Here is a 576,716-nt window from a genome sequence, read left to right on the forward strand (position 1 = left end):
GCAAGGATCCCACTGAGAGACGGGGCGCTCTCCCAGGTGTGCTGGCCAATATGTCTTCCCCCAGTCAACAACACAAAAACATTCCCATTGCTCTAGCTACGTACAATTGGCTGTAGTGTTTCCTATATTACAACAGCGACTACATCTTCAAACTACTTCATTGATGCCTTCAGATTACCTGAAGCCGTGGAAAGCACAAATGTGAAGCATGTCCTTATTTTTGGTTTCACTGGCTACTCACTACTTGCATTTCATAGAATCGGCAGACTAGCTTCACTACCCAATAGCTAGTCAAATGATAGCACCACTGGGGCCTACTTTTCTACATATGTGTGCCTCTAAACATGCTTCTCCTATCTTCCAGAAGGAACCCTCCAATGAGATGAGGTTAATGGCAAATTACTTTAGGAGGAAATAGAAGTGTTTTATGGTGAATTTTGATTATTGCCTATGAGTCATAAACATTAGAAATAAAATTTGAAAGCTGTTATTGATGGGGTACCTCACTTTGTAAGTCAAAATTCATACTGAAAGCATGATGTCTCTAATTTCCTCACTGTTCCACACTCAAATCTGCAGCAATTCCACCTCCCCCACCCCCAAAAAATGGCCAAAGATGACTTCACCTGGCATCCTCATATTATTCAAGGGTTGTCAAGCCACAGCTCATATTGTGATTTTACTATGGGGCAGGGAAACGATGCAAATCCAAGTCAACCTCAACCAGAAAAGGGATCAAAACTCATGCTATGGGTGTTCTGAACCACATGTGAACCATTTAGCTAACCCACCCCCTGCCAGATACTATTTTTGTGTATTGCTGTTTGCAGGATTGAGGCTAGGGGACTGCGGAGGTTCAATAAACTAAGGAGTTTTATTAAGGAGATGCGTTTAGTACAGGCAGCAGACCTGCTCTGTGCGATTAGCTTTGCAAAGGGTCAATGACCTCACCTCTAATAACATAATGTATGCATTATCTTAAAGTGCCCTGTTCAGCTTCAATGCTGCTGGTGAGAAATCACTATAAATACACAACATTTCCTCCCCCTTTAAATCAAAAATCCCCAACACCTCAAACAAGTATAACAGGAATGATCAAATAACAGCAAGTCAATATGTTATGATTTGGAGGTCATTAATCTCTATGGTTGCTGGCAAACATCAGGCATCTCCTTTAAACCACTTGCTGTTACCTCCGCCGTCTTTGACCCGATGTGAACATTGTGAGTCGTTATTTTAACTGGAGTCAATGTAATGGTTTGAGGTTGGCTCGGTGCTTCAATTGCAATCAAGGTGCTGGTTGTGTCAGGTTTTCGGGAAGTTCCAGGTCATCTCTTGGCACAGTGAAATTTAGACTTTCTGCAGGTTCTAGATCTGTCTGATTGGTTTTCACCACCAACGATTGATCCACATGATTCCTCCAGATTACATAGTCGTGGGGTTGGATGCTGCAAGAGAGAGGTCCGGTCTGTCCTACCTTACATCCCCTAATACAGGTGCACAGTCGTTCACCACACCCACCTAGCCTGCTACCTTAAGGAACTGAGGTACATTCACACCAAGGTCTATCTGATCCTGGTGCTTGCCAGGGTTCTGCCGTTTATCATGTATTCATTGCCTTGTTTGTCCTGCCCAAGTGCATCGCCTCACACTTATCCAGATTGAATTCCATTTGCCACTGATCAGCCCATCTGACCAGCCCTTCTATTTATTCCTGTAATCTAAGGCTATCCTCCTCACTATTGACTGCCCCACAAATTTTCGTATCATCTGCGAATCACATATGCCAGTCTTCAGCCAATGCAGATCACTCCATGAGAAGTCAATATATGTCTGAAGGTACTAGATACTGCAAAGGCTCTGGACCCTGACAATATCTCAGCAATAGCACTGAAGACTTGTGCTCCAGAACTTGCAGCATCCCTAGCCAAGCTATTCCAGTACAGCTACAAGACTGGCATCTACCCGGCAATGTGAAAAATTGCCCAAGTGTGTTGTATACACAAAAAGCAGGGCAGATTGGACCAACTATCACCCCATGGTTCACTCTTGATCATCAGCAAAGTGATGGAATAGTCATCAACAGGCAATAAAGCGACGTTTACACAGCAATAACCTGCTCACAGATGCTCAGTTTGGGTTCTTCTACCAGGATCACCCAGTTCATGGCTTCAGGACAGCCTTGATCTCAATATGGATAAACAAGCTGAACCCAAGAGATGAGGTCAGACTGCCTTCAACATCAAGGTCGCATTTCAACAATTGTGGCATCAAGGAGGCCAAGCAAAATTGGAGTAATTGAGAATCGGGAAAGCCCTCCATTGGTTAGTTATACCTAGCACAAAGGAAGATGAATCAGTGAATCACAGAATTGTCATAGCGCAGAGGAAGGCCAGTTGGCCCCTGTTGATGTCTGCACTGGCTCTCCAAATGAGCATTATGACTGAGTATCATTCTCCTGCCTTTGCCCTGTACCCCTGCGCATTGTTTCTTTTTTCTTTTTAAAAAAATATTTTATTCAGGCATTTTTATTTTTAAAAACCCAAACAGAAGCAGAATTATACAACATTATAAATAAGCAATGCCCCTGTTGAGCAGGAACTGACGCAGCTCATTGCTCATGAATGAGAATCAGCTGTCGCTGTGGACGTAGGCGGGGAAGCCGAACAGAGCGAAGAAGGTGTTGAGGGCTTTGATGACTGTGGCAGACGTCATGTCGGGGCATGGGATGGCGAAGGGGAAACTGGAATACTCATCCACCACACTGAGGAAGTACGTGTTACGGTCGATGGAGGGGAGGGGCCCTTGACGTCCACGCTGAGGCGTTCAAAGGGGCGGGAGTCCTTCACCAGGCGCGCACGATCCAGCCGGTAGAAGTGCGGTTTGCACTCCACGCAGACCTGACAGTCTCTGGTGATAGCCCTGACTTCCTCGATGGAGTAGGGAAGATTGTGGGCTTTGATGAAATGGTAAAAACGTGTGACCCCTGGGTGACAGAGGTTGTCGTGCAGAGTCCAGAGTCAGTCCACTTGTGCGCTGGCATATGTACCTCGGGATAGGGCATCGGGGGCTCGTTGAGTTTACCAGGGCGATACAAAATTGTAGTTGGAGAGCTCGATCCTCCACCTCAAGATTTTATCGTTTTTTATCTTGCCCCGCTGTGTGTTGTTGAACATGAAGGCTACCGACCGTTGGTCAGTGAGGTGAGTGAATCTCCTGCCGGCCAGGTAATGCCTCCAATGCTGCACAGCTTCAACGATGGCTTGGGCCTCTTTTTCGACGGAGGAACGCCAAATTTCGGAGGCATGTAGGGTTCGTGAAAAAAATGCCACGGGCCTGCCTGCCTGGTTGAGGGTAGCGGCTAGAGCGACGTCTGATGCGTCGCTATCGACTTGAAATGGTAATGTCTCGTCGACTGTGTGCATCGCGGCCTTGGCGATGTCAACCTTAATACGGTTGAAGGCCTGGTGAGCCCTCAGCCATCAGGGGAAACAGAGTGGATTGAATGAGTGGACGGGCCTTGTCCGCATTGTTTGGGACCATAGTTTGGATAGCTCTGGAGGTTGCACTGGAAGTCCAGGCCGAGTAGCAGGGCAGCGCAGAGGTTGGGGAGGACGTAGAGGCAGAAGCCGCTGAACTCCAAGCCCTGGACAGTGCGAGTGGCTATGCAAAACCCCAGGCTCACCACGGAGTGGGACCCGGAGGCCAGGGAGATTCTCTGGTTGGCGGGGTGTACCTCGAGGGAGCAGCGCCTTACCGTATCGGGATGAATGAAGCTCTCGGTGCTCCCGGAGTCCAGCAGACAGGAGATCTCGTGGCCATTAATTTTCACATTGGTGAAAGCAGTTGACAGGTTGTGTGGGCGAGACTGGTCAATCGAGACCGAGGCGAGACGTGGCTGGTAGTCGATGGTGGCAGGCGACGAGGTGCCCAGGGGCATGGGTCCTGGTAAGATGGCGGCACATACGGGCCGCACGTGTCGTGGGGAAGACAAGATGGCGGCGCCCAATGATTCTGGGGAGAACAAGATGGAGGCGCCCACAGGCCGCACGTGGTGGGGGTCGAACAAGATGGCGGCGCCCACAGGCCGCACATAGTCCGAGGAGGGGAAGATGGCAGTACCCACTGGTCACACGTGGGGGGAGTCGGAACAATAGCGGTGACTGCGCGGGCCTGGCACACCGCAGCAAAGTGTCCCTTTTTGCCACGGGCCTTGCAAAGAGCGATCCGGGCCGGACAGCGCTGCCGGGGGTATTTAGGCTGCCGCACAAGTAACATTTGGGACCCCCGGGGTTGGTTGGCTGCCGCACGGCACAGGCGTGGGGTTGGCTGGGGGGGGGATTGCTGGTGAGGTCCACGATGGGGTGGCCGTCTGCGGAGTGCAGCGCGAGGGCAGAGACCACGATCGGCGAATACTCCGAGTCAACCACCCATGCCAATAATGCCCTGACCACCACACCGCCTTGAGTACCTCCCAAACCTCCATGGGTACACCCCCAGCCATATGCTCCATAAACCCTATCAGCTCCTTCACCACTGCCGACACCTTCCACAACTCAAGCTCGCCTGGTCCAAGCTTGGCGCTACAGCAGTGTTTAAATCCAACCCCCCCACCCCTCCCCCCCCCCCCCCCGCATGATTAACCAGTACGGGTCCACGTCAGGAATCTTCCTTAGCACCTTGAAGTCTGTATCATCCCAATTTGGGACCTAATCGTTTACCGGGATCACTGGCATCCTCTCCAGCTTCCCACTCACCATCGCGAACCTCTCCACACTCCCCCTTGAACCTGCCACAATGCTGCCCACCTTGAAGGCCACCCACTTATTCACCAGCACTACCGCCCCTCCGTCTTCATATCCAGTCCCGAGTGGAACACCTACCCCACACATCCTTTCCTCAGCCTTGTCTGCTCCCCTCTCTTTAAATGCGTTTCCTGCAAAAAGGCCACGTCCACAGACTCCTCAGGTACGCAAACACATGTGACCGTTTGACTGGCCCATGCAGCTCCCTCACGTTCCATATGACCAGGCTTGTCAGGGGGGCACCCCGGCCCCCCCCTCCCCTGTCGGTCAACCATATCCCTTTTTGGGCCCGTGTCACGCGACCCTCCCAGCCCACTTTGGATGTCCACCATCATCGGCCCTTTTCCAACTGCACCACATTAGCCACACCCTCCTCTTCCAAACAAAACAACCCCTCCCCCATTTCTATCTCCTGACAACCCCACTGCACTCTGGTTACCTAGCTTACCCAGCTAGCATGATGGCCCCCACCCAACGCCTCCAAACCCCCAACCTCCCCAGTTTAGCTCCCCCCCTCCACGCACCCCCAAAAAGCAGAAAAGGTGCACTCACCCTTAATGGCCCTGCTCTCCAAACACCCTGCCAACAAAAGTAAAGGAACATATCAAGGGGAAAAGTTTCTTGAGAACAAAGAAACATTTGCACAAACTCTTCCAAAGCTCAATGTCCTCCTTCTCCTGCCAGTCCATTGTCCCTCATAAACTCCATCTCCTCCTCTGGTGTACCAAAATAATATTCTCGATTCTGGAAAGTCACCCAGAGGTGGGCCGGGTACAGCACCCCAAACCTCATGCCCTTCTTGAAGAGGACCGCCTTGGCATGGTTAAACCCAGCCCCCCTCTTTGTTAGTTTTGCACCCAGGTCTTGATACATCCTCAGCTCGTTCCTGATCCCAGAGTCACTTCCTGATCTGCCTCACCCACCGCAGAATCTTCTCTTTATCCAGAAAGCGTTGCAACCGCACCACCATTGCCCTCAGCGGCTCGCCCGCTTGCGGCTTCCTCATCGGCACCCTGTGCCCGGTCAGCCTCCAGGGGCCAGTCAAAGGCTCGTCCCCCAACTGCTCCAACATTTTGGCCACAGACATGCCGGCCTCGGCACCTTTGATACCTTCGGGCATCCCCACAATCTTCAAATTTTGCCTTCTGAAGCGATTTGCCAAATCCTCCACCTTCTCCTTCAGCCTCTCCTGGTTCTTTCACATCACCCCCACATCAGCCACCAATGAGGCCAAATGCTCCTCGTGCTCCCCCATTACCTTTCCAATTTCTGGATCTCTGCTTCAACCGGATCCAAAACCTTGGCCAGGTCTTCCAGGGCCTCCTTCCTCTGCTGGCTAAAGTTAACATTTAGAAAAACCATGAACTTTTCTGTTGACCACTGGATGGGCAGAACATGCTCTTTGCCCTCCGCCATCTTAGCCTCTGGAGCACCATGAAGACTCTCCTGTTCCAGCAGCTCTTTTATTCTCGACCACTCCTAGTTCATGAACCCATCCACCAGCCACACCAGAGGAGTTACACTTTCTCCTCGTACTCCTACACCTCTTTCCACCAAAACCTTCGCCCTTCAGAAGGAGAAAGGACCAAAAAATACCACCTTGAGTGGGAGCCACCAAATGTGCAGCCGCTCACTCCATGGTCACCACCGGAGGTCACCTGCACATTCTTTGTATTCAAATAATCAGTTAACGCCCTCTTGAATGCCTCGATTAAACCTGCCTCCATCACACCTCCAGGCAGTGCATTCCAGACCAGAGCCACCGCTGTATGAAAAAGCTTTTTCTCACATCACATTTGCCTCTTTTGCAAATCATGTTAAATCTATATACTGTGGTTCATGATCCTTTTCCGAGCGGGAACAGTTTCTCCCTGTCTACTCCGTCCAGCCCCCTCATGATTTTGAACACCTCTATCAAATTTTCTCTCAGTCTTCTTCTCTCCAAGGAGAACAATCCCAAACTCTCCAATCTATCCTCATAACTGAAGTTTCTCATCCCTGGAAACATTCTTGTAAACCTCTTCTGCATTCTCTTTAATACATTCACATTATTCCCACAGTGTGGCGCTCAAAACTGTACACAATACTCTAACTGAGGTCTAATAAGTGTCTTGTATGTGCTCAGCATAACTTTCTCTTCTCACAAAAACAGAAAATGCTGGACAATCTCAGCAGGTCTGACAGCATCTGTGGAGATTGAATGAAGTCTGGATGACCCTGTCAAAGTTGGAGTGAACTGGAAATGGGTCAGATTTGTACTGTAATGGGTTGGTAGGGCTGGACAGGGGGCCAGCGATAGGTAGAGATTGACAAAGGTGGTGAGGACAGGAGGTGATTAAGGTTAAGAAGGGTGCTGATAGAAGCACATAAAGAGATTAAATGTGTGAATGGCAGAGCAAAGGTAAGCAGTTCTTTCTCTTTTGATCTACGCCCTATTAATAAAGCCCAGGATACTACATGCTTCATTAACTGCGCCCTCCACCTGTCCTGCTATCTTCAATGATCTGAGCACATATACATCCAGGTCCCTCTGCTCCTGCACCCCCTCAAGATATGTACCCCTTATTTTATATTGTCTGTCCATGCTCTTCCTGCCAAAATCCATCACCTCACACTTCTCCACATTGAATTTCATCTACCCACTCCACCAACTTGTCAATGTCCTTTTGAAGTTCTACACTGTCCTCCTCACATTTTGCAATGCTTCCAGGTTCTGTGTCATCTGCAAGCTATGAAATTGTCTCCTGCACACCAAGATCTAGATCATGAAAAGCAAGGGTCTGAGTATGGACCACTGGGGAACTCTACTACAAACGTTCCCCCAGCCCAAAAAATATCCATTAACCATTACTCAGCTTCCAATTATTCAGCCAGTTTTGTATCCACATTGCTACAATCCCTTTTATTTTATGGGCTATTCTCACAAGCACTGTCTCAAAGGCCTTTTGAAATCAAGTACACCACATCAACAGCATTACCCTCATCGATCCTTTCTGTTACCTCTTCAAAAACCTCCAGCAAGTTAGTTAAACATGATTCCCCTTTAGAAATCCATGCTGGCTCTTCCTAATCAACCCATGTTTCCCATGTGACTTATTCAGGGCGGCATGTTAACACAATGGTCAGCACTGTTGCTTCACAGCACCAGGGTCACAGGTCACAGGACCCGGCTGGGTCAATGACTGTGTGGACTCTGCACGTTCATCCCGTGGCTGTGTGGGTTTCCTCCGGGTGCTCCAGTTTCCTCCCACAAGTCCCAAAAGACATGGGCGGGATTCTCACATACCCGGCGGGGCAGGCGGTCCCGGCGCCGAGGAGTGGCGTGAACCACTCCGGCGCCGGGCTGCCCGGAAGGTGTGGAATCCTCCGCACCTTCAGGGGCCAGGCCTGCTCCGGCGTGGTTGGCGCCGCAGCAAACGGCGCCGAAGGGGCTTGGAGGTGCGCCATACGGCCCCAAAGGGCCTCCGTTGGCCGGCACGAGTTTGTGCATGCACGGGAGCGCCAGCGTGTGTGCAAGGGGGCTTGTCTCCACACCGGTCATGGCGGAGGTCCACAGCAGACGGTGTGGAGGGAAAGAGTGCCCCCACGGCACAGGCCCGCCCATGGATCAGTGCCCCAATCATGGGCCAGGCCACTGTTGGGGCACCCCCAGGGGCCAGATTCCCCCCCGCATCCCCCCCCCCCCCCCGCCCCCCGAGGACCCCGGAGGCCGCCCGCAGAGCCAGGTCCCGCCGGTAAGTACCAGGTCTAATTTACGCCGGCGGGACTGGCCTAAAATGGGCGGCCGCTTGGACATCGCGGGCCGGCGAATCGCCGGGGGGCCGCTGCCAGCGGCCACCGACTGGTTAGGCGTGATTCCCACCCCCACCAAAACCCCGGCACCGGAGAATTCGGCAGCTGGCGGGGGAGGGATTCACGCCACCCCCGGCGATTCTCCGGCCCGCGGGGGCTCGGAGAATCCTGTCCAAGTTCAGTAATTTGGACATTCTGAATTCTCCCTCCGCGTACCCGAACAGGCGCCGGAGTGTGGCGACTAGGGGCTTTTCACAGTAACTTCATTGCAGTGTTAATGTGCCTACTTGTGACAATAATAAAGATATTTATTATTAATCCTCCACCTCTGGCAGGGGGAATTCCTGACGGCAAGGTTCAGTTGTGCTTTTAAAAATCTGGAAACATGCACTGTGGCTGATGATGAAGAGAGAGGAGGTAGGAGACGCAGATGCGCGACTGTGAGCTGCCGGTGCTGACACTGGCAGGTGGGGAGGGGGGTACTGTCAGGACCCAGGGGGTGGGGGGTGACCAGGATAGGGGCATTGGGTCTGGGGTGACCCCCCCATAGGACTGGGGTGTTCAGGCATTTACCACCATTGCTGCAGCCTACAAGGCAGCAATCTTGTTGCGCACCCCACTGAACTCTGACCTTGGCCCGTGTTTCTGCAGTGATACCAGCCGTAAGGGCGCCACCACCCCTCGCACCCCAGCAACACCCACCACTCCACAACCCGTGCACCCAACCCTCCACCATTCAACCCCCCCCCCCCCCCATCCCTCCTCCCCATCTGCCACCAGCTGCCACCTGCCAGTGGGGCATCACGCGGTCCCCCCAAGGGCAACGGCCACAGTGGCTCCTACAGTAGGACGACGGACAGGGGCCGCAGAGCATACCACTGGCAAAGGCATTGGCAGCCAACGGTACCCAGGGCCAGACGGTGCCCGGCACCAACGGGCCAAGGGTGCGGAAGTGGGGGAGGGGCATGCGGGGCCAGGGTCCGCAGTGCAAACCAGGGTCACCATGTCTGTTGGACTTTGTTGGGCACGGGGTATGCACCATGCTAACATGGTCAGCCTTTCACCGCCTGCCGACAATGGATATTGGAATTCAACCAGGCATGGTGGCCTTCCTGCTAATTGCCGCTACCCTGGGGGATGCCCTGAGGCTGTATGAGCTGGAGCTGCTCGCGGAGGAGGACACTGCAGCAGCGGAGCCAGCCCCAGAGGAATGGGAGGCAGCCACTGAGGATGGAGAGCTGACCATCCAACAGGTCGAGGAGGAGGTAGCAAGGACGCACCGCATGAGGCCTCGTTTGTACCGGCAGCATCTGTAATTCGAGGACCTGCCGGACTGGGCATGCGGTTGAAGACACCGGCTGAGCAGAAAGACAGTGCGACGTATCTGCCAAATCATGGTACACCTGGCACCGTGGGGGAATGGGGGAAGACATGCGCTCCCATGGCCGTCAAGGTGACCGTCGTCCGGAACCGTTGCCTGGAGGAGCAGAGATTCACACGGGCTTGGAGAATCTGGTGCCAGCCCGTTAATAGGATGTGAATGGGTCAATTTGACCCATTCACATCTTCCCGAAAACCTCGGGCGAGATTCTCCGCACCCGCGGAAAATCGTAAAACCGTCGTAAAAATCGGGAGCGTTTTACGACGGTCGCGAAGGCTCCATTTCCCGACGTATTCACTTCCGGGAAATGGGCTAGTAACGCAGCCGCGTCAATCACGTGCGTGATGACGACGGAACGTGGCGACGACACGATCACGCCCACGTGACGCCGTAAAAAGGCGCGGGCGACCACAGAATCTGTCGGTCAGGATGTCGGAGGCGAGGAGAGCTGCTCCTCGCTTTGTTGATGCTGACGTCGAGGCGCTGCTCGATGCCGTTGAGCAGAGGAGGGGCGTCATCCGCCCGCGGAGAGGGCATCGCCAACCTGCCAGCGCGGTACGCCAGGCCTGGCGTGAGGTGGGTGCTGCCGTTAGTGCTGTGGGGCAGGCCCCTCGCTCAGCTGAGCAGTGCCGGAAGAAGCTACACGACCTCACCAGGGCTGCCAGGGTAAGTGCCAAGAAGGTGCCCCCTGGTCACAACCATCCATCCCCCTTAACTTAATCACCCACCTCCCCCCCCCCCCCCCCCCCCCCCCGGGGGGTGGAGGGGGATTGGGGCAGAGTTATTTGAGGATGGTTCACAAAGTTGTCGCAGACCCAGCGCTCTGGCCCCGAGGAGAGATGCAATCGTCTTATGACAACTTGACCCCCCAAACTGTGCCAGTATCTGAACGGCCTGCTGATACCTGCCGTTTTGTAATGATCTACCTATGTTCCCTCCCCCAACAGGCCAAGTCCGCTCACAACCACCGTGAGCGGCACAAGACTGGAGGGGGTTCGCCCAACCTGCACCCCCTCACCACCTTTGAGCAGAGGGCCCTGGACCTTGTTGGGGGGTCTGCTACCCGGGATGTCGCGCTATGCGAGGTTGGCGGATCTGCAGCAAGTGAGACAACCCTGCATAACAAACACCCCCCTCCCCCATCCCCTGTCCCTTCACACACCCTGCCCACTGGGACACCTCCCCCATCCTCTGTCCCTTCACACCCTGCCCACTGGGACCGTCCAGCGGCCTGCCGAGCAAATCTAAATAACCCGTCTCATTCTCTTCCCGAGGACGTGATGCCGAACGACCAGGGCCGTCTGGCTCCAGACGGAGACAGGAATCTGCCGCCACCTCACCCGGGGCTGCACGACAGAGGGTGCCCGATCAGCGGGCAGCTCCATCCTCCCCAACCCAATCTGCGGACCAGGACGCCCAGAGGGTTGCGAGACCACAACCACCAGAAATGGCCAGGGACAACCCTCCGGACGCTGAGCAGCCCCACACCCTGGAGGAGGGCCTAAACACTGAAAACCTCGGGCTTGCGGCACTGCTATCTCCCACAACATCCATCATCCCAGAGACACACACCCCGGCGGGCCTATTTAGTGATGAGTCTCCTGGGTCACAGTCTGGTTGGCACATCACAGCTGAGCAGGTACAGCAGGTGGAGGTCGGAGCAACCGAGGGCCCGGACTCGCGGAGGCCAGACCAGGCCCAGGATGCAGCTGGCTCCCAGACGTTTTCTGAGTTCCTGGAGTTTCTCAACCCACCCGCACAGCCGATGCCTCAAGAAACCCAGGGAAACAATGACGGGAAGAGGGCTGCCTTCCTGGCTCTGCAGACGCTGTTAGAGGAGTCGAACCGCGTCCAAGAGCAGGGAGTGGTGCCGCTCATGGCAGAGACCCAGTCCGACACCGCACGGATGGCATCCGCGGTGGAGGCAATGGGTCAGGTTATGCAAGGCATTGGGGTTAATATGCACGCGTCATCCTCGGCCCTGGACAGGGTTGCCCTCTCACAGGCAGCAATGTGCCAGAGCCAAAACGACATTGCCGGCTCCCTGCAGGCCTTGGCCGAGTCTCAGCAGGTCATTGGCCAGTCGCAGCAGTCGATAGCACAGTCCCAGCAGTCGATAGCACAGTCCCAGCAGTCGATAGCACAGTCCCAGCAGTCGATAGCACAGTCCCAGCAGTCAGTCGCCGAGACCATCAACCGCCTGACACATGTGCTGGATGGCGTCGTGCACACACAGGTTGAGATCGCACAGTCCCTAGCGGGAATGTCTAACTCCCTGGACTCCGTCTCTGCAAACCTTCGGATCCTGGTGGATACCGTTGCAGGCCTCCAGGACTGGCACCTCCCCGCTCGCACCTCTGTCCCAAAGTGAGGCCCGGGGGCCACCGGGCTCCCCGAGGGAGGAGGAGGTTTCGGGGTCCGTCCCATTAAGGCCATCACAGGACGTCCCGGAATTCTCGGCCTCCCCCCGTCCCATCCCTGGTGCATCGGGTGGGCAGCAGGCAGAGCAGGGTGGCACAATGTCACCCGAGACGCCCGCAGAGCAGCCTGGCCCATCAAGGCCGGGTCGCCCCAGGAAACGCTTAGCCAAGGAGAAACGAGTCGAGGGGGGCGATTCGCAACAATCCTCCTCCACTCCTGCTGTATCATCTGGGGATTCACTTAGACGTAGTGGTAGGGCCCGTAAGGCAAGTAAGATAGACACTGAGTAAGTTGGCACGGGTGAAGGGCACAGTTTAGTTGTAGGGGCTAGGGCACCTGTAAATAATTGTTAACATTAAACGCACTGTTCCACCTTACTTGTAATACCGTGTGATTGTTCCACAGCCACAGGAATCGTGATGGTGACCGAGTGTCGCTGGGGTTGACGAGTGGTGAAACCTTGGTGCCGGGTGTGCAGTCCCTGCCCCTACCCCCTCCCACAGCTAGCCCATGCAGGCACGTGATGGAGTGTCAGTGACGAACTCAGCGGCCACCAAGGTGGATGGTTCAGCTATTGCCATGGGTCAGACTCTCTCTAACGATTCTGAGCTCACAGCTCATCGCAGAGCGGGCTGTCATCATTCCACATGGCACTGATCACACCCGCTGACACAGCCATCAATGTTGTGCCATACCGTCTGGACCCAGTGATAAGGGTGATGTCGAAGTGGAGCAGTGTACACTGAGAGGGGGTGGGGGGGTTTGTGGTGGTGGAAGTTGTGTGTTGACCCTCTGCACGACGATCGATGCAGGTGGTGGGTTGGTGTTCAGCGGGCACGTCACATGCGATGCGTGAACCGTGCTGCCACCAAGGCGTCGCGTGCCCGCCGTCCTCGCCGGGTCTGTCGTGCTGCCTCCTGGACATGACCAGCACCTGGGTCGTGTCTGCGTGCTGCGCCCGCCACTCTGCCAGCCTCCTCCTCCTCCTCCCTCTCCTCCTCCTCCTCCTCCCTCTCCTCCTCCTCCTCCTCCTCCTCCTCCTCCTCCTCTGTGCTGGCACCACTGCCACTAGCTTCTCCCTCCGCCTCCTGCAGCAGGTCATCTCCCCTCTGCATCGCGATGTTGTGCAGCGCACAGCAGACCACTACAATGCGAGCGACCCTTTCGGCCTGGTACTGCAGGGCCCCTCCGGAGCGGGCCAGGCACCTGAATCTCATCTTCAGGAGCCCAAGGCAGCGCTCCACCACACCCCTGGTTGCTGCATGGGCCTCGTTGTATCGTGTTTCCGCATTGGTCTGAGGCCTCCGTATAGGCGTCATCAGCCAAGACCTCAGCGGATACCTCCTGTTGCCTAGCAACCAGCCCCTCAGCCGGGGGGGACGTCCCTCAAACATCGCAGGGATGAACGACTGCGCCAGTATGTAGGAGTCATGCACACTCCCTGGGAACCTTGCACAGACATTCATGAACCTCATGTGGGGGTCGCATACCACCTGGATATTCATGGAGTATGTCCCCCTCCTGTTTGTGAACACCTCCCCGTCCCCTGCAGGCGGGCGCATGGGGACGTGAACACAATCGATTGCCCCCTGCACCCTCGGTATCCCGGCCACGTTGGCAAATCCACGAGCTCGTGAATCTTGACTTGCTCGGTCCTCGGGAAAGGCAATGGCATAGAGGGCATCGGTCACATCCCGGATGCACCTGTGGACCGATGACTGGGAGACCCCGGAGACGTCCCCGCTCGGAGACTGGATGGAGCCGGTAGCATAGAAGTTAAGAGCGACCGTCACCTTGATGGCAACCGGGATCGCGTGTCCTCCCCTCGTTCCATGTGGGGCGAGGAGGAGGTGCGACAGGAGTTGGCAGATATGTATCACCGTCTGCCTACTCAGCCGGAGTCTCCTCCTGCAGGTGATGTCCGTCATTGTTAGGAAAGAGACCCGGACACGGTACACCCGCGGCCTTGGTCGTCACCTCTGGCTGCACCCTCACTCTCTCCTCTTCCTCTTCCTCCTCCTCCTCCCCATGCTGCTCGACGACTGGCATCTCCTCGGCCCTTCCCTCTGCTGCTGCAGCTGGCCCTGCATCCACTGCGGGTTGTGGGTGTGGATGCTGCTGCATCTCCAAATCCAGTAGAGCGGCCCCAACCACTGCGCAGAACATCGCCGTTCTGTTCCCATACATCGTGCTAACCTACAGAAGGGTGGTGGGGGCAGAGAAACGGGACATGTTAGACGGAGGTTAGTCGACACCTCGGCAGCCGCCAGCCATGGGATACCAGTGTGTCCCGGTGGCCTGGTCGCGCTGCTGACATGCGGGCAGCCTAACCCCTGGTCACTTTCTGCATCCAACAGCCAGCAAACTATGGCCTCCTCACGGGTGCGTCAGTGGCCTGTGGCCGGAAGCCACAGGGGAACCAGCGGCCGTGTCCTCGTGACCGGCACGCCATGGCATGGTGGCAGACATTTTGTTACGGGGTTGGACGGCTCACTCTCTACCTAACCCCCCCCCTCCGTCTCCCCCACTGCCTCCCCCACTGCCTCCCCCACTGCCCCCTCCGTCTCCCCCACTGCCCCCTCCGTCTCACCCACTGCCCCCTCCGTCTCCCCCACTGCCCCCTCCGTCTCCCCCACTGCCTCCCCTGTCTCCCCCACTGCCCCCTCCGTCTCCCCCACTGCCCCCTCCGTCTCCCCCACTGCCCCCTCCGTCTCACCCACTGCCCCCTCCGTCTCCCCCACTGCCCCCTCCGTCTCCCCCACTGCCCCCTCCGTCTCACCCACTGCCCCCTCCGTCTCCCCCACTGCCCCCTCCGTCTCACCCACTGCCCCCTCCGTCTCCCCCACTGCCTCCCCCGTCTCCCCCACTGCCCCCGCTCTGGACCCCCCCTCCCGTTCTCAGGGATGCCTTCCCCGTTGTGGACAGACTCGAGCAGTGCGCTGAGCGGTGCGCTGAGCGGTGCGCTGAGCGGTGCGCTGAGCGGTGCGCTCACCTCCTCCAAGCAGTCGTCAGCCAGCACGACTGGTTGACGAACTTAAAAAGCAGGTGTGTTTCACGACGTGCAAACAGGGCGCCATGACGTCGGGACTTCGGCCCATCCGGGCCGGTGAATAGCGGGGGGGGCTATCAGTGGCGATTCTGGTCGTGTCAGGGGCGGGAAGGAGGCGTTTGTCGGGAATGGCGACTTCGAGATTTTGCGGGGTTCGGAGAATAGCGGGAGGGCGTCGGAACAGCGTCGCCGTAAAAATTTCCGACACCCGCTATTCTCCGAACCGTCGTGAGTCCGGAGAATCTCGCCCCTCGATGCTGCAGCCGGGGGGGGGGGGGACCGGAGCATCGGAACGGGATTAGCGCACTTTTGGCCGACGCAGGATTGGGCACTGCATCGGGAACTTCACTCACAGTTGTGAGTGGTGGAGAGTCCAGCCCCTTAATTTCTATCTACTTGTTCATCCAGAGAGTTCTGGATTATTTGCCATTCCTTTCCCTTTTGACTGTGCCCATTTTTTTTTGTAGATAGCCTACTGTTCAGCTTCAGATTTTTCCACTAACCTTCCTTCCAGTCTATCCAACCCAGCTCCGTTCTTGTCCCATTGAATTTAGCTCCCTCCCAGTTAATAATTCTTACTCTGGATTGCCCATTGTCCTTTTCTACCATTATCCTAAAGCGATACACTGATCACTATCTCCTAAATGTTTCCCCATTGACACTTGATCTACTTGGCCACCTAATTTAAAAGAACCACGTACAACATTGCAGCGTTTCTTACCATCCCAGGCCAGTCTCCAACAGTGGCTACGATATTGGACCAAAACTCCAATATTTTGTTTTATTTTGTAAGACTATGCAGAAAGAATACTGTGCTCCATGAGTGATTGCATGAAGAAAAAGAGATTTGGTATTTTAAAACAAAACTATCTATATATTTTTTTAAAATTTAGAGTACCCAATTATTTTTCTTTTCCAATTAAGTGGCAATTTAACGTGGCGAATCCACCAAACCAGCACATCTTTGGGTTGTGGGGGTGAAACCCACGCAGACACGGGGAGAATGTGCAAACTCCACACGGACAGTGACCCAACAAAACTATATTATTAACACAATTTTAAACTGTTTAACCGCGCACCTGAAAATAGCTAACATTTACCCCTTAAACAATACTGCTAAATACAGTAAACACAATGCCCTTACTTACTATCTCTATTGCCAATTAAACAGCAGGAAAGAAAAATCATACAGCTCTCAATTGATCCTACATCCCAATGACACAGAATAATACTTGCTTTCCAGACAGATTTGGCTCCTGTTAGAACCCCTGCAGATTTTGGCTGGGTATCTTCAAAAAGCTGTTTCAACTGGTTTGTTTCAGATTCCCCCTTGTCCTCAAACAAGTCTGTACTTGTTTAAATACTATTCTACTGTGAGAGCAAAAGACATTATTTGTGGACTCAGTGTTAGCCAGATCAGGGGCCCCCCACGGGGGGGTTGGACAGTCGCCCGGGGCCGGCGTCAATCCCGCCCCCGCCGTGTCCCGAATTCTCCGCCCCCGAGATTCGGCAGGGGCGGGAATCGCACCGCGCCGGTCGGCAGGCCCCCTGCGGTGATTCTCCAGCCCGCGATGGGCCGAAGTCCCACCGCTGACAGGCCTCTCCCGCCGGTGGGAATCAAAACACCTACCTGACCGGCGGGATTGGCGGCGCGGGCAGGCTCCGGGGTCCTGGGGGGGGCGCGGGGATCTGACCCCGGGGGGTGCCCCCACGGTGGCCTGGCCCACGATCGGGGTCCACCGATCGGCAGGCGGGCCTGCGCCGTGGGGGCATTCTTTTTCTTCCGCCTTCGCCATGCCCTTCACCATGGTGGGGGCGAAAGAGACCCCCTCCCCTGCGCATGCGCCAGTATAAGGTCAGCAGCCGCTGACGCACCGCCGCATGCGCGAACTTCCGCCGGCCGGCGAAGGCCTTTCGGCCCCGGCTGGCGGGGCGCCAAAGGCCGTTCGCGCTGGCCGGCAGAGCAGGAGCCACTCCAGCGTGGGCCTAGCACCTCAATGTGAGGGCTTGGCCCCTTAAGGTGCGGAGAATTTCGCACCTTTGGGGAGGCCCGACGCCGGAGTGGTTCACGCCACTCCGTCCTGCCGGATAGGGGAGAATCCCGGCCCAGAACTCAACTCAAAGGGCTGGATTCTCCGATTCCGAGACTAAGTGCTGACGTTGCCGTGGGAATGGTGGCGTTTTACGACGGAAAAAATGGTGCAAAATGGCCACGATTCTCTGTCTGGTGGAGGGCTCGGAGGCACGCAGCATAGAGCACTAAGCTCTAGCTGCGGATACGGCCAGAGAATTGCCGGGTCCGTGGCCGAGCTTGCGGCCTGCAGCGGCCGCGCCATGCAACATGGCGCCGGCCATGCACAGACCCTGCCTGACAAATAGTGAACCCCTTTGGTCAGGCTCGCCATCCATGGACCACCCCCACCAGTGCCCCCAGCCCCCGCCAAAACCCCTCCTGCCCGCAGATCGGCTCCCCTGACTGTGGCGGTGCTGGACTTAGTCTGCAGACGCCACCCTGAGTTCCCAAAATAAATACCACACGCGACCGACGCCATTGGGAACTCGGCCCATCGGGGATGGAGCATCGGGGGGAGGGCCTCAGCTAACGTCCTGAGGCCTTCCCGAATGCATGCGTATGCTGTTTTGGAGAGAGATGAGCATCGCAAACGTTGCGCGCCCCCAATTTCGGCGCCAATGTGGATTCCCTGGCCAATCGCCGAATGCGATTTCAGTGTCGGAGACTGGAGAATCCCACCCAAATGGTCTCACAATGTCTGAATACCTGAGCTCCACCCAAAAATGACATCATGTCCCCAAGATGAAAACAAATTAACTCCCCAGGGGCTCCCCCTAGTCAAACAACAGTAGATTAATGTCAGCTTTCACAATGGTCAATTTCACCTCTGGCTTCTAATCATTTCTGGTCTCGCAAAACAAGATTCTTTCGAAAACATGACTACTGCAGTCAAACACACTCTATCCCTGACCTTTAACCCCCAAATTGCCAAATGTCTACAATCCAATGTATCTAAAATCCTGCATTTGTCACAGATTGGGCACATAGAAACATATATAGAAAATAGAAGCAGGAGGAGACCATTCATCTTTGAGCCTGCTCCACCATTCATTCTGATCATGGCTGATCATCAAGTTCAATACCCTGATCCAGCCTTCCCCCCCCCCCCCCCCCCCCCATATCCCTTGATCCCTTTAGCCCAGGATCTATATCTAATTCCTTTTTGAAATTACACAATGTTTTGGCCTCAACTACTTTTTGTGGTAATGAATTCCACAGATTCACCACTCTCTGGGTGAAAAAATTCTCCTTACCTCAGTTTAAAAGGTTTACCCCTTTTCCTCAAATGATGACCCCTAGTTCTGGATTCCCCCACCATCTGGAACATTCTTTCTGAATCTAATCGTGTTAGAATTTTATAAGTTTCTGTGAGATCCCCTCTTACTCTTCTGAATGGCAATGAATATGATCCTAACCAATTTAGTCTCTCCTCATATAACAGTCGGGGGCACTATGGGGGATCCCAGGTATCAGCCTGGTAAACCTTTGCTGCACTCCCTCCATAGCAAGAACATCCTTCCTCAGATAAGGACACCAAAACTGCACACAATTCACCAATGCCTTATACAATTGCAGTAAAACATCCCTATTCCTATACTGAAATCCTCTTGCTATGAAGGCCAACATACCATTTGACTTCTTTACTGCCTGCTGTACCTGCGTGCTTACTTTCAGCGACTGATGCACGAGGACACCAATATCTTGCTGAGTATCCACCTCTCTCAATTTGCACCCATTCAAACAATAATCTGCCTTCCTATTTTTGTGACTGAAATGGATAACCACACATTTATCCACATTATATTGCATCTGCCATGCATTTGCTCACTCACTCAGCCTGTCCAAATCCCGCTGAAGCATCTCTACATCCTCCTCACACCTTACTCTCCCACCCAACTTTGTATCATCTGCAAATCTGGAGATAATGCATTTAGTTCCCGCATCAAAATCATTAATATATAATATGAACAGTTGGAGTCCCAGCACAGATCCCTGTGGTACCCCGCCAGTCACTACCTGCCAATCAGAAAAAGATGCATTTATTCCAACCTTTTTCTTCCTGCCTGCTAACCAGCTTTCTATCCATCTCAAGACACTACCCACAATCCCATGCACTTTAACTTTACACAGTAATCTGTGATGTGAGACCTTGTCGAAAGCCTTCTGAAAGTCTAAATAAACCACATCCACCAGTTCTCCCTGGTCAACTCAACAAGTTGCTTCTTCAAGAATTCCAGTAGATTTGTCAAGCATGATTTCCCTTTCATAAATCCATGCTGACTTTGTCTGATTACACCACTGCTTTCCAAATGCTGTGCAATGAAATCCTTGATAATTGACTCCAGCAACTCCCCTACAACCGAAGTTAGGCTCACTGGTCTATAGTTCCCTGTTTTCTCTCTGCCTCCTTTTTTGAATAGCGTGATTATATTGGCTAACCTCCAGTCTGTAAGAACCATCCTCGAGTCTGAAGAATTTTGGAAAATGACCACCAATGGATCTACTATTTCTGGGGCCACTTCCTTAATTAATCTGGGATGAAGATTATCAGGACCTGGAGATTTATCCGCCGTGAATCCCATTTCTTTACTAATACTAATTTCCTTCAGCACCTCACTAAAACGTGTAACTCTCAGAACTTCCAGTACATTATTCATGTCTTCCTTTGTGAAGACAGAAGCAAAGCACAAATTTAGTACTTCAGCCATTTCTTTGGTCCCTGTTATGTATTCCTGTTTCTGACTGTCGACTGCCTACTTTCGTTGTTATCAATCTTTTTCTCTTTACATATATAAAGACATTTTTAAAGTCAGTTTTTATGTTCCCCAATAGCTAACTTCCATATTGTATTTTCCCCTTCTTAATCAATCCCTTGGTCTGCCTTTGCTGAATTTTAAACTGTTCCCAATCCTCAGGTCGATTGCTTTTTCTTGCTAATTTGTATGCCTCTTCTTTGGATCTAATACTATCTCTAATTTCCCTTATAAGCCATGGTTTGGCCACAGTTCCCTTTCTACTCTTGCGACAAATAGGAATAAACAACTTTTGGAGTTCACCTATTCGTTTCTTGAATACCCACCATTGCCTGTCTACTGTCCTTCCTTTCAGTAATGATTCCCAGTCCATCATAGCCAGCTCATGCCTCATACCATCATAGTTATCTTTATTAAGGTTTAGGACCGTGGTTTTAGAATCAACTACCTCACTATCCACCTGGATAAAGAATTCTATCACAACTAGATTGCTAACTATTCCTTTCTCATTGCACATCTTCCTCAGAGCCAGTCCCAAGAATCTAAAGCCCTCCTTCCTGCACCATCTTTCCAGCCACGCATTCATCTTCCTTGTGGTCCTATTTTTGTATTCACTTGCACGCGGCACTGGGCATAATCCGGAGATGACTGCATTTAAAGCACTGCTTGGTAATTGTCAACCTACCTCCCTAAATTATCGCTGCAGGACAACATCCCCTTTCCTTGTGATCTGGAGTCAGACGCGCTACCATTGGGCCACAAACTCAATTGCTAACATCCCGTTTCCGAACAAAGTAATTGTGCCAGAATGGACCAAGATCTCGTGTAGTTCACCTTCCCCCAGAAGAATGTCCTGCAGCCGCTCTGTGGCACTTTTGCCCCTGACACCAGGGAGGCAACATACCATCCTGGAATAAAGGCTGCAGATTATTCAGCGACAATGAATCCCCTTCACCATTGCTTTTCCTTTCTTCTTCCTCCCCTCCTGTACAACTGAACCTCTCATGATATCAGAAACTTGGCTCCGACTGCGCTCTTTCGAGGAACCACTCTCACCAGCTTTCAAAATGGAGAATTGATTTGTGAAAGGACCCCCAGGGAACTTCTGCACTCCCTGCCTGGTTATCGTGGGATGTTTGGTGGTCACCTATTCCCTCTCTGCCTTAAGCTCCTAAACTGAACACCTTTTTGAAAGTATTATCTCCGTAGGTCTCAACCTCGTGGATGGGCCACAGTGACACCTGCCACTGTACATGCTCTGAATCCCACAGCTCAAGTTTCTGCAACAGGTAGCACTTGTTCCACTTATGGTCAACTAGGGCACCAGCAGTGTCCGTGACTTCCCACTTAGTACAGGCTACACGCTCCTCAACTGAGTTGCTCTGCCATGTCTTAACTTTACTTCCCTTTTGTTAACTTTATTTTGGATTACTTTTTTACTTTATTATACTGTCCCTGACTTTCCCCTATTCTGATATTTCTCACTTTATAGTTGTTGGAAGTCAATCATCGCAGTCCCAGGATATTACTGCAGAGTTCCTCAGGGTGGTGTCGTAGGCCCATCCACCTTTGGATTCTTCATCAATGCTGTTCCCTTCATCATTCAGTCAGAAGTTGCTCCTGATTGCGCACTGTTCATAATTATTCATGGTTCCTCAGATACTGATGAAGTTCATCTCCATATGAAGCAAGATCTGAACGACATTCGGACTTGGGCTTTTAGGGAGGAACAAGTAACATTTGCACACTCAAGTTCCTGGCAATAACCATCTCCAACAAGAGTTTAACCATCTCCCCTTGACATTCAATGGCATTAGCATCACTAAATTACCCCAATGTTAACATCCTGGAGGTACCATTGACCAGAAACTGAACTGAACTAGCCATATATATATATATATATATATATATACATGTATATATACATACTGTGGCTACAAGAGCAGGCCAGTGGTTGGAAATTCTTCCGTAAATAACTCACCTGAGTCCCCGACGTCTGTCCACCATTTACAATGCACAAGTAATGAGTGTGATGGAATACTCGCCACTTGCTTAAATGAGTGCAGCTCCAACAACACTCAAGAAGCTCGACACCATCCAGGACAAAGTAGCCAGCTTGATTGGCAGCCCAACACCACCGAAACATGATAATAATAATCTTTATTATCACAAATAGGCTTACATTAACACGGCAATGAAGTTACTGTGAAAAGCCCCTAGTCGCCACATTACGGTGCCTGTTCGGGTACACAGAGAGAGAATTCAGAATATCCAATTCACCTAACAAGCATGTCTTTCAGGACTTGTGGGAGAAAACCGCAGCACCGGGAGGAAACCCACGCAGACACAGGGAGAACGTGTAGACTTCACACAGACAATGACCGAAAGCCGGGAATTGAACCTGGGACTTGGGGATCAAACACTGTGGCAGCAGTGCGCACAGCTACAATCAGCAACTCTCCAAGGTCCCTTCGACAGCATCCTCAAAACACGCAATATATACCACTTAGAAAGATAAGGGCAGTAGATGCACAGCAACAGCACCAGCTGGAAGTTCCTCTCCGAGATGCACTTGATCCTAACTTGAAATATATCACTGTTCCTTCACTGTCGCTGGGTCTAATTCCTAAAATACATTCCCTGACAGCACTGTGGTGTATCTGCAGCACATTGACTGCAGTGTTTCAAGAAGGCAGCTCACCACTACATCCTTAAGAGCAGTTATGGATGGGTAATAAATGCTGCCCAAGCCAGGGCTTGACGAGTCAATGACTACAGTAGCTTCAGTTGACACAGTTAAATCTCTCTCTGCTATTGTGAGATTTATTATTTGAAACAAAAGAGAAAATGCTGGAAAATCTCAGCAGGTCTGGCAGCATCTGTAGGGAGAGAAAAGAGCTAACGTTTCGAGTCCAATAACTCGTTGTCAAAGCTAACAGTCAGAGAATGTGGGGAATATTTATTATTTGAAGCTTTCCGTCTGTTCTGCAGTTATTGATGCTTGGTGTGAAATATGGCTGTCACCTGATTGACCCTACTAAGTACAGAACCAAATAAGTCAGAATGCTGGAGAAGAAACAAAATCAAATGTAAGGACACAGACCCTTTTTATTCAGATTTGAGAAGTAAAGCGATGTATGATTATTGAGTAGACATGCTTCTGTTTCAAGCACCCTTTAAACATCAATTATACTCTTGGATAACATATAGTATGTTGCAGAGTAGAATACCTTTGTGTATGGTTTTGGAACCTCACCCACACCAGACTGACAGAACAATACATATTCAAACATAGGTAAAGACAGTTTGTTCACTGCAGTCAAAAAATAAACACCTTAAGGGCCTAATGCAGGCCAATCTGTCTCCACCTGGCCAAAGATCGAAAGAGTTTAAACTTATTTTTAGGATGCAAGAAGAATCAACTATTAGTTGACAACAAGAAAATAAACAACAAATTATACTGTGAATGCTCATAACTTTTTGGTCCTAACTTACTTGACCATTTAGCCTGCCTGAACGGAGCCAAAACTGAACAAATTACCATCTATTCCATTGAAAATTATCTACTTTATAATTACTGCTCTCTATTTGAATGCCCTGCATAGGGACTAAATTCACAGAATAACCGGCATCTGGGAAAAACTTCATTATCATTCATCACAAACACCAGTGTAATGATGAAAAAGATGCCAACACTATAATAGTACCTCATGCATTCATATGGTCGACATCTCACCTCAGTGTTTCAAAGTATGTCATGTGAAGAACTATTTTTGAACTGCAAACAGTAGTTCTGCAAACAGTATACAATTAACTACTCAGGTATCACATCGAAGGCTATTTTCAGCAACTGAGCTGAGTTAATCGCAAACAAAACTTACCTCATGTAAACCAGGAGTCGTGCCTAAAACCTACATTCCAATAAATAGATTAAAGCTCCAAAACTTGGCGAAATAATTCAGTGCATAGGCCATTAGTTTTATCTTACATAGAAAAAGGGTGAATTTTTGGTTTCTTCTTTTCGAACTCTCCTGGTGCGCTTACCGAATATGCCCAAATATGGACAGATATTTAATGCATATAAAATTAGTACGGATCCATTGGTATCCTTGATACTGCCATTTTGTAGATGATGATGGCATTTGATCAGGGATAAAAATAAATCAAACATGGATGACATCTTCAAGTCAACTAACTGTGGTGCAGGGCAGTTAATGATGACTCCTACCCAAACAATGTGAGTTCAGGTTTGACTTGTGGTCCACACGGTAAAACAAACACAACTGCTTGTTTTTATAGACTCATTTGAACATGTAAAGCAGGAATGCAAATAGCTATTGAGTCTGTGACTATTATGTTTACAAGGATGTTGGACATGAATTTGAAAAGATATGGGAAATGGGATAATAGTAACTCCAGTTTAAGAGCCAACACGGGCCAATGGGCTAAATATCCTCCCTCTGTTCTGCAGTTTATGACTTTGTCTGTCTGGGAAATTAGTCATTATATTAAAGTCACGACCCAGCCATTTTTAATAAAACCTGCCTTTTATATGGTACCTTGCATGACCTCAGGATGTGCCACAATGCTTACCAGCCATTTAATTAATTTTAAATAGAGCCACTGCTGTAATGTGGAAAATAGGGAAGCTAATTTGCACACAGTTGAATTCTCACGAACAGCCATATGAAAATGGCCAGATGACACTTTTAAATTATGTTGTTGATTTAAGAATAAATATTAAACCCTACATTTTGAAATTCAAAGTTTGAAATCAATGCCAGGAAATAAAGCAATTTGCACAATTACGCAAAATCAGGTTCCTTTTTTAAAAAGTTGTTCATTAAATTAATTGTAGTGGAATTTAGTTTTGCAGAGATTTTGGGAGTTATAGCATTCAGTGAAATCTGTAACAGAGGAAACTGGGGGGGAAAAGTACGGCAGCTCCTGGACCACTTCATGACGTCTTGGAACATGCACAGTTCTGAATAAACAGCTATGAGATACATTAGGGAAAGATATCCTCCGAGCACTATTTGAAGCAAAATCATAATCTCATTCCGAAGTTTTCTTACATATAAATGGCTTAATACTCTCCTATGTTTTACACCAATGGAACTTGCTTGCATAAGTGAGTGACACTGATCATTCACTCATAATGAGGTGCGCACATAAATTATTCTTGTGTTTTGTTGAGTATGTGTGTTTGCATTCGGAAGGCAAATAAAGAGAAAATCTTCCAGCCTTTAGTTTCAGTTTTTACCCATTTGTTTCGCTAAGAAAGATTCTGAACCCATTTCCAATTAAATTGTTCAACTGGCAATTTCTGACAGTTTGTCAAAACAGCTCTGCTTATGTGAAACTACTCAGACAGTAACTCTAATACATTTGATGCATTAACAAGTAAAATGAAGATAAAGTTCTTTCCACTTTCAAAAAATACTGTTTATCCATTGTGAGTCCTAAATCACTGCTCAGGATGTGAAGCCCTTCCGAAGATAACAAAACGTTGTCTACAATACTTTTAAATGATGGATCCATTCATGCAGTTTTCTCTTTGGCCACATGAGTACGCAGGTGGTTGCCAATGACAGAAGAATTGACAAATTTCTTGCCACAGATATTGCATTTGTATGGCTTCCCCCCAGTGTGAATGCGCTGGTGCGTCATCAGGATGGCAGCAGTGCGGTACAACTTCTTGCAAACCTGACACCTGTACACCAGCTGCTGGCTGTGGATACGCTGGTGTACTTTCAGGCTTGAATTTGAAGTATATTCCTTACCGCACACAAGACATTCAAAGTGCTTCTTCTTGGACTGAAGGGTTTTGATAATGGGCTGAGACATCTTCCCAAGGCAGCTTTAACCACAACCAGATCTTCACACAGGAGGGCACGGGATCTTCAGTTCTGGAATTAATAATTCTCTTTCTTTTAATTGAAGAATTCCAACTCACTTCTCTGCTCACAAAACACTAATGCTCTTCATATCTAAAGTTTTCTGGTCGCCCTCAAATCAATCCTAAAGGAACACAAAGTTTGGAATTGTTTTGTGCTCTGAAAAGGGGCTAATTTCTTTTCAGGACTTGGAATCAGAACTTTGCAGCCTTAGCTGAATTATATAGCCTGCAGTAAAAGAAGAAAACCACATATTTTTGTTAAGAGAGCTAAAATCAGGTACTGAACATTTCCTTGTTAGTTAGCAATGTTTAATCCACATGAAGAGGATATTTAAGATTTCCTGCAGTGGCTCAATGGGTCAATGTGTCCATTGTGTGATCCGGAGTCACATGCATCACAAAAATCACAGGCTCCCTTCTTCATCTCTACTGAGTTTGCTCATTTCTGGTAAAGTAATATAAGCTTCAGTTCTTCTGGTCTAACAGGTCTAAATAAAGTCTAAATAAGACAGGATTTCTGACTCATGACTGTTAACCAGTTATTTATGCTAAAACATCTGTGTGGGTTGTTGGATTTTGATTGAGACCCACTTTCTGGCCAAACAGTCTACTGGTGCCCACTTTCCAGACTCACATGTAGTCACTACCTATAGAACTAAAATAAAGTCACCAAAGTCCCAGATCACCATCGGCTGCTTTCCCCTTTGAGGGGGAGAGCTGACTGGTGGTGATTTAACCTCAGGATCACCACCCCTCAGGCGAGGGGCAAGGTTAGGATTGGTGAGGGAGACAGGGAATGGGTGACCAAAAGGCAGAGAAAGAGCAGGAAGGCAGTGCAGGTGTCCCCTGCAGTCATCTCCCTCCAAAACAGGTATACCGTTTTGGGATACTGTTGGGGGAGATGACTCACCAGGGGAAGGCAGTAGTAGCCAGGCTCATGGCACTGGGGCTGGCTCTGCTGCACAGAAGGGTGGGAAAAAGACTGGCAGGGCTATAGTCATAGGGGATTCAATTGTAAGGGGAGTAGACAGGCGTTTCTGTGGTCGAAAACGAGACTGCCGAATGGTATGTTGCCTCCCGGGTGCTCGGGTCAGGGATGTCTCCGATCGGCTGCAGGACATACTGAAGGGGGAGGGTGAACAGCCAGTTGTCGTGGTGCATATAGGCACTAACGATATAGGTAAAAAAAGGGATGAGGTCCTACAATCAGAATTTAGGGAGTTAGGAGATAAGTTAAAAAGTAGGACCTCAAAGGTAGTAATCTCAGGATTGCTACCAGTGCCACGAGACAGTCAGAGTAGAAATTCAAGAATAGTCAGAATGAATACGTGACTTGAGAGATGGTGCAGGATGGAGGAGGGAGGGGATCAGATTTTTGGGACATTAGAACCGGTTCTGGGGGCGGTGGGACCATTACAAACCGGATGGTCTACACCTGGGCAGGACTGGAACCAATGTCCTAGGGGGTGCTTTTGCTAACATTGTTGGGGAGGTTTTAAACTAATGTGGCAGGGGGATGGGAACCAGATTAGGAAGTTAGAGGTCAGTAAAGAAACAGCAACTAACACCAGTAAGTTACGAGATAATAAACTCAATGTGACTAAGGGGAAGAGTAGACAGGGAAGAGTTGATGAACGCAAAGGGACAGGTGGTCTGAGGTGCATTTGTTTTAATGCAAGAACTGTAGCAGGTAAGGCATCAGTACCTGGGAATATGATGTTATTGGTATTACTGAGACTTGGTTGAGGGAAGGGCGGGACTGGCAACTGAATATCCCAGGGTATAGATGCTTCAGGAGGGATAGAGAGGGAGGTAGAAGGGGGGAGGAGTTGCATTACTCATCAGAGATGATATCACATGAGGGCACGATGGAGGATTCGAGCACTGAGGCAATATGGGTGGAGCTAAGAAATAGGAAGGGTGCAGTAATATTGTTGGGACTTTACTACAGGCCTCCCAAAAGCGAGCATGAAGTAGAGGTACAAATATGCAGACAGATTATAGAAAAATGTCAGAGCAATAGGGTGGTTGTGATAGGAGATTTTAACTTCCCCCACATTGAATGGGATTCATGTAGTGTTGGAGGTGTAGATGGAGCAGAGATTGTAAGGAGCATCCAGGAGAGTTTTTTAGAGCAGTATGTAAATAGTCCAACTCGGGAAGGGGCCATACTGGACCTGGTATTGGGGAATGATCCCGGCCAGGTGGTTGATGTTTCAGTCGGTGATTACTTTGGGAATAGCGACCACAATTCCGTAAGTTTTAGAATACTCATGGACAAGGACAAGAGTGGTCCGAAAGGAAGAGTGCTAAATTGGGGAAAGGCAGAGTATAACAAAATTCGGCAGGAGCTAGGGAATGTGGATTGGGAGCAGCTGTTTAAGGGTAAATCCACATTTGAAATGTGGGAGTCTTTTAAGGAAGGGTTGATTAGAGTGCAGGACAGACATGTTCCTGTGAAAATGAGAGATAGAAGTGGCAAGATTAGGGAACCATGGATGACGGGTGAAATTGCGAGACTAGCTAAGATGAAAAAGGAAACATTCATAAGATCGAGGCAACTCAAAACTGATGAAGTTTTGGAGGAATATCGGGAAAGTAGGACGAATCTCAAACGCGCAATAAAGAGGGCTAAAAGGGGTCATGAAATCTCTTTGGCTAACAGGGTTAAGGAAAATCCCAAAGCCTTTTATTCGTATGTAAGGAGCAAGAGGGTAACTAGAGAAAGGATTGGCCCACTCAAATACAAAAGAGGGAATTTATGCGTGGAGTCAGAGGAAATGGGTGGGATTCTTAATGAGTACTTTGCATCGGTATTCACAAAGGAGAGGGACAAGACGGATGTTGAGGCTAGGGATGGATGTTTAAATACTCTAGGTCAAGTTGTCATACAGAAGGGGGAAATTTTGGGTATTCTAAAAGACATAAAGGTGGACAAGACCCCAGGACCAGATGGGATCTATCCCAGGTTTCTGAGGGAAGCGAGGGTCGAAATAGCTGGGGCCTTAACTGGTATCTTTGCAGTATCCTTGAGAATGGGTGAGGTCCCGGAGGACTGGAGAATTGCTAATGTTGTCCCTTTGTTTAAGAAGGGTAGCAGGGAAAATCCAGGGAATTATAGACCTGTGAGCTTGACGTCAGTGGTAGGCAAACTGTTGGAGAAGATACTGAGGGATAGGATCTATTCACATTTGGAAGAAAATAGACTTATCAGTGATAGGCAGCATGGTTTTGTGCAGTGAAGGTCATGTCTTACAAACCTAATAGAATTCTTTGAGGAAGTGACAAAGTTAATTGATGAGGGAAGGGCTGTAGATGTCATATACATGGACTTTAGTAAGGCGTTTGATAAGGTTTCCCATGGCACGTTGATGGAAAAAGTGAAGTCGTATGGGGTTCAGGGTGTACTAGCTAGATGGATAAAGAACTGGCTGGGTAACAGGAGACAGAGAGTAGTGGTGGAAGGGAGTGTCTCAAAATGGAGAAGGGTGACTAGTGGTGTTCCACAGGGATCCGTGCTCTGACCACTGTTGTTTGTGATCTACATAAATGACCTGGAGGAAGGTATAGGTGGTCTGATTAGCAAGTTTGTCGATGATACTAAGATTGGTGGAGTTGCAGATAGCGAGGTGGACTGTCAGAGAATACAACAAAATATAGATAGATTGCAGAGTTGGGCAGAGAAATGGCAGATGGAGTTCAAACCAGGCAAATGCGAGGTGATGCATTTTGGAAGATCAAATTCAAGAGCGGACTATATGGTCAATGGAAGGGTCCTGGGGAAAATTGATGTACAGAAAGATCTGTGAGTTCAGGTCCATTGTACCCTGAAGGTGGCAACGCAGGGTGATAGAGTGGTCAAGAAGGCATACAGCATGCTTGCCTTCATTGGACGGGGTATTGAGTACAAGAGTCAGCAGGTCATGTTACAGTTGTATAGGACTTTGGTTAGGCCACATTTGGAATACTGCGTGCAGTTCTGGGGCGGGATTCTCCCCTACCCGGCGTGACGGGGGGTCCCGGCGTAGGGGAGTGGCGCCAACCACTCCAGGGTCGGGCCTCCCCAAAGGTGGGGAATTCTCCGCACCTTTGTGGGCTATCCCCACGCCGGAGCGGTTGGCACTAGAAGACTGGTGCAAAAAACTGGCGCCCCCGGCAGCAGGGCTGGCCGAAAGGCTTTTGCCGGTCGGCGCATGCGCCGGCGGTGACGTCAGCGGCCACCTGCCGCTCACCACCGGTGCATGCGTGATGTGGGTTTATCTTCCGCTTCCGCCATGGCGGAGGCCGTGACGGCCGCGGAAGAGAAAGAGTGCACCCAGGGCACTGACCCGGAGTCTGAGCGGGGGGCCCCGATTGTGGGCCTAGCCACCGTGGGGGCATCCCCCGGGGTCCGAACGCCACCCCCCCCAAGACCCCGGGGGCCCGCTTGTGCCGCCGATCCCGCCGCCACCAGAGGTGGTTCAAACCTCGGCGGCGGGAGAGGCCTCCCAGCGGCGGGAATTCAGCCCATCGCGGGCCGGAGAATTGCTGCAGGGGCCTCGCCGATCGGAGTGGCATGATTCCTGCTGCTGCCACTTCCCGGGTGGCGGAGAATCTCTGCCACGGCGGGGGCAGGAGTTTCGGCGGCCCCAGGCGATTCTCTGACCCTGCTGGGGGTCGGAGAATTTCGCCCCTGGTCGCCACATTACCAGAAGGATGTGGATGTTTTAGAGAGGGTGCAGAGGAGGTTCACCAGGATGTTGCCTGGTATGGAGGGTGCTAGCTATGAAGAAAGGTTGAGTAGATTAGGATTGTTTTTGTTGGAAAGACGGAGGTTGAAGGAGGACCTGATTGAGGTCTACAAAATTTTGAGAGGTCTGGACAGGGTGGATAGCAACAAGCTTTTTCCAAGAGTGGGGGTGTCAGTTACAAGGGGTCACGATTTCAAGGTGAGAGGGGGAAAGTTTAAGGGAGATGTGCGTGGAAAGTTTTTTACGCAGAGGGTGGTGGGTGCCTGGAACGCTTTACCAGCGGAGGTGGTAGAGGCGGGCACGATAGCATCATTTAAGAGGCATCTAGACAGGTATATGAACGGGCGGGGAACAGAGGGAAGTAGACCTTGGAAAATAGGAGACAGGTTTAGATAAAGGATCTGGATCGGCACAGGCTGGGAGGGCCGAAGGGCCTGTTCCTGTGCTGTAATTTTCTTTGTTCTCTTTGTTCTATGTCGTCCTAATTGGTTTGGGTGAGAAATCTTTACTGGTTTTCTGCCGACTTTATCCATATTGTGAACAATTGTGGCTTCATATTGCTATGGTGCTTATTTCGCCCTTGATTACTGGTACAGCTCATTTCTTAATATGAATCTAACTTTAAAATCTGTTCATTAGAACAATAGTTTGTTCATTTTGTCAGCAAAATGCTGTTTTTATCTGCAATTAGTTTGTGGATGTGTCAGGCTTTTGTGCTTCTGTTGAAGCTATGTGTTTTGTCATGACCTAATGTTATCAGTGCTGAAATCCTCATTTTAAAATGGGTATTAAAACTGGGCTTTAATATTTACATTAAAATAGCCTTTTTACCTATCAGAAAATAGTTAATTACCTTCAGTTATAGGCTCCGGTCCATGCTATAGCTTGAACATACGATTTTCTGTGTCAGACGTGAGAGGGCTATCAACCGAGCCAAGCTGACAATGCTGGGATCAGAGGGCAGGCTGAAGTCCTGCTCTTGGGCATCCAGCAATGTTGCTTTAGTAATCGGGGGGGCAAGGAGTTTCCCAGCCCAAGTTAGATTCAGTTCACTGGCAGAACGATTCCAGCCTTCCCTTATTTTAAATGTTTTTCTCCGTACATTTCCCTATTTCAGCAGACCTGTATTGTTTACACTCTTCAGAGGCCCGCTGTCCGAGGACCCAGTTGGATTTGGTGACTGCTACTTGGGATTAGTGCACCACCCTTGGCAGCTGGAGTCTTCAACTGTCAAAACTGCCACCGCCTCCCCTTTTAAACCGCTCTCCCCACATTCCAGAACCTGCCAGCTTCAAACTGCAGAGTTCCATCCTGTTAGCTGCCCGGGACCGGCCCCTCCCCTCCCCTCAAAGGGAAGCCTTGTCTGCCCTGCAGCTCCACAGACACCCGCAGCCCTCTGCAACCCCTCCCAAACATCTCACTTTTAAATGTCCGAACGTCACAGCCGGGATTTCCTCATCCAATGTTTCTGATGGAGGCAGGGAGCCCACATCTGGAAACAGAACAGCTGCTGATGTAGGGTTCAGGCCATTAATTATTGCTAATGATTGGAAAGCAAGGTTCGGGGTGGGGGGGGGGGGTGGGGTGTGAGGATATTCAGGCTGGTCAACAGGCTATTCAACTGTGGAAGACACCACTGCTGAAGCGTGCTTTTTTTTTGGAAAACATTTTATTGAGACGTTTTTTTTATCAACACAACAAACATGACACAAATCAAATCAAGCCAACAGGGCTGCAAATAACCGACTCAACAAAATACCCCACCAACCCGCCCCCACTTCCCAATCCCTTTAACTCCCCTCCCCTACCCCTGTTTTTGACACCATCATGTCCTGCAGCCCGTGGAGCAGCAGATGAGAAAAGGACGGTACCTCCTCCAAACAGAGTCCCTCACCTGCAAATACTGGAGCCCATTCCCAACGGGCAGCTCAAATTCCTCTTCCAACTCCTCCAAGCTCGCAAAGCCACCCTCAATGAACAGATCCCCAAACCACTCAATCCCCGCCTGATGCCACCCGCAAAACCCTCCATCCAGTCCCCCCGAAACAAACCGGTGATTCACAGAAATCGGTGCCCAAACCAGCCTCAGGTGCTGCTGTCATTGCCCCCACACCCTCAGGGCTGCCACCACCACCGGGCTTGTGGAGTACCTGGCCGGCAGGAACGGCGGAGTCGCTGATAACAGTGCCCCCAAACCCATGTCTTTATAAGAGGCTGCCTCCGTCCGCTCTCATATCAACCCCTCCCCACTACGCACTTCCTAACCATAGCTATGTTCGCCACCCAATCTGCTTTTATTTTTTATTTTTTATAAATTTAGAGTACCAAATTAATTCTTTCTAATTAAGGTGCAATTTAGCTTGGCCAATCCACCTAGCCTGCGCATCTTTGTGTTGTGGGGGCGAAACCCACACAAACACAGGGAGAATGTGCAAACTCCGCACGGACAGTCACCCAGAGCTGGGATCGAACCTGGGACCTCAGCGCCATGAGGCAGCAGTGCTACCCACTGCGCCATCATGCTGTCCCGAAGCATGAACAAACAAAGAACAAAGAAAAGTACAGCACAAGAACAGGCCCTTCGGCCCTCCAAGCCCGTGCCGCACATGCTGCCCGTCTAAACTAAAATCTTCTACACTTCCTGGGTCCGTATCCTTCTATTCCCATCCTATTCATGTATTTGTCAAGATGCCCCTTAAATATCACTATTGTCCCTGCTTCCACCACCTCTTCCGGCAGCGAGTTCAGGCACCCACTACCCTCTATGTAAAAAACTTGCCTCATACATCTCCTCTAAACCTTGCCCCTCGCACCTTAAACCTGTGCCCCCGAGTAATTGACCCCTCTACCCTGGGGAAAAGCCTCTGACTATCCACTCTGTCTATGCCCCTCATAATTTTGTAGACCTCTATCAGGTCGCCCCTCAACCTCCGTCGTTCCAGTGAGAACAAACCGAGTTTATTCAACCGCTCCTCATAGCTAATGCCCTCCATACCAGGCAACATCCTGGTAAATCTCTTCTGCACCCTCTCTAAAGCCTCCACATCCTTCTGGTAGTGTGGCGACCAGAATTGAACACTATACTCCAAGTGTGGCCTAACTAAGGTTCTAAACAGCTGCGACATGACTTGCCAATTCTTATACTCAATACCCCGGCCAATGAAGGCAAGCATGTCGTATGCCTTCTTGACTACCTTCTCCACCTGTGTTGCCCCTTTCAGTGACCTGTGGACTTGTACAGCTAGATCTCTCTGACTTTCAATACTGTTGAGGGTTCTACCATTCACTGTATATTCCCTACCTGCATTAGACCTTCCAAAATGCATTACCTCACATTTGTCCGGATTAAACTCCATCTGCCATCTCTCCGCCCAAGTCTCCAAACGATCTAAATCCTGCTGTATCCTCTGACAGTCTTCATCGCTACCCGAAATTCCACCAATCTTTGTGTCGTCTGCAAACTTACTAATCAGACCAGTTACATTTTCCTCCAAATCATTTATATATACTACGAACAGCAAAGGTCCCAGCACTGATCCCTGCGGAACACCACTAGCCATAGCCCTCCAATCAGAAAAGCACCCTTCCATTGCTACTCTCTGCCTTCTATGACCTAGCCAGTTCTGTATCCATCTTGCCAGCTCACCCCTGATCCCTGTGACTTTACCTTTTGTACCAGTCTATTATGAGGGACCTTATCAAAGGCCTTACTGAAGTCCATATAGACAACACCCACTGCCCTACCTGCATCAATCATCTTTGTGACCTCTTCGAAAAACTCTATCAAGTTAGTGAGACACGACCTCCCCGTCACAAAACCATGCTGCCTCTCACTAATACGTCCATTTGCTTCCAAATGGTAGTAGATTCTGTCTCGAAGAATTCTCTCCAGTAATTTCCCTACCACTGACGTAAGGCTCACCAGCCTTTAGTTCCCTGGATTATCCTTGCTACCCTTCTTAAACAAAGGAACATCATTGGCTATTCTCCAGTCCTCCGGGACATCACCTGAAGACAGTGAGGATCCAAAGATTTCTGTCAAGGCCTCAGCAATTTCCTCTCTAGCCTCCTTTAGTATTCTGAGGTAGATCCCATCCGGCGCTGGGGACATATCTACCTTAATATTTTTCAAGACACCCAACACCTTGTCTTTGTGGATCTCAATGTGACCCAGGCTATCTACACACCCTTCTCCAGACTCAACATCCATCAATTCCTTCTCTTTGGTGAATACTGATGCAAAGTATTCATTTAGTACCTCGCCCATTTCCTCTGGCTCCACACATAGATTCCCTTGCCTGTCCTTCAGTGGGCCAACCCTTTCCCTGGCTACCCTCTTGCTTTTTATGTACGTGTAAAAAGCCTTGGGATTTTCCTTAACCCTATTTGCCAATGACTTTTCGTGACCTCTTCACGCCCTCCTGACTCCTTGCTTAAGTTCCTTTCTACTTTCCTTATATTCCACACAGGCTTCGTCTGTTCCCAGCCTTCTAGCACTGACAAATGCCTCCTTTTTCTTTGTGACGAGGCCCACAATATCTCTCATTATCCAAGGTTCCCGAAATTTGCCGTATTTATCCTTCTTCCACACAGGAACATGCCGGTCCTGAATTCCTTTCAACTGACGTTTTAAAGCCTCCCACATGTCAGATGTTGATTTACCCTCAAACATCCGCCCCCAATCTAGGTTCTTCAGTTCCCGCCTAATATTGTTATAATTAGCCTTCCCCCAATTTAGCACATTCACCCTAGGACCACTCTTATCCTTGTCCACCAGCATTTTAAAACTTACTGAATTATGGTCACTGTTCCCGAAATGCTCCCCTACTGAAACTTCTACCACCTGGCCGGGCTCATTCCCCAATACCAGGTCCAGTACAGCCCCTTCCCTAGTTGGACTATGTACATATTGTTTTAAGAAGCCCTCCTGGATGCTCCTTACAAACTCTGCCCCATCCAGGCTCCTAGCACTAAGTGAGTCCCAGTCAAAATTGGGGAAGTTGAATTCTCCCATCATAACAACCCTGGGCGCAATTCTCCGCACTCACGACGGTGCGGAGAATAGCGGGGGTCGTAAATTTTTACGGCCACGTTAGTCCAACGCCCTCCCGCTATTCTCCCCCCCCCCCCCACGCCCAACTCCCGACACGAATCGCTGCCGCCGTTTTTTTACGGCCAGCAGCGATTCTCAGCTGGCCGATGGGCCGACTTCCAAGCCCTATACGGCCGTTTTTACGAACGGCAAACACACCTGGTCTGGCCGTTCGTAAAAACGGCCGTAAAGTCCCGATCTTGGCAACCATGGCACCGATTGGCACGGCAGTACCACGGCCGTGCCAAGGGTGCCATGGGCCCGCGATCGGTGGGCACCGATCGCGGGCAGCGGGTCCGATTCCCACGCACTCTTTGTCCTTCCGCCGCCCCGCTGTATCACTTCGCGGGGCGGCTGAGGGACATCCCGGCCCGCGCATGCGCGGGTTTCGCGCAAATGCGCGATGACGTCATCCGCGCATGCGCGGGTTGGAGTCTTCCAATCCGCGCATGCGCGGCTGACGTCATGTGACGCATCAGCCGGCGCAAACTCTGGCAAGCGGACTTAATGAAATTCGTTAAGCCCGCGATGCCGGAGTTCACGGCCGCGGCATACTAGCCCCGACCGGGGACCAGAATCGGTTCCCGGTCGGGGAGGGGGAGGCTGGCATCAAACCCGCCCGGTTTTGACGCCAGCCTTACGAATTCTCCCTGTCTGGGAGAATCGCGCCCCCTGTTTTTACTAATTTCCAAAATCTGTCTACCTATCTGCTCCTCTATCTCCCGCTGGCTGTTGGGAGGCCTGTAGTAAACCCCCGACATTGTGACTGCACTCGTCTTATTCCTGATCTCTACCCATATAGCCTTGCTGCCCTCTGAGGTGTCCTCCCGTAGTACAGCTGTGATATTCTCCCTAACCAGTGGCGCAACTCCGCCACCCCTTTTACATCCCCCTCTATCCCGCCTGAAACATCTAAATCCTGGATCCTGAAATCCTGGATAGCTGCCAATCCTGTCCTTCCCTCAACCAGGTCTCTGTAATGGCAACAACATCATAGTTCCAAGTACTAATCCAAGCTCTAAGTTCATCTGCCTTACCCGTAATACTTCTTGTATTAAAACATATGCATTTCAGGCCACCAGACCCGCTGTTTTCAGCAACATATCCGTCTGCTCTTCCTCAGAGCCATACTGGCCCTATTCCCTAGTTCTCCCTCAATGTTTTCACCTTCTGACCTATTGCTCCGGTACCCACCCCCCTGCCATACTAGTTTAAGCCCTTGCGTGTGACACTAGCAAACCTCGTGGCCAGGATATTTATGCCTCTCCAGTATAGATGCAACCCCTCCTTCTTGTACAGGTCACACCTGCCCCGGAAGAGCTCCCATTGGTCCATATAACAGAAACGCTCCCTCCTACATCAGCTGTTTAGCCACGTGTTTGGCCTCACGGTAGCATGGTGGTTAGCATCAATGCTTCACAGCTCCAGGGTCCCAGGATCGATTCCCGGCTGGGTCACTGTCTGTGTGGAGTCTGCACGTCCTCCCCGTGTGCGCGTGGGTTTCCTCCGGGTGCTCCGGTTTCCTCCCACAGTCCAAAGATGTGCGGGTTAGGTGGATTGGCCATGCTAAATTGCCCGTAGTGTAAGGTTAATGGGGGGATTGTTGGGTTACGGGTATACGGGTTACGTGGGTTTAAGTGGGGTGATCATTGTTCGGCACAACATCGAGGGCCGAAGGGCCTGTTCTGTGCTGTACTGTTCTATGTTCTATGTGTTTAGCTGCTCTATCTTCCTATTTCTAGCCTCACTGGCACGTGTCACAGGGGGTAATCCCGTGATTACAACCCTAGAGATCCTGGGCGGTATTCTCTGCTCCCGATAAAAATCGGGATGGCCGTCTTGAAATCGGCCGAGGTTCACAACGTCCTCGGGCCCGCTCCCCGCACCTAATTCACCCCCACCCGGGGGGCTAGGAGCGGGCCCCCGTCATTCCCGGCCGTGACCTCGTCGCGCCGGACATGACGCGGAAACAGCGCTTTTCTGATGTCATCCGCGCATGCGCAGGTTGCTGGTTCCAACTCGCGAATGCGCGGATGACATCAGCATGCAGACGGCATGGACCCGCGCATGCGCGGTGCCGTCTTTCTCCACCGCCGTCCGGCAAGACGTGGTGGCTTGATCTTGCCGGGCCGTGGAGGGGAAAGAGTGCATCCATTTTGGACGCTGGCCCGACGGTCGGTGGGCACCGATCGCGGGCCTGTCCCCTCACGAGCACAGTTGCGGTGCTCCGGTCCACATCGAGCCCCTAGATGCCCCAAACGGGCATCTGGCGCCCGTTTCATGAATGCAGCGATCAGGTGTGGTTGCTGCCGTGGTGAAATGGGCGTGAAGGGCCGGCCGTTCGGCACATTGGGCTCGGGAATCGCCGTTCACCGTGAAAAACGGCGAGCAGCGATTTTTCCGAGCAGGAGGGGGGAGAATCGCTGGGGGTGCCAGGGGGGCGTAAAAAATGTCGGGAGGCCCTCCCACGATTCTCCCATGCCACGTGGGGAGCGGAGAATTCCGCCCCTGTCTTTTAACTTTCTGCCCAGCTCCCTGAACTCCTGCTGCAGGAGCTCATGCCCCTTCCTGCATATGTCGTTAGCACCAATATGTACAATGACCTCTGCCTTTTTGCCCTCCCCCTTCAGAATGCCCACTACCCGTTCAGAGACATCCTGGACCCTGGCACCAGGGAGGCAACATACCATCCTGGAGTCTCTTTCACATCCACAGAAGCGCCTCTCTGTGCCCCTGACTATAGAGACCCCTATGACTATTGCTCTTCTGTGCTCTGACACTCCCTGCTGAACATCAGAGCTGGCCATGGTGCCACTGCTCTGGCTGCTGCTGTTTTCCCCTGATAGGCTATCCCCCCCCCGACAGTATCCAAAGCGGTATACCTGTTAGAGAGGGGGGAACAACCACAGGGGATTCCTGCACTGACTGCCTGTCCCTTCTGGTTGTCACCCATTTCTCTGCCTGCACCTTGGGTGTGACCACATTTATATAACTGTTATCTATGACGCTTTCTGCCATCTGCAGGCTTCTAAGTGCATCCAACTGCTGCTCCAACCGAACCATGCGGTCTGTGAGGAGCTCTAGTTGGGTGCACTTTCTGCAGATGAAGCCATCCGGGATGCTGGAAGCCTCCCGGACCTGCCACATCTCACAGTCAGAGCACTGCACCCCTCTAATTGACATTGCGTTAATTAATTAGTAAATTAAATTTTTTTAAAACTTTTTTTTAAGTTGCTGTTCACTATATGTTTCCTAGCACTAGATTTCTACTATAAATGTGAAAGCTAAATACAGTACTCTCCGATCTCTGGCTTAGATACCCCTCTAAATTATAATTAAGTTATTAAGTAATTATGTTTACTTAGTTTAACAATGCTTAATTTTTAAATTTAGTGTAGATTCCCACCCAGCCAATCACAGCTTTACTGTGATGTCACTTCATTTACCCCCCCCCCTCCCCCCCCACAATTTGAAAAGGTAATAAGAATAAAAATGAATAAAAATCACTTACATTCCCAGGTTCTCAGATGCTCCCTGGTTTTCTCCCTGCAGATTAAAAGTTACAGGCCAGAAGAAAGAAAGAGAACAAAACAGTAGGAAAAAAGCACCTTCTCCCACTCTGCACCGAATTACCTCACTGCACCAAATTACCAAGTTCCAAATTCCCACTCTGGCTGTGTCTCCTTGACCTGCGCAAAGCTTCATGCTTTTAATAAGGGTCAATGATAGGAATAAGCAGCAGAAACACTGGCTGGTTACTATTATTTTTCCACCCCACCCCCACCGACACCCCGTGCACCCCACCTACTCCACCGCAGGTTTACTCTGACCACGTACAGTGCTGCAGTGACCTCACTCCCAGCTGTGCTGGCATTAGATTTAGCAGGACTGCGCAGCCCAGTGCTTTGTGCTGATGTGGACCCATTTGCTTTGTAATACACTTAACAATATGTTATTTCAATCTGGCCAGAGAAAAATGGGAACTTCAAAGTGCAAATATTTCTATACTGTTTAGCTATTATAACAATCACAACTTCCCCACCCTCTACCCCCACCCTGGATCTCCTCAATTGCCCAACTGTACATGAAAATTATACACCTTGAAGGAGTGCAGTCCTGACTCTATGACAACAATGGGCAATGGACTGCATAGGGGGAATAGCAAAGAGTCAAAATGCAATTCCTATCAGGGGGGTTTCATGTGAGGTGGAGTTGCCACTACCATCATGAGTCCCACATGGTGTGTCCCCGGTCCCAGTGTAATGGACATCATGGAGCGAGTGCAGAATATTTGGCTGCACGGTGGCACAGCAGCTAGCACTGCTGCCTCACAGTGCCAGGGACCTGGGTTCAATTCCCGCCTTGGGTGGCTGTGTGGAGTTTGCACGTTCTCCCTGTGTCTGTGTGGATTTCCTCCGGGTGCTCCGGTTTCCTCCCACAGCCCAAAGATATGCAGGTTAGGTGGATTAGCCATTCTGAAAGTGCCCCTTTGTGTCCAGGGATGTGCATGTTAGGTGGGGTTACAGGGATAGGGTGGGGGAGTGGGCCTAGGTAGGCTGCTCTTTCAGAGAATTGGGAGACTGGATAGGCTGAATGGCCTCCTTCTGCACTGTATGGATTTTATGGTTCTATGGAAAGTGAGTGAACCAGAAGGGTAGTACATGTCGGTATCAACAACATCGAGATATCAGGCCAGGTATTAAGGTTCTATGGTCAACCTTTCAGAAACTGGGAAGGAAGTTTAAGAGTTTAAGAGGTTATAAGAGATAGGGTTTATAATCATCTTGAAAAGAACAAGTTGATTAGCGATAGTCAACACGGTTTTGTGAAGGGTAGGTCATGCCTCACAAACCTTATTGAGTTTTTTGAGAAGGTGACCAAACAGGTGGATCAGGGTAAAGCTGTTGATGTGGTGTATATGGATTTCAGTAAGGCGTTTGACAAGGTTCCCCACGGTAGGCTATTGCAGAAAATAAGGAAGTATGGGATTGAAGGTGATTTAGCGGTTTGGATCAGTAATTGGCTAGCTGAAAGAAGACAGAGGGTGGTGGTTGATGGCAAATGTTCATCCTGGAGTTCAGTTACTAGTAGTGTACCGCAAGGATCTGTTTTGGGGCCACTGCTGTTTGTCATTTTTATAAATGACCTGGAAGAGGGTGTAGAAGGATGGGTTAGTAAATTTGCAGATGACACGAAGGTCGGTGGAGTTGTGGATAGTGCTGAAGGATGTTATAGGGTACAGAGGGACATAGATAAGCTGCAGAGCTGGGCTGAGAGGTGGCAGATGGAGTTTAATGCGGAAAAGTGTGAGGTGGTTCACTTTGGAAGGAGTAACAGGAATGCAGAGTACTGGGCTAATGGCAAGATTCTTGGTAGTGTAGATGAACAGAGAGATCTCGGCATCCAGGTACATAAATCCCTGACAGTTGCCACCCAGGTTAATAGGGCTGTTAAGAAGGCATATGGTGTGCTAGCCTTTATCAGCAGAGGGATTGAGTTTCGGAGCCACAAGGTCATGCTTCAGCTGTACATAACTCTGGTGCGGCCGCTCCTGGAGTACTGCATGCAGTTCTGGTCACCACATTATAGGAAGGATGTGGAAGCTTTGGAAAGGGTTCAGAGGAGATTTACTAGGATGTTGCCTGGTATGGAGGGAAGGTCTTACGAGGAAAGGCTCAGGGACTTGAGGTTGTTTTCGATAGATAGGAGAAGGCTGAGAGGTGACTTAATAGAGACATATAAGATAGTCAGAGGGTTAGATAGGGTGGACAGTGAGAGTCTCTTTCCTCGGATGGTGATGACCAACACGAGGGGACATAGCTTTAAATTGAGGGGTGGTAGATATAGGACAGATGTCAGAGGCAGTTTCTTTACTCAGAGAATAGTAGGGGTGTGGAACGCCCTGCCTGCAACAGTAGTAGACTCGCCAACTTTAAGGGCATTTAAGTGGTCACTGGATAGACATATGGATGAAAATGGAATAGTGTAGGTCAGATAGGCTTCAGATGGTTTCACAGGTCGGCGCAACATCGAGGGCCGAAGGGCCCGTTCTGCGCTGTAATGTTCTCTGTTCTAGTAGGACCTTGAAGGGAGTGATCCAGAAATTACTCCCACTTCCCCACGCGAGCAAGTGCAGAAATAGGAAGATGGAGAGAGGGAGGATCATTGTGTAGCGTGAAGCGTGGTGTACATTCAAAAGGAACAGGTTGCACCTCAAGAGGACTGGGACAAATGTTCCCACGGGGAGGATCACTACTGTGTGGCTGGAGAGGGTTTAAATGAAATTGGCGGGGAGATGGGTGCCAGCATGTCGAAGTAGAAAAGAAGAATAAGGTCCATATAGGAGTGAAAGTATTGGATTTTAATAAAGAAAGAAATGATACCGTATGAGATAGGAATGGACTAAGAAGGAATATGAGAAATACAAAGACAGGTTTAGAATGCATGGACAGAAACATATAAAGGGTTAGATTTAACAGGCCCATTATCTGCAGGCGCAAATCCCGTCATGGCTGCAAAATATCGCGAGAGACCAAAACAAGATTTCCACCAGTGACATTTCTGCTGTGATGTTCCCAGACCCTCCCTGATGATGTGCATCAATTTGAATACATTATAATGTATTTAATTCGGTTAAAGTTGAATCTTCAGACTGAGGTGGCAGCGGCTGTCAGCTCGGGGAGTGTGACCAGGAGGACTGGCCTCCAGTTCAGGAAGGTCAATGACCTACACCGGGCACCACGAGTGAGCAGACACCATAGCCCTCCCTGTCTCAACCACTCCCCCCGAGACCTCTCCCCCCCGCACGGACGTGTCTACCCCATCTCCCCTCCCAACTCTTCCTCCACCCTCTCCCCATTCAACCGAGCCCAAACCCTTATTAACCACCACCATCACTGTGAACCACGCCTGTGGCTAACAATGCCCCCTCTCTATCTCCTCAGGAAAAGCTCTCCCACAACCATCAGGAGAGGGCCCAGACTGGTGGTGGGTGACGGGCATAAGAATCCTCACCATCTTCGAGGAGCAGGTGCTGGAGGTGACCGGTGTGGTCGAGGCCAGAGCGGTCACCAATGCAGAGGCTGTCAGACAACCCAGAGGTGAGGGAGCACCGGGCTCCACCCGTAGGACCTGTCAAGCGTGAGTTCATGTTGCCTTACTGACTGACCCAGCCCTCCCATTGACCATATGTCCATTCTCACCAGCCTCCCGGGACACCACCTCGGAGGAGAGCTCCGAGTATGTCACCATAATAGTCGCGGCACAGCTGTCATCCCCACCCTTTACTGGCACAGATACACACACCTCAGTGGCACACGTTATTGGTCAGGCTTCGGGAGCACAATCTGGTGACACCACACTGCTGATGATGCTCATCAGGTGGAGGCAGGAACCCCCAGGCGAGACAGCAGCCTGATGCTGAGCTTGTGAAAGAGGGTTACCCCGAGATGATGGAGACATTAGGGAGGGAGATGTCAGGGACATCTCCTGACATCTGGGGTAAGGGGGGAATTGGCCAGGGGCACGGGCACCACATCCCACCCCAACATCCCCCCGCCTACAACAGCCAGGTTAGGTGGAAACTGAGAACCGCGCCATACGGCAAACCATATGTGATTCAACCGGCCCACTCCCAAAGGTGAAATCGGGATCTCGCCATAGCGTGGTGAGAAATCAATTATCACCACTTAAGCCCTATTTCCATACAATTAACGGGAGCCACCCCATAACCAATGACCTCCCCTCATTCAGCGGCCTCCCCAGAAAGTGGTCACACTGGCGTCGATTAGTATTCGTTTTGAAAACCGTGAACCTGGCGGGTGGGCTGCTGTGGGGAGCCGAGGAGGTGATTGGCCATCTTTTCCCACAGGCAATGAGGCCGGGGTCACCGTGCATGCTTTCCCTGTGCTCAGGAGGGAGTGGGGGCAACAGGGGGGGTGCAACCCCAGTTGGGGCAGTGCCACCATGGGGAGCTGTGGGCATGATGTGCATCAGCGACTGTCTGGTGCTCGCCAGATTGCGCCCCAGAAGCCTTTCCACTAACGTTTCCCACCGAGGTTCGTGTCTCTGCGCTGGTGGAGGGTGGGGATGACAGTTGTCATCAACTGTGACATCCTCGGAGCTCTCCTCCGAGGTGTTATCCTGGGAGGCAGGGCGGGTGGCAGCCACCCTGGGTGGGCTGGCTCGGTCGGCTCGAGGACCTGTGGGGGAATGAACATGTGGTAAATGGGAGGGATGGGTCAGTCTGTTTGGCATTAACAACTCACATGTGACAGGTCCTCCGGGTGGGGCCCGATGGATCCTCACCTCTGCGGTGATGCAGATCTCCGCATTGGTGCCTGCTCTGTCCTCGGCCATCCCCGTCACCTCCAGGTCCCGTTCCTCGAAGGTGGTGAGGATTCTTATATCTGGCACCCGGCACGCCTCCACCAGACTGGGCTCTCTGCGGCGTTTGTGGCAGAGTTTCTCCTGTGGAGACACAGAGAAGGCATCTTTAGCCGCACACATGGTTCCGAGTGGTGGGGGAACGGGTGTGAAGGGAGGGTTGGGGTGATGGGAGGGTTGAGGTGAAGGGGAGGGTGAAGGATGGTTTGGGGGCAGATGGAGGGTTGTGGGGGCTGGTTGCATTGGGGAGTGGGAAGGTTTTGGGGTAGGGTGTAGCTCATTGACCTTCTTGCGGCATTGGAGATTAGTCCTCCTGGTCCAGCCGCCTGAGCTTACTGCCACTGCCATTTCATCCCAGGCAGCACTGGCTGTCCTGTGGCTCACTCTCTGGGACCCTCGGGGGAACAGGACATCCTTCCTGACCTCCACCACAACTTGGATCCTCTTCAAACCCATGTCTCCAAACCTTGGTGCCGGTCATCTCATTGCCATGGTTGTGAGCTGAGTGGGGTTGGTTGTGCAAGTGCTGTTTAAGTGCTGCTCGACCTTGTTAGCGAGAGGGGAAGTGGCTGATGAACACGGTCCCGGAGAATCGGCTGGCGAGCCTTCATTTGTGGCGTGAAGCCCTTGAGGCCTAGTTAAGTGGACCAATTAATGTTGAATAGTATTGCCGGCCTCGCTGGTCTGAGTAACGGGAAGCACGTGGCAGTTCCCACTCGCTACCACACATACAAACCTTTCCACAGAATCACATCCATTGATATTTATTCTTCGATCGTCGACGCCGATATCACATTCGGCGATTGGCCGGAGAATCCACTTTTACACTAAAATTGGGGGCCGCACCATTTTTCCGATGCTCCGCCCCCTCAAAAGCAGCGCACTCGAGGAGGACGCCGCACGTCATCGCAACGGCCTCAGGACGTTCTGGAGGCCCTCCCCCGATGCTCCGCACCCAATGGGCCGAGTCCCCAACGGCGTGGGACACGTGTGCTCACAACTTTCGGGGACGTCGCGTGGCGGCTGCAGACTGTGTCCAGCGCCACCACAGTCGAGGGTGAGCCGTTCCGCTGGCAGGGGGGCTTCGGCAGGGGCTGGGGAGACTGGTGGGAGGGTGGCAGGGTGGCAGTTTTTGGCAGGCCGGGTCTGCGCGAAGCCGGCGCCATGCCGTGCTCGTGCGCTGCCACGGACCCAGCCATTCTGCGGCCGCATCAGCACGTAAAGCTGGGGGCTTTACGCGGCGTGGCTGCTAGCTCCCCACAGGGCAGAGGATCGGTGCTGGGGCAGCGCCAACTTTCAGGTCGTAAGACTAGTCGGATCCTGCGGACAAAGCTGCAGAATCGGAGAATCCAGCCCAATATAAACTCAATTGACCAGCTGATTATTTCTGCCCATCTTTTTGGAGCGTTTGCAGATCTTCAAAGGTGCTATATTACGAGTGGATTACCTTAAAATTGTATTTGCTGTTTGTAAGGCGGGGGGTGGGGGTAGGAGGGGGGGAGGTGGTGGTGGGACATTATGAAGCCCGAAAGAGTGAGAAACAGGTGCGTGTGATGACTAAATTCAGTTGGAGCCAAAATTTCAATTTCCCGATGGTAGGTTTAGACGCAGAGATGAAGGCAGCTGTGTGTTTTCAGCATGTAATAGATTTTGTGTAGTAAAAACCCATTAGTGAAAACTTTTTAATGTAAAGTCCTTACTTCAAAATAAGTAATCGGTGCCCGGGAATCTCATGGCAAGTGGTGTCCAACAGTTGGTTCTGTGCCGTTGTGTCTGAGGTCAGTGGTTTGCCTTGTTGAACTTTGCAGCTCAAGGGAGGGAGCAGGAGAATGGCAGTTTGCATGGAGGTTCCAGGTCAGCTCGGGTGAGTAAATGGTGAGGGAGGGAGTGTGGAGTGGGATCCGGGCATGGAGGAGTGGAAGAGGGATGCATTGTATCCTGGCAATAGCTGAGTAGCAGGGGTAGGGTGGGGAGGGGGAGGTGGGAACTGTCAGTCAAGGTAAGAAAATAAGAGGCCTAAAGGATGCGCGTCCATCTCAGAGTGATGGCAGGCAGAATCCTTACCAGGCTTTGAGTTCACCTACAACAGTTCAATTCTCCCTGCGGAGAGTGAATTCGGACAATCCCCTTCACAATGTCTAGAAGGGAGTGCTAGTTGAGCCTGCAAGTTTCCCGCATCAAAAAGGGAGAGCTCCAAAACTCATCATGGGGTGGTATTTTACTGCCCCTCCCGCCTGCGGGATTTTCCAAACCCCCCAAAGTCAGCCTTTTACGGCCTTGCCCCCTCAACAACGGCGCCAGAAAATTCCACCATAATGTTTCACAATAAAGAAATGTCACTTGTAAACGTCAATGTGTGCCAACCATGAGGTGCGCCAGTATATTTAGCTCTGTGACTAAGCGAATCTCAGCAAATAACGATGGTGCATCCATGAGTAATTTGAAACCATAACGTAATGTGAAATATTTAGAAGTGAAATTTTAATTGGACAGCCTGCCTGTGCCTGCCACATTGCCAGCTGACAACAGGTTTCACCACTGAGAAGCTTTTCCCTGCCATGTGATCACACATCTCTCCTGTGCACACCACTGGCTCTTTACATTTTCATTGTCATTGTGTGGGAACAACCAAAAAGCAAGGGTGGAAGTGACGCCCATTTCCTGTTCCTCCGTTGGGAACAATGCGGCAGTTAAAATTCCTCCCGTGTATGCACAGCAGTGACCCACACGCAATTAATAACATTAATGATTAATTTGAGGAACATAAGAAAACAGAACAGGAATTGACCATTCAGCCCCTTGATCCTGTTCCACCCTTTAATAAGATTATGGTTGTAATTACCTGCCATTTGACAGTAATGGATTTCATTTGCCATTTGCCTACCCAATTGTATGACAGATTGAAATCTGAAAACTGCATTGTCAGCTCCCTCTGCACTCTATTTTAGCATTGCCAGCACATTTAGCAAGCTTACAATTTGTGTCTGTTCATTAATGTTGATGAGAAAAGTGAGAATCATAGAATTTACAGTGCAGAAGGAGGCCACTCGGCCCATCGGGTCTGCACCAGCCCCCGGAAAGATCACCCTACCTAAGCTCACACCTCCACCCCATCCCTGCAACCCAGTAACTCTATCTAACCTTTTTAGGATCCAAAAACTGGTCCCTTTCTTTGCAATTGAGTTTAGGCGAATAAATGCATTGTTTTTTTTACATTTGGATGAGACGTATTGAGTGATGACCTGTTTCCCTCCACAGTTCTGCTGAATTGAGGGTTCATTGGCTATCCACTATTAGCGAGCAGCTTACTACATTGTTCAGTGGGTGGAGGGTGCTGGAGCTCTGGCATTTTGAAAAGTGATACTGATTAAAATTATTCTAGCAGTGAGGAAAGATAGCACTTAGGGCTGATTCACTTATTCAGGAAATGTATCCATTGAGGCTGCCCGCAATGTCTGGATTTATTGCTGTGCAATAGCACTTGCTCCATTAAATATGAAGCAAACAAAGGAAACACAAAGAATGGATTGGCTTTATAATTGTGCTTAATTTCCTGAAAGTTTCAGGGGGTAATAAGAGTGTGAGGGCCTTCGCATAAGTGTCAGTGCAAATGTTAATTATCATAGTCACAGGAAAATGCCTCCCTGATATCGAGAGAATCTGTGCGCTGATAGGAGAACAAATATGGAAAATTAAATAATAAAAAAGTGCTTCTTTTTGTAAGAGCTTTTAAGATGTACGATGTCAGAAATCAGTGTTCAGCTTGAAGTGAGCGTTTGTTCCACAAGAACAGCACATCACATTCTAAACACTCAGCAGATTGAAGGAAATTAATCGTAGTTTGATTTTGGTCATCTGCCTTCATTCAGCATGGGCATCAGTTGTAATCCTTTAAATGAAAACAAAAGTAGTGCTATATTTATGTCATCCTCTTTATTAAAATGAGCAATTCAGCCTCCAGACTCTGTATTCACGTCTGTCTTTCAGGTAATGAATGGATAAATTATTCTGTTAATTGCCATCAGCCATCCAATCCAATGGTGTATCTGAAGTCCAATTCACAGCAGGGCCCTGAGGTACAACATAGGGTTACTGCGAGTGGGAGGGAGGTGACCAGACTGTACAATACTCTTCTGTGTCTCCCTCAGTTTCAATCATTTCAGTTTATTTCCAGTTTTGTCCACATGCCTCTTATTGTGCCCACTGCATGCTTCTGGCCTGCTTGAAGCTATCGGCTCATCCTGACAGCAACAGCTTGTATAGCGGTGCACTGCAAAGATAGATGGTTATTAAATTGCATTAGCAGATGCCAGGCATTTCTTCAATGCAGATTTAACACCCACCTATACAGTGAATATGCATTAACTTCCCGCACAGTATCTATTATAGTTCTGCAGAACTGTAAATATTTCAGCATTGGTCGAATATCTAACATTCTCCGGGCTGCATTTGTGTCGTATGAACCAATATCAAAGGCTTATTTCTATTGCTTCAATAGAGCGACTTTATATTTCTACGTTGTTTGCAAATTTCTGCAGTAACTGTTAGCTGATTCATGGTTATTCTTGCATTTCAATTTTTTTCGATCATCCTTGCTTTCAGCGTGTGACTGACGCCAGGCAATCTTCGGAGAGCTGTTAACTGTGACCATGGTGAGTAAAACCATTCATTGTGAAGTTGTGTACAACTTTTGAATCACGTATTGTGAAATGTTGCCCAAATAGTAGCATTGGAATACAGATAAATATTTAATCACAAAAGTAAAAACAGTCCTTCAAGATCCGAAACCTTTTGAGGCTCGAAGGAATTTCTCAAGTTTGGAAAGAGCCTTGGTGGATTGCTGAAGTGCATCTTGTAGATGGTACCCACCGCTGCTACTGTATGTTGGTGGTGGATGGGGTGTTAATCAAGCGGGCTGCTTTGTGGTGTCGAGCTTCTTGAGTGTTGTTGGAGTTGCAATCATGCAGGCAAGTGGAGAGTATTCCATCACCTTCCATTCTTGCGCCTTGTAAGATGGTCGGCAGGCTTTGGGGACTCAGGAGTTGAGTTACTCGCTGTAGAATTCCCAGCCTCTGACCTGCTCTTGTAGCCACAGTATTTATATGGCTGGTCCAGTTCAGTATCTGGTCAACGGTAAGCCCCAAATGTTGATAGTGGGAAATTCAGCGATGGTAATGCCATCGAATGTCAAGGAGAGATGGTTGGAATCTGTCTTGGTAGAGATGATCATTTCCTGGCAACGATCAAATGTTACTTACCACTTATCAGCCCAACCTTGAATGTTGCCCGGGTCTTGCTCCATATGAGCATGGAATGCTTCAGTATCTAAGGAGTCACAAATGATTCCTAACATTGTGCAGTAACCAGCGAATATCCCCACTTCTGACCTTATGATGGAGAGATGGTCATTGATGAAGCAGCTGAAGAAGGTTGGGCCTAGGGCACTGCCCTGAGGAACACCTGCAGTGATGTCCTGGAACTGCAATGTTTGACCTCCAAAAACCATGACCACCTTCACTTGTGCTAGGTATGACTCCAACCAGCTTTCCCCCTATTCCCATTGACTCCAGTTTGTTCAGGGCTCACTGAAATACGTTCGGTAAATCCTTGATGTTAAGGGCAGTCACTCTCACCTCACCTCTTTAGTTCAGCTCTTTTGCCAATGTTTGAACCAAGGCTGAAATGAGGTCAGAAGCTGAGTGACCCTGGCGGAACCCAAACTGAGCATCTGTGAGCAGGTTATTGCTAAATAACTGTCATTTGACAGTGTTATTGATGACCCCTTCTTTCACTTTACTAATGATCCAGAGTACTCTGATGAGGCAGTAATTGCCCTTTTTGTTGCGGGGTAGATGTCAGCAATGTAACGGCATTGTGACAGATTGGCTAGGGCGTGGTCAGTTCTGAAGCACAAGTTTTCAAGCTATTGCCGGAATATTGTCTGGGTCCATTGCCTTTGCAGTACCCAGTGCCTTCAGATGTTTCTTGATCTCCCTAATGAATCAAATTGACTGAAGACTGGCATAAGTGATGCTGAGATTCTCTGGAGGAAACCGAGATGGATCATCACTCTGCATGTTTTGCTGAAGATGGTTGAAAATGCCTCACCCTTACCTTTTGCACAGATGTGTTGGGCTCCTTCATTATTGGGATGGGAAAACTTATGGAGCCTTCTTCTGTTAGTTGTCCACCACTGTTCATGATTGGATGTGGCAGAACTGCAGACATTAGATGTGATCCATTGGTTTTGAGCTCACTTTTATTCTGTCTATTGCATGCTGCTGATGCAGTTTGGCATGCAAGTAGTCCTGTATTGAAGCTTCACCAGGTTGACACCTCATTTTTAGGTATGTCTGGTGCTGCAATGAGGCTGCATTTCTCATTGAACTAGAGTTGATCCCCTGGCTTAGTGGTGATGATAGAGTAGGGATATGCTGGACCATGAGATTACAGATTGTGGTTGAATACAATTCAGCTCTTGCTTCTGGCCCACAGCACCTCATGGTTGCCCAATCTTGAGCTGTTGAATGTATTCAAACTGTATCCCGTTTAGAACAATGCTAATGCCACACAACACGATGGAGGGTATCCTCATTGTGAGGATGGGACTTTGTCTCCACAAGGACTGTGCGGTGATTTCTCCGACTAGTACTGCCATAGAAAGAAGCATCTGACAGGTAGATTGGTGAAGAAGAGGTTGTTTGATTTTCCCTCTTGTTGGTTCCCTCACCACCTGCCACATGCCCAATCTAGCAGCTATGTCCTGTAGGACTTGGCCAGGTCAGTCAGTAGGGTGCTGCTGAGCACCTCTTGGTGATGAACATTGAAGTCCCCTACCCAGAGTGCATTCTGCACCCTTCCCACCCTCAGCTCTTCACAGTGTTCAAAATGGAGGAGGACCATTTCATCGGCTGAGGGAGGTTTCCTTGCCATTGTTGGATCTGATGCCAAGAGACTTCATGGAAACCAGAGTTGATGTTCGGAACTCCCATAACAACTCCCTCCCGACTGCGTACCATTGTGCCGTCACCTCTGCTGCCTATGTCTTGTTGGTGGTACAGGATATACCCAGGAATGGTGATAGTGGTGTCCGGCCATTGTCTGTAAAATATGATTCTGTGAGTGTGGCTATGTGAGGCTGTTGCTTAACTGGTCTGTGAGACACTCTCCAATTTTGACACAAATCTCCAGATGTTAGTGAGGAGAACTTTGCAGGGTCAACAGGGCTGGGTTTGCCGGTGTCATTTCTGGTGCCCAAGACAATGGAGGCGGTCCATCCATTTTCATCCCCTTTAGACTTTGTAGCAGTTTGATACAACTGAGTGGTTTGATCGGCCATTACAGAGGGCATTTAAGAGTCAATGGCATTGCTGCGGGTCTGGAGTCACATGTAGGCCGGACCAGGCAAGGAAGGCAGATTTCCTGCCCTCAAAGACATTAGTGAACCTGGTGGGTTTTATTGACAATCAACACTGGTTGCTATTCATGAGACCATCTTTTAATTCCAATTTATGAATTGAATTTAAATTCCAGCAGCTGCCCTGGTGGGAATTGAACCTGTGTCCCCAGCACATTAGGTTCCTGGGACTCTGGATTGCTAGTCCAAAAACATTACTTCCTTGCCACCACCTCCCCTTAATTACAGAAATACTATTTAAAAAAACTGTCACACTAATCATTTCATGGCTACTTTTCTACACTGTAGATGTGCAAAATATCAGTTACTCCGATAGAATTGCTGAAAATTCTACACAATGACGTGAAGGGGAACATTATCTCCAGAAGCAATACAGTGTTTCAAATAAGCGTGCTGGCTTCTAGGGAACATTCTATTCAGTACAGAATGTTGCCGGTGGGCAGCTTCACTCAAGTCATTCAGCACAGACCCTGGTATCTCTGGTGACATAAACGCTGATTGTGTTTGGATCATTTACGTTCTTAAAATATGGTTTTGGTTATGCACCAGCTATTACTTTGTGGTGGTGTTAGCAGGAACAGAAGGACAATCTATTGTTTGTATTTATTTTTTAGGAGAGCTTGATTCCTTTTCCAATCAACAGATGTCAGCTTACCTCACTGTGAGCAACCGATGCCACAGGTTCCTTTGTTTATGTTCCAGCTTCACATCGGAAAATCTTCAGCCTGTAACTTCAATTTCCTTTTATGTTTCTCCTCGCCAGGCGTGGTTATTGAATGATCTGCTATTCTATAAAATGGTTTCACTACTTCACTAACCCACAACCTTTTTAAAAAAATTTAGAATACCCAATTCATTTTTTCCAATTAAGGGGAAATTTAGCGTGGCCAATCCACCTAGCCTGCACATCTTTGGGTTGTGGGGGCGAAACACACGCAAACACGGGGAGAATTGTGCAAACTCCACACAGACAGCGACTCAGAGCCAGGATCGAACCTGGGACCTCACCGCTGTGAGGCTGCAGGGCTAACCCACTGTGTCACCGTGCTGCCCTACTAACCTACAACCTTGAAGTGCGGTGAAATTGTTCCTGCAATGAAAATCTGGAAGGATGCCCGAACAACAATTGCACCTGTATCAGAGATGCTTTCATGAATTTCCCTTTTTAAAGCTGAAAATTCTGACAACTTTGTTCATTAACCTATTCTTCCACCCAACTGGTAAGAAATCTGAAATAAAAACTAAAAATGCAGAGAAAACGCACAAAGTCTGGCAGCATCTGTGGCAAGAGAAACAGAGTTGATGGCCCAAATCGTCCGTCCTCGATCGCGGCTGGGATTTTCCAGTGCCACTGGAAGTGAACGGAGTTTGGCTGGGGCACCACATTGTCCATTCTTGTTCACAACGGATCCCATCATAAAAAAGACGGGAGAATTCTGCACAATGTTTCGAGTGCTTGTGGCTCTTCTTCAGAGCTAAAGAGAGGTAGAAAGGGGATGGATTATTTACTGTGGATGAGGTGGAGCAAAATAGAAGGTCAAGGATGCAGGGTGCTTTGGAGAGAATCGACAAAGATGTCATGGACACAAGACAAAGAGAGTGTTAATGGAAGTGCTAAAGACTAAAGAAGATGAGAATAGTGGCCTAAAGGTCAGATGGCAGAATGTGTTAATGGCAGAACAAGGATCAGATAAGAAATCAGATTCATTTCACCACTGTAAAGTAGATGATAATCAATTAATAATAATAATAATCGCTTATTGTCACAAGTAGGCTTGAATGAAGTTACTGTGAAAAGCCCCTAGTCGCCACACTCAAGTGCCTGTTTGGGGAGGCCGGTGCAGGAATTGAACCTGCGCTGTTGGTCTTGTTCTGCATTACAAGCCAGCTGTTTAGCCCAGTGTGCTAAACCAGCTCCTACTCCCACGCAAATCCTTTGCAGTTGATTTCCGACCTGACTCTGTTTTAGTTCTGGAATCAGTAAGGCTGAGATTGAGAGCATTAAATGCAAGTATATAAATAACAACAGAAAAGGCTCCTGGTATCGAGAACATTAACTTGCAGGTGGGTGAGGCACATACTGTGAAAGTACTACAAAGGCCTTTTCACAAAGTTTCTGAAGCGAACAAGTGCCTGAAGATGTGGGAAAAGGTAATAAAATTAACAAAAATGAAAAAAGGATATGAATGAATGCAGCAATTTGAGAAGAATCAGCTATTGTGTACACCTGAAAAAATATTCACTAAGTCACTGTAGAGAGGTCCTGTGGAAAGTAAATGTTAGGTTTAGACCAGGACAAAATACAATTGATCAGCTGCTGGGGATGACACTGATTTCAGAGGAATTTACAGAACAGAATTTTCATTGTTAGTACTTCTGCTTCAGAGATTTGAAGATTTTTTTTCTGAGAAAGAAAATCAGCCCTTTCTATATTAACAAGGATAGACTTAATGCTCAGGCCACCTGCACAGGCCAAATCCTTTGTCATGGGAGATAAAGCAGAGGGAGAAATGCAAGTTTCTGATTTGTGCTGTGGGTTCTGTCCTGATATGCACTGGATGCATAGCAGGGCCTTGAAGCTCCAAGTGCACTGCAGCATCACGTCTTCCAGTGATCAGTGAGACCATGGGTGGGATTTTCCAGTTGCTCCTACCCTCAATACAGGAAATTCCCACCCAAGGCCAATGGATCTTTAAATGATCTGTCAAAGTTTCCGCTCCCTGCCCCCTATGAGACACACAGAACAGGCATTTCCTCCCCGAACAGGCGCCGGAATGTGGCGACTAGGGGCTTTTCACAGTAACTTCATTGAAGCCTACTCGTGACAATAAGTGATTATTATTATTATGTCCCTTGTTAATTTTGAGTGCCTGGCAGCCATGATTATTTCACAGAAATAATGTGAAATAATGCGAGCGAGACTCCCGAAAGGTATGTTGCCTCCCGGGTGCCAGGGCCAGGGATGTCTCTGATCGTGTCTTCAGGATCCTGAAGGGGGAGGGTTAGCAGCCAGAAGTCGTGGTGCACATTGGTACCAACGATGTAGGTAGGAAAAAGGGTGTGGAGGTAATAAACAAGTTTAGGGAGTTAGGCTGGAAGTTAAAGGCCAGGACAGACAGAGTTGTCATCTCTGGTTTGTTGCCGGTGCCACGTGATAGCGAGGCTAGGAATAGGGAGAGAGTGCAGTTGAACACGTGGCTGCAGGAATGGTGTAGGAGGGAGGGCTTCAAGTATTTGGATAATTGGAGCGCATTCTGGGGAAGGTGGGACCTGTACAAGCAGGACGGGTTGCATCTGAACCAGAGGGGCACCAATATCCTGGGCGGGAGGTTTTCTAGTACTCTTCGGGAGGGTTTAAACTAATTTGGCAGGGGAATGGGAATTGGATCTGTAGTCCAGCAACTAAGGTAGACGATAGTCAGGACGCCAAAGCACATAGTGATGCAGTGGGGAAGGTAACAATGACAAAGGAGAGTACTTGCAGGCAAGGAGATGGGTTGAAGTGTGTATACTTTAATGCAAGAAGCATCAGGAATAAGGTGGGTGAACTTAAGGCATGGATCTGTACTTGGGACTACGATGTGGTGGCCATCACAGAAACTTGGATAGAAGAGGGGCAGAAATGGTTGTTGGAGGTCCCTGGTTATAGATGTTTCAACAAGATTAGGGAGGATGGTAAAAGAGGTGGGGGGGTGGCATTGTTAATTAGAGATAGTATAACAGCTGCAGAAAGGCAGTTCGAGGGGGATCTGCCTACTGAGGTAATATGGGTTGAAGGTAGAAATAGGAAAGGAGCAGTCACCTTGTTGGGAGTTTTCTATAGGCCCCCCAATAGCAGCAGAGATGTGGAGGAACAGATTGGGAAACAGATTTTGGAAAGGTGCAGAAGTCACAGGATAGTAGTCATGGGCGACTTCAACTTCCCAAACATTGAGTGGAAACTCTTTAGATCAAATAGTTTGGATGGGGTAGTGTTTGTGCAGTGTGTCCAGGAAGCTTTTCTAACACAGTATGTAGATTGTCCGACCAGAGGAGAGGCCATATTGGATTTGGTACTTGGTAATGAACCAGGGCAGGTGATAGATTTGTTGGTGGGGGAGCATTTTGGAGGTAGTGACCACAATTCTGTGACTTTCACTTTAGTAATGGAGAGGGATAGGTGCGTGCAACAGGGCAAGGTTCACAATTGGGGGAAGGGTAAATACAATGCTGTCAGACAAGAATTGAAGTGCAGAAGTTGGGAACATAGGCTGTCAGGGAAGGACACAAGTGAAATGTGGAACTTGTTCAAGGAACAGGTACTGCGTGTCTTTGATATGTATGTCCCTGTCAGGCAGGGAAGAGATGGTCGAGTGAGGGAACCATGGTTGACAAGAGAGGTTGAATGTCTTGTTAAGAGGAAGAAGGAGACTTATGTAAGGCTGAAGAAACAAGGTTCAGACAGGGCGCTGGAGGGATACAAGATAGCCAGGAGGGAACTGAAGAAAGGGATTAGGAGAGCTAAGAGAGGGCATGAAAAATCTTTGGCGGGTAGGATCAAGGAAAACCCCAAGGCCTTTTACACATATGTGAGAAATATGAGAATGACTAGAGCGAGGGTAGGTCCGATTAAGGACAGTAGCGGGAGATTGTGTATTGAGTCTGAAGAGATAGGAGAGGTCTTGAACAAGTATTTTTCTTCAGTATTTACAAACGAGAGGGGCCATATTGTTGGAGAGGACAGCGTGAAGCAGACTGATAAGCTTGAGGAGATACTTGTCAGGAAGGAAGATGTGTTGCGCGTTTTGAAAAACTTGAGGATAGACAAGTCCCCCGGGCCTGACGGGATATATCCAAGGATTCTATGGGAAGCAAGAAATGAAATTGCAGAGCCGTTGGCAATGATCTTTTCATCCTCGCTGTCAACAGGGGTGGTACCAGAGGATTGGAGAGTGGCGAATGTCGTGCCCCTGTTCAAAAAAGGGAATAGGGATAACCCTGGGAATTACAGGCCAGTTAGTCTTACTTCGGTGGTAGGCAAAGTAATGGAAAGGGTACTGAGGGATAGGATTTCTGAGCATCTGGAAAGGCATTGCTTGATTAGGGATAGTCAGCACGGATTTGTGAGGGGTAGGTCTTGCCTTACAAGTCTTATTGAATTCTTTGAGGAGGTGACCAAGCATGTGGATGAAGGTAAAGCAGTGGATGTAGTGTACATGGATTTTAGTAAGGCATTTGATAAGGTTCCCCATGGTAGGCTTATGCAGAAAGTAAGGAGGCATGGGATAGTGGGAAATTTGGCCAGTTGGATAACAAACTGGCTAACCGATAGAAGACAGAGAGTTGTGGTGGATGGCAAATATTCAGCCTGGAGCCCAGTTATCAGTGGCGTACCGCAGGGATCAGTTCTGGGTCCTCTGCTGTTTGTGATTTTCATTAACGACTTGGATGAGGGAGTTGAAGGGTGGGTCAGTAAATTTGGAGATGATACGAAGATTGGTGGAGTTGTGGATAGTGAGGAGGGCTGTTGTCGGCTTCAAAGAGACATAGATAGAATGCAGAGCTGGGCTGAGAAGTGGCAGATGGAGTTTAACCCTGACAAGTGTGAGGTTGTCCATTTTGGAAGGACAAATCTGAATGCGGAATACAGGGTTAATGGTAGGGTTCTTGGCAATGTGGAGGAGCAGAGAGATCTTGGGGTCTATGTTCATAGTTCTTTGAAAGTTGCCACTCAAGTGGATAGAGCTGTGAAGAAGGCCTATGGTGTGCTAGCGTTCATTAGCAGAGGGATTGAATTTAAGAGCCATGAGGTGATGATGCAGCTGTACAAAACCTTGGTCAGGCCACATTTGGAGTACTGTGTGCAGTTCTGGTCACCTCATTTTAGGAAGGATGTGGAAGCTTTGGAAAAGGTGCAAAGGAGATTTACCAGGATGTTGCCTGGAATGGAGAGTAGGTCATACGAGGAAAGGTTGAGGGTGCTAGGCCTTTTCTCATTAGAACGGAGAAGGATGAGGGGCGACTTGATAGAGGTTTATAAGATGATCAGGGGAATAGATAGAGTAGACAGTCAGAGACTTTTTCCCCGGGTGGAACACACCATTACAAGGGGACATAAATTTAAGATAAATGGTGGAAGATATAGAGGGGATGTCAGAGGTAGGTTCTTTACCCAGAGAGTAGTGGGGGCATGGAATGCACTGCCTGTGGTAGTAGTTGAGTCGGAAAATTTATGGACCTTCAAGCGGCTATTGGATAGGTACTTGGATTAGGGTAGAATAAGGGAGTGTAGGTTAACTTGTTAAGGGCAGCACGGTAGCATTGTGGATAGCACAATTGCTTCACAGCTCCAGGGTTCCAAGTTCGATTTCGACTTGGGTCACTGTCTGTGTGGAGTCTGCACATCCTCCCCGTGACTGCGTGGGTTTCCTCCGGGTACTCCGGTTTCCTCCCACAGTCCAAAGATGTGCAGGTTGGGTGGATTGGCCATGAAAAATTGTCCAAAATTCTATGATTAACCTAGGACAAAAGTTTGGCGCAACATCGTGGGCCGAAGGGCCTGTTCTGTGCTGTATTTCTCTATATCTCTATATCTATTAGATAAGTTCACAGTCTCCCTTGGCCTATCTGAGAGTGATGGCACATGGAGAACTGAAACTGTCACCCAGAGAAAGGGTAATCTGAATGCAGGTTACCCACGTGTTCTTATACCTTTCTACTGGCTGATTGCAATAAGCACTGTGAAAGATGTGGGAACAAGCAACTTGGAAATGGTGTATTACACATTGAAAGGACCTAAAAAGAAAGAGGTCAGAAAATGGGCAAGGAATAGATGATATGTTCAAACCTCTGGTGCTGAGTGTGGAGAGGAAACCTGCTCTAAAACATGTGCTTGTGTTTTCCTGGGTTGGCTATGAGGAGAGATAAGGTAGGACTCAAGACATTTCCATTCGGCTCTTCACCCAGCTACAGGTTGACACCATGGCCTCCACCCAGCAACGAGAGTTGCCAACTCAATTTGCTACATGACATCTGATTATGTGACACTTAGAACATAGAACATAGAACAGTACAGCACAGAACAGGCCCTTTGGCCCTCAATGTTGTGCCGAGCCATGATCACCCTACTCAAACCCACGTATCCACCCTATACCCGTAACCCAACCTAACTTCCCACAGTTGGCAAATGTTATTCTACATAGTTGAATGTCGTAGTATCCCACCGTTCTCCGAAGGTAAAGGAAGATAATTAGGCCATAATACTTTGTTTTAAACTAGATGCACAATTAGTGGGACCAGCTTTGAAGCAATTCCTGGCTTCTCGTGGGATGCAGGGAATGGCTGAGACCACAGGCAGGGTCTTTGGGCACTACCAGGTCTAATAGTGAGGACTACAATTGCAAGATTTCAAATAGAAACAATAGAGGCAAACTACCAGGAATACAAAACACCTTTCTAGTAGTGGGGTCTTGGGAGAGACTCCTGAACATTCCAGGAAGGTGGAAAACTCAATCAGCAACTTCCAACTCAGGTAGCACCTATGCAGAATGAGGGAAATTGTAACCTTCTAACTCAGTGTTAATGCCCCAATATGCAGCATCTCCTTCTTGCCACACACAGACTGAGCTGTATTGTTGAGGTTCAATTGTTACCTTGCAGTCATAATACCCTCAAGAGGCTGTGACAATAATTCACTTGCATTAATTGGTCTAAGTTTAATAAAGCAATGAATTGTCAGAGAATGAATTATGCCCCTGTATAATATGATGTGGAGATGCCGGCGTTGGACTGGGGTGAGCACAGTAAGAAGTCTTACAACACCAGGTTAAAGTCCAACAGGTTTGTTTCAAACACGAGCTTTCGGAGCACGGCTCCTTCTTCAGGTGAATGGAAAGGCTTGTTCCAGAAATGTTTATATAGACACAGTCAGAGATGCCCCGGAATGTGAGCACCTGCAGGCAATCAAATCATCAAAGATGCAGAGAGAGAGGTAACTCCAGGTTAAAGAGGTGTGAATTGTCCCAAGCCAGTTCAGTCGGTAGGCCTCTGCAAGTCCAGGCTTGTTGGTGGGGGCCGAATGTAATGCGACATGAATCCCAGATCCCGGTTGAGTCCGCATTCATGCGTGCGGAACTTAGCTATAAGTTTTTGCTCAGCAATTTTGCGTTGTCGCGTCTCCTGAAGGCCTCCTTGTAGAATGCTGACCCGGAGATCAGAGGCTGAATGTCCTTGACTGCTGAAGTGTTCCCCAACTGGAAGGGAACAGTCCTGCCTGTTGATAGTCGCACGATGCCCGTTTATTCGTTGTCGCAGTGTCTGCATGGTCTCGCCAATGTACCACGCTTCGGGACATCCTTTCCTGCAGCGTATGAGGTAGACTACATTGGTCGAGTCGCACGAGTATGCGCCGCGTACCTGGTGGGTGGTGTTTCCACGTGTAATGGTGGTGTCCATGTCGATGATCTGGCATGTCTTGCAGAGATTACCCTGGCAGGGTTTTGTGGTGTTGTGGTTGCTGTTCTGAAGGCTGGGTAATTTGCTGCAAACAATGGTTTGTTTGAGGTTGCGCGGTTGTTTGAAGGCCAGTAGTGGGGGTGTGGGGATGACCTTGGCAAGATGTCCATCCTCGCTGATGATGTGTTGGAGGCTGCGAAGAAGATGTCGTAGTTTCTCCGCCCCAGGAAAGTACTGGACGACGAAGGGTACTCTGTCAGTGGTGTCCCGTGTTTGTCTTCTGAGGAGGTCGGTGCGGTTTTTTGCTGTGGCGCGGTGGAACTGTCGATCAATGAGTCGAGCGCCATATCCCGTTCGTACGAGGGCATCTTTCAGCATCTGTAGGTGTCTGTTGCGCTCCTCCTTGTCTGAGCAGATCCTGTGTATACGGAGGGCTTGTCCATAGGGGATGGCTTCTTTAATGTGTTTCGGGTGAAAGCTGGAGAAGTGGAGCATCGTGAGATTATCTGTGGGCTTGCGGTAAAGCGAGGTGCTGAGGTGACCGTCCTTGATGGAGACGAGTGTGTCCAAGAATGGAACTGAATTTGGAGAATAGTCCATGGTGAGTTTGATGGTGGGATGGAACTTATTGATGTCATCGTGTAGTCGTTTCAGTGATGTCTCGCCGTGGGTCCAAAGGAAAAAAATGTCATCGATGTATCTCGTGTATAGCATCGGTTGAAAGTCCTGTGTGGTGAGGAAGTCCTGTTCAAACTTGTGCATGAAGATGTTGGCATATTGAGGTGCAAATTTGGTCCCCATGGCTGTTCCGTGCGTCTGGATGAAGAATTTGTTGTCGAAGGTGAAGACGTTGTGGTCTAGAATGAAACGGATGAGTTGCAGAATTGCGTCTGGAGATTGGCAGTTGTCGGTGTTGAGGACTGAGGCTGTTGCAGCAATGCCGTCGTCATGGGGGATGCTGGTGTAGAGTGCCGAGACATCCATTGTGACGAGGAATGTTCCTGGTTCAACTGGTCCATGGGTGCTGAGTTTCTGTAGGAAGTCCGTCGTGTCGCGACAGAAGCTGGGTGTACCTTGTACGATGGGTTTCAAGATGCCCTCGATGTTGGCCTAGTGGTTAGCACAACCGCCTCACGGCGCTGAGGTCCCAGGTTCGATCCCGGCTCTGGGTCACTGTCCGTGTGGAGTTTGCACGTTCTCCCCGTGTCTGCGTGGGTTTCGCCCCCACAACCCAAAAATGTGCAGAGTAGGTGGATTGGCCACGCTAAATTGCCCCTTAATTGGAAAAAATAATTGGCTAATCTAAATTTAAAAAAAAAAAAAAAAAAAAAAAAAAAAAGATGCCCTCGATGTGGCCAGAGAGGTTCTCACACAGGGTCCCATTGCCTGAAACGATAGGACGGCCTGGTGTGTTGGCCTTGTGTATTTTCGGGAGGCAGTAGAGATCTCCAATGCGGGGATTACGTGGGATGAGAGCACGTAGGGTGTTCTGAAGGTCTGGATCTAAGGTCTTGATCAGTCTGCTGAGTTGGCGGATGTGTTCCTTGGTTGGATCTGCGGGTAACTGCCTGTAGTGTTCCTGGTTGTCGAGTTGTCGGTATACTTCTTTGCAGTAGTCTGTTCTGTTCAGTATGACGGTGGCCCCTCCTTTGTCTGCTGGTTTGATGACGATGTTGCGGTTGGTCTTGAGAGTGCGGATGGCGTTGCGTTGTGCTTGGGTGACGTTTGAGGCTGCCTTGTGATTGCGAGTGATGAATCTGGCATTGACACGACTTCTGACGGCTTGAGCATACATGTCGAGTCTAGGGCAGCGGCCTTCCGGAGGGGTCCAATTTGACTCTTTCCTTTTCGGTTGCTGCACTGCAGATCTCGCGGTCTGCTGTTCCGGTTCATTGGTCGTGTCCCTGGGTTCGCTGTCGGCCTCTTGGGGTCTGTGGAAGAATTCCCGGAGCCTCATTCGCCTGATGAATTCCTCCGTATCTGCCGCGAGACTGATGGGGTCCATTTTGGTGGTGGTGCAGAAATTGAGCCCTCTGCTGAGGACTTCGATTTCGTCTGGTTGAAGGGTGTAGTCTGACAAGTTGACAATGGATTTCCCTGTATTGTTTTCGACTGTTGTACCGGGAGAAGCTTGATTGCTGCTGGTGGTGATGCCAAGTTTCTCAAGCTTCCTGTTCTTGGTGTGCATGTAGGTGGCATAGTATTGCTGTCTCATCTGTTTGGCGGTGTTCCGCAGCTGGTCTGCTGTGTCCTGAGCGCAAGTTGAGAATATGGCCTCTCTCTTGGTTTCCAGGTTGCGTCGACTGCTGTAGAGTTGGTGTACGAGGTGTTTGAGGAGTGTGACAGAGGTGCGGTGGCAGAGTCTTTCAGCGTAGTCTGTGTTGTAAGTCGACTTGAGTGGGTTTTTGATCTGTAGTCCTTTCGGGATCTTGTCTGCTTTTTTGCATCTTTGTAGAAACTGAATGTCAGTGTCTATATGCGCGATCTTCCTGGAGATCCTCTCCACTTTGAGCCGGCAGTTTGCGGTGTCAATGGTAGCCATGATGTGGAGATGCCGGCGTTGGACTGGGGTGAGCACGTAATCCCCGCATTGGAGATCTCTACTGCCTCCCGAAAATACACAAGGCCAACACACCAGGCCGTCCTATCGTTTCAGGCAATGGGACCCTGTGTGAGAACCTCTCTGGCCACATCGAGGGCATCTTGAAACCCATCGTACAAGGTACACCCAGCTTCTGTCGCGACACGACGGACTTCCTACAGAAACTCAGCACCCATGGACCAGTTGAACCAGGAACATTCCTCGTCACAATGGATGTCTCGGCACTCTACACCAGCATCCCCCATGACGACGGCATTGCTGCAACAGCCTCAGTCCTCAACACCGACAACTGCCAATCTCCAGACGCAATTCTGCAACTCATCCGTTTCATTCTAGACCACAACGTCTTCACCTTCGACAACAAATTCTTCATCCAGACGCACGGAACAGCCATGGGGACCAAATTTGCACCTCAATATGCCAACATCTTCATGCACAAGTTTGAACAGGACTTCCTCACCACACAGGACTTTCAACCGATGCTATACACGAGATACATCGATGACATTTTTTTCCTTTGGACCCACGGCGAGACATCACTGAAACGACTACACGATGACATCAATAAGTTCCATCCCACCATCAAACTCACCATGGACTATTCTCCAAATTCAGTTCCATTCTTGGACACACTCGTCTCCATCAAGGACGGTCACCTCAGCACCTCGCTTTACCGCAAGCCCACAGATAATCTCACGATGCTCCACTTCTCCAGCTTTCACCCGAAACACATTAAAGAAGCCATCCCCTATGGACAAGCCCTCCGTATACACAGGATCTGCTCAGACAAGGAGGAGCGCAACAGACACCTACAGATGCTGAAAGATGCCCTCGTACGAACGGGATATGGCGCTCGACTCATTGATCGACAGTTCCACCGCGCCACAGCAAAAAACCGCACCGACCTCCTCAGAAGACAAACACGGGACACCACTGACAGAGTACCCTTCGTCGTCCAGTACTTTCCTGGGGCGGAGAAACTACGACATCTTCTTCGCAGCCTCCAACACATCATCAGCGAGGATGGACATCTTGCCAAGGTCATCCCCACACCCCCACTACTGGCCTTCAAACAACCGCGCAACCTCAAACAAACCATTGTTTGCAGCAAATTACCCAGCCTTCAGAACAGCAACCACAACACCACAAAACCCTGCCAGGGTAATCTCTGCAAGACATGCCAGATCATCGACATGGACACCACCATTACACGTGGAAACACCACCCACCAGGTACGCGGCGCATACTCGTGCGACTCGACCAATGTAGTCTACCTCATACGCTGCAGGAAAGGATGTCCCGAAGCGTGGTACATTGGCGAGACCATGCAGACACTGCGACAACGAATAAACGGGCATCGTGCGACTATCAACAGGCAGGACTGTTCCCTTCCAGTTGGGGAACACTTCAGCAGTCAAGGACATTCAGCCTCTGATCTCCGGGTCAGCATTCTACAAGGAGGCCTTCAGGAGACGCGACAACGCAAAATTGCTGAGCAAAAACTTATAGCTAAGTTCCGCACGCATGAATGCGGACTCAACCGGGATCTGGGATTCATGTCGCATTACATTCGGCCCCCACCAACAAGCCTGGACTTGCAGAGGCCTACCGACTGAACTGGCTTGGGACAATTCACACCTCTTTAACCTGGAGTTACCTCTCTCTCTGCATCTTTGATGATTTGATTGCCTGCAGGTGCTCACATTCCGGGGCATCTCTGACTGTGTCTATATAAACATTTCTGGAACAAGCCTTTCCATTCACCTGAAGAAGGAGCCGTGCTCCGAAAGCTCGTGTTTGAAACAAACCTGTTGGACTTTAACCTGGTGTTGTAAGACTTCCTCCTGTATAATATAACATTCATCAATGTAATGTGCAAATTAATGGATTTATCTGTAATTCCTTGTTGTCATTTGTTTGGTGTATATCATCCCAGTTTACAGAAAACCTATATTAGGAAATTCAGGTAATTATTAAAGTAATTTTAATTTAGCAACAGATCCTGTATGGCATGCTCTAAATGTTTCAGGTTAAGCTTTGCACTGACCAAGAATTCCATTATAATTTGTGAGCCTTTCCTTTTCTGCCTCCTATCTGTCATTTGATGCAACTTCATGCAAATCTGCTCCACATTCCAAATTATGTTGATTCAGTTCTATGTGTGATTTGTGAATTGTTTTGAAAGATTCCCCATGCTGCATAAGTGATAACTTGTGCATGTCACCTTTTAGTTTCTGATCTCTTTGCTTCTGTCTTACCTGCCCCATCAAAATGGGAAACACCTCATCTAGATGTGTGCATAGGCAACGTTTCATCAGCAGCTCTGATGGCTTCGGAGCTGGTCGTAGTATGTGGCGTTGTGCAGTAATTGAAAAGGAATCTGGAAAAGCGAGACTCCAAGATACTTCCTGACAATTTCTTCACACTGGCTCTAAAGGTCTGGACAGCTCTTTCGGCGAGACCACTTAACAAAGGATGCCAGAGAGCAGTCTTTATGTGCCAGATGCCGTTAAGGTCTGTGAACCGCTGAAAGCATGTGCTGGTGAACACTGTTCCATTGTCAGAGACAATGATCTCAGACAAACCATGTATACTAATGGGGTTACACAGCTTCTCAATAGTTGCAGCTGAAGTTGGCGTGTTTGCCACACAGACATCATATTACTTTGAGTGTGTGTCGATGAATAACAGGAACATAGTGCCTAGAAACGGTGCCAAATAGTCAATATGCAATCTGATCCCAGGATGGCCAGGCCATTCCCATGGGTGAACAGGAGCTGAAGGAGGCTGCTGCTGGTGCTGTCATAGCGTGCAAGGCTATGGACCAAATGCTGGAAAATGGGATTAGAATAGATAGGTGCTTGATGGCTGGCACAGACACAATGGACTGAAGGGCCACTTTCTGTGCTGTAAAACTGTTTCGTGGAAGGATTGGACACTATCTTCCAGCCTCGTTATGCTCTTGCTCAAGTGAAACGAGGCTGGTTAATAGCGGGAGAGACCAAAAACGAGATTTGCGCCAGATGCCAAACAGTTTGCGATGCAACTAGCCCATTCCCCTAGGCAAAATCGGGATCTCGCTGTAGTGTGGCGAGAAACCAATTATCACCACTTAAGCCCCATTTCCATACAATTAACGATTGCCATCCCTTATCCAATGGCCTCCCGTCATTCAGCTGCCTACCCAGCAAGTAGTCACGCTAGGGCCGATTAACATTCCTTTTTAAAAACGTGAACCAGGCAAAAGAGCTTCTGTGGGGAGGTGAGGAAGTGAGTAGTCATCTTTTCTCACAAGCAAAGAGCCCGGGGGCACTGGGCTTGTTGCCGCCAGTGCTCGGTGGGAGATGGTGGACACTCGGCTGAGAGTGGGGGCCCTCCGCAGCGGTGGGCCGCAATGGGAGGGTGGGAGGGGGGCAGTCATGGGGCAACCGCTCACAGCACCACCAAGCCAAATCCTGGATCATGCCTTGTCCCTGCCTGTCTGCCCCAACGACCACCAATAACCCCCGCCGACTGCCAAGGCCTCTGGCCGTGCAGCTGAAGGCTATAGCCTCTCGGGAATTGGCAATCTTGGTTAAGTGAGCTTTTCTAAATGGAAGGCTGTGACTAGCTGCTTTCCACAGGGATCAGTTCTGGGGATTTTGTTGTTCGTGGTGTATATAAATGATTTGGAAGAAAATGTAGCTGGTCTGATTAGTAAGTTTGCAGATGACACAAAAATTGTTGGCATTGCGGATAGTGAAGAGGATTGTCAGAGGATACAGCAGGAAATGAACTGGTTGGAGTTTTGGGTGGAGAAATGGCAGATGGAGTTTAATCTGGACAAATGTGAGGTAATCCACTTTAGAAGGTCCAATCCATGGAAGAATTACACAATGAATGGTAGAACTCTTGTGAGTACTGACAGGCAGAGAGATCTGGGCGTGCATGCCCATCGATCACTGAAAGTGGCAACACATGTGGATAAGGTCGTCAAGAAGGCATACGGCATGCTGGCCTTCATCAGTTGGGGCATTGAATATAAAAATTGGTCAGTAATGTTGCAGCTGTACAGGACCTTTGTTAGGCCTCACTTGGAATATTGTGTCCAATTCTGGTCGCCGCATTACCAGAAGGATATGGATGTTTTGGACAGGGCACAGAAGCGGTTTACTGGGATGTTGCCTGGTATGAAGGGCATTAGCTATGAGGAGAGGTTAGATAAACTCGGTTTGTTCTCACTGCAACAACGGAGGTTGAGAGGCGACCTGATAGATGTCTACAAGATTATGAGGGGCATAGACAGAGTGGATAGTCAGATGCTCTTTCCTAGGGTAGGAGAGTCCAGTACTAAGGGACATGGGTTTAAAGTGCTTGGGGAAAAGTTGAGAACTGATGTGTGAGGCAGGTTTTTTTACACAGAGGGTGGTAAATATATGGAACACATTGCCTGGGTAGGTGATGGGAGCAGGTACGATAGCGGCATTTAAGGGGCATCTAGACAAATATATGAATAGGGTGGGAATGGAAGGATACAGACTACGTAAGTGCATTCGGTTTTAGTTTAGGCAGGTAACATGGTCGGCGCAGGCTTGGAGGGCTGTATTGTTCTTTGTTCTTTGTTCATACAACCCAAGTGGATTCCTGTGGGTGGATGGGCCATGTAGCATATAGGAATCATTGCCTAGCATCCCTATCTGACTGAAATGCATGGACACTGTGCCTGAACACTGCGGGAGGCAACAACACACACACAGCAGCCAACATCCAAACACCCAGGGATGGGACATAGCTCCAGGGACATGTCCTCGGCCAGAGGGTGGGTGAGTGCCATGGGGGTGGGGCCAGCGCCCGGTCCGGGTGATGTTTGATGTTGTGTGTGGGTGTCCAGGGAACAAGGTCTGGGGCCCGGTGAAGGGGGGGGGGGGGGGCGCTGCAGCTGGGAATACGTGGGCAGGGTGTTCCGGGTAGAGGGTTGGGGGGCTCACCAGTCAACGTCACAAGCACAACCGTACCGCCCTGTCCCATGTGCTGACCCCGAGATGCTGCGTCATCAGAGGGGTGGAACTTGGGGCAACTAGTGGCCACCATCCCCACTCCATGGGACGGGTCCAGATTGGCACGCAGTACCCCATGCTCCCAGTTGGTGCCCATAGGGCCCTAGGGTTTACCTTGGGATGGAGGGGCAATTGGTTCGAACCCCAGCTGCTCCTTCTGCTCTGCCAGACCTGGCGGCTCCCCAATGTCTGCGCCATGATGTTGACGTCCAAAATCATAGAGGATAGAGCGGATATCTCACCATATTCACTTTCAGGTACCTTCATGATAGAAGCTATCGCTTAGCTTGATTTACTGGATCGAGAAGAATGACCAGTAAAAGCACAGACAAAGATAATAAAGGAGTGGACTGTCTCACTTGAAATAAATGGAGAATTCATCCCATTCAAGATTGATGCAGGAGCGCACGCAAATATTATCACGTACTGATCTTTAAAACAAGCAATCAGAAAGCCTCTGATAAAGCAGTCCGCCTGTAAGCCTGTAAGCTTCCAATGGTGACATGATAGCGACAAAGCGATCATGCTGTCTTGTCATGGCGAATGGAAAAATTGAGATACCCATCGACTTCGAGGTGACAGAGGGTGAGAAATCTTCATTGATTGGTGTTGATGTTTGTGAAAGATTGCAGCTTGTTGAAAGGATTCACTCAACCAGTACTTCAGATAGAAGTCTTACAACACCAGCTTAAAGTCCAACAGGTTTGTTTCAAGTCACTAGCTTTCGGAGCACTGCTTCTTCCTCAGGTGAATGAAGACTTCTTACCGTGCTGACCCTAGTCCATCACCAGCATCTCCACATCGTACTTTTCTTTGTTCTTTGTTTCTTTGTTCTAAACTAGCATTTTCAGCATCTATTTTTCAATAACTAGCACCAAAGTCTCTTTCTCCTTTCACTCACTGTACTTGCTGACCTACATTCGGTCAAGCAATGCCTTGAATTTAAATTCTCATCTTTGTTTTCAAATTCTTTCGTGGCCTCATCCCTGCCTATCTCGGTAGTCTTGTCCAACCCCACAACCTTCTGATGTATCTGGGATCCTCCAATTCTGATCTCTTGAGAATCCCAGCTTTTAATCGCTCCACTACTGATGATCATGCCTTCAGTGCAGAGGCCCTAAACACTGGAATATCCTCCCCACGCCTCTAAACCCCTCTGCCTCATTTTCCTCCTTTCAAACATCCTTTTAAAACCAACCTCTTCGGCCAAATTAAGCTTTTGGTCATTTTGACCTAATATCTCTTTCTGTGACTTTGTGTCATATTTAGTTTTATAGACCTTGGCACATTTGTTAAAGGCACCATATGAATATTAGTTTTTGTTGTTACTGGCATGTGCAATTCAAGCCCGAATTGCATCCGCACTGCACACAGGTGATAAAACAGGAATCCTTTACTCCATTAGCATCAAATCTTCATAAACATTTCTGGGAAAGCTTAATTCAGAGAAATTAACTATTCACAATGGGCATTCACTGTCAATACTCCTGATCCACCAGGATGCGATCAACAGCTTAACTCCTGAACTCTAGCCAGCTGAGTAGCAGAGTTCAGTTGGGGGAACTCCTATTGCTGATTTCCCGTGACCATGTGACCCAATTTACCTTGTCAGCCAGACACAAAGAGGATCCTCTTCTCCTCATGACCTCTGAACTCAGGACCTGTCCAGGTCACCAGGAGCTGTTTGCTTGCTTCACGGGCACTTCTTGGTTCTCTAGCCAATATCAATGGTTTTGGTCCACCCAATTTGTGGCATTGGCTCCTCAACACTGCAACTCATCAGTCCCAGACTCCGCCTCCTGCTCCTTGTTGCTGCTCTGTTCTCTCTCTCTCCAGCATGCCTAGTTGCTCTGCCTTCTTCTTCAGCCCATGCTCCAGGGTTAGGTTCCACCCTCATCCTATTGAGGGGTTACCCTCTTATCCTGAGGGGAGGGACGGGTGGGCGGTGAGTTGGCGCCATCAGGGCAGACCAATACTTTGCCTGACCTCCCGGGCTGATAACCTCTGATGGTGGGGACCCAGTGCCCGAGAGGGAATAACCCACAGTGGCAAAGGCCCAGCATCTAGCCCACACCAAAGTCAGGTGCCTGGGTGCCGAGGTCCCGCTCACCTCTCCCGCTGGATCCTTAGTATCAGTCACTCAATGTCTGGGTGTTCTCAGAATGTTTTGCTTGTGCCAGGGTATTCTCAAGATGCATTCCCCAATGGCAATGCAATCCCTGCATGAATTGATCAATATCATCACATTCTCAGCATGTAATGTTCAATCTAAAGACATTCTCAGGTTCGATTACTCTGTGTCTGTGCATCCTCAGCATCCGTTCTTCAATGTCATATTTAACTAAGTTGATCGAGTTTGTTGATGAGGTAACTGAGAGGAGTGATGAAGGTAATGCAGCTGATGTGGGCTACATAGACTTACAAAAAGCGTTTGATAAAATGCCACATTACAGGCTTCTCTGCAAAGTTACAGCCCATGGAATAAAATGAACAGCGATTGCATGGATACAAAGTTGGTTGAGTGACAGGACACAGGGAATAATGGTGAATAGAATAAAAACAGCAAGTGCTGGAAAAACTTAGCAGCTCTGGCAGCATTTGTGGATAGAGCAACAGAGTTAAAATCTGGAGTTCCATCTGACTCTTCTTTGGAACAATGGTGGATGGTTGTATTTTGGACTGGAGGAAGGTATATAGTGGAGTTTCCCAGGAATTGGTATTAGGATGACTGTTTTTCCTGATCTAAACATGGGTGTGGGGGCCACAATCTCGAAATTTGAAGATGGCACAAAACCTGGAAGAATTGCGAACAATGTGAAGGGTAGTAATAGACTTGAGGAGGACATAAACAGGTGGATGAAATGGGCAGATACATGGCAGATAAATTTAATACAGAGGAGTGTGAAGTGATGCACTTTGGTAAAAAGAATGGGAGAAGACAATATGAAATAAAGGATACAATTTAAAAGTGGATATAGGAGCAGAGAGACATAGAGTATATATGCACAAATTATTGTAGGTGACAGAGTTTGTGAGTCCACCCCACTATCGCTGCTGGCGAGGACGGAGAATTTGGCGCGCTATTCGCTGGCAGCAGGATTCTCCACTTCTGCTGTTTGTCAATGGGATTTCCCATTGAAGCCATCCCACCCTGCTAGAAATTCCGCAGGCGGGGTGTGCTGCCAGTGGGACCAGAGCATCCCGCCACCAGTGAACGGCCGAAGAATTCCAGCCTCGATTGAGAGAGAGTGATTTCTAAAACATACAGGGTGGAATTCTCCGCAAAGCCCGGCGCCGTTGTGAAAACCGGAGAGGTTCACGACGGCGTCGGAGGCCGCTCCTGGCCCACTATTCTTCTCCCCCCCGGGGGGCTAGGAGGGCCGTGCCGTAAATCTTGGCCGCGGGGCCTTGTCGCTGGCGTCAAGGCCCGGCGCGCCGAGAATGACGGGCCGGTGTGCCTAATGACGTCAGCCGCGCATGCGCAGTTTGGCTGGCGCAATCCCACGCATGCGCGGTTGTCATCTTCCCCTCCGCTGCCCCGCAAGACGTGACGGCTTGATCTTGCGGGGTGGTGGAGGGGAAAGAGTGCGTCCCTTTGAGACGCCGGCCCGACAATCGGTGTGCACTGATCGCGGGCCAGACTCCTCCAGAGCACGGCCGTGGTGCTCACTCCCCTCTCCGCCACCCACAGGCCACAAACGGACCTTTGGCGCCATGTTCACGCAGGCAGTGACCAGGTGTGGTTGCCGCCGGCGTGAACCGGTCGGGAACGGCAGGCCGCTTGGCCCATCCGGGTCGGAGAATCGCAGGGTCGTCGTTAAAAACGACGGCCCACAATTCTCCGAGCGACGTGTCGCAAAACGCGACACGCCATTTTGGAGGTGTGGGAGAATCGCGGGGGTGCCAGAGCGGCCCTCCCGCGATTCTCCCACCCAGCGTGGGAGCGGAGAATTGCGCCCACAGTATCTAGGGCTTTCTAAATGGGAGCATAAGAGTAGAAAAACCGGCAAACATGTTATCATGAATCTTTACTAAACTTTGGCTCAACCTCAACTCGAGTATTGCGTCCAATTCTGGGCACCACACTTTTGGAAGGACGTGAAGGCATTGGGAGGGTCAGAAAAGATTTATGAGACTGGTTTCAGGGATGAGGAACTTCAGTTATGTGGATCGATTAGAGATGCATGGGTTGTTTCTCTTAGAAAAGAGAGATTGAGAGAAGATGTGATAGAAGTTTTCAAAGTCTGGACAGAATAGATAAAGAGAGACTGTTCCCAGTGATGGAAGGATGGAGAACCATAGGATACCAATTTAAGGTGAGTGACAAAAGAGGCAATGGCAACATGAGGAAAATCGTTTTTGCACAGTGAATGGTTAAAATCTGGAATAGGCTACTCAAGGGTGGTGTTGGAGGCAGAGTCAATCATGGCATTGCAAAGGGAATTGGAATTATTAGAATTGAAAGAATTTGCAGGGCCAAGAGAAAAGACAGGCGACAAGGTGAGTTGAACTTGTGGCGTGCTGGCACAGACATGACAGGCCTCTTTCTGAGCTGTAATCATTCTATGATCCAATGTCAGGTAATTCTCAGCATCTAATGCTCAGAATCAGAGGCTTCTCAGGATGCATCGTTCGATGTGAGGGCAATCCAGGTGCCTATTGCTCAACGCCAAGGGAATCAGCATCTAATGTTCACTATCAGGGAATTATTTGCATATATTTCTCAATATCAGAGGATCATTAGTATCTGTTGCTAAACAGCAATATGTTCTCAACAGCTAATGATCCATGTCATGCCATCCTCAGAAATCATTGCTCAATGTCAGGGGATTCTCAGGGCTGGACTTTCATCCTTGAGGCAAGTAGCAGGAGTTGGGAAAATTCCCAGCTCGGCCCACCTACCTTGGAAGAAAGCGTCTGCAAAGATGGGTTTTCATTGTGGGGAGCAGGTAGGTGTGGGTTCCACTCAGGCAAGCCAACTGGGGGCTGCCTTGTGCTCTAATGGATATCTGGGCTCTCAGTCAAGAATACATAATGAGGCTTGGCTAATGCTCAGAAATCCATCAGCTTGTTCAAACATCTGAACCCGGGGAAAACATAGCTTGATTCACAGCTCTATGCTCTGTTGCCAATTGTATAATGTTTATTTCAACATGATAAAGAGGTTTCAAGTGCTTTCAGTTTAAGAAATTTATATTTCAAAGACTGGATTGATACATTTATCAGGGTATAATAAAAATGCATTTTTTAAGTAATTGGAAAATTATCAATGAATTGCTGTTTTTGAGAGCTTTATTTCACATATACTTTTGTCACAATGGGATTAATTGGTTTGAGACAATGTATAGTGGGTGAATGAACATGGAAGACCTATAGGTTGGTGTGAGGCATTGGGGGCATAGACTGGCATGGGGGCATGAGTGATCATATGGGTGACTGCATATCTTGGCATGGAGGCATGAGGTGCCATGGGTATTGATGAGTGGGCACACCATGGTATGGGGGCATGAGGGGCCAAAGGGGTTGGTTGACAGAGCATGCCTTGGGATGGAGGGTGAGAGGGCAATAGGGGATGGGTGGGGGACATCGGTTGGCATGGTGGGGCATGAAAGGATCTTTTAACATTGCCTTTCAAAAGGCTACTTCATGCAGACAATGGTTGACGGCAGCCCTGAGGTTCTGTGAACTACGAATCTTTGAAAAACTGGCCCGATTCCATGGAAATTAGGGAGGACTAGGACATGTCTATCCCTGCAATGGAACCAGCCAGGTCAGGGGTCCAGGGTGAGGGGTCATGATGCGCACACACCCTTAAAAGGCACTCCTGAAAATCAAAAACCGGGGAATAGGTTTCGGATATTCGCATTGCAGCCTGCACACCATTTTTAAAGGGCTCCCGAGTCATCCCACCTCAGCAAAAACACAGTTCTCAGTGTCATGCTGAATTTCAAGGATTCAGTTGTTGAACGTCAGCACATTCTCAACATACAATGCTTAATGTGAGGGGAATTCCAGCATCTGTTGCTTAGTCTCAGGGCACTCACAGCATTTGTTGCTTGACATCTGGGCATTCTGAGGATGTATTACTCCTAGTCAGGCATTCTCAGGGTGTATAACTCAATATTGTGACAATCATAGCATCTATTATTAAATATCAGAATATTTGAAGTATCTCTTTCACAATATCATCGATATCTCTGCATCTATCGTTCAAAGACAAGGCATTTGCATCATCTATTGCACAGGACACTCTCATGATGTAGAGCTTAACGTCATGCCACTCTCTGGAACTATGGTTTTATTTTGGTAGGATGCATTACTCAAATCAATACTTTCTCGGCACCTATTTTAACGAACAAGTTATTATCAGCAATAATTGATCAATAGCAGGACAGCATCCATTGCTTATTGTCAGTACCAATTCTTCAACATTGTTGCATGCTCAGCAGTATTGCTGCTTGTCAAGCACTTCTATCCTCTGCTCAATATGAGGACATTCTAAGCATCTACTGCACTGGATTCAGGCATGCTCAGCGTGCATTGTACAATGTCAGGGTATTCCCTACATCTGTTACTTAAGGGCAAGACAATGGCAGTGCCGTTTACTTGGAGGATGTTGCTCAATAACAGGGCATTCTATTCACCTATTTCTCAATGAAAAGTCTTTCTCCAGTTTTCTTCCTCAATCTCAATGCATTCTTGACAGTTTCCCCAATTTCAGTGAATCCTCAGCTCCATTTCCTCAATCTCACTTTTTCTGAGCACTGTTTCCTCAATCCCAGTGTGTTTTTGGCATATTTTCCTCAATCACAGGGCATTCTCGGCACAATTTCCTCAATGTCAATGGGTTCTCGGCAGTTTCCTCATCTCCGTGCATTCTCTGCAACGTTCACTCAATCTCAGTACAATCTCAGCTGTTTCCTTGATCTCAGTGCATTCTCAGCACTGTGTCCCCAATCTCAGTGCATTCTCAGCACTGTGTCCCCAATCTCAGTGCATTCTCAGCACTGTGTCCTCAATCTCAGTGCATTCTCAGCACTGTGTCCTCAATCTCAGTGCATTCTCAGCACTGTGTCCCCAATCTCAGTGCATTCTCAGCACTGTGTCCTCAATCTCAGTGCATTCTCAGCACTGTGTCCCCAATCTCAGTGCATTCTCAGCACTGTGTCCTCAATCTCAGTGCATTCTCAGCACTGTGTCCCCAATCTCAGTGCATTCTCAGCACTGTGTCCCCAATCTCAGTGCATTCTCAGCACTGTGTCCCCAATCTCAGTGCATTCTCAGCACTGTGTCCCCAATCTCAGTGCATTCTCAGCACTGTGTCCCCAATCTCAGTGCATTCTCAGCACTGTGACCTCAATCTCAGTGCATTCTCAGCACTGTGACCTCAATCTCAGTGCATTCTCAGCACTGTCTCCTCACTCTCAGTCCATTCTCAACACCGTCTCCTCACTCTCAGTCCATTCTCAACACCGTTTCCACATTCTCAGTCCATTCTCAACACCGTTTCCTCACTCTCAGTCCATTCTCAACACCATTTCCTCATTCTCAGTCCATTCTCAATACCGTTTCCTCACTCTCAGTCCATTCTCAACACCGTTTCCACACTCTCAGTCCATTCTCAACACCGTTTCCACATTCTCAGTCCATTCTCAACACCGTTTCCTCACTCTCAGTCCATTCTCAACACCGTTTCCTCACTCTCAGTGTATTCTCAACACCGTTTCCTCACTCTCAGTCCATTCTCAACACCGTTTCCTCACTCTCAGTCCATTCTCAACACCATTTCCTCACTCTCAGTCCATTCTCAATACCGTTTCTCACTCTCAGTCCATTCTCAACACCGTTTCCACACTCTCAGTCCATTCTCAACACCGTTTCCTCACTCTCAGTGCATTCTCAACACCGTCTCCTCACTCTCAGTGTATTCTCAACACCGTTTCCTCACTCTCAGTCCATTCTCAACACCGTTTCCTCACTCTCAGTCCATTCTCAACACCGTTTCCACACTCTCAGTCCATTCTCAACACCGTTTCCTCACTCTCAGTCCATTCTCAACACCGTTTCCTCACTCTCAGTCCATTCTCAACACCGTTTCCACACTCTCAGTCCATTCTCAACACCGTTTCCTCACTCTCAGTGCATTCTCAACACTGTTTCCTCACTCTCAGTCCATTCTCAACACTGTTTCCTCACTCTCAGTCCATTCTCAACACCGTTTCCTCACTCTCAGTCCATTCTCAACACCGTTTCCTCACTCTCAGTCCATTCTCAACACCGTTTCCTCACTTTCAGTCCATTCTCAACGCCGTTTCCACACTCTCAGTCCATTCTCAGCACCGTTTCCACACTCTCAGTCCATTCTCAACACCGTTTCCACATTCTCAGTCCATTCTCAGCACTGTGCCCTCACTCTCAGTCCATTCTCAACACCGTTTCCTCACTCTCAGTCCATTCTCAACACCATTTCCTCATTCTCAGTCCATTCTCAATACCGTTTCCTCACTCTCAGTCCATTCTCAACACCGTTTCCACACTCTCAGTCCATTCTCAACACCGTTTCCACATTCTCAGTCCATTCTCAACACCGTTTCCTCACTCTCAGTCCATTCTCAACACCGTTTCCTCACTCTCAGTGTATTCTCAACACCGTTTCCTCACTCTCAGTCCATTCTCAACACCGTTTCCTCACTCTCAGTCCATTCTCAACACCATTTCCTCACTCTCAGTCCATTCTCAATACCGTTTCTCACTCTCAGTCCATTCTCAACACCGTTTCCACACTCTCAGTCCATTCTCAACACCATCTCCTCACTCTCAGTGTATTCTCAACACCGTTTCCTCACTCTCAGTCCATTCTCAACACCGTTTCCTCACACTCAGTCCATTCTGAACACCGTTTCCACACTCTCAGTCCATTCTCAACACCGTTTCCTCACTCTCAGTCCATTCTCAACACCGTTTCCTCACTCTCAGTCCATTCTCAACACCGTTTCCACACTCTCAGTCCATTCTCAACACCGTTTCCTCACTCTCAGTGCATTCTCAACACTGTTTCCTCACTCTCAGTCCATTCTCAACACTGTTTCCTCACTCTCAGTCCATTCTCAACACCGTTTCCTCACTCTCAGTCCATTCTCAACACCGTTTCCTCGCTCTCAGTCCATTCTCAACACCGTTTCCTCACTTTCAGTCCATTCTCAACACCGTTTCCACACTCTCAGTCCATTCTCAGCACCGTTTCCACACTCTCAGTCCATTCTCAACACCGTTTCCACATTCTCAGTCCATTCTCAGCACTGTGCCCTCACTCTCAGTCCATTCTCAACACCGTTTCCTCACTCTCAGTCCATTCTCAACACCGTTTCCTCACTCTCAGTGTATTCTCAACACCGATTCCTCACTCTCAGTCCATTCTCAACACCGTTTCCTCACTCTCAGTGTATTCTCAATACCGTTTCCTCACTCTCAGTCCATTCTCAACACCGTTTCCTCACTCTCAGTCCATCCTCAACACTGTTTCCACACTTTCAGTCCATCCTCAACACTGTTTCCACACTCTCAGTCCATTCTCAACACCGTTTCCTCACTCTCAGTCCATTCTCAACACCGTTGCCACACTCTCAGTCCATTCTCAACACCGTTTCCACACTCTCAGTCCATTCTCACCCCCGATTCCTCAATCTCAGTCCATTCTCAACACCATTTCCTCACTCTCAGTCCATTCTCAACACCGTTTCCTCACTCTCAGTCCATTCTCAACACCGTTTCCTCACTCTCAGTCCATTCTCAACACCGTTTCCACACTCTCAGTCCATTCTCAACACCTTTTCCTCACTCTCAGTCCATTCTCAACACCGTTTCCTCACTCTCAGTCCATTCTCAACACCGTTTCCTCACTCTCAGTCCATTCTCAACACCGTTTCCTCACTCTCAGTCCATTCTCACCCCCGATTCCTCAATCTCAGTCCATTCTCAACACCATTTCCTCACTCTCAGTCCATTCTCAACACCGTTTCCTCACTCTCAGTCCATTCTCAACACCGTTTCCTCACTCTCAGTCCATTCTCAACACCGTTTCCACACTCTCAGTCCATTCTCAACACCTTTTCCTCACTCTCAGTCCATTCTCAACACCGTTTCCTCACTCTCAGTCCATTCTCAACACCGTTTCCACACTCTCAGTCCATTCTCAACACCGTTTCCTCACTCTCAGTCCATTCTCAACACCGTTTCCTCACTCTCAGTCCATTCTCAACACCGTTTCCACACTCTCAGTCCATTCTCAACACCGTTTCCTCACTCTCAGTGCATTCTCAACACTGTTTCCTCACTCTCAGTCCATTCTCAACACTGTTTCCTCACTCTCAGTCCATTCTCAACACCGTTTCCTCACTCTCAGTCCATTCTCAACACCGTTTCCTCACTCTCAGTCCATTCTCAACACCGTTTCCTCACTTTCAGTCCATTCTCAACACCGTTTCCACACTCTCAGTCCATTCTCAGCACCGTTTCCACACTCTCAGTCCATTCTCAACACCGTTTCCACATTCTCAGTCCATTCTCAGCACTGTGCCCTCACTCTCAGTCCATTCTCAACACCGTTTCCTCACTCTCAGTCCATTCTCAACACCGTTTCCTCTCTCTCAGTGTATTCTCAACACCGATTCCTCACTCTCAGTCCATTCTCAACACCGTTTCCTCACTCTCAGTGTATTCTCAATACCGTTTCCTCACTCTCAGTCCATTCTCAACACCGTTTCCTCACTCTCAGTCCATCCTCAACACTGTTTCCACACTTTCAGTCCATCCTCAACACTGTTTCCACACTCTCAGTCCATTCTCAACACCGTTTCCTCACTCTCAGTCCATTCTCAACACCGTTGCCACACTCTCAGTCCATTCTCAACACCGTTTCCACACTCTCAGTCCATTCTCACCCCCGATTCCTCAATCTCAGTGCATTCTCAACACCGTTTCCTCACTCTCAGTCCATTCTCAACACCGTTTCCTCACTCTCAGTCCATTCTCAATACCATTTCCTCACTCTCAGTCCATTCTCAATACCGTTTCCTCACTCTCAGTCCATTCTCTTTTTTTAAAAATAATTTTTATTGAAATTTGTACAAAATAAAATACAAAATATAAACATCTTAGCTCTATTAACATACAACCGCGGTAACACCCCATGAACAATACCCCCCCAGCTTCAATAGCAACTTCAAACAAAAAGAAAAAACAACAACAAAGAAAACCAGAAGAAAAAGAGAACAAACAAGAGGGAGATAGCACCCTCCACAAACCCATGTTCACAGTTCTCCCTCCCCCCAATCCTTACCCCCCCCCCCCCCCCCCCCCGGGCTGCTGCTGCTGACGGCCTATTTCCCTACTGTTCCGCCAGGACAGCACGGTAGCATGGTGGTTAGCATAAATGCTACACAGCTCCAGGGTCCCAGGTTCGTTTCCCGGCTGGGTCACTGTCTGTGCGGAGTCTGCACGTCCTCCCCGTGTGTGCGTGGGTTTCCTCCGGGTGTTCCGGTTTCCTCCCACAGTCCAAAGATGTGTGGGTTAGGTGGATTGGCCATGGTAAATTGCCCGTAGTGTCCTAAAACGTAAGGTTAAGGGGGGGGGTTGTCGGGTTATGGGTATAGGGTGGATACGTGGGGGTTTGAGTAGGGTGATCATTGCTCGGCACAACATCGAGGGCCGAAGGGCCTGTTCTGTGCTGTACTGTTCTATGTTCTAAGTCCAGAAACGGCTGCCACCGCCTGAAAAACCCTTGTACTGATCCCCTCAGGGCAAATTTCACCCTCTCCAATTCCCGGCCTCCACGCTTGGGGGCCTCGCATCCTTCCATTGGAGCAAGATCCTCCGCCAGGCTACTAGGGACGCAAAGGTCAGGACCCCGGCCTCTATCGCCTCCTGCACTCCCGGCTCCACTGCCACTCCAAAAATTGCGAGTCCCCAGCCTGGCTCGACCCTGGATCCCACCACCCTCGACACTGTCTTTGCTACCCCCTTCCAAAACACCCCCAACGCTGGGCATGCCCAAAACATATGGGCGTGGTTCGCTGGGCTCCCCGAGCACCTAGCACACCTGTCCTCGCCCCCGAAGAACCTACTCATCCTTGTCCCCGTCATGTGGGCCCTATGCAGCACCTTGAACTGTATGAGGCTAAGCCTCGCACAGGAAGAGGAGGAATTCACTCTCTCCAGGGCATCCGCCCACATCCCCTCCTCAATCTCCTCACCCAGCTCCTCTTCCCATTTACCCTTCAGTTCCTCCACCGAGGCCTCGTCTACCTCCTGCATCACCCGGTATATGTCCGAGATCCTCCCTCCTGCGACCCACACCCCCGAGAGCACCCTATCCCGCACCCCCCGTGGGGGCAGCAAGGGGAACCCCTCCACCTGCTGCCTGGCAAACGCCCTCACCTGGATGTACCTAAACATGCTCCCCGGGGGGTGCCCAAACTTCCCCTCTAACTCCCCCAAGCTCGCGAACCTCCCCTCCACAAACAGGTCCCTCAACCTCCTAACCCCTGCCCTGTGCCAGCCCCGGAATCCGCCATCAATGCTCCCTGGGACGAACCGATGGTTGCCCCGTATCGGGGCCTCCATCGAGCCCCCCATTTCTCCTCTGTGCCGTCTCCATTGCCCCCAAATTTTGAGGGTAGCCGCCACCACCGGGCTCGTGGTATACCTCGTTGGAGGGAGCAGCAACGGCGCCGTTACCAGCGCCTCCAGGCTCGTGCCCACACATGACGCCGCCTCTATCCTCTTCCATGCTGCCCCTTCCTCGTCCATTACCCACTTACGCACCATCGCTGCGTTGGCTGCCCAGTAGTACCCACAGAGGTTGGGCAACGCCAGCCCCCCCCCCTATCACTGCCTCGTTCCAGGAACACTCTTCGAACCCTTGGAGTCCCATGCACCCACACAAAACCCGTGATACTGCTGTTGACCCTTCTGAAAAAGGCCTTTGGGATAAAGATGGGAGGCACTGGAACAAGAACAAAAACCTCGGGAGCACTGTCATCTTGACGGACTGCACCCTCCCCGCCAGTGACAGCGGTAACATATCCCACCTCTTAAACTCCTCCTCCATCTGCTCCACCAACCTTGTGAGGTTGAGCTTGTGCAGGGCCCCCCAACTCCCAGCCACCTGGACCCCTAGGTACCTGAAGCTCTTCCCTGCCTGCTTCAGTGGGAGCCTACCAATCCCCTCCTCTTGATCCCCCGGGTGCACCACAAACACCTCGCTCTTGCCCAGGTTCAACTTATACCCCGAGAAACCCCCGAATTCCCCAAGGATCCTCATCACCTCCGGCATCCCCCCCACCGGGTCCGCCACATACAGCAACAGGTCATCCGCATAGAGCGACACTCGGTGCTCCTCCCCACCCCGGACCAGCCCCCTCCAGTTCCTCGACTCCCTCAATGCCATGGCCAGGGGCTCAATTGCCAACGCGAAGAGCAAGGGGGACAGGGGGCACCCCTGTCTCGTCCCCCGATGCAGCCGAAAGTACTCCGACCTCCTCCTATTCGTGGCTACACTTGCCATCGGGGCCTCGTAGAGCAGCCTCACCCACCGAATAAATCCCACCCCAAACCCGAACCTCTCCAACACCTCCCACAAGTACTCCCACTCCACCCTATCGAAGGCCTTCTCCGCGTCCAACGCCACCACTATCTCTGCCTCCCCTTCCACCGCTGGCATCATAATGACATTATGATGACATTGAGGAGTCTTCGCACATTTGTGTTCAGCTGCCTTCCCTTCACAAACCCCGTCTGGTCCTCGTGTATGACCCCCGGCACACAATCCTCTATTCTAGTGGCCAGGATCTTTGCCAGCAGCTTAGCGTCGGCGTTCAGCAACAAAATCGGCCTATATGATCCACACTGCAGAGGGTCCTTGTCCCGCTTCAGGATCAAGGAAATTAGCGCCCGCGACATAGTTGGGGGAAAAGCCCCCCCCTCCCTTGGCTCGTTAAAGGTCCGGACCAACAGGGGGCCCAACAGGTCCACATACCTTTTATAAAATTCCGCCGGAAACCCGTCCGGCCCCGGCGCCTTCCCCGACTGCATGCTCCCTATCCCTTTGACAACCTCCTCCAACTCGATCGGTGCCCCTAGTCTCTCCACCCGCTCCTCTTCCACCCGCGGGAAACGCAACCTGTCCAGGAAGCGCCCCATTCCACCCTCCTCCACCAGGGGCTCAGACCGGTACAGTTCCCCATAAAAGTCCCTGAAGACCCCATTGACCTCTACCCCCCTCCGCACCACCTTCCCAGCTCTATCCATCACTCCCCCAATCTCCCTGGCCGGGTCTCGCTTCCGGAGCTCGTGCGCCAGCATCCTGCTCGCCTTCTCCCCGTGTTCATACACCGCCCCCTGTGCTTTCCTCCACTGGGCTTCCGCCTTTCTAGTCGTCAGTAGGTCAAATCTGGCCTGAAGGCTATGCCTCTCCCCCAGCAATTCCTCCTCTGGGGCCTCCGCATACCTCCTATCCACCTGCACCATCTCCCCTGTCAGTCTTTCCCTTTCCCTCTGCTCCCCCTCTCCCTATGGGTTCAGATGGAGATCAATTCCCCCCTCATCACCGCCTTCAATGCCTCCCAGACCATCCCCACCCGAACCTCCCTGTTATCATTGGCCTCGAGGTATCTCTCAATACACCCCCGGACCCTCCCGGCCACCTCCTCCTCTGCCAGCAGGCCCACCTCCATGCACCAGAGCTGACGTTGGTCCCTCTCTTCCCCCAGCCCGAGGTCCATCCAGTGCGGGGCATGATCCGAAATGGCAATGGCAGAGTATTCCACTTCCTCCACCCTCGACACCAGCCCCCTGCTCAGGACAAAAAAATCAATCCTTGAGTAGGCCTTATGTACATGGGAGAAAAATGAGTATTCCCTGGCCCTTGGCCTCGCAAACCTCCAAGGGTCCACCCCCCCCATCTGGTCCATAAATCCCCTCAGCACCTTAGCCGCCGCCGACCTCCTACCCGTCCGGGACTTGGATCGATCCAATGGGGGATCCAGCACAGTGTTAAAGTCTCCCCCCATGATCAGGCCCCCCACCTCCAGGTCCGGAATGCGGCCCAGCATACGCCGCATGAACCCCGCGTTGTCCCAATTTGGGGCATACACATTCACCAACACCACCCGCTCCCCCTGCAGCTTGCCACTCACTATCACGTACCTCCCGCCACGGTCAGCCACCACCTTCAACGCCTCAAACGACACCTTCTTCCCCACCAGGATCGCCACCCCCTTCCTCTTCTCGTCCAGCCCTGAGTGGAATACCTGGCCCACCCACCCCTTTCTCAGCCGGACCTGGTCCACCACTCTCAGGTGTGTCTCCTGGAGCATGGCCACATCCGCCTTCAGCCCCTTCAGGTGCAAATACCCGGGCCCGTTTGACCGGCCCATTCAGCCCCCTCACATTCCAGGTTATCAGCCGGATCCGAGGGCTCCCTGCCCCCCTCCCCTGCCGATTAGCCATACCCCCTCCCTTGCCCACCCCCAGCCAGCGTCCCACGCTCTGCCAGTTTCCAACGGCGGCACCTCCCCCCCTCCAACACCCCCTGCGTCCTCCAGCTCCTTCCTGACCGTTTCAGCAGCAACCCGGTAACCCCCCCCCCCCGCCCCCCCCCCCCCCCCCCCCCCCCCCCAGGCTAGAACCCCCCCCCGCCCCCCCCCCCCCCCCCCCCCCCCTCTACAGCACTCCCGTGAGCCAGCTATCTTCTGCTGACCCCGGCGGCTCCCGCCCTACTTTCGGCTCCTCCCAACGTGGGACTGCCCCTCCTCCATAGTGCCCATCAACCAGTCCACCCTCCCCCGCTCCTGCGCGGGAGAAGGAGACCCCGCCCCCTCCCTCTCCCAGCACGGGGACCCCGCAGAAAGCCCGCGCTTTCGCCCTGCCGGGCACCACCTCCTCCAGGGCCACTCCCATTGTCAGTCCCCCCCACCAGCTCCCCAAACACCCCGTTTACCCCTCAGTCCAAACCCGTCCACCCAACTCCTGCTAGAAAACCCATAAAGAAAACACCCGTACGGCATCACCCCACCCACCCTACGGCCACCCCACCTCATACCCTAAACCCCGCAAATACACATACAGTTTAAATAAATACGGTATTCTACAGCATCCCCCCTCCGGGGGACCCTCAGTTTGTGTCTAGTTTCTCGGCTCGCAAGAAGGCCCACGCCTCCTCCGGGGAATCAAAATAGTGGTGCCGATCCTTGTAGGTGACCCACAGACGCGCCGGCAGCAGCATTCCAAATTTCACCTTGCGACTGTGGAGCACCGCCTTCGTCCGGTTAAACCCGGCCCTCCGCCTCGCCATCCCGCACTCCAGTCCTGGAAGATCCGCACCTCCGTGTTCTCCCATTTGCTGCTCCGCTCATTCTTGGCCCACCGGAGCACACACTCACGATCCACGAACCGGTGGAACCTCACCAATACCGCCCGCGGCGGCTCGTTTGGCTTGGGCCTCCTAGCCAGAATTCTGTGGGCCCCCTCCAACCCCAGGGGCCCCTGGAAGGACCCAGCCCCCATCAACGTGTTCAGCATCACCACCACATAGGCCGCTAGGTCCGACCCCTCCAGCCACTCCGTAAGGCCCAGGATCCGTAAATTCTTCCTCCTCGACCGCTTGTCCAACTCCTCGAACCGCTCCTGCCATTTTTTATGGAGCGCCTCGTGCACCTCCACCTTCCCCACCATGGCCACGACCTCGTCCTCCCTCATGGCGGCCTGCTGCTGCAGCTCCCGGATCGCAGCCCCCTGGGCCGTCTGGTCTCCATCAGTTCCCTGTTGGTTACCTTGATGGACTCCAGCAGCTCCACTTTCATCTCCTGGAAGCAGCGCAGCAGAGTCGTCTCGACCCACTTCTTCAACTCTTCAAAACTATCGCCGGCCGCCATTTTGTCCTTCGGGTCCCGATTTTTCCCGGGTGTTTTCTCCTTCGATTCTCTCCCTGCCCCGCTCCTGGTCTCCACCATGGGACCTCTGGTGCGACTCCTGGCCTCTTCCCACGTCGGGATTCGCCTCACAAGCTCCGTTGGGGGCCTTTAAAAAAGCCCGAAAGTCCGTTTTTTCCGGGAGCCTCCGAACGTGCGGCTCAGCTGTTCATTGCCGCTACCGGAAGTCCTCTCAGTCCATTCTCAACACCGTTTCCTCACTCTCAGTCCATTCTCAACACCGTTTCCACACTCTCAGTCCATTCTCAACACCATTTCCACACTCTCAGTGTATTCTCAACACCGTTTCCACACTCTCAGTCCATTCTCAACACCGTTTCCTCACTCTCAGTGCATTCTCAACACCGTTTCCACACTCTCAGTCCATTCTCAACACTGTTTCCTCACTCTCAGTGCATTCTCAACACCGTTTCCACACTCTCAGTCCATTCTCAGCACCGTTTCCACACTCTCAGCGCATTCTCAACACCATTTCCTCACTCTCAGTGTATTCTCAGCACCGTTTCCTCACTCTCAGTCCATTCTCAACACCGTTTCCACACTCTCAGTGCATCCTCAACACTGTTTCTTCATCTCAGAACATCCTCAACACCGTTTCCACACTCTCAGTCCATTCTCAACACCGTTTCCTCACTCTCAGTCCATTCTCAACACCGTTTCCACACTCTCAGTCCATTCTCAACACCGTTTCCTCACTCTCAGTCCATTCTCAACACCGTTTCCACACTCTCAGTGCATCCTCAACACTGTTTCTTCATCTCAGAACATCCTCAACACCATTTCCTCACTCTCAGTCCATTCTCAACACCGTTGCCACACTCTCAGTCCATTCTCAACACCGTTTCCTCACTCTCAGTCCATTCTCAACACCGTTTCCACACTCTCAGTGTATTCTCAACACTGTTTCCACACTCTCAGTGCATTCTCAATACCGTTTCCACACTCTCAGTCCATTCTCAGCACTGTGCCTTCACTCTCAGTCCATTCTCAACACCGTTTCCACACTCTCAGTCCATCCTCAGCACTGTGCCTTCACTCTCAGTCCATTCTCAACACCGTTTCCTCACTCTCAGTCCATTCTCAACACCGTTTCCTCAATCTCAGTGCATTCTCAACACCGTTTCCTCAATCTCAGTCCATTCTCAGCACCGTTTCCTCACTCTCAGTGCATTCTCAATACCGTTTCCTCACTCTCAGTCCATTCTCAACTCAGTTTCCTCACTCTCAGTCCATTCTCAACACCGTTTCCTCACTCTCAGTCCATTCTCAACCCCATTTCCACACTCTCAGAGCATTCTCAACACCGTTTCCACACTCTCAGAGCATTCTCAACACCGTTTCCTCACTCTCAGTCCATTCTCAACTCAGTTTCCTCACTCTCAGTCCATTCTCAACAACGTTTCCTCACTCTCAGTGTATTCTCAACACCGTTTCCTCATTCTCAGTCCATTCTCAACACCGTTTCCTCACTCTCGGTCCATTCTCAACACCGTTCCCTCACTCTCAGTGTATTCTCAGCACCGTTTCCTCACTCTCAGTCCATTCTCAACACCGTTTCCTCACTCTCAGTCCATTCCCAACACCGTTTCCACACTCTCAGTGCATTCTCAATACCGTTTCCTCACTCTCAGTCCATTCTCAATACCGTTTCCACACACTCAGTCCATTCTCAATACCGTTTCCACACTCTCAGTCCATTCTCAATACCGTTTCCTCATTCTCAGTCCATTCTCAACACTGTTTCCTCACTCTCAGTCCATTCTCAGCACTGTGCCCTCACTCTCAGTCCATTCTCAACACCGTTTCCTCACTCTCAGTGCATTCTCAACACCGTTTCCTCACTCTCAGTCCATTCTCAACACCGTTTCCTCACTCTCAGTCCATTCTCAACACCGTTTCCTCACTCTCAGTCCATTCTCAACACCGTTTCCTCACTCTCAGGGCATTCTCAACACCGTTTCCTCACTCTCAGTCCATTCTCAACACCGTTTCCAGACTCTCAGTCCATTCTCAATACCGTTTCCTCACTCTCAGTCCATTCTCAACACCATTTCCTGACTCTCAGTCCATTCTCAACACCGTTTCCACACTCTCAGTCCATTCTCAACACCGTTTCCTCACTCTCAGGGCATTCTCTGCACTGTGCCCTCACTCTCAGTCCATTCTCAACACCATTTCCTCAATCTCAGTCCATTCTCAACACCGTTTCCTCACTCTCAGTCCATTCTCAACACCGTTTCCACACTCTCAGTCCATTCTCAACACCGTTTCCTCAATCTCAGAGCATTCTCAACATCGTTTCCACACTCAGTCCATTCTCAACACCGTCTCCTCACTCTCAGGGCATTCTCAACACCGTTTCCACACACTCAGTGTTTTCTCAGCACCGTTTCCACACTCTCAGTGTATTCTCAACACCGTCTCCTCACTCTCAGAGGATTCAGCACCGTTTCCTCACTCTCTGAGCATTGTCAGCACTGTGCCCTCACTCTCAGTGCATTCTCAGCACTGTGTCCCCAATCTCAATGCATTCTCAGCTCTGTGTCCCCAATCTCAGTGCATTCTCAGCTCTGTGTCCCCAATCTCAGTGCATTCTCAGCATTGTGTCCCTAATCTCAGTGCATTCTCAGCATTGTGTCCCTAATCTCAGTGCATTTTCAGCACTGTGTCCCCAAACTCAGTGCACTCTCAGCACTGTGTCCCAAATCTCAGTGCATTCTCAGCACTGTGTCCCTAATCTCAGTGCACTCGCTGCACTGTGTCCCCAATCTCAGTGCATTCTCAGCACTGTGTCCTCAATCTCAGTGCATTCTCAGTACTGTGTCCTCAATCTCAGTGCATTCTCAGTTATTGTGTCCTCAAGTTCAGTGAACTCTCAGCACTGTCTCCCCAATCTCAGTGCACTCGCTGCACTGTGTCCCCAATCTCAATGCATTCTCAGCACTGTGTCCTCTATCTCAGTGCATTCTCAGTTACTGTGTTCTCAATCTCAGTGCATTCTCAGCACTGTGTCCTCAATCTCAGTGCATTCTCAGCATTGTGTCTTCAATCTCAGTGCATACTCAGCACTGTGTCCTCAATCTCAGTGCACTCTCAGTACTGTGTCCCCAATCTCAGTGCATTCTCAGCACTGTGTCCCCAATCTCAGTGCATTCTCAGCACTGTGTCCCCAATCTCAGTGCATTCTCAGCACTGTGTCCCCAATCTCAGTGCATTCTCAGCACTGTGTCCCCAATCTCAGTGCACTCTCAGCACTGTGTCCTCAATCTCAGTGCATTCTCAGCACTGTGTCCTCACTCTCAGTGCATTCTCAGTTACTGTGTCCTCAATCTCAGTGCATTCTCAGCGCTGTGTCCTCAATCTCAGTGCACTCTCAGCACTGTGTCCCCAATCTCAGTGCATTCTCAGCACTGTGTCCCCAATCTCAGTGCATTCTCAGCACTGTGTCCCCAATCACAGTGCATTCTCAGCACTGCGCCCCCAATCTCAGTGCATTCTCAGCACTGTGTTCCAAATCTCAGTGCATTCTCAGCACTGTGTTCCCAATCACAGTGCATTCTCAGCACTGCGTCCCCAATCTCAGTGCATTCTCAGCACTGTGTTCCAAATCTCAGTGCATTCTCAGCACTGTGTTCCCAATCTCAGTGCATTCTCAGCACTGTGTTCCCAATCTCAGTGCATTCTCAGCACTGTGTCCCCAATCTCAGTGCATTCTCAGCACTGTGTCCCCAATCTCAGTTGATTCTCAGCACTGCGTCCCCAATCTCAGTGCATTCTCAGCACTGTGTTCCCAATCTCAGTGCATTCTCAGCACTGTGTCCCCAATCTCAGTGCATTCTCAGCACTGTGTCCCCAATCTCAGTTGATTCTCAGCACTGTGTCCTCAATCTCCGTGCATTCTCAGCACTGTGTTCCCAATCTCAGTGCATTCTCAGCACTGCGTCCCCAATCTCAGTGCATTCTCAGCACTGTGTCCCCAATCTCAGTGCATTCTCAACACCGTTTCCTCACTCTCAGTCCATTCTCAACACCGTTCTCTCACTCTCAGTCCATTCTCAACACGTTTCCGCACTCTCAGTCCATTCTCAACACCCTTCCCCCAATCTCAGTGCATTCTCAGCACTGTGTCCCCAATCTCAGTGCATTCTCAGCACCCTTTCCCCAATCTCAGTGCACTCTCAGCACCCGTTCCTCAATCTCACGAAGGAGGCCTGAAAACACCAGAATTAGGTGTAGTGCCTCCTGTGTGGTAGTCTCTACAACTGAACCATTAGACTCACAAAAAGTGAAAAGATGTAAACACCAGCTACTGCGCCTACATTAAACACTCGTTAAAGGTCTTGAACAAAATAGGAATTTGTGATCAATTCATCATCTTGTAGGCTCCCCTTTGCGTCTATCCTGCCTGCCTAATATTTTCAACATTTGCATTCCCTTATATGGCCAATTTTCTTGAAGTCTCTGACAACATCACCCACAGGCAGGATGCCCATCATTTTCTGCTGATTAAAATCATTGAATGGAAAATTGTGAACAGCACATTTGTGTTTCTCTGGTGTGTTCAGTTGATGGGGTTCCTCAATTGTCAGCCATATGAATAAGGTAGTGGCAGTGCACATGTTTACGTGATAAAGCCAAGGGTCGTCATTGCGTTAAGTCTTAAGACAACAGTGACAGATAAGAGGGGCACCAGAATAGACTCAAATTTGTGCATTCCATACTGAAAGGGTTCAAAAGTTTAAAGTGGCAGCAAAAGGAATGAAATGCAATTCCACTGAATTTGTATCCTTGCAGCTCCTTATAGGTTTCTGCAAGTTTCTGATCTCTGAAAACATGCGAGTCATTGCACATTGGTCTGTGCCGACCAGAAAATATTTCACTTTTTCAATGTAAATTACCCAACAAACAAGATCCATTGTCACTTGGAATCTTTGCTCACTGTCTGTTGATGGCGTCCGCAGTGAGCCAGAAGCTCTGCATTTGTGGACAGTGTCGATTTTGACTGATCAAATAGGAGCTGACATTAAGAGGAAAGCTGTGCAACCTAAAATAGTGCCTGCATGCAGATGAAATATTTGGCAAGAGGCCACAGGAGGATTTGATGGTTTCACTCCTTCTTCCCTCAGTATGTGGCCGTTTGGCTGCAACTCTTCATAAATAAGAACAGCTCAGCTGTTCAATAGCAAAGAGAACTGCTACAAAGTTTTCAGCTGTTGACAGGCTTGACTTGCTGAGAACGTCAGTTAAATATAACTCAGGAGGGGGAATTGATTCCCACATAGCCACCAGTGTCACAGTGGCTGAGGGCTGTATCAGCACTGGCAGGGGAAACACAGCAGTGAGACATTAAACAGGAGAGCAACAGACTTCGTTTGCCAAACAGAAACAGTTTTTGATCTGCAGCCTATGTGGACCTTTTATGGTGGCCAGTTTTTCAGAAAGAAGAAACATACTCTCGCCCTGTTCTCCACTTCTCCTGCATGTTCTCAACAGCATTGAGGAACTCATCTCCACCTGTTCTACACAGTATTGTGGAAATGTTTGCCTGACCTCTTAGATTATGGAACAATCACACCTCTAGTTACTGACCTATTGTTCTGTCTGTCCCTCGATAGCACTAATCTCAGGTAAGTGAAGTTTCTTGTTACCTCTCTTTAAAAATAAGTAAAATAAATAATAAAAATAATCACAGGTTCCATCATGAAACAAGTTGTGTAGTTTACGGATGGTGAAAAATAGATTTGCCACTTTGCATCTTTTAAATGGTGAGAAAGTTGATACTGTACATAATTCCGTTCCAAACTGAAACTGCCAACAGGGGAGGCATAATATTTCTAATAGTGTTGGTGCAACCATTCAAACGCTCAGAAACTAGATGTAAAGTAGCCTCAGTCTACGTCAAAATTTGGAACAGTTTTGATAACAAAATAAACATGTCAGCCAAACTGAGAACTGTTATTCTCTTATTCCTACTAACACCCTTGTCTTCTCAATCGTCCAACATACATTTCTGAGTACTGCACTGGGACCTTTTTGACATTGTAGAGTTTTTATTAGTAGAAATGTTTCAGTTTAAAAAAAAAGCATATTTCAAACCATGTTTGGTGTCCTTCAAGCCGCCAAATAAAGCAAAAACAATTTCTCATCATGTAAACTGTCTCAAACCCTTTTCAATTTACTTCTTTGTCATTTGGATATTGCATGGGGAACTATAGATAGCACTGTGGCTCAAGCAACTACCATCTGTTTAATGTTTTGTTCTGCTTTGCAGTAAATATCCCGGACAGACATTATGGATGCGATTGGTCACATGGACCGCGTAGATATGTTTTCACTAACAATCTTAGCCAACTCTTTATGTAAAGGCCAATCTAGCAATACTAGCCCGAGCAGATGCAAGTCCAGTCATTGGCCCATTCCCCGAGATGGTTGAAAAGACTGTCAATTTCAAACGAATAGATATGTAAATTAGATCTGAAATGAGTCCACAAATGTACTGTGTTTAGGAGTATTAATACAAAATTTTGAGTCAATTTGTCATTTCAAAGATCCTTTTATGAGACTGAAGATTTTCCGTTATTCTGAAACAATCGAGATACAGTATTCCCAGGATTTATCTTTTCCCTTTGGAATGATTCATTTTTTGCGTTGTAGCCTGCAGTTTTCACACCATTGTGTCATTGTTGCTGATTATTCAGCAGTTATTTAGCAGTAACTAGCCATCAATGCCGGAGGGATCATCTTACAAACATTAACCCTTTGAAAACCATATTGAGCCTTTTATGTACCATAAACAAAAAAAAAATACAACAATAATTTTAAAGTCTTCCAATTCCCTGAATGCAATGTTGTTCTGGGAATTTAGATTTAATTATCGGAGCAACGAGGAAAATCAATTTTACCATAAGGACCGTGAGTGCATTTTGAAAGCTAATTAGCAAATGGAGGACTAAAATCATCGAGATGAGCCCACTTTTCTTCATTGTAAATAATGAACAGAGTTCTGAGAAGCTTGCAAATATTGGCTTTGATGCATCACTCCTGGTGATACAGAAGTGGAGGATTAACTCTGGGAGAAAGTATAATTCGAAGGAAGTCTGCGGAACACAAACTTCGCCAACTGAGGTGTAAACCAGATAAAAGACCAGTCTATATGTCAGAATGAATGACAGCCTTCATACTATGATGGCAAGTGTAAATTAACTTATAATGAAGGACTTGCGAGGTTTATTTGCTGGATTTTCCTCCAATTATCTCAAAGATCTCGAGGACACTTAGAAATTCTTTAATTGGCCATTAGTTCAACCTTTGATCTAGTGACATTCCAACCCTTTGACCCACCCTAATAAGTAGAATAGTTTGTGACCTTGTAATTATGTACTTTTACTCTGAAATACTCTGAGATGCGCAGATCTTTCCATGTTCTGAATTTGCATGGTGCTGCAACTATGAAGCTGTCAAAAATGATCTGATTGAAACGCAGACAATGAATTTAACGTTTGGCGTGGGTGGTAGCGGATGTGAAACCCCCTCCCGCCCGAGATCGCACAGTTAACACAATATCACGCTGGCTGGCCAATTTAGGCCCACTAAGTGTGTAATGCAATTGCCAGTTGGCTTTGTACAGAATGTGGCGGGAAGGCGTTGGGCGCTGGGTCCAACGAGTACCTGTTGGGTGGACTTTGAAATTGGAGGATGCAGCTCCCGGAAGGCTGCTTGGAGTTGTGGGGGCAGCTGAGGGAGCTTAATTCAATAACTGCAAGGAGTTTTATGAACAGTAATGGCATGAGTGCCAGGAGGTCATGGAAGGCAGGTGGGCAGTTATGAGTGATGTGTGTCGTAGGGCAGGAGGTCAATTCCAGGGGACACAATCTGATGCCCAGGGATGGGAAGAGAAGGCCGCCCCACCTGACAAAGAAGATCTGTTTGGAGGTCGCTTCCAGGTCAGCTGGCACTGTACCCGACTTCAGTGCCGCAAAACGTTCAATGATCTTCTGCAGACGGCAAGGGTAAATGCATGATGGCATGGACCTGTGCAGAGCGATGTAGTCGGGTGTACCTACCCCTGAGCGCTCAGGTATCTGAGTATGTATTCCAACTGGCAATGAAGCTGCCCTGCCAGGGCTGGACTGTCAGCACAATGAGCAGCAGTACACTGGAGGGGGAGTTGTACCACAGTGAAATGACTCACTAACTGTCTGTGTTGGGGAAAGGTGCATCCAGAATGGACCTTAAGGAAGATGGAATCCTAGTGAGCCTTTCTATTGTCCTCTATCAGGAGAAGACAAGTCAGAATTCAGCACAGCACTGCAGAAACAGTGGGAGGTATTCACAAAGACTGAAAGTGATGTTCTTGAGTTTGCTCCTCTGGGCTCAGTGAGGCGGGGGTCTGGGATGAAGGAAACAGTCCAGGCCCCGTGTGCAGTGGCTAGGAAAACATCAGATAATGAGCTGCTCCAGCCAGCCTGCCCATTGAAGCTCCAATGCCGATGTCACCATGCAGCATCTCTCCACTGTCTCAGCAGCCACCGAGCCTGTACAGTGACGATTACGTGACGATGATGATTGACTTCATTGATGTCGTGTCTTCCTTCCGCAGATAAGCCAACAGCACCAGTCACAGGCAGCCCAGAGGACACCCTATCAGGCACCCAGGAGGACATCGCTCATCCATCTGTGACACAAAGTCTTTTGGCTCAGGCACCAGCAGAGATACACACACACCGTGGGCATTATATAGGCAGATGGTTAATGTCCAGCAGGATGTGCGGGGAGATCTAGCGGAGACCCATGAGGGCCTGCAAGACAGTGTCCATCATTGAAGAGACTATGTGGAACCATGAGTACAGTGTTGACCCTGAGCATCGAGTGCACGGTCTTGTCCATTGAGAGGGTGGCGATTCTTGGGGAGGCTGCTGCAGGGACATCCTCAGGGGTTCCAGGGGGTCGTGTTCGGACCAGCATGCTTCTGGAGGTCACTGCCAGTGTGAGAGGTGGATAAGTTACGTAGTCCCTCTGCTAGGTGCCCATCCATCAATAATGAGCAGGGAAGTGCCAACGCACCTCACGCTGGCAGCTGAGCTGCCTACCATCTAAGTGAGCTCCTGTCATGATGCTCCGGATTAGGGCAACAGCTCTTCCAACCCTCTGCCAATGGCCGCTGCATCTGACGATGCTTTCGAGGTTTGAGGAGTGCCCTAAACATGGGGTGGACGCTCCTTTCCAGCTGCAGCCAACTCAGGCACCGATGGCCAGAGGACAACCACCAAGGCCAACATGCCCAAAAGCATAACAAAGCCAGCAGGCTGCCTTCAAATGCTGCTGCCAGCGAGGGGTGGCACCAGGTCATAACGCGTAAGTTGAATACACCTTGGGTGTGATCTACAGGCCGCGTCCCACCGGAGCCAGGACGCGATGAGGCCGGGAGAGACGCCCCTCGGGATTCCTGACGGCTATTCTGCCTCACTTAGCTGTGTTTGCGCCGTGTCTAATGGCCAGGCGGCATTCTATCAGCCTGGCTAAGGTGACCCCAGCCAGGTCCAGTATTGGGCCCCACAAATGGGGACGAGGCAGAATGGTATCTGGGGGTTCTCCCAGACAATCAGAGGCCCCTGGGCGGCTAGCCTCTGGCAGGGTGGCACTGCCCGGTGGCATTGACTGGCTGGCAGGGGAACTGCCAGGATGCCAGGCTGGCAGTGCTGAGGTGTCAGGCTGCCATTTTTCCCAGACCGGGATCAGGTCTGGGTGTGCCCTGCCCATGTGAGGTTGGGTGCAGGAGGGCTTGATTACCCCGTTATAGGTGAGTTGGGGCATGGGGGGATTGGGGATTGCATCGGGGGGGTCGAGAGATCAGGACGTAATTTTAAATGGCATCTTGATCTCTTCCTGTATGGAGGATCTCCGCTCGCCAGAGGTCTTCAGTGCAGGAAATGACATTGAGTATGGCCTCGGGTGCAGGGGGCTGTTCCCCACCGAGGAACTAAAAACAAACAGAATGTTCTTAGATAGTAGGATCATTCCAGACGTTTGTAATGGACTTAATTTTTTTTTTTAAAGTTAGATCGTGCCCCTTGAGTACAACAAGGGTGTTGTGTCATGGGTGCCAGTATTTAATAATAATCATCTTGACTGGATTCCCCCCCCCCCCCCCCCCCCCCCTCCCTCCCCTCGCAGAGCCAAGTTATGTTGGATGCAGCATGTGGCGGCAACTATGGACAAGGAACAGAGGACACTGCAATGCTCACCTGGATTGGTCCAGGCACCTGAAGTGCATCTTGAGGAGCCTGATGGTCCACTCCATCATTACTCTTGTGGATGCGTGACTCCTGTTCTAACTCTCCTCAGCCAGGAGCAGGGTCATCACAGGCAGCATGGTAGCACAATGGTTAGCACGGTTGCTTCACAGCTCCAGGTGCCCAGGTTCGATTCCCAGCTTCGGTCACTGTCTGTGCGGAGTCTGCACGTTCTCCCCGTGTCTGCGTGGGTTTCCTACGGGTGCTCTGGTTTCCTCCCACAGTCTAAAGATGTACAGGTTAGGTGGATTGGCCATGCTGAACTTCCCTTAGTGTCCAAAAAAAAAGGTTAGATGGGGTTACTGGGTTACGGGGATAGGTTGGAAGCGTGGGCTTAAATGGGGTGCTCTTTCCAAGGCCGATGCAGACTCAATGGGCCGAGTGGCCTCCTTCTGCACTGTAAATTCTATGAGATCAGCCTCCTCTTCAAGGGATAGCCATTGCCACCAAGGAGCTACCCATCCAATCATGCAGGAGCCACAAACAGCCTTGGGAACCAAGAGTGCCACAAGATGTATGAATCTTGTGCGCTCCCTGGAAATGGGCACAGACTTGCAGAATCAGTCTCCCATGGTCACAGACAACCTGAACACTCGAGTGGAACCCTTTCTTGTTGATGAAAGCTCCTACTCACCTGCTGGCACCTTGGTGGCCAAATGAGGGTAGTCTATTACACACTGAATGCGGGGGAACCTGACCATCATCGCAGAGCCTCATGCTCTCTCTGCTTGGCTGCTCTAGTCTGTACCATAGTGGATGGAGGTGTGACATCAGTCACTAGCTTGACACAACTGTGTGCAGCTGATTGAGAGATTAGCCCAATTAGCCCAGAAATGAACCAGAAGTGTAGAAGTTGAGGGCCACTGTGGCCTTCAAAACCAGCCATATAGGGTGACTGTCCGCTCAGTTGGAGGCCATTTCAGGACCTGTCATGTAGCATATTGCTCTCACAATGCCACTGGAAGGCGTAGCCGTGGACCTCAGACATTTGCAGGTAGTTAGTGCACCTCTTGTATACTTTAGCTGTTGAGTAGTGGCTTCTTCAGTCTCCCCTCCCACCTTGGCCTATCTGCTGACCATGCACCAATGGAGCGAGTGCCTCTCCTCATGAAGGTCTCTGGGAAGCTGCCAGTGCTCACCTTGCCTCCTCTCCCTCCTGTGCCTCTCTTCCTCTTTGGAGGAGGTCCCACCAGAAGTGTCCACTATCGTCATTGGATCAGGTGCAGTGGACCAGTGCCTTACAAATGAAGGATCGCTGTGCTCCAATCCTCAGGAAAACATTCCAGAGATGAACTCAAGAAGTGAAGCCGCGAAGTGAACTCCCAAGAGGACTGCCTTTTCAACATCAAAAGGTGAAGCCTTTACAATCATGGCCAGCTCCTCCCACTGGTCTGTTGAATTGATGTGAGTGCTTTGAGCTGATGGGGTGCACAACACAGGAAGTGATAATCGTTTTCCCATCGAGATAGTTTACAAGACATAGGCTGGCCCCCAAACCTGTTGATATTTGCAGACAACCTGGAGACGTCGTTATGGGTAGCATTGTTCTCAGGCCTAGCGGAGCCTGTTTTGTAGAACTTTATTGGATATGTTTATTGTCACGTGTACCGAGGTACAGTGAAAAGTATTTTTTCTGCGTGCAGCTCAAACAGATCATTTAGTACACAAAAAGAAAATACGTAATAGGGCGTTGTACCCAGGTGGGAGAGGTCTTTGGTTATGCTGCCCACTTTCCCAAGGCAGTGGGAGGTGTAGATAGAATCAATGGATGAGAGACGGGTTTGTGTGATGGACTGGGCTGTGTTTGCGACTCTCTTTAGTTTCTTGTGATGTTGGGCCGAAGAGTTGCTATACCAGGCTGTGATGCAGCCAGATAGGATGCTTTCTATGGTGCACCTGTGAAAATTGGTAAGAGTCAATGTGGACATAACTAGCAGGTTAGCTTTGTCCTTGACTTATTGTCTTTGTCAGCTTAAGCAACTCTCAGACGGATTTGATAAGGCTGTGCTTCCCTTCGTCTGTCGCCATCTTGTTTGCAACCATTTTAAATCCATGTGTTTTGAAACACAGAATTTTAAGTTGTCCGTGTTTCAGCCAGTTTTGCCCATATTCCACATATTGTATTGAAGTCTATCAAAAGGTGGATTTACCTCACCTTACACGAGGAAACTGAAATCTCTGCATTTACACAACGACAGACCTGCAATGACAGTGAAAGTGCTGCTGGTCTTGGGGCTTTTTATCTTGTTTTGGATGAGGAAATGTAAAAAGAAATGCCAATAACGCCCACCGGGTCTGCCTGTGAGACGAGCCGAAAATCACACGGGACTATAAAATGGTTGTTGATTGGATTGTTAATGGTCTTAATTGGCCCTTTAATTGCTGGTTAGTGCACCCAACGCCATTTGACAAAATTTTAATTTTGGCCTGGTCAAACGTGTGCCCAACCCTCGAATATAAAATGTTGGCCAATGTTAATAAAGGTGCTGACAACAAATACAAGATTGCTCCTCAAAATGAATGTTGAGATTGCCTCAGCTACCCTCACCAATTGATCTTTATAAATAGCAACATCCATATCTATAAGTAATTTCTTTAACATTGACACCTTTCTTCTTTTGGAAATTAAACCAATTGAATAACTGCATTATTATTAATGTGACTGGAATGGTCTAGTGCATTATCTTAACGATACTGACCCCGATATTAAAATTAATGGTGGCAACTGCACATTTCTCTTTGTCCAATATGTAGTTTTGCCCTGCTGAAGGGGTTAATTCACAAGAAAAATGAAACTTAATAGTGGTTGAAACATAGATCTGGCATGAGCCATCATATATATCTGGGCCATACACAAAGGAACAATGGACTGTAGCATTGAGTGAGCTTTTGTATGGAGTTGAATGATGTGGCTGGTGCAGAGATTAAATAGCTAGGAACAGTTTTTGACACAAAGACGTTTTTTGTAATCTTTGCTTCAGGAAAAGTGTGAAATGCTCTGAAAAAATGATGAGACACATAACCACATAACAATTATCAGAGCTGTTGCACTGTGGTGTCTCTATTGCTTCCAAACAGTAATCCAGATTGAATCAGCTTGTGTTTCGAGTTTTTTTGGGGGGTAAAGAATGTAGCATTCCATTGCTAGCAGAGAGGGTTTAGTTTGGAGTTGCAATATATCAGACAATAGGACTAGTTTGATAAATGTACTGAATTAAATATTTTACATAGTTTGGGTAGCACAGTGGTTAGCACAGTTGCTTCACAGCACCAGGGTCCCCGGGTTCTATTTCCGGGTCCCTGTCTGTGCAGAGTCTGCACGTTCTCCCCGTGCCTGCGTGGGTTTCCCCCCGGGTGCTCCGGTTTCCTCCCACAGTCCAAAGATGCTAAATTGCCACGAGTGTCCAAAAATGGTGAGCTGAGGTTACGGGGATAGGGTGGAGGTGTGAAAATAGAGTGGAGGTGTGGGCTCAGATAGGGTGCTCTTTCCAATGGCCGGTCAGACTTGATGGGCCAAGTGGCCTCCTTCTGCACTGTAACTTCTATGATCTATCAAAACTCTGTTTTTCATCTTTGTATAAGACCACAATATAGATGTATTTACATGAACTGTTTTTGATTGTAATTTTGAGGGATTATAGAGAAAGCAGATCAGTGTTGGTTAGTCACTGCTCAGCTTCACTTACTGACAACAGTTCTGTTGGTAATCCAGCACTCCTGCCATTGTTACAAAAGGATTTTACTGAAAGAAAAGATGCGACTTTCACTTCCATCCCAGAATGATAGTTCACCTTAAAGCAATGTTAAAATTCTGGTGACTTTTCCCCTGATTTTGTCCATCAACACTAGAAACAATATTTTCAGCAACTCTTGAACTGTGAATCCACAGTGATAGCTGATACTCTCCAGGCTATTGCCCCAGTAACCCGTGGTAGAATCATCATCCAGAGCTGAGGCAAGCTATCAGGAAGTCTAAAGGGGCTGGCTTAGCACACTGGGCTAAATTGCTGGCTTTTAAAGCAGACCGAGGCAGGCCAGCAGCACAGTTCAATTCCTGTACCAGCCTCCCCGAACAGGTGCCTGAATGTGGCGACTAGGGACCTTTTCACAGTAACTTCATTGAAGCCTACTCGTGACAATAAGCGATTTTCATTTCATTTTCAAATGATTAAAAATGACAAAGCCCATGGTCCTGATGATATTCCAGCTGATGTCTTCAAAAGCGGATGGAGTTTTGCTCACCACAGGACTCCATGCACTCGTCCAATGGAATTGGGGGGGGAAATTAATTCCAAAGTGAGGAATGCACCAATTGGAACTAACTTCAATAGGAAAATAAATCTTCCAGTGGAGACTCTTGAGGTATTTCCCTCTTGGGGAAATTAATGGGGAAATTTGGAGAAATAGCTTTTGGGAGATTAATGGGATTGTAGGCGGATAAGTTTCCAAGCCCTGAAAATGTTTATCCCAGAATACTTAAGGAAGTGACTATAGGAATTGCGGTCATTGGTAGCCATTTTCCAAAATTCTTTGGACTCCGGAATAGTTCCTACAGATTGGAGGGTAGCTAATATACGCTATCCAAAAAGGGAGGTAGAGAGAAAACAGGGAACTATAGACCAGTGAGCCTAATACTGGTTGTAGGGAAGTTGCTGGAGTTCATTATTAAGGATTTCATAGCACAGCATTTGGAAAGCAGTGGTGTAATCAGACAAAGTCAGCATGGATTTGCGAAAGGGAAATTATGCTTCACAAATCAACTGGAATTCTTAAAAGATTCAACTAGTAGAGTTGACCAGGGAGAACTGGTGGATGTGGTTTATTTAGACTTTTAGAAGGCTTTCGACAAGGTCTCACAAAGTAGATTAATGTGTAAAGTTGAAGTGCATGGGATTGTGAGTAGTTTTTTGAGATGGATAGAAAGCTGGTTAGCAGACAGGAAGAAAAAGGTTGGAATAAATGGGTCTTTTTCTGATTGGCAAGCAGTGACTAGTGGGGTAGCGCAGGGATCTGTGCTGGAACCCCAACTGTTAACTTCTATATTAATGATTTGGAAGAGGGAACTAAATGTACTATCCCTAAATTTGCAGATGATACAGAATTCGGTGGGAGGGTGAGCCATGAGGAGGATGCAGAGATGTTTCAGCAGAGTTTGGACAGGCTGAGTGAGTGGGCACGTACATGGCAGATGCAGTATAATGTGGATAAATGTGAGGGTATCTGCTTTGTTGGCAAAAATAGGAAGACAGATTATATTTGAATGGGTGTAAATTGCGAGAGGTGGATACATAGCGAAACCTTGGTGTACTCGTACATCAGTCACTAAAAGTAAGCATGCAGGTACAGCAGGCAGTAAAGAAGGCAAATGGTATGTTAGCATTCATAGCGAGAGGAGTCGAGTATAGGAATAGGGAAGTTTTACTGCAAATGTATAGGCATTGGTGAGTCCACGCCTGGAGTATTGTGTGCAGTTTTGGTGTCCTTATCTGAGAAAGGATGTTCTTGTTATGGAGGGAGTGCAGCAAAGGTTTACCAGGCTGATTCCTGGGATGGCGGGACTGTCTTATCGGGATAGACTAAATTGGTTAGGATTATATTCATTGGAGTTTAAAGGACTGAGAGAGGATCTCATAGAAACTTAAAAGATTCAACAGGATTAGACAGGGTAGATTCAGAAAGAATGTTTCCGATGGTAAGGGAGTCTAGAACTAGGGATCATAGTTTGAAGACAAGGGACTTTTAGGACTGAGGTGAGGAGAAATTTCTTCACCAAGAGAGTGGTGAATCTGTGGAATTCACTACCACAGAAAGTAGTTGAGGTCAAAACGTGTAATTTCAAAAAGGAATTAGATAGAGCTCTTGAGGCTAAAAGGACCAAGGGATAGGGGGGGAAGGCGGGATCAGGCTACTGAAGTCGATGATCAGCCATGATCAGAACAAATGTTGGAGCAAGCTCGAAGGGCCGAATGGCCTCCCCCTGCATCTACTTGTATGTATGTTTCTATGTATGCTGTCCACAACAAGTAAAATCCGAACACATTATCCTGAATTACCTACTTCCTGTAACTGTGGAATTCCTTTCAGAGCCACAGCGGGACTTTAGGGGTGAAATTTAGAGGGACTGTTCGCCGCGGACACAAATCCAGTTAGGGCCATTAAATCTCGCAGGATGGCCATAATGGGATTTACATCGGCGAGATCTCAGTTTGAGATGCCAACCTGGCACTGCCAGGGTGCCAGTGTGACACTGTCAGGGGCTGGCAGGGGCACTGTCAAGGTACCCAGCTGCCAAGTTGGCAGCGCCAATGGTTGGGCCAGGGGGGCCTTGCCCATAAGACTAGGGTGAAGAGGCATTTGAGGACTCGCCAGTGCAGGACGCTGCCTAATTATGGCCTCGACGGGGAGAAACTCTCCTAGGAAAAGAAAAATGACAAGGTGCCGTTGAATAGCTGGATTACGCCCTGCTTCCTCACGGCACCGAGGTCCCAGATTCAATCCCGGCTCTGGGTCACTGTCCGTGTGGAGTTTGCACATTCTCCCCGTGTCTGCGTGGGTTTCGCCCCCACAACCCAAAGATGTGCAGGGTAGGTGGATTGAACACGTTAAATTGCCCCTTAATTGGAAAAAAATGAATTGGGTACATTAAATTTATATTAAAAAAATAGCTGGATTACTCTCAGTGCTGCAGCCGCTGAGAAACATCGCCAAACCCTACCCAAAACAGAACTTTCTAACTTTTGTTTGTTGAATCACGCCCACAGTCTTTGGTGGCAGTCAAATCGGAGACAAATTTTGAGAACAATACCAGGAACTCTTTGTTGCATTCAACAACCTGGCCAAAGCATTCGACTCAGTAAATCGTGAGGTTCTGTGGTCCAAAGGTTTGGATGTCGAAGAAACTTCATCACAATCCAACAATTATTTCATGATCATATGACTGCAACTGTCTTGAGTGGAATATCTGAAACAGTTCATATAAAATCTGGACCGGTGTCGCTGGATGATAACCCCCATACTATTTACAATCTACTTGGCAGTGGCTGTTCACCCCATCAAAGATCAGCTTCCCTCTGGTGTGAGTATTAAATACAGTCTTGATGGAAAACTCTTTAACCTCAGCCGCCTCCATGCCAAAACTAAACTAACCACGTTTGACATATAGTTTGTGGATGATGACAGTGTTATTGCCCACTCTGAATCAGATTTGTAAACAACTCTCAATCTCTTCAATTCTACTTATAAGAAAGTCAGCCTGTCCTTGAATGTTGCCAAAACAAAGTTTATATAACAGCCCAGGCCTGGTCAGCCAAATAGTCCACCTTCCATATATGTTGAAAGAGTTGCACTGGGATAGTTGAGCACTTTCCACATCTTAGCAACTACCTCATTCAAAAGACCACCATTGACAAAGAGATCCAGCATCAGATCAGCTGCAACAGCTCAGCCCTCTTATAAAATGCAGCAGGGAGTGTTTCACAACAAAGACCTCCGTGAGTTAACAAAAGTCCTATGGCGGGATTCCCCTTCCCGCGCATGTTTTCCGGGGGCAGAGGTAGCTTGCCATTGGCCGCTAGTGGGATCTCCTGCTACCGCTGACATCTACGCCATTTTGTGTGGTACATCCATCCAATTGCCGGACAGCTGTCATCATCACCATACTCCTGTACTGCAGTGAGACACATAGAACACCAGGGAAATTCCATCAACAAGGCCTCGACCACATCCTCTAGATTCAACAGGAGGACTGATGAACAAATGCTAGCATCCTTCTTGAAGTCCGCCAGGTCCTCTTTTCTCAACACTCAACAGGCCGAAGTTCAGCGGGTGAACAAAGAAAACACTCCAAAGACACTCTGAAGATATCTTTGAAGTGCAGCAGCATTGACATTAACCACTGGGAGGGACTTGCTACCGATTGTTCATCAAGCAGCATTCAGTTTCAAATTCCTAGGGGTGCACATCACCAAAAATCTATCCTGGTCCACTCATGTCGACGCTATCACCAAGAAAGCACAACAGCGCCTTTACTTCCTCAGGAAACTAAGGAAATTCGGCATGTCCACATTAACCCTTACCAACTCTTACAGATGCACTTTTTGAGAGCATCCTATCGGGCTGCATCACAGCCTGGTATGGCAACTGCTCGGCCTAGGACCGCAAGGAACTTCAGAGAGTCGTGAATACCGCCCAGTCCATCACACAAACCTGCCTCCCATCCATTGATTCCATCTACACCTCCCGCTGCCGGGGGAAAAGCAGGCAGCATAATCAAGGATCCCTCCCACCCGGCTTACTCACTTTTCCAACTTCTTCCATCGGGCAGGAGATTCAGAAGTCTGAGAACACGGACGAACAGACTCAAAAACAGCTTCTTCCCCACTGTCACCAGACTCCTAAATGACCCTCTTATGGACTGACCTCATTAACACTACACCCATGTCTGCTTCATCCGATGCCAATGCTTATGTAGTACATTGTATATATTGTGTTGCCCTATTATGTATTCTCATGTATTTTCTTGAATTCTGTTCAATTCCCTTTTCTTCCCATGTACTGAATGATCTGTTGAGCTGCTTGCAGAAAAATACTTTTCACTGTACCTCGGTACACGTGACAATAAACAAATCCAATCCAATCCAATCCAATCCAATTGTGCTTTGAGTCCAAAGGCCTCAATGATGCGGCAGAGCAGTGACAGAGACAGAAAGAAAAGGAAGCCAATCCTGCACTGTGGATCTCGCTATCTTGTCGGACGTTCTGTCCCATGTGCACAAGGATCTATGGGCTGAGAATCAGCCTGCTTAGTCACTTGATGACCCAGCTGAAACCCCCAACCCTGAGTGAATGTTATCTTCACTCCCCAGTGAAACATCTGTATATCTCTACATTCCACACTATTACATAATGAAAGAGGAACACAATGTGCCATCATGTTTGCCTTTTCTTTGGGAACAACAGGAGCTGAAAATTTCAGTTGATATTGTTTCCAATCCTGTTTCTGTGCTCTTCTGACTATGTAGTTAGGGGAGATTAATGGGATAGTGCAGAAGTTTTCTCTGTCGCTGACTATGGGAGACATATACTCACTGTTGACACTGGGTGATGTAAATAGGAAAATATTTAATCCCCCAGCTTTTTACATTCATTGTTTTGATGGACACAAAAAAAAGGTAACCACAATCCCACACTTTAGGAGAAATCTGCAATACTATGAGCAATATGTGGTGTTAGAAATCATTCTGTCATTAACATATTTGCGCTCTCATACAAAGTTTAATTTAAAATGATAACTCTATTGAGGCTAGTCGAGATGATCTGTTAAGCATGATAATAAAGAGCACTGTATTCACACTAAAGTGTTTGGAAATAATTTATATTTGTTTCTGAAGAAAGAAGACCACTGTATTTTAGTTATAGGGTGCAATTTAACCTGTGTGTTATGACTGGCGCGGATCGGGGCACGCCAGTTAAATAGCAGGTCAGGTCAAAATCGATATTCGCGGAGCAATTCAGTTTGCTAGCTAACTGGCCTGCTGCCGATGGTAAGTTCCAGATCTTGAGCAAATATGGTGAGCATATCACTAACCCTCATTTGTAATACTTCCCATCTCATTAGCGAGATTGAAGTCAAATGCAATGACCTTCCGGGAATTAACCAGTTCCTCAGCGAGAAATTACGCGGGCGTCGTTTAGTATTCCTTTTTAAAAGCTGCCGCAGTGTCTGCTGAGGGGAACTGAGGAGGTGAGGAGCCATTTCCATTTTACGGACTGCAGCTCAAGGGTCCGTGAAGCCTGATCAAACTTTGAAGCCTGAGCAGTTTGCCTGAACTCGAGAAACATCAGCACCATAGAGGCAGCAGGCAACAGCCCCCTCCCCCCCGCCCCCCCCCCCCCCCCCCCCCCCCCGCAACTAATGTTCGATGTTATCTGATGTGTTGGGTAAGCTGGGTCTGCGAGGACTGCGTTTACTGCAGCAGTGAGAGAGACAGGCTTCCAACACTTGAAGAAATGCAATCGATTTTATTGAACTTTTAACTATCATACATACTTTAACTGTGGGTTGACACTATGCTGAGTTGACTGGAGACCTGAGGCTAACCTGACCAGACTATCTTACTACCACATGGTGTATGTCTTAGTTGTTGCTCACGGGCTCTGACTGTCTCAGAGGCTGGATCCCAAGAGAGCGGGAAAACTAGTGCCCTCTGGCTTTATAGTGGTCATGTCCTGTCTGGTGATTGGCTGCTGTGTTCTGTGTGTTCATTGGTCATCCTGTGTGTCAATCACTGCCTGTCTGTGCACCATCATATACCTGTGTGTATATTATGACATTATCTAGTTCTTGAAAGTGCATAATAAATAATGCCCATGACTTGTAAAACCCCTCCGAGCATCCCCTCAGTCCAAACTTAACCTTCTCAAGGGTCAAGTATTCCAACAGGTCTCCTCGCCACGCCAGGGTACAGGGTGGAGAGGCTGCTCTCCACCCAGCAGGATCCGCCTTCGGGCGATCAACGAGGCGAAGGCTATGATATCTGCCACCGCACCCTTTTCCAACCCTGGCTGATCCGACACCCCGAATATGGCCTCCCAGGGACCTGGGTCCAGTTTTACGTGCACCATAGAACATAGAACATAGAACATTACAGCGCAGTACGGGCCCTTCGGCCCTCGATGTTGCGCCGACCCGTGAAACCATCTGAAGCCTATCTGACCTACACTATTCCATTTTCATCCATATGTCTATCCAGTAACCACTTAAATGCCCTTAAATTTGGCGTGTCTACTACTGTTGCAGGCAAGGCGTTCCACACCCCTACTACTCTCTGAGTAAAGAAACTGCCTCTGACATCTGTCCTATATCTACCACCCCTCAATTTAAAGCTATGTCCCCTCATGTTGGTCATCACCATCCGAGGAAAAAGACTCTCACTGTCCACCCTATTTAACCCTCTGACTATCTTATATGTCTCTATTAAGTCACTTCTCAGCCTTCTCCTCTCTAACGAAAACAACCTCAAGTCCCTGAGCCTTTCCTCGTAAGACCTTTCCTCCATACGAGGCAACATCCTAGTAAATCTCCTCTGAACCCTTTCCAAAGCTTCCACATCCTTCCTATAATGTGGTGACCAGAACTGCACGCAGTACTCCAGGTGCGGCCGCACCAGAGTTTTGTACAGCTGCAGCATGACCTCGTGGCTCCGAAACTCAATCCCCCTACTGATAAAGGCTAGCACACCATATGCCTTCTTAACAGCCCTATTAACCTGGGTGGCAACTTTCAGGGATTTATGTACCTGGATGCTGAGATCTCTCTGTTCATCTACACTACCAAGAATCTTGCCATTATCCCAGTACTCTGCATTCCTGTTACTCCTTCCAAAGTGAACCACCTCACACTTTTCCGCATTAAACTCCATCTGCCACCTCTCAGCCCAGCTCTGCAGCTTATCTATGTCCCTCTGTAACCTGTAACATCCTTCAGCACTATCCACAACTCCACCGACCTTCGTGTCATCTACGAATTTACTAACCCATCCTTCTACACCCTCTTCCAGGTCATTTATAAAAATTACAAACAGCAGTGACCCCAATACAGATCCTTGCGGTACACCACTAGTAACTGAACTCCAGGATGAACATTTGCCATCAACCACCACCCTCTGTCTTCTTTCAGCTAGCCAATTACTGATCCAAACCGCTAAATCACCTTCAATCCCATACTTCCGTATTTTCTGCAATAGTCTACCGTGGGGAACCTTATCAAACGCCTTACTGAAATCCATATACACCACATCAACAGCTTTACCCTGATCCACCTTCTCAAAAAGCTCAATAAGGTTTGTGAGGCATGACCTACCCTTCACAAAACCGTGTTGACTATCGCTAATCAACTTGTTCTTTTCAAGATGATTATAAACCCTATCTCTTATAACCTTTTCCAACATTTTACCCACAACCGAAGTAAGGCTCACAGGTCTATAATTACCAGGGTTGTCTCTACTCCCTTTCTTGAACAAGGGGACAACATTTGCTATCCTCCAGTCTTCCGGCACTATTCCTGTCGACAAAGATGACATAAAGATCAAGGACAAAGGCTCTGCAATCTCCTCCCTGGCTTCCCAGAGAATCCTAGGATAAATCCCATCTGGCCCAGGGGACTTATCTATTTTGACATTTTCCAAAATTGCTAACACCTCCTCCTTTTGAACCTCAATTCCATCTAGCCTGGTCGACTGAACCTGAGTGTTCTCCTCGACAAAATTGTCTTTCTCCAGTGTAAACACTGACGAAAAATATCCATGTAACGCTTTCCCTATCTCCTCTGATTCCACACACAACTTTCCACTACTATCCTTGATTGGCCCTAATCTTACTCTAGTCATTCTTTTGTTCCTGATATACCTATAGAAAGCCTTAGGGTTTTCCTTGATCCTATCCGCCAACGACTTTTCGTGTCCTCTCCTCGCTCTTCTTAACTCTCCCATTAGGTCCTTCCTGGCTAACCTGTAACTCTCAAGTGCCCTAACTGAGCCTTCATGTCTCATCCTAACATAAGCCTTCTTCTTCCTTTTGACAAGTGCGTCAACTTCCTTAGTAAACCACGGTTCCCTTGCTCGACAACTTCCTCCCTGCCTGACAGGTACATACTTATCAAGGACACGCAGTAGCTGTTCCTTGAAAAAGCTCCACATTTCGATTGTACCCATTCCCTGCAGTTTCCTTCCCCATCCTACAAATCCTAAATCTTGCTGAATAGCATCATAATTGCCTTTCCCCCAGCTATAATTCTTGCCTTGCGGTATATACCTATCCCTGCCCATTGTTAAAGTAAACATAACCGAGTTGTGATCACTATCACCAAAGTGCTCACCTACATCTAAATCTAACACCTGGCCGGGTTCATTACCCAGTACCAAATCCAATGTGGCCTCGCCCCTTGTTGGCCTGTCTACATACTGTGTCAGAAAACCCTCCTGCACACACTGTACAAAAACTGTCCCATCTATAGTACTCAAACTATAGTATTTCCAGTCAATATTTGGAAAGTTAAAGTCCCCCATAACAACTACCCTGTTGCTCTCGCTCCTGTCGAGAATCATCTTTGCAATCCTTTCCTCTACATCTCTGGAACTATTCAGAGGTCTATAGACAACTCCCAACAGGGTGACCTCTCCTCTACTGTTCCTAACCTCGGCCCATACTGCCTCAGTAGACGAGTCCTCAAGCGTCCTTTCTACCGCCGTAATACTTTCCTTGATTAACAATGCCACACCCCCCCCCTCTTTTACCATCTTCTCTGTTCTTACAGAAACATCTAAATCCTGGAACCTGCAACAACCATTCCTGTCCCTGCTCTACCCATGTCTCCGAAATCGCCACAACATCGAGATCCCAGGTACCAACCCATGCTGCAAGCTCACCCACCTTATTCCGGATGCTCCTGGCGTTGAAGTAGACGCACTTCAAACCAGCATCTTGCTTGCCGGTGCCCTCTTTCGAACTTTTAACCCTATCCCTGACCTCACTACTCTCAACATCATGTACACTGGGACTACAATTTAGGTTCCCATCCCCCTGCTGAATTAATTTAAACCTCCCCGAAGAGCACTAGCAAACCTGCTGAATTAATTTAACCCCCCCCCCCCCCCCCCCCCCCCCCCCGGCCGCATCTTCTACTCCTTCAGAGAATCGGCTCATCCTCGCGGTGCGCTCTTCATACCACCTTCAGTTGTATCAGCCCCAACCTCGCACATGAAGTGAAGGCATTTATTCTCCGGAGCACCTCACACCAGACCCCCTCCTCTATAATCTCTCCCAACTCTCCCTCCCACTTTGCTTTGATCCCTTCCAGTGGTGCCTTATCCTCGTCCAAAATAGCTCTGTACACCGCTGACACTACCCCCTTCTCCAGTCCCCCTGTTGTCAGCACCTTCTCCAGCAATGTGGAGGCCGGTTCCTCCAGGAAGTTCGGTATCTCCTTCCTGGCAAAATCCCGAACCTGCATGTATCTAAACATTTCCCGCTGCTCCAGCCATACTTCGCTTCCAGCTCCCTCAATCCTGCAAACCGACCTCTAAGAAAAAAATCTTTAAGCGTCTTAATCCCCTTCTCGTCCCATTTCCGAAAACTTCCATCCCACTTCCCTGGTTCAAATCTGTGGTTCCCCCGAATCGGCATTTCCCTTGACCCTGCCCCCAACCTGAAGTGTTGCCGAAACTGCCTCCAAATTCCCAATGAAGCTATTATTACCGGACTCCCTGAGTATTTCCCCAGAGCTATCGGGAGCGGCGCTGTTGCTAGTGCTTTCAGTCCTGACCCCCTGCACAAACTCTCCTCCATTCTGACCCACTGGGAATCAACCCCTCTGACCCAGCTCCGCACCTTCTCCACATTCGCCACCCAGTAGTAGTACATCAGGTTCGGGAGACCCAAACCCCCTGCCTGCCTTCCCCTCTGTAACAGCACTTCCTCACTCTGGCCACCTTCCCTGCCCATATGAACGATCCTTCCCTCAATCTCCCTGAAAAAAACCTTTGGCAGGAAAATCGGTAGGCATTGAAAAATAACAGAAATCGCGTCAACACATTCATTTTAACCGCCTGTACCCGACCCGCCAGTGACAGAGGGAGACCATCCCACCTCGACAGGTCGGCTTTCACTCTCCCCACCAAATTTGTGATATTGTACCTGCGAAGCCTCCCCCACTCCCGGGCAACCTGCACCCCCAGATACCTAAAGTGGGTCCCTGCCCTACGGAACGGCTCCTGATATAATAACTTTACCCAGTTCACAAATCTTGGTCCAATCCCAAACTGCCCCAGAACTGCCATCAAGTACCCCCACTCTACCCGGTCAAACGCCTTCTCGGTGTCCAATGCCACAACCACCTGTTTCCTTCCCTTCTGCTGGTGCCGTAACGACAATCAAAATCCTCCTAATGTTCAAAAAAAGCTGCCTCCCTCTCATGAACCCCGTCTGATCCTCACCTATCACCTTCGGGAGGCAGCCCTCCAGCCTACCCGCCAGTCCCTTTGCCAATACATTTGCGTCCACATTCAGAAGTGATATGGGCCTATACGACCCACACTCCGTTGGATCCTTATCTTTTTTTAGCAACAGTGAAATCGATGCCTGCCCCAAGGTTTGTGGCAGCACCCCCTTCCCTATCGCCTCTTCAAACATCCCCACCATCAGGGGTGCCAACTTATCCTTGATTTTTTAATAATATTCCACCAGAAACCCATCCGGCCCTGCCACCTTCCCCGACTGCATCCTCCCAATCGCATCTTTTATCTCTTGCTCCAGTGTTGCTCCTTCTAATGTAGCTCTGTCCCCCTCCCCTAGCCTCGGGTACTCCAACCCATCCAGAAATTCCAGCATCTCACGGTCCCCCCGGGTGGCTCTGACCTGTACAACCTCTCATAAAACTCCTCAAAAACCTTGTTAATCCGCTCCGGAGCCACCACCAACTTCCCTGCCCTATCCCTCATCTGAAGAATTTCCCTTGCCGCTGCCTCCCTCCGGAGCTGACCTGCTAACATACTTGCACCCCTTGCTCGTCTCAGTTGGCGCACTGCCTTCCTGGTAGACAGTCGGTCAAAGGTCGCCTGTAGTTCCTTCCTCTTTTCCAGCTTCGCCGGGTCACCATCTTCTGCATAACTCCTATCTGCCTCCAACATAGAACATAGAACATAGAACAGTACAGCACAGAACAGGCCCGTCAGCCCTCGATGTTGTGCCGAGCAATGATCACCCTACTCAAACCCACGTATCCACCCTATACCCGTAACACAACAACCCCCCCTTAACCTTACTTTTTAGGACACTACGGGCAATTTAGCATGGCCAATCCACTTAACATCTCATCTATTAGCCTCTGCCGCTCCAGCCTCTCCTCTTTGTCCACCCTGACCTCAAACAAAATTACCTCACCCCTCACCATCGCCTTTAGAGCCTCCCAGACAACAGCCTTCGACACCTCACCCGTACAGTTGAATCTTACATATTCCCTAATTACCTTTTCAATTTTTTCACAGAATACTTGGGGCGCGATTCTCCGCAAATGCGGAGAGTCGTAAAGGCTGCCGTGAAACTGGCCGTGTTTCACGGCAGCCTCCGCGCCCCTTCCCGGGACCCGATTCTCCCCCCCGGGCGGGGCTAGCAGTGCGGCCCCATGAAGCACGGCATCGCGGGCTTAGCGACCGTCACTAAGCCCATGCGCCAAGCGGTGCAGCCGTGCCAATCGGTGCCATGGTTGTCCGGGACGGCACTTTGCGGCCGTTTTCACGAACGGTGAGAGCAGGTGCGTTTGCGTTTGTGAAAACGGCCGTAAAGGCCTGGGAACTCGGCCCATCGGCCTGGGGAGAATCGCTGATCGCCGTAAAAAACGGCAAGCAGCGATTCGTGTCGTGGGGCGGCCGTGGGGGGGGCGGGGGGGGGGGGGGGGGGGGGAGAATAGCGGGAGGCGGGAAAAATGTCGGGAAAGCCCTCCCGCTATTCTCCGACCCGTCGTGGGCAGCGGAGAATCACACCCTTGGTTCCCCAAAACCCCATATCCAGTTTCCACCCCGGCCTCTGCACTACCCCCTTCTCCAGCACCATATCCACCCAATGTGGAGCCTGATCTGACACTGACACTGCAATTGCAGAGTATTCCGACCCCTTAACCCCAGCCAACAAAGCCTTTCCCGCCACAAAAAAGGCGATCTGCGAGTATACCTTATGGACTGCTGTGAAAAACGAGTACTCCCATTCCCTTGGGTGCAGGAACCTCACCCGTACAGTTGAATCTTACATATTCCTTAATTACCTTTTCAATTTTTTCACAGAATACTTGGTTCCCCAAAAGCCCCCTCCCATTTCCACCATTAGCCCAGCCAGCGCCTTCGCCCCCCCCCCCCCCCCCCCCTCCTGATGGGACCAGCGAGCGCGGCCGTGATCTGTCCAACCTTGGCTCCTGCACCAAGTTCCAGTCCCCCCCCACAATCAGCTCGTGTGTGTCCAAGTCAGGAATGGCTCCAAACACCTTCCTCGCAAATCCCGCATCGTCCCAGTTGGGACCGTATACACTTACCAGCGCCACTAATCTCCCCTCCAGCACCCCTGTCACAATCACATATCTACCCCCCTGATCTGCCACTACCTTCTCCATCTGGAAGCGTACCCTTTTGCTGACAAATGCCGCTACCCCTCGAGCCCTTCCGTCAAATCCAGAGTGAAACACTTGGCTAATCCAGCCCTTTTTAAGTCTCACCTGGTCCTTCACCCTCAAGCAGCATTGCCATATCGGCTTTCAAACTTTTAAGATGCGCAAGTACCCTTGACCTCTTGACCGGACCTCCTACCCCTCTCATGTTCCACGTAACTATCCTTACTGGGGGTCGTTCAACCCCCCCCCCCCCCCCCCCCCCCCACCTTTCTTATCCACCAACATCATACCACTGGGTCCTGCCCCATAAGCCTGACCTGTCCCAGTCTATTGTTGACATCGAACCCCTTACCCCCCTCCCAAGAACCCCCCTTACATTTCCCCCTGAAACAACATCCCCCAACATCCATCCCCCCCCCCCCCCCCCACCCCCCTCGCTCGCCTCGGAGGCCCATTGAAGCCTGCTATCCAGGCTCCAACGTCCGCAGCCCTCCTCTCACCTCACCTCCGTTCACTAGCTGACTTTAGTTAGCTCGCGCAGGTGGCTCCCCCCGCCAAGATATATCGTCCCCTTCCACCCAGTCCCAGAGAACAAAAAAAAACAAGACCAACAATCCAACCCATACAATTCACTAACATAACATTTAACCGTCGCAACACAGAACGCTAATCAACCCACTATTAACTTGAACTCTGTAACAATGCAAAGAGAAGTAAATTACAATACACATCAGTAAAAAGAAAGTTGGAGCATTCATACATTTTTGCAGCTGCTCAAACACAATCCACAGTCTCTCTTCCAGTTCCACTCCTCACGTCTGTCCCAAGCCTTCTGCCCTCACCAACGCCTCAGCCGCCTCCGCTGTCTCAAAATAAAAGTCTTTGGTGTGATACCTTACCCTCAACTTTGCCGGGTACACCATACCAAATCGCACCCTCTTCTTGGACAATGTCGCCTTCACTCGCCCAAACGGCGCTCGTCTTTTTACCAACTCCACTGTCAAATCCTGGTAGATCCGAACCGCAGTACCATCCCACAGCACTTCAAGTTTCTGCTACGCCCAGCTTAATACCTTCTCCTTCATGCAGAACTTATAGAAGCAGAGAATTACTGCTCTTGGCGGCTCGTTCACTTTGGGCTTCGGCCTTAATGACCGATGAGCTAGGTCTAGTTTGTACCGGAAGGATTCTCACTCTCCCCATCAGCTCCGCCAACTTCTTAGTGAAGTACTCTGTTGGCCTTGGGCCTCTGTCCCTTCGGGCAAGCCCACAATTCTCAAATTGTGCCAGCTTGAGTGGTTCTCCAAGTCCTCAAGCTTCCTTCATCTTCTCGCCCTGCTCTCTCACCTCAGCCGATGCCTTTGCCACAGCTACCCTCACCGGGGCGATTGTCTCCTCCACCAATGACTTCAATGCAACCACCGTCTCCTTCCTCAAGGCCTCCATATGCAGTGCAAACTGTTTTTCCAGCTCCACCGCTCCTGACCCATGTAGAGGCGCGGGGCCATCGGGCACCCCGAGGGAGGAGGAGGTGCTGGGGCCCATCCTGGGTCCCCCTGTAGGGGAGGTCCCAGAACACTGCAGCACCTCGGACTACCTCCCCCCTTCCGTCCCAGGTGCATCTGGTGGGCAGTGGGCAGGACAGGCTGGCAGCTTGCCATCCCAGTCGCCTGAGCCGCAGCCTGGCCCTCTCGGCCGGGCCGCCTGTGGTGGTATGAATGTGAGCACTGCCATTGGTGCAGAGCATTGGTTTCCCATTGGCTCTGGCTGGTCTCATCCGATTGGCTGGGACTAGTCATGTGACTGCTCACCAATTGGTCGAGAGGCAAGTAGACCCCGCCTCCGAGGCGGGGTATAAGTACCCAGAGTTCCCGGCGGTCGGCCTTTCTCTGTAGTCGACCACCGGGTTAACAACTAGATGATTAAAGCCACAGTTAGGATCCTCATCGTGTCTCGAGTCCAATTGATGGTACATCAATTTAATCAGCTAGAATTTTGGAATGGAGCTACGCATCAAGCCTGACTGCCTCCGCACCAGCCCGCATGCTGCAAATGCGCCTGCAATCTTTAAACACTGGCAGGCGTGTTTTAATAGCTACCTGACGACAGCAGCCGGCAAGCCCACCAAGGAGCAGAAACTCCACATCCTTCACTCATGCGTGGGCACAGCGGTATATTCAATGATTGAGGACGAAAGGGATTATGATGCAGCCATGGAGATTCTCAAAGGACACTTTCTCCGGCTGGTCAACGAAGTTTACACACGGCATCTCCTGACGACTAGACAACAGTTCCCTGGTGAGTCACTCGACGAGTTTTACCAGGCCCTCGCAGCTCTAGGGAGAATGTGCGCATGTCTCCAGGTTTCGGCGACTGAGCACATGGAACTTTTAATCAGAGACGCTTACCTTGCTGGCCTGCAGTCCCCTTCTATCCGCCAACAATTGCTGGAGAAGAACACCCTCAGCCTAGCTGAGGCACGGACTCTTGCAACCTCCCTGGAGGTTGCTGACCTGAACGCCAGCGCATACGCCCCCGGCCGCGCAGCAACCCCCTGGACTTCATGGCACACGCCACCCCCGACCTCCGTGGACCCCAACCTCCCCCAGGCCTGCGCTGCGGGTCGCTCCGGCAAGCTTTTGGGGCCCCACTGCTATTTTTGTGGCCTCTCAAAGCACCCCCGCCCGCGCTGCCCCTCCCGCTCCGCTCTGTGTAAGAGCTGCGGGAAGAAGGGCCACTATGCGGTGGTCTGCCAGACCAAGTCGGTCGCTGCTGTTCCGCGCAGTGACCGCGGATTGCCCCCTCCCCCCGGGCCCCCCTAGGGCCCAGCGCCACACACAAACCTCTCAGGCCCGCCTTCCGGCCCCCGCAACGGCGCCACGGTCCTCCCGACCCTCGCTCTCAGCTGCCCCGACCGGCCCGCAGACACCGCTGACACTGCCCCCAGCCGCCACGAGGTTCCCACGGGCGCCGCCATCTTGGGCCCCGGACGCCATGAGCGGGCCATGGGCGCCGCCATCTTGAGGCCCCGGCTCCACGTGCGGGCCTGGGCGCCGCCATCTTGGGGTCCCGGCTCCACGTGCGGGTCCTGGGCGCCGCCATCTTGGGCCAACACGGAAGGCCCGGCAAGCGATTACTCTGCCACTGAGGATGATCTGGAACTCTCACCACGACTTGCTTCCATCACACTCGACCAGTCGCGACCACGCATGCTCGCCAAGACTACGACAACGATCCAACTCAACGGACACAAAACGAGATGCCTGTTGTACTCCGGGAGCACGGAAAGTTTCGTCCACCCCGACACAGTAAGACGCTGCGCGCTCCCCATCCATCCAGTTAAGCATAAGATTGAATTGGCCTAAGGTTCGCACTCCGTCCAAATCACCGGGTGCTGCATAGCGGACCGCATGGTCCAGGGGAGGGTCTTCAAAAACTTTATCCTCCCCCGTCTATGCGCTCCGGCACTCTTGGGACTGGATTTCGAGTGCAACCTGCAGAGCTTGATCTTCCAATTCGGCGGCCCTATTCCCCCCCTTATTGTTTGCAGCCTCGCGTCCCTCAAAGTGGACCCCCCTTCCTTGTTTGCTAATCTCACCCCAGATTGTAAACCTGTCGCCACTAGGAGCAGACGATACAGTGCCCAGGACCGGACCTTCATCGGGTCCGAGGTCCAGAGGCTCCTTAAGGAAGGAGTTATCGAGGCCAGCAACAGTCCCTGGCGAGTCCAGGTGCTGGTAGTTCGGACCGGGGAGAAAAACCGGACGGTCATCGACTACAGTCGGACCATCAACAGGTTTACGCAGCTGGACGCGTATCCTCTCCCCCGTATTTCCGACCTGGTTGACAGGATCGCGAAATACAAAGTCTTTTGCACGGTGGACCTTAAGTCCGCTTACCACCAGCTCCCCATTCGCGCGAGTGACAGCAAGTACACAGTGTTTGAAGCAGATGGGCGCCTCTACCACTTCCTCAGGGTTCCATTCGGTGTCACAAATGGAGTCTCGGTCTTCCAACGGGAGATGGACCGAATGGTCAACAAGCTCGGTTTATGGGCCACCTTCCCGTATCTCGATAACGTCACGATCTGCGGCCATGACCAGCAGGACCACGACATCAATCTCCAAAAATTCCTCCGAACTGCAAAACTCTTTAATTTAACCTACAATAAGGATAAGTGCGTGTTTAGCACCGACCGTCTAGCCATCCTTGGCTACGTAGTGCGTAACGGAGTGATGGGCCCCGATCCCGAACGCATGCGCCCCCTGATGGAACTCCCTCTTCCCAACTCCCTCAAAGCCCTCAAACGCTGCCTGGGCTTCTTCTCCTATTACGCCCAGTGGGTCCCCAACTACGCCGACAAAACCCGCCCCCTCATCCAGTCCACCTCCTTTCCCCTGTCGATGGAGACCCGCCAGGCCTTTAGCCGCATCAAAGCGGATATTGCAAAGGCCACGATGCGCGCCATCGACGAGTCCCTCCCCTTCCAGGTCTAGAGTGACGCGTCTGACGTAGCTCTGGCGGCCACCCTGAACTAAGCGGGCAGACCCGTGGCCTTCTTCTCCAGAACCCTCCAGGCTTCCGAAATCCACCATTCCTCGGTGGAAAAGGAGGCACAGGCCATAGTCGAAGCTGTGCGACATTGGAGGCACTATCTGGCCGGCAGGAAGTTTACCCTCCTCACAGACCAACGGTCAGTAGCCTTCATGTTCGATAATGCACAGAGGGGCAAGATCAAGAACGACAAGATCTTGCGGTGGTGGATCGAGTTGTCCACGTACAACTACGATATCTTGTATCGTCCTGGGAAGCTCAACCAGCCTCCCGATGCCCTATCCCGCGGTACCTGCGCCAGCGCGCAGATCGACCACCTCCACTGCCTCCACACGGACCTCTGCCATCCAGGGGTCACCCATTTTTACCATTTTATTAAGACCCGTAACCTGCCCTCCTCCGTTGAGGAGGACAGGACCGTCACCAGGGACTGCCACGTCTGCGCCGAGTGCAAACCGCACTTCTACTGCCCCGAACGAGCGCATCTGATCAAGGCATCCCACCCCTTTGAACGTCTCAGTATAGACATCAAGGGTCCCCTCCCCTCCAACAACCGTAACACATATTTCTTGAGTGTTATCGACGAATACTCCCGCTTCCCTTTCGCCATTCCCTGTCCCGACATGACCACAACAACCGTCATAAAGGCCCTCCTATCCATCTTCTCCCTGTTCGGTTACCCCGCGTACATCCACAGCGACCGGGGGTCCTCCTTTATGAGTGACGAACTGCATCAATTCCTGCTCAGCAGGGGCATAGCCTCTAGCAGGACAACCAGTTATAACCCCCGGGGTAACTGGCAGGTCAAGCGGGAGAATGGCACCATTTGGAAGACCATCCTGCTGGCCCTACGGTCCAGAGATCTCCCTATTCTCCGTTGGCAAGAGGTCATCCCCGACGCTCTGCAATCAATCCGGTCTCTCCTCTGTACTGCCACTAATCAAACACCTCATGAACGTCTTCTGGTTTTCCCCAGGAAGTCGTCCTCAGGATCCCCTCTCCCGACCTGGCTGGACACTCCCGGGCCCATCTTGCTGCGGAAGCATGTGCGGGTGCACAAGTCCGACCCGTTGGTTGAGCGAGTCCAGTTACTCCACGCCAACCCGCAGTATGCGTACGTGGAGTATCCCGACGGTCGGCAGGATACGGTCTCGCTTCGGGACCTGGCACCCGCCGGCGTGCGGCCTTCTCCTCTTACATCAACACCTCCCCCCAACCCCAATTCCCCCCACGTACACCGCGCCCCCACGACCCAGCGCACATGCCCCCTCTCCCCCGATTACAGCGCCTCCACCACCGGCCCAATGTATGGAGACACATCTACGACCGACGCTCCCGGAGGCAAGGACGATTATCGGCCCTACGTCACCGGCTCCACTGCGACGGTCCTCCAGAACACCACGGGCACCCGAAAGGCCGATCGTCTCCATCTGATGCGGCCATGGGACCTTTTTTTTGGACAATTTTGTGTATTCTGTTGTTATTAGTAGTAGTATTGTTTTGCCACAAGCCAGTGGGCAGCCCACCCTTATCGATTTTCGCTGCTCATACCACCAGTCCTCGGTCCCTCACCCCCTCCACTCTCTCCCACTTACACCCCCCCCCCCACCAAGGGGTGAATGTGGTGGTATGGATATGAGCACTGCCATTGGTGCAGAGCACTGGCTTCCCATTGGCTCTGGCTGGTCATGTGCCTCTCATCCGATTGGTTGGGACTAGTCATGTGACTGCTCTCCAATTAGTCGAGAGGCAAGTAGGCCCCGCCTCCGAGGCGGGGTATAAGTACCCAGTGTTCCTGGCGGTCGGCCATTCTCTGTAGTCGACCACCGGGCTAACAACTAGCTGATTAAAGTTACAGTTCGGATCCTAATTGTGTCTTGAGTCGAATTGATGGTACATCAGGTACTCCGTGAGCTCAGTGGTGGTGTCGGCCCTCAGTGTATGGGGCAGCATTTGAGACTGGAGGGAGCCTCGGTGTGGGCATTGATTTGTGATAATCATAGGTTTGAACCGCGCGGGGGCTGGATGCGAGTTTCGGGGATCATGGCAGGCAGGGATTGAACAATTCAGTGACCTGTTTGTCGGGGGCAGCTTTGCACAATTAGAGGACCTGGAGAAGGAATATGAGCTGCGGAGGGGAAATGGCTTTAGGTACTTGCAGGCCCGGGATTTCATGATGAGGAAGGTGCCTTCCTTTCCCTGGTTGCCTCTGGGGCTGCAAGATAAGGTGTTGTTGAGGGAGGGGGTAAGGGAGGGAAAGGTGTCCGAGGTCTACATGGCGCTGATGGATTGGGAGCGGACACCAATGGGAGACATTAAATGGAAGTGGGTGGAGGACCTGGGGGGGGGGGGGGGGGAGGCAAGGTTTAGGACAGGATGTGGAAGGAGGCCCTGCGGAGGGTGAATGCATCATCATCGTGTGTGAGGCTCGGTCTCATTCAGTTTAAAGTAGCCCACAGGGCGCATATGACGGTGGCCAGGATGAATAGGTTCTTTGAGGGAGTAGAGGATAGGTGTGGGTGGTGTGAACCATGTCCACATGTTTGGAACATGTCCAAAACTGAAGTGGTTCTGGCAGGAGTTTGCGGATATATTGTGGTGGGGTTGAAGGTGGCCCCCAGTGCAGTGGTAGCGATATTTAGGGTGTCGGAAGACCCGGGAGTCCAGGGCGAGAGAGGCTGATGTCTTGGCTTTTGCCTCCCTGATAGCCCGGAGACGGATCTTACTGGGGTGGAGGGAATCGGAGCCGCCGAACGTGTGGGTGTGGGTGAGCAATCTGGCAAAATTCCTGAGGCTGGAGAAGGTCAAGTTTGTCTTGAGGGGGGCGGGTGATGGAACGGCTTAGAGGTGGAAGCCGTTCATTGACTTCTTTCAGGAGGATTTAGGAGTCAGCAAAGCGGAGGGGGAGGGGGGAGAAAAAGAAGTTAAAATGGGGAAGGCAGGATGGGAGGAGAAGGAGGGCAGGGGGGAGTGGGCATTGGTTATTTATTATATTGTAGAATTTTACTTCTGCTTTTGTTTTGTTTATCAGAATAAAATATTAAAAAGAAAAGAATGTTCCAACTGAGCAAGAGAGATAGGAAATGTTTGGCCAATGATTGGCTGACAGCCTTCTTTTATAGCGCAAAAACCTGATCAACGTCACGAAGAGAGGAACAATGACTGGTTGTAAATGAAATGCAGATGCTGAGATGGATTTGTGGAGTGACAGGAGAGGACAAAATTAGGAACCAGCACATGAGAGGGTCCGTGAAGATTGTGTGAGGATCGAAGAAAGCAGCCGAGAAGAGATTGAGATGGTGCGGTCATCTGTAGCAGAGAGAGAGAGAGAGGAAATGTGGTGAGGCGAGTGATGGAGATGGGATTGCCTGGAGGAAGAAAAAGAGGAAAGCATAAGAGCAGATGGAAAGATGCGGTGGGGAGTGAATTAACGAAGTGGGATTGGAAGAGGAATGGGTGACTGACAGGTGATGGAGAAGGGTGATTACCCAGCATTGTGAAGTGCTGGAAGAAGGAGAAGAATGCAAGCTTCAGCTTGTAACAGTGGTTAGGAGAAGGAGTTAACTGCAATCAGTGAGAATGAGACCTTCAGAAGCAGGGGGGAGTGGCCTCGGCTGACACCATTGTGTCAGCCCAAGTACATTGACCGACTCAAGGACACAATATCACAGTTAAATAATTATAGCCATTTTAGCACTGTGTTTATAGATGCTGAAAGTATGTTTCATATTGCCAGGAACCATTAGGTCATATTTTTAAATAATGAACTGATGTGTTTTGACAATGCAGTGAAATGCTTTGCAAAGCAGTGTGGTAATTGCCTAATTTAGAACATAGAACATAGAACAGTACAGCACAGAACAGGCCCTTCGGCCCTCGATGTTGTGCCGAGCAATGATCACCCTACTCAAACCCACGTATCCACCCTATACCCGTAACCCAACAACCCCCCCCTTAACCTTACTTTTTAGGACACTACGGGCAATTTAGCATGGCCAATCCACCTAACCCGCACATCTTTGGACTGTGGGAGGAAACCGGAGCACCCGGAGGAAACCCACGCACACAGGGGGAGGACGTGCAGACTCCGCACAGACAGTGACCCAGCCGGGAACTGAACCTGGGACCCTGGAGCTGTGAAGCATTTATGCTAACCACCATGCTACCGTGCTGCCCCCAAATTTGTTCTGAGGTTTTGAGGGAACGTACTGTGTCTCACACTGCACTCGCATATAGGCCAAATATCTCTTACTCTTGTCTTCATCTCATTAATCTGGCACAGCACTAGGAGATAATGAAGTTCTAATATCTACCCTGTAGAGTGGGAGAGGGAAATATAAAGGAAGCACTTGATGTAAGTTCAAAGCACTATTTTAGTACATGTTCCATGATGCATTAAGCTGTAAGCTGGAGAATGATTGACAATATATTTTCACAGTGCAGACTGCCGCACAGTTTAGGGGTTTGTTGTAAACATCACAAACCAAACCCAAGAAGTTTTACATCAAATAGGGAATGAGTGTTAAGTATTCGATTTGTGTTTCCTTTTTATTTGTGGATCCCATTTGGGTAAGGTGTTCCTTAAAAGAAACAAGGGGCTGGATTCTCCGACCCCGCACTGGGTCAGAGAATTGCTGGGGGGCCGCGCGAATCACGCTGGGACGCAATTCTCCGCAGAGCGGAGAATCAGCGCCACTGGGGCCGGTGTGGCCGGCACGGTGCCGGTCGGAGGCTTCTCTACGCCCCCCCCCGCGATTCTCAGGCCCAGATAGGACGAGCGCCCGTAAAATAAAACCGAGTCCCGCCGGCGCCGTTCTAACCTGCTCTGAGCCGGCAGGACCTCGGCGTTGAAGGGTCGGGTGGTGGCATGTGGGGGTGGGTGATGGGGGTCCGACCCCAGGGTCGGGGCCTGTCCAATGTGGCATGGCCCGTGATCAGGACCCACCGATCGGCGGGTCAGCCTCGCTGTCTCGACACCTCCTTTCTTCCCCGCCAGTGCCTGTACTCCTGCGCCATGTTGGGTCAGGGCCGGCACGGACAAGGGAGACACCGCGCATGCGCGGAAATCGTGCCGGTGGTACTGCGCATGTGCGGGTTCGCGCCGAACCCACTGCGCATGCACACATCCCCCGGCGCCCATTCCACGGCCGGATCAGCAGCTGGAGCAGTGTGAACCGCTCCAGCGCCCTGCTGGCCCCCTGTAGGGGCCAGAATTGCTGATCCTGGGGCCGTGCTGACGCCGTCGAGAAAAGCCTCAGGATCAGAGAAATCCACCCCCTGTGTTTATGTTGTCCAATAGCTGAAAGCGGGCATGGGAGCAACGGTGTGGTTGGAAATTGGCAAAGCTGACACTATGAACGTACTGATTTGCATTAAAATCTCACTCATGCTGTTGGTGGTCATTAGGTATGCGCACATGAACCTCTTTCCCAAGGTAATAGAGGCAAGGGGCAGCACGGCGGCGCAGTGGGTTAGCCCTGCTGCCTCACGGCGTGGAAGTCCCAGGTTCGATCCCGGCTCTGGGTCACTGTCCGTGTGGAGTTTGCACATTCTCTCTGTGTTTGCGTGGGTTTCGCCCCCACAACCCAAAAATGTGCAGATAGGTGGATTGGCCATGCTAAATTGCCCCTTAATTGGGAAAAAATGAATTGGGTACTCTACAAATTAAAAAAAAAAGTAACAGAGGTGATTCTCTGACCCCGTGTCAGGAGAATAGCGGGAGAGCCCCGAAACACGTTGGGTGCTGAATGGAACGCGATGCTCCCGACCCGCGGCACCTGACACAATTAGCGCTTGAACCAGACCATGGGCTGGATTCTCCAATTCTAGGGCTATGTCCCCACGCCGGTGTGGGAACGGTGACATTTTACGGCAGACAAAATGGCGAAACGGCCCCCTATTCCCCGTTTTGCTGGGGGCTAGCATGCTGGCAGCGTAGAGCTCCCGGCTCTAGCTGTCGATACGCCTCGGGGAATTGCTGGGCCCGTGGGCGCGCATGCGCACAGCGGCAGCCTGCAGCCACCGCGCCGCACCGTGCAACATGCAACGGCCCGCGAAATAGTGCCTCTCCCTTTGGCCGGCTCGCGCGCCCTGGACCATCCCCCCCCAGATTTGGTCGGGAACTCTGGGCGGGAATCTCCGGCATCTGGTGGGGCGGGTCGTACCGGCGCCAAAGAGTGCCGTGAACCACTCCGCCGTCGGGCCACCCGGAAGGTGCGGAATCACTCCAATGCTGGAGTGACTGGCGCCGCGCCAACCGGCGCCGAAGGGCCTCCGCCGGCCGGCGCGAGTTGGCGTATGCGCAGGAGCGCCAGCGTGTTCCCAGACCGCTGCCGTGATTCCTGCACATGCTCAGTGTATTTCTTCTCCTGCCGGACATGGCGGAGCTTTACAGCGGCCGGCACGGAGGGAACAAGTGCCCCCACGGCACAGGCCCACCCACAGATGGGTGGGCCCCAATCACGGGCCAGGCCACTGTGGGGGCCCCCCCTGGGGCCAGATGCCCCCACGCTCCCCAGAGGACCCCGCAGGTCGACCGCAGAGCTAGGTCCCACTGGTACAAACCTTGTGTAATTTACGCCAGCAGGACTAGCCGAAAGCGGGCGGCCGCTTGGCCCATCGCGGAGCAGAGAATTGCCAAGGGGTCCGCTGCCAACGGCCCCCAACTGGCGAGGCGCGATTCCCGCCCCCGCCAAAGAAACGGCAGCGGAGAATTCGACAGCCGGCATCGGGGCAGCGGGGCGGGATTCACGCTGCCCCCCAGCGATTCTCCGGCCCGGCGGGGGGTCGGAGAATCCCGCCCTATGATTCTCCGGCCGATTGCCAAACGTGATTTCAGTGTCGGTAACCGGAGAAACGAGCCCATATTCAAATATACTTTGACCGTTTCAAGACGGAGTCTCCTGGCTGCCAGGATTATCTGTCCCCGCTGGCGCAGTGTTCGGCCAACGGAAATCACGACTGGTCTCCATCAACGGAGATCAGACATGATGACAATGCCGGTGGGCTCGGAGGCCATTGGAGCCTCCTGGTGGTTGGGGACATAGCAGGGTAGTACTCTGGCTCACTGGCAATGCCAACCTGGGGGGGCATGACGGGGCCCAACAATTGGGGGGTAGCCTGGTAGGATGGAGCACTAAGGAAGAAATGATGGGAACTTGTCAGAAAGGCTCAGTGATAACCATGGGAGATTTAAATCAACATATGTGTAAAAATCAGTTGTACGAAGGTCGTGTCAATGAGGAGCTCACAGAATGTTTTCATGATAGATTTTTGGAGTGTAGCTCCCACGTTGCACATCCAGGTTTCCTCTCGAGACAATCCAGCACTCTGTACAGAGAAAATCTGGAGGTGTGGCCCATGGCGTCACACTGGCGTGGTGGGGCTGGAATAGGCCGGCAGCCGAGAATCCTGAGATGGGGGCGCCATTTTTAAAGGAGCAATTCCAAGGTGCCAGGGGCAGTGCCAAGGAGCAGCAGCAGAGCCAGTGCCAGAGGGTAAAGCTAGGGTACTGCCCAGCCATGTTCCTTTCCACCCAGGGTATACTTAACTGTGCACTTTCCCTGGTTCCTGTTTTTGAAAAGTCAACATGGTTTTGTGAAAGGGAAGCCATGTTTAACCCACTTTTTGGAGTTCTTTGAATAAGTAACATGCTGTGAATAAAGGGGAACTGGTGGATGTACTGTATCCAAATGTGGGGAGACAATATGGCGGAGAAACCTGTTATCTTTGTTTACATTTACTGAAAAGAGGTTCCGACCTTCCTGGGTATAAACCTCATTACATCACCAGCGCAGTGTGGGGGACAGGAAGAATCGGAAAACGAGATCTCGCCAGTGAGATTTTGGCTGTACCTTTTCTTCTGCAGGCTCAGGCAAACTGTATATTATCCTGTTGAGGGCTGGGCTTTGCTGGACTCCCCTTTAGATGGGAGTCGGTGATTTCTCCTGATGTGGGTCCCCTGCTCTGACTGTTATTGGCGTTTGTGGAGTCTGTGGTGAGGATGGATGATGAGCCGTGGTGTCATGGACACTCAGATATGGACCTACGTTGACTACATTGGGTGGGCTACTTCTTTCTTCTTTTGTATGGTCCTGGTTGTGTGTGTGTGTGTGTGTGTGTGTGTGTGGGGGGGGGGGGGGGGGGGGGGTGGTATTGTTGTTTTGGAGCGGAGGGGTAGGTCAATCTTCCCAGGGATCTCCCTAGTTTGCGGTTCGCTCTGCCGGCCCTTTGGTCCTGGTGTCCCCCTATTTTACAATTGGGACCAGTTTATATTCCTTTTGGTCCTTGGTTAGAGGCTGGTTTAGCACACTGGGCTAAATCACTGGCTTTTAAAGCAGACCAAGCAGGCCAGCAGCACGGTTCTATTCCCGTACCAGCCTCCCCGAACAGGTGCCGGAATGTGACGACTAGGGGCTTTTCACAGTAACTTCATTGAAGCCTACTCGTGACAATAAGCAATTTTCATTTCATTTCATTGACCCCATGATATCCTGTAGCCCTCTGAATTGTGTATTTGTGGTCCAATGATCTGTTTTGTCCTTTGATCCGGGGCTGGGAGATGGGATTGTGGAAGTTTGGATTCTTGTTCTTGCTCTCTTTTTACTTCTTCTACAGGAGACTCTGGGCTGAGTACTGAGGTTTCGTTGTGCCCGGTCCTCACTTTGTCTTTGTTTTTGTCATTTTGTCATCTCGAAGGTGTAGGATGGCTGCCTGTTCTGGTCTGGAGTTTAAATTGCTCTGTAAGAGTTAGCCGATTCCCCCTTAGTGCTGGGGTTCTCGGGGACTGTTTTCTTCTGTCATTCTGTTTGTACCTGTGGGTGTGATGTAGGTTTATAATTTGACCTGTGTCCTGTTTGGGTGCAGACAAGCCATTTATCCGAGGGAGGAGTATGTTTGGAATTTTCATAAAATCCCTACAGGGCAGAAGGAAGCCATTGATCCCATCGAGTCTGCACCAACCCTCTGAAAGAGCACCCTATACAGACCCACTCCCCCACCCTGTCCCCGCAATCCCAACTAGGGGCAATTTATCATGGCCAATCCACCTCACCTGCACATCTTTGGACTGTGGGAGGAAACCGGAGCACCCGGAAGAAACCGACGCAGGCACGGGGAGAAAGGTCAGAATCGATCCCAGGTCCCTGGTGCTGTGAGGCAGCAGTGCTAACTACTATGTCACCGTGCCGCCCAGATTCCTCCGGTCTTATTTGTTCCCAATTATGTAATGACTATTGTTTTGTGCTGTACATTGAAACCTGTAACTATCTTTCTGCGCTTTCTGTTTTTGTTTGTTTGAGGTGCATTTTTTGTTAAAAATTGAAATCCCAAGAAGTCACATTTAAAACAAAAAGAATGAGACAGAAAGTGGGAATCTACAGGCCAGTTAGCTTAACATCTGTTATTGGGAAAATGTTAGAAATATTATTAAAGGGCACTTGGATAAGTTCAATGTAATCAGGCAGAGTCAACATGGTTTTGTGAAAGGGAAACCATGTTTAACCCACTTATTGGAGTTCTTTGAATAAGTAACATGCTGTGAATAAAGGGGAACTGGTGGATGTACTGTATCTAGATTTCCAGAAGGCATTTGATAAAGTGCTACATCACAGGAGAACCTTGAACTAGGGGTCACTATTTCAACTTAAGCGGTCACCTATTTGAAATGGAGATGAGGTGAAATTCTTTCTCTCAAATGTTGTGAATCTTTGGACCTGTCTTCCTGAGAAGGTGGTGCGAGGAGAGCCTTTGAATATTTTTACGGTTGAGGTGGATAGATTGTTTGTAGGAAAGGTGATGATAGGTTATCAGGGGTAAGCGGGATGCAGCTTTGAGGTTACTACCAGATCAGATATGATTTTATTAAATGGTGGAGCAGGCTCAAGAGTCCGATTGGTCATTAGAACATTATGTGAATAGAAACAATGTGCCGGGTTACATGGAAAAGCTACTAAGTCATAACGCTCATTTGGAGAGCCAGTGCAGACACAATTGGCCAAATGGCCTCCTTCTGTGCTGTACTAATTATGTGATTCTGTAAAAAGACAAAGCTGAAGCATTTGCATAAATCTTCATCCAGAAGTGCTGAGTGGAAGATCCATCGTGGCCTCAAACGGAGGTCCCCAGCATTACAGACGCCAGTCGTCATCCAATTTGATTCATTAAGGATATCAAGAAATTGAAGGCACTGAATACTCCAAAGTCTATGGGCCCTGTCAAAGCTGCGACAATAATACTGGAAACTTGTGTTCCAGAATTTGCTGTACCCCTAGCCAAGCTGTTCCAGTACAGCTAAAACACTGGCACCTACCCAGCAATGTGAAAATTTGCCCAGGAAATTTGTCTTGTCCACAAAAAGCAGGACAAATAGAATCTGGACAACTACCATTGTATCAGTCTACACTCAATCATCAGCAAAGCGATGGAAGGAGTCATCAACAGTGCTATCAAGCGGCATTTACTCAGCAATAACCTTCCCATTGATGCTCGCTGATGGTTCCGCTAGGGTCACTCAGCCGCTGACCTTCAAACATGGACAAAAGAGCTTAACACCAGTGATGAGGTCAGAGTTACTGCCCTTGACATCAAGGCAGCATTGGACCGAGTATCAAGGAGTCCGAGCAAAACTGGAGTCAATGGGAATCAGGGGGGAAACTCTCCGCTGGTTGGAGTCATACCTGGTACAAAGGAAGATGGTTGTGGTTGTTCAGGTTGTTCGGTGGCACATTGGTTAGCACTGCCGTCTCACAGCTCCAGGGTCCTGGGTTCAATTCCGGCCTTGGGTGACTGTGTGCAGTTTGCACATTCTCCCCATGTCTGCGTGGGCTTCCTCTGGGTGCTTTGGTTTTCCGCCCCTTAGAGCCCAAAGGTTAGGTGGGGTTCCTGGCTTACGGGATAGGGTGGTGATGTGGGTTTAAGAAGGTTGCCTTGTGTAGGGCCGGTGTCGACTCGATGGGCCGAGTAGCCTCTTTCTGCACTGTAAATTCTATGATTCCATGATCATCTCAGTTTCAGGCCATCACTGCAGGAGTTCCTCACTGTAGTGTCCTAATCCCAACAATCTGATCCATCAATGACTTTCTTTCCACCATAAGGTCAGAAATGCAGATGTTCGCTGATGACTGCACAATATTCAAAACCATTTGTGGCTCCTCAGTTAATGAAGCAGTCCATGTTCAAATACAGCAAGACCTGGACAATATCCAGGCTTGGACTGAAAAATGGCAAGTAACATTCATGCCACATAAGTGCCAGGCAATTGCCATCTCTGGCAAGAAAGAACCATCACCATTTACCGTTCAATGGCATTACCATCACTGAATCTCCCATTATCAACATCCCGAGGTGACGGGAGGAGAATGAGGGGCTGGTTTAGCACAGGGCTTAATCGCTGGCTTTGAAAGCAGACCAAGGCAGGCCAGCAGCACGGTTCAATTCCCGTACCAGCCTCCCCGGACAGGCGCCGGAATGTGGCGACTAGGGGCTTTTCACAGTTACTTCATTGAAGCCTACTCGTGACAATAAGCGATTTTCATTTTCATTTAATTTTCATTGATCAGAACATGAATTGGACCAGCTATATAACCACTCTGGCTACCAGGTCAGGTCAGAGGCTAGGAATCCTGCGGCGAGTAACTCACCTCCTGACCCCCCAAAAAGCCTGTCCACCATCTTTAAGGGACAATTCCGGAGTCTGATGGAATACTCTACACTTGCTGCGATGAGTGCAGCTCCAACAAAGCTCAAGAAGTTTGACATCATCCAAGACAAAGCAGTCAGCTTGATTGGCACACCACAGTGGCTGCAGTGCACACCATCTACAAGATGCACTGCAGGAACTCACTAAGACTCCTCAGAAGAACCTACGACCACCACCGTCTCGATGGACGAGGGTAGCAGACACCTGGGAACATCACCACCTGCAATTTTCCCTCCAAGCCATACACCATCCTGACTTGGAAATATATCGCCGTTCATTCACAGTCACTGGGTCAAAACCATGAAGCTCCCTTCCTAACAGCACTATGGGTGTACCTACACCAGAGGGACTTCAGTGGTTCAGGAAGGTAGCTCACCACCACCTTCTCAAGAGCAATTAGGGATAGGTAATAAATTCTGGCCTAGCCAGTGACACCCATATCCGATGAACAAATATAAAAATAAATCTGTAGATTGACTTACCTTGGCAGAGCAGATGTGCTCCTTCAGCCCCTTCCTGCACTGGATTCTGTTCTTGGGTGAGTGTCCGATGAGCTGACTTCTCTGACAACCCTCTCCCAGGCCAGAAAGGTGAGTGAAACTGGTGGGCCTCCTGGAGCCATCCCATGGACACAGGGATTTCACTGGTGGCCTCAAGGGAATTAATACTGAATCTGGGAACTGTTTTTTTTTTTCTTCACTAGGCACATATGCAACAGTTTCCCACACACAGCCGTAAAAACTGCGGACTTTCACGCCAGAAAATCTGATGTGAAAGTGTCACATATTCCTAGCCCAGCGTAAAACTAGCAGCTTTTGCTGCGGATTCGGGCCCCCGCACTTCCGGGTCAGAGGCCATGCATGCGCATGGCAGCGACCTCCAGCGGCTGTGCCGTGCTCCATGACGGAGCTGGACCCTAAACATAATGGCTCCAATCAGCCGCGCACCTGACCCTGACTGCTCACCCAAAAGTTGCCCGGCCACGTATAAGGCCCTCCCTGCCCTCCGATTAGCCTGCCCCCAACCAGGGCGGCTGCAGACTGACTCCGCAGCCGCCACACTAATATCCCGACTGGCAGGACCATGTTAGATCCACGCCGTCGAGACTTCGGCAGGTCGGGATAGGAGAATGGCAGAATGGGCCTCCAGCAATGGCCGTAGGTAGGTGATACGCGGCACTCGGAGAGTACTCCGCTTTTCGGGGCCCGGAGAATCGGGGAACCAGCGCCGGTCCCGATTCCATGCGGGGAAATGGATTCTGCGCCACTGCGCCGGCTGCGATTTTGGCGTCGGAGTGCGGAGAATCCAGCCCAACATATCCACATTTGCTGACAATACAAAGCCAAGTGAAAAAAATAAGCTGTGAGGAGGACACAGAGTGAAAAGGCATAAATATGGACGCATAACAGATTGGAGGTGACTGATGGAGTAAAATGTATCTCAAAATTATGCACTTTGATCAGAGGAAATAGAACATCAGAATAATTTTTAAAATGTGAAAGATTGGTAAATGTTGGCATTCAGAGGGAATTGGGCATCTTTCTACACAAATCTCAGAAATACACAGATCCAGCAAATGGAAATCAAATGCCATGTTAGGAACTTTTCATGCAACTATATAGGGGTTTTCTGAAAGCACAGCTAGGGTACTATGTGCAGCTTTGGTCTCCTTACATAAGAAACAATGGGTGGTATTCTCCGGGGCCCCCGCGATTGTCTTCCTCCGATGAGCTGAGTTCCCAATGGCGCAGTTCACTTATGCTTTTAAAAATTGTGAAAACGCGTCGTGGCTGATGAAGGAGAGAGAGAGGGGGGAGGACACAGAGAGGAGTGACTGTGGGCTGCTGGACCTCACACTGGCCAGGCAGCTGCGGCCCTGCCAAGGCCAGGGCAGGGGGGCTGACGAGGGGAGCAGGCCAGTGGCCTGGGAGACCCCCACTGGACTGGGGCGGTGCCCCGGCACAGACCGCCACTACTGCGGTCATCTTGCTGTACACCCCACTGACCACCCACCTTGGCCCTGGCTCTGCAGAGTGACGTCGGCCATATGGGTGCCCATCGCCCCCTCCCCTCCAGCACCCCACCCTCCGCCACCACCCCTCCCCGCCACCCCCCCTCCCACCCCCCAACCCGGCCGCAACCCACAGGTGGCCCACCCGGGGGAAGCCCCCACAGTAGCCTCTACGAAGACTGTGGTGCATATGCCTGGCAAGGGAAGTGCCAGCTGACGGTACCCGTGGCATCAGAAAAGGGTGCCTGGGTCAGATCCCCCCATGCCACCAGGCACCGACAGGGCCAGGGGTGCGGGGATGGGGGGCCGGAGGAGCTTCGGGATCTCCTGAGTTTCGGGTGGAGGGCTGGTATCCGAGCTGCTCTCAGCTTTGGTGCTTGGCTCACAGCGGGGCTCTGGCTGTGGCACTGGCTGGGGGCGGGGGAATCCTGATGGACCAGCTCCATCTCCAGCAGGTCCTGTAAGATACAAGGCAAGACGCATGATTAGACTGCGGGCCGGAGGATAGTGGGTGTGGTGGGGGTGAGGGCGGTGTGGGGGTGGGAGGTGGTGTGGTGCAGGGTGAGGATGGCGTGGGGGTGAGGGTAGGTGTGTGGGCGGTGTAGGGTGAGGGTGGTGTGGGGGTAGTGTGAGATTGAGTTGGCACACATGTCATACGGAACATCTCACTTCCTTGCCCGCGGCCGAGCTCCACCTCGGCAAAATCCCTTTCTTCCGGGCCTCCGACCACATCTGCTTGGCCACAGTGAGGGGTCATTGGTCCAGCGGTCCTCCTCCTGTCTTCTCCCGCTCCCAGCGATACTGTGCGGCCTTCTCCTGGTTGGGGGGGGGGGGGACTGAAAACGACAGTGTTAGACAGTTCGACGCATGCGGCCAAAGGGGTTGACAGCTGGTGGCCTCAGTGGCCAGGGCACAGTGGCCAGTATGGGTGCCGGCACATGGGACAGAGGGGGAATTCAGCCACCCTCCGGTTTGGGGGAGGGTAGGGTGAGACGTGGGTTAGTCCAAAGGGCACGGTGCTGCCTAATTATCTTGGCCGCCCTGAGGAGCTTGTGCAGTTTCTTCTGGCACTGCTGTCCTGTCCAGAAAGTGTTCCTGGTGGCGCTGACCCCTCTCTGCCACCTTCACACAGGCACGACGAACGGCGGCAGCTGGCAAACTCCTTCCTGGGCTAGGGTACAGGGGCACACTCCGCTTCTCCATGGTGTCCAAGAGGGCCTCCAGTTCAGCATCAGTAAAACCCGGGGCCGCTCTCCTTGCTGCCATCTTATTGGCTGTGATGGTGTGTGTGGGGAGTGAAGTGAGTATATGGGGCTGCAGCTTGTCAGCCTCCTGAGTGTCAATCGCGGAACCGGCGAATCCGGCACCGTTTCTGTTTAGAATTGACTGTGTTCCACGTGGCGCCAGTGCCAGCCCCTTAATGGTAGTGGAATCGGTTCCTGTGTGGCACCAGTTTTTCTGTTGTGAAAGTCCACAAATTCTGCTTTGGTGCCTACACTTAGTCACAGAAACAGAGATTCCTGCTCAATATACTTGCCCTCAATTGGATTGGATTGGATTGGATTGGATTTGTTTATTGTCACGTGTACCGAGGTACAGTGCAAAGACATGCAATGAAGATTCACTGGATTGATATCTGGAATGAGAATTCTGTTCTGTGAGGAAAGATTGAGTAGGGTTAGCCTAGATTATTTGGAGGTTCGAAAAATGAGTGGAGATCTAATTGAAATAGATAAAAGTCCTGAAGACTTGGCCAGGTATACACAGCAGTAAGAGGCTATTCCCTTGGTTAGAGAGTCTCAAACTAGGTAGCACAGTCTCAGAGTAAAGGGTCAATCGTTCAGGACTGACAGAAGGAGAATTTTCTTTACTGAGTGAGTTCTCTAACTCATAAGAGCAACTGTTGAGTATATTCAAGACTGAGATCAATAAATTTTTGGACTCATGAAAATCACGAGATGTTAGGATAAGGCATTAATGCAAAAGTTCAGTCATAATCTTACAGCTCCTATTTTTATGCTCTGATGTTCTTAAAGTATGAAATGACTTGTACTTCGCCAATCAACATCAATGCAGTGCAGTGCAACCCCCCCCCACACACACACAGACACAAGAAGTGTTCGAGCACGTATATCCAAAAAATAGCTTTGCGAAACAGATTCCAGAAAATTCAGGCTGCACCCTGTGGCCTGTGTAAGTTATCTGGCCTCAGCATCGCTGAGCTCGGGTGGGGAAAACTGGCCAGGTTTCTTGCTCTTATTCATTATCCAGTAACTCCTGGTGGGAGTACACGGGCATGCATATTGGTTGAAAACAGGATCAGACATATTTGTGGTGTTCCAAGTGCTGACACAAGAATGACGGAGAACAGAGAGTGGATGGCACAGTGTAAATCTACTGTGTAATGGAGGCCATGGGTGGGGGATGGCTGGGAAAGGGAAAGGGCATTGATTCAACCCAGTCTGTGGGAAACATATTAGAACTTAACATTAGATTGACTGGCTATCACCACATTCTGTTACGTGATGGCAGTGGATTTCATGAATGCTCAGCAAGCTTAAAAATACAAGCTCCTGCAAATTCCAACAAGGTAACGGTTGCTAGCAACTTTCAATGAAAACATTGGCTAACACTGTGTGGGTGCTTGTGGTCCAGTGCGCAGGATTCCTCTGACAGAAAGCTGCAGCTGCTGTGCCTCCTATACTCAGCTGACAGCTACAGCTGCCTGGCTTCCTTTCAGACAGGCTTCATGTGAAAATCATACTTTGAAAGTCGATGGCTGGAAATGCTTCCAACCTGTCTTCACAACAGCTTCCTGCCCATTCTGTCGCTTCAGATATACGACACATTAAAAGTAAATTCTCAACTGGCCTCCACTCTTTTTTGATTTCATAAGCTCTTTCCTTGCTGGAGTAACAGATCCATGAGTTCCAGCTGCCCTCTTATACTTACTAGGCGGCCATGCTTCATGGGCAAGCACAGGCTATTTGATTGTGGTAGAGGCTGGTTTAGCACACTGGGCTAAATCGCTGGCTTTTAAAGCAGACCAAGGCAGGCCAGCAGCACGGTTCAATTCCCGTACCAGCCTCCCCGAACAGGCGCCGGAATGTGGCGACTAGGGGCTTTTCACAGTAACTTCATTGAAGTCTACTCGTGACAATAAGCGATTTTCATTTCATTTTTCATTCATTGCAGAGCTTAATTTTATCCCACCCATCTGCCACTTATACCCCACCCCCTCCGACTATGGTCCTCCAAACCACCGACCCCCCCGTGGACTCCCACTTATAGCTTTTTCTATCCTATTTCACGAGACAACGAACAGACGTGCAACATTTCCCTTCCCTTCCTAAGAGGTATTTGGATTAATTATAGCTGCCACAAGTTGCTTTCATAACCTTTGTAAAGAATCAAATTTGTCTGACAAGCTAGTATGTGTTCAGCACTGCACGCGTGATTTTTGCTTGCCTTTTCGATTGAGACAGTAGATGAAAATGTACAGATATGTTTCATGTACTTACATTAATTATGTCGTGAATATGATCAAAGCCTCTCTCTTTCTATCACCATGTGCTATACTCAACCTGCAGCATGTCCTTCAATTAGCAGGGAAGGATGATGCATTGTTCTGTGACCTATAACAGGCTACGAAATTTAAACAGAAATCGTAGGCTGTTTCCAACTTTCCTTTCATACAACCAAATATATGAATGTTTATTCTTTGGGGGAAGTATCTTACTTTACTCTATCACACTACCTCATCATATACCAGTCGAGTCAATACTCATTCAAAAATCACGCAGTCTATGCAGGTCTACACAAATACTCTGCAAAGTATTTCCTTATAACAAACCATCTTTGCCTCGGCGTGTACTCCAGCTGAGGAATGACAATTCAAATGTCAATTTGGAGGCATTCTCCCACTAATTAGTATGCACTTGCTGAAGTGTTGGCTAGTGTAGACTTGAGAGATGAACAGACACTTCCAACACTGATGAAAGTTCAACTCAATTTTATTAACTAACTTCTAACTAACTAACACACGATGATTGTGGGTCTAAATTATGCTAACTTAAACTAGAGACCTAAGCCTTGTCCGAACCAGTTGATTCTCTCAGCAAGTGGTGTGAGTCTGTGCTGGGCTGGATGAGTTCCTGTTACACTGAGAGGCAGCACCCAGAATGAGCGGGAACCGTGGTGCCCTCTGCCTTATGGTGTGTGTATTCTAACTGGTGATTGGCTGCGGTGTTTGTACATGTTGATTGGTCCCTGTGTGTGTCCATCAGTGTGTGTCTGCACCATGATATACTGGTGTATCTTATGACACTTGCTTTCCAAATAAACTTTACAAACATATCAAAAGGTGCTCAATGGGAACGCACATTATTGGAGATTCCAGTTGCCAAACAGCAGGGAGACTAACATCAGAGGATGAACTATAGATGTGGGGGGGAGGGGAAGGGGGAAGCAAAGAGGAGAAAGGTGAAGGAAAGGTGGATAAGATTGGGGGGTGGGGAATTAAATATATCTATTAAGAAAGGAAGAAATGGTAAAAGACCTTTCATATCTTTTGTTCTCTCTGGGGACTGCCATTAACACTCTTTCCCCTTGGTATCTGTGGCCATTTGCACCCGGTTTCCCTGGGTTTCTGTGGCTATGACTCATCTTTCATTCTCACTCCACAGTATAAATATTTCCCACTTTCTCTGTCTGTTAGCTTTGACAAAGAGTCAACGGACTCAAAACGTTAGCTCTTTTCTCTCCCTACAGATGCTGCCAGACCTGCTGAGATTTTCCAGCATTTCCTCTTTCCTAGTACGATTATTGCCCCAGTGGAGAGGCTGTCACTCCATGGAGCATGATCCTATTGCCATCACCAAGACGACAGTACTTGTGATCCTGCCCTGACCTTCTGTCTGTTAGCTAGCCTGTCCAGATTACTGTATAGATGGTGCAGCCTTTTAGGCCAGCTGATGCCCAAGGTCAAACTTGAAGAATGTCTGCAGCCTCCCCAGTGAAAATCAGCAGCCACCCATCAGCCATACTGCAGCCACGAGGATAACATTTGCAGGAGTGCTACCCAGGGCAGGCAAACACATATGGAGGCAGAAATAGGGAACATCCACGGGTTTTTAGCTGACATTTGTACCCGATTTATACATGCCTGTTATGCATATTTTGGGTTGACTTTCACTTTTGCTTTGTGGTCAAGAGGATAATGTGATGGTCACTATCAAAGGGAAGGTAGGGAATGTAGTTAGATATCTTCTGGATTCCAACTTCTTGCAGATTTTCAGTGCTTTTATCTGTAGTTGCCACATTGTAGACGTAGTTCACATATCTGAACTCGTGATTTTTGCCCTTTGTTCTGCTTTATTATCTCAATCATGACCCATAGATTTTTTTTTTTGCCTGTTCTAATTGAGTGCCTCAACTGAAACTCTCAAGCTTTCTCTTCTGGATGCTGGCAGATCTGCCATGTGGTTGGAGCAGTTTCTGGTTGTTGGCGGAGAGTGGGGGGAAAGTTATCCAGGACAATTGAATTCAAAACTTGTTGAAAGTTTTGTGGGAAGTTTTATTGCCATTAACAGTCACGAAGCACAAATATACTAAAGTTTGGATTCTTCACCTTAATTTGGTTAATAAAACAGCACAAGCCTAGAACAGAATCTTCAAAACTTTGATGCATTCATGAACTTGCTTGTGAAACAGAAAAATCTCTGCCCTCTGTAGGGCTTAAATTTATCTTTTGAAGTCAAATTTTAATCTGAGCATGTCTGAGGTTTGTGAAATAATGATATATTACATCTTTTACATTAGATTTTGAGCTACGGTTGATGTTCAATAAGGTAAGCAATGATGATTGTGGAGAATGACGCATTCTCTTGTTTTCTAAGTTAGCCAAATTAACTCTTGAGGCTTTGTGTAACTTTTTAAGGCTATATCTTTAAAAGTTCCTCCTAAATATCGCATTTCTGGAAATAATGGAACGATGCATGTGTGGTATTGCAATTTTTTTTTTTTTCTTTTTTTTTTTTAAAATTTTAGAGTACCCAATTATATTTTCCAATTAAGGGGCAATTTAGCGTGGCCAATCCACCTACTCTACACATTTTTGGGTTGTGGGGGCGAAACCCACGCAGACACGGGGAGAATGTGCAAACTCCACACTGACAGTGACCCAGAGCCGGGATCGAACCTGGGACCTCAGCGCCGTGAGGCGGTTGTGCTAACCACTAGGCCACCGTGCTGCCCTGTGGTATTGCAATTTTAATTTTTAAATTGGACTGCAGTAAAACTTTATACATACAGTCAATTTTGCGAACGAACATCTTACATTTATCCACTGCAGGGATCACAACCTTTTAACTGAAGAACATTTTTAAACAATTGACCAAATCAAAAACTACTGGGAGTTGCAATTGGCAAATTGACAAGTCTTTCTGGTGGAATTCATAAATTGCATATACAATGATCAAATTGAATCTATTGGGGCGGCATGGAGATGCAATGTTTTGCAATGCTGCCTCACGGCGTTGAGGATCTTGGTTCGACCCCAGTCGTGGGTCACCGTGAGGAGTTGTGAGGCAGCAGTGTGCCATCACCTGATTGATATAAACTCCGTTTCCAGTTGGGCAGGGAGCACTCCGGAGCAGGTTTCATTTAAGGGGTTATAGACTTCCATGTTCACAACACGACCAAACAGGTTGATTATCAGACTGTAAATACTTCCAATATACCTGGTGACAGGCAATAAAAAGTGAGAGAAAGTCCTGGTCAGCCATATTGCAGAAGGCAATGGCATAATACTGCAGTACTTAGCCCAGCAAAATCAACGGAAGTCCATGGTCACCTACGTCCTCTTGGGTCATGATACCCGAAGAAGAATGACAAGGCTTCCAAGTAATCAAAACACATATTCTTGATTTAGAAACAGCTTAAATTCAACTGTGATTTAGTTTGTGTACTTTGTGAATTTTATAGCTGAAAATGTAACAAGAAATAGCCCAGTGTTACTTGTGGTCTGCATTTACCGGATAACTTTAAAATCTAGCCCATTTATTACAGCTAATGGACTGTATGCGCAAATTCACTGGAAAGGTAAAGGAATTCTCTCTTTAATAAAGCTCTTTTATTACCTTTTATTACATTCCGTGCACTTCAACAAAGTGTAGTTTATTTATGTTTGTTCACAAATTCTATGCCCCTTAATGAAGTGTGAGCTGGTGAGTAAACAGCTTTTTAAGCCCAGAGAAATGGAGCACTTAAAACACTAACCGGAAGCTTTGAGATTCAAGTTAATGCAAATAGTAATGGTTATCACTTTTAGCTGCTCTGGGTGGTTACCTGTTTCAAAAGTAGATGATTTGGTGGTGAAAGAAAGTGTCCATTTGTGTGCTGCAGTGGGCCTGAACCCAGCGTCTACTAACTGGGAGACAAAAGTGCCGTCACTAAACCGAACCAAGCTGACATTTTATACAGCAGTTAATACACAGGTCATCAGGGACAATGTGGAGTTGGTGCAATATTGCAACATAGATAATAGCGAATTAACCACCTGTATTAAATTTCTCCCCATTCTCCTTTCCATTTCTATTGAAGCCAACGGGTTGCTGATTCTCCACGCTTGATGAACACTACCGCACATAGTGAAAGTTCTGCCTTGAGTGTCAACTTTTGTATTGCTTTTGTTGCATTCAATCCAGCGATTAATGTGACCATTTACTTTAAGTATTGACGGGTGCAATTCAGAGTTGCGCCCGGGCGAGCCCCAAATCAGGCTTCGCGCCGGGCTGATTATGAGTCACCTGATTCGCTATGTTCGGCGTGATCTGGATCACTCCCTCGCTGGGGCCTGACAGGGTCCATGTTGAGTAAACATTTCCCCTTGCTGGGGAATCTAGGATATAATGCCACTTAAGGCTGAGATGGGAAACATTTTTTCACTCGGAGGATAATGAATCTTTGGAATTTTCTACCCCAGAGAGCCTTGGATGCTCTCCAAGGTCATTAAGTACCAAAGGCAGAGATTTTAGGATACTATGGGAATCAAGAGAATTGGAGATTCTGTAAGCAATTAGAGTTTAATTGAAAGGACAGACATGGTTTTGTTGAATGGGGAACAGACTCAAAGAGCCAAATGTTCTCCTCCTGACACCTAGGGCGGTGTTCTCCAACCCCCCGCCGGGCCGGAGAATTGCCGGGGGGCGGCTTGAATCCCTCCCCGCCGCCCTGACACTGGCCACTGGATTCTCCTGCGCCGGTTTTTCAGCGGGGGCGGGAATTGCGTCGCGCCGGTCGGGGGCCGTTGGCAGCGGCCCCCCTGATGATTCTCCGCCCGTTTTCGGGCAGTCACGCCGGCGTACATTACACCAGGTCTGTACCGGCTGGACCGGGATCTGTGGGCGGCCTACAGAGTCCACGGGATGGGTGCGGGGATCTGGTCCCGGGGGGTACCCCACGGTGGCCTGGCCCGTGATCGGGGCCCACCGATCCGTGGGCGGGCCTGTGCTGTAGGGGCACTCTTTCCCTCCGCGCCAGCCGCTGTAACAATCCGTCATGGCCGGAACGGAGAAGAAACCCCCCCCCCTGCGCATGCGCTGGGATGACGCCAGTACACACTGGCGCTCCTGCGCATGTGCCAACTCGCGCCGGCAGGCGGAGGCTCTTCAGCGCAGTTGGTGCGGCACCAACCCCACCGGCGCCGGCCTAGCCCCTGAAGGTGCGGAGGATTCTGCACCTTCCAGGTGGCCTGATGCCGGAGTGATTCATGCCACTCGTCGGCGCCGGTATGGCCCACCCTGCCAGATAGCGGAGAATCCCGGCCCTATTTCTTGCATTTCTACGTTTACATAATGATCATTTAATTCCTCCCCAGATCATTACCCGACCACCAAACATTAAGCAATTGTTTCCGGCACTGTCACTGACCTTGGGTGGAATTCTCCGATGGGCCGAAGTCCCGCCGCTGTCAGGACTCTCCCGCCAACGTGGTTTAAACAACCTCTGTGCTGGCGGGATTGGCGGCGCAAGCGGGCCCCGGGACCCTGGGGGGGGGGGGGGGGGGGGGCGCGGGACGATCGGACCCCGGGGGGTGCCCCCACGGTTGCCTGGCCCACGATCGGGGCCCACCGATCGATGGGCGGGCTAGTGCCGTGGGGACACTCTTCCTCTTCCACCACCACGGCCTCCACCATAGCGGAGGCAGAAGAGACCCCCTCCACCGTGCATGCGCCGGTGGTGACGTCAGCGGCCGCATGTGCGGACTCACGCCGACTGGTGAAGGCCTTTCGGCCAGCCCTGACGCCGATCGGCGTGGCGCCAAAGGCCGTTGGCGCCGGTCAGCGGAGCGGGAGCCACTCTGGCGCGGGCCTAGCCCCTAAAGGTGCGGAGGCCTGACGCCGGAGTGGTTGGCGCCACTCCGCTGCGCCGAGACCCCCACCCCGCCGGGTAGGGGAGAATTTCGCCACTTATCTCCTCTGGAGATCTTCCTTCCACAGTCTCCAACCTCAGTCTCCCAATTCCTTTCAGTTCATTTTTACTGCTTTCCTACAATCCACAAATAGGGGGTGGGATTCTTTGATCCTGAGGCTAAGTGTTGACGCCATTGTAAACGCCGTCGCACTTCATGACGGTGTAAACAGGCCCTCAGGAGCAGTGATTCCGAGCCCCTCAGTAGGCCAGCACGGCACTGGAGCGACCCACACCGCTCCAGATCCCGATGCCGGCGTTAAATGGGTGGCGCGGGTCTGCGCATGCGCGCTGCGACCGGCGCAGTTGCACGCATGCACGGTGGCTGCCTTCTCTGCACCTGCCCCGGCGCAAGATGGCATAGGGCTACAGGGGCAGGCACGGAGCAAAGGAGACCACCAGCCCTGAGAGTATTAGGGGTCATCATCTAGAAAGTGGCTCATGATACCCCTGAGATGCTGAGAACCACAAGTCCTTTGCAGTTCTGAGTCAGGTAAAAGGAGTTAATGATTATTGAGGAAGACTAGAACAGGCCTCTCCCTGCAATGGAGCCGACCAGATTGGGAATGCAGGTCCGGGTGTATGACCTAAACCAGACCGCGCCCTTAACCTGCACTGGTGGAAATTGGGAGTTCAGTGAATGGGGTAGGGAATCCCGGAATGCGAATCCGACCGCCATTTTAACAGTCTTCTTGAAAATCTAGCCCAACATTTTGGGTAATGACCCTTCATCAGAAGTGTTATCATGAGTATTGGAATAGTCAAGTGTTAAAGTAACAAAGTCATGGACGAAGATTTAAGTAGCAGGTTTGCTGAGGGAAGGGTGGAGGGGTGGAAATAGAAGAGGCGGTCTTGGTGATGCAGTAGTTATGTGGTTAAAAACTGATCTCAGGGGTTAATCTGCGACAGGTCCAGTTCAGCCTCAGGCAGTTCCAGGGGGAGGGCACAGTCAAAGCTTAGGAAATGGTTCAATTTTTCCAATATTTAGTTGAAGGAAAGTTCTGCTGACCCAATTGGATAAGCAGTCTGACAATGGATGGTGATGGTTAGCTAGAGTGGAGTGTGGTCAGTGTACATGCGCATGGTATCACTGTGACATTGGATGTAGCTGAGGCATAAGAGAGTACAAAGGATCAATCGTTGTGGGTCACCCGGATAATGGTGCAAGATCAGAAAGAGAAGGCATTATAGGTTGTTCTCTGACTGGATAGAGATAAGAATTGTAATAATAATGTTTATTAATTATGCAAAGTTGCCTTTTATTACAACCAATTATATTGGCCCCTCAGTTGACCATAACAAACCATTGGTACATGCAGTGCTACAAATCCATGCAAGCTTGAAAACCAAGCCAAATTGAGCAAGGCATCAAATTGTCTTCTTACAACACCAGGTTAAAGTCCAACATGTTTGTTTCGGAGTGCTTTCGGAGCACTGCTCTTTCCTCAGGTGAATGAAGAGGTATGTTCATACCTCTTCAATATACCTCTTCATTCACCTGAGGAAGGAGCAGTGCTCCGAAAGCTAGTGTTTGAAACAAACCTGTTGGACTTTAACCTGGTGTTGCAAGACTTCTTACTGAGCTCACCCCACTCCAACGCCGGCATCTCCACATTAAATGGGCTTGAAATACTTTCAACGCAGAATAATCAATAGGAGGTTATCATATACTACTCCTGCATCCACCTTAGCAGATAATACAGGAACATGTATGTATATTTTCTCTACAACTTTGACATAATTAGAAGGAGTTAAATTGTAGGAGACATGAAAAGGTTCAAGCTTATTGGCTCAATTTTAACTCTGTGTGACGGACAGGTTTTGAATGAAACCTCTATGCCGTAAAAGGTCAACTAACAGTCTTTTGTTGAGAAGGGGGAAGAGAAGATTAAAGAGATATTTGTAATAGTGACACTTTTAGGAGAGGTGGTGGAAGAGATTTAACATTAACAGTAGGGGAGCAATAGATAGTGGGAAAGGGAGAAATCCATGATAAAATTATTATCATGCATTCTGGATGGTGTGCATTTGAACAACAGCCCAGAATTGCTATCTGTCTTGGGGAGTTAACCCATTTTAGGTTGAATAAACATTAAAGCAATGCCATAATACAATTTAAAACCAAATCCCTGTCATGATATGCAAACATGCAACCAATGAACACTCAGAATAGGACACAACCAATGGGCAGTCAGGACACTCAGAGGTGGCATCACCACAAGGGGGCATGACATAAACACTATAAAAGGGATGAGGCACTCACACCCTGCCTCTTTCCACAGACAGACATGTAGAGAGTTAGACAGGGTTGATCAGCAGCATCACACCCCAGCACGTGGCTTAGAGCAAGCTGGTACAGTTAGACTGAGTTACTACAGTTAGATTAGCAGAGAGTCAAGCTCATTTGAGAACTGTGTTAATAGTTCAATAAACACGTTGAACTAATTTCAGAGTCTGGAGCATCCTTTAGTTAATACTGCATCAAGTAGCAGCCTGTGTTATCCGAAGCAGCATAATACAACAATCCCTTTTAGGCCAAGCAGGTAATCTAATTAAGTATGATATTGATCAAGTCCAAGTATTGTTCTGTGTTACAGTGTGTTAGGTTATAACGCAGTCCAGTGCTGAATAAGTTTCCTAACACCCTTCTGTACTCATAGAACTAAAACCAAAAATAGGTCACCCACAACAACGAGTGGGGTCAGAGTCAACTAAATTTGATTCCGAGATCAGAATAAATTGAAGATTGCTTTTCCAGAAACCAAAAGTATGTACTCTAGCATTTGAAACATTGCACAATTGGCAAATACAAATGGCAGTGGTGTGGAATGAGGGTGGGGGGGAATATTGTAAATGTTAACTTAATCACAAAGTAGATTGTATGGATAGGTTCTTGGCTTTAGCTACCTTCCCTTATCCGCAGATATGGAGTTTTGCATAATTCATTTTCTGTTCCACGCTACATAATGTGCTGGGTCAGACAGGATGTCTGCAAGTTGTTCTCAACCAACTTCATGGATCCAAAACAAAATTTAAAACTGCACTAAATAGTTTGGAATTGTAGGAAAGTGTTTTTCAAATAACTGTTGCTCACTAATATTCATAGTAAATGCTTTGGCTTCATGAATAAAAACACCACAGTTCCAATTGTTACAATTATGAAGCTTATGAAATCATTATGTTTTCAGAATTAATTTAAGGTCAAATGAAGTGAGTCACGTGACCAGTTTGGAAGTCTGTCTGACAGCAAGTCTGGATGGTTTGATTGTTACAGATTAAAGGGAGTACCGATTGTTTTTGATGGAAAGAAGGTGCAAGGAGCAAATGACAGTGGCCAATGTGCTAACAGTGAATATGACCCAAAGTCTCTGAAAAGTGTTGAGAATATTGGGTTGTAAACAGTAGTTTTTAATCTGCCCATTTACTTCCAAGATAAAAGAGTTAGGGTCTCAATGATTCATATTGCCATGGTGACAAACATTGAGATGGTAAGGGTACAGAGGACATCATTGCGTTATCGGGGTGACAAGCTTTCCTAAAATATCACAGTAAATCACAAACAGATGAGTCTGCCAGGGTTTGGGAGAGAGAGAGAGCAGCAAAAGGCTGAAAGTCTCTATAGTTCACTGAGATGAATACAGGTGGTGGACTTGCGCACATACTTGAAAGACCAGAATTTGTGGGGAGTTAAAATGAGACTAGAAGATTTGCCTAACTTTAAGTAGAGGGAGATGTCTCCAGGAAAATCGCAGCATGAGAAATATGTTCTGGTGCTAAAGTTTCCAGGCTGGGAAAGAAGATCGGAAGTAATCTCTCCAGGAGGTGGGAATCATTTTGGGCTGATTCTGAGAGTATCGAAGGTCGACTTAAAGTGAGATTTTTACTTGATAGATTTTCTTTCAGGTGTGTTAATAATTCTGTTCTGTTCTGTTTAAAGTGTAAGATTCCTACAAAATAGTGTTTAGTCAAGAGTTCAGTCTGTCTGGTATGTGAACACAAATGGAATCTTGTTGATTCATTGTTCAGCTTGAATTGGAAGTTCAAACTTATTTTAAAAAGTTATCAGACTCTATTGGGATCGGAACACAATAAATAATTAAGCAGCATTTCTTTGATAGGATACCTTGAAAGTGAATACTTCATAACTGGAGGATGCATGTTTAAGACAGATCAAAAAGTTTACATTGCAAACCTATTTTTTGGGCAGATTTCTTTCAATTAAGTTTGAAAGATTTGGATGGAATTATTTTGTTTTGAATCACACAGATGATCTTGGCAGTCACTGGTACCATGTTGGAATACAATAAGGAACAATTTGCAGTTTAATTTCCCTGACATTGCACAGATACAAAGCATAGGTAGCACAATCTTGCTGAAGCCATGATATATATAAAATGAATAATCATAAATCCTGAAGATACTGCTTTCCCAGCAATGTCATATTTCCCAATTATCTCATTCCAAAGGGAGGTCATTGAGTGTGTTAACCCAAAAAGAAAATCCACCTTGGAGACCCCATGAAAGCAAGCTGAAATCAGTGTCACCAGATACTTGCTAGAGGGGGGAAATGTTCGAAGAAACATGGTACATTGCATTTCATTCCTCTGTGGAGTTGGGGAAAAGCCTCCCAGTCTTTAAGACAGTAAATATCATCCTATGCTGCGCCCCAGACATAAAATTTGAATATTTTGTTGCTGATCGAGATGGACTACAACATTGTCAAAACGGCAACCCCATACAGCGCTTCTGGCTGAACCAGATATTGATTTCAAACATGTTCTATAACTTTCTCTCCCATGCAGAGTGGCACAAGGGATTCTCCGGATTTGCAGCAAGTGAACAATGGAGCACTGCACCACGTTACACAGAGGCCAGCCACTGAGAATAGCACTAAGGGCGGCACAGCAATTTTCAGCACAATTCCCTGTCTACCAAAAGACAAGTCAGAGTCTCCCCGTGTCTGCGTGGGTTTCCTCCAGGTGCTCCGGTTTCCTCCCACAGTCCAAAGACGTGCAGGTTAGGTGAATTGGCCATGTTGAATTGTCCTCAGTGTCCAAAAAAGGTTAGGAGTGGTTATTGGGTTACGGGGATAGGGAAGAAGTGAGGGCTTAAGTGAGTCGGTGCAGGCTTGATGGGCCGAATGGCCTCCCTCTGCACTGTATGTTCTATGCTATCTATGCTATGCTAAATCTAAAGGTAAAGGTAAAGTCGCCATAGTCCCAGATGACCATAGGCTGATTTCCCCTTTGAGGGAGAGAGCTGAATGGTGGTGATATATACATGTGCCCATATCCCCTAATGCTACTTATTGCCTACCATAGCCCCAATGTACCCTAGCACACTGGGCTAAACAGCTGGCTTGTAATGCAGAACAATGCCAGCAGTGTGGGTTCAATTCCCGTACCGGCCTCCCTGAACAGACGCCAGAATGTGTAGACTAGGGCTTTTCACAGTAACTTAACTGAAGCCTACTTGTGGCAAGAAGCGATTATTATTATTCGCTGCACCCATGCAAACTTAAATGGTGTCGCGCATTCTGACCTTCTGGACCCTAACGCTCCATCAAGGTGGGTCCCCAGGCGGTACATCAGGTGTGGAGATGGCCTGCTGTGAATCCCACCCTGTGACCTGGGACTCCTTTGGCAGCAATCCTCTGGAAATACTGGACCTGGACGGGCACGGCAGTCGTTCGTGTGTCCCAGGTGGCATGGTGCCACCCTGTTCTGCGCGGAGGGGAGGTTTAGGGCGGTGGAAGGGAAGAAAGGTGAACATGGAGCAATGATTAGTGGGTTGCAGATCTGATTAATTTTAAGCAAAGTCATTGTCAGTAAATTTCCTCCAGTTTGTTCCAACGGCTTTTCATTGTTTGTAATCTTTGTTCACCAAGTTGTTCCAGCTTTTGAATAGCTTTTGTAATTACTTCACAATCTTCTCATTCTCCTTCAGCCTTGGTTACATTAGTGAAGTATCTGTAATTGTCAAGGAAAATATGTTTGACAACCCCTCCGCGTTTTTGTTCTGTTCACAAATGTGCAAAGCTATGATGCACGAATCTCTGAAACACATCATTGCATCACTTGTGTATGGCATTTTTGAGATAAATTGAGGCTTAACAGTAAGACTCTCTGAGTCTTCTAACCTTGAAGGTGCCCTTTTAAATATTCAACAACAGCAGGCTCACATGTTTGGCATTTGAGCATTTCTCATGATGACATCATGCCCAAGAGGCCCAGACATGTGCGAGAGAAAAAAAAAACAGCAAGAGGAAGCAGCCACATGTCAGGAACCGATTTATTAAGAGGCAGAACAGTCAACAGGTCAACTATCCAACTGCAGGGAATTTTCCTCTAGAGCCCACCCATTAACTTGTTAAAACTTGACTTGGTAGCACTTTTGTCCTGAGGTAGGTTGTTTTATGTTTAAGCCCCAAGACTAAAGCACATATCTCGGCTGATGTTTACTTTAGCATTGATGGAATGCTACATTGGAAAAGGTATTAGCTTTTGCATGAGATGTTTATCATAGAATTTACAGAATCATACAATTTACAGTGCAGAAGGAGGCCATTCAGCCCATCGAGTCTGCACCGGCTCTTGGAAAGAGCACCCTACCTAAGGTCAACAACTCCACCCTATCCCCATAACCCAGTAACCCCACCCAACACTAAGGGCAATTTTGGACACTAAGGGCAATTTATCATGGCCAATCCACCTGACCGGCACATCTTTGGACTGTGGGAGGAAACCGGAGCACCCGGAGGAAACCCACGCACACACGGGGAGGATGTGCAGACTCCGCACAGACAGTGACCCAAGCCGGAATCGAACCTGGGACCCTGGAGCTGTGAAGCGATTGTGCTATCCACAATGCTACCGTGCTGCCCCTGCACTTGAGGCCCGACCTGTCGTTCAGTCAAATATAAAAGATCCTGGCCTGAATTGTCCGGCCGTTCGCTGGAGGTGGGATTCTCTGGTCCCGCAGGCAGCGCACTCCCACCCACGGGTTTCCCAGCGGTGTGGGGTGGCTACAATGAGAATGCCCATTGACAGCAGCGGGAGCAGAGGATCCGACCACTAGCACACTGTGCTGCTCCTCCACTCGGCTGGGAGGCTGGGGATACCCACCCACTATGGCTACTTTTCAATGAGACACCAGGGGATTTCTTGTTCTGCTGGTTCACATGGCTCCTTTACACAGGCAAAATAGTTTAATTGCTCCATCATCAGATTTTTAATTAAAGCATCATGTAAAAGAGCTGTTGGGAAAGCGGTGTTTGACCCACCAATGTAATAGCGGATTTTTCCGCTCTGTACTGCAGCACTTTGATTTAAAAATGCAGAATCACGGGACCTCCGGTGGCGGCCATGGAGTGAGTGGTCGCACATTTAGTGGCTCCCGTTTGTGCCGGTGTTTTTGGACCTTTTCCCAAGCTAATGGGCGGACTTGTTGAGGCAAAAAGGTGCAGGAGGGGTGGAAAGAGAGGGTGTCCCACCGGTGGATGGATTTGCGGACCAGGATTGTTTTAAGAGAAAGGAGCAGTTGGAGGGCGAAGCTGTACCTGCGACACAGGGGAAGGTGGCGGAGGGTAAGGGACAAGCCCTAATGTCTCAGTGGTCGATGGAGCAGCTGGTGGACTTCTTGAACGAGAAGTTTATCCAGCAGAGGAAGGAGATTCTGGAGGACCTAGCAAGGACGGTGGACCCGATTAAGGCAGGGATCAACCGCTTAGAAACGAGGCTGGAGGCTCAGAACCAGGCGATGCAGAAAGTGGAGTAGTTTTGGGGAAGCACGAGGAGCAGCTAACCTCGATGGCGGCTGAGTTGGGGCCGATGCAGGATATTCAGAGGCGGCTACAGGAGAAAGTGGAGGATTTGGAGACCTGGTCCCGGAGACAGAACCTGAGGATCGTGGGGCTGCCAGAGGGCACTGAGGGAGCGGACGCTGGCTCATACGTGGCTCGGATGTTCGAGACGTTGCTGGGAGAGGGGGCCTTTGAACGGCCCTTGGAGATGGACCTGGTGCAAAGGGCACTGATGAGGAAGCCGCAGGGGAACAAGCTGCCGAGGGCGATGGTGGTGAGGCTGCACCCGTTTTTGGATAAGGATTGGATCCTGAGGTGGGCCAGGCAGATGAGGCAGTGTACCTGGGAGTGCAGCGAACTTCGACTGTACCAGGACCTGGGGCGGAGCTGATGAAGAGGAGGGCAGGGTTCAAAAGGGTGAAGGCTGCCCTCTTTAAGAATGGAGTGAACTTCGGAATACTGTACCCGGATTGCCTCCAGGTGACTTATAAATTTTGCATCGCCTCCCTTTAGCGTCTACTAGACGCAGTGGATGTTCGCTATGATGTCCTCTACTGCCACTCTGGGCGGAGACCACCAAACAAGGTCATCAATGCAACATGGGAGGCGGTGGCAGCAGTGGTCAATGCCGACATTGTCCAAAACCCAGTGCCGAAGGAGAACAAATGATCTCCTCCTTAATGCCAAGGTACGTCACTCCTCTCATCAGTGTCAACTCACACACTAACAAACCCATCATACATCCACAGGGATCTCACTCATCACCACTCACCCTCTCTCACACACCTTCATCTCCCGTGTGGGTCATGTCCTCATCCCGGTCCTTGGACTACTCACCATCCACATGTGCTAGGCAGTGAGGAACTGGACCGTTGCAGTGGTGATCGCAAGGTTGGCAGCGCTGAACCGAATGATGATTCAGCACTGCAGCACCAATCAGAAAGCCATGCTGTGAATGACGTCTCCTGTTTCTCAGGTCTCTGCCATGCACTATGACCTATCCTTTCTTTCGCAGGCACATCTGGAAAGCAACCGAGAGGGTCCATGAGACGTCATAGAGAATCTCTACAGTGCAGAAGGAGGCCATTTGGCCCATCTAGTCTCCAACGACCCTCCTGAAGAGCACTCTACCTAGGCCCATTCCCCTGCCCTATCCCCATAACGAAGCCTAACCTGCACATCCCTGGACACTAAGGAACAATTTAGCATGGTCAACCCCCCACCTAACCTGCGCATCTTTGGGCTGTGGGAGGACATCAAAGTACCTGGAGGAAACCCACGCAGACTAAGGGGAGAAAGTGCAAACTCCACATAGACAGTTATCCAAGGCCAAAATTGAACCCTGGTCCCTGGCGCTGCGAGGCAGCATTGCTAACCACTGTGTTATTGTGCTGCCCCCGACTCCAGTCTCGGCAGCAGCACAGAAGAGGAATCTGCAGACACTGACATTGTTGACCCATCACAGCTCTCACCCACATTGTCCACCATTGCAGACACACATTCCTCAGTGTGTCCTCAATCGTGAGCAGCCACAGGGTCACAGTCTGGTGATCCACAGCAGGCAGAGGCAGGGACATCCCAAGGTGCCAGCATTCGGAGGATTGCTGGAGGCCAGGAATCCCCCAATACCAAGTCAGATGCGGAGTCTCTGGACTCAGACATGCCTCACTTGCTGGAGTTTTAAAGACAAATTCAGGAAAACCAGGAAAGTATGTCTGCTGCAGTTCTCAGGTTGCAAGGCACAATCATTGTCCATCCGCATTGAGACTGAGGTGATAGCGCTCACATGCCGATGCACTCAAGTCAACACTGGTCGTGTGGTGGCCGCCATAAAGCCTTTGGTCCAGGACATTGGTCCTGACCTGCTGTAGGAGCTGCTTCACTGAGGCACTTGCTGGTATCCATCAGTGCCAATTCTAGGGGAGGGAAGACATCTCAACTTCACTCCAGCTGCCCCTTCCACCTAAGGAGCCAGCCAGGGTCCTTGGGCACTCCTAGCAAGGAGGATGAACAGGTGCACACCCTGGACCATCTGCCCAAGTAACCCCGGGTATGTCAGTCCATCCAATTCCCCTCTTCCTGTGACTGCTTCAGCTCCAGCTCCACAGACTGAGGAGGATGGCACTGCCACACAGCAGGACCCTGAAAGCAGGCTGGGGCCCTCCAGCTCTCGGCCCACCTGCCAAGGTCCACCTGCTCCACCTCCACTTTGGATGTTGGGGATATAACAAGACCTATCGGCAAGGTTGGAAAGGCCAAGAAGGTGAAGTTGCACAACGTCGGCATAGGTGCTGATTACTTGGACATAATGTTGACCATTGTAAATACACTCCCAAGAGTGTCTCCTTGCCCATGGCTCCTTGTTATGATGAGCAGTGTTTGTGGCTGTCAGATGTGAAACCTTGGTTCCGACACAAAATGGTGTTGTAATCCAAGGCATCCTGTGCAGTGTGTAACATTCTGAACACAGTGATTGTCAAGCTTCAAGGTTACTTTCCAGATCTATGATGCCTGCACCTTACAGGATGTATGTGAAGATCTAATTCAAGTGTAATACCAGTAGCCTCAACACTAAATCGCCATTCACCAGCAATGCTGCTTTTTTCATAGAATTTACAGTGCAGAAGGAGGCCATTCGGCCCATCGAGTCTGCACTGGCTCTTGGAAAGAGCACCCTACCCAAGGTCAACACCTCCACCCTATCCCCATAACCCAGTAACCCCACCCAACACTAAGGGCAATTTTGAACACTAAGGGCAATTTATCATGGCCAATCCACCTAACCTGCACATCTTTGGACTGTGGGAGGAAACCGGAGCACCCGGAGGAAACCCACGCACACACGGGGAGGATGTGCAGACTCCGCACAGACAGTGACCCAAGCCGGAATCGAACCTGGGACCCTGGAGCTGTGAAGCAATTGTGCTAACCACAATGCTACCGTGCTGCCCTTTTCTCCTTGCCACATCGTTCTCCTGGTCACAACACAAAAATGAACACGAAATACATATTCCAAAGTAAATTCCCAAATCAATTCTTGTCATTTTGTATACAAACTTAATCTAATCAACCTTATGCATTATTTAGCATCTGCCTTCAGTGTGTGATTTGCTGTCCTAGTGTTCCTGTGTTAACTGTATATTAAAATAAAAGCAAAATCCTGCAGATCCTGGAGTCTGAAACAAAAGCAGAAAAATTCTGGAAAACCCAGCAAGTCTGGCAGCATCTGTGGAGAGAGGAAACAGTTCACTTTTTAAGTCCATACGACGCTTCTCCAGAGCTAATGAGAGGGAGAAGTGTGATGGATTATATACTGTAAAGAGGGGCGGGGCAGCTGTTGCAAAGTAGAAGGTCATTGATTGATGGGAGCTAGGAGAGAGATTGCAACAAAGTATGTAGGTCACAAGACAGAGGAAGCGTTAATGACAGGAGAAGGTGCTAGTCGTTGCATAAATGTAAGATATAAGAATGAGTTAATGGGAGAATAAAGGTCAGTGCTCAATGAAAGCAAAACCTAAGAACAAGTGGCAGATGGCCCAGTGGAGGAGGGGGAGAGGAGTATTGCATTGGGACAGAAAGTGTTTTGGATATTTTTTATAAAGGGTGAAGATGGAGGAGAAAAGCTACAGTCTCAAGCTAATGAGCTCAATGTTGAGTCCTGAAGGCTGTGACGAGCCTAGTTGGTAGAGGAGATATTGTCCCTCCAGTGTGTATTGGCTTCACTAGAGCAGTGCAGCAGGTCAAGGACCGAAGACATGTGGGCATGAGAGCAAGATGCTGAGGTAAAATGGCAAATGACAGGAGGTGGGGGTTATACTTGCGGACTGAGCCAATGTGTTCCACAAAGCAAAGATCTCAATGTAGAGGAGAATATTTGGGGCCTTGAATGGTGAGGAGTGAGGATGTAAAGTGCAGGTTTGCGCCTTCTGAGGTTGCAAGGAAAGGTGCCGTGGAAAGAGCGTAGGGGGTGATGGAGGAGTGGTCCTTGCAGAATGCTGATGGGGGGGCAGGGTGAGGGGAAGATGTGTTTTGAGGTGGCAACAGTGTATTCATCAGTAAACACCATCACTTCTGACATATGCTGGATGGATGAAGCAGCTGAACATGCTTCGGCCCGGGACAATACACTGAAGAACTCGTGAAATTATGTCTTGAGGTTGTGATCATTGGCCTCCAATAACCTCAACCATCTTCTTTTGTACAAGTTATGACTCCCGGTCAGTGGAGAGCTTGTCCCCTGATTAACTATTGACTTCAATTTGTCAGGGCTCTTTGATGACACTTGAAGCCAAATGCTGCCTTGATAACAAGGGCAGTCACTCTCACTTCGCCCCTGGAATTCAGCTCTTTTGTCCATGTTTGGACGAAGGCTGTAATGTAGTTAGGAATGAAGTAATCCTGGTGGAACCCAAACTGAGCATCAGCGAACAGTTTATGCCCAGTTTTTATGAAGGCCCGCCTTCTCAACCTTGCCCTTTGCCTGAGGTGTGGTGATCCTCAGGATAAATCACCACGAGTCAGCTCCCCTCCTGAAAGGGGAAAGCAGCCTATGATCATCTGGGACTACGGCGACTTTACCTTTACCTTTATAGTAAGTAAGTACCGCTTGTTAGGACTATCAAAGACAAGTTCCATCATAATTGAGAGTAGACAGTTGGAGGAGTATTTAGTCAGATTGGATTTTTCCTGCCTCTTTTGGACGGGATATACCCAGGCAATTTTTCACATTGCTAGATAGATACCAGTGTCTTAGCTATGCTGGAACAGCTTGGCTAGATTCTGAAGCATGAGTCTTCAAAACTACAGCTAGATTAATGTAAGGGCCGACTGGCTTTGCTGTATCAATGTACTCAATTCCTTGATATCAATTGGAGTGAATCAAATTGGCTGAAGACTGGGATCTGTGATGCTAACGTTGAGTGGCCAAGGTGAATCATTAACTTGGCACTTCTGGCTGAAGTTGCTTGCAATGTTTGAGCCTTCTCTTTTCATAGAATCACAACAGTGCAGAAGGAGGCTATTTGGCCCATCGAGTCTGCACCATCCCTCCTAAAGAGCACCCCACCTATGCCCTTGCTGTCACCTCCACCCCAACCCAATAACCTTTTTTTAAATAAATGTAGAGTACCCAATTCATTTTTTCCAATTAAGGGGTAATTTAGCACGGCCAATCCACCTACCCTGCACATCTTTGGGTTGTGGGGCTGAAACCGACGCAAACACGGGGAGAATGTGCAAACTCCACACGGACAGTGACCCAGAGCCAGGATCGAACCTGGGACCTCGCGCTGTGAGGCAGCAGGGCTAACCCACTGCGCTACTGCGCCCTTCCCATCCCCATAACCTAATAACCCTGCCTACCCTTTTGAACACTGAGGGGTAATTTATCATGGCCAATCCATCTAACCTGCATATCTTTGGACTGATATGTTTTGCACTCATATGAATAAAAAAGCAGGATATTCGCTAAATGGAGAATGACTGCAGAATGCCAAGGTGCAGAAGGATCTAGGTGTTCCCCTGCATGAGGTAGTATGCAGGTGCAGCATGCAGGCTGGACTTGTTTCCACAGGAACTTAGGAGAGTGAGGGGTTATGTGGTTGAAGTATATAAGTTGCTGAATGGTCTTGACAAGATGGACATGGAATGGATGTTTCCTCTTGTGGGTGAGTCCAGAACTTGGGGCACTGTTTTAAAGTTAGGGGTTGTCCTTATAGCACAGAGATGAGGAGAATTTGTTTCTCTAAGGAGGTTGTGCGACATTGGAACTCTCTGCCTCAGGAGGGAGTGGAGTTGGGATAATTGAGTATTTTTAAGGCCGCAGTAGATAGGTTCTTGTTCGGTGGGGGAATCAAAGGTTATCGAAGGTAAATGGGAATGTGGGACGAGAAACACAAATAGATCGGCCATAATCCTATTGAATGGCAGAACTGGCTTGAGGGGCCAAATGGCCTAATTCCGCTCCTATTTCGTATGTTTGTATATTTGGCACTGTCAGCATTGAGGATGGGAATGTTCATGGAGCCTCATCCTCCCTTTATTTGTTTAATTATCCACCCCATGATGATTGGTATGGCAATGCAGACTGGCCTTTAATAAGTGTTAGGAAGTGACCATATTAGGCCCCATGCTGATGTGTAATGTCAATGAGCAGTGCTGGCTGCATTCAGAAATCGTTATAATTAGCAGGCTGCACAAAGTTCTTGTGCTATTTGCATTACATTGAATTGTCATTTCCTTTAATGTCCCATTGTCAAGGGGTTTTCTAATTGAAACCCCATGCACGTTTGTTCAAAGAGAGCCGCTTGATACAGCTTTATCTTCAAATCATGGGTAGAGTCAAAGGAAAAGATAACAACATTAATACAAGTTAAATTAAAAAGGGAAAGATGAGATAAATTCCATAATTTACATAGTCCAATTCTTTAAATAAGAGGAACTGAAAAATATGGAAAATTTCAAGCTGTAGATCGCATTTTTTTTTTGTTCCCCAGCCAATGTTTTGAAGCTGTGGACACACATTTCTATCTTTGTTCCCTGCACCAATTGGTTTGCTATTATGGCACGAGTATAACTGTGATCATGGAAATATCATCTGTAGACCAAACTAGTCAGGCCAAGCTAATAGAGATGTTAGTGTTAATACGTCTGTGAGTGACAGAAAATGTCACACTCTAATAGACAGTGATATCATGTCCTTAGAGGGCAGCATGGTAGCACAGTGGTTAGCACTGTGGCTTCACAGCACCAGGGTCCCAGGTTCGATTCCCCGCTGGGTCACTGTCTGTGCGGAATCTGCACGTTTTCCCTGTGTCTGCGTGGGTTTCCTCCGGGTGCTCCGGTTTCCTCCCCCTAATACCGAAAGACGTGCTGTTAGGTAATTTGGACTTTCTGAATTCTCCCTCAGTGTACCCGAACAGGCGCCGGAGTGTGGCAACTAGGGGATTTTCACAGTAACTTCATTGCAGTGTTAATGTAAGCCTACTTGTGACACTAAAGATTATTATTATTATTGAAGCTTTACTTCAAACTGTTCCATGCAGTAGTGTTATATATCAGAGTAACATCATTGGCTGGTGGAATATCACATATGACGCAATGACTCATAATAATAATAATAATAATAATTGCTTATTGTCACAAGTAGGCTTCAATAATGTTACTGTGAAAAGTCCCTAGAGTGCTTTGCAGGTTTTTGTGGAGTTCACCATTGTACCCTGTTGGAGCAGCTTCTTGTGAATAAACCCCTTGAGCTTTGTGACATGCGCTCGACATGTGCCACCTCTGATTCATTCCGTTTTCGGCTACATCAAAGAACAGAACAAAAGAAAAATTGGGGGCAAGGTCTGGGCCATAAACAAAACGGGAGAAAAATGACTTTTGATGACTGTTTTGTGAGCCAGAAGTAGGAATCATCGATGGAGATCCAGGCACACACATCATCCGGAATGAGGTCAAGAAAAATATCGTCAACGTCCAGGCAAAATCATCGCTGTGGCCGGTAAAAATAACTCTCAAGTAAATATTTGGACACTGTACAGTTTGTAGCGCGGGGTTGGTGAATCATCCAACAACCGCTAGAGCAAGTAAAAGGGTTTGTCTGCTTTAAACAGAGAGAAAATAAACGGCAGAGAAGACAGGCTGAAGGCTGAGTAGCACAGATCGGGGAGCTGCAATCCAAAAATGGCAGGACAAAAAGGTGCCATGGATGTGTTTGATAAGGAGGAAGAGGCATGCTTGCTGTCTTGTATTTGGTCAGACTTTGGATGATACACTTCACAACCGATTAGTTTGTGGCATCAGGAATAAAGCCAGCCAAAGGAAATTGTTGTCTGAAGGTGCATTCACCCGAAAATCTACTATAAAAAAGTCACAACGTCTGTGGAACTTCTGAGAGAGAAGCTTTGGTGATTGGAGTTCGCGTCCATAAGATTGAGTCTGTGAGAGCAGGTCCTTCTTAAAAAATTTTTTTTAGAGTATCCAATTCTTTTTTTACAATTCAGGGGCAATTTAGCATGGTCAATCCTCCTACACTGCACATCTTTTTGGGTTCTGCGGGTGGGACCCACGCAGACACGGAAGAATGTGAAACTCCACACGGACAGTGACCCGGAGCCAGGATCGACCCCAGATCCCTGGTGCCATGAGAGAAGTAGGTCCATCAAGAACCTACATGTCAGCACTTCAACCAAGTGGGACATATGGATGGAGATTGTTGGAGAACAAATGTAAAAATTGTGGCAATGTTGGTCACATTGCCAAGGCATGTTGGTCACACCAATCTTCATCAGCACAAACAAAGTGTACCAAGAAAAATACTGCAAAGTCTACAAGGCGAGTTTACCAGTTAAATGATCTAACTGAAGACTCACTGAATACCAAAGTGTCAAATCAGTTTAAGGAAAGTAACTCGGCATTCTGCAGTATAAGGAGACCAATAAGGATTTTGGGTCTTTCCAAAATTAAATGGGAACACTATTAAGATGGAAGTGGATACGGGTGTTGCAGTATCACTTACACCTGAATCAATATACCATCAAAAATTGAAGTGCCCGCCATTGCAACCATCTGATGTGGTCTTGAGGACATATACTGAGGAGGTCATGCTGCTTCTTCTGGGTGACTGTGGGAGTTGTTGCTCTGTTTCGGTCCCAACAGCATCGCCAATACTATGGGTATTTCTATTTATCTTAGTGAACCATAAGCCTTTCCTTATATCGATCAAATGACCACACAACGAGTTAGTTCGTTCAAAAGGTGGTTTATTTACATACACAAGAGTTATCTCAACATGCAAACACAATATCTACTACGGGTAAACCACACCTATCATCTACAATAACCTATACTTAACTTCAGGGCGACCGGCACTGCGCAAATGGATACGGCCTTTATCTGGATTTCACTTGGCTGGCTCGAAGAAAGTGGCTCTGTCTCTGCTGGGCTCATCCATCAGGTAGTGATCGTTAGTCTTGAACTTAGCTGGCAGTACTTTCTGCAATTGGGCTAGCACAGGCCAGATCCAAAAGAGACAGAACACATGGCTGCGCTCTCTTTTATCCCTCTGGGATTTTGTGCTCTTTGGGGCGGTCCTTAACCTTGGACCCAATAGTTCGACAGGGCTCTGATCACTTTTCAGTTTCGGCCAATAAAGGGGCAGGTGCCTTGGTAGCTGGGCGGGTCCTTAGCGGTCATTGACCTTGGCAGTTGTGCTTTCTGAGTAAGGGGAGTGGCACCGATCAGTCTGTGCCTGTACCGGTTGCTTGATTGAAGTTCTATTGTCCTGGGAAAATAGGACATTAAAATGCAAACAAGTGCGGGGTTTGATCAGGTCTGGTTACCTGTGCTTTAGATACACATAGGCTGTGTATCTGTCTGAGTCCTGGGTTGACCATAATTCCCATGGTCCTTTGCAAGTGGCCATCTTAGATGGCTACAGAGATAACAAGCAGAAAGTGCAGTTGCTTCTTCACATTGTAAAGGAAACCTTCAAGCATTATTTGAGAGATCTTGGTTAAGTTAGATTCAGCTAAACTGGGCCATTGTAAACCAACCTGTTGATTCTATGAATGATCTTCAACCACTTCTGAGAAAGTATGTGAAAGTATACGAGGAGTCACTTAGATTCATGACTGGAGTCAAAGTGAAACAAGATAAAAGCAGGCAGCATGCGTACGTGGGTGACTGAAGATAGGAGTCATAGCGCCTATCAACATCAGCAATTGGGTAACCTCAATCGTACCTGACTTAAAGAAGAATGGTTCAGTATGAATATGTGGGGATTTCAAAACGACTATGAACCCTATATAATGTGCTGATCAATACCTGCTATCACTTATTGAAGATCTTTTCGCAGGACTCTCAGGAGACCAAATATTTAGCAAAATTGATATCTCCCAAACATATCTGCAAATAAATGTAGCTATTGAGTCTTAGCCATCAGTGACCATAACAACACACAAGGGTCTGTTTTGGTATTGGAGGAGATGGGGTAATGCCAATCAGGTGCATTGAGAAATGTACCTCCACTACAACCTTTGCATCCATGGAAATGGCCTATAGACCATGGCAAATAATCCATGTCTATTATGCGGGACCAGTCAGAGGGCACAGTTTTTGTTCATGGTTAACTTGCATTCGAAGTGGCTGGAGGTTCCACCATGAAATCTACAACTAGGGAACAGACCATAGGAAGGATTGATGAGATATTTACAAGATTCGAGCCACCTGAACAACTTGTGAGCGATATTGTTATGGAGTTCCCATCTGTTGAAATTGAGGATGACCTGAAGGGGTATGGCATCACACCCGCCTTCCTCCGAATTCTCCGTCCCCCAAAAGTTGGCGAGGCGTGAATCGTGCGGCCCGCTTCGGAGAATGGCGGGGACCGGTGCGACTCAATGGGCCCCGGTGCTGCCCGACTTCTCTGGCCCGCCATGGGCTGAAGTCCCGCTGGTTTTTTGCCAGTCCCGCCGGCGTGGGTCAGACTAGGTACCTTACCGGCGGGACATGGTGATGTAGGCGGGCTCCGGGGTCCTGGGGGAGGGCGTGGGGCGATCAGGCCCCGGGCCGTGCCCCCACGGTGGCCTGGCCCGCGATTGGGGCCCACCGATCCGCGGGTGGGCCTGTGCCGTGGGGGGCACTCTTTTCCTACGTGTCGGCCGTGTCAGCCTCCACAATGGCCAACGAGTAGGTGAACCCATCCCCCGTGCATGCGCGGGGATGACGTCAGCAGCCGCTGATGCTCCTGCGCATCTGCAGACTCTCGCCGGCCGCCAGAGTCCCTTCAGCCCCGGCTGGCGTGGCGCCAAAGGCCTTCCACGCCGGCCGGCGGGGCACAAACCACTCCGGCGCCGGCCTAGCCCCTGAAGGTGCGGAGGATTTTGGGGCGGGCCGACGCCGGAGTGGTTCACGCCACTCCGTCTCGCCGGGACCTCCGCCCCGCTGGGTCCAGGAGAGATCAGTGAGAGGGAAGAACCATTTTGACATGAACAACTCACATGAAACAGGTAATTCAAGTGAAAGAGCAGTGGCTCCTCACTTCTGTGACGCAGGCCAACCTTGATGTTGGTGACAGCTCTCTCCTCAGTTAACCCTTCAATCTCCGTTTTGTTAGCGGCGAGATGCTGAGGCACGAATCAGATGATGATACAGCCAGTAATGGCGAGAAGCTCGTGGGGACTAATTTACAGCAATATGTGCCGTTAAATACAGGCCATGATCTTGTCAATGCAGCCTTTGAGAAACACTGCACTAATTGCGCCCAAAATGACACAATTTTCCTGTTAAATCGCACCCAAAATCTCATCAGTGGGAAGCTACGGATGCCAATTTGATTCCGCCAGGTTTCAGGACCTGCTCACTCCATACCACAAATTTTGCAGTCAAGCATCCCGCATTTGGGGACATCGCAGGTGTCAGCACACCTGAAGTGCAATGGGCTAGTCGTGGGCCAACCACCCCTGCCAGGTAAGTATCACACAGTAACTCATTTTGAAACCTACAAATATGTTTGTACAAAGTGTCCCGGAGTGACACCGAGTTATATCTCACTTAGCATGTTACCTTGGATTCCACCCAACTACCCTGCCTGTGAATAAACAGCAATGGCACCTGCAGTCCACTGAGCAATTCTGTATCGTTTGTTTAAATTATAACATGGTAGATTGGTTACATGTTATAATCAAAGTGTTCAGGCAACCATAAAACAAAGAGTTAGGGCGAAATTCTCCGACCCCACGCAGGGTCGCAGAATCGCCCGGGGCCGCCGAAACTCCCGCCCCCGCCGTGGCAGAAATTCTCCGCCACCCGGGAATTGGCGGGGGCGGGAATCACCCCACGCCGATCGGCGAGCCCCCTGCGGCGATTCTCCGGCCCGCGATGGGCCGAAGTCCCGCCGCTGAGAGGCCTCTCCCGCTGCCGTGGTTTGAACCACCTCTGGTGGCGGCGGGATCGGCAGCGCGAGCAGGCCCCTGGGGTCCTGGGTGGGGCGCGGGGCGATCGGGCCCCGGGAGGTGCCCCCACGGTGGCCAGGCCGTCTTTCTCTTCCACCGCCGCCAATGCCTCCACCATGGCGGAGGCGGAAAAGAATCCCCCAGCGCGCATGCGCCGGTGGTGACGTCAGCGGCAAAGGCCTTTCAGGCAGCCCCGGCGCTGGGCGGCGGCCGTCAAAGGCTGCTGGTGCCGGTTTTGGCGCGAGTCGGCGTGGTGCCAATCGCTCCGGCGCGGGCCTAGCCCCCAAAGGTGCGGAGAATTCTGCACCTTTGGGAAGGCCCGACGCCGGAGTGGTTGGCACCACTCTGCTACGCCGGGACCCCCCTCCCCGCCGGGTAGGGGAGAATCCCGCCCCTACTCTGAGATTTATGTAATTCCTTTGAACACAATTCAAGCAAAATAATTTTTTGAATAAACATTTTCTAACCTTGAAGACACCGATGCTGTCTGATTAGCGCAAGGGCAGCTCATCATACTCTGTATGAGTGAATATCTTGAGGGCCGGAATTCTTCATCTGTTGGGATTCCTTTTTCCCGTTGGCAGCACACCACCACCCATGGGCTTCCCGGTGGCATGGGGTGGCTTCAATGGAAATTCCCATTGACAAGCGGTGGGAGTAGAGAGTCCCGCCACCAGCGAAGGGAGCATCTCCGGAAAACACATGTCCGGGGCTCCAAAGAATCCCGCCCCTTGTCAGTCATACAAAAAAATTAATAAATGTGATTGTATTGGATTTGGATTTTTTTCTGCGAGCAGCTCAAACAGATCATTTAGTACATGAAAAGAAAATACATAATAGGGCAACACAGGGTACACAATGTAACTACATAGACACCAGCATCTGGTGAAGTATATCGGAGTGTAGTATTAATGAGGTCAGTCCATAAGAGGGTCATTTTGGAGTCCGGTAACAGCGGAGAAGAAGCTGTTTTTGAGCCTGTTCGTGCGTGTTCTCAGACTTCTGTACCTCCTGCCTGATGGAAGAGGTTGGAAGAGTGAGTAAACCGGGTGGGAGGGATCTTTGATTATGCTGCCCGCTTTCCCCAGGCAGCGGGAGGTGTAGATAGAGTCAATGGATTGGTGGCGGGTTTGTGTGATGGACTGGGCGGTGTCTATGACTCTGAAGTTTTTTGCGGTCTTGGGCCGAGCAGTTGCCATACCAGGCTGTGATACAACCAGATAGGATGCTTTCTATGGTTTATCTGTAAACGTTGGTAAGAGTCAATGTGGACAGGACAAATTTCCTTAGTTTCCTGAGGAAACATAGGTGCTATGGTGCTTTCTGGGTGGTAGCGTCGACTTGGGTGGACCAGGACGGATTTCTGGTGATGGGCACACCTAGGAATTTGAAGCTGTCAACCATCTCCACCTCAGCCCCGTTGATGCAGACAGCGGTGTACACGATACTTTGCTTTCTGAAGTCAATGACCAGTGATGGAACCATCAATTCAGCGAACACGTGTAGTTGGATCAGAACAGAGGCTTTAATACACTTACAACAGAGCCAGCCTATTCGTCGTTGAACTTCAGATGAACTGCAGGCTGGCTCTAAGGCACTGATCTTTATACATCGGTCCCAGGGGGAGAAGCCCTGGGCGGAGCCAAGGGAGGAGCTCAGTACAAACTCTCGCGTGCTCCCAGAGCGACTCTCCCTGGTGGTCGGATAGTGCAACTGCACTTACAATGGTGGATAGTGAACACATATACACGGAGTTATATTGGCAACTATATACAGCATTGATCTTACAACGGGTAGATAACAAACATATATACATGGAGTGATATTGGCAACTATATATAGTGTGAATCACATTCACCACAACCAGCTCTTTAGTTTGCTGGCATTGAGGGGGAGATTGTTGTTGTTACACCACTCTACTAGGTTCTCTTTCTCCCTCCTGTATTCTGACTCATCGTTGTTGATATATAAATAACGCACTTAAATTTAAATTGCCACTAAAACCAGGGCTTTACATCATCTAGAGAACACAAGACTTGTGCTGAGTATTTCAACTGGGACCCGTTCAGGTCCTACCTAAAAGAACATGAGTTACAGATTAAGGGATGAAGGGAAATAAGTACCAGTGCAGGAGGCAGCGTGGCTGAATATATAGGCCATTTAAATTAGTCAACTGTGCTGTATTTCTGACCGAAAATGGAATTAGCATTTGCAAAAGTATTACAGACTCTTCATTTTTAGAAATTCTAATTATTTTTTGTTTTGATTTTAACCAGAAAATGGACTTTGAAATTATTGTCGATTTATAATGAAGTGGCCACTTATCCCTGTATGTTTTCTCCAATATAGGTTGGGATGAGGTCTCGAAGCAGTGGAGAATCTCCGTCCCATGGACGTTCTTCTGGTGATAACAATCATGAAGATGAAGAAAGTACTTCTAAAGGCAGCAAAAAGAAAAAGAAAACTCACCGTCAGAATGATGGAGAGAAGTCAGTGGGGGTGCCCAGCCCCGTAAAGAAACAGCAGAAACCTTTTGAAGAAAGTGAGCGAAGAAAGAAGTTACTGGAGCTCTCCAAAGATGATCTTCTGCGTTTGCTCAGTGTAATGGAAGGAGAAATAGAGGTGAGATGTAACAATGTCTTTAACATTTACAAGCTCATATTGTAGGTTACAAACTACTGTCAAATGATGAACCAGAGCATTTGAAATGCAATGTATGTTGACATCCTGTTGAAGTGCTAATCTTGTACGTCGAGCAAATTCAGGGTGAACGTCGTCAGTTGACTATTGCCACATGCTTTTAGGGTCAGTGTGAGCAGAGACCTGGAACCATGTTGTTCCCTTGGATGCAATGAGTGTTATGGGCTTGGAAGACTGGAAAAGAGAAGAGAGAAAATCATTTGGAATGAAAGAGAAGGGCATATGTACCCCAAAGAACAAACTGTAATTCATTCAAAGTCCCATAAAAATATGACCATATTACTATAATACTGCTTAAAAAGAGAGACATACTGTTGAAGCTTTTCATCTTGCACTTATCAGGATAGATGCAAGAATGCCAAATTTCTAAGGCGGCAACAATTTATACTGCATGAGAAAAAGGGTCCTGATCGGTTGGCAAACTGGTTCTGATTGGCCAAGGTATTGCAATGGTGAATGCACCTGGGAGCTATTGTCCCCCATTCTTTTGTTTATTCAAAAAAGATGCACTGCACCTTAGTACTGATGAGTGCAAGTTGAAAAGCATTGACAGTATGTCTCTTTCTTCAGCAATACTCAGGTTCTGTACCACTAAGAGACTATAACTGCTATAATTAGACCATAAGACCATAAGACATAGGAGCAGAATTAGGCTACTTGGTCCATCGAATCTGCTCCGCCATTCAATCATGACTGATATTTTCTCATCCCAATTCCCCTGCCTTCTCCCCATAACCCCTGATCCCCTTCTTAATCAAGAACCTATCTATCTCTGTCTTAAAGACACTCAGTAACTTGGCCTCCACTGCCTTCTGTGGTAAAGAGTTCCACAGATTCACCACCCTCTGGCTGAAGAAATTCCTCCTCATCTCTGTTTTAAAAGATCGTCCCTTTAGTCTGAGATGGTGTCCTCTGGTTCTAGTTTTTCATACAAGTGGAAACATCCTCTCCACGTCCACTCTATCCAGGCCTCCCAGTATCTTGTACGTTTCAATAAGATCCCCTCTCATCCTTCTAAAGCCCAACGAGTACAGACTCAGAGTCCTCAAACGTTCCTCATATGACAAGTTCTTCATTCCAGGGATCATTCTTGTGAACCTCCTCTGGACCCTTTCCAAGGCCAGCACATCCTTCCTTAGATACAGGGCCCAAAACTGCTCACAATACTCCAAATGGGGTCTGACCAGAGCCTTATACAGCCTCAGAAGTACATCTCTGATCTTGTATTCTAGCCCTCTTGACATGAATGCTAACATTGCATTTGCCTTCTTAACTGCCGTCTGAACTTGCACATTAACCTTAAGAGAATCGTGAACAAGGATTCCCAAGTCCCTTTGTGCTTCTGCTTTCTGAAGCATTTCCCCATTTAGAAAATAGTCTATGTCTAATTCCTCCTTCCAAAGTGCATAACCTCACACTTTTCCACATTGTATTCCAGCTGCCATTTCTTTGCCCACTCTCCTAGACTGTCCAAGTCCTTCTGCAGCCCGCCTGCTTCCTCAATACAACCTGTCCCTCTACAGATCTTTGTAACAGTGCCTCCAGTACTTTCTTCCAACTTATTAATGTATATTGTAAAAAGTTGTGGTCCCAGGACAGACCCCTGAGGCACACCACTAGTCACCAGCTGCCATCCTGAAAAAGACCCCTTTAGCCCCACTCTGCCTTCTGCCAGTCAGCCAATCCTCTATCCATGTCAGGATCTTACCCTGAACACCATGGGCTCTTAACTTATTTAACAGTCTCCTATGTGGCACCTTGTCAAAGGCCTTCTGGAAATCTAAATAATTCACGTCCACTGATTCTCCTTTGTCTAACTTCCTTGTTGCCTCCTCAAAGAACTCTAACAGATTTGTCAGACACGACCTCCCTTTGACAAATCCAAGTCTGTGCTGACTTAGTCCTATTTTATCATGCACTTCCAAGTGTTTCGCGATCTCATCTTTAATAACAGACTCTAAAATCTTACCAATGACCAAAGTCAGGCTAACCGGCCTATAATTTCCCATCTTCTGCCTCCCTCCCTTCTTAAACAGTGGTGTTACATTAGCCACCTTCCAGTCCTCTGGGAATCATCATTAATGCCTCCACAATTTCCTCAGCTATCTCTTTTAGGACCCTGGGGTGTAGTCCATCTGGTCCAGGTGACTTATCCACTTTCAGTTTCCCCAGAACCTTCTCCTTAGTAATGGTCACTGCACTCACCTCTGCCCCCTTGGTTCTCCTGGAGCTCTGGCATCCCACTGATGTCTTCCACCATGCAGACTGATGCAAAGTACCGTCTGCCAGTTCGTCTTCTCCAGCCACATTTTCTAGTGGTCCAATGTCTATTTTTGCCTCTCTCATGCCTTTTATATATTGAAAAAATCTCTTTCTATCTTCCTTTATATTACCAGCTAACTTGCACTCGTACTTCATCTTCTCCCCCCTTATTGCTTTTTTAGTTGTCCTATGCTCGATTTTAAAGGCTTCCCAATCCTTTGGTTTTCCACTAAATCTCGCCACTTTGTATGCTTTTTCTTTAGCCTTTATGCTGTCCTTGACATCCCTCGTCAGCCACGGATGCCTTATCCTCCCCCTCAGCATGTTTCCTCCTCCTTGGGATGGATTTCTGTTGTGCCTCCCTAATAACCCCCAAAACTCCTGTCATTGCTGTTCCACTGTCTTCCCTGCTCGGCTCCTTCTCCAATCAACTCTGGCCAGCTCCTCCCTCATGTCTTTGTAGTTACCCTTATTTAATTGTAATACCGTTACATCTGATTGCAGCTTCTCCCTTTCAAACTGCAGGGTAAATTCTATCATATTATGGTCACTGCTCCCTAAGGGTTCCTTCACCTTAAGTTCCCTAATCAAGACTGCCTCCCAAGTCCACAATTGCCTGTTCCCTAGTAGGCGCTGTCACAAGCTGCTCCAAAAAAACATCTCTTAGATATTCCACAAATTCCATTTCTTGGGATCCACTATCAACCTGATTTTGCCAGTCCACGTGCATATTGAAGTCCCACATGATTACTGTAATATTGCCTATTTTTACATTCCTCTTCTATCTCCTGTTTATTTTCTGCCCAACATCCTGACTACCGCTAGGGGGCCTGTACATAACTCCGATCAGGGTCATTTTACCTTTGCGATTCCTCAACTCCACCCACAGACATTCTATGCCTTCTGATCCTGAGCTAAGTCTCAGCCAGGGGAACACTTAAAAATGTTCAGGATAACTCACAGTTTTTTTTAAATAAATTTAGAGTACCCAATTATTTTTCCAATTAAGGGGCAATTTAGCGTGGCCAATCCACCTACCCTGCACATCTTTGGGTTGTGGGGGTGAAACCCACGCAGACACAGGGAGAATGTGCAAACTCCACACGGACAGTGACCCAGGGCCGGGATTCGAACCTGGGTCCTCAGCGCCGTAGGCAGCAATGCTAACCACTGTGCCACCGTGCTTCCCCGGATAACTCACAGTTATGATAGTAGTTTTATCACAATATGGAAACATTGACCACGACCACATCAAGAAAGTATTAACGGAATCTATTTTAAAAATAAATTTAGAGTGCCCAATTAATTTTTCCAATCAAGGGGCAATTTAGTGTGGCCAATCTACCTAGCCTGCACATCTTTTGGGTTGTGGTGGAAAAACCCACGCAAACACGGGGAGAATGTGCAAACTCCACATGGACAGTGGAGCCAGGATCGAACCTGGGACCTCAGCGCCGTGAGGCAGCAGAGCTAACCACTGTGCCACCGTGCTGCCCGTATTAACGGAATCGTAATCAAAATATTAAGTAGCATCTGGTATACATGGATACTGTTGCTCATTTTCGATCCCAACAGCATCGCCAATACTGTTGCTAATATTAATGATAATGTTGATGAACCACAAGCCTTCCCTTATATCGATCAGATGACCACACAACCAGTTAGTTCGTTCAAAAGATGGTTTATTTATATACACAAGAGTTGCCTCGACATGCAAACACAATATCTACTACGAGTTAAACTACACCTATCAGCTACAATAACCTAACTTCAGGGTGACCGGAACTGTGCAAGTGGATAAGGCCTTTATCTGGATTTCACTTGGCTGGTTCGAAGAAAGCGGCTCTGTCTCTGCTGGGGTCATCCGTCAGGTAGCGATCTTTGGTCTTGAATTTGGCTGGCTGTTCCCGCTGCAGTTGGCTGGCACAGGCCGGATCCAAAAGAGACAGAACACATGGCTGTTTCCTCTTTTATCCCTCTGGAATTTTGCGCTCTTTAGGGCGGTCCTTAACCTTGGACCCAATTGTTCGGCAGGGCTCTGATCACTGTCTTCGATTTCAGCCAATAAAGGGGAGGATGCCTTGGTAGCTGGGTGGGTCCTTAGCGGTCATTGACCTTGGCAGTTGTGCTTTCTGAGTAAAGGGAGTGGTGCCGACAGTCTGTGGCAGCACCGGTTTCTTGAATGGAGTTCTATTGTCCTGGGAAAATGGGCCATTGAAATGTAAACAAGCGGGAGTTTCGATCAGGCTTGGTTACCTGCGTTTCAAATACACATAGGCTCTGTCTGAGTCCTGGGTTGGTCATAATTCCCATGGTCCTTTGTAGGTGGCCATCTTAGATGGTTACAATATTGAACAAAGGCCTACCCATATAGTTTGAGAAATATTTTCTTGGCATTAAACATCGTACAAAAGTTAAGAAGAGACTTGCATTTATATGGTGACTTTCACATCCTTTAGGACAATGCAAAATGCTTTACTGCTAATTAATTATTTCTGATGTTTCGTCATTGTATTTCTGTGGACAGGTCTGCAAATTGCATGCAGTAAAATTACATTGACACCACTGTGATGACTTACCACTTAATCTATTTGGATATTGTTGACTGAGAGATAATGGTAGTCAGAACCCTGGGAAAAATAAAAACTCTGCTCTTCTTCAAATACTATTGTGGGATTTTTATGCCTGCCTGAATAGGCAGATGAGAACTTGGTCTCATAACCTATGTATAAGAGTGCAGCACACTCCAGTACACAGCTGGAACATGTCCTGAAATGAGCCTTTGATCTACAATTCTCTGCTGTACTGCTCAGTAATTCATTGAATGCCATTCAGCTCACGTTGTGGCCGGTCCATCAGTTCTACACATTACATATTAACAATATACTTCAAAACTATTAATCCTATTATGGCTAGTGTCATGAGTGCAGTGACACCATAGTAACTACTACATGCCATAACAAACTATTGTCCAATGGACCTGAAGGTTGAGTTAAAAGTGAGTTCAAACTTAAATTTGATGTGTCTATGCTCAGATTGTGAAAGGCTGTACATAAATGTAAATCAGCCCGACCTTGCAGCAATTTTATGCTATGGTGGACAAGGCCTTGGATGGGAGGTCCACCCTTTTCCCCGGTGAGGCCATAAGGACTGTTTTCCTCCCAGTATCAATTTTTAGGTTATTGAAGGGGCGGGGGGAGGGGGTGGGGGGGGGGGGGGAGGAGGGGGGGTGAGCCTCTACATCCCCTGGCCTGTCTCCCAAAATCTCTTTGCCCCCTCATGACCCGCAAGGCCTTCCCTACCCTCCCTGCCCTGAGACCTGGGTCTCCGGTTCTCAGGACCTAGTCTCAGGCAGCTCCATGCAGTTCCTCTTCCAGCTACTGCGGCATTGTTGCTGGAGGGACTGGAGAACCTCCAGCCAATTAGACTGGTCAACCCATCTCCAGGGTGGTCTTCCACCTGAGTGAGGGGTGGAAGTCCTGCCTAATGCCAATCAATCCTCTTCAAGGAGTAAAGTGGCAGCAGGGGCATTCGGAGTCAGCTGGGATGATTTCCTGCCATCCCAAAAATTCAGGCCTAGTTACTCACACGTGCCCAAACTTCCAAAGTTGCTGTCAGTGCCTCCAACATTTCACTATCATTCCCACAGCAAATTCCAGACCAATGAATACCAGATCGTAATAATTCCGACATGACGCGCAATCGATAACCTTGGTTAGAAAATGTTGCGTGAATGTTTTTCTGTTGGCTGACTGCTGACAACCCAAGTCACCCAGTAGACACAACTACTTTGACAACTTCATTTTAATGTTCACAGACTCACCTACTATCGTGAAGATCATATCAACTATTGCAGGCTCTTTCACATGCTCCTGCATTTGGTTACCTCCATGAGTTACTCTATAGACAATGTTGTTTGTGCTGAGGTGGCCAAGAATAGTTCTGGCCAAGTAGAAGTTTGAGAACAGTGCTGAACTTCAGCGCCAAGAGAGTATGATCTCATCCTCAAGTAGACGTAGGTCTTTTCCATGGAGGTCAAACACTATCTGCAAAGTGCAGGCCTCAGATTCACAAAATGAGTGTTACTGTTGGCAAGGAAATGCTCCCTAAAGGCTCCACAAACAGCAGCTATTAATCCACAGTCATACCCACACTGATTTAATATGTTTCCTGGTCAGAGACCTGAAAGGAAACAGGAAACAACGTGTAGTTTTTTTTTCTGACCAGAATCCTCAGCCGTCGCTTCTCCTTTTGGTAATGGAGGGTCATTTCCAAGCACTTGACTCCCATGAGCAATACGCATCCATCTGGATCTATATTTATTGGGCACATGCTTTGCCTTTTCTGGAAAGGCCAAGTGAAGAACGCCAGGAGAGTTTGGGTCTGTCTTATCCCACTGAAAATTTTCAAATGTAGGAGGGAAAAAAGGACTGTGTTTTGTTTGAAAACATTTGGGAATCACACAGAGCAAATGACTTGGCTTGCTGGAGGTGTGATGAGAATGTTAAGTTGCAGGACCTGCTTTTTATCAAACTTCAGAACATTATTGGGGCATAAATTTTCCCTGTGATTGGCCATACAGCAAACCACAAGGCGTCAGAGTTGTACAGCTCTTGGGATTTAACACTTTTAATTTTAATGGAGAAGTGTGTTACTCAATGCTGCAATCCAGAGGTAAAATAAAACACCAGGGATGCGAAAAATTGCAGCAGGTGAAGAGGAGACAGCGGATGGGTGGGGTTGAGGGGGTCTTTGATTCATGTTTTCTTATCAGCACCACTGAACAAGCATGGATCTCAAAAGGGTCGCGCTGCACAACATCATTAATGATGTGAATCTTTTAGAGGCCTCAAGATTATCTGAAGCCACTTCAGCCACTCACGTGAATCATTAAAAGTATCAGCATTCTACAATTAGTGACCACTTTTTAAAGGTAAGAATAGGAAGGATATCCCAATAGCTCAAATAGAAAGCAATTTAAACAAGATTGTTTGCTTTGAATTTCTTTAAAAACAAATAAAAAATAATTTAGAAAAATGGACATTATAGTTAATCAATATATTAAACTTAATCAATAGAGGCTTTCAAAGGGGATTTATGGCAGAATCTTAAGGGGAAAATGTGCAGGGCTATGTGGAGAAGGCAGGGCAGTGGCACTCAGTAAATTGCTCCGGCATAGAGCTAGAACAGGCATGATAGGCTGAACGACCTCCTCATGTTTTCAATATTTTCACTGATTCCCAAGCAAAGGCTTCTTTTAATCTGATCAACTCAAGAGACTCGACAAATATTGTGACAGCTCAGATGAGCAGTCCTCAAACATCATTACAGTAAATGCAAAAATAAGGACCACTTAAACTATAGCATATTTAGCTGAATGTAACATCATGAAAGCTCTCCTGCCAAAAGACGGTCCACGAACACCACCTCCAGGTAACTTGCGTTCCCTAGAGATACAGATGTCACTCAATGCACTGAAGTAGTGCCACTTTGTGACCATAATTCAAAGGTGCGATGTACACAAGAGAAAAGGAAACTATTGTGACATCGTCACAAGAGAGAATATGCTATTGAGAAAGTAGTCAGGATGGGCAGCACAGTGGCAGAGTGGTTAGCACTGCTGCCTCACGACGCCGAGGTCCCAGGTTCGATCCCGGCTCTGGGTCACTGTCTGTGTGGAGTTTGCATATTCTCCCTGTGTTTGCGTGGGTTTTGCCCCCACAACCCAAAGATGTGCAAGGTAGGTGGATTGGCGACGCTAAATTGCCCCTTAATTGGAAAAATGAATTGGATACTCTAAATTTATTTTTAAAAAGGGTAATTAGTCAGGATGTAAACCATTTGACCAGCATACATTGTTCCGAGAAACTTTCAGATTAGCTAGCAGCATGTGATGTGAAGAAATTGCAGCTGTATTTTCTTGTTAACAATAGCTGTCACATCTTTATAGTAAATATGTCTGATGAGTAATTCAGTACGACATCTTCAAGTAAAACATATCTAAATTTAGTTTACCAGTCCTGTGTGAGATTTTCAAGTTTTTATTAAGCAAACATAGAAATACAATAGAAAGAACTTCAGAATCTCTCCTTTAGAACAGAGTCCGAATTGTGGCCCACACTGTCCATGAGCCCAATGGCCGTGCTTGCTGGTCAAAGAGATACTGAGAAAGTCATTGTTGTACCTGGTTCCCTCACTTGATGCCAACGCTGAACCACATGCGCCAAGAAATTCAGATATGATCTAATTCTAGTCGATACTGAGTCAACATATCTCAGCCTGGGCAACTATGGGGATGTTCAGTGTCTCTTATGTTAATATCAATGCCTCAAAAGTAATTAATTGGCTGTAATGTGTTTTGAGATATCCTGAGGTCATATAAGACTTGTATAAATGCCAGCTCTTTCCTTCTTAGGCTAGAGAGTGGTGAAAAGCTGTGAGTGTTCATACAACTCATCACTATCCAATGTTCCCGACCATGAAACTGTGTGAGTGTTGATTTCTTGGCTTATACATTTAAAAACCTACATCCAAACTTCAACATGAATTAGAATTTTGAATGGTGAGGGATTACATTAAAGAACATTACTTCCATCGTAACGTCAGGAGTGTGGCAGCACAGTAGCAGAGTGGTTAGCACTGTGGCTTCACAGCGTCAGGGTCCCAGGTTCAATTCTTGGCTTGGGTCACTGTCTGCGGAGTCTGCACGTTCTCACTGTGTCATTGCTGGTTTCCTCCGGGTGCTCCGGTTTCCTCACACAAGTCCCGAGAAACGCTCTGGTAGGTAATTTGGACATTCTGAATTCTCCCTCAGTGTACCCGAACAGGTGCCGGAATGTGGCGACTAGGGGATTTTCCATGGTAACTTCATTGCAGTGTTAATGTAAGCCTATTTGTGACAATAAAGATTATTATTATTAAGTGGGAATGTTCACTGATGATTGCACAATGTTCAGTGCAATTCATGACTTCTCAGACACTGTGTAGTCCATGCCCAACAACACTAAAGAAGCTCAAAGCCATCCAGGACAAGGCAACCTGCTTGATTAGCATCTGACCCACAAACATTTACTCCCTCCACCATCAACGCACAGTAGCAGCAGTGTGTACCATCTACAAGATGTACTGCCGGAACTCATCAAGGCTCCTTCATCAGCACCTTCCAAACCTGTGATCTCAACCACCTAGAAGGACAAAGGCTGCAGATGCATGGGAACCCCAGCACCTGCAAGTTTCCCTCCAAATCACCCACCATTCTGACTTGGAATTATATCGCTGTTCCTTCACTGTCACTGGGTCAAGTTCCTGGACCTCCCTCCCAAACAGCACTGTGAGGTGTTGCTATACCACATGAACTGCAGCAATATAAAAAGGCGGCTCCTCAAGTGAAGCAGCTTCTGAAGGGCAATTAGAGATGGACATTAAACGCTGGCTTGGTCATCGACACTTACATCTCTTGAAAGAATAAAACAAAATGGGGGAAAAGGGAAAAGAGAGAGGGTTTGGAAAATCTTCTGTCCAAATCCCAATCATTCTAACTTTTGGGAAAGACACCACAGCTGACACACATACTCAAAGGCATGTACTCCAGTTTTTCCTGCATATACTGCTGCCAAAGTTAAAATGATAAATAATAGGTATATGTGTGTGTGCGTGAGTATTGCATGATTCTGGGTTTTAAATAATTCCTCCCCTTTATTCGTAACCAAAACCTACCCTGGGGATATGGTGGCATGGTGGTTTAGGGATCACGGTGGCAGAGTGGTTAGCACTGCTGCTTCACAGCACCAGGGACTGAGGTTCAATTCCAGCCTTAGGTGACTGTAAGTGTGGAGTTTGTACGTTCTCCCCGTGTCTGCGTGGGTTTGCTCCAGGTGCTACTTTCCACCCGCAGTCCAGATTAAGTGGATTGGCCATGCTAAATTGTCGTTTAGCGTCCAAAGGTAGGGTGGATACATGGGGATAGGGTGGGTGAATGGGCCTGTGCAGGGTGCCCTTCCAGAGGGTCAATGTAGAACCCATAGCCTGAATGACCTCCTTTTGCACTGTCGGGATTCTATAATTTCTATGATACAAAAGAAAGATGAGTGGGAGCGGTCAGTAGAAGAGCTGCCATATGTATAAAACAAGGTAGCAACAGGCTGACTCTCAAAAGTCAGCACATTTTTAAAAAGATCATTTTGGAACGTGAACAACGCTGACAAGGTTGCATTCAGTGCGTTTCTCTGAGAAGGTGATGGTGAGCTTTCTGCTTGAACCTCTGCAGTCCAGTGATGGTGATTTGAATGTAATTCCAGGATATTGACCCATCAACTGGAATTCGGGTCCAAGTTACGATGGTATGTATCTTGGAGTTGATGATGTTCTCAAAATCGTGCTGCTATTGTCCTTCCATGTGGCTGATAGGTACTACAGAAATCATTGGGGAGTTACTGCAATACTGTAGATAGTATATACCACAGTTACAGTGCACCAAATGGTGGTGGTTGTGGATATTGTATTCCAACACAAAGGCACCAACTAGATTGCTCTGGAATCAGATTAATCTTGAGTGTTACTGTGGCTGTATCCTCTGTAAGTATTCCCTACTGATTTATTCAATACCTGAAATAAGCCTAATACAGCAGTTATTTCCTTCAAGTTCCTGACTAGTTTTGTCAGTGACTGTGCAAACCAACCTTGATGTGAATATTGAGGTACCTCACACACTACCCCGTGTTAAGGTCCTGGACTAGAACCCGACTATTTGCATTTGATAAAACTGTGAGGAAACGTTACTGCAACACAGGAGTGATAACACTGACCAGTAGACAGCTTTTATGCTAAAACAAACTTTAATTTGAACACAGAATTAAGCACATAAGCAACAAAGAAACCTGCATCTACCTTCAAATTAAGCAAACCCATATATTTCAAATATCACTTGTATGAAGTTAACAACCAGGTTTTACTTGCTTATCTTGGTGCAGAGTCCTTGGAGAGACAAACTTTTTTCAGGACAAAGTTGAAACTTTCTGTTCATTTTAGAACCCTGGAAGCAACCCCTTTGTCCAGACAGAGCTTCTTCCAGGTGGAGCTCAATGTAAAAGAATGTTGATTCATCACTTTGGGGTAAAGGTGGGAGGAGAGTAGATGTTGATAGGTAAAAGGCCTCCTTGGTCTTGATTGAATTGAAGCCATAGGATGTAATATAGATTTGAAGTCAATACTGAGGGCCAAGCCTACCTGATTATATATCACTGTTCCCCTACCTAAACAGACATGCTTATGGATGGTGATGGCCAAGTCTGGCATGTTACCAAACAGATATCACTGTAAGCATGGTTATATCTGTTGTGAGTAGTCCATTGCAGAACTCTATCATGCTACTCAACGGGACTTTCAGTTAAAGAACTGGGTCAGGACAGCCAGAATCTAGCTCTCACCTGATGCTTGGGTTGTTGGCCATTGAAATGGATGCTGGATTCTTACGTAAATTCAGAGAAATCTGTTACCAGTGCCGAACGATAAAGACGGGATTGAACATTATTCGAAAGGGAACTGAGCATAACAGAGGATTTACAACAATTTTCTTTTATTCCTTCCGCAAGTAAAAGCGAAAAAAGGAACATTTGTTTGTCGTCAAAACCAGACGCTAGCATTTTCCTGAGCGTTCCTTCATTCCCCACTGATTATTGTGATGTCTCTCTTTTTATATAATTAAAGATACTTGATTCACCTTCAACTTGAGGGCAGCACGGTAGCATGGTGGTTAGCATAAATTCTTCACAGCTCCAGGGTCCCAGGTTCGGTTCCCGGCTGGGTCACTGTCTGTGCGGAGTCTACACGTCCTCCCCGTGTGTGCGTGGGTTTCCTCCGGGTGCTCCGGTTTCCTCCCACAGTCCAAAGATGTGCGGGTTAGGTGGATTGACCATGCTAAATTGCCCGTAGTGTCCTAAAAAGTAAGGTTAAGGGAGGGTTGTTTGGGTTACGGGTATAGGGCGGATACGTGGGTTTGAGTAGGATGATCATTGCTCGGCACAACATCGAGGGCCGGAGGGCCTGTTCTGTGCTGTACTGTTCTATGTTCTATAACTACGCATTGCACTTTTGCTGTCTTCCTGCTTTATGATCTTTTCTTTCACTATCTTCCCTCTCTGCCGTCTAGTTAAGCATACTTTTGATACCTTAAACACTGCATCTACTTTCTATAGTTGGTCCTGACAGAGTATCCAAGGGATCAATAATGGTCTTACTTGTGCTAATTTGCTTATTGGATTTAACATATATCCTTGCTGCATGGGCAATTTCACTTCCAAGAGGCAAATATTAGCGCAAAGATCACTGCATTGCACAATAAAGGAAGTGACTTTATTACTAGTTAACTATATTAAGCATTATAATTGTAAAAATACAAATTGAACAATATATCATGAAGATTCGACTTCTAGCCTTCCAGTCGTATTTGTTTGGATCCTGATACTCAACAGGGAGCCTGATTGGGCAGGAGTGGAGGTAGCAGACAGGAGAACAACACTGTTGTAGAGACTCTCTGTCCTGCCCACTCACTGAGGGAAGATCAACATGATAAAGAAGACTAAATAAATGCTTATGTATAACATCAACACAAGGACATTTTAAAAGGCAGTTTACTTTTCATCAGACCAGCTTCCAGTTGAATAAGAGTTTTGTTAAATAATCAAGAAATTCCACGTTAGGATACGGCAAATTCAGTCTTTTTCCACCACTTTCTTCAATTACTGCTCACAATCTTGTCCCTCAAACTTTAACCTCTTAATCTGAGGATTGAATTTAATACCGGGCTGGTGGCCCTGATGGCAGGTCGGAATGATAGTGCTAACTCTGCCTCTCTTCTTCCCGAGAGCCCTGATTCAATTCAGGGTCCAACAGGTAATTAACTGCCTGGCATCGGGGCTCCCATCACTATAATGGCAGAGATCCCACCTGCAAAAACTGCCAGCCAATGCAGGGCTGGAAGCTGCTCAGCTTCAGCACCTCCACTGGGAGTGGCAGCCACTGCTGAGACAGCATCATGGCCACAGCCCTGGAAGCCAAGTGACTGGGGTATGGGATGCAAGGCCAGTCAGGCAGGTTGCAGTGAGGTTGGGTGGGGGGAGCCATTGACAAGGGCAGGGATTGGTATTTCCAGGGGGTGGACATTGCCATCGGGGAGACCATCTTTGGGCCACAGGGTGCCCATTTAGAAGGTCCCCCTCCCCAGAGCCGCAGGAAGGTCACCAACTTTACTGGATGGTCTCCCTATCTGGTGGACGGAAGAGACCCTTATGCGGTCCTAACTTGACCACTTAAGGATCTCAAATGACTTCTGGATGGGGGGGGGGGGGAGCATCCCCATCTTCCGCCAGAATCACAGAAAATACATAGGTCCTTTGGCCCATCGAGTCTGCACTGACACACAAAAAACATCTGACCTACTTACATAATCCCATTTGCCAGCACTTGGTCCATAGCCTGTACCACTGAGATGACAGCATGTTGTGGGAATGCAATGGGCACTTCACCCCAGCCTTCCCTCCGGATTCTCAGGTTTTCCCTGCCTTGCAATCCACTCCAGTGGACCACGTTAAATTCCATCCCTAACTTCACAGCAGCTTTTCCACAGGCCCACCTGATTCTAACTCTTTACTATCAAAAACACATGTTAACACCTCACTGCAGTGATAACAGACAATGACAATACATTGCAGGTAAATTCCAGGTAACATTAATGGATTGATGTTATCTACACAGTGCGACTATTTGGGCCATTTTATAGGAAATGGGGAAGGGAAGAAGGAACAAAAGGGAAACTCTGTGATAGGGCAGAAGATGAGAGAGATAATGAAAGTGATGATGGTGTGAGATGAAAAGAGATGGTAATGCGACGAGTAAAAACACAAAAAGTGTCTGGAAGAGGTGTAAATTGAAAAATGAGCTGCTGTTCCTCAAGCTTCTGATGCCCGATGAATGTGATAGCCAGGGTTTATCGTTACTGGAGCAGGAAGAGGTTTTTTTTGCTGGTGATTGCAACAATTTGTTGTTATTGTAATGCTCTCACTGGAATGATCTCATTCTCCAAGAATAGACCGAGCTGAGTGAGTAATTCCTTTGAGAATTACAGTAGCCTCTCTCTTTCAAAACTAAAGGAGATAAGAATTGGACAGTGACATATCAGTAACCAATATGTCACCAAATATATATGCAGTTCTTCCAGCTAATTAACAAAACCAATTTAATAAACAGACTTTCATTAAAATGCTGGTGAAGGGACTACAGACAAATGGGTCAATGCTCCTACATAAATATCAAACGGTTTCTACCTCTGAGTCTTCTGTCCACGTGAATGTTGTCTGCATGCTGGAGCTCCATGGTGCTGCAGACTTCTTTTGACCAATAACAACTTGCATTTATATAGCACCCTAAGCATAGCAAAATCTCCCCAAGGTTCTTCACGGGAGCAATTATCAAACAAAATTTGTCACTGGGTCACATAGAGATGAAAGGACAAGTGACCAAAAGCCTGCTTAAAGAGTTGGGTATTAAGGAGGAGTCTGAGGGATGGAGAGCTTCAGGGAGGGCCACTCCACATCTCTGGACTGAGGGAGCTGAAAGTAGCACCGCCAACGAGGGAGGAAAGAGGATGGCAGCAGCAGAGGAGCTGAGGCAGGGGTAGAGACAGACAATGTTATGGATGTAAGAAATCTTAGGAACGGCAATATGGGGCGCGACTTTCAGCCCGCATTCGCCATCAGAGAGAACGGAAAAGGGAGCCGACAATCCGGAGAGAATCGGAAAATGCAATTCTCTCCGGAAAGATCTCGATTTTCCCTGCCCTCTGCCAACAACATCATGCGGTTCACGTCCCCAAAGGTCGAGAATCTCATTTTAATGGCTTTGCATGAATTTACATATCATTATCCAGCCCCCCCCCACCCCCCCACCCTCCTGCCGCTTGATGCCCCCTCACTAAATATTCAAATCACACTGGTGTAACATACGAGGGTTACAGCAGCTTTTGAAAAATGAGATTCAGTTGAGGGGAACCCTCCAGCTGTCACAATAAGTATAGTCCCCAGGGGATACGTTGGCACAGTGCCAACCTGTGACAAGGGACAGTGTCGGGGTCAGTGCAAGGGCAGGCCTTCATGGGCGCCCCATGGGAGGGGGGGGGGGCTCCAGTTATGTTTGGTGGGGAGGGCGAGCTATGAGGGAGGGACTTTGGGGGAGCAGGCATGGGCTGGGGGGTAACACTGGCAATACTTCTGAAGTGGTGTGGGGGTGAGCAGCCGATGAGTGTCTCAGGGGGGACTCCCGATAATTATCTGGCTGGGGGTGCAATGATATATATATATATAGGTACGCCAGTGAAGGGTTAATTAGTACATCTCAGTGTAGTTCAAACACTAGAGGGCACCACCAGTTCTCAGTATAAATATACCTCAGGGAATGCCGGGTGGTTTAGTAAGAGTTAGCAAAGGAGAGAGACTGATCACAGCACAAGGAATAGTTTAGATTAGAGAGAGTTAACACGAGGATATCATTGGTGATGACTAGATTATAGATTATTGCTAGACAGATTCAACATTACTTTATTACCAGTTATAGCTCAGTAGCATGTGCGAACTTCATTTAATTAATCGTTATCCAATAAATTAATTTTGATTCAATTTAAAGATTGGCGGTTTTTTGGTCATCAACTCAACGGACCATTCTAGATCAAACGGCAAAGAACAATGTCATATTACCAACAAAGGTAATATAACAGGGGGAGCCCCAGATGATTATCGAGGGGTTTGTTGGGGATGGGGTGGGGGCGCTGAAGTTCTACTTCAATGTTGATCGGGGCACCCTTTAAAGATTGCACCCTAATCTCTGTGGAACCGGCTGCAGGCTCTCTCAGGTCCCGCCCCACCACAGTGACAACATAAACTCCACCCACACATTCTTTTTTTCTCAGAATGGCCCAAGATATGGTGAGAAAGCTGGTCTGTGCAGCTGGACAGCTACACGCTGGTTTTCAGGCAGAGCCTGACGCCGACAAAATATGGTCAGGTTCCTCCATGCAGGCAGCAGCTCATCTCACAGTGTAAGCTGTGAACATTCCCATTCACCTTCAGATCATGGCCAGGGAGAAGGAGCGAGTTTGTAACGGGGACCGAGGCCCAGAACTTCAGATCTCCAATGGGTCATACCAGGAAGATGCACTGGGGACCCCCTGAAAATGTTGAAGCAAGGAAGGCACAGGAATTGCCTGGAGAGTTTAAACTTGCCCTGCATTGGGAACCATCCAAACACCAACTTAAATTCAAGATTTTGAGTGATTCCAATTCACTTAGCAGATTAGTTGCCTGGGAAAAGTTAGAATTAAAACAACTTCTAATTTTTGAGTAACTAACCATCTCTGGCCCCCAAGGACCCCCAACTATATCACCCAAGTACATCCTCGCCCTGACCACCCCTACCCGATGACTACCTCCCAGCGCATTGCATTCCACTCTCACCCCCCCCCAATATTCCCATCCCTTCCAAGCTTGCCAAAATCCCTGACTATCCCACACCCCGGCAACCCTCCTGACCTCCCCAAGTAACCCCCCCACCCTGACTACACTGCCACCCCTAAAATCCCCGCCAAACCTCCCGGCTACTCCCCACTTGGCAACTACTGTCATTTACAGAGGCGTGGCTTCCCTTCCCCAATACTGCTGCCTGAGGTGGAAGGCCTCATGAACCCGATGCACTGCATTTTTCCACACCTGGTCCGAGGCGAAGATCTGCAGCGGGATTCTCCTTCCCAGGGACTAAGTCCCCACGCTGGCGGGAAAACCAGCGCAAACCACTCCAGCGTCAACAGCCCCCAGAAGTGCGGAATTCTCCACAGTTCCGGGGACTAGGTGGATGCCGGAGGGGTTGGCGGCACGCCAGCTGGCGCCGAAGGGACTGCGCGAGTCCATGCATGCACCGAAGGGCTGGCGGGATCTCGCACATGCACGGAACCGCAGGCAGCCGGGTGTTGGGATGGCAGGACGGGATTCGCACCGTTCCCGAGGATTCTCTGACCCGGCGGGGGGGGGTCAGAGAATCCCGCTGCAGATGAGGACGGTGCAGCTCCTGACTAAAGTCGGAGAAAGGAAGCAGAGCGGCAAACCGACTGTGATTGCCACTCCTCGGAAATTCTGGCTATATATGGTTTCCATCTTTCCAATATTTAATTGGGGGATACTTTTGCTCAGTGATAACCATCACAAATCAACCTTTGGAAGAATTGAGAGGGGTGGTGCCGATGTAGAGCTGGGCCCTAGGTGTGGAGATTCCAGGGGCGGGATTCTCCCCTACCCGGCGGGGCGGGGGGTCCCGGGGTGATAGAGTGGCGTGAACCACTCCGGCGTCGGGCCGCCCCAAAGATGCGGAAGTCTCCATATCTTTAGGGGCCTAGCCCTTGAGGGGCTAGGCCCGCGCCGGTGTGGTTGGCGCCCCGCTGACTGGTGGGAACAGCCTTTGGCGCCACGCCAGCCGGGGCCGAAGGGACTTCACCGGCCGGCGGAAGTCTGCGCGTGCGCCGGAGCGTCCGCGGCTGCTGACATCATCCCCGCGCATGCGCAGGGGAGAGGGTCACTTCCGCCTCCACTATCGTGAAGACCATGGTGAAGGCGGATGGAAAAGAGTGCCCCCACGGCACAGGCCCGCCGGCCGATCGGTGGGTCCTGATCCGGAGGGGGGGGGGGGGCACACGCGCCGCCTGGTCCCGCCGGTAAGGTAGGTGGTTTGATTCCCGGCATGACAGCAGCGGGACTTCGGCCCATCACGGGCCGGAGAATCGCCGGGGAGGAGGGTCCCGCCTACAGGTGCGGAGGGATTCCCGCCCCCGCCAAATCTCTGGTGCCGGAGACTTCGGGAGACTGTGGGGGCGGGATTCACGCCGGCCCCCGGCGATTCTTTGACCCGACGGGGGTCGGAGAATTCCGCCCATGATGTCTCTGGTGCTCCCTCTAGTGTCTAGCTAGGCGTAGTGTGTTCACATTAACCCCTTGTGTATTTACAGTGATGCACAACTCCACAGAGGGACAGTACAGAAAAAGAGGGAAATGTTAACAATATCAGCACTAGGAAACATAGTTCAATGATCAGCAGATTTAGGGGTAGGTTCAAGGGAGCAGGAGGTGGGTCTCATGGATTGAATTTGAAGGTGGATCAGGGAAAGGAGGGAAACAGCAGAGGCAGTTGATCAGATTATCTAAACTTTAGTGTGAAAGATGTCCAAAACCTTCCTACACTTGTTGAAAGTAAAGAGTAAGGGGGATGTGTTTAGGAAAATGGTTTGCTGTAAAGAAGCTGAGGTGGGATGGGGCCCAGGGGTGTGTGTGTGTGGGGGGAGGGGGGGGGGGGGGGGGGGAGGGGGGCTGTTAACATTGCATTTCAGGATGACGGGATTAAAATATATTGAGGGGCTGAGAATAGAAATAGGAAAATAAAGTGGGCAAGAGGATTGACAACAATGCCAAGACGAACAACCACCCTGGAATTTCTGGGACTGTCCTGTGATCTGACTTTCCATCCTGCGTCCTGGGCCCAGCCTTCCCGGGATTCATGTTGTTCCTGATTTCTTCTGTGTCTGCCTTTTGCCTGTTCCATTACGCATACACAGACCTGGCCTACACAACCTCGGGGTAGAAGAGGAAGCACTGGCCAGCGTGCTCCTGGTTCCTGCAGGTGGGTGGTTGGGTTGGAGGCTGACCAACAGGTGCCCGAGGTAGTGCCACCCAGCCAGCAGTAGCAGTGTCAGACACTGTGACAGCCACAGTGGCAGCCTCATGCATGAATCCAGCCTACTGCCGGTCTCACCAGATTCCCGCCCCACACCCACCGTCTTGCCTGTGGCCCATAATGTTTCCTCCCAAAGTTGGTCACTCTGAGCAAAACTGAATAATAATGATAAATATTTGAAGTGGTTTTCAACAGATACTAGGGAAAAAAATATTCTGCTAGAAGGAAAGGACAAACTGAATCAATAAGGACCTAAGGTTAAGAAAAAGGCAATGCACAGACAGCAGGAGATGGCAGGATAGGAGAGAAGACAACAAAATTAAAAGAAGAATCATAAAAAGCAGGCACATCAATAAACAAAGGAAGGCTGTGACAGGAGCAGGAGAATTCAGGGATAGACAAGATAATATCACAGCTAATGATAGCGACATGGCAGCAATATTAAATATCAATTTCACTTTGGTATATACCAGGGAGTTAGAACAGGTAGACATTGCATTGAATAATGAGATGTGCAATGAGATTAATGCATATAAAATAAAAAAGTGGATGTAACCCAAACAAACACAAAGAGGATAAAAAACCTGCTCCAGGTGCTTTAAAATAACCCAGCCAAGAGATAGCAGTGGCATTACTACACAAATTTAATAATTCATTAAAAGGAGCGAGGATTGACGGTTAGCTAACATGCGATTTAATGAAGGAACATTGATGAAAGAAAAAATTATAGATTCTTTAATAAAGGGCAGAATCAAAGTAGATCTAGAATTTAAAATTCTAATAATGAATGATCAGCATCTATTCCGTAGATTTTGCTTTGATCAATCTTACTGAGATTTTTGAAGAGGTGACAGAAAGAGGGCTGAATTTTCGGACCCTGCCAAGGTCAGGAATGGAGGTGGATTGGGCCCAAAACACCCTGCACCGGCTGGCATGCCGGTTTATTCACCCTGTTCCTGGCATTAACTATTTTAGCTGAGGTGGGATGATGGTCAGCAGAGCTACACCCACCTCCCCCTCCCTCCCCCCCCCCCACCCCCGAGGTGGTGTGGTGGTACGATTAACATAGCTGCCTGCCATTGGTGCAGAACACCGGCTTACCGTTGGCCCTGGTCGGTCATGTGCCTCTCGACCGATTGGTTGAGACCAGTCATGTGAAGGCTCCCCAATTGGTCGAGAGGCTGAGTTAACCCCGCCTCCAGGGCGAGGTATAAATACCCAGTACGCCCGGCGGTCGTCCATTTACTGTAGTTGACCGCAGGGCTATCATCTAGCTTATTAAAGCCTTACTTTTGTACAGCAACTCGTCTCACGTTCAATTGATGGTTCATCAGGTGGGCAGCCAATTAGGCTCACGAAGAGACTTTTTAACCTGATGAAAAGAGGCTAACTGTGATTTTTCAGTAAGTTAATGTTCCTTCCAGGCCTAGAGGCTCTCTCTGCCTGCCTGGATGTGGGTTCCAGTAAAGGCCACCCTTGCCTTGCGCCTTTCAGGTAATTCTTCCATGTGTTACCCTCAGACTGAGTACTTCTTCCTGTGCAAGAATACTATTCTCTCTCATCTGCCTCTGTACAATCCTTGTGGATATTTTGGATTTCAAATGGATTTAAGCAATTTAGTACGAGCCTGCAATTTGCAAGACAGTACAGCTTTGCAAAGTGCACAGGGATTTACATCAGAGCACCTTCTAACTGGAACAATGCTGGAGTGAGAGAGACCTGGTATGAATAGTTTGGAAGAATTAGAAGTCATAAAATAAGTCATAAATCGTTCAAACGTCTGGTCCTTTGTGGCTTTGGTACATAGACAGTGGGCTGTGCATACCGATAACAATTGCATTTAATCTTGACAGGTAATGTAACGTCCTGCTTCTATTAATAAATAATGCACCCATATCTGGAGACTCTCTTCTAGCACCTCTGTTTTATATCCTTGGACAGAATAGAGGAAAATGTTTGTCATCTGACAGGCAATCACTCACCTGTAGTCTGCAATCTCTCCATTATAACTTCTCTTCATCTTTCACCACATTTTATTCATAGCACTATGGCTGAACCTATCTCTTTTGTTATTCTGAGCTCCAAAAGCAAGCAACATCTCTCATGAACTCATAATTTCCCAACATGTAATGTTGATGAGTTTCTCCTGTGCCCCTACATTCTAGAAACAAAATCCACCCCCCCCCCCCCCCCCCCCCAAGATATGGCACAATCATTTATAAAGTATTTCTAACTTCATAGACGAGTTTGTTTTTTTATATTTTATTGAACATTGCTGCTATTTCATTCTTTGTTATACTTGAATGCAAATGGCAGCAGTCAATAATATTTTAAATATCCCAGATCCCAATTTCTGATAGTTTGTATCTCCCAGCAGAAGTAAAGTGGGAAAGCCGCAAGTCCACCGATCACAGCTGATCCGGGATCTCCCCTCAAATGATGGGGTTGGTTTATATGTGCGGCCGGGATAGATGGGCTGCACCTTGAAACATGAAGCAGCAAAACCTGCCCTGGTCCATTGGTGTAACTCAGAGCAGCCTGAAGATACAGGCCACAAAGGTCCTTCCCGAGATAAAGACGAAGTTAAGTTTTAAGAGCTTTAGTCCCTAAGAGAATAATTGGCCAGTGTCACAAAGATAATTAATCCCTCCAGAGTTTTGTCCAGGACGCTCCCCCGCAGCCTCTCCAAAGCTCTGAACGGAAACTCTTACTCGCTTTCAGCTGCCAAGAGATCTGCCAACTGAGGCCTAATGAGGGTGGACTGATGAAGGTAGCCCAGGAGCTCCTTAGGAATGCCTGTTTACAGGTATTTTTTATCCCCTTTCCCTTCTCCCCCACTCCCCACCCCCCCCCCACCCCCCATGCATTTCCCAATACAAGGGGGCATAACCTTAAAATTAGTATGAGGCCATTCAAGGCTGGTGTCAAGCAGCCTTTTTTCATACGTGTTGAGTTCAAGGAAGCAGCCAAGCAGGAAACGTAAGGAACAAAAGATTTATTTACAGTAGAACAAAGACTCTATGTAAACTGGTCCCAAAAGGGACTACACTCGACCAGGTCCACACTCGGCCCAGAGGTTTTATCTCCTGATTTTATCTCCCACTGATGAGGGAGCTCCGTCCCTCAGCGGGGAAGCTCATACTCCCCGAGACTCATGAGGAGCCTAAACACCTGGGCCCCATGGGTCTCGTGTAGGTTATACCAACACAAATCTGGAAGTCAACTCCAAAAGACGTGGGAGCTAAGTGAATTGAAAATTTAAAAATTGTGGTTGATAGATTTTTGTAGGCAAGGGTCAGGGCAGATGGGTGGTGTTGCGATGCAGAGTTTTGATTTAATTGAATGGTCTACTTCCTTTCCTATTTAAGCAGTCTGAAATACTGACAGAACCTAATTAGTTTCACCCCATCTGCACGTTTCTGAGTGAGTGCATGGTTCAGTGCCATAGTGCCAAGGTGGCATTTTGCCTGTGCCGGGGATTGGGCTGGGTTGTGTCTTACCCTTATGAGGTGGATTGGATGGGCCTCAAGGATTTCCCAACAGGTAGGTTGGGGTGTTGGGGGTGTCCGGGGGTTGTGTTGGGGGATCGAGCAATCAGGGCGCCAAAGATGGCATCTCGTTCACTTCCTGCACTGACGAACGGAGCTCCTCAGTGCAGGAAATGAAGGTAAGTGTGACCTCGACAGGGCCTTCCCCGCCAAGGCCCAAAGAAAACACAGAATCCCGTTTGATAGCAGGATTGTTCCCGGCACTGAACACCCCGCTAAACTCGGCCACAACAGGACTGTTTTTACTCTGTTAAATCGCTCCCAATGCCTCTGACAGTGCAGCACTCCATCCATACTGGCTGAGATGTCTCCCAGGATCGTGCGCTGTGACCCTAGAATGGAGCTTGAACCTACAGTCTTTGGATTCAGAGATGTATTCTACCATCTGGAATTCTCCATCTGTTGGGATTCTCTCTTCCTGCTGGCATACCACCACTGTCCGTGGGTTACCGGTGGCGTGGGGCAGCTTAAAGTCCCCATGCCGATGTGAAAACGGTGGTGTTTTACGCCAGGAACACTGCCGCAAAATGACCACCGATTCCCTACTCCGGGTGGGGGTTAGCAGGGCAGCAGTGTAGAGCTCCAAGCTCTAGCTGCCGATACAACCCGGAGCATTGCCGGGTCCGGGCTGCGCACACGCAGGGCGACAGCCTGAAGGCGGGTGTACTGATCTCTGTATATGCATACACATGATCAATGTATGTAAATGTAGTACAGTCAATTCAACACTAGCTGTCTCACTACCAGAAAGACTTTCCCGCTCTTTCTGAGAGAGTGTGCTTCAGGAGAGTGAACAGACAAGATGTAGATTAGCTAGAGAGAGAGAAGTTATAAGTTATTTTATTATTACATTGTATTGTTAGCTAGTTATCTTTATTGTATTTTATTTCTTTTACTAGTTGAGTATTAAGTACAAAGGATTCACAAATATTATTTATATTACTCATTAAATTGTAAGTGGGCAGCACGATAGCATTGTGGATAGCACAATCGCTTCACAGCTCCAGGGTCCCAGGTTCGATTCCGGCTTGGGTCACTGTCTGTGCGGAGTCTGCACATCCTCCCCGTGTGTGCGTGGGTTTCCTCCGGGTGCTCCGGTTTCCTCCCACAGTCCAAAGATGTGCAGGTTAGGTGGATTGGCCATGATAAATTGCCCTGAGTGTCCAAAATTTCCCTTAATGTTGGGTGGGGTTACTGGGTTATGGGGATAGGGTGACGGTGTTAACCTTGGGTAGGATGCTCTTTCTAGGAGCCAGTGCAGACTCGATGGGCTGAATGGCCTCCTTCTGCACTGTAAATTCTATGTAAACCATTGAATCTATGTAAGTGTAAACAGATTTATTATGCTTTGTGAGGCTTCTGCCCATATGACAGACATTCGATGCATTGGGTTGCTTGAAGTAGGATTGGAAGGATCAAGGCCCCCAACGCGGGGCACCACCAAAGTGGTTAAGAGTAGGGAGAATAAGTAGTCATTAGGTGATGCCAATCTTATAGAGAATAAGAGGAAAGAAAACTAAAAGAGGCATTGGTTCCACAGCCCTGTGGAAAGTATAAATTAGAGTAGAATCCTGCACAATAAAATTGAGGCAACACAATGAGGATGCAGGGAGCAGGAAGATGCCAGAGCAATATATTTGATGCTAAGGATGACAATATTCAGACAAGCAATGAAGAATAGTACATTAGTAAAAAAAGAGAATCATAGAATCTCAACAGTGCAGAAGGAGCCATTTGACCCATCGAGTCTGCCACCAACCCTGTGAAAGACCACCCTACCTCGGCCCAAACCCCCCACCTTATTCCTGCACCCCACCCCTGAGGGGCAATTTAACATGACCAATCCACCTAATCTGCATATTTTTGGACTGTGGGAGGAAACCGGAGCACCCGGAGGAAACCCACAGGGGTGGGGGGGGGGGGGGGGGGAGGATTTGCAAACCTCGAACCTGGTCCGTGGCGCTGTGAGACAGCAGTGCTAACCCACTGTGGCTACTGTGCCACCCCAGCAGAGAAGAATGTGAATGATTGCAACGTGGATGCCAAAGGTAAGAGAGGGGACAGCCATCAAGCAACGACTTTTTTTTTGTTTGCCTGTTCAAAAGTGTGAATGAAGGTGGTACAAGAGTCTCCCAAGACATTTTAGCTGTTGCAGCTGAGCATGTACTGGGTTGTTCTTGTAGTAAACAGCTAGTATGTATGTGCTGTATCTGAACTTTAATGCAATGGGCTGGGTGAAAAATTGAAGTGTCATTGTTTCAGAAATGGATTTGATTTGCAGCCTCAACAATGAAATCTTTCATACGACTTTCACATATTGTTTTTTGTTAAGTTGTCCCAATAGATTCTTATTGTAAAAATTACACTGGGACTGACTTTTCCACAGGGCATCTGCTGCTCGCTGAACAGCAGCATTGATGATGAGGTAATGTCATCAACATCAAAGGAAAACTAATATTGTGGGAAAAACAGACATTTCTGCCTCACAGACCTGAACAATAAAAATGGCCTTTGGCCTGTTTCATTTTACTGGATTCAGAATCTCTCCATTTCACCCTTTATTCAGCCAATGACTCTGGTTACAGGAATGTTCAACAGCAGATTTTGCAGTTAACAAGTTTGTTGAGGAACTCATTATTCTGATTGCCAGGCCATTGGATTAATCTGTTGTATTAAATTATTATACCATTGACAAAATAAAAGAAACATGTAAGCAATCTTCCCTCCCTCCCACCCACCCTCCGAATGCTTTCCCTCTCTCCTGTAAACATTGACTTAGCTAATCCCTCAGGAGCTGAATGAACATACTGGGTCCAGAACCTTCTGATTTCTCCAGTTTAGCAGCATGTTGGATGGTATTTTTGTTCACTGGACCATTGGAGAGTGTCAGCAAGTTCTAAACTATGGGTCTCTGCAGTATTTCCGGCCTCTGCTGGGGGCGGCAATGGAGGTGGATGGGGCCTGAAAGTGCCAGTGCCGGCCAGTGTGTCAGATTCCCAATATCATTTCCAGCACTGGCCATTCTAAAGGAGTCATGATTGGGGCCAACAGGACCATCTGTCTCCACGTGGCAGGTAGCCAATTAGGCTTGTGAAGAACCTTGTTTAGCCAAACAGGAATTTGCAGTCGGTCTCCAGTTTCTCGCACCGGCCAGGGTCTTGTTAGGTGGCAGGAGACAGGCACTCAGCTGCAGGCCAGAGAGGTCTAGGGGCCCACTCTGCCAGCCCGTGTATGAGAATAGCAACGGACCAATCTGTAGAGGGGCTCCGACATCCCAATTCCCCAACAATAATTGAAAGCACCATTTGTTACTTAAAGTATTTTTAAAAAGCTGGCGAGAAGTGACCTCCATGTTGAAGTGCTCACTCTGTTACTTACCTTCCCTCACAGCCTGCTGTTCCTATCAGGAGGGAGGATCTTGATAGGCGTTTCAACTTTGTGAGTCCACTCGTCTCCTTTAATCGGACAGGGAACTGACTCCGCCCCAATATAGGAGCGCCTTCGTGAAAATTCCAATGAGTGACTGCTCCCCCCCATCCTCCAATTCCCCAGCCCCACACCCTGACACCCAGGGTGGGGTTCGGCACCAGGGCACAGGCCCAGCTTCTGTTTTCTGCTTCTGTAGGGGAAATTCCAGCTGTATAATTAATAACAGGTGTCACTCCAAGCTCTCTTGTGGCGCAATTGGTAAGTTTAGTTTTCCAAACTTTTTTTTACTGGGACCCACTTTTACCAGCCGCACTTTGGGATTCACGCCAACCGACCTTCGCAACCCAAGCCGGCCGACCTTCACGACCCAGCCGGCCGACTTTTATGACCCTTGTCGGCCGATCTTCACCGCACACCATTTTCACTTCCCTTTAGTGCGACAGGTGAGCCTGCTTGGTCCTCTTGATCGTACTTGCTTTGTCAGTCAATGTTACATTTCTGCAAGGACTTCAGCTAATGGTTCTCACTGAATCCTTTGAAAAAATCAAGAGGCTTGTCCTCAAACTCGACAAACTCGATTGCCTTTGAAGTTTTGACGGTTTTTAAACTCTCATTTAAACATAGAACATAGAACCAGTACAGCACAGAACAGGCCCTCCGGCCCTCGATGTTGTGCGAGCAATGGATCACCCTACTCAAACCCACGTATCACCCTATACCCGTAACCCAACAACCCCCCCCCCCCCCTTAACCTTACTTTTTTAGGGCACTACGGGCAATTTAGCATGGCCAATCCACCTAACCCGCACATCTTTGGACTGTGGGAGGAAACCGGGAGCACCCGGTGGAAACCCACACCCACACGGGGAGGATGTGCAGACTCCGCACAGACAGTGACCAGCCGGGAATCGAACTTGGACCCTTGGAGCTGTGAAGCATTTATGCTAACCACTATGCTTACCGTGCTGCCCTTTGCCAGTAAGTTCCCTGCATATAACACACGTGGGCTTTGGATCCTGGTTTGCATTGCCACAATTAATAAAGCCATACCTCAAGAAATCATCTTTATACTGCTTTGTTCACGACTTGAGGTTTGTTTCTTTGTTTAAACCGATCCATCTTCAGTTCTTCACAGTCCTACTGCTAGCTAGCTCGCTGGTGGAAAATGGAGCAATCGCTCCTCGTGTGATTTTTGCGGCAAAACATGGACATACGGGTTGACGCCAGTATACGTGTCAGGCGCAATGACCTACTCCCTGCTGCCACTTCTGGCCGGAAGACTGCATCATTCCATTTAAAACACAGTCACGATCGGCATTCTCAATTTAATAGCTGGTTGTGGCTGATGGGTGCTTCTCCCATGATTGCGAACACCGCGGCAGATCACTCCCGCAATCCTCCTGACACCCACCCTCAACCCATCCCCAGGCCTCAACCCCTGGGTAAGATGATACTGATCAACATAGGCTAGACCAGTCACTGACTTGCATTGAGTTAGCTGATTCAATCAGGTAGCAATCACAAAGTTACAATTTGTCTCAGATAGGATTTCCAATTCCAAAAGATATCCAATGGGCTGGATTCTCTGTAGCCCTGCACCAAAATTGTGTTTGGTGTGGGGGCGGAGAATTCAATTTGGCAACCGAAATCGGGCCCAGCGCCAGTCTGTCGTTTCTCCAGGCCCAAAAACCGGTGTGTGAACGTGGTACCTCCATTCGACTGGGGGCCATTGTCAGAGGTCCGCCCAGCGTACCCTCTTCTCCTCGGACCGGGCCGAGTTACCGACGGCGTGGAACTAACATACACTGGCCGGTTAGGATGCCGCGTGGCAGACGCGGAGGGGGGCGGGGGGATTGGGGCACGGGGGTGGGGGGGGGGAGAGTAGGAGTGGCCTTATGGGCAGTAGGGGAGGAGATCGGGCGCGGACGGAATCTTCGGGCACGCGGTCCGATCGGGGCGCCCTACATTTCCAGCTTCCTCCAGGGTCTTGAGTTCGCCATGGCGCTCGGCGCTGTCCGCGGAGGCCGACTCCGTGCGCATGCGCGGACTCCAGACCCGGAAGTGCAAGGGCCTATATCCGCAGCTAAAGCTGCGGTGAATCGCTCTGGATCCCTGCTAGCCCCCTTCAGGTGAAATGCCAGTGTTTTTACGGACCAGCGTGGGAATATAGCTGGTTTACATTGGATTGCAACCCTAATTAGGGGCTGGTTTAGCACAGTGGGCTAAACAGCTGGCTTGTAATGCAGAATAATACCAGCAGCGCGGGTTCAATTCCTGTACCGGCCTCCCTGAACAGGCACCGGAATGTGGCGACGAGGGGTTTTTCCACAGTAACATCATTGAAGCCTACTTGTGACAATAAGCAATTATTATTATTAATAGCCTCTTTTGGAGAATCCAGCCCCATGAATCTTATTGGGATGATGAGTGACACCAAACTGCAGACATCTGAGAAATTACTGAGATCCAGCAGAAAACCGCTTTGGATCTTTTGATAACACAAAGTGCTTGTGACATGTAAACAGCCTGTCATGTTCATTGGCCAACTTCAATCTCACTCAAGGAAACATGTAGCACGGCTGACTTGCTGTCATTAGAGCTGTTGTGATTGCTGACCAGACAGTCTGCTTGTCACTCATATCAGAAATACCACACTGTTAGGGTTCATCTTCGGGGACATTTTACGACACCAGCCTATGCGTTGGCCTGAAGGCTAACATGCAGATAATTAATTACATTAGCAAAACTCCCTGCCTGACTGCACTCTTCTGAGAAAAGTGACATCATCTCATGGTGTGCTTTGGCAGCAGAGCAGAAGAAACTTTACGTATGCAGGAAATCTATAAAAAAAAGACAAATGTCTCCAAGTGCTTAACAAGCCCATGCAAATGGTGCGAAACCATTTATAGTCAAGTAGAGATAAGAACAAAAGAAAGTTGTGAAGGAGACGTTATTTTGGAGCACATTTATCAAGGTGACAGATGGCTCCACCAGGGAATGGAAAAATGTCTCCACTTTCCAATTAGTAATTGTGTCAACGGACTAACCGGGTCAGGCTTTGGACTCAACATATCGTGTGGAGCTGCCCAGCTTTGACAGTGATCCAACCCTAACACTCGTGTAATGTTTCATTCTCTCGCAGTTTCTATCCTCATTGGCTGGCAGAGTGTGGAGAACAGATGGATTAGACTAGATTTTACTTCTTGGCCTGAAATCACAACGCAAATAGGGCAGAGTGTAATCAGCATCTGCCCAATCTAGAGTGTGCTGGCTTCATCGATAGGTTCTGGTGGGTCAGCCTCATTAAAATATTTGGGGTGGTCGCCATTGTGGGCAGGAGCTAGCTTGACCCTGCAGCACTTAAAGGCATCCATAAAGCAAACTGGTGGCACAGCGTCAATTTCAGTTTCAAAATAATGTTCTGGCCGGTTTGCTGGAGGCCAGAGAGCCCCTGGGTTTTCAGGTCCAGCCATGGGCAGCACGGTAGCCTGGTGGTTAGCATAAATGCTTCACAGCTCCAGGGTCCCAGGTTCGATTCCCGGCTCGGTCACTGTCTGTGCGGAGTCTGCACGTCCTTCCCGTGTGTGCGTGGGTTTCCTCCGGGTGCTCCGGTTTCCTCCCCACAGTCCAAAGATGTGCGGGTTAGGTGGATTGGCCATGCTAAATTGCCCGTAGTGTAGTAAAAAGTAAGGTTGGCGGGGGGGGGGGGGGGGGTTGTTGGGTTACGGGTATAGGGTGGATACGTGGGTTTGAGTAGGGTGATCATGGCTCGGCACAACATCAAGGGCCGAAGGGCCTGTTCTGTGCTGTACTGTTCTATGTTCTATGTTCTAGTGCAGAGGAGGGAGAGTTTATTTGCATAACGTGGCAAAGGAACAATCAAAGAAGACGGCCAGGTTAGTCACTGCCAGCTTCATGATCCGATGCATGGCAAGGCAGACAGTAAATTGCCAAGATAAGTGAAGCTAGCCATACTTTGTAAAAATGTAAGTTGCAGATCATGTGCCCTGGCAGTCATCTCCCCAGCTCACACAGTGTTTAAATGCTTGAATGGCTTACCTCAAATGGCCACAGACTGAGTTTTCACATGGGAGTGTTCCCACATGCACAGCCTCACGTACATTATTCCAATAAAAAGCCTCACATGGTATGTTACTGCCACAACCTCCCTCCCCTGGCCATTCTGGCCTAATGTTTCTCCATTCTGGCCTAGTGCTTCCCCACTCTGGCCGCGTGTTTCCAAAATGACTGAAAGCCCACACTAGCTGAAAGGGAGATCTGATAGCTGGCTGACACCACCCTGCCTCCCAAACCTCAGCCCCACTAACTCATTATGTGGAGGAAGTTCTCCAAATCCTCAGGGAAAGGACATCATAATAGAGACAGTGAAGTGGAAGGTCAATTGCTGGCTGTGGGCCTGGAAGAAATTCATCTTTTCCATTATGGTCCACTCCAAATAAACCAAATCATGAATCCCTCCCATCATTCTATCTACTGGTTGTAGCGTGAACACTATTTTCCTAAACTTTAACCTCCCTTCCTTCTCAAGATAACTCTAGTTCTCATACCTGAGTGCATCCTACATCTCAAATTACACACTATCACTCACCTCATATTCCATCCAAGAGAAGTTCTAGAAATAATGAGGGTAGTGTAGTGGGAGATACACACAGCATGACTGAGCAGGAGCAGCTAATATTGAAACATGGAAAGGAAGACCTTGCTGACTAGAGCGTCAGGATGTGGCACCCTTTGGCTGAAGAGCCGGATTTCAAGGGGCCAGCTTCTAAAAGAACGGTGATTGTAGAGCATCAAATGTTTCAGCAGGGACTTGGAATTGCAGAAATGGCATTCCTCAAACATTAATTGCCATGCTGGAAGGCAATTTTATGGCAGCTTCATTCATTGAAGAGTTAATTCATTGGGAGTCAAGAGTTTGTAAACTTGAGCTCATCCAAAACTCTGCTGCCCACATCCTAGCATGCACCAATTCCATTCTACAATTATTCCTGTATGTTCCTGTCGCCTTTATCTAATGAGGACCATGAAACTTGTCGATTGTCATTAAAAACCCACCTGGTTCATTAATGTCCTTTAGGGAAGGAAATCTGCCATCCTTACCTGGTCTGACCTACATGTGACTCCAGGTCCACAGAAATGTGGTTGACTCTTAACTACCCCTCAAGGGATGGGTAATAAATGCTGGAACAGTCTGTGACGCCCACATCTCATGAATGAATAAAAAAAAGAATAAACTCTCCAGACCAGGCCTATAATTCTCTGGTCGTTGCGATTCACTATTCCCGCCGTCAGCTCATTCCCCCCTTGTGTCTTCAATAGGAAATCCCATTGACGAGTGGAGGGAATATAGAATCCCTCCGCCAGCGAATGACACGCCGCTGAGAAACACGTGGCTGGGGAAGTGGAAAATCTAGAACCAGTTTCCTTCCAGATCTTGAGCCTCTTTAAAGAAACAAACTAAATGGGTGGGAGTTGCATCATCACTTTGGTAGGTGCGGCCTGATAGAGCCGGCACCTGGCTTCACCTGGCTCGGAGCACCATCCTTAAAGACTGCCCCAATCAGCAATGAAATCTGATGGCCTCCAGCCCCCACTACAGAGGTACTGGAGGTTCCTTCCTCCAGGACAAACATTGGGGACTTCCCCCTCAACACCAAGGAAGTAGCTCTGCCATGCCTGCAAGTTCCCCCTCACAGACTGTTCTACCCCCCACAGATTAATATAACCCCCCCCCCCCCACCCACCCCCCCCCCTCCCACCACCACCATGGGCCTCCCATGAGGGCCTGGCACAGGTGGGCAGTGCCAATATTTGCCAGTGGCAATGCCAGGGCATTCTCGGGCATGTCCTTCTTCTCCCGAGGGCTACACTTACCTTTGCACCCCTCCCCGCCCCCCGGAGGGATCCCTTCAACTGTTTCTCAATTTGCAAAACCTGTTGTAAACCTCGCCACCTGGCATCTGAATATATAATGAGGGGGCAGTCATGTGGTGGGTAGGCCCGTAAGTAATATTTAAATGTATTAAAACCCATTCAAATGAGGTTCCCCGCTCTTTTGGGTGTGAACCTTGTGTTGCCCCGGCAAAGGGGTCGGCAAAATTGGGAAACGTAATCTCTCCGGAGAGAACCTTGTTTCCTGAGCCTCTCCGGATTTTCTGCCTGCATTGCCATTCTCTCTGATGTGGATCGCAGGCTGAAAATTGCCCTCACCATTTTCAGCCGGGTGAAACACAGTGGCAACACACTGGTATGTACGATCATATGAATTCGGAGCAGGAGTAGGACACTCGGTCCCTCGACCCTGCTCCGCCATTCAATAAGATCATGGCTGATCTGATCGTAACCTCAACCCCACATTCCTGCTTATCCCCAATAACTTTTATTAATCCAGAATCTATCTAGCTCTGTCTTAAAAATATTCAAAGATTTCGCTTCCATCTCCTTTTGAAGAGAGTTCCAGAGACTGGGAAAAATATTCTCATCTCCGTCTTAAATGGCCGACTCCTTATTTTTAAACAGTGACCCCTGGTTCTAGATTCTCCAACACGAGAAAACATCTGCTCCACATCCACCCTGTCAATACCCCTCACGGCTCCGTGCTCCGAAAGCTCGTGTTTGAAACAAACCTGTTGGACTTTAACCTGGTGTTGTAAGACTTCTTACTGTGCTCTTGTGCTTGTAACTTGTAAGTGCTTGTTACTTGTAAGACTTCTTACTGTGCTCACCCCAGTCCAACGCCGGCATCTCCACATCATGGCTGTCCTCATAAGACAATCTACCCATTCCTGGTATTAGTCTAGCAAACCTTCTGTAAACTGATTCTAATGATTTACATCTTTCCTTAGATAAGGAGACTGCATACACTGGTCCAGATGTGATCTCACCAATGTCCTGTACATTTGAAACATAACCTTCATACTTTTGTAGTCAATTTCCCTCACAATAAACAACAATATTCTATTAGCTTTCCTAATTATTTGCTGTACCTGTATACTAGTCTTTTATGATCATGCACTTGGACACCCAGATTTTTCTGCACGTCAGATTGTTCTGCAATCTCTCACCAAGTTTCTTTTATATTCCTCCGGCCAAAGTGGATAATTTCATATTTACACAAAATATACTCCATTTATCATGGGCGGGGATTCTTCGGTCGGCGACGCTGAAATTGCGTTTGCGATCGGCCGGAGAATCCCCGTTCTGACGGAATCGGGGGCAGCGCCGCTTTCGCGATGCTCCGCACCCTCCAAAGTGGTGTGGGTCTTACCTGTTGGGAACTCGGAGTGGTGGCTGCAGACTTAGTCCAGTTGCTCCACAGTCGCGGGAGAGCCGATCCGCGGGCAGCGGGGACTTTGGCAGGGGCTGGAGGCGTTGTTGGGGGGGGGGCTTGCGAGCCGGCCAAAGGGGGGCGTACTATTTTGCAGGCCGCGTCCGTGCGCATGCGCGGCCACAATTATCTGGGCCGTATCAGCAGCTAGAGATGGGTGCTCTACGCTGCCTTCCTGCTAGCCCATAGCCAAACGGAGGATCGGTGGCCATTTTGCACCACATTTTCAGTCGTAAAAGGCCACCGTTCCCATGCTGGCGTTAGGACATAGCCTGAGAATCGGAAAATCCAGCCCCACCCTCCTGGAATAGAAAAGGTACAGAACAACTGTCTGCCTGAGTGGCAGGAGTAAATAGAACAAAAAAAGAAGTGAAATTGTGCAAACCCAGCTGTAAAGGGCAAAACCCAGGATAGAAAAGAGGATGTGTCAGGTATAATCTGCATTTTATTTGAATGATAATAAATGTAATTCTAAAGTAAGTAAGGAGTCGGTTTAGCTCAATTGGCAACTGTATAAATTAGATGAGTCACATCTATTCCAATGTTTGTCCAACTAGATTAAAGAATTAAAGCACTCCTTATTTCATCTGAAATTCATTGCACGAATTCCCTCATTATTTCAAGTGTTAAATTACATCCAGCCTGTAAAGATGAAGGTAGCTGTTCCTGAAACTCATTAATCTCCAACATCTTTGTTGGCATTTACAGTTTCTATTTCATAACTTCTAAAAGGCAAATCTGCAAAGCATCAGCCTTTATTAGCTTCTTTAAAAAAGTCCCATGTGGTATTTTTGATTGAATTACATTACTATGAAGTCATATTTCAATGCCCTTGGAAGAGCCAAGGCCACAAAAAAAGCTTTCTCGGGTTGAATGGATAAAAATACACAGGACTATTTGGAGGCAGATCGGTAAGATTTGTCGGGATTTTACTGCAGAGCGCTAAGAAAATATCACAAACGTTTATAATTATAATAATCTTTATAATAATCTTTATTGTCACAAGTAGGCTTACATCAATGCTGCAATGAAGTTACTGTAAAAATCCCTGATCGCCACACTCCGCCTCCGGCGCCTGTTCAAGTACACTGAGGGAATTCACTAACAGCACGTCTTTCGGGACTTGTGGGAGGAAACCGGAGCACCGGAGGAAACCCACGCAGACACAGGGAGAATGTGCAGACTCCACACGGACAGTGACCCAACAAGTTTAGGATAAGATAAATGGGATCATACCACTTATTTTAACTCTTAGGTTACACGAGTCCTTAGAAACATTGTTTCCTTTGAACAAAGCAGCTTTGTAGTTATCAGTAGAGTAACTGCAACCCAGCATCCTCAGGTTTGAGTTAGCCCTGGATTGCGGATTTGCCAGTTTTCGGAAAGAAATCGGAACACTGCAATTCAGTGATTGTGGTACACAGAAAGACCAACTGATATGATTTCAAAGCACTGTAGGTTAATGGCAATGCCGCTGCTGATATTATTGTGCTTTACATATTAGATTTAATAAAAAACAGAAAATGCTGGGAAAACTCAAAAGGTCTGTTGAGAGAGAAATAGAGTTAACATTTTGAGTCTATATGACTCTTTTTCAGAGCTAAAGAGAGGGAGAAGTGTGTCTTTTCTTCTTCCTGGAAGAGTTCAACTATTGGGATTCAACTAACTGGGGTTACGGGGATAGGATGGGGTGTGGGTCTAGATAGGATGCTTTGTCAGAGGGTCAGTGCAGACTTGATGGGCCAAATGGCCTCCTTCTGCACTATAGAGGTTCTAAGATCTCGGCTACATCTGCATTGGATTTGGTGGGATCAAGGTTCGTTGGCGCACAGTAAACTTCAGGCACATGAAGCCAATCAGTTCTTAGCAACTCCCCCAAATCCTTCTGAGCTGCATTGGGCGGGGTGAAGGTTCAAAGGACCATAGAAAAAAATGACCACTTTATGGACACGGCCAGTTTTCGGTGAGCCAGATTTGTAAGCATTTCAATGTTGAAAGATTACTACCATAACAATATGTATTTCAATAGTCGCTTGGTCGTCAAATGTAAATGTTCTCACTGTCCCAGAAGATCATAGGCTGCTCTCCCCTTTGGTAGTATTGAACTTGAGTGTTGCTAAAAAAATACATTTTGTCAAAGCTTTTCATCTTGCACTCATCGGTCGGAGAATCCCCGGGGGGCGGCGGCGTGAATCCCGCCCCGATGGCGGCTGCCGTATTCTCTGGCGCCAGTTTTCGGTCGGGGCGCGGGGGGATCCGACCCCCGGGGGGGAGGGGGGGGGGGCACGGTGGCCTTCGGGGCCCACCGATCTGCGAGCGGGCCTGTGCCATGGGGGCACTCCATCCTTCTGCACCGGCCCCAGTAGGGCTCCGCCATGGCCGGCGCGGAGAAGACAGACCCCGGCACATGCGCCAGAATACGCTGGACGGTCTGTGTATGCGCTGAACCATGCCGGCAGTTCCGCACATGCGCGAGATTACGCTGGCCCTTCGGCTCATGTGCTAACTCACGCAGTCCCTTTGGCACTGGCTGGCGCGGAGCCAACCCCTCTGGCGACCGCCTAGTGAGTGCGGAGAATTCCGCACTTTCGGGGGCTGTTGACGCCGGAGTGGTTCGCTCCAGTTTTCCCGCAGGAGAATCCCGCCCAATGTGTGCAAATGCATGGAAGCTTGACTGACGATCCTAAATTAGTTGTCCGTGTAAATTGTAGCATTGAGGATTATTTAGCAAATGTTTTCCAATTGCAGAATCACATCTAATGTTGGACACTGTGTTTTGAGTTTTGCAAGCACAGGCTACTTGGGTACGGTCAGTATCTTGCCTGTTGTGAACAGCAGAAAGGACATGTTTTATATGATCTGTGTCTTTGGGATGTAAGACCTACATACCTAGCATCACACTGACACTGAAATTCATATTCCATATTACTCATTTGTGTGATAGACAGATCGTCTTTTTTGGCTGATGGCAATGTCCTGTTAGTGGCAAATACTGCTCATACTGCACAATAGCAGAGTTAAATGGCTGGCTTCATCTTGTGCTCAAATCTTTGAGATACCTTACCCTTCAGGGTAATCTGGATATTTTTCAGTGCCCAAAATGACGACCTTAGGTCCGTTCATGATTTTGCCCAGAATTATATGATCAGGGTAGGCATATGCTGCAGGATGTCTTTAATGCATCCTATTTCAGCATCAAGCTTGCACGATGATTAGATGGGCCTATTTGCAAGGTTGCTGATAAGGCCAATTTCATAGCTTGTGGAGCTGTAAGAATCGCAATGTGCGTATTGGCCAGTACAGGTAGGCTTGCGTTGGACCAAGATAGCGAACCCTCTGTCAGATTTCTCAACTAGTACATCCTTAATTGATCATGAGCTAGGAGGCAGCCAATTAAGGGGCCAAGTCCTGAAAAATAGCTCCCCCAGTCTGGCTCCAGGGAAGTGAGGGAGCTTCATTTGCCCCAATATTGGGAACCTGAAGCACATGGGAAAATCCTGCCCGTTATCTTTGTGAGAACTTGGTCTCTGAATCATCTTCTAATAATAGAATATCGGGTCTGAGACGTGTACTGATACTTCCATTAGAAAGTATACTGGACGGCAGCTTGGTTACGGGCTTTGTGTACATGCACATAACAACCACCTGTACCATGCACAGCAGGCAGATGAATGATGTCAGTCAGTGTGTAACACTGGTGTTATTCCAGTGCTGCCTTTTTGAATGCCACACTGTACACTATGCCCTCCTTTAACCTCAAACAGCTGAACACATTAAACAGCATGGAGAACCTTCCATTTGTCGTGGTCATCATTCACAGGTTAGTTGCTGTGTGCACATTTTGCTAAGCTTTTCCATACTTCCTAATGTTTGAATATTCTACCAGGTGCTGCCTAGCTGGAGCTGAAGTATTCTTTTGTTGATTTAAATGCTCGTGCTGAATCATGTTGCTTCTGGACATGAGTGACCTGGAGGAATATAATAGAGTGCCCCCCCCCCACTATGGCAGTATCGGGGCACTCCACCACCAACCATCACTGCAGACTCGGGCACTCTCCCCCTCACAAGTATCATCCCTCCTCCCAGCACACATAAAGCAAACCCATACCACCCTCCCCAAGGCTCTCCAGAGGGACCACCCCTGACACTGCCCTGGCACAGGTCGGCACTACCAGGGGCACTATGCTGGGGCAGTGCCAACCTGTGCTGGGGCAGTGTTAACCCATGCCGGGGCAGTGCCAGAGCATGTCCCTCTTCCCCCCCCCAGGCACTGCTTGCCTCCCCTCAACTGATTCCCGTTCTTATGATCGTCACATCGGCATGGTTTGAATATTTAGTGAGGGGAGCTGGGAAGCCCTTTAATAATAGTCATAGAGTTTCATAGCACAGAAGGAGGCACTTTGGCCCATAGTATCTGTGCCGGCCTATCTATTCTGATCCCATTTTCCAGCACTTGGTTCATAATCTTGTATGCAATGGCGTTTCACATGCACATGTATACATTGAAATTTATTGAAATGAAGGGCAGGAACCTTGTGTCATCAGCGAAGGGTGGGGGAAATTGGGAAAGGAGATCTTGCCGGGATTTTGGGCCTGCGTTGTTCTTTACACTGGTGGTGAACGTAGGCTCAACATCATCCCCAATGTTTCTGCTATTTGCACTGCCCTGGAGGAACACTGTTGTAATCAACTGAGGAGGTATCCAACTTTGTAGTAGAATGCTGCCTGCTGCCATCTGGACATTGTGTGGGAAGGGACCTGGATTACAGGTATGGGAGACTGGCACGGGTGGGCCTCAGACGCTGTGTTTGCAGCTTGTTGGGAGATTGGGGATGTTGTGCTTTTGGGTGATGAAGAGTGACATTAGGGGTGTGAGCCGGGGCTTGGGAGAGAGTTCAGAATTCTCAGGACTGGGAGCGACACTAATCATAAGTGCTTAATTATTTTTTTAACGTGGTATTCAGTGTTGGCAACAATGACTAGAAGCATAGAATCCATACAGTACAGAGGGACGCCATTTGGCCCATCAAGTCTGCACCGACCATTCAAAAGACTACCCTACACAGGCCCTATCCCTATAACCCCACCTAACCTTTAGACACTTGGGGGCAATTTAGCATGGCCAATCCACCTAACCTGAATATCTTTGGACTGTCAGAGGAAACCAGAGCCCCCGGAGGAAACCAATGCAGACACGGGGAGAAAGTGTAAATTTAACACAGACAGTCGCCTGAGGTCAAAATTGAACCTGGGACCCTGGTACTGTGAGGCAGCAGTGCTAAACACTGTGCCACCGTTCTGCCATTGAACCAGGCATTGAAGCCCTTGATTCTGATATCAGCTCCAGATGTGTCTAAGGGATATCTCTTATATATTCAGCCTTTACCAAGGTGGCTTCCTGTCAGAATTGAACATGAAAGACTTCTTGTGACGGCCATGGAGTAAGTGGTCACACACAGGGCAACTCCAGCTCAAAGGTGTTGGTTTGGGTGCTTTATACCCGTTAGTGGGGTAGCTCCGGCAGGAAAGGGATGCAGAAGGTGAAGAGGGTGAGGTCCTCCGAAGATTGGTATGTCTGCTAGCTACCGGACCCGGCAAAGATCGGTCAAAAACCTGGCTAAGGAATTGGAGGAACACATGGCACAGCAACAATTGAACAAATGGCGGAGGGGGAAGGGTCTACGCCAGTGGGAAAGGCTCAGATGGAGCAGCTGATGGCCTTCATCAGAGATGAACTTTGACAGCAGAGGAAAGAGATGCAACTGGGACTGGTCGAAGGCCATCGAGGGAGCACCTCTGCGAGGGGTGATGGACCAAGTGGAGAAGTGCTTTGAGGCACAAGGGGTGAAGTTGCGTGAGATGGAGACGGTGGTGTCCGACCAGAGCGACCGGATTGTGTCCCTGGAGGCGGAGGTGGGGGCCCTGGGGCACCTGTGTAAGCCGATGAGGGTGAAGGTGGAGGAGCATGACAACAGGTCCAGTCGGCAGAACCTTCGACTCGTAGGTTTGTTGATATATAAATGGTTCTGTGAAAAGGTGAGGTCATCGATCGAGGAGTACATGGAAATCAATCAGAAGGGGAGGTGTTGGGGTCATATTTTGGGAGGCGTTAAAAGCAGTGGTCTGAGAGGAGAGGTTCAAGGCGCATAGGGACAGGAGATGGAGGGAGGAATATGGACGGCTGTTGGATTTGATAGTTGAAGTGGACAGGAGATACGCGGGGGGCTCCCACTGAAGAGCTGTTAGCGGAGAGGAAGAGGTTGCAGGAGTCATTTGATAGGTTGACGACGGGGAAGGCAGTGGGGCAGTTAAGGAGGGCAAGAGGAGTTCCATACAAATATGGGGAGAAGGTGAGTTGCATGCTAGCTCATAAGATGAGGAGGCTGTGTCCAGGGACATTTTAAAAGTAAGAACGGAGAGGGGAGAGATAGTATCAGAGCCGGGAGAGATCATTGAGATGTTCTGGGTGTACTACAAGAGGTTATATGGGATTTCTAGTCAAGATGACATGGCATCGACATTCCTTGTGTCAAATGACAGGATGCTGTTTTTTATTTCTGATTCTCCATAACCAGGTTCCTGTTTGCAAGGAAGAACAGCAAGTGAGGATGAGGGGATTCATCGTACTTATTTTAGCAGGCCCAATTTCAGGGGCTGATATCCTTCGCCCCGGGGTTGACTGAAACAGTCCAAACATTTTTCAGATATCAAATTGAAGGAAAAAGCATATAAAGTGGCAAAGATTGCTGGGAGATTAGAGGACTGGGAAATCTTTAGGGGGCAACAGAAAGCTACTAAAAAAGCTATAAAAAAGAGTAAGATAGAGTATGAGAGTAAACTAGCTCAGAATATAAAAACAGACAGTAAACGTTTTTACAAATATATAAACAAAAAAAGAGTGGCTAAGGTAAATATTGGTCCTTTAGAGGATGAGAAGGGAGTTTTAATAATGGGAAATGAGGAAATGGCTGAGGAACTGAACAGGTTTTTTGGGTCGGTCTTCACAGTGGAAGACACAGATAACATGCCAGCGACTGATAGAAATGAGGCTATGACAGGTGAGGACCTTGAGAGGATTGTTATCACTAAGGAGGTAGTGATGGGCAAGCTAATGGGGCTAAAGGTAGACAAGTCTCCTGGCCCTGATGGAATGCATCCCAGAATGCTAAAAGAGATGGCTAGGGAAATTGCAGATGCACTAGTGATAATTTACCGAAATTCACTAGACTCTGGGGTGGTCCCGGTGGATTGGAAATTAGCAAACGTGACACCACTGTTTAAAAAAGGAGGTAGGCAGAAAGCAGGAAATTATAGGCCAGTGAGCTTAACTTCGGTAGTAGGGAAGATGCTGGAATCTATCATCAAGGAAGAAATAGCGAGGCATCTGGATAGAAATTGTCCCATTGGGCAGACGCAGCATGGGTTCATAAAAGGCAGGTCATGCCTAACTAATTTAGTGGAATTTTTTGAGGACATTACCAGTGCAGTAGATAACGGAGAGTCGATGGATGTGGTATATCTGGATTTCCAGAAAGCCTTTGACAAGGTGCCACACAAAAGGTTGCTGCATAAGATAAAGATGCATGGCATTAAGGGTAAAGTAGTAGCATGGATAGAAGATTGGTTAATTAATAGAAAGCAAAGAGTGGGGATTAATGGGTGTTTCTCTGGTTGGCAATTAGTAGCTAGTGGTGTCCCTCAGGGATCCGTGTTGGGCCCACAATTGTTCACAATTTACATAGATGATTTGGAGTTGGGGACCAAGGGCAATGTGTCCAAGTTTGCAGATGACACTAAGATGAGTGATAAAGCGAAAAGTGCAGAGGATACTGGAAGTCTGCAGAGGGATTTGGATAGGTTAAGTGAATGGGCTAGGGTCTGGCAGATGGAATACAATGTTGACAAATGTGAGGTTATCCATTTTGGTAGGAATAACAGCAAACGGGATTATTATTTAAACGATAAAATATTAAAGCATGCCGCTGTGCAGAGAGACTTGGGTGTGCTAGTGCATGAGTCACAGAAGGTTGGTTTACAGATGCAACAGGTGATTAAGAAGGCAAATGGAATTTTGTCCTTCATTGCTAGAGGGATGGAGTTTAATACTAGGGAGGTTATGTTGCAATTGTATAAGGTGTTAGTGAGGCCACACCTGGAGTATTGTGTTCAGTTTTGGTCTCCTACTTGAGAAAGGACGTACTGGCACTGGAGGGTGTGCAGAGGAGATTCACTAGGTTAATCCCAGAGCTGAAGGGGTTGGATTATGAGGAGAGGTTGAGTATACTGGGACTGTACTCATTGGAATTTAGAAGGACGAGGGGCGATCTTATAGAAACATTTGAAATTATGAAGGGATCCCGCTTAGGCGGGCAGGGGAGAGCTTTAGGTACCTGGGGGTGCAAGTGGCCAGGGACTGGGGGACTCTCCACAAGCATAACTTTACCAGACTGGTAGATCAGATGGAGGAGGTGTTCAGGAGGTGGGACATGCTGCCATTGTCGTTGGCGGGGAGGGTGAAGTCCGTCAAAATGACAGTGCTTCCGAGGTTCTTGTTCCTTTTTCAGTGCCTGCCCATATTTATCCCCAGGGCCTTCTTTAGGAGAGTGACCGGCAGTATTCTGAGCTTTGTGTGGGCACATGGGACTCCGAGAGTGAGGAGGGTGTTCCTGGAGCGAGGAAGGGATAGAGGCGGGCTGGCGCTGCCCAACCTTCTGGGGTACTATTGGGCAGCCAATGTGTCAATGGTGCGTAAATGGGTGATGGAGGGGGGAGGGGCGGCATGGAAAAGAATGGAGATGGCATCATGTAGAGGTACGAGCCTGGGTGCCATGGTAACGGCACCGTTGCCGCTCTCCCCTAAGAGGTTTACCACGAGCCCGGTGGTGGCGGCGACCCTAAGAATCTGGGGACAGTGGAGATGGCATCGGGGGGGAAACAGGGGGCTCGATGGAGGCTCCACTGGGTGGCAACCATCGGTTCATCCCGGGGAACACGGATGGGGGATTCAGGGGGGTGGCAAAGGGCGGGCATCAGCAAATTGAGGGACCTGTTTATTGGCGGGAGGTTTGCGGGCCTGGGGGAACTGGAAGATAAATTTGGCCTTCCCCAGGGGAACATGTTCAGATACCTGCAGGTAAAGGCGTTTGCTAGGCGACAGGTAGAGGGATTCCCTTTGCTGCCCTCGCAGGGGACGATGGACAGAGTGCTTTCGGGGGTGTGGGTAGGAGAGGGGAAGGTGTCTGACATCTATAAGGTAATGCAGGAGGTGGAGGAGTCGTCAGTGGAGGAGCTGAAGGCTAAATGGGAGGAGGAACTCGGGGAGCAGATAGAGGACGGGACTTGGGCGGATGCCTTGGAGAGAGTCAACTCTTCCTCCTCATGTGCGAGGCTTAGTCTCATCCAATTTAAGGTGCCGCACCGGGCCCACACGTCTGGGACTAGGATGAGTAGGTTCTTCGGGGGTGAGGACAGGTGCACCAGATGTTCGGGGAGTCCTGCGAACCACGCCCATATGTTCTGGGCATGCCCAGCACTGGAAGAATTCTGGAAGGGGGTGGCGGGGACGGTGTCGAGGGTGGTTGAATCGGGCCTAAGAAACGTGCTGGAGATGCAAAGACAGGAATAGGAACATCAGGCAGAGTTGTCAGAGGCCGTCACCAGACTAGAATGAAAGATGGAGGAGTACATGTCATAGAATTTACAGTGCAGAAGGAGGCCATTCGGCCCATCGAGTCTGCACCGGCTCTTGGAAAGAGCATCCTACCCAAGATCAACACCTCCACCCTATCCCCATAACCCAGTAACCCCACCCAACACTAAGGGCAATTTTGGACACTAAGGGCAATTTATCATGGCCAGTCCACCTAACTTGTACATCTTTGGACTCATGCATCCTCATTAATGACTCTGTTAAAATAACAATGGGAGGTTTTTCTCCTGAGCACATTCAGTGTTCACATGCTGCTGGGAATCATTTCCACCTTTACACAATGTGGGTAATTTTGCCACAATTATGATTTCTGCGAAATCTTGTCATCACAGGTATTACTGACATTTCTTTTTACGCAAGGTAATCCCTTGTCAATTTGTTGCCAGGTTTCAGAAGTGCAAAGTACAGCTCAGTCAAAAGTTGATTAGTTTGGTGAAAAACAAATCTATGAATGGCATTTACTTCCTGTTCCCGCTCAATTGTTTATTTTCCAATACGTCACTGCCCCCTTTCATTTGCCCTTTATATAAACCATACAGAAAGGAGGTTGGGAGGTACAGACACAGTGAACAAGGAATGCTGTGATACCAGTTTAGATTTTTCAATAGGCAACCATTTCAGTTCATGTGAAGACATTTCCTTTTCTAGTGATCTCATTTCCATGTTTCATACAGTTGACAGAAGGGTTTCATACTGGGTGACCACATAAATTCCATGCGTTTTCACACAGTCAGCGAAGGAGCTTCTTTGTCTAGTCTGACCAACGTTATAATGAGAATTCATGATTTTAACCTCACAACCATTGACATTGTGTCATTAATTGCTTGGAATAAGGACGTTGTGTGGAACTTGAGTTGCGTCACAGCGATGTTAGCATTCAGCGATGTCATCTGAGATTACGATTTTCATTGTGTGCCCACACCCTGGTTAAAATTCCAGCTCATCATCCGGAGTTATGTGAGGAGAGGTACGGGTTTGTATTGTGTTATAACTCACACGAGACCTACGGGTTGGAGCAATCAGCATGAAAATCGTAATCTCAGACGGCATTGCTGAATGCCACCATCGCTGTGACGCAACTCAATTTTCGAAAAGAGGGTGGAAACTGGGATCCAGAAACGTTGACGTCTCCAGTGAAGAGCTTGGTGAGCTTGTTGTGAAGCTCATTAATAGTCTTTGAAGTAGCAGTTTGAGAAACATGGGGAAATTGGAAGGTCTAGGATATGTTCAGGTGCCATGGACACAGTGTTAATAAATGCATATTAAGGCTTACAAATGTAGATAAGGGGTTGTTGGACTCATGAAAAAATATAAAGCCAAGCGTTATTTGAAATTTAGACCAGGCACCTTGACCCTGATTGGTTAAGGCATTGCCCTGAGGAATGAGTCGGCAAATAGTTGTCACTTATTTTGATTCCGTTAAACAAAATAAGTGACTGCGACCACTGACTCATCCTGCAAGGCAATGCGTTGACCAATCAGGGTCAAGCCGCCGAGTTTAAATTTCAAACAATGCTTGACAGTTAACAGTCAATCACCTGGTGCAAATTTTCTTCTCATAGAGCATAAATTGCTCCTTTCTCCTATGGCAATATTCTTGTGAAGTGTCATGGTGGATGCAAGATGAAAAGCTTCAACATGTCTGATTTTTCAGCAATACTAAAGTCCAACGAAAGTCTTAATAACCCATACTCTTTAAAGTATCAACAGCTGAAGCTGAAAGCATGGGAAATGTCTTTATCTTTAACGTAAATAAACATTCTGAAATTAACAGCAGAGATCAGAGATTATGAGCTGTCAGACAAGCAATGGTTTCCCTAGGGCTCTGGTGTTCCAGTACTCTAATGGATACCTGGGCTCTCAGCCAAGTGTGAATGATGAGGTTCATGAACCAAACCAGCTCACATCCATAAAAGACCCTGTTAAAATTGGTAACACCAGGAATGTGGCCAGGAATTCAAGACTTAGAGCCGGCTATGATTTTCAACTCTCCACGGAGTCTCCCACACTCCATGAAAATCCAGTGCAAAGTACTGCATTATTTGTATTTGTTTGCCCTTATTCTTTGAGATAAAGCATTAATTTGTGAGGTAATTTTACGCATGTTCTCCTCAATTTCCACAGGCACGAGAGGATGTTATTCACTTGCTGAAGTCGAACAAGATCAATCCAGTATCTCTAGAGGCATACTATGGTCTGGCTGTTCCTGAAAAGATTCTGCGGACGTTGTACAGGGATGCAAATCAAGCGCAGGAAAAGAAGCCAGGGGAAGATGTTTATGAGAAGCCAATGGCAGAGGTAAGGTTTCAGGTTTGCATTGTGTATATGCTTTTCAGGAAACAATTGATTTGAAGCTTCACATCTGAGCAATTCTGCCGGATAAGTTAGTGAAACCGGGCTTGATTTTCATTGTTTTCACTTGGGGTTAATGGGCAATAGTAACCCCTTTTAATATGGGAATATTAAAGATGTCTCAATATCCATTTTAGATCAGAACTACACCGTGCAGTTTGGACCACTGAAGAACAGCATCCCTGTCAGATCTAAATGATGCCAGAGTTTCAAAATCAATATTTAGAAACTTCTTGAGATAGGGTGCAACCATTTTATTTTATTCCTGTGCAGTATATATGCAGAATAATGGTGGATGGTTATAAGGAGATGGTGGAGATTTACAATGTTTAGTACTGTGATGAATAGGATATTCCATTTCACACAACCTATATTAATAGTTGAGTATTCAGAAGAAGTATGAACACAATCATACATTATTCTCCACAATATCCCATCAGAAGCACGTGGGTCCATATTTTTATTCGAATTCCTCCCCAATTTCTGCATAATGTAATAGCAACAATTGCCATTTAAGTACCACCTTCAGCATTGGTAAAAGTGGCAAGTATAAAAGTTGATAGTCTAAAGGCCAGGACCCTGAGACTAGGGGCTGGATCCTCCGATTCTGGGGCTATGTCCCCATGCTCGGGTGGAAGCCTTGGCGATTTCTGCCAGAGAAAAATGGCATAAAATGGCCTCCAATTCCCTGTTTGTTGGGGGCCAGCAGGAAGGCACCCAGCTCTCGCTGCCAATACCCCCTGGAGAATTGCCAGGTCCATGGCTGCGCATGCGCACGGCGGCGGCCTCCAGGGCCCGTGCCGCGCTACATGGCGGCGGCCACTCGCGGATCCGGCCCGTGAAATAGTCCCCCCCTTCGGTTGGTCCGTGCCCCCCGAACCACCCCCCCGAAGTGCCCCCAGCCCTAATGAAGTCTCCCCTGCCTGTGTATCGGTCCTCCCCTGATTGTGGCGGCGCTGGACTGAGTCCACAGCAGCGAAGCTGAGTTCCCGACAGATGAGAGCTCACGCAACCGACGCCATCGGGAACTCGGCAGGTCGGGGGCGGAGCATCGGGGGGTGGGCCTTAGCCAATGTCCTGAGGCCGTCAATACGTGATGTGGCATACTCCGAGAGAACGCTGCTTTGGAGGGGGCAGAGCATTGCAAAAGCAGCACACACCCCTCCCCCCCCCCCCCCCCCGCCCCCCCCCCCCCCCCCCCGATTTGGTCGGGAACTTTGATTCTCCAGCCGATTGACGAACGTGATTTTGGCGTTGGCGAGCAGAGAATCCAGCCCCAGGTGTCCTTGCTGGTACATGCACACATGGATTTTGGAGAAAAAGAGGTATAGGCTCACCTGAGTGTCACAATATACACACAGGTATATGATGGTGGACAGACAGGCAGTGATTGACACACAGGATGACCAATGAACACACAGAAAACAGCAGCCAATCACCAGACAGGACACGGCCACTATAAAGCCAGAGGGCACTAGTTTTCCCGCTCTCTTGGGATGCAGCCTCTGAGACAGTCAGAGCTGGTGAGCAACAACTAGAACATACACCATGTGGTAGTAAGATAGTCTGGTCAGGTTAGCCTCATGTCTCCAGTAAAATCAGCATAGAGTTCAATAAAATCGAGTTGCATTTGTTCAAGTGTTGGAAGCCTGTCTCTCTCACCACTGCAGTAAATGCAGTCCTCGCAGACCCAGCTTACCAACACATCATGGTACCAGTCAGACATGCTCGAGTTGGATGGACCTACCTTGAGATAGTCTGCCTTTGACCAGCGATCAGCCATCCAGTAACGTGGACAGCGTCCGCCCTCCCTCGCCGCTCCGCATCGCCGGCAACCTCGGTGCCAATTGGAAGATTTTCAAGCAGAAGTTCCAGCTGCATCTTGAAGCCACCGACCTCGAAGCCGCATCGGATGCCAGGAAGATCGCTCTCTTCCTCTCTACAGCCGGGGACCACGCTATCCACATCTTTAACTCCCTCACCTTTGCTGAAGACGAGGACAAGACAAAGTTTAAAACAGTCCTGCTGAAGTTCGATAGCCACTGTGACATCGAAGTCAACGAGAGCTTTGAACGCTATGTGGTCCAGCAGAGGCTTCAGGGTAAGGATGAACCTTTTCAGTCCTTCTTAACCCAACTCCGTATCCTCATGCAGTCCTGCAACTACGGCTCCACTTCCGACTCCATGATCCGCGACCAGATCGTTTTCGGGGTCCACTCCAATCCCCTTCGCCAGCAGCTCCTTAAAGTTAAGCAGCTCACCCTCACCATCGCCATCGAGACCTGCGTCCTACATGAGCGCGCTAATAATCGGTACTCCCATATCAAGGCGGCAGATATGGCGTGGCAAGGCCCCCACGATGCGGAGCGGGTGCAGGCCGTAAAACAGCTCCAGGGCCTGAGTCTAGATGTGAGCGGCCATTTTGCGCGCTTTTCCCGGGCTCCTGCGCATGCACACCACGACCAAGTGGTCGACGAGGCCGATGACCGAACTGCGCAGGTGCGCACATCGTTCAACCGCACCGCGCATGCGTGGTGGCGCACGGAGCGTCCTGACGTCGGCTCTATGACGTGCAACAACTGTGGTTCCGCCCATTTAAAGTGGCAATGTCCCACAAAATCTCGACGCTGTCTCCAGTGTGGCAAACTTGGCCACTACGCAGTCCTGTGCAGATCTGCTCAACTGCCCAACACACAGCAATCCCAGCCGCAGCGCAGGAACGTCCGGTCAGTACAGCAACCCGTTGCAGACTCCAACTTCGACATGGTTCCAGATCCCGACACGGAGGGCCTCATATCCCCATTCCGGGTGGGCATCATCACCAAGCATACGATACTTTCAGCCAAGAAGGTGAAACAACTCCCAGTGATGAGCATTGATCCGGACAACGAGTGATGTGCCACCCTTACGGTCAACAAGGCTCGCATACGCTTCAGGCTGGACACCGGCGCTTCAGCGAACCTCATTTCAAAGTCTGACCTTGACACCATCCGCGTCAGGCCAAGCATTCTTCCACCGGCCTGCCAGCTCCTCGACTACAATGGCAATGCCATTGCTGCCAGTGGCTCATGCCAGCTTGCGGTATCCCATCATTCTTCAAAAGCAACCCTCTGTTTTGAAATTGTAGGAACCAACAGAGCTTCCCTGCTCGATGCTCGGGCCTGCAAACTCCTGAACCTTGTGCAGCGGGTTCACACCATGTCGTCCGCAGAGGCAACGGCCTCGCCAGATGTCAACTTCCAAACCCAATTAGATGACATCATAGCACAATACCACAGCGTGTTCGAAGGTATGGGCACACTGCCATACCGATACAAGATACTGCTGAAGCCGAATGCCACACCAGTGGTTCATGCACCGCATTGGGTGCCGGCACCCATTAAAGACCGCCTCAAGCAGCAGCTGCAAGACCTCCAGGACCAGGGCGTCATTTCTAAGGTCACAGAACCCACGGACTGGGTTAGCTCCATGGTTTGTGTCAATGAACCGTCAGGGGAACTTCGCATTTGTATCGACCCCAAAGATTTGAACCGTAACACCATGAGGGAACACTACCCTATACCTAAACGAGAAGAGCTCACCAGCGAAATGGCTCACGGCAAGTTTTTCATGAAGCTGGATGCCTCCAAGGGGTTTTGGCAAATACAGCTGGACGTGTCCAGTCGAAAGCTGTGCACATTTAACACCCTGTTCGGTCGCTCCTGTTACCACTGAATGCCCTTTGGCAGCATCTCCGCCTCGGAGGTGTTCCACCGCATAATGGAGCAAATGATGGAGGGCATCGAGGGGGTGCGAGTGTACGTCGATTATATCATTATCTGGTCCACAACTCCTCAGGAGCACATCGATCGCCTCAAGCGAGTGTTCCACAGGATCCACGAGCATGGCCTCCGACTCAATAGAGCCAAATGCTCGTTCGATCAAGCAGAAATAAAGTTCTTTGGCGACCATATCTCGCAGTTCGGTGTGCAGCCAGATGCAGACCAGGTGTCGGCGATCAACGCCACGAAGACCCTGGAGGACAAGAAGGCGGTCCTCCGCTTCCTAGGAATGGTCAACTTCCTTGGGAAGTTTATCCCCAACCTTGCATCACACGCCACAGCTGTCCGCCATCTTGTTAAAAAGACTACCGACTTCCAGTGTCTCCCCGCTCATGAGCGAGAGTGGCGTGAGCTCAGGACGAAACTCACCAAGGCCGGTGCTGGCGTTTTTCGACCCCGTCAAGAAGACGAAGATCTCCACCGACGCGAGCCAGGCTGGCATTGGGGCAGTACTCCTCCAGCGGGATGAATCCTCCTCCTGGGCCCCAGTCGCATATGCCTCTAGAGCCATGACACCTACTGAGCAGCGATATGCTCAGATTGAAAAAGAATGCCTGGGCCTCCATCAGGGATTGACAAATTCCATGATTAAGTGTATGGGCTCCCCAAATTCATGGTCAAGACGGACCACTGGCTATTGGTTCACATCATCCAAAAAGACCTCAATGATATGATGCCATGGCTGCAACGAATCCTCCTCAAACTCAGCCGCTACAATTTCGACCTGGTCTACACCCCGGGCAAGGAGCTCATTGTGGCCGACGCACTCTCTCGGACCATCACCACACCGTGTGAGGAGTCGGACTTTGTCTGTCAGATAGACGCTCAGGTGAAGTTTTGTGCATCCAACTTTCCGGCCACTGATGAAAGGGTCGGGCAAATTCGTCAGGAGACGGCCAGGGATCCTTTACTCCAGCGGGTCATGCAACATCTCACGGATGGTTGGCAAAAGGGGCAGTGCCCACAGTTCTATAATGTCAAGGACGATCTAGCGGTAGTGGACGGCATACTAATGAAGCTGGACAGGATAGTAATCCCACAGAGCATGCGAGAGCTGGTTCTCGGCCAAATCCACGAGGGTCACCTGGGGGTCGAAGAGTGTTGCCGTCGAGCCCGAGAGGCAGTATATTGGCCAGGTATCAGTCAGGATATCGCCAACACGGTCCTAAATTGCCCAACGTGTCAACGGTTCCAGCCTGCTCAGCCTAAAGAGACTCTACAGCCGCATGAACTGATGTCCTCCCCATGGTCCAAAGTTGGTATTGACCTCTTTCATGCAAAGGGCCAAGACTATGTCCTCCTTTTCCAACTACCCCGAGGTGGTCAGACTGACTGACCTCACATCAGCAACAGTCATCAAGGCATGCAAAGAGACTTTTGCCCGTCATGGCACTCCACTTACAGTTATGACCGATAATGGCCCTTGCTTCTTCAGCCAGGAGTGGGTGGATTTTGCCTGGCTGTACAATTTTACGCACGTCACTTCAAGCCCCCACTACCCCCAGTCAAATGGGAAAGCTGAAAAGGGGGTTCACATTGTTAAAAGACTGTTGTGCAAAGCTGCTGACTCGGGTTCTGATTTTAACCTGGCGCTGTTAGCCTACAGGGCGACTCCTTTGTCCGCTGGCCTGTCCCCAGCGCAGCTGCTAATGAACCGCACACTACGGACGATGGTGCCGGCTATCCACATCCCGGACCTTGACAATTTTTCAGTCCTGCAAAGGATGCAACAGTCTTGGGCCCAATGCAAGTCGGCGTACGACGCCCAGGCCACAGATCGCCCTGCTCGGTCCCTGCTGACCGAGTTCAGCTACCTGACGGTGGCTGGTCTGCCACGGCTGTGGTGGTTAAGCAAGTGGCCCCAGATCATTCCTCGTTTGCATGCATGATGGCTCCTTTTTCGGCGTAATAGGCGGGCACTGTGGCTACTTCAATATCCGCCACCTGAACGTGATGTCCCGTCTCACATGCTGGTTCCTCAGGACATGCCCTTCCACGAGGCCACCGATCTGCCAGTTCTTTTACCGACCTCTACATTGGAGGCAGTTCCGCCCGTTCACGTGCAGGCGGCCCCTGACCCACCCTTGAGGCGGTCAACCAGAATTCGTCACCCGCCACAGAGACTGAATTTATAGACTGAATATTGCATAACCTTGTGATCCGTTTACACATCTGTACATATTGTTTCTTCCTAATTTGTTATCTGCCCTCTATCTGCACCAGACACCTTCCCATGTAAATACGTTCACATACTTTGTATATAGTCAGGCTCCTGTACACACACACATTCACTATTTATTGACCTACACACATTTTTTTTTAATTAAAAAAAGGGGGGGGGGGAGATGTCATAATATACACACAAGTGTATGATGGTGCACAGACAGGCAGTGATTGACACACAGGATGACCAGTGAACACACAGAACACAGCAGCCAATCACCAGACAGGACACAAACACTATAAAGCCAGAGGGCACTAGTTTTCCCGCTCTCTTGGGATCCAGTCTCTGAGACAGTCAGAGCCCGTGAGCAACAATTAGGACATACACCATGTGGTAGTAAGGTAGTCTGGTCAGGTTGGCCTCATGTCTCCAGTCAAGTCAGCATAGTTTCAACCCACAGTTAAAGTATGTATGATAGTTAAGAGATCAATAAAATTGAGTTGCATTTCTTCAAGTGTTGGAAGCCTGTCTCTCACTGCTGCAGTAAACGCAGTCCTCGCAGACCCAGCTTACCCAACATATCACTGAGATGCTTCCTGGATTAAATTATCCACCAGCATTTAGTGAATGTAGGGAGGGGTCTTGTTATCTATGGAGGTTCACCTTAGCAACAGTCAGTTCCTATGCAAGAGTAGATAAAAATATGGGCAATGAAATAAACCTATCATTATAATAATCTGAACAACCCCCCACCCGACATCTCATTATGATCTCTCTGGTGAAATTGCCAGGGGGGAGTTGCAGCCTGCGGTCAGATAGGGTCTCCTTTCATTTTAACAGAAGCCAGAACTTCATCACAGCTCTGGAGCTGATTGGAGTCACCTGATTGCAGGAAGCCCTCCTACTAGCTGGGGGTCATTGTATATATTACACAGCGATTACAGGAATGTTGGGAACTAGAAATACCTTTGCTAGACTTTCCGACCCTTTTGATAGTTTTGTCTCCTGCCCAACCGATCAGCCGATGGATCATGTTTCAATTTACTTGTGCAGGGTCACTGTCAGGGTGCCATGCTGGCAGTGCCAAGTTGCCAAGCTGGCATTTTGCCCACGCTGGGAATCGGGCCCATGCCCAGGGGCGCCCAGCCAGTATGTGGTGTTGTGCAGGGTGATCGAGAACGCCCCCAACAGGCGAGGAACCCCAACAGGTGAGTTGGGGCACTGGGGTGGTCCGGATCGGGGGGGGGGGGGCGTCAAGAGATAGGAGTGCCTACTGGTGCCCCAACCCAATCTCTTCCTGCACTGAGGGGGGCGTTCCCCACCGGGGCCCAGAAACAACGCCAGGAACGACCCCGTTAATTCCGCCCAAAACTGACTATTTTTTTTTTAGTTAAATCGTGCCCTATGTGTGAGAATGCTGCTTTGGCACTTTGTCAAATAACAAAATAGCCATTTCACCTGTATAACTGGCAGCTGTGTGCAATGGTTCCACAAAATGGGGAGAATTCCCATTTATGCACCAGACTTTAGAACATAGAACATAGAACAGTACAGCACAGAACAGGCCCTTCGGCCCTTGATGTTGTGCCGAGCAATGATCACCCTACTCAAACCCACGTATACATCCTATACCCGTAACCCAACAACCCCCCCCTTAACCTTACTTTTTAGGACACTACGGGCAATTTAGCATGGCCAATCCACCTAACCCGCACATCTTTGGACTGTGGGAGGAAACCGGAGCACCCGGAGGAAACCCACGCACACACGGGGAGGACGTGCAGACTCCGCACAGACAGTGACCCAGCCGGGAATCCAACCTGGGCCCCTGGAGCTGTGAAGCATTTATGCTAACCACCATGCTACCGTGCTGCCCATGACTTTGATCCATCACCCACTACCGTGACTTTGATGAAACAAAAATTCAATTGTGCCAAGTACCTTTTGCTGATAAATATTTTCTAATTTCATAGAATTTAGAGTATAGCCACAGGCCTCTCAGCTCAACAGGCCTGTTGTTTTCTGCACCACATGAGCCACCTGCCATCTGACTTCATCTTAACATGTCCTTCAATCCCTTTCCCCTTCATCAGCTCTCCCCATGTCTATGCTGTAGGCCTCAACAGCTCCATGTGGCAGCACTCTAATCACTTTGAGGATAACACTGATGCCCTTCTGCACAAGCATTTTAGAATTTTCGATCACAATGTTGCAGAGTTAGACCTTCAAAGAGACATCAATAAAATGCTTGCTTTTCAATCCAGCCTCCACTCTTAATCTTACTACAATTTGGTTCACCTCAGTACAGTTCACCTCAGTACAAGTCTCACCACCACTGACAAAATTAAAATTATCTACACCCAGTTTGATAGTATCAGATTTCTTGAGAGTTTGTGATTCGGAGTAAAATCGCTTTCTTATCGATATGTGTGAAATGGTTTCCTCTGAGTTTGGTGCAGTAAAATGTCTTCTTTGCGAATACCTTTCTCATTCTGTAATACCTGGCAGAGAAGGGCTAGCCTCGCAGTCGTAACATCTTTGTACATCTTTGGGCTAAAGGAATGGGAAGCATGTACAATCTATCTACAGCATAAAAAAGAACCAAAACCTTAGGATTCCAGAGGTGAGGGAGGCTGTAAAACCAACATATCATTTGCTGCTTTAGGGTTTTGGCAAGGGGTGGTTGGGGAGGTACAATTTGGGGTGGAACATGGGACCATTGTGGCTTTTTTCCATCATGTAACACGCAGGATGGATATGGGGAACCAGTAGATATAAGTGGAGGATCCTCAATTCTTGAGGCTAAATGTTGACCCTGGGCAGGATTTGGGGACTTCTCCGACAGCAAAACTGCTGCCGCACCCTGGACCTATTCAACGACAGTTAAGAGGCTAGCACCGGCTCCACATGGAACACAATCAATTCCAATGGGAAACGGTGCGGGATTTGCCGGATTCGCGATTAACACTCAGGAGGCTGACAAGCTGCAGCCACATCTACACACTGCACTCCCCACACACACCATCCCAGCCAACAAGATGGCAGCGAGGAGCGTGGCACCCCGTGTTACCGATGCTGAGTTTGAGACCCTACTCGACGCTATGGAAGAGAGGCGGGTGACTCTGTACCCCGCCAAGGAGGCTGCCAGCTGCCATCGTTCGCCGTTCCTGGGCACAGGTAGCAGAGGCTGTGAGCGCCGTCAGCAACACAGTCCGGACCAGCCAGCTGTGCCGTAAGAAACTGCACAATCTCCTCAGGGCGGCCAGTGTGTGTAGGCAGCACTGTGTCCCCGGCACCAACTCCCGTCCCAAACACCCTTAACCCCACCCCACCCCCTCACCAGGAGGGCGTCCGAACTCCCACCATGCACCACATGTTGACACCCGTACAGAGAAACAGAGGTAGCGAGAGAAAAAGGGGATGCAGTGAAAAGGGGAGGTGGCGGCAGAGTGGTATTGTCACTGGACTGGTGATCCAGAGGCCCAGGGTAATTCTCTGGGGTCCTGGGTTCAAATCCATGACAGATAGTGAAATTTGAATTCAATAAAAATCTGGAATTAAACGTCCAATGATGATCATGAAATCATTGTCGATTGTCATAAAAACCCATCTAGTTAGGGCGGCATGGTGGTGCAGTCATTCGATCCCGGCCCCCGGTCACTGTCCGTGTGGAGTTTGCACATTTTTCCCATGCCTGTGTGGGTCAGTCCATCCATTGACTCTATCTATAATTCCCACTGCCTCAGAAAGGCAGCCAGCATAATTAAGGACCCCACGCACGACGGACATACTCTCTTCCACCTCCTTCCATCAGGAAAAAGATACCAAAGTTTGAGTCGGTACCAACCGACTCAAGAACAGCTTCTTCCCTACTGCCATCAGATTTTTGAATGGACCTACCTCGTATTAACATGATTTTTTCTCTACACCTTGCTATAACTGTCACATTATATTCTGCAGTCTCTCCTTCCTTCCTTATGTACGGTATGCAAGAAACAATACTTTTCACTGTATACTAAGACGTGTGACAATAATAAATCAAATCAAATCAAAGTCTCACTCCCACAACACAAAGGTGTGAACATTAGGTGGATTGGCCACGCTCAGTTGCTCCTTAATGGGAAAAAAATAATTGGGTACTCTAAATCTATTTTTTTTAAATCTATCTTTGTTTATAGTTTATAGAATTTACAGTGCAGAAGGAGGCCATTCGGCCCATCAAGTCTGCACCGGCTCCTGGAAAGAGCACCCGACCCAAGGTCAACGCCTCCACCCTATCCCCATAACCCAGTAACCCCACCCAACACTAAGGGCAATTTTGGACACTAAGGGCAATTTATCATGGCCAATCCACCTAACCTGCACATCTTTGGACTGTGGGAGGAAACCAGAGCACCTGGAGGAAACTCACGCAGACACGGGGAGGATGTGCAGACTCCGCACAGACAGTGACCCAAGCCGGAATCGAACCTGGGACCCTGGAGCTGTGAAGCAATTGTGCTATCTACAATGCTACCATGCTGCCCCAATCTGGTTCACGAATGTCCTTTAGGGAAGGAAATCTACCATCCTTTTCTGGTCTGGCCTACATGTGACTCCAGATGCACAGCAATGACTCTTAAATGCCCTCTAAAATGGCCTGGCAAGCTACTCAGTTCAAGAGCAATTAGGGATGGACAACAAATGCTGGCTCAGCCAGCGACGCCCACATCCCATGAACAAATAAAAAAAATTATCCAGTTCGCAATTCGTGTAAAATGGAAAGTGAAACAAAAGAGAGTTTTTTTAAAAATCGGCTCACATTACTGCAAGGTTTTAACTTCAAGGTATCGTTGCTGTGCTGTTCAGTGAGGTGTAAAAATCTGTCTAATCTGTTCCATTTAGCACATCCACTTCTGATTCACCTCCATGGCAATGTGTAAATGTACCATCTGGTGTTCAACCACAGAGCTTGGGAGGATCTCTGGTGAGCTGACTGCCTTCTGCTAATGTGGCTGATCTCATCAGGGGTCAGAGCTGGTCCCAGCACTGCTGGAAGGAGAAAGAATCTCAGCTGGGGTTGTCATTCCTGGGTGACTTCCAGAAAACCTTGGCTGGAAAGTTTGCAGTGTGGATGTTGCTGAAGGCGAGGATCAGATTTTGCTGTCATGCCGGCTACAGTTGGAGGTTGACAACCAGTTAAGTTCAGGCATTAAGAAATGTCACTTGGATGGGTTGCTGGATGCCTCCTAGAACCCATGAGTCTTCACCCAAAGAAGAGAGGGGAGAGATATTCGGGAGGGAGGGTGGGAAATCAGCCACTGGAATTTGCAAATCTCTTTCTGTGGGTTAATTGGAAACCAAGATTGAGGGAGGAATCCGTTTACAGGTAATGTAATAGACTAGTGAGTCCAGACTGATTGTAATACTTCTTTGTGACTGCAGTTGGACTTGCTGGTGGAGAAGCACAGAGAGACATATCGGCGAATGTTGGAGCAATTACTTCTGGCTGAAAAGTGTCACAGGCGTACTGTGTATGAATTGGAAAATGAAAAACACAAGCACACAGATTACATGAACAAGAGTGACGACTTCACCAACCTTCTTGAGCAGGATCGAGAGAGGTAAGGACAAAGGGGACTTTAGTGTTACCATCGTCTCTCACTGCATTCACTCATTATGCCCTGTCTTCGTAAGATAAGTGGAACAGCTAACTTCGCAACAAACCATTGATGGCATGAACTAAGACTTTACATTGCCTGTAGCATAGCAACGGTTTTCAGGTACCCTACACCATGGCAGATAAACTTAAGTAATTTATTAGTACCAATTTATTTCTGTAATGTAGCTGTTGGGGATACCTGACTCTCCATTTAAGGCACAAGATAGTTTGTGCAGAAATATTTTAAAAATTAAATCACTGGCTTTTCACAGCTCTCTTTTGAGTTTGATATTCCCTGCCATGTCATGAATATAGAAGAACAAATGACAGATAATAAAAATCCAGTCCCCACTGCTCAGAGTCGTTGTTTATGTTCAAATCCAGCTTGCCTTCAATATGCAAATATACATCAGGGTAGAATTAAAAATTTGAAGTAATTTCAATTTCAATTTGAAAGATGGTCAGAGAAGGTATAGTTAAAATTGATGCTGCAGTATGTTATCAAGGCAGCTGAAATGAAATAAGGTCATTTACATTTTAATTACTTTGTCACGACTTGTCCAGATGTGGCGATTAACTCAGGGCTTCGCAATTCCATCTGTATTGGCAAGAAATAAAAAGTCACCTGACCTCACAACTCCACTTTGTTTTGCAGGAAAGAATATTTTGGGTTTATATTTCATAAGTTCTTAGTAAATTCATAGGTTTGTAAGGCATGAGTGTGACACTTTGCTCTGTCGAAATTCCAACGCTGTCACAGATGTGCTGAAAACCCAAATGTAGAGTTGTTGACATTATTGTAATCCTTGAAAGGCGATTTATTGCACAGACCAAATGGCAATTACTGGGTTTGTACAAGCTTCCCATTATATCAGGCCACCACTGTTTCCCAGTAAATGCTGAATGTTTCTTTTTAAATGTATTTTATTACAAACATGTATCAAAACAGGTTACAGCAATAAACACCCCGGGAAACATACTTGCCAACAGTCAACTATACAGTCTGTACAGATTCTTCCCCTTTTTCACCTCCACCCCACGATGACCAGCCCCTCAAACATGGTCACAAACATCCCCACCTTTCTTCAAATCCCCCTGAAGAACCCCTTAACTCATACTTTATCTTCTCTAATCGCAGGAAGTTGTACAGGTCACCCAACAAAGCCGCTACGCCCGGTGGTGATGCCGACCGCCACTCCAGCAAAATTTGCCGCCGTGCAATCAGAGAGGCGAAGGCCACGACATCGGCCTTCCTCCTCTCCATGACCCCTGGCTTCTCTGAAACCCCAAATATTGCCACAAAAGGGTCCGGGTCCACCTCCTCCTCCACTATCCTGGTGAAGACCGTGAACACTCCCGCCCAGAATCTTCCCAATTTTCCGCAACCCCAAAACATGTGCACGTGATTTGATGGCCCCCGCCCACATCTCTCACACTCATCTGCTACTCCCTGAAAGAACCCATTCATTTTTGCCCGAGTCATATGCACCCTGTGCACCACCTTAAACTGTATCAGGCTCATTTACCCGTTTACCCTTCGCTGTGCCTCACTCCATACTCCCCAACTGATCTCCCCTCCCAACTCTGATTCCCATTTCTCCTTGAACTTCACCACCCGCTCGCCTCCCTGCTCCCCCAGCCACTTGTATATGTCCCCAATTCTTCCCTCCCCTTCCACATCCCTTCCACCCTAAAATGCCTCCTTAACTGATTCCATATCTTCACTGTGGACTGCACCACCGGGCTCCCTGAATACCTATTCGGAGTCATTGGCAATGCTGCTGTCACCATAGCCCTCAAACTAGACCCCTTACAAGATTCCTCCTCCATCCTAACACACTCTACCCCTTTTGCTTCCCACCACCGCCGCACCTTGTCCACATTCACCGCCCAATAATAATGAAGCAAGTTTGGTAACGCCAGCCCCCCCTGCTAGCTCTGCCTCTGCCTACCCTTCACGAAGCCTGTTTGATTTTCTGCCACCACCCCGGGGACACACTCCTCCATCCCCCCCGGCAACAACTTAGCCAATACTTTCACATCCATGTTCAATAGTGATATGGGTCTATACGACCCACATTCCACCCGGTCCTTCCCTTTTTCTGGGATTAGCATGATTACTGCCTGCATCATCATCTTCGGCAACTCCCCCTTCTCCAGTGCTTCATTAAACACCCCCAACAGATGTGGTGCCAGGTCCGTCGCAAATTCCTTATAAAATTCCGCCGGGTACCCAGGGTTCTTCCCTGACTTCATACCCCTGAAACTATCCAGCATCTCCCTCAGCCCCAGTGGCTCCTCCAACGCCTGTCTCTTGGCATCCTCCACTTGGGGAAATTCAAGCTTGTCCAGTAACCGCCCCATGTCCCCCTCCTCTCCTTCCGGGTCTGCCTTGTACAGTCCCTGGTACTCCCAAAATGCCTCATTTACCTTCCCTGGCTCTGAAACCACATCCCCAGCCCGTATCTTCAATATTTCCCTGGACGCAGCCTGCCTCCGCAGCTGGTGTGCCAGCATGTGGCTCGCCTTCTCCCCATACTCATATTGCACCCCCCTTTCCCTACGCAGTTGCCCAACCGTCCTCCCTGTTGTCAGCCTGTCAAAATGCCCCTGCAACATTTTCCTCCTTGCCAATCACGCGGAAATGCTGAATGTTGCCTAGTCTCTCTCACTGTCCCTTCAAATCTAGGGCAATATCTGAATCCAGAGCAGACTGCTGGAATGAAAGTTTCCCTTAGCTACCAGCTTTGGGTGAAATGAATGTGTAAGGGTTCAATATTCATAACAGTAAACTGCCACTAATTTGACATGCGTTGCCTGTGTCAAAAGATACCTAAATGGATTCTTGGTTGTGAAGCTGAAAATTCTTACTCGTGTGTTTGGAAGTATCCTTTCAAGATTAGCCTTTCCGTAGATTGCCAGCTTGCTGTGGTGGAAAGGCTTGGCCATTCCGTTGATCCCGAGAGCAATGTCCTGGCAGAGTCATCCATAACAGTCAGAGGGTAAGATCAGAGGGGAGGAACCAGCAAAGCACATTCCAAAACAAGGCCACAACGGAGGATCAGGCGGAAGATATTCGAGTGGTATCAATGGCTGCGACGGCAGTGAAGGCTGCAGCAGTAGGAAGAACCTCATTCATCAAGGTTCCCTTGCCACTGGAACTGAACCTACCTCTGTCAATTACTGTGAGTCCGCTGATATGCAATGGCATTCCCACATTAAAAGAAGTCCCGCACCGGGCATCTACCTAGAGGGAAACAACACAACCACCAACTCCCACCCCACCCCACCCCCACCCCGCCACACACAAATAAGTTCTGCAGCGATTGGCGAGAGGCGACGGAGACAGGACTGTGAGATCTGGAACTCTCTGGCCTGAATTCTCCATTCAGGAGACCAGTGGCTGGATTCTCCGTTTCAGGGACGATACCCCAATGCTGTCGTGAAAATTGTGGGGCTAGATTCTCCGCACTCCGACACCGAAATCGCGGCCGGCGCCGAGGCAGAGAATCCATTTCCACGCATAGAATCGGGATGAGAACCGGTTCCCCGATTCTCCGGCCCCCGAAAGGTGGCGTACTCGGAGAGTACGCGTCTCCCCTATATACGGCCATTGCTGGAGGCCTGCCCTGCCATTCTCTGCCCTTGGCCTGCCGAATTCCTGATGGCGTGGTCTTACATTGTCCTGCTGGTCGGGATACTAGTGCGGTGGCTGCGGACTCAGTTCACAGCCGCCATGGTCGGGGGCGGGCCGATCGGAGGGCAGGGGGGGCCTTGTACGGCACCGGGCTAATTTTGTGTGGGTGGTCCAGGTTGGGCACACGGCCGATTGGGGGCACTTTTTGGGAGGTCCAGCTCCGCGGTCGCTGCTAGCCCCCGGCAGGGCTATGAATATGTGGCACTTTCACGGCAGTTTTTCAGTCGTGAAAGGCCACAGTTTTTACGACGGCTTGGGGACATAGTCCCAAAAATGGAGAATCCAGCCCGTGGTCTTTTACACCAGAAAAAGTGGCATCAAAAGGCCACAGATTCACAGCCCTGCAGGGGGCTAGCAGAGAGCTATCGTGGAGCTCACAGCTCCAGCTGCAGATACAGCCTCCTGCACTTCCGGGTCAGAGGCCACGCATGCGCACGGCGGCGGCCTCCAGCGGTCGCGCTATGCTCCATGGCGGACTCAGACCGCGGACCTGGACCGCGGAAATAGTTCCCCCGATCGGCTGCGCGCCTGACCCGGACCGCCTGCACAATAAAGGCCCAGTCCCATATAAGGCTGCCCCTTGCTTCTGATCGGCCCGACCCCGACCATGGCGGCCGTGGACTGAGCCCCGAACAGTTGGGACCACATTAGAAATAAACCGTCTGGACCTCGGTAGGTAGAGGGGCGGAGGATAGTGGGGCGGGCCTCAAGCAATGGCCGCAGGTGGTGGATTTGTGGTGCGGTGTATGCCCTGGGTATGCCACCTTTCGGGGGCCGGAGAGTCGAGGAACCGCTGCCGGTCCCGATTCCATGCGTGAAACTGGATTCTCCGCCCCGCCGCCGGAGGCGATTTCGGCATCGGGGTTTGGAGAATCTAGCCTTCGTTCTCTTGTTGGAGATGAATTGCAAGTGGTCTACAATCCTTCTGGGAGCGTAATCAGGCAAGCAATCTGTGTTCCTTGCCATGCGTATATTTGCATGGCCAGGAATACAAAGGATTCCCGCTATCTGGCTGCCACCTTGAGCAGGCAGCCCGATGCAAGGTCCCGCGGCTGGCCGGCCACCCTACCCCCCCCCCCCCCCACTGCAAATCGGTCTGAACCCCCCCCCCCCCCCCCCATCACCACCGTACAGCAGCCTCCCACCCCTGCATTGTTTGGGTTTCCCTCCCATGCCCATATACAGGGATGTCCTAACCCGTACCCCCACACCTCTGGGACCCCTGTCATACGGGGACTCCCACAAGGACCCCTGTAATAGGAGGACCCCCAACAAGGACTCCAGTAATAGGGGGGACCCCCACAGGGACCACCTGCTTAAAGGGTCCCCCTCCACTGACCCCCCCCCCTCCACACACAGAACCTCCCCCCCCCCTCAGAAAAGGGACCCCTATCTGGAAGTTAGAGAGAAGTCCAGACAGGGCAGTGGGAAGCATTATAGCTATGATATTTACCCACCCTGCAGCTCCATATGTCTATTCGTGGAAGGAAAGCAGCTGTGCCTGCATCTGGTTCCCACAGGTCCATTAGCTGCAAGTCATTCATAGCTTTAGAGTAGTGGACTGTGATTGACAGCTTGTACAAACTATCTACAGATTTGATCCATTCATATTCCATCATGAGTCAGTGACCAAAGTGGTGAAACCACAATGTTTGTAAATATTGACCACATCACAGAGCGGTAAGTGCAGTGAAATCACACGCTTGAGTGATTGGAATGCACTTAGTGCTTGGAATGGACTTACATCTCTTTGCTGTGGTAGCTTGCTTCACCACTGAGCAGCCCTCTTCAGGATCCACTTGGCTCACCCTGCATGGGGAAGAGTTAGAAAAGATACTCTAAAAATAGTCAGACCCATCTCCAACCTGGCTGCAAAACCGCATCCAGCGAGCTCATCTGCCTGTGGTCAGAAAAGTTAAGCACGACTTCCGGTGGCGGCGATGTTCGAGTGAGCCGCACATTCGGCGGGCTCTCACTCCGGCGGGGCTTAGCAGCTGATTCCCCGCGATAGCGGGACCACGGGGGCGGCAAAAAGGCTGCCGTGGAAGGAAGAGGAGAGCGGACTGCAGCGGATGGAATCGTGGGAGGCCAGCAGGTAGAGGAAGAAAGAGAGAGAGAGAGAGACGGAGGCAAGGAGCAAACTGACCAGAAGGGTAAGATGGCGGACCCACGGACCTTCCTTCCTCCAGGACAAAGGGGAAAAAAAAAGAAAAGTTAAGCACAATCTCCGAATCTTGTCCGAACTCCCATGGATAACGTACAAAAGAACAGAGTAGAGAGCTGCCCTTGTTTCCCATGAACTCAAGCACGTTAACATTGTCATCACTGTCCTGAAAGAGACCGAAGAACAGGCAAAGGGCATCTGAGGGGAGAAGGCAGTGGCTGTACTTTCCTCTGGAGAGAAAAACCTGAGAATCAGCCCAGGACACATGGAATTGGATTCACCATGAAGAACAAACTTGTCAACCGACTCTTGGAGCTCCCTGTCAGCATCAATGAGTGCCTCATGAACCTACGTCTACAACTAGCCAAGGACCAGCAGACAACGGTCGTGAGTGACTATGCCCCAACCCTTAATGCTGATGATGAGTCCAAAGAATGCTTCTACTCCATACTGGACCCCATACTCTCCAACATTCCTGAGGAGGACAAGTTCATCCTCCTTGTGGACATCAATGCTCGGGTTGGAATAGAGTCCCAACTCTGGAAAGGAACCAACAGAAAGGAAGGAGTTGTAAATTGGATTCTCCTGCTCAACAAATGTGCAGAACACCAGCTTTTCATAACTAACACACTGTTCCACCAAAAATATAGGTTCAAGACTGGAGACATTCATGATGAAAGCAGTGGCACGTGATCAGCTAGTCATCGTCCAATCCCGAGACAAAAGGATGCCCTCATTACCAAAGCAATGACCAGTACAGGTGAATTCCGGACAGACCACAGGCTCATCCACTCCGCTATGTCCATCAAACTCCACCAGAAGAAACAGAAGATGAAAAACTAGCTCAGAAAGAGATCAACACTGAGCAGCTTCATGAGACAAGTATGCAAGTGAACTTTCAATAATGTCTTCACCTAAATTTCTAACGTCCATGCTAATGGAGTGGAGGAAAACTGGGAAGTGCTGAAGGCAGACATCATCCCAAGCTGTGAAAAAACCATTGGCTACAAGACCAGAAAACAGCAAGGCTGGTTCGATGAGAATGACTACACCATCCAAGACCTCATCAACAAGAAGAGGAAAGCTGTCCGCACCTGGTAAAACAACATCACTGGCAAGACAAAGAGGAGAACTCATCAAACAGCAAAGGTGGAGTTACAAAGAACAACTAGGGAAATTAAGAACCAAAAGTGGACAGAGAAAGGTAGAGGCTTGCAAATCCTCACCGACAAGCACGACATTTGGCACTTCCTCAGTGCCACCAAGACGAAAAAGGGACCCAAAAGCCTCGGTCTCAAACTGGTGCATAGTTAGGACGGACCCTTTTGAGAGACATAGAAAACATCAGCCTTGAAAGATCTCCTAAACCACGATACAATTGTAGAATAGGACGTGTTCATGGAAATCCGCCAAAACCCCATCAACGATGATCTTGGATTCCCACCAAGCATGGATGAAGTCAAAGCCTCCCTTAAACACATGAAGAATGGAAAAGACATAGAAAAGATGGGATTCTAGCAGAGATTTTCAAACTTGGAGGAGAAGCAATCACCCATCATCTCCATCAGCTATTCCTGAAAATCTGGGACAGGGAAGAAATCCCTGCCGACCTCAGGGATACCTTCATTGCCACCATCTTCAAGAAAGGAGACAAAGCTGACTGTGGGACTTACCAAGGAATCTCTCTACTCTCCATCACCGGGAAGATCATCACCATTTTTTCGGACTATGCATGATGCAGCGGTGGACTAAAGCTTTTTCTGGCAGACAGAGTCTGACAACACCAGAATCTAATAAAACATCACTTCACCAAGAAAAACAGTTTCACAATGAACGATCAACTCTCATTAAAACCCATGAGCTGAAATTTGGCAGTCGGCTGAGAGGTTAGAGGGCTGGTGTCATGGCGGGGAAGGCATCGGGAGGGGAGCCTAATGTCCGCATACTAACATGGCATATTATCATAGAGGAGCCTCAGCAGCATAATTGCCTAGTGGGTGGCCAATTGAGTCACTTGAATTCTCAGTTTAGGGTTCTAACTACTGCTGCTGGCCATTTTGGGAGGACCAAGCACCCACGATGCAACATTGAAGTTAACAACAACTCCTATTTCATTTTTTTTCGACATGCACATCCTCACTTTAATAAAAACAATAGGGAGATAATGTCCTATGAGAATTAGTTACAGGATTTGAGTTTTGCCAAAGTGAAGAAAATTTGACATACAAAATATCCAGCATCTAGACATCTGAATGAAAAATATAGCACCTTTAACAGAAAGAAATGTCACAAGGCACTTCACAGAATTGTCATACAAAATAAAGTATGACACAGAGCAACATGAGGAGATATTAGGTCAGAAGACAAAAAGCTTGGTTAAAGGCAATATATTACAGAGAGTAAGTAGAATGTGAGACACCAGCCAGGAGTGTATCTATTGGTAACAAAGGAATAATTGAGGGTTTCAGCATCAGATGAGCTGAGATGGAGCAAAGTCGGGCAATGTTGAAGAGACGGAAATAGGCAGCCTTCTTGATGGCACAAGTATGAGGCAAAAATATCAGGGTGAAATGTGACACCAAGGAGGTAAATAATCTGCCTTAATCTCAGACCATTGCCAGGGACAGGGATGGAGTCGATTAGTCAGGAACAGAGGTTGGAACAGGGACCAATCTTCCCAATATTTAAATGAAGTAAATTTCAGCTCATCCAGTACTGGATGTCAGATAAGCTGTCTGACAATTTGACATAATGTGGAGATGCCGGTGTTGGATTGGGGTGGGCACAGTAAGAGGTCTTACAACAACTTAAAGTCCAACAGGTTTGTTTCAAATCATTAGCTTTTCGGAGCGCAGCTCCTTCCTCAGGTGAATGATTGTTGGATTTTAGCCTAGTGTTGTAAGACATCTTACTGATAATTTGACAAAAGGAGAGGAGTCAAGAGAGGTGGTAATGAGGTAGAGCTGAGTGTCATCAGCATGTTTATGTATATGTAAAAGCATTAAAAGTTTGCACAACTAGCCTAATATGTTAAAATTCACCTTCCAACTTCGTTGTTCGCACTCAAAAGGCTGGTGTCCCACTCCCAAAACCACTATCCCAGTTTTCCCAGGCCCAAGGCTTCATCCACATAAAACATTATTCATATTAATGATCAATGTCCATTGTATACCTGTTGTTCCCAGGTAAGAATATAACTACAGCATGATTTACAAATTCATGTTAATGTTCAACAGGCTAAGAGCTGAGAGAATCAAACTCTGAGTTTCATGCCTGATTGTGCTTCCAGTTAGTGAGATTACGAAATTTGGCTCCTATGATCCATGTCGCTGTGACACATAGGTTCTGAATTATGACATTTCCAAACCTAAATCTGACAACAGTGTGTGTGGTTGTGTTACTTCATCCATGTTCATTTTTTTCTGACTAAATTCCAAGGAAATCACAGGTTGACGGTATGGTTTGCAAATTTGAGTCTCAGGTGGAAAATATACGCTGTAATTTGACTTTTACTTTTGCAGCCAAGCTCGTTACGTGAATGAGTGAAATTATATACAATTAGTCCTATACATTATGTTTCACAAGAGAAGTAAATTCTTTCTGAGATGTGTAATTCCTTTTGTGGCTTCTTTTAAAACTTAACTCATAATGATTCAAAGTTGTACTTTATGGGCCAAAAAAATATTCTGGCTTATTTATTCTGTTAACATTTTCTTTGTGGTAACTGATTAAAAGGACCCTCAATGGACAGATAAGAGTATGCGCCTTGTAGGAAGGTTTTTGCCATGTGTTGTGCGCAGTAAAGGAGCACTGTCTGTTTAAAGAGTGCATTCTTGTTTGCAGTCTGATTGTCGTTACATTGGGTGTGGTAAAGCGTCACCCTGTAGCAATGTCTATTTAGGCTGAAACAGCAGAATCCTTGGCAGTAAAGTCTCATTCTCCCCGTGCGGTTCATGATTCTCTCTGCAGATTCTCTGTCCCCTCCGGAATGAACACACAAGCCGGGCTCTGAGCAATGCATGACTGCACATTCCCCTCTGCTGCCATCATTCTGCCTGCCCCTCTGATGATGTAATCTTCAGACCAGGTCACTCAAGACAGAGTACACTAATCCATAAGTAACACAAGAATGCGGCCCCATCACCTCACACATCCTACCTATTGCACTGTCTGAAGTGATTTCGCATTCTGGGCTTTTTTTTCTAACTTATTCAGTATTTCTCCTTTCTGTACTTAAGAGGAGACCGACTTGAAAGGTATGAGGTTCAATTTCCCCCTCCATCATTTATGTCAGTATTAAGAGCGGTTTGGTGCACAGTGACAGAAAAAAGTAATGGGCCAGAAATTGCTGTCAAAATAATGGCAGAGCTAATGGTGCTCGCTGTTATTTATGGGCAAATGGTACAGCAACTTCAGGTGAGAAGCAGACGTGCTGTTAAATGTGAATATCCACAGATTACTGTCTGGGTAATGCTACCTTACTGTTAGTTTTACGAGAATGACATTGCATTCTTAGCCTTTTTTTAGCTATCTGCTGTATTTACCCATCACATGCCTATTACACTCACCATTGAAACTTAAGTCTTTGCATTACAAATCATCATTACATCATTGAGCAGCACGATCAGTGTTCGCGACTGCCAATCAACCCATCTGGTACCAACAATTAGCTTCTACAAGTGTGAAATCTCATTCAAGTTTCAAATTTTAAATGTTCCATTCTTTCTGTACTTTTCTGTCTTCTGGTTTCACTCTCTTAATTCAATTGTTCCTCCCCTCTTTATTTCTCTTTCTGAATTTGGCATTGCATTCATCCCATTTTGCTCACCCTGGTCACCAGCCCTTCCTACGTTTAATTCCCGAACCCATAAAATCCCTACAGTGCAGACAGAAGCCATTCAGCCCTGTGAGAGAGTACTCTAACGAGGCTCAGGCTCAGCTCCCCCCCCCCCCCCCCTCTCTAATGTGCAAATTCCCAAAGTGCCTGAGGCTTTGGGATGCAATCCCTTCGCTTCAGGGACTTTGGGCAAGCGTAGTTTGATACTGGTCCCCACAAACAGGGACTAGGCAGAACGACACTCATGGGGGTCTCCAAGGAGATCAGAGGCCCCCAGCTGAATGGGGACCACTCATTACAACGAGGAGCTCCTGAGAGCAGAGCTCCCACTGTAAAAAACAGAGCTGTGTGCGGCCTCGGACGCGCATTCCCTGTTCAAGCCCCTTATTCAAAGCAAGTTGTGTTGAAAAGGTGTTTCTTGGCTCTGCCGGGAAACACATGGCTAAATGTGCTTACTCGGTGACCTTGTTCCCTTTTGGGAAGATCGCACCCATGGTGTTGGATATTATTTTGTCATGGATAGAGGATTGAGTACGGGATAAAAAGAAGAGAGTGTGCATAAATGGGGCTTTTTCAAGTTAGCAGGCAGTGAATAGTGGAGTGCTGTAAGTATCAGTGCTGAGGCCTCAGCTATTTACAATCTATATTAATGACTGAGATGAACAGACAGAGAGCCATGCACCTAAGTTTGTTGACGATACAAAATTGGGAAGAAAGGTAAGCTTTGGGAAAGAGACTGCAAAGAGATATGCACAGATTAAGTGAGAGTGTAACAAGATGGCAGATGGAGTATAATGTAGGGAAGTATGAAATTATTCATTTTGGTCATGCTAGTGCATGAGTCACAGAACGTTGGTTTACAAGTGCAACAGGTGATTAAGGAGGCAAATGGAATTTTGTCCTTCATTGCTAGAGGGATTGAGTTTAAGACTAAGGAGGTTATGCTGCAATTGTATAAGGTGTTAGTGAGGCCACACCTGGAGTATTGTGTTCCGTTTTGGTCTCCTTACTTGAGAAAGGACGTACTGGCGCTGGAGGGTGTGCAGAGGAGATTCACTAGGTTAATCCCAGAGCTGAAGGAGTTGGATTACGAGGAGAGGTTTAGTAGACTGGGACTGTATTCGTTGGAATTTAGAAGGATGTGGGGGGGATCTTATAGAAACATATAAAATTATGAAGGGAATAGATAGGATAGATGCGGGCAGGTTGTTTCCACTGGCGGGTGAAAGCAGAACTAGGAGACATAGCCTCAAAATAAGGGGAAGTAGATTTAGGACTGAGTTTAGGAGATGTTTCTTCACCCAAAGGGTTGTGAATCTATGGAATTCGCAGTGAAGCAGTTGAGGCTCCTTCGTTAAATGTTTTTAAGGTAAAGATAGATAGTTTTTTGAAGAATAAAGGGATTAAGGGTTATGGTGTTCGGGCCGGAAAGTGGAGCTGAGTCCACAAAAGATCAGCCATGATCTCATTGAATGGTGGAGCAGGCTCGAGGGGCCAGATGGCCTACTCCTGCTCCTAGTTCTTATGTTCTTATGGAAAAACAGAATATTTTTTAAAGGTGCAAAACTTGTGTTGTTGCTCAAAGAGACTTGGGTGTGCTTGCACAAGGAACACAGAAAGTTAACATGCCAGTACAACAAGCAAATAGAAAGGCAAAATTACATGTTGGCCTTTTATTGCAAGGGGATTGGAATAATGAAGTCTTGCTGCAGATGCTCAGGCCTTGGGTGAGACCACATCTGCAATACCGTGTGCCGTTTTGGTCTCATATTTAAGAAAGCATTGGAAGTGGGCACAGTGAAGGTTTACTAAATTAGTAACTGGAATGAGGTGGTTGTCGTGTTATTCACCCTGGGGTAACACAGACTGCAACTGGGTGCAGTTGTACTTGAAAGTAGACTCCAAACTTTGATGTTAGTTCAATATGCTTTATTGAACTTGTTAAGTAGTGCACACAGTTCGCTGTGGGTTTGACACTCTACTAATCTATGTATGCTAACTATAATTAACTAGATCAGACTAGCTCTGAGCCACGTGTAGAAAGTGCTAACTGATATATACACCCTGACTGTCACCAGTGGAAAGAGGCAGAGTGCTGATGTCTCGTGTGTTTTATAGTGGGAGACCACCTTCTAGTGTTCTGTCTGGTGATTGGTTGTGTTCTGTCCTGTGTTTTGATTGGCTGTACTGGGTGTCTGTCACTGCCTGTCTGTATCTCATTATGTGCATGAGTGCATATCATGACAATGGTTGTCCTATGATGAGAGGCTGAGTAAATTGGGATTGTATTCTGTGGGGTTTAGGGGACTCAGGGGCAATCTCATTGAAATATACGAAGCTCTGACAGGGTAGATGTCGAGAGATTGTTTCTGCTGATCGGGGAGTCTAAAACACGGGGGCAAAGCTCACGACAAGAGGGTGACATTTAGGACTGAGATGAGGAGAAGTTACTTCTTTCAAAGGGTTGTGAATCTTTAGAATTCTCTGCCCCAGATGGTTGTGGATGCTCCATCGTTGAATATATTAAAGGCTAAGATAGACAGATTTTGGGGCTCACGGGGAATTAAGGGATATTGGGAGTTGGCGAGATAAGGGACTTGAAGCCTAAGGTCAGCAATGATCATATTAAATAATGATGATGTGGAGATGCCGGCGTTGGACTGGGGTGAGCACAGTAAGAAGTCTTACAACACCAGGTTAAAGTCCAACAGGTTTGTTTCGAATCACTAGTTTTCGGAGCACTGCTCCGAAAGCTAGTGATTAAATAATGAAGCAGGTGAGGAGGCATGTGGTCTCCTCCTGCTCCTATTGATTGTGTTCTTGTGTTCTGAACAATGCAAGAGCAAGTCTAGCTAACGACTTTTCGATGCCCTGCTATAGGAAATTTGGGTCCATTAAATTCAGCAACAGAGCAACCAGTATAGTGACCTGTATATCTGCTGGTATGTAAAGGGTTAACAACTGTATCATAGTGCTAGACAACCACTAGATGGCAGCACCAGATCCGTGTATATAAACTGAACTCGGAGGAGATTCTGTTTTTCTGTTTTTTTGTTACCAAAGTGGATAACTTCACACTTCTTCACATTAAATTCCATCTACCATGGGCTGGATTCTCCGCAGCCTCAAGCTGAAATTGCGGCCGGCGCGGGAGCGGAGAATCCACTTTCACACTGTAATTGGGCCCTGCGCCAGTCCGGCGATTCTCCGGGCCCCGAAAATTGCCGTGACCGCGGAGTACGCCGCGCCGCCAGGGAGCCATTGCCAGAGGCCTGCCCAGTAAACCTCCACTCCCGACTGCCAAGTTCCCGACAGCGTGGAACTAACTACCTATTGCCGGTCGGGATGCTGGTGTGGTGGGCCCTGGTCGGGGGGGCGGGGGGGAGCAGAGGCTGGGACGGGTGGATTGTAGGCGGCCGGGATTTAGATCTGCGCTGTTTCAGGCTTGGGCTCGTGGCTGATTGGGGGTCTCTTTTCTCAGTGTGGCTCCGCGGTCCAAGTCCGCCAGGGAGCCCAGTGCAGCCTCTGGAGGCTGCCGCCGTGCGCATGCATGGACTCCGAACAGGAAGTACAGGGGCCCGTATCCGCAGCTAAAGCTGTGAGATTTACTCCGGGTCCCTGCTAGCCCCCTGCAGGGCATTGAATTAGTTCATCGTTTTTATAGGAATTTCGGGAGTAAAACTCCACCCTTTATACGCCGGCATGGGACATAGTCTCATTTTGGGAAAATCCAGCCCCATGTTCTTGCCCATTCACTTAACCTGTCCAAATCCCCTTGACGCTTCCTTGCATCCTCCTCACAATTTACATTCCCATCGAGCTTTGTGTCACCAGCAAATGTGGAAATATTACATTTAGTCCTCACCTGGGTTCGAATGCAGATTGATTGAGTGAAACAAGGGCTGAGAGTTTCAGGCCCCGCCTTTGGTATACAGGGGGCGGAGTGGGGTGGGGGGAGGGAAGCGGCCAATGAAGAGACCATTGCTTTTTGGTGGCATTGAAAAATCCTGGTGGCAGGTGGGGCCTGAAAATCCTAATAATTTCAAAGGTCATGCTCAAATTTATTTGGACAATCCCAACATATTCTACATGGTGTTATTTGGATACAAAGATCAATAAGATTGAATCTTATTCAACAGTTTATGTCAGGAATGAGTTTAGTTGTGGAATTAAGCTATGCAAATGAGGAAGATAACAAGCTTAATCTTTGGTCTGTTGATTTAATCTGTTCTTGGCAGTAAAATAACTCCAATTGATCTTTCAATGCTATGTTAGGAAAGGGAAAAATATAAGCCAAGATCTTCACAACTTTTCATCTGTCCAGTAACTCCTACTGGAAGACTTACAGATTTGGATGTTAGGTGAGGAAGGATCATGATACTTATTCTGCAGTCACTACTCGCCCTGGTGTCTCAGGAATGACCAGTTGGACAGGGCACCAGAGAGTTAGGACTTGTGGCTCAGTGAAAACTGCCCCTACCTTTGAGCCAAAGGTTCTGGGTTCAAGTCCCACTTCAGGACTTATTAGCAACAGAAGATACAGCTAAACAGATTGACAGTGTCATGGGAATGTCCCTTTAAGAAATGTTTTGTCTTATCACATGGCTTCAGCGATGTCATTGTGTGGGTGGAGCTGGGCTGTGGCTCAGGGTTTTACTTTTGTTTTTGAACTGGGGGCTGTTTGTGGCTCTGAGATTTTTTGCTTCCGTTTTCACATTTGCCTGCTGTATTCAGACAGACAAGTATCTTGAAGTGTCTCTCTCTACCTTCAGTTTAAAAGCTGTCTCCAGGTGACTTGATAACTTAAAAGTGATAACTGTTTTCTGGAAGGAATTCAAACCTACTGTTTTGGTAAAAGGGTTTTCTGGTTTATGGCATGTTGTTATTAAATTGAAACAGTTAAGGGGAACTTATTAAGGGTTATACATAAGGTGCTGTAGCTGTGTGGGGTATTTATGTTGGTAGTTGATAAAAATGCTTACTGTGTGTGTTTGTAAAATGTAAACTAAATTTGTAGAATACACTTTATTTTTGATTAAAAGTGTTTAAGGCCTCTGTTGAATAACACTTGAAAGGCAGGCCCTGTGCTCATCATAACCAAAATCTATAAACAGCTGTAGGTCAGGTGATCTCCATGATATATTTTGGAGTTTTCTAAACCCTGGCCCATAACAACAGGGAAGATGGTGACATAGTGGGAATGTCACTGGACTAGTAATCCAAACGTCCAGGAATTGGGGTCAAATCCCACCAAGGCAGCTGGTGGAATTTTAATTCAATCTAGAATATAAAGCTAATCTTAGCAATGGTGACCATGACAGCTATTATTGATTGTTATAAAAAAACATCTCGTTCACTAATGTTTTTTAGGGAGGTGTTACGACCTATTGGGTTAATGCAGTGTTTTTCAAACTTTTTTTCCGGGGACTCATTTTTACCGACCGGCCAACCTTCGGGACCCAACCCGGCCGATCTTCGCGAACCACACCGGCCGACCTTCGCGACCCACACCGGCCGACCTTCGCGACCCACACCGGCCGACCTTCGCGACCCACACCGGCCGACCTTCGTGACCCACACCGGCCGACCTTCGCGACCCACACCGGCCGACCTTCGCGACCCACACCGGCCGACCTTCGCAACCCACACCGGCCGACCTTCGCAACCCACGGCGGCCACCTTCGCAACCCACCATTTTCTCTTACCTTGTTTGCTGCTGACAAAATGGAGGAATCACAATTGTGCCCAAAGCACGTGATGTCAATGTTCAGGGGGCGTGACCTGCTCTCTGCCTCCCTTCAGACAGGAAGATTACAAATCATTTTGTTTTTTAATCTTCTGCATCTCTAATTGTGCAAATTCGTGGGCAACAGCCGCAGCAGCCGGCTTTTTTATTACAAGTTCGGGGGGGGGGGGGGGGGGGGGGGGGGGCGGGGGGGTTGGGTTACTTGACAAACCGTAACAGGAAAAAAATGCAGAAACTGAAAATGTTTTCATCCTCTAGAAATTGGAGGTTCACCACATTTCACCTAAACATTACAATTAAAAATGTAAAAATAATAAAAGACACGTAAAAATCAATTACTTGAGAAAGCTTCCAAATACGACCTGCAGGCACTTTGGTTTGGAAAGTTTAAAAATCAAGATTCAAAAAGTTGACGTCGCTTGGTTGAAGTTACAGCTGCGGTGAAACTATCATTCGATCACTCACCATTCTTGGAGTAAGAGACGTCCACTTCATCAGCATCAAAGTTAAGAAAGCAACCAATCACATAATTCTTCCCGAACTTTTTGCAGCTGGATTTTAACAATGCCAAAAAGGCTGCGACCAGATTTTTAAAAATGCGGCCGCATGGCACATGCGTGCCCGTTCATCGGAGGTCATGGAGACGGAGACAGTGACCCAAGCTGGGAATCGAACCCGGGTCTGTGGTGCTGTGTGCCGCCCCATCACCTCCTTTAGCCCGAGTGGTTCCTCCAGCACCTGCCTCTTCCCCTCCTCCAACTCTGGGAAGTCTAGCCCATCTAGAAACTGACCCATATTGGCCTCCCCCCACCCCCACCCCGCTCCCACCAGCTCAGCTCTATACAGCCCCTCATAGAAGGTCTTGAACACCTCATTCTTCCTCTCTGGATCCGACACCGCTCCCCCCCCCTTCCGCCTTTGCCTGAAGGATTTCCCTTGACGCTGCCTGTCGCTGCAGCTGGTGGGCCAACATACGGCTCGCCTTCTCTCCATACTCATACTGCATCCCCCGCCCTTCCCATCGTTATCCAGTGAAACTGCTCCACCAGCCTCTTTCTTTTCGCGAGCAATTTCTTCTTGGGGGCCATCCTGTCCACCATAATTATCTCATCCAATAATCACTACTTCTCATCTCTCCCCATCCTATCCTTATGGGCCTTGAATTAAATAATTTTCCCCATGACCATCCCTTTCAAGACCTCCCAAAACGTGGCTGCCAATACCTCCCCATTCTGATTTAGCTCAACATAATTCTTAATCGCCCCTGCCAGCTGCCCACTGAACTCTTTCTCTGCCAGAAGCCCTGAATCTAACCTCCACCCCGGCCTCTGCGCTTCCTTCGAACCAATTCTCATGTCTAGATACTGCGGAGTGTGGTTCAAAATCACTATTCCACATAATCCATCCTTTTAATGGTGCAACTTCTTCAGTGTACGTCCTTAAGATCACATTTGACAATTCTAAAGGCAGAAGCTTCAGCTTTTAATGATAAATTATTTCTGGCATTAACAATACTGCTGGAGGCATGTCCACTTCCATTTTAATTTCATCATCTTCAAGTTTTGGATATGCCCAAACCCCTTGTTAGTCTCCCTGCATTGACAAGACACCCAGCTTAACTCTTGCAGTAGCTCAGTTACAATTTTCTTTTCAATGTTCATTACCTTCATCAACTGATTTATCGTCATGACTAGATTATTTGCTTCTGCTGTTCTTCTTGCACTCTCTCAGTGTTGATGTTTTCTGAGCCCAACAAGCCTTGACAATATGGCCCTTCTTGCCACAGTTCGTGCATGTATTCAATTTACTCCAGCATTCTCCCATTGAGTGTCCAACCTGTGTACAACTGTGAAATGGTTACAACGTTGTAGTCCTGTTCCTTGAGATATCCATTAAGTGGATCTTTGCTGCAGTCCCAGTCTGCGAAGCTTCTCTTGTTGCACACTCCATTGATGTGACAACTTCTACAGTAGCTTTTAGAGTTAAATCACTGATAGTAAGCATCTCTGTCTGAATTTTATTACTGAATAACCCACAAACCAGCCTGTGTCGAAGAGTATCATCAAATGGTATACCAAATTCACAATATCTAGCTAATCTTCTTAAAGATGTTACAAACTTCAAAAAGGTTTCACCTTCTTCCTAACTACAGCGGTGGAATTGTAACCATTCTGCAATCAATAACTGTTTAGGAGAGAAATATCTCTCCAAAATTTTAATTACTCCTTGGAGGACTTGGGTTTTGCTGGGTCAACACGGTGCTGTAGCAGCATAAATGTTAAATGGCCAACTAAGCTGTGAAATGTTGCGACCTTTTGGTCCTCCGGTGTCTGATTAGCTATTAAAACAATTGGAAACTTTTTTATATGAATTCCATGTTTCATAATCCTCATCAAATGTGTCCATGATACCCATTCTTCCGGCCACTTATGGATCCTGGCTCCGAGGGCTTACACTTCCTCCTTTCTGACTGTTGGAAAGTATGGCACAAACAATCCCTTGAACAAGATGTCAGGAAATCTTTCCCCTTGTATGCCTGAGTATTTTGACTTTTTGCCCAAGTAGTGGCCCGTTCAGAGTCAGCGGACTTCGAAATCCCCGTTCCCCGCAGCCCATGTCGCTTCACCACGTGCACGGTCGCTGCAGCCCAAGCCCCACTCACTTCAACGCAAGCAAGTCTTCCCCGACTGTCGGTCTTCTTACTCACAGTTGCTGTCAAACACTTCTGTTAAAACTTCACATCAGTGGCAGTGCTTCGCCTGATGCTGTGTGTGTGCGAGTGTGGGGTACGGTCCCCTGAATTTTCCTATGCTCCCAGTGCCATCCCACAATTAGTCAACAAAAATCTTCTTTCCAGCAAATCTCTGACACAATTCTCATTGTTAGTTTTCTGTCCTGTTATATTTCTTTGTTCCACAAAGAGAAAAGTTATGGAGATGCCCACACTCTGTATTGTTGTCAGTCACAATCAGAGCTTTATTAAAGGTGTTGCTCAATCCAATCAAAATGGTGATCTTCTCAAAGCCCACACAAACTCTCTGCTGCCATCGCTACACATCACGTGATGCAGAACCAGCAAGAATATATTCTCTATTACATAACAGAGAATTCCAGAGAATATGTCTAGACAGCTTAGAAACAGCCACCAGTGGTGGAGCAACTACAATCAGGGATCTTCAAGAATTAGAGTAGTGTTGGCAGGTTATAGAACAAGAACATAGAACGATACAGCGCAGTACAGGCCCTTCGGCCCTCGATGTTGCACCGACATGGAAAAAATCTAAAGGCCATCTAACCTACACTATGCCCTTATCATCCATATGCTTATCCAATAAACTTTTAAATGCCCTCAATGTTGGCGTGTTCACTACTGTTGCAGGTAGGGCATTCCACGGCCTCACCACTCTTTGCGTAAAAAAACCACCTCTGACCTCTGTCCTATATCTATTACCCCTCAATTTAATACAGTAAGAAGTCTTACAACACCAGGTTAAAGTCCAACAGGTTTGTTTCAAACACGAGCTTTCGGAGCACGGCTCCTTCTTCAGGTGAATGGAAAGGCTTGTTCCAGAAATGTTTATATAGACACAGTCAGAGATGCCCCGGAATGCGAGCACCTGCAGGCAATCAAATCATCAAAGATGCAGAGAGAGAGGTAACTCCAGGTTAAAGAGATGTGAATTGTCCCAAGCCAGTTCAGTCGGTAGGCCTCTGCAAGTCCAGGCTTGTTGGTGGGGGCCGAATGTAATGCGACATGAATCCCAGATCCCGGTTGAGTCCGCATTCATGCGTGCGGAACTTAGCTATAAGTTTTTGCTCAGCAATTTTGCGTTGTCGCATCTCCTGAAGGCCTCCTTGTAGAATGCTGACCCGGAGATCAGAGGCTGAATGTCCTTGAATGTCAAGGACATTCAGCCTCTGATCTCCGGGTCAGCATTCTACAAGGAGGCCCTCAGGAGACGCGACAACGCAAAATTGCTGAGCAAAAACTTATAGCTAAGTTCCGCACGCATGAATGCGGACTCAACCGGGATCTGGGATTCATGTCGCATTACATTCGGCCCCCACCAACAAGCCTGGACTTGCAGAGGCCTACCGACTGAACTGGCTTGGGACAATTCACACCTCTTTAACCTGGAGTTACCTCTCTCTCTGCATCTTTGATGATTTGATTGCCTGAAGGTGCTCGCATTCCGGGGCATCTCTGACTGTGTCTATATAAACATTTCTGGAACAAGCCTTTCCATTCACCTGAAGAAGGAGCCGTGCTCCGAAAGCTCGTGTTTGAAACAAACCTGTTGGACTTTAACCTGGTGTTGTAAGACTTCTTACTGTGCTCACCCCAGTCCAACGCCGGCATCTCCACATCATGGCCCTCAATTTAAGGCTATGTCCCCTCGTGCTAGCCACCTCCATCCGCGGGAGAAGGCTCTCGCTGTCCACCCTATCTAACCCTCTGATCATTTTGTATGCCTCTATTAAGTCACCTCTTAACCTTCTTCTCTCTAACGAAAACAACCTCAAGTCCATCAGCCTTTCCTCATAAGATTTTCCCTCCATACCAGGCAACATCCTGGTAAATCTCCTCTGCACCCGTTCCAAAGCTTCCACGTCCTTCCTATAATGAGGCGACCAGAACTGTACGCAATACTCCAAATGCGGCCGTACTAGAGTTTTGTACAACTGCAACATGACCTCATGGCTCCGGAACTCAATCCCTCTACCAATAAAGGCCAACACACCATAGGCCTTCTTCACAACCCTATCAACCTGGGTGGCAACTTTCAGGGATCTATGTACATGGACACCGAGATCCCTCTGCTCATCCACACTACCAAGAATTTTACCATTAGCCAAATATTCCGCATTTCTGTTATTCTTTCCAAAGTGAATCACCTCACACTTCTCCACATTAAACTCCATTTGCCACCTCTCAGCCCAGCTCTGCAGCTTATCTATGTCCCTCTGTAACCTGCAACATCCTTCCGCACTGTCTACAACTCCACCGACTTTAGTGTCGTCTGCAAATTTACTCACCCATCCTTCTGCGCCCTCCTCTAGGTCATTTATAAAATGAAAAACAGCAACGGCCCCAGAACAGATCCTTGTGGTACGCCACTCGTAACTGAACTCCATTCTGAACATTTCCCATCAACTACCACTCTCTGTCTTCTTTCAACTAGCCAATTTCTGATCCACATCTCTAAATCACCCTCAATCCCCAGCCTCCGTATTTTCTGCAATAGACGACCGTGGGGAACCTTATCAAACGCTTTACTGAAATCCATATACACCACATCAACTGCTCTACCCTCGTCTACCTGTTCAGTCACCTTCTCAAAGAACTCGATAAGGTTTGTGAGGCATGACCTACCCTTCACAAAACCATGCTGACTGTCCCTAATCATATTATTCCTATCTAGATGATTATGAATCGTATCTTTTATAATCCTCTCCAAGACTTTACCCACCACAGACGTTAGGCTCACCGGCCTATAGTTACCGGGGTTATCTCTACTCCCCTTCTTGAACAAAGGGACCACATTTGCTATCCTCCAGTCCTCTGGCACTATTCTTGTAGCCAATGATGACCTAAAAATCAAAGCCAAAGGCTCAGCAATCTCTTCCCTGGCTTCCCAGAGAATCCTAGGATAAATCCCATCCGGCCCCGGGGACTTATCTATTTTCACCTTGTCCAGAATTGCCAACACTTCTTCCCTACGCACCTCAATGCCATCTATTCTAATAGGCTGGGTCTCAGCATTCTCCTCCACAATATTATCTTTTTCCTGAGTGAATACTGACGAAAAGTATTCATTTAGTATCTCGCTTATCTCCTCAGCCTCCACACACAACTTCCCACCACTGTCCTTGACTGGCCCTACTCTTACCCTAGTCATCCTTTTATTCCTGACATACCTATAGAAAGCTTTTGGGTTTTCCTTGATCCTACCTGCCAAAGACTTCCCATGTCCCCTCCTTGCTCGTCTCAGCTCTCTCTTTAGATCCTTCCTCGCTTCCTTGTAAATATCAAGCGCCCCAACTGAAACTTCACGCCTCATCTTCACATAGGCCTCCTTCTTCCTCTTAACAAGAGATTCCACTTCTTTGGTAAACCACGGTTCCCTCGCTCGACCCCTTCCTCCCTGCCTGACTGGTACGTACTTATCAAGAACATGCAATAGCTGTTCCTTGAACAAGCTCCACATATCCAGTGTGCCCAACCCTTGCAGCCTACTTCTCCAACCAACACATCCTAAGTCATGTCTAATGGCATCATAATTGCCCTTCCCCCAGCTATAACTCTTGCCCTGCGGGGTATACTTATCCCTTTCCATCACTAACGTAAAGGTCACCGGATTGTGGTCACTGTTTCCAAAGTGCTCACCTACCTCCAGATCTAACACCTGGCCTGGTTCATTACCCAAAACCAAATCCAATGTGGCCTCGCCTCTTGTTGGCCTGTCAACATATTGTGTCAGGAAACCCTCCTGCACACATTGTACAAAGAATGACCCATCTAATGTACTCGAACTATATCTTTTCCAGTCAATATTTGGAAAGTTAAAGTCTCCCATAACAACTACCCTGTTACTTTCGCTCTTTTCCAGAATCATCTTCGCCATCCTTTCCTCTACATCCCTAGAACTATTAGGTGGCCTATAGAAAACTCCCAACAGGGTGACCTCTCCTTTCCTGTTTCTAACCTCAGCCCATACTACCTCAGAAGAAGAGTCCCCATCTAGCATCCTTTCCGCCACCGTAATACTGTTCTTGACTAGCAGCGCCACACCTCCCCCTCTTTTGCCCCCTTCTCTGAGCTTACTAAAACACCTAAACCCCGGAACCTGCAACAACCATTCCTGTCCCTGCTCTATCCATGTCTCTGAAATGGCCACAACATCGAAGTCCCAGGTACCAACCCATGCTGCCAGTTCCCCTACCTTATTTCGTATACTCCTGGCATTGAAGTAGACACACTTCAAACCACCTACCTGAACACTGGCACCCTCCTGTGAAGTCAAATCTGTGCTCCTGACCTCTATACTCTCAATCTCCCGTACCCCAAAACTACAATCCAGGTTCCCATGCCCCTGCTGAATTAGTTTAAACCCCCCCAAAGAGCACTAACAAATCTCCCCCCCAGGATATTGGTGCCCCTCGGGTTCAGATGTAGACCATCCTGTCTATAGAGGTCCCATCTTCCCCAGAAAGAGCCCCAGTTATCCAGAAATCTGAATCCCTCCCGCCTGCACCATCCCTGTAGCCACGTGTTTAATTGCTCTCTCTCCCTATTCCTCATCTCACTATCACGTGGCACGGGCAACAACCCAGAGATAACAACTCTGTTTGTTCTCGCTCTGAGCTTCCATCCTAGCTCCCTAAAGGCCTGCCTGACATCCTTGTCCCCTTTCCTACCTATGTCGTTAGTGCCAATGTGGACTACGACTTGGGGCTGCTCCCCCTCCCCCTTAAGGACCCGGAAAACACGATCCGAGACATCACGTACCCTTGCACCTGGGAGGCAACATACCAAACGTGAGTCTCTCTCGCTCCCACAAAATCTCCTATCTGTGCCCCTGACTATTGAGTCCCCAATTACTAATGTTCTACTCCTTTCCCCCCTTCCCTTCTGAGCAACAGGGACAGACTCCGTGCCAGAGGCCCGTACCCCATGGCTTACCCCTGGTAAGTCGTCCCCCCCACAAGTATCCAAAACGGTATACTTGTTACTCAGGGGAACGACCGCAGGGGGTCCCTGCACTGACTGCTCATTGTATATAAATTGTGCTTAATTGTATGTAGGCGGTGGGCATTAACTGGAGATTCACATGGGTGCATGCTTAAATGGGATGTAGGTCAGTGAGTGAAGGGGTGATGAGGAAAATGGGACTGTGTGAGTGAGGACACAGGCACCAGAGTTTGGAGTTTACTGAAGGTAGAATGTGGTAGGTAGGTTAGGAGTGTGTTAGGGGCATGGGTGAGGATTTTTAGTAGCTGATGAGCTGAAGTAGGGATTGAATTGGGTGACGTTACAGAGGCGACAATGGATAGTCTTAGTGATGACATGGATATGTGATCAGAAGCTCAACTAATGTTACCTGAAGAACGTGGGTGCCCTTTTCGAGAGGTCCAGAAACCACGGGCGCGATTCTCCGAAATGGAAACAAAGTCCGACGCCGGAGTGAAAACCGCAGTGTTTCACTCCGGCGTCAAAGCCCGCTCTCAGCCCCCTATTCTCCCGCTTTCCCCCCCCCCCCCCCCCCCGGGGGCTAGGAGCGGCGGCGTGTACTTTACACGCACTGGGCCTTGGCGCCGCGTAAATGACGTGGCCGGCGTCGCGTAAATGAAGTCACCCGCGCATGCACGGGTTGGCCGGCGCCAAACCGCGCACGTGGGTTGCCGTCCTCCCCGAGGCCGTCCCGCAAGAAGATGGCGGATGGATCTTGCGGGGTGGTAGAGGAAAGGAGGTCTTCCTTTAGAGAGGTCGGCCCGCTGATCGGTGGGCCCCGATCGCAGGCCAGACCCTATCAGAGGCCCCCCCCGGTGCAGGAACCCCCCTACCCCCCCCCCACAGGCCACCCCCCAGCGTTCCCGCGCAGTTCCCGCCGGCAGCAACTAGGTGTGTACGGTGCCGCCGGGAACCTGTCATGTTGGGGGGGGGGCGCTCGGCCCATACGGGCCGGAGAATCTCCGAGTGGCCAGCCGCATTCTCGCCGCGCTGGTTTGGGGGTGGGGGGTGGGAGAATCGCTGACGGGTGCCGGGGCAGCGTGGCGGGACTCGCGCGGCACCCCGGCGATTCTCCCACCCGGCGTGGGAGGGGGGAATTCCGCCCCACTTTGGGAGAAGTTTTTTTTCTTTATTTGTTCGTGGGATGTGGGTGTCGCTGGCTGGGTCAGCACTTGTTGCCCATCCCAGAGTGTAAGAAAGACCCAAACACATTGGGTCACATGTTGGCCAGACCAGGTAAGGATGACAGATTTCCTTCCCTAAAGGACATTAGTGAACCAGATGGCTTTATCAACACTGGTTTCATGGTCGTTATTGGACCTTTTAATTCCAGATTTTTATTGAATTCAAATTCCACCATTTGCCCTGGCGAGATTCAAACCCATGTCCCCAGACACAGGGGGCGGGATTCTCCCATACCCGGCGGGTCCTGGCGGGACGGAGTGGCCTTTGGCGCCACACCAGCGGCTGATGACATCATCCCCGTGCATGCGCAGGGCGGGAGTCACCATCGTGGAGGCTGACGCGGCCGACGCGTAGTAAAAGAGTGCCCCTACGGCACAGGCCTGTCCGCCAATCAGTGGGCCCCGATCGCGGGCCAGGCCACCATGGTGGCACCCCCCAGGGCCAAATCGCCCCGCGCACCCCCAGGACCCCGGAGGCTGTCCACGCAGCCAGGTCCTGCCGGTAAGGGACCCAGTCTGATCCACGCCAGCGGGACCAGCAAAAAATCAGTGGGACTTCGGCCCATCGCGGGCCGGAGACTTCGGGCAGCCCCGGGGCCCATTGAGTCGTGATGGTTCCCGCCATTCTTCGGGGCGGGCGGCGCGACTCACGCCTCGCCGACTTTTGGAGGGCCGGAGAATTCGGCGGCCGGCGGGGGCAGGATTCACGCCGACCCCCAGCGAGTGATAATACCACTACACCACTGCTTCCCCATGAGATACCCTTTGGGAAATGTAAGGTGCCCTTTAGGTTTTGAAAGAGTAGACATAAGTGTGTGTAAAAGGTGGATAAATTATGTGCAACTGTCAAGGCATTTAAATCTCCTGTCATTTCAACTTAAAAGGTTTGCGGTTTTAAAAAAAGTATTCTTGCAATTTTACTCTATCTGTGGACATAAGCCTGAGGGTTATCATTATAGGATTAGTGCTGCATGACTGATTTCACAACCTATCGTTATCACAGTGAGCCTGTCAGTTCACAGATTGATTGGCAGCTCCAAGTTGGAATAAAACCTTTGTTTCGGGACCATGAATACAAATGTGTGCTTTCGTGAAGGAAAATAAGTTGATAGAAACATTTGCTTATACAATGGTTTAAGTAATTGAATGAATTTAAATGTATTAAATGTTTTTTTTATGAATGAATGAGAATGTTTTGTTTAAATGTAAAGTTTGCAATATTGACAAAGAGCTTTATTTTATTTAACGCTGTAGAATGAATATACAGGAAGAAATAATGAGAGCTTGTAAGAAAGCTACTGCAATAATCATAGATGATTGTAATTCATATAGATTGGCTGGATCAGATTGGCAAAGAAAGCCTGAAAGATTAAATTATAGTGTTTACTTAGGGTATTTCCTTGGAGCAGAACATTCTAATGCCAACCAGGGGCTAGCAATATAAAAAAAACAGATACTGTAGTAAAAGTTCCTACAAGTATTTAAAAAGGAAAAGAGTAACTAAAGTCAGCATTGGCCTCTTTGAGGGTGAGACTGGGGAATTAGCAATGGGAAGCAAGGAAATCGGGCAAGTAGTCAACAGAAACATGTGTCTGTCTTCACTGTAGAAAACACAAAAATCATCCCAGGAATACTTCAGAATCAAGAGGTTCGATTCCCGGCTTGAGTCACTGTCTGTGTGAAGTCTGCACGTTCTCCCTGTGTCTGCGAGAGTTTCCTCCGGGTGCTCCGGTTTTCTCCCACAAGACCCGAAAGACACGCAGTTAGGTCATTTGGACATTCTGAACTCTCCCTCAGTGTACCTGAACAGGTGCCGGAATGTGGCGACTCGGGGATTTTCACAGTAACTTCATTGCAGTGTTAATGTAAGCCTACTTGTGAGAATAAAGATTATTATTATTATTTGAAGGTTGAGCAAATAAATAATATTTTAAGTAACTGAGAAGAGGGGGTTTTGGGGAGTGAGGAGAACAATTTTACTTGCATTGTCTAAGCATGTTTCTGTAAAGTGACAGTACGACGTATTACAAATATTACACTTCCAAAGATACGCAGGCCAAGAACCTGGCTGCAATGCCATGATGATGCCCACAGATGTCACTGCAGACAGACCTCGAGTGCCCATCTGCTCCATGCTCCTGGAAACTCCAACACCAGCCTCCTTTGGGTGAGGTGTCCAGTTTGCCTTTTTCAAGCATCTCACACAGTCCACTTAAAGCCCCATGTATAATGGAGCCAATCCTACAATTTTTTTTTCTTCACTATTGCCCAATTTCAGTGATTCAAAATTAGCCCTGGCCATGAACTTTTTTGGAAAGTAAAATTGGGCATGGTGTTAAATGAGCATTGTACCCAATCCCATCAGTTTCCTGATGAGCAGGCTAAGTTGCTAAGGCGTGTCAATTTTCACAAAATTACTTTAAAATTACTCCCTGCACAAAACAGTGATTGCTGTAATATGAGTCAATTGATAAACAGAGCTCTGAATGTATCTCTTTAACACATGTACAAAGAATTGCTTTGGTTTTGATGACAAATAATCTGTGTGGGATAATAAAGTGTTTTGTTTAATTTGTATCTGCCTCACATGGTAGTGTACTCGACTACAAGAGTAGGACCCTCATGCAAAATATTGTGTTGAGCTGCAGACCCCTGAGGTGAATGCAGATGTGAGAGAGTACAATCTAATTTCACATCAGAAAGTGAATGACAGACATTCAGCAGAATATATCATTTGTACATAGAAGCATTGAATAATTAACCAGTAACAGATAACGTGAAAATAGGTGCACAGGGCTATTCTGTAGTACTGACATTAGGATGGTTCAAGGAAGACTACCTGAAATCTTGGGGAACAAATTGAAATTGTACATGACCTATGAAGACACAAGAATAGGCACCTGAACACAAACCAAGGGCGCGATTCTCCGATGCCGCGTGGCATCGGGAAAGCCGTTGTGAACTCGGCCGAGTTTCACGACGGCGTCGGAGACCGCTCCTCGCACCCTATTCCCCCCCCCCCCCCCCCCAGGGGGCTAGGAGCGGCATTGCGAGAAACTCGGCCGCCGGGCCTTGACGCTTGCGTCAAAGCGGCGTGCCAAGAATGACGCGATAGTGGCGCCTAAGTGACGTCAGCCGCGCATGCGCAGGTTGGCTGGCTCCAACCCACGCATGCGCGGTTGCCGTCCTCCCCTCCGTTGCCCCCGCAAGACATGGTGGCTTGATCTTGCGGGGCGGCGGAGGGAAAAGAGTGCGTCTCTTAGAGACGCCGGCCCAACAATCGGTGGGCACCGATCGCGGGCCAGTCACCTCATGAGCACGCCCGTGGTGCTCGATCCTCCCTCCGCCCCCCACAGGCCCCACACTTACCTGTCGCACACTGTTCACTACGGCAGTGACCAGGTGTGGTTGCCGGCGGCGTGAACCGGTCGGGTTCGTCAGGCCGCTCGGCCCATCCGGGCCGGAGAATCACCGGTCACCGTGAAAAACGGCGAGCAGCGATTCTCCGAGCGGAGTGTCGAAAAAGGCGACACGCCATTTTTGGGGGAGGTGGGAGAATCGCGGGGGGTGCCAGGGCGGCGTGTCGTGATTCGCCCGGCCCTCCCGCGATTCTCCCACCCGGCTTGGGGAGCGGAGAATCGCGCCCCAGAGCTTTAGAACATAGAACATAGAACATAGAACGATACAGCGCAGTACAGGCCCTTCAGCCCTCGATGTTGCACCGACATGGAAAAAAAAACTAAAGGCCATCTAACCTACACTATGCCCTTATCATCCATATGCTTATCCAATAAATTTTTAAATGCCCTCAATGTTGGCGAGTTCACTACTGTTGCAGGTAGGGCATTCCACGGCCTCACCACTCTTTGCGTAAAAAACCCACCTCTGACCTCTGTCCTATATCTATTACCCCTCAATTTAAGGCTATGTCCCCTCGTGCTAGCCACCTCCATCCGCGGGAGAAGGCTCTCGCTGTCCACCCTATCTAACCCTCTGATCATTTTGTATGCCTCTATTAAGTCACCTCTTAACCTTCTTCTCTCTAACAAAAACAACCTCAAGTCCATCAGCCTTTCCTCATAAGATTTTCCCTCCATACCAGGTAACATCCTGGTAAATCTCCTCTGCACCCGTTCCAAAGCTTCCACGTCCTTCCTATAATGAGGCGACCAGAACTGTACGCAATACTCCAAATGCGGCCGTACCAGAGTTTGGTACAGCTGCATCATGACCTCATGGCTCCGGAACTCAATCCCTCTACCAATAAAGGCCAACACACCATAGGCCTTCTTCACAACCCTATCAACCTGGGTGGCAACTTTCAGGGATCTATGTACATGGACACCGAGATCCCTCTGCTCATCCACACTACCAAGAATTTTACCATTAGCCAAATATTCCGCATTCCTGTTATTCTTTCCAAAGTGAATCACCTCACACTTCTCCACATTAAACTCCATTTGCCACCTCTCAGCCCAGCTCTGCAGCTTATCTATGTCCCTCTGTAACCTGCAACATCCTTCCGCACTGTCTACAACTCCACCGACTTTAGTGTCGTCTGCAAATTTACTCACCCATCCTTCTGCGCCCTCCTCTAGGTCATTTATAAAAATGACAAACAGCAACGGCCCCAGAACAGATCCTTGTGGTACGCCACTCGTAACTGAACTCCATTCTGAACATTTCCCATCAACTACCACTCTCTGTCTTCTTTCAACTAGCCAATTTCTGATCCACATCTCTAAATCACCCTCAATCCCCAGCCTCCGTATTTTCTGCAATAGCCGACCGTGGGGAACCTTATCAAACGCTTTACTGAAATCCATATACACCACATCAACTGCTCTACCCTCGTCTACCTGTTCAGTCACCTTCTCAAAGAACTCGATAAGGTTTGTGAGGCATGACCTACCCTTCACAAAACCATGCTGACTATCCCTAATCATATTATTCCTATCTAGATGATTATAAATCGTATCTTTTATAATCCTCTCCAAGACTTTACCCACCACAGACGTTACCGGCCTATAGTTACCGGGGTTATCTCTACTCCCCTTCTTGAACAAAGGGACCACATTTGCTATCCTCCAGTCCTCTGGCACTATTCCTGTAGCCAATGATGACCTAAAAATCAAAGCCATAGGCTCAGCAATCTCTTCCCTGGCTTCCCAGAGAATCCTAGGATAAATCCCATCCGGCCCCGGGGACTTATCTATTTTCACCTTGTCCAGAATTGCCAACACTTCTTCCCTACGCACCTCAATGCCATCTATTCTAATAGCCTGGGTCTCAGCATTCTCCTCCACAATATTATCTTTTTCTTGAGTGAATACTGACGAAAAGTATTCATTTAGTATCTCGCTTATCTCCTCAGCCTCCACACACAACTTCCCACCACTGTCCTTGACTGGCCCTACTCTTACCCTAGTCATTCTTTTATTCCTGACATACCTATAGAAAGCTTTTGGGTTTTCCTTGATCCTACCTGCCAAAGACTTCTCATGTCCCCTCCTTGCTCGTCTCAGCTCTCTCTTTAGATCCTTCCTCGCTTCCTTGTAACTATCAAGCGCCCCAACTGAAACTTCACGCCTCATCTTCACATAGGCCTCCTTCTTCCTCTTAACAAGAGATTCCACTTCTTTGGTAAACCACGGTTCCCTCGCTCGACCCCTTCCTCCCTGCCTGACTGGTACGTACTTATCAAGAACATGCAATAGCTGTTCCTTGAACAAGCTCCACATATCCAGTGTGCCCAACCCTTGCAGCCTACTTCTCCAACCAACACATCCTAAGTCATGTCTAATGGCATCATAATTGCCCTTCCCCCAGCTATAACTCTTGCTCTGCGGGGTATACTTATCCCTTTCCATCACTAACGTAAAGGTCACCGAATTGTGGTCACTGTCTCCAAAGTGTTCACCTACCTCCAGATCTAACACCTGGCCTGGTTCATTACCCAAAACCAAATCCAAAGTGGCCTCACCTCTTGTTGGCCTGTCAACATATTGTGTCAGAAAACCCTCCTGCACACATTGTACAAAGAACGACCCATCCAATGTACTCGAACTATATCTTTTCCAGTCAATATTAGGAAAGTTAAAGTCTCCCATAACAACTACCCTGTTACTTTCGCTCTTTTCCAGAATCATCTTCGCCATCCTTTCCTCTACATCTCTAGAACTATTAGGTGGCCTATAGAAAACTCCCAACAGGGTGACCTCTCCTTTCCTGTTTCTAACCTCAGCCCATACTACCTCGGAAGAAGAGTCCCCATCTTGCATCCTTTCTACCACCGTAATACTGTCCTTGACTAGCAGCGCCACACCTCCCCCTCTTTTGCCCCCTTCTCTGACCTTACTAAAGCACCTAAACCCCGGAACCTGCAACAACCATTCCTGTCCCTGCTCTATCCATGTCTCTGAAATGGCCACAACATCGAAGTCCCAGGTACCAACCCATGCTGCCAGTTCCCCTACCTTATTTCGTATACTCCTGGCATTGAAATAGACACACTTCAAACCACAGACCTGAACACTGCCGCCCTCCTGCGAAGTCAAAACTGTGCTCCTGACCTCTCTACTCTCAATCTCTCGCACCCCAAAACTACAATCCAGGTTCCCATGCCCCTGCTGAATTAGTTTAAACCCCCCCAAAGAGTACTAACAAATCTCCCCCCCAGGATATTGGTGCCCCTCAGGTTCAGATGTAGACCATCCTGTCTATAGAGGTCCCACCTTCCCCAGAAAGAGCCCCAGTTATCCAGAAATCTGAATCCCTCCCGCCTGCACCATCCCTGTAGCCACGTGTTTAATTGCTCTCTCTCTCTATTCCTCATCTCACTATCACGTGGCACGGGCAACAACCCAGAGATAACAACTCTGTTTGTTCTCGCTCTGAGCTTCCATCCTAGCTCCCTAAAGGCCTGCCTGACATCCTTGTCCCCTTTCCTACCTATGTCGTTAGTGCCAATGTGGACTACGACTTGGGGCTGCTCCCCCTCCCCCTTAAGGACCCGGAAAACACGATCCGAGACATCACGTACCCTTGCACCTGGGAGGCAACATACCAAACGTGAGTCTCTCTCGCTCCCACAAAATCTCCTATCTGTGCCCCTGACTATTGAGTCCCCAATTACTAATGTTCTACTCCTTTTCCCCCTTCCCTTCTGAGCAACAGGGACAGACTCCGTGCCAGAGGCCCGTACCCCATGGCTTACCCCTGGTAAGTCGTCCCCCCCACAAGTATCCAAAACGGTATACTTGTTACTCAGGGGAACGACCGCAGGGGGTCCCTGCACTGACTGCTTCTTCCCAGTCCCTCTTACAGTTACCCATCTATCTCCAGTCTTTGGTGTAACTACTTCCCTGAAGCTCCTATCTATGATGCAGGCAACATAATAGCAAAGTTTGAAGAGTTTATCAAGAACATCTTAACCTTGAGCCATGAATTATGTGTTTCAATACTTGTTAACAGACAGAAATTAAAATAATTACTTGGTGAAGAAACCCACTAATGTAGGCAAAAATGGAAACAGTGAACAATGAGAAAATAGATAATAAGTGAAATACGTTTGAAAGCAGAGTGATATTGCGGCGTGACTCAAACTGAAGGGACATAGTACTGCAGCCGGATTTTACCCTAACCCATTTGGAGAGAAAGGATTGGGTTCAGTTCGGATGCCGAAAGTTCACATTACCTGATTTCTTGCTCTATTGGGTTGAAGTTGGCATTGAAGTTGGGGCTTTTTCGTGAGACGGTTAGACAGAGGTCCCATTTACCTGTTCAAGTGGCTGTAAAAATTAACTTGTTACATTTGGAATATGTAGGATCTTGATGTATGCAAATTTCTTCCTTTTTGCCCCATACAAAGATAATTACACTTCAAAATAATTTACTGAATGCTTTGAAATATTGTGACGTTGTGATGTGGCGTTGTATAAATGGACCATTTTCCTTTCTGTGGCTCAGACTGAAGGAAAATTAATTCATTAGTTCACAACAGGGAACCCATACATTATAGAACTGAGGTGTGTTGCAATATGCCAAAACATAATTCTAAACTCAGTGATTAAAATGAATTGTACCTTTAAAAACTTCTTTAAATAATTGGCTCCAGAGGGGAAATATCATCAAAAGAACTGCAGGATTTTAAAAACAATCAAAATTCAATCGTGTTTTTGAATTAATTATGCCTGCAAAGACCATGGGCGGGACTCTCCGACCCTGCGCCGGGTAGGAGAATTGCCGGCAGGCCGTGCGAATCGCACCATGCCGCCCCGTCGCCGGCACGCGATTCTCCGCAGAGCCGGCGGGACCTCGGCGTGTAAGGGTCGGGTGGCGGCCTGCGTGGGGGAGGGGGGATCCGACCGGGGGGGGGGGGGGGGCCTCCGATGTGGCCTGGCCCGTGATCGGGACCCACTGATCAGCGGACCGGCCTCTGTGACTGGGGGCCTCCTTTCCTATGCGCCGGCCCCTGTAGTCCTGCGCCATGTTGCGTCAGGGCCGGCGCGTTGAAGAAGGCCTCTGCGCATGCACGCGTTGGCGCCGGTGCCACTGCGCATGTCCTCGTTGGTGCCGGCGCAACTGCGCATGCGCGGATCCCGCGGCGCACAGTTCGCGCCAGGGTCTGCAGCTGGAATGGCGTGAACCGCTCCAGCGCCGTGCTGTCCCCCTGGAGTGGCCAGAATTAGTCGTGGGAGCGGCCCATTCACGCCGTCGTAAAACGTGAGGCATTTATGACACCGTGGACTGCCGCGGGATTGGCGAATCCCACCCCATGTGCAAGAATGCCAAACATTACATCAGTTTTGTGTATAATTGCAAGATATTAAACAAATTCCCACTTGATCAGAGGATATTGCTGTTTGTGGCTGGTTTGATTAAAGGAAACTGAAGGATACGAGGAGGAACAGCTGGGGGACAGGATACAATGAGAAACAAGCAGGAAAATGCTGTATATGCGGGAACTCCAAGAATTATTGAAGGGCCCGGGAAAAATATTTAGAAAACCATTTCTAGTTTGTTTAAGAAAAGAAACATCATCCATCATTGTGTCATGATTTTATTTTAATACTCATCCTTTGGTTTCGGACATCCTGTGCAAGGTCAGAATTTATTGCTTATTCTATGATTACCCCAACTAGGTGGCGATGGATCGCTTTCTTGAATTGCGGCCTTCCATGTGGTGAAGGTACTTCCAAAGTGTTGTTAGATAGAGAATTCCAGGAATTTGGAATGTGCAACAACATGACCAAGGCAGGCAGGTATATCATTTAGATGTGAACTTGAAGGTGAAATTATTTCTACATAAGGTGGCACGGTGGTTAGCACTGCTGCCTACCGCTCCAGGGACCCAGGTTTAATTCCGACCGCAGGTGATTGTGTGGAGTTTGCACTTTCTCTCCGTGTCTGCATGGGTTTCCTCCGGGTGTTCAGTGTGGTGATGTGCATCACTGTAGATACACAAGGGGTTAATGTAAGCACACATAGACTAGCTAGACACTAGAGGGAGCACCAGAGAGATGACACACCGACATTCAACCTATAGTTCAGTAAGATAGGACATGACCAATGGGCATTCACGATACACACAGAGGTGACACCACCACAGGGGGCATTACACCAACCCATATAAAAACGACACAGCACACATGATCTTCCTCTTTCCAGTGGAGACGCTCAGTGAGTACAGACACGTGGTTGATTGAACATCACACCACCACGTGGATTGTAGCAGACTGGTTCGTCAGTCTGAGTAGCTAGAGAAGGATTAACAGTAGAGCCGAATCCAAGTAGGAGAATTGTTAATAGTTTAATAAACGTGTTGAAGCTATCTCCACGTCTGAACCTTCCTTTGTCAGAGTGCACATCAAGGAAGCAGCTTATGTTAAGTCAAGAGCATAACAAGACTTTCGGTTTCCTCCCACAGTTCAAAGATGTGCAGGTTAGGTGGATTGGCCATGCGAAATTGCCCCGGGATTAATCAGGGTGGGGTTACTAGGTTACAGGGTTAGGATGGAAGTGTGGGTTTAATAAAGGTGCAGACTCAATGGTTTCTTTCTGTACTGTAAGGATTCTGTGATACTCAGTACTTGCTCCCCTTGTCTTTTGAGGCGGTAGAGGCCACAGGTTTTCCAGAGGGCAGGCAGAAATCTTAAATATCTAATAGAACTGATGTGGAGATGTCGGTGTTGGACTGGGGTGAGCACAGTAAGAAGTCTTCCAACACCAGGTTAAAGTCCAACAGGTTTGTTTCAAATCACTAGTTTTCGGAGCACTGCTTTCGGAGGACTGCTCTTCATTCATTCTCTTCATTCACCTGAGGAAGGAGCAGTTCTCCGAAAGCCAGTGATTGAAACAAACCTGTTGGATTTGAACTTGGTGTTCTAATACTTTTTACTGATCTAATAGAATAAATAAGGTATAGGCATCTAACCCATGGACCATTTGTTGCTGCTATCCTAATATGCAAATAACTGAAATAGTCTGACCAGCAACTTAACTAGCTAAATAACAAGTATTTTTACATTCTCTCATTACAGGATCTGGATGGTAGGCCGGAATTATCTGGCTGTGTGTTTCCCCACGCTGGGACTGGCAACCCATTGAAATCTCTGTACACATTGGCGAAACTGGAAGATACCGCTGTTAGTATATCGAACCAGATTCCGGGCGGGATTCTCTGACCCCGCGCCGGGTCGGAGAATCGCCGGCAGGCCATGCGAATCGCACCACACTGCCCCGACGCTGGCACGCGATTCTCCGCAGTGTGGAGATGGCATGGTGTCGGTCGCGGGCCGCTCTATGCGGCCAGCCCGCCGATTCTCTGGCCCGGAGCGGCCGTAGGAAAAGAGCCAAGTCCCGCCGGCGCCATTCTAACCTGCTCTGAACCGGTGGGACCTCGGCGTGTAAGGGTCGGGTGGTGGTCTATGGGGGGGGGGGGGGGGGGGGGGGGCCTCCGATGTGGCCTGGCCCGCGTTTGGGACCCACCGATCGGCGGGCCGGCCTCTGTGGCTGGGGGCCTCCTTTCCTACACGCCGGCCCCTGTAGCCTGCGCCATGTTGCGTCAGGACCGGCGCGTTAAAGGAGGCCATTGCGCATGTGCGTGTTTGTGCTGGCGCCACTGCGCATGTCCTCATTGGCACCAGCGCAACTGCGCATGCACGGTTCCCGCGGCGCCCAGTTCACGCCGGGATCTGCAGCTGGATCTGCACCTAGGGTCCAGAATTAGACGTGGGACGGCCAGTTCACGCCGTCGGAAAACTGTAAGGAAAGCATACTTCACTCCAGGAGTCATGACGCTGACCAATAGGAATCTTTTATGTTAGAAACAAACTATAATTTAAACACAGAATTAACCACATTAACATCAAAGAAATAGCTTCATAATTAACAGTTAAATAGTTCTTAAATAACTTACTATCTAAACTTGCTACGAATTCCAATTAAACAACCCAATACAATTCAGCTCACTCAGCTAAATCGCTGGCTTTTAAAGCAGACCAAGCAAGCCAGCAGAACGGTTCGATTCCCGTACCAGCCTCCCCGAACAGGCGACTAGGGGCTTTTCACAGTAACTTCATTGAAGCCTACTCGTGACAATAAGCGATTTTCATTTTCAAATGCCACTTATAAATAAAGTTAACACAACAGGTTTACTTGCGGTCTTCTGTGTCGATACATTCCGAGAGAGACTCTTTCAAGAGGGCTGATTTAGCTCACTGGGCTAAATCGCTGGCTTTTAAAGCAGACCAAGCAGGCCAGCAGCACGGTTCGATTCCCGTATCAGCTTTCCCGGACAGGCGCCGGAATGTGGCGACTAGGGGCTTTTCACAGTAACTTCATTGAAGCCTACTCGTGACAATAAGCGATTTTCATTTCATTTTCATTTTCAAGAGCTGACCCAGTACACTTCTGACTTGTCAGACTCAAATACTATGGCAAACTGCTGTTCAACTTAAAATCTTATAGCAGACTGTAAAACTACAGACAGACCTGGCTCCTCCCATTAATTACATCATCTGCATCCCACTAAGTTCCATGACCTGAATAGCTAGGACTAGATAAAATCCCTCATAAATTATCTACACTCCGGGGAACTATCCAAAATATAAACAATGTTCTATTATCCCTTTATCTGTAACCAAGTAAGTGCTTGAATTAATGATTACCTCACTTGTTTATGACACCTTGGGCGGGATTCTCCCTTCTCGGGACTAAGTCTCCACGCCGGCAGGAAAACCGGCGCCAACCACTCCGGCGTCAGCATTCCCCGAAAGTGAGGAATTCTCCGAATTTCCGGGGGCAGATGGCGCCGGAAGGTTGGCGCTGCTCCAGCCTGTGATGAAGGGCTGGCCTGAGTTCGCGCATGCGCAGAACAGCCGGCGTATTTCCGCTCATGCGCAGACCAGCCGGCGTATTTCCGCGCATGTGCGGGAGGTTCTTTTCTCCACGCCAGCCCCCGGGCAATATGGCAGAGCCTATAGGGGTGCGGAACGGAGGAAAGAAGTACCCCCAAGGAACAAGCACGCCCACTGATCAGTAGGCCCCGTTCGTGGGCCAGGCCAACTTGGGGGCCCGCTCCCACGGTCGGATCCCCCACAAATATGAATTATAATATGTATCAATTCTTTACATTCATCACACCCGCCGACATGAAAGGTTGGACATTTTCAGCCATAGAGTGGGTTGAAATGATCCTCTGATTTTAAATTAAAATTAATCCAAGATGAAGAATGAAATGCTTGCGCCTTTCTTTCACTTCTTCCACTGTAAGTGTTTAATGTGAAATTAAGTTTGAGCAAAATGTAGTGGGAGTAATTTCAGACCAGAAAGCTGTCCACAATCGAACTTTGATTAGGCACTCAACAAGGCTACTGTGGGAAATATTCCATGAATGGTTGTTGTCCTGTGGTTGGGATTAAGGAAAGCAGGGCCACAGAGAAGGAACTTTCAATTGCAGCTTTACCTGAGCTGGGAGTACTTGATACTGATATTGGAGACAAAAAGTGTTTATCAGCACCCTTATTCCTCAACTTATCATAGAATTTACAATGCTCTTGGAAAGAGCACCCTAACCGAGGTCAACACCTCCACCCTATCCCCATAACCCAGTAACCCCACCCAACACTAAGGGCACTTTTGGCCACTAAGGTCAATTTATCATGGCCAATCCACCTAACCTGCACATCTTTGGACTGTGGGAGGAAACCGGAGCACCCGGAGGAAACCCACGCACACACGGGGAGGATGTGCAGACTCCGCACAGACAGTGACCCAAGCCGGGAATTGAACCTGGGACCCTGGAGCTGTGAAGCAATTGTGCTGAGCACGGAGTACAAAATAAACATTGCACATGTTTTGGTGAGATAGCTGCCAGAACTTCAATTACTCAATCTTTCATTGACAACAATGTCTGGTCAAGTCGTGTGAAGGAGATGGCAACTTACCAATGGTATAGAAATGTTATTTGTTCCCACACACAGACTCTCATGGGAACCTTTGCCCATATCTCCACAACATTCCTGCCTGGATTTATCTAACCTTACGGCGTGGGACACTGGTCAGACGCCTCTGGGTGCCGAAAAGGCCCTGTTTTCCATGATTGTTTTAATACAGAAAATACTTATTAACCTAGTTCATTACTTAGTAATCAAATATTAAAATTGCTGCTCTGCTTGTAACTCAGCAGCGTTATGAGTGGTGGCTGATTATCGAAGTACAAAAGCACAGCTGCGAGACAATACTGTGTAACCATGTTCAAAGGTAAAGGATTTAATTGGCACAAAATGTCTGTGAGAAGTCAGAGACACAAAGGAAATTCCGTAGTCAGTCTCTGCACACTTAGAGAAGTTATATAACTCTACAGGTATCATGCATTGAACAACATCGTGGGCTGTGAAAGGTGCATTTAATTAAAGTGTTTACAAATTGAGCCTTGCGGAAAGAAATTGAGGTTTAATAGGCGATGCAGATTCTATATGTGGTGCAAGCTGTGTAGCGTTCAACATTTAGAACTACTTGTGTCCACAAATTTCCAGTTCCTGCTTGTGTCAAGGGTGGTTGAACAAATTAGCTACAATTGGATAAAATTGTTACTGACAGTTCTTTACATTCTTCTTAAAATTCAAAGGGACAGCGCCATTTATTTTCTTCAAGACAGTAAAGGTGGGTGCGTTGTATATATTTCAATACCCTAATCTGTTACTATAGTGATGTGAACAAACTCAGACTACTTAGCAATATCAACAAGTTAAACAGAGACAACTTTAAACGTACCTGTTCCGTGTTGAGAATCACTTTGCTTGTATATCCTTGCATAAAGATAAAGGAGAATTCTGGACCTTGATCAAATCTGAAGAATGGCAGAAAGCAGTAATCCATATTCAGAGTCTCATAGTGCATTAACAATAGCTAAATGCAAAAGTGACTGTATGAGTTATTTATGCAATAATGGTTATCATCCTTCAATCAAGGGCTGGTGCTGTGCAAACCAGGAGGCTTAGGCTGACCGAACACTTAGCTAACATCTTGGCGAGGGGAGAAATCGTTAGCCCATTTTTCACGCATGGGGTCACGATTCGCAAACACACGATTCTCAGCCATTTTTTCTGAATAATTGTTGTATTGACCAGTAGCCCCCACACTGGTGTCCACCCTGAATGCAGCCTGCAACCTCTATATACAGAAGGAGGGCCCACCAATGTTATTTGCAAACCACATGCCACAGCCAGCATCTAATAATAATAATCCTCATAATCACAAGTAGGCTTACATTAATACTGCAATGAAGTTACTGTGAAAAGCCCCTAGTCTGTTCGGGCACACTGAGGGAGAATTCAGAATGTCCAAATCACCTAATAGCACATCTTTCGGGACTTGTGGGACGAAACCGGAGCACCCGGAGGAAACCCACGTCGACAGGGAGAGAACGTGCAGACTCCGCACAGGCAGATCCAAGCCAGGAATTGGACCTGAGACCCTGGCGCTGTGAAACAACAGTGCTAACCACTGTGCTATTGTGCCGAAACTCCAGTATGGCAGGGAGGTGGGTACCGGATCAATAGGTCAGAAGGTGAAAAAATTGAGAGAGAACTAAGGAATAGGGCCAGTATGGCTCTGAGGAAGAGCAGACAGAGAGATGCTGCTGAAAACAGCGGGACTGGTGGCCTGAAGTGCATATGTTTTAATGCAAGAAGTACAACTGGTAAGGCAGATGAACTTAGAGCTTGGATTAGTACTTGGAACTATGATGTTGTTGCCATTATAGAGACATGGTTGAGGGAAGGACAGGATTGGCAGTTAAACGTTCCAGATTAAGATGTTTCAGGCGGGTTAGAGGGTGAGGTAAAAGGGTGGAGGAATTGCGCTATTGGTTAGGAAGAATATCAGCTGTACTGTGGGAGGACATCTCAAAGGGCAGTGACGGTATATGGGTAGAGATCAGGAATAAGAAGGGTGCAGTCACAATGTTGGGGTTTACTACAGGCTTCCAAACAGCCAGCAGGAGATAGAGGAGCAGGTAAGTAGACAGATTTTGGAAAGGATTAAAACCAACAGGGTTGTTGTCATTGGAGACTTCAACTTCCCCAATATTGACTGGGGCTCACTTAGTGCTCGGTGCTTGGACGGGGCAGAGTTTGTAAGGAGCATCCAGGAGGGCTTCTTAAAACAATATGTACATAGTCCAACTAGGGAAGGGGCTGTACTGGACCTGGTATTGGGGAATGAGCCCGGCCAGGTGGTAGAAGTTTCAGTAGGGGAGCATTTCGGGAACAGTGGACAAGGATAAGAGTGGTCCTAGGGTCCTAGGGTGAATGTGCTAAATTGGGGGAAGGCTAATTATAACAATATTAGACAGGAACTGAAGAACATAGATTGGGGGCAGATGTTTGAGGGTAAATCAACATCTGACATGTGGGAGGCTTTCAAATGTCAGTTGAAAGGAATTTAGGACCGGCATGTTCCTGCGAGGAAGAAGGATGAATTCGGCAAATTTCGGGAACCTTGGATAACAAGAGATATTGTTGGTCTTGTCAAAAACAAAAAGAGGCATTTTTCAGGGCTAGAAGCCTGTGTGGAATATAAGGAAAGTAGAAGGAACTTAAGCAAGGAGTCAGGAGGGCTAAAAGGGGTCACAAAAAGTCATTGGCAAATAGGGTTAAGGAAAATCTCGATGCTTTTTACACGTACATAAAAAGCAAGAGGTTAGCCAGGGAAAGGGTTGGCCCATTGAAGGACAGGGGAGGGAATCTATGTGTGGATCCAGAGGAAATAGGCGAGGTACTAAATGAATACTTTGCATCAGTATTCACCAAAGAGAAGGAATTGGTGGATGTTGAGTCTGGAGAAGGGTGTGTAGATAGCCTGGGTCACATTGAGATCCAAAAAGACGAGGGGCGCGATTCTCCCGAGTTTAGAAAAATCGGGAAGCTGGGTCAAAAACGGGCGCGTTTGACGCCAGCCTCCGCCCCCCCGACCGGGAGCCAATTCATCTCCCCGGTCGGGGCTAGCATCGCGCGGCCGTGAACTCCGGCATCGCGGGCTTAACGAAATTCGTTAAGCCCGCTAACCAAAGTTAGCGACGGCTGACGCTTCAGATTACGTCAGCCGCGCATGCGCGGATTGGACGACTCCAACCCGCGTATGCGCGGATGACGTCATCACGCAGATGCGTGAAACCCGCGCATGCGCGGGCCGGTATGCCCCTCAGCCGCCCTGCGAATGGATCCAGCGGGGCGGCGGAGGGAGAAAGAGTGCGCGGGGTAAGTACCCGCTGCCCGCGATCGGTGCCCACCGATCGCGGGCCCATGGCACCCTTGGCACGGCCGTGGTACGGCCGTGCCAATCGGTGCCATGGTTCCCGTGAACGGGACTTTACGGCCGTTTTTACGAACGGTCAGAGCAGGTGTGTTTTACGCTTGTAAAAACGGCCGTAAAGGCCTTGGAAATCGGCCCATCGGCCATGAGTGAATCGCTGCTCGCCGTAAAAAAACGGCGGGCAGCGATTCGTGTCGGGAGGCGGGCGTGGGGGGGGGGGAGAATAGTGGGAGGGCGTCGGACCAACGTGTCCGTAAAAATTTAAGCCGCCCGCTATTCTCCGATTTTTCGTAAGTCGGGAGAATCGCGCCCGAGGTGTTGGGCGTCTTGAAAAATATATATATATATTTTTGAATAAATTTAGAGTACCCAATTAATTTTTTCCAATTAAGGGGCAATTTAGCGCGTTCAATCCACCTACCTTGCACATCTTTGGGTTGTGGGGATGAAACCCACGAAAACACGGGGAGAATGTGCAAACTCCACATGGACAGTGACCCAGAGCCGGGATCGAACATGGGACCTCGGCGCCGTGAGACTGCAATGCTACCACTGCGCCACCGTGCTGCCCATCTTGAAAAATATTAAGGTGGATAAGTCCCCAGGGCCTGATGGGGTCTACCCCACTATACTGAAGGAGGCTAGAGAGGAAATTGCTGAGGCCTTGATAGAAATCTTTGGATCCTCACTGTCTTCAGGTGATGTCCTGGAAGACTGGAGAATAGCCAATGTTGTTCCTTTGTTTAAGAAGGGTAGCAAGGATAATCCAGGGAACTACAGGCCAGTGGGACTTATGTCAGCGGTAGGGAAATTACTGGAAAGAATTCTTCGAGACAGGATCTACTCCCATTTGGAAGCATTAGTGAGAGGCAGCATGGTTTTGTGAAGGGGAGGTCGTATCTCACTAACTTGATAGAGTTTCTCGAGCAGGTCACAAAGATGGTTGATGCAGGTGGGGCAGTGGATGTTGTCTATATGGACTTCAGTAAGGCCTTTGACAAGGTCCCTCATGGCAGACTGGTACAAAAGGTGAAGTCACACGGGATCAGAGGTGAGCTGGCAAGATGGATACAAAACTGGCTAGGTCATAGACGGCAGTGAGTAGCAATGGAAAGGTACTTTTCTAATTGGAGGGCTGTGACTAGTGGTGTTCCGCAGAGATCAGTGCTGGGACCTTTGCTGGTCGTAGTATATATAAATGATTTAGAGGAAAATGTAACTGGTCTGATTAGTAAGTTTGCGGACGACACAAAGGTTGTTGGAATTGCGGATAGCGATGAAGACTGTCAGAGGATACAGCAGGTTTTAGATCGTTTGGAGACTTGGGCGGGGAGATGATGGATGGAGTTTAATCTGGACAAATGTGAGGTAATGCATTTTGGAAGGTCTAATACAGGTAGGAATATACAGTGAATGGTAGAACGCTCAAGAGTATCGACAGTCAGAGAGATCAAGTGTACAGATCCACAGGTCACTGAAAGGGGCAACACAGGTGGAGAAGGTAGTCAAGAAGACATACGGCATGCTTGCCTTCATTGGCCGGGGCATTGAGTATACAAATTGGCAAGTTATGTTGCAACTGTATAGAATCTTAGTTAGGCTACACTTGGAGTATACAGTTCATCTGACGGCACACTACCAAAAGGATTTGGAGGCTTTAGAGAGGGTGCAGAAGAGATTTACCAGGATGTTGCCTGGTATGGAGGGCATTAGCTACGAGGAGCGGTTGAATAGACTTAATTTGTTTTCACTGGAATGAGGTTGAGGGGCGACCTGATAAAGGTCTACAAAATGATGAGGGGCATAGACAGGGTGGATAGTCAGAGACATTTTCCCAGGGTAGAGGGGTCAATTACTTGGGGGCATAGGTTTAAGGTGCGAGGGGCAAGGTTCAGAGGAGATGTATGAGTCAAGTTTTTTTTACACAGAGGGTAGTGGGTGCCTGGAACTCGCTGCCGGAGGAGGTGGTGGAAGCAGGAACGATAGTGACGTTTAAGGGGCATCTTGACAAATACATGAATAATAATAATGTTATAATAATCGCTTATTGTCACAAGTAGGCTTCAATGAAGTTACTGTGAAAAGCCCCAAGTCACCACATTCCAGCACCTGTTCGGGGAGGCTGTAACGGGAATTGAAACCGCGCTGCTGGTCTTGTTCTGCATTACAAGCCAGCTGTTTATCCCACTGTGCTAAACCAGCCCTGCTATACAATGGGAATACGATGGGAATAGAGGGATACGGACCCCGGAAGTGTAGAAGATTTTAGTTTATACGGGCAGCATGGTCAGCACAGGCTTGGAGGGCCGAAGGGCCTGTTCCTGTGCTGTACTTTTCTTTGTTCTTTGTTCTAAAAGACAAGCTGTGTCTTGAAGAGAGCTGCACCCAACAATAGTGTTGCAATGTAAATTTTTGCAAAGTTAACAGCAGGTCAGCTAGACCGACCCATAGTCATAAAGTCTGAGGACGCGATACTACGGCCACACTGCGCCGGAAAAGCAGCTTGCCGCAGCGCAGCATGGCCGTTGAAAGCCGGGGGACCCCGCTCTCGGGAACGCCTCAACATAGACTCAACATAATCTCATGAGACGTTGCGATGTGAATCCTGCCCACAATGGGCAGCATCACATTTTAGCAAATCTGCATATTAGAGCGAGACAGCTTGCCTCACTGTAAAGTGCAGATTCTCGAGGTACCTGAGGGGCTTTCAACCCCTTCACCTAGGAGAACTCGGGCAAGCGCCATTTGGTACTGGTACCCACAAACTGAGACCAGATGGAACTGCACTCGTGGGGGTCTCCAAGGGGATCGGAGGCCCCCAGCTGCATGCGCTTTGGGCAGGGTGGTGCCCTGGCACTGCTGGTGTCACCTGGATACCCTGGCAATGCCAGACTGGAACCCAGGTGACATTGCCAAGGTGGCATGGGCACTGCCAGGGTGCCAGGTCAGGCGCCAATCGGGCCGGGGGAACCCAGCGTGGGTTTTGGGAAGGTGCGGGGAGGGACGTGGTCCCTCCCATATTGCATTCGGCTGGGGCCAGAGGTCGGTGAATGTTTTGGGGGCCTCGGAGATCAGGATGCCATTTGAAAATGGCGTCCCGATCTCTTGTTACAATGGGGAGTTCTGGCGAGCGGAGATCCCCACTGTACAAAATTGGTGATGTGCACCTTAGCCCCATGTTCCCCATGCAGGCCCCTTATTCAACGTGCGCAGCACAAGAAATATGTGACTAAACACCCTCAATAGGGTATTTTGTTCCCTTTTGGGAAAATCGCGCCCATGGAGTCAGAGAGCACAGAAAAGGCCTTTCGGCCCATCAAGTCTGCGCCGGTTAAAAACAAACTCCTAACTATTGTGAGCCCATTTTCCAGCACATGGCCCATGGCCTTGTATACCTTGGGATCGCAAGAGCACATTTAAATACTTCTTAAATGTTATGTGGTTCTCTGCCTTCACCATCCTTTCAAGCAGTGAGTTCCAAATTCCCACCACCCTCTCCGTAACCAAGTTTTTCCTCACATCCCCTCTAAACCTTCCTGCCCCTTAAATCTATCCCCACTGGTCACTGGTCATTGATCCCTCCATCAAGGTAAAACATTTCTTCTTATCTACTCTATCTATGCCCCTCATCATTTTATAAATCTCAATCATGTTGCCCCTCAGTCTCCTCTTCTCCAAGGAACACAATTCAAGTCTATGGTTCAAGGAAATTTTAAACATCCCAATTTTGTCGCCCCTTGGTTTTATCTGTTCCAAGGAAAACAATCCAAATCTATGACGGCATGGTGGCACAGTGCTGCATTCTGTCTCACAGCGCCAGGGACCCAGGTTCAATTCCGACCCTGGGTAACTGTCTGTGTGGCATTTGCACTTTCTCCTCCTGTCAGCGTGGGTTTCCACCGGGTGCTCCGGTTTCCTTCCACAGCCCAAAAATGTGCAGGTTAGGCGGATTGGTCATTCTAAATTGCCCCTTAGTGTCTAAAGGTTATTTATAGGGAATTGGGCCCAGGCAGAGTGTTCTTTCGGATGGTTAGTGCAGAATCGATGGGCCAAGTGGGCCTCCTAATGCACTGTAAGGATTCTATAATTCTATCCAATCTCTCTTCCTGACTAAAACTCTCCAGCCCAGGCAACATCCTGGTAAATCTCCTCTCCACCCTTTCCAGCGGCGCGTTTGGCGCTGGGACGTTTGGCGCGCTGTCGGTCGCGGGCCGCTGTCCACGGCTGGGCCGCCGATTCTCCGGCCTGGATGGGCCAAGCAGCCTGTCTGTGTGGCGTTTGCACTTTCTCCCCGTGTCTGCGTGGGTTTCCTCCGGGTGCTCTGGTTTCCTCCCACAGTCCAAGGCTGTACAGGTTAGGTAGGGTTATGGGGATAGGGCAGGATAATGAACTTAGGTCAGGGGCTCTTTCACAGGGTCGGTGCAGACTTGACGTGCACTGTCGGGATTCAACGATTCTTCTATTCTATAAATAATTTCATTATATTTTAAGAGAATAAAAGCTTGGCTACTGGACATCCGGTGGCGGCCATTTTCGCATTTTCGGCAGCTCCCGCCGCTAACGGACTAACAGACCCTTTCAAGGAACCTTGATGGCCCCTTTTCAACGCAAACCGGCAGGCAAATGGCGCTAGAAGGCTCCCCACAGCAGTTTATGGAGGGGACCAGGAGCAGGACGGCCAAACAGACAACCAGAGAGAAGCGGCAGGAACAGGCGCGGGATCAGAAAATGGCGGCCGGCTTGGATCAGGCAGCTTGGGCCCTGTGGTCGCGGGAACAGCAGGAGTTCCTTAGAAGCTGCTTGGCTGACCTGAAAACGGAGATGCTGGCCCCAATGAAGGCCTCAATGGAGAAAATGGTTGAGACCCAGAAAATGCAGGAGAAGGCGATCAAGGGGATTGAGAAAAAGGTCTTGGAGAACGAAGACGAGATACTGGGCCTGGCCGTCAGGGTGGAGGCACAGGACGCCCTCCACAAGAGGTGGCAGGAGAGGCTGGAAGACCTTGAAAACAGGTCCAGGAGGCAGAACCTGCGCAATCTGGGCCTACCTGAGGGTGCGCAGGGTTCGGACGCGAGCGCATTCGTGACCACATTATTGGGGTCCCTGATGGGGCCAGAAACATTCCCTCAGCCTCTAGAACTGGATGGGGCGCACAGAGTCCTTGCAAGGAAGCCCAAAATGAACGAACCGCCGAGGGCCATGGTGGTGCGGCTCCACCGCTTCTCAGATAAGGAACGAGTCCTGCGATGGGCTAAAAAGGAGCGGAGCAGCAGGTGGGAAAATAGCATAATCCGCATCTACCAGGACCTGGGAGCAGAACTGGCCAAGAGGCACGCTGGATTCAACCGGGCTAAGACGGCCCTCCACAGCAAAGGGGTGAGGTTCAGGCTGCTGCATCCGGCGAGGCTGTGGGTCACGTTTCAAGATCGCCACCATTACTTTGATACACCGGACGAGGAGTGGAATTTTATCAAGAAGGAAAAGTTGGACTCGAACTAAAGGACAGCCACACTGGGACGTTACTGTGGTGGGGATGGTAATTGCCGAGTAGCCGGAGGCAGCAATATTATGTTGTTTCCTCTTATTTTTGTTTGTTCCCTGTTTCTTCGGCCATGTTTTCGGCCTTTGTAGAACTCGGCCGCAGAGGGAGGAGGGGGCCCTACACGTAGGGCTGCTCTCCTGGCAGCTGGGGCCGTGTCTTTGAGGGGCGGGTTTGCACCCGGGGTTTGCTGTTTGTTTCGCTGGGGGGGGGGGAGGGGGCGGTAAATGATCGTTGGGGGCCGTTGAAGCTGATAAGTTGGGCTTTCCATAGGGAGGGAGAGGCTGCAAAATGAGGCATCTGAGTAATCGGAGACAGAGGCGTGAGCGGCTGGGGTCAGCATGGGTCAGCTGACTCACAGAAGCGTAATGGGGGGAGAGCCAGTGTCAAGTGTGTGCTTGCCTTGGGGGTTTGGAATCACGGGGTTGCTGGGGGGGGGGGGGGGGGGGGGGGCGTGGGATGCTGCTTGGCTGACAGAAAAGGTGCTAACATGGGGGAACAGGGAGAGTCATGGGGGGCCTCTAATGGGAGGGCTCGAGTAAGCGGGGGACGTGGGCTCTTGGCTGGCCGAAAAAGGGAGATGGCTAATCAGCGGGGGGGGGGGGGGGGGGGGGGGGTCAGCCTCCCCCATCCAGGCTGATCACGTGGAATGTGCGGGGCCTGAAGGGGCCGGTCAAGAGGGCTCACTTGTTCCAGCACCTAAAGAGGTTAAAGGCAGACGTAGTCATGCTACAGGAGACGCACCTAAAACATGCGGACCAAACAAGGGTGGGTGGGCCAGGTGTTCCATTCGGGGCTGGATTCAAAGATCAGAAGATTAGCAATCCTAGTCAGCAAACGGGTGGCTTTTGAGGCAGGGAATATTGTAACTGACAAGGGGGGCAGATACATAATGGTCAGCGGGAAACTGCAGGGCCCCGGGTGGTGCTAGTGAACGTTTATGCCCCGAACTGGGGTGATGTGGAATTTATGAGATGCATGCTGGGTAAAATTCCAGTCTTAGACTCACACAATCTGATTATGGGGGGTGATTTTAACACACTTATCGACCTCGGTCAAACCCCAGGTCGGGGAAGTGGCCAGCAGCGGCTAAAGAATTGAGGGGATTCATGGAACAGGTGGGGGGCGTAGACCCATGGAGATTCGCCCGACTGAGGGCGAAAGAGTTCTCTTTTTTTTCCCATGTCCACAAAGTCTACTCTCGCATAGATATCTTTGTGATGAGCAGGGCGTTGATCCCTTGGGTGGAGGGGACAGAATACTCAGCCATTGCAGGCTCCGATCATGCTCCACACTGGGTGGATTTGCGCCTTGGAGAGGAGAGAGGTCAGCCCCCACTATGGAGGCTAGATGTGGGGCTGCTGGCAGACGACGAGGTTTGTGGGTGGATAAGGAGGAACATCAAGAATTACCTGGAAACCAATGATACGGGGGAGGTAGCGGCGTCCACAGTGTGGGAGGCCCTGAAGGCAGTTATCAGAGGGGAGTTGATCTCTATCAGGTCTCATAGAGAGAAGAAAGAAAGAACAGAGGGAGAAAGGCCAGGCGGGGAGATACTCAGAGTTGACAGGAGCTACGCGGAGACCCCCGAGACAGGGCTACTGAAAGAGCGCCGGAGGCTGCAGGCGGAATTCGAGCTGCTGATCACGGAAGGCGGTAGCACAGCTGAGGAAGTCCAAAGGGGCTGTCTACGAATACGGGGAGAAAGCGAGTAGAATGCTGGCGCACCAACTTCGCAAGAGGGAGGCGGCCTGGGAAATTGGGGAAGTACAGGATAAGGAGAGCAACACGGTCATAGACCCAGAGGGGGTGAACAAAGTGATTAGGGCATTTTACGGTAAATTGTATGAGTCAGAACCGGGAGAGGAGGGGATGAAGCAATTAATGGAACCAACTGAGGTTCCCAAAGGTGGAAGAGGATCTGGTGGAGGGACTGGGGGCCCCGATAGAGCTGGAGGAGATGGCAAAGAGTTTAAGGAACATGCAGTCGGGCAAAGCCCCGGGGCCGGGTGTAGAATTCTACAAGAAATTTTCAGAACTGCTGTGCCCACTCCTACTAAGGACCTTTAATGAGGCCAAAGAGAGAGGGACCCTCCCCCCAACAATGCCACAGGCTTCGATTTCACTCCTCCTCAAATGAGAGAAAGATCCGCTATAGTGTGGATCCTATAGACAGATATCGCTCCTGAACGTGGACGCCAAACTGCTGGCCAAGACCTTAGTTGCTAGGATTGAGGACTGTGTCTCAGGGGTGATAGGGGAGGATCAGACAGGCTTCGTCAAGGGCAGGCAATTGAACTCCAATGTACGGAGGCTCCTAAACATCATCATGATGCCCTCAGAGGGAGGGGAGGCAGAAGTGGTGGCAGCAATTAACATGGAGAAAGCCTTTGAACGGGTGCAATGACAGTACCTGTGGGAAGCGCTAGGAAGGTTCGGATTTGGTGAGGGGTTCATAGGCTGGGTCCAGCTACTCTACCAGGTCCCAGTGGCAAGTGTGTGCATGAGCAGGGCGAGGTCAGAATATTTTAGACTCCACCGGGGCACAAGGTAGAGGTGCCCCCTCTTCCTGTTATTATTAGCCCTTGCGATAGAGCCGCTGGCAATAGCCTTGCGAACTTCTAAGAGCTTGCGGGGGCTGGTTCAGGGGGGAGGAGCATCGGGTCTCTCTTTATGTGGATGATCTGCTCCTGTACATTTCGGACCCACTCGAGGGGATGGGGGAGGTTATGCTGATTCTGAGGGACTTTGGCAATTTCTCAGGGTACAAACTAAACGACAAGAAAAGCGAGGTGTTCGTGATCCAAGCTAAGGGGCAGGTAAAGGGACTGGGAGAGCTTCCACTGAAATTGGTCGAGAAGAGCTTTTACTAGGGATTCAGGTGGCTTGAAAGTGGGATGCCTCCACAAGCTTAATCTATCTCGGCTGGTAGAGCAGATGGAGGGGGACTTCAAAAGGTGGGACATGCTCCCGCTATCTTTAGCGGGGAGGGTGCAGATCGTTAAGATGACGGTCCTCCCCAGATTTCTGTTTGTCTTCCAGGGCCTTCCCATCGGCATCCCCAAGTCCTTCTTTAAGCGGGTGAACAAGATCATCTCGGGATTTGTATGGGCAAATAAGACCCCGCAAGTAAAGAGACTGTACCTGGAGCGCAGTCGGGGGGTGGGGGGGGGGGGGGGGGGGGGGGGGGGGGGCGAACTTTTGCAGCTACTATTAGACGGCTAACATAGCCATGATTAGGAAATGGGTATTGGAGGAGGGGTCGATGTGGGAGCAGTTAGAGGCGGCCTCGTGTAAAGGCTCCAGCCTAGGGGCACTTGTAACGGCACCTCTGCCATTCTCGCCGGCCCGCTACTCCTCCAGTCCGGTGGTGGTGGCGACATTAAAGATCTGAGGTCAGTGGAGAAGGCACAGGGGGGTGGAGGGAGCCTCAGTCTGGACCCCGATACGTAATAATCACAGATTTGTCCGGGGCAGGATAGACGGAGGGTTTCAAAGCTGGCATAGGGCAGGCATTAAAAGGATGGGGGACCTGTTCATAGACGGGACCTTCCCCAGCCTGAAACCGCTGCAGGAGAAATTCAGTTTTTCCCCTGGAAACGCTTTCAGATACCTTCAGGTACGCGCCTTTCTGAAAAAACAGGTGGTATCATTTCCGCTGCTACCCCCACGCAGGATACAGGATAGGGTGGTCTCCGGCACCTGGGTGGGGTAGGGGAAGGTTTCGGACATCTACCGGGAACTTCAGGAGGTGGAGGAAGCCCCAGTGGAGGAGCTTAAGTGCAAATAGGAGGAGGAGCTAGGTGGGGAGCTGGATGCGGGTCTGTGGGCGGACGCCCTAAACAGGGTCAATTCCTCCTCATCACGTGCCAGGCTTAGCTTAATCCAGTTTAAGGTGGTCCACCGGGCACACATGATGGCAACTAGGATGAGCAAACTCTTTAGAGTTGAGGATAAATGTGGGAGGTGTGCAGGAAGCCCTGCAGATCATGTCCATATGATCTGGGCATGCCCGGCTCTTAAAGGGATTCTGGCAGGGACTTGCTGAGGCAATGTCCAAGCGCGAGTGGTGCCGAGTCCAGAGGTACCGATCTTTGGAGTGTCAGAAGATCCGGGAGTTCAGGAAGCGAAAGAGGCCGACGTATTGGCCTTTGCCTCCCTGGTAGCCCGGAGTCGGATCCTTTTAATGTGGAGGGACTCGAAGCCCCCGAGTGTAGAGACCTGGGTTAGTGGCATGGCTGGGTTTCTCAGTCTCGAGAAAATAAAGTTTGCCTTGAGAGGGTCCATGAGGGAGTTCTCTCGGAAGTGGCAGCCGTTCCTCGACTTTCTAGGAGATCAGTAAAGATCAGCAGCAGCATCCGGGGGGGGATCGTTACGTTGTATTGTTCCTTTCTTTATATATATGGTGAACTTTTTTTTTCTTTGTTCTGTTAATTGTTGCGTACGGTTACGGCAAAAATTATATTGTTTGACAAAACTTTGACTAAAAAAGCTTTCCTACTAAAGGGTTAAGTCAAATGCAAACATAAGTTTTACTCACAGCTGAACCATTACAAAATCATATCAGTAATGACTGATAATTAAGCGGCATTCAATTGTTCGGATTTTTTTTCAGAAGTACTTCCTGAACATTTTTCTTAATCTTTATAACTGAGTCACCTAAATAGACCACCATACAGACTGCAAAAAAAAAATCTTTGAGTCCGTTAACAATAGGGGAGTGATAGTTTGTGCTTCTGGCACATAATATTTATATTTTTGCAACAGATTAATCACACTCACTCTGACACCATTACCTCATTTTTTAGGTGTTTAAAAACAAAATGATTGTCTCTTTTTCTGAGGCTGAGATGATTTATTAGTGTATGAGGTAATGCTCTGTAAATAAATAACACTGATGTCAGTTTGTTCAGTCATGTTTTATGACAGAATGGCACATTTTTCAATACCCAGCTAACGCCTTCCTTGAAAGTGGTATTGCCGCTGGATTGTAATCCAGAGAACCAGGGTATTCTTCTGGGGACCCCGGTTCAAACACCACCATGGCAGATGGTGGATTTTAAACTCAGTAAAACATCTGGTACTAAAAGTCTAACGACGGCCATGAAATAATTTTCGGATGTCGAAAAACTCACCTGGTTCACAAGTATCTTTTCCGGAAGGAAACCTGCCACCCTTACCTGGTCTGGCCTCCACATGAATCCAGACCCAGAGCAATGTGGTGAACTATTAAATTCCCTCTGAAATGGCCGAGCAAGCCACTCAGTTGTGTTCAACCGCTACAAAGTAAATGTGAAGGAATGGAACTGGATGGATCTCCCGGCATAAACCCAGCACCGGAAACGACAACGGCAAACACAGCCTGTCAACACAAATTCCTCCTTACTAACACCTGGGGGTGTGTGCCAAAATTGGGAGAACTGTCTCACAGACTAGTCAAGCAAACGTCTGCGTAGTCATACTCATGGAATAATACCTTACAGATAATGTCCCAGACATTCCTGGGTACACTGTCTCACCGGCAGGAAAGACCCAGTGGAAATGGCAGCATTGTGCTGTACAGTTGGTAGGGAGTTGCCCTGGGAGTCCTCAACACCGACTCTGGATCCCATGAAGTCTCATGGCACCAGGTCAAACTCAGGCAAGGAAACCTCTCGTTGATTACCATATATCATCCCCCCCCTCAGCTGATGAATCAGTACTCCTCCATGTTGAACACCACTTGGAGGAAGCATTGAGAGTGGCAACGGTGTAGAATGTACTCTGGGTGGGGGAACTTCAATGTCTATCACCAAGAGTGACTCAGTAGTACCACCACAGACCGAACTGGCCAGGATCTAAAGGACATAGCTGCTAGACTGGGACCACAGCAGGTGGTGAGGGAGCCAATAAGAGAGAAATATATAATTGTCCTCAATCTCACCAATCAGCCTGCCACAGATACACTTGTCCATGACAATTTCGGTAGGATAGCACTGTCTTTATGGAGACAAAGTCCCGTCTTCACATTGAGGATGTCCTCCATTGTGTTGTATGGCACTACCACCGTGCTAAATGCGATAGACTTCAAACAGATCTAGCAACTCAAGACTGGGCATCCAGGAGGTGCTGTGGGCCATCAGCAGCAGCAGAATTGTATTCAACCATAATCTATAACCTCATGGCCTGGCATATCCCCCATTCTACCATTACCACCAAGCCAGGGGATCAATCCAGGCCATGTAATAGGCCATGCCAGCAGTAACACCAGGCATACTGAAAAACCACTCTGCTACAATCCACGTGGTGGGTGTGATGTTCAATCAACCCTGTGTCTGTACTCACTGAGTGTCTCCACTGGAAAGAGGAAGATCATGTGTGCTGTGTCCTTTATATATGGGTTGGAGTAATGCCCTCCTGTGGTAGTGTCACCTCTGTGTGTATCGTGAATGCCCATTGGTCGTGTCTATCCTACTGACCTATTGGTTGAGTTTCTGTGTGTCATGTCTCTGGTGCTCCCTCTAGTGTCTAGCTAGTCTACGTGTATTTACATTAACCCCTTGTATATCTACAGTGATGCATATCACCACAGTGTGTACCATCTACAAGATGCACTGCAGGAACTCACCAATGTTCCTTAGGCAGCGGATACCATACTCACTCCCATCTAGGACATGAGCAGCAGATAACTGGGAACACCACCACCTGGAACTTCCCCTTCAAGTCACTCACCACCCTAACTTGAAAATATTTAGATTTGGATTATTGTCGCGTGTACTGAGGTACAGTGAAAAGTATTGTTCTGCGCACAGATAATTGTATACATGAAAAAACATGGGACATACATAAATACACAATGTAAATACATAGACACAGACATTGGGTGAAGCATATGGGGGGGGCAATTCTCCGCTCCGCAGACCAAGTACCCGCGCTGTCGTGAACACCGTCGCGTTTAGGGGCAGCTCAATCCTGCGCATGCGCAGTTGGGCGCGCCATCCTGCGCATGCGCGGGGAACTTCTTATGTGCGCCGGCCCCGACGCAATATGGAGGGGGTGTTCAGGGGCCGGCCGCGGCAGAATGTAGGCCCGGGGGGGGGGCCCGCCGATCGTTGGCCCCGATCGCAGGCCAGACCTCTTCGGAGGCCCACCCCCCACCACAGGCCAGCCCTGAGCGTTCCCGCAGAGTTCCCGCCGGCAGCGACCAGGGGTGGACGGCGCCGGCGGGACCCTGTCACGTCGGAGCGGCCGCAGCCCATCCGGGCCAGAGAATTGTCGCTCGTCGTTTTGCGGCGATTCTCAGAGCAGCCCGGCGCGATTCGTGTGACGCTGGTTTCGGGGGGGGGGGGGGGGGGTGTGGGAGAATCGCATGCGGGGGTCGGGGCACTGTGGAGCGATTCACGTGGCGCCCCAGCGATTCTCCCACCCGGCGGCGGGGGGGGGGGGGGGGGGGGGGGGGAGAAAACCGCCCATGGAATGTAGTACTACTCAGTAGAGAAGATGCATGGCGCGATCAGTGCAGTCTATAAGAAGGTCATTCAGGAGTCTGGTAACAGCAGGGAAGAAGCTGTTTTTAAATCTGTTAGTTCGTGATCTCAGACTTTTGCATCTCCTACCCAATGGAAGATGTTGGAAGAGAGAATAACCCAGCTGAGAGGGGTCTTTGATTATGCTGCCCGCTTTCCCAAGGCAGTGGGAGGTGTAGACAGAGTAAATGGATAGGATGCAGGTTCATGTGATGGACTGGGCTGTGTTCACAACTCTCTGTAGTTTGTTAGGTCCTGGGCAGAGCAGTTGCTGTGATGTAGCCAGATAGGATGCTTTCTATGGTGCATCTGTAAAAAATGGTAACAGTCAATGTGGAGATGCCGAAATTCCTTAGTTTCCTGAGAAAGTATAGGAGCAGTTGTGCTTTCTTGTTCATAGTGTCGACATGGGTGGACCAGGACAGATTGTTGTGCACTCCGAGGAATTTGAAACTGCTAACCATCTCCACCTCGGCCCCGTTGATACAGACAGGGGTGTGTACGATACTTTGCTTCCTGAAGTCAATGACCAGCTCATTAATTGTGCTGACATTGAGGGAGAGGTTGTTGTCATTACACCACGCCACTAGGTTCTCTACCTCCCTTCTGTACTCTGACTCATCGCTGTTCGAGATTTGACCCACTACGGTCGTGTCGACAGCAAACGTGTAGATCGAGTTTATATCGGTGTTCCCCAACTGTCTCTGGGTAAAAATCCTGGAATTCTCTGCCTAACAGCACTGTGTGTGTACCTACACCTCAGGGACTGCAGCCGTTCAAGAAAGCAGCTCACCACCAAGGTAGGCAATTAGGGATGGGCATTAAATGCTGAACTAGCAAGCGATGCCCCCATTCCGTAAATGAGTCCTTAAAAAATGTACACTTAAAATATATCGACCAATATTAGAGTCTGTTGTTTGACTGGTGGCCCTTATTCTCTAGGAAGAAAATATTTTGTTTCCTTTCTGATCAAGTGCTGCATGGAAGGAGGTACATTTCCTGAGAGTTCATAACCCCAGAGGTCAAGCCCTTTATGTCACTAAAAACGAACTGGAGTTAACTTTCCTGGTGCCGGTACAGATTTTGATAACAAAATAGGGAGAAAGAAAGAGAAAGAAAGAAAGAAAGAGATAAAGAAAGAGAGAGAAAAGAAAAAAAAAAAGAAAAAAGAAAGAAGGCTTGCATTTATAGAGCACTTTAACGACCATGGGATGGCTCAACGTGCTTTACAATCAATGAATATCTTTTCAAGTGTAGTCACTGTTGTAATCTAGGGAATTTGATCGCCAATTTATGCCCAGCAAATGCCCACAAAGAGCAATTTGATTTGGGAATGAGGGATGAATATTGGTCAGGACAATACTTGCAGTATTGACCATGGCTGACAGGACCATGGTTTAACGTTTTATCCAAAATATACCTGCAGCTATTTTTTATTCATTTATGGAGTGTGGGAGTCACTAGGCAGGCCACCATTTATTGCCCATCCCTAATTACTTTCTGTACACACACAGAGCTATTAGGGAGCAAGGGAGTTTCAGGATTTTTACAACTTTGAAAGAATGATATATTTCCAAGATAGAATGGTTTGTGGCTTGGAGGGGAACTTGGGGGTGACTGTGTTCCTATGTGCCCTTGCCCTTCTGGGTGGTGGAGGCGCAGAATTCAGAGGTGCTGTTAAAGAAGCTTAATTGAATAGCTGCATTCCATCTTCTAGATACCTTGCACTGAAGCCGTGGTGGGAAATGCCCCGCTACACCTCGGATAACACTTTACATTTGGGCCTGGGTTAGATGGAATTATCGCCTGCTCCGAAAATGGGGAACAAAATCAAAAGAGGCAAGCCAAATGGGAGAGGTTGGATTTTCATTACTGGGGACTTCTTTTCCCCTGGGGTTCCCCTCCCCAATGATCTGGACACAAGGAATAGCTGAATCGCCAGAAGTAACCCAATGGAGACTGTGGACTAGGGTCAAGGCACAGCTAAGACCTAAAGCTTTTCAGCTTCATATTATCCACTCTAGGAGGTCTGTGCCACATAATGGTCTCACCACCCCATCCCAGTGCCTCATTTCCCACTCCATTGTCTAACATTTTGATGTTGTTGCCCACCGAAGGAATTTAAATGGTTTTGACCGTCCTCTGACTAAGGATAGGCTGACAGCCTCAGGGGAAGAGATCAGCGATGTTTGTGTTGTTACACATATACCAATGGACATTCAGGACGCACGAGTTTAATTTGGTTACTCAAATGATAGTCAAGTCACATTTAAAAGTTCTGGGGCGGGATTCTCCGACCCTCCGCCGGGTTGGGGAATCGCCGGGGGCCGGCGTGAATCCTGCCCCGCCGCTCTGACACCGGCTGCCGAATTCTCCACCGCCGGTTTTTTGGCGGGGGCAGGGATCATGTCGCGCCGGTCAGGGGCCGTTGGCAGTACCCCCACCCCGGTGATTCTCCGGGTCCCGATGGGCTGAGCAGCCGCCCGTTTTCAGCCGGTCCCACCGCCGTGAAGTACACAAGGTCTATACTGGTGGGACCTGGCTCTGAGGGCGGTTAGCCGGGTCCTCTGGGAGGTGCGGGGGGATCCCGGGGGGTCCCCACGGTGGCCTGGCCCACGATCGGGGCCCACTGATCCACAGGCGGGCCTGTGCCGTGGAGGCACTCTTTCCCTCCGCGCCAGCCTCTGTAAAGCTCCGGCATGGCTGGCGCGGAGAAGAAACCCTCTGCGCATGCACAGGGATCACGCCAGTGGTTGTGCGTGTGCGACAGAACATGCTGGCGCTCCCACGCGTGCGCCAATTCATGCCAGCCAGCGGAGGCCTTTTGGCGCCGATTGCCGCGGTGCCAACCACTCGAGCGCCGGCCTAGCCCCCGCAGAGGATTCCGCAACTTCCGGGCGGCCCGACACCGGAGTGGTTCACTCCACTCTTTGGTGCCGATACGGCCCGCCCGCCGGTTGGGGAGAATTCCGGCCCTGGTTCTATATTGACTAAAAAAAACAATTTAGATCAGTTTCCAGCCTATTAGAAACCAGGAATTGCAGAAGTAGTTAATATTCGGAGATTCCACATTTTGACAACTTCACACTACAATGCTGAGATAGGGAGTGAGACCATTTCTAGACCTACGCTTCTGCTGCTATTGATGTTGAAAACGTATTGAGAAGCTGAATAACTGGTACCTCCAAAAGGCGGAATTGTGGAGGGAAAAGCAGAGATTTTGGTCATCCGGTTCACGTTCATGGTCGTGCATCATTGAAGCTTGGCGGTGCTGGGAATGGGGGTGGGAATCAAGGATCGGGTCCTGCCTGCAATTTTTAAATGGCTCCGGAGTCCAAATGACTCCTCAGAAATCTGGCCCATAACCTTAACTGCACTCCAGTGCAATAAGATGAGATTGGCGCATTCTTTCAGGCACAATGTCAAAGCTGCGTTCCATTTGTCTGTTGCATTGGACACAAAATATTGCATAGCACTCCTCAAGGAAGAACAGGGGGATCTCCAAATAAAAAGAGTCAGGACCTCTGAACACCCCCAAATCCTTAATTCACCTAAAAGGGGTCTTCAGTTGACCCCCACCGCACCCGCACCCGACCTCACATTGGCAGGGAACCTATCAGGCCCAATTCCTGGCGTGGGAGAAATGCCAGCCTGGCACCACCAGCCTGGCACCCTGGCAGTGCTCCTGCCAAGTGGCAGTGCCACCTGGGCACTTTGGCAGCACCAGGCTGGCACCCAGATGGCACTGTCAGAGTGCCAGGCTGGCAGTGCCAAGGGGCCCTGGGAGCACCAGCAGTGCCAGAGTGCCACCCTGCCCAGAGGGAAACCACCTTGCTGCCTCTGATCCCCTGGGAAACCTCCCCGAGTGCCGTTCCGCCTGGTTCCCATTTGTGGGGACCAGCACTGAACAGTGCTTGCCCAAGGTTGCTGAAGTGAAGGGGTTAGATCCCAGGGCCTTGGTAGATCAGCGAGCACATATTAGAATGAGACTAGCTGTCTCGCTCTAGTGTGCAGATTTGCCAGATCGCAACATCTCGCAAGATCGTGTTAGATCTTGCAAAGCTTGGTGAATCAGCTAGATTCTGGAAGAGGGATCTCCTGACCATGCCGCCCTACCGTTCGGACACAACACAGCCAGTAGATCACACCCATTAACTCAGTGTCTCTCTCCACAGATGCTGCCAGACCTAACCTGGTTTTGCAGCATTTTCTCTTTTTAACTCAGATTGCAGTATTTTACTTTTGTTCTCCAAGCATCTTCCAATCCAATCCAATCCAATCTTTGCTGGCACTCTCCCTCAACCAACACTGCCAAAAATAATTACTTGGTTGTTCACTTAATTTACTGGCAAAGGATATTGCAGTGTACAAATTGGCTACCACACTTGCCTACAAAATGACAGTGGTTGCACCTCCAAGGTATGTGGTTGAAAAACACTTTGTGTTTACATTTTTGCCATTTAAAAAAAAGATTAAAGTTCAAAAAATAAACTCCCGTGTTTGTGGCAACACAGATTCACTCATTCTGTTTGAATTTTGTGTGATAATAGTCTGATACAGATTGAGCTTCTAAACAAATAATGAGGTGTGCAACAAGGATTTTGATGAGAGGCAGTTAGGGTATCAAAGATTACGCAATTACAAGCAAGAGAAATGTGCACCCCATTAGCACATAATTAAACCAAATCAAGCAACTAAATTAGTTCCACCTCCTCTGTCTGTTGGGGCTGGAGGTGTACATGCATTCAGTTAACAACTAAAAATCATTTTGCTTTTTCTTAAAAGTTCTAATTAGGGTTATTCAGAGCTTACCTTTTATTGACAGCATATGAATGAAGTTAAAGACAGGCAAAGTTCACACTGAAAGAGCACCCCCCACATCATCCCTTATTACAAGTGTAGCCTAGCCTGGGATTTAAGCTTTGTTCCAGCTGGTTTCTTCTCTTAGTTCAAGCTGCTTGCACTCAGAGCTAAAACTCCGCCTTCTCACTGACCAAAGTAAATTTGTACAATGCTGCCCCATATAAGGAAGGGATGACATCATTAGTTTTGGTCCAGGACTTCTACATACTGTAAAATTCACCTTTCATTGTCTAATGACATGGCTGGAATGTTATGGATAATTCCCACTGGGTTAGGGACCAGTGCCTGCATGGTCTGTGAGCACAGTTTAATGCAGTGAAAACTTCTTGGGCATGGGTTAACTGTATCCTACCTCCAAGGTAAGAAAGGATTTCTCTTTTTTTCCCCCCCTCCCTTGTTTTGGGTTTAAGCTGCTGTGCACAGCTTACCTTTTCTGTCAGCTGGGGGGGGGGGGGGGGGGGGTGGAGAAGTGGATAAACTAACCTGGCAATTGAATTTAAGTGTGAAGGAGTTCTGTGGAAATGCAGTACCAGCTGAACCAAGTTTTCTGTTGTGGGATGAGTGTTCAGTTGCTGTGTTGAGAGTTTAGGAAATGTCCTCAGCTGACTTGCCTGCTCAGTTTTTGTGTGGGGTCTCTGGATGTTCTCTTTCCTTTCACAACTCCGTGTTCAGTCAAGCATGGTAACTTCACTCTGAGGATCAGAGGAGAATGCACTTGTTTAATCAAAATCTCCTTTGTTCTGTGTTTTTAGATGCAGTGTCCAATACCCTAGCTTTCACGTTGTACTGGTGTGTTTTATTGCTTTGTCTTAAATGTTTTCTTATAGTTTGTCCCTGCCTCTCTCGCACATACACAACTGATAGACGTTTTCTTTAAAATGGTGGGGTTGTCAACTTCTGTTGACAATTAATGCATGAAAATGCTTCAAGGGTGGGAGACTTGTGACTGAAGACTTTTAAGTTGTTCCAAAGTGTATTGATCTTGTAAAGTTGTACTTTTATAAATAGTTGGATGGTAGTTTGTGATTGTGTACATACTGCAAGCAGCCGACTTCCTGGAGTGTGTGAGGTAATTCCTAAAAAGTAATAATGATTAACGTTAGGTGTAGCCTCGAGCCAGTTGTTTTACTGCTTGGTGCCCACTTGAGGTGAATTGATCAGTCCTGCCTTTCTTTCATTATGTTTTCTGCGAGTTCAAATAATACCATGTCTGAGGAAATTGTACTTTGAATTTTTTTAATCTACTGGTGGTTTGTATTGGATAGTTTGGAGTGTGGAAATGCAGACTTTGATTGAAGGCACAATTTTGTTTACATTTGAAAGACTGCTGCCAATACCGGACTCCTTGAGCTCTTTCCACCAGAGGTTGGGTAGAGACAAATGGCGAGATCTACTGGCCGCGTTATGCCTGAAGGCGCAGCGTGGCCAGTAAATGCTTGGGATCCCTCTTCCGCGATCTACCCGGCTCCCCACGCCTTGCGAGATCTAACGCAATCTCACAAGACATCGTGATGTGAATCCCGCCCCCTTTTTTGGCAAATCTGCATATTAGAGTGAGACAGTTAGTCTCACGGTGCAATCCCATGATCTACCCAAGGCGATAGGATCTAACCCACTCGTCTTGGGCGAGTGCCGTTCAATGCTGGTCTCCACAAATGGTGACCAGGCGGAACAGAACTCGTGAGGACCTGCCAGCAGTTTGGAGGCCCCCAGATGCTTGCCCACTGGCAGTGTCACCCGAATGCCAACCTGGCACTGCCAAGGTGCCCAAGTGGCACTGCCAGCTGGCATTTTTCCCATGCTATGGATCGGGCCTGGGGATACCTGGTGCGGGAGATTGCGGAGGGTCCTGAGGACACCCTTGTAGGTGTGTATGGGGGCCGAGAGATTGGGACACCATTTAAAAATGGCGTCTGTTCTTCTTCTGCACTGAGGAGTTCTGGTGAGAACAATTCAGAAAACGGGTTTAAATACCCCCTTGTCAGGGTGTACCCCACTGAGATCCCGTATCCCGAATGGGAGCTAAACAGCATGGTGTTTCTCAGTGCTCCAAGTGCTGGGAAACACCTGGCTAAACGCGCTCACTACTGGACTCTGTTTCAATTCGGGTAGATAGCGCCCCAACATTTCAATTGGTCTCATTATTGTTAAGTGCACCAAACTGGATTCTGACCAAAAAGAATAAAAAAGTGGGCTGCTGCTGCACACGTTCCACCTCCTTTCCCTTGCCTACCGCCTAGAGACATCTTTGCGTGTCCTCCCCTTCAAGCCTGGGGACCTGGGGTGGAGGATGATGCATGCAGCAATGCCGTGCAATCGCTGTTTGTACCGCTTTAATTTAAAAGGATAAGTCATGGCAGGAGAACTCGAAGCCTTGGCTTGCTCATCTTGCTCCATGTGGGAGGCCGGGAACATTTCCAGTGCCAGGGGCCAGCAGGAAGTTCCTCCAGCTATAGTTCCTGGAAGCCCACTATTTGTAGCTGGAGCACAGCTGGAGACTCTGTGGAGCATCCATGAAGTGAAGCGGAGAGTATCGTGGATGGAAAGTATATGGAGGTGGTCACACTGCAGGCTCAGACTCCACAGGCAGGAAGGGAATGGGTGACCACCAAGCAGAGCACGAGAGTAAGGCAGTCAGGGCAGGAATTTCCCGTGGCCATTCCCCTACAAAACTTGTACCATTTTGGGTAATGTTGAGAGGATTGACCTCTCTGGGGAAAGCATCAGCAGCCAAATTCATTGCACCACGTTTGCTTCTGCTCCAGTGGGGAGGAGTAAAAAGTGTGCCAGTGCAATAGTTATAGAGGATTTGATTGCAAGGGGAATAGACAGGCGTTTCTGTGGCCACAAATGAGACTCCAGGACAGTATGTTGCCTTACTGGTGCTAGGGTCTAGGATGACTTGGATCGGTTACAGTACATTCTGGAGGGAAAGGATGAACAGTCAGTGGTCCTGGTGCACATTGGTACCAACGACAGGTTTTAAAAAAAGGGATGAAATCCTAAAAACAGAATATAGGGAGTTAGGAAGAAAGTTGAGAAGTCGGACCTCAAAAGATAGTGATCTAGGTGTTACTACCAGTGCCATGTGCTAGTCAGAGTAGAAGTATCGGATGAATACATGGCATAAGATGGTGTGAGGGGGAGGGTTTCAGATTCAGGGGTTTTGGGAATGGTTCTGGGGAGGTGGGACCTGTACACCCAGGCAGGACCGGGTCTGATGTCCTTGGAAGGTGGGGGGTTCTTGCTAGAGTGGTGGGGGGGGAGGGAGGTGGTTGAATCTCGTATGGCAGGGGGATGGGAACCTATGTAATGATTCGGAGCAAGGGGAGATCACAAACAAGAGAAAAAGATAGAAAGGAGAATAAGAAAAGTGATAGGCAGAGAAATCAAGGGCCTGTATCAGATAATGATACTGGTTTGGGGGAAAAAAAGTAGAGATGGGACAAGGAACATTAAAAGAACTAGCCTTAAGGTTTTGTTCCTGAACTCGTGGAGCAATCAAAATAAAATGGATAAATTAGTTGCGCAGATAGATGTAATTGTAAAGCGATTTGGTTGGGATTATGGAGACATGGCTCCAAGGTGACCAAGAATGGGAACTAAACGTTTGAGGGCTATTCAGTCTTTAGAAGAAAAGGTGGTGGAGTTGCAATGTTGATTAAAGAAGATATTGATACAATATTGAGGAAAGATATTATTATAGATATGTGGAATCTGTCTGGGTCGAGTTATGAAACATAAAGGGGCAAAAAACATTCGGAAGAGTGGTATATAGACCAGTGGTAATGTTGGCAATCAGCAATGGACAGGAAATCAGAGATGCAAATGATAAAGGAACATCAGTGATTATGGGTGACTTTAATCTGCAGATAGATTGGGTGACTCAAATGAGTACAATAGAGGAGGAATTTCTGGGGTGTATATGGGATGGTTCTCTGGCCCAGTATGTTGAGGAACCAGTAAGGGAACAGGCCATCTTGGACTGGGTGTTGTGCAATGAGAGAGGATTAGTTGGCAATCTAGTTGAGTGACTATGATATGGTTGAATTCTTGATCAAGGTGAATAATGAGGTAGTTGATTCTGAGACCAGGGTCCTGCACCTCAATAAAGGTAACTTGGATGGTATGAGACATGACCTGGTTATGATGGACTGGGAATCATTACTGAAAGGAAGGACAGTAGACAGGCAATGGAGGGTATCGAAGAAACGAATAGGTGAACTCCAAAAGTTGTTTATTCCTATTTGTCGCATGAGTAGAAAGGGAACTGTGGCCAAACCATGGCTTATAAGGGAAATTAGAGATAGTATTAGATACAAAGAAGAGGCATACAAATTAGCGAGAAAAAGCAATAGATCTGAGGATTGGGAACAGTTTAACATTCAGCAAAGGCAGACCAAGGGAGTGATTTAAAACGGGGGATTTGAAAGTAAACTAGCGGGAAACATAAAACTGACTATAAAAGTTCATAACAGGGAACAAAGTAATGACTGAGGAACTAAATTCATACTTTGCTTCTGTCTGCACAAAGGAGGACATGAATAATGTACTGGAAGTTCTGAGAAACACAAGTTTTAGTGTGGAGCTGAAGGAAATTCGTATTAGTAAAGAAATGGTTTTGAGGAAATTAATGGGATTAAAGGTGGGCAATTCTCCAGGCCCTGATAATCTTCATCCCAGAGTACTTAAGGAAGTGGCCTGAGAAATAGTAGATCCATTGGTGGTCATTTTCCACATTTCTTTGGACTCTGGAATGGCTCCTACAGATTGGAGTGTTGTGAATGGAACCCCGCTATATAGAGAGAAAACGGGAAACTACACACCAAGTGAGCCTAACTTCGGGAAGTTGCTGGAGTCCATTATCAAGGATTTCATAGCACAGCATTTGGAAAGCAGTGGTGTAATCAGACAAAGTCAGCATGGATTTATGAAAGGGAAATCATACTTGACAAATCTACTGGAATTCTTTTGTGGATGTAACTCGTAGAGTTGACCAGTGTGGTGATATGATCTGCACACTCGTCTGCCATTGGGCCAGAACGTCGGCTTACCATTGGCCCTGGTCGGTCATGTGCCTCTCGACCGATTGGCCGAGAGGCTGAGTTAACCATGCCTCTATTAAGGAGATATAAATGGTCAAACGATCGGCCCTTTCCATTGTAGACGATCGCAGAGCTGTGTTCTAGTCAATTAAAGCCAGACTTTGGTAAATCACTCGCCTCGCGTACAATTGATGGTACATCAACCAGTTAGCAGACAGGAAGCAAAACACTTGAGTGACTGGGTCTTTTTCTGATTGGCAGGCAGTGACCAGAGGGGTACCGCAGGAATCTGTGCTAAGATCCCAACTGTTCACATTATATATTATTGATTTGGACGAGGGACTGTATTATCTCCAAATTTGCAGATGATACAAAGTTGGGTGGGAGGGTGAGCTGCGAGGAGGATGCAGAGGTGCTTCAGTGGTATTTGGACAGGCTGAGTGAGTGGGTACATGCATGGCAGATGCAGTATAATGTGGATAAATGAGAGGTTATCCACTTCGGTAGCAAAAATAGGAAGGCAGATTATTTGATAAATTGAGAGAGGTGGATACTCAGCGAGACCATGGTGTCCTTGTGCATCAGTCACTGAAAGTAAGCGCGCAGGTACAGCAGGCAGAAAAGAAGGCAGATGGTAAGTTGGCCTTCATAGCGAGAGGAAATGAGTATAGGAATAGGGATGTTTTACTGCAATTGTGTAGGGCATTGTTGAGTCCACGCCTGGAGTACTGTGGCCAGTTTTGGTATCCTTATCTGAGGAAGGATGTTCTTGCTATGGAGGGAGTGCAGCGAAGGTTTACCAGGCTGATTCCTGGGATGGGGGACTGTTATATGAGGAGAGACTAAATTGGTTAGGATTATATTTATTGAAGCTTAGAAGAGTGAGGGGGGATCTCATAGAAACTTACAAAATTCTAACCGGATTAAACAGGGTAGATTCAGGAAGAGATTGGGAAGTCCAAAACTAGGGATCATAGTTTGGGGATAAGGGGTAAACCTTTTCGGCCTGAGGTGAGGGGAAATCTTGTCACCCAGGGAATGGTGAATCTATGGAGTTTGCTTCCACAGAAAGTAGTTGAGGCCAGAACGTTGTGTAATTTCAAGAGCTCTTGGGTTAAAAGGATATGGGGAAAAGGCGGGATGAGGATATTGAACTTGATGATCAGCCATGATCATAATGAATGGCAGAGCAGGCTTGAAGGGCTGAATGGCCTCCACCTGCTTCTATTTTCTATGTTTCCATTTTCACGGATGTTCAAGAGCCCTGCCATTTTTGTGGAGTCCATGTACCATGTTTATGTTGAATGTCTTAGGCTGCACTCTCTCTTGATCTATGGGCACCCGGTGAACCTGGGTCGGGCGAAACACATCATTAACAGGTCTGGACAGCGGGCGACCGAGGGGGTTGCCCGGCCGAACTGCCTGTCCATCATCAGCGGCTTTATTCCCAGCGGGTGTCCCTGGAGAGGGAGCGTTTGGTGTCCACGCCCACCTCCCACCGACAGGGCCGGCTCAAGGCACCGGCAACTCGGGCTGTCGCCCGGGGCGCCACGTGCTCAGGGGCGCCAGAGACTCGGGTCCCGCGCATGCGCAGTTGGGCCGGTGCCAACCAGCGCATGCGCGGTGGCCGCCCGCCCCCAGGGCGGCCCCCCGGCTCGGTCCGCCCCCCCCCCGCTCGGTCCCCCCCCGCCCCCCCTCGGGTCCGCCCCCCTCGGGTCCCGCCCCCCTCGGTCCGCCCACCCCCGCCCCGCCCTCGGGTCCGCCCCCCCCGCCCGCCCTCGGGTCCGCCCCCCCCCGCCCCGCCCTCGGGTCCGCCCCCCCCCGCCCCGCCCTCGGGTCCGCCCCCCCCCGCCCCGCCCTCGGGTCCGCCCCCCCCGCCCCGCCCTCGGGTCCGCCCCCCGCCCCGCCCTCAGGGTCCGCCCGCCCCCCCCGCGTGTCCGCACCGCCCCCCGCATGTCCGCCCCCCTCGGTCCGCCCCCCCCGCCCCGCCCTCGGGTCCGCCCCCCCCGCCACCGCCCTCGGGTCCGCCCCCCCCGCCCCGCCCTCGGGTCCGCCCCCCCGCCCCGCCCTCGGGTCCGCCCCCCGCCCCGCCCTCGGTCCGCCCCCCGCCCCGCCCTCGGGTCCGCCCCCCGCCCCGCCCTCAGGGTCCGCCCAGCCCCCCCCGCGTGTCCCGCCCGCACCCCCCCCCGCGTGTCCGCCCGCCCCCCACGTGTCCGCCCGCCCCCCGCATGTCCGCCCCCCCCTCGGGTCCGCCCCCCCCTCGGGTCCGCCCCCCGCGGGTCCCCCCTCCTCGGCCCCGCCCCCCCCTCGGGTCCGCCCTCCTCGCCCCCGCCCCCCCCTCGGTCCGCCCCTCCTCGCCCCCCCCCCAGGGTCCGCCCCTCCTCGGCCCCACCCCGCCCCCCCTCCTCGCCCCCCCCCCCCTCCCTCGCCCCCCCCCCGGGTCCGCCCCTCCTCGGCCCACCCCGCCCCCCTCGGCCCCACCCCGCCCCCCTCGCCCCGCCCCACCCCGCCCCCCCCGGCCCCCCCCCACCCCCGCCCCCCCCCTCGCCCCCGCCCCCTCCCGCCCCCCCTCCCCGCCCCCCCCCCGGCCCCGCCCCCCCTCCCCCGCCCCCCCTCCCCGCCCCCCCCCGGCCCCGCCCGGCCCAAGGGCGCCGAAGCTCAACTTGCCCGGGGCGCCAGCAACCCTAGAGCCGGCGCTGCCCACCGAACCCTGCTTTCGGACTTGAATAATGCATGTCTTTCACCCCCCGGCCGCCCGCCCCCAATTGACCTTTGTTGGAGCTTTGCCGGCAACTAAAGTAAACTGTGGGGGATGTTGCACGAATATCGTCGGGCTCTGTTTGTATGTTTGCCTGGGTCCACTGGGATCCTCATTATTCTGAAAGATAGCACTGGGTTTGCTAATCAATTTGTGTAAAAGCAGAATGAGCAGAGTTGTGTGCCATACCTGCTGATACTCGAGCTACGTGCCTATGATTTTAAATTCAAGTTATCCATCATGTGTGTTCAGGAAAGCTTTTTTTAAATTTGTCAACGTTTTGTTGACCAATATAGTCCATGGAATCCCAGTTGCAGACAATCAATAAGATGGTGGTGTCAGTTGCTGGCTCTTAAGGGCAGGATTCTCCCCACAGGATTCTGAACCCTACCACCGGGGTTCATATGGAGTTCAGAAGATCCCTCTTGTGTGGGGAAACAGTCACTCATTTGTGATCTTTGAATTGGCCAGTTAATAGCTGGAATGTGGACTCTCGAAGATGGAAGGGCTTCCTACTGGCCCTCCAGCTCAGTAGAAACAGGAGCTGGCCTTTCAGGGTAAGTGATGGCCCCAGGGTAGAGACATCTTCCTTCCAATTTTTGTAAATTTGAATTCAATAATGGCCTCCGCAACCGGGTTGTCATAATATCCACTCATGTATATAATGAGATGCAAACAGGCAGTGATTGACACATAAGATGACCAATGAACACACAACACAGAACAACCAATCACCAGACAAGACACCACCACTATAAAGCTCACAGGGCATTAAGGCTCTTTTCGGGACCCAGACACTGAGACAGACAGGGTGCACAAGTCAGTGGACATTACTGCCATGTGTTAGCTCGTAAGTCTGGTCGAACCAGTAAGAGGTCGTCAGTAGGATTAGTAGAGTGTCAACCCACATCTGAACATGTACAGCAGTCCATAGTTAAATAAAACCATGTTGGATCATCTCCGGTGTTAAGACGTTTGTTTCTAGCTTTCCTGCATCCAGTTGCAGTCAACGTCAAACCAACCCGCCTAACACATCACGGGTCACCGTTGTGGAGGAGGAGTGCTTCCATGGGGAGGCCTGTGGCTGCAGCTGAAGCCTGGAAGGCGAAGAGGACCTTTTCTGTTTGTCTGGGGTGTTGGCCCCAATCTGCCTTGGGGAAACTATCTACGCTGTTATCCATGTCTCCTGGGACTTGGAGACAGACTGGAAATGTTCCAGTTAGCCTTGGCTTTTAACAAGGTGAAATGGGGGCTCACTTCTTGCGGGTGGGTAGGCTCATGTTCCCCCCACCCCCACATCTGACCTCCGGGAAATGGCCCAGGATGGATCTGGGGTACTGCTGAATACCTGCCCACGTCCAGGCCTGCCCCGAATAAAATGCAGCTCCGTGGTCTGTGTACATTGAAGTGAGTTATACTGTCCTGGTAACTTTATTTGAGGTTTTATGGAATGGATGGATGACCCTATCACACTTCTTGTGTAATTTCAGAAATGGACCAGACAAAACATGCCCCATGACCCTGACCTTGTTTTGAAGCAATGAGTTGAAGTTGGCTACGTGCCTGTCCTGCAATAATAGCTTTGCTAAATTCTAAGATATACTAATACTGAAAGTGTGATCTAACTTGGTATCTGTGTACAATTGGAGGCTGCAACTTGGGTATCCAAATTGCCACCTGATCACTAGCAGAGATATCTATTTTCAAACTGGCGCCATGTGATTTTATAAATGGTGGCTAGTTTATTTGAAATAGCATCTGATTTGCGGAGAGAGAGTCTGTAAAACTCCTGTTGAAAACTTCCTCTCTTCAAATGTTGGAATCAATGGTAGACTGCTTGGCTCCTGTGCTTTATGTTGAGAGCTGAGAGAGAATTGGCACAGAGAAACCTCAGTTCTTCTACTGGTATGCATGCCCGCTATCACCAATTGTATGTAAGTGAAGAGGTTGACACAGTGGTTAGCACTGCTGCTTCGTAGCACCAGCGACCCTGCTTTGATTCGGGTGTTGGGCGACTCTCTGTGTGGAGTTTGAACTTTCTCTCCGTGTGTGCGAGGGTTTCCTCTGGGTGCTCCGGTTTCTTCCCACAGTCCAGAAATGTGCAAGTTAGGTGGAATTGGGGAGAAGGGGAGGGGGGGGGGGGGTAGTAATGAGCCTAGGTAGGGTGCTCTTTTGGAGGGTTGGTGCAAACTTGATGGGCCGAATGGCCTCCTTCTGCACTGTAGAGATTCTATGAAGATGTTATATTTGAAGCCTGAATGTTGCAATTGTCAATTGAGAAAGGACTGCAGCTGAGGCTTTGGTTGAAATCTTCTACCCCTGTAGCAGGTGGGCGGGCCTGTGAATTTGACAAGTTGGGGTCGAGACTGATTCCAGCTACTTTCACACCTCCTCTGGAGGTAGGTTCTGGGTGGGAAGGTCCAAGGCTGATCTTCCCTTCCCTGCTTCCATCCCTTAAATTGGGACACACCCCACAATCTGCGCATGACTGAGGGCATGTACATGATGGGGAAGGTGGCAGGATAGGGCGGGGGATGGGGGGGGGGGAGAATGGTGGCCACTGACAGCACTGCCAAGAGCACTGAGCTTTTTCCTGGATTGCTTCTCATTCCTGGAGTCCATTGGGTATTTGTCCTGCAGCAGCCGTGACATCCTATGTGATGTGACCTCCTTATGTGGGGGAGAAAAAGTGAATATTTGTTTCAATGTCAACAGTTCAGATTAAACAAATAGAAAAACACACACACAAAATCTAAGGACAAAACAAACAAAAGGATAGATTTTCCCTGTGGACCCGTCGGACTCCTATTGGGGTCAGGCGTCTGCGCTGTTTGGGATCACAGTCACTCAGTGCTCTTCCCGGGGCAGCCATTAATGGCAGAGGGTGGGCTTTGTGTCCAATTAAGGCCGGGTCTGGAAGCCTGGGGGCCTTTCGGAGGCCTTCTAGCTTGAACGCAGCAGGAGGATGGAATGGGAGGAAAGTGATGGAAAGACTGCTTCAAAATGGAGGCACACTCTCTCCAACTTTTGAGGTTTTGTTTTGTGTTTTTAAAAAACAAAATAGCTTTTGCAGCCAGGTCATCTCTTGGGGGGGAAAGAGAGTTGGGGAACCCATCTACAGAGTAGGATGTGGCTCCTGCTGCACCCAGACAGGTAGGGAGGGCCTTTAGCCCGGCCTGAAACACTGGCTGACATCCTGATTTGCTGCCGGGGGGCTGCTTTCAGCCAGCTGACGTACTTGCTTCCTCTGGGACTCTGGGAGCCAACTGGAAAATCAGAGTCAGCCTCTGTTAATGGGCTTCAATCGGCCATTTATTACTTTAGTAGTCTACCCAATGAATGCAGACAGATAGATCTGCCAACATACCTGCAGAGGGGCAGGTATACTGGCACATGACCCAATGCTGCTAGTTAGATGTCCCTGCCTCCATTTCTGGCCCTAGTGGGTCTTAAAATCCAGCCCCAACCTTATAATCATGTTCATGTTCGCGTGTTTGGAATGGCAGAAAGAAAAAAAAAAAGAAGCAATGGCACAATCTCACCAATTTTTAAAAAATAAATGTTTTCATTGAGATTTCATATTTTATATCCAATAATTTATAAATGACAAACTGCGCAAAACCCAACACAAAGGAAGCGATTTTAACTAAACTGGGACAAAGTCCCACAGTGAGGGCGTTTAGCCGCGTGTTTCCTGGCGCTCACAGCGGCGAGAGAAACACAACGCCAGCAAATGGCGCTCGGGTTAGATAGGGGGCATTAGCGGGGAGCAAGTGGCCGCATTTTCAGCACTGAGGAGCTCCACTCTTCAGTGTAGCGAGATCAGGACATCATTTTTAAATGACGATCTCTGGATCCCCTGACATGGCCCCGGGCCTTCCCCACCGCCCCCTCACTTCCTCAGGGCCCGATCGGCACCACGTGAAAAATGCCAGCTTGGCACCCCTGGCACATGGGAAGTGCCAGACTGGTACCCAGGTGGCAGTGCCAGGTTACCACCCTGCCCAAAGACCAAGCACTTGTGGGGGGGAGGGGGAGGAGAGAGAGAGAGAGACTCTCACGAGTGCCATTCCATCTGGTCCCCTTTTGTGGAGACCAGGACTGAACTGCGCTTCCCCGAGATCTCCGAAGGGGATAGATCCCAGTGCCTCGGGAAACTGCATATTAGAGTAAGGCTAGCTGTCTTGTTCTAATATGCACGTTTGCCAAAATGTGATCCCATCCACCATGGGCGGGATTTACATTGTGACGTCTCGCGAGATCGTATTCGGTCTCTCGAGGTGTTGCGATCTGTGTAGATCCCAGGAGCAGGTCCTCCCAGCTTCTATCGGCGATGTTGTGCCCTGCTTTTCGGGCAGAGCGTTGCCATTTGATCATTCCCATATATTTACAAGTGAGCATCTTCACCACAACTGTGGCCATAACCCGCCCCCCCCCCCCCTTTAGTCGGCATACATATTTTGCATTCCCCAATACGGCCAAACACTTATTTTACAGGCATTTATATCCCATTTGGGTCTTAGCTTGCCCTTGGACCGATCCCTTGTGGCTTTGTCCATCCTGCTTGTCCCTCTCATTCCTTTTGAGTATCTTCAACCCCACCCCCTTTCCTTTTCTTCTCTGCCCCATGGCCTGCCCGTGTCTCCTAAGAACATAAGAACGTAAGAACATAAGAACATAAGAACTAGGAGCAGGAGTAGGCCATCTGGCCCCTCGAGCCTGCTCCGCCATTCAATTAGATCATGGCTGATCTTTTGTGGACTCAGCTCCACTTTCCGGCCCGAACACCATAACCCTTAATCCCTTTATTCTTCAAAAAACTATCTATCTTTACCTTAAAAACATGTAATGAAGGAGCCTCAACTGCTTCACTGGGCAAGGAATTCCATAGATTCACAACCCTTTGGGTGAAGAAGTTCCTCCTAAACTCAGTCCTAAATCTACTTCCCCTTATTTTGAGGCTATGCCCCCTAGTTCTGCTGTCACCCGCCAGTGGAAACAACCTGCCCGCATCTATCCTATCTATTCCCTTCATAATTTTAAATGTTTCTATAAGATCCCCCCTCATCCTTCTAAATTCCAACGAGTACAGTCCCAGTCTACTCAACCTCTCCTCATAATCCAACCCCTTCAGCTCTGGGATTAACCTAGTGAATCTCCTCTGCACACCCTCCAGTGCCAGTACGTCCTTTCTCAAGTAAGGAGACCAAAACTGAACACAATACTCCAGGTGTGGCCGCACTAACACCTTATACAATTGCAACATAACCTCCCTAGTCTTAAAATCCATCCCTCTAGCAATGAAGGACAAAATTCCATTTGCCTTCTTAATAACCTGTTGCACTTGTAAACCAACCTTCTGTGACTCATGCACTAGCACACCCAAGTCTCTCTGAACAGCAGCATGCTTTAATATTTTATCGTTTAAATAATAATCCCGTTTGCTGTTATTCCTACCAAAATGGATAACTTCACATTTGTCAACATTGTATTCCATCTGCCAGACTCGAGCCCATTCACTTAACCTATCCAAATCCCTCTGCAGACTTCCAGTATCCTCTGCACTTTTCGCTTTACCACTCATCTTAGTGTCATCTGCAAACTTGGACACATTGCCCTTGGTCCCCAACTCCAAATCATCAATGTAAATTGTGAACAATTGTGGGCCCAACACGGATCCCTGAGGGACACCACTAGCTACTGATTGCCAACCAGAGAAACACCCATTTATCCCAACTCTTTGCTTTCTATTAATTAACCAATCCTCTATCCATGCTACTACTTTACCCTTAATGCCATGCATCTTTATCTTATGCAGCAACCTTTTGTGTGGCACCTTGTCAAAGGCTTTCTGGAAATCCAGATATACCACATCCATCGGCTCCCCGTTATCTACTGCACTGGTAATGTCCTCACCCTACATGTCTCCTCCCCTACTTTACTCCACTGATTGCTGGCTACCAGCAGGTCTTGAAACAAGTTGGTCAACGGCTTGCACTCCTGTGAAAGCTCCTTGAAGGTGGAGTCGCAGGTGGACAGGGTGGTGAAGAAGGCATTCAGCATGCTAGGTTTTATTGACCTGCGCACTGCCTAGGGGGCAGGCGTGTGCGGGATGGCATTCTGAAAGCTGGTGGCGGCAGGCCTGATCGGGAACACCGTGACACATGGGTGCACGACCCTCCCGCACCACCCATGACCCATCCACAGGTCACTGCTCTGGGTTTAAAAATGGCTGGTTTACTGGGAGAGATCCTGCTGAGTTAGAAGATTGCAGATTTAAATTTCACTCTTGAATACATGAATACTGGGTTTACACTTCAGTGCTGTGCCGAGGGAGCACTGCGCTATTGGAGGGACTGTGCCGAGGGAGCACTGCGATAGCACCCTCCACAAACCCATGTGCACAGTTCTCTCCTCCCACCCCCCCCACCCCGGGTTGCTGCTGCTATCGGCCTATTTCCCTACCTTTCCGCCAGGAAGTCCAGAAAAGGCTGCCACCGCCTGAAAAACCCTTGTACTGATCCCCTCGGGGCAAATTTCACCCTCTCCAATTTAATGAACCCCACCATATCAGAGATCCAGGCCTCCATGCTTGGGGGCCTCGCATCCTTCCATTGGAGCAAGATCCTCCGCCGGGCTACTAGGGACGCAAAGGCCAGAACACCGGCCTCTATCGCCTCCTGCGCTCCCCATCTCCTATTCAATGAGCGTGTTTTACATTGAGATTATTGGCGAGATTCTCCGGTTCCCCAGCACGGTGTTTGCTGACGGCAGGATTCTATCTTTCTGTTGCTTGTCAATGGGATTTCCCATTGTTACCACCCAACAGCGCTGGGAACCCCGAGGGCATGAGTGCACAGCCGGGGGAAGAAGTGAATCGAAATGACTGGAGAATTCCAGCCTCTACTTCAACCCACATCTACAGGGCAGAATTGGTGCATGCTCCGATTGACTGCCCCTTTATCGCCATCTTTCCACAAAGTTCCATCCCTTTGAGGGGATTGGGTTGCACTGCTTGTAACTTATAAGACTGTGATGAATCCTATCATTATTAATCCACAGTAGATCCTGGAGCTGATTGAACATCCAATTCTTTAACTTTTGTGATAAAGATCCTGAAAGGATGAGAGTTTCAGGCAGCAAATAGACTGGCTTCAGCACATCAGCATCCAGGGCTACATTCCTTGAACTTTAACTGGCCGATGCGGTTTGAAATTCTTAATCTACGATGAATTAGAAATTGAAAGATGGGTCTTCTAGGTTGGCTGAGTGATGCCCAATCAATGGACACAAAACGTAGGTGAAGTCCGAAATGAAAGGCTTTGATTAGCAAGAAGTGAGCGCAGCAGCAGACGTACAGGAAATGGCCTGGCTGCAGGGGAACACGGGTTCTTATACCCCGCCTCGTAGACGGCGCTACATTCTTCTTAGCCAATAGGAATATGGAGAGCACGATACTTGGGCCAATGGGCAGCGAGCCCTCTGCACCAATGGCAGCTCACACTCCCAGGTACCGTAATCCCGTAGTCATACTACCACACTGAGTTGCTGAACAAATGGCAATTAAAAGTAGGAATTGGTCAATAATCATCTGCAATCTCCTTGAATGTTTGTACACTTAACCAAAACAACAAATCTGCAGAGGAAATAGGACTTGAGTATTTCATTAACCTCAAGGTCACTGTCCTTGTCTCTCCCTCGATGTATCCTGGCAGTGGAGAGCAAACAACAACTTTAGTTTCTAACGTTTCCAATAAATTTCAAGAGTTACAAATTTTATTTATTTGTATCTCTTCAGAAACGACTTGCACCATTAATACTTGGCAAAGATCTTTTTTTGAATCTTGGAGAATCTGGTCACACACTAAATGTAAGAAGCACCAGAGCTCATTCTTCACCATATCATCTTGTCAATTAGATCCTTGCCACTCTCTCCGCAGCTGCCCACCACTTCACACCCAAACAAAACCACACAAACTCTGGCTTGTGTTGTGGTGTTCTGCTGAATAATTATAGTGATTACTGAGATCAAAAGAGAAGCAATGAATTAATGGGGAGTAATGCTGAATCGTATAGCCTCAGTTTTTTTTAAAATTGAACCCACATTTGTATAGTTCCTTCTTTGGGGCAGCACGGTGCCACAGTGGTTAGCACTGCAACCTCACAGCGCCGAGGTCCCAGGTTCGATCCCGGCTCTGGGTCACTGTCCGTGTGGAGTTTGCACATTCTCCCCGTGTTTGCGTGGGTTTCTCCCCCACAACACAAAAGATGTGCAAGGTAGGTGGATTGGACATGTTAAATTGCCCCTTAATTAGAAAAAATTGAATTGGGTACTCTAAATTTAAAAACAAAAAATTGTGTAGTTCCTTTAATGTAGTAAAATGTCCCAAGGCACTTCACAGGAGTGTTATCAAACAATCCTCACACCAAGGGCGGGATGTTGTGCATTTCCCCATGGTAAATGGAGGGTGGAATGGCTTTGGTCTTCCAAATATGTAGATGAGGAAATTTTGTTTATCCAACACTGCATGTTAGACAAGCAATGTGACATGTCAGATGGTAGAGTGATGATAATTTGTTAGAGTTGAGTGTTCATGTATATGTGGCATCGAACATGTTTTTGAGATGATATCTCCAAGGAGCGATGAGAAATAAGAGGGGGGGATATCTCCAAGGAGCGATGAGAAATAAGAGGGGGGGCCAAGGATAAATCCTTGGCAGAAAGTAAGTGCAGGAACGGGAAGGGAATCTATTGCGGGCAATTGTCTGTCTGGCTTTGACTGGATAAATGAGACAAAAAAACAGGTGATTGCAGTCTGACTCAGTTGGACAACAGTGGATAAACGTTGGAAGAGGATGGTGTGATCAGCCATGTCAAAGGCTACAGACAGGTTGAGAGGAATGAGGGGGAAAAGTTTGCAAAGATCACAACAATCACAAAGGATGTTATTTGTGATTTTGGTACAGGCTGTTTCAGTACTGTGGAAGAGACCGAAACCTTTGCCAGCATTTAAATTTTATTTTGCGATCCATTGCCCATCAGAATACATGCGCTGTCATCCATAATAATAGTTGTTCGAAACTAGGATTGCTATTTGGGACTTGGATCCTCTTAAAAGTGACAAATATACAGAGCAGATCCTTTTGGAGAAAAAGGCACAGTTTTCCAATTTCAAGGATTTCTCTTACTCCAGAAGAGATCTCGCTGGAGTATTTTAAATGCCCTTTTATTTACATCATCTATTTACAAGGTTATAGAACATCAGGGCATAGCTACTCTCTTGAGGCACTTCTCAGTTACCTTCTCGGTGAGTGACATCACTATACCAGAGCTCCAGGCACACATGCTCAACAAGTTTCTGTTTCCTTTCTGAGGAGTGTCAGTCCAGGTTTTTTTAAGGTATTTTAATTCCCAATCACTGACAAGAAAGGAAATGAGAACCTATTTCACATTCCCTTGTTTAAATTGTGTGAGAATGGGCCCAGGTTGCGGATTTGTTTGGTTTTCACATTCCGATGCCATCCCTGTTTTCCCATTTTTTGGTAACACTGACCTGACCTGTTTTGGGGCCTAACTACAATCCTCCAGAGAGCTAGTTAATCAATAGGTGACTTCGTAGAATCCCTACAGTGTAGAAGGAGGCCATTCGGCCCATCGTGTCAGCACCAGCCCTCTGGAAGAGCACCCCACCCAAGCCCATTTCCCTGTCCTAGCCCAATAACTACTTTTTTTAATAAGCATTTTTATTGAGGTTTTTTTTGTATTATAACAACAACAAAATAAACATTGCCCATGAAAGTATAAACATAGTGTAAATGCCGTCTCCCTCTCTTACAGGTCCCACCTTTATTAACACCCTACTCTAAGCTGAACCAAACCCCTCCCCCCCCCCCCCCCCCCCCCCCCCCCCCCTCTTCTGCTAATGATTAATTTTCCGTGAAGAAGTTGACCAATGGTTGCGACTTCTGGGCGAACCCTCGCAGTGACCCTCTCAAGGCGAACTTGATTTTCTCCAAACAGAGAAAGCTAGCCATGTCCGATAGCCAGGTGTCCGACTTCGGGGGCTTTGAGTCCCTCCAAGCTAATAGTATCCGTCTCCGGGCTACCAGGGAAGCAAAGGCCAGAACGCCTACCTCTTTCTCCTCCTGGATTCCCGGGTCTTCCGACACCCTGAAAATCGTCACCTCTGGACTCGGTGCCACCCTTGTTTTTAACACCCGGACATGACATCAGCAAACCCCTGCCAAAATCCCCGAAGCTTCGGACATGCCCAGAACATGTGGACATGGTTCACTGGTCCTCCCGCACATTTTACACACCTGTCTTCCACCCCAAAGAATCTGCTCATCCGGGCCACTGTCATATGAGCCTGATCAACGACCTTGAATTGTATCAGGCTGAGCCTGGCACATGTTGCGGATGTGTTGACTCTACTCAACGCGTCCACCCATAGACCATCCTCTATCTCTCCTCCCAGCACCTCCTCCCACTTCCGCTTCAGCTCCTCGGTCTGCGTCTCCTCTGACCCCATAACTTCCTTGTAAATGTCAGAGACGCTCCCTTCTCCTACCCACCCTCTGGAAACTACCCTGTCCTGAATCCCCCTTAGCCGTAGGAGCGGGAATTGACCTGTTTACGTAGGAAGTCCCGCACCTGCAGATACCTGAATTTGTTTCCCCTTGCTAACCCAAACTTCGCCTCCAGCGCCCTCATACTCAGAAAGCCCCCTCTATAAACATATCTCCATCCACTCAATCCCTGCTCTCCACCATATCCGGAACCCGCCATCCATACTTCCCGGGGCAAACCGGTGATTATTACAGATTAGGGACTAGACCGATGCACCCACATGTCTCCTCCATTACCCCCAGACTATCAGGGCCGCCACCACCATGGGGCTGGTGGAGTACCGTTCCAGCGGGAACTGCAGAGGCGCAGTTACCAACGTCCCCAAATTGGTGCCCTTGCATGAAGCCGCCTCCACACACTCCCATGCTGACGCATCACCCACTTCCTGATCATGGCTATATTCGCCGCCCAGTAATAGTTACTAAAATTTGGCAGTGCCAGCCCGCCCTCTCCCCAACTCCGCTCAACCGTTACCTTCCTTACTCGCGGGGTCTTGCCCACCCAAACAAATCCAGAGATCACTCTGTTGACCCGTTTAAAGAAGGACTGCGGAATAAAGATGGAGAGACATTGAAACACAAACCGGAAGCTCAGGAGGACCGTCATCTTCACCCTCCAAGCTAATGATAACGGGAGCGCGTCCCATCTCCGAAAATCATCCTTCATTTGGTCTACTAGTCGGGCCAGATTTAATTTATGCAGCCGGTCCCATTCCCGCGCCACTTGAATGCCTAGGTACCTAAAGCTTCCCCCTACTAATCTAAGCAGCAGCTCCCCCAATCGCCTCTCCTGTCCTCGCGCCTGGACCGCAAATATTCCACTTTCCCCATATTTAGCTTATGCCCCGAAAACCGGCCAAACTCCCCCAGAATCCTCATGATTTCTTCCATCCCCTCTAATGGGTCCGATACATACAGAAGCAGGTCGTCTGCATAGAGCGAGAACCCCCCCCCCCAGACCAGCCCCTTGAGGCTCTCTGAGCAATTGCCAACGGCTCGATAGCTAGTGGAACAACAGTGGGGAGAGAGAGCATCCCTGTCTCGTCCCCCGGTGCAGTGTAAAATAGTCCGATGTTGTCCTATTCATCCGTACGCTTGCCACAGGAGCCTGACCCAGTCAATAAAGCACCGCCCAAATCCGAACCGTTCCAGTATCTCCCACAGATAATCCCATTCTACACAATCAAAAGCCTTTTCTGCATCCATTGCGATCACTACCTCCACCTCCCTACCTTCCGGGGGCATCATGATCACATTTAACAACCTTCTTACATTGGCCACCAACTGCCTACCCTTAACAAACCCGTCTGGTCCTCCCCAATAACGTCCATAACACACTCCTCAAATCTGGAGGACAAAATTTTGGCCAGCAGTTTGGCATCCACATTCAACAGGGATATAGGTCTGTAGGACCCACACAGCTCCGGATTCTTGTCCCACTTCAGAATCATCGGGGGCAGCACCTCTCTTTCCCTTGCCTCATTGAACATCCTCATCAACACTGGCCCCAGTATCCCAGAGAACTTTTTATAAAACTCCGCTGGGTACCCGTCCAGACCCGGGGCTTTACCCCCCTGCATGGCCTTCAGACCCTCCACTATCTCTTCCAACCCGATCGGGACCCCCAGCCCTTCTACCTATCCCCTATTTTGGGCCCGCCTCCAGCCCATGCTCTGCGCCTCCACCGGCCCGCCCCCAGCCAGCCTCCGCCCCCAACCTCTGTCTGTCCCTTAGCCCAAGTCCCTCCCTCGTCAGCAGAACATTTCCCCCCCTCCCACCAGTAACAACACTCTGTAACCCAACTCCTTTAATAAACCAAACATATGCACACCCCCCGCTATGCTTCCGTGAGTTAGCCCGCCCAGCTAGCTTGGTGGCCCCCCCCCATCCCTGGTGCCGGATAGTCTCCCACCTATTGTTTACCCCCCTCCCCCGCTCATATAAACATATTCCAATTCAAACAATCCCCACACAATTGCCCGACAGAAAAACACCAAAATCTAAACAAGCACACCTCCATCCCCCAACAGTGCAAATGATAACCTTTAACTCGCTCAGCTCTGCCACTGGTCCCAAATCAATACAGCAGGCATTACAAACAGCTTCCACACAACAAAAAAACGGGAGACTTTTTTTTGAAAGAACAGAAAAACAACCAACCCCCCCCCCCGCCTCATGAATGTTGCAGCTAAGTTCCAAAGTTCTCAGTCCACCACTAGTCCTTTCCTTTTCACGCTAGTCCTTTCCTTTTCACAAAGTCCAGCGCGTCCTCGGGCGACTCGAAATAAAAGTGCTGCTCCTCGTACGTGACCCAGAGACGGGCCGGATACAACAGTCCGAACTTCAACTTTTTCTTCATAAAGATCGACCTAATCTGGTTGAATCCTGCTCTTCTCCTGGCCACCTCCACACTCAGGTCTTGGTAGACCTGCAGGATACAGTTGTCCCACTTACTGCTCCGTGTCTGCTTGGCCCACTGTAGAATGCTCTCCTTATCCAAGTACTTGTGGAATCTCACCTCCATTGCCCTCGGGGGGGGGGGGGTCTCTTTTCTCCCATTCACAGCTTCCTCGCGAGTGCTCTGTGAGCCCTGTCCACCTCCAAGGGCCAGGAGAATTCCCCATCCCCCAGCAGCTTCTCAAACATCTCTGCGATGTATGCCCCAGCATCCGCTCCTTTGGACCCCTCCGGGAGCCCAATGATTCTCAAGTTCTGCCGGTGGGACCTATTCTCTAGGTTCTCCACCTTCTCCAGGAGCTTCTTCTGCTGGTCTCTCAGCATCCCCACTTGCAACTCAACCGCAGTTTGATGTTCCTCCTGCTCAGCCAGCGCCTTCTCCACGTACTGGATCGCCCGATCTTGGGCGTCCAATCTAAGCTCCAACTGATCAATTGACTCTTTTATCGGGTCCAAGCAGTCCTGTTTCTGCTTGGCAAAGCCTTCCTGGATAACTTGCACCAACTGCTCCGTTGACCGAGGGTCAACAAACCAGAGGTCCGGCCCTCTGCCATGTTGCCTTCCGCTAAAGCTTCAGCCCAAGCCTTCTCTGTCTTTCTGTTTCTGCCTTTACGAGCACTTCTAGTCCTTCTCTCCATGCACCGATGTGGGAATTCAGTTCACAATGGCCTCTGTCTTCAGTTTTACAGTTCAAGTCCGGTAGAAAATTGGGGGAAATGGTCCAAAAGTCCGACCCGAGCGGGAGCCACCAAATCTGTAACTTACTCCTGCATAGCCGCCACCGGAAGTGATGTCCCAATAACTACTTAACCTAACCTATGCATCTTTAAACATGAAGGGGCAATTTATCATGACCAATCAACCTAACCTGCACATCTTTGGACGGTGGGAGGAAGCCGGAGCACCGGGAGGAAACCCACGAAGACAGTCACCAAGGCTGAAAATGAACCTGGGTCCCTGGTGCTGTGAGGCAGCAGTGCTAATCACTGTGCTGCCCACATATGACAAAGGATGCCACAGCCATGACGTCTTCTAAAAAGCTTTTAGCTTGGACTCTAGGTGGAGTGCTGCATTGGAGTGAATGTTGTATGTAGGCTGGGCTGGGGTACGTTGTCTCCATTACAGTACTGATTACTGTGCCTTGAGACGTTTCATGGTGTGAGAGGCACAATAGAAATTCAAGTCATTCTTTTCTGCCTTTGTTTGCTCGTTGCTTAGAACTCGACCTCATTGCTCTCATTTTACATCACTACTGAGGTTTGTGCGTAGCTTGAAAACCTGCGATAATTCATTTAGGGCCTGGACAAAAGCAAAATACTGCGTATAAGCAGAAAATGCTGGCAAATCCCAGCAGGTCTGGCTGCATCTTGAGAGAGAAACAGAATTAACATTGTGTCCATGTGATCTTCTTCAGAGTTCTTCCTTCCAATATACCCTGAGAATGCTTTCCTACTGCCACCAAAATATTGCTCAAGTTCTGCACCTCTCTTTGGTAAGACCACAGGCTTTATTCTTCCCAGGGTTCCTCAAGATTCAATGACCCTGAGATGTCATCATTTCTTGGGGAACCTCCAACTTAACAATATAAGAGCACATCTGTAGGTGGATTGTCTGTGGTATTGCTTATGGTAAAAAGGAGGTAGTGGTATTTTATAGTTATTTTGCTGTGTACAACACAAATAATATGAGGTAATGTTTGCAATCTTGTAGCTATTTCCTAATTGAAACCTGCCTTATGAAAAGACTTTCGGTGACACGAGTAGTGTTTCACCCAGCCTGATTCCTTGCTATAAATCCTCTTCCTGCTGAACGACTCCATGGGGTAAATCACTGTCAGTATGTCTTGAGGGAGAGGCTACGCTGTTGCTCAAGAAGTTGACCCATTGTTAGATAGCTGTTGGCTGCTCCCCTTGAAGAGAAACCAGGTTATCCACGTTGGCAGAAACTGGCATGAAATGGCTACATTTTAAACTTGACAGATTAAAAACCGGATTTTTAAAGAGTCAGATATACTCCGGAGGCCTTGTGAAAATGGCAGATGGGACCCTAATGTAGATGACCTGCCCCGATTTTAGGAAGGTCCTGTTTTTGCTGAGACAAGGACAGAGACCACACTGGTGAGAAATACAAACATGGCAGGACCATGTGAAATTTGTGCTAACGGATGCCATTTTTGCTGTTCCAAGATCTTAACTTGCAGTGTGGGAATCACGGTTTTATGGAAGGAGGTGTAAGCACTTGTATAGAGGGTGAATAAGGTCGAAGTGTGATCTCAAATTATTTCATAACAAGCGCAAGCCATTCAAAAATGAAAAACAAAACAGGTTGCAACTATTAATTCGAATAATAAAGAGGACATCTGCTGCAGGTATACATTGACCGGCATCTGATGTAGAAAAGAAATAGTCATGTATCCCTTCAGCTCCAATAGACTTCACTGTTGCTGATTCCTAAGGTCAGTTTAAGGTCACCTGCGCTTGTTATGAATGCTCGACTGAGTTACAAGAGTTTAAAACCCACTTATCTCAGGCAGGTGCCTGGAGCTCAGTTTGATTGACAGTTTTAAGAGGCAGTGGAAGGATTTGCTGTCTTTGATGTGGTTCATAAATAGAAATTTGATTTTACAACATATTGCACAGTTCGGGGGGGTTGTAAATTTTGAATGGGTTTCATGAATGAGTCCTTCCAGTGTGTGTCAAGTATGTATGAGCAAGAGCTCTATTAGATTGTTAGATTTTTTTTTTCATCTTCACATGGCTCCTGAGTTCTGTCCTTTGTGGGTAATGGATGACTGGATGTGGTATTGGCAATATGAGGGAATGTGGAGAGGAGTGTGGAAGAGGCATTGAAATTGTATGGGGGAGAGTGAACAATGAGGGGTAGGAGGCCTGCACAATGGGGCTAAAATTTCAGAACCAAGTTAGGCCTAACCAGTCCACCCCAGCACTTGCCTGCTCTGTGGCCACCTCCTGGATTGCCTTTTGAGCAGGTGCAGGTGATCATGACTTGATCATGACACCGACCCCACCTCACACACACACACACCCGCACTCTGAGCTACAATCATGTGTGCCGGGATTATTTCCATGGAGACAGGTCTTTTGAATCAAGCTTCCTGCCTGGCTCACCCTAAGCTATGGTTTTCTGTTCCATTATGTCTAGGAAGTAAGAGTTACACTGGATGCACATTTAGAATGAATCATCTGAATGTGTACAGGTGAGGAAGGCTATTCTTTGAATCCATCTCATTCTATCATAACATCCTATTGTTTCTTTACACACCACCACCCCCATCCACTGTCTCTTTAATGACTCCCAAGTCTTTCGCCTAGATTGTGATCCTTGAGGTGGGCAGGGGCAGTTAGGGAAAAGGAGCTGTTCTAGTATTCTAGTAGCTGTCTGAGCTCTCGGTCAAGTATGCACAATAACATTTAGAGATTGCAATAACACTTGTGCCCCAGGGGAGATATTAGTTAATTCTCAGCTCGGGCTCTCTGATATCTGTGGTCCATTTCACAATGTTTGTGGATCCGAGGTGTTTGGTTTGTGTTTTTTGAAACTTTGGGCCGGATGATTGGCACTTTTTTTATTAGCTTGGTCCAGACCTTTCTTCTTCAAGCATAGGAGAAAGTTATCAACGGATTACATTTTTTCAAAGTTTTTTTTTTACACATACCACTAAACACTATGGTGTTCCCAAAGTCTGTGGAAGTGCTAGAGCTTATCATGAGGTGGGTGGATTGGCACGTGGCATGAGGGAATACTATTGCACTTCAAAGTAAGGGTTACCTCATGCAGACTAGGGCTTCTGACTCTTCTAAGGGGTTGCGAACCACAACTCTTTTTTTTTAAACCTGGCCCGGCTCCATGAAAATAATAATAATCTTTATTATCACAAATAGGCTTACATGAACACTACAATGAAGTTACTGTGAAAATCCCCTAGTCGCCCCATTCCGGTGCCTGATCGAGTACACAGAGGGAGAATTCAGAATGTTCAATTCACCTAACAGCACGTCTTTAGGGACGTTTGGGAGGAAACCGGAGCACCAGGATGAAATCCACTGAGACACGGGGAGAAAGTGCAGATTCCGGACAGACAGTGACCCAAGCAGGATTCGAATCCGGGACCCTGGCGCTGTGAAGCAACAGTGCTAACCACTGTGCTTCCGTGCCACAAATTGTGGAGGAGTAGGAGATGCCTATCCTAACAATGGAGCCGTGCAGGTTGGGGATGCCGGATGTAGGCTTCTGACAAGAAGTAGCCTGCGCCCTTTAAAGGCACTCTCAAATATTTGACAGCATGGGAATGGGGTCGGGAATCCTGGAATCAAGACCCAACTGCCATTTTTAAAGGGTTCCCCTGTCAACCTAAGTTGTGATAATCCAGGCCATAGAGTCTGCACTGTCTCACTCAAAGATTCATTGCAGGCACTGATCCCTCTGTAAGTGTTCCTAAGATCTTCCCAATTTGGCTTTTCTCATCCAATTATATTCCCTTCTGCTGGAATCATGATTTAACCTGAAATAATGCTTAGGATTGGTCTTTGTCATTCAATTTTTGTTTCCGAGGTCACTTTTTCTTGTACTTCCCGCAACTGAAATCTTCACCTCCTCGTTATTCAGGGCTTGGGTTTATGACCCTTCTTCTTTGCCTTGCATGTGGATGGAAAGCCTCCATTGTGAAAGGATGATTACATTCTAATTATGGTGCTGTTTTGGTTCCCAACACATGAAAGCTATTGAAGTTTGTAGTTGGGTCTATTGTTATCGTTTTGTCAAAATATCAAAATTACCCTGAACTATTGCGGCAGTTTGGTCCATCGCTTGTCTATTTGTCTCCTCCATCCTGGGAAAAGTAGGAGTGCGACAACAGAACTGTGCCACAATCTTGGATATGTTGGTTTCATGGACCTGGGCAAAGAGAATGGACCGCAAACCAGGCTGCTTTTGTTCATTTTTGGGTGTCTTGTGAATAGGTCTTCGGCCTGAATCCTTCAAACTTGCAAAGTGTACACTATGAGGAATCATTAACAAGTAGTTCGGAGTTGTCGGGAGGTGCAGGGTTATAAATGAACTAAATGTAATAATGATTCTGTGCTGTCCACATGCCGAACTTCCTTTGATCTGATTCCAGCATTTCCACTTCTGTGGTTAAGATTAAATGGGAAGAAAATTGTAAACTGACAAACTCCAGCTGCCATACTGATGTTTCGCAAAATGTTTCAGCAATATCACTGACCAGCAATGCACGATTCTCAATACACAAATAAAACAAGTCTGTCAAATTCCTTCATACATGTGGCCACACTTACTCAATAAAAATTCTGCTGCTGATGTGAGCATGTGAATGGGCAGGGTAATATGTCTGCTAGCCAGTGGTCAGGTTAGCGAAGATGCACTGCAGTATGTACATTTTCAGGAATGCTTTCATGCCTGCTGAATAGTATTTGCATTTTATAACACCTCTGCGGTGAAATATGTCAAAGCACTTCATGAGTGGAATTTAGTGAGGCCTATGGGAGTGGGGAAAATGTGGTGGGCAGGGAGGATATAATTGGGCAGGAGCTGAAATTTCAGTTTCCCAATACCAGATTTAGTTCTCAAAATAAAGTCGACAATGCATCAGTGCTGTAGTGGGCATCACACTGCCCGGTGCTGGGATCCTATTTATCATGCATTTGCACAGTATGAATACTCGAAGTGGGAGTGGTACCAAACTCTGTGCTACCATCAAGATTTAAGGCAGTGGCATATGGGAAACCCATGCCTTCTGCTTCTTGACAGCATAGCGGTGGCATGCACCAGGCGAGGTGAGATTGTGTCTTTGTTGAATTCAGCATCAGCATCACAAAGTAAGGGACCAAGAGGGATCAGATGGCATGCTGCAAGTCAAGAGAGGAGACTGTGTCCAAATGGAGCCAGGCTCCGGTCTATAGGTGGACTCCATTGTTTGTGAGTGCTGGTCCTGTGGTGTCCAAGGGAGGCATCTGAACCCTACATGACAAATCTACAGTCAGAGGGAGGTAAAGTTTAGTGGCGGGAGGGGTTTTTAAGTGAGGATCAAGGGTTCAAAGGCATGCCAAGGAGATGGAGAGAGGCTCCAGGATGATGGTAGGTAGGTTGAGGTGGGGGGTTGGAGGTGAGAGTTGGAAGGTCAAAGGTCACTGACAAAGGGTGATTGAGGGAAGGCATAGGGTGATGTTAGGAGGTGGAATGATGGAAGGAAGCTCATGACTGGGAGGATGGAGATGGATGGTTTGCAGCTGCAGGGTCACTGTTTCCATTGACATGGTTGCTAACGTAGGTTGAGCTGGAGATAACATTCATGTGGGAGGAGGCCACTGTGGAATGGGAGAGTTCTGGGTGTGTCCCATGGGGGGGGGGGGGGGGTGCAATGGATGAAGGCCGTGTACACAAAGGTGCTCAGCTTTGTCTGCCTTCTTCACACTACTCACTTACACTGTGGTCCTCATACACCCCCAACACAGGAAATGGGAAACTAGCAATCCATCAACAAGACAGGCTATTTCATTCTGCCCACTGTTCAAGGAATCCCTATAGTGCACCGATCAGGTCTGCACTGACCCTCTAAAAAGCACCCGACCTATGCCGATTTCCCCTGCCCGAAGCCCAAAACCCCCACCTAACCTTTGGAAAGGGGCAATTTAGCATGGCTAATCCACCTAACCTTCATATCTTTGGACTCAAAATGAATGGCTTTGAAAAGTAGTATCTTGAGCAACCACAAATGCACTGGGAAGGATCGAGTTAGTAGAATTGATCTATTCAAAATACGATCTTAATGTGTTTTCTTTTTAAATTAAATGAGTAGTTATCAAATATCCTTTTTTTAAATGCATATTTTTAAATGTCCAACTCACCACTTTGCATTCTTAATTTTCCAAACTTAATTTTTGATCAAAACTTGATTTTATACCTCAAATAGAGAAATTGGGCAAGTGTGTAGCAAAGGCAGAGTAGTATTAATTTGGGATTTTAACTTGCACACAGATTGGGAGAGGCAGGGGAGCACCTGTCAGAAAGGGAGCGGATTTCTGGGATAGTTTTCTGCAGCAATATGTTCTCGATGTAACAAGGGACAGCCAATATTCGATTTCTTTGAGAATAGAGCCAAATTTAATTAGTAGCCAAACTCGAATAGTGATCACAACATGATTGAATTCAATGCAGCAGGGGCAGCTCAATGGTGCAGAGGTTAGCACTGCTGCCTCATGGCACTGAGGACCTAGGTTCATTCCCTGCCCCGGGTCACAGCCTGCGTGGACTTCGCATGTTCTCCCCGTGTCTGCAAGTGTTCACCCCCACAACACAAAGATGTGCTGGTTAAGTGGATTGACGACGCTAAATTGCCCCTTAATTGGAAAAAAATATAATTGGGTACTCTAAATTTATTATTTTTTTAAAACTTAACCAGATCAGTTTCTGATTAACACATCTTGCACCGCTTGTCACCATTCCCGTTGACAGTAGAACATAGAACATAGAACAGTACAGCACAGAACAGGCCCTTCGGCCCTCGATGTTGTGCCGAGCAATGATCACCCTACTCAAACCCACGTATCCACCCTATACCCGTAACCCAACAACCCCCCCTTAACCTTACTTTTTAGGACACTACGGGCAATTTAGCATGGCCAATCCACCTAACCCGCACATCTTTGGACTGTGGGAGGAAACCGGAGCACCCGGAGGAAACCCACGCAAACACGGGGAGGACGTGCAGACTCCGCACAGACAGTGACCCAAGCCGGGAACCGAACCTGGGACCCTGGAGCTGTGAAGCATTTATGATAACCACCATGCTACCGTGCTGCCCCATAACTATCCCGTAACTATCCAAAACTGCCCTTACAATTCCAAGGCACCCCAAAAGATGAGAAACTTCATTTTGAGCGTTTGTGATCCCTTTTCTGACGTGGCCTTTCTTTTCCCTAGATTGAAGAAGCTGCTCGAACAGGAAAAGTCCTACCAGGGCCGGAAGGAGAAGGAGAACAGCAAGCGACTGGGCAAAGTGCGAGAGGAGTTGGTGAAGCTGAAATCATTCACACTGATGCTGGTGGATGAACGGCAACAACACATCGAGCAGTTGGGCCAGCAGACGCAGGAGGTGCAGGAGCTTGTGCAGAAACTCCAGGAGGAGCAAGGAAGATTCCAAACTGAGGAGGAGAGGGTCCGAGAGGAGGCTCAGAAGGTGACCCGGCTGGAGGCGGAGCTGGGGTACAAGTCCGCCAAGTCTTTGCAGGAGCATGAGGAGATGACAGCCAAACTCGCCAGCCAAGAAGCTCAGAGCCGCCAGTTACGCCAAAAGCTGGCTGCTCTCAACCGCCGGCTAGAGGAGCTGGAGGAAGCCAACAAGAGTCTGCAGAAAGCTGAGGAGGAACTTCAGGAATTGAGGGTTAAAATTGGCCAGGGTGAGTCTGGCAACTCCAGCCTGATGGCGGAAGTGGAAAACCTGCGGAAGCAGGTACTGGAGATGGAGGGGAAGGATGAGGAGATAACCAAGGCGGAAGATCAGGGCAGAGAGTTGAGGAGGAGGTTGGAGGAAGAGGAGATGCAGAGTAAGAGCTTAAAGTTGGAGGTAGAAAAACTCCAGAGAAGAATGGTGGACCTAGAGAAACTGGAGGGCGCTTTTAACAAGAGCAAATTGGAATGTTCCCAACTGCACATTAGTCTCGACAAAGAGAAAAATCTGACCAGAGAACTGATCAATGAGTTGGAATTGGTAAAAGGCCGAGTGAAAGAACTGGAATCGTCAGAGGCCAGATTGGGGAAAAGTGAATTCGTCTTGAAAGATGACTTGACCAAGTTGAAATCTTTCACGGTTATGTTGGTGGAGGAGAGGAGAGGGATTGCGGGCAAGTTGAATCAGGAAGAGCAAAAAGTGAATGAGCTGAATAGCAAACTGAAGCAGGAACAGAGCAAAACTACACAGGTGACCGAGAAACTGATAGAAGAAAGCAAGAAGCTCCTGAAGTCGAAATCTGAGATGGAGGAGAAAGTGTCAACCCTTCTCAATGAAAGGGATGAACTGAAGGTGAAACTCAAAGATGAAGAGCTAAAGTCAAGTGATTTGAATTTCAGAGTTGGCTTGCTGAAGAGGAGGCTTGACCGTGTTGAAGAGGCGGAAAGTGATGCTCTCCGCAATAAAGTCAAGGAGGGCTTGCAGAAACGTCCAGGAGACACAGGGCTGCTGGACGAGGAGAAAACCAAAGAGCTGACTCTGGAAATGGAGCGACTGAGGTCTCGGCTAAAGGAGCTGGAGGTAGTGGAAGGCGACCTGATGAAGACTGAGAATGAGTATGACCAGCTGGAGCGCAAGTTCAAGAGCGAGCAAGACAAGGCCAAGCTCCTGAGCCAACAGCTGGAAGAAATGCAGAGTCAGGTGAGCAGAGGCAAGGCCACGGAGAAAAGTGAGAGCCTGAGCCAGGAGGCCGAGGCCTGGGGGCGCCTGCGGGTCGAAGAAACCAGAGGCCGGGAGCTGGTGGCCGAGGTGCAGGCCCTGAAGGAGAAGATCCACGACCTGATGAACAAGGAAGACCAGCTCTCCCAGCTGCAGGCCGACTATTCTGTACTCCGCAAAAAGTGGCAGCAGGAAGAGAGCAGGAGCAAAGAGCTGGCCCAGGAGCTGGTGGGCTTGGCTCAGGAGCTAGAGTTGTCGAAACGCTACAGTCGGGCCCTCCGGCCTTGCATGAACGGCAGGAGAATGGTGGATGTCCCAGTGACAGCCACTGCTGTCCAGACCGATCCTCCAGCCAGTGGCCCGGGGGAAGAAGACAACCCTGCCTTGTTCATCCAGAAATCTGTCCAAGAGGAAAACCATCTGATGAGCAACCTCCGCCAAGGGGGACTGAAGAAGGCCCTGGAGCGACCCTCGGTGCTGGAGCGGTATCCGCCAGCTGCCAGTGAGTTGAATCTCCGGAGGTCCTGGATCCCCTGGATGAAAAGGAAAGAGCTGCCCCAGCACCATGGGCCTGAGAAGACAGCCCAAGCCAACGGGAACCCTGGCCGGGCCTCCCGGGGGGTGATTGTGTCGCCGAAGCAGGGCCAGCCCCTACACATTCGGGTCACTCCAGACCACAGCAACAGCACGGCCACTCTGGAGATCACCAGCCCAGCGGCCGAGGATTTCTTCTCCAGTGCCACAGTCATTCCGACCCTGGGCCACCAGAAACCCCACATCACTATCACGCCCACGCCACTCTTGGCGGCCAAGGCCCCCCAAAAGGGCAAACTCTCTGACTGCTCCCTGTCACCCGAGCGTGCAGCCTCACCTGTGACCATCACCACCTTCTCCAGGGCCAAGTCCTCACCGGAGAGTGGCAGGGCTACTTCGCCAGAGAGAGCTGCCTCCCCCATTCATATCATGACTGTGACCACAACAGCGGCCCCAGACAGCTCGGTCCCTCCAGAATCCCAGGAATTGGCCATGGGACGTGCCGTATTCCGAATGACTCCCGAGAAAACAGCATCGCCGACCCGAAAGTACAGTCCAAACGCAAACATTATTACAACCGAGGACAATAAGATTCACATCCACCTGGGCAGCCAGTTTAAAAGGCCAGGGAGCAGCTACACCGAGGAGGCCAGCTCTTTGATAACTGTTCGGCCTTTGTCTATTACTGCTGAGACCGTGGGGACTGTTCTCCGCTCCCCTCGCAACTGCAGTCCCCCGAAAAGCTCACCGAACAAAATGACCAGCAGTATCACTATAACTCCAACCAGTACTACATCCTCCAGAACTACACAGTCAGTGGTGAGTTAAGACTTTCATTCACTCAGTTGTTCTTTATTCGCAATGTGGTGATATCTATTTGCATCATTTGCTACCTTGCCTTAAGTTATCTGTGATGACCCTCATTTGCTCTGCTGTCCCAAGTTTTTGGTCTTTTTTTTGTAATAAATTATAATGCAGTCACTAATGCATGAATTGAGGTACTTTCCAAAGTATTAAAAAGTCATTGACATAACGATGATTGCTGAAAAAGAGACATTGTTAAAACACTTGGGATAGTTGGCAAGAATATCAAATATAAAGGACCCAACAATTTATACTTCATGAGAAAAGAATGCTGATTGGTTGGGAAGTGGACTGTTGATTTGGTAGAGGCATTCCCAATGGAGAATGTGCCAATTAACTGATGACTGACAGTTAACCATCCCCAATTCTCATTCTCTTCTTTGTAAGTATAAATTGTTCCCTTTACATTTGGTATTCTTGGAAATTGTCCTGATAAGTGCCAGATGAAAAGCTTTGAGAACATGTATTTCTTTTCAGCAATGTTTGAGTTCTCTACCACCAAATGACTGTGACACAATGTTTTTTCAAAAATGTCATTCCTAATTAATTTATTACCCCATAAGATTTAAATGACTTGGTATGATTTAACTTGTTGAAACTCCTGGTGGTAAAGTTGCTGCAAGGAATTGTTCACCAAGACTTCTTCTTCATCACCACCTACTTTGCTGCAGAGATGGCAAGACATGGCTGGAGTAGTTAGCGTACTTACTCTCATGGTTGCTCTCAGACTGGCAATGATGGTTTATCTCTGGGAGCCTGTACATTCAGGAAGACCTAAACAATGGGAATGAAAAGAAAATGCTTTGAGGAGACGGTTTCTATCAGGAGAAAAAAGTCCTTGTTTGGGGGGGGGGGGGGGAACCATGTAGGTGATGGATGAACATTGATGTACATGTTCGAGCCTACAGTGTTTAGGCAACCTGTGATCAACCACCCCCCAATATAACATGTGTTTAACCATCTGAGAAGCCAGTTGGTAATGCACACAGGGCACCTATCAATTTTTTAAACAACTACATGACAATAATAAGCATTCATAATCTGACTACACCATATTACCACCAACTTCCAAGAGCTAGTAAAAATATGCTCCCCCTACGCCCCCACAGAAAAAGGACCCCTGTCTGGAAGCTAGAGAGCAGTTCAGACAGAGCCATTAGGAAGCATTATAGCTGTAGTACTAACCTTGCAGCTCCACATGTCCATTCCTCAAAGGAGAGCTGTGCCTATGCCTGGTTCCCACAGATCCACTATCTGCAATTCATAGATTTCAAATGTGGTCTGTGATTGACAGCTCGTAAAAACTATCTGTGGCTTTGATCCATTGATATCACTTCACGCTTGCGTGGTCTAAGTGGTGAAGCCCCAATGTTTGTAAACATTGACCACATCAAAGAGATGCATGTGCCCTGCACTCCAACCACTCAAGTGTGTAATGCACTTACCTCTCCATTTGCTTCCCCCTGCCTGGACTGCTATCTAGCTTCCAGACAGGAGTTCCTTTTCTTTGGGGGGGGGGTACTCCCCCTAATACTGGGTTTCCTGTGGGTTGGGCGGGGAGCGCTCCCCTTATTACAGGGTTCCTTGCGGGCGGAGGAGGCGCTCCTGCTATTACAAGGATCCCAGTGGATGGGAGGGCACTCCCCCCTATTACAGGGTTCCTTGCGGGCGGAGGAGGCGCTCCTGCTATTACAAGGATCCCAGTGGATGGGAGGGCACTCCCCTATTTGAGGGTGGGGGCAGTCGAGCAGTGCCAGGGGAGTGTTAGGGGCCAATACGGGGTGGGTGCTGGTCACATGACATTGCTATCCGGCCACACGTGGATAGCGGGATTCCCTGGGAACCCCTTGTATTTCACGTCATGCATAAATCTGCGTGGTGTGGAACATTGAATTGCATCCCGCTTTACGACCACAAGGGTCGTGAAATTCGTGAAATTTACCTCTGGCGGAAAACATAGTCTCTCAAACGCAGAATACACCCAACTGAGTCAGTTTAATGACTCATTAAACTGAGGTCCTGCCTGCACTCGGGTGAAGATAAAAGATCCCATGGCACTATTTCAAAAGTGGGGGAGTCACCCCACCATGAGCACCAGTTTGTCTTCTCGTTATCTCAGTGCTGTTTGTAGGAGCCAGCAGCGCACAACATTTGGCTGCTGCATTTCTTATCACGAGAGACTAAATTTCAAAAATAAAGTACTACCTTGGCTCTAAAGCAGCTTGGGACTGCCTGAGGTTCTGAAAGGTGCCGTGTAACTGTATATCTGTCTGTAACTGCCTTAAGATTTATTAGGAGAAAATATTAAACATTTTGGATTATTTTGCTATTGCATTTCTCACAATTATTAGGAGCCTTTATGGCAATGCCAATAAGACTGACTCCCAGCTGTACAGAGTAGTTAATAAACATCTGGGACAGAACCTACCGGCTGTTCGTGCCTGCAGGATATTCCGGGAGTCCCACATTCCGCACAGGATTCCCGGCGACGGGGAGTACAGTCAACAGGAAAACCCATTGGCAATGGCGGGACCAGAAAATCCTGCTGGTGGGCTGCCTCCACCACCAAAAAACATGTGGTGGGTTGGTCTGTAAATCCCGCCCATAGTATCCTGGGCTTTATAGTGTACAAGGTTATGCTGACCGCGTACAAGACACTAGTTTAACCTCAGCTGGAGAACTGTGAACAGTTCTGGGCACCAGGCTATTGGAAGAATGTGAACGCATTGGATAGAATGCAGAAGATGTTTACAAGAATGGTTCTAAGGATGGGAAACTTCAGTTGTGTGGATAGATTGGAGAGGTTGGGACTGTTCTCCTTGGAGAGAAGAATGCGAACAGGAAATTTGATAGAGATGCTCAATTCTGAGGGGACTGGACAGAGTAGAAAGGTAGAAACAGTCCCGTCCTTAAAGGATCAATAATGAGAGGGCACAGATTTAAAGTGATTTGCAAATGGAGGCAAATGTGATGCGAGAAAAATATTTTTCCTTCAGTGAGTGATTCGAGCCTGGACAGACTGCCTGGACGTATGGTGGAGGCAGGTTCAATCGAGGCATTCAAGAGACGTTTGATTCTTGAATAGAAATGGGGGTATTGGGAAAAGGCAGAGGAATGGCACTAAATCGTAATGGTTGTTCTGGTGTGCCAATGTAGACGTGATGGGTCAAATGGCCTCCTTTGCCATAACCGTTCTGCGATTCTGATCAGCCAGAAAGCCCTATTAGGAACAGAAGTAGGGGCGGGGATTCTCCCATGCCGTGGCAGAGTGTCCACGCCGTCGTAAATGCTGTCGCGTTTTACAAAGGCATGAATAGGGCACTGCCAGGAGTAATTCTGGCCCCTGCAGGTGGCCAGCACGGCGTGGAGTGGTTCATGCTGCTCCAGCTGCCGCTCCCGGCGCGAAGTGGGCGGCAGAGTGTCCACGCCGTCATAAACGCCACCACGTTTTACAAAGGTATGAACGGGCCGCTGCCAGGAGTAATTCTAGCCCCTACAAGGAGCCAGCATGGTGCTGGAGCGGTTCACGCCGCTCCAGCTGCCGCTCCCGGCGCGAAGTGGGCGCCACAGGATCCACAGTGGCGCCGGTGCCAACGTGCGCATGCGCTGTGGCCTCCTTCAACGCGCCGGCCCCGATGCAACATGGCGCAGGGCTACAGGGGCCAGCGTGTAGGAAAGGAGCCCCCCAGCCACAGAGGCAGACCTGCCGGTCAGTCGGCCCCAATCGCGGGCCAGGCCGCATCGGTGTTCACCCCCCCCCACACAGGCCGCCACCCGACCCTTCCACGCAGTGTTCCTGCCGGCTGCAAGCAGGTGTGGACAGCCCCGGCAGGACTCAGCGTTTTCACTACGGCCGCTTGGCCCATCCGGGGCTGAGAATCGGCGGGCCGGCCGCGTAGAGTGGCCCGCGACCGGTGCCGCGCCAACCACGCCGATGCCAATGGCACTGATTCTCCACTCTGTCGGGGTGGCGTGGCCCGGTCACGGGGATTCTCCAGCCCGGCCCCGGGCAGAGAGAATCCCACCCAGGGTATTTAGTCACATTCCATAAGATCATGGCTGATCTGTGACGTCATTCCATATGCCCAGCTTTAATTTTTTTATTTTTTTTATTTTTTTAAAATTTAGATTATCCAATTAAGGGGTAATTTAGTGTGTCCAATCCACCTACTCTGCACATTTTTGGGTTGTGGGGGCGAAACCCACGCAGACACGGGGAGAATGTGCAAACTCCAGACAGATAGTGACCCAGAGCCGGGATCGAACCTGGGACCTCAGCGCCGTGAGGCGGTTGTGCTAACCACTAGGCCACCGTGCTGCCCTATGCCCAGCTTTAATAACAACATTCTACCAGTATTAGTTTTAGAATTAACAGCTGATCTAGCATAATTTGCCATTGTCACAAAAGTTTCAAATTTCTCCCACCCTTTTATTTCCTAATTTCACTCTTGAAAGTTCTGGCCAGTACTCCCAACTGGCAGAAAGGTGTAATTCAATCTTCCTTATCTGTTCTTCATATCTTCAAAGCTGTAATTAAATCACCCGTCCGCCTTCAAAATTCCAGTGAATACAGCCCTGGTTTGTTTGATCACTTCAGGACACTTGGTTTTTTGGTATCATTCCAGTAAAATCTATGCTGTACTCCCTGTTATGGACAAGAGAGGGGAAAGTTTAAACAGCATTAATTTCTCCCTTTACCACCTGTCTGTAAACAGAGAGGTTTTGATTTGCTTCCCCCTTTTAAGCATAATATATTTTCCAATCCCTTGGTGATGGTGGGATCAAATTTCTATCAATAACCCAACAGCAAACTGCAAGATAGGATGAACTCAAAAGTTATTTTACTTGTGTACTGTTTAAATGGGGAGGGGTGGGTAGATTTGCAACATTGCTCTCTTTGCATTCATACAGTAAAAGAGGGATCGAGGAAAAGTTTACAATTCAGAGACCACAGAGAAAATAAATAGTGGGGTATTCATTCATGGAGGTCGACAGGTTAAAAAGCGATGCTGTATAATTTACTTTTCTGGTGGAGTTCACATGATAAGTTCAGAGATGAATCAGTCTTGCATGCAGTGGTATAGAAGTTCCAGCGGAAAGTGTAAATGAGACCTGGGGTTCGATCTTAGCAAAGTTCCCTTTTCTGTGATGCTGCTAGTTAGATGGTAAATGGAAAACTGAGCTTGCAGTTCCACAAGGCAATATTATTGATTTCACAAACTAGAGATCCACATCATATGACCCTATCTCTCCACATAATAATCATCTTTATTATTGTCACAAGTAGGCTTACATTAACACTGCAATGAAGTTACTGTGAAAAGCCCCTAGTCCCCACACTCCGGCGCCTGTTCGGGTGTACTGACGGAGAATTCAGAATGTCCAACAGCACACATTTTTTGAGAAGGGATGCATATTCCTTGTTGAATGTCCTAAACATTAAGAATTGAAAGGAAGGTTGCAATGCCCTTTTGTCCTAATAGGTACGTAGACTCCAGTTAGTCAGCCTGGGTTAGGATATGCAGAATGCCTTTTGAATTTGGCTCTCTGCAGGCCACAATGTGTCACCAGTGACTCTTCAGAGATAACGAGATGCCTGTTTCTTTGATACTGCCAGGTAGCTCCTTTTGTTCAAGGGCCACAGACTGACATAGATTCAGCAATTTTTAAAAGTCTGTGTCCAGTTTTAATTTTTAGGAAGAGCCATGAGGATATCTATAAAGATATTAAGTCTCCATCCCCTCTCATCCCTCCAAGGACAATATTTCCTTCCTAGGTTGTGGTGCTCAAAACTGCTCTCGGATTGCAGATGTGATCTAGACTATGCATTATATAGCAGAAACATGACTTCTAACCCCTTGTTTCTCACCCTGGCACCGCATAGGCAATAAAACTATCGTGGGCTCTCATTCCAAACAAATAATGCTTTCTACCCCAATGATTGGATTTCCTACAGCAACCACATTAGACTTCCTCTTCTTCCTCCTCCCTGTCTGCCCCTTGGATGACCTCCTCATTCTGGCTGTCCTTCAACAATCTTTACCCCGATACTTGTATACTCGGTTAGGATTGTATTTGCTGGAGTTCAGAAGAATGAGGAGGGGATATCATAGAAACCTATAGAAAATTGCCAGAGAAAATTCTAACAGGACTAGACAGGGTAGATGCAAGAAGGATGTTCCTGATGGTGGGGGGTGTCCAGAACTAATGGTCATATTCGAAGGATACAGGGTAGACCAGAGACCATTCAGGACCGAGATGATGTAATGCCACCCTGGGCAAGTGTGTGGTCAATTCCAACCCCGGAGTCCCAACATTAATTAACCAATAATTTGTGTACTTTCCTGAGATCTTTAACCGTTGACTGCTCCAATGTGTTACAGGCACCTGATTTAAACGTAAAATACTTTTTAAAAATCTGTTTATTTATAACGAGTAAATGATGAACAGATAATGGAAGTCTTGTCATCTATCATTTTTAAAAACCCCATCCAACCCTCCACCCAGACACACACACACACAAGGTGGGTTCAGGAAAGGTTCAAAAATACCAGGGATTAAAAGGTATGAGAGATTTGAGGATCTTCACTGCTGAGGTTGAGGTTTTTATAAGCGGTAATCTCTTCGGAATGTGAGGTATTGAAAAATTGGTTGGTTTGGATCTTTAAGCTGGGCCACTCGGGCCGGATTCTCGGGCTGTGGGATTCCCTCTAGGGACACATTCTAACTTGTGTTGGGCTGAGCCTTAACCTTGGAAGATGCCTTCAGGTCTGCTCAGTTTCTGATATGTGGTCAGCTTCAGCAGACTCACCAACTGCTTTTCTCAGTTAAAGAGAATATCAGAGCAGCAGTTTTTGCGAGGCATCTCAGTGGCCTGGCCCCTTTAATGGGAGAGCAATCCGTAAAGTTCCCTCTCTCCAGCTCCATAATCATGCATTGAATGCTCACTAGCTGCTCTGTTTACCTGAAGGGAGTACCAGCTAAGATTTGAGAGAAAATTTCACCCCTTCTGGGAGAAATTCAAAAGGATTCTGCTCGGCTCTGCAGCTCCAAACAAAACCCTGAGCTCGGAGGAGGGGAAAACACAGCCTCCAACTGTGTTTTGTAAGAATTCCACCCTTTCAGGGAGAGAAAACTCAATGCCTTTTTCAGCTCTGACTTGAACAAAGACTGAAACTTGAGAGCCAGCCTGCTTGTCTAGAAGCTTCTGAAGGGGTTCCACCAATCACACTTGACAGCAGGGATTTGTCCCGGAATGCTAGGATGTGCATCATAAAATAAAAGGATGTGCATCAACCAACTGCTCTCTTGGTACCACTTCACAGTCCTTACTGTCCACATCCTGACACAGCAATACCGTGTAGTCAGGGAAACTTTCCTATAGAGCAAACCTGCTCTGGAAACTTCCCTCACTTGAAGGAAAGGGCATTGGCTTTAATGCAAGAGGCGGCAATAAATTACTTTTAGGCAAGTCCAATTCACCTACTTCTACTGGGTGGCTAACGCCTTCACTAGCTTTGGAAGAATTGTTTGCCAATTGTCCAAGTTCAATTGGTGACGAGTCTATTTGGGAACAACCATTTATCATCGCATCATAGACCGATTAGGGATCAAAGTCTAGACTGTCGTCTGACTCTTCCTTCCTACTATCTCTCTTGGAACAACTATCTACCATTGCTTCATAATCAGAACCTAGATCGAAATCCAAACTTTCCTCTGACTCCTCCTCCTTACCAACACTCTGATGACAATTGTTTATTAGTATGACGTAATCAGAACCAAAATCAAAGTCCCGATTCTTGTCTAATTCCTCATCCCTCTCGTCATCTTTGACCTCAAAATGCTCAGGACCTGGGTCAATTTGGCATGAGATCAGCATTTCTGTCTTCTGCTGCCCAATGTGTTTTCCACCCTCCCGCATGTCCTACGGTTGGCATTTCTGGTGCTAACTGCAGTACTTCCTTCGGACTCCTACAACCTTCACTCCCGCTAAATTGTTCCCCAAAACTAAGCACACTCCTTCCACTGGGAATTCTTTGACCACTCCAGCCACTATTGGATCTGACACAAAATCACACTCCAACTGCACTTTATACAATGGAACTAGGATACAACTTCCACCCATCCAATTTCACTGAGCTCTCTGGAGAGAAAACCAAATCTTTCTCCAGCACAGGTTTGAGTAGCCAGTGTGTCTGTTAAAATTGTTATGGATCTGGCTACTTCGGTCGATGAAATTTCCCCTTAGACACAAAACCGGCATAGCTCTCATCTACCTTCAGATCGCTTCAGAATGCGAGGGGTTCGAAAAACATTAGTTGGTTTGCATCCAGCGTGGCTTGGATCTTCAAGCTGGACCACTCAGGCTGGATTCTCTAGCTGTGGGATACCCTCCAGGGACACGCTTCAACTTGTATTAGTGAGAGGCAGCATGGTTTTGTGAAGGGGAGGTCATGTCTCACTAACTTGATAGAGTTTTTCAAAGAGGTCACAAAGGTGATTGATGCAGGTAGGGCAGTGGATGTTGTCTATATGGACTCAGTAAGGCCTTTGACAAGGTCCCTCATAGCAGACTGGTACAAAAGGTGAAGTCACACGGGATCAGGGGTGAGCTGGCAAGGTGGATACAGAACTGGCTAGGTCATAGAAGGCAGAGAGTAGCAATGGAAGGGTGCTTTTCTAATTGGAGAGCTGCGACTAGTGGTGTTCCGCAGGGATCAGTGCTGGGACCTTTGCTGTTCGTAGTATATATAAATGAGTTGGAGGAAAATGTAACTGGTCGATTAGTAAAATTGCAGACGACACAAAGGTAGGTGGAATTGCGGATAGCAATGAGGACTGTCAGAGGATACAGTAGGATTTAGATCATTTGGAGACTTGGGCAGAGAGATGGCAGATGGGGTTTAATCCGGACAAATGTGAGGTAATGCATTTTGGAAGATCTAATGCAGGCAGGGAATATACAGTGAATGGTAGAACCCTCAAGAGTATTGACAGTCAGAGAGATCTTGGTGTACAGGTCCACAGGTCACTGAAAGGGGCAACACCGGTGGAGAAGGTAGTCAAGAAGGCATACGGCATGCTTGCCTTCATTGGCCGGGGCACTGAGTATAAGAATTGGCAAGTCATGTTGCAGCTGTATAGAACCTTAGTTAGGCCACACTTGGAGTATAGTGTTCAATTCTGGTCGCCACGCTACCAGAAGGATGTGGAGGCTTTAGAGAGGTGTAGAAGCGATTTACCAGGATGTTGCCTGGTATGGAGGGCATTAGCTATGAGGAGCGGTTGAATAAACTAGGTTTGTTCTCACTGGAACAACCGAGGTTGAGAGGCAACCTGATAGAGGTCTACAAAATTATGAGGGGCATAGACAGAGTGGATGTCCGAGGCTTTTTCCCAGGATAGAGGGGTCAATTACTAGGGGGCATAGGTTTAAGGTGCGAGGGGCAAGGTTTAGAGGAGATGTACGAGGCAAGTCTTTTTTACACTGAGGGTAGTAGGTGCCTGGAACTCGGAGGAGGTGGTGGAAGCAGGGACGATAGTGACATTTAAGGGGCATCTTGACAAATACATGAATAGGATGGGAATAGAGGGATACGGACCCAGGAAGTGTAGAAGGTTTTAGTTTAGACGGGCAGCATAGTCGGCACAGGCTTGGAGGGCCGAATGGCCTGTTCCTGTGCTGTACTGTTCTTCTTTGTGTTGAGCTGAACCTTACCCTTGGACAATGCACTTCAAGTCTGCTCAGTTTCTGATGTGGTCAGCTTCAGCAGACTCCACAGCAGCTAGTCTCAGCTAAGCAGAATATCAGAGCAGCAGCTTTTGCGAGCCATTCCCTGTGGACAAGCCAGGATCTGCTCAGATGAGGAGGAGCGTAACAGACATCTACAGACGCTGAAAGACGCCCTCGTACGAATGGGATATGGCGCTCGGCTCATCGACCGACAGTTCCAACGTGCCACAGCAAAAAACAGTACCAAGCACCTCGGCAGACAAACACGGGACACCACTGACCGAGTACCCTTCGTCGTCCAGTACTTCCCCACAGCGGAGAAATTACAACATCTTCTTCACAGCCTTCAACATGTCATCGATGAAGATGAACATCTTGCCAAGGTCATCCCCACACCCCCACTACTTGCCTTCATGCAACCGCACAACCTCAAACAAATCATTGTTTTCAGCAAACTGCCAAGCCATCAGAACAGCAACCACGACACCGCACAACCCTGCCATGGCAACCTCTGCAAGACGTGCCGGATCATCGACATGGGTACCACCATTACACGTGAGAACACCACCCACCAGGTACGTTGTACATACGCGTGTCACTCGGCCAACGTTGTCTACCTCGTACTCTTCAGGAAAGGATGTCCGAAGCGTGGCACATTGGCGAGACCATGCAGATGCTGCGACAACGGATGAACAGACATCGTATGACAATTGCCAGGCAGGAATGTTCCCTTCCAGTCGGGGAACACTTCAGCAGTCAAGGGCATTCAGCCTCTGATCTTCAGGTAAACATTCTCCAAGGCGGCCTTCAGGACGCGCGACCACGCAGAATCGCGGAGCAGCAACTTGATAGCCAAGTTCCGCATACGTGAGTGCGGCCTCAACCGGGACCTGGGATTCATGTTGCATTACATTCATCCCCCCCCCCCCCCACCATCTGGGCTTGCGAAATCCTACCAACTGTCCTGGCTAGAGACAATTCACACCTCTTTAACCTGGGATTATATCTCTCTCCAGTTGTTCGGTTTGGACCTGTAAAGACTTAGTTACCTGCAGAGACTCTTATTCAAAGTATCGTCTTGCATCTTTGACGTTGTCTATATATATGTTTCTGGAACCTACCTCTTCATTCACCTGAGGTAGGATCTGTGCTCCGAAAGCTAGTGATTCAAAACAAACCTGTTGGACTTTAACCTGGTGTTGTATGACTTCTTACTGACATGGAGAAACCGTCTCACAGAGATTGCCCACCAGCTCAGCTGAGGAGAAAACACAGACTCCAACTGGGGTTTTCAAAAGAATTCCACTCCTTCAGGGAGAGAACTCAATGCCTTCAGCCAACCTGCTTATCTAGAAACTTCTGAAGGGATCCACCATTCGCGAACGACTGCAGGGGATTGTTCCAGAATGCAAGGAGAGCCGCTTGACTACTGACTAAGCCTGTCAAAATGGATCATCAGTGATGTCAGAGCATATCCTGCAATTGTTTTTTTTAAATTAGAGGTAGACCCCAGCAATGCTCAGGGGCAGGAATTAAAAGGAATCAAGAGTCCAAAGGAGATTCACAAGATGGTTCCTTACAATGAGGAGCAATTTCTTCACCTAGACAGTGGTGAGCCTGTGGAATTCGTAACCACAGGAAATGGTTGAGGCCAATACATTGTAAGTTTTCAATAAGCAGTTAGATATAGCACTTGGAGAGAAGGAAATAAAAGGATATGGGGAGTAGATGGGATTAGGCTATTGAGGTGGATGAACAGCCATGATCATAATGACTTGCAGGCTTCAAGGGCTGAATGGCCTCCTCCTATTTTCTATGTTTCTCTATTGCCTCCGTCTATCTTTGCATTGCCTACCATACCCGCCAGCGAATAGAGGAACTGGTTCACATGGTGATCATCAGGGAAGTCTGATACTGGAACAGTCATTTTATATAAGGGCAACGGCAGCTAACAGGATTTTCAACTGTTTCCACCTTCTTCCAGTCTTGCTGCAATACTGTGTTGTTACGGATGAAAATGGCAAGTATCAGATTCTGACCAAAAACAGTTGTGTTTTGCCAGTTTTTCTCTCCTGATCTTCTGACACTTTGTCAAATAAAAGCCGAGTCTGCTATCACTCTGGTGGGACGGGGCCTCTGAGCTGGCGAGATCGGGGCGCTCTGATTGCAAAGTGAAAGTAAAGCCCCCCCTCGCCACCTTCAGGGCTTCAGTCCCCCCCCCCCCCCCCACCACCATCACCGGCGTCGGAGCTTCAGTGCAACCCCCCCCCCCCCAATATTGGCAGCATCCCCACATAGTGGAAATCGCTTCATTCCTAGTAGTGCCAACCTGGCAATGCCATGAATGCTTCCCAGCCATGTCCCACACCAACCGGGAGCTATACTCAATTCTGGTCGCCGCATTATAGAAAGGATGTGGAAGCATTGGAAAGGGTACAGAGGAGATTTACCCAGCATGTTGCCTGGTATGGAGGGAAGATCTTACGAGGAAAGGCTGAGGGACTTGAGGCTGTTTTCGTTAGAAAGAAGAAGGTTAAGAGGTGACTTAATTGAGGCATACAAGATGATCAGAGGATTAGATAGGGTGAGCAGTGAGAGCCTTTTTCCTTGGACGGTGATGTCCAGCATGAGGGGACATGACTTTAAATTGTGGGGAGATAGATATAGGACAGATGTCAGAGGTAAGTTCTTTACTCGGAGAGTAGTAAGGGCGTGGAATGCCCTGCCTGCAACAGTAGTGGACTCGCCAACACTAAACGCATTCAAATGGTCATTGGATAGACATATGGATGATAATAGAATGGTGTAGATGGGCTTTAGAGGGGTTTCACAGGTCGGCGCAACATCGAGGGCCGAAGGGCCTGAACTGAGCTGTTATGTTCTGTTATACTCCCCTCCAAGCCCCTGGCATGGCCACCATGACTGGTTTCCGTTTTTGGAAACCAGTAGTGATTCCTGCCAGTAGTGATTCCTGCCAGTAGTGATTCCTGCCAGTAGTGATGCCTGCCAGTAGTGATTCCTGCCAGTAGTGATGCCTGCTGGACAATGATCTGACGTCTCCGAAAGCATCATTAAGCTGTTTAAGTATATTTAAATTAATTTAAATTTATGGTGATCAGGTTCATGCCCTCGCTGGATGTGCACATGATTATGTCCCGCCTATTGGGGGCTGGATCGCGATTGCAACGTCTCATGAGATCCCGTTAGATCTTGCAAAATGTGGGAAGCTGGGTAAATCCTGCGAGAGACCTCTTGCAAGATTTACCAGCTGCATTGTGCCCTGGTTCGGGCACGGCAGTTAAATTTCGCCCATGTTTGAACAACACTTTGCTTTTAATATAGAGAACATAAGTTTATAGCAGAAGATTGTCCTAATATTGATGTGACTGTGATCTCTTTTTAATATGCTCACATCAGAATTAGGGATACCTCTTTTGCAATCAAGACAAATAGCTGAATTAGGATTGGAGATCTACCCGACTGCAGTGCAAGAGGTGACTTTAAAACCTGATTCAAATGTGCCCCCAGGGTAGTTTCAATTTGAGACGGCCGTGCTGGGACTAATTTGAGGCTTCTTTGCTTACTGGTAGATGGTCCTTAATGTTACTGCCCCTCGAACTGCAAGCATCTGAATAGGAGTGAACGGGTTGCAGCAGGATATTTTCAACACTTCTTCCTGTTCACTTGCTGGAGGTTTGAGAAGAACCTTTGAAGGAGGAGGCATTGTCAAGACTTCATCAGCATTATATCAACATTTGTTATGAAAATTAGCTGAGAGTCTCCCCAAAGAACTCTTTTTCTCTACCTTATTTGACACCTTGTCAAGTTCACCAGATAAGGGAGTGCTTCCTGCTAGGAGTTCTCTGTGGCTTCCTGTGGAATAACAGGAGGCATAGCAACATGAATTGCCGCTTGAAGGCGAGGTAGACCTCTTCCTCCCCACTGCAGGTACAGGATATCCATCCTCCTTCACCTGGAACTTTAGTGTCATGTCTGATAACATGTATGTTCTCTCACTGAAACCCCCATCAATCCTAAAATCAGAAATTGTCAGCCAGCCCACTCCATACCTTCGTTGGTAGTGAAGACATGAAACACACACACACTGCTCCATGAAAATTCCAACTATACATTGCCTGAGTGCTAAGCTTTCCCAAGTCTGATTTCATACCTCCAGTTAAGTTCAAATGATGGGTAATCAACAATTAGGACCAATATTTCATGCTGAACCAGACTTTCAAGCTTTCCTCATCCACCTGTCACTGGGCTCTACGCTTTTACCAAACTCCAGTATCTCTAGTAATGTAATCGCTGTGGGGTTATTTTCACTTTTACGTTCCCAGTCCTGAATTTAATTCCAGATTGGTCCCCCAGCTTCCAATACTTCTGACCTGAAAATAATTCTTCGGACCCCTCACCCCACATGCCCTCACTTGCAACTGTCTCTTCAGCTCTTTGTTTCAACAGGACAACTAAATATGTTGATTTACTCCAGTCATTTCAAACCCAGGGTCCACCCACGGGTGGGTCATGGGGTGGCTGTCGCAAGGGTCATGGGGCCATGCGTTGGCATTGCTGAGCCCAGGAAGAAGTGCCCAACAGCGTGACCAGCTTATAAGAATGCCGGCTGTGACTGGCTTTCAGAAAGCTGGCCGTTCCCACGCATGCGTGCCCCCTCAGCAATGCACAGGTCCAGAGCCCAGCGGGGCAGAACAACTCCTCCTCCTGACATCAGCACGCTGACCCTGTAGCAGATTCTTTTTATAAATCGCTGGAGTCTTCCTGCCTGGAGCGGTGGCAGAGGGCAGGGCATGTGCCCCAAAAACTGATGCCACATGTTCTGGGCGTGAGAGAGATTCCTCCATTTTGTAGCTGCCAGCAGTGCTCGTGAGAACTCCTGGGCTTCTGATGACCAATCTATGAAGAAGCTGAAATCGGGAACAAAGCAGATTTTAGTTTAGGCGGGCAGCATGGTTGGTGCAGGCTTGGCGGGCCGAAGGACCTGTTCCTATGCTGTACTTTTCTTTGTTCTTTGTTCTTACAAATCAGAATTCAAAGTTAATGTGTGTTATATAAAGGGAAGGACTGGCAAATAAAAGTTTGAAATCCTCAAAACTTCAAAGACACTTGAAGACTAAACATGGCAAGTTCAAGGTCAAAGCTCTTTATTTTTTTTCAACGGATGCTGGGAGATCTTACATCATCAGCTGAAGTTATTATCAGGAACGTAACATTGAATAACAAAGCAAGTGAGATCATGAGGACTGAGCAGGCTCACCTGTCACATTTAAAGGCAAGTGAAAATGGTGCGTCTCGGAGATCGGCCGGCGTGTATCACAAAGGTCGGCGGGTATGGGTCCCGAAGGATGGCTGGAAAATGGGTCCCAGGCAAAAATGTTTGGAAATATCTAGTCAGCTGCTCCCTTGTTCTGTCCTACCCTCGTTGTTTGCCCTTGTATGGCTTCCTCAAGTAGTAGAGGTGCAGACTTGAACATATTTGGTGCGCAGTTGACTTGATTATTCATGGCTAACCAAGCCTTATTGGGCCTTGCAGTGCTCCAGGAAACCATTCACAAGATGCCTATGAAAAGTTTAAGCTAATTTGCATCTTTCTCTTTGCCATATAGCTGTGCAACAATACTTTGTGTTAGTAAAACATGCTGCTTTAAGTGTTTAAATCAAGAATTTTTAAATCAACCTCCAAGCTGGTTTAACACAGAATTTATACTTTAGTTGCTTTTAAGTTTGGGTTGTAACGATTTTAGAAAGCATTATATTTGTAAAATTTCATTTATTGCACGTCAAAGAAACAACTCCTTGAATAGAGAAACCTAGTATTTTTTTGCCTTGAGAAAGTTGAAGAGTTCATGCTCCACCTTATTTTAATCTGTGTACGCAAAAAACCTCCAAAAGCTCTGCTGTTAAAATAGTTTCCTTGGGGATTGTTGTCGCAGTAAATTTTCATTTATACATAAGCGACCGAGGTATAAACAGCAAGTTCTGGTATGCTGTCTGACCACTCTTGCTGTCAATCGCCAAAAAATATAGATGTGCATTTGAGTCAGAGGGGAGTCATCCTGAAGTGCATGCTCAGAGAATTCTCCTTGGCTTGCACTAAACTAAATAATACTCCATTTTTTTGCTTAGTTTGAGCTGACAGACTGATCACCCGGGGAATCTCCTTGACCTCTTACCTCATGCCTTTCGAGATTTCTAATGAACGTGTTAGAGACATTTCAAACGCCCAATGCAGTATGTAATCTTAAAGTCTACTTCTTTAGTCTTTTATTATGAGTGAAAATTTAAGTTTATAAGAACGTAAGTTCTCGATTGTCTGAAGAAGACAAAATGGCAGCCAAACTCTTTTCAAAACAATATTTGGAGCAATTTAGTTGGCTCTGATTTTCTTTCAATATGTTTGCTGATTTCACACATCTTCATAATTCATCATTTGGAATTTCTTTGAGCTGTTCTCTTGATCTGCACCTTATCAACCTCTTTGTGTTCTGACTTGGTTTTTAAAAAAATGAAAAGCAAGCCATGATTTTGATGCACCCATAAATGCAGACCAGCAATGGCAGAGAAGAGTTTTATGATGAATTTCCTAAGACAACATTTAACCATCAATTAGTTCTGCAGGATAAATGGGTAAACATTATGTTCCATGCTGTGCCTGATTCTAGATGATACCTAATGATCTTTTGCTAACATAATATCAGTGACTGGCTACACTTAAAGCCATAGTTTTGTTTAATTGTTTAAAAACAATTGAGATCCTGCTGAACTCCAAATATAAGCAATTTTGATGCTTGAGGAAGTGAGGAGAGTTTATTCTAAGACATGACATGCACAATTTTTTTAAGTTTGTGGGGGCAGCATGGTGGCGCAGTGGGTTAGCCCTGCTGCCTCAGGGCACCGAGATCCCGGCTCTGGGTCACTGTCCATGTGGAGTTTGCACGTTCTCCCCGTGTTTGCGTGGGTTTCGCCCCCACAACCCAAAGATGTGCAGGATAGGTGGATTGGCCCCTTAATTAGAAAAAATTAATTGGGTACTCTAAATTTTGAGAAATTTGTGGCAACAAAATAAACACGTTCTACTCCTGTTGACTACCATTACCCACTCCCCAATTCCCCCTACAACTCCTCATATATTTATTGTGGATGTCCAGAATAGCTCATTGGTAGTAAGCTCACCTCTGAATGAGAAAGTCGTGCCCTATTCTAAAGCTTCAGCACAAAAAGCAAGGTTGGTTCCTTCAGTGCAATACTGAAGGAACACAGCACTATTGGAGGTGCTGTCTTTAGGATGAGATCTTAAACCATGGCCTTATCTGCACTTTTTGATGGATTTCAAATATCTCCCAGGACTATTCAGAGAGGATTTGAAGAGTTCTGCCAGTTTCCTGGCCATCATTTATCTAACACCTAAAGCTGATAATCTGACCATTTACTTAATTGCAATTTGTACGACTGTGCTGCTCACTAATTGGTTGCTGTGTTTCCTACAATGTAATAGCCGTACTTTGGTTATAAAATGTTTCAAGGTGTTTTGGAAGTGTGGGGGTGGACTTTAGTTATCAGTAGAATGAGATGGAATCATATTATGCCCACTATAAATTTTATAAAACATGTAAGTAAGGCATGGACGGAAAGGTGACACAATGGTTAGCACTGATGACTCCGCCCCAGGGACCCGGGTTCGATTCCAGCCTTGGGTAGCTCCGGTTTCCTTCCACAATCCAAAGATGTGCAGGTGAGGTGGATTGGCCATGATCAATGCGCCGGGTTGAGGGGATAGGATGGGGGAGTGGGCCTAAGTTGAGTGCTCTTTTGGAGGGTGGCTGCAGACACGATCGACTGAATGGCACTATAGGGATTCCATAACTGAAATGGGGCAGAAATTCTAAAAATTAAAGTTTTTGTTGAGTTTTTTTCGGATTGTTTCAGATTAATTTTTGAATTTATTAATGGAGCACTGTGTTGTGGAGTAAAGACTAAGATTTTGTTCCCAGTGCTGTACGTTTTTGTTGGTGTTTCCATATGGTTGTACCACCAATGCTCTAGATTGTGGTTGGTTCGTCAGAATCTTCGACAACAGCATAACGCTTCAATAACTAGTGTTGGCCACTTGACTGGAGTTTGCATCAAATTGCAGTCTTGTTGTGCTATTCAGTAAGTTAAGTAGATGGTGCATAACTATTAAATAAACTTAGCAAGAAATGCAGCTTCAATCTGTGCCATCTTTGCAGTACTGCAGCAGCTTGTCAAACTTGCGTTGGCAACAATCCTTGTCCTGACAGTTTCCACCACTGAAAAGGACAAGAGCAGTAATGTAATAACCATTGCTTCGGAGTTGCAAACAATCCTATCTTGGATGCACATACCATTAATTCATCATTGTTGGGTTAGTAAACTGGCTGGAATTCTGCACCTATCACCAACTGTGGCGTCCATCAACAGAAGGGATGCTGCTGCTGTTGGAAAAGACCAATTGCTAACTAGAACTTTAAAAAAATAAAATGGTTAGTATGAGGAATGAATGTGTTGGGTTGACAGTCTGTTGGGGAGCACCCGCAAAGTATCCACTTTTGTTTTAAGCCTTTCTTTCTTTTCCATTCAAATTGAAGAATAGAACGTTTTTCAAAACTTTCTTTTTTAAAGTTAACATGCAGGTCATCATGATGTTGTAGTACCAACTGTATGGGTAGCACAGTGGTTGGCACTGTTGCTTCACAGCGCCAGTGACCCGGGTTCGATTCTCGGCTTGAGTCACTGTCTGTGCGGAGGCTGCACGTTCTCCCCGTGTCTGCATGGGTTTCCTCCGGGTCCTCCAGTTTCTTCCTACAAGTTCTGAAAGACGTGCTGTAAGGTAATTTGGACATTCTGGATTCTCCCTCCGTGTAGCCGAACAGGCGCCGGAATGTGGCGACTAGGGGCTTTTCACAGTAACTTCATTGTAGTGTTAATGTAAACCTATATGTGACACTAATAAAGATTATTATTGTTATGTTGTTGATCATCATTATTGGAAATGATATCATCTAAGACTCATCACAACATTCAGTACAAGGAGCTCATTGACGGTTTTGGTCACTAAGATTGAGCCAATTTGATCATCTGTTGCATCCCTCCCTTCATCAGATTAAACTTCCCCAAAACTCCCTCCTGCCCTTTCTCTTTCTTTTCTCTCCCATTTCCCATCTTGCCTTCTCTGATCATGTCCATGGGTCCATCACTTGCTCCCTTACCTGTTTAAACTGCTGATCACCCAACTTCCACTTGATCCCCATGCCAGCCCATTTCGGAAACTGTTCTCTCTTTAGATGTTGATGTCCTCTCCGTTAAATCTGCCATCATCAATCACTTCTCGCCCTTTTGGCTAAGTTGAGCGTGAGGTTAGGTGTAATGCCTGAATCTGGTATGTCTCCCTTGTGGGGACCATGAATTGGATTCAATTTGAATTGTTTTTTGGAGCAGGCAAGGAGCTGGATTAGGGGTTTTCACCTGTCCACACTCCTGAGCTCTGGCTTTGTAACTCCGATAAAGAAAAATCTGCCTCATCACCACCTTGCCTCCAAAAAAAACAGCCCTTAGCCCCACGGTCCTTGGAAACTACTGCCCACTTCCAATGTACCTTTCTTTTCAAGTCTTTGAATATGTCATTGCCTCCAAAATACATGCACATTTTTCCTGAAACTCCGTATTTGAATGCCTGCCTGCCTGAGTTCTCAAATGGCTCTCATCAAGGTCACAAATTATAACTTTTTGTGAATGAGAGAAAGGGTAAGCTATCCCATTTCCATCCTTCTGATCTATTGGCAGCCTTTAGACATAGTTGATCACACTATCCTCCTTTAAATGTATGTCCACTGTCGCCCAGCTGGGTGGGACTGCTCTCATTCTTGACTATCTTATAGAATATCACTTTCAATTGTCTCTTCGCTCTCTGTAATTTATCAGGCTATTTAACAGACATATAGTTTTGGATGACAGTCCGTCCGATTAAAGCCATTGTTTTTTGTCCCTGCTACAAACTCTGGGCGTAATTCTCCCAGCCCGGGGCTGGGCCGGAGAATCCTCGCAATTGGGCCATACTGCCCCGACGCCGGCAAGCGATTCTGCGGAGTGAAGAATTGGTGCCGGCGCGGCACCGGTCGCGGGCCGCCATTTCTCGGTCCGGGATGGGCCGAGCGGCCACTCTAAAAAGACAGAATGCTGCGGTCCACACCTGGTCGCAGCTGGCGCGAACTCTGCGCGCAGGGTCGGGATGGCGGCCTGTGGGCGGGGGGGGGGGGGGGGGGGGCTCCTCTGGCCCGTGATCAGGGCCCACCGATCGGCAGGCCGGCCTCTCGGTCCCCGGGCCTATTTTTTCCTGCACCTGCCCCTGAACTCCCGCGCCATGTTGCGTCGGGGCTGGCGCGATTGAGGGAGGCCACTGCGCATGCGTGGGTTGGCACCAGTGCCATTGCGCATGTGTAGATCCCGCAGCGCACAGTTCACGCCGGGATGGGAGGCTGGAGCGGTGTGCTGGCCCCCTGTAGGGGCCGGAATCAGTACTCCCAGCGGCCCGTTCACTTCGCCATGAAATGCAACGGCGTTTCTGACGGCGTTTCTGACGGCGTGGACACTGCTGCCGAATAGGAGAATTCCGCCCTCTATTCCTTACTTATTGACTCCTTCCATCTCCCTTGCAACAGTCTGGGGCTCAGCAAGATTGTGCAGAAACTTGATGTTCCATTCAACCCTAAAACGAGCTTCTGAGCACATAGCTCCTTCATCTTTAAGGCTACTTATTTCCTCTTCTGTAACATCCCCTAATTCCACTACTACCTCCGTTCATCTGCTGCTGAAACTCTCTTCCCATACCGTTGTTACCTTCAGACTTGACTCCTGTTCGATCTCCCATAGGCATCCCTCCGTAAATTCAAGGTCATCCAAAACTCTATTGGTCATGTCCTTACTCACCACCCGTCCTTACTCACCTCATGTCCCGTTTACTTATCATCCTGATTGGACCGGCACAGTGGTTAGCACTGCTGACCCACAGCACTGAGGACCCATACCACATTTTCCCTGTGTCTACATGGGTCCCACCCCCACAACCCAAAGATGTGCAGGGTAGATGGATTGGCTATATTAAATTGCCCCTTATTTCAATAACAAAGAATTGGGTACTTTAAATTTATAATAGAGAAGGAGGAAACCATAATGGAGGCTGGGCTCAATGTTGCCTTGTTGATGGTGTTTCTGGAATGGAGGAGAAGATGATATTGGTGACACCAAGTGCAGCTTCAAGTGGAGGCCCCACCTGAGTTTCAGATTCCAAGGAACATCTGCCAACAACCAGAGGATGAGGAGGTTCATAGAGTCATAGAATTTACAGTGCAGAAGGAGGCCATTCGGCCCATCGAGTCTGCACCGGCTCTTTGAAAGAGCACCCTACCCAAGGCCACACCTCCACCCTATCCCCATCGCCCAGTAACCCCACCAACACTAAGGAACTTAGTGTCCAGAACTTTGTGTCCAAAACTTTGGACACGAAGAGCAATTTAGCATGACCAATCCACCTAACCTGTACATCTTTGGATTGTGGGAGGAAACCGGAGCACCCGGAGGAAACCCACGCACACACGGGGAGAACGTGCAGACTCCGCACAGACAGTGAACCAAGCCGGGAATCGAACCTGGGACCCTGGAGCTGTGAAGCAACTGTGCTAACCACCATGCTACCGTGCTGCCCTAAATTCAACATGGCACTGATCACACCCGCTGACACAAGCAACTGTGTTAAAACATTCCCGATGTGCCGCAAGTGTAAGGTGCTGTGAAAGTGGCGGTTTGGGCGGTAGGGTTGTGCGATGGTGCGGGAAGTGGGGGGTCTGGGTGGTGCGGTTGTGCGCAATCCGTGGTGCAAGTGCCTTGCTCAGCAATGCCCTCCCTCTAGTTTGTGAAATGTGCGGCGCTCAACGCGTCGTGTGCTCGCTCTCCTAGCCGGTGTCGTCTTGCAGCCTTCCGGCCATATCCTACCCCCAGATCGTGCCTCCCCCCCCCATCCTCCTCCTCCTCCTGCTCCTCATGTTCAGAGGCGTTGCCCTCATCTGCCTGTTAGACCCGTACCAGGGAGGCAGCTCACACAGCCAAGGGCCTATCGAAGAAGACCTCCTGGATGCTCTCTACAGTAAGGCTCATAGTTATGCCAGTTGATGAAGATAACCAGGTTGCTAGCCCCTGATGTTCATCAACCAGAAGAGTTCGACTCGATCAACTTTCAACTGGTGTGTAATCAATAGAAACACATATTGCATGTCTCTGCCAGGTATCCTGGGAGTTCCCATGATTCATATATCCTGAGGTACTGCCAGGTGCCCCACATATTCAAAGAGAATCAGGAGGTACATGGGTGACTGCTTGGAGATGAGTGGTACCTGCTCAAATGATGACTCGTGACACCATGACACTCCATGAGTCTTTGTGTCATCCTCAGACTGCCTCAGAAAAAAGGTACAACAAAGCTCATAGCTAGGCATGATCCATAATTGGGCAAACCACTGGCATCCTGAAGATGTGCTTCTGTTGTTTGTACCACTCAGGTGGGGCTTTGCTCATTGTAGTGGTCTGTTGCCCTCTTCAAAGGGAGCATCCAGAGGGAGACATGGAAGAGGATGAGAGTTGCTCAGACGATGAAGAACAGGCAGAAGGAGATTAAGGTTAACTTCTACGTGACGATGCCATCGAAGCAGCACAACATGGATAACATGGTTCCAGGAGGAGTAAGGGGCAGGAAATGGGACATGGCCACATTCCTCCTGTCCCATTAGTGCCATGCCAGTGAACTGAAAGGGATTTATAACCAGTCACATCAACAATAAGTTCTGCATTTACACTTGCACCTTCAACTCTCATGGTTCACCAGTCCATGATCTCTGAAAGGTCAGCAGTGAGACCTGTGTACATACAACCAAAAATCGACACAACAGCGCAAACGCTGCATCAAAGAACTGGATACAGTCGTTGTCACCTTAATGAGAAACTACAGGAGCCAGTGAGATGAGGGTATGATTGGTCATATCCTCATGTTCTTTGGCACTACCACTGATTGATAGGCCCTATTGTCCGTGGAGGCTGACTGATAGGCCCTGTTGTCCGTGGAGGCTGACTGATACGCCCTGTTGTCCGTGGAGGCTGACTGATAGGCCCTGTTGTCCGTGGAGGCTGACTGATACGCCCTGTTGTCCGTGGAGGCTGACTGATAGGCCCTGTTGTCCGTGGAGGCTGACTGATAGGCCCTGTTGTCCGTGGAGGCTGACTGATAGGCCCGGTTGTCCGTGGAGGCTGACTGATAGGCCCTGTTGTCCGTGGAGGCTGACTGATAGGCCCTGTTGTCCGTGGAGGCTGACTGATAGGCCCTGTTGTCTGTGGAGGCTGACTGATAGGCCCTGTTGTCCGTGATGACCTTGGTGGTGTCCTTTGGTGGACTGCAGCCTGGTCTGATGAGGCTCTGTTATGGCCCTAAACTTCCAGAACGTTATCTACAGGCAGACACAAGCAATTGCCATTTGTAACCATAACAAAAAAAAATCAGATGTACCCATGTTATTTTAAAAAGCAGTGAAAAACGAATACCTCCATGCAGCAAAATCCGCTGCTTTTGTGTCAGTGCACAGAGAAAACGTCAAGGAGGTCGGTCAATTGATAACCATTTTGCTCGTCAAGAAAGTCGAGTGAGGAAAAATATAGGACAGGAACCCAGAGAGAGATTGAAGAGGTTAAGGAGACAAAACCGTGGTAAAGTTGAGAAAAAAAGCATCCGGTGTAAAACAACAAACAGAAATTTAACGGTGCACCGAACTAGCCTCGTGAGGCTGTCTGAATCGGGTACACGCAACAAAACAACTCGAGGCGAATAGAAGTAGAAGAATATGCACCTCCTGACACGATTCTCCATCAACAGAAAATAATAATAAACTGGTGGATGAAAACCTGCAGGTCGAGCGGAGAGACACCGAGAAAATGCTGGGCAGCATACCTGCTACTTTTTGTACACTTTTTTTTTCTTTTACTACTTCCTCCTTCTATCCCCTACGCCTACACTCGAGGCAACTTTATAATGTCATTATATCTGATTTCCAATCTTGTGTTCGTCACACTAACCGAATTGCAAACAAGATTTTTCTATTCAACGATATCAACTTTCAATGGTGGGGCCCTTACTCGTATTCACCGTGAGATAGAAAGAGCCCTATCCAACTGCAAGAACTTCTAGCACAAACACAGTGCCTAGCTGTGACTGGATCATGCACAATGTGGACTGTAACCAGCTACAAGGAGTAGGATAGAACCAAAGAGTGCAGTTGAGTAATGGAGCCAGCTGTTGTTTGGGGAGGAATAGAGATGGCAGCCTGGTCTCATTGTTAGTCATAGTCTCCTGCCAAGGGATAGATGCACCCGCCTCCGCCTGAACAGAGTTGGTTAACACAGGAGGAGGGGATTCTGAGTGGCTGAGCACCCTTCCAATATCTTGTGTGGATATCCCCAGGGTGTCCGGCTGATGCCCTTCCTCCCTCTGGGTGTCCAGGGATCATTGCGTGATTCCTTGAGGAGAAAGGGCACTTGGAGGGACATCAAGGTTCCTGCCCCCCTCTTGCCTACCCACTGATGGATCTCAGCAATGCCTATAGCCATGCTGTCCAGGTTCAAGCACAAATCCAGCAAAACCTGCTGGACCAAGGTATCTTAAGGCAGTCACCGTCATTCTCATAGTGACACCTCAAGGCACTCGCATGTCAGAGTCACAACAGCAGACAGAATGCGGATGGACTATTCCATCCTTTTTCACTAGTCTGCTGAGTGACACTCGCATCTCTGCCAGATTTTCTGCCGCCTATCCTTGTATCCCCAGCATTGTGTCAAGGTCACTCAGAGAGGCTCATCATCTGACTCTGGCTTAGTGGATGCCCAATCTCCAGCAGTCCTCAGAGATCCAGAGACCTGGGCTGTGACTGACTCTCTCTGCTATGGAGACATGTCCTTGATGTGTTCCCCAGGAAGTGACTCCAAGCCTATGCTCGCTCTATGACCTACCAAGATGTCTGTCTCTGCGCTAGTGGAGGGCGCAGATGAGCACCGTAATGGATTTTCCTCAGAAGGCTCCTTTGCTTCCTTGTCTGAGATGTGCCTCCACTATGTTGGCCCTACTCCTCTGCCTTGACCTGCTGCTGCCTGAAGGAGAGGGAAGAGATTTATCTCTAGAGCAAGCAGAATGCAAGATTACATGTCATTCACTGTGAATGTCAGGAGGTGGTCGGCTCAGGGATGTCAGGACTTCTGGTGGCGTTATATACGGGGAAGATGCGCATGAGGTGGCACCCGCTGGAGTACTGCACTTTTTGTCCCTTTCTCTCCATGTCAGGGTATACTTTCTTTTGAAAACCCACATAATTAATGGAATAAGGATCCCGTGTGATTTGAAAGGCACGGGAAAGAAGGTTGACGACAGAAGTTTGTCGACTGAGTCGGAGGCCTCCCCAAGTTCGTTGGCAGATAAAATGGCGGAGGCAGCCTCTGGGGCTCCGACTACACCACTAGCGGCGAGGTGCTTTTGATAAACAATGGTGGATTGTGTCAGAGGACCTCCAGAAGTCAGTTGAAGAGGCCTTTCTATATTTGGAGAAGGTGAAGTACACCGTTAGAGGATTGGTGGCAGGATTCTACCCAAGATGGCAGCCATTTTGGTTTAAGGAGCTAGTGAACTGTTGGGAGGTTCAGTTTAGTTTCTTGGGTTAAAGTTAACATGTGTTTTTGACTGTTGTCTTCTTTCTTCCATTCTGTATTTTCGGATAGTTTTGTTTAATATGAAGTGTTAAAATGAACATATATATTTTTTTTAACTCATGGAGGTCATATCCATATTAGGTAGCTGGGAGAGATCAATCTTGCCTTCCCTATAGGAGTGAACCCTGTCCTCTCCAGCTCGCTCGGCGGCATTCTCCTCAGATCTGGAGAGCTCTGTGATATTGGCCATCCCTCCATCCATCTGGGATTGTCTCTGTTGTTTGTAGGCAAGATTTGACTGCATGAAGATGAAAGGAAGGATTGTGATAAGAAGGGCTAGAACAGAAATAAAAATAGAAAATGCAGGAAAAGCTCAGAAGGTCTGGCAGCATCTGTGGAGAGAGTAAACTGAGTTAATGTTTGAAGTCTGTATGACTTCAGATGTTTAGATTCATACAGACTCAACCCGTTAATTCTGTTTTCTCTCCACAGATGCTGTCAGATCTGCTGAGTTTGTCCATAGAACCATAGAATCCCTACAGTGCAAAAGAAGGCCGTTTGGCCCATTGACTCTGCACTGGTCTCTTCAAAGAGCATATCACCTAAGCTGACTCCCTTGCCCTATTCCTATAACCCCACCTAACCTACACATGTTTGGACTGTGGGAGGAAACAGGAGCACCCGGAGGAAAACCCCCGCAGACATAGGGAGAAAGTGCAAACTCCACAAAGTGACTCAAGGCTGGAATCTAACCCGGGTCCCTGGCGTGGTGAGGCAGCAGTGCTAACCACTTTGCCACCATACCATCCATGGTGTGAACCATGATTGCACTGCAGTTAACCTGCCCATGTATTCACCTTCAGCAATAGTTAAATTTTTTGTAATTTGCTTCAAAGTGTTCGGATTCTATTTTGTCCTTTAATCCCATTGGATTTTCCTACATTGAGATGTTAAATAACTAGTTTGTGCATGTTCTCTCAACCCTAAGGTGGATTCTGTCCCGAAATGAATCTCTCCATAATTCTGTATCATTTATCTGTCACAAATGTGAATCTATAGTGGATACCTTTGGGCCTCTATGTATTCTGACCATCTCCCTTCAGTGGGAGTTAAGTTAGAATGCCCTATATCTACTTGGACAATAGCATGACGTGAAAGTGTAACGCTGTGGCCTGAACAAAATATCCAATGGTTTGCATGTATGTATCTCTTTAATCTCTCCAACAGCTGACCAACATTAAATTGCTTTAATTCTCACAGGACATGAATATTCAAAGCAGCAGTTATAATTGAATTCACTCGTTTTGATGCATATCACGTCTCCATGTAATAATACAAAAGGATAAACAAATCATGCTTCCTGACATCAGTAGGTGATCTTAATTGACATGAAGAGCATAAATCTCATAATCAGTCCTTTCAGCCCAGTCAACCTTCGTCTTTCCATCTGTCAGCTTGACTCCAGTGTTGTCTTTTAGTTAAATCACAAAGCTCCTCCCAAGTCGTAATCATCAATTTAAAATGCCAAAGATTCTTGATTGAGTTTGAATGACTAAGAATTGTTGTGGTAGCAGTAAATGTGAACAATGACCAGAATGTTCTTTCATTGTCTGCAGCCCAATGCCCTGTCTAAAATTTAACATGCAACTCAGAACCCTGCTCTCCTGTAAATTGAATACCCTGTGAGCGACGCTTAGCTGAATAATATTTTTAGCATCATTACAGCAAAGTAATGATCACATTATCAGTGATCTGAAAATGTGGCATTATTTGAAGTATAAACCTTTCTTCCCTGTTGACTATTTCTGTAGTTAAGTTAAGGTTACACATTTGGAAAAGGTACAGACTCCCATTTTAGTGGATCAGGGCCATATATATACCATTTAGTTAGTGTGGTGAATTATACTGTATTGTAATTCACACACTATTGCATTGCGTTGTATCATGTCCTTGTGGGCTCTGTATGTGAGCCGTTGCGCGGCTCTGCCCATAGGGGGAGCTGAGGAGTTTGTACTGGGCTTCACCCTTGGCTCCGCTCATGGCCCCTCCCACTACCAGAAGTATAAAGTGCTGCAGCCGTAAGCCTGCTCTCAGTTCCTCTAGTCGCAGGCACGCTCAGTTGTAAGACGATTAAAACCACAGTTTACTTCCAATCGGGTTCTGAGTGAATTGATGGTCACATCAATTTAATAGTCTTACAAAACTTGAAGAAAACTACTATGGAATCAGCCCTCAAACCTGATCGACTAAAACTCGACCCGCAGGCTGCAGAGGTGAAGGAAATCTTCGTAACACTGGCTTCGATGTTTCAAGGCCTACCTGGCTGAATCAAGCACTCCCAAGACTACAGAGGAGCAGAAACTCAGCCTACTGCACGCAAGGGTAAGCCATCGTATCTCTACACAACTTAATTGTACCACCTCATATACTGAGGCCCTGGCCATGCTCGACCTAATGTACGTGCGGCCCATCAACGAGGTCTACGCGCGACAGTACGGTACGGGCTGTGGGCCACGTTTCCGTACTTGGATAATGTCACCATCTGCGGCCATGATCAGCAGGACCACGACGCCAGCCTCCACCGATTTCTCCAAACTGCCCAGAAACTAAATTTCACTTATAATACGGAGAAATGCGTTTTCCGCATTACCAGGCTAGCCATCCTTGGCTATGTCGTGGAAAACGGAGTCCTGGTCCCGACCTGGACCGTATGCAACTCCCTCTCCCTCATTGTCCCAGGGCCCTCAAGAGGTGCCTCGGATTTTCTCTTATTATGCCCAGTGGGTCCCCCAGTACGCGGACAAAGCCCGCCCACTATTTAAGACCACACTCTTTCCTCTGTCAGCTGAGGCCCGCCAGGCCTTCAACTACATCAAGGAGGACATTGTCAAAACCGCCATGCGGGCGGTGGATGAATCCGTCCCCTTCCAGGTGGAGAGCGACGCCTCAGAGGTCGCTCTCGCAGCCACTCTAAATCAGGCAGGGAGACCAGTCCCCTTTTTCTCCCGAACCCTCTCCGCTTCGGAACTTCGACACTCCTCAGTCGAAAAAGAAGCTCAAGCCATTGTGGAAGCCGTACGGCACTGGAGGCACTACCTCGCAGGTAGGAGGTTTACCCTCATCACCGACCAAAGATCGGTTGCCTTCATGTTTGACAACTCGCAATGGAGCAAAATTCAAAATGATAAAATCCTGCGGTGGAGGATCGAACTTTCCACCTACAATTACGATATTATGTATCGACCGGGGAAGCTCAACGAGCCCCCAGATGCCCTGTCCCACAGCATGTGTGCCAGCGTGCAAGACGACCACCTGAAAGCTATCCACTATGACCTCTGCCACCCGGGGGTCACCTGGCTCGCCCACTACGTCAAAGCCTGAAATCTGCTTTTCTCCACCGAGGAGGTAAAAACCATCAAACCGCACTTCTATAGACCAGACAATGCCCACCTGGTAAAGGCATCTGGGCCCTTTGAACACCTGAGCATTGATTTCAAAGGGCGACTCCCCTCGACCAATCGAAATGTGTACTTTCTGAACGTCATCGACGAATTCTCCCACTTCCCGTTTGGCGTCCCGTGCCCCCGATATGACCTCCCACACAGTCATCAGAGCGTTGCACAGTGTCTTCACCCTATTCGGTTTCCCCAGCTATGTACACAGCGACAGGGGTTCGTCCTTTATGAGCGACGAGCTGCGTCAGTACCTGCTCGACAAGGGCATCGCCTCAAGCAGGACTACCAGCTACAACCCCAGGGGGAACGGGCAGGTGGAGAGGGAGAATGCGACGGTCTGGAAGACCGTCCTACTGACCCTCCGGTCCAGGAATATCCCGACCTCCCATTGGTAGGAGGTCCTCCCCGACGCGCTCCATGCTATTAGGTCCCTCCTGTGCACTGTCACCAACCAGACCCCTCACGAACGACTATTTGTTTTCCCTAGGGGCATTACCACGGGCGTTTCGCTCCCATCCTGGTTGAGGACGCCGGGCCCGGTTCTCCTCCGGAGGTACGTCCGGGCACACACAACAGATCCGCTAGTAGAGAGAGTGCTATTACTCCATTCAAACCCCCAATATGCCTTCATTGAACACCCCAACGGCCGTCAGGACGCCGTTTCCCTCCGGGACCTGGCGCCTGCAGGATCCAACTCCACCACTGCCGAAGTACCCCTCACACTACACCCCACCCAACCCCCCGCGCCTATAGGTTTCCTGAGCCCCCCCGTTGCCCGTCGCACCGATCAGGAATGAAGCTCGGGCCAAAACACCCCCGGAGTCCACCATCGTACCCTCACCGACCGTCACCACCCAGCCACCCGAAGAGGCTGCAACCCCGGTGCTCCGCCGATCCTAAAGGACGACTCGGCCACTGGACCGACTCAATTTGTAGACGCATCACCCCCGCCGGACTTGATTTTTTACAGGGGGTGAATGTGGTGAATTATACTGCATTGTAATTCACACTATAGTATTGCGTTGTATTATGTCCTTGTGGGCTCAGTCTGTGAGCCGTTGCACGGCTCTGCCCATAGTGGGAGATGAGGAGTTTGTACTGGGCTTCACCCTTGGCTCTGCCCCATGGCTCCTCCCACTAACCGGAAGTATAAAGTGCTGCAGCCATAAGCCTGCTCTCAGTTCCTCTGGTCGCAGGCTGGCTCAGTTGTAAGACTATTAAAACCACAGTTTACTTCCAATTGTGTTCCGAGTGAATTGATGGTCACATCAGTTAGACTTTCTTCTGCACCCTTCAGCTCACCTTTCATGCCATAACTTGCTGGAAGTATGCATTGTTTACTGCATGGCAAGGGCAGAAGGGGATCTCTGACCTTAATCAATGTTGGATCAATAACATATCTTCTTAACCAAAGAAATTTAGAGTCAGAGAGAAATGGAGGAATGACGGAGGAAGAAATTGGGGGATGGTACAGAAAGACTCGATTTGACTTAGTACCTTTTTCAAATGCCAAACCTTAAGCGAGAAAATGAGACAACAGCATAAGAAAAAAATAAAATAAAATTTGATATTTTAAATTTTATCACTGAGATCCAACAGTTTAAATTGTTCAATTCCTGGGCCAGCAAGAATGATTTGACATTGCATTAACAATAAACACATCTTTAATGATGTACTTACATTGTTAGTTCCAGCCCCAACTTTTTTATAAATATGGTTTGACATTTTAGATATGGGGGCGATTTTGAGCCCGTGTTGGCTGTCTTCGTAAACAATGATCCGGTCGCAAAATCTCGCCGAGACTCGAGAAACTATATTCTCCCTGGTGAGATCTCGTTTCATGATTTTCCTCATCCCTGACGTCGTGGGATTCCTGCCCAAAATGGGCGAAGGGCATGCAAAATCAGGAAACAAGATTTTGCCAGTGAGAATCTCATTACAATAAATTTTAATAAATTTGCAATTCATTATAGGGTTTCTTCACAATATATTTTCCCCCTTCGCTGAATATTCAGACCTCGCCAATGTGATGTCACAGTGGCAAGGTTAACAACAGCTATTTAAAAACTTGAAATGGTCGAGGGGGCCCACTGGGGGTGCAAAGGTAAGTAAAGTCCCTGGGAGAGTGAGGGGGAGGTGGACTGATGCCTGTGGGGTGGAGGGAGTGCCCCAGGTTTGTGGATGTGGCCCCCCTCATACCCATGGGGGAGGGGGCGGGTGGTTCCTGAGGTTTGTGGATGTGGCCCCCGGCACCCGTGGGGGGGGGGGGGGAGGTGCCTGATGATGTTGGGCTGCAGGTGGACCAATACCTGTTGGGTGGAATGGGGTCCAAGGCTTGTGGACGGGGGATTCCCCCCTGTCCATGGTGGGGGCGGGTGTGAACAGCGTCTCAAGTTGCCTATGTTGATGACAAGACTGTCCACCCATGTCTGCTTCATCCGATGCCAATGCTTATGTAGTACATTGTATATCTTGTGTTGCCCTATTATGTATTCTCATGTATTTTCTTGAATTCTGTTCAATTCCCTTTTCTTCCCATGTACTGAATGATCTGTTGAGCTGCTTGCAGAAAAATACTTTTCACTGTACCTCGGTACACGTGACAATAAACAAATCCAATCCAAATCCAAAACACGTAAGAATTGCCAAAGCAAACATAGCATTCAGCAGACTTAGAGCATCAATCTGGTGTTTAGAGCAATAACCCTTCCCATTCTATCACGGTCATTTCAGCTGTCTGTGTCTGGACATTATACCAGACACCGAAGTACTCGTCCAAGCTGGTATGTTGAGCATAAACACCATACTGAGTCACAACTGGGCTGGGCTAATCATGTAGCCAGGATACTGATAGTCACTTATCAAAGTGAATCGTCTGTGGAGAACCTGGGTCAGGGGTGCGCTCTCATGGTGGTCAAAGGAAGAGAAACGGGGACACTCCTAAGGTTTTGCTTCCAAGTTTTGTTATTGACCCCTGAGTCCTGGGAGAAGCTCACCCAGGATATCTACACCTGGTGGAACTAAAATCCCAGTTCGGCCTTCTTCAAAAGCAAGAGTTTATCAGAAGCAGAGAGAAAATCTCAAACCAGCAACTCATCCAAAACACTGCAGAATCCTGTTTTTTGTTTTTCCAGCAGAAGCTCCCAAGTCTTGTACACCATTTATGTATGGTCAAACAGAATTCTCAGTAAGGGAGACAATGGACAAAGTTCATCAGGTCGGTCTATCCAGGGACTTTCCGAATCTTGCAGATTGCAGCAACTTTACGTACAGTTCCTCCCTGCTGGAGGTATCGGAGTCCACAATAGTGGCAGGCACAGTTTACAGATTCTGAAGATGAGCCAGCAGAGGGCAGCAGAGCAGAGCTTCTGATTGGGTGTTCCGGGGAGATTTGCATACGTGTAGTGCGGTCAGCGTAAGTTGAAGGTGGTTTGTGAAGGGGCTGTTCTCGAGTGACAGCTTTACCCGAAATACTACTTATGTAGTGTCTCCCACCCATCCTCCTCCTTTAACCAAAAAAAAGTTCTGTCCGTTGGATTGCTAAACTAACAAGTTTTTTTTTTAGTTTTCAGTAGTTGGGAAGTTAGTTCAGTGGGAATGGAGGCTAGGGCAGTTGAATGTTCCTCCTGCAGAATGTGGGAGGAAAGGGTCACGTCTAGTGTCCCTGCTGACTACATCTGCGGGAAGTGCACCCAACTCCAGCTCCTCGAGAACCGCGTTAGGGACCTGGAGCTGGATGAACTTCGGATCATTCGGGAGGCGGAGGAGGTTATTGAGAGGAGTTATAGGGAGGTAGTCACACCTCAGGTAAAAGAAGAAGGTAGATGGGTTACCGTCAGGGGAGGGAGAGGGAACCGGCAGGCAGTGCAGGGATCCCCTGTGGTCGTTCCCCTCTATAACAAGTATACCGTTTTGGATACTGTTGCGGGGGACGACTTGCCAGGGGTAAGCAATAGGGCACAGGTCTCTGGCACAGAGTCTGTCCCTGTTGCTCAGAAGGGAAGGGAGAAGAGGAACAGAGCACTTGTCATTGGGGACTCCATAGTTAGAGGAACAGACAGGAGGTTCTGTGGGAACGAAAGAGACTCACGATTGGTGTGTTGCCTCCCAGGTGCCAGGGTTCGTGATGTCTCTGATCGTGTTTTTGAGATCCTTAAGGGGGAGGGGGAGCAGCCCCAAGTCGTGGTCCACATAGGTACCAACGACATAGGTAGGAAGAGAGATGGGGATTTGAGACAGAAATTCAGGGAGCTAGGGTGGAAGCTGAGAGCTAGAACAAACAGAGTTTTTATCTCTGGGTTGTTACCCGTGCCACGTGCTAGCGAAGTGAGAAATAAGGAGAGAGAGCAGTTGAACACGTGGCTACAGGGATGGTGCAGGAGGGAGGGTTTTGGTTTCCTGGATAATTGGGGCTCATTCTGGGGTAGGTGGGACCTTTACAAACAGGATGGTCTTCACCTGAACCAGAGGGGTACCAATATCCTGGGGGGTAGATTTGCTAGTGCTCTTCGGGGGGGGGGGGGTTTAAACTAATTCAGCAGGGGGATGGGAACCTAAATTGTAGTCCCAGTGTACAGGATGTTGAGAGTAGTGAGGTCAGGGATAGGGTTAAAAGTTCGAAAGAGGGCACCGGCAAGCAAGACGCTGGTTTGAAGTGTGTCTACTTCAATGCCAGGAGCATCCGGAATAAGGTGGGTGAGCTTGCAGCATGGGTTGGTACCTGGGATCTCGATGTTGTGGCGATTTTGGAGACATGGGTAGAGCAGGGACAGGAATGGTTGTTGCAGGTTCCAGGATTTAGATGTTTCTGTAAGAACAGAGAAGATGGTAAAAGAGGGGGGGGGGGGGGGGGGGGGGGTGTGGCATTGTTAATCAAGCAAAGTATTACGGCGGTAGAAAGGACGTTTGAGGATTCGTCTACTGAAGTAGTATGGGCCGAGGTTAGGAACAGGAGAGGAGAGGTCACCCTGTTGGGAGTTGTCTATAGACCTCTGAATAGTTCCAGAGATGTAGAGGAAAGGATTGCAAAGATGATTCTCGACAGGAGCGAGAGTAACAGGGTAGTTGTTATGGGGGACTTTAACTTTCCAAATATTGACTGGAAATACTATAGTTCGAGTACTATAGATGGGTCAGTTTTTGTACAGTGTGTGCAGGAGGGTTTTCTGACACAGTATGTCGACAGGCCAACAAGGGGCGAGGCCACATTGGATTTGGTACTGGGTAATGAACCCGGCCAGGTGTTAGATTTAGATGTAGGTGAGCACTTTGGTGATAGTGATCACAACTCGGTTATGTTTACTTTAGCAATGGCAGGGATAGGTATATACCGCAAGGCAAGAATTATAGCTGGGGGAAATGCAATTATGATGCTATTCGGCAAGATTTAGGATGTATAGGATGGGGAAGGAAACTGCAGGAGATGGGTACAATCGAAATGTGGAGCTTTTTCAAGGAACAGCTACTGCATGTCGTTGATAAGTATGTACCTGTCGGGCAGGGAGGAAGTTGTCGAGCAAGGGAACCGTGGTTTACTAAGGAAGTTGAAGCACTTGTCAAGAGGAAGAAGAAGGCTTATGTTAGGATGAGACATGAAGGCTCAGTTAGGGCACCTGAGAGTTACAAGGTAGCCAGGAAGGACCTAAAGGGAGAGTTAAGAAGAGCGAGGAGAGGACACGAAAAGTCGTTGGTGGATAGGATCAAGGAAAACCCTAAGGCTTTCTATAGGTATATCAAGAACAAAAGAATGACTAGAGTAAGATTAGGGCCAATCAAGGATAGTAGTGGAAAGTTGTGTGTGGAATCAGGGGAGATAGGGGAAGCGTTAAATGGATAGTTTTCGTCAGTGTTTACACTGGAGAAAGACAATGTTGTCGAGGAGAATACTCAGGTTCAGTCGACCAGGCTAGATGGAATTGTGGTTCAAAAGGAGGAGGTGTTAGCAATTTTGGAAAATGTCAAAATAGATAAGTCCCCTGGGCCAGATGGGATTTATCCTAGGATTCTCTGGGAAGCCAGGGAGGAGATTGCAGAGCCTTTGTCCTTGATCTTTATGTCGTCTTTGTCGACAGGAATAGTGCCGGAAGACTGGAGGATAGCAAATGTTGTCCCCTTGTTCAAGAAGGGGAGTAGAGACAACCTTGGTAATTATAGACCTGTGAGCCTTACTTCGGTTGTGGGTAAAATGTTGGAAAAGGTTATAAGAGATAGGGTTTATAATCATCTTGAAAAGAACAAGTTGATTAGCGATAGTCAACACGATTTTGTGAAGGGTAGGTCATGCCTCACAAACCTTATTGAGTTTTTTGAGAAGGTGACCAAACAGGTGGATGAGGATAAAGCGGTTGATGTGGTGTATATGGATTTCAGTAAGGCGTTTGATAAGGTTCCCCACGGTAGGCTATTGTAGAAAATAAGGAAGTATGGGATTGAAGGTGATTTAGCGGTTTGAATCAGTAATTGGCTAGCTGAAAGAAGACAGAGGGCGGTGGTTGATGGCAAATGTTCATCCTGGAGTTCAGTTACTAGCGGTGTACCACAAGGATCTGTTTTGGGGCCACTGCTGTTTGTCATTTTTATAAATGACCTGGAAGAGGGTGTAGAAGGATGGGTTAGTAAATTTGCAGATGACATGAAGGTCGGTGGAGTTGTGGATAGTGCTGAAGGATATTATAGGATACAGAGGGACATAGATAAGCTGCAGAGCTGGGCTGAGAGGTGGCAGATGGAGTTTAATGCGGAAAAGTGTGAGGCGGTTCACTTTGGAAGGAGTAACAGGAATGCAGAGTACTGGGCTAATGGCAAGATTCTTGGTAGTGTAGATGAACAGAGAGATCACGGCAGCCAGGTACATAAATCCCTGAAAGTTGCCACCCTGGTTAATAGGGCTGTTAAGAAGGCATATGGTGTGCTCGCCTTTATCAGCAGGGGGATTGAGTTTCGGAGCCACAAGGTCATGCTGCAGCTGTATATAACTCTGGTGCAGCCGCACCTGGAGTACTGCGTGCAGTTCTGGTTACCACATTATAGGAAGGATGTGGAAGCTTTGGAAAAGGTTCAGAGGAGATTTACTAGGATGTTGCCTGGTATGGAGGGAAGGTCTTACGAGGAAAGGCTCAGGGACTTGAAGTTGTTTTCGTTAGAGAGGAGAAGGCTGAGAGGTGACTTAATAGAGACATATAAGATAGTCAGAGGGTTAGATAGGGTGGACAGTGAGAGTCTTTTTCCTCGGATGGTGATGACCAACATGAGGGGACATAGCTTTAAATTGAGGGGTGGTAGATATAGGACAGATGTCAGAGGCAGTTTCTTTACTCAGAGAGTAGTAGGGGTGTGGAACGCCCTGCCTGCAACAGTAGTAGACTCGCCAACTTTAAGGGCATTTAAGTGGTCACTGGATAGACATATGGATGAAAATGGAATAGTGTAGGTCAGATAGGCTTCAGATGGTTTCACAGGTCGGCGCAACTTCGAGGGCCGAAGGGCCCATACTGCGCTGTAATGTTCTATGTTCTATGGTGTTGACACCCTTCTCCACTCCTTCTGCTTACACATGAGATTCCCATTGGGAAACCCTTTGTTCAACCATCAGTGACTCTGGCTGGTATGCCTGTAACTACTGGGTCCACAAGCCTCACTGTGGGACAGCAGCTTCCTACCTTATGATCTACATGCTTCCGCACTTCGTCATCCTGTAGGTTGACAGCACTGGGCCAGTCCTTGCAATAACCTTCTCAGATAGTTGGTTCCCTTCTGAAAGCCAGACAAAAACTAAATCCTCCATTTCTAATGACCTGCCTCTCTTAGCTGAATCATGGTACTCCTTCTGTGAGGCTTGCTGAGCCTCCGCCTTCCCCGTCACATTCGGGAAAACGAGGTCAAGGTGGGTCCTGAGGCGTCGACCATCAACAACTTGGCTGGTGTAACCGCGGTGGTAGCATGTGGGGTTTTGTTATAGGCGAAGACCATCTACTTAGGGGAGTGGCAGTTGTCTGTTGGAGTGCTTTCCCATTGAGGCTTAAAGTTTTGCACTGCTCTTTCCGCCAACCAATTAGAAGCAGGGTGGTAAGGGACCATTCATCTGTGGTGGATACTGTTAGAATTGACAGAGTTGAGACTCCTCGGCTGTGAAAGTGCTGTCCTTATCAGAAACGATCACCTCTGGAATTCCGTGTGCTTTGTAAATCTGCCGTAGCTTGTTGGCCATAGCTGACCTAAGTGGAGAAACGGATGATTTGGACGTCCAACCATTTTTAGAATGTCCACAACAATTAAAAATATCTTTCCCATAAAGGGGTCAGCAAAATCGATGTGAACCCTTGTGAGCCAGGCCTCTCCCAAGAGTTGTTTAGCTGCGGGTGGAAAGGAGTGCTATGTTTGGCAATGTTCTCAATGGCTGCCAATACTCTCTATTTCTTTGTCAATCCCTGGCCACCGTTTTCATCTTGTCTGGCCCAGATGGGCCAGGGTGTGTGTTGTGCAACTCCTGGAGAAATGGCCATCACCCTGGGGTGGCACTATCACTCTGCACCCCCACAAAACCACCCCGTCTTCACAGCTTATTTCATTCCTTGGCTCTTAGTGGGATCCGAGTTACTTTGACTTATCAAAATGCCGGTCAGTTAGAACCACTCCAGCCAGTTAGAACCATTCTTTTTACTCTCGAAAAATTGGGTTCTGTCAGTCCGCATCTTGATATGGACAGAGTGTCCAGAAAACCTAGAGCAAGGACTACCTCCTATGGAATGGGAGGCAAATATATTGTCTGTAGATGTGGAAGCCAGCTTGGAGCATCAGCATTTGAGATCAGTGGACCTGATATTGAAAATTGTAACAATACGCAGCCAATAGTAATGCTATGATGTGGAGATGCTGGCATTGGACTGAGGTGCGCACAAAAACTTTTACAACACCAAGTTTTTTTTTTTTTTTTTTTAAATTTAGATTACCCAATTATTTTTTCCAATTAAGGGGCAATTTAGCGTGGCCAATCCACCTACTCTGCACATTTTTTGGGTTGTGGGGGCGAAACCCACGCAGACACGGGGAGAATGTGCAAACTCCACACGGACAGTGACCCAGAGCCGGGATTCGAACCTGGGACCTCAGCGCCGTGAGGCAGCTGTGCTAACCACTAGGCCACCGTGCTGCCCTTTACAACACCAAGTTAAAGTCCAACAGGTTTGTTTCAGATCACTAGCTTTGGGAGCGCAGCTCCTTCCTCAGTAATGCTAGTCTTTGAACTCTAGCCAATGTGATTGGTGGAACTGATGTATCCTTGCGGAAAGCCTAAGTAATGGCTTATGGTCTGAGACGATGGTGAAGTGGCAGCCATAAACATCTTGATTGTATATCTGACTGTCAAACTCTATCTACATGTGAATACTTCATTTTGACTCCGACAAGGTTCTGAAAGCCAAGGCAACAGGCTGTTCCACACCGTCTTCCATCTTATGGAAAAGTACTGCCCCATGCCAAAAGTTAATTTGTTACACGCCACTATTATGGGTTTGTCTGGGTTCAAGTGAACCAGTAAGGTCGACAATTGGAGGGCCTGTTTCACTGGGCAGAAGATAGTCTCTGGGAATCTTCCCACTTCCATCATTGATGCTTCTTCAAAAATTGGTACAGGGCACTAAAATTGTAGATAACTTGGGTGAAAGACGGCCATAATATTTGACCATTCCTAAGAAGGACTTCAACTTAGTCATTTTCATAGGTGCTGGCTACACAAATCAGTGGAGTCTCACCAATTCCAAAGACGAGGATTAAAAAGATTTAACTCTGTTTACCTGTCTTTTTAATCGATGCAGACTGCTTCTGCACAATAGTCGCCTGGTTCTAAGATATTTCCTTGTGCAAGGACTGTTGGGAAGTCAGAATAAGTCTCTTTCTTGTGATTTCAGATTGCCTGGTGACAGACAAAGTCCTGACCACAGAGCAATTTTTGGGTCCAACTTTTGGAAAAGCTTGATAGGTTTATTGGTTTCCCATTCTCGGATGGACTGGATTCTCGGTGACGGGGGTGGATTCAATGGGAGATCCCACTGCCAGCCAATGGCGGATCATCTCCTGCTGCTGTGAAACATGACTAGGAAATCCCCCCCTCCGCCTCCTGCCAAGAGGTTCACTGCATGCATACACAAGACTTCAGAGGTAGTGATAAAATGCCCCCTTACCAGTATTTATTCATCTTTGATTAGTAGCTCAGTTACATTGGGTAAAATTCAAAGATCTATTAACACTAAGGCTGTAAGTTTAACAAATTCATTTACTTGATTCCCAGTAACTGCTTCTGCTTCCTTTATCTTTGCAAGAATTAGTCTTTTTTTTTAGGAGATCCAGGGCGCGATCTAATGAAAAGGTATCTAAGTGTTGGAGCGAGCGAGTATTGCTGGGTGTTTCCCGATGGCCAAACTGGCAAGGCCGTCACTGGAACTAACGTTAATGCCCATGGGCTTCACACCAGAACCGGCTGTCCCACCAGCTGATTCGCCTGGACGGCACTCGACAACTCCCCGGGGGGGGGGGGATTTTTCCTATCCGATCCCACAGAGGAAATCCCAGACAGCACACTGCCATGCCGCCGTGCAGACCAGCCCCACATTTTGCTAATGCCGACCTGGCCTGACTGCCGACCAGGCCTGACTGTTGAACAAGTGGAGCCCAGATGGGATACCCTGTTCTCCATAGGGGCAGCCAGTGCCACCTGGGAGGCAGTGGCCATCAGCGAGTATCACCAAGAGGACAAGAAACTTAACAATCTCCACTGGACCGCATATGTGAGTTGGCATCAGCCCACTTGCACCGGTCCTGCCCGCCTCTACCCTGTCCGTATGATCCTGTTGATGGCCCCCCCCCCCCCCCCCATGCCCTGCAATGCATGCGGCTTACGATGCCCTCTCTTTGTTCCCGCAGGAGAAGTTGGCCCACAACAGACGGGAAAAGGCCCAGACGGGCAGTGAGGTGCCAGAAATCAGAATCTCTCCCCGTGCAAGGAACAGGCCCTGAATGTTGTGGGGATAGCCGAGGACCGATCGGTCACCGATATCCAGATCGGCCTGCACTGCAGAGGTGAGTATCCACCGGCCCACCCAGTTGTTCCATCACACATGTGTTGTTCATGCTAGACACAATGACCCTCTCACTGACCACATGTTCATTCTCCCGCAGGATCTCTATTTGATGGTGCCGGCCCATCCGGTGTGCTCTCACCCTTCTCAGCCTTCCAAGAAGAGAGCTCCAGGGATGCCACCATCGAGGCTTCACAGCTGACACCCCACCCTTCACCAGCGCAGAGACACACACCTGGGTGGGCGAAAGTAATGGACAGGCTTCTGGAGCACAGTCTCGTGTGCACCACACAGTTGCTGATCCACAGCAGGTGGAGGCAGGAACGTCCGAAGGGGGGGACAGCAGTTGGTGATCTGCTGAACCCAGGACCCAGCTGAGTCCCAGTCAGATCTAAGCCGCTGGACCAGGTTCTGCCGCAGCTGATGCAGATGCTAGGGAGCAGCCTTGAGATTCAGAGGGGGATGTTAGCAGCACTCCAGCCGATAAGTAGCCAATTAGAGGAGTCCCAAAGGCTACAGACATTGGAGATGGCATCAACAGTGCATAGCACTGAGGCCAACACTGCTGGGCTGGCAGTGGAAAGCCTGGAGCACGACATCAGCAGTATATGTGGTGATGTTCAAGGCGTTGTTCAGTCAGTAATGGCCATGGCTGAGAACCTCGACAAGCTTGTCCCAGATGCATATGTCCCAGACACAGGTGGATCTTGTTGAGGTACTGTGAAGCATGTCCCAGTCTCAAGGTGGGCATTGCCAAGGTGCTTCAGAGCATGTCGCAGTCGCTAAGGAATGTGTACAAGACGCAGGGGGACATTGGTGAGGCACTGCAGAGCCTGACCGGGTCACAGAGGGGCATCGCTAGGGCATCGACATCATGTGCAAACAAAGAGGAGCCGCCAGATTCACATGGTGCAGGGGCCTCTGGAGCTCAATCCAGCTGCCCCTCTGTCCCAAGGTGACCCCAGGACCGGGGTGTCGGCTGCCACGAGTGAGGGGGCAGTAGGGGGCTCTGCCCGCAGGTCCAACATGCCACCCCCAGGATTGAGTATACCCATACCAAGCCAACTTCAGCTGCTGCTTATCCGTCCCACCAAACACCCCAAGGACAGAGCCCTGTCAGTGGTAAAATGGTGAAGGTCACTTTAACCTTTAACTCCCGCCGACCATGGCGGCCTCTGGCCACACAGCTGAAGGCTATCGCTACTAGAGAATTGGAAATGTTATTAATGGGAGGACTACACAGCACCTTGGGGTCTCCCAGATCAGTGGAGACCCCTGGGTGGTCAGGGTAAGTGGAGGGTGGCCCTTGGCCCTCTCCTTGGAATGTGGGCACCTTGGTACTGCCCATATGCCATCCTGGCACGGCCAAGGTGCCCAGGTGGCACTGTAAAGCTGGCAGGATCATTGCCCAGGTGTCATGGTGTGAGTATATAAGGGTTCCCCCGTGTTAGAGTAGCACTGCCATGGGTCAGGGTCTGAGGGGGGCTATGTCAATGAAATTAGGGCAAACGGGCAGTTTGAAGGGTGGGGTTGTCCAGGGCAGGTAAGTAGGGGCCTTGGGAAGGTTGGGGAGGTGATGGGTGGGGATCCTGGAAGTGCTGTAGGGGGCTTGGGGTTGGCCTGAAGAGGGGGGACCCAATAGAGTATCCACATTTGGTGGGGGGAGGGGGGGGCGTAATGTACATCCATGTGAGTGGGAGGTGACATTACCCACGGATGGGGGGGCGGAAACCATAAGCCCACTTTGAGATCAGGACACCCTTTCAAAATAACAGCGCAATCTGAGTTCGGCTACCCACTGCGAAAAATGTTCTGAGTGTGGGCGAAACCAGTGAGAAACTCCCCAGGGCCCAAATAAATGACTACATGCCTTTGAATAGCTGTGGGGAACTCTCCGGCAGTTGCTCATTCTGGGTGAGTGTGCTTCAGACTCGATTTGGCTCTGTTTCGTTACCTAGCTCTGGAGTCGCCAGGTATCGTTAAGATACCGCCACAAGTTTCAAGGTCAAGTTCAAAGCAATAAACCATACACCAATTAGTAAGTTCAAACTAATGAGTTTATTATAATACAATTGTAATACTACCCATGCTTGCGCTAAGATGATTAAACTATTCCTACCACTAAATAAACCAATACTTATCTTTAAAGGGAACTGCCGGATCAGGGGACAAGGCCTCTTGCTCTGCACTGGTCCGCAGACTTCAGGTTGGTACGTGTTAAAAAGGGGTCAGGAGTGTCTATATCTGGTAGCGATCGTTGTGAGACTTATTTGCTGGCGGCTGCTGTCCCAAACCTCTCCTCACTCTCGTTCAAGGTCTTCTTTGGAAAAAGCTGGTCGAGGGGTTGGTCCAGAGAGGAGGGCTGGTCAAGAAAAATGAACTAAGTTTGGGACCTGTCTTTTATAGGTCCTAGGGCTTCGCGCCCTTTTGGGCGGATCCTCTACCTGCTGGGAATCGATTGGGTCTCTTCCCAATCGATATGTTTGAATCCCCCCAATACTAAGGCTGTTCCTTGGCTACTGGGCGGGCCTTCAGGTGCTTTGTTTTCGAACCCCGCTGGTGCCGGGGTGTCTGGTTTCCCATACACTGTTGCAATCACTTCCCCCATTGTGTCCATTGTCCCTGGGATCGTTCCATTGCTATGTTAACTATCCCGGAGATTGCCTCATTAGTATGCGGAATGTTCGTTTCGGTGCTGTCTGCTCTCTTAGCAGACAGAATACACATTGGCTTGGTGCAGCCTGCTTGTGCTGTAAACATTGTCCATTTTAACCTGCAAGCTTTGCGTTCCTCCATTTTGTATTGAGGGAATGGCCAACTTCGGTGGCTACAGGCAGACCCCGGCGGGAAACTCCTTGGAAAAACCCGCCACAAATTAACTTGGAAAGTTTTCCGGAGAATCGCGTCAACAGTCTCCCAAACGAAGAATTTCATCCATGTCTTCTGTTAGCTATATTGGACTGTTTCTCAAGTTGTATTTTTGTGCCAGAAATGAATGCTTATAGATTCCTTCTAGCTTAGGAGGACAGAATTTTGAAAAGGTCACGGTGTCAGGAGCGAACAGGTGTCCTTTGAAAATCACAGTCCTGGAGATGGATTCTGACACCTCTGAGATAGCCTTGGATTGTCAGTTAGCCATTAGGGGAGAGGTAGAGATCGATGAAGATGCTCACCTCCAATTAGCGGCCCCTGAAGATGCTTAAGGAGCTTGTTAAGGGGTCTGTCTGAAATAGAATGAGATTTGAACATTTTTCCCAGCACAGTTGTAGGGCTTGCCGCATGGCTTGGATGACTTGCTTTGAAATTTATTTGGTGAGTTCAATGAGTGTTGGCATGGGTGTTGCTCTTAACTTCCTCAATCGATCATGGCCACTTGCAACCGACTCTCACCTTGAGGAGTTGCCTCTCTAATCAATAAAGCAGTGGCAGCCCCCATTATGGCTGTTGGCACTGGGCAGACAGCATTTGCCTTCTGGAGGCACTTGGCATCTTTAGTGCGATGCCAACCTTGCCTCTTGGCCAATTATGCTCTTTGCATTTGAAGATCACATTGCAAGTGCGGCACAGGCTGGGCGCAGAGTCAGGATCCAGAATTCATCGAGGTATTGAGTTCGTGCTCCCACATTGAAAATCCGACCCCAGTTTTCTGTTCCTGAGAGTTTCACCTATTCACGCTCCCAAGACCTCCAAAGTGCCCATGAATGTCCATTGTTGCTCTTTTTAACTGGATACTGATATGACAGTTATTAATGATGATATTGCTTTTCAGAGTCGCCAGGTATCAAATTATACCCCACAAGGTTTTACCAGATATCGATCAAAGACCAAACAACCAGTTAGTTAGTTCAAGTTCAATGATAGTTTATTTACACACAAGAATTACTTTGACGTGCAACATAAAACACTACAAGCTAAATTACACCTAACACTGCAACATCCTGTACTTAACTTCAGGCACCCGGCTTTATGCAGAGGAACAAGGCCTTTGTTCTGATCTTGCGTGGCTGGGTCTGGAGAAGTGACATTCGTTTCTGCTGGGCTCATCTGTCTGGTAGCGGTCGTGGATCTTGAACTTGTCTTCTGGATGTGATGCTACACTTGGTTTTAGGTGTAGTTCGGGGCCAAGAGAAACTGAACACATGACAGTGTCTCTCTTTATCCTTCTGGAGTTTCATGCTCTTTTACGCTGTCCTTAGTTTTGGACCCAATAATTCGGCAGGCTTCGATTACTGCCTTCGATTTTGGCCAATAAAGGAGCGGGTGCCTTGATGGTGGGGTGTGCCTGAGCGGTCATTGACCTTGGCTTTTTGGGCTCCCTCAGCAAAGGGAGTGGCGCCGATGAGTCTGTTTCTGTATCTGTTCCCTGAGTGCAGGTCTTTTGTTCTGGGGAAATTGGCCATTAGAGTGCAAAGTAGCTGGGGTTTCAATAGTGTCTAGTTATCTGAGTTGCCAATATACATGAGCTCTGAGCGTCAGAGTCCTGGGTTGACCATATTTCCCATGGTCCTTTGCAGGTGGCCATATTTCCCAGGATCCTTTGTAGGTGGCCACCCCAGGTCCTTTTGATCCTGAACGCGAAGCGTGGTGGATCACACTGTGGATCCTTATCCGTCCTTGGTGTGCCGGTTACCCTTGGTCAAGGACAGGTTCTACACTACTCTGCCCTATGTTTTTGGAGCATTTACCTAATTTTATCAGCACATCATACATTAATTAATCTCGAACAGGTCACTGTTAAACATTTTAACTTAACCGTACAATTGAATCTCTTAACTAACACTATCTAAGCTATTCTTATGCTGCTGGTAAATATCAAAAAGACCATATGTACAGTACAAAAATTTAAAACAGCAGCATCACATTTCTACTTAATCTAGCAAGGTTTACAGAGGTACATGGTTATAATTCTTACAGCAGGTAATTCAGTTTGGTTGAATGCCGAAAAAGGGAGCTCGAACTGTATATATCAGGGACCGGGAGGCTTTTGCTTGCCATTTGCGGAGTCTTGCGTGTCTGAATGAGACTGCAGATTATTGCAATTACTAGATGGGCCTCTACTGTGTATGAAAGAGGGTTCCATTTGGCAATGTTTTCGCACCAAGTGGGGGTGTCAGTGTCTATCTCTATGTGTGGTATGGTGCCTGGGCGAGGGGTGTCATGTTGTGCGGTAGTGTCCGGGCCTGGTGTGGTGTACAGTAAAATAGTCTGTTGCGCATGCAGTTGCAGAAGTCCAGCGAAGATCAAAACTTGTGTCAGCGGTCCTTGCTTCATCGTGTCTTGTTCAGTGTTCTGTGTATTGCTGGGGGTGCGAGCATAATATCTGTTATTATCTTCGGTTAATATCTCGTTTTACTTGTCTTTCTCTCCTTAATCCAGTTTCCCATTATGATCGTCACCATGCGCGACTCCTTCATTTCTTTTTTTGAAATAACATTTTGGAGAGACAAGAAATGCAAATTTCTAAAGTACAGAGATTCTCGCAGCTTGTGGCCGATGCTCGGAGTGGGCAGACAATTTCTTCAACCAGTCTTTCTCAAATCACAACCATAGGAGGTTGAAGCTTATCTTAACCAGCCGAATTTCGGGGCAGCCAGTTTTATATATTTGTTAGCCGCAATCACATTTGGCCTGGGGTGTAACTGGCTTATGAAGTCGATGTAGTGTGACCGAATGAGGAGAGAAACAAAAATGAAGTGGCATTGCTGAGGACCTTGTAGCTGCTGTGGCTGGTGTTCTCTTTTTTATATTTGGGGGCTGGTCTAGCTGGTGGTGGGGGTCTCCTGCAATCTCAGGCGAAGTGTCCTGACTACAATAAGGTGGAGTAGGCTCTCGGGTGTATTGCTCCCTTGGGTATGGTTCCCTGGGATATTGGACTTCTGCTCTACCCTCGTTTATCCATGTGGGTCCCTGGTTAGTTCTAACTAGGTGCATATTTGCTTCTATCTGTTCCTGTCTGTATAGGGATTGTTCCCATGCTCTGGAGAGTCTCTTTTAAAACCCAAACTTCATTATGTGTGTGGTCTGCGGGGTCGTAATTCACACAAGCCTTTAGGCCTGCTTCTATGGCATGCGAGACTAAAGTGCAGGACCATTTAGTAGAGCCTTCAGTATCTAGGTTAGCGCAGTTTAAATCCCCAAACACTTCCTTAAAATGTATCCAGAGGCGACCTGCAAATGTGGTCGGATGCTCTCCCTTCTTTTGCCTACAATGATTTAAACCCTTGACTCGATCTCCCTTGTTGTACCCGATTGCATCTAAAGTAGCCGTTTACATCTCCTGTAGGGTTCCTCCAGCTACGTTTTGGGGTTCAGGTAAAACTGATCTTACGGACTGGCAAAGGCTCATAACTATGAGTTTGACTTCCTCTCTCTCGTCTAGGCCGTACATCACTTTTGTTGGCGCACTTCCTCAAAGAAGCTGTGCGGGTCTGCGGTGGGCTAAAATTGAACAATTTAGGTGCAAGCATCTTTCAACTGGGTTATGGATAGTAGGGTGGTGTAAACGAAATCAGGCTCATCCTGATCCGAGGACTTGCTGAGTGTGGTAACCGGATTCATGGGGGTGAGTGCTGCCTGTGCAGTCGGTGGTGCGGGTGCTTGCCTTTTTGGGGCATGGGGGGCTCGATTCTGATTTCCTATATCCTCAACATGTCTGTGGGCGCTTTCATTTAATTCTTGCCAATCTGGGGCATCTTCCTCATCTAAATTTTGTCCAAAGGTATACCTAAATCCATTCTGCACTGACAGCAGTGACTGTAATTAGTCGACCTGTTGTCTGCATTTCAGGTGGTCTACTGTGTTGTCTCTGTTCTATTGAGAGCTGTGGAGCACTCGCAAAACTGCTTTTAAATCCGCGCATTGACTTGTTAACTGTGCTACCTGCTGTTCTGTGTCTTCTTGTATCAAGACTCTGCGCTGTGTATCTTGGTAGGCTTTCATAGTACTGGGTCTGAAAGCTGCTAAGGTGCACTAAACAAGATTGGTGTGCACGTTTCACATCAGCCATCTCCTTATCTATGACTGCTAACTGTTCCCGGAGTTGCCCAATAATCTTTTCGCTTTCACTACTGTTTCCCTAGTTATTTTCTTTCTCAAATAACTGCCTATGGAGTGTCTTCACGCCCTCCTCTGTGCCTCGCAACTGTGCCAAACAGGATACTATTGCCATTGGCTTTCAGACTTTTGCTATATTTTTCTTGTGAACCTCACTTAGGTTGTCCCACCAAGCTTGTCCTATGCTTCCTGGACCTGACTCATCATTTGCACAAAATGTGGACCAAAGGGGCCATCCTTTCCCCTTCAAATACTTTCTCAATTCCTCTTCCCATATGGGGCACTGCTCTGCTCTACTGGTCGCTGCGACCTCAGGTTCCTGCGGGTTCATTAGACGTTCCATTGCCTTTTCTGCCATTGCTTCTATTATATATTTTCCTACCGTTAATTTGGGACAGGGGGAATAAGGCGGTGATTCGAACAGCGGGTATAGCCTAGGCTATTTTCCGGTTCACAATACTCCGGATAGTTTTAAGCCACAAAATCTAACAGGTTTATCTTCTATCCCTGTTAGTACGCATGCAAGTTAATACATACTTCGGAATCTTGGAGATTTGATCGATGCGGGCCTTACACTTGTGCTTTCTTTCACTTTTCTCAATTGGGTTTCTAATACAAAGTTTTGTGGGTTCTCTCGGAGTGACAAAATCACTTCTAGGTTGACTCCCACCAGAGTCGCCAATAATGTTGCTCTTTTTAACTGGATACTGATATGACAGTTATTAATGATGATATTGCTTTTCAGAGTCGCCAGGTATCAAATGATACGACCACAATGTTTTACCGGATATCAATCAAAGACCAAACAACCAGTTAGTTAGTTCAAGTTCAATGATAGTTTATTTACACACAAGAATTACTTAGACATACAACATAAAACACTACAAGCTAAATTACACCTAACACTGCAACAACCTGTACTTAACTTCAGGCACCCGGCTTTATGCAGAGGAACAAGGCCTTTGTTCGGATCTTGCATGGCTGGGTCTGGAGAAGTGACTTTTATTTCTGCTGGGCTCGTATATCTGGTAGCAATTGTTGGTCTTGAACTTGTCTTGTGGATGTGATGCTACGCTTGGTTTTAGGTGCAGGTCGGGACCAAGAGAGACCGAGTGCCGGAGCCAAGAGAGACTGAACAAATGACAGTGTCTCTCTTTATCCTTCTGGGGTTTCACGCTCTTTTGAGCGGTCCTTAGCTTTGGACCCAATAATTCGGCAGGCTTCGATTACTGCCTTCGATTTTGGCCAATAAAGAAGCAGGTGCCTTGATGGCGTGGCGTGTCCTGAGCGGTCATTGACCTTGGCTTTTTGGGCTCCCTGAGCAAAGGGAGTGGCGCCGATGAGTCTGTTTCTGTATCTGTTACCTGAGTACAAGTCTTTTGTTCTGGGGAAATTGGCCATTAGAGTGCAAAGTAGCTGGGGTTTCAATAGTGTCTAGTTATCTGAGTTGCCAATATACATAAGCTCTGAGTGTCAGAGTCCTGGGTTGACCATATTTCCCATGGTCCTTTGCAGGTGGCCATATTTCCCAGGATCCTTTGTAAGTGGCCATCCCAGATGGCTACAGCATCGATAGTTGAAGCCTTTACACCTTGGGAACAGTTTGAAGGGAAACCCTGAAGTACTAGAAAACTGCCAAATTTGATACCTTGTATTCAGTTTGGCTGCTTTCAAAAAGAAAAGAATTAAAATATGTCCTGCGATCTGAATACTGTGTGGGGGAAACCCAGTCCATTATGAAGATCTATCTCCAATTAGAATATATTTCTTGGCTTATATCACAATGTACATGTGCATGACATGCATCCGTAACATTTTTCCTTTCCTTATCACCCTTCTTGAAACCCCAATTGTTATAAAACAAAGCCTTCCACTTACTGTAAGAAATGCTGCAAATTTTTCCTGTCCACTGAATTTCCCAGACACCCACCTTTATATTGCACTTGGTGAATAGATTATGTTGCACTTGCTTCTAGATGGCCAAATAATAAAACAAGATGTCTTCCACCTTTGCATTTACATCCGGTGTTTCATTAAACAGTAATTATACTTTATTGCCTTAAAGGGACATGTACCCACAGTTTACAATAGTTTAGTAATCCTTATTTTGTAAATCATCATCATCAGCAACAGAGCCATGAGAGTTTTACTTTACATATCTGGGAATTATTAAACAAAGTGGTTCTGTTGCCATGAACAGAGACTGTAAATCTCAGGTGGTTGAATTTGGCAGTTTTCTAGTACTTCAGGGTTTCCCTTCAAACTGTTCCCAAAGGTGAAAGAAACCACAAGTGTACGGCCCGCATCGATCAAATCTCTTAAGATTCGGAAGTATGTATTAACTTGCATGCATACTAACAGGGATAGAAGATAAACCTGTTAGATTTTGTGGTTAAGGCGGAAGTGGAAGATTGTATAATTTGATCTGGTTACCTGTTTAGTGGTTTCTATCAAAGCCAATTCCAAGAACGCCGAGCTGAACTTTCAGCTGAAAATTACTGCTCCCTGCAACTGGGAAAGAGCAGCGTGGTCAATTCACATGTAGGGGACCTACAATCTTGCCTAATTTTGCAAGGTGCTTTCAATGAAGGTGAAGGCTCGGAGACTCTGAACTGTAAACCTGCTATTTTGCACCATATTTACTGGCTTCAGTGTGATCCTGTTTTGAACTTTTGTGGCAGTACACTGCATTTGATATAATTCCCAAGGATGACCAATCTTAGCAAATGGGTTTGCCATTGCAGAAATCGTTCAGCTCTGTAAAGCAATAAGCACCAATCAAAGCTTTACTTCATAAATAATTGCTGGCAGAATGTGCATCTAATTCTCTGTCTTTTTGTTTTCTAGGCAGCGCAGGAGGGGTCAGCACAGCGGCCCACACCTACCCGCATCCCCATGTCAAAAGGTATGAAAGCAGGAAAACCAGTAGTGCCAGCCGTTGGAGCAGGAGGTGTGGCAAAATATGAATCTCGTGCTGAGAGCCAGTTAATGAGAATTGAACTGAAGAAGTCTCCAGTCAGCAATTCTGCCTCTCAGGCTGGGGGGAAGGGCTGAGGATGGAGATCTTGGGGGTAGGTGGAGGTGTTACTGCTATGATGGAGATCACCACTTCTGGGTGGACTTCCCCACCTCACACTAACCTGATGAAACCACTCCCTCATTTGTCTAATATTATACTAACAGTCCTTTATATTTTTAAGTGGTTACTAAAATTACAATCACGATAACGCCGATAATGTGTTGTACCAGGAATATAAGGTTTGCTCTGTGTGTAGCGTATATTTATTACTGACTATAAGTTCAACGCTCAACCAAGGGATATAAACGTGTACATTGGTGAAAAAAGGAGAGTGATCCTAAGAGATGGAAAGTGTTATGCATTCTTGGGGCAAAATAATGTGAAGTTGTAGCACATTGTGTTGAATGCAAACAAAAACACCGGTTTATTGAAGAGCTGTTAAGGACAGGCAATGAATCATTACACAGTAATAAGACAGCTAATGGGAATTATGATCTGGTAGGCCTTTATTCCACCCTGCTTGCCTGTGCGCTTCAGGGATTTGATTGTTCTAGACCTTCGAGGATATCTCTTAGAGGTACTTGAGAGATGTCTCTCCCCTGGAAGGTGCTACAGTCTCTTTTGCTGAAGGAAGACTAGTAGCAACAAAGAATTCTATGGCCATCTTGATTTAAGAACATAAGAACTAGGAGCAGGAGTAGGCAATTCAGGCCCTCAAGCCTGCTCCGCCGTTCAATACGATCATGGCTGATCTCATCTCGGCCTCAATTCCACTTTCTGTTTTTCCAAGGTTCCACTGGAACCTTTTCCACATACAGGGAATTTTGGAATTTAATAACTAATGGATCCACTACCTCCACTGCCACTTCCTTTAAGACCCTAGGATGTAGGCCATCACACCCTGGAACTTGTCTGCCTTCAATCCCAGTAGTTTGTTCAGTAGTTTTCTCTATTAATGATTGTTCTTAATTCCTTCCTTTCTATTACCTGATTGTGTATTTTCTTTTATTGTTTATTTATTTCTATTTGCTGGTTTCTGCTGATTGATCAGAAGTCGCAGTCACATGATGCCTGTAGTGTGGATGGTGATTCATCCTGAGGTAGTTCTGGCATATACAGTATTTGTACATTAATGCGTGTAGCTCACAACTCAGCATTGCATAGCAAACAGGGTCAGTTGTAGAAATCCACTTCCTGCTGGTGGGATAGCTGCGTGCCAAAACTTGCTCTCCTTGTCAAAACAAGCGTATTTTGGAAATACTTTCTCTTAAGATTTCAGGCTGCTAATTATGTCCTATTATCTCTGGCATCTCCTGTGTTAAGAGTAGATCAAATGTAGATCTCAGCTTCCTTTTTAGTAGCAGTAAAGCTGTGGAAATCTGAGGCATGAGTGGTGTTGCGATACGTCACCAAGAAACTGATTAGATGGCGATTTAATGAACCTTGATCCTTGGAGGCCGTTAGTGCATGCTTTAAGGACTGGACAAACCTTTCGCTAAACCATTCATGGATGGGTGTTAAGGTGCTGATTTTGTGTGTTGGATACCACTCATCTTTAAATAGTCTTCAAACACCTGAGCCTTAAACTGTGGACCGTTGTCAGTCACTATTTGTTCTGGTTTCCCAAACCTGGCAAAAATCTCATTTGAGATTTTCAATGGCTTCTTCAGCTTCAGTTGTTGACTTCATTAGGGCTATCTCAAGCCATTTGGAGTGTGTATCTATGACGATGATGAACATGTGTCCTTCGTATGGACCTGCAAAGTCAATGCGTACACGTGGCCAAGGCATATAAGCCACACCATGGATTCAATGGGGACAATGACAGCGCATTCCTCACCCATGCACATGACTGGCACTTTTCCTCGATCTGGGCATTGATTGCAGACCACCATAAGTATATCTTGGTATCCCTCATAATTATTGCAAATTTGGATGAATTATTACCTCATCCCCCACAACAGGCATCTCCCCATGTATACTATCAACTCTACTTTTCTGAAAACATATGGCTTTAATTCAGGATGTGTTTCTGCTATCCCGTCTTTTGACTCCATTCCCAGAACCTTCTCCATCATGGGATAATTTCTGGTATGTCGTTGACTCTGAGCTACAGTCACTGAGGCGTGTTTTATCTGTGAAAAATAGAAGATATTTTCACTCCTGCACGGTACCTGACCAGCAGGCAAAGGCGAACGTGACAATACATCAGCATTGCATGGCTTTCTGACTAACAGTATTTGATCTTGTAGGACTGTGCAGATAATATTAAAGGCCATCCTTGACACCTGCTTTCTGCCAATGAAGGAATACCCTTATGTGGCCCAAAAGTACTTGTTACGGCCCTGTGGTCCATCAGCAATGTGAAGTGAGATTATCATAGAACTTACAGTGCAGAAGGAGGCCATTCGGCCCATCGAGTCTGCACTGGCTCTTGGAAAGAGCACCCTACCCAAGGTCAACACCTACACCCTCTCCCCATAACCCAGTAACCCCACCCAAAACTAAGGGCAATTTTGGACACTAAGGGCAATTTATCATGGCCAATCCACCTAACCTGCACATCTTTGGACTGTGGGAGTAAACCGGAGCACCCAGAGGAAACCCACGCACACACGAGGAGGATGTGCAGACTCCGCAGACAGTGACTCAAGCCGGAATTGAACCTGGGACGCTGCAGCCGTGAAGCAATTGTGCTATCCACAATGCTACTGTGCTGCCCTCCACAATGCTACCGTGCTGCCCTAAAGATTTTCTCATGCCAAAAATAATACTCAATGCCTCCTTCTCCAACTGGGTGTAATTTGATTCGGCACTTGTTAAGGAACCTGACGCAAAAGCTGGTCTTTCTTGCCTGAATATTGTACGGATGTTTGAAAGAAGTCATACTTATCTTCCCTGACATGGAGACCTTCCCTCACATGGAGACCTTGCATCTGAAGGTGTTTCAAGGTTACGTAAGTGTTCCTGTTCGTTGGTACCAGTGATCAGTACATAATGAAGGTAACATTGTACCCTGTGCAGAACATGGACTGTTGAAACAAAACAGGTGCCAATGTTATACAAAAAGGTAATCTTTCATAGCAGAATAGCCTTTATGTGTTATAACGGTGCGCAAGTGTTGAGATTCAGCTGCAACATTCATTCACAGGTAGGCCTGCAGTAGGTTGACCTTGCTGAACCTCTCTCCTCCAGTTGGGCCAGTGAACAGTAGTGGGTATTGATCGGCACATAAAACCAGATTGGTGGCTATTTTGAAATCTCCTCAAATGTGTATAGCCTTGTCCTGCTTCATTACAGGCACAGTAGAGGCTGCCCAGTCACTAGTGGTGACAGGATCTAAGACTCCTTTATCCATAAGTGTCATTAGTTCAGGTTCTATCTTTGGATGTATAGCATAGGGTACAGCTCTAGAGGCTGCGGTTTGATTTGATCTTAAGTGCCACCTGTACTCCTTTCATGGACCCCAGTGTGTCCTCAACTACACTACTGTGTTTCTCTAGGGTGCTCTGTGAATCTGTTGTAGAATTAGCTAACCTGTTCACAACACTTCAGTTCAGTTTTATCTTCTCTAGCCAAGAGCGACCAAAAAGACCTGAGACACTTCCTCGGACAACATGGAGTGGCAGCTCCACAGTTTCCCACTTTACTTTGACTATGATGTATCCTCTTAAGAGGCACTATTTCCTTGGTGTAGGTGACACCTGCTGGCTTTAATCCGTGATTACATTTTTGCTCGTAGGCTGTCCATTTAATTTTGGAACTATCCAGAACCGATGAACTGAAAGTACATTTAACTTGATGTCTGTGTCTTCATTGTTATTATTTTTCTCTTCCGAACTGCAAGTTCTTTTGGTTAAGTTCATTTTGTTTTTTACTTGAGGTGTGTCCTGTTTGCTTCTTTGGATATTATTTTCTGGGCCAACTGGTTTACTCCAGCAAATTCCGCTGTGTGGCCAATTTTGCCCCAGTTTTGCATTGGCTATCTTTGCTCCAGCAATCAGCCTATGAATGGTCCATTTTTTCAGAGTGATGACATACCTGTTTCTGGTTGGCAGCCATTTTACCTTTGTGCCTGATCCGAGCTAAAAACTCTCCTTGGCAACCAGTTCCATCAAAACAGATATCTCTAAGGCTGTTTTAAGACTTACTTTCATTCAGTTAGCAATCTCCACTGTATGGCCTCATTCCTTAGCCCTCAAACCAGGCGGTCTCTAATTGTATCATCCAGAGAATCATCAAATACTCCATGAGGTAATTTTAGGGTCTCCACAATCTATGCTATATTCTCTCCTTCTATTTGAAATCTTCTGTAAAACCGAAAACACTGCAGTTATTAATGATTTGGGTGAATAATGGCCCTCCAGTATTTTAGTTAATTCTGGATATGTTTTGCTCTCGGCTTTCTTGGGCTGGACCAGACTTCAGAGTAGATAGTTTACTGCTAAGAAAAATGGGGATTACGATTTCCGCAGAAATCTTGTCAGCCAAGATATAGTAATGAAATCTGTCTGGATAGGACTTCCAATTTTCAGATTCTTCTTCGAATGGGCCATGGCGCCAAATTGACCGGCAATTTTACAGAGATACTGGGATATGCTCGCAACTTTTCTTCAGGAGTTTCCCTTAATATAAATGGACTAGTTTATATTGTATTATAAGCTAATTGTAGCAGAATGTCTTGGACTTAATGTGATGCAAGAAATCTTTCTCTCTCACCCTACCTCCTTGCTTTAATCCAACTGTGCACATAGTGGATTCTGCAGCCTGAGCTCCTCATGGTGCCAGTTTTAATTTTAGGTATGGTTTTTTTTCTTCCTGCACCACAAGCTTACAGTCTGATGCTGGGTACAGTCGGCTGACCTGTTGATTCTGCCTCAATGTTGAAAAGTTTAATTTTCTATTCTTGCTTGAAAAGAATCTAATCCCATCCTCATCGCCAGTATACTTGTTATCCAGTTATGTTCTGCACTCTCAGGGCAGAAGAAGGTGAAGTTGTAGCACGTGGGGTTGAATACAAACAACACAGGTTTATTGAATAACTGTTAATTCTACAAAGGTTTGATTCAGACTGCGAGAAAGCAGCCAATGATCTCATGAACTAAACACATGACTAGGCTCTTAAGGTGACCATGCCAACAACACAGCAGCTACTCCAAATATATAACAGATTCCAGTAACATAGCCTGCCATCTCAAATGAAGCGGGGGGTCTGGTGGTTTAGCACACTGGGCTAAATCGCTGGCTTTGAAAGCAGACCAAGGCAAGCCAGCAGCACGGTTCGATTCCCGTACCAGCCTCCCCGAACAGGCGCCGGAATCTGGCGACTAGGGGCTTTTCACAGTAACTTCATTGAAGCCTACTTGTGACAATAAGCGATTTTCATTTCATTTCATTTCAATGGTTTGGCTAAAATTGTTTTGCTTTCTTCCCTTTGGAAAGAATGGAGAGACATAATTGAAGGATTAGTGAGATGACAACTGTCTGATGGATATGATTTAATACTGACCATCCTTAAACTAGCTGATTCAAAGTTAGCCTTATTCGATGGGAGGGGTTTATTGTTTCCCACAACCCAAATAATAAGGGGGCGCTGACACAGATTGGGAGCCGGCCATGCTCACAAGGTGTGTGCGCTGCTAGATAGCAACCCAAAATTCAATTAAGAGCCCCAGTCTCCACTTGGCAGGACTGTCTTGAGTGCGGTTTGAAACCTACTCTTTCTGGCTCTGAGGTGGGGAGGCTACGACTTCAACAATCAATCATTCTGGTTAGATAAGGTGAACCCAGAATATTAATTCAAATCAAGTAAGGTCAGTAAGATGAGAAGCTATTTGTTCAAGTCAGTGAAAAGTCAATTCAAAACTAATGTTAGGAAAACTAATTCTCAGGAAATGTTGCATATTTTCAGATGAGATGGTGTTATCAGAGTTATTAGATTAACTGAAAGTGGAGTTAGATTTTGGGTTGACTTGAGTTTTAAAGTACGAAAGGATGAGCTTTGGACATTTTCTAACATATAAATTTCCATTTAAAGTAAGGTGTTCGCAATCCAGATTACACCGGCAAACATGATGTAGGCCAACATAAACTAAGGGAAAATTCCCTAAAATTGCTAACTTCTAGCTGGTTTTAATTCTTAAGCATAATTCTGTCAGCTTGAGATTGTTGGCATTGCGCTTTTCTCTGGATGGAAAATCATCAAATGTTTCTGATGTAAAATTACGGTCAACAGTAATTGGTTATAATGTTTGTGAGTGGGCATGCTGAGCTTCCTACCATTTGTACATCCCATTCTAACTGAGTCATGCGTGTGCTTTATACTCATTTTGGCATGTTGAACATTCTTGAAGGTGTGTCTGTGGCTCTTTTATTGAAACAGGAATGTTCTGTCACTCGTGGAACTTCTTTTTGAAAGCAGCTATGATTTGGGGATTGTATTTACCAAAACTATACCACAGTGCCTTCAAATACAGGGTGACTCTGAGGTGCAGGGAGTGATTAAAAACTACAGAATAAGAAGGTATGATTTGGTACTGGAGATTAACCAGAGCAGTGGTTCAGGATTCCCAGTTCTGGAAATAATGTGTATCTATATGTCTGATAAGAAGACGATTGCACTCAACTGTAGATTCTCCATTATCTTCTTCAAACACACAGTGATCAGCTTCCCTGTGGGAAATATTCACTTTAACAGCAAATCTTAGCAGACTATTTGGTTGTGGAGGATATAACCATGTCAGACCTTGTCCACAGCCCAAACTCGCAATTTTGGTGGAGCTGGACCCTTTTAGTTAATAAAGATGATTCGCAACACCTCGGTAGATTTGTGAACCACGGGGAACCCAAGTGTTGAGTTGAGGATCAAACAAAGCAGCTTTTCAACACTTGGAAATACATTGGGTGGGATTCAGCGACCACGTTGTGCCCGGCGCAGATCCGAGCGTAACAGGCAAATTGTGGGAGACCCCCAAATCGGACTCACTGCCCAGCGCTGGGTTGATCGCGAGTCACCCGATTCGCCATTCGGCTTATTGAAATACCGGATGCCACTTTCACTCGGGAGTCAACGGCCTCGCCTGCGAGACTTTGCCAGGTTTCGCACTGTTTCCCATAAACGTGGGCCAGGCATGTCGGCACCTGGGGGGGGGGGGGTGAAACTAGGCCATTAGAGACACCAAAGGGGGCGTCACATAGGCCATTAGAGACCCCCCCCAAGGGAGGAGGGGTCACATAGGCCATTAGAGACCCCCATGTGGTTGGAGACAGGGTAGGGTGGTACCTGGGCACCTTGGCACTCTGGACTGCCAAGCTGGAACTGTCGGTGTTTCAGTGGCAGTGCCAAGGTGCTCGGGCCAGGTTTTCATTTCTAGGGGGATTCATTTCGAATCCAGGGGGGACCCTGCCCATAAGAGCAGGTGTGAGGAGAGGGTTTGAGGGCCCAATAAAAGGTTGGGTGGTGCAGGGGCGTCCTGAACGCCAAGGGGGGTGGGTGCTGAAAGGGTGGGTCTAGCGATTGGGGCAGCCTTCCAAACTGACGCCCCAATCTGCAAGGAGCCAATACTGCTGACGAGATCAGTTCACCTGTGCAGGACGACTGCCTAAGTGCGGACTCGATGAGGAGAAATTCCCCGAGGCAGAAAGAAATAGCAAGGTGCGAATGTTTCTTAGCGCTGCAGCCATTGAGAAACACCTTGCCAAATGCGCCTGAAAGTGGACTTTAACTTTTTTCCGTTGAATTGCACCGATGGCCTATCTCAACCTTCTCATTAAAACTGTCCATCAATCATAGCTATTAACAATAAAAAAGCTTCAATTCACCTCACATGTCTCAACCTTGCGTAAAGAAGCACATTGGCATTGAAATTTTTCAAAGAAAAATCAGGTTATTACAAGGTAACAAACATGGCGATCAAACAAAGCTAGTAGTCCCTTACAAGCTTTATCAATATTTACCTTGGGAGCGGAGGTCAATTATCCATTCTTGGGAGATCAGCCAAGTATTCATAATGAGGCCACCTGGCAACTCTATGAACAAAGCTGGTTTAACAGAAGCCCAAACATCTGTTTTTCCAGATTATGAATGCTTGGAGGATACATGCAGGGGCATGGATGATATAAGGGGGCTAGAGAGAAATGAGGGATCATGGAGGGGGCATGGCAGGTGGTGGGTATACAGAAGGGTAAGGACTTGAGGGAGTAACACTCACGACAATTGGGTCACTGTTCCAGTAAATTGAGGCAGGTGTTCTATCCTGCTGGAGTTGCCATGCACTGCTTCTATTGCTACCTGGGACCTGCCTTCAGAAGCATCAGACCCCAGTCCATTCCATCCTCCTTTCCCTGGAATGAAAATAGAACGGATGGGGTGTCCTTTACAGAGCCAGGCTTGCAGAGTTGGGAACTTTCCCAACTCTGTTTCCTGCCCTTTTCATGCATATCCAGCTGTTTAGCATGGTGGCAAAGTGGTTAGCACTGCTGCCTCAACAGTGCCAGGGACCTGGGTTCAATTTTGGCATTGGGTGACTGTCTGTCTGTGTGGAGTTCGCACTTTCTCCATGGGTCGCCACTCAGTGCTCCGGTTTCCTACCACAGTGCAAAGATAGAACATAGAACATAGAACGATACAGCGCAGTACAGGCCCTTCGGCCCTCGATGTTGCACCGACATGGAAAAAATCTAAAGGCCATCTAACCTACACTATGCCCTTATCATCCATATGCTTATCCAATAAATTTTTAAATGCCCTCAATGTTGGCGTGTTCACTACTGTTGCAGGTAGGGCATTCCACGGCCTCACCACTCTTTGCGTAAAAAACCCACCTCTGATCTCTGTCCTATATCTATTACCCCTCAATTTAAGGCTATGTCCCCTCGTGCTAGCCACCTCCATCCGCGGGAGAAGGCTCTCGCTGTCCACCCTATCTAACCCTCTGATGTGCAAGTTAGGTGGAGTTATGGGGATAGGGGGGGAGTGGGCCTAGGTCGGCTGATCTTTCAGAGGGTCGGTGCAGACTCAATGAGCCGAATAGCCTCCTTCAGGGCAGCACGGTAGCATTGTGGATAGCGCAATTGCTTCACAGCTCCAGCATCCCAGGTTCGATTCCGACTTGGATCACTGTCTGTCCGGAGTCTGCACATCCTCCCCGTGTGTGCGTGGGTTTCCTCCGGGTGCTCCGGTTTCCTCCCACAATCCAAAGATGTGCAGGTTAGGTGGATTGGCCATGATAAATTGCCCTGAGTGTCCAAAATTGCCCTTAGTGTTGGGTGGGGTTACTGGGTTATGGGGATAGGGTGGAGGTGTTGACCTTGGGTAGGGTGCTCTTTCCAAGAGCCGGTGCAGAATCGATGGGCCGAATGGCCTCCTTCTGCACTGTAAATTCTATATATATCTATATATTCTGCACTGTAGGAATTCTATAACTGCAACATTATATTCTGCAGTCTCTCCTTCCTTCCTTATGTACCGTATGCATTGTTTGTACAGCATGCAAGAAACAATACTTTTCACTGTATACTAATACATGTGACAATAATAAATCAATCAAAAAAGTACTACGGAACAAAGTGTTGCTGGAGAAAAAAGTATGTACACACATTACACCTGTTTCAGCTAAACTAAATAAGTAACAACTTTTTGATGGTTCATTCTTTAGGGAATGTCTTGACCCATCAGGGTCAAGCTGCCTGCATTAAACTTCAAATAATGCTTGGCAATTAACTGTTGGTCACCATCAACTGGTATAATCTCCATGGCAATACCTGTGCCAGTCAGAGGTCATTTTCCAACCAGTCTCATAAAGTGTAAAAGTATTGTTTCCCTAACATTAGCACTGTTGAAAATTGTCCTGATGAGTGCAAGATGAAAAACATTGACGAAATAGTGGGCAGAATCTAACCAAAAGTGTCAGTTCCGGTGAGAAAAGAGCCGCAAATCCCACCGATGGCATCAGTGGGATTTCTCACGGAATTTTGAACCTCTTTGCCAAAAAAGGTTAGTGAGCGTCATGATTTATGCCGTCCCTTTGGGGCGGGGCCCCTTAAGATTGGGGAACCAGCTCTGAACAGACCGGGCAGCATCTTACAAGAGCAAATCCAATCCCACCCACTCGACTTCATTGTTGGCATCTCTTCCATACCCTGCACTATCTGCTTTCTCCCTGCACAGCACACACATCCTTCCCACCCCCCATCCCCACCGAATATGGGTCCCACCAGGGTCCAGCCCTGGCACTGCTCCCTGGCATAGTTTGGCACTGCCAGGTTCGCAGTCCAACTGTACAACTGTGCCAGAGGGCAGTGCCAGCCCATGTCCCCCTACACCACTCCTTTCCCTCCCACCCAGGGGGCTGGGGGCTATACTTACCTCTACGCCCCTGGAGGGATTCCCTCGACTGCCTCACGGGTGGATGGTGGTGGGGTGAAAATTCCAAAACCCAATCACGCCGGAGAGATTCTAATGTTTTTGATTGTCTCCTGATTTTGAACCCGCACTGAGCTTCTCACGGAAAAGGGTGTGGGCTCAAAATCACCCCCAGTGTCTTTCTTTTTAAGCAACGCTTTATATCCAGCTCCATGACTCTGCATAGTTATTGGATCAGGAGCTGGACCCCTTGGGTCGTTTCGTACTTCATTGCTCTGATGTGTAATTGGCCAATTGTAAATCTTCTATTAACACCTTGGGTTCAATGGGTTAACTCTGTGTATAACCTTGGTCTCCCAAGCCTCCAAGATGGAGTACCACACTACACAGAACGTTAATGCACTGACCTATCAGACACTCATCGGCTACCAATTATAATATCCGAGATTCCTATTTGCTTTGGTTTAATTCCTGAAAAACGGTAGATTTGTATCTACAGTCACAATGCCAACTTAAGAGACACATTTACAGTGCAAACTATTATTTTTGATTCTTACTTTATGTCAATAGCCTGTTATATAAAAGAAGACAACGTGTAAATATAAATACTAGTCACTAGGAAAGAGTTAATCCAGTTTCATTCACAAAGATTAGTGGACCATGTTCTAAAAGTCGAATGGAATATCACCCGTCAGTTGGGGTAATAGAAAATCCCAACATTGTGGTAATGTTGAGTGCAAATTGTCTTTTCTTAAGAGTTGGCCAAATTCAATTCAGGGGCTGGTTTAGCTCTCTCGGCTAAATCGCTGGTTTTTAAAGCAGACCAAGCAGGCCAGCAGCACGGTTCGATTCCCGTACCAGCCTCCCCGGACAGGCACCGGAATGTGGCGACTAGTAACTTCATTGAAGCCTACTCGTGACAATAAGCGATTTTCTTTTCATTTCATTTCATTTCATTTCATTCATTGAGTAGTGTTCAGGACCAAATCCTGCAGGGACAATGCATGCAGAGTCGCTAATAGTTAATCTCTGCCCCTGTGCGGATGGGTGCAGCTGCCTCAACCAGCCATTAGCTATTCCAGTTTCTTTTAAAATGTGCTGTCTAAAAGATTGGAAACGGTCTGGAACATTATACACGAGAGTTGCTATAAAACACTTTTTTTTTTTCAATTGTTCTTATGTCAGTTTTATGTAGGTCAACAAATGTGGTATAGGATTAATGGACTTTGCCTTGGAAAATATCAGAACTTTTGATTTCCCACGATGCATGAAATATCATTCTCAATGCCATTAATGCAACACTGATTTGAATTGTAGTTTTAATCAGCCAGACTGGAAACGCCTTTAATGAAAAATAGCTGTAATAAAATACTTTCTGCAATTCTTATTTCCTCCCCGACTTCATTTTTATGAAGTCACGTTCTCAACATAACCTGCAACCCTGGACACTCCCTTTGTTGAGACCCTAAAGTATTAAGTAGGAGGTGAACACAGGAAATGTGGATGTTCTGCATAATCCTTGGGCTCCTTTCTTAATTCATTTGACAATAGTAAGTTTGGGAATTTGTCATCGGAATTCTGAGCCATTCTTCCACCCATGACAGAAAAGGTGGAACCATATCGAGCAGTGAGATCTCGGTGTCCATGTACATAGATCCCTGAAAGTTGCCACCCAGGTTGAGAGGGTTGTTAAGAAGGCGTACGGTGTGTTAGATTTTATTGATGTGGAGATGCCGGCGTTGGACTGGGGTGAGCACAGTAAGAAGTCTTACAACACCAGGTTAAAGCCCAACAGGTTTGTTTCAAACACGAGCTTTCGGAGCACGGCTCCTTCTTCAGGTGAATGGAAAGGCTTGTTCCAGAAATGTTTATATAGACACAGTCAGAGATGCCCCGGAATGCGAGCACCTGCAGGCAATCAAATCATCAAAGATGCAGAGAGAGAGGTAACTCCAGGTTAAAGAGGTGTGAATTGTCCCAAGCCAGTTCAGTCGGTAGGCCTCTGCAAGTCCAGGCTTGTTGGTGGGGGCCGAATGTAATGCGACATGAATCCCAGATCCCGGTTGAGTCCGCATTCATGCGTGCGGAACTTAGCTATAAGTTTTTGCTCAGCAATTTTGCGTTGTCGCGTCTCCTGAAGGCCTCCTTGTAGAATGCTGACCCGGAGATCAGAGGCTGAATGTCCTTGACTGCTGAAGTGTTCCCCAACTGGAAGGGAACAGTCCTGCCTGTTGATAGTCGCACGATGCCCGTTTATTCGTTGTCGCAGAGTCTGCATGGTCTCGCCAATGTACCACGCTTCGGGACATCCTTTCCTGCAGCGTATGAGGTAGACTACATTGGTCGAGTCGCACGAGTATGCGCCGCGTACCTGGTGGGTGGTGTTTCCACGTGTAATGGTGGTGTCCATGTCGATGATCTGGCATGTCTTGCAGAGATTACCCTGGCAGGGTTTTGTGGTGTTGTGGTTGCTGTTCTGAAGGCTGGGTAATTTGCTGCAAACAATGGTTTGTTTGAGGTTGCGCGGTTGTTTGAAGGCCAGTAGTGGGGGTGTGGGGATGACCTTGGCAAGATGTCCATCCTCGCTGATGATGTGTTGGAGGCTGCGAAGAAGATGTCGTAGTTGACTATCGTGCGACTATCAACAGGCAGGACTGTTCCCTTCCAGTTGGGGAACACTTCAGCAGTCAAGGACATTCAGCCTCTGATCTCCGGGTCAGCATTCTACAAGGAGGCCTTCAGGAGACGCGACAACGCAAAATTGCTGAGCAAAAACTTATAGCTAAGTTCCGCACGCATGAATGCGGACTCAACCGGGATCTGGGATTCATGTCGCATTACATTCGGCCCCCACCAACAAGCCTGGACTGGCAGAGGCCTACCGACTGAACTGGCTTGGGACAATTCACACCTCTTTAACCTGGAGTTACCTCTCTCTCTGCATCTTTGATGATTTGATTGCCTGCAGGTGCTCGCATTCCGGGGCATCTCTGACTGTGTCTATATAAACATTTCTGGAACAAGCCTTTCCATTCACCTGAAGAAGGAGCCGTGCTCCGAAAGCTCGTGTTTGAAACAAACCTGTTGGACTTTAACCTGGTGTTGTAAGACTTCTTACTTAGATTTTATTGGTAGAGGAATTGAGTTTCTCAGCCATGAGGTCATGTTGCAGTTGTACAAAACTCTGGTGCGGCCGCATTTGGAGTATTGCATGCAGTTCTGGTCGCCGCATTATAGGAAGGATGTGGAAGCATTGGAAAGGGTGCAGAGGAGATTTACCAGGATGTAGCCTGGTATGGAGGGAAGATCTTACGAGGAAAGGCTGAAGGACTTGAGGCTGTTTTCGTTAGAGAGAAGAAGGTTAAGAGGTTACTTAATTGAGGCTTACAAGATGATCAGAGGATTAGATAGGGTGGACATTGAGAGCCTTTTTCCTCGGATGGTGATGTCTAGCACGAGGGGATATAGCTTTAAATTGAGGGGAGATAGATATAGGACAGGTGTCAGAGGTAGATTCTTTACTCAAGAGAGTAATAAGGGCGTGGAATGCCCTGCCTGCAACAGTAGTGGACTCGCCAACACTAAGGGCATTCAAATGGTCATTGGATAGGCATATAGACAATAAGGGAATAGTGTAAATGGGCTTTAGAGTGGTTTTACAGGTCGGCGCAACATCGAGGGCCAAAGGGCCTGTACTGCACTGTTATGTTCTATATCACAGTTTGAGGTAACTCTGGGGGTAGTTGGAGGTTGTAGGTCTCGAGGCTGGGACCATAGAACATAGAACATTACAGCGCAGTACAGGCCCTTCGGCCCTCGATGTTGTGCCGACCTATGAAACCGCTCTAAAGCCCATCTACACTATTCCCTTATTGTCCATATGCCTATCCAATGACCATTTGAATGCCCTTAGTGTCCCAAGCCCGCACAGGCAGATAGAAGACCCACATTAGTAATTTGCACAGAAATGGCCTCCTAAATAGCCGCCATCAGGCCCACTATCCAATTAAGGATGGTGGGCAGGTTCTCCGTGCTGGCAGTCCAATCGCAGGGGTGGCATTGGGTGTTCACTGCCGAGACATGCATCGGCTCTTGCATTCGGGCAGGTCACCGTTTAAAAGAAATCGAGAAATCATAGGGCCCAGTTTCAGAGTGCAAATGCCACTAGGGAAATCATCAGGGCCAATATAGGTTAGCAAGCACAGGGCTGATGGGTGAAGGTAGTTGGTGTGAATTTTGGAAGACTTTAACTTGACAGAGGGTAGAGTGTGGGAGCTTTCCAAGGAGTATGTTGAAAGAGCTGGGTCTAGAGGTATGGATAAAGGTTTCAACTGTAGATGAGCCAAGGTAGGGACAGAGTTGGATGTTGTTAAGGAGGTCAAAATAGATGTCTTAGAGATGGTGCAAATATGTGGTTGGAAGCTTATCTTGGGGTCAAATATGACACTAAAGTTGCAAACAGTCTGATTCAGCTTCGTGCTATTTCTAGAGAGAGGGTAGAGGTGGTGCCTAGGGAACATAGTTTGTGGTAGGGACTGAATGAAAGTGACTGGTGAAACAGAGTTGGATGGTGACACGGTAGCACAGTAGTTAGCACTGTTGCTTCACAGCGCAAGGGACCCGGGTTTGATTCCCGACTTGAGTCATTGTCTGTGCAGAGTCTGCACATTCTCCCCGTGTCTGCGCGGGTTTCCTCGGGTGCTCCGGTTTCCTTTCTGTCCAAAGATGTGCCGGTTAGGTGGATTAGTCTCGCTAAATTGCCCTTAGTGTCCAAAAATGTTTGGTGTTGCTGGGTTACGAGGATAGGGTAGAAGTATGGGCTCAGGTAGGGTGTTCTTTCAGGGGCCAGTGTAGACTAGATGGGCTGAATTACCTCTTTCAGCGCTGTAAATTCTATGAGGAAGTCATCAGCATACACATAGAGACTGACGCTGAGTTTTTGCATGATATCTCCAGAGGACTGCATGAAGATGAGGAGCAGGTGGGGTGGGAGGGGGTAGGGGGAGGTCGAGGATACATCTCTGGAGGATACTAGAGGTAACTGAGGGAGCAGGAAGAGAAGCCATTATAGATGACTTCCTGGCTATGACTGGATGGGTAAATTACAACCAGCTGGGAGCTGTCCGAGCCAGCAGAATGACAGTGGAGGGATATTGGAGGAGGATGGTGTCGTCAACCATGCCAAAGGTTATAGACAGGTCAAGAATGATGAGGAGAGAGGGATTTCTCTTGTCACAAGATGTCATTTGTGACTTTGAGAGCAATTTGATACTGTGGCACGGTCAGAAATGTGATTTGAGAATATTGAGCATGGAAAGTGGAGCACTGATTGGGAGATGACAGCATGGTCATAAATAATGTCCTCATAAACCACTGCCCCATCTCCAGCCTCTTTTTCCTCAACAGAGGGGTCAAGGGTTTTTTTTTAAGAGGGATGTGATGACAGTGGATTTGAAGCAGAGGGTGCAATACCTGGGGGGGGGGAATTCTCCAATATTGGGCCCAAGTGTTTGCGCTGTCGTGAATGCCGTCGCGTTTCACAACAGCGCGAACCGGGCCAGGTTACATCCGATTTTGGCCCCCCCCAGGGGGCCAGCACGGCAATGGAGCGGTTCACGCCGCTCCAGCCTCCTTTCACGGCACCAAATGGGCGCGGCGCCAACCCGCGCATGCACGGGGAACTTGTTTACCGCGCCGGCCCTGACAGAGTCGGTGTTCAGGGGCCGGCCGCACCAGATCCATGGGCCCCAATTGCGAGCCAGACCCCAACGGTGCCCCCCCCACCCCCTCCCCAGGCTGCCCCCTGACCGCTCCCGCAGAGTTCCCGCCGGCAGCGAACAGGCGAGAACGGCGCTGGCGGGACTCTGTCGTGCCGGCACGGCCGCTTGGCCCATCTGGGCCGGAGAATCGCCCCGCCGATTCCAGGGGCCGGCGCCGCGTCAAAGGCGCCGGCGCAAATGGTGCCGATTCTCTGCACCTCCTGAGCGTCGGGGCACCGTAGCGCAGTTGTGGCGATTCTTCAGCCCAGCAGCGCGGGGCTCGGAGAATCCCCCCCCCCCCCCCCCCCAAGAAGTGAAAGAAGAGAAACTTTAGCAAATATCAGCGAACAGCTAACTCTCAGCTCACACTTTGGCATCCATGCCAACCACCATGCTCACACAACCCTCAGCTGCTGCCAATAACCCTGCAAATGCCTCCTTAAAACATACATCTTTGGTCAGCTTGGTGGCACAGTGGGTAGCACTGCAGCTTCACGGTGCCGAGTTCCCAGGTTCGATCCTGCCTCTGGGTCACTGTCCATGTGAAGTTTGCACAATTCCCCCCTGTTTGTGTGGGTTTCACCCCCAAAACCCAAAGATGTGCAGGGTAGGTGGATTGGTCACGCTAAATTGCCCCTTAATTGGAAAAATGAATTGGGTACACTAAATTTATTTTAAAAAAAACATCTTCAGGTGATAACCAGCACAAGGGGACATAGCTTTAAATTGAGGGGTGGTAGATATAGGACAGATGTCAGAGGCAGTTTCTTTACTCCGAGAGTAGTAGGGGTGTGGAACGCCCTGCCTGCAACAGTAGTAGACTCGCCAACTTTAAGGGCATTTAAGTGGTCACTGGATAGACATATGGATGAAAATGGAATAGTGTAGGTCAGATAGGCTTCAGATGGTTTCACAGGTCGGCGCAACATCGAGGGCCGAAGGGCCCGTACTGCGCTGTAATGTTCTATGTTCTATGTTCTAAGTCCTTAATTGTTCTTCCTGCCTCTTCTTGGGTCTAATCCTCAACTATTTCACGTTATCCCCATTAATGGTTCTGTCTACATTTAGGGTGTTTAAATCAAAATAAATAATCCAGAATAGAACAGTTTTGGGAAAAGATGCTCTAAGTAGCAAGGAATATGCCATCAACCTTTAATGAAAATATTACAAAAAAAATATAATGACGCCAAGAGGAAGTCAAATGTAAGTGTGAGGTGTGTGCTGTTCTATAAAGCAGGATTTGTTGGAGGCTCCCAGCTTATGGAATCCCTGCCCTGCTGAGTTTTATGAAGCTTTTTATGTTTCCACCAAACATTTGGGGAGGATATGTATCAGGGGAATATAACTCCTTCACGTCTGACCAATTGAAAGGCCTAAGCTTATGATTAATGATGATTCAGATTCTTTGCAACAGTACTCCAGGCACTTATTTCCCTTCACGACTTTTACAATTGAACTGGAAGACATTTATCGTTCATGCAGTGTTACTTGATTTACTGGCTCTGGTGCTTTCTTCTGCTTAACAAAGAGAATGTGCCCCAGCTCTTGTGGAGCCTTTCAAACATGTTGGTAATTAAAGAACAAAAGTAAATTGAGGTACGCTGTTTGGCCACGGTTAACGAGAGGTAAGTCACCAAGCAAATCGCTGCCCTCCAGTATGGATCCTGGCAGCAGTTTCCATGAGTTCATTGCTTTAATATTTCTGATTCTGATGGCAGCAATCGCACCACTTTACAGAGGAAATATCACCGTTTGATTTCTGCAGAATGTAGTTAGGTGATCTTTTTCTTCTGAGGAAACAAATGCTGCAAATTTGGGATTTTTTTCACCACTGGGTCGTTTTTCAATATTTCGAGTCAGTAGCTTCTTATTTAAAGTTTTAAAAATAAAACATTCCCCCTCTCCCCCAACCTCCCTCATTGAGCTTCCCTACAATACCCTTGTTGCAATGGGCCATGTCTGTCTTTTGAGATTAATTTTAAATTCCGTATTTTTTCCCCCTCCTTTTCAGCTTGGTTAATCTCAGCCAAGTTCCTCGTGCATGTTGGCTTTGGTAGAAATTTGCTGTGTCTCCAGGATGGACCAACTGGTGGGGACATGTGGGCGGAGGGTGGGGGTGAACAGAAGACCTGATAAAATTCACATATGTCAGAGTGGTCTTCTGCACCTTTTAGTAAAGGCATTGAGCTGAGTAAAATGTTGGAGGAGCAGGATTGAGATGTGTTGCATGTGTGTCAAAACCTCAACTGTGGAAGATGGAAAATCTCAAGAACTGCAGCTAAATTGAGTAGGTACTGTGCAACATTTTGTTTTCAAAGAAAGCACATTTCCCACCTTTTAATCTCCCAACTCATTCAAAATCTGATGGGGATATCCCATCATACCCGTTAAAGTTAACCTATCTGTTACATTGGCAGCTAGGCATCCATCGTCACCAATTTAATGTTCTCATTCTCATTAAGCCACTTCATGGCCTCATCCATCTCCAGCTCTCTGACCTCTTCCAGCACTACAAATCTCCCAGAATATTTTGTTCCTCTAACTTCTTGTAGATGTCCCCACCCTTCATTCCACAATTTGTGGCCAGACCTGCAGACCTCATGTTTTGGAATTCCCTCCACAAATCCCTCTTCCCCTCTCCCTCCCATGAGGTCTCATCTTAACCTACCTCTTTCTCCAGTCTCCATATCCATTTTTGTTTCATTCACTCTCTTGTGTAGTGAATTTTTCTAGAAACTTCATAAGTTAAATTTTGCATGTCAAATATACTCTAGTCATGCCCTTAAACTCGGCACAAAGATTGGGGGCCACATCAGCGTGAATAGCCAAGGATGGAGACAAGGGTTTAATAGGGAACAGAGGTATCATAAAATGATGGAGAGTGCTTAAGCTGAGCTGCAGTGGTATCCTGGCAAATGAGTGTCCCAAGGTTAGTCAGTTAGCAGATCAAATATGCACTTGTAAGTGATTTTGGTGATTCTGTTTTCCCGAGGGCAAAGACTGGAACAGGGCAGGGACATGTGAGATAAGTGAAGTTCAAGAGTAATGCCATGGGTGTAAAGAGGGATAATCAGGAGGGTTGCTGTGAATATCCATGAGATATTTTGCTGAGGTGCACATTATCCTGGGGTGGCATGGTAGATTCGTGGATATTGAGACCCCACCATGAGGGATAAAAGGACAGCCTCAAAAGTGTACAGAGATAGAGACTGAAATCATTCAAAATGATGGGCACGATTTTACGGCCACGTCATGCTTGAGCAAGAGCGCGACGCGGCCGTTAGATTGAAGGGGGGAACCAAAGTCGAGAATCGTGCCAGGCGCCAATCGGTTTGCAATCTAAACAGCCCACTCCCATTGGTGAATTAAGGATCGCGTGGCGAGATACCAATAATCAGCACTTAAGGCCAATCTCCCTACAATTAATGGGAACAACCACCTATCTAATGGCCTCCCGTGATCTAACAACCGCCCCAGCAAGTGGTCATATTGGTGCACATTAATGCTCCTTCTTTTTAAAAACAAAGCTGGCAGAATGGCTACTGCAAGGATTCGAGGAGGTGAGCAGCCATCTTCATTCCCTGGCAATGAACCATAGGGCTCTGGAGTTGCTGTCCCGGTGCTTGGGGGAGAGGGAAGTGGGTGGGGTCTCAATATCCACGAATCTACCATGCCACCCCAGGATAATGTGCACCTGTTAAGGGGGAAACCCCAGCCACTGCCTGTCTGTCCCACCGACCACCTGTAAGTCCCACTGACCATGGAGGCCTCTGGCCGCACGGCTGAATGTTATGTCTAACAGGGAATTGTAGTTAACATACATAGAACATACAGTGCAGAAGGAGGCCATTCAGCCCATCGAGTCTGCACCGACCCACTCAAGCCTTCACATCCACCCTATCCCCGTAATCTAATAACCTCTCCTAATCTTTTTTTATGGACACTAAGGTCAATTTATCATGGCCAATCCACCTAACCTGCACGTCTTTGGACTATGGGAGGAAACTAGAGCACCCGGAGGAATCCCACACAGACACAGGGAGAACATGCAGACTCCACACAGACAGTGGCCCAAGCGGGAATCAAACCTGGGACGCTGGCGCTGTGAAGCCACAGTGCTAGCCACTGTGCTACCGTGCTGCCCAAGTGAGCACTTCACAGCTTCCAAGAGGATTCCTGTGGGTAGGCATGTGCCATGTAGCATGTGGGAGTTATTGTCTAGCATCCCAATCAAACAGTGATGCCTGGACACTGTGCCTGAATGTTGCAGGAAGCAACACCATGGATTTGACACCAACATTTGAACACCCTGATTGTACCCCAGCCCCGGGGACATTTCCCCGACCAGAGGGTGGGTGTTTGCATTAGGGAGGCGGCTGCCGGTCTGTCCAGGTAATGTTACACGCGGGCGGCTGGGGTACAGAGTATGGGGCCTAGTGACCAGAGGCCCCGCTGTGGCTAGGGGTGCTTGGGCAGGGCAGATTGGATGGCAGGGGATGTGGGAGGAAGGTCACCGCAACCCTGACCATCTAGGCCTCAGGATCATTCCAGTGCTCGAGCGGGGACTTGTTTGGTATTTCTCAAGCTACAGCTCACAAGTGCATCCGTGAAGTCACAATGCCCTGTTTGTGCGGGCAACAAACTATAGAAACTTTGCCATGGACCAGATCCAACAAGGTGCCCGGGCAGCAGTATTCCCTGCCATAGCCGGGATGCCCCAGGTCCAGGAAGTAATAGATGGCACGCACCGGACCGCCAGGGAGTGCCCTACGTCAACAGGAAAGGGTTCCATTCCCTGAATGTTCAACTCGTGAGCGACCACCACATGAAGATCATACACGTGTGTGCACATTTCCCCGGGGGTATGTACGACAGCTACATCCTAGGACCAGAATGGGGGGCTGAGGACCTAGCTACTGACGGCAGTATGAAGGCCGGTGACCGCAGCATAGACCCGACACAACGAAGCCCATGCAGCCACCCGGACTCCTCAAAATGCGGTTCCAATGCCTCAACCACTCTGGTGGCGCACTGCAGTACATCCTCCAGAGGGTTGCCTGCTTTGTGTTGGTCTGCTGTGCCCTGTACAGTCTGGCACAGCAACTTGGCGGCGTGGCGGAGCGGAAGGAACATACAGCCACCGAGGAAGAGGAGGACAAGGAGGTGGCGGACCTGAAGGAGCTGGAGGACGAGCCCACAGGACTAGTCAGAGGATGGAGGACACGCTGCAGAAGAGGTCCGGCAAGTCTGGAGGCAGGGAGGTCATCATCTTTGCCCACTTCACATAAGACATGGCTTCATCAGTCATCTCAGCTCTTTCCTGTTCCCCCATCCGAGGGTCCATGTTACATCATCCCAAGGTGATGGGACTTTGCCAGCAGCGGGTCACTCTGGAAAGCAGGGGGATGATAACTCACTGAGAGCTAAGTGCTGGTCCTCCTCAATCTATACCATTGTCTGACTCCTGCCTGTCTGCTGAGTGCTCGCTCACAGCCATTATCTGCATGTGGTGAGCCTGGGGGAATGGGGGGGCCGTCGTGGCTGGCACTGCTGGACATGGGTGGGCCGTGCACAGTATGGTTCTGGACAGGGGTGGTGCCAGGGGCAGGTTGTGGAGGTGGGGGGCGGTGCCAAGGGACCCATGCCAACCCACCCGCGTGGCCCAGTGGAGGTCCTTGATCTTCTTACATCACTGAGTGTCTGGCCTCTTGGTGACGCTCCCCGAGCTGTCACTTCCTCCCAGGCAGCATTGGCTGCCCTGTAGCTAATCCCACGAGCCCTTCAGGGGAACAGGGTGTCCTGTCTGCATTTGACGGGGTTGAACAATCCGGCCATGTCAGAATCCCCAAATCGTGGGGCTGGACTCCTCGGTGGTATAGCTGTGAGCTGTGTGGGGTTTGCTCTGCAGGGCCGGTTTAAGTGCTGCTGCCGCTTGTTGGCGGTGAGCTGACTGGTACGGTATCGGGGAATCAGCCGGTGGGACCATCAATTGCGGTGGGAAGCCCGTGGGGCCTCATTTAAGTCGACCAATTAACCTTTGATAGCAGCGACGACCTCGCCAGATCGAGCGTCTTGAAGCTCGTAGCAGTTCCTGCTCACTACCACACTTGGAAACTTTTCCATTAAATCACACCTGATGGGTCATTCAATGCTGAAGTTGAGAAAGGAAAGCATCAATGTTTCCTCAGTAATAAACTCTGGCTGGAACTGAGGGGGCTGCAGTAGAGAACATGAAATTTAAAGAGGAGACGAGTGGGTGAAATAAGGTATAATACATAAACAGAACATAACAGAAGTAAAGAAGAGGCCATGACGTGCTTTGATGATACTGGCCATACCACCAGTGGATTTTTTTTGTGGTTAAATGGTGAGAGGTGTAGTGGGTGGAAAGGAGAAACTTCAGTAAGGGGAATAATGTTGATAGCCATGACATTGATGCTGTTGGACAGCAGAGTATGTGTACAACTGCAATTTATGCAGTACGTCAAGGGAGAGTTGACCAATATGAACCGCGAGATCTGATAGAGCAAGGATCAGTGAGAGTGAAATGTAAGGGCAAACAGCAGTGATGTCTAGGCCCAGTACACCATGTGAGCCTGCCTCCACTTGTCTTGAAAGCCACAATGCAATGTTCAGTGGCTCAAGCAGTTAATTATCATGGTATCCACCTCCCCTTGAAGGAGTATGTCCAACTTCCAAGAGGTGCTAGTCAATCAGATGGCCAGCAGCTCTTCAATCTCAGTAGTGCCACTGGGAGCAGTGGTCATTGCTGGAACTGCAGCCAGTCACTGAGCAGGAGAGCAGGGAGGCTGGAGTTCAAGATAAGTGGGGCAGTCTTGCCAGGGCACGTCAGGAGGGCTCCAGTGAGGGTGGGCTTTGAACCACAATTCACCAAAACGGTGTGGTCCTTTCCACTGGAGGGGTCCTCAGTGAGGCAGAGTGCCCAAACATAGGATCATGAGAAATAGGACAAGGACTAGGCCATTTGGTCCATCAAGCCTTGTCCACCATTCAAAAGGATAATGGCTGATCCGATTGTGGTCTTAACTCCACTTTCCTGCCTTAACTGCATAATCCTGGACTCCCTTGGAGATCAAAAATCTGCTTAACTCAGCCTTGAATATGGTCAATGACCTCGGCCTCCACTACCCTCCGTGAAACAGTATTCCAAAGACTAACAACCCTAAAGAGAAGAAATTCCTCCTCATCTCAGTCCTAATTGGGAGACATCTTGTTTTTAAAATGTGCCCCCTTTTCCCAGGTTCTCTCATGAGAGAAAACATTGGACAGAATTCTCCCCAAAAATTCCTAAAGTCGCGATTTTACAGAAATGAACAGAGTCCCGTGTTGAGAACGTTTAGCCGGGTGTTTCCCAGCACTGGCAGTGCGTAGAAAGACCCCACTATCTAACGACATTCACAGGAAAGGACCCATCAAGGTTGCACTTAGTCTCATTTCCTGCACTGAGGAACTCATCCGTACAGGAAGAGATCAGGGCACCATTTTTAAATGGTGTCCCGAACTTGAGACCCCCCCCCCCCCCCCCCCCCCCGGCAACGTGACCCTCAGACCTCCCCAAACTCATCTAAAATTGATAATTGAGCCCCCCCGTACTTCACCTAATAAGGGCAGGGCATCCCTGGTCCTGATCTCTCTGGCGTGGGAAAAATGCCACACAGGTACCTTGACATTGCCAGCCTGGCACCCAGGTGGTATCAGGGGTGCCAGGGTATCACCCTGCCCGGAACCCAGGTGCCCCCAATCGCCCATGCCCCTCCCTGTTTGTGGAGACCAGTACGAACCAGCGCCAGCTCGGGGTCTCCGAGGCGAAGGGATTCGATCCCAACACCTTGGGTAGATCCAGCAAATGCATATTTAAGTGAGACTAGCTACTCACTTTAATATGCAGATCTGCCAAATACGGATCTTGCACATTGGAGGTGGGATCCAGATTGCAACATCTCACAAGATCCCATAAGATCTCCTATGCTTCTTACACAGGCCTGCCAGCACATTCTTGGCGAGGGTGTAAAATCTTTGGTTCAGGTGTCGGGGGGGATGCTAGGTAGTCGATGCAGATCTGGGACTTGTCCGAGCCATAGCTGCTTGGGAGGTGAGGTACACATTAGAGGTAAGAGGTCAGTGAAGGGTACATTTAGTCAGATGCTGTCCCCAACAAAGCCATTAATTGATGCTGCTTACATACAAATTAGGAACAGGAGTAGGCCACTTGGCCCCTTGCGCCTGCTCCATCATTCAATAAGATCAATGGCTGATTTTAGCCTCGGTTTCACATTACTGCCTAACCCCGATAACCTTTCACCTTCTTACTTATCAATAATATATTTCCTTCCACCTTTTCAGGAAGAGAATTCCAAAGCCTCCCAACGCTCTGAGGGAAAAATTTTTTATTCTTCTCCATCCTAGATGAGTGACCCCCTTATTGTTAAATCGTGACCCCCAAGTTCTAGATTCTCCGACAAGAGGAAACATCCTAGAACATAGAACATAGAACGATACAGCGCAGTACAGGCCCTTCGGCCCACGATGTTGCACCGACATAGGAAGTCAAAATCTAAAGGCCATCTAACCTACACTATGCCATTAGAACATAGAACATAGAACAGTACAGCACAGAACAGGCCCTTCGGCCCTCAATGTTGTGCCGAACAATGATCACCCTACTTTAAACCCACGTAACCCGTATACCCGTAACCCAACAATCCCCCATTAACCTTACACTACGGGCAATTTAGCATGGCCAATCCACCTAACCCGCACATCTTTGGACTGTGGGAGGAAACCGGAGCACCCGGAGGAAACCCACGCACACACAGGGAGGACGTGCAGACTCCACACAGACAGTGACCCAGCCGGGAATCGAACCTGGGACCCTGGAGCTGTGAAGCATTGATGCTAACCACCATGCTACCGTGAGGCCCTAATCATCCATATGCTTATCCAATAAACTTTTAAATGCCCTCAATGTTGGCGAGTGCACTACTGTTGCAGGTAGGGCATTCCACGGCCTCACCACTCTTTGCGTAAAAAACCTACCTCTGACCTCTGTCCTATATCTATTACCCCTCAATTTAAGGCTATGTCCCCTCGTGCTAGTCGCCTCCATCCGCGGGAGAAGGCTCTCACTGTCCACCCTATCTAACCCTCTGATCATTTTGTATGCCTCTATTAAGTCACCTCTTAACCTTCTTCTCTCTAACGAAAACAACCTCAAGTCCATCAGCCTTTCCTCATAAGATTTTCCCTCCATACCAGGCAACATCCTGGTAAATCTCCTCTGCACCCGTTCCAAAGCTTCCACGTCCTTCCTATAATGAGGCGACCAGAACTGTACGCAATACTCCAAATGCGGCCGTACTAGAGTTTTGTACAACTGCAACATGACCTCATGGCTCCGGAACTCAATCCCTCTACCAATAAAGGCCATTACACCATAGGCCTTCTTCACAACCCTATCAACCTGGGTGGCAACTTTCAGGGATCTATGTACATGGACACCGAGATCCCTCTGCTCATCCACACTACCAAGAATTTTACCATTCTCCAAATATTCCTTATTCCTGTTATTCTTTCCAAAGTGAATCACCTCACACTTCTCCACATTAAACTCCATTTGCCACCTCTCAGCCCAGCTCTGCAGCTTATCTATGTCCCTCTGTAACCTGCAACATCCTTCCGCACTGTTTACAACTCCACCGACTTTAGTGTCGTCTGCAAATTTACTTACCCATCCTTCTGCGCCCTCCTCTAGGTCATTTATAAAAATGACAAACAGCAACGGCCCCAGAACAGATCCTTGTGGTACGCCACTCGTAACTGAACTCCATTCTGAACATTTCCCATCAACCATCACTCTCTGTCTTCTTTCAACTAGCCAATTTCTGATCCACATCTCTAAATCACCCTCAATCCCCAGCCTCCGTATTTTCTGCAACAGCCGACCGTGGGGAACCTTATCAAACGCTTTACTGAAATCCATATACACCACGTCAACTGCTCTACCCTCGTCTACCTGTTCAGTCACCTTCTCAAAGAACTCGATAAGGTTTGTGAAGCATGACCTACCCTTCACAAAACCATGCTGACTATCCCTAATCATATTATTCCTATCTAGATGATTATAAATCGTATCTTTTATAATCCTCTCCAAGACTTTACCCACAACAGACGTGAGGCTCACCGGCCTATAGTTACGGGGGTTATCTCTACTCCCCTTCTTGAACAAAGGGACCACATTTGCTATCCTCCAGTCCTCTGGCACTATTCCTGTAGCCAATGATGACCTAAAAATCAAAGCCAAAGGCTCAGCAATCTCTTCCCTGGCTTCCCAGAGAATCCTAGGATAAAACTCATCAGGCCCCGGGGACTTATCTATTTTCACCTTGTCCAGAATTGCCAACACTTCTTCCCTACGCACCTCAATGCCATCTATTCTAATAGCCTGGGTCTCAGCATTCTCCTCCACAACATTATCTTTTTCCTGACGAAAGAGTTACCAAACGTGCGTCTCTCTCGTTCCCACATAATCTCCTATCTGTGCCCCTGACTATTGAGTTCCCAATTACTAATGTTCTACTCCGTACTATCGCTTATCTCCCCAGCCTCCACACACAACTTCCCACCACTGTCCTTGACTGGCCCTACTCTTACCCTAGTCATTCTTTTATTCCTGACATACCTATAGAAAGCTTTTGGGTTTTCCTTGATCCTACCTGCCAAAGACTTCTCATGTCCCCTCCTTGCTCGTCTCAGCTCTCTCTTTAGATCCTTCCTCGCTTCCCTGTAACTATCAAGCGCCCCAACTGAAACTTCACACCTCATCTTCACATAGGCCTCCTTCTTCCTCTTAACAAGAGATTCCACTTCTTTGGTAAACCACGGTTCCCTCGCTCGACCCCTTCCTCCCTGCCTGACTGGTACGTACTGATCAAGAACACGCAATAGCTGTTCCTTGAACAAGCTCCACATATCCAGTGTGCCCAACCCTTGCAGCCTACTTCTCCAACCTACACATCCTAAGTCATGTCTAATGGCATCATAATTGCCCTTCCCCCAGCTATAACTCTTGCCCTGCGGGGTATTCTTATCCCTTTCCATCATTAATGTAAAGGTCACCGAATTGTGGTCACTGTCTCCAAAGTGCTCACCTACCTCCAGATCTAACACCTGGCCTGTTTCATTACCCAAAACCAAATCCAATGTGGCCTCACCTCTTGTTGGCCTGTCAACATATTGTGTCAGGAAACCCTCCTGCACACATTGTACAAAGAATGACCCATCTAATGTACTCGAACTATATCTTTTCCAGTCAATATTTGGAAAGTTAAAGTCTCCCATAACAACTACCCTGTTACTTTCGCTCTTTTCCAGAATCATCTTCGCCATCCTTTCCTCTACATCCCTAGAACTATTAGGTGGCCTATAGAAAACTCCCAACAGGGTGACCTCGCCTTTCCTGTTTCTAACCTCAGCCCATACTACCTCGGAAGAAGAGTCCCCATCTAGCATCCTTTCTACCACCGTAATACTGTCCTTGAATAGCAGCGCCACACCTCCCCCTCTTTTGCCCCCTTCTCTGACCTTGACACCTAAACCCCGGAACCTGCAACAACCATTCCTGTCCCTGCTCTATCCATGTCTCTGAAATGGCCACAACATCGAAGTCCCAGGTACCAACCCATGCTGCCAGTTCCCTTACCTTATTTCGTATACTCCTGGCATTGAAGTAGACACACTTCAAACCACCTACCTGAACACTGGCACCCTCCTGCGAAGTCAAATCTGTGCTCCTGACCTCTATACTCTCAATCTCCCGTACCCCAAAACTATAATCCAGGTTCCCATGCCCCTGCTGAATTAGTTTAAACCCCCCCAAAGAGCACTAACAAATCTCCCCCCCAGGATATTGGTGCCCCTCAGGTTCAGATGTAGACCATCCTGTCTATAGAGGTCCCACCTTCCCCAGAAAGAGCCCCAGTTATCCAGAAATCCTCCTGCCTGCACCATCCCTGTAGCCACGTGTTTAATTGCTCTCTCTCCCTATTCCTCGTCTCACTATCACGTGGCACGGGCAACAACCCAGAGATAACAACTCTGTTTGTTCTCGCTCTGAGCTTCCATCCTAGCTCCCTAAAGGCCTGCCTGACATCCTTGTCCCCTTTCCTACCTATGTCGTTAGTGCCAATGTGGACTATGACTTGGGGCTGCTCCCCCTCCCCCTTAAGGACCCGAAAAACACGATCCGAGACATCACATACCCTTGCACCTGGGAGGCAACATACCAAACGTGAGTCTCTCTCGCTCCCACAAAATCTCCTATCTGTGCCCCTGACTATTGAGTCCCCAATTACTAATGTTCTACTCCTATACCCCCCTTCCCTTCTGAGCAACAGGGACAGATTCCGTGCTAGAGTCCCGTACCCCATGGCTTACCCCTGGTAAGTCGTCCCCCCCACAAGTATCCAAAACGGTATACTTGTTACTCAGGGGAACGACTGCAGGGGGTCCCTGCACTGACTGCTTCTTCCCAGTCCCTCTTACAGTTACCCATCTATCTCCAGTCTTTGGTGTAACTATTTCCCTGAAGCTCCTATCTATGACCCCCTCTGCCTCCCGAATGATCCAAAGTTCATCCAACTCCAGCTCCAGTACCATAACATGGAGCTGGAGATGGCTGCACTTCCTGCAGGTAAAATCAGCAGGGACACTAACGGCATCCCTCACCTCAAACATCCTGCAGGAGGAACATTGCACTGCCTTCCCTGCCATCCCTCTTAGTTCCAACCAAGTTCTGGTAAACAAATATAGAATAAATAAAAAATTAAAAAATAATAATATAATATAGCACTTACCTGCTCACACCAATGGGTCTTATTATTAGGTTAGAGGAGGAGGGCGGGTGGGAGACACTATACGTGTAGTGTCTCGGGTTTCCTCTCCACCAGAATTTATTGGCTAGGGGAAAATCCTTCCCAGAAGTCCGCGGGTCGTACTTCCGGTTCCCGCCTTATATTATCTTCCCGCCGCTCTCCTCGCGCTCTTTCACTGACGCACCGCCGCTCTCCTCGCGCTCTTTCACTGACGCACCGCCGCTCTCCTCGCGCTCTTTCACTGACGCACCGCCGCTCTCCTCGCGCTCTTTTATCCTGTGTCCCCGCCGCACTCCTCGCTCTCACTGTGTCCCGCCGCTCTCCTCGCGCTCTTTCACTGACGCACCGCCGCTCTCCTCGCGCTCTTTTATCCTGTGTCCCCGCCGCACTCCTCGCTCTCACTGTGTCCCGCCGCTCTCCTCGCGCTCTTTCACTCCTTTCCACATCCACTCTGTCAATGACCCCCCCCCCCCCCCCCCCAGACCTTATGGGCGCGATTCTCCCAAAGAATTTCTAAGTTCATTTGTGGCGAGTTTATCAAGGGTTCCCCACTGCTATTCCCTGGCACAAAGTCACTTTTTTGACCCTGGGGAGTTTCTCACAGGTGTAGCTCTCAGTTGGAGCGGGATACTCCGGCTGCACCAGCCTGGCAACTGGAGAATCCCGACCGAGGTCAATGGACTTTGCCATTGTCCCCGTCTCACCCGTGCCTATCTTGTGGCAGGGGGAAACGGCAGAAGAACCCAGCCCTGAGAATTTGTTTCAGCACGGTAGCACAGGTGGTCAGCACAGCTTCACAGCTCCAGGGTCTCAGGTTCGATTCCCCGCTGGGTCACTGTCTGTGCGGAGTCTACATGTTCTCCCCGTGTCTGCATGGGATTCCTCCGGGTGCTCCGGTTTCCTCCCACAGTCCAAAGATGTGCGGGTTAGGTGGATTGGCCATGCTAAATGGCCCTTAGTATTCAAAAAGGTTAAGTGGGGGTTACTGGGTTATGGGGATAGGGTAGATACGTGGGCTTGAGTAGGGTGCTCTTTGTGAGGGCCAGTGTAGACTCGATGGGCCAAATAGCCTTCTTCTGCACTGTAAATTCTATGATCTGTGATCACTGTGGAACCGAGATCGGCCCGCCATTCTGAAAGGGTGCCATGATCTCTAAGTGAGCTTGTGGTCTACCCATTGGCAATGTCATTCCCCTGACACACATGGGCATTACCCCATACTCCCTATTCAGCCCCCCCCCCCATACAACACCCTCCCCCTTCCAGGACCCCTAATTATATGCCATGCACACCTCCACCCTTCACCCCCCCCCCCTCCATCCTCTTTTCATGGGCATGGCGCTCCTTGGGCCCTGACCCTTGGGCAGTGTCACCCTGACCCAGGCAGTGCTCCAGCCAGCTTGGCAGTGCCACCTGAGCATCTTGGCAGTGCCAAGGTGGCAGTGCTAAGGTACCCACGTTTGAGGTAGCGGGCCAAGAGGTCACCTTGCACTGACCTTACCACCCAGGGGCCTCCCCAGCACTGATCAGCGCCTGGCTGCAGTCCCCCTGGGGAGGCCAGAGAATCTAGGGAGGCTGATGTATCCCGGGTAGGGAGGCCTAAAGTAGGTTTACGATCTACTTCTGCGAGCGTCATTTGGTCCCGCCTCTTTTGCCTGAGTTCTGATTCCGACACCAAGCGGGACTTTGGTGAATCCCAGGAGACGCGGAGGCTTCCAGGAAGCCCGTTTGCTCAGGCACAACATGACCAGAGAATTGCATCCTATATTTCAATCAAGTCACCGCTTACTCTTCTAAACTCCAGCGGAGGGCAGCATGGTAGCATAGTGGTTAGCACAAATGTTTCACAGCTCCAGGGTCCCAGGTTCGATTCCCGGCTGGGTCACTGTCTGTGTGGAGTCTGCACGTTCTCCCTGTGTGTGCGTGGGTTTCCTCCGGGTGCTCCGGTTTCCTCCCAGAGTCCAAAGATGTACAGGTTAGGTGGATTGGCCATGATAAATTGCCCTTAGTGTCCAAAATTGCCCTTAGTGTTGGATGGGGTTACTGGGGTTATGGGGATAGGGTGGAGGTGTTGACCTTGGGTGGGGTGTTCTTTCCAGGAGCCGGTGCAGACTCGATGGGCCGAATGTCCTCCTTCTGCACTGTAAATTCTATATAATCTATGGATACTGGCCTAACCTGTCCAACCTTTCCTCATTAGACAACCCGCCCATTCCAGGTATTAGTCCAGTGAATCTTCTCTGAACTGCTTCTAATGCAGTTACATCTTTCCTTAAATAAGGAGGCCAATACTGTACCCAGTACGCCCAGATGTGGCCTCACCAATGTCCTATATAACTGAAGCATAACTTCCCTATTGTATTCAATTCCCCTCAAGATAACCAGTGACATTCAATTAATGTTCCTAATTACTTGCTGCACCTGCATGCTAACCTTTTGCTTATTGGCCCAAACACACGGAAAAGGTTAATCAAATATAGTTTACCAGGATTCTGGGTGTTGAAGGCAGAATGCGTCCCGGTACTAATTGAAGGCTGCAGTCAATGTTTCTGTCGATGAGGTAATGGAATTAAAACAGTCTGGAAACTTTTTGAAGTGAGATTCTGTTTTTATTTTCCTTTAACAGCTTGTTATTTATTAAGCTGGATAGAAATTCAACTTTCTGATCAGCAAATGGTGTACTTAAGTCATAAATTAAAGCAAACAAATTCAGACCTTTTTTTCAATGTCACAAGAACCCTTCATTACAGATGACCAATTTACATGCTGCACTGATCAAAGAGTTGGCAATAATGGGGCTAATTGGTGCTGCTTTGATTCGTGGCCCATGCTGTGTTAGCTGATGTCATCTGGGATATTGGCAGGAATCTTGAGGGATGGAAGGAAAAATCAATTAAGGTTCTCATTCCTGATAGTTTATTGGCAACATTGGAAATTGTGTGTGTGTGTGGTTATCAAGAGCAAGATCAAGCTCTGTTATGATACTCTTATAATTAAATAGCCTTTGTCCAATAACATGCCTAAAGTTTTACGTTAAAAGGATTATATGAATGCAAGTTGTTGCTGATATTTACTCACTGTGCTGGTTCTCAAATGGAGAGGGATCTTAGCACCTGTGAGATGTCAGTCAGCACAAGGAAGGACTTTCCAGAGCGCAGAGTCATCAAATGTGTTGAGGGTTATATGAACATATGAAAAGGTTACACATTGCTGCTCCATCTAGCTTATCTCATATAGTCACAGTATCTTATATATCACGATACAAACACTCCCTGCCCATCTGAAGCCATATGCTATCCCAGGAGAGTACAATAGCACATTCAAAAATCCAGGCCAATTATGGACAGAACAAAACTCTTGGAAAATTCCCATCTGAAACTAGCCCAGGAGACCAGTGCTATGAATGTGTTTTGCAATTGGATTTGGTACCATGAGCTTTGGCTAGTTTGAGTAGCAAATATGCCATCTAGGGGATATTGGAAGCAAAGCATTCTCAGTGACGACAAGTCGGGGAAGTTGCAACGTGACAAACACTGCAAATTTCTATCCAGCGAGTGCAATTCCACATCATATTTCCAAATTAATTAAAAATCGCGACCCCCCCCCCCCAACATATGAAAAATTGGGTTGCCTTCCACCAACCCAGTGATTCCATTTAACCAACAAAATGTGACTGTACCAACTTTGAATATTCCTGTGAATTACTGTTGACTTAATTGTCTGACCAGCTGTCAACTGTTTATCCCTCTGAGACCTGGGCTTTGCAGAAAGAAGTTAATTTTAAAAGTGGATAGCTTATTTATAATTTGGTGTTTAGTTTTGGGATATTGAGAAACAGAGCTGACTAAATATATCCTGAAAACTGAGTACTTCAGAAGGAAACAAACTGCTTTCCTTCAACACAGTCTTATTTCCCTTGTCATTTGAACAAATTATACAGGTGTTTCTAATCATAATGGGACAAAATGGCTAAACTTGCATCAAAGGGGTTGGTTTAACACAGCGGGCTAAACAGCTGACTTGTAGTGCAGAACAAGGCCAGCAGCGCGGGTTCAATTCCCGTACCGGTCTCTCCGAATAGGTGCCAGAATGTGGCGACTAGGGGCGTTTCACAGTAACTTCATTGAAGCCTACTTGTGACAATAAGCGATTATTATCATTATAAATTTACTGCTAGTTTAATAATCAATACTTTTTTCAAAACTTAATTAAAGTGGACTGTGTTCTTTAATAATTACATCCTTTAAAGCCAGGGTGCCTGACTGGCACTGCCTGGGTGTCTGGGGGAGTGCCAGGGTACCACTCTGCCCTGTCCCCGACCAGCTGGGGGTTCTAATGTCCTGTGAGACCCCCTGTGATGCCTTTACAACATGGACCAGTGCTAAACTGCACCCTGGTGAGGTCTCACAGGCATGGCCATTGAGTCCCAGGTGCAGGGTGAATCCGGAGCTATTACGCTCATTAAAATATTCAGATCTGGATCACAGTAAGGGCGAGATCCAGATTGTGCCGGGCAAAGTGACCTGCGATTAGCCCAGCGCCTGGCACGGAGCGTAATTTGGGGCTCTCGCGTGATTCATCCATTCCGGATCCGTGCTGACTGCAAAGGGGTCACTGAATCATGTGTAACATAATCTGCAAGAATCCCCCCCCCCTCTCACACACGCGCACACACACACTCTCCTCCCCAACCTGCCTCAATGGTGTGAAAACCTATCATTTTGTTTGTTCCCATTTTTAAAAGTTAATTTACGGGATCTGGGCATCGCTGACTATGCCAGCATTTATTGCCCAACCCTCGTTGCCCTTGAGAAAGTGGTGGTGAGCCTTCTTGAACCATTGCAATCCATGGTGTAAGTACACCCACAGTGGTACTAGGAAGGGAGTTCCAGGATTTTGACCCAGCGACAGTAAAAGAAAGGCGATATATTTCCAAGTCGGGGTGTGAGTGGCTTGCAGGTGAACCTCCAGGTGGTGGAGTGTATCTGCTGCTCTTGTCCTTCTAGATGATAGGTGTCGTGGATTTGGAAGGTGGAGTTCTGTGGGAAGCTGCCTCAAATTTCAACATTGTACATAGAGTAATGTAATTCTGTATATAGATTCACATAATTCTGCACTATCCTGAGGGGAATTATACATAGTACATAGTTCAGAATCATTGAAGTTTTGGACACAATCCTTTTTTCAATGGAAATGTAAGTAATTGAAAGTAAATGCCCCATCAAAATGTCTTTTTTTTTAAAAAAAGTTAATTTTATTTCAAAAAAAGATATTAAAAATGTCAGTAAATTTATCAGCAACTGAATAGTAGATTAACAATTTAAATGTGACTGCTCATTGCGAGCCTGTAGCATTTTCACAAGGAAATGATCAAGCTATGTTATGATACTGTTGTAATTAAATAGCCATTGTCCAATAACACATTTGCGAAATAAAGTTTTTTATGTTAAAAGCATTATATAAATGCAAGTTGTTGCTGGTTCTCACAAGGGGAGGGATCTTGGCACCAGTGGGATCTCAGTCAGCACGTTTAAAATTCATTTTTGGGGGTTGTGAGCTTTGCTGGCTAGGCCAGCATTTGTTGCCCATCCCTAATTGCCCTTGAGAAGGTGGTGGTGAGCTGCCTTCTTTAACTGCATGCAGCCCATGAGGTGGTGTAGGTACACCCACTGTGCTGTTGGAGAGGGAGTTCCAGGATTTTGATACAGTGACCAGGAAGGAACGGCAAAATATTTCCAAGTCAGGATGGTGAGTGGCTTGGAGGGGAAGTTCCAGGTGGTGATGTCCCCATGTGTGTGTGGTCCTTGTCCTTCTAGATAGTAGTGGTCATGGGTTTGGAAGGTACTGTCTGAGGAGCCTTGCTGCACTGCATCTTGTAGATGGTACACGCTGTTGCTACTGTGTATAGATGGTGAATGTTTGTGGAAGGAGTGCCAATCAAGCGATCTGCTTTGTTCTGGTTGGTGGAGTAAGCGTGAATAAGGACCTGCAAGAAAGTGCAGAATCTTAAATTGTGTTGAGGGTTATAGGAAAAGGTTGTGCGTTCCTGGTCCATCTCACCTTTTTCTCATACAGTCACAGCGTCTTATGTATCATTAAACAAATACTCCCCACTCCTCTGAAGCTATGTGATATCCCGGGACATTAAAAAATTGATTGTTAATTATTGATGACCTGCCGCACATTTTCAATTTCTATATCTAATTTCCAGCATTAATTTTTTTCTTTGTTAACCACTTGGTGCCTACAAAAAGAGAATATTGTGATTTTTCAAAGTTGCCATTCTCTCTCTTTGATGCTATAATCACACTTATTCCTCTGTCTTTTTGTAGAGAGCATAGTCATTCATCAAGTGCAGATGACATCAGCATGATGGCCCTCTAACTGATGGGAGCGTCCCGTTGCTGCCTGTGATTTTATTGCACTGCGTTACTGCCTGCTGAATGAAGCACTGCCTGAGATTGCAGCTTCCAAGGCTCTGACTCTAGTCTTGTATGCTACTGACCACCAAGACACTGTAATCATAACCTGTATATTTTTTGAAGAAATTTGAGATTTTATTATGGTTTTACTTGATGTATATAGAAGTAACCCATCATTTCTCCCCTGTGAGTAAGAAAAGAGAAACAGAGGCACTGTGTCCAGGTCTGCCTCAATAGATCAGCCCTATTAAAGAGGAAGTTTATTTTTAATAAATACTCTTAATTTGTACGTGCCAAATGGTGCCATGGGTTGATGTCATCATGGCACATTGATCAATTCTTCTCCCTGTCGAATGGGCAGAGTGACACCACTTTAAAACTCTCATGCATGTAGGAATAAATGGCAGGTCTGTTAATCTGATCTAATCTTGTTCAGAAGCCATTAAAATTATTCTCTGTGTAAATTGATTTATAATTTACCTTTTTTATTTCTGGCATTCAGCGTGAACCATTTTAATTCTGCAGTGACACCTCAGCTTCTATCTTTAAAGAAAAGTATACTGAAATTTTCTTCTGCCCATAAATTCTGGAATTCCTTTTGAATTTGAAATTTTAAAACAAGGTTGTTGATTTTAATGACTTATTTTGGGGGGGGAAAAAATCGTATTTCTAGTTGCAGTGGTGTTTCTGGACTTCGGGTTGTGGTCAGATTAACTAGGTTGGCGCTGTCCTACCTGGTTTCGTTCCTATAGCAGAGTTACACTGAAAAGATGTCATTTTAAAGTGTCCCTTGTACTCCAAGCCATGGTGCTGCCTTATCATGAGGAATTGTTTATGAGTATGTTGCACATCTAACACACTTGTTTGACAAATATACAGCACATTGTGTCTGATTGCAATTCCAAGTTTTAAATAATTAAAGCCTGTATATTTAATTCTGCACATTGGTCCTTTTCTTTATTTCTTGATTGCAACAGGTGTTTGATTGTCCTTTGGTCTAAATGATAGTGGTTAAAGATTAACTTTATTTTTATTACAATTTGCTTTTTCTCTTTTGCCTCAAGGTGACTGCCTATGTAAAAAACAGACTTGAAAATAAAAATCTAATGGAAGGCTAATGACTCGTAGATTTTTGAGGGGGATGTGGAGGCAAAGCTATTCTGGAAATGGATAATTTTGGGAAAACTGCCGAATCTGCCATTTTCTTTGTACCCATGCTGGTGCAGCTCCATTTAAATTAATGTTGTTAATACAGTCCTTTTTGAGAAGAGTAGAAAATGATGTGCACATCAGAACTCAGTGGCATCAAAAGAATCAAGTTAACTGATCATTGAGTTGCCTGCATAAAACACTGCACTTGAAACGTTTAAGTGGTTTGAAACATTTTAACATGATCAAGCAATATATAGATCAAGCAATATATAAATGCACATAATACAACAAAATGCTGAGGCTGATGGGCATTTTTTTGAAGGTCTACAGTTGAGTCATCATACATTGTACCAAGGACTGGTAAGGTGTTGGCCTTCACCCGCTATCTTCTCTCTTTCTCATTGTGCTTAGGGTACTCCTGATGATAGCAGTTGCCTTACCAGCTAGTTACCTACACAAAAGACAAAAAAAAATCTGACACGGGTTACCTCTAAACAGCTTCCACCCGTTGCTTTAAAAAAAACTGTTGGCAGCAGACCTGAGATTAGTTCATTGGCTCCTAAGCTAAGGATGATGCATGAAAAAAACAGACTGAAGAAAATACTGCCATTCAGTATAATTGCATTCTCAATATTTTAAACATCCTAGAACATCGTGTATCTATGTAATAATATTGCCTCCTTAAAGTGGGCTCCTATTTAAAAATAAGTGTTTTATTTGCCTTTATGTTTAAATGAGTAATGCATTTATGATACAGGGGGAATTGGTTCTGAAATATAAACAAACTTACTGAACAACCTGCCCAGGAAGCTTTGAAAGCTCCACTCGCTGGCTGGTTGAGAAATCTATAAGATTCTATTATCTTCCCATGCAGCATCCCAGTCTCCCCATACAGGAGATCCAATGATGTTGGAAACAAATGGAAGACAAAAATATAAGTGACGAGAAAGGACAGGAATGGAAATTAGGGAGGCACAAAAGAACAACTAAGTAGTTTTGCCAGTACCTTGTAGCTTGAGTGGCTGAGAGTTCCTGCTGGGACCCAGCCTAACATAAGTTGAGAACCACTGAATCAGATGACTGTGTTCAAATGTATTGTTTACAGGAGGGGGGGTTACATAGCTGCAAGTAAGACAAAATGATGGTATCAACAGATAAACCAGCTAAGACTTCACTGACACACATTGGCCGGGATTCTCCAACCCACCCGCCGGGTCGGAGAATCGCTGGGGGGGGCGGCGTGAATCCCACCCCCGCTGACTGCTGAATTCTCCGGCGCCGGGGATTGGCTGGGGTGGGAATCGCACTGTGGCAGCCACTGTCAGCGCCCCCCCCCCCCCCCCCCCCCCGGCGATTCTCCGGCCCGCCCATTTTCAGCTGGTCCCGCCGGCATATGTTATGACAGGTATTTGCCGGTGGGACTTGGCTCCGCGGGCGGCCTCGGGGGAGCGAGGGGGGATCTGGCCCCAGGGAGTGCCCCCATGGTGGCCTGGTCCGCGATCGGAGCCCACCGATCCGCCGGTGGGCCTGTGCCATTGGGGAACTCTATTCCTCCACGCTGGACGGTGTAATGGTCCGCGATGGCCGGTGCAGAGATGAACCCCCCTCCCCGCGCATGCGCTGGGATGATGCCAGCACACACTGGCGCTCCTGCGCATGCGCCAACTCGTGCGGCCGGCGGAGGCCCTTCGGCGCCAGTTGGCGTGGCGCCAAGCCCCTTGCGCGCCAGCCAGCGTGGTGCAAACCACTCCAGCGCCGGCCTAGCCCCTGAAGTTGCGGAGGATTCCGCACCTTCAGGGCAGCCCGACGTCGGAGTGGTTCACGCCACCCCTTTGCGCCGGAGTTGCCCGCCCGCCGGTTTCTGAAGAATCCCGCCCACTGTATACTTTCCCCACACATGCAGACTGACTGGGAATAGAAGAAAAACCCTTGAATTACTTTTACAGTGAATCTTCTCCCCTCTCTTTGAAAATATTCTATTGATATTGCCCAAGCAATGGAAATTGTTCTATGAACGTGAGTCATGACTCTGGAGTCAAGTCTTCACATTTGCTAGCATTCTGACAGTCAACAATACACTTCCAGCATTTCAACAAAATCAAATTTGAAATCATTACTCCCTTGTAGGCAAAGAAGTGCCTTGTGCTGCAAGCAGGTAACATGTACGCCTACCACCACCCATTGGTTTGCAGGAAAGACAACGAATGAAGACTCCATGAGTGTTATCTGCATAAAATAGAACACATTTTTCAATCAGGTGAGCCAATCTGTTGCGTTGTGCTGTTGTTAAGTGCTGTTAATTCACCAGAGTTTTATTTTAAAGCAGTTAGGTAATTCTAGACCATGACGATTTATTTCACCTTGTCCAGAATGTGGAACCAGAGGACAGTCTGCTCTTGAAGAGGGGCAAATTCAAAGGTGATTTGTGGAAACGATAGGTGAGATCTTTCTGGAAGTGATGTGGATGTTGTCCTAACATCGGTTTCTCAGACGGCCAGCATGCTCGAGTGGGAGGCTGCTTTCCTCCTGGGATATTGTCAGAATTAGGCAAACAAGAGATGGCAGATGAAGGAGGCAGCCAATTACAGAAGTTGGGCAGTCTTCTATGCTACTGGCCCAATCAGAGGGCTGGCAGCGCTGCAGCCTTGGCAGCACCAGTGAGAGGGGTGACATCACGGCTGTGGAAGCAAGGGAAGCATGAGGGCTGCTCCATTGTAGGGGTAGGGGAGTGTTGCTGATTTTTCTGCTGGGACCCAGCAAGCTGGCCCCAAGTGTTCAGAGGGAAATCTTCCCCAGCGGTGGTACCTGTGACCACCCCTCCCCCCCATCCTGCCCCGCTAGTTGGGCCATGAAGTTTCCTTCTATATCTGCCCTTTGCTTGGAGGGCACCTCCATACAATTGACAGCTGCCTCATGTGAAATGGGGCTGCTCAGCTGTCGACAAAATACCAAAACCCAGGATACTGACCTTTAATTTGTCAAAATGGCTGCCGGTGTCTGGTCGGTGGGCAGTTGAACCATTTCTGTTCCCACCATTGGGAAACTTAGACAGCAGCATAAGCTTTGGGAAACGGTCTCCATGCAATTACTCAGCATTTTAGCTAACCTATCGCCCCAAGCCTGGTAAAATCCCAGCCAATATTTCAGGAAGAAAGTGGTCAATTTATAGAACAGGCTGTCGAGAGAGATGGTAGCAATCGTTAGTACTGATTGATTTAAATGCAAATTAGATTGATTTCTTCCAGCAAATAACATCTTGGGATAAGTAATTTGAATCATGAAATTATACATATAGTATGTTTTTTATGACTAGCTTTTTTTGCAACATGGTCTGTTGTAGACGAATTAGTAAAGATTGATTATTGAGTGTTGTATCTTCAGACTAACAGTACAAAAGAAATAGAATTGCCGAAGCACATGAGTTTGCCGCAAGATTTCCAGAGAGGTCATTGACTCAGATCTTAAAGAGACATTGCACACGAGTACAATAACCCACCTATAACATCCCTCCCCCTTTACTGTCACTAATGACTAGGATATTAACAAAGTTTAGAAGGATAAGGGGAGACCTTATTGAGACTTACAAGATACTGTGAGGCCTGTATAGAGTAGACGTGGCGAGGATGTTTCCACTTGTAGGAAAAACTAGAACCAGAGGACACAATCTCAGACTAAAGGGATGGTCCTTTAAAACAGAGATGAGGAGGAAATTCTTCAGCCAGAGAGAGGGTGGTGAATCTGTGGAACTTTTTGCCGCTGAAGGCAGTGGAAGCCCAATCACTAAGTGTCTTTAAAACAGAGATAGAACGGTTCTTGATTAGTAAGGGGATCAGGGATTATGGGGAGAAGTCACAAGAATGGGGATGAGAAAAATATCAGCCATGATTGAATGGCGAGCAGACTCGATGGGCCGAATGGCCTAATTCTGCTCCTATGTCTTATGGTCTTGCTTATATCTGTATACAAGGCATTATACTAATACATTGTAATAAGACAGTCAATAAGATAGACAATCTTATTGTCTATTTCTAGCTGGTAGCCGTCGCACGTCCGAGGCTTTGTCATCTTGACCTTAGGTATATTTTCAAGTTCTTTAGATGTCTCTACTCTGGGAGATATTACTGTCTCTTTTACCAAGGGAAGTAGTAGAAGATATTTCTGGTGGAATCTGTTCTGCAAATGAACAAGGAGTTCACACCCAATGGAGCAGAGGTAGTTCTGCCACTGGTGTAGAAACGCATGTTGACAATTGATCCTCATGGCATCTCCACACCAGTTTGTTTTCATTTATACCATGTAGGATATTGGACCAGTCTGAACCAACACCACTTCCCATTAGTGGTGTACCTGTGCGCTAACACTGGTTCTCCTTATTAAATTGAGTGATTCTTTGAGTTACTTTCTCATCTCAAGATCTGTGACTGTTGGTTTTGCTCTACTATGTCAGATGTCTCCTCTGGCAAGAGTAAATCAAAGGTAGTCCTCCGCTTCCTTTTCAATGCAAAGCTGGTGAACTTTGTGTATGTAGTTGCATGTGTCGTATGATGTACCGTCAATTACCACGAGACGGGAATGGTGGAACAATCGAGGCTTTATTGAACAAGATGTTGTGCCTCCTGTAGCTGGAACCAGATGGCTGCAGCGCAGGAGAGCACACACTTTTATACGCCGCCTGCTGGGCGGAGCCAGCAGGCTGGGATTTACCATCGTACCTCTAATATAGGGGCAGTGCCGTAATATATATAATATACCACAAGTGGTGTTCATCAAATTCACCCTGTTTAAAAAATATAAAGTCCGACAGGGGTGGTGGAAACATTACAAGTTAAGCCTGCCGGGGGCCTTGCCCCTCTTCCGCGATCGCCTTAGTCCTGGAGGTTATATGGGTGCCGACTTGGTCACCTGTGGCTCTGGGAGCATGTTGTCCTTGTTTTCGTCACCCCCCGAGTGGATCCAGTGGGAGGACGGATTCTGCTGGGGGTGGGGGCTGCGGTGAGGTTCGCTGGAGGGAGGGTGAGTGGTACAGGGGTGAATGAGGCAACGGGGGGGGGGGGTGTGTCAGGTTGGGGGTCATAGGTGGGGACCCAGCGGGTCCCAGGTCTCGGAGGGAGACAGTGTTGGCCACGTAGGTGTACTGCAGGTTTGCGTGTAGGAGGTGAATGTTTTCGACCAAGGGGTCCGATTTATGGGTCCGCGCATGGTTCCGAGGAGGACAGGTCCAGGAACTGTCAGCCATGTTGGGAGCGAGACCCCGGAGGTGGACTTCCTGGGGAAGGCAAACACACATTTGTGAGGGGTCTTGTTAGTTGCGATGCAGAAGAGCGACCAGATGGAGCGGAGCGCGTCAGGGAGGACCTCCTGCCAGCGGGAAACCGGGGGATCTTTAGACCGTTGGGCCAATAGGACGGCCTTCCAGACCATCCCATTCTCCCTCTCCACCTACACATTTCCCCAGGGGTTGTAGGTGATCGTCCTGCTCGAGGCGATGCCCTTGCTGAGCAGGAACTGCCGCAGCTCATCGCTCATGAAAGAGGATCACCGATCGCTGTGGCTATAGGTGGGGAAAAACACAGTGAAGGGCTTTGATTACCGTGGCAGCAGTCATATCGGGGCATGGGATGGTGAAAGGGAATTGGGAGTACTCGTCAATCACATTCAGGAAGTACGCGTTGTGGTCGGTGGAGGGGTGAGGCCCTTTGAAGTCCACACTGAGGCGTTCAAAGGGGTGGGAGGCCTTCACCAGGTGCGCTCTATCTGGCTGGTAGAAGTGCGGCTTGCACTCTGCGCAGACTTGGCAGTCTCTGGTGACTGTCCTGACCTCCTCAATGGAGTAGGGAAGGTTGCGGGACTTAATAAAGGGGAAGAACCGGGTGGCAAAGTGGAGAGCCCGGAGTCGGTCCATTTGTGCGCTGGCACAAGTACCGTGGGATAGGACATTAGCAGGCTCGTTGAGCTTCTCCGGGTGATATAAGATCTCATAATTTTAGATGGCGAGTTCGATCCTCCACCTCAAGATCTTGTCATTTTTGATCTTGCCCCGCTGTGTATTATTAAACATAAAAGCAACCGACCGTTGGTCAGTGAGGAGAGTGAATCTCCTGCCGGCCAAGTAAGCTTACACAATGGCTTCGGCCTCCTTTTCGACAGAGGAGAGCCGAATTTCAGAGGCATGGAGGAAAAGAAGGCCATGGGTCTGCCCGCCTGGTTGATGGTAGCGGCCAGAGCTACGTCCGATGCATCGCTCTCCACCTGAAAAGGGCGGGACTCGTCGACCGCGTGCATCGTGGCCTTGCTGATGTCCGCCTTGATGCGGTTGAAGGCCTAGCGGGGCTCAGCCGTCAGGGGAAAAACTGGACTGAATGAGTGGGTGGGCCATATCCGCATAATTAGGGACCTACTGGGCGTTATAGGAGAAAAACCCCAGGAATAGTTTCAGGGCCTTGGGGCAGTGGGGGAGAGGGAGTTCCAGGAGGGGGCGCATGTGGTCGGGGTCGGGCCTCTGACTCCATTTTCCACTACGTAGCTAAGGATGGCTAAGCTGTTGGTGCAGAACATGCATTTCTCCTTATTGTATGTGAGGTTAAGGAGTTTGGCGGTATGGAGGAATTTTTGGAGGTTTGCGTCGTGGTCCTGCTGATCGTGGCCGCAGATGGTGACATTATCTAGGTACGGGAAGGTGGCCCGCAGTCCGTACCGGTCAACCATTCGCTCCATCTCTTGCTGGAAAACTGAGACCCCATTAGTGACGCCGAAGGGAACCCTAAGGAAGTGATAGAGGTGTCCATCTGCTTCGAACGCAGTGTATTGTCAGTCCTCCGGGCAGATGGGGAGCTGGTGGTAGGCGGACTTCAAGCCTACTATGGAAAAGACTCGATACTGCGCAATCTGATTGACCATGTCAGATATGCATGGGAGGGGGTAAGCGTCTGATGCTCGATCAATGACTCCAGAAGTGAGATTGGGCAACAATTGAAGGCTTTATTGGACTAGATGTTTCCCCCAGCAGTGCAGGTACAGAATGCAGCTGCTAGGGAGACGCAGGCTCTTATACTCCGCCTTACTGGGCGGAACCAGCAGGCAAACTTCACCAAAAAACTTGCTGTCTCAGGTACCTCCCACACCAATGGTCTTACAGCAACAACCTGGGTACCGTAATACTCCTAATACCGACTACACATTTTGTCGAGCTGCGTGTACCGGTTGATGGTCTGATTGTAGTCAATGACCATCCTGTGCTTCTCCCCTGCCTTCACTACCACAACCTGAGGTCTCCAGGTGCTGTTGCTGGCCTCAATGACCCCCTCCCACAGAAGCCGCTGGACCTCCAACCTGATGAAGGTACTGTCCTGGGCACTGTACCGTCTGTTCCTAGTGGCGACGGATTTACACTCCGGGGTAAGGTTTGCAAACAGGGAGGGTGGGTCGACCTTAAGGGTCATGAGGCCGCAGATGGTGAGGGAGGGTAGGGGTCCATCGAATTTGAAAGTCAAGCTTTGGAGATGGCACTGAAAATCCAGGCCGAGCAAAAATAGCACTTGGGCCCCCCCAGAGTTGGCTGGCTGCCGCGTGGCACAGGCTTGCGGTGAGCTGGCTTTCGGCAGCTGGTAGGGTCCATGATGCCCAAGAGGGTGCCGCACGTTCGGGGGCGTAGGATTGCACGTTACAGGAGGCCACTTCTAATGAATTAGCGAGTTGCCTAGTCCACGCAAGATCGAGCGTACTCCCTTCCAGGAGCAGCTGGCGGATATACGCAGACTTCATGCCCATGACGTAAGCGTCTCTAATTAAAAGTTTGATGTGCTGGACTGCCAAAACTGCCTGGTAGTCACAGTTCCTACCTAGGACCTGCAGGGCCCGCAAGAAATCGCCCAGAGTCTCCCCGGGGAGTTGCTGTCTCGTGGCCAGGAAGTGCCTGGAGTACACTTGATTCACCGGTTTAATATTGTGTCCTTTTAGAAGCGCCATCGCTTCTGAGTAGGTGGGCGCATCGCGGATGAGGGGGAAAATTTCAGGGCTCACCCGTGAGTAGAGTACTTCTGCGAGACCGATGGTTTTTCAGTGGCTGCTCTGAAGTAGTCTTCAAGCAGGCTAGCCAGTGGTCGAAGGTGGATGTGGCGTTGTCTGCTTGAGGGCTCAGCTGCAGGCGATCAGGCTTGATGAGGAGATCCATCGTTTAAAATTCCTCTTTTAAAATCTTGTTCAATAAATTGATGTACCGTCAATTACCACAAGACGAGAATGGTGGAACAATCGAGGCTTTATTGAACAAGATGTTGTGCCTCCTGTAGCTGGAACCAGAATGGCTGCAGCGCAGGAGAGAACACACTTTTATACGCCGCCTGCTGGGCGTAGCCAGCAGGCAAGGATTTACCATCGTATCTCTAATATATGGGCAGTGCCGTAATACATATAATATACCACAAGTGGTGTTCACCACATCATATTTTAGGATGCAGCTAGAAAAATGTTCATACGGCGCTGAAGCGAACCTTGGTCTTTCAAAGCCTTCAGTGCGTGTTTCAAGAACTGGACAAACCTTTTGCCGAAACCTTTCATGGATGGATGGGAAGGTGCTGATTTAATATGTTGGACTCCACACATCTTTAAGTAGTCTTCAAACTCTTGGGCTGTAAACATTGACCAATTGTCGCTCACAATCTGTTCCGGTTTACCAATTCGCAGAAAGATTTTGTTGAGTTTCTCATTGGTTTGTTCTTTATTACAACCACCTCAGGCCATTTTGTGAATGTGTGTCGACAATGACCATGAACATGTGGCCCTCAACTGGATCAGCAAAGTCAAGATGCAATGGGGACAATGGCATTGCGTTCCTTACCCACGCACATGATTGGCACAATCCTGCTCTTTATTCTATTTGGACATCAATTCCTGACCACCAAAAGTAACTTTGTACTTGTTACTTCATTCACACTATACCTGGGTGACCTTTTTGTAACTGCTCCAAAATTGTTTGTCGTAAATTTGATGAGATAATTACTCTAATTTCCCACAACAGACATCTGCTTGGTGCTGTTAATTCGAGTCTCATGGAAATAGAACAAAGAACAAAGAAAAGTACAGCATGTCATATTATCCACTCCTGTATATAATGAAATGCAGACAGGCAGTGATTGACACACAGGATGACCAGTAAGCACACAGCACAGTGCAGCCAATCACCAGACAGGACACTACCACTATAAAGCCAGAGGGCACTAGGTTTCCCGCTCTCTCTGGACCCAGCCACTGAGACAGTCCGAGTTCGTGAGCTAGCCAGTGCAAACACCATGCGGTAGCTAGTAAGTCTGGTCAGGCTAGTACATAGGTCTCCAGTCAGTTCAGTATAGTGTCGACCCACAGGTGAGCATGCATATTAGTTATATCGTTGAATAAAATCGTGTTGGATCTTCTCCAGTGTTAGAGGTCTATCTCTCGCCACACTGCATCAACTGCAGTCCACGTTGAACCAACCTGCCTAACACATCCCATCACAGGAACAGGCCCTTCGGCCCTCCAAGCCTGTGCGGACCATGCTGCCCTTCTAAACTAAAATCTTCTACACTTCCTGGGTCCGTATCCCTCTATTCCCATCCTATTCATGTATTTGTCAAGATGCCCCTTAAATGTCACTATCGTCCCTGCTTCCACCACTTCCTCCGGCAGCGAGTTCCAGGTACCCACTACCCTCTGTGTAAAAAAAACTTGCCTCGTACATCTCCTCTAAACCTTGTCCCATGCACCTTAAACCTACGCCCCCTAGTAATTGACCACTCTACCCTGGGAAAAAGCCTCTGACTATCCACTCTGTCCATGCCACTCATAATGGTGTCGACATCTATCAGGTTGCCCCTCAACCTCCATCGTTCCAGTGAGAACAAACCGAGTTTATTCCCGTACCAGCCTTCCCGAACAGGCGCCGGAATGTGGCGACTAGGGGCTTTTCACAGTAACTTCATTGAAGCCTACTCGTGACAATAAGTGATTTTCATTTCAACCGCTCCTCATAGCTAATGCCATCCATACCAGGCAACATCCTGGTAAATCTCTTCTGCACCCTCTCTAAAGCCTCCAAATCCTTCTGGTTGTGTGGTGACCAGAATTGAATACTGTACTCCAAGTGTGGCCTAACTAAGGTTCTATACAGCTGTAACATGACTTGCCAATTCTTATATTCAATAAATATATACTCAATAATATACTCAATAAATGTATGGTTTTGACTCCAGGTTTTCCCCTTTATTACCATTTCCAGTACCTTCCCCATCACAGGATCATTTCTGGTATGTCTTTGGACTTGAGCTGCTGTCACTGGAACATTCTCAATGTGTGAGCAGTAAAAAATATTATCATGACGATGTGGTAAATGTGAGCATGATAATGCATCCACATGAGCATGATTTCCTATTGACGGTATTTAATTTCGTACAAATGTGCCAATAGAATTAACGACCATCGTTGGAGCCAACTTGCAGCGTTTGTGTGGTCCTAAAATAGCGGTTGAAATGTTGGTGGAATTTCCGTAAACCAAATATAACACTGTGACTCCTTCTCCAACTGAGCAAAGTTAGATACGGCACTTACTAACACATGAGATGCAAATGTGGTTGGTCTTTCTTTCCCTGAAGATTGTATGGCGAAGCAGCACAGGCAGCTTGTAATGGTAACTTTAAGTTGAAATGTATCAACGCTTCCAACCTTTTCAGTGCTTCTTTTGCAAATGATATGTTCTTTTGCATTCTGGCGTCCATTGCCGTGCCTGCTTTACACACATAACATGTAAAGGTTTCATTGGGTTTCCATATTCTGGACGAATTCTCCAGAGTAGTTGATTAGCCCTAGGAATTACCCAATTTTTAAGAAATGTTTTTGATGAAGTTTTTACATCTAATACATTCAGCAAGGATAAATGCGTCAGTTGCAATATACAAGTCATTTTCCTCTGACCCTCTCCCTCGATTTGTTGGTTCAGAGTCCTTTCCTGGGTCACTTACTTTATAATGTTATTTACATGTGAGCAGTGTCCTCCCCTTCCCTTCTCCCCCCACCCTTTTGTCAGTTGGCCTCCCCCCTTTGTTCTCCACTCCACTTTCCTGTTTTCAGCTTTTCTTTGGGGGTTCCTTTTCTTGTGGCCTTGTTCTAGGTCCCCTAGCCTCTGCATTGGCCATTTTACAGCCTCACCCTCCTCTCTCTTTGACCTCCACTCTCTCCCTCCCTCCCCCCCCCCCACCCCCCACACACACCTCCCTTCCCTGTCTTTTCCCTGCAGCTCCATTTGCTTTCACACGTATCCCCCCCCCCCCCCCTGCCCCCCCCCCCCTCGCTCTGTTTGCCTCGAACAGGTCCTGGAACAAGTTAGTGAAAGGCCTCCAAGCTTTGTGGAAGTCATCCTCTGACCCTCAGACAGCGAACTTGATCCTCTCCAGGTGGAGAAGTTCCGACAGATCTGCCAGTCAGTCTGCAGATGTCGGTGGTGCTGCTGATCACCGGCCGAGCAGAATTCTCCAGCAGGCAATTAGGAAAGCAAAGCCAAGGGCATCAGCCCTCTTCTCCATGAATAGTTTTGGCTGGTCTAATACCCCAAAGATTGCCACGCTCAAGCACGGCTCCATCCTCACCCCCAAAACCTAGGGCATTGCCTAGAAGGCTGCCCAAAACCCGACAAGTCTGGGGCGTACGCAGAACATGTGAGCGTGGTTGGCCGGGCCTCCTTGGTACCATTCACATTTATCCTCCACCTTCGGGAAGAACCTACTCATTCGGGTTCTTGTCAGGTGTGCTCTGTGCACCACTTTCAGCTGCAGGAGGCTTAGTCCTGCGCTTGAGGAAGTGGAGTTGGCCCTGCTCAGTACTTCTAAAAGTCGACCATACAGGTCCCCACTTTTCCTTTTCCCAGGCTGCGCGTCCAATAACTCCTCTAGCATTGTGCTTCTCAGGGTTCGTGGGTATGCTGAGAAAGTTTTTAACCTGTAGATGTCGGAGTTCATTTCCATTCGGTAGCTCAAGTCTCTCCGTAAATTCCACTAAGGTTGCTAGTCTGTCCTCCGTGCAAAAGCCTCTAACCATCAGCGTTCCTCCCCGTCCTGCCTCCACCTCTTAAAAGGCGGCGTCAAGCATGGCTGGTGCGAACCTATGGTTGCCGCAGATGGGGCCCGTGGTGGACATTTCGGTCAAGTTCCAAGTTCTCAGGGTAGTTACCTCCACTGGGCTTGTTAAGTGTTTTGCTGGCGGGGATAGGGAGCGCTGCCATGGTGAGGACCCAGAGGGTCGTTCCTGTACAGGACTCAAAGAACAATACAGCACAGGAACAGGCCATTCGGCCCTCCAAGCCTGCGCTGACCATGGTACCTGCCTAAACTAAAACCGAATGTATTTACCGAATGTCCTTCCATTCCCACCCCACTCATATATTTGTCTAGATGCCCCTTAAATGCCTCTATCGTACCTGTTCCCACCACCTCACCAGGCAGCGCGTTCCATATATTTACCACCCTCTGTGTAAAGAAATTTGCCTCGCACATCCTCCATCCTCACCCATTTCATGCCTGACTCCTTCACCCATTCCCCTCACTCTTTTCACCGTGGCTACCCAGTGGTAGTATTGTTGGTTCAAGAAGGTCAGGTACCCCATGTTTCTTCTTCTTTGCAAAACCTTTTTGAGGATTCATGGATTCTCCAACCGCACCCCCCCCCCCCCCCCCCCCCTCCTCCAACACACACACACGCATACAGACGTCATATTCATCTTATCTATTGAGTTGACAAAAGATTGGTATGGACCTGAACAGGAAGAGGAACCTGGGCAGTACGTTAATCTTGATGTACCTTCCCTGCCAGGGAAAGTGAGAGTGCATCCCATCTCAGTAAGTCCCTTTTTACTTCCTCTGCCAGACTGGTCAGGTTCCACTTGTATATCCATGTCGAGTCGTGGGAAATCTGGATCTCCAGGTAGCAGAATTTGTTTTTGGCTTGTTTGAAATGGTAGTCCTTCCAGTTCTGCCCCTCTCTCTCTCGAGTTCACCGGGAATACTTTTGCTTTTGTCCAGGTTTAGTTTGTAGCCCGAGAAGATTCCTTTCATGTCGCTTTGCCGGTTCACGATATAAAAGAGCAGGTTATCCACATAGAACAAGACTCTGTGTTCTCTTGTCTCCTCTTCAGATTCCTTCCAGCATCTCGCCGCTCTCAGGGCCAATGCCAGTGACTCGATTGCTAGGGTAAACAAGAGCTGCCTGTATGCAGCTGGAAGTATTCCAAGCTGGTGACATTGGCCCATATGCTCACCTTGGTGGTGTTGTACAGGAGTTTCACCTATGAGGTGACACCTGTCCTGAGCCCAAACCACTCTAATACCTCAATGGGCATCTCACTCAACTCTGTCGATGGTCTTTTCTCCGTCCAGGCAGACAATCACCTTTGGTGTTCTCTCCCTGGATGGGGTCAGCGTCGCATTCAGCAGTCGTCTGATGTTCGCAGTTAGCTGTCTGTGGTAAACCACTGTTGCACCTATATTAGGTGATGTATGGTAGGACCTGTACTACAGGTACGTCGGTAGCCCATGCCTGCTAGCTCCATCCTGTTTGGCTGGCGGTCAGCAGCACCGCCCACAGATGCAGACTGGCTGTCCGACCTCTCGGAATCTCTCCAAATGGAGAAAATAAAATTCACCATCCGAGGGTCAGACGACGGCTTCCACAGAACGTGGGAGCCATTCATGCAATTGTTCCGGGACCTGTTTGTGGCCAACAAACAAGAGGAAGAATAGCCGGGTGGCCAAGAATCAGGGGAAAATGACGGGAATCGGGGGAAGGTAGCCGGGGGGGGGGGGGGCTACGGGTTCGTTATGGGGGTTTGTTCTCATGGTTTTATGCTTATTTCTTTTTCTTGTTAATTTATTGTTTTTGTATTGGAGGGGAGGGGTTACTGTTTTTCTCTGTTGTGATAAAATTTGTTGTTGAAAACTTGAATAAAAATTATTCCAAAAAAAAAGGAAGGACAAAGCCGCAAGCAACAGTCTGATGGCAAGCGAAGGCCCAAAACCAAATTGTAAATAAATGCTTATAAACATGGGCCTCGGCCATATTGGGGAATGTAAAATATGTATGCCGGTTAAAGGGGGTGGCCACAGTTGTTATTATGAAGATGCTTGCCTGTAAATATACATGTTAATTTTTGCGTGTTTTTTTTCTAATAATTTGTAATTTGTTGGATATAAAATATGAAAACACAATAAAAAACATTTCCAAAAAAAATGCCTACTAGCTCCGCCCAGTAGGCAGAGTATAAATGTGTGTCCTTCATGCTGCAGCCATTTCACCAGCTGCTGTGGGAGGCCACACATCTTAGAGCAATAAAGCCTCAGTTGTATCCAACTCTCGTCTTTGTGCAATTGATCGTGCATCACTATCTAACCTTAAATTACGTCTGAAAGACGTCTGGTCTTCTGCGACCAACTCTGACACGTAGTTCTCCAGCCGCTTAGCCAGGTTTTTTGCGAGTATATTTGTGTCTACATTGAACATTGAAATGGGTCTGTATGATCCGCAATCCATTGGGTCTTTATCTTTCTTGGTATCAATTGGATTATGGTGGCCTGTGTTAGCATTGGAGGCATGGTGCCCCTCGCTAGCAAGTCTTCCAACATTTCCCGCATTTTCCGGACCAGTGCCATCGTGGATTGTTTGTAGAAGTCCGCCGGGAAACCATTGGGTCCCAGCGCCTTCCCTGTTCTCCATGAACTCTTCGAATCCTGGTGGTGCTTCCATCTCCTTACGCCTGTCACCCCCACAACTGGCATATCCAGTCTGTCGAGGAACTGTTTCATGTCCGACTTCCCGTCGGAGGGTTCGGAGGTGTACAGTCCCGGGTAGAAGGCCTTGAATGCTTTGTTGACCTTTTTTAGTTTGGCTACCAGTCTGCCTCTGTTATCCTTTACCTGGGCTATTTCCCTCATGACTGCCTGTTTTCTCAGATGGTGAGCCACAGGTGACTAGCCTTGTCTCCATGCATGTAAACATTCCCCCATGTCTGGCGGAGTTGGTACACTGCTTTCCTGGTGGATAGCAGATTAAAGTCCATTTGTAGCTTTTTCCTCTCCACCAGACCCTCTACGGTCGGGATCTTGGAGTATTTCCTGTCGACCTCCAGAATGGAGTTGATCAGTTGTTGCCCAGCCGCCCTCTCTTCCCTATCTCTGCGTGCCTCATAGATGATAATTTCTCTGATGTTTTCTGGCAAAAGACCTTGTCGGCCAAGAGGGTTGTGTCCAACCTCCTTGTGGGGTATTGGGCACAGCCCATCTGCAACCTCGCATTCATGTAATGGCGAATGTGGTCAGAGATTATCATCATGGAATATTCCGCTCTGACTATCTGTGGAAGCACCAGTTTCCCCACTACAAAGAAGTAGATGCAGGTATAGACCCTGTGTACTGCTGAAAAAAAAACCAGAATTCCTTCTCACCCGGGTGCATGAACCACCATGGGTTGATCACCCCATCTGTTCCATAAACATTTCCAGTTCCTTAGCCATGCCTGTCGTTTTTCCCCATTCTGGGGTTTGATCTGTCAGTCAGCAGGTCCTATACATAGTTTTTTTTAATGTTTTTTTATTGGGTTTTTGAACATAGTATATTTACAGTTATGTACACAGAATGAAATATAAAAAAATATATATTTTTTTAATATAAATTTTAGAGCAGTGTTCTTCAAACTTTTTTTCCGGGGACCCATTTTTACCAACCGGCCAACCTTTGAGACCCAACCCGGCTGACCTTCGCGACCCACGCCGGCCGACCCTCACGACCCACACAGGCCGACCTTCGCGACCTACCATTTTCTCTTACCGTTAATGCGAGAGGTGAGCCTGCTTGGTCCTCACGATCTCACTCCAATCAGGTTCACAGGAAGAGAGGGCTATGGGCATATCGGGAGAAGGATTCAGCCGGTTCCTTTGTGGCATCTTCATCTTTGTGAGGATGGAAAATCCAACATCGCACATGTAGGGCGTTGTGACGGGCAAGAGCAACAAAATGCTTGTTTTACTCAGCTCCGGATACTCCTCAGAGATGCTACTCCAGAATGCTGACAGCCTCATTGACTTATGCCATGTTTTTAATATGCTGTCACAGCTGATACGCATACGCTCAATTTCTACTTTTCGAGTCAGCTGCAAGTTAAGAACTGATTCTGGGGTCTCAAACTCAAAGGGATTTTTCACCCACTTCCTCTCTCTCAGAATCTTAAACTTCTCCTCTGGAAAGTAGTGACCAAAATTGTCGATCAGGGCAGCCAGATGCAACTGAATAAGGCTTGCTAATCCATTTACAGTTTCCTTACCAATGCTGTTTTCTTCAATGTGTCGAAGCAGTGTGGGAAACATGTAGTAGTTTTGGCTTCGCACTCGCAATTGCCAAACTTTCAATATCTTTTAGGAAACTTTGATTTCTTCAGAGTGCCAAAAGCAATCATCATCCTTCCCTTGCAATTTGAGGTTCAGTTCATTTAGAATTGAAAATATGTCTGCAAGGGAAGACATTGTTAGCATCCAAGTTTCATCAGCAAACAAATCAGCCAGAAGGGACAATTTCTCGAGGAGGAAAGTGTGGATTTCATACCTCAGTTCGTAAACTCTGAGTAGCACCCGAGCCTTTGACAGCCAACGTACTTCTGTGTGGAACAATAAATGTGTGTGCTCAGCCCCCATATCGGAACACAGAGTGTCAAAAAGTATGGTATTGAGTGGGCTGCGTTTAATGAAATTCACAACTTTCACTATTCCTTTCAACACCACTTCAAGATTGGATGGAATTCCTTTTGATGCCAGTTCGTCACGGTGAATAAAACAATGATTCCAAACAATGTCCTGACCAGCTGCCTCCTTAATCCTTACTATAACTCCACTGTTTTTCCCAGTCATGTTGGCTGCTCCATCACTTGTGATTCTTCTGCAATTACCCCATCGACCCCCTCACTTTCCAACCAGAAAACTATTCAAAACTTCAAAAGTTTCTGCGCCAGTGTGGGTTGCTAAAGTTAGGTAGCACAGCAAATCTTCAACAAATTCATTGTTGCAGTCCAGTCAACTTAAGACTGCTCACAAAGCCTACACAGGTGATTATATGGGCCCCCTCAATGAGCTATCATTGAGGGAGCTCATACTCCAATTGGCCAACCAATAAAGCCAATTGGAGTTCATTACACCTAACATATACTAGCAAGGTTAAACAATCTGAAATGTCTGTACATTCATCCAGTTGCATTGAGAATGCCTGCGCTGATTTTAAATAAGAAATAAGCTGGGCTTCTAAATTCTCAGCAATATCAGAAATTCGGCGAGCCACTGTGCTATCACTAAGTGGGATGCATTTCACTTTTTCAACGAACCTCTCATCTACGACCGTACAAACTATGTCTAATGCTGCAGGGAGAATTAATCTCTCTACTATTGTGTGGGGCATTTTCTCTTTAGCTACACAGTAAGCTATCATGCAAGAGGCTAATTGTACTTTGTCGTTCAATGTAACATTTCTGCTGAGGACTTCAGCTGACGATTTAAGTTCTCGTTGCATCCTTTGAAAAAAATCAAGAGGTTTGTCCTCAAACTCGCCATGCTTCAAATGTCTTCAAATGCCTTTGAAGTTTTGAGGGTTTTAAACTTTCATTTGCCAGCACCTCCCTGCATATAACGCACATGGGCCTTGCATCCTGATTTGCATTGGCACAATTAATAAATCCATACCTTAAAAAATCATCTTTATACTGCTTTGTGCCTGATTTCAGTTTCGTCTTAATGGGCTGTTCACCAGAGGCCCTGGAGCTCACACCAACACTGCTTTGTCCTGGTGTGGACCCTCCTGAACAGCCCACACCAACACTGCTTTGTCCTGGTGTGGACCCTCCTGAACAGCTCACACCAACACTGCTTTGTCCTGGTGTGGACCCTCCTGAACAGCTCACACCAACATTGCTTTGTCCTGGTGTGGACCCTCCTGAACAGCTCACACCAACACTGCTCTGTCCTGGTGTGGATTCTCCTGAGCCACTCTCTCCAGCAGGTTTAGTTGTGAGATCCTGGCCTCTGTGTGTCTCTGGCCCTCTCTTCCTTATAATAAAATGATCCATTTTAAATTTTACTGTCCTGTTGCTTGTTTGCTGCTAACAAAATGGAGGAATCGCAATCGCGCCCGAAGCACGTGACGTAGACATTCGGGGGGGCGTGACCTGCCCTCTGCCTACCTTTAGGCAGGAAGATTTGATAGATTAGGTAAAAAAAATCTTCTGTGTCTCTGCAGCAGCCAGCTTTTAACAACACCGGCTGCAAACGGCCTTCAAAATGGCCGCGAACATATTTTTAAAAATCGGCCGCATTGCGCATGCGCGCCTGATCATATATAGTTTTGCGCATGCGCACCAATGATCGGCCGATTTTTAAAAATATGTTTGTGGCGATTTTGAAGGCCGCTTGCAGCCGGCATTATTAAATGCCGAATTAATAAATGCATTATTAAATCGCACGATCAGGAGCGCCGCAAAAGACGGCTCCGTGACTCTCCCGACACCCGCCCGCGATCCACCCACGGGTCGCGCCCCCGAGTTTGAAGAACACTGTTGTAGAGTACACAATTAATTTTTTTCAATTGAGGGGCAATTTAGCATGGCCAATGTACCTAGCCTGCACATCTTTGGGTTGTGGGGGCGAAACCCATGCAAACACGGGGAGAATGTGCAAACTCCACACGGATAGTGACCGAGATCCGGGATCGACCCTGGGACCTCGGCGCCGTGAGGCAACAGGGCTAACCCACCGTGCCACCATGTTGCCCAGAATGAAATATAAAAATAACTGATAGAACATTGTACATCAGCTCAAAAACAGCAACTCTGTACAGTTAGCAATATTACATTTAACAAATAAGTATGATGTGGAGATGCCGGCGTTGGACTGGGGTGAGCACAGTAAGAAGTCTTACAACACCAGGTTAAAGTCCAACATGTTTGTTTCACTGTATTTGCCAAGTTTGTTGTTGTTTCCCGTGCTCTCCTTCCGGCTTTCATTCTCCGCCGCCCCCCTCCCCACTCTCTGGTTTCCCTCTATTGTTCCCTTTCTCCTCCTTCTTCCCTCTTCACTCCTTCCCCCTTCTGACTCTCTATCCCCTCCCCCCTTCTCCTGTGGTTCACCTTTCTTTTCTCTTAGGTTTAGCTATCCCTCCCCCCTCCCCTCCCAGGTCTTTCCCTCCATCTCACGCCTTGGCTACTTTCTCCTGATTCTTGGCTACTTGGCTGTTCTTCTGCTTGTCCACAAACAGGTCCCGGAACAGTGGGGTGAATGGCTCCCACGTTCTGTGGAAGCCGTCGTCTGACCCTCGGTTAGTGATTTGATTTTCTCCATTTGGAGAGAATCTGAGAGGTCGGACAGCCAGTCTGCAGCTTTGGGTGGTGCTGCTGGCTGCCAGCCAAACAGTATTCTACAGCAGGTGATCAGGGAGGCAAAGGCAAGGGTGCCTGCCCTCCTGCCTATAAATAGATCTGGCTGGTCTGATCTCTACACAGTTAAAGTCTTCCCCCATGATCAGTTGGTACGTATCTATGGGTACCTCCGCCATGGTCTTCTTTACAAATTCCGTTTTGGCACGTACACGTTGCCAAGGACTACCGATGCCCCGTCTAGGACACTGCTGACCATGACTTACGGTCCCCTTTTGTCCGTAACCGTCTTCATCGCCGTAAACACTTATAAATGTGGATACCCCCCTGGCTCTCGCACCGTAGCAGGAATGGTAGGTCTGTCCCACCCAGCCCTTCCTTACCCGCAGTCGGTCCTTCTCCCTCACATGCGTCTCTTGAAGGAAGACTATGGGTGCAATTCTCCCCCCAACCCCCCCCCCCCCCCCCCCCACGCTGGGTGGGAGAATCGCTGTGGCGCCGGGTGAGTCCCGCCACGCCGCCCCGGCACCCGCACATGATTCTCCCACACCCCCCCCCCCCAAACCGGCGCAGCGAGATTTACGGCTGGCCACTCGGAGAATCGCCGCTCGCCGTTTGTAACGGAGGAGCGGCGATTCTCCAGCCCAGATGGGCCGAGCGGCCTTCCCAATACGACGGGTTCCCACCGGCACCGTCCACACCTGGTCGCTGCTGGCGGGAACAGCGTGGAAATGCTGGGGGGGGGGGGGGGTCAGCCTGTGGGGGGGGGGGGGGCATCCAGCACTGGGGCGGGCTCAAAAGGGGTCTGCCCACGATCGGTGCCCACCGATCGGCAGGCCGGCCTCTCTGAAGGAGGACCTCCTTTCCCCCGCAGCCCCGCAAGATCAATCCGACATTTCTTGTGGGGTGCCCGGGGGGAGGATGGCAACCACGCATGCGCGGGTTGGCGCCGGCCAACCTGCACATGCGCGGGTGACATCATTTATGCGGCGCCAAGGCCCGGCGCGCGTAAATGACGCGGCGCCACTCCTAGCCCCCGCGGGGGTGGGAGAATAGGGGGCGAGGAGTGGCCTCCGACGCCGGAGTGAAACACTCTGGTTTTCACTCCAGCGTCGGGACTTAGTCTCCCGATGGAAGAATCTGGCCCCATGTCAGCTTTCATACTTTTCAGATGGGCGAAGACTCTGGATCTTTTCACCAGGCCGTTAAGCTCCCTGATGCTCCAGGTGACTATCCTGGTGGGTTTTTTTGGTCTCTCCACCCACCCACCCCCATCCTGTGGGGTCAACCATACTTACCTTGTGGATGCGGCCCTGCACTCCGGGATTCCCTTTGTCCAGGAGCCACCCAACATGGCCACCAACTGTGTTACGCCATTTGGGTGAGCCCCTGCATTCCAGGCTTTCCCTTTATTTAGGACCCTCAAAGATGGCTGCTCATGTTCCATGTTTCCAAGAGTGACCTACTGAAGCCAGTCTAGAGCTCCCCCCCCCCCCCCCCACCACCTTGTCATTTTTCTCCCCCTGCCAGACACTCTCTCCCCGGTGGGAGATGCGCCACGGTCCCCCTCTCAGTTATATCTCCTGGTGCTAACTTTCCTGCCAGTGTGGTGGTCCCCCCTCCCAGGGTCGATCCAACCCCCTCTTACACCCACTCTGCTGGTGCCCCTTCTATCTCCTCATCACCCTCTCCTGCGCTCTGCTGCTGTCGTGCCCTCCTTCCTATGAGCTGGTTCCCCTGTTTATAGCGAGGCGATGCAGTCCCGTGCAAAATTGTCCAGCGATTTTCCTCACCTCCTCTGTGCCTTCTTCAGCGCTGCCTCTCTTGCTGCCTGTACAAACCATTCTTACGGGTGAACTTGAGCGTCCCTGCAGGGACAGTAAAATAATGTTCTTTGCCTGATATGTTATCCAGAGCCTGGCTGAGAATACCATCCCAAATCTGACTTTGTTCTTATATAGGGCTGACTTTGCCTGATTAAATTCTGCCCTGCGCTTTGCCAGGTCCGTTCCAATATCCTAGTAGATTCTGATTTTAGTCTCTCCAAGGTGCATGCCTTTGTCTGTTGAGCCCAGTGAAGGAGCCTCTCCCGGTCCTGATATTTGTTCAGCTTAACTATTATTGGCCTCAGCTGCTCCCTGGCCTTGGGCTTTGGTCGGAGCGACCTGTGAGCCCTGTTGATCTTCGGCGGCTTGGGGAAGCTATCTCTCCCAACTAGGTTGCCCAGCATTAAGGCAACGTAGTCAGTTGGGTCCCTGCCCTCGATTCCCTCCAGCAGGTCCACTATTTGGATATTCTGCCGCCTCGACCGATTCTTCTGTTCTCGACCTTCCCTTTCACGCTCCCTGGGTTGCCACCAACCTCTTGATTTTGGCCTCCAGGGCAATGATTCAGTCGCTTTGGTCCTTCGATGCCTTTTCTGCTCCCGTATCATGTTCCCCTGGTCTTCCAGCCTCTTTCCCATGCCACCAAGAGCCATCTGCATGGCGGCTAGCGCCACTGCTACCACCACCACCACCCTGACTGCAGCCTTTACCTTGACCTTGATGTCGTCCCTCATTGCTTTTAGTTCCCTGGTTAGGAACATGTTCCATCCATCGCCTCGCCGGGGGAGGTGGGAGTGGGTGGGATTTTGAGCTAAATTTGGTCAAAAGTGCCTATTTAGTTGACTTATGGAGGAGAGCCACCTGATGCATGACTACTCAGCACATCCTTGTCACCGGAAGTCCGGAAATACCCAAGTAAGTGATGTTTGTTGGTCTTGGAGCCTCCATAATGGCTTCTACTTTTGTAGGCGCTTTATACAGATCCTTACTGTCAATTACATATCCAAGATATTGTATAGATATCTGGAAGAAAACACATTTATCTTTCCTGACACAGAGCCCTTGCATTTTAAATCATTTCAGGGTTGATCCTAAGTGTTGCAAATGTTCCTGCTCATTTGTGCTGGTGAGTAATATAGCATCTAGGTAACATGTACTCCCTGTAAACCACTAAGGATCTGGCCCATTAAGCATTGAAATAAAGCTGGTGCTGACGTTATTCCAAAAGGCAATCTCTTGTAGCGGAATAGGCCTTTGTAGCGGAATAGGCCTTTGTAGCGGAATAGGCCTTTGTAGCGGAATAGGCCTTTGTGAGGATAGTGGGCAGGTGTTGAGAATAAGCTGTCACATTCATTTGGCGGTAAGCTTGAGGTGGTCAATCTTGCTGAACTCTATCCCCCTGCTAGGCCTGTAATAAAATCTTCAATCAATGGTAGCGGATATTGATCTGCATGTAGTACCAGATTGACTGTTGTCTTAAAATCTCTGCAGGTATGAATTGTACCATCCTATTTTATGACAGGAACTTTTTAAAAAAATTAATTTGAAGTATCCAATTCATTTTTTTCCAATTAAGGGGCAATTTAACATGGCCAATCCACCTACCCTGCATTTCTTTGGGTTGTGGGGGTGAGACCATGCAAGCAAGGGGAGAATGTGCAAACTCCACACTAATAGTGAGCTGGGGCTGGGATCGAATCCGGTTCCTCGGCGGTGTGAACATAAGAACATAAGAACATAAGAACTAGGAGCAGGAGTAGGCCATCTGGCCCCTCGAGCCTGCTCCGCCATTCAATTAGATCATGGCTGATCTTTTGTGGACTCAGCTCCACTTTCCGGCCCGAACACCATAACCCTTAATCCCTTTATTCTTCAAAAAACTATCTATCTTTACCTTAAAAACATGTAATGAAGGAGCCTCAACTGCTTCACTGGGCAAGGAATTCCATAGATTCACAACCCTTTGGGTGAAGAAGTTCCTCCTAAACTCAGTCCTAAATCTACTTCCCCTTATTTTGAGGCTATGTCCCCTAGTTCTGCTGTCACCCGCCAGTGGAAACAACCTGCCCGCATCTATCCTATCTATTCCCTTCATAATTTTAAATGTTTCTATAAGATCCCCCCTCATCCTTCTAAATTCCAACGAGTACAGTCCCAGTCTACTCAACCTCTCCTCATAATCCAATCCCTTCAACTCTGGGATTAACCTAGTGAATCTCCTCTGCACACCCAGTACGTCCTTTCTCAAGTAAGGAGACCAAAACTGAACACAATACTCCAGGTGCGGCCGCACTAACACCTTATACAATTGCAACATAACCTCCCTAGTCTTAAACTCCATCCCTCTAGCAATGAAGGACAACATTCCATTTGCCTTCTTAATCACCTGTTGCACTTGTATACCAACCTTCTGTGACTCATGCACTAGCACACCCAAGTCTCTCTGAACAGCGGCATGCTTTAATATTTTATTGTTTAAATAATAATCCCGTTTGAAGCAGCAGTGCCCCCCGCTTTATGACCAGTACAATAAGGGTTGCCCAGTCACTATTATTGATGGGTTCTAAAAACTCTTTCCACAAGATTCAGTAGTTCTGCTTTAACCTTTGGACGTATTGCATGGGTTCAGCTCTAGCCCTGAGATATTTCGGCTTGCTATTTTCCTTAATCTTAGGGATGCTTGAACACCTTTCATGGACCCTACTGTGTCTTCAAACACACTGCTGTATTTTTCCATACTCGTCTGTAAGTCTAACTTTGATTCAACTAAGGTTTTGACAGTGCTCCGATTCAGTTTAATCCTTTCCAACCAAGAGCACCCAAAGAAAGCTGGAAAACTTCTCGGAACACATGGGGCTGGATTCTCCGACCCCGCGCTGGGTCGGAGAATCGCCGGCGGGCTGCGCGAATCGCGCCACGCTGCCCCGATGCCGGCATGAGATTCTGCCACCATTGGCGCCGACGTGGTTGGCATGGCACCGGTCACGGGCCACTCTACGCGGCCGGCCCACCGATTCCCCAGCCCGAATGGGCCAAGCGGCCGTAAGAAAAGAGCTGAATCCCACTGGCGCCGTTCTAACCTGCTCTGGGCAAGGGTCGGGTGGCAGCCTTTGAGGGGAGGATCCGACCCTGGAGGGGCCTCCGATGTGGCCTGGCCCGCGATCGGGGCCCACCGATCGGCAGGCCAGCCTCTGTGGCTGGGGGCTTCCTTTCCTACACGCCAGTCCCTGTAGTCCTGTGCCATGTTGCGTCGGGGATGGCGCGTTGAAGGAGGCCACTGCGTATGTCCTCGTTGGCGCCGGCGCAACCGCGCATGCGCAGATCCCATGGCGCACAGTTCGCACTGGGATCTGCAGCTGGAGTGGCGCGAACCGCTCTAGCGCCATGCTGGCCCCCTGGAGGAATTAGTCGTGGGAGCGGCCCGTTAACGGCGTCGTAAAACACAACGGCATTTACGACGGCGTGGACACTCTGCCGCGGGATTGGAGAATCCCGCCCATGGAGTGGTAACTCTGCAGTTTATCCACTTAGTTCAACCATTTTTTTTCTTTTTCAATAAATTTAGAGTACCCAATTTTCTTATTTAAGGTTCAATTTAGCGTGGCTAATTCACCTACCCTGCACATCTTTGGGTTGTGGGGTGAGATCCGCGCTAACTTAGCTCAACCTTAACTGTGATGTAACCTCTCAGTGATACTATCACTTCAGTATAGGTCCTCAAGATCACTATTTAGAATAGAATCATAGAATGCCATTCGACCCATGAAGTCTGCATCGGCCCTTGTTTAGTCTTTCACATCTTTTGTTCCCTCTGGGGACTACCATTAGCACTCTTTCCCCTTGGTTTCTGTTGCCATTAGCATCCGGTTTCTCTGGGTTTCTGTAGCTATGACTCATCTTTCATTCTCACTCCACAGTATAAGTATTTCCCACTTTCTCTGTCTGTTAGCTTTGACAAAGAGTCATCGGACTCGAAACATTAGCTCTTTTCTCTCCCTATAGATGCTGCCAGGCCTGCTGAGATTTAGCATTTTCTCTTTCGACATAGCACAGATGCCGCACCATTCCCTTGTTGAGGTGGAGCCTTCTGCGGCATATGCTGTCCGTCATTTATTCAAATGACCAGCGATGCCTCTAAATCTTGGGCCATCACTGGCCTCCCCCTCAGAGTCCCTTGCTGGTCTGATGGGCAGCTCTGTCCTCACCGCCTTGAGCCTCTGTCGATGCTGCTGCTTCTGCCATCGGCTGCCTCTGCCTGCTCCAGCGTCTGGCCGCCTGGCCTGCCAGCAGCACCGCGAGGGCAGCCTCCACGAGGTCCAAGATATCACCCATCCTGTGTAATACCTGTAAGGAACTGACAAAGGTGAGGGAGGGACAGTCAATCAGCGATGGCCTGAAGCTCGGTACCCTCCAGTCCCCCATGGCTCTCCCACCCCCGCCATCTCTCAGGAGGCTGCCCAACACACCTTCACATACACACACACACACACCAGCCGCAGTGAGAACCCCGAGGCACCAGAGCCTGTACCTCAGACACCCCCGGTAATGCTATCTGGACCGAGAGCTGGTTCTCTCCCCGGTACACACACCCACCCTCTGGTTTCCAGTGCTGGGGCCCAACTCTTGGGTGTTTGGATGTTGCCTTCTGTCTCTGGTGTTGAAGCCTCCGGTGTTCAAGTAGAGTGTTCAGGCCTCATGGTCTGGTTGGGATACGAGGCAGTAACTCTCACCTGCGACATGGCACGTGTACCCATGTAAATCTACTTGGAGGCTGTGAAGTGCTCACATTACTACAAGTGCCAATTCCCTATTAACAATGGCCTTCAGCTGTGCGTCTGGAGGCCACCACAGTCAGTGTGGGTCATGGGTGGCCAGGGGGACAGATAGGCAGTAGCCAGAGCTGCCCGTTATGGGTACAGATGATCCAGTGGATGGCATGGCAGACCCGCGGGTGCTGGGGCATCCACCAGCCCAGGATCGACCTCCCCGACCCATGGCAGTGCACCCCCCCCCGAATTGAGGCCATCCCTGGGGTCCCACTGGGGACCACCCTGAGCACTGGGCCAACAACCCCAGTGCCTCCGGGCTGATTGCCTGACTTGGAAAATGGTTACTCACCTCCTTGGATCCTCACAGCAGCTACTCTGCCAGCTTCACGTTGTTAAAAGGTGCACTAATCAGCACCCATGTGACTGCTTATTAGTGAGGTGGTTAGATCACAGGAGACCGTTAGATAGGGCAGTGTTTTTCAAACTTTTTTGCCCAGGATCCATTTTTACCAACTGATCATCCTTTTGAACCCACACCAGCCAACCTTTGCAACGCACGCCGGGTGACCTTCACGACCCACGCTGGCTGACCTTCATGACCACCATTTTGTCTTACCTTTAATGTGACTGAGCTTGCTTGGTCCTCATGATCTCACTCGAATCAGGTTCACAGGAGGAGAGGGTAATGTGCATATCAGGAGCAGAGTTCGGCCGGTTCCTTTGTACTGTCTTCATCTTTGTGAGGACAGAAAATCCAACCTCGCACACAAAGGTCATTGTGAAGGGCAAAAGCAACAAAACGCTTGTTTTACTCAGCATTGGATACTCCTCAGAGATGCTACTCTAGAATGCTGACAGCCTCATTGAGTTGTTGTGTGTTTTTTTTTCCAATGAAGGAGCAATTTAGCATGGCCAATCCACCTAACTTACACATCTTTGGGTTATGGAGGTGACTTGTAGAGTGTTTTTAATATGCTGTCACAGGTGAGGCGCAGAAGTTCATGTTTTTTCATTTGGAATCAGCTGTAAGTTAATAATTGATTCTGGGATCTCAAACTCAAAAGAGATTTTTTCACCCACCTCTTCTCTCTCAAAATCTGAACCTTCTCCGGAAAGTAGCGACAAAAACTATTGATCAGCGCACCTAGATGCGATTGAATAATGCTTGATGGTCTCTTGTCAGTTCCCTAACTAACACTGTTTTCTTCTATGTGTCGTAGCAGTGTGGGGAACATGAAGTAGTTTTAGATTTCTACTCGCACTTGCCAAATGTTCAATAGAAAGATTTCTTCATGGTGCTGAAAGCAATCCTCATCCTTGCCTTGCAATTTAAGGTTTAGTTCATTTAGAATTCAAAAGATTTCTGCAAGGTAAAACATAATTAGCATCCAAGTTTCATCAGCAAACAAATCAGCCAGAGACGATAATTTCTCGAGGAGGAAAGCATGGATTTGATAATTCAATTCGTAAACTCTGAGTAGCACCCGATGCCTTGACAGCCATCGTACTTGTGGAACAATAAATATCAGAACACAAAGTCTCAAAAAGCCTGGGACTGAGTGCGCTACGTTTAATGAAATTCACAACTTTCACTATTCCTTTCAACATCCTTTCAAGATCAGATGGAATTCCTTTGGATCAGGTGGATGCCAATGCCTCACGATGAATAAAGCAATGATTCCAAACAATATCCTGGCCACCTGCCTCCTTATTCCTTATTATAACTCCAATGTTTTTCATAGGCATGTTTACTGCTCCATTGCTTATGATTCCTCCGCAATGAACCCAGTTGAGCCCGAATTTTGCAACTACCTAACTATTCAATGCTTCATTAATCTCTGCATCAGTCGTGTGGGTTGGTAATGTCAGGCAGCACAGCAAATCCTCAATAATTAACTGTGCCAAGCATACCTAACATGAAGTAGTAAGTTTGCACAACCTGAACGGCCTGTACTTTGATCCAGTTGTGTTGAGAACTGGGCTGGTTTAGCTCAGTGGGCTAGACAACTGGTTTGTGATACAGAACAAGGCTAGCAGCGCGGGTTCAATTCCCGTACCAGCTTACCCAAACAGGCGCCAGAATGTGGCGACTCGGGGCTTTTCACAGTAACTTCATACTTGTAACAATAAAAGGTTATTATTATTAACTCCTGTGCTGATTTTAATTGAGAAATAAGGTGGGTCTCTAAATTCTCAGCAATATCACAATTCGGCGAGCCACTGTGTTATCACTAACTGGGGTGCATTGCACTTTTTCAGCTAACCTCTCATCTGAGATGAACTATGTCTATTGCTGCAGGGAGAATTAATCTCTCTGCTACAGTGTGGGGCATTTTCTCTTTAGCTACACGGCAAGCTACCATGTAAGAGGCTAATTGTACTTTGTCATAAATGTAGCATTTCTGCTGAGGACTTCAGCTGACGATTTAAGTTCTCGTTGCATCTTTTGAAAAAAATCAAGAGGTTTGTCCTCAAACTTGCCATGCTTAGTCTTCAAATGCCTTTGAAGTTTTGAGGGTTTCAAACTTCTATTTGCCAGTACTTCCCTGCATTTAACACACATGGGTTTTGCATCCTGATTTGCATTGGCACAATTAATAAAGCCATACCTGAAAAAAAATCATCTTTTTGCTGCTTTTTTCCTGATTTCAACTTCTTCTTAATAGATTGCTCACCAGTGGCCCTGGAGCTCACACCGGCATTGCTTTATCTTGCTGTGTATTCTCCTGAGCCGCTCTCTCCAGCAGATTTTAGTTGTGAGATCCTGGCTTGTTTGTCTCCCGGTCCTCTCTTCCTTCTTACAAAATTATCTATTTTCAATTCTTCAGTGCTGGCAGCTACAAAATAGAGGAATCACTGCTCGGTGATTTCCCACCCAGAACACGTGAAGTCAGTGAATGGGGCATGTGATCTACTCTCTACTACCGCTTCCAGTGGGAGGACACTGTTGTTTGCTTAAAAAAACTGGCCTTGGAATATCGTGCTGATATCTGGAGGAGGCGGACAGCTGCATTGGGCTCCAGGCCTGTGCACTGCCAGATCCGGCTGAGGGGGCACGCATGTGCAGGATGGTTGGCCATTAGACATTCCTCCCGCTTCGGGATTGCCGCATCCGATCACCCTCCCAACATCCGTCCATGACCCACCTGTAGGACTTGACCCTGAGTTTGAAAAACCCTGAGATAGGGACTGTTCCTGTTAATTGTTTGGAGATTGACTTTAATTGGTGATTATTTAATTGGTGATTATGGGTGGCAGGTGACACAGTCATCTGCAAATTTAGCAATGATACCTTTGGTCCCTTTCAATTTATACTAATTGTAAAAAGTTCACGCCCCAGCACTGATCCTTATGGCGCACTACTCATTACATCTTTCCAGCCAGAAAAGGATTCATATATGCCAATTCTCTGATTCCTGGTAGCTAGCCAATATTCTATCCATGCTAATATGTTACCTCCTAGACCGTGAGCTTTTGTTTTCTCAATAGCCTTTGATGTGGCATCATCTCAAAAAGCTTCCCAAAATCCAAATGCAGTACATCGCCTTTATCCACAGCACCTTACTTCTTCAAAGAACTACAACAAATTGGTTAACCGTGATTTCCTTCCACAAAGCCATGTTGACTGCCTGATTACCTTGGATTTTTCTAAGCACACTGCTATAAAATATTTAATAATAGCTTCTCACATTTTCTCTATGACAGATATAGGACAGCTTACTGTCCTGTCGTTTCTTGTTTTTTGTCTCCTTCCCCTTTTGGATAAAGGAGTTACATTATTTCCAATCTAATGGAACCCTACCCAAATCTCGGGAATTTTGAAAAATTAGAACTAATGCATAAATTATGGGTGGGATTCCACCCACCTACTCACCAAAATGTGTTTTTCACTGGTGGCGGGTTCATCTGGTTTTGTTGATGCCTATCCATTTTGCATTGTTTGCTGGGTGTGCCACTAGGAAACCCGATGCAGGGATCACAACTGGTGGGACCAGACGATCATGCCGGCAGGAATGGCTGGAAAATTCAGTCCTATCTCACTAGCTACTCCATCTAAGACCCCAGGATGAAGTCTATCAGTACCTAGCGACCTGTCAACCTGCAGCTCCAACAATTTGCTCACTGGTGATTGTAATTTTCTTGAGTTCTTCACTCCCTTCCATTTCATGATTCACAGCTATATCTGGGATGTTAATTGTATCCTCTGTAGTGAAGACTGATGCAAAATACTTGTTCAATTCATCTGCCACCTCCTTATTTTCCATTATTAATTCCTCAGACTCTCTTTGGCAGGGTTTTTCAAAGTGGGAGTCGCAACCCACGGGTGGGTCGTGGGTGGGTGTCAGATGGGTCGCAGAACTAAGGGTCACAGTGTTCTGAATCCATCAGCTGCTAATGCAGAGTTTTCCAAATCAGCATTCAGAAGTCTGCTGGAAAATCCTGCCTAAAATGTCACTTCTCCCCTAGAGGGAGCAGTTATTTGTCAGATTTCCTGTAAGCCTCGCAAGTTCTCCGCAACCCACCCTTCCTGACGGCGGCTCCATTTCGAAAGCCATGTACCACAAAATATTTGGGGGATTCCTCGACCTCTTCTAGCCAAAGCTGCAACATACATCGGAGCAACTATCACCCCTCCCCAGCAAGCACCGGAGCAAACCTCTCCCCACCTCTAAACAAGCACTGAACAGCCCCAACAAGCACTGGGAAAGCCCTTGCACCCCAAAATGCATCGCAGCCACCCTCTCCCAACTCACACAAGGGCAACTCCCAACCACCCCACCCCCCTCTGCAACAAGCATCGGAACAAGCCTTCGTCTTAGCAAGCACCGGAGCAACCCCCCATCCCCGCAACAAACATCGGGGGAAACCCCACCCCCCAACAAGCACAGGTGTAACCGAACCCCCAGCCCTGACAAGCACTGGGGCAACTCCCTCCACTCATCCCCAGCAAGCACCGTGGGAACACCCTCACCCCCGACCAACAGGCACCGGGCGAACCTCTCCCCAACAAGCACATGGCAACCCCTGCCCCCCCCCCCCCCCCCCCAACAAGCACAGGAGCAGCACTCTCCACCGCACAAGCACCGGGAAATCTCCAGCCACGGTAAGGGGCAACCCTCCCCCCCCCCCCCCCCCCACAAGCACTAGGGCAATCCACCCCTCACAGAAACGGGAAACTCTCCCCCACAAACACCGGGGCAGTCCCACCATCCCCACACGAGGTTGGCACTGCCGTTTTAAAATACCTGTTGTAAACCTCGATGATGTGACATCGGTGAGGGGGAAATACTTTTGTGGGGGGGGGGGGACATATGGCACGGAAGTCCTTTAAGCATGTGTAAATCAGTTAAATTGGATTTAAATGAGGTTCCTGCATTACCTCACTGGCGAGGAGAGGGGGAAATCTGAGGCTGAGATCTCACAATGGAGATTCTTGTTCCCACGGTCTTGTTCGATTTTCCGCCAGCATTGCCATTTTCGCCCGCGCCGAATGCTGGCAGAAAATCCCATCCTATATATTCTTCAGTTGTATATTATCTTTAGTTGTTTACACAATTCACTAACTTCATAAAGATGAAAAATAGGCAAATGTTCAAGTTACTGATGTATGTGGAACTATACCCCGGTCTGAATCTGACGACTGAGCTTCTATGTACCATGCCTTCCATGGCAGGATGTTTGCCTTATGGGTTGTTGACTAAAATTACACATCAGTCAAGATAGAATCAGAATTAGGAAACGTACAACTGAAGCCCAATCTCTAATTTAGCCTTAATTTACATAGAAAAATTACTCTCGTAAAAGAGCTATGGGATGACCATCAAAAATTATAAAGGGGTTTTGTTGAGGGGGCTTTCACAGCTATTTAGCTATAGTGTCCCTCACGCCCCTTGAGATGACACAGAGTTCTAGTTAAGATCTTTATTCAAGCTATGGCAAGAGATCTTGGGCGGGATTCTCGTGCGCTGACGCAGTAATCGGGAAATGCGATTGAGCGGAGAATCGGTTCTGATGCCGAAATCGTGGCGGGTGCTGGTTTCAAGCCAAATTCGCAATTCTCCGGTCCACTCAGCACATACAGTAAATGCTGCTTGCACATCATCAGCGGGCTTGACCCGGTATTTTCAGGGGCCTCCGCAATGCTCCACATCCAGTGAGGGAAGTCCCGACAGCGATGTTCACTTGTGCTTTTAAATATTGAGAATAAGGCGCTATAGCTGATGAGGGAGAGAGAGGAGGTAGGACATGGAGAGGCCGCGACCATGGGCTGCCGATGCTGACACTGGCTAGGGTGGGGGGCTCTGCTAGGGCTGGGGGGGGGGGGGTAGGCACGGTGACCCCCCCCCCCACACACACACACACACACACATGGACTGGGGCGGTTTACAGGCACAGACCACCATTGCCGTGACCGGCAAGGCAGTCATCCTGCTGCGCACCCCACTGACCACCCACCTTGGCCTTGGTTCTGCAGAGTGCCATATGGGTGCTCCCACCCCTGTACCCCACCCTCCACTATACCACCCTCCCAACTGGCCGTCACCTGCCGGCGGGCAGCAGCAACAGCCACAATAGCCTCCGCAGGGGAGCGCCAGGTGGGGGCTGCAGAGCATACCACAGGGGACGGTATCCCTGGCAGCAGGGATTGGTCACCCACCTCACCTCCACTGTCTAGCAGGGTCTCAAGCTCGGCATCCGTAAAACGGGGTGCCACTCTCCTTGTTGCATCTTGTTGTTGTGGAGAGTGACGAGTGTGTGTGTGGCTGCAGCTTGTCAGACTCCCGAATATCAATCACAAATGCGGCAAATCCCGCACCATTTCTCATTGGAATCGATTGTGTTCCCACGTGGCGTCGGTCGGCTAGCTCAATGGCCGCTGAATTGGTCCAGGTGCGGTGCCAGGTTTTCTGTCATAGAAGTCCACGAATCCTGCCCTGGCATCAACACAATCTCAGGAATGGAGAATTCTGTTTGCCAACATGTGGCCCACAAGCTCCCTGAACAAAAGAATACAGCAGCAATTATACCTTTAGCTTCAGGTACAAGTAATTTGAATACACCGATCAAAATGTTGTGCTTATTTGGAGATAATCAATATCCAATCATAAATAATAGTCTTAATTACTTCATCGGTATAACAGAAAATCTAGGCTTGCCTAATTATAATATCCAATAGTTAACAAGGCTATGTAGCTACACTATCAGTAAACAGATGTTCATGGTCCTTGAGTGTCTGGACCCTGTGGAGTGAATTGTTATCAGGAAAGCAGTGATATGTGCTTACAGCCCTCTCTTAGGCTATCAAAACTCCCTTGTCCATTGTTATTGTACCTGTGGACTGCAGGTCTAGCAGTTTGCCAGGAATTCAATTGCAGTCAATGATTTTCAACCCTTTCAGTAACTGATGAAGAGGTTCAAAACATATGTCGAAATCTTTGAAAATGATTCAGAAACAAACATTAAAATAATAATCTTTATTAGTGTCACAAGTAGGCTTACATTAACACTACAATGAAGTTACTGTGAAAATCCCTAGTTGCCACATTCCGGCACCTGTTTGGGTTCACTGAAGGAGAATTTACAATGTCCAATTCACCAAACAAGCACGTCTTTCAGGACTTGTGGGAGGAAACCGTAGCACCCGGAGGAAACCCACAGAAACACAGGGATAGGACAGCATGGTGGTGCAGTGGTAGAACTGCAGTCTCACGGCACTGAGGTCCCAGGTTCGATCCTGGCTCTGGGTCACTGTCCGTGTGGAGTTTGCACATTCTCCCCGTGTTTGTGTGGGTTTCGCCCCCACAACCCAAAGATGTGCAAGGTAGGTGGATTGAACACGCTAAATTGCCCCTTAATTGGAAAAAAATGAATTGGGTACTCTAAATTTATTTTTAAAAAGAAACACGGGGATAATGTGCAGACTCCGCACAGTGACCCAAGATGGAAATCAAACCCGGGTCCCTGGTGTTTTAAAGCAACTGTGCTACCCACTGTGCTACCACGTTGCCTATTATAAGGCTGGATTCTCCAGCGCCCAGCAACGTGAGTCTCAGCAGTGTGCTGTTCGCTGGAGGTGGAATTCTCTACTCCTGTAACTTGTCAATGGGATTGCCAATTGAAGACATCCCACGCCGCCAGGAAACCTGTGGGCGGGGGTGCACTCCTTCAGGATCAGAGAATTCCAACCGCCGTAGAAGTCCAGTCATAATGTATAAGACTGTCCCTTCTGGTCTGATCAGGTAGATAGAAATATAGGAGCGTTCAAAAATAATTGGCATCCATGAAATATATAAGATTGCCACCAGTAAAACCAATCACGAAGTTTGGAGACACCTCTTGACCCAGATAGTATTTAAAATGGATAACTTGTTTACTTACACATGGAGTAGTTGAGGTGAATAGTCCAGGCACATTTACTTGAAACTAGATAATAAATACACGAGGGAGAAAGAAATATAAGGCTGTGTTTACCAGGCTGAATGAAGAGACAAACATCTGACTGCGTGGCATATTTCAGTGCCTTAGATTATATATAGTTCTATGCAAAAGTAATATAATTGAGAACACTTGCATGGTTGCTGCCCCATAGAGTAGGGTTTTTCAAAGTGCAGGCCCCGAACCACAGGTGGGTTTTGGGAGGGTCAAGGAGCGATCTGCTGCAGCATTCCATGGTGTTCCCAATCGAGGTAAACGTGCCCAACAGCTGATACCGACATTGTATTGAGAATTGCAGCCGAGGGGCGGCACGGTGGCGCAGTGGTTAGCACTTCTGCCTCACAGCGCCGAGGACCCAGGTTTGATCCCGGTACTGGGTCACTGACCCTAAGGAGTTTTCACATTCTCCCATGTCTGCGTGGGTCTCACCCCCACAACCCAAAGATGTGCAGGGTAGATGGATTGGCCATGCTAAATTGCCCCTTTAAAGAAGAGAATGGCAACTTCTGCCATTTTTTAAATGAGAAGGAAATGATGCTGTGTATAGTCTACCAGCCAGAAATGGCAGCACTGAGCAGGTCACACACCCTGCACGTGCACTTGATGTCAAGCACCCTGTATGTACTTGTTTTTGGTGCCAATCATGGAGGAGAACGTCTTCCAATTTCTAGCTGCTGGCAAGCAAGGCAAGAAGACTGTGCAGATGAATTGCTTTGTAACACGTAAGAGACAGCCAGAGACACAATTCGGCAGTGTGCCTACTGGCCAGGATCTCACATCTGAATCTGCTGGAGAGAGCTGCTCAGGATATTCCACGGCAGGACAGAGCAGTGTTAGTGTTAGCTCTGTACAAAGCTCCAGGGCCTCTGGTATACAGCCTCCAAAGAAGAAACTTAACTCAGGAACAAAGCAGTATAAAGATGATTTCTTGAGGTCTGGGTTTACCAATTGTGCCAATGCAAATAAGAATGTAAAGCCCACATGCATTATATGCAGGGAAGTACTGGCAAATGAGAGGAGAAGTTTCAGACTTTGAAAGAGAAGTGGTGGGTGAAAATGTTCCTTTTGAGGTTGAGACACCAGAGTCAGTTATTAACTGACAGCTGACTTCAAATGAAAAGATTTAGTTGCTGTACCTGACCCGTCATAGCACATTAAAAACACACCAGAAGCTCATGAGGCTGTCAGCATTCTGCCGTAGCATCTCCCAGGAGTATCCAGTGCTGAGTAGAACAAGCATTTTGTTGCTGTTGCCCTTCACGACGACCTACCTACATGTGTGAGGTTAGATTTTCTGTTCTCACAAAGATGAAGAGGGCACAAAGGAACTGGCTGCTCTCTGCAGCTGATATGTGGGTTGCCCTCTGCTCCTGTGAACCTGATTGGAGTGAGATTGTGAGGACCAAGCAGGCTCCACTTTCACATTAAAGGTAAGGGAACTTGGCCGTGGTGTAGGAGGGTCAGCTGGCCTGGGCCTGCCAGCCGGGCTGTGACTTTCTGTTTCAACTTCAGTCCTATATTCCAGTATTGAGTGCCATTTGCCCAGGAGCAGTGCCGGTCCGAACAATTCTTCAGCTGTCGACAGTTCATAATTGATATCAAATCACCTGTCAAAACAAAGCCGTTGAGGTCGTCATGGAAACGGAGAGGCGCCGAACGCTGGAGGACGTCATGACGTCAGTCGAAGGCGACGTCCGTTTGCACGTAGCGACGCGATGGCGTCACTCCGTTACGTGGGTGCGTGACTGGGTTTGGGTTTCCGGGGTCTGTGTGTGTGTCTCTCGGTGTTGGGGCCGAGTGCCGAGTGGGCCCTGAGGGGTTGGTGAAGCTTGGTCTGGGCGCGTGTGTGACGGAGGGAGGGGGTGTCCGAGTCGAAATGGCGACCAATTATTCTCCCAAAGACGATGACGGTGAGCAGCACAAGAGCAGGAAGCCGGACAACACCGCGTTCAAGCAGCAGCGCCTGCCTGCCTGGCAGCCCATCCTCACCGCCGGCACCGTCCTACCTGCCTTCTTTATCATCGGCCTCATTTTCATCCCCATTGGCATCGGCCTCTTCGTCACCTCCAACAACATCAAGGAATTCGAGGTAAAGGCCAGGGCCACGGGCCGCCCTGAGAGCAGCTTGAGCTTTGAGGGGGAAGGGGCAAAGGAGGGAGAGCATCAGTCAGCAAGAGCTGTTAAGTCTCCACCAATGTGGGATTTAGCCCAGACCCTTGGTGCTGCCAGCTGCTCTTAAAATGCCCCTTTCCCCGCCTCTGTGGCACATACACATATGTCGGTATTGTAGTTTGTCAGTACTTAAAATTGTAATATTCCACCTTCAAATGCAAAATCATACAGGGAAATTTGAGATGGTAAATTCATCTGCCAAATGACATTCCACTGGCATGTCGTCTTTTGTGGGAATGCCGTTTTGCCCCCGAATTAAAACTCTGAATTATATTTAGGGTCCATATACTGTAAACTAGGCACAGGCATTTTGAAATGTCATACAGCACATCAAATTATATGTTTACCCAGTTATGATTGGGAACATTTTTAGTCTGTGTTGGGTGACACCCTGTTTCTGAATTTGGCCTTGTTTATGCAGGCTGTAATCTGTGTAGATTATGCTGCCTATTAAAGGATTGATTGTGAGCACTTTCAATCTATCCTTTGGGACCGATAACTTAAATTGTAGAGCCTGGATCTATTTGGGATCCATTTTGGAAGTTATTTCCTTCATGGAATTGCTTTCTTTGTGCAATCCAGGAACAATCTGAAAGTTCCACACACACACACACATAATTTACATTTAGTTTACAAACTATATGTAAATTATTTTTACTGTATCCATTTATATCCCTTTATATTGACTTTTTGCACTTTTGTTAGCAAGTTTAATAAGGCAAATCGGTAAGGGCAAGGTGTACTATATAGAGGACCAGCAGTTGGTATTTGGGATGTCAGGATTATCCCCCCGTGAGGGAGGGGGGGGGGGAGAAGGAAAAGGTTCCCATCAGAGATTGGTTATTGCCTCTGATCAAAATCACTTTTTGTAATAATTAGAAACATCAACCCCATATCCTATCGTTTCCAATGCCATAATCTGCATAGATGTTAAATGCAATAATCTTCATCCTGACAAGAGACCTGTCAAGCATTTGCAGGTTTAGGAATACGAGTAAACATTTTGTCTAGAGTCTAGCCACGTGATGTATTTATAATCATAGAATCTGAAAGGTTAATTGGGAAATCTTATTCTCTTGATGGGTTCAATATTATTCAAGGAACTCTCTATTTTCTTAAAATTTGCTTGTTATAATTTCAACCTACCATTGAAAAGAGCATTCTAACTACTGATCTTGTTCCGTGACCCAGTCTTTGTTTAGGATTCAGGTTTCATAGCAACATTATAACTGCTTGAGTCTGTTTGTGTAGTGCCGTACTCATTAGAGTTCAATTGGGTAGCCTTTGGGTAAAGTGTGTTATTGTCACTATCTGCAGAGTCAATGCCGATATATTCTTTTAATTCACCTGACAGCTTTTCTAAAGCCTTTTTCATTCAAATATAGTGAATCTTCATTTTTAGCACAAATAATAGCTTCCGAATAATAAGTTGTATTAAATAATTGTGCCCTTCATACCATTCCTATCCCATTCCTTCCATCTCTCCCATGCCACCTTCATCCTACTGTTGACATCCCTATCCCTCCTATCATTTCCATCCATTCCTCATAGGAACAATCTCTCAGCTCTGGTAACTTTGTTGTTGGACTGTTGGATTTCCACTACTTTTGTTCTCCACCAACTCCCTGTCTTGCCCCCACCCACCATTGGCAGTTGAATGTGCGTCACGTGCTCCAGTCTTTGCTGCTCCAGGAACCCAGCCACCAACAGATGTTCCCCTTCAACAGACCAATCGGAACAATATGGATAGACAAAAACTGAGTAGAATTTGATATATAAAGGAAATGATCTATTTCACATAAAGACAGTGTAATAAATGTAAGTATTTACCAGGTGTCAAATTGTACGCCTCATTCAGTATATAAATGCATTGCAGATAAACTTTGAGAATTCAGAACCAAATTGAGTGAGATAGGGCTACCCATTGTTGGACTTATGATTTATAACGTGAAGCATGAGATGCTTGCATCCATGACAGAGATAATTACTATCATGCCATTATGGAAAAATAATTTCCACACAGCAGATTCTTTTCCTCCCACCCATGCAGGGAAGAAGGTTTAGTTACTTCGGAAAGAATCAGTTATGACGTTGGGCATATTCCAGTGAGCAGATCGCCTCATTTTCCAAGAGTTTTTAATAGCCTCGACAAATATGGAGTAAGAATAGGCAGAGAGAAAAATACATGTGTTCTTCCACATGGAGCTGTCTGGGAAGTCTTGATGGTCACATTTAGGACTCCTGAGTAACTCCGAAATAATCCCACAAAAATTATTTGTGTTGGCCCTTGAAAGCCAAATGGTAAGTGCAGGATCTGTTTTGTGACTGCTGTGTAAGATTTACAGTCATTCAGTTTGAATTGCCCTTGTTAACTCTGAAGAATATCTTTTATTATAGCTATTTTTTTGAGGCATTATCAAAAAACAATGATGCATATTAAATTACATAAAAATGAGCTGCAGAGAGTTTGAGGTAAGCCTTTTAACTGAAAGCCAAGAGTAATTCCTGCCCTTTTTGTTTTTAGTTCATGTATTGTGATGCTGAAATCAATCTAATGTTGGCAAAGTTCTCAAACATCAGATATAACTCTTTAATGCCTCACGTTATAACGTTTCCTTTATTTTTCTCTCCCCTCCTGTTCTGTTTAAAAATATTTTTGGTCGTATCATATCTTACCTGTATTAGCATTTTCTAAATTTAAACAAAGCTTTTTTTCTGTCTCTATTCCCAGTATACTGTGCGGCGGCATGGTGGCACAGTGGTTAGCACTGCTGCATCACAGCGCCAAGGATCCGGGTTCAATTCCAGTCTCGGTTAACTGCCTGTGTGGAGTTTGCACTTTCTCCTCTTGTCTGCATGGGTTTCCTCGGGTGCTCCGGCTTTCTCCCACAGTCCAAAGATGTGCAGGGGAGGTGGTGGTGTAGTGGTTTTGTCGCAAGACTAGTAAATCGGTATTGCACATGGTGAAATTTGAATTCAATAAAAATCTGGAATTAAAAGTTTAATGATGACTATTAAACCACTGTTGACTCTCTTAATGGAACATAGAACGTACAGTGCAGAAGGAGGCCATTTGGCCCATTGAGTCACTTCCATCCTATCCCCGTAATCCAATAACCCCGTCTAATCTTTTTCAGTCACTAAGGGCAATTTATCATGGCCAATCCACCTAACCTGCACGTCTTTGGACTGTGGGAGGAAACCGGAGCGCCTGGAGGAAACCCACGCAGACACGGGGAGAACGTGCAGGCTCCGCACAGACAGTGACCTAGCGTGGAATCTAACCTGGGACCCTGACACTGTGAAGCCACAGTGCTATCCACTTGTGCTGCTGTGTAATGAATCATCTGGTTCACTAATGTCCTTTAAGCAAGGAAATCTGCCATCCTTGCCCGGCCGGTCTGGCTTATATGTGACTCCAGATCCACAGCAATGTGGTTGACTCTTAATTGCCCCCTCAAGGGCAATTAGGGATGGGCAATAAATGCCGACCCAGCCTGCGACGCCCACATCCCATGAATAAATGAAGAAAAGAGGCTAGGTGGATTAGCCATGCTAAATTGCCCCTTAATATCCAAAAATGTGCGGGTTAGATGGGATTACGGGGTTAGAGTGGGGGAGTGAGACTGGGCATGGTGCTCTTTCAGGTGGTCAGTGCAGACCCGATGGGCTGAATGGTCTCCTGTACTGTAGGAATTCTGTGATTCAATAGTAATAGGAACACCTTTGCAGTAATTGTGAAAGGCCAGTTGTTTTATTCCACTGTTTTACTCTTCAATTTTTCCTTGTTTTTGCTTTCATTGGACGTTGCTAAGCTTCCCATTCTGTTTTGTATGTATGGGATCTATAAGAATTAAGAGAGACTAGTGCCGGATATGGAGAGGATCAGGTGTTTCTGGGCTATGATTCTACCAAACACAAGGAACTCAATCGATATGACAGATCATTTAATCTGTGACTTGCTTTCCTACATCAAAAAGAAAAAATCTACTAAGAGGCCAGACAAACAAACATGCTGGTAGCCACCAGAAGAGTGGGTTCCCCAGGATAAGTAAATTTCAAAACGTATTGTGGGTTAATAAAACATCTTTTGGGTATGGCTGAAACATATTCTCGCTGCCAAAATGAGTGGTAATTCACATGTTTGTTTACAAAATACAGCTTAAAACCACACTGTTCCCAGTTAGAAGTTGTGATTTGAACTAATTACTACCTTAAAAATAGAGTGACCACAATCCTAAAACCGCTGAATATATGATAGAAAATGTGACCGTTAAGCAGATGGAACACGCAGGCCTTCTGAATTGACTGGGAGAGATCAGTTGTGCTGGTGTGTTTGTATAGAGTTGGTAGTAATTATAACAACTATAATTTAAGGGTTTTGGTCATTCCCAGAGCAGTTTCAGCATAGTTTATAACTGGTTGCCTTGAGTATAATTTATGCAAGGCTATTTTGACTGAAAGAAAGACAAGTTAATTTGTAGGAAATGCAGAGAAGCTTGGACTATTTTGATGACTAAATGATGTTTAATGAACTCTGTATGCTCTAAATAATGGAATGTTCTGTTTATTCAAGGTGTGTCTAAGTCCAGTTGTGTGCCACTGTTATTTTGTTCAGTGTTTTGTGTAAACTCTGTAAAGGGTGTTGGTTTTGTACTAACATATGCTTATGAAAATAATCACTTTTGCGCCAATCCTTAAAGATAAACATTTCTTGATGTTGACGAGAATTGTTTGCAAAAACCTACTTTCTGCAACTCTTCCAACCAGACTGAACAGTTTGAAGTATTCTCATGAATTTATCATGTGAAATTGCAGTTAATCATAAGTGCGAACAGAATGCGCCGTGATGTTCACCTATCCAAGGGGCAGCAGGGTAGCATGGTGGTTAGCATCAATGCTTCACAGCTCCAGGGTCCCAGGTTCGATTCCCGGCTGGGTCACTGTCTGTGTGGAGTCTGCACGTCCTCCCCCTGTGTGCGTGGGTTTCCTCCGGGTGTTCCGGTTTCCTCCCACAGTCCAAAGATGTGCGGGTTAGGTGGATTGGCCATGCTAAATTGCCCGTAGTGTCCTAATAAAAGTAAGGTTAAGGGGGGGGGTTGTTGGGTTACGGGTATAGGGTGGATACGTGGGTTTGAGTAGGGTGATCATGGCTCGGCACAACATTGAGGGCCGAAGGGCCTGTTCTGTGCTGTACCACCTCAAAATTTCCATTGTTTCATTTTTAATGCAGTTACATCACATGCGCAGAATTTGTAGAAATGAATAAAGACAGATGCTGCAAATCAGCCTTCTGGTGTACAATTATGCTTTACCAAGATTATAATGAAAATGTAATATCTATTTTCTAGTGAGTAGAATAGATTATTAGCTACTTGGCAGAATGTGCTGGAGTTTTATGATAGCTTTCTGGTTGTGTGTGAATGTGAAATTGCTTAAAATAAAGGAGAACGAAAAAGAAATGAACAATTGAAAATTATGCAACAGGCATGCAACCCTTTTAAAGTATTGTCACCATGAAAGAGGAGCTAGCAAATGGAATTAAACTTGAATGTTGGACCTTTCATATCTGTCAGAATGGATTTTGCAAGATAGCCTTATCAAGCTTTCTGCTGTCTGCATCATCTAAAATTTATTAAATAGCAAGATTTTAACTGAAATGCTAACAATGAGCTTGGCACACATTTTGGAAACGTACAGGAAGGTATTACCTCAGCAGAATTACATGGTATCAATACAAACAGATTAACTTCTTTCTTACTACTGTTTGTGCAGTGTTGCTGGGTACATAATGGCTTCTGTCCTCTGCATACATAACAATTCTGACGTAAGAAGCCACTTCACAAATCGGCTTTTTATGTTGTGTAGAACACAAATTTGTAATCTGTCTTTTACTTGAATTTCTTCTTTACCATTCAAAATTGAAGGGACCTGGCAAGTTAATGATGGAAAAACGTGCTGGCTTAGAGTACCTTACAAAGACACACCTTGGAATAATTGAAAAGCAAGCATTGTATGTGAGATGAGAGAGATTAAAAGATTGGAATTTGGGAAGAGATATTGTAACCCTTGGGCATACATCAATTTCTCTGGGGAGTTGATACTCGTTTATCTGGATAAATGCCAGAAATGAGAAGCCTGATCAATTTTTCACCTTCCTGTTCTATGGATGCTAAGACCAATGGAAGCTGCCCAGACTGAGAAACAAACTAGCTACAGTGACCCATCCTAGGAACATGCTGTTCCGTGTGTGCATACATCTACTGAGTTTATTGAGTGAAGGGTTTTTGATAACTATTTTCTGTGTTTTGTTTGCATGAAAAATTTAATGAATAGTTGAAAGTTCCAGTGTTTCAAAATAAGAATTTATTATTAGTCAGAAGGTGTACTGACCCTCAAGACTGACCATCCAGAGATGTAAAAAAACTTTTTAACGCTAGGTTAACATTTTATAATGGAATAAAACGGGCATAATTTTACATCAAATCCTGTGCAATTCAGTTGGGCCACAGCATCATCAATACTGTACTAGTTATTTTGCTTTAATTTGTAATTGTAGGTGAAGTAATATTTGTCTGGGCTATTCTTTATTCAAGGTGTGAATGCTATTATGTCATCAAAAGATTGTGATGTAATGATTGTTGAGTATTATGTTCAATAAATTGTATTATATTCAATGCTACTTGGCATTGAAAACAGTTTTGAGACTTTTGATTCCCCAAGATACAAGCCCTCACTTTGATTTGTTGTGTTTGGTTCTTTTCATTGCCTGGGATTGTGTAGTGCAACCTGCTCTCCAATCGTTTCTGAGACAGGTTGGGAGATGGTGTGTAAGGGTGCTGTAGTTTGCCTTGAATAATATTTTTCGGGGCTCAGCAACCTGGCCTACGTTGCAATAGGGAAGAATTGGAGAGTGAAGCACTTTCAGCTGAGTTGGGCCATACAAAAACTAAGGATGAAACTACAGGGGTAGTGTGCCATTTGATCAAACTTCAAGCTGAAAGCGTTTTCCACTTAACAGTGAAACAAAAAGAAATTTACATTTTATGTATAGCTTGGAAATTCTGCTCAATATTGCCCTTCAAAAATGTGCAGTATAGAAAAGTTGTGGTTGTTACCTCAGGTTTGTCTGTCAGTTTCTTTGTTTAGTGAGTTCTTTGTCTTTTAAGTCCATTTTGTAGTCTTGGTTCGACCTAAGTATGAATGCTTTTCAAACTGCCTCACCTCCACCACCCCCCCCCCCCCCCCCCCCCCCCACCCCTCCCAATTTTGTCGATGATGTTTGAGGCATTGTGCTATTTCCCTTTCGTTACATTAACACAATTTTAAAATGTCTTTCCAGATTGATTATACTGGTATTGAGCCAAATTCCCCGTGTAGCATCTGTGCTAACAACAGTACTTGGAATACGACGTGTACATGTGAAGTTCACTTCCGGCTGGATCAACCGTTTGAGGTTTGAATTTATTAACGATGCATCTATTGGTCAATTATGAGAGGCTCATATATCTAGGGAACACTATCTGCTGTGAAGAGGAATGCATTGGCAGACCTCCTAACTGGGTCTGTTCCCTGTGAGCTGTGTCCACATGGTGATTAGAATGAAGGTGGCATTGTACTTTACCTTTTTTTGATGTGCTGGCTCTCCACACTGTTGGGGGAGCTCCTGGGGTTCTGCTGAGTATCTAACAAGGGCTTAAACCCATACATGCCAAACGTTCAATGACGCCCAATAACTAGCCTCGTGGCAGTTGGTGGAGCAAATGGATTCTCTCTGGGGGTCAAGCTGGTTGGAAGATGACGTGCCTGAAGATCAACTGTGCACACTAAAAACAGGGTCCTATCCCAACTCCCTCCAGCCACTATGAACAAGCTAGGATTTAAACATTCTAACTCTGCTCCATCATGCAGAAACACTGTCCAACATAGTATAAAGCATGTAAACCAAGAAAAGAGAAAAAAAGAAATGTGCACAAGGATAAAAGGACGGATTATGGATGAACAGAGCTGGTGCTCGCGAAAACGCAACAGCTGCTGTGCTCAGTGAAGAGTTTTAGCCAAAAGAGGGGCGCAATTTTGCATGATTAATTTGTGAGCTTTGTGGAAACATAGAAACAGGAGTTGGCCATTTAGTGCCTTGAATCTATTCCATCATTCAATGAGACCATCACTGATTTATGATCTAACTCAACAAACCTGTCTTTTCCATATCTCTCAACATCTTTAGCAAAAAGGATTTTTATCAATCTCAGTACTAAAATTAACATGATCTAGCATGAATTGAAATGAAAAAAATGAAATGAAAATTGCTTATTGTGACAAGTAGGCTTCAAATGAAGTTACTGTGAAAAGCCCCTAGTCGCCATATTCCGGCGCCTGTTCGGGAAGGCTGGTACGGGAATTGAACCAGCGCTGCTGGCCTGTTTTGGTCTGCTTTTAAAAGCCAGCTATTTAGCCCTGCGCTAAACCAGCCCCAATTAATATTTGATAAGGGAGTTCCAAACTTCTGTCATCCTTTGTGTGAAAAACTTCACTAATTTCACTCTGGAAAGGCCTAGCTTAATTTTTGTGTTTCCCAGTCTGTTCTATTTGTTCTCCTTAAATAACTTGAACTTTGGTTAAATCACCCAATGAGCTTGTACATTCAAGGGAATGCAACCCTAGTTTGTTTTAATTTCTCCCTGTGACTTAACCCTTCTCGTTGAGATATAACTGCACACTCTCCAAGGGCAGTATATCCTTCCTCAACTATGATGCTCAGTAAGCAAGCTGTGGTCTGATCAGAATTTTATATAGCTGCAACATGACTTCTACCCCCTTGTATTTTATCCACTAGATGTAAAGAACAAAGAAAATTACAGCACAGGAACAGGCCCTTCGGCCCTCCCAGCCTGCTCCGATCCAGATCCTTTATCTAAACCTGTCGCCTATTTTCCAAGGATCGACTTCCCTCTGTTCCCCGCCCGTTCATGTATCTGTCTAGATGCATCTTAAATGATGCTATCATGCCCGCCTCTACCACATCCACTGGCAAAGCGTTCCAAGCACCCACCGCCCTCTGCGTAAAAAAACGTTCCACGCCCATCTCCCTTAAACTTTACTGCTCTCACCTTGAAATTGTGACCCCTTGTAATTGACACCCCCACTCTTGGAAAAAGCTTGTTGCTATCCACCCTGTCCATACCTCTCATAATTTTACAGACCTCAATCAGGTCCCCCCTCAACCTCCGTCTTTCCAACAAAAACAATCCTAATCTACTCAACCTTTCTTCATAGCTAGCACCCTCCATATCAGGCAACATCCTGGTGAACCTCCTCTGCACCCTCTCTAAAGCATCCACATCCTTCTGGTAATGTGGCGACCAGAACTGCACGCAGTATTCCAAATGTGGCCTAACGAAAGTCCTATACAACTCTAACATGACCTGCCGACTCTTGTACTCAATACCCTGTCCAATGAAGGCAAGCATGCTGGTGCCTTCTTGACCACTCTATCGACCTGCATTGCCACCTTCAGGTTACAATGGACCTGAACTCCCAGATCTCTCTGTACATCAATTTTCCTCAGGACTCTTCCATTGCCGTATAATCCGCTCTTGAATTGGATCTTCCAAAATGCATCACCTCGCATTTGCCTGGATTGAACTCCATCTGCCATTTCTCTGCCCAACTCTCCAGTCTATCTATATTATGCTATATTCTCTGACAGTCCCCCTCACTATCTGCAACGCCACCAATCTTAGTATCATCTGCAAACTTGCTAATCAGACCACCTATACCTTCGTCCAGATCATTTTTGTATATCACAATCAACAGTGGTCTGAGCACGGATTCCTGTGGAACACCACTAGTCACCTTTCTCCATTTTGAGACACTCCCTTCCACCACTACTCTCTGTCTCCTGTTGCCCAGCCAGTTCTTTATCCATCTAGCTAGTACACCCTGAACCCCATACGACTTCAATTTTTCCATCAACCTGCCATGGGAAACTTTATCAAACGCCTTACTGAAGTCCATGTATATGACATCTACAGCCCTTCCCTCATCAATTAACTTTGTCACTTCCTCAAAGAATTCTATTAGGTTTGTACGGCAAGACCTTCCCTGCACAAAACCATGCTGCCTATCACTGATAAGTCTATTTTCTTCCAAATGTGAATAGATCCTATCCCTCAGTATCTTCTCCAACAGTTTGCCTACCACTGACGTCAAGCTCACAGGTCTATAATTCCCTGGATTATCCCTGCTACCCTTCTTAAACAAAGGGACAACATTAGCAATTCTCCAGTCTTCCGGGACCTCACCCGTGCTCAAGGATGCTGCAAAGATATCTGTTAAGGCCCCAGCTATTTCATCCCTCGCCTCCCTCAGTAACCTGGGATAGACCCCATCCGGACCTGTGGACTTGTCCACCTTAATGCCTTTTAGAATACCCAAAACTTCCCCCTTCCTTATGTCGACTTGACCTAGAATATTTAAACATCCATCCCTAACCTCAACATCCATCATGTCCCTCTCCTTGGTGAATACTGATGCAAAGTATTCATTAAGAATCTCACCCATTTCCTCTGACTCCACACATAGATTCCCTCTTTTGTCTTTGAGTGGGCCAATCCTTTCTGTAGTTACCCTCTTGCTCCTTATATACGAATAAAAGGCTTTGGGATTTTCCTTCACCCTGTTAGCCAAATATATTTCATGACCCCTTTTAGCCCTCTCTATTGCACGTTTGAGATTTATCCTACTTTCCCGATATTCCTCCAAAGCTTCATCAGTTTTAAGTCGCCTAGATCTTATGCATGCTTCCTTTTTCATTTTAGCTAGTCTCACAATTCCACCCGTCATCTATGGATCCCTAATTTTGCCATTTCTATCCCTCATTTTCACAGGGACATGTCTGTCCTCCACTCTAATCAACTTTTCCTTAAAAGACTCCCACATTTCAACTGTGGATTTACCCTTCAGCAGCTGCTCCCAATCCACATTCCCTAGCTCCTGCTGAATTTTGTTATACTTGGTCTTTCCCCAATTTAGCACTCTTCCTTTAGGACCACTCTCGTCTTTGTCCATGAGTATTCTAAAACTTACGAGTCAAATGGTCATTGGATAGGCATATGGACGATAAGGGAATAGTGTAGAGGAACTATAGAGGGGTTTCACAGGACGGCGCAACATCGAGGGCCGAAGGGCCTGTACTGCGCTGTAATGTTCGATGTTCTACGGAATTGTGATCGCTATTCCCAAAGTAATCACCGACTGAAACTTCAACCACCTGGCCGGGATCATTCCCCAATACCAGGTCCAGTATGGCTCCTTCCCGAGTTGGACTATTTACATACTGCTCTAAAAAACTCTCCTGGATGCTCCTTACAAATTCTGCTCCATCTACACCTCCAACACTACATGAGTCCCATTCAATGTTGGGGAAGTTAAAATCTCCCATCATGACCACCCTATTGCTCCTACATTTTTCCATAATCTGTCTACATATTTGTACCTCTACTTCACGCTCGCTTTTGGGAGGCCTGTGGTAAAGTCCCAACAACGTTACTGCACCCTTCCTATTTCTTAGCTCTACCCATATTGCCTCAGTGCTCGAATCCTCCATAGTGCCCTCCTTAACCACAGCTGTGATATAATCTCTGACCAGTAATGCAACTCCTCCACCCCTTTACCTCCCTCTCTATACCTCGGGATATTTAGTTGCCAATCTTGCCCTACCCTCAACCAAGTCTCAGTAAAACCAATAACATCATATTCCCAGGTACTAATCCAAGCCCTAAATTCATCTACCTTACCTGTTACACTTCTCGCATTAAAACAAATGCACCTCAGACCACCTCTCCCTTTGCGTTCATCATCTCTTCCCTGTCTACTCTGCCCCTTAGTCACAATGAGTTTATTATCTAGTACCTTACTGGCTTTAGTTGCTGCCTCTTTACTAACCTCTAACTTAGATCATAGAATTTACAGTGCAGAAGGAGGCCATTCGGCCCATCGAGTCTGCACCGGCTCCTAGAAAGAGCACCCTACCCAAGGTTAACACCTCCACCCTATCCCCATAAACCAGTAACCCCACCCAACACTAAGGACAATTTTTGGACACTAAGGGCAATTTATCATGGCCAATCCACCTAACCTGCACTTCCTAATCTGGTTCCCATCCCCCTGCCGCATTAGTTTAAAACCTCCCCAACAGTGTTAGCAAAAGCTCCTCCTAGGACATTGGTTCCAGTCCTGCCCAGGTGTAGATAATCCGATTTGTAATGGTCCCACCACCCCCAGAACCAGTTCCAATGTCCCAAAAATCTGAACCCCTCCCTCTTGCACCATCTCTCAAGCCACATATTCATTCTGACTATTCTTGAATTTCTACTCTGTCTCGTGGCACTGGTATCAATCCTGAGATTACTACCTTTTGAGGTCCTACTTTTTAACTTACCTCCTAATTCCCTAAATTCTGATTGTAGTATGTATTCCATTGGCCTTTTTGATTAATTTCGTTACCATGAAATCTTAATGGTTAATGTACCTAGGCCCCAAGTCATTTTGCATTTTCGCTGTTTCTAACTTTTCACCATTTAGATAGTACCCTATAACATCTATCCTTTGTATATTCTAAGTGGATGATTTTACATTTGTCTACTTTGAAATCTGTTTTGTCACAATTTTGCCCATTCACTTAATCCATCTACATCTTTTTGTAATTTTAGACTTCTATCTACACTGCTTACACTACTATAAATCTTTGTGATTGGTAGTTTTGGAACACAGGAAATAGAGCAGCAATAGGCCATTTGACCCATTGGGCCTGCTCTACCATTCAAACATCATGGCTGATCATCTACCTCTTATGCCATTTTCTCCTTTTCGCCCTGTATCATTTCCATTCTATCAGCTAAGTCATCAATTAATACAGTGAATAATTGAGCTCCAACACAGACCCTTACAGAAGACCACATTCTGCAAATTAGAGTACTTATTCATTATCTCTAATTTCTGTTTCTTGTCAGTCAGCCGATTTATTAACCGGTCATTAATTTGCTTTTAATTTCATGAGCCTCAGCTTTAGCTAATGGTCTCTTGCTGGCTCTCTCTGATTATGTTAACATTTTCAAGGTGTTGAGCAGCCTTATATTTATTTGTTCATAGGTTAGGTGGATTGGCCATGCTAATTTGCCCCTTGACTAGAAAAATAGAATTGAATACTCTAAATTTGAAGAAAAAATGTTTATTTGTTCATGGGATGTGAGCATAGTTGGCAAGATCAGTTCTTGTTGCCCATTCCTGATTGCCCTTGAGAAAGTGATAGTGAAACACGTATCCAATTATCGACTTGCAATCTCCGGACAACGGCCGTTAGGTGAACTGATCTATCATTCCCTGAATTCCCTCTGTCACCTTAAATAGCAAAGCAACATGAATTTTCCAATCTAAAGAGCGGTTCTCAAATCAAAATAACTTTGCAGTTGTCCTATTTATAGTATTCCAATATTCTTGCCTACTTCTTTTAAAACTGTGGGGTGGAAACTATCTGGTCCTGAGGATGTGTTGCTCTTCAGTGTCATTCATTTCTCCATTACTGTAATCTTGCTTACACTAATTTTATTGAGACCCTGTCCCTGAGTAATAGTTTTGTTGCACATAATAAATAATTGAAATGTGTTCTTCCTATATTTCCGCCTCTTAAATATAACAAACAGCACTAGAGTAGACTGAAATGTTAAGAGTTGTAGAAAACCTTTGTATTATGATTTATTCATTGTTGCACAGATATTTAATTGGTTTTCATTACTTTTAAGGACGCTGGCCAAGCCAGATTTGAAATACTTAGAAGGCCCTTTTGAGCAAGAAATCTGTCTTCAAGATGGCATTTATGTGTTGAACATGGGTTGGTTTAAAGACTTGGTTACGAGTGTTTTACAAAGTCGATTTGGTTTTAATTGAAATAAAGATTGGGCGGAATTAATAATATAGATGTATGGAAACTACTTTAGCATACTCTCCAAGTACAGACTAAAGATCTAATTTAATCTAATTCAAATTAAACTAGATAATTGAAGACTGAGATTTTTAATACTCTTAACTGGTTCCTTTTGCTGGTGGGGAAGAGAGAATGGTTGGCCTGGTTTCAATTTTGGTTTCTCATGCAGCAGAAGATCAGGGTTGTTCATGCCCTTCAGAATTATTTTGAGATTGTCAACTGGAAGTGAGAATTAAAATCTGGGCCCAAACCTTGCGACACACTTACATTGGAAATGCACGTTAGGACTTTGGAGGTCCCAAAACATACACGTTGACAGTACTTGTGTGGGAATTTTAAACTTCCGATTACTGGCTTTATCCTGCCCAGTTGGTCTGCGAATCCCTGTGACAGTGGGGTCAGATGACCAAAACCATGTAGATGACCGTCACAACCACCACCACCTGTGACACCCCCCTCTCTCTCTCACACACACACACACCCCTCCAAAAAACCCGGCAATGAACACTTCTCCGGCCACAGCCCCTCCTACACCTTCTGACCTTCTGGAATCCTTGGCTCCTGTACAGCCGCTATCGAAAGAGTCAGCGTTGTGAGGCAGTGAGGTGGGGCTGGGCAGGTGAAGTAGGGTTAAACGATGTTGGAGTGAGCATTATCGGGCGTGATGGGGAGATAGCATCGTCAATGAGGGGAGGTTGTGTCGTGTTGGGGTTGATAGTTCATTCAAACAGTGTCTGTCACTGAACTGAAGACCGGCAGAAGGGATATGTCTTCAGTTTGTGATGAGAAATGGGGATGTGGATGAGCAGGAATTACTCTTGGCAATTGGCCGCCCAACTCTGTTCACCCCTGCATCGTAAGGTGCAAAAATTGTAGCGTAAAATGTCAAGTGGGCAGATTAAATCACAATCAGTATCATACACACCCTCGCCTGTGTTAACTGGAAGATCTGAGCCCTGATGTGAAGTTAGATCTGTGGCCTGATGCTGAAAGTGGGTGTATGTAGGTTATGTTTGAGCTTTCATCTTTCTGATTGAAGAGAATGGCAGGTGTACGAGGCAGTGACTGATGCCCTTGTTGCTGCAAAAGAAAGATGTGGTGAAGCAACAACTAAATATGTTGACAGCAGCATGACACCATATTGCTGATTTGGACCTTGAAAACAGTTTTTATGTGAAAAATGTCACTGCAGCAATTAGATGAAATAACAATGGAAATATCGGTGTGAAGAATGCCTTTGTCCAAAATTCATTGTTCATAGGAGCGTTTTTCAGAGTACTGAACATGATTATACACCAAACCCAAGAGCCTTCAGGGAATAACCCAACGTTAAATCTTTTTAGGAGGAGACAGAGCAGGGATTGTTGAGGATTATTGACATAACGTGATGGATCTTCAAATTCTTGTCTCTTGATTCAGCAGCACTGAGTCTTTTCACATGATTTTAGTGACCTTTTTGACAGTAGAAGCTGGATGCTTTTTTGCTGCAGTAATTGTTTAAATTGCGCAGTAGGAAGCAGCAATAGCAATTGGCTCTATGCAATAAATTCAGTGGAGGAAATAAATCAATTTTACTCTTATCTCGTGGGCCTCCCATAATTTCAGGCCATTTTTCAATGTGCTGATGTTTTGGCATCATAGCCAGAAGTAATATTAAATCTGAATGATTGACGAGAGTGACATGGGTCAAAAAAAGCTGAATTTGTCATTTTGACACCGCATGTTCAATAAAATGTTTTTTTTGTTATATCTAGCAAGAGGGATAAGGGGAGCTCCACTGAGTTATTTTTAAAACCTATCTCTCAGCTACTCAATGGATGTATGAGAGAATTCGGCAAGCAGATGCAGCCTTCCATTAGCCTTAGGGATAGACCAGTTAAAGCTCAACCATTCTTTCATTGTAGTGCAGTTTGTTCGTCACTGCCCCCTGGACATAGTGCAGGTATTATACTTTTATACTAAAGCAAGATGGATTGTATTATTTACCTCAGTAGTAATTGTGTTAGCAAAATTGTATGATGTCCTATGCACTTTTATTAAAAATGTAAGCTTTCTTTTTTTAAGTTTGTGACTGAACCCTTGTTTATACTTTCTGTATTTTGCAGGGCAATGTTTTCATGTATTATGGATTATCAAATTTCTACCAGAATCATAGACGATACGTCAAATCAAGGGATGACAGTCAGCTTAATGGTGATAAGAGCTCTTTAAAAGTAAGATGAGTGGAATTGCTCCTGGAATATAATGGTAGCTGTTTGTAATCATACAATGGATTTCATTCTGTAAGTAACATTGCAAAAAAACTACAATAATGATTCTGGCATCATTCAAGCACAAAATGGAATGGAAGAATTAAGCGCCATCTTTAAAAACTTCTTCCTACCTCCCTGAGTTTTCTTTTCACCCTGTTAGATTTACTGAGTAAAGTTACATAGACAAATCATGGCAGTTCATTCATTTTGGCATACGAGCAAGGCTGGAACAATTTTTAACTCTTGTCATTTCAACCATGAAATGAAATTTCTGCCTTGTTATCACTCCCAATGTGTCTATTCATTTTGTATGACTATAGTGAAGGTTAGCTGGAGTTAATTCCATTCATGGATATTTTTGGTGGCAGGAATGATTAGAGTGTAGCTAACCTGTCGTCCTCTAAATGCCATGCCAAGTGGAGCAGATGATCATTGTCTTCCAAACTTTCTAATCACAATGGTGGATGTGCTTTTTGGAGTTCTGGTTAAACTCATGCTTAATGGTGGCTTGCTGCTTTATTTGCTGTCGGCTAGTTGCTGTTCTTCCATTAATCTTTCTGCTGGTGATTAGGCGCTTCAACCATTCTGCGTGGATAACATGTCTGAAGATCCCCACTTATCATCTCTTGATATTATTTAAGAGTTCTCTTGTGCTTCTGGCCACGTTCGGTACTACTTGGTTCTTTTCTCCACCCAGCTTACCCTCTGGTAAACTGACTTGTAATATTGCTGATTATCACCAATTAATGTTTTCCGCAAGAATGAAAAATTTCCATTATTTGGAACTACAACATTTGCATCACAGAATTCCACCCCTTTAATCATCTTTCTGACCTCTGCTTCGTATAAGCTGCTATCACCCCTTTCTATCTCATTAATCTAGCGCCAATTCTGACCAGGCTTTGACTCGCTGTGATTGGGAACTGCAAAGGCCCTACCCCCAGTAGCTACTGCTGCCATGCACAGCCTGCAGAGCGTCTTCATGTGCTGGTCAGCTTCCAGATGCTATCTCTGCTGTGGGAGTCACTATCTCTTGCGGAGATGGCTGCACTTGCTTGCCGAATTTGAGGCCCCATTACCTATAGAATAACTCTGCCTCAGCTCAACTGCAGTCCATTGCTTGACTCTAACTACAGAACTGGGAGGAAGAGAGATTCCAGCCAGTTGTTGTCTCACCCACATCGTGCCTTCGGCAGCAGTTACCTCTTTGTGTCTGCTCTGACTGAGGACTCTGGTTCAATTCAGCACTGTGATGGAAGAATCTGCACTCCCTGGCCCATTAGAGTCTGAGCCCTGGGGCCTGAGATCCTAGCGATATTGGGAAATGACTTGCTCTTCCTTGTGTAGGGGGGAGGGGAAATGAGTAGTGGTGGGGAGAGGAGCTGATGATGTGTAGGTGTGGGATCCATTGGAAAATAGTTTGTGAAGCGCTGCTGTAGCCCTTTGTTTCGCTTTGTGTGTACGTAATTCAGCAAGGTCATGTTCTGTTTTGTTTTTAAATTTAGAGCACTCAATTACTTTTTTTTCCAATTAAGAAGGAATTTAGCATGGCCAATCCACCTACCATGCACATATTTGGGTTGTGGGGGTGAAACCCATGCAGATACTGGGATAATGTGCAAACCTCATACGGACAGGTACCCAGGACTGTTATCGAACCCCCCGGTCCTCAGCGCTGTGAGCAGCAGTGCTAACCACTGCATCACTGTGCCGTCCCATGTTCTGTTGTTAGTATGGACTAGTCGGTATGGATCCTGTATTACATGCACTAACTACAATGAATGTTGAAATCACTTTGCTGATTTACACAAGTAGTGCAGTCTTGATGGCAATAGAAGGTAAACAAAAAATGTTTCTGACCACATGAAGTCTAATAATTCCACCCATTTGAAGTGACCTAGAATTATTTGCATTTCACTACAGACCTTAAGAAGTGCTATGATGACATGATTCCTTATTACAAAATATTCAGACCACTGCAACTACTCGATCCATTGTTTCTGTATATATCATTCCAATTTCAGTTTAAACTGCTTAGTTGTTAGTTGAAGTGGTAATGCTCGAGTTCTCAGTGTTGGGTCTTACAGGGCCAATACAATCCTAACCATAATCCCAATGTAAACTTCTCGCATTTGCAAAGTTTTACTTTTCATTAGGACATCCTGGCAACTGGTCTTAGCAAATCTGAAAATTTCGCTGGGCATTGATAGGCTGCATGAAGTTGCTGTGACAGGTGATAGCAATGCTAACACTACCCTGTATAATCATTGAGAAAACAGTGCAAGAGACAATTCATATACTACTAAGTATCTAGTCCTTGACTAAAATATCCAGTATTATGTGAAAAGTAATGGTGTTAAATTTTAATGTTTTATGTCTACTTGAACAATGTTTAATGTTCAGTGGGATAATTGACAATGTTGTGCTTTCAGACATGTCTTGCAAGCCTGTTTTAAATTGTGTAACACTAGACTGAGGTACCAGTGGGTGATAGTTTGGGAATAGATTAATTAAGAATAGTTTGGGAATAGATTAATTAAGATTATTATTCATGTCATGTTCGAGAACCTTTAAGAAATGGGTGTTTATCGAATAGCTGCAGTGATGTCAGAGTGTGGGTGGAGCTGGACTGTCTATCTTTCACTGTAGGCAGCTACAGTGTGTTTTACAGTGTGCTACAGGGTGTTTTTAGGTTTGTGTTGAGAGCTGGATAGCTGCAGGAAAAGCAAGCAGCAGTATAAGTATATCTCTGCAATCTAAAGACTGTGACCAGATCATTTGGGTGATTTCAAAGTGATAACTGCTCTCAGTAGAGAATTTATACCTGATCTCTGTGTTAAAAAGGGTCTTTTGTCTTGTGGATGTTGCAAGGAAAAATTAAGGGTTACTAAAAGAATATTGTATATGTGGGGATGGTTGGTGTTGATAGTTGTTAAGATATTTACTGTGGGTTTATAAAGTGTTTGATGGTTTCATAAATATACATTGTTTTAATTTAAAAGTACTTTAACTCTCTGTTGCACTGCACCTGTAAGATAGGCCCATGTGCTCTCCATAACTACAATCTAATAAAAGGTGTGGGTCAGGTGAACTCCATGATACACTTTGGGGTTCTCTAAACCCTGGCCCATAATAAATTGGGGGCTCGAGAGGGATTAAAGTCTATCTATTGGGTGGCTTAGTGAACTTAAAGACAGTGAGGGGGGAGCATATTTGTGGTTGCTTTTCAGGTGTGGTATTTCACTTAAAGTAGGGAGTGTGCTGTGGACAATGGCTCTTTCAGAGGTGCGGAAGTTTTTGGGGTGGATAAGGTCACACGCAATACCTTACGAACAGAGACTAAAAAAAGGCTATTAGATTTGGCAAAAACATTGCAGCTAACGTTACCTGGCAGTATGCAAAAAGAAGAGGTACTTACCGCGGGAGCTGAGCATTTAAAATTGCCTGAGATATAGGCAGATTCATTGGAAATAGCAAAGATTCAGTTGCAGATTAAGAAACTTGAACATGAAAAAGAATTGAAGCAGCTTGAAAACTCAAGCTAAAATACAAAAACATTTTTATTGGCCTGGACTACATAAAGATGTAGTTAAATTTTGTCAATCATGTCAAGTGATAGGGAAACCTCAAGCAGTGATAAAACCAGCGCCCTACTACCCATTCCAGCATTTGAGGAACCTTTTACACGGGTCCTAATTGATTGCGTAGGACTGTTTCCTAAAATAAAAAGTGGGAATCAGAATCTTTTGACTATAATGGTAGTGTCTGCTAGGTTTCATGGGGCCATTCCAGTACGTAATATTACAGCTAAAAAGATTGTGGAGGAGTTACTTAAATTCTTTACTGGATATGGACTTCCCACAGAAATACATTCGGATCAAGGATCAAATTTAACCTCGAGGTTATGCAAATAAGTTATGGATAGCTTAGGAATAAAACAATTTAAATCAACTGCGTACCATCCAGAATCGCGGGGAGCGTTAGAAAGGTGGCATCAGACATTAAAAACTATGTTGAGGGCTTATTGTCAAGATTATCCAGAGAATTGGGATAAAGGAATTCCATTCATACTGTTTGCAATTAGGAATGCACCTAATGAGTCAACCAAATTCAGTCCTTTTGAATTAATTTTTGGTCATGAGGTAAGAGGACCACTTAAATTGATTAAGGAAAAATTGGTGGGTGAGAAATTGGAACTTACATTATTAGATTACGTGTCAAATTTTAGGGAACGATTAAGTAGAGCAGGGGAATTGGCTGCACAACATTTAAAAGTTGCACAAAATGTGATGAAACGGGTAGCGGGCAAGACATCCAAAGTTCGTAGTTTTGCCAGTGGAGATAAAGTTTCAGTATTGGTACCAGTGGTAGGTGAACCTTTTAAAAGCAAGGTTTTGCAGACCATATCAGATTGAAAGGAAAGTAAGTGAGGTGAATTATGTGATTAAAAACTCCAGATAGAAGGAAAACTCACCGAATCTGTCATGTGAATATGCTTAAAAGGTACTTTGACAGGGAAGGAGAGCAAATGGAGGAGGTTTTAATGATTCTAACTCAAAGTGAAGAACCAAATCCAGATGACTTTGAATTTGACATACCTCAAATTAAATTAGAAAACGAGGATGTTCTTAAAAATTGGGAAAAATTGTTGAGTTACCTTCCAGAGGAAAAACGGACTGACCTGAAAGAGTTATTGTTATCACATGGGCAAGTTTGTGAAGATAGGTTGGGGGGCACTAAAATGGCGATACACGATGTAGATGTGGGAAATGCTGTTCCAATGAAACAACATCCATAATGACTTAACCCTTTAAAATTGGCACAGGTTAACAAAGAAATTGAGTATGCTTAAAAATGGCATTGCAGCCAATGGAGCTCACCCATAGTGATGGTACCTAAACCAGACAGTACCCAACGGTTGTGTGTAGACTATAGAAAGGTTAATGCAGTTACAAGAACGGACTCTTATCCTATCCCACGTTTGGAGGATTGCATTGAGAAGGTGGGACAATCCGCTTTTATTTCCCCATCCCAAATTACACCAAGCCATTCAAAGTAGCAGGTAGCTACTTTGATGCGAGTGATGTGGGCGTAGGTGTGAGCTGATGTGAGTGATGTGGGCATAGGTACGGTGCTTCTACAAGATGACGACGAAGGGCTAGAGCGGACTATTGGTTATTTTTCAAAGAAATTGAATTCTCACTAGAAGAAGTATTCAATGATTGAGAAGGAGATTTTGAGCTTGGTGCTGGCTTTGCAGCATTTTCACATTATTGTGACCAGCAATCCGTCTGACACAATTATATATATATATATTGATCATAATGCATTGTCATTTTTGGAGCGATTCCGGAATAACAATGGAAGACTGTTTCGATGAAGTTTATTGTTACAGCCATTTCATTTAAAAATAATACATGTGGCAGGACAAGAAAAGCTGATAGTCGATGTTTTGTCACAAATGTGATGAAAAGAATCCGGTTCAGTGGAGGAAGAAGAACTAAAATGGACTATGTTATTAAATGTTTGCGTGTTTTGTTTTGTTAAAAAATGTATATTCACTGTCCATATTTCTTAAAGGAAAGGGAAAAGGTGAAAAATTAAACCATCTTGGGGGGAGGTGTCATGTGAGAGAACCTTTAAGAGCTGGGTGTTTATTAAATAGCTGTAGTGGATGTACCTTTAAGAAATGGGTGTTTATCGAATAGCTGCAGTGATGTCAGAGTGTGGGTGGAGCTAGGCTGTCTGTCTGCTTTACTTTGGTTTTTGAGCTGGCAGCTACAGGGGTTTTTAGCTTCATTTTGAGAGCTGGATAGCTGCAGGAAAAGCAAGCAGCTGTATAAGGATCTCTGCGATCTAAAGACTGTCTCCAGATAATCTGGCTAATTTCGAAGTGTTAACTGCTCTCAGTAGAGAATTTAAACTTGATCTATGTGTTAAAAAGGGTCTTTGCATTGGAAAGGGTGCATAGGCAGCACGGTAGCATGGTGGTTAGCATCAATGCTTCACAGCTCCAGGGTCCCCGGTTCGATTCCCGGCTGGGTCACTGTCTGTGCGGAGTCTGCACGTCCTCCCCGTGTGTGCGTGGGTTTCCTCCGGGTGCTCCGGTTTCCTCCCACAGTCCAAAGATGTGCGGTTAGGTGGATTGGCCAGGCTAAATTGCCCTTAGTGTCCTAAAAAATAATGTTAATGGGGGTTGTTGGGTTGCTGGTGTGGAGTGGATACATGGGCTTGAGTAGGGTGATCATTGCTCGGCACAACATTGAGGGCCGAAGGGCCTGTTCTGTGCTGTACTGTTCTAATTCTAAAAAAGGAGATTTACCAGGATGTTGCCTGGTATGGAGGGAAGATCTTATGAGGAAAGGCTGAGGGACCTGAGGCTGTTTTCGTTAGACAGAAGGTTAAGAGGTGACTTAATAGAGGCATACAAGATGATCAGAGGATTAGATAGGGTGGACAGTGAGAGCCTTTTTCCTCGGATAGTGATGGCTAGCACGAGGGGACATGGCTTTAAATTGAGGGGAGATAGATATAGGACAGATGTCAGAGGTAGGTTCTTTACTCGGAGTAGTAAGGGCGTGGAATGCCCTGCCTGCAACAGTAGTGGACTCGCCAGCAATAAGGGCATTTAAATGGTCATTGGATAAACATATGGATGATAATGGAATGGTGAAGATGGGCTTTAGAGTGCTTTCACAGGGTGCCGCAATATCGAGGGCCTGTACTGTGCTGTAATGCTCTTGTTTTGTCTTATGGATGGTGCAGGAAAGATCAACGGTTACTTATATAATTTTGTATCCGTGGGGATGATTGGTGTTGATAGTTGTTAAGATGTTTACTGTGGGTTTATAAAGTGTTTGATGGTTTCATAAATAAACATTGTTTTAATTTAAAAGTACTTTAACCCTCTGTTGGACTGCACCTGCAAAGTAGGCCCGTGTGCTCCCCATAACCACAATCTATTAAAAGTTGTGGGTCAGGTGAACTCCATGATACACTTTGGTGTTCTCTAAACCCTGGCCCATAATAAATTGGGGGCTCGAGAGGGATTAAAGTCTATCTATTGGGTGGCTTAGTGAATTTAAAGACAGGGAGGGGGGAGCACTCTAATCCCTGGCCCATAACACTCAACCTGAAACCTTTTGGCTTAAATACAGTACAGTAGTCCCCCTTTATAACGCGGGTGTTGGGGTCCAAGACCCCAACCCGCGTTGTATCCGAGCCGCGGATATCCATGATGGGGGTTTTAAATTTATTTAAAAATCTATGCTAGCGCTTCCCATTGTGAGTCTACGGGGGGCGGGGGGAGAGGTCAGACCCCGTAGACTCACAATGGGAAGCGCTAGCATAGATTTTTAAATAAATTTAAAACCCCCATCGTGGATCCAATTAAAATTTCAGCGGCCGGCTCACTTTGATCCGGAGAGGGAAGCTGCTCTCACTGAAATCAGCCGGCCGCTGAAATTGACACTGCCCGCTGCTCTCTCCCTCCAATCCAACTTTTAAGTTTTAATGTTTCTGATTGGAGGGAGAGAGCAGCCGGCAGTGTCAATTTCTTTTTTTTTCCTCCGGCTCGCCCCCTCTCCCCCCACATCCTCCAACTAGACCCCTCTCCCCCCACACCCTCCGGCTCGCCCCCTCTCCCCCCCCAACACCCTCCGGCTCGCACCCTCTCCCCCCACACCCTCCGGCTCGCCCCCTCTCCCCCCACACCCTCCGGCTCGCCCCCTCTCCCCCCACACCCTCCGGCTCGCCCCCTCTCCCCCCACACCCTCCGGCTCGCCCCCTCTCCCCCCACACCTCCGGCTCGCCCCCTCTCCCCCCACACCCTCCGGCTCGCCCCTCTCCCCCCACACCCTCCGGCTCGCCCCCTCTCCCCCCACACCCTCCGGCTCGCCCCCTCTCCCCCCACACCCTCCGGCTCGCCCCCTCTCCCCCACACCCTCCGGCTCTCCCCCCACACCCTCCGGCTCGCCCCCTCTCCCCCCACATCCTCCACCTAGACCCCTCTCCCCCCACACCCTCCGGCTCGCCCCCTCTCACCCCCCCAACACCCTCCGGCTTGCCCCCTCTCCCCCCACACCCTCCGGTTCGCCCCCTCTCCCCCCACATCCTCCAACTAGACCCCTCCCCCCCCCACACCCTCCGGCTCGCCCCCTCTCCCCCAACACCCACTGGGCTCTGTCTCCTCCTCTCCCCCAACACCCGCCCCCCTCTTCTCCCCCCCCCAACACCCGCCCCCCTCTTCTCCCCCCCAACACCCGCCCCCCCTCTTCTCCCCCCCAACACCCACCCCCCCTCTTCTCCCCCCCCAACACCCGCCCCCCCTCTTCTCCCCCCCAACACCCGCCCCCCTCTTCTCCCCCCCAAACACCCGCCCCCCCCCTTCTCCCCCCCCCAAACACCCGCCCCCCCTCTTCTCCCCCCCTCTTCTCCCCCCAACACCCGCCCCCTCTTCTCCCCCCCCAACACCCGCCCCCCCTCTTCTCCCCCCCAACACCCGCCCCCCCCTCTTCTCCCCCCCCAAACACCCGCCCCCCTCTTCTCCCCCCCCAAACACCCGCCCCCCCTCTTCTCCCCCCCTCTTCTCCCCCCCCCTTCTTCCCCCCCCCCCCAAACACCCGCCCCCCCTCTTCTCCCCCCCAACACCCGCCCCCCTCTTCTCCCCCCCAAACACCCGCCCCCCCTCTTCTCCCCCCCCCAAACACCCGCCCCCCCCTCTTCTCCCCCCCTCTTCTCCCCCCAACACCCGCCCCCTCTTCTCCCCCCCAACACCCGCCCCCCCTCTTCTCCCCCCAACACCCGCCCCCCTCTTCTCCCCCCCCAAACACCCGCCCCCCTCTTCTCCCCCCCCCCAAACACCCGCCCCCCCTCTTCTCCCCCCCCCTTCTTCCCCCCCCCCAAACACCCGCCCCCCCCTCTTCTCCCCCCCCCCCAAACACCCGCCCCCCCTCTTCTCCCCTCCCAACACCCGCCCCCCCTCGGCAGTGTCAATTTCAGCGGCCAGCTGATTGCTTCAGTGAGAGAGCAGCTTCCCTCTCCGGATCAAAGTGAGCCGTCCGCTGAAATTGACACTGCCGGCTGCTCTCTCCCTCCAATCAGAAACATTAAAACTTAAAAGTTGGATTGGAGGGAGAGAGCAGCCGGCAGTGTCAATTTCAGCGGCCGGCTGATTATTTCAGTGAGAGCAGCTTCCTTCTCCGGATCAAAGTGAGCCGGCCGCTGAAATTGACACAACTGACAGTTGGGGTCCATCAGCCCCCCCGCGGTATATCGCGGAGCGCGGTATAACGGGGGACTACTGTATTTACTTTCATGTATTGATATCAATGTGTAGGTGCTTCTTATCAAGTAACAGCGAATATTCACTCACGCTGCGCTACTACTTTCAGCACATCTATTGTCTTTTCTGTCAAGATTCATTTTACTTCTCAATTCTTGACTTGCATTTTAGTTCTTCAAGTATGGCCTCTGAAGAAGATAATACTGTTGCTTACTTATCTCTTTAAATAACTTGGGAACCTCTTCATGCAGGGTGCATTTAGGTTGCTGTACCTTTTCTCTTCAAAGGCATTATATAGTTTGTAACTGAATTATTTTGCCCCTGACTCTCTGCACTGCTTACTGCTTTACCCTGCAATCACCTTTTCCCATCTACTTTTGCTTTGTCCTTAGTGACCTGTGTCACTACTTTGTACTGCCAGATCTCTATCATTGAAGAAATATGTGACATGTACTTTACTCACAGAAATGCAATACCTCATGTTGAAATTAATTCCCCAATTGAATGCCCGTTCTTCATGTTTATTGATGTGAACTTGTAATTTGTTGCAGTCAAGTCCTCCTCATTACTGACTATTTATTTATTACCAATTCGGCGTCATCTGCAAATTCAGAAATTCTATTTCTGATTTCAAGGTCTAAACTCAAGTCCCGACCGGAGACCACTGGGTCTGCAACCTCAGAGTCCCTGTGGCCTCGCCTGAATCTGATCTCTCTAGATGAGGGGGCGGAGCTGCACTCTTAAGCCAGGGGCCTCATGGGACATAAATACCCCGGCCCAAGTGTGGGCCAGACGCGGGAGGCCCTTCGGGGAGTAGGAGTTGTAATATGATAAAATAAACCTGGTGTTTTTCTTACAGTTATCGCTTCCGTGTGGTCACTCGTTCGGAATTTTACAAATACAAATTGTGAACAACAGTGGTCCCTGCACTACTGCTTATAGGACCCATGTTCCACTTTTTGCCACTTTGAATAGCTTCCCTATATCTCTAATCACTTCTGTCTTGCAGCCAGCTATCATTCTGCTATTTGTCAAAGCATCCATAATTGGAGGAGCATTTTAATCAGTATTATGTGCTACCTTATTGAACGTCTTTAGGAATTTAAATATATTACATCCACTACCCTTGTCTAATCTTGTGTCTATCTGATCCTTCAGTTGGTAAATACCAAAACAATATTATTTATCATTTTTGCTATTTCATCACTGCTACTTGTTTTAGTGGTCCTGTTCCCATCCTAATTTCCCTTGTTATATTTGTGAATATAGAATATTTTAATATTTTTATGTTCCTTGATTATCTGCAGTTTCTTTTATGCTGTTACTTATCCATGGCAGTGTTTAGTCTGTTTGTGTTCTTTGGTGGAGTATTCTTTTCCAGGACTCTCTTCAAGTGTTTCCCACAGTTCTAAGTCATTGTTTGCCAATTTCTTTGTTTATTTTCCCAGGTTCTACTCTCGCCTCAAAATCAGATTTTCTCCAATTTATTACTCAAATTTTTGAAATACGTGTGTTCTTTAGTTGTTCTCCTAAATTTTACTATGTTATGGTTATTGTTACTTTGATGTTCCCTTTTACTTTTCTCCAGCTGCCCTACTTCATTCCCCATGACTAAATCCTACAGTGAATCTTCCCTTGGTTGGGATTCCTGCATAGTTGGTTAGAATTGGTTAGAACATTGTAGCAATCCATTCCCTTGTCTCCTTTACCTAACCCTTCTGACCAATTAATTTCCGGATAGTCAAAATTCCTCAATTATTTCCTGCCTTTTATTCATTACTCTAATTTGTTTGCATAGTTCTGTTCAGGTGACCAGAGTACCCCGATTAGTGTGATTGATTGATTGTTTCAGATCTTTTCTAACCACATGCATTTTGTTTCTATCTAACTGGTGGTTGCATTACATTTTCGTACTGCCATTTATGTTATCTCTAATGTACAGCTGTTCTACCTCCCCTTTTCCCTCACTATCTTTTCAAAGTATGTTATACCTTGTGATGTTTAATTCCTAGTTCTGATTTTATGTACCCTTGTCTCAGTAATCCCTACTATCATTTGGTTCCTTATAGGACATGCTCCCAGTTCCCAGGATTTACTACAGACACTGCATTCCTGTGCAGTTAATAGCAGGTCCTCTCACTTTATTTTTAACCTTCTTTTCTACACACATATAAAAATCTATTTATCCTTTGGACTTTTATATCCTCACTTGGTTGTGTTAGTCCAATGCTCTTCTTTCCCATTTTATTTATATTTAAACTCTTTTGATTTCTTGTCTGTCCATCCCCCTCCCCATCTTACTTATCTTTTCATCCACGGCCTGGCATCTGTTTCACTAACACCTTCCTATAGTGAAATGGTTGAGAATATTTTTTAACATTTCAAACCCAAAAGGAAATACTCTGATGCAAACATGGAAAAGAAAATGGACCCTATTATTTCACTTCAGTATCAATTTATAACTGAATTCTAGGCAAGACATCTTTAGCATCTATTGTATAGTTTTGTCTTTGGTTTTGCAATATCTTTTGCCTTTTAATCTTAAATCACCTTTCCCCACCCCACCAGGACCCAAGTAAGGAATGTGAGCCATATCGTATGTCTAATGGACGACCTATTGCCCCTTGTGGAGCTATTGCAAACAGTCTGTTTAATGGTATGTAAGTGCACAAGATATTTTCTGTAAACTCAAATAAAAATTGAATTCTATAGTTTGTATATGTCATATGCTTAGTGATAGAAGAACCTGTGAATGTACATCACTTCCGTTAAAAAGCAAGATTAATATATTATATTACGAAAACACTTGATGTCCTGCTGGTACAGCATGCTAAGACAAAGGAAGATTCAGACTTACTTACCCTACCTGTAGAAGTGAGCCACTTCGAATTAAAGTAGCGGGTCAGCAAGGGTGTATCCCACATGTGCACTTCTCCATGGCCTTTTACAGAACAGTGGAGCAAATTGTTGGTAAACACTTAAGTTGAGGAATTATGTCAGAAACCCGAATCAAAATAATACGGAGACTGGATTCCCAGTTAATTTAAACATAGTGAAGGTACTTTACTCATGTTATATTTTTGCTCCATGGTGAATACTGTATTGAACTATCCCAACCAGTACTCCAGTGGGCCACTCGGAAATAGGCAGTGCTCTTCAGAATGTTGACTATCAAAAAATAGTAAACAATTCAATTCCTCTGGGTTGCTTATGGGCAAAAGTAAGAAGTGTTTCCCATATGTCTGTTTCTCTTTAATTCTTCTCTCTGTGTGTATCTTTCTCTCTCCCCCTTTTTATTGCACATGTTGCCAATTAATTGTACACTCATTCTTTGTCTTATTTTCTGTCAGTGTATTTCGCATTGTGTCTCTGTATATATTATTGATGTGGAGATGCCGGCGTTGGGCTGGGGTGAGCACAGTAAGAAGTCTTACAACACCAGGTTAAAGTCCAACAGGTTTGTTTCAAACACTAGCTTTCGAAGCATAGCTCCTTCCTCGGGTGAATGATTCACCTGAGGAAGGAGTAGTGCTCCAAAAGCTAGTATTTGAAACAAACCTGTTGGACTTTTACCTGGTGTTGTAAGATTTCTTACTATATATTATTGGTTTAATATACTTCTATATTTCAACTTTTTGAAAGCTGTAAGAGAGGAAAGCGTGCCGTTTTGTTAAAAGCATAGTATTGCAGATGCTGAAAATCTTAAATAAAAACAAAGTACTGGAAATATTCAGCAAGCCAGGCAGCATCTATGGAGAGACAAATTGAGTTAAGCGGCAGGGGTGATTCTTAAACAAAGTAGGTGGGTTTGGGTCTAATGGGGTGTTAAATTCTTAAAATTCAACCCCGGACTCCAACACATTCACTTCTGCCTTTAATGGAAGCAGGAATTTGGATAGGTAAGCAACCCATTCCAAGGGTTTTCCGAGCCTCTATACACATGCCGGGTATATCAAAGTGGAAAATATTGGGTCCAGGAAGGTCCTTAAGTGCCTTTTCACTATTTGCTATACACAGTGTGCCTGCCTGGGTACTCAACTGCCACTGGGCACCACTCCCTCCATCACCAAGGCTACTAACTCCTCTCCACAAATCTTCGGCCCCCAAGACACACTGCCCTCCTCCCCAGAACTTGGTCCTCTCCTTTTCTAGTGTCTCATTCCTTTCCAGGCCTTCAGTTCTCCCTGCTCCCCCAGCTGCACCTATCCAACCGAGGTATTGCAAACCCCACACCCAGTGCAAGCCAACCTTGACATTTGACTTCTATCAGCATGCTCCCTGCCTAACTGAAAACCACAGCCTGTTGGAAACCTGACTTCCAGATTCCCTGATGCTACAATATGTATAAGTCTAAGAGAGTACAGGGTTTGGTGGCAGCTGAAATGAAATGAGTACTGGGGGAAGTTCAGACCTGGGAGAGAGCACATTAGCGATCTGGGAACAGATTGGAAAGAAGCTGAAATGGAACTGATGCCCTGGTGGTAAAACCGGTATATGAGAGACTTGAGCAGCATCGTTTAGCAGAGGCCTTGAAATTGATTGGGGAGGGTGCAGAAGCCAGGTGGCGTAAAAAGAAAAAAAATAAGTAAAATACAGCAGAAGCTGGAATCTGAAGCAAGAACAGAGGATGGTGGATAAGTTCAGCAGATCTGCCAGCATCTATGAGGAAAGAAACAGTTAACATTTCGAGTCCATAAACTCTTTGTCAGTGGAATGAACAGAATGCTAGGTTGTCACTTTACCAGGATTGGGGAACAAGTAGTTTTTTTATAAAGTTATCTGATAACCTGAATCACTCGGACCACTGTTGAGATCTGATTGCTCGGCAGTGCCAGGTGATAAATCAGCAATCCTGAAGTCTCAGCGATGAACAGATTTACAGACTACAACATGTTCAAATAAGTAGATTTTATTTCCTCATCTCGCTGAATGCTATGACTTGCTTGATATATCTGGTATCTACCTGAGAATATCATTGTTGATTCATGAGACAGGGTGGACAGGGAGTGTATCTGAAAATGTAACCAACAGCATCACAGTGAAGCCAAATAGTGACATTACTCAGATTAACATCCACAAATGTCCATAATCCCTGGCTGACTTCTTTTGATGCCCATGGGGCAGCAGCAGCAGTGCTCCCTCCACAGCCTCAGCATCTGCTAGTGGCTGAACATAGGACCTACCTAGTAAAACTGCCTGACCTACAGAGTTACTGAGGGCAAATTATTTTGTGCTATCTTGATTCCATTTTATGTTTTCCAAATTTTCATAAAATATTTTTTGTTTGCATTATTTGTTTGCTGAAATACTGTTGGGTACTTGAACTAATGCTCTGACTGCATACAGCTGCATTAAGCTTTGACGTCTACTTATTAATTTTTTGCCGTATAGTCCTCAGATCTTTGATTTCTAATTGCTAGATACTTTGGCACTGTACTACCTGGACAATGGCACTCGAAAAGAGATTCAACTGACGAGTAATGGTATTGCGTGGTGGACAGACAAGAATGTCAAGTTCAGAAACCCAACTGGGGATGGCAATTTATCAACCATTTTTAAAGGTAATTTTACTTCAAAACTGGGTGTATTCTTGATTCGGTATAAAGATTTTGTGAAAATTAATTCAAGTTAGTGAAAACTTGATCCGTATTACTGTTTTACAGTGACGTTTCTTGAAAGCCCTAACTTAAATATGATTTGCAAAATAGTTTTTTGGGAACAACTAAGTTTCACCTATAATTAAGAAATCAAGGGTTGAATGGTACAGTGGGGCAAGCACAATTTATTTCACCTTTCTAGTTTTGGATCGAATGGAATGTAGCTTGGTATCTGTTAGCTGTAAATAAGTTGGTCTCGACCCAATTTTTAGTAGGTGTGAATTCACTGCAAAAAATATCCACTAAATAGGAAATTAGCAACGATGGGAAAAATAAATAGCACATTAAAGCGGTTGGGCTTATTCCTGAGGCTGAGAAGAATTAGAAATCAATAATCTGAATTGAAGGTGGATCAGCATGTTGAAAAGCATTAATCATTATACCGTCTGTTGATGGCCAGTAGGTTGATTCATATTGTAATAGAGTTGAAAGACTGAAGAAATGTGGCCATTCAGTCTTAAAAAGAGGTGAAAAAAAATCAACCCTCAATCACAATCAACTCTCTGAATAGGGAAGTTCTGGAACATGATTTCTCACTGAGTCATGTAAGGCACAAGTCAAATTCAATTTCCTCATGTATGATCAGCATGAGGATTGAGCTTCTTAATAGAATAATAGATATCAAAATCCTAAAATCAGTTGCAAAATCAACACCAATAATATGAATCTATTTAGTTTATTATTCAGATTGTGTAAGAATAAATTATCCACCCATAGCTATCTTACAATTTTTGACCACTTAAATCAAAATTTTCCAAAATGAACATCAGAATACATAAAGTTCCTCGAGTGGAATTGGTCAAGTTATATACAATCTAAAATTGTTTTGGGAATATGTTACAGACACTGCAAAACCTTTGAACTGGCCAAAGCCAGTGTATGACCTGGATCCAACTGACCCACACAACAATGGATTTATCAACGAAGATTTCATTGTATGGATGCGTACTGCAGCTTTACCCACTTTTCGCAAGCTGTACAGGCTTATTATGAAGACTGATTCATTGACCCCGACATTGCAGCAAGGAAATTATACATTGCACGTTACCTACAGTATCCTTTTTTTGTATAAAACAAAGATTCCATCTGTTTCTCATTTTCATTAAGTTCTATTGAGAATGGGTGTGTTTGCAATACTGATCCACATTGGTTTAAATAGCAATCTCGTACATATGGGTGTACTTTCTTCCAGCGACCAAAGGTTTGCCGCACCACGCCAGATAAAACCTGCTTATGCTGCCTTGTTGCAGCATATTGGCTGATCTTGGTGCTTATTATTTCACTTTTCTAATTACATTGCACTAACAAATGGGAAAGTAAAGGAATAAAAAAGTTGTATCGACTATTATTGATACAAATTACAGGCCTGCCAATACTTAGCAGAAGAACTTATCAGAGTGAGTGTGTAGTGGAAAGGAAACTGGTCATCAGCGCTCACGAGTAGGAATTTTGAAAGTCAGCCCATTTAAAGTTATAATATTTTTATTGCATTTTGTACTTGCAAATGGGTCTTTGTCCAAGTGTTATCCAAAAAGCTTATGCTGTGACTTGAAATGAAAAATGAAATGAAAATCGCTTATTGTCACGCGTAGGCTTCAATTAAGTTACTGTGAAAAGCCCCTAGTCGCCACATTCCGGCGCCTGTCCGGGGAGGCTGGTACGGGAATCGAACCGTGCTGCTGGCCTGCTTGGTCTGCTTTAAAAGCCAGCAATTTAGCCGAGTGAGCTAAACCAGCCCCTTAATCTCAACCATAAAATCACAAACTCTCCAATTTTGTAAGTTGCTGTATTAACTATCAAAATAGTTCCTTGTTGCACATCTGAATTGTGGAAACAAGAAAATATTAGAGTTTGCATTTTTCTCTTCCATTAATAATTTTGTCCCTGTCATTTTGTGATTTTGTTATTTTCCCCTCACCTCTGTTTCGAGTTGGCAAACAATGATCACTAATTTGGTCTCTGTTGACTGCTATCTTAACAGCTGTTTAAGTTTGTATATCCTGCTTGGGACATAGTGTAGAAAGTGCAAGTAGATTGCAACTCTCCGTGCAGCACTGCAGTATTATGGTCGTCCTTTCTGAGAGGGTTCTTTAGGGAACATATTGTTGCCTAGTTGCACGCTTCTCATAATTGTTTTCAAATCTCTGAAATCTTTGTCCCTGTAATCATCTCTAGCTTTTAGAGATCGCTGTGCTCTTTCAATTTTGGCCTCTTCTGCATCCCAGATTTTCATCAACCCACTATTGGCAGCTGTGTCTAGATATCTAGGCCCAAACTCTGGAATTCCTTCCATACCTCTCTTCTGTTAAAACATTACAGAAAACCTAGTTTGACCAAGTTTCCTCACATCTCATGTGGCTTGATGTTCAATTTTGATTGCTAGCAATCCTGTGAAGCACTTTGAATATTCTATTACACTAAGGTGCTTTATAAATGCAAGTTGTTACTTTTGAATATGAATAAATACAGTGGTGCAATGCCCTAGCATCTATTTTGTAAACTAAAAAATGTGTGCTAGGTCATGATTGTGGGCACATTATGGGAGCGTTAGCTGAACTGAATTTGAGAGTTTTGGTTGAAATTTGTAACCCTTGAATCGCACGGTGGTTAGCACGTTTGCTTCATAGCGCCAGGGTCCCAGGTTTGATTCCCGCTTGGGTCACTGTGGAGTCTGTACGTTCTCCCCATGTCTGCGTGGATTTGCTCCGAGTGCTCCAGTTTCCTCCCACAAGTCCTGAAAGACATGGGGCAAAATTTTCCGACCCCCCAGCAGGGTCGGAGAATCGCCTGGGGCCGCCGAAAATCCGGCCCCCGCCGTGGCAGAGATTCTCCGCCACCCGGGAAGTGGCGGCGGCGGGAATCACGCCACTCCGATCGGCGAGGCCCCTGCGGTGATTCTCCGGCCCGCGATGGGCCGAAGTCCCGCCGCTGGGAGGCCTCTCCCGCCACCGTGGTTTGAACGACCTCTGGTGGCGACGGGATCGGCGGCGCGAGCGGGCCTGGGGGGGGGGGGGGGGGGGGGGAGATTGGACCCCGGGGGGTGCCCCCACGGTGGCCAGGCCCGCGATCGGGGCCCCCCGCTCAGACTCCGGGCCAGTGCCCTGGGTGTACTCTTTCTCTTCTGCGGCCGCCACGGCCTCCGCCATGGCGGAAGCGGAAGAGAAACCCACATCGCGCATGCGCCGGTGGTGACGTCAGCAGCAGCTAGCCGCTGACTTCACCGCATACGCCGACCGGCGAAAGCCTTTCGGCCAGCCCCACTGCCTGGGGCGCCGGTTTTTTGCGCCAGTCTTCTGGTGCCAACCCCTCCGGCACGGGGCTAGCCCCCAAAGAACATAGAACATAGAACACTACAGCGCAGTACGGGCCCTTCGGCCCTCGATGTTGCGCCGACCTGTGAAACCATCTGAAGCCTATCTGACCTACACTATTCCATAGATGGTTCCATAGAGAATTCCCCACCTTTGGGGAGGACCGACCCAGGAGTGGTTGGCGCCACTCCCCTACGCCGGGACCCCCCGTCACGCCGGGTAGGGGAGAATCCCGCCCCAGATCACTGCTGGAAAGTGCCTCTTGAGCAAGGTCTGGATTAGGTTCAGATTTAATGACTTTGATGGTCAAAGAGGTTAAGCACTTCCCTGGGGGGAATGATAGAAAGTCGGATGGCGTATTCCCCATACTTCATCTGTATATCTTTTAAAATGAAGCACTAAAGAAAATTGAGCACTTCCCTGTGTACTATCAGCATAGAAACACAGAGCACAGAACGATGTAGAGTGAGAGATTTTTAAAATTAAATTTTAACCTATAAGAAGGATTTAATTTGTTCAAATGTTAATTGAATTCAAGTTTGATTTTAAAAAATAGTATTCTTAAAACCAATGTTCAAGAAGTATAAGTTTCAAGTTAAATGCTATACTGTGATACTTCCTATACTATGCTCAGATTATCCTGTGCTCAGCTTTGATGGGCGAAAAAGAATGATCTTGAGCACCATTTCCTGGATGGGAGGAAAGAATCCATTCCTTGGAATCGCTTACATTACTGTTGGCTCCATCTGCTTCTTTCTGGGAGTTGTACTACTGATCATCCACCACAAATATGGGAACCGCAACACCAGTGCTGACATTCCTAATTAATAGCATCTTTGCAACAGACTAACTGCATGTGCATCCATCCAGAGTACTGATGTGTGATGAAGCTTTAGGAAAATCTTAGACAGCCGCATCAGTTATTATACATGAAATGAGATTTTGCTGTGTCTTCAGTGCGTTGTCAGTATCTGATTGTCTTCTCAAATATGCTCAGAACCTTTTGATTTGCAGGTGAAGCAGTGTAGTGCAGAATTGCTTGATTTTTTTTTTACAATCAATGCTAATGGCTATAAATTTTAATTTCTGTGCATATGGATGTTAATATTCTTGGAGGTATAAATCGCTTTTAATGTTTCCTAAGCAGTGGTAAAATTAATGCACTTTTGCTTTTACTTGCCAGGGAAATTGTCAGTGGACTGTGCAAGTTCAGCTAAGGATCTAGGGAGACCTACATCCTTTCCTGTACAATGGTGAGTATTTCCCCGCACACCATTAACAAACTCGCCAGTTCAGGTTATTGTTCAGTCAGACACAAATGTATATGATGGGTAATTAGTTCTCTGAGATAATTGTTTTGCCCCTTGGCGTGGGAATGAAAGTTTGCAATTATTTTGTTTACTGTCCTTATCGAATTCATTCACATTACATGAAAAATAAGTAACTAATTGGAAATTAAGGCTGAGGATTAGAACTGAAATGAACTTAATATTTCAATGCAAAATATTACAAAATTCTTTTATACTATAAAGCAGCTTCAAGTTATGCTGATTTCCCAAAGCCCCTGTACCCAATATTATTGTAGTACCTTTTCTAAACCAACCAACCTATCTGCAGATGGTAAAACTAGGAGTAGATGTGTTTCAGTAGAGTACACAAGAACTTTGTTGCGAAGAGGGTAACTGTGAGTGGTTAAATCACTGAGGTATATCCTTAGCAGTTGTAACTCTTGAAGTCCGTTTAAACACCCCATATATTTGAGTCGATTATAAAGTGATGGGAGGGGATGAGTATATAATTCCTTAATGGGAAGGGAATTGTCAGTTATGTAATGTTGGCTGGGGGGGGGGGGGGGGGTGGTGGAATACAAATACAAGTGTCACGTTTTGCCAGTTGTAATTTATGGTATGTAAAATTACTGGCATGAAAATAAATGTTTGTCTATAAACAGCTCAATGTTACTTTGTTTTGTGCTGGAGAATTTATCTTGTGCAGGCACAGGGCAGGGGAGTTTTTTTTCCTCTTGGAATAAGCAAGCTCCTTTCCAGCTCTGCTTTTTGTTGTGAAACATTCTGATTGGTGGTTTAATACATACTTTTTTCTGGGGAAGAATGAATATGTTGCACTTAAGAATGTACAGACCACAGCATAAATCAACCATGCAACATTCGGTTGTTAGAGTCTTGTTCCAGCTCTTGTTGAAAAAATGCATGTGTAATATGAATGTAATTAAAGTCTATTTATCACACTTTTGAAAATGTCTTTTTTTTAAACAACTGGTTTAAGTTGTTTCTAAAGCTTGATTTTGTCAGTTTCCTGTGTTAAAGACCTTTGCAGATGACACACTTAATCTTCAACAGGACCCTTATAAAAAAAAAAATCCTTACTATTGTGTTTGCTGGTTTCTTCAGGAATTTAAACAGTGGTGACTCACAGATGTTTGAATTAAAATTTGACAATCTGCATTTCAATACATAAAGTTAATAAATTGGCTTTCATTGTTCAAGTAATCCTTTTTTAAATTAATCAGTTTGTTGAACAAAGACTGCTGTTGCCCTGTTCAGCATGATCTGCTTTTTTCCATAAATGTAGTTGCAAACTGTCAATGCATCAATCAAATGCTGTGCAAAATACTTGTGTACAAGTAACCTTTGTGAGATGCTGCAAGTAATGTTTTATCAAGTGTCTTGGTGTTACAATAAGGTGCAACTGCATTTCTATTTCAAACTGGCCTTGCACAGAAACTAGGAGCAGGAGTAAGCCATTCGGCCCTTCGAGCCTGCTCCACCATTCAATATGATGATGGTTATCCACTATCTCAATACCATACTCCCACTTTCTCCTAATACCCCTTTGATGCTATTAAAATATATTTTTTTAATCTCTTTCTTGAATACATTGAGTGACATGGCCTCCACAGCCATTTGTGGTAGAGAGTTCCACAGGTTCACTGCCCTTTGAGTGAAGAAATACTTCCTCATCTCTCCTAAATGGTCTACCCTGTATTCAGAGACTGTGTACCCTGGTTCTAGATTTCCAACCAGGGAAAGCATCTTCCTTGCATTTAGTCAGACCAGGACTGTGTGAACTTTATTCGTTTCAATCAGATCTCCTCTCACCCTTTTAAATTCTAGTGAATACAGGCCCAGTTGAACCAATATTTCCTCATGGGATGGTCCCGCCAACCCTGGTATCAGCCTCATGAACTTCTGCTGCCAATATTTCCTCATGGGATAGTCCCGCCAACCCTGGTATCGGCCTCTGCTGAACTCCCTCAAAGGCAAGTATATCCATTATAGATAGGAAGGCTAAAACTGCATGCAATACGCCCAAGAGTGGTCACACCAAGGCCCTGTATAACTGCAGTAAGATATCCCTACTTCTGAACTCAAATCCTCTTGTAATGAAGGCCAACATACATACCACTTGCCTTTCTAATGCTTACCCCTCCACTTTTATTGACTGATGATCAAGAAAACCCAGAATCCTTTGTCTATCCTGTCATGACTGTGCCTAGCAAAAGCAGTTAAACAAATTTAAATAAACAAAGTAGGATGCGAGATGTCTACCAATAGATAGAAATTTGCCTAGAGATAAGCAGTAGCCAGTATTCAAATTGCCTTAATGAATGTGTCTCTCCCAGTAACGAGTTCGAAGGCTGTTTAGATAAAAAAAAGATCAAATGTTGAATGGCTTATGAGGATAAATAGCTCATAGATGTTTGGGAAGCTCAATGAGCTATACATATATTAATGTATATTCAAGGTGGTTGATAGGGGCAGATAGCCAGATACACAAGGCATAATCAAAGAAGAACAAAGGTATAATTGGCCAGAAGATCAGAAGCCAGGGGAGCAGTTAACACCCAGTATTCTCAGAAAATGGACAAGCTAGTTTTCTAGCTAGCAGCCTAAAGTTTACATCAAACGAGCCTCTCAGTCTCAGAGCCGAAGCAGTGCAGAAAACCTTCGTAAAGGCAGTTGAAATATCTTGATGGTCGAGGAAAAGACGTTTCCCAGACTTGAGTATTATCCCTGTATTTTGCAGTAACTATAAGCTGGTTATTTAATTTGGTGGTTGTTTGGAGAACAGGGGAAGTTTACGGAGTTCAGGTACTGTAGATGTATTTTGGAATAAGGGGTACGTTCTACGTAAAACTGTTCAGTAATTCATATACCGTAATTGTCTGAAAGAGTAGTCCTGTTCATGTGTATTTGTCTTTTCTTTAATAAAGTCTGAAATAATTGTTACACATGACCAGGCTGCTTATTCTCACTGGGGTTGCACTTGTCTCCTTACTACAAACAAAACTATACATCCACAAGAACCGGTGTTCCAAGTTGGAATACCCTCGCAGATGACATCAGCGTGCTTCATGACGATCTACACTTCCCAAAATATCACTATTTAAATAATACTCTTCAGTTTTCACACTAAAGTGTAAAAATTCACATTTAGCCATATTGTACTGCATCTGTCATGTGTTTGCCCACTCACTCACTCACTCAACTTCTCTTAATCACCTTGCATCCTCCTCACAACTCTCAATTCCACCAAGTTTTATCATCAGCAAACTTGGAAATGTTACATTTGGTTCCCTCATCCTGGTCATTTATGTGTTATGAACAGTTAGGGCCCTGATACTGATTACTGGGGTGCCCACTAGACATAGCCTGCTTTGAAAAAGACCCATTTATCCCCACTCTCTGTTTCCTGTCTGTCAATTAATTCTTTTATTTTAATAAATTTTTTATTGGGTTTTTGAATAAAGTATATTTACCCTTATGTACACAAAATAGAATACATGTGCGTATATATACATAGAAGAAAAGGGAACGCGCACATAAAACAATCAACAACAAACAAAAAAAAGTTAGAATAAAATAACTGGAAGGGTGTTATGTGCTGGCTCAACAACAGCAGCTCTACAATTGGCAGTATTGTTTTTAGCACATAAGTAGGCATCTGTTTGTGGGGGGGAGATACACATTTAGGTGCTGGGGAAACAATTACAGAGGGCAATACGCGAATGGATCTGGTGTTGATGCTGTCGCTTGCTTCTGGACAGCTTTTGCTGCCGTAGTCATCTTCCGATCACCTCCGCTTCAGCCATTCGTTCCGTCTTTCGCCCAGATTTTCCTTGTTCTCTGCTCCTGTAGATGTCAAGTTTGTTATTGTTTCCCGTGCCCTCCTTCCGGCTGTCATTCTCTTGCCCCCCCCCCCCCCCCCCCCACCTTACTGATTCCCCTCTATTGTTCCCTGTCTCCTCTCTCTTCCCTCCCCTGGTCTATCCCTCCCTCCCCCGCCTCGGCTACTTTCCCCTGATTCTTGGCTATTCTTCTGCTTGTTCGTTGGCCACAAACAGGTCCCGGAACATTTGCATGAATGGCTTCCACGCTCTGTGGAAGCCGTCATCTGACCCTCGGATGGTGAATTTGATTTTCTCCATTGGAGAGATTCTGAGAGGTCGGACAGCCAGTCTGCAGCTTTGGGTGGTGCTGCTGACCGCCAGCCGAACAGGATTCTACAGTGGGCGATCAGGGAGGCATGGGCAAGGACGACTGCCCTCCTCCCCAGGAATAGATCTGGCTGGTCTGAAACCCCGAAGACCGCCACTTTCGGGCATGGCTCCACCCTCACCCCCACCACTTTGGACATAGCCTCGAAGAAGGCTGTCCAGTACCCCACAAGTCTAGGTCAAGACCAGAACATGTGGGCGTGGTTGGCCGGGCCTCCTTGGCACCATTCACATCTATCCTCCCAGGAAGAACCTACTCGTACAAGTTCTTAAGTGGGCTCTATGTATCACTTTTCATTGCATCAGGCTGAGCCTTGCGCACGTGGAGGTGGAGTTGACCTTATGCTGTCAATGAATTCTTGACCCATGCCAACACATGAGCTTTAATTTTGCCCATCAATCTCTTATGAGGGACCTTATCAAAAACCTTAGCATTGTCCAAATACACCACATCCACTGATTCTATTAGTTACATCCTTAGAAAATTCCAGTAGATTTGTTGAGCATGATTTGCCTTCTATAAACGCATGCATGGATTTAGTTGTAAAACTTTTTGACTGTCCTGTGTCCCTTTTTTTTTAATCCCTGTCCTGCTGCCTGCTTTGATCTACAGTCTTCTGGTTAGCTGCTACATTACTGCACCCTTTGGGATTTCTGTTTAAAATACAGTCTTGGGACACTGGAACGTCCCTGCCTTGTTGGACCAGGCCAAGATGTCCCCTCTAGGTTCGGTGGCAGAATCTGTGATGTCAATTTGATAGACTTATATAGGATTTTCAGCCAGCTCTCCTATTGTTGCCTGTGATTGGTGAAACCAGTCAGAAACTTTCAGGAAAGAAGGCAGGTCTTCTGCAGAGTTCCATCTCTTTTTTTCAGTTCTGAGAAGGTTTCAGCCAGGTCGCAGCTGGAAGGCCATCGCTCTCTCTGCTGCTCTTGCTCTCTTTTTGCCCGGCGCTATCTAAAACCTCCAAGTCAGTTCTGTGAGGCTCTCCTAGTGAGAAGGCCGACAGCTTTTTGGAAGGCTTCTGGAGTAAGGAAACAAGCAGTCACTTACCAGGTCTGTAACCTTTTAAACCTCTCCCTGGGAAGAGAATTCTTTAAAATACCACAGTGATCAGGCAAGCAAAATGCCTCCAAACTCAAATTTAAAGTTCAGTTATATCTTAAGGAGGCAGAAGCTCCATATGGCGATGGAAGGATGGCAGCGCATCAACCTGAATCCTGTGTAAAACTCCATCTAGAAGGGCATAATTACACCGGCTTGGAACTCTTGAGTAAAATACCATCTGGTGTTTGAAAGACCTGGTCCAACCTGAAACACGCTTGATTGAATCTATTCCCCAGGGCCGCAACAGCAACAGCGACGAGTCATCTCAAACTTTTCCTTTTAATCCCTGTTTTTATTTTTTTGTTGATCTACACCAACCGTGACCTTGCATTGTCTTGTGGGTAGAGGGTGGGTCCGGGTTTTGGGAATTTGTAGATATTGCTCTGTTATTTCTTGATATGTATATTCATGGAACATGGAATCTTTACAATGCAGAAGAAGGGCAGCTGGCCCATTGAGTCTGCACCGACCCTTGGAAAGATTAGCCTACCTAAACACAAGCCCCGACCCTGTCCCCATAATCAAGTAACCTTGCCTAACATTTTGGACACTAAGGGCAGCTTAGCGTAGCTAATCAACCTAACCTGCACATCTTTGGATTGTGGGGTGAAACCGGAGCATCCGGATGGAACCCACACAGACACGGGGAGAAAGTGCAAACTCCACACAGTCACCCAAGACCAGAATTGAACCCGAGTCTCTGGCATTGTGAGGCAGTGGCGCTAACCACTGCCACCATGCTGCTCTTCTATTATTGATCAACAGTTTGTTAATGTTTTACTTCTAAATCTGGTGTCTGTAACTGACGGGAGCCGTAAAAGGGTTAACGATCTTGCAAAGGGTGGCACGGCGGTTAGCAATGCTGCCACATGGCGCTGAGAACCTGTGTTTAATCTGGATCACTGTCCATATGGAGTTTGCACATTCACCCAGTGTCCGCGTAGGTTTCTCCCCCACAACCCAAAACAATCTGCAGGATAGGTGGATTAGCCACGTTACATTGCCCCTTAATTGGAAAAAAAAGAATTGGATACTCTAAATTTTCAAAGACAAAATAAATCTCAGAAAAACATGAATTATTGGTTAATCCACTGATGTTGGCACTCCGGGTCTGTGGGGTTGGAACTGACCGTGTCCTCGCCCAGGGTGTCGTAACACTTCATCCAAACCTGTTAATTATTTCCTAATATTCTGTTGTTACATATTTGAGAATAGATTCCAGCATCTTCACCACTACGGAGGTCAGACAAGCCAGTCTGTAATTCTCCTTTTTTTTCTCTCCTTCCCTTTTAAATAGTGGGGCTATTTGCCACCCTCCAATCTATAGGAACTCCTTTAGAGTCGATAGTACCAGGGCCACTTCCTTCAATACCCTGGGATGTAGATAATCAGGCCCTGATGATCATTGCCAGCCTTTAATCCCGAATTTGCCCAACACCATTTTCTTACTAATACTGATTTTCTTCTATTCCGTCCTTTATTCAAAAATAATCTTTATTGTCACAAGTAGGCTTACATTAACACTGCAATAAAGTTACTGCGGAAAACCCCTGGTCCCACATTCCGGCACCTGTTCGGGTACACAGGGACATTTCAGAATGTCTAATTCACCTAACAAGCGCGTATTTTGGGACTTGTGAGAAGAACCCAGAGGAAACCCACGCAGACATGGGGAGAACATGCAGACTCTGCACAGATGGTGACCCAAGCCGGGAATCGAACCTGGGACCCTCACACTTTGAAGCACATTGCAATCACTGTGCTATTGTAGCTCTCACTAGATCCTTGGTTCCCTAACATTTCTGAGAGGTTATTTGGCAGCCCATTGTAAAGACAGAACCAAAGTATTTTTTCAATTGTTCTGCCATTTCTTTGTTCCCCATTATAATTTATCTGGCTTTTGACTGTAAGGGACCGACATTTGTCTTTACTAATCTTTTTGCCTTCATATATTTACAGAAGCATTTACAGTCGGTTTCTATGTTCCCTGCAATTCTCATACTTTTGTTCAACTTTTTGTCAAAAACCTGTTATTAAAAAGTAGTACTAATTGGGGCCCGCGCGCCCACTTGCTGGTGAGGGCGTTAGATCACGGGAGGCCAGTAGATAGGATGTCGCTCCTGTTAATTGAATGGAGATTGGGTTTAAGTGGTGATTATTGGTTTCTCACCACGTTCAGGCGGGATCCTGACTTCATCAATGGGATCGAGCCGGTTAGATCGCAAACAGATCAGCGCCTGCCATGGTTCTCAATTTTGACCTCTTCCATGCTTTAATGACCTCGTCGCACTCTCTCTCTTCAGCGCAACATGGCTAGTAAATCGAGCTCTGTATGCTTTTTGATGTGTTGGGTATGCTGGGTCTGCGAAGACTGCGTTTACCAGAGCAGTGAGAGAGACAGGCTTCCAACACTTGTAGAAATACAACTCTATTTTATTGAACTATGAGCTGTTAAACATACTGAACTGTGGGTTGACACTATGCTGAGTTGACTGGAGACCTGAGGCTAACCTGACCAGACTATCCTGCTAGCACATGGTGGATGTTCATGTTGCTGCTCACGGGCTCCGACTGTCTCAGAGGCTGGATCCCAAGAGAGCGGGAAAACTAGTGCCCTCTGGCTTTATAGTGGCCGTGTCCTGTCTGGTGATTGGCTGCTGTGTTCTGCGTGTTGATTGGTCATTCAGTGTGTCAGGCAGTGTCTGTGCACCATAATATACTTGTGTATATATTATGACATCGCCCCCTTTTGAAAAAAAAGTGTATGTGGCAATAAATAGTGTGGTATGTGAATGGGCCTGACTATATACAGAGTATGTGAGCATATATACATGACCAGGATCCTGACTATCTACAAAAATCTGAACGTATTTATACAGGAAGGTGTCTAGTGCAGATAGAGTGCATGTAATAGAACATGGAATATAAATAACAGTATGTACAAACGAGCAAATGAGGAACCAAGGTAACAAAACAATCAGTTGATAAATTCAGTCTCTGTGGTGGGCGATGAATTCTGGTTGACTGCCTCAAGGGTGGGTCAGGGGCCGCCTGCTCTGGAATGGGAGGGGCTGTATCAGCCACAGAGGGTGGCAACAGAAGAGGTAGATCGACGAGCTCTTGGAAGGGCGTGTCCTGAGGTCGAGGCAGGGTATCGCGATCTGGTGGTGAGCGTGGAAGCAGCCGCAGTGCCCGCCTATTATGCCGAAGAAAAGAGCCATCCTGCATACGAACCAGAAATGATCTGGGGGCCACTTGCTTGATCACCACAGCACTGGCAGACCAGCCACCTTCAGGTAGCTGAACACGAACCTGGTCATCAGGGACAAGAGCAGGGAGATCCGTGGCGTGGGCATCAGCGCCGGCTCTAGGGTTGCTGGCGCCCCGGGCAAGCTGAACTTCGGCGCCCTTGGGGGGGGCGGGGCCGGGGCCGGGGGGGGGGGGGCGGGGCCGAGGGGGGGGGGGGGCGAGCGGGGGGGCGGGGGCGGGGCCGAGGGGGGCGGGGCCGGGGCCGAGGGGGGGGGGAGGGAGGGGGGCGAGGCCGAGGAGGGGCGGGGGGGCGAGGCCGAGGAGGGGCGGGGGTGGCGGACCCGAGGGGGGTCATCCAAATAATCTGCTATTGTGGGGGGAGAAAACAGCAAACTACCCTTCTTTGAACCATCTAGTTCTAACCCTGTTTCACAGGTATGGAAATTCCAGGATTCCAGATGATGGTCCCACTCCCAGACCAGAGAATACATAGACAGGAGTTGACACTGAATGTTTCACTGTCTTTCACGTATAAATTATAACAACCAACTCTTGGACTAAGATCTCACAGGTTGTTCCCCTGGCAATGAAGGAAATTACTGAGAGTAAATAACTGCAAATGGAAATAGTCAACTCCCACCATTCACGGGAATTCCACTCCCACTAGATCTCAAGGTTAAATTGCAAATGGTGAACACAGTTTATAATGGGACGGAATTGAAAAGGCTCAAGGCAAAGTAAGCACAGGGTGGAGAAGCACGCAGTCAAGGGTAAGAGCAAATACCTTCAGATGGGAGGGGGGTGGGAAGAGAGATGTGAAAGAGAGAATAAACAGGACTTCTTTCCTCAGTGAACTGGGTCGTGCACAAATCCAAGAGACAACCAATGTGGTTTGAATTAGCACAAAACCATTGCAGTTAATTGTTCCCTGTTGCATTCTCCATGTCGTCACATTCTCACAATCCTGTTGTTCTACGGTCTATCATTCCTGTTTACGAACCACCATGTGATTCCTCCGCACTCCATCATTCACTGATCTGATCATCGTAGCAGTGAAAAGGAGACAAATATTGACAGGATAAATTAGGTTACTTTCTTTTACTTCATGCCTGCAACTGCCTGACTCCAGGAAATATCCACAGTACACATCAAAATGTTATTATTACTGCATGCTTTCGGCACATTTAATGTGGGTTACACATTATCTGACCTCACTGGCTCCATCCTCCCCGGTTACACACTGTCTGATCTCACTGGCTCCATCCTCCCCGGGTTACACACTGTCTGATCTCACTGGCTCCATCCTCCCCGGGTTACACACTGTCTGATCTCACTGGCTCCATCCTCCCCGGGTTACACACTGTCTGATCTCACTGGCTCCATCCTCCCCGGGTTACACACTGTCTGATCTCACCGGCTCCAACCCCGCGGACCCGAAGGGGGGGCGGACCCGAGGGCGGGGCGGGGGGGGCGGACCCGAGGGCGGGGCGGGGGGCAGACCCGAGGGCGGGGCGGGGGGGACTGAGGGGGGGGGGGTGGACCGAGCCGGGGGGGCCGCCCTGGGGGCGGGCGGCCACCGCGCATGCGCTGGTTGGCACCGGCCCAACTGCGCATGCGCGGGACCCGAGTCTCTGGCGCCCCCGAGCACATAGCGCCCCGGGCGACAGCCCGAGTTGCCGGTGCCTTGAGCCGGCCCTGGTGGGCATCATACGCCCAAGACAGTTGCATTCTTTGCAGGACCGGAAAGTTGTCAAGGTCCTGGATGTGGATTGCAGGCACCGTTGTCCGTAATGTGTGGTTCATTAGCAATTGTGCTGGGGACAGGCCAGTGGACAAAGAAGTCGACCGGTAGGCTAGTAGTGCGAGGTAAAAGTCTGAACCCGCATCAGCGGCTTTGCGCAAGAGTCGATTGAAAATGTGTACCCCCTTTTCTGCTTTGCCATTTGACTGGGGGTAGTGGGGACTCTAGGTGACGTGCGTGAAATTATACCGCCGGGCAAACTTGGTCCACCCCTGACTGGCAAAACACGGGCTATTATCGGTCATAACTGTGAGTGGAATGCCATGACGAGCAAAGGTCTCCTTGCACACACGGATGACGCTGCCGATGTGAGGTCATGCAGCCTAACCACCTCTGGGTAGTTAGAGAAGTAATCCACAATGAGGACATAGTCCCGGCCTTTTGCGTGGAAGAGATCAATGCCAACCTTGTTCCATGGGGACGACACCAGTTCATGTGGCTGCAAGGTCTCTTTTGGCTGAGCTGCCTGGAACCATTGGCACGTTGGGCAGTTTAGAACAGTATTGGCAATGGCCTGGTTGATACCAGGCCAGTACACTGCCTCTCGGGCCCACCGGCGGCACTTCTCCACCCCCAGGTGACCCTCATGGAGCTGATCAAGGACGAGCTTCCGCATGCTTTGCGGAATGATGATCTTGTCTAACTTCAACAGAATTCCATCCACCACCTTGCCAGATCATCTTTAATGTTGTAGAATTGCGGGCATTGGCCTTCGAGCCATCCGTCTGTATGATGGCGTATGACTCGTTGGAGCAAAGGATCCTTGGCTGTTACACGACGAATCTGGATGACTCGTTCGTCAATGGCGGGCAAGTTAGATGCACAGAACTCAACATGGGCACCAATTTGGCAAACGAAGCCCGACTGCTCTCATGGCGTAGTGACGATGAGCTCCTTGGCCAGGGTGTAGACCAGTTCGAAGTCATACCGCCTGAGTTTAAGGAGGATGCACTGCAGGCGCGGCGTCATATCGTTGAGCTCCTTCTGTATAATGTGGACCAGTGGCCTGTGGTCCGTTTCGACCGTAAATTTGGAGAGTCCATATACGTAGTCATGGAATTTGACAATACCCGTGAGGAGGCCCAAGCACTCTTTCTCGATTTGAGCATAGCATTGCTCAGTGGGCGTCATTGCGCGCGATGCGTATGCGACTGGAGCCCATGAGGAGGAGTTGTCACGTTGGAGGAGCACTGCTCCAACGCCAGACTGGCTCGCATCTGTGGAGATCTTTGTCTCCTTGCCAGTGTCGAAGAATGCCAATACCGGGGCCTTGGTGAGTTTCGCCCTGAGTTCACGCCACTCTTCCTCGTGAGTGGGGAGCCACTGGAAGTCGGTTTTCTTCACAAGATTACGGAGAGCTGTGGTGTGAGATGCGAGGTTGGGGATAAACTTCCCAAGGAAGTTGACCATTCCCAGGAAGCGGAGGACCGCCTTCTTGTCCTCCGGTGTCTTCATGGCATTGATGACCGACACCTTGTCTGCATCCGGCTGCACAGCAAACTGCAATATGTAGTCGCCAAGGAACTTTATTTCAGTTTGACCAAAGAAGCATTTGGTTCTGTAGAGGCGGAGGCCATGTTCATGGATTCTCCGGAAGACGCGTTGGAGTCGATCAATGTGTTCCTGCGGAGTAGTGGACCAGCCAATGATGTAATCTACGTACACCCGCGCCCTCTCGATGCCCTCTATCATTTGCTGCATTATTCTGTGGAACACCTCCGAGGCGAAGATGATGCCAAACGGCATCCGGTTGTAACAATACCGGCCAAATGGGGTGTTAAAGGTGCAGAGCTCCCGACTGGATGTGTCACGTTGTATCTGCCAGAACCCCTTGGATGCGTACAACTTTGTGAAAGATTTGGCACAAGCCATCTCGCAGGACAGCTCTTCGCGCTTTGGGATAGGGTAGTGTTCCCTCATGATGTTACGGTTCAAATCTTTGGGGGTTGATGCAAATGCGTAGTTCCCCTGATGGTTTCTTAACACACATCATGGAGCTGACCCAGTCGGTGGGTTCCGTTACCTTAGAAATGACGCCCTGGTCCTGGAGGTCCTGCAGCTGCTGCTTGAGGCGGTCCTTGAGGTGCATGAACCACAGCGTGGCATTTGGTTTTAAATGACTTTTGTACATGTATGGGAGTGTGCCCATATCCTTGATGACGCTGTGGTATCGAGCAATGATTTCCTTCAGTTGTGTCTGAAAGTCGATATCTGGCGAGGCTGAAGCCTCAGCGGGCGACATGGAGTGAACCCTTTGTACGAGATTCAGGATCTTGCACGCCTGAGCACCGAGTAGGGAAGCTTTGGTGGACCCTACAATCTCGAAGCGCAGGGTGGCCTTTAAGGAACGGTGCGACACCATAAGCTGGCATGAGCCACTGGCAGCAATGGCATTGCCATTGTAGTCGAGAAGCTGGCAGGTGGATGGAAGGATGGTCAGCTTAACATGGAGGCTGTCCAGGCCAGACCGCGAAATGAGGTTGGCTGAAGCACCGGTGTCCAGCCTGAATCGGATGTGAGATTTGTTGACCGTAAAGGTGGCAACACCACTCATCGTCCGGATCAATGCTCATCACTGGGGCGGGCTTGGCCTTTTTTTGGAAAAGCATCGTATGCTTGGTGATGATACCCACCCGGAATGGGGATTTAAGATCCTCGGTGTCAGGGTCTGGAACCATGTCGGAGTCGGAATCTGTGACCGGTTGTTGTACGGTCTGGACGTTGCTGCGCTGCTGCTGGGAGCAACGGGAGGCAGGTGTTTGAGCAGACCTACACAGGGCTGCGTAGTGCCCAAGCTTGCCACACTGGAGACAGCGTCGAGATTTTGCGGGATATTGCCGCTTTAAGTGGGAGGAGCCACAATTGTTGCATGTCATGATGCCGACGTCAAGACGCTCCATGTGCCACCGTGCATGTACGGTGCGGTCGTACGTTGTGCGCACCTGCGCAGTTCGGTCTTCGGCCTCGCCGTCCTCTCGGTCGTTGCGCGTATGCGCAAGAGCCTGGGAAAAGTGGGTGAAATGGCTGCCCTCATTCAGACTCAGGCCCTGGAGCTGTTTGACGGCCTGCACCCGCTCCGCATCGTGGGGGCCTTGCTGCGCTGTCACTGCCGCTTTAATGTGCGAGTACTGGTTAGTAGTGTGCTCATGCAGACGCAGGTTTTGATGGCTATAGCGAGGGTGAGCTGCTTCACTTTAAGGAGCTGCTGGCGTAGGGGGTCCGAGTGCACCCCGTAAACGATCTGGTCGTGGATCATGGATTCGGAGGTGCAGCCGTAATTACAGGATTGCGCGAGGATGTGAAGATGGGTTAGGAAAGATTGAAAAGGTTCATCCTTACCCTGCAAAAGCTGTTGAAACACATAGCGTTCAAAACTCTCGTTGACTTCGATGTCACAGTGGCTGTCGAACTTGAGCAGGACTATTATGAACATGGACTTGTCCTCACCTTCAGCAAATGTGAGGGAGTTAAAAATGTGGATGGCGTGGTCCCCGGCCCTAGAGAGAAAGAGAGCAATCTTTCTGGCATCTGAGGCGGCTTCGAGGTCGGTGGCTTCGAGGTACAGCTGAAACTTCTGCTTAAAAATCTTCCAGTTGGCACCGAGGTTGCCGGCGATGCGGAGCGGCGAGGGAGGACGGACGCTGTCCATGTTATCGGATGGCTGATCGCTGGTCAAAGGCAGACTATCTCAGGATAGGTCGGTCAAACTCTAACATCACGCACTGGTACCATGATGTGTTGGGTATGCTGGGACGGCGAGGACTGCGTTTACCAGAGCAGTGAGAGAGACAGGCTTCCAACACTTGTAGAAATACAACTCTATTTTATTGAACTACGAGCTGTTAAACTTACTTGAACTGTGGGTTGACACTATGTTGAGTTGACTGGAGACCTGAGGCTAAACTGACCAGACTATCTGACTACCACATGGTGTATGTTCGTGTCGCTGATCACGGGCTCTGACTGTCTCATAGGCTGGATCCCAAGAGAGCGGGAAAACTAGTGCCCTCTGGCATTATAGTGGCCGTTTCCTGTCTGGTGATTGGCTGCTGTGTTGGTCATTCAGCGTGTCAGTCAGTGTCTGTCTGTGCACCACCATATACTTGTGTGTATATTATGACACTTTTCTTTCAGTTTCATACCATCTTTAACCTCTTTTGTTAACCATGGATGGTGGGTACTCCTCTTGGAATATTCTGTGTATTTTGAAATCTCCCCTTAAATGTCTGACACTCTCTCTTGGCCTATCCTAATTTTCCAGGTGAAAAATGAAATGAAAATGAAAATCGCTTATTGTCACGAGTAGGGTTCAATGAAGTTACTGTGAAAAGCCCCTAGTCGCCACATTCCGGCGCCTGTCCGGGGATCGAACTGTGCTACTGGCCTGCTTGGTCTGCTTTATAAGCCAGCGATTTAGCTGAGAGAGCTAAACCAGCCCCTTTACTTTATTACTTTACTTTAGGTTACTTTAGCTCTGCTTCCATAATAATAATCTTTCTCTATTTTCCAATAATAATAAACTCTCTCTATTTTCCTATTGATACAGTTCTCTAGAACACTGGTCCCAGCACAGTTTAGGTGTCGACCATCACAATGGTACAGCCTCCACTCTCCCAATACTGGTGCTGCTACCTCACAAACCAGAATCCAATTCTCCCACACCAGATTTAACTCAGGTAATAATTCATAGATTATCACCTTTGAGTTTCTGCAGGGGGTCGGGACATCACAATCGGGTCATCACCCAGCATCGATTCCGATTTTGCTGCTCTCTATCTCATTGGGAAACGCGATCCAGGTGTCCTGGGATGGAAAATCCCGCCCATTAGTTTTTGCTTCCCAGTTTCCTCCCAGCTGGATTCCCCTCTCCTAAATTGCCACTTGCAGCAAGGGCTGAGGTGAGGGGCATGAATTGGGAGGGAACAAGAGGGCAAAGAATTGGGAGTTCGGCAAGCTCAGCTGAAGAGTGCGGATTGTGGATATTTCATATATGGGACAGAGGATCTGGAACGTTGTGATAGGAAATAGGCAGGAAGCGATGTTAAGGCTGTTTACTTAACGCAAAAGCTCCTTGCATTCCAGGGCTAAAAAAGCACATGCCACATCCTCTGCCACTCACACCCAACAAACAGAACGCCGCTCACACAAGACAAGCAAGAAGGAAGGGATTGGAGATTTAGGTGTGTCCCACCTCACTCAACTGATCATGTAGAATAGTGTGTAATTACAGCATCCAGCCACTAGATGTAGTAAGAGGTGGTCCACGTGATCTTCGACTAAGCAAGTAGAGAGGGTTGGAGACAGTTGTATTATTCAGGAGCTCTGTGTATTTTGTTACTTGATCTAATATTTAGCTTTTTCAGCATACAGAGGAACTCAGTTTATAGCTTAGCGTAAATAAATTAGCTTTGATTTAGTAAAAAGTCTGCATGATCTTTGTAGCAACACTAGAACCTTAATAATATTAATTTAAACAACCAAGGAACGTCACACAACCAATCCCAATCCTGTCTCCATCCCACATCAATGTATATGCGCATCCCAATAGGTACCTTGCAAATCAGGAGGAAACTCGGATCATTCTTTTCCCGGGCGCAATTCTCCGACCTCATAACGTTCTCGCTCAAGAGAGATGAGTTCCTTGAATAGCAGGAGAGGCGGAAAACGGGAACGGCGCCAGGCGGCAAACAGTTTGCGATGGAGCCGACCGGCTCCCGTCGGCAAATTCAGGATCCTGCAGAGCATCGCGAGAAACATCTTACAACCACTTAAGCCCTATTTCATCCAATTAACTGGAGAGACGCCATATCCAACAGGCTCCCGTGATTCAGCAGCCACCCCAGCAAGTGGTCACGCTGATACTGTTTAGTATCCATTTTAGAAACGTGAACCTGACGGGGGCGCTTCTGCGGGAGCCCAGGAGGTGAGTAGCCATCTTTGCTTGTGAGGCCGGTCGTCTCGTTGCCACGGCTGCGAGCTGAGTGGGACTGGCTGTGCAATGCTGTTTAAGTGCTGCTCAACCTTGTTAGCAGTGGGGGCTGGCGAGCGAGGTCCAGGCAAATCTGCTGGCCAGCCTACATTTGTGGCGAGAAGCCCTCGGGGCCTTGATAAGTGGACCAATTAAAGTTGAATAGCCATTCAGGCCTCACCAGTGCAAACGCTGGGAAGCTCGCGGCAGTTCCGACTCGCTATCACACGTAGAAATCTTTCCCGGACGTCTGGTAGCGGCTGTGAAGGAGTAAGTCGCACATTTGGTGGCTATTGCTCTGGTCGGACTTTTGGACCTTTCCCCAGTTTTTCTACCGGACATGAATTGTAAAACGGATGTTAGTGGCAATTGTTTCCTGAATTCCCACTTCGGTGCATCGAGAGAAGGACTAGAAATGTTCGTAAGGGCAGAAACAAAAAGATAGAGAAGGCTTGGGCTGTAGCTGCAACAGAAGACAGCATGGCGGAGGTTCGGACCTCTGGCTTGTCGACCCAGCAGTCTATGGAGCAGCTGATGCAAGTCATTCAGGAGGGCTTTGCTATGCAGAAACGGGACTGCTTGGACCCGATAAAAGAGTCGATTGAGCAGTTGGAGCACAGATAGGACGCTCAGGATTGGGCGATCCAGAAGGTGGAGAAGGCGCTGGCTGAGCAGGAGGAACATCAGACTGCGGTGGAGCTGGAGGTGGGGATAATGAGGGACAAGCAGAAGAAACTCCTGGAGAAGGTGGAGGACCTAGAAAATAGGTCCCGCCGGCAGAATCTAAGAATCGTCGGGCTCCCGGAGGGGTCCGAAGGAACGGACGCTGGGGCATACATCGCAGACATGTTTGTGAAGCTGCTGTGGAATGGGGCATTCTCCCGTCCCTTGGAGGTGGACAGGGCTCACAGAGCACTAGTGAGGAAGCCGCAAATGGGAGAGTTCCGAGGTTAATGGTGGTGAGATTCCACAGGTTCTCGGATAAGGAATGCATTCTACAGTGGGCCAAGCAGACACAGAGCTGTAAATAGCGCAATAGCATCCTGCGGGTTTACCAGGACCTGAGTGTAGATGTAGCAAGGAGGAGAGCAGGTTTCAACCAGATCAGGTCGATCCTTTTTAAGTAAAAGGTGAAGTTTGGACTGTTATACCCAGCCCGTCTCTGGGTCACGCATCAGGATGAGCACTTCGACTTTGAGTCCCCTGAGGAGGCGTTGGACCTCGCGAAAAAGAAAGAGCTGGTGATGGATTGAGAACCTTTGTACTTGGCTGCAACGTTCATGTTTTTGTTTTTTCTTTTTGTTTCTCTGTTTTTGTAAAAAAGTTTCTCGTTTTGCGTTTCATGAAAGATGTTGTGATGCCGTTTGCATTGATTTGGAACCAGCGGTAGAGCTGAGTGAGTTAAGGTTTTCATTTTCACTGTTGGGGGATGGAGGTGTGCTTGTTTAGATTTTGGTGTTTTTCATGTTTGGCAATTGTGCGGGGATTGTTTGATGTTGAAGTTTGTTTGTATGAGTGGGGGGGGGGGGGGGGGTTGGGAGGGAACAATAGGTGGGAGACTATCCGGCGCCAGGGATGGAGGCCACCAAGCTAGCTGTGCGAGCTAGTTCTCGGAAGTGCAGTGGGGGGTGTGCATATGTTTGGTTTAGTAAAGGGATTGGGTTACAGAGTGTTGTTACTAGGTGGGAGGGAGGGGTGAATGTTCTGCTGACGAAGGAGGAACTTGGGCTGAGGGACAGATAGGAGCTTGGGGGCAGGGCTGCCTGGGGATGGACCGGTGGAGACGCAGAGCACGGGCTGGAGGCAGGCCTAAAAAAGGGGATGGCTGATCGGCTGAGTTGGGGGGGGGGGGGGGGGGGGGGGGCAATGAGCCCCCCAACTAGGCTGATCACCTGGAATGTTCGAGGGTTAAATGGGCCGATCAAAAGGGCACGGGTTTTTGCGCATTTTAGGGGATTGAAGGCGGATGTGGTAATGTTGCAAGAGTTGCATCTTAGAGTAATGGACCAGGTTAGACTGAGGAAAGGCTGGGTCATTCAGGTCTTTCACTCGGGATTAGATTAGATTCAAAGACTAGAGGGGTTGCGATCCTGATCAATAAGCTGTTGGTATTTGAGGCGGGTATTAGTCTCGGACGTGGAAGGTCGGCACGTTATGGTCAGTGGGAAGCTAGAGGTGGTGCAAGTGGTGTTAGTAAATGGGTATGCACCAAATTGGGATGATGTGGAGTTTATAAATAGGATGCTGGGGAAGGTACCGGACCTGGAGTCACACAGGTTGATCATGGGAGGGGACTTCAACACAGTTAGGGACCCTGGCTTGGACCGGTCAAGCTCGAGAACGGGCAGTGGCAAAGGAACATGGAGCTGATGGGGGGTGGTGAATCCATGGAGATTTGGGCAGCCGAGGCTAAAGGAGTTCTCATTCTACTCACATGTGCATAAAATGTACTCCCGGATTGATTTCTTTATTTTGAGCAGGGCCTTGCTGGCTGGGGTAGTGGACAGGGGGTATTCGGCAATCACAATCTCAGACCATGCTCCGCACTGGGTTAGCCTGCAGGTTAGTAAGGACAGTAATCAGCGCCCGAACGGGAGGTTGGATGTGGGACTTTTGGCGGATGAAGGGGCGGTGTGAGCGGCTGAGGAAATGTATTCAGAGCTACCTGCAGGTCAACGACGCGGGGGAAGTTTCAGCAGCGGTGATGTGTGAAGCACAGAAGGTGGTGGTCAGAGGGGAGCTGATCTCAATACGGGCCCATAGGGAGAAGGTGGACAGGGCAGAGACGGAATGACTGGTAAAGGACATACTACAGATTGATAGGAGGTATGCGGAGACCCCAGAGGGAGGGCTTTTAAGGGAACGGTGGAGGTTACAGGCGGAGTTTAGCTTGCTGACCACAGGGAGGGTGGTGGAGCGGCTGAGAAAGGTGAGAGGTGGCGATCTATAAACATGGAGAGAAGGCCAGCAGAATGCTTGCACAGCAGCTCAGGAAGAGGGAGGCAACTAGGGAGATAGGGAAAGTAAATGACAGTGAGGGGAACCTGGCTGGTGATTCGGTCAGGGTGGAGAAGGCGTTTAGGGATTTCTACAGCAGGATGTACAGTTTGGAACCCCCTACGGGGCCGGAGGGGATGCGGCACTTCTTGGGGGGGCTGAATTTCCCAAAGGTGAATGGGGAGCTAGTAGAAGGGCTGGGGGCGACAATTGGGCTGGAAGAGATAGTGGAGGGTCTGAAGGCCATGCAGGCGGGTAAAGCCCCAGAGCCAGACGGGTACCCAGTGGAGTTTTATAAAAAGTTCTCTGGGATATTGGGGCCGGTGTTGTTGAGGATGTTCAGTGAGGCAAGGGAAAGAGGGGTGCTGCCCCCGACGATGACAGAGGCAACGATTTCACTGATTCTGAAGCGGGACAAGAACCCGGAGCTGTGTGGGTCCTACAGGCAGATATCCCTGTTGAATGTAGATGTCAAGTTGCTGGCCAAAATCTTGACCTCCAGGATCGAGGATTGTGTTCTGGACGTTATTGGGGAGGACCAGACGGGGTTTGTTAAGGGTAGACAGTTGGTGGCCAATGTAAGAAGGCTGTTAAATGTGATCATTATGCCCCCAGAAGGTAGAGAGGTGCAGGTCGTGATCGCAATGGATGTAGAAAAGGCTTCTGATCAGGTAGAATGGGATTATCTGTGGGAGATACTGGGACGATTCGGATTCGGGTGGGTCTTTATTGACTGGGTCAGGTTACTGTATCAGGCTCCTGTGGCAGGTGTACGGACGAATAGGACATCGGATTATTTAAGACTGCACCCTGTGGACGAGACAGGGATGCCCCATCTTCCCACTGTTGTTTGCGCTGGCTATAGAGCCGTTGGCAATTGCTCTGAGAGCCTCGATGTGCTGGAGAGGACTTGTTCAGGTGGGGGTGTGGTACACAGGGTTTCGCTCTATGCGGATGACCTGCTTCTGTACGTTTCAGACCCGGTAGAGGGGATGGAAGAAATCATGAGGATTCTCAGGGAATTTGGCCGGTTTTCGGGGTATAAGCTCAATATGGGAAAGAGTGAGATGTTTGTGGTCCAGGTGAGAGGACAGGAGAGGCGACTGGGAGAGCTGCCGTTTAGGTTCATAGAGGGAAGCTTTAGGTACCTAGGCATCCAAGTGGCGCGGGAATGGGACCGGCTGCATGAATTGCATCTGGCCCGGCTAGTGGACCAAATGAAGGACGTTTTTCGGAGACGGGACACGCTTCATTTGTCTCTGGCTGGGAGGGTGCAAACGGAAAAGGTGACGGTCCTCCCAAGATTCCTATTTGTATTTCAGTGGCTCCCCATCTTTATTCCGCGGTCCTTTTTTTTAGCGGGTCAACAGAGTGATCACTGGCTTTGTTGGGTGGGCAAGACCCTGCGATTAAGGAAGGTAATGCTTGAGCGGAGTTGGGGAGAGGGTGGGCTGGCGCTGCCAAATTTTAGCAACTATTACTGGGCAGCTAATATAGCCATGATCAGGAAGTGGGTGGTGGGGGAGGGGTCGGTATGGGTGCATTTGGAGGCGGCTTCATGTAAGGGCACCAGTCTGGGGGCGTTGGTAACTGCGCCTCTGCCGTTCCCGCCAGCACGGTTCTCCACCAGTCCCGTGGTGGTGGCGGCCCTGAGAGTCTGGAGCCAGTGGAGGCGGTATGTCGGAGCAGTGAGAGCATCAATCAGTGCCACAATCTGTGATAATCACCGGTTTGCCCCAGGGAGTATGGACGGGTGGTTCCGGTTATGGCAGAGAGCGGGGATTGAGAGGATGGGGGATGTATTTATAGCGGGGAGCTTTCCGAGTATGAGGGCGCTGGAGGAGAAGTTTGGGTTGGCGAGTGGAAACGAATTCAGGTATCTGCAGGTGCGGGACTTCCTTCGTAAACAGGTGTCAACCTTCCCGCTCCTACCGCTAAGGGGGATTCAGGACAGGGTAGTTTCCAGAGGGTGGGTAGGAGATGGGAGCGTCTCGGACATTTATAAGGAGCTTTTGGGGTCAGAGAAGATGCAGACCGTGGAGCTGAAGCGCAAGTGGGAGGAGGAGCTGGGAGATGAGATAGAGGATGGTCTATGGGCAGACGCGTCGGGTAGAGTCAACGCGTCCGCAACATGTGCCAGGCTCAGCCTGATACAATTTAAGGTTGTTCACCGGACTCACATGACAGTGGCCCGGATGAGCAGATTCTTTGGGGTGGAGGACAGGAGCGCAAAATGTGCGGGAGGACCGGGGAACCATGTCCACATGTTTTGGACATGTCCAAAGCTTCGGGGATTTTGGCAGGGGTTTGTGGACATCATGTCCACGGTTAAAAACAAGGGTGGTGCTGAGTCTAGAGGTGGCGATTTTCGGGTTGTCAGAAGACCCGGGAATCCAGGAAGAGAAAAAGGCAGAAGTTCTGGCCTTTGCTTCCCTGGTAGCCCGCAGACGGATACTATTAGCATGGAGGGACTCAAAGCCCCCGAAGTCGGAGACCTGGCTATCGGACATAGCTAGCTTTCCCTGTTTGGAGAAAATCAAGTTCGCCTTGAGAGGGTCACTGTTAGGATTCACCTGGAGGTGGCAACTGTTCGTCGACTTCGGCCTGGAAAGTTAATCATCAGCAGCCGGGCGGGGGAGTAGTTTAGATTCGAGTAGGTGGTCAATAAGCGTTGGAAATGTACGAAAGGTAAATGGCTTTTGCACAATGTTTATGGTTCTATATATATTGTTTATTTTGTTGCTGTTACTATACCAAAAATACCTCATTAAAATGTCTGTCAAAAAAAAGAAGAAATCTTTCCCGAGAGTCGTGCCCCCTTGTCTACTCCAAAGAAAACAGTCAACATCTGTTATTGCAATGTGTAACCACAGCTAACTCAGCACAGACCAGAGGTCAGACCTGGACATTTCCTCATTTGTTCAATACATCAGGCAGTGCTCAAAGTCATTCAGCCACCAGAGAAACGTCAGCAATTGGCTGGAAAAGGGCTGGATTTGTTTTTCTTCACTCCACACTCACAAAAGAAAACACAGAAACTTTTTCTCAAAATTCCTTGTCATTCAGGATCTCATGTCAGTTCCAGTCGAATGCATTTGAAACTTCACTTGTCATTGGCAATATCATACAGCAATCAAAATTGATTTGAAGATTACCTTCTTTTATTGGTAGAGAGGTGGTTATATACTCCTCCAATCAAAAGTCTTTAAACCACAAATGGGAGTAACATGAAATGATAGAGCAAAGGAGGCCCTTCTGCCCATCGTGTCTGTGCTGGAGGCAAGTGAAACTCAATCGAAACTCAATGGATAATCACCAAAGTAGTTTGTGAATATCAGCTTTAAAAGTCAGACTTTGAATTATTGACTTAAACTCCCTGCCAGGTTTTGCTATTTATAATATACTGAACCATACTTTGCAGTTTTGCATTTTCAACCATCATACGTCAGATGCAGATGTGTAAATGGTGCAGAGTAACAAAGTTGTCTGTGATTTAGGACCTGAGGGTATTTCTCATCAACTAGCTGTATTCGTGTTGAGGACTGAACATGTTGCAAGTTTTGGATCTGCTGTAGAACTTCAGGTCCAGTGATGCTGGTCACCCTTGCGAGCCATTTAAATGTTCAGCATTCAGGAGTGGGACATACTTCTCAATTTCTAATTACACAATAAAATAGCTGAGGGTGCAACCAAATACTTTCCACCTCCCTCCCCTATTTTATGATACAAAGAACAAAGAACAATACAACTCTGGAACAGGCCCTTCGGCCCTCCAAGCCTATACCGGTCATGATGCAACCCTTGGCCAAAACCCTCAGCACTTCCTTGTGCCGTATCTCTCTATACTGTAGCCACCGAAGTTAGCCATTTCCCTAAATACAAAATGGAGGAACGCAAAGCATACAGGATAAAATGGACAATGTTTGCAGCCCCAGCAAGCTGCATCTAGCAGGTGTGGATTCTGTCTGCTAAGAAAGCAGACAGCACCGAAACGAACATTCCGCATACTAATGAGGCAATCACCGGGATAATTAGCATGTTAATGGAACGATTCCAGAGACAATGGACACAAATGGGGAAGCAACTGCAACATTGTAAAGGATACCACTCAGGCACCAGCAGGGTTCGAAAACAAAGAACCTGAAGGCCCGCCCAGTAGCTAAGGAACAGCCTCAGTATTGGGGGGATTCAAACATATCGATTAGGAAGAGACCCAATCGATTCCAAGCAGGTAAGGGAGTCCGCCCAAAGGGGCGCGGATCCCCTGGGACCTATAAAAGACAGGTCCCACACATGGTTCAGTCTTCTCGTCCAGCCCTCCTCTCTCTTTGACCAGCACTCCTCCGTGGACCAGCACCTCGACCAGCTTTTGCCAAGAAGACCTTGAACGAGAGAGAGGAGAGGGTTCGGACAGCAGCCGCCAGCAACGATCGCTACCAGAGATAGACACTCCTGACCCCTTTTAACTTATACCAACCTGAAGTCTGCAGACCAGAGCAGAGCAAGAGGCCTTGTTCCCTGACCCGGCAGTTCCTTCGAGATAAGTATTAGTTTATTTAGCGGTAGGAATAAGTTTAATCCTTTTAGCGTGTGCATGGGTAGTTATTATAATTGTATTATAATAAACTCAGTTGTTTGGACTTACTAATTGGTGTATGGTTTTATTGCTTTGAACTTCACCTTGAACTTGTGGCGGTGTCTTAACAATACCTGGCGACTCCAGAGCTAAGTAAAGAAACAGAGCCAAATTGAGTGTTAAGCACAGTCACCCAGAACGGCCAACAATACCCATCCTATCCATGTATTTGTACTCGCTGGTGACTAACCCCCTTCCTCCTGGGAAAGAGATCCAGCCCATTCACTCTACCCATGCCCCTCATAATCTTGCAGACCTTTATCAGGTCACCCCTCAACCTCTGTCGTTCTAATGACAACAGCTGGAGTCTATTCAGCCTCTCTGCATAGCTAGCACCATCCAGATCAGGCAACATCCTGGAAAACCTCCTCTGCACCCTCTCCAAAGTTTCCACATTCTTCTGGTAGTGTGGCAATCAGAATTGTGCTCAATATTCCAAGTGCGGCCTAACCAAGGTTCTATAAAACTGTAGCATAACTTGCCAGTTTTTATACTCAATGCCCTGTCCAATGAAAGCAAGCATCCCGTATGTTTCCTTGACTACCTTGTCCACTTGTGTTGTCACTTTCAAAGATCTGTGGACCTGAACACCCAGATCATTCAGAATTTCTATATTCCGAAGAGCTTTGCCATTTACGGTATATTTCCCCTCCATGTTAGGCCTACCAAAATGCATTACCTCACATTTGTCTGGATTAAACTACATTTGCCATTTCGATGCCCAAGTATCCAACCTATCTATGTCCTGCTGTATCCTCTGACAATCCTCAACACTATCTGCCACTCCACCAACCTTGGGGTCATCCGCAAACTTACTCATCAGATCAGCTACATTTTCCTCCAAATCGTTGATGTGTACTACAAACAACAGAGGCCCCAGTACAGCTTCCTGTGGAGCAGCACTAGTGAGAACCTTCCATTCAGAAAAAACACCCTTCTACTGCTACCCTTTGCCTTCTGTGACTGAGCCAGTTCTGTATCCATCTTACCACCTCACCTCTGATCCCGTGTTTCACCTTTTGTACCAGTCTGCCATGAGGAACCTTGTCCAAGGCTTTACTGAAGTCCATGTAAACAACATCCACCACCCTCCCCTCATCAATCATTTTTGTCACCTCCTCAAAAAACCCGATCAAGTTAGTGAGGCATGCATTGTTTCCAAATAGTATGAATCCTGTCCCTGAGAAATCTCTCCAATAATTTACCTACTACCGACATGAGGTTCACTGGCCTATTGATTCTTGGCTTATCCCTGCTACCTTTCATAAACAGCTGTATCACATTAGCTATTCTCTAGTCCTCTGGGATGTCACCTGTAGCCAATGAGGGACAAAGATGTCAGTCAAGGCCACAGCAATTTCCTCCCTTGCTTCCCTCAGTATTCTGACATAAATCCCATCCGGCCCAGGAGAGCTATCTACCTTTTCGTCTTATAAAAGACCTAATACCTCCGTCTTTTTGATGTCAACATGACCCAGACTGTCCACACACCTTACTCAAGAATCATCTTCCACAAAGTCCGTTTCTTTGGTGAACACTATGCAAGTACACATTTAGTATCTCGCCCATTTCCTCTGGCTCAACACATAGATTTCCCCAACTGTCCTTAAGTGCTTCAATTCTTTCCCTGGCCACCCTCTTGCTTTACACATATGAATCTTCTTTTGCATTTGCGTTTTTGTTTTACATTTTTTTTGTCTCACATTCATCCAGTTAAGTAGGAGAATTGTTCTCATAAGTCTGTGAACAGAGGAAAGGACCAGTTAGCTTGGAAATAGCAAGCTTGAACTTTCGCAAGAGTTTCAGACGACATTTGTCTTTAGTAATACTCATGGATTAGGTATTGCAGAAATCTGACGGATCACAATGAAAATTGAGTTGTGATCATTCAGTAATTTATGGAACCAACTTGACACCGACAAAAAAATAAAACCAGAACGGCTGCAAAGTCTCAGCAGGTGGAGCAGTCCCTGTAAAGAGAGAAACAGAGTTAACTGGCCACAATCTCTGTTTCAGAGACTAAGTGCTGACGCCGGGACTGAATCGCTGGTGTTCTATGATCCCGATTGCGATGCCGGTCCTGGAACAATTTATGATATCCTAATGGGTTGGCACCGGCACCACGTGGCACAAGTGCAATTCCATCGAAAGCTGGCATGTGATGCGATGTAGTCGGGATTGGCACTCCAGAGTCTGACCAGCTGCTATAAGCTCTCCACTCCCCACACACTCTCATTCCAGACAAGAAGATACCACACTGAAAGCGGCACAGAGGTTTGCTGATGCCAATCCAGAGACCATGTTGGCATCCTTGGAGGGAAATCGCAACACCCTGTTCCCCAGGGTGATAAGGACGCTGCCACCCGTGGACGTCAACCTGGTCTGGCGCAGGTGGCAGACCCCATGAACGCCGTGCGCCCCACTTCCAGGACCGGCCAGCAGTACAGGAAGAAATTTCTCGACCACCTGAGGGCGGACAGGGTGAGTCATCGCCACGTGCCCGTAGCACTAACCTCCGGACCACCCCCACACCCATCCCCTTCCCTCTCTCCGCTGAACGTGGACTGATAGAAAGCACTGGGCAAGGATGGGAAGACCCCCCCCAGGCCAGCTATGGTGGGTCACCTCCACCACCGTGCCCCTACCACCCATGTCCCAGATTCTTGTAATCCCCGCACCAGCCCCGCGACGATGATCAAACCCCACCTGCTGGCGGTCCGCAAACACCCCACCCTGAACCACATGCCAACACTCATAATGCCCACCATGGCCGAGTGGACTTCACACACAGGCCACCAATCATTGACCCCTGTGCTGCTGGCATCCGAGTAACTTACACTGTGCCTTTTCTGGCCCCCAGGAGAAGACGGCCCACAAATGCAAGTAGAGGTAAGTAACAATAGGAGTACGCCGGACCTGCGGCCCCTCACTGTGGCAGAGCAGAAGGGGCTGGACCTGGTTAGTGGGTTCAGGAGAAGCAGTCACCAAGACGGAGGTCAGTATTGGGGAACCAAGTCAGATAGCAATGACCCTGGTCCAAGTGTGGCACTCCCCCTCCACCCAACCTGGGATCAATGCAGGCGTCTTCTCTTATGTCTTGCTGGATCACCAGATCTCATCGCGGAAGGTCATCATAATCCTCCAGCCTTTGGATCAGAGCCGCTGATACAGCCAAGCCAGGGCCAGCACCTGCGTTGAAGTAGATAGGAAGCACAAGGGGGCATGCAGTGTGAGGGTGGGATGCAGGGCGGGTTGCACGGTGGCTCCACCCTGTATTACAGCCTCTGTCCTCGCATGGAATGCCCAATCCCCACCACTGGTCATTCTTCCTGGCACATTGCCCTCCGTGTCATCTCCCAGGCCCTTACGGTGCCTGGCAGTGGGCGGGTGGCCTCTGGTTGCAGCACCTGTCCCTGTCAGGAGGGGTACAGCTGGCTGGTGCTATCCATGCCACCCGTACACTCTGTAGACCCTGCCCTGCACCCTCCTGTGGGTATACTGTGCGGGTCCTCCTTGGTTGGCACATGGTGTGGTGGAGTGGGAGCGGGGGTCAGCTAGTGACTCTCTGTGTAACCACAGGCCACAGTGGGCAGTCATTGAGGTGTGCAGCCGGATGACTGCCTGGCTCACCGCATCGAGGGCGGTCCATGACTTTGCAACCCAGTACCGGGGGCACCTCACCCCACTGCCCGCTCCCTGGTTGGCCCCTCTACTCACCAACAACCCTGGCTGACGCCCGCCAGCCAGTGGCAGGACCGGCAGCTCACTGCTGGATCTTTGGGAAGATGTCTCACCTCCTCACTCCCCCTCATCAGCTGTTACCTGATTTTAAATGCCACAAGTGAATCACACCATCGGCAATTCTGCCGTGCGAAAGGCGGAGCACGGCGGGAGGTCCAGGGAATACCGGGGTGATCCCGCTAATGTTATGCCAACGGCCTTCACTGGACAGTTGGTATGCCTACACCAGCGTGCGGCATAGAGTGCATTCACACCGCTGTCGAGGAACCGGAACCATGGCATTCCATTGGGCGCCCGGCACCAGCCTTGATGGTCAGGTCGCACAAAATTTTCTACCCTGAGTCAGCCAACAGAGATTCCAGCATAACATTTTGGGTCCAATATGTGCCTTCTTTGGAATTGAAGAGTGGTCGCAGTGTGATGGGTTTGATGACAGAAAGGGAGGGGCAAGTAGAGCAAAAAAAAAAGGTCAGGAATACGTCGGAGGACAGGAACGATTAAATGTCAAAGGTGTCCTGGAACCAATGCAAAGGGAATGGTAATGATAAATGGGCAGGTCTTATACCTCTTGTGATTGCATGGGAAAGTGAGGTGTTGAGGATGATGGAAGACTGTACCAGGATGTCAGGGAAAGGAACGATCCTTTCAGACTTGACAGGTGCCAAAGCACAGTGTCTAAGTGATGCTAGGAATACAACAGCCCCCAAGGGAGTAAAAATCTGACTCCTGCCTCTTCCTCATTGCTTGATGTGCTGTTGTAACTTTTCACTCTAATGAGTGAGCCCTTTCGCCTAATAAATAACATGCTGCTCTGACAAAAGATGTCTTGTCTGCTGACTTGCTCCCATTTGGTGCCTACCTGCCTTTGGAAATCTTCTGTTATTTAATCTGCCCTCCTGTCCACCCTATCACTGAGGTGAAATATGCTAGTTAGTGTAATGCACTGTCTCAAAAGATGTTGGAAACAGATTCAATAATACATTTCCAAAGGGATTTGGATAAGTACATCGAAGAGTAGAGGGCAGCGCGGCAATACAAGTGGATAGTACTGTGGCTTCACAGCACCAGAGTGCCAGGTTCGATTCCCCGCTGGGTCACTGTTTGTGCGGAATCTGCACGTTCTCCCCGTGTCTGCGTAGGTTTTATTCCGGCTGCTCCGGATTCCTACCACAGTCCAAAGACGTGCAGTTTAGGTGGACTGGCCATGATAAATTGCCCTTAGTGACCTAAAAGGTAGGAGGGGTTAGTGGGTTACGGGGATAGGGTGGAAGTGAGGGCTGAAGTGGGTCGGTGTAGACTTGATGGGCCGAATGACCTCCTTCTGCATTGTATGTGATATTGCAGGACTATAGAGAAAGAGCAGGGGGGAGGGTTGGACAAATTGGGTAGCTTTTTCAAAGAGATAGAGCAAGCACAATGGGATGAATGGCCTCCTTTGCGCTGGAAGATTCTCTGATTTGATAAGGAGTGGAAGGTGGGGGCTGTGCTGAGGACCTAATTCCAGGTCATCAAAGACACCAAGGTTGAGGAAAATTACATCATAGCACATTGCAGTCAGTTGGAGTACAGGGAGAACTCATCTCTGACTGCAACACCTCAATATTGTTTATCTCGCAATTTGGGAGGAATTGTGGTCAGTGATGTAAGTCAGGTGTTCGAATGGGAATGTTATGGATGCCTAGAGTAGCAGTGGCTTGTTTGGGCTAAAGTTAAATTTAGTGATATTATCTGATGTATTTGGAGCAAGTCTTCTTTCCACTATATGATCTGTAGACCAACCTGTTAATGATTGAACCTTTGATCCTTCGATCCTTCATGTTCTCTATCCGTTCGGATTCTATTTTTGTCTTGCTGTTGGCTGCGTCACTTTTTTTTACTTTGCCGTTATCCGTATTAAGTCTACCTTCCCTTTTTCCCTCTATTCCAATCATGTTATGATTGATCTGGCACAGAAAAAAGGCAGCATTACTCAGTGTCTGCAACGTTCAGAGTCCGCATTCGACCATGAATCAACAGTGTCCCTTCACATAAAGTGGAGAAGGTTTTATGAAATTTAGAGTACCCAATTATGTTTTTCCAATTAAGGAGTAATTTAGCGTGGTCATTCCAGTGCAGTGGGGTGCAGGGCTCACTCGTGCCTGACACTGTTGCCCCTCACCCCCTCTGGAGTACTCCCGGAATCTGACACATCATAATTGAAGGTTCTTCTGTTTTTCTGCCTCCGTGGATAGTTCAGGCAGTGTCCAATTGGGCTTCCCACTCCATCAACACCCCGACTCCGTCCCTCCCCACCACCCTCCTTTCCTCTCTCTCCCCACCCACCTCCTTCCTTTCCCTTCTGTTGGTACAGATGCGAGGGTATCTTGTCTCTCCAGTGCAAAGTTTAGTGCTTGTACCATTTGTTTTTGTACTACTGTGTTTTAATAATCAGAGTATCCGACCCCCCCTCCCCGTACGTTGATGCTGAGGGGAGGTACCCTGTTTCTCCAACACAAAATTAGTGTTTGTACCATTGCCCAATCCTCCTACCCTGCACAGATTTTTGGGTTGTGGGGGTGGGACCCACGTAGACACAGGGAGAATGTGCAAACTCCACACGGACAGTGACCAGGAGCTGCATTAAACCCAGGTCCTTGGTTCAGTGAGGCAGTAGTGCTAACCACTGCACCACTGTGCCACCCAAAAAGTGGAGAAAATGAATGTGCACATGTGTCTGTCTCTGTCTCTTGTGTATCTTCCCCGTCTTGTGTTTGTGCCTGTCCGTCCGTCTGTGTGATGCGTGTGTCTGTCCGCTTCTGCCTGTCTTACATAGAACAGTACAGCACAGAACAGGCCCGTCGGCCCTCGATGTTGTGCCGAGCAATGATCACCCTACTCAAACCCACGTAACCCGTATACCCGTAACCCAACAATCCCCCCATTAACCTTACACTACGGGCAATTTAGCATGGCCAATCCACCTAACATAGAACATAGAACAGTACAGCACAGAACAGGCCCTTCGGCCCTCAATGTTGTGCCGAGCCATGATCACCCTACTCAAACCCACGTATCCACCCTATACCCGTAACCCAACAACCCCCCCCTTTTAACCTTACTTTTATTAGGCCACTACGGGCAATTTAGCATGGCCAATCCACCTAACCTGCACATCTTTGGACTGTGGGAGGAAACCGGAGCACCCAGAGGAAACCCACGCACACACGGGGAGGACGTGCAGACTCCACAGTGACCCAGCCGGGAATCGAACCTGGGACCCTGGAGCTGTGAAGCATTGATGCTAACCACCATGCTACCGTGAGGCCCCTAACTTGTTTGTCTACACATCAGGCGGACCAGCATCATTTGGAAATCCAATAAATGTAATTTATAATAAAGTGGAATATTTCAGATTATTTAAACAACAATATTTACAAAATATACAAATTTCTTTCGGAGAAGAGCCAGTTACAATGATGAGGATCTTTCTGTGATCAGTTGGTATAAATATGATGGTCTGGCTGAGATCACTTGTTTTCAAGATGATGATTTGGCCAAGATCAGTTGTTATAAATATGATGATTTGGCCGAGATCAGTTGTTTTCACGGTGATGATTCAGCCAAGATCTGTTGCTTTCAAGATGATAATTTGGCTGAAATCAGTTGATTTCAAGATGATGATTTGGCTAAGATCAGTTGTTTTCAAGGTGATGATTTGATCGAAATCAGTTGTTTTCACGACGATGATTTGGCCGAGATCAGTTGTTTTCCAGATGATGATTTTGCCGAGGTCAGTTGTTTTCAAGATGATGATTTGGCAAGATCAGTTATTTTCAAGATGATGATTTGGCCGAGGTCAGTTGTTTTCAGGATGATGATTTGGCCGAGATCAATTGTTTTCAAGATGATGATTTGGCAAGATCAGTTGTTTTCAAGATGATTTCATCATCAGGTCAGTTATCAAGATGATGATTTGGCCGGTGTCAGTTGTTACAATCATGATGATTTAGCCAAGATCAGTTGCTTTCACGATGATGATTTGGCCAAGATCGTTGTTTTCAGGATGATGATTTGGCCGAGGTCAGTTGTTACAATGATGAGTATTTCGCTGAGGTCAGTTCTTCGAAGCTGAGAATGTGATTGTGATCAGTTGTTACAAAAACAACAATATTGTGGAGCTCAGTTGTCCCAAAGTTGAGGAGATGGCTGTGATCAGATGTTATAAAGAGGAGGATCTGGCTTAGATCAGATCTTACCAAGAGAGGATCTGGCTGATATCAGTTGTTCCCAAGATGTAGATTTGGCTGCAATCAGTTGTATTAACAATCAGGTTCAGGACAGTATCACAGGCTGTTGTACTGAGGGTTCATTTGGTGCCGGACAGCAGCAATTTGTAATAATTCCTTTCCACCAGGAGAAGCATCGGGCGAGTCCAAAGAAGTCTGTACGCTTCACGAGGAAGGCTGACAAGGCCAGTGCATGATCACGGAGATGGGCATGGTTGTAAAATGAGGCACACTGCATGGCATATAAATTCATCATGCTGGGAAAGTCATGAACAAGTTGGCGTGATACGCGCCTCAGAAAATCGAGGTAAGTCCAGCTCGGCTCCTCTGCATACTTTTCAAGTAGGGAGCAAGCCTTTGCAGATCCAATGAGTGAGAAGCTCGTGCAGAGTGTAAAAGCACAAGAGTTGATGACCTCCTCACTCTTGCCACCCAAGTGCAGCAACATACACACCAGGTTGGCATGGATCTGCTGCTGTAAGTTACTGGAGCCCACAAACTTGGTCAAAACCCCCAACATTCTGAAAGCTGCCGCCTGGACTTGCTCGCACTCTGCCCCAAAGAGCGGCTGAATCCTGGTGAGGATTGCATCTAAAAAGGGCTGTATTGTCTCTGCTGGGGCTTCAATAATGTTCTTTTGCAGGCATGACAACACCCCAAGTGTTAAGACGGGGTCACCTTTCATCCCCAACAAGCCCACCAAAGTATCTGTCACACTCCAAGACCGTCGTCGCTCTCCAAAATTCAGATTTCCCAGTGCTTTGACACAGAGAAACTGGGTAACAGGTGAGGAGTAATACCACAGGTATCTCACCAAGATGTTGATCACAGTGTCTCTGAGACCCAGCACTGAAAGATACGGAGCTTTTGAGTTCTCCAAAAAAGATGATTGGAACTGCCTGATTGTCTTGGAGCCCAAAGATTTGGCGAGCTAGTTGGTGAACAATGTGACCCAGATAACAGCTTGTATGTGCTGTCATTGCACTGGCCAGCAGAACAACGCCCTTATCAAAAGTAACCCCTACCATCTCGTGCCATCCTCCATTTTCCATCATCTCTCCACAGATGTCACTTTGACCTGGCTGATCAAACAGAGCCTTTAGTGACCTCACACAATTTTCATTCAAAAGCCTGCTTGTCAGTGAATCAAACTCAGCTGTGAAACCTCTCTTCTGATGGATCAAGAGAGAAATTTACATAACTGGTTAGAGATATAAGAAGGCCTTTGAATATCAGTGGGAACAATGTACTCACCACTTCCATCTCGGGCTGAGTTATAATATCGTACACTCCAACGATGGCAACCAGTGAAGTAATAGTCGAATACATGTTCCCACTGATAGGACAGGATTTTCTCTGAAGTGAGTTGACCAGATGCTTTAGGGTACTCACTGCACAGTCTGTGTCCTCACACGCTGCTCTCCTCACATCCTTGAACTCCTCCCCAGGGATGTGGCAGGTGAGCTGGTGGCTCACAGCTGCTGTTGAGCTGTGTGAGGTCAAAATTGTTATAATTCGCAAAACTCGCCGTTTGACCTCCTGGTATGGAATGAACAGAAAATGAACCCCCAGCACATCAATCATCTCTGATACCTTGTCCTGAAGTTCTTGATGATGATTTGTCAAGATTGTCTCTACCACCTGTGCAGCCATATTGGCACAACTCTGATGTTGATCAGCCAAGTTGTCGAAGGCCATGAGCAACAGGGTGTCCAGCTGATCATGGGGCACAGACTTGGAAACTACTCCCGCCACCTGCAGACATTGCGAATCGGAGTTCAGTGTTTCATGATGTCGAGTTTTCAGAACCCCGATTGCCTCCTCTTGCTGTTCCAGACTTAAACCTTGATCAGAAAGCTGGATGGTAAGCAGTCTGTAAATGGTGTCCAAGGCAGTCTGTTGAACAGCAAGAGAGCGGTCTGCGCAGCGCGGAAGCAGTCCTCCAAGCAATGTCCCCATGATCTTCTGAGGCATACTTCTGCTCATGGAGTGAGATTTTACCAGCTCCAAGATGGTAGACAGAGCTGCCTGTCGACTCATGGTCTTCGACTGAAACGATCCCCTCTTCAATCTTGTATATTTGTGATCTCTCCTCAGTGTTCACAACCAATTCCTCAAGAGCAGCTGAAAATAAACGGAGAAGTTTCATTTTATGTCTCTTTTCACACAGGATCCTCGTAATGAAGTTTACTGCATGAACACAAATGTGCCTTTCGTTGTGGTTTTATATATCCACAGTTGATTGCATCACTTAACTGTGTCGTCATGGTTCCCATTGTGATGCCACGTACCTGACCCCTCAAATGTGATGTAACTCTGAACCTGCGCCCATTTAAGTCCTGCCAACTGTTGGTGACCACTTAAGGTGGAGCTGAGGTTTAAAATGCCACAATTGAAATACAGGCCATTTGAGACACTGCAACATTTCCAGTTTTTAGCAGTAACATTTGTCTGAAGAGCTTTCATTGTTAATAAAGTATCCACTTCACCATAGTCACTCAAAGTGCTTTGACAAAACAATGTTGGCATGGGAGTATAGGACAGGCATTTTTAGCAGCATGTTGAAGTTTCAGATCATGGGCAAACATGTTGGAATACATGAGGGTCTTGGTAACAAAGAACTTAAAGTGTCATAATATGATTTGGCAGCCACAGTAGGGATTTGTGAAAGAGAAATCTTGGTTGGTGTTAAGGTAAAAATTATACATGGAGAAGTTAAAATTCAGGGTCTCTCTGTTTTAATTATGCTTGCAATAATGTAATTGGGATTCTGCAAAGAGCTGGTGCAGCTTGCAATAATGTGATTGGACGATTCTGCAAAGTCTGATACAAAAGTGCAACAAACTAACCGTTTACTGTTGGGACACCTGCTGTTCTTAGAACTGAAAACAAGGAGTTGTGGACATCAGTTAGCGGATGTTTTCAGAGGAATGTGATTGGAAGCTAATTGTTGCTAGGGGGACCTAATTGGTCATGTATGTAACCCCTTCAAGCTAATGAGGAACATGTATAAAAAAGGCTAACTGCCGCTGTGAAATTGAGAAGGTGACTGCGAGCACTGCAGAGTGCCAGCTCATCTCCCAAAAGCTTTTCCCAATAAATGGACTTGACTCAACTCTTTGGTGTGGACAGGTTATTAACCACTTCAATTGGCGTAGTCGCAGGTTTCTGCCCCCCCCCCCCCCCCCCCCGGCCTGAGGTGGTTGGCCACCCCTCTGGAAAACCAGGACAGAATAACTGAACATTGGTAAAGAGTTGAGTCAATTCACGGAAGGTTGAGTGACTGAGAGAATGGTAACTGCCTGAGTTGGCCTCAGGACAAGGAAGTTCTCGTCCCTAACACGCAGCCTTAGACCGGTTGTTAAGGGAGGAAATCCTCTCACGCGAAGGTCAGGACCCTGAAGTGGGTGTAGGGACTGGAGACCGAGCACTTGGGAGGAAGACTCAGGCATCTGTGAGAAAGTGTGTGTGAGCAGTCAAAGGTTGGAAGAAAATTATGGAATTGTAAGTAAACTTTTCCTTTCAACAATTTGCAAGCGGTAAGGGGGAACTGATCATTCAAGAACTTGTCGGACTCAGGTAATGACGACCACTGAGAGAAAGACGTGGCCTGGGTGTAAAGGAAAGAGCGCTCTAAAAACCGGTGGGTAAAACACGATCTAGAGTCTCTGGGATAATCGTGAGCGTAAAAATAGTCACCGAAATGCCAGGAGAGGAAGTGAATAGGGGACCGGCAGGTTCACTGATAAATAAGTATATGACCGACAGACACTAATTAAAAAGATGCAGAAAGATGACTGGGATGTCTCTCAGACATTGGAACAACAAAGGAAATGGATAGATGGTGAAAAGAAAGATAAAACAAAGAAAGTAGGAGTATTGTTTGTACACCAATTGGCTGGACTAATTGGACAGGTAACAGCCTCGACCAAAAAATAGTCTAAGGACAAAGATAAGATAAAGAAATTAGAATCTAGGGTAAAGGAATTAGAAAAAAAGGAAGCAACTATTAGAGGAGAATTATTGGGGTCTCCTTCCACCCTATGAGACAACACAACAGGAGGCAACTGCCCCCCCCCCCCCCCCCCCCCACCTCAGGGGGATACGGAAGAATGTAATATGGCCCCGGTAACCGGGACAGGAACTGAGGCACAACTGAGGGGAACTTATAAACCCTTCACCCCCGGGGAAAGACAGCAAATATTGGACTCTTTGGGCAAATTACAACCACGAAGTGCAAATGCCAAATTTTGGGCGGAATTAGACACCTCATGGATAGGACATCAATTACATTTGCAGGACATTCACCAATTAGTCAGAGCCGCATGCCTTCAGGATAAATGGAGACTGGTTAACGGTCCAGGCAACACAAATGACTTCCAAACTGGAGTCTGGGCGCAGGCATTAGCCCTCCTCACCGAAGTGGACGCCCAACAGGTGGACTTCGCCCCATTTAAAACAGTACAGTAGTACAAACATCCCTGGGAAACACACCAATTAATTAGAGTAGGATTACCACAACTAAGCAACAAAAGGGAAAGGGAGCCTCTGAATATGGAGAACGATTGTTCCGGGTCTACGAAGAATGTTCAGGAATAGAAGACCCAGCACTTGCTGATCATGCCTTTATCCAAGCCTTTAAAGACGGGCTCTCAAGTAACCACCAGATCATCTCATAAATGGGAGTAGTTGCACTCCGAGGGTATGATGAACTAGTAGAGTGGGCGTGTGGAATACCCGGCAGAGAAGAGAAATGCCAAATAAAAATAAAACAAGAAAACATTAGCACTTATGGAAGTGGAGGTGCGACAGAGCCAAAGCTGATGTGTTACAACTGTGGCAGAAAGGGACATTTTGCAAAGGAATGTCGGGCCCCAAGGAAAGGAAACAAATCTGGGAATGGAAGGGGCCGTTGCAATTATTGCAACAAAGACGAGCACACACAAGCCACATGTTGGGATAAACATGGAAAACCCCAGCCACCACTTGTGTCCGCAGCAGAAGGCAGGGAACGAGAGACCGAGGAGGAAGTAGACTGACAGTCTGCGGCCCCCATTTTTAAGAGCAAGAAGGAGGGGAGAATTTATGTGTCTGCACTGGTAGGGGGCCGGCAATGTGAAATGCTGGTGGACACTGGTGCATCTATATCTATTACTGATCTCCCCCTGCCTACCTCCAATAGAATGATTGATATAACCGGGTAGGAGGAAGTAAAACACCCACCTATCTAAGCAAGACCACACTGGTGAAAATAAATAACTTGTATATACCAATGCGATTTTATGTATGTAAAAATAATGAGGGAACAATAATGGAGAATGACTTAATGAAAGAATATGAAATTTTAATTGATTGGAAAAGGGAATCATGAGGGAAACCACGAGCACCACCAACTCCCCTACCTGGCCAGTGAGTAAACCAGACGGAAGCTATAGACTCACTATAGACTACACTGCCCTTAATAAAGTTGTGCCTAGATTGCACCCCATTGGAGCAAGCCCCTCGGCAATCCTAAATGGACTGTCACCTGAGCACAAAATCTTTACAGTATGAAACATAGCTAATGTTTTTTGGTCCCTCCTCCTGGACCCAGAATCTCAAGAAAAATTTGTGTTCACAGTAGGAGATAAACAATACACATGGACCGACTACCCACAGGAGTTCCATAACAGCCCTGCTATTTTCCACCGAGTAATGAATGAAGCCCTGGAACAAATAGAATTACCAAAGGGTAGTACACTATTACAGTATGTAGATGATATACTGAAGACCCTCAGCCAACTTAAAGCCATAAATCCATTCAGTGCAGTTACTCACACACCTTCGCGCCCCCAATAATCTTGACTTCCCATTGTGTCAGAAACGGAATTTCAAATGGAATTATTTTAAAAAGTTAAAATAAAACCCATAGATGTTATAAACCAATTGCAAACCCTAAAAAACAGTTTTACAATTAATATCTTACACATAGGATGTAATTTGTGACTTTGATAATAGTTGTTTTGGTACTGTGGCAGAGGCCGAATGCTGGATGGATTCAAACATGAGCATTCCAAGAAACATAGGTACAGGTTTATTACGCAACTTACATCCAAGGACTTAGGAAATGGAGGTTGGAGATGGGGTGGCAATTTAAGAAAAGTGGGGCTTTTTTTTTGGAAAGAGTGGCAGATTGAGAGAGGAACATCACTTGAAAATACATGTTGACAATATCAGCTAACATGGGAACCAGAAGGAGAAATTGTGTGGTCAGCAGTGTCATGGGAATGCTCACATATACAGGAGATGGGTATTGTGAACAAGGTGAACTCAGAGGGTATGCAGAATAAATATTTTAAATAAAGGTATGGAAAATGAAATAAAATTAAAATGCTGCGGATGTTTGATATCTAAAACAAAAATAGTAAGTGCTAGAAAAACTCAAGAGGTCTGTGTAGCCACCTGGGGTGGCCACGTCCCGATTTCAAAATGGACATTTGCAAAGAGTAAAGGGAAAATTGGACAATGCTAAGAAAACAAGCAGGTGCAAGGTTTGCCTGTGGATTGGAGTTTGCAGCTCCCAGACAAAATCGATACTACAAGCCATTAGCATAGTAATGAGCTATCTCCGGGGACAAAAGAGAAACATTTAAGCAAACAATACCAGAGCAGACTCCCCGGCGCTAGTGGAGACTAAAACAACGGTCACCTAGGGCCCACCCAGCGATCAAGCAACCACCTCTTTATTGGAGAAAATCAATACAGATGATTAGGACATGGTCCAATTAATTGGGGCCAAGTTCAAGGACCGGCCAAAAGGGTGCGAAGCCCCTTTGGTGTATAAAAAGGAGCCCCCAAGGCAGATCGTCCTCTTCTTTATCATCATCATCTTGGCCTTGGCTCTCAGCGACGAGAGACCCGCCAAGCACAAGACAAATAAGTCTAAAGTCAACGCCCGCTACGAGATAGGTGCTCCTAGCTACTATTCCATACAAGTTTGATGCCAGCAGCCTCAGAACTGGACAACGGCCATTGTTCCTCTGACTGAGTGGGCACCCGAAGCTAAGTATAGGCTTTTAGTAGTAGTGATAGTTTAGTGAGTAGAGTTTGTGCATGAGTATAACTGATTGTGTGTGTGTAAATAAATGTGCATTGATTTTGAACTTACTAACTGGTGTACTGAGTCTTTGAGCAGTATTCGGTTTTGAACCTTGTGGCGGTATCGAAAGGATACCTGGCGACTCTTGAGCTAGCATAATTAAAACAGAACAAATTAAGGAGAGAGCATAACAAGCAACATCTGACAGCATCTAAGAAGAGAGAAACAAGTCCAATATGACCAGCAAATATAGGGAAAAAGATAATTAAGAAAGGGAGATCAAAGAATGGTTCTCTGGGTACTTCTGTACATATTCACATGGTACGTATAGTTCCTGAATCATACTGGAGGAATGACAATTAGAATGTTATTTTTGTTGCCAAAATGATTGGATAGATGTGAAATTCGATTGTGGTACTTTGCAAAAGGACATGTTGTTGTCAAAACAAATTACAATTAATTTGATAATAAATGGTATGAATAGGACTAAATACAATGATAACAGCACATTTAAAATTAGACACTCGCTAGGTACCTCTTCGCTTGCTGCCTGCGGTCAGGTTCAGTTCTGAGGATAGCTTAGAGGGGAGGACTGTTTTCCTGGGACAGAAGGCTAAGAAGAGATTTGATAGAAATGTTCAAAATCATGAGGGTTACTGGACAGTGTAGATATGGGGGGGGGGGGGGGGGGGGGTAGGGTATCATTCCCCTTCACAAACGGATCAAGAACAAGAGTTTAGTTAGTGATTTCCAGGAGAGGCAAATGGGACGTGAGAAATAACTTTGTTCACAAAGTCAGCGTTTGGGGTTCTGAACCCTTTGCCTGGAAGTGTGACGGAGGCAGGTTCAATCCAGGCATGCCAGGGAGGGGCCATGAGGTGACCATTGGAATTGTAACCACCTGCCGGAGTAAGGAGAAGATGGGCCAAACGGCCTCCTCTGCTCCGTCACAATGGGGTGATCGTGAGCGAGAAGAATGCCGGACCGCCGCCTCCGCTCGCGCGCTCCGCCTGGCAGACAGTTACCGCTAGCGCTCCATTCGCGCCTCACATTTCGTCAAACCGCTTGAAACGTTAGCAACCTTTTTATTTGGCGCGCGCGCGCCCCGCCGATTAAGAAAACGTTGCGCCCGACTCGATAAATTATTTATTTTTTGAGAGAAGGGTTTTTAAAAAAAGAGTCGCTGTTAAAGAGCGATCGCGAATGGAGCACTAGCGCAGCTTGGTCGGTTGTCTTGGTAAGATGTCGGCGGAGGAGGACACGGAGCTGCGGGACTTGCTGGTACAGACTCTGGAGAACAGCGGCGTCCTCAACAAGATCAAGGTAATGCGCCATCCAGCCCGCCGAGCAGGCCGCAGGCCTGTTGCGGAACCGCCGGTGTGCAGAGGCCCAAGACGCCGGTGAAGTTTGTCTGTCTCGATGATTAGTTTAATGGACGAACATGGAGCCTGTGGATAGCTCGTCAGGTTGTTTTCTTGGTTGTGGCACGTTGAGCTGTATCATCATTTCAGACCCCCCCGCCCGATCAATAAGCAACAACCCGCTCTCTCATTCAGTACATTCCATGTAAGTCCCCCAGTTCTCACTCTAAAACAAATTGCACTGCATCAACTGCACTCCCTGTGCACCCTTCCTAAGTTTCCCTAATGGAAAACTACAAAAGGAAACCTTACCAAGAACCATAATTAAAACAGAAACTGCTGGATAAACTCAGTGGGTCCAGCGGCATCTGTGGAGAAAGAAATAGAGTTGATGGCCCCGATCTAACAGTCATGTCGGGCGCGAGGTGGCGAGTAAATCTCGTGAAAAGCCCCTAGTCGCCACATTCTGACACCTGTTCAGGTATACAGAGGGAGAATTCAGAATATCCAATTCACCTATCAGCACATCTTTTGGGACTTGTGGGAGGAAACCGGAGCACCCGGAGGAAACCCAAGCAGACACGGAGAACGTGCAGACTCTGCACAGACCTTGACCCAAGCCGGAAATCAAACCTGGGACCCTGGTGCTGCAACAGTGCTACCCTTGTTGGCTAAGATGAGTGTGTTTGGGGAGTATAATGTGTATATGCGGTTGCAGCTTGTCAGTTTCCGAGTGTCAATCACGGACCCGGCAAACCGCGCACTGTTTCTCATTACAATTGTGTTCCACGTGGCTCCTATGCTAGCCCCTCCACAGTTGCTGACTCAGTCCAGGTACAGTGCCAGTTTTGCTGTCGTGGAAGTCCAAGAATACTGCACCAGTGTCTCAGGTACGGAGAATTCAGCCCCATGTCTTTCACACAAAAACTGACTGGCATTTGTGCAGAAATTATCGCTGCTTTTAGTGTACTGTACATTATATTTTCAGTACATGCGTACATCCAGTTGACATCCTAATGCAATATGGAGGGAGTGCTGCATTGTCCAAGGTGTTATTTTGTAAATGAGATATTATACTGATGCCTGGTCTGTCTTAAACATAGAACATACAGTGGTGAAGGAGGCCATTCGGCCCATCAAGTCTGCACAGACCCACTTAAACCCTCACTTCCTATCCCATAACCCATCCTAACCTTTTTGGACACTAAGGGCAATTTAGCATGGCCAATCCACCTAACCCGCACGCCTTTGGACTGTGGGAGGAACCGGAGCACCCGGAGGAAACCCACGCAGACACGGGGAGAACGTGCAGACTCCGCACGGACAGTGTCCCAGTGGGGAATCAAACCTGGGACCCTGGAGCTGTGAAGCCACAGTGCTAGCTACTTGTGCTACCGTGCTGCCCACGTTGACTCGGATGTAAAAGAACCATGGAAGGAGCAGAAAGTTTGCCTGATATCGCTGTAAATTTTCATGCTTCAGCTGCCACCACCTCAGCACCTGACATTCTTCTTTTACTTAAAAGGCAACTTTGAATGTTGATGTAAAAACTGAAAATACACAGCAGGTCAGATAACACCCCTTCCATCAGAACTGATTTTTCTGTAGTTGTGCGTGAATCCAAACACAGATGTTTGGGTCCACTTAATAAGCTGGAGCCATTGCTGAGGGAGGAACTGTGGCATTTAAAACAATGCTTTGTAGATATGCATGAGTAGTAAGGTCTTCAATCTATACCGCACATTCCAGCAGTTTTCAACTTGCATGCAAATTGATCAAATGCCAACTCAATTGGTGAATATGTACATTCACCAGAGTCATCTTCAATTGATCGGGCAGCCGTCAGCTGTGCTGCAGCATTGTTTCAGACTCAGCAAATAGCCTTATTGAAACAATACTAAATTAGTTTGGGTCATGTCCTGAATTCTCTGAATACTGTACAATTTAATTAGCTGATTTTTTTTTTGTTGCACGTGTCCTGAGCCATCTTGACTAGCTGAGTTGTGTGTGGTCAGACGTCATGTTGAAAATTGTATACTGACAAAGTTAGCTTTGTAAGAAAAAGTAAACATATTAAAATTAGACACTCGCTAGGTACCTCTTCGCTTGCTGCCTGCGGTCAGGTTCAGTTCTGAGGATAGCTTAGAGGGGAGGACTGTTTTCCTGGGACAACAGTCCCACCAATTGGGCAGCAGGGTAGCATGGTGGTTAGCATAAATGCTTCATAGCTCCAGGGTCCCAGGTTCGATTCCCGGCTGGGTCACTGTCTGTGTGGAGTCTGCACGTCCTCCCCCTGTGTGCGTGGGTTTCCTCCGGGTGCTCCGGTTTCCTCCCACAGTCCAAAGATGTGCGGGTTAGGTGGATTGGCCATGCTAAATTGCCCGTAGTGTCCTAATAAAAGTAAGGTTAAGGGGGAGGTTGTTGGGTTACGGGTATAGGGTGGATACGTGGGTTTGAGTAGGGTGATCATGGCTCGGCACAACATTGAGGGCCGAAGGGCCTGTTCTGTGCTGTACTGTTCTATGTTCTATGTTCTATATTCATTGTTGAAAATTGACTGCAATTATCTCTGATCGTAGGCAGAGGTGACTATCTGCATTTCCTACCATGTACTAATAGACATAGAGATAGACAGTCAAGAAGGTGATTGCATGACTGGAATGTTGGTGGGGTTCCATTTCATGGGATATTAGCACATGTAGTGGCACAGGCAGGGGCTGTACCACTGGGATAGCAACCTGAACTGGCATTTTAGTAGAAAGGATATATAGAGCTATGGATAAAATTTTAAATAGTTAGATCTGGTAAAAAATATAAAAAGCTTAATGATTTTTTAAAAAATGAATGAAGAAGATCAAACAAAGGTAAGAAATAATAATAACATAACTGGCCAGGGAACAGATATAAAATTACAGTTTAAAAAGTGAGTGGAATGATGAATAAATTGCCTGTACAGTTATATGCATGGGAACTGGAAGCAATAATGCACAGTGAGGAGCCTGATGTAGTCTGGATAACTGTCATAGGATCATAGTGCTCTACAGCGCAGAAAGAGACCCTTCAGCCCATCGTGTCTGTGCTAGCCATCAAACGCCTATCTATTTTAATCCCATTTTTTTATATGCTATGGTATTTCAAGTGCTGGTCTGAATGCTTCTTAAAAGTTAAGAGGGTTCCCGCCTCTATCACCCTTACAGGCAGTGAGGTCTAGAATCCAACCACCCACTGGGTGAAAAAAGTTTTCCTGAAACTGAATCATGATGAATCACAAAGATCAGAACTGGCAGTTAAATATTGCATGGTATAATGTAAGAAAAGGATAGCTGATGTAATTAAGAGATAAAGTAACACAACAGCAGGAAAAAGGGACATTTAGAAACTGGACCCATTTGGAGTGGAATAAGATCTGACCTAATAGTGAAGAGGAATTGGAGGTAGAAATATGTAAGCAAATCTATAAAATAAGTTTTTTTTTAAAAAAACTTCAAAATAATAATCAAATGTTAAAGGGTGGGAAAAGGAATGATGTTTTGCAGTAGTTCAGTACTCCTTTCTTACACAGTACAAAGGAAACCAAACTGCCGTGCCTATTAATGAAAAATGAACCATAGATCAGATATGTAAACGTCTAAGCAGTAACAATGGGCTGAAGTATATGGGGCTCTGTGATCCTTGCACACTGCACCCAAACGCACTGGCTAAAGATTCGGGGGGCGGGGGGGGGGGGCTGCTGTGAGGAAACCTGTTGTGGAATTCTCTCGCCACTGGTTTAATTCAGGTGGCACTGAATGAGGACCTTAATTGGGTATTAATTGACCATTTGTAAGGGTCTTAATTCGGTTACGACCTGGCAACCAACCTGATGACGACCTTGCCGCATGTAGAATTGTGGCGCAGGCAGGCACGTGGCAGACATGCTTCCAATGGCATGGTGCCCAAATTTATGGGTCCATCACCCATTTTTATGCCCAAGCGTGTCCCGTATAATTCACACCATAATAAGGTTTAAGATAAAGATTGAGAGATATATAAGTAAGCAAAGATGAAAGTAATAGATTAGAGGGCAAAAAATAATTTTGTGGGAATAAGAATGAAGTAGGGAAGCGCAACTGCAAAAAGAATATTGAAAAGGTGATGAATGGAGTTCAAGAGAATATAATCGTCTTTTTCGAGAACAAAAACCGAACCAATAATGAATGAAGAAAGAACATAGAACGATACAGCGCAGTACAGGCCCTTCGGCCCACGATGTTGCACCAACATGGGAAGTCAAAAACTAAAGGCCATCTAACCTACACTATGCCATTATCATCCATATGCTTATCCAATAAACTTTTAAATGCCCTCAATGTTGGCGAGTTCACTACTGTTGCAGGTAGGGCATTCCACGGCCTCACCACTCTTTGCGTAAAAAACCTACCTCTGACCTCTGTCCTATATCTATTACCCCTCAATTTAAGGCTATGTCCCCTCCTGCTAGCCACCACCATCCGCGGGAGAAGGTTCTCACTGTCCACCCTATCTAACCCTCTGATCATTTTGTATGCCTCTATTAAGTCACCTCTTAACCTTCTCTCTAACGAGAACAACCTCAAGTCCATCAGCCTTTCCTCATAAGATTTTCCCTCCATACCAGGCAACATCGTGGTAAATCTCCTCTGCACCCGTTCCAAAGCTTCCACGTCCTTCCTATAATGAGGCGACCAGAACTGTACGCAATACTCCAAATGCGGCCGTACCAGAGTTTTGTACAGCTGCAACATGACCTCATGGCTCCGGAACTCAATCCCTCTACCAATAAAGGCCAACACACCATAGGCCTTCTTCACAACCCTATCAACCTGGGTGGCAACTTTCAGGGATCTATGTACATGGACACCGAGATCCCTCTGCTCATCCACACTGCCAATAATTTTACCATTAGCCAAATATTCCGCATTCCTGTTTTTCTTTCCAAAGTGAATCACCTCACATTTCTCTACATTAAACTCCATTTGCCACCTCTCAGCCCAGCTCTGCAGCTTATCTATAGAACATAGAACAGTACAGCACAGAACAGGCCCTTCAGCCCTCAATGTTGTGCCGAGCCATGATCACCCTACTCAAACCCACGTATCCACCCTATACCCACAACCCAACAACCCCCCCCCCCCTTAACCTTACTTTTTTATTAGGACACTACGGGCAATTTAGCATGGCCAATCCACCTAACCCGCACATCTTTGGACTGTGGGAGGAAACCGGAGCACCCGGAGGAAACCCACGCACACAGGGGGAGGACGTGCAGACTCCACACAGACAGTGACCCAGCCGGGAATCGAACCTGGGACCCTGGAGCTGTGAAGCATTTATGCTAACCACCATGCTACCCTGCTGCCCAGGGTATGTCTATGCCTATGTCCCTCTGTAACCTGCAACATCCTCGTCTACCACACTGTCTACAACTCAACCGACTTTAGTGTCGTCTGCAAATTTACTCACCCAACCTTCTGTGCCCTCCTCTAGGTCATTTATAAAAATGACAAACCGCAACGGCCCCAGAACAGATCCTTGTGGTACGCCACTCGTAACTGAACTCCATTCTGAACATTTGCCATCAACGACCACCCTCTGTCTTCTTTCAACTAGCCAATTTCTGATCCACATCTCTAAATCACCCTCAATCCCCAGCCTCCGTATTTTCTGCAATAGCCGACCGTGTGGAACCTTATCAAACGCTTTACTGAAATCCATATACACCACATCAACCGCTCTACCCTTGTCTACCTGTTCAGTCACCTTCTCAAAGAACTCGATAAGGTTTGTGAGGCATGATCTACCCTTCACAAAACCATGCTGACTATCCCTAATCATATTATTCCTATCTAGATGATTATAAATTGTATCTCTTATAATCCTCTCCAAGACTTTACCCACAACAGACGTGAGGCTCACCGGCCTATAGTTACCGGGGTTATCTCTACTCCCCTTCTTGAACAAAGGGACCACATTTGCTACCCTCCAGTCCTCTGGCACTATTCCTGTAGCCAATGATGACATAAAAATCAAAGCCAAAGGCTCAGCAATCTCTTCCCTGGCTTCCCAGAGAATCCTAGGATAAATCTCATCAGGCCCCGGGGACTTATCTATTTTCACCTTGTCCAGAATTGCCAACACTTCTTCCCTACGCACCTCAATGCCATCTATTCTAATAGCCTGGGTCTCAGCATTCTCCTCCACAACATTATCTTTTTCCTGAGTGAATACTGACGGAAAGTATTCATTTAGTATCTCGCTTATCTCCTCAGCCTCCACACACAACTTCCCACCACTGTCCTTGACTGGCCCTACTCTTACCCTAGTCATTCTTTTATTCCTGACATACCTATAGAAAGCTTTTGGGTTTTCCTTGATCCTACCTGCCAAAGACTTCTCATGTCCCCTCCTTGCTCGTCTCAGCTCTCTCTTTAGATCCTTCCTCGCTTCCTTGTAACTATCAAGCGCCCCAACTGAAACTTCATGCCTCATCTTCACATAGGCCTCCTTCTTCCTCTTAACAAGAGATTCCACTTCTTTGGTATACCACGGTTCCCTCGCTCGACCCCTTCCTCCCTGCCTGACTGGTACGTACTTATCAAGAACATGCAATAGCTGTTCCTTGAACAAGCTCCACATATCCAGTGTGCCCAACCCTTGCAGCCTACTTCTCCAACCAACACATCCTAAGTCATGTCTAATGGCATCATAATTGCCCTTCCCCCAGCTATAACTCTTGCCCTGCGGGGTATACTTATCCCTTTCCATCACTAACGTAAAGGTCACCGAATTGTGGTCACTGTTTCCAAAGTGCTCACCTACCTCCAGATCTAACACCTGGCCTGGTTCATTACCCAAAACCAAATCCAATGTGGCCTCACCTCTTGTTGGCCTGTCAACATATTGTGTCAGGAAACCCTCCTGCACACATTGTACAAAGAACGACCCATCTAATGTACTCGAACTATATCTTTTCCAGTCAATATTTGGAAAGTTAAAGTCTCCCATAACAACTACCCTGTTACTTTCGCTCTTTTCCAGAATCATCTTCGCCATCCTTTCCTCTACATCCCTGGAACTATTAGGTGGCCTGTAGAAAACTCCGAACAGGGTGACCTCTCCTTTCCTGTTTCTAACCTCAGCCCATACTACCTCGGAAGAAGAGTCTCCATCTAGCATCCTTTCCGCCACCGTAATACTGTCCTTGACTAGCAGCGCCACACCTCCCCCCTCTTTTGCCCCCTTCTCTGAGCTTACTAAAACATCTAAACCCCGGAACCTGCAACAACCATTCCTGTCCCTGCTCTATACATGTCTCTGAAATGGCCACAACATCGAAGTCCCAGGTACCAACCCATGCTGCCAGTTCCCCTACCTTATTTTGTATACTCCTGGCATTGAAGTGCCATTCAAACCACCTACCTGAACACTGGCACCCTCCTGCCAAGTCAAGTCTGTGCTCCTGACCTCTATACTCTCAATCTCCCGTACCCCAAAACTACAATCCAGGTTCCCATGCCCCTGCTGAATTAGTTTAAACCCCCCCAAAGAGCACTAACAAATCTTCCCCCCAGGATATTGGTGCCCCTCAGGTTCAGATGTAGACCATCCTGTCTATAGAGGTCCCACCTTCCCCAGAAAGAGCCCCAGTTATCCAGAAATCTGAATCCCTCCCGCCTGCACCATCCCTGTAGCCACGTGTTTAATTGCTCTCTCTCCCTAAAGAGATACAGTATGGGGAAAATTTACCAAGTACGTAGGCAATGAAGGAGAGGATGACAAAATGTAGAGATTAGGAACAATAGGAAAGCAAAGAGTAAATACAAAATTCAGTTAGCAAAGAATATCAAAATAAATATTGAAGTATTCTACATGCAAATAATAAAAGCAAAATCATGATGATGATAATAGGCACTAAGGGCTAAATTCACAGTGAAAGAATTATTGAATAATTACTTTGCCTCAGTGTTCACCAGCAAAACTAACAAGGTGAACATGGCATTAGACAAAGAGATGCATTAGACATTAGATAATGAGATTTTAAATAGAAATGAGGTGATGAACTAGCCAAAAGTAGAAGATTAAACTCCTAGACCAGATGGATTGCACTTGGCTATATTAAATATTAAAAGGTACTGTTGGATATATTTTTAACAAATCTTTAGCAACGGGAAATAGCATCAAAGAATTGTCAGTGAAGCAAGTAATTGTAATGTGATTCTAAATTTAAAAAGGGGGGGGATAGAATAAGAGCAGGGAACTTCATACAATTGAATAGTTGGTGTGAATTTCAAAAGGGAAAATGACGTTTGATTAACCTTATTTATTTCTTTGAAGAAGTTACAGTTGTGCTAATGTAGATGTACTGACTATATTCAGATTTTCAAAAAGACTTTGATAAGCAGCTGCAGAGCAGATGAACTGCTACAATCCAGTTAAGGACCAAGCAACAAAATGGGTAGCAAGCTGTTTTTTTTTAAACATAACATAGAGAGTAGGATTAATGGGGGGTTGCTCAGACTGGCAAAAGGCGGCAATGGTTTTTCAAGGCTTGGTGCTGTTCACTATTTAAATAAACATGGACGTGGGAATTGTGCAACACCAAATTGTAAAGTATTGATGATACTAAGGAGGACTAATACATAAACTTGTAGAATGACCATGTAATTGGCAAAATGATTTCAATATGGGTAACTGAGGTGGTGCATTTTGCTAGAATGAACAGGGAGGCCACACACTTCTTGGGAGAAAAAACTAAATTGGGCGGAAAAGGGACAAAATAATTTGGGAGTACAGATACATAAAAGAAACATTTCAAAAAGTTATGTTAAACTTGTATGGAACGTTGGTTTGGCCACACGTGAGTACTGCAAACAGTTCTGGTTTAAATAATTATATAGAGGGTGCAATCAAGAAAGATTGAACTGGCGTTCTTTTTTCTCTAGTAAAAATAAGGCTGAGGGATAGTTTGATAGACCCCTTTAAGATTATTACCTTGATGGCATTTATGTAGTGAAGGTGTTTCCACTTGTGTGGGAGACGGAAACTCGGGGCCATAACTATAAGATAATCATTAATTAAATCTGCTTGAGAATTCAGCAGAAACCTCTTTATCTAGGTATTGTTTAGAATGTAGAATTTGCTACCAGAATTGGCTACCTCATTGAGGTGCAGTAACATTGGTGCATTTATGGGAAATTAGATAAGAACGAGGGAGAAGTGATAAAAGGATTAGATGAAGAGAAGTAGGAAGAGGCTCATCCAGGGAATAAACAGACATAGAGAAAGTGGCATTTTTTAAAGTTACACATTCTATGTAATTCTAATGGCAGTGCATTATAGGAAAGAAGATGGCCTTCGTCACTTTCCACATAAAGCTATTGGATATTTAACATGGCTGCCACCGCAATTGCACTGTTTTACTCTGTGACTTCATTGCGAGGGATGGAGTTGGCAGCAGCCAGGAGTAGAGATGTCATCAAACAGTTGTTAAAGACATTGGTTAAAAAAACCTCACCTTCTCCTCCATGCTTTCCCTCCATCCATTTCATGCAGTTTACATTTTCAATTCTTTGCTCCTTATTAATCAGTTTGGGAACGGTGACAGCTTTGCTCGGGACCATTTTCCCCTTCCACTTGGGCATCAGACTGACTGTAGATGAAAACACTGCTTTGGTGAGGTTAATATAAGACATTGAGTGGGGTTACAGTGAGGTGACTGAAGTTGTGGGGGTTACATCAGGAAATTTGGGGAGTGACTTGTTTTCACAAGGTTAATCTCTAGCATTCCTTAGACTTAAGTCATGTCTGCAGACTTGCTACGACGCATCCCAAACATCTTACACTCGTGAAAAATAGGTTAATTTAACGATTGAATCAGCCAATTCACAACACACATTCCTAGCTTTTTCTTTAGATGCATGCTGTTAAAAATGGTGTTTTACTCCATGATATATATGGGTTTTTGCTAGCACTGTGCCTCCTCCGAATTAATTGGTTTTCTATGCATGCCCAGAAAGACTGGTATCGGTGGTCATCTTGTGTTGGCACGAGACTGTGATTTGACATCAATGTGAAGATATAGGAGTTCTCATGGTGTTCATGACCAATATTTGTCCTCCAATCAGGACACTAAATAAAATAAACAGATCATTTATTTAAAGTGAAAAATTGACTCCTGTCTTTGTATATTTACCAGAAAGGTGATTCATCTTGTGAATCCATTTGAGATATTTTAACTCTCTGACAAGTTATATATGTAAATTTCTCTTTTTGCTTTCCCTCTTTATCTGTCATTCTCTTGTTCCACAAATCTACGATGGGAAAAGTTGTGCACTGTTCTAGGCATCCATATAGCAGTAATGTGCACTCATAATGCACTGCACTGTCCTAAAATGTTGCCCCATTTATGTCTCAACATGCACAAATAACAAGTGCACACCGCAGACTTTTGTCCATGGGTTCCTCCGCCTCCAAGGTTTTATTGAGACTTTCATGTCAATTTCAATACTTTCTGGAGATTACACTTTTTTGATATTCTCTTGAGATATTGCAGTAAAAAAAGGAAACATTTTCATCTACAGAATTTAGTTTGGTATCATGAATTTTAAATTTTATTATGGTAGGCAAGGGGTTTAAAAACCAACTTCGCCTATACAAATTATACCCTACCTTAACTGGACGCATTTGTTCTGTGCCAAGTAAATACATAGGACGAACTAAGTCATTCAAATACTGATATTTTGTGGAATTAGTTCTAACATGAATTTGATAGCTTTCTTTTAATGTAACAAACGTATATTTAAATCAAATTGCTTGTATGTAGTCATTCAACGTCTTGTTCAAATTGGGGAGTTAGTCTCCATGACAAAGGTAAACATGCCAGGTAGCTTGCATAGTTGACGGGACAAAGAATGGATGCAAGAAGCATAACTTCTCTCACAGTTTAATGAAGCAGTCGTGAACATATTATTTTGCATTACTTGAGCTTGTGAGATTTAGTACATTCTGTAAAAACATAAGACTGTAGCTATTTATTCTATTGTTTAACAAATTTATTAAAACAGTTAAATCACAAGTCAATATCCAGTGAAATGTCCACAGGAAATAATCTGAAAAAGATTCTCTAGGCAAGTCAGGTTTATGAAAACATTGTGGAATGTAGCAGGCTGGGATTTGACTGCCAGAGTATCCTGAGACGCAGAAATCAAACCATAAGGAGTAAAGAAACTCCAAAGACTCAAATTCTCTCAAAACCCGTCGAGCAGGTGGATCAGCCGCTCCAAAAATGTGTTAATACTAATTACTAGGTTATTCACATGGGTAATCCTCCAATTTGAACCTAATGATCAGTTCCATTATTTTCCAGATTGTTGATTTAGGCAAATTGCCTAATGAAGCTTTAATTATTTGGGTTTGCTTTGTTGCCTTTTTTGAAAATGGGTACCCCTGGTGACTTTCTACCAATCCTTTGGGGCTTCCTTTGTGTTTATTGTTTCCTCTTTATTACAATCAACTCCTTGTAGACTTTGTCCTTAATCTCCCACAGTGCTCTCCAGTATATACGATCTCTGAGAATTTATTAGTTTTCAGCTCTTTGCAAATTATATCAAAATAATTGCAGCACTTCCTACCACGAGGGGATTCTAACGTTATCCTGTAGAGGTAAACAACAGTATAATTTATGGCCTATAGTACGCATACCCTTTTAAGTGGTCAGTGTTTTTATGTTGTAGGCCACAATTATTTTCCTTCCTGCTTCCAAATCAAATGTATTAAATTTGGAGTTTCCACTTGAAAAGTTCTACACGAAGGCTTCATACAAACTTGGAGATAATGCAAGCCTGAGGCTAAGCTTGCCATTTGATCAAGTTTAATTTAAAAGAGGATGCAGTATGCACTTGTTATTTGTGCATGTTGAGCCATAATAAGTGGATCAACAGTTTTGGGCAGGGCATTGCTTAAAACAGGGTTTCCCAAACTTTTCGACTGTGGAATCTCTAGTGGCCTACCAAGAGCATCAGGGAATCCTAAGAATTCTCATTTGTCATCGTCCCTTTTTATTGCCACAAAATAGGTGCAAACACTGAATTCAAATGTAAACAACTTTTTTCTAGCTATATCTAAGCACATATTGATCTGGTCATTTAAAAATTCATTTTATGAGATGTAGGTGCGGTGGCAAGGCCAGCTCATCCCTGGTTGCCCTTCAGAAAGTGATTATGAGATGCCTTCGTGACCGCTGCAGTCCCTGAAGTGTAGGTACAACAGTGAAAGAACAGCGATATATTTCACAAGTCAGGGTGGTGAGTGACTTGGAGGGGATCCTCCAGGTGGTTGGGTTCCTAGGTATCTGCTGCTCTTGTCCAAGATGTTAGTGGTCGTGGGTTTGGAAGTTGCTGCCTAAGGGACCTTGGTTAGTTCCTCGGTTTATCTTGTAGATGCTGTGCACGTCTACCACTGTTCGTCGGTGGTGTAGCGATTGAGTGTTTGTGGACAGAATAGCAATCAAGTGGGCTGGTTTGTCCTGGGTGGTGTCGAGCTTCTTGAGTGGCCGCACTCATCCAGGCAAGTGTAGCGTATTTCATTACGCTCCTGACTTTTTAATAGAATCCCTGACATTTTTTGAATAGAATGGCCTTCTTCTGCACTTGGCCCAAAGAATCTGCACCGATCCTTCGAAAGAGCACCATAACCTAAGCCCACTCCCCCACTCTATCCCTGTAACTGCACATAACATTTTAAATGGCTAGTCAAGTTAAGCTTCTGGTCATGATGACCCCCAGGATGTTGATAGTGGGGAATGCACTGATGGGAATGCCATTGAATAATAAGGGTATGATGGTTAGATTCTCTCTTCTTGGAGATAGACATTGCCTGGCACTTGTGTGGCGCGAATGTTACTTCCCACTTGTCAGCCCAAGCCTGAATATTTTCCAAATCTTGCTGCATTTGGACATTAACTGCTTCAGTGTCTGAGGAATCGGGATACAAAGAGCAAAGTAAATTTATAGCAGAGGAACAGGCCCTTCGGCCCTCCCAGCCTGCACCAATCCAGATTCTTTATCTAAACCTGTCGCCTATTTTCCAAGGATCTACTTCCCTCTGTTCCCTGCCCGTTCATATATCTATCCAGATGCATCTTAAATGATGCTATCATGCCCACCTCTACTACCTCCGCTGGCAAAGCGTTCCAGGCACCCACCACCCTCTGCGTAAAAAAAACTTTCCACGCAGATCTCCCTTAAACTTTACCCCTCTCACCTTGAAATTGTGACCCCTTGTAATTGACACCATGACCCCTTGTAATTGGGATGGTGCTGAAATATCCCCATTTGTTGATGGAAGGGACATCATTGAGGAAGCAATTGAAGATGATTAGGCCCAGGACACTATCCTGAAAATCTCTAGCAGTGACGTCCTGGAGCCGAGATGATTCACCTCCAGCCGCCACAATCTTTTCCTTTATGGCAGGTGTGACTCAAACCAAAGTTAAAAATTAATTAAATAGTGGCAGGTAGTGTTGAGGATTGTCAGAAGATGCAGCAGGACATAGATGGGTTGGAGACTTGGGCAGAGAAATGGCAAATGGAGTTTAAACCGGACAAATGTGAGGTAATGCATTCTGGTAGGTCTAACATAGAGGAGAAATATAGAGTAAATGGCAAAATTAATATAGAAAGTCAGAGAGATCTAGGCATACAAGTCCACAGATCTTTTAAAGTGGCAACACAAGTGGACAAGGTGGTCAAGAAAGCATATGGAATGCTTGCCTTCATTCGACCGGGCATCAAGTATAAAAACTGGCAAGTCACACTACAGTTGTATAGAAGCTTGGTATGCTGCACTTGGAGTATTGCGCACAATTCTGGTCGCCACACTACCAGAAGGATGTAGAGGCATTGGAGAGAGCGCAGAGGAGGTTTACCAGGATGTTGCCTGGTCCGGAGGGTATTAGCTATGCAGAGAAGCTGAATAAACTTGGACTATTTTCATTAGAACGACGGAGGTTGAGGGGTGACCTGATAGAGGTCTACAAGATTGAGGGGCATGGATTGAATAGATGGGCAGGCACTCTTTCCCAGGGTGGAGGGGTCAGTCACGAGGGGACATGGGTTTAAGGTCCATGGGGCAAAGTTTTTAGAGGCGATGAGCGAGGCAGTTTTTTTACACAGACGGTGGTGAGTGCCTGGAACGCGTTGCCAGGGGATGATGTTGAAGAAAATACGTTATCGGCGTTCAAAAGGCATCTTGACAAATATGTGGATAGGATGGTATGGAGGGATATGGCACTCGGAAGTGCGAAGGATTTTGGCCAAGGGTGGTAACATGACCGGTACAAGCTTGGAGGGCCGAAGGGCCTGTTCCTGTGCTGTATCGTTCTTTGTTCTATGATTTTACCCTCTGTTATTTTTAATCGAAGTAATGCTGCTGGAAAGTTTTTTTTTTGTATAAATTTAGAGTACCCAATTAATGTTTTCCAATTAAGGGGCAATTTAGCGTGGCCAATCCATTATCCTGCACATCTTTGGGTTGTGGGGGTGAAACCCACGCAAACACGGGGAGAATGTGCAAACTCCACACGGACAGTGACCCAGAGCCGGGATCAAACCTGGGACCTCAGCGCCGTGAGGCAGCAGTGCAAACCCACTGCGCCACCGTGCTGCCATGCTGCTGGAAAGTTGATTCTAAAATCGGACACATGCATCTCTCTATCCCTTACAACAGGCACTCTCTTCCAGCCCCTCATAAGTGCCTGCCTCCCTGGCCCTCTCACGCGCTCGCCTCCCTGCCCCTCGCACGCCTCGCTACCCCTCACACACGTGCATGCCTCCCTACCCCAGGCATGGGCACATGCCCTATGTCCCACTCTCACCCCGCTGGCCTTTGCATGGCCACTCAGCCCCCAGTCCCTGTGCCCCGCGTACTCCCATCTCTCTCCAAGGTCAGAACCCCCCCGCTTTTCAGAGGCCTGAACCCCACCAGCTCCCTTCCTGAGGTCATGCAGCTGCTGTTTGTAGGGCACGAGCAGCCTCTTCTCACCGCTGCCAAGATTCTCACTGATTTGTTTCCTGCCGGCCCCTGCCTCACCTTGGCCTCGTTGTTAGCCGCTGGCTATTCTGCCGAGCAACAGTGAGATGGAATAAATCAAATGGGCCAATCAATGCAAGGCCTTTTGGAGCATAGGCTGACTAGTCAATCAGCATCCAGTGCTCCAAAAGGTCTTGCTCTGATTAGTCCATTTGATTTCCCCAACTCTATTGTTGTCACTTTTCTAAACCAGTGTGTGTTTAACCCGTATACGGTGGACAAATGATCACACAAGTTGTTCAGTACAATAATTGTTTTATTAATACACAAAAAGTTAATACTTAATACAAGTTCATGCACATAGGACTATAAACGCATACACTTAAAAACGACCGGTGGCGGTGGGCGGGAGGCAGCTGCACACTAGAGGGCTCCCGCTCGGGAATAGGAATTTTGGAGTTTTAACGCCCGATCCTGGGGGCAATAGAGGCTGAAAAGGCTGTAAGAAGGCACAGGGAGGAGAAATGTCCAAGTTTGGGAGAAAAACGGCCGTTAAAAAGGGGGTTAATGAAAGTCCGCTGGGGAGTGAAAAAATCAGCACAGGAACTGTCAGGAATGCGGAGGCTGGAGCACCAGGGGAGGCCTCAACGCTCGCAGCAGAAGAAATTACCAAGGTAATGGCTGTGGAACTTGAAAAACGGTTTACAAAGCACATTGAAGCGATGAAGAAGGCGATGGGGGTGGTATTGAAAGTGCTGGTGGAGGAGGCAATTGCCCCGGCGAGGGCAGCGGTATCAAACAGCGGAGGTGCGGGAGCAAGGTGAGACACTGAAGGAAGTGGAAGAGGCATCGCAGCACTGTGATCAACTCACCTCGATGGGGAAGGAGTTGCAGAAGGTGATAGAGACCAACAAGGGTCTGTGAGCCAATATGGAAGACCTGGAAAACAGATCCAGGCATCAGAATCTGAGGATTGTGGGTCTGCCCGAAGTGGTGGAAGACCTGAGGGCGACGGAGTATTTTGCCATGGTGTTGGCGAAGCTATTGGGGGAGGGGGACGATCCCTCCCAATATGAACTGGATCGGGCTCATCGGTCGTGGAGGCCTATACCAAAGGCAAGTGAGCTGCCAAGAGTAGTAACTTTGTGTTTCCGTAGGTATAGCGTGAAGGAGAAAGTCTTGTGCTGGGCAAAGCAGAAGCGGGTGTTGCAGTGGGCTGGAGCTGGTATGCGCATCTACCGGGACTTTATGGTGGAGCTGGCGAAGAGGCGGGCTGCCTTCAGCCGAGTGAAGAAGGCACTGTACATCAGCAAAGTGCAGTGTGGCATAGTATACCCAGCTAAGTTGAGGATGACCTACGAATCCAAGGACTTTTATTTTGGGACGGCGGAAACAGCGGAGGAGTTTACGATGGCAGAAGGACTGTGGCAGAATTGAGAAATGGTCGTGTACCGGTGTAGCCTCATGTAACTTTATTTTTTCACTGCATGTTAATGTATGTACTAAATGAATCGACGCTGTATGTACTAAATGAATCGACGCTGTATATATTTTGACAAGGGAAGAGATGAGACTTTCATTTGCAATGGTGGTTCTTTGGGGCTTGGATGTGTATGTTGGGGTTGTGTGCTTAAGGGAATTTCTTGGGTTTTCCTAGGACCGGGCTAGGGGGAAGGAGACCCGGCCAGAGTGAACAAGAGTGAGGTGGGGGGAGGGGCTGCGGCCATCGGAGCCTGGTAGAACAGGTTTCGATGAGTCTAGCCGGGGTGAAAAGTTGGGGGAAGGAACCGAGGTTGGGGGGAGGAGTTTACAAGAGGATTTGGGGGGGAGGAGTCTTGGAGGGTGGGGGGTGTCTATAATTCATGGGTGTCATTCACTGTACTCTTTCGGGGATTGGAAGGCATTGAATATTGGCGGGGGTTGGGGGGTGGACAGTATATGCCAATGGTGACCATTGCCGATTCCTGATTACTTTTTTAACTTTTATTTCCCCCTTGGGAGGGTTTGTTTTATTTGATGCTTATATTGTCAGGTGGGTTGTTGTTTGGGGTGGTGGGAGGATGGGATCGTTGTAGTTAATAAGGGGATTGACATTGTATTCGTTACCGTTTACTGTTTGGTGAGGTGTAAATTCTGAAGGAAATGTGAAAATAGAGAATAAAAATATTTATTAAAAAAAACTTAACTTCCAGGTGACTAGCAAGGACAGAGCAGATATGGCCTTACCTGGAATCTGGCAGGGCTGGAGTTCCCGTAGCTAGTTGTCTGTGTCCTTTGTTGTGGTCCCTCTGTGAATGGCCTGGGTGGTCCTCTTCTTGTTTGGTGATGGGTACACCGTTGTTGTTCGCTGCCGAAGCTGTAGTCTGGAAGGCTGCAGACAAGAGAGAACTTCTAAGGTGGTGCAGCACCTTTTTAACCTGCTTGGATTTTCATGCCCTTTTGTGGGTGGCCTCTGGGTCGTTGTCAATCAATCGATCAGGGCTCCATCACTCTGATCAATCAGGGCCAGGCACATCGATTTTTGGGGTGGACACTCAGTGTTGGGAGCAGAGGGTTGGGTGGCACTGTGTCTGGTAAACAATGTGATTGATAGGATAGTTCTGTTGTTCCTGGGATGCCTGAAGATGGTCTTTTACCTGGACTGTTAAAACTGTCTTGAGCTGCAGCTTTTGTGTACCTGCAAGCTGCAGCCCGTCTGTCCCTGACTTTGACCATTTTTCCCAGCGTTCTTTGCGGGAGGCCATTTTAGATGGCCACACGAGTAAATTGTGCTTGTTCGAAATGGTGTTTACCAGTCATGTGGTGGCTACCAGTTTCGCAGACCCTCTGATGGTCTGTGGACCCTAATTTGGGAACCCCTGACTTGGATGCTATGAGTGCGCATTACTGCTATATGGATGTCCAAAAAAGCCCTCCCTTTCACATCAATGGTTTGAAAATTGTATTTTTAGTTTCTCTAATGATAGACCATCAATTCACACAAGAAGAGAACAGTGGTTTTAATAAGCTAAGAAGTATGCCAGCCTGCTGCTGCTCCCGCACTGAGAGCTGGCCACAGGTCTGCCAATTATATATCTCCCCCGAGGGGCGGAGCCAACAGGAGCATCAACACAACAACAGTAAGTAACAGTGAATACGAACAACAGTGAACATATACAGTGGTGGATATCAGTAGGACGAATAACGGTAAATATATGTATAGTAGCAATACGTGGTTCACCACAACCAAGGGGGAATATTTTACGGTGAATAAATATTGAACCTGTCTGGCATTGATTGGACTTTATAAGTTTTAATTTTCTAGGTAGCTTAGAGGCAGCAAGTGTTTTAAGTTGCATTTGTGATTTGTTTTTGTTTCAGGCAGTATCCTTTTAAGGGGCTACCCTTTCAATTTATTTAATTTAGTTTATTTTGTTTAATCAAAAAGTTTTAGGCAGCCAAGTAGGGATTGTGTTGTCTTGTTTCTGCTAGTGTTAATTAGAAGTAATAATAATCTTTATTAGTGTCACAGGTAGGCTTACATTATCACAGCATGTTACTGTGTTACTGTGAAAATCAGTAGCTGTAGTCAGGGAGCTGACTTCAAATTAACTTGAGGAAACTATAAGCCAGTGATTTCTCGCTTTAAACTGGAATGTATTCTCTCTATAACTCAAAATCTGACTGAGCTGTTGGTCTATATGATTTATGATGGGAGCAGTAACACAAGTAGCTGATGCGTTAATCAGATGAACATGTTGATGCCAGGAACACAGGCGATTGGAATTGCATCTCCTATTTTTCTGTCATGGATTCATTCATCAGTGTCTCACTTTTACGGGCCAGTCCAGCAAATATATTCTTCAGGAGCAGCCGACATGGCCGCACGCCGCTGCTGCTGAGCCACTCTTGTTGATGAACATTGAAGTCCCTACCAGGAGTATATTCTGTGCCCAAGCTGCCCCATTGTTTTCTCCCAGTGGTGTTCAACATGGAAGAGTGCTGAAAGGCAGTAGGTAGCAATCAAAAGGTCCGTATTCAACCTCCCGCTACAGGACTGCATGGGTCCAGATTAGTATTGAGGACTCGGACCACTCCCTCCTGACTATGCCACTGTCGTGCCACCTCAATGGGATAGGGCATTCACAGGAATGGTGATGGAAGAATCTAGGATATTGGACAAAAAGACCCAAATCTGTGAATAATGACTATGTCACACTATTGCTTGACTAATTTGAGGGACTCTCCCAATGTTGGCATAGTTTCCCGGTTTGTGAAGGAGGGTTTGTGGGTTGACTGGGCTGGGTGTGCCTTCATCTGATGTCCAGGTCGATGCCTCATGGTCCAGATTGTTTTTATTATAAATTTTTTGCTGTGATTTTATGTAATTGCTTTCTAGGCCACATCAGAGGGCAGTAAAGAGTCAACTACATTGTTATGGTCTGGAATCACATGTAGGCTGGAATGGGGAAGGACAGCAGATGAAGTTACTGTGAAAATCCCTGGTCGCCACATTCCGGTGCCTGTTCAGGTACACGGGGGGAGAATTCAGAATGTCCAAATTACCTAACAGCACATCTTTTGTGGTTTGCGGGAGGAAACCGGAGCACCCGGAGGAAACTCACGCAGACACTGGGAGAACGTGCAGACTCCACACAGACAGTGACCCAAGCCGGGAATTGAACCTGGTGCTGTGATGCAACAGTGCTAACCATTGTGCTACCGTGCCACCGGCACAAAACTAGTTTTGTATTCCAGATTTATTTAATCAATTGAATTTAAATATCCCAACTGTTAGCGTGGAATTTCAGTTCATGTTTCCAGAGTATTCCTTCAATTAAATAACTGTGATACTGTTCTCTTCATTTACAAACCACATTTATATAACGATAGCAATCACAACTTAATAGTTTGGAAACTACCTTTTATCTGAAAAAAAATTGTTTTCTGCTGATCTTTGTAACTTGATGTCTCTGTCGGGGGGGAAAAGTAGTGAATTTATAAGCAATTGCCAATCAAAAGGCAAATTTACATGCTGGAACACTTCTTCACTGAGAACTCTGGTACTAAATGGACAGGTCAAATTAAGTACAGCCCGACCTCTGGATTCAGCTTTCCTCAGTGTAGTCTGTTTTCTGGCTGTTAGAAATAAAGCTACTCTCATTTTTCTAGTAATTACTTATGCGTTACAAAATTATAGTGCTTCTTGCAATGCAGGTGTTCTATAAATGATTGCGTACAAAGTTGCAATAGATTTCTGTTAATTTTAAAAAGTACACATACTGTATCAATAATGAAGTTTTACATGGTTTTGCTTCTGCCATGGGCTATAATTGCTTAGAAGACTGTTTGTATGCTGTTATTACATACAGCGTAACTGAGGCTGTGGAAAATTTGAGAGTTGATCTTGGGACACATGAGTAAGCTCAAAGGTACAGCAAACAATTAGGAATGTAAATTGCAGGACTTCCGGTTGCGGCTATGACCAGCTAAGTCGCACGTTTGGCTGCTCCTGCTACAAAGGTGTTTTCGGGCCGATTGGAGGGCCCCAACGGCGCTGTAAGGACAAATCCCGGTGGGGGAAGGCTCCCTGAAGAGAACCAGACCAACTTTATGGTCGGTACCCGGAGTGGGGTGGTAAAGAAAGCAACAGCAGCTCCCAAAAAAAAGCGGGGGAAGAAGACCAAAATGGCGGCCGGTGGCGCACCCGAGGAATGGAGGAAATGGGCGGAGGAGCAGCAGGCCGCTCTCCTGCGCTTCTTTACGGAGCTGAAAATGGAGCTCTTGGAGTCAATGAATGCGACGACCACCAGGCTGATGGGAGCCCAGGCGACCCAAGAGGCGTCGATTCGGGAGCTGCAGCAGGAGATGACTGCGAGGGAGGAGGAGGCCACGGTCCTCGTGGGAAAGGTAGAGGTGCACGAGGCACTCCACCTGAAATGGCAGAGCCGTTTTGAGGAGCTGGATACCCGAATGAGGCGGAAGAACCTGAGGATCTTGGGCCTGGCAGAAGGCCTGGAGGGGTCAGACCTCCCGGGATATGTAGCAGAAATGCTGAGCTCCCTGATGGGGGCAGGGGCCGTCCCTTCGCCCCTGGAGCTGGAAGAGGCCTACAGGGTCATGGCTAGGAGGCCAAGAGCAAATGAGCCCCCGAGGGCGGTGCTGGTGCGGTTCCAGCGACTCAGCGACCGTGAGAGAGTGCTGGAGTGGGCCAAGAGGGAAAGGAGCAGCAAGTGGGAGAATTCGACGGTGAGGGTCTACCAGGACTGGAGTGCGGAGGTGGCAAAGCGGCGGGCCCGGTACAACCGGACGAAGGCGGTGCTACATGCAAAACGGATCAGGTTCGGAATGCTGCAGCCAGCGCGCTTGTGGGTCACCTACAGGAACCAACACCACTATTTTGAGTCCCCAGAGGAGGCGTGGGCCTTTGTACAGGAAGAGAAACTGGACTCGAATTAGACCCAGGGGACACTTGGCGGCCGTAGCCGCTCGGGTACTTTCAGCTGAATTCTTTGTTTGGATTTTGAACTCTTGCTGTGGTTTTTCTTCTGATGTTTTTTCCCCCCTTTGCCAACTTCCCTTAGTTATTGTTATTGTGGTTATTCATGGTTATTTATGGTTATTTATGCTGTTTGGTAGAGGGCGACTGTTAAGTACATTGTTATTTGTTATCTATCTGTTATTTATAATGTTAAGTTGGGGAGGCGGGACGGGGGGGAGAGCAGATCGGGGATATGGGCTGCTAGGGGGGGTTCTTTACAGGCATGGACGGGGGTGGAACTGAAGATGGCTGGGTGGGGTGTGGCAGGGCGAAAGCGCGGGCTTTCCTCTGTTTTCCCGCGCGCGGGGCAGAGGAGGGGGGAGGGGAGGAGTGCGGGGCGTGGCTAGCAATGGCGACCTTTCCCGCGCTGGAGCGGGGCCAGGGAGGAGTGGCAAGGGGGGGGAGGCCCCCCCCCCCGAGCCGGGGGGAGTCGGAGTGTGGCAGGAGCAGCCGGGTCAGCGTGAACCAGCTGACTTACGGGAGTACGATGGAGGGTACATCGCGGCTAGGAGGGGTCCTAGCCTGGGGGGGGGGGGGGGGGGGGGGGTTAGGGAGGGACACCGGGTTGCTGCTGAAAAGACCAGAAACGGGAAGTGGAGGACTGGAGAGGTGGGGGGAGGGGGACATCGCCATGGGGAGCGGGTCAGAAGGGGAGGGTCGACCCGGGGCGAGCAGGGAACAGGACATGGCTAATCGGCAGGGGAAGGGGGCGGCCCGTCCCGCGACCCGGCTGATCACTTGGAACGTGAGGGGGCTGAATGGGCCGGTCAAGAGATCAAGGGTATTCTCACACCTGAAGGGACTGAAGGCTGATGTAGCAATGTTACAGGAGACCCATTTGAAGGTAGTGGACCAGGTTCGCCTGAGAAGGGGGTGGGTGGGACAGGTGTTCCACTCTGGATTGGACGCAAAGAACCGGGGGGGTGGCGATTCTGGTGGGAAAGAGGGTGTCGTTCGTGGCGGAGGAGGTGGTGGCGGATAAGGAGGGTAGGTATGTGATGGTGACGGGTAAGCTGCAGGGGGAGAAAGTGGTGATGGTCAACGTATATGCCCCGAACTGGGATGACGCGGGTTTTATGAGGCGCCTATTGGGCCTCATTCCGGGACTGGAGGCAGGGGGCTTGATCATGGGGGGGGACTTTAACACAGTGCTGGACCCCGGGCTAGACAGATCGAGCTCAAGGACCAATAGGAGGCCGGCAGCGGCAGAAGTGCTGAGGGGGTACATGGAGCAGATGGGAGGAGTAGACCCATGGAGGTTTGGTAGGCCGAGGGCGAGGGAGTACTCCTTTTTCTCCCACGTCCATAGAGTGTACTCCAGAATCGATTTCTTCGTGTTGAGCAGGGGGCTGATCCCGAGGGTACGGGAAGCTGAGTACTCGGCCATTGCGATCTCTGATCATGCACCACATTGGGTGGATGTGGAAATGGGGGAGGCGCGGGACCAGCGCCCGCTGTGGCGGCTGGATGTGGGGCTGTTAGCGGACGACGAGGTGTGTAAAAGGGTCCGGAAGAGCATTGAGAGCTATCTGGACTTGAATGACACGGGTGAGGTGCAGGTGGGGATGGTCTGGGAGGCCCTGAAGGCAGTGATCAGGGGAGAGCTGATCTCCATAAGGGCGCACAGAGAAAGAAAGGAGAGGCAGGAGAGGGAGAGGCTGGTGGGGGAGCTATTGGAAGTGGATAGGAGATATGCGGAGGCACCAGAGGAGGGGCTGCTGGGAGAACGGCGCAGCCTGCAGGTCAAATTCGACCTGCTGACCACCAGGAAGGCAGAGACGCAGTGGAGAAGGGCACAGGGCGCGGTCTATGAGTATGGGGAAAAGGCGAGCAGGATGCTGGCACACCAGCTTCGCAAACGAGATGCGGCTAGGGAGATTGGGGGAGTGAAGGAGAGGGGCGGGAAGGTAGTGCAGAAGGGGCAAGAAGTGGATGGGGTCTTCAGGGATTTTTACAAGGAGTTGTATCGGCCTGAGCCGTCGACGAGGAGAGGGGGAATGGAGGACTTCCTAAACAAATTGAGGTTCCCAAGGGTCCAGGAGGGGCTGGTAGAAGGGCTGGGGGCGCCAATAGGGCTAGAGGAGCTAGTCAAGGGAATAGGTCAGATGCAAGCGGGGAAGGCGCCGGGGCCAGATGGGTTCCCGGTGGAATTCTACAAGAAAAATGTGGACTTGGTGGGACCGGTACTGGTACGAGCCTTTAATGAGGCGCGAGAGGGGGGGGTTCTGCCCCCGACAATGTCGCAGGCTCTGATCTCCCTGATATTGAAGCGGGATAAAGACCCCGTGCAGTGCGGGTCCTACAGGCCTATCTCGCTTCTGAACGTGGATGCCAAGTTGCTGGCAAAGATCCTGGCAGCTAGAATAGAGGATTGTGTGCCAGGGGTAATCCATGAGGACCAGACAGGGTTCGTGAAGGGGCGGCAGCTCAACACGAACGTGCGGAGATTGCTGAATGTAATTATGATGCCGGCAGTGGAGGGGGAGGCTGAGATAGTGGTAGCGCTGGACGCGGAGAAGGCATTCGATAGGGTGGAGTGGGAGTACCTGTGGGAGACGTTGGAACGGTTTGGGTTTGGGGAAGGGTTTATTAAGTGGGTGAAGTTGCTCTACTCGGCCCGACGGCGAGTGTAGTGACAAACGGGAGGAGGTCGGAGTATTTCGGGCTCCACCGAGGGACCAGGCAGGGATGTCCCCTATCCCCCCTACTTTTCGCACTGGCGATTGAACCGTTGGCGATGGCACTGAGGGGTTCAGGGGGGTGGAGAGGACTGACTAGGGGAGGGGAGGAACATCGAGTATCGCTGTATGCGGATGATCTACTGCTGTACGTGGCAGACCCAGAAGGGGGAATGCCGGAGATAATGGAACTATTAGCAGAGTTTGGGGACTTTTCGGGGTACAAACTAAATTTGGGCAAAAGCGAGGTTTTTGTGATACACCCGGGGGATCAGGGAGAGGGTATTGGGAGACTCCCCTTCAAGCGAGCAGGAAAGAGCTTTAGGTACTTAGGGGTGCAGGTGGCAAGGAACTGGGGGACCCTCCACAAGTTGAACTTTTCCAGGCTGGTGGAACAGATGGAGGAGGAATTTAAGAGGTGGGACATGGTACCGTTGTCGCTGGCGGGGAGGGTGCAGTCAATCAAAATGACGGTCCTCCCAAGGTTCTTGTTTTTATTTCAGTGCTTGCCCATCTTCCTCCCTAGGGCCTTCTTCAAAAAGGTGACGAGTAGCATCATGAGCTACGTGTGGGCGCATGGCACCCCAAGGGTGAGAAGGGTCTTTTTGGAGCGGAGTAGGGACAGTGGAGGGCTGGCACTACCCAATCTCTCGGGGTATTACTGGGCGGCAAATGTGTCAATGGTGCGCAAGTGGATGATGGAAGGGGAGGGGGCAGCTTGGAAACGAATGGAGAGGGCGTCCTGTGGCAACACAAGCCTGGGGGCCCTAGTAACGGCACCATGGCCGCTCCCCCCCACGAGGTACACCACGAGCCCGGTGGTGGCGGCCACCCTCAAGATATGGGGGCAGTGGAGGCGACACAGGGGGGAAATGGGAGGTCTGTTGGCGGCGCCAATAAGAGGGAACCATAGATTCATCCCAGGGAACATCGACGGGGGATTTCAGAGCTGGTACAGGGTGGGCATACGGCAGCTGAAGGACCTGTTTATAGAGGGGAGGTTTGCGAGCCTGGGAGGGCTGGAGGAGAAGTTTGAGCTCCCCCCGGGAAACATGTTCAGATATTTACAAGTGAAGGCATTTGCTAGGCGGCAGGTGGAGGGGTTCCCCCTGCTCCCCAGTAAGGGGGCGAGTGATAGGGTGCTCTCGGGGGTCTGGGTCGGAGGAGGGAAGATATCAGACATCTACAAGATAATGCAAGAGGCGGAAGAAGCATCAGGGGAGGAGCTGAAAGCCAAGTGGGAAGTGGAGCTGGGAGAGCAGATAGAAGACGGGACGTGGGCGGATGCACTGGAGAAGGTCAATTCTTCCTCCTCGTGTGCGAGGCTGAGCCTCATTCAATTTAAGGTGCTGCATAGAGCTCACATGACGGGGACAAGGATGAGCCGGTTCTTTGGGGGTGAGGACAGGTGTGTCAGATGTCTGGGAGGCCCAGCGAACCATGTGCATATGTTCTGGGCATGTCCGGTGCTGGAAGGGTTCTGGAAGGGGGTGGCAAGGACGGTGTCGAAGGTGGTGGGGTCCAGGGTCAAACCAGGATGGGGGCTTGCGATCTTTGGGGTTGGGGTAGAACCGGGGGTACAGGAGGCCAGGGAGGCCGGAATACTGGCCTTTGCGTCCCTAGTGCCTCGACGAAGGATATTAATTCAATGGAAGGACGCGAGGCCTCCAAGCGTTGAAACTTGGATTAACGATATGGCTAGCTATATTCAGCTAGAAAGGATCAAATTTGCCCTGAGAGGCAATGGTCGTGGGGGGACATGCACGACTGTAACGCGGGCAAGTCTGCTCGCTGCTCATGTCTGAAACTGTAGGCTGCCTTGTTTGTTAAGTTGTTGCTTGGGGGGGGGGGGGGGGGGGGAAGGACTGGTGCGCGAGGGAGGGATATTTGCCTAGAGGGATTGTGTTGTAAATAATTTAAAAATTAGTAGGGGTAAATGTCTGTATGGAAAAACTCTTTCAATAAAAATTATTTAAAAAAAAAGGAATGTAAATTGCACAATGGTCTTTTTTTGCAAGGTAATAGGGAAATCATGCCACTATTGTATAGGGTTTTGTTGAGTCCGCACCTGTATGCAGTTTTTGTTTCCATAATATTTAAGGAAGGACATTCTTGCATTGGAAGCAGTATAAAGAGGGGTTGCTACATTGGTTTCTGAGATTTAGAGGGTTGTCTTATGATGAAAGGCTGAGTAAACTTGGTCTATACCCTGGAGTTTAGAAAAACAAGAAGTGATCTCATTGAAAAGTACACTGTTCTAAAGGGCCTTGACAGGATTGTTTCCCCTGGCTGGGGAATCTAGAACACATGGGCACGCACAGTCTCTGGATAAGGGATAAGTCTCTGGGCGGCACGGTGGCACAGTGGTTAGCACTGCTGCCTCACAGCTCCAGGGACCTGGGTTCAATTCCTTCCTCGGTTGACTGTGTGGAGTTTGCTCTCCCTGTGTCTGCTCTGGTTTCTTCTCACAATCAAATATGTGCAGGTTAGGTGGATTGGCCATGCTAAATTGCCCTCCGTGTCCAAAATGTTAGGTGGGGCTATGGGGATAGGGTGGAGGGGTGGGCTTAAGTGAGGTGCCCTTTTCAAGGGCCGGTGCAGACTCAATGGACTGAATTATCTCCTGCACTGTAAATTCTAGGATTCCATGAAGGGACCGATCATTTAGGAGCGAGATGAGGGGAAATTTCTTTACTCAAAGGATTGTGAAGCGTTGCCATTTTCTACCCTCGAGTGTTGTGGATTCACAATTATTAAATATATTTAAGGCTGTTATTTACAGATTTTGATGTAACCAAATCGAGCGATAATGGGACCAGGTAGGAAAGTGAAGTTGAAACTGAAGATCCGCCATGATTGACAGAGCAGTGTCCAGGTGCTGCTTCTATTTCCTATGTTCTTTGCAGAGATCCACAAAACCTTTTGTGGTCAGATTAGTATCATCTGCAACAGTTTCCTTAAATACACAATTTCTAATTATTTTTTTGTCAAAGATTTTAACAGAATCAAAATAACTCGCAGGACAAAAACTGTCCATGTTTAAAAACAGGTTGAGGAATATAAATACATTTTGTCAAGTGACTTTTTACAGTCATAGTCATTGAATATGGAATATCTAATTGGAAACAAACCAAAAATACTGGACAATCTCAGCAGGTCTGACAGCATCTGCAGAGAGAACGGAGCTAACGTTTCGAGTCTGGATGACTCTTTGTCAACCTGGGAACTGTTTCTTCCTGAGTTGAAAAGGCAGATTTGGATCTGATGGGCTCAATATTATTCGAGTAATAAATACTTTATTTGAAACCTAGCAGCAGCTATCATCAAAGCAAACAGCTTCCTAACTCCAAATCTTGTACTGTGACAAAGTCCTTGTTTAAGATTCAGGTTTCATAGCAAGATTTTGACTGCATGTTCCTGAATCTAATTCTGTGGTAGCATGCTCATTGGAGGTAGAAATTATGGAGGATAGAATGTTATTATCATTATCTACAGAGTTAATGTTGATGTATTCTTTTAATTCACCTGAAAGGTTTTCTAAAATGTTTTCATTCAAATCGAGTGAATCTTCATTTTTAGTACTAAGTATAGCTTTTGAATAGTTTGTATCAAGTAATTGCCCCTGCCAATTTACTACACTTAACCAATTCTACTACCTCATCTACCCCCCCACATTCCATTCCTCTCATGTCATTTCCATCCCATTCCTCCGATCCTCATCCATTCCCTCTCTCTATCCAGGATAACTTTGTTGTTGGACTCCTCTTACCTTCCATTGATTTTATTCTCTGCCAATCCTTCCCACTGTGCCTTTGAGCCACCAACAACCATTGGCAACCGCACATGCTGCACACACTTCATGTCCTTCATATGGACTATGGACTAAATAAACGCACCAACAGACTCGGCCCTTAAACTAACCAATCTAAACAGCCGGGAAGACAAAATCTTCAGTGTTGTATGTACGTTCCAACGGTATACTCTTTTCGTAAAATAAGGACAAATGCCCCTTGAGTGAGTTAATCTAGATGGAACATGTATTGATTCAAGGCAATTTGAAAAATATCACCAAGTTCCATTGCTAGTCTGATTATAAGTCTAAATCGGGAGCTGTTGAAGGGGCTAAGTTTGTGCTTGCTGATTTGTTCATGCTTTCCGATAAGAATCAGATTTGAGGCAGACAAAACAGAATGAGATCAAACTGAAGATTTTCTGTTTCAGGCTGAATTACGGGCAGCTGTATTCTTGGCACTTGAAGAACAGGAAAGAGTAGAGGTAAGTGTTGTGCAAGGCACTGCAGTCAAAAGCTGAAAATAATTGTTTTATGCTTCATGTAATTTTCACAAAAATAGTCCATCTGCCCAGTTAGTACATGCTGGTGTTAATGTTCCACATGAACTCCTTCCCAACTATTTTGTGTTTAAACCAATTAAACTAAATGAACTCCTTCTTCCCCACATGCCTCTTAATTTCCCCCTATTAACATATACTTTAATCCTTAATTTTTCACGTGTTTAGCGTCCTCTTAAGAGTAACTTGCAATTTGCCTCAACAATTTCTAATGGTAGGAATTTCCATACTTCTACCTGACTCTGGGAAAATAAGTTTCTTCTGAATTTCCTATTGAATTTATTAGTGACTATTTTATATTTAAGTCCCGGAGGTTTAGTTTCCCCACAAATGGAAATATCTTGTGTGCATTGGCTCTATTGACTTTTGTTGTCCTCCGAAGATCTCTAGGAGGTCTCCCCATAACCTCTCTCTGTTGCAGATAATAAGGACAGGAGACGATCAGAAGGAACGTCCAAAAGCAGCAGGAATTGCCCTCTGGGATTAGAAACATGGAAATACTTTTATATAGTGCCTGCTGAGTTCCTGAGGTGCAGTGATTTGCTATGGTGGGCAACTGCAGCCATTCTGTGATTCAGCCAGATCAAATAAGAAAACCAGTTAATCTGGGCCAAATGCAGTATTTGCGAGTGTTATGATTTATAATTTGCAAGTGTCATAGTCCTGAAAGCATTAGAGGTAATTTAACAGTGCCTCCTTATTCCAAGATAAAAGAATTGGCTAAATGTGTAAAGAAATTAGTTTGGTGAAGGATAAGAAAGAGTTTAAATTCCACTATATAAACTAGTCATTTCCATGCATTTATGTGTTCTCCAGCTTCTTTCATCACCTCTTTGCACAACTAGCATGCAAACGTTGTCCAGTATATTCCCCTTTTCCTCGCATTTCTGTTGTTAAATAAACTTCTGCAATAAACTCTGGCTCTTTGGTATTTAAGGAGATTCAGTTTAGATAACAGAAGTTCACAATTACATGTGTCAGGAAAAAAAGTTGAGAAAGAAAGGAAAAATTAACTAGAGAGATTGGAAAGGAGGTGTTAATAGCCAAAAATTATCTTTGAACAGAGGACAAAAGTGAACAGAACAAAAAAGGAAAATGATAAATTGCACATCTGGCAAGAGGAGCAAGTAAAAAATTAAACTGTGAATGCAATTAAAAAGAAAGGAAAGTTTAGGGTAGAACTTGGGCTTCAAGCAGCTAATTTTAATTTATTTTACAGAACAAAACACCACTGGTTAATGAGAGCTTGAAAAAGTTTTTGAACACGAAGGATGGTAAGTATTTTAACTGCATTCATTAAGTAAGACAAATAAAGACATTATTATCCTAATATAGACTGGGAAAGTAATAAAGTAAAAGGAAGAGCTGGGGAGGGGCACCTTTTCTGGAATGTGATTACAAACCCAACAAGAAAGTAGGCATTGCTGCATCTGGTGTTTGTGGAATGAGATGGGGCAAGTAGATAAAATGCGGTACAGTGATTATAGTATAATACGTTTATTTTTAAGGAGATTCAACTGCCCTAAACTTAGATAACAAAAGTTCACAATTACAAGTGTCAGGAATAAAAGTTGAGAAAGAAAGGAAAAATTAACTGGAGAGATTGGAAAGGAGATGTATATAGCCAAAAATAATCTTTGACAGAATAGAAGACAAAGTGAACAGGAAGAAAATGGGACGGCACGGTAGCACAGTGGTTAGCACTGTTGCTTCACAGCGCTAGGGACCTGGGTTCAATTCCCGGCTTGGGTCTCTGTCTGTGCGGAGTCTGCATGTTCTCCCCGTTTCTGCGTGGGTTTCCTCCGGGTGCTCCGGTTTCCTCCCACAGTCCAAAGATGGGAGGTTAGGTGGATTGGTCATGCTAAATTTCCCTTAGTGTCCAAAAAGGTTAGATGGGGTTACTGGGTTATAGGGGCAGGGTGGAGGTGTGGGCTTAGGTAGGGTGCTCTTTCAGGAACCAGTGTACATTCGATTGGCCAAATGGCCTCCTGCACTGTAAATTCTATGATTCTACAATTCTACGAAGGTTTGGGTTATCTATGGAAAAGAACAGGAGAAAGCAAGAATAAAAATGATTGGGGGAGGACCAGTTTCAGTGGGATGAGAACAAATGTGATCCCAAGCAAATTGGAACCTTTTTAAAAATTAAATTAGAGTACCCAATTCTTTTTTTTTTCCAATTAAGGGCAATTTAGCGTGGCCAATTCACCTACCTTGCCCATTTTTTTTTGGGTTGTGGGGATGAGACGCAAACGCGAGGACAATGTGCAAACTCCACATGGACAGTGACCCGGGGCCAGTATCGAACTTGGGTCCTTGGTGCCGTGAGGCAGTAGTGCTAACCACTGTGCCACCATGCTGCCTCAAGCAAATTGGAATCTGAATTGGCAGGCGAAACTAACAGAACAATGGGTTGCCTTGAAAGGTGAGATGGTTTGGGTACAGTCAATACATTCCCATGAAGAGGAAAGGGAGCACAAACAAAACTAGAACTCGCTGGATAAAGAAAATGATAGAAAGCAAAATGAAGCACAAAACAGGTGCATATGACAGATGTCAGGTCGATAATATAAGAGAGAACCAGACTGAATAAAGGATGTTCAGAGAGGAATGTTTATGCAAAGAGACTGGGAGCCAACATAAAGGGGAATTCAAAAGGAATCTCTAGGTATTTAAATAGTAAAATGAGGAGTGGGACTGATTAGGGCTCATCAGATAATCCATGCACGGAGACAAAGGAAGTGGCAGAGGTACAAAATTAGTTTTTTATATCTATCTCCCCCTGTCTGGAAGCCTCCCCAGACGAGAGACCCACTCTCTATCTGGAAGTCCCTCCAGATGAGAGAACACAGCCACCCCAGATGAGAGGCCCTCCCACCCTCCTGTCTGGAAGCCTCCTGAGGCGAGAGACCCTTGTCTGGAAGCCCCCCCAGACACGAGAACCACCCCCTAGCTGGAAGTCCCCTCAGACAAGAGAACCCCCCCCCCCCCCCTTCTCCCCGTCTGGAAGCCACCCCAGATGAGAAACCCTCCCACCCTCCTGTCTAGAAGCCACCATAGACGAGGAACCCCCTACCTCTCGGTCTGGAAACCTATCCAGGCGAGAGACTCCTGTCTGGAAGCGAGAGAGCAGTCCAGACAGAAGAAGTGAAAAAACACGCTGCTTTAAAACTGCTTGTGATGGCTCAGGCACAGCAAGCAGCACCTGTCAATTCCTGGAAAGAGTAAACGAGTCAGCTGGGTTTAGACCCCCTCAGATCTTTGATCTGTAAGCCATACCTTCATTTCCCTTTCATATTGATTTTGCTAGGCTGTGATTGACAGCTTCCACACACCCAGCAGTCAGCATTGTACCATTCATCCTCCTTCAGGTTGAGTGACTTTAAAGTGGTCAGCTGTGAAATTAGCTACAATGTTTATAAACATCAAGCTTTGATTGACAGCTCCTGGACCACATCAAACAAATACTTTCTGTTAGTTTCTCTGCTGACTACTTCAAAGTCACTCAATCATGAAGGGAAGTGAATAGAAAACACTTAACTCTCTTGAGCCATTTGTATTCCCGCGAACGGGGGACCGGGGCATTGGGAATGGGTGCCGATCCCGTTTATTTCCCGACGCTGGATTCTCCGCTGCATCGGGAACACCACTACCTTTGGTGGACAGCGGTGAATCCAGCCCAATGTATCTGATTAACTACCTCAGTGGGAACCATCTTAATCCAAACAAAAATTCATTAGCCCAAGCTTTTGCGATACTTTCGTGGCACATTACTGCAGCAGTCATAATCACACTAAACAAGGCTTGCTGCACAAAATACATACGATACAATATATCTGAAATTCCTATATTCATCACAACCATTCTGTTCACCGAGACACACTTTGCCTGCACTTCCTTTTGCTTTTCTTCATCCACTCACTGCCCCTCTCCACAGTCCTCCCTCAGAGCAAAAATTACAAGTTGGAGGACTTTTACACGACATTAACTTATTACTCGAGTGAAAATGTCATTGTTGAAACACTGGAAGGGTTAGAAATTGTTAAAATGGAGGTATTAAAGTCTGGCTGATATGTCACGAGGACATGATGAGATGCATCTATGGATAGTGAAGGATGTAAAGGTGTAAATAGTGGAGGCGGCACTGGCCATAATCTTTCAGTTATCCTTGGAATCAGTGGTGGGGAAGCACGGTGGCGCAGTGGTTAGGATTGCTGCCTCACGATGCCGAAGTCCCAGGTTCAATCCCGGCTCTGGGTCACTGTCCGTATGGAAGTTACACGTTCTCCCCGTGTTTGCGTGGGTTTCACCCCCACAACCCAAAGATGTGCAGGGTAGGTGGATTGGCCAAAATCAGCTTTGACAAAGAGTCATTAGACTCAAAACGCCAGCTCTTCTCTCTCCCTACAGATGCTGCCAGACTTGCTGAGATTTTCCAGCATTTTCTCTTTCGTAGGTGGATTGGTCACTCTAAATTTCCCCTTCATTGGAAAAAATAAATTGGGTACTCTAAATTTATATTAAAAAAAAAAGAAACGGTGGTGGTGTCGGAGTACAGGGGAATTATAAATAGTAACTCCATGTTCAAAAAAGGATGCATGGATAAACCCAACAACTACAGAGTAGTCAGTCGTTTAACTTCGGAGGCGGGAAGGTTTTCAAAAATGATAAATTAACAGCCACTTGGACAAATTTGGATCAATACGGAACAGCCAGCATTGATTTGTTAATGGCAAATTGTGACTAACTAGATTTTTTTGATGAGGTAACAGAAGATTGAGGAGTCTAATGCAGTATGAACTTCCAAAATGTGTTACCTAACGGCTCTGTCCGCCAAGATAAAGCCCATGGAATGAGCTGACCCTCGATTCGAGGATAATGTATACTCAGGGTCATGAGTTTCTGAACAGACTGATTCTTGACCACAGATCTTTGGGAACATGGGCAGGATGTAATTGGTTGCAGAGTGCAGGATTTGCTTCTTTTTCTTTCCACCTCTGATCTGCTTCATTATTAAGATGTGACTGAAAGTGTAATGCAGCTTGATGGACATATTATTGCCATTTTGAGAAATTGCTAGCACGTTCCTCCCAGTCATTATTTTCAATGCTGGCGGACTTCTAGGAGGGTTACAGGATGCCTTTCACGCGTTCTCCTAGAACATTGACCATTTGAGAATTCAAAATCCAAGGCCTTGTGGGGAGATGCTTTTTGACCATTCGAGCAAAGTGTCTAGTTCACCAAAGTTGATTTTTGCCTGAATGCTTGTGGAATAGATTGGCACCAGTGTTTGTTCGACAGTACTTTTATTGAATCCGCAGGATGCAGCAGAGGCATTGCTGATCAAATTTCTTGAGTGCTCTATATGTTGTTGATATACAATTCAGGTCTCGCTGCAGTGCAGGAGTTTGTACGGCTGTGTACTTTAGACTTTTGTTGATTGCCGAGGCTTTGGTTACAAGAACACAAGAATTAGAAGCAGGAGTAGGACTCCAGGCCCTTCAAGCCTGCATTGCCATTCAATAAGATCATGTCTGATCTATGCCCGCCTCAACTTTTTTTTTTCTGGAACCATTTCCCCATAGCCTCTATTCCTTGATTTATAAAATATTTATCTCCCTCCACTTTGAATATATCTAATGATCCAGCCTCCACAACCCTCTGGGGCAGAGAATTCAAGATTCGCCACCCTCTGCGAGAAGATATTTCTACACATCTCAGTTTTAATTCCTAGAATTCGTACAGTGCTAAAGCAGGCCATTCGGCCCCTCGAGTCTGCACTGAGCCTCTGAAAGAGCATTACACCAAGACCCACTCCCCACCCTACCTCATAACGCCACCTCGCCTTTGGACACTAAGGGGCAATTTATCCTGGCCAATCCATCTAACCTGCACATCTTTGGACTGTGGGAAGAAACCGGAGCACCCGGAGGAAACCCACTCAGACATGGGCAGAATGTGTAAATTCCACACAGACGGGAACCCCTAACAGGAATCGAACTCGGGTCCCTGGTGCTGTGAGGCAGCAGTGCTAACCACTGTGCCACCATGACTGGCCTTTATCTTGTAGCTATGTCTCCTTGTTCAAAACTCTCCCACTGGTGAAAACATCTCACCATCTACCCTGTCAAGCCCCCTCAGGATCTTATATAAAAGAACAAAACAACAAAGAAAAGTACAGCACAGGAACAGGCCCTTCGGCCCTCCAAGCCTGTGCCGACCATGCTGCCCGTCTGAACTAAAATCTTCCACACTTCCGAGTCCGTATCCCTCTATTCCTATCCTATTCATGTGTTCGGCAAGATGACTCTTAAATGTCACTATCGTCCCTGCTTCCACCACCACCTCCGGCAGTGAGTTCCAGGCATCCACTACCCTCTGTGTATAAAAAAAACCTGCCTCGTACATCTCCTCTAAACCTTGCCCCACGCACCTTAAACCAATGCCCCCTTGTAATTGACCCCTCTATCCTGGGAAAAAGTCTCTGACTATCCACCCAGTCTATGCCCCTCATAATTTTGTAGACCTCTGTCAGGTCGCCCCTCAACCTCCTTCATTCCAGTGAGAACAAACCGAGTTTGTTCAACCTCTCCCCATAGCTAATGTCCTCCATCACATCCTGGTAAATCTCTTCTGCACCCTCTCTAAAGCCTCCACATCCTTCTGGTAGTGTGGCGGCCAGAATTGAACACTACTCCAAGTATGGCCTAACTAAGCTTCTATACAGCTGCAGCATGACTTGCCAATTTTTTTACTCAATGCCCCGGCCAATGAAGGCGAGCATGCCGTATGCCTTCTTGACTACCTTCTCCACCTGTGTATATGTTTGAATAAGTTCACCCCTTACTCTTGTAAACTCCAAAGAATCCAGACCCAGACTATTTAGTCTCTCTTGATAACCCACTCATCCCAGGAATTAGCCTGGTGAATCTCCTTTGGACTGCCTCCAACATTACTGTATCCTTTTTTAGGTAAGGGGACCAAAACAAAGCGCAGTATTCCAGGTGAGGACACACCAATATCCTGTACAATTGCAACAAAACCTCCCTATTTTTAAACTCCAACCCCTTTGCAATAAAGGCCAAAATGTAATTTGCCTTCTTAACTACTTGTTGCACCCGCCTGCTGGCTTTTTGTGATTCATACACTAAAACACTTAAATCCCTCAGCACTTCACTCACCTGCAGTCTCTCTCCATTTAGATAATCTGCCTTTTGATTCCTCCTACCGCAGTGCATGACCTCACACTTCCCCACATTAAACTCCATTTGCCAGGTATTCGCCCAGTCATCCAGTCTCTGTTTCCTGTTGCGGAATCACAATATCCTCATCACAACATGCCCTACCATTTTCATATTATCGGCAAATTTGTAAACCTTGCACTCTGTTCCTTCCTCCAGGTTATTAATGTAAATAGTGAACAATTGCGGGCCAAGTACATTTTCCTGCAGTACTCCACTAGTTACATCTTTTCACTCTGAAGAGGACCCATTTATTCCAACTCTCTTTTCTGTGTGTTAACTAGTTTTCAATCCATGCTAACACACTTCCTCCAATTCCATCGGCTTTTATTTTCAGCACCAGCCTCATGTGGCACCTTGTAAAATGCCTTTTGGAAATCTAAATCCACAGATTTCCATCCATCTACTCTCCCTGTTACATCCTCAAAGAACTCAAGTAAATTTGTCAAACACAATTTACCTTTCCTAAAAAAACTATGTTGACTAGGTTTGATTATATTCAGCTTTGCTAAATGATTAGCTATTTCCTCTTTGATTATTGACTTTAATGTCTTGCCAATAATGGATGTTAAACTAACTAGCCTATAGTTTTCTGCCTTTCTCCCTTTTTGAACAAGAGAGTCACATTGCCTGTTTTCCAGTCTTCCAGTACCCTCCGGGAATTTAGTGAGTTAAGAAAAATTTCAATGGTCCACTATTTCTGCAGCCACTTCCATTAAACCCCTAGCGTGATGTTCTTCCGCCTTTAACCCCTCAAGTTTCTCTAATCCCTTGTGATTGGGATTTTTGTAAATTCTACCATGCCATTTGAAATCAGCCCATCTGACATCTTGGGGATATTTGCAGTGTCTTCCACGGTGAATACTGATGCAAAATGTTTATTTAGCATATTGGCCATTTCTTTGTTTGCTGTTAATAATTCACCAGCCCCGTCCAGTAGAGGTCCCAACTTTACCTTAGTCACCCGCTTCCGATTTATTTTTCCATATAAACTCTTACTGTTTGTTTTTTATACTGCATGCACGTTTTCTCTCAAAATTCATTTTCTCCCTTATGAGCTTTTAAGTCTTTTGCTGTTGGATCCTAAAAGCTTCCCAGTTCTCTGGTCTACTACTATCCCGTGCCACTTTGTATATCCTTAACCACAGGATCCCTTATTATTCCTTCTTCATTATGTCATGTGAGAGTACCTTTTAAGAAATTGGTGTGTATATAAATATCTGTAGTGAGAGTAACTTTAAGAAATGGGTGTTTATTACTGCAGTGATGTCAGAGAGTGGGTGGAGCTGGGCTGTCTGTCAGCTTTTTACTTTCGCTTTAGGCTTTTTGCTGCAGAGTGGGTTTGGTTTCATTTTAGTTTTGGAGAAGCTTCAATCACAGCAGGATGTGTGGGAATCTCTGCAAGCTTACGAATGTCCATTTGCTGATTTCAATGTGGTAACTGTTCTCAGTAGTGAATTTAAACCTGAGGTGCTTCTGTTAAAAGGTTTTGTTTTTCAGTCTTCTAGATGTCAAAAGGAAAGCTCAAGGATTACTTAGTGTTGTACCCTTTGGGGGTTGTATTTGAATTGATAGTTGCTGAGATGTTCACTATATGTTTTAAAAAGGTTAATTTGAAATGAAAATCGCTTATTGTCACAAGTAGGCTTCAAATGAAGTTACTGTGAAAAGCCCCTAGTTGCCACATTCCGGCACCTGTTCGGGAGGCTGGTATGGGAATTGAACCGTGCTGCTGGCCTGCCTTGGTCTGCTTTAAAGCCAGCTATTTAGCCCTGTGCTAAACCAGCCCCGAGAATAAACATTGTTTTGCTTTTAAAAAATACTTTTCCATTTCTGCTGAACCACATCTGTAGAGTGGGCCGTATGCTCCCCATACCACAATCTATTGAAAGTTACATTTCCTGCCCCGGCCTGTCACACTATGGCAGCCAAGTTTCCCCTTACTATCCTGTGCCCCGCTCCTCATTTACCTCTTAGTTTTTAAATCTTCCGATCTTGGAACTCTTCCCCCCTCCGAGTTAGGGTTTTTGTATGAGTTCTTGGTGCAATCTAATGTTCATATGATCTGTCCCTACCTATTGTTTTCTGTTGACACTCGGACTGGTCACTAACCTGCACTCCTACCCTTAACTTTGACTTCCTAATTTTCCAAACAACTGAACTTTAGTTTAAAGCCCTCTCAACTTCCCCAGTTATACGGTCTGCAAGAACACTGGTCCCAGCATGATTCCGATGTAGGCCGTCTCAACAATACAGCTCCTATTTTCCCCAGTACTGATGCCAATGTCCCACAAATCGACACCCTCTTCTCCCACACTAGTCTTTGATCCACTTATTCATCTCTAATTTTACATACGCATTGCCAATTTGCATATGGCTCGGGTAATAATCCAGAGATTATAACCGTAAAAGTTCTGTTCTTTAATTTAGTGCCGAACTCCTCAAACTGTGTACAAAGAACCTCCTTCCTCGTTTTACCTATGTCTTTGGTGCCTACATGGACCATGACCACTGGATCTCCCCCTTCCACCGTAAGTTCCTCTCCAATCCAGAGATGTCCTGAACCCTAGCACCGGGCAGGCAACTCTCGGTCCTGGCTGCAGAAAACTATACTATCCCCAACTATGACTGCATTTGTCTTTTCGCCTCCCCGCCCCCACTGGAATGGTCCCCTGAACCACGTTGCTGTAGTCAGTTTGCTCATCCGCCCTACCGTCTCCCCTCTCGGCCGGACAAGGAATAAGAATCATTTACTTGTTGGGGCAGAGACAAGTGTTGAGGCTCCTGGGGTGCTATCCTTTGGATCTCTCAAGCTGCTTTGCTTGCAGTCACACCCTCTTGTCCATGACCATTGACATAATTTAAGGGGTTTGACCGCCTCCTGAAACACTGTATCCAGGTAATTCTTTCCACTTCCCTGATGTGTCGTAATGTCTGAAGCTCGGACTCCAGGGGTGGGATTCTCCCACACTTGGCAGATGGCCCCACTTCGGCTCCAAGAGCGGCGCGAACCATTCCGGCGTAGGGCCGCCTGGATGTTGTGGAATCATCCGCACTTCCGGGGACTTGGCCAGCGCTGGAGGGGTTGACGCTGCGCTAACCGGGGCCAAAGGGCTGCCGTGGGCCGGCGCGAGTTGGCGCATGCACAGGACTGCCGGCGTGTTTCCTGCTCATGCGCAGGGGGTTTCTTCTCCGCGCCAGCCGTGGCAGAGCCTTACAGAGGCCAGCGAGGAGGGAAGGAGTGCCCCCACGGCACAGGCCTGCCCACAGATCGGTGGGCCCTGATTGTGGGCCATGCCACCGTGGGAGCCCCCCCTGTTCCCCAAGGACCCCACTAGCTGCCCTCCAAGCCAGGTCCCGACAGGATGGACCATGTCTATTTCACGCCGGTGTGACTGGACGAAAATGGGCGGCCAATCGGCCCATCGAGACCTGGAGAATTCCCGCACTGTCAACGGCCCTCGACCGGCGCAACCCCGCCCCAGCACGAAAACAGGTGCAAGAGAAATCGGCAGCCGGCGCCGGAGCAGCGGGACGGAATTCACGCCGCCCCGGCGATTCTCCGACCCAGCGGGGAATCCCGCCCCAGTTCACTAACTCTGAGCTGAAGTCCCTCGAGCAACCTACGTTGCTGCAGACTTTGCTGTGAACCACAATTAAGTCCACAACTCACACTTGTTGCAGCTACAAACATATTGCTGCCCGGTCCTGCATCCCTATTTTATTTAATTAGAATTTATTTAATTTGGAATTTCAATTTGTTTTTACTTATACCATTAATTTTTACTTCCCCCAATTTCTACCTCGCCATCACTTCCAAAGTCAGAAAGGCAAAAGAGAGAATGACTCCTACCAGTCACTTACTTGTGATATCACACAGACGTGTTCACTCTATACTGTAGTACGACTGCAGCTTCTGTCCCAGTTCTCCTGCAGTGGCCTGCACCTGCCCCCACTGACCCAATCAGCTACTTCGTCTTTCTCCGTGTCTCTTTCGGAATCCTTTTTTAAAAATCTTTTTAGAAAATATTTTATTGAAGCATTTGTAATTTTCACAATTTTAACATGTTGACATTTCTAAAACAACCGTGCGTGTTGACGCACAAAATACCCCCTAAAACAACACTAAACAATAAACCACGTTCCCCCACTTCTCCCGCCCTGTCCCCAATTATCCGTATACTAAGCTCCCTGTCCTTATTTAACATTACCATGCCTCCCGTTTTCCTCCCCCCACCCCCCTCCCTCCACCTTCCTTCCTTCCTTCCTTCCCCCCCCCCCTTACTGCTGACATTCAATTTTTGTTAAAGTAATTGATGAACGGCTGCCAACTCCGGGCGAATCCCTGTATTGATCCTCTCAGAGCGAACTTGATTTGAAGCAGAGGGCACCGCTTTAAGGTGAATGGAAAAGAACTAAAGGTGACATGAAAAGCTTTACACAGCGAGTGTTTTATGGAATTTACTGCCTGAGAATTAGCGTGGAGGCACATTATCCAAAGGGGAAATTATAATGGAGAGCCATGGGGAAAGGGCAGAGATATGGGGCTAACTGAGCTTCTCTTGCAAAGAACCAGAATGGACACAATGGGCCGAAAGGCAGTCTTTTGTGCTGCAACATTTCTATGTTGCTCCAGGGTCCCAGGTTCGATTCCCGGCTGGGTCACTGTCTGTGCGGAGTCTGCACGTCCTCCCCGTGTGTGCGTGGGTTTCCTCCGGGTGCTCCGGTTTCCTCCCACAGTCCAAAGATGTGCGGGTTAGGTGGCTTGGCCATGCTAAATTGCCCGTAGTGTCCTAAAAAGTAAGGTTAAGGGGGGGTTGTTGGGTTACGGGTATAGGGTGGATACGTTGCTTGGCACAACATCGAGGGCCGAAGGGCCTGTTCTGTGCTGTACTGTTCTATGTTCTATGTATGAAAACAATACTTGTAAATTTGTTTACAAATTGGCACTGTTTTCCTTCATAGGTCGCTTGGTGGCTGGTCTTGTTACTGAATTTCTCCAGTTTTTCAACCTGGACTTTACCTTGGCCGTGTTCCAGCCAGAAACAAACACTGTAAGTTAATTTCACAATCTTTTTTTCATTTTAACAGATTCAGTCATCAGACTTTGAGGTGGTTAGGCCTTGTCCAAAATATTTAGAGATTGATACTCTTTTAAATTTTAATATTTTTATTTCTGACATTTTATTTATATTTGTCATTTGTTTTACAAATGGAAATGCAATGAAACATAACATCTTGTGGGTGCAGGGTGCCAGCATCAAATATTCCGAGGTTAGGTATGGCATAGCCATATACAGAGTAATGCTACATCTCTTCTGTCCAAGAATGTGCTTTGACCAAAACTTTAGAAGAGCCCAATTCCCCCAACTACACCATTATAACATGCTTCTGCTCCCAGGCTACCCAAAATCATTTCATTTAGGACCCTTAACAAACTTGCCTCTCAATCGTTGCTGGATCAGAACCCAGGCCAGAGAAATTAAACCGTTCAAGTTGGACGCATCATCTTTGTCGCGTTCTTATATTGAGGATCATGTGCAAATTTAGTTTGCCTGTGATTAAAGCAGACCTCCTATGTATTCAATAATGTATGCCAAAACATCAATAGAATGTTAATGTGCTAGATAAAGCATTATAAATTATATTGACACAAAGTAATATTTTTTGCACATTAGTTTAATTCCCCCCAACCCAGAAAGGGAGCATGGCAATAACTTGCAATTGTATACCTCTTTCACAATCTCAAGATGCTTCAGTGTGCTTCACAGCCAATTAACTACTTTTGAAGTGTGGACACCATTGTAATATTTGTAAACATGTAACAAATCTCTAACAATCGCACTCTCTCTTAATTTCAAAAGTCCTCGCATTTTGGACTCCACCCTTTATTGTCGCAAGTAGGCTTACATTAACACTGCAATGACGTTACTGTGAAAAGCCCCTAGTCGCCACATTCTGGCGTCTGTTTGGGTACGCAGAGGGAGAATTCAGAATGTCCAAATTACCTAATAGCGCATCTTTCGGGACTTGTGGGAGGATACCGGAGCACCCAGAGGAAACCCACACAGACACTGGGAGAATGATGCTGACTCTGCATAGACAGTAGCCCAAGTTAGATCCTAGATTAGATTCTCGACTTGGGTCACTCTATGCAGAGTCTGCACATTCTCCCAGTGTCTGTGTGGGTTTGCTACGGGTGCTGTGAAACCATAGTGTGAACCACTATTCTACTGTGCTGCCCCATAATTGTTCCACCCTTTAATCTCAGCAAAGTTATCACTGCCCCCTATCCCTTTTCATTGTATGAAAACGTAAGTACCCAGCATGGTGACTTGTCTAACTATCACCAAATCTGGCTGGGCCACATCAAAGCACCATTGTGCTTCATTGTCCCCAGCTTAAGCCATATCCTGTTTCAGGATTATCTTGATTTTTTTTTTCTTCTTAAAATCCACTTCCACTTGTTTCACCCATTCCTAAAAGAGCAAGAGGAGCTCTGATTTCTTAGTAACCAAGCACAGGATCATCGGTGCAGCTCTCTCCACTCAATCCTATTTGTCCTGCCTCTACCTACCTCTACCACTATTACTGTCATACTTACCATTCCACCTTTAGACTGCTACACCAATTCACTTCCATCCTCCACCTTCCACAAAGACCAATTAGTCCACATCTCTTCTACACCAAGTCCCACCTGTCCTTCCTTCTCTGACCAGCAATACCTGTCTCAAAGTATCCTAAATTTAAAACCATAGTCAATAAATTCCTTCTTGACCTTATCTCCCGCTTTCTTGTTGCAATATCCTTCAGCCCGGTATTGCTCTCCCACACAATGTTTCTTCCTCCTCGGACTGATTTTTTTATTGTAACCCCAGACCCATGAACGCTCTTTCTCTTCATTCCACTGTTGAAACCAGAGGCTTCACCTGCATCCTATTCTCTCCTCCTCCTTGACTCTCTCCCTCCTCCTTTAAATAACTTTTCAAAACCAAGTTCTTGGGTCGCCCTCTCCTAGTGTCTCCTTTCTTTTCCCTGATATTGATTTCTCGAATGCTTAATCTGAAGCTTTCTAGATACCTTTTACATTAAAGACACATTATAAATTAAAATTGTTGTCTTGCTCATGTTAAATCACACTTGAATTTGGCAGCAAAACAATCTCTACAAGAAACTTTCTAGGGGGTAAATAATAGCAGTTAACAATTGGGTGCTATCTTATGTGACTGCTTTGTTATTAATCATAAACTGCCATACTCACTTTTTGTCTAACTACTGATTTATTTTCAGTGCTGTTGAGAAGAGAGTCCCAGGATGTTGACTCGGGAACAGTGATTTATAGTTCCAAGTCAGGATGTTGTCTGACTTGGAGACAAATGGCAGTGTGCTCCTGTGTTTGCTGCTCTTGTCCTCGAATGGCAGTGCTGGTCTGGGAGTTCAAGATGTAGAGAAGCAGGGCATCCACGTAGAGTGAAACTCTACGTTCTCTGTCCACCCCTTCACGGCTGTGAGGGTGATTGCCAGAGCAAACAGCAGCGGGAATAAAACTCATCCCTGCCTCGTGCTTCTGTGTAGCCAGAAAGATCTAGAACTGGTGGCGTTTGTCCGTATGCTCGCCACGGGAGTGTTATACAGTAGTTTCACCCAGGAGATGAACCCTGGCCCAAACACAAACTGTTCTAGTACCTCTTTGAGCTACTTTCATTCAACTCTGTCAAAGGCCTTTTCTGCATCCAGGGAGATGATCACTTCTGGTGTTCTCTCCCTGGATGGGGTCATTATCACATTGAACAGGCGCCTGCTGTTCAGTGTTAGTTGCCTGTCCTTAACAAAGCCTGTGTAGTCCTCCGTGACTCCCTCTGGCACGCAGCTCTCCAGCTGCATCGCCATGGCCTTTGCCAGGATCTTTGTGTCTTTGTTGAGTAGTGAGATGGGCCTGTAAGACCTACACTCCGTTGAGTCTTTGTCCTTTTTGTGTACCAACGATATTGAAGCTTGTGCCAGTGTTGATGACAGGGTGCCCTTTATCATAGAATTTAGAATTTACAGTGCAGAAGGAGGCCATTCGGCCCATCGAGTCTGCACCGGCTCTTGGAAAGAGGACCCTACCCAAGCCCATACCTCCACCCTATCCCCATAACCCAGTAATCCCACCTAACACTAAGGGCAATTTGGACCCTAAGGGCAATTTTAGTCTGGCCAATCCACCTAACCTGCACATCTTTGGACTGTGGGAGGAAACCGGAGCACCCGGAGAAAACCCACGCACACACGGGGAGAACGTGCAGACTCCGCACAGACAGTGACCCAAGCCGGGATTCGAACCTGGGACCCTGGAGCTGTGAAGCATTTGTGATAACCACTATGCTACCATGCTGCCCTTTACTAGCGAGTCTGCAAACATCTCCCGCAAGCTGCCGAAAATTCTTTGTAGGAATCCATCTGACCCCAACCCCTTCCCTGCCCGCATGGAGTTGATACACTCCATGACGTTCCCCAGTCTCTTTTCTTCTCCCACACACGCATGTCTAGCCCATTGAGGAGCTGCTTCATCTTCGAGTCCCTCTCCAGAAGCTTGGAGGTGTACAGCCCTTGGTAGAAGGTTGCAAAGATCAAATCCCGCCACTGCAGATGGTTAAATTCGAATTAAAAACAAATCTGAAATTAAAAGTCTAATGATGACCATGAAACCTCAATTGTTGTAAAAACTCACCTAGTGCACTAACGTCCTTTTTAGGGATGGAAATCTGCCATCCTTACATGGTCTGGCCCATATGTGATTCCAGACCCACAGCAATGTGGTTGACTCTTTACTGCTCCTCAAGGAAAATTAGGGATGGGCAATAAATGCTGGCACAGCCTGCGACACTCGCGTCCCATGAACGAATGAAAAAAAACTTTGTTGATCTTTTCAGGCGCAGTGACCAGTCTGCCGCTTCTGTCTTCAACCCGGGCTATTTCCTTCGTGGCTGCCTGGTTTCTCAGCTGGTGAGCCAGCTGATGGCTGGCTTTGTCCCCGTGTTCGTAAAAGGGGGGGCGGCGCTGTGCCCAGCCTGTCTCGTCTCACATCCACGTAGTATGGAGTGTAGTCGGAGTATTCCGCTCCAACTATCCCTGAAAGAAGAGCTTTCCCAACTTTGAAGAAGTCGATCCTGATATAGATCCTGTGTACCTGGAAGAAGAAGGAGAACTCCTTCTTCCCTAGGTGTGGGAACCTCAATGGGTCCGCTGCCCCAATCTGTTCCATAAAGGTGTCCAATTCCTTTGCTATGTTTAATCTTTTCCCCATGGAAATGTCCATCCATGCGTCCTGTGCGCAGTTAAAGGCCCCCCCCAAAATGGTGATTCGGTGTGAGTCTTGTGTCGGGAATATCTACCATTATTTTCTTCATGAATTCTGCGTTGTCCCAGTTGGGAGCATACACAACGGCCCACTGGTGCCCCTTCCACGAAACCACTAACCATGACGTACCATCCCCCTTGGTCCGTAATCGTCCTCGTCGCTGTAAATGCTGTCGTCTTATTGAGCAGTATGGCCACTTCCCTAGCCGTCGTACCATAGCACCATTGGTAACCCTGTCCCACCCAGTTCTTTCTTACCCGCAGTCCGTCCTTCTCCCTTGGGTGGGACTCCTGGAGGAAGACTACGTCGGCTGTCAGACTTTTCAGATGGTGAAGATTCTTGACCTTTTCACAAGACCTTTGAGTCCCCTTACGTTCCAGATGACTATTCTGATGGAAGGTTTCTGTCACCCCCCTCCAGTGGGGTCAGCCATACTTACCTTGTGGATGCGCCCCTGCACTCCAGGGTTTCCATTTCTTTGAGGGCCCTTCAAGGTAGCTGTTTGTGGTGCCATTGTTTCCGTTGCTGCCATGTGCGATCTGTCATAGCCAACATTCTAACCCCCCCCCCCCTCCTCCCCCCAGCCTCCTCTTCTGCCTCCCCTCCCATCCCCCACCTTCTGCCAGGCGCTCTCTCACCGTTTGAAGTTGTGCCGCCCCCCACCCCACCCCCTTGCCCGTATTTCCCTGCTAATGTGGTGGCCAACACCCCGGAACAATCTTCGCCTTCCCATACCCGTTGCATTTCTCCACTCCCCCCTTTCTCTATCCTCACCCCTTTCTGTACCTTACCTCTCTCGCCCCTCCTTCCTCAGACTCGTAGTCAGATCGAAGATGCAGATCTGCCCCGTGCAATTATTCTCTTTTTAAACGGAGGAACCCAGAGTTCAAGTTCACTGCTTGTATCGCTGCCTTCCCAGCCCGTGTTTCTGCACAAAATTGTCTGCATCTGCGGTGCATTGAAGTAGAACACCTTCCCCTGGAAAGTCACCCCGAGTTTGGCAGGGTACAGCGTCCCAAACTGGATTTTGTACAGGGATGCCTAGGTTTTATTGAATTCCGCCCAGCGTTTGGCCAGGTCTGCCCAACGTCCTGGTACACACGGATCGCATGGCCCTCCCACTTACAGGACTATGTGTGCCTTGCCCAATTCAAGATGTTTACCCGGTCTTGGTACCGGTGTAGTTTTGCGATGAGGGTACATGTCTGTTCCTGACCTGTGGGCTCGGTTCACTTCTGGGGGCTTGGGGAAGCATTCCCTTTCAACCAGCTTGCCCAGCATCTGGGCCACATACTCCATGGGGCTCCTGCCCTTGGTACCCTCCGGTCGGCCCAAAATGTGGAGATTTTAACGGTGCGACCGGTTCTCCTGGTCCTCCACTTTCCCGTTCAGCGTCCCTTGTGTCGCCACCAACCTTGCCATCTCCGTCTCCAGTGAGACAATCCGGATGCTTTGGTCGGTCGCATCCTTCTCCAGCTCTCTGATTGTCACCTCCTGGCTGTCCAGTCACCGCTCTGCCTTTTCTAACCTCCCTTACCGCTGTCTTCACCATCACCATCAATTCTAAATTGCTGGCATCTCTGTGCAATTAGAGCTCCCGTGTTAGGAGATTCCACCCATTTGTTTATTAGGGAGTAGCCCCGCATATATCCTGACGGCCTAACCCGTTTTGGTGCAGCCGATTCCTCATTGCCCTGCATTTTCACCATTACCTCAATCTTCCACTCCAGGCTTTTACTGATTCTGCCGTCCCTTTGGCTCCTCAAATTGTTGCCTGGCATATCTCGTTCGTAGAGGTGGCGTTGGAGAAGGGTGGATTTTCCCCCCCGCATTTAGCGGCCTATTCTTGGATTAAAAGTGCCTAATTTCAAGTTTCCAGGAGAAATCACAGAATAATGCAGGAGGGAAGAGCCACCTTTCATACATCCCCTCATCGTATCCCCATCACCGGAAGTCCCTTTAGCCATTTCTTGATGTTACGTGGTGTGAATCAAATTGGTAGTAGACAAGCAGCTGTGATGATAAGAACCTCAAAAAGTTTGGATGACGAAGGTTGTAAATGCGTCAGCTTTGTCTTTTGCATTGAAGTGTTGGGCTCCCTGTCATTTTGTGTGTGGATATTTGTGGAGTCGCTTCCTCGGGTTAGTTTTATGACTGGACGTGGCAGGACTGCAGGGCTTAGATCTGATCTGTTGATTATGGTTTTGCTTAGCTTTGCCTATCATATACTGATTATGGCATGTGTGAATTCCTGTGGTGTTTCATCAGGTTGGTACCTCAGTTTTAGATATACCTGGTGCAGTTCCTAGCATATTCTCCCGCATTCCTTATAGGATCGGGTTGATCCTTTGGCTTGATAGTAATGGTAGAGCTAGGCCACGAGGATACAGATTTTAATTGAATACGATTCTTCTGCTCAGTGCCTCACTGATGTCCAGTTTTGAGCTGCTGGATCTGTTCTGAATCTACCTCCATTTAGCTCAGTGGGTGCTACAACACGACTGAGGGTGTCCTCAACATGAAGATGGGACTTTGTATTCACAAGGACTGAGTGATGACCACTCTTGCCTGATGTTGTTCATCCTTTGAGGCAAAAATGATAATTTAAATTTTTTTTTTTGGAAAACACAATTTTTTTTCCAATTAATGGTCAATGTAGCATGACCAATCCACCTACTGTGCAAGGCGAAGATGATCATGTTCATCAGCTGAAGTTTTTGATAGGGTTCCATGGGTACATAGTTGACTGTTAAGCCTGATCTATGCATAGAAGTTTCTGCTGCACCATGGACAGTATTCTCGGTGTGAAGACCAGATTTTCTCTCCACAGAACTGTGCGGTGACCACTCCTATGGATATTGTGATGCACAGATTGCAACTGTGACATGTAGATTGGTGAGGACGAGATGAACTAGGTATTCTAACCCTTGTTGGTTTCCTCCTCCACAGACCCAGTCTAACTGATATGCCCTTCAGGATGCTGCCTGCATGGTTATTTGTAGTGCTACTGAACCAGTCTCTTGGTGATGGTGAAGTTCCCCCACCCAGCGCTTTCTCTACCATGCTACTTTCAGTGCTTCTTCCACGAGACGTTCAATATGGTGGAATACTGAATTAGCAACTGAAGGAGGGCAGAAGGTGGTAAACGAGAAGTTTTCTTGCCCATGTTTGACCTGATGCCATAAGATGTCATTGGGTCTAATGTCATTGTTGGGCACTCCCAAGCGACTCCCTCTCAACCATGTACCACTCTACCACCACCTCTGCCGGGTCTGTCCTGCCAGTACAACACAACACAACGTACCTAGGGATGGTAATGGAGGTATCTGGGACAGTATGATTGGTGACTTTGACTATGTTAGGCTGTTGTTGCTTTCTAGCCTGTGGAACAGCTGTCCTAATTTTGCATCCACTCACAGATGTTGGTGAGGATAGTTGTCAGCGCTGGGTGTGCTGTTATGACTTCTGGTGTCTAGGTTGATATCATACGGTCAGTCTTGTTTTATTCATTTTTGGCTTTTCTGTAGCAGTTTAGTGCATCTGAGTGGCTGATGGACCATTTCAAAGGCAGTTAAGAATCAACCACATTGCTGTGGGTCTGGAGTCAGACCAGGTAAGGAAGGCAGAGTTTGTTTCCTAAAGGACCATAGTGAGTCAGATGGGCCTTTGTGACCACTTGATAATAGTGGTGACCATGAAACTAGCTTTTAATTGCAGATTTATTAATTAATTGAATTTAAATTCCACTAGTTGCAGTGGTGGGTTTTGAACCCGTGTCCCCTGAGCCCCTGGATTACTACAGTCCAATGACATAATCACTATAGAACATAGAAGAGTACAGCATGCCATCATCCACCAAAAATTACACAATCACAATTGTTGCCAAGGTCATTAATGTTCATGATAAATAATCACGTGCTTCAACTTATATCAACCCCTTTGTTTTGGACTTAGTTCACTGGACTTGATGGGCGAGATAATCTTGCCAGGGAGCTAGGAATCTATGAAGGAAATGAATTGAAGGGAGCACCACTACTATTGGAGGTGATGAGACAAGGTCAACAAAAAGAAAAAGACAATTGCCTTTTTGATGTAAGTAACTTCTACAATGGGTGATAAATATTCAAATGATGTTGCTGTTTCACTAGCTACTGCCATTTGTACTAAGCTTCAATTTTGGTTGATAAGGAATTATTTATAAATTGTAAGGGTTCTTCCTGTTGATTCCCTTATTTTCCCTTTCTCTTTTTTTGCCGTTAACTTGTTGATCCATGGATGCTTAATGGACATGTATCTTTAAGTCAAACAGAAGCGCGAATGAGGAATTCAAAGGTTGCAGCAGAGAACACTGCTAGCTTTAGACAGAAAAACTCCGACTTCTTGGAACCTGAGAGATTTGATTTGATTTATTCTCGCGTGTACTGAGGTACTGAAACGTATTGTTCTGCGTACAGTCCAGGCAGATTGTTCCATACATGAAAAACATAGGACATACGATAAATACACAATGTAAATGCACAGATATCGGGTGAAGCACACAGAATGTAGTCCTACACAATAGAGAAGATACATGGAGAGATCAGTTCAGTCAATAAGGGGGTCATTCAGGAGTCTGGTAACAGTGGGGAACAAGCTGTTTTTGAATCTTTTAGTGTGTATTCTCAGACTTTTATATCTCCTGCCCAATGGAAGAGGTTGGAAGAGAGAATAACCCGGGTGGGAGGAGTCTTTGATTAGTCTGTCTGCTTTCCCAAGGCAGCAGGAGGTGTGGACAGAGTTGATGGATGGGAGGCGGGTTTGTGTGATGGACTGGGCTGTGTTCACGACTCTCTATAGTTTCTTACGGTCTTGGGCCGAGCAGTTGCCATACCAGGCTGTGATGCAGCCAGATAGGATGCTTTCCATGGTGCATCTGTAAAAATTGGTCAGAGTGAATATGGACATGCCAAATTTCCTTAGATTCCTGAGGAAGTATAGGCCCTGTTGTGCTTTCTTGGTCGTAGCATCGACATGGATAGACCAGTACAGATTGTTGGTGATGTGCACACCTAGGAATTTGAAGCTGTCAATCATCTCCACTGTGGCACTTTTGATGCAGACAGGGGTATGCACGATACTTTGCTTTCTGAAGTCAATGACCAGCTCATTAGTTTTGATGACGTTGAGGGAGAGATTGTTGTTACACCACGCCACTAAGTTCTCTATCTCCCTCCTGTATCTAACTCATCGTTGTTTGAGATCTGACCCACTACTGTCGTGTCATCAGCAAACTAGTAGACTGAGTTGGAGCCAAATTTTGCCACACATTCATGTGTGTATAAGGAGTACGGTAAGGGGCTACGTACGCAACCATGCGTTGGGTGGGACTTGGATCGATTGGTTGATCGGTGGTCAATAAATTGGCCAAAAGGCCAAGTAGTGGTGATTAGATCCTAGCTGAGTGGAATCATTTTCAGAGACCCAAGGAGCTCTGTTTTGAATCTTGGACACTCGGGAGAAGGACCTGCTCTCTCATCCTTGTAGTTTCTCCAGACATTCTTGTGAGCTGCTGTATTTATTAAACTGTGGAGACCTGAATATATCTACAGTGAAAACCATTACAGACTGGAAAACAGAAATCTTGCCCTGAAAGCCTGGTTTGAAGGACAGTGCACTAAGGACAATCATCTGAAACAAAGGCTCTAATTCTTTTACTTTACTTATTATTTTGCACCCCTCTTCTCCCACCAATTGTATTTGCTACATATTTCATTATAGTTCTTGTCAATAAAAAGTAATTGTGTTTAAATTTACAAACTCAGTGACTGTAATTATTTGGGCAGCCAAAGAACAGTGCAGAAGGAGGTCATTCGGCCCATCAAGTCTGCACCGACCCTCAAAGAGCACTCTACTCCCACTCACCCTGCCCTATCACCGTAATCTAACCTGCACATCCCTGGACACTAATTTAGCCTGGCCAATCCACTTGGCCTACACATCTTTAAACTGTGGGAGGAAACTGGAGCATCCGGTGTAAACCTACACAGGCACTGGGAGAATATGCAAACTCCACACAGTCACCCAAGGCCAGAATTGAACCTGGGTCTCTGGCACTGTGAGGCAGCACTGCTAACCACTGTGCCACCGTATCTTGTTTAAGAGAGGTTAAGGAATTATTGCGTATGGAAAATGCAGAAACAGGCTGATGCACGATCAATTGTACAAAGACTAAGGTTGGATACAACTGTGGCTTTATTGCAGTAAGATATGTGGCCTCCCACAGCAGCTGGCGAAATGGCTGCTGAATAGAAGACATGCTCCTCCTACTGGGCGGAGCCAGCAGGCGGGCTACCGGTGAACTTCTAGTACAGGTCCAACCTTACATCACCTAATACAGGTGTAACATTGATTTGCCACACAAACAAACACCAGTTCATTAGCCTAAAAGTAATAGAGGGTAAAATAATAGAATTCAGTCCATGGAGTAGTTTAGAGTACAATGAATTCAGTAATAACTTGAGAACAGTTCACTTGTGTTGGAATGGATAGATCCTGAGTGACAAAATGCCTTGAAAGGGTTGGTGTTTTGTTGATGAAAGCCCTGCAATATATTTAATTTGGATTTTCAAAAAGCTTTTGACCAGGTCTGACATGATAAAATGTGAGTAATATTAAAAAAAACATGGCAATCTAGGATAGATCATGGGAATGGAAATCACGATGAACCAAAGGAAAAGAAACAGGGAGTGTACTCATTGACATAAGAAATAGTTTTGGATCAAATGGCGCCAGCAGCGGCAACACGAGTTGCTCGCAATTCGGTTCTGACGGGAATACTTTGGGCGGGATTCTATAAGCCCAACACCAAAATCATGATCGCGCCGAAATCGGGGCCACCGCCAGTTTGACGCCGGTCCGCCATGCCCTGCCCCTCCCAACTGGCGTCATTGTGATGTGCGCTGCGCACCGTTTCAGCGGTTTTGGTGCATCATTGGATGGCCCACCCGTGATGCTCCACCCCTGATGGGCCGAGTTTCGGCGGCGTGGGACACGTGTAGCCCAGTGTTCGGGTGCCCGGAGTACCGGCTACAGACTATCCAGTGCCGCCACACTCGGCCGGGATCTGTGCCGCTGGCCGGGGAACCTCAGCTAGGGCTGGGGTGGGGGGTGGTCAGGGTTTGGCGGTGCAGTCTTGAATGGCGGGTTGGGTTCTCGCATGGCCAGCGCCATGTTGTACAGCACGACCGCTGCAGGTCACGGGACCTGGCCATTCTCCTGCCGCTTTCGGCATGGGAGGTGGGAGTTTCGCTCAGCGCTGGAGCTAGCCCCTCACCAGTGCTGAAATTGGTGAGGGTTTCATGCCAATTTTCCAGTCGTAAAAGATCACACATGCTCCACTGGTGCTGACACTTAGCTGCTGAAACGGATAATCCTACCCTTTGTCTCCAAAATGGAGAATCCAGCCCCAAACATATTTACTAAACATCAACACAAGGGGCAAAATAGGAACTCGAGAATAAGACAGTAATAGTCTGCTCATCTTGTTGCACCTCGCTTTACCGCAAGCCCACAGATAATCTCACGATGCTCCACTTCTCCAGCTTTCACCCGAAACACATTAAAGAAGCCATCCCCTATGGACAAGCCCTCCGTATACACAGGATCTGCTCAGACAAGGAGGAGCGCAACAGACACCTACAGATGCTGAAAGATGCCCTCGTACGAACGGGATATGGCGCTCGACTCATTGATCGACAGTTCCACCGCGCCACAGCAAAAAACCGCACCGACCTCCTCAGAAGACAAACACGGGACACCACTGACAGAGTACCCTTCGTCGTCCAGTACTTTCCTGGGGCGGAGAAACTACGACATCTTCTTCGCAGCCTCCAACACATCATCAGCGAGGATGGACATCTTGCCAAGGTCATCCCCACACCCCCACTACTGGCCTTCAAACAACCGCGCAACCTCAAACAAACCATTGTTTGCAGCAAATTACCCAGCCTTCAGAACAGCAACCACAACACCACAAAACCCTGCCAGGGTAATCTCTGCAAGACATGCCAGATCATCGACATGGACACCACCATTACACGTGGAAACACCACCCACCAGGTACGCGGCTCATACTCGTGCGACTCGACCAATGTAGTCTACCTCATACGCTGCAGGAAAGGATGTCCCGAAGCGTGGTACATTGGCGAGACCATGCAGACACTGCGACAACGAATGAACGGGCATCGTGCGACTATCAACAGGCAGGACTGTTCCCTTCCAGTTGGGGAACACTTCAGCAGTCAAGGACATTCAGCCTCTGATCTCCGGGTCAGCATTCTACAAGGAGGCCTTCAGGAGACGCGACAACGCAAAATTGCTGAGCAAAAACTTATAGCTAAGTTCCGCACGCATGAATGCGGACTCAACTGGGATCTGGGATTCATGTCGCATTACATTCGGCCCCCACCAACAAGCCTGGACTTGCAGAGGCCTACCGACTGAACTGGCTTGGGACAATTCACACCTCTTTAACCTGGAGTTACCTCTCTCTCTGCATCTTTGATGATTTGATTGCCTGCAGGTGCTCGCATTCCGGGCATCCCTGACTGTGTCTATATAAACATTTCTGGAACAAGCCTTTCCATTCACCTGAAGAAGGAGCCGTGCTCCGAAAGCTCGTGTTTGAAACAAACCTGTTGGACTTTAACCTGGTGTTGTAAGACTTCTTACTGTGCTCACATCTTGTTGCAGGGTGACCAGCTTACTTGCATTCCAAAGGTACTAAATTATTTGTGCCTCACTTTCTGCTGACTGGTGAGAGTCTTATTGATTCCTACTGCTTGCTGGGATTTTCATCAGAATATAGCCTTGTACTCTCAACTTTTGAAATTATTTTGTTATAAATTTGATAGCTTTTCAGTCATTTTGAAAAATTGATTTACGGGATGTGGGCCTCACTGGCATTAAGGATCCTGTGGATGTTACCTGCGAGAGTGTCTCAGAACCCCGAAGGATAACTTGAAAACACTGGTTCTTAGTGGTGTATTCTTGTTTGGAATAATGTGAGGAATAATATACAACCCAGTGAGGAACCAGTCCAGTCATGTATAAACAATTAATAAATATTTATTAAAGTAAAAGAAAAAACATGACAGAAGACTAATATAAACTATGACATATTAATAACTAAACACACCATTTTACCTGAATATACCTCTTGTTCCCAAGTTAGTCACAGGATTCCTAGCCTTTGACCTGCTCTTGTAGCCACAGTATTTATATAGTTAGTCCAGTTCAATTTCTGGTCAATGGTAGACATCAGGCTGTTGTTTGTAGGGGTTTTAGCGATGGTAATGCCGTTGAATGTCAAGGGACAATGGTTAGATCCTCTCTTTTTGCAGATAGTCATTGCCTGTTACCTTGTGTGGCACGAATGTTACTTTCCACTTATCAACTTCAGCCTGGATATTGTACAGGTTTTGCTGTATTTGAACATTAACACCTTCAGTATCTGTGGAGTGGCGAATACTGAACCTTTTGCAGTCATCTGCGAACATCCCCACTTCTGACCTTATAATGGAAGGAAGGTCATTGATGAAACAGCTGAAGATGGTTGGTCCTAGGACACGAAACTGAGGAACTCCAGTGATGTCCTGGAGTTAAGATGATTGACCTCCAACCACCGCAACCATCTTCCTTTGTGCCAGGTATGACTCCAACCAGTGGAGACACCTGATTCCCATTGACTCCGATTTAGCTAGTGTTCCTTGATGCCATACTTGATCAAATGCTGCCTGGATGTTAAGGGCAGTCACTCTCTCTCCTCATCTCTTGCATTCAGCTTTGTCCATGTTTGAACCAAGGATGTAATGAGGTCAGGAGCTGAGTGAGCCTGGCGGAACCCAAACTGAGCATCTGTGAGCAGGTTATTGTTGAGTAAATACTGCTTGATAGCACTGTGAGAACCCCTTCTGTCACTTTACTGATGATTGAGAGTAGGCGGTTATTGGCTGAATTCGATTTGTCTTGGAGTATTGTGTGCAAGAAATACCTGGGCAATTTTCCACATTGCCGGATGGATGCCAATGTTGTAGCTGGACTGGAACAGCTTGGCTTGGGACACAGCAAATTCTGGAGCTTGTCTTCAGTGCTATTGCTGGGACCTTTTTTACAGTTTTCTCTCTGGGTAAATGATCAAATGAGGGTAATGTAGAAGCCGCTGCCATGGACTTTCTTGCCTCTCTGGGTCTCCGTTGCAGTCACTGCCACCAACACAGCCTCCAGCAACGATATCTGTTTCTGAAGCAGTTCATTGACCAGGTTAGTCAGCACCTGCAACTACACTGAAGAATTTAAAAGAAAAATCAGTTCTCTCTAAATTTCTTTCCTCACGTTACTCTCTGCACTGTGTTAGTTTCCAGTGATGCATCATGCTGTCTTTGCCAGGCCTGGATGTCCCACCGAAAACCAAATGACTGTTGACTGGAATATGTTTCAACAAGTAGTCGAGTCAGCAACTTGTAGCCAGAGGACTTCCATATGCAAGATTCAGCAGATAATTCCTGTGTATCCTGTGGGGATCTCCCTGCCTTTCAATTGGTCCATTGTTACGATGCTGATTCAATATACATTAATGATCTGGAAGAAGGTACTGAAGGCACTGTTGCTAAGTTTGCAGATGATATAAATATCTGTAGAGGGACAGGTAGTATTGAGGGAGCAAGGGGGCTGCAGAAGGACCTAGACAAGCTAGGAGAGTAGGCAATGAAGTGGCAAATGAAATACAATGTGGAAAAGTGTGAGGTTAGGCACTTTGGAAGGAGGAATCTAGGCATAGACTATTTTCTAAATGGGGAAATGCTTCGGAAAGCAGAAGCAGAAAGGGACTTGGGAGTCCTTGTTCACGATTCTCTTGAGGTTAATGTGCAGGTTCAGACGGCAGTTAAGAAGGCAAATGCAATGCTAGCATTCATGTCAAGAGGGCTAGAATACAAGACCAGGGATGTACTTCTGAGGCTGTATAAGGCTCTGGTCAGACCCCATTTGGATTAATGTGAGCAGTTTTGGGCCCCATATCTGAGGAAGGATGTGCTGGCCTTGGAAAGGGTCCAGAGGAGGTTCACAAGAATGATCCCTGGAATGATGAACTTGTCGTATGAGGAACATTTGAGGACTCTGGGTCTGTACTCGTTGGTGTTTAGAAGGATGAGAGGGGATCTTATTGAAACATACAAGATACTGCGAGGCCTGGATAGAGTAGACGTGGAGAGGATGTTTCTACTACTGTAGTAGGAAAAGCTAGAACCAGAGGACACCATTTCAGATTAAAGGGACAATCCTTTAAAACTGAGATGAGGAGGAATTTTTTCAGCCAGAGGGTGGTGAAGCTGTGGAACTCTTTGCTGCAGAAGGCTGTGGAGGCCAATTCACTGAGTGTCTTTAAGACAGAGATAGATAGGTTCTTGATTAATAAGGGGATCAGGGGTTATGGGGAGAAGGCAGGAGAATGGGGATGAGAAAATATCAGCCATGATTGATTGGCAGAGCAGACTTGATGGGCAAGTGGCCTAATTCTGCTCCTATGTCTTATGCTTGCCCCATTTTAAACTCTGCTCTGGGGAACAAGTGTGGGTTCGTCTTAACCTTGTCAATCAAATCAAATCTATGTTTAAAGTCTTGTGCGTGTGTAAGGAGTTTGATACATATTTAAAATGTGGAGCTGCTTTCTGCTCATTTTCTGAGACCAGTCGTGCTCTCAGTGAGACTTGACTTTGCGATCAATGGTGAGCTGCCTTCCTTCCCCATCAGCCCAAACTCCAGGTGTGTTTCCAAGAATTCCCTCATTCTTCTTCAAACATCAGCGACGGGATTCTGCCGTAATCGTCGGGGCGGGCAACTCCGGCGGGAAGGAGTGGCATGAACCACTCCGTCGTCGGGCCGCCCCGATTCCGCACCTTCAGGGGCTAGGCCGGCCCCGGAGTGGTTTGTGCCACGCCGGCCGGCAGGGAAGGGACTTGGCGCCGAAGGGCCTCCGCCGGCTGGTGCGAGTTGGCGCATCCCAACGCATGCGTGGGAGCGTTCGTCTCCGCATCGGCCATGGCGGAGGACCACAGCGGCCGATGCGGAGGAAAAGAGTGTCCCCACTGCACAGGCCCGCCCGTGGATCGGTGAGCCCCGATTGTGGGCCAGGCCACCGTGGAGACACCTCCCGGGGCTAGATCCCCCCCCCGGAGGCCGCCCGTGCCGCCAGGTCCCGCCGGTAAGGACCTACTGTAATTTACGCCGGCAGGACTGGCAAAAAAGCGGGCGGCCACTCTGCCCATCGCGGGCCGGGAGGGGGGGGGGGCGCTGCCAGCGGCCGCCGACTGGCGCAGCGCGAGTCCTGCAGTCACCAAATCCCTAGCGCCGGAGAATTCGGCAGTCGGCGGGGGCGAGATTCACGCTGCCCCCCCGGCGATTCTCCGACTCGGCAGGGGGTTGGAGAATCCCACCCCAGGAGTCTGCGATCAAATGTCTTGCACATTGATTTGTTCAGATATTTTTATTACAAGTTATTTAGATCTCCAAATAACAAAAAATAGAAAATATATTTTTATTTACAATTTTTACATTTAATAATACAGAAGTGCCAACAATGAATATAACATTGTAAACAGTAACTATGCAGAATCTATTGTGAACGTGACGGGGGTCGCTAGATTCGGTCATTTTGTAAAAGTGGGTTGCCAGAAAAAAAGATTGAAAAACACTGCAATAAAACACAAGTGGCAAAGTGGCGATAAGTGTGCAGACCTTACAAAATTTTGCAACTACACAACAATTCATGTTTTGGGTTCAAAACTGATTGTGATTATTCTTTTCCAGGAGTTGACAGCAAAACACATAGCAGAAGCCAAGAAAAAGTTTGAATTTTATGATAAAGTGAGTTACCTTTCCGCCAATTTAACTTGGATTGTGAATCCATCCTAAAATATATGTAAAGTGCAACGTAAAGTATATTTTCATGCATTCTTGTTAAGAGCTGATTTATGACCGAAAGTAATTAAAGCTGTACAGCTATTACTATAAAGATGTACTTTTTTAAAATACGCTGTAAATTTTAGACTAATTCCATTTATAAAGATTAGTTCCTTGATTAGGCACTAGTGAGTGACTGCAGGGAGAGCAGATCAGGAATGATCTTTGACTTTAATGGGCAGATGGCCGTGACCCATGAGTCTGTGATTTTCTAACCTGCGGTCCCTGCTGTTAACACTGTTCCTCACCAGACATACCTATTTATAGAATAACCCATCCAATTTCAATTAGTTTATTAGTAATTTCATAGTTTGCTCATGGCTTGGTGTAGTTAGTTAAAACACCCAATTGTCCATTAGGATGTTAAACTTTAACACTTTTCCTATAAGTAAAATGTTTTCTAAGCCAAGTTTTGCCCCAAGGTGGGAGCTAAAAGTGGGAGATAAATTATTAGCTCGTACATATAGAAACATTCTGCATTTTTCCAGTTGTGCCACTCAATTGTTTCTTAAAGATTTTGTTCTCTCAATATGACACTCTTAACACAACCACAATTATTGGCCATCCTGCTGGATAATGATGAGATGTGTGGGTTACCTTTTTAAAAAAATTTAGAGTACTCAATAATTTTTTTTCCAATTAAGTGTCAATTTAGCAAGGCCAATCCATCTACCCTGCACACCTTTGGGTTGTGGGGTCGAGACCCATGCAGACAAGGGAAGAATGTGGAAACTCCATAAGGACAGTGACCCGGGGCCGGGATTGAATTCGGATCCTCGGTGCCGTGAGGCAACTGCTAACTACTGGGCCACCGTGCTATGTGGGCTACCTTCTTGAGCAACTTGTATACTAGGGAATTCTAAGATTGTGCCCCATGAAGTAATGGCAGTTAAGTTGAGGTGATTTTAACTTGATTACAGCAGACATATCCTAAAGGATTCTTCATACCATCAGTCACACTTGTCATGTTCTACCTTGAATTTAGGACAAGAATGGTGAGATAAGTAAAGAAGAACTGAGGGAACTATTCATAGATCTTTTCCCGCATTTTCACAAGTAAGTAATTCTGTATCACTTAAAATTGTCTTTTCTTTTTAAATTAGATTTTTGTGCAATCCATTTTTTTTGTTGTTCAATTTTAACCATTTAAAATTCATTGATAGGAATATGCTGGACAGATACGTAAATGAAGAGTTTAAAGCAGTGGATAAAGATTTTAATCAAGGTAAGTACTTTTTACAATATGTTTTATTCATGATTGCTGTGGCTGCTGAAGTAATCCGTTCCTAATAACATTAGGTTCTACGTTTTTGGCATGTTTATTTTAATACCAAGGTTATTAGATTCCTCTCTGTTGGAAATGTATTCTCTTTATAAATAAACAATCACATTTTAACAAAATTGGACTCTGTTGTCATGGTAGTTATCTGTTAACTCCATCATTTGTGTTTCAAGAGAATCTAGAACATTGGAGCAGAAAAAGATCATTTAGCCCTTCAAACCTTCTTTGCCATTCAATATCATGCCTTCACTTTCCTGCCCAATTCCCATAACTTTGATTCTCTTGGTGCCCCAAAAAATCTTAGGACGTGATTCTAACCCCCATATTCTCCGGTATTCTCCCGCTATTCTCGGAAAAAAGCGGGAGAGCCCTTAAACGGGGTTAGTGTTGGGTCCTGAACAGAGTGCAATGATCACAGCACGTGGCACCCGATATGATCTGGTTCATGCCTTTACTGGACAGGAACCAGACTCTCATATTTAAAAAACTTTTAAGCTAATTTAAATATGCTGCGCCTGCTCGAGGCCGGAGTCTCTGAGCTTCCGGGATTCACCACCCCCGTTGATGCAGATTCAGGCCGGTGCAAATCGGTGCTGCTTTCCAAATACCGAAATCAGATATGATGAATAAGCTGAGTGGGAGTTGGTTGGGGGGGTGCCATTGGAGCCCCCAGATGATATGGGGCAGTGGCCTGATGCCTGCCAGGGGGCCAGGTTGGCACTGCAAGAAATGCGTCCTCAGAGGATCAAGGCTGTGGGGTGGGGCGGGGTGGGGATGGTCTGAAGGGTGTGGCCAGAAAGAGAAAGTGGCCGTTGAAGGGGGGTGGGGGTGAGAACCCTCTGTGACCCCATAGCAGTATCACTCACTTGGGCGATACCATCAAGGATGGGTAGATGGGAGGGGGTGCTGGTGATGCAGGCATTTAGTCATAGGGGAGGGGGAGGTGCAAAGATTTCCTCTCTGGAGTCAAAGGTTGAGGGTATTGCCCATGTCTGCAGGGTGTTGCTGTGTCTGTGATCTTCAACATAACCCTTAGAAATGACGCCTTGAACTTATGAGGAGCAAGTCTTGCTAGCAGCTTTAGGTTCCCAGTCCAGAAAAAATATGTGTGGGAGAATTCAGTGAGATTCTCCCCAAGCTTGAAAATTATGATATAATGTAGGTGGATTGCGATGGAAATCATGCCAGGATAGTCAACAGGATTATCACAGGTTTTCCAGCCTGAAATTATGCTTTGTCAGTTTTTGGGAGAATTGCCCCCTTAGTCTTGAACATGTTAATTGACTGAGCAACCAAACACAACCCTCTAGGGTAGAGAAAACAAACTATTTATAATCTTTTGAGTGAAGGCATTCCTTCTCGACACAATCCTAAATGACGGGAATATAGACTCAGGATAAGGGGTCAGAGTTCAAAACACTTTTGAACATTTACCCTGTCAAAGCCTCTTCGGACTTTATGGACGGGATTCTCCGACCCCCCCCCCCCCCCCCCCCCCAAGCCGGGTCGGAGAATCCCGCCCCCGCGAATTCTCCGGCCCTCCAAAAGTCGGCGAGGCGCAAGTCGCGCCACCCGCCCCGGAGAATGGCGGGGACTGGCGTGACTCGATGGGCCCCGGGGCTGCCCGAAGTCTCCGGCCTGCGATGGGCCGAAGGCGCACTGGTTTTTGGCCGGCCCCGCCTGCGTGGATCAGACTAGGTCCCTTACCGGCAGGACCTGGCAGCGTGGGCGGGCTTCGGGATCCCTGGGGGGGGAGGGGGGGGGGGGGGGGGGGGGGGGGGGAGAGAGGAGAGTGGCGTGGGGCGATCTCGCCTGGGGGGGGTTGCCCCCACGGTGGCCTGGCCCGCGATCGGGGCCCACCGATCCATTTATGGGCCTGTGCCATGGGGGCACTTTTTTTTTTCTACCCGTCGGCTGTGTCAGCCTCCACGATGGCCGACACGTAGGTGACCCCTGCGCAAGCACAGGGATGACGTCAGCAGCTGCAGACGCACCCGCGCATGCGCGGACTCTCGCCAGCCGGTGGAGTCCCTTCGGCGCCAAAGGCCTTCCACGCCGGCCGGCGGGGCACAAACCACTCTGGCGCTGGCTTAGCCCCTGAAGGTGCGGAGGTTTCCGCACTTTTGGGGCGGGCCGATGCCGGAGTGGTTCACTCCACTCCGTCCCGCCGGGACCCCCCGCCCCACCGGGTACAGGAGAATCCCGCCCTATATGTTTCAATGAAATCATCCTTCATTTGTTTTTAATTATTGAGCATGTAGGCCAATTCTACATTTGCTCATGGGACAACCTTCTCATTCAAGTAATAAATCTAGTGAACATTGTTGAACACGCCTCAGGGAAGTATATCCTACCTTAAGTAAAAATTGTATGTAACACTCCAGCTGCAGTCTCTCCAAAGTATTAAATAATTGCAGCAAAATTTCCTTGCCTTTACAGCAAAAACTTATTTGTGTAGCATCCTTAATGTAATAAAACAGCCTCGAGTGCTACACAGAAATATTAAATACTCCAAACCCCTTGCAAGTGAAAGATAACATACTGTTTGCCTTCCTAACTGCATACTATGGGCATGTAAACTTCCATGACCAGTGTATAAGGACACCAAATGCAAACATCTACTGGAAGTTTTGTGGCCCAATGGGTAGCATCCTTGCTTCTGAACCAAAAGCTCTGGGATTTAGTCCAACCCCAGGACTTGATGGCTAAGGAAGATGCCTCATCAGTGACCTACACTAGGAATTAACAGTAGGACAATATTAAGGTAAGTATCACACAAAAGACCCAATGATGTTGAGGTCCGTGTGGGAAACTTTTTTGAAAGGAAGGGGCCTGGGCAGCGCAAACTCTCCATCAAGTTTAAACTTCTCAGTGGGTCAAGAATTCCAAAGGGTCCCAAATGCGAACAACAGCGAGCACACAACATTTGCCGCTTTGAGCCTTGAAAAATCCAGCCCGTTATAAAGGGTTTGTAAGATTGACAAGGTGGTTGCATAACCAAAGGGAATGACTAATGCAAAAAGGCCCCCACCTTTTAAACAATATTTTTGTTATGGAAACAAGCGTGAGGAACACATGATATGGGCCTTAAAAATAATGATGGTATTCTTAAGGTTGCAGTAAGCAGAATAATTAATCCTGGTAATCGACACAGAAGCAGAGAATGAACAGACTCATTATTTTATTATTCTAGCTTTATTGTTTTGTTCTTTAACTTGATACAATATTAGATTATTTTAGTCAGCAGACCACATAAGCAAAAATAGTTTTAAATCTGTTCATCCAGTTGAAGTTTTGAAATAACTGCTTTATTTCTTCTTTATTTAATTAGTGATTGATTTTGATGAGTTTCTGGGAATGTACAAAAGGTTATTCATCCAATGCAGAAGTGTGGTAAGACAAGTTCTTGTGATTTAAAATCATAATGATGTATTTCTACAATGACTTTGCTCCCGTCTTCCATTCAGCATGCCATGGCAGAAAAAAAACAAGCAGCCAGGTCTCTTCTTAACACCTGTCCCTGCCATTCTGTAATAGGCTACTCTGCTTTCTGAAACTAATCCAGCACTCCCCTTGAGGGACAGTTGATTTCAACCAAATTAGAAGTTCAAATTGTGAGGAATCTTTAAAGTGCAAACTTCTGTTTGACTATCCATAATGCAGCATACTGCTGCTGTACCGATGTGTCTCAGCACCAGGGGGCAAACTTTAGCAGCAAGAACCTGAACAATCATCCAATCAATAGTTTACATTTGAATTCTGATCCACATACATTCAGTTGAAGAGTGCACACAAAATATTCCCTAAACCCTGTAGTAATCAAGTAAAATCTTAGGAATATCAACCAAATGGTTTTACTGATGCTGTTTTACTCTGGTCCCCTCGCAATAGTTATCATTTCAGCAGAGAGAAACAATAGTATCTGTAGCAATATTACTAATTAACCATAAAAAATATCCACTTTCCTATTGTCAGGGAGGGATGATGCTGTCTATTGCTATGATCTTGTGACTGTAGGATTTTATGCCAGCCAGATTGTTAGCCATCTTCCAAAATTACATTTTTCTGTAAAAAGAATGTTAGTTTGATTGGGTGAGAGAAAATAATTGATCAAAGTTAGCGCTTGAGACTAAATCTCAGAACGCTGTGTAAACAAAAATTTGAACAATTATGTGTAAATTGACATCGGGTTTGCCCAGATATGTCCTGTTCAGAAAAAGCAAGTCAAATCCAATCCAGCCAACTACTGGCCTATTAGCCTGCTTGCAATCATCAGAAGAGCAATGGAAGGTGTCATTGAAGATTGGAACTTGTCAATAATCTGCTCAATGATGTTCAGTTTTAGTCCTGTCAGAGCCACTCAGTTCCCACCTCATCACAGCCTTAGTCCAAACATGGGACAAAGAGATCACCTCAAGAAGAAAGGTGAGAGTGACTCCCCTTGATATTAAGCAGCATTTGACTGATTGTGACACCAAGTAGCCCTGGCAGAATTAAAGCAGTCAGTAGACATCAGGGGTGAAACTCTATATTTGTTTGCACAAAGGAAGATGGTTGTGGTTGTTGGAAACCAATCAGCTCAGTCCCCGCACATTGTTGCAGGAGTTCCTCACGATTGTGTGCTAAAGCCTAGACCCAACCATCTTCAACTGCGTCATTAATGGCTTTCCCTCCATCATAAGTGAACAACTATAATACTAAAGCAGTCCATGTCCAAATATAGCAAGACCTGGACAATATCCAAGCTTGGGCTGACAAGTGGAAAGCAACATTTGTGCGACACAAGTGCCAAGCAATGGCCAACTCCAATAAGAGAGGATCTAACCATCACTCAATGGCATTACCATAGCTGAAACCCCGACTAACAACAATCTGGGGGGGGGCGGGGTACCATTGCACTGAACTGGATCAGCCATATAAATGCTGTGGCTACAAAAATAGGTCTGAGCCTGGAAGTTCTAAGGTGAATAACTGATCTTTAGACTCTGCAAACCTTGTTCACCATTTACATGGCACAGGTCACTCTGAACTTAGCTGGATGAGTGTGGCCCCCAAAGACACACGAGAAGCTCAATACCACCCAGGATAACCCTCATGATTGGCTTTCCATCTAACAAAGTGTTTACTCCCTATACCACTGGCAGCAGTGTCTACCATCTACAAGATGCACAGCAGCAACTCACCAAGCATCCTTCGACAACACTTTCTAAACCCATGACTTATACCATCTAGAAGAACAAGGGCAGAAGATGCATGGGAACACCACCACATGCAAGTTCCCTTCCGAGCCATCCTGACTTGGAAATACGTAGCAGTTCCTTCCCTGTCGATAAATCAAAATCCTGGAACTCTCTTTCAGCAGCACTATGGATATACCTGCATCAAATGGACTGCAGTAGTTCAAAAATGAAACTCTCAACTACCTTCTCTCGGGCAATTTGAGAAGAAATGCGGACCTTGTCTGTGATGTCCACATCTCAAGGGGTGGCACGGTGGTGCAGTGATTAGCACTACTGCCTCACAGCGCCAAGGATCCGGGTCCGATCCTGTCTCCGGGTCACTGGCTGTGTGGAGTTTACACATTCTCCCCGTGTCTGCGTGCGTCTCACCCCGACAATCCAAAAAAGATTGCAGAGTAGGTGAATTAAGAACATAAAACTAGGAGCAGGGGTAGGCCATCTGGCCCCTCGAGCCTGCTCCACCATTCAGTAAGATCATGGATGATCTTTTTGTGGACTCAGCTCCACTTACCCACCTGTTCACCGTAATCTTTTATTCCATTACTGTTCAAAAATCTCTCTACCTTGCATGAAAACACTTAACAAGGTAGCCTCAACTGCTTCACTGGGCAGGGAATTCCACAGCTTCACAGCCCTTTGGGTGAAGAAGTTACTCCTCAACTCTGTCCTAAATCTGCTCCCCCTTATTTTGAGGCTATGCCCCTAGTTCTAGTTTCACTCGCCAGTGGAAACAACCTTCCTGCTTCTATCTTATCTATTCCCTTCATAATTTTATATGTTTCTCTCAGATTCCCCCCTTAATCTTCTAAATTCCAATGAGTATACTCTCAGTCCACTTAGCCTCTCCTCATGAAGTAAACCTCTCAACTCCGGAATCAACCTAGTGAATCTCCTCAGCACCCCCTCCAGTGCCAGCACATCCTTTCTCAAGTAAGGAGACCAAAGCTGTATTCAGTACTTCAAGTGTGGCCCCACCAGCACCCAAAACAGCTACAACGTAACCTCCCTGTTTTCAAACTCCATCCCTCCAGCAATGAAGGACAAAATTCCATTTGCCTTCTTAATTACTTGCTGCACCTGCAAACCAACTTTTTATGATTCATACGCAAGGACACCCAGACCCCTCTGCCCAGCAGCTTGCTACAATTTTTTTACATTTAAATAGCAGTCCAATTGGCCA

At 47.7% G+C, this 576,716-nt stretch overlaps 4 protein-coding genes, 2 long non-coding RNA genes and 1 pseudogene across 21 annotated transcripts in view; 3 read left to right on the forward strand and 4 right to left on the reverse strand.

The window, feature by feature from the left end:
• Positions 1-23,353: 23,353 nt before the first annotated feature.
• Positions 23,354-32,110, reverse strand: LOC119969412. The gene is made up of 2 exons (XR_005461345.1): positions 31,758-32,110; positions 23,354-26,400 (listed from the first exon to the last, which is right to left on the reverse strand). It is a non-coding gene; the product is annotated as an uncharacterized LOC119969412 (long non-coding RNA).
• A 57,740-nt stretch (positions 32,111-89,850) lies between these two features.
• Positions 89,851-397,798, forward strand: LOC119969365 (filamin-A-interacting protein 1-like). Of its 5 annotated transcripts, none has more exons than XM_038802929.1 (7): positions 89,851-90,484; positions 162,140-162,412; positions 207,672-207,845; positions 219,309-219,487; positions 308,459-311,276; positions 361,253-361,476; positions 396,769-397,798. In XM_038802929.1, the coding sequence occupies exons 2-6, from the start codon at positions 162,146-162,148 to the stop codon at positions 361,457-361,459; spliced, it is 3,645 nt and encodes a 1,214-aa protein (XP_038658857.1). In that variant the 5' UTR covers positions 89,851-90,484; positions 162,140-162,145; the 3' UTR covers positions 361,460-361,476; positions 396,769-397,798. The 5 variants fall into 5 exon arrangements, with proteins under 5 accessions (XP_038658857.1, XP_038658867.1, XP_038658849.1 ...); XM_038802939.1 differs by lacking the exon at positions 89,851-90,484 and adding an exon at positions 102,209-102,224; XM_038802921.1 differs by lacking the exon at positions 89,851-90,484 and adding an exon at positions 137,642-137,665.
• Positions 159,179-159,313, reverse strand: LOC119978733 (annotated as a pseudogene).
• Positions 253,989-279,713, reverse strand: LOC119969418. The gene is made up of 3 exons (XR_005461348.1): positions 279,560-279,713; positions 259,163-259,238; positions 253,989-254,337 (listed from the first exon to the last, which is right to left on the reverse strand). It is a non-coding gene; the product is annotated as an uncharacterized LOC119969418 (long non-coding RNA).
• A 36,386-nt stretch (positions 397,799-434,184) lies between the features above and the next one.
• LOC119969423 (cell cycle control protein 50A-like) lies at positions 434,185-471,367 on the forward strand. Its single transcript, XM_038803050.1, has 7 exons — positions 434,185-434,549; positions 441,975-442,088; positions 450,722-450,829; positions 462,720-462,807; positions 465,572-465,712; positions 466,652-466,861; positions 469,754-471,367. The coding sequence occupies exons 1-7, from the start codon at positions 434,337-434,339 to the stop codon at positions 469,945-469,947; spliced, it is 1,068 nt and encodes a 355-aa protein (XP_038658978.1). The 5' UTR covers positions 434,185-434,336; the 3' UTR covers positions 469,948-471,367.
• A 31,938-nt stretch (positions 471,368-503,305) lies between these two features.
• On the reverse strand, positions 503,306-510,481 carry LOC119969468 (maestro heat-like repeat-containing protein family member 1). Its single transcript, XM_038803130.1, has 2 exons — positions 510,016-510,481; positions 503,306-504,526 (listed from the first exon to the last, which is right to left on the reverse strand). Exon 2 carries the CDS (start codon positions 504,440-504,442, stop codon positions 503,555-503,557), a length of 888 nt encoding a protein of 295 aa, XP_038659058.1. The 5' UTR covers positions 504,443-504,526; positions 510,016-510,481; the 3' UTR covers positions 503,306-503,554.
• Positions 510,476-576,716, forward strand: part of cep43 (centrosomal protein 43) — a 117,868-nt gene continuing 51,627 nt past the window's right edge. For 11 of the 12 annotated variants that reach the window (XR_005461361.1, XR_005461367.1, XR_005461372.1 and 8 more), the window contains exons 1-9: positions 510,476-510,803; positions 539,306-539,359; positions 540,654-540,708; positions 551,641-551,729; positions 559,973-560,110; positions 568,862-568,918; positions 570,000-570,070; positions 570,178-570,239; positions 573,628-573,689. Coding sequence is in view for 5 of the 12 variants with exons in the window: in XM_038803063.1 (XP_038658991.1) it covers positions 510,723-510,803; positions 539,306-539,359; positions 540,654-540,708; positions 551,641-551,729; positions 559,973-560,110; positions 568,862-568,918; positions 570,000-570,070; positions 570,178-570,239; positions 573,628-573,689 (669 nt within the window). In the remaining 7 variants the exon portion in view is untranslated. The remainder of the gene's footprint in view (positions 510,804-539,305; positions 539,360-540,653; positions 540,709-551,640; positions 551,730-559,972; positions 560,111-568,861; positions 568,919-569,999; positions 570,071-570,177; positions 570,240-573,627; positions 573,690-576,716) is intronic. The other variant, XM_038803090.1, reaches the window with a different exon arrangement.

This window comes from Scyliorhinus canicula, chromosome 1, assembly GCF_902713615.1.
Source record: "Scyliorhinus canicula chromosome 1, sScyCan1.1, whole genome shotgun sequence".
In the NCBI taxonomy this organism is placed as follows: Eukaryota; Metazoa; Chordata; class Chondrichthyes; order Carcharhiniformes; family Scyliorhinidae; genus Scyliorhinus; species Scyliorhinus canicula.

Bases quoted from the DNA above. Each gene is read 5' to 3' on its own strand.
- LOC119969365 (XM_038802921.1), top strand. From the start codon at position 137,645: ATGCGCAAATTCACTGGAAAG. The intron at 137,666-162,139 runs GTAAAGGAATTC...TCTCCAATATAG, and splicing joins TGCGCAAATTCACTGGAAAG to GTTGGGATGAGGTCTCGAAG. The intron at 311,277-361,252 runs GTGAGTTAAGAC...TTTGTTTTCTAG, and splicing joins CCAGAACTACACAGTCAGTG to GCAGCGCAGGAGGGGTCAGC.
- LOC119969423 (XM_038803050.1), top strand. From the start codon at position 434,337: ATGGCGACCAATTATTCTCCCAAAGACGATGACGGTGAGCAGCACAAG. The intron at 442,089-450,721 runs GTTTGAATTTAT...TGTATTTTGCAG, and splicing joins GGCTGGATCAACCGTTTGAG to GGCAATGTTTTCATGTATTA. The intron at 450,830-462,719 runs GTAAGATGAGTG...CCACCCCACCAG, and splicing joins GTGATAAGAGCTCTTTAAAA to GACCCAAGTAAGGAATGTGA.
- LOC119969468 (XM_038803130.1), bottom strand. From the start codon at position 504,442: ATGAGTCGACAGGCAGCTCTGTCTACCATCTTGGAGCTGGTAAAATCT.